The 576716-nt window shown below is 36.8% G+C and overlaps 20 protein-coding genes, 2 long non-coding RNA genes and 4 other non-coding genes across 50 annotated transcripts in view; 9 read left to right on the top strand and 17 right to left on the bottom strand.

Annotated features, from left to right (window-relative positions):
- LOC121730119 (mediator of RNA polymerase II transcription subunit 30) overlaps positions 1-1543 on the top strand; it is a 4245-nt gene extending 2702 nt beyond the window's left edge. Inside the window, exons 5-8 of one of the 2 annotated variants that reach the window (XM_042118983.1) lie at positions 227-434; positions 857-988; positions 1195-1302; positions 1389-1543. In XM_042118983.1, the coding sequence (XP_041974917.1) occupies positions 227-434; positions 857-988; positions 1195-1290 (436 nt within the window). In that variant the 3' untranslated portion in view covers positions 1291-1302; positions 1389-1543. The other variant, XM_042118982.1, reaches the window with a different exon arrangement.
- A 1314-nt stretch (positions 1544-2857) lies between these two features.
- Positions 2858-16544, bottom strand: LOC121730329. The gene is made up of 2 exons (XM_042119330.1): positions 16378-16544; positions 2858-3234 (listed from the first exon to the last, which is right to left on the bottom strand). Exons 1-2 carry the CDS (start codon positions 16421-16423, stop codon positions 2948-2950), a joined length of 333 nt encoding a protein of 110 aa, XP_041975264.1. The 5' UTR covers positions 16424-16544; the 3' UTR covers positions 2858-2947.
- An 8623-nt stretch (positions 16545-25167) lies between these two features.
- On the bottom strand, positions 25168-28528 carry LOC121730327 (glycine-rich protein 23-like). Its single transcript, XM_042119328.1, has 4 exons — positions 28367-28528; positions 26877-27207; positions 26113-26638; positions 25168-25615 (listed from the first exon to the last, which is right to left on the bottom strand). The coding sequence occupies exons 1-4, from the start codon at positions 28505-28507 to the stop codon at positions 25600-25602; spliced, it is 1014 nt and encodes a 337-aa protein (XP_041975262.1). The 5' UTR covers positions 28508-28528; the 3' UTR covers positions 25168-25599.
- A 7395-nt stretch (positions 28529-35923) lies between these two features.
- LOC121730328 (glycine-rich cell wall structural protein 1.8-like) lies at positions 35924-38700 on the bottom strand. Its single transcript, XM_042119329.1, has 4 exons — positions 38458-38700; positions 37357-37480; positions 36429-36693; positions 35924-36064 (listed from the first exon to the last, which is right to left on the bottom strand). Exons 1-4 carry the CDS (start codon positions 38683-38685, stop codon positions 36055-36057), a joined length of 627 nt encoding a protein of 208 aa, XP_041975263.1. The 5' UTR covers positions 38686-38700; the 3' UTR covers positions 35924-36054.
- Positions 38701-59944: 21244 nt separating this feature from the next.
- Positions 59945-65843, bottom strand: LOC121730420 (loricrin-like). Its single transcript, XM_042119446.1, has 3 exons — positions 65218-65843; positions 62401-62557; positions 59945-60209 (listed from the first exon to the last, which is right to left on the bottom strand). The coding sequence occupies exons 1-3, from the start codon at positions 65589-65591 to the stop codon at positions 60057-60059; spliced, it is 684 nt and encodes a 227-aa protein (XP_041975380.1). The 5' UTR covers positions 65592-65843; the 3' UTR covers positions 59945-60056.
- Positions 65844-77054: 11211 nt separating this feature from the next.
- On the top strand, positions 77055-82982 carry LOC121730421 (uncharacterized PPE family protein PPE24-like). The gene is made up of 7 exons (XM_042119448.1): positions 77055-77290; positions 77621-77711; positions 79760-79772; positions 80397-80613; positions 80995-81022; positions 81337-81346; positions 81536-82982. The coding sequence occupies exons 1-7, from the start codon at positions 77245-77247 to the stop codon at positions 81692-81694; spliced, it is 564 nt and encodes a 187-aa protein (XP_041975382.1). The 5' UTR covers positions 77055-77244; the 3' UTR covers positions 81695-82982.
- Positions 82983-93247: 10265 nt separating this feature from the next.
- LOC121730305 (collagen alpha-1(IV) chain-like) lies at positions 93248-95908 on the top strand. The gene is made up of 4 exons (XM_042119289.1): positions 93248-93386; positions 94089-94137; positions 95043-95340; positions 95664-95908. Exons 1-4 carry the CDS (start codon positions 93341-93343, stop codon positions 95742-95744), a joined length of 474 nt encoding a protein of 157 aa, XP_041975223.1. The 5' UTR covers positions 93248-93340; the 3' UTR covers positions 95745-95908.
- Positions 95909-96579: 671 nt separating this feature from the next.
- On the top strand, positions 96580-101137 carry LOC121730409. The gene is made up of 4 exons (XM_042119432.1): positions 96580-96707; positions 99355-99415; positions 100380-100440; positions 100822-101137. The coding sequence occupies exons 1-4, from the start codon at positions 96662-96664 to the stop codon at positions 100978-100980; spliced, it is 327 nt and encodes a 108-aa protein (XP_041975366.1). The 5' UTR covers positions 96580-96661; the 3' UTR covers positions 100981-101137.
- Positions 101138-108989: 7852 nt separating this feature from the next.
- Positions 108990-129217, top strand: LOC121730525. Of its 4 annotated transcripts, XM_042119610.1 has the most exons (5): positions 108990-109105; positions 124711-124768; positions 125179-125241; positions 127434-127728; positions 128371-129217. In XM_042119610.1, exons 1-5 carry the CDS (start codon positions 109054-109056, stop codon positions 128545-128547), a joined length of 645 nt encoding a protein of 214 aa, XP_041975544.1. In that variant the 5' UTR covers positions 108990-109053; the 3' UTR covers positions 128548-129217. The 4 variants fall into 4 exon arrangements, with proteins under 4 accessions (XP_041975544.1, XP_041975546.1, XP_041975545.1 ...); XM_042119612.1 differs by lacking the exon at positions 125179-125241; XM_042119611.1 differs by lacking the exon at positions 125179-125241 and having other exon boundaries at positions 124711-124891; positions 127527-127728.
- Positions 129218-131101: 1884 nt separating this feature from the next.
- LOC121730456 lies at positions 131102-133211 on the bottom strand. Its single transcript, XM_042119494.1, has 3 exons — positions 133169-133211; positions 132368-132526; positions 131102-131575 (listed from the first exon to the last, which is right to left on the bottom strand). Exons 1-3 carry the CDS (start codon positions 133200-133202, stop codon positions 131112-131114), a joined length of 657 nt encoding a protein of 218 aa, XP_041975428.1. The 5' UTR covers positions 133203-133211; the 3' UTR covers positions 131102-131111.
- A 6175-nt stretch (positions 133212-139386) lies between these two features.
- Positions 139387-139459, bottom strand: Trnak-cuu. The gene has a single exon. It is a non-coding gene; the product is annotated as a tRNA-Lys (tRNA).
- Positions 139460-230793: 91334 nt separating this feature from the next.
- On the bottom strand, positions 230794-230867 carry Trnat-agu. The gene has a single exon. It is a non-coding gene; the product is annotated as a tRNA-Thr (tRNA).
- Positions 230868-231070: 203 nt separating this feature from the next.
- Positions 231071-231152, bottom strand: Trnas-aga. The gene has a single exon. It is a non-coding gene; the product is annotated as a tRNA-Ser (tRNA).
- Positions 231153-237396: 6244 nt separating this feature from the next.
- On the bottom strand, positions 237397-292484 carry LOC121730163 (tyrosine-protein kinase Drl-like). Its single transcript, XM_042119079.1, has 6 exons — positions 292050-292484; positions 249450-249577; positions 241210-241896; positions 240547-240857; positions 239296-239592; positions 237397-238871 (listed from the first exon to the last, which is right to left on the bottom strand). The coding sequence occupies exons 1-6, from the start codon at positions 292138-292140 to the stop codon at positions 238760-238762; spliced, it is 1626 nt and encodes a 541-aa protein (XP_041975013.1). The 5' UTR covers positions 292141-292484; the 3' UTR covers positions 237397-238759.
- Positions 292485-292801: 317 nt separating this feature from the next.
- Trnad-guc lies at positions 292802-292873 on the top strand. Its single transcript has one exon. It is a non-coding gene; the product is annotated as a tRNA-Asp (tRNA).
- Positions 292874-297493: 4620 nt separating this feature from the next.
- LOC121730058 (glycogenin-2-like) lies at positions 297494-315942 on the bottom strand. 9 transcript variants are annotated; one of them, XM_042118853.1, is made up of 11 exons: positions 315745-315942; positions 309860-309995; positions 308453-308627; positions 304292-304454; positions 303676-303802; positions 302624-302795; positions 300602-301687; positions 300111-300330; positions 299256-299366; positions 298967-299009; positions 298262-298311 (listed from the first exon to the last, which is right to left on the bottom strand). In XM_042118853.1, exons 1-10 carry the CDS (start codon positions 315749-315751, stop codon positions 298975-298977), a joined length of 2232 nt encoding a protein of 743 aa, XP_041974787.1. In that variant the 5' UTR covers positions 315752-315942; the 3' UTR covers positions 298262-298311; positions 298967-298974. The 9 variants fall into 9 exon arrangements, with proteins under 9 accessions (XP_041974784.1, XP_041974780.1, XP_041974785.1 ...); XM_042118850.1 differs by lacking the exons at positions 298262-298311; positions 298967-299009 and adding an exon at positions 297494-298231 and having other exon boundaries at positions 315745-315940; XM_042118848.1 differs by lacking the exon at positions 298262-298311 and adding an exon at positions 298096-298231 and having other exon boundaries at positions 299256-300330; positions 315745-315940.
- A 262-nt stretch (positions 315943-316204) lies between these two features.
- Positions 316205-432637, top strand: LOC121730600 (guanine nucleotide exchange factor DBS-like). 9 transcript variants are annotated; one of them, XR_006036132.1, is made up of 20 exons: positions 316205-316667; positions 353969-354161; positions 356749-356839; positions 357311-357541; positions 359344-359477; positions 360741-360860; positions 361203-361323; positions 362391-362541; positions 362821-362975; positions 363405-363575; positions 364142-364270; positions 415819-415953; positions 419016-419201; positions 421037-421228; positions 422213-422338; positions 426386-426583; positions 427176-427381; positions 427971-428121; positions 429394-429581; positions 430967-431083. XR_006036132.1 is itself a non-coding variant. In XM_042119711.1 (20 exons), the coding sequence occupies exons 1-20, from the start codon at positions 316493-316495 to the stop codon at positions 431627-431629; spliced, it is 3093 nt and encodes a 1030-aa protein (XP_041975645.1). In that variant the 5' UTR covers positions 316205-316492; the 3' UTR covers positions 431630-432637. The 9 variants fall into 9 exon arrangements, 8 of the variants coding, with proteins under 8 accessions (XP_041975645.1, XP_041975644.1, XP_041975648.1 ...); XM_042119711.1 differs by lacking the exon at positions 429394-429581 and adding an exon at positions 431532-432637 and having other exon boundaries at positions 316205-316664; positions 430967-431099; XM_042119710.1 differs by lacking the exon at positions 429394-429581 and adding an exon at positions 431532-432637 and having other exon boundaries at positions 430967-431099.
- LOC121730603 lies at positions 328955-333126 on the top strand. The gene is made up of 4 exons (XM_042119718.1): positions 328955-329160; positions 329465-329741; positions 329829-330059; positions 330778-333126. The coding sequence occupies exons 2-4, from the start codon at positions 329481-329483 to the stop codon at positions 331954-331956; spliced, it is 1671 nt and encodes a 556-aa protein (XP_041975652.1). The 5' UTR covers positions 328955-329160; positions 329465-329480; the 3' UTR covers positions 331957-333126.
- Positions 361355-362192, bottom strand: LOC121730604 (E3 ubiquitin-protein ligase CCNB1IP1-like). The gene has a single exon (XM_042119719.1). It carries the CDS (start codon positions 362143-362145, stop codon positions 361378-361380), a length of 768 nt encoding a protein of 255 aa, XP_041975653.1. The 5' UTR covers positions 362146-362192; the 3' UTR covers positions 361355-361377.
- Positions 384180-391624, bottom strand: LOC121730607. Its single transcript, XR_006036134.1, has 3 exons — positions 391547-391624; positions 390116-390117; positions 384180-384189 (listed from the first exon to the last, which is right to left on the bottom strand). It is a non-coding gene; the product is annotated as an uncharacterized LOC121730607 (long non-coding RNA).
- Positions 432638-436831: 4194 nt separating the features above from the next.
- Positions 436832-437294, bottom strand: LOC121730606. The gene is made up of 2 exons (XR_006036133.1): positions 437106-437294; positions 436832-436929 (listed from the first exon to the last, which is right to left on the bottom strand). It is a non-coding gene; the product is annotated as an uncharacterized LOC121730606 (long non-coding RNA).
- A 771-nt stretch (positions 437295-438065) lies between these two features.
- On the bottom strand, positions 438066-441430 carry LOC121730605 (adenylate kinase). Of its 2 annotated transcripts, none has more exons than XM_042119722.1 (4): positions 441294-441430; positions 441112-441222; positions 440681-440917; positions 438066-438599 (listed from the first exon to the last, which is right to left on the bottom strand). In XM_042119722.1, exons 2-4 carry the CDS (start codon positions 441211-441213, stop codon positions 438204-438206), a joined length of 735 nt encoding a protein of 244 aa, XP_041975656.1. In that variant the 5' UTR covers positions 441214-441222; positions 441294-441430; the 3' UTR covers positions 438066-438203. The 2 variants fall into 2 exon arrangements, with proteins under 2 accessions (XP_041975656.1, XP_041975655.1); XM_042119721.1 differs by having other exon boundaries at positions 441112-441217; positions 441296-441430.
- Positions 441431-442521: 1091 nt separating this feature from the next.
- LOC121730599 (nucleoporin Nup188) lies at positions 442522-459012 on the bottom strand. Its single transcript, XM_042119709.1, has 18 exons — positions 458762-459012; positions 458349-458559; positions 456433-457037; positions 456192-456312; positions 455268-455381; positions 454591-454890; positions 453716-454221; positions 452797-453242; positions 452286-452575; positions 449441-449734; positions 447996-449264; positions 447430-447579; positions 446512-446609; positions 445914-446130; positions 444906-445044; positions 444103-444212; positions 443197-443403; positions 442522-442917 (listed from the first exon to the last, which is right to left on the bottom strand). Exons 1-18 carry the CDS (start codon positions 458779-458781, stop codon positions 442564-442566), a joined length of 5451 nt encoding a protein of 1816 aa, XP_041975643.1. The 5' UTR covers positions 458782-459012; the 3' UTR covers positions 442522-442563.
- A 1947-nt stretch (positions 459013-460959) lies between these two features.
- On the top strand, positions 460960-481806 carry LOC121730663 (double-stranded RNA-binding protein Staufen homolog 2). Of its 3 annotated transcripts, none has more exons than XM_042119805.1 (18): positions 460960-461115; positions 461211-461344; positions 467873-468005; positions 469533-469653; positions 470327-470386; positions 471285-471484; positions 471909-472010; positions 472157-472277; positions 472877-473066; positions 474388-474530; positions 475115-475248; positions 475812-476006; positions 476357-476585; positions 477452-477570; positions 478195-478300; positions 478625-478746; positions 478992-479149; positions 479480-481806. In XM_042119805.1, exons 2-18 carry the CDS (start codon positions 461226-461228, stop codon positions 479541-479543), a joined length of 2316 nt encoding a protein of 771 aa, XP_041975739.1. In that variant the 5' UTR covers positions 460960-461115; positions 461211-461225; the 3' UTR covers positions 479544-481806. The 3 variants fall into 3 exon arrangements, with proteins under 3 accessions (XP_041975739.1, XP_041975738.1, XP_041975740.1); XM_042119804.1 differs by having other exon boundaries at positions 461211-461362; XM_042119806.1 differs by lacking the exon at positions 470327-470386 and having other exon boundaries at positions 461211-461362.
- Positions 481807-482001: 195 nt separating this feature from the next.
- LOC121730665 (prolyl endopeptidase) lies at positions 482002-504191 on the bottom strand. Of its 2 annotated transcripts, XM_042119807.1 has the most exons (16): positions 504021-504191; positions 500856-500948; positions 495389-495612; positions 494361-494548; positions 491908-491990; positions 489892-490034; positions 489216-489375; positions 487743-487862; positions 486793-486873; positions 486216-486401; positions 485365-485478; positions 484771-484919; positions 484155-484367; positions 483532-483671; positions 482814-483004; positions 482002-482228 (listed from the first exon to the last, which is right to left on the bottom strand). In XM_042119807.1, the coding sequence occupies exons 1-16, from the start codon at positions 504174-504176 to the stop codon at positions 482163-482165; spliced, it is 2307 nt and encodes a 768-aa protein (XP_041975741.1). In that variant the 5' UTR covers positions 504177-504191; the 3' UTR covers positions 482002-482162. The 2 variants fall into 2 exon arrangements, with proteins under 2 accessions (XP_041975741.1, XP_041975742.1); XM_042119808.1 differs by lacking the exon at positions 504021-504191 and having other exon boundaries at positions 500856-500996.
- Positions 504192-511505: 7314 nt separating this feature from the next.
- On the bottom strand, positions 511506-527655 carry LOC121730662 (PAS domain-containing serine/threonine-protein kinase). The gene is made up of 22 exons (XM_042119803.1): positions 527591-527655; positions 527271-527373; positions 527113-527201; positions 526874-527025; positions 526449-526594; positions 525790-525963; positions 525103-525222; positions 524429-524612; positions 522097-522224; positions 521589-521814; positions 520547-521254; positions 519089-519217; positions 518586-518731; positions 517773-517884; positions 517296-517471; positions 516679-516819; positions 515873-516072; positions 515031-515164; positions 514433-514570; positions 513641-513733; positions 513143-513252; positions 511506-512812 (listed from the first exon to the last, which is right to left on the bottom strand). The coding sequence occupies exons 1-22, from the start codon at positions 527620-527622 to the stop codon at positions 512660-512662; spliced, it is 3594 nt and encodes a 1197-aa protein (XP_041975737.1). The 5' UTR covers positions 527623-527655; the 3' UTR covers positions 511506-512659.
- Between the last annotated feature and the right edge of the window lie 49061 nt (positions 527656-576716).

Genomic DNA, 576716 nt, shown 5'->3' with positions numbered 1-576716 from the left:
TTTGTTTACTTTTCAACTATGTTTTTTTTCTGTTATAATAATATGTGGTAAGGCCTAGTATGCTTTTTTTTGTTTCGTCTTTATTGCTGTATGTGTGCTTGTGTACTGCAGTGTATTGTGAATTTGATGTCGAATAAATGTATATTATTATTATAATTCATTGTAAGTATGTGCGTTGGTCTACCTACTCACATAATATCTCTTAATTTCTTACTTATTCTCACAGATTCGGCCAAGAAACAGTTCAGGATATAGTCAGCAGAACACAAGATGTCTTCCAAAACCTGAAAGCAATGCAGCCACCCAACGGTACTCAACATGGAGAAAACTCAAGTAATGATAAGAAGGCCAAAATGCAAGAACAGTTACGGACTATCAGACTCTTGTTTAAGAGATTACGGCTGATATATGAGAAGTGCAATGAGACTTGTCAAGTATGTACTTTTTATGTTGTTCTATCAGAGAAGTTGATTCCTATGCAAATCGGGGACCTAAGTAGTTTGGTTGCGTTACGTCAAACCCAACTGACAGATCACAATTAACATTGAATTGACATATTTGACCAAATAACGTTGGTCTGTCAATTGCATAGGCACCTCAATGGTACATAGCCTAGTTACCTAATAGTTATGTATGAAAAAACATCCTTGCCTTTATGCGCCTTTTGTCAATTTCACAACTTCCCTATAGGGTTAACAACTTAAGAAAAATAGAAAAGACGAATCTAATATCACCTCTTAAACTCAGATGCAACAAGCAGTTTAATGTTTATACTCTTTAGTCTTGACACAAAAAAGCAAGGTTGATTAGATGTCTATTAGAACAATACACTTATATCTTATATTTACTGCTTCAGGGCATGGAATACACGCACATGGAGAGTTTAATCCCAATAAAGGATGAGGCTGAAAACAAAGCGCTTGACGAGCGACGGAATACAGAGTCCTACAAACTAGTTCTAGAAGAGAACAGGCAGTTGACAGAACAGGTAGAACTCTATACTTATTACATTCTGTATATCTATTTTATTATATCGCCATATTTTGCCTCAAGGCTCGCTTTTACAAAGCAAAACGAAATGTTTGTCGATCATATTCAAATTTGGAATTGTGCACTATAATGTTATGCAAAATGTAAACTTCAACAACTGTAGTGATAATGTGATAAAATAATATCTTATTATTATATATTCAGGTGGTGTTAAAAAATAAGCAGCTAAAAGAAGTGATCACAAACCTAAGGACGATTATTTGGGAAATTAACGTCATGCTGACAATGCGGAAATCATAAGTGGAGAATAAATATGGCGGCGCCAGTGTCACTAGATTCCGGTGCTGGTGACAGACATCAATGTCAATGGATTCCTTCATCAAGGCGTAATGTTGATTTATTTAATAAATACAGCTGCCTTAATCCCGACAGAAAAAAATCGAATCAGCTCGATCTCAACAGCTTTTGCTATTTCCGACATAATGTATACTAGCGCAAAATTCGTGCTGCGGCTCAATTTGGAACTAATTCGATCTCAATGGCTTCCCACTCTTGACAGCTATACTAGCGCCCGATCGTGCTGCGGCTCAATTTGGAACTAATTCGATCTCAATGGCTTCCCACTCTTGACAGCTGTACTAGCGCCCGATCGTGCTGCGGCTCAATTTGGAACTAATTCGATCTCAATGGCTTCCCACTCTTGACAGCTGTACTAGCGCCCGATCGTGCTGCGGCTCAATTCGGAACTAATCCGATGCGTGAAACAAAATCGTATCAGTTTCGGGCAGGATGCAGTTCAAGATACCGGATTTCGAACTGGGTTGAAACATACAACTATGTACTGGATTATCGACAGTGCTGATCGGTGTGGTAAGAATTATACCAGTAACGCATTTGTAGGCAGCTGTAGCTACTATCTGGGCTATCCATATTATGTGAAAGCATATAAGGGGCTACTTGTCTGCTACTTTACGAAATCTGTCTGCTGACTGATGAAAGTAATATTGTCAATGATTGAGATCACACACCATAGTTAGTCAAATCGTAATCAAATAGGTGTACAGGAAAATGAATGTCTTTAGTCAACCTGCTGTTTTCAGGTGGATTATTCAATTAATTAGGTAGATAGTAATTTAATTGTAATATATATAGGTTTAAATAAACATGCTAACTAGACACAAACGTCACTTATTTCAGCACCTAACTATTATATTTATAGTAAACTAGATGTCGCCCGCAACTCCGTTGCGCCAACATTCGTTTATCGTGGTGGAACCGTACATTTTCCTGGGACTTAAAGTATCTCCATAGCAAATTTGAAAAAAAATTGGTTAACCGATAGACGGACGATTGTATTTATAATATTAGTATAGATTTTATACACAAAAGATTCTTAAGAATTGCTATGGTAACACAGGCATATAAGTAATATTAATTTTTGTAACTTATAAAGACAAAAAGGATTTTAATAAATAAAAACAATATTTAAACACCTTTATTAAATACAAAATTGAGCATTTAATAAATATTGGCAAGATTTTATAAATCAGCGACATAATATAAATAAGTTACAAGTAAAGTATTGAAATATCACTTTTGAATAAGCTAAGCTAATATCCTAATCCTATAGTATGGCTAACTACCAAATTCTCTAACACTTTTAAGGGTTTACGTAAGTTATTAGCGAAACGAGACGTAACCAAACGCTGTTTGACGATGCATAGAAAAGCAATGCTAAATAGAAAAATCAAATAGTTAACGCTATTTGACGAGTAGTTGCGTCTCGTTTGTTCGTTTCGGTGCACTGAGCCTAATTTATAGGCCAGGTAGTGTTTGAGAATTCAGAAGCTAATCATTATTTTTAGTACTGCAGAATATTACTGTTGCACACATGAATGATCTTTAATCCACAGGAGTAGAGATCAGTTTAGCGTGCACAACTCTGCAGGATGCTGATCTATCTGCGCTCCTGAGTTTTTACTTCGTAGCTACCTTTCGCGACTTGGTTCTCGTAGGGGCGTCGGTCGATGACAGATTCTGATGGAATGTCTTCGGGGATTTTCGAGTCCTGGGGAATTTCGGGTGCAGCTTCTACTTCCTTGCCCACGCTTCGGCCGACCGGTAGCGCGTGGAAGGCTTCGGCCAAATCTGGATTGATTTCTTCCAAAGGAGTGTCACCGTTCTGGATATAGACTGGCACGTAGCCTGGCTTCTCCGGCAGGAATTGCCATTTCGGACGGGCCTCTGGAAATAAATATATTAAATTAATCCAGTGTACCAAGAAAAGAAGTTTCAAAATCGGTTCACAGATGGCGGAGTAATCAAACAAAAAAAACCTGATGTACTGTCGAAGTGTACATTTGAAATCTATTGCCGAGGAATAAGGCCACAAGGTGATAAACTGGGTATCTTCTTTGACTGTACTCGTCTCTTTTGTAAGGAAGTTTAAAGTATTATTTTTTGATTCAATTCATTTATTAGTGCTATGATATCTTTTATTGAAATATGAGTAATCACGATTTTTGCTCGTAACTGCAAAATAAAACGAATTTCGTGCAGCCTTGTCTTCAAATGCATTTGGATACGCAGTTGTTATAGCTAATCAGTGTTATTCAACTATCTGCCTTTGCTGAGGTCGTGATAAAATAAATTTAAAACATTTTAATATTAACGCCTCTAGTCCACAGACGCAGTTCGCCGTGACATCGCGGCGAAACAAATGCGAAACCATTTACTGTCTCATCTGCCACACGACAATGCGTTTTATTGCATCTCGCTCTATTCCTGTTTTGCATTTGTTTCGCCGCGATTTCGCAGCGAATTGCGTCTGTGGACTAGAGGCATAATGGCATATCCAATTGACTATTGACATAATATATACTCTACATTCTCTATAACTCTACTCATGACTTTTAAATACACATTACACAAATTACCCAGGTTCTGGTGCCAGGGGGGGGGGGGGGGGGGGGGGGGCAAATTACCCAGGTTGTGGGCCAGCGGGGGGCAAATCAGATTTTTCATAAGCTAGGTGTTTAAAAAGAATAAAAAATTAATAATTTTTAGTTGTAAAAATATTGTATTGCAAACAAAATGCAAAAATTAGTTTTCTTTATTTTTAATTTTTATAGACAAAAGTACTAGATAATATACTTAGTAGGGACGTCAACATGATCCAGGGGGATTTTCCGGGACAAAATTAGTATTCCTTGTTTAGTTTTAGGTTTAGGTTTAGTTTCCCGAGACTCAAAGTATCTCAATACCAAATTCCATCAAAATAGATTGAATAGTTTACGCGCAAATCATAAAAGTATATTGTGCAGTAACCGTACATTTTTACGGCACAAAATGTATCCTATGTTCTTTTCGGGACTCAAAGTATCTTTATACCAAATTTCAGCAAAATTGTTCCAGCCGTTTACGCGTGATGCCGTGACCACTCGAAATATAACGTTCCGCGCAGCTTCGCCCGCGTAAATTAGATATTTCACAGACAAATTAGTCCAAAAAATAGCGTATGATCCTTCACGTGGTCTATTTCGTATCTGTGCCAAATAACAGAAAAATTGTTCCAGTAGTTCCTGAGATAAGCCCTTTCAAATAATTTCCCCCGTTTTCTCCACATTTTCCTCTAGCCAATAGCCTTTCTTGATAAATGTGCTATCTAACACAGAAAGAATTTTTAAAATTCGACCAGTAGTTCCTGAGATTAGCGCGTTCAAATAAGCCCTTTCAAATAATTTCCCTCATTTTTTCCACATTTTCCTCTATTTCTTCGCTCCCATTAGTCTTAACATGATAAAATATAGCCTATAGCCTTCCTCAATAAATGGGCTATCTAACACTGAAAGAATTTTTCCAATCGGACCAGTAGTTCCTTAGATTAGCGCGTTCAAATAAATCATTTCAAATAATTTATCCCGTTTTTTCCATACTTTCCTCTATTTCTTCGCTCCTATTAATCATAGCGCGATAAAATATAGCCAATAACCTTCCTCGATAAATAGGCTATCTATAACTGAAAGAATTTTTCAAATCGGACCAGTAGTTCCTGAGATTAGCGCGTTCAAATAAGCCCTTTCAAATAATTTCCCCCGTTTTTTCCACACTTTCCTCTATTTCTTCGCTCCTATTAGTATTAGCATGATAAAATATAGCCTATAGCCTTCCTCGATAAATGGGCTATCTAACACTGAAAGAATTTTTCAAATCGGACCAGTAGTTCCTGAAATTAGCGCGTTCAAACAAACAAACAGACAAACAAACAAACTCTTCCCAATTATAATATTAAGTACTTATAGATTACTAGATGACGCCCGCAACACCGTTGTGCCAAAACTTTATTAAAATAAGCACATTCGCGGGATATCCTATGTCCTTTACCAAAACTCAAAGGAACTCCCTGTCAAATTTTTAGCAAAATCTTTTCTACGGTTTGGGCATGTAGAGGACTAGAGGTCACAGACAGACAGATAGACACACTTTCGCAATCATAATATTAAATAGAAGTATGGATTAATGTTAAAGTGTGTCTGTCTGTCTGATACCTCTTCACGCACAAACAGCTGAACCGATTTAGCTGGGTATAGAGAGAAACGTGGGCGTCATCTTGTGTACAAATAAAGAATAGTCTATTCTAACTATGGAAGCTTTTCTTCTTAATAACTGCAATTTATTTTTATGGCAGGTATAATTAAATGAAGAAGAGAAAGTAACAATGAAAGGTAATGTTAGTGCCAATTTTACGAGCACTTGCGGTCCGAGTTTGATTTATAGTTATAAGAGGGTTTACAGCTTATAAGCTATAGCTTATAATAAGCTGTTACGGCAATAGCAGCAGCTTTACCTACAATTTCTACAAAGTACAGATACGTCGTCCATAAAGCGATCAATCGTTTGGATTCATCGTAATTTGCAAAATAGGTATGTACTTACTTAATAATTTATATGAATAGGAAATTCTTCGAAAGGATATAATTAATGATAATAATTTTATTAAGTAGATACTTTATGAATTTCAATTCGATGGATCTTTAAATAAGGTAGTAGTTAATGCATATTATTGTGCATACCACCTAGTTTTTATTATTCGTAGATTATTAGATACCACCAAAGAAATTGATTCATAAACAGATGACGGACTACGTTATTTATAAAGATTTGGTCGGGGCTATACCTAGCGGAACAGAGAAACAAAGGCCTGAGCAAGAGAGATGTCACTATCAGTAACACTGCGTGGTAAAAAGAGACGTGTGACACATGACAGCAGCACTCTTTTTTTGACGTCCAGTCGGCACGTGCCGCACGTTTACAATTTTAATCTCATAGAAATCATGTTCAATCATGCTTGTGTAAGTGTATACGTACACATATTTTTACACACAGATGAAACCAATTTCGGTTTCGTTTGACAGCTCGAGATTGTTGCTCTATTCCGGTAGGTATATTAACTTTATGGTAAAAACAGTAAGACAGCAGAGGCTTTACATAACCCGACCGAATTACATAGCTCCGTCATCAGTCTATAAATTGACAACCGTATACAAATACTCGTATAGGTACTTATATTCTCTTACTTTTAGCTTCGCTCGTCGGATAAACCGTTACAATGTTCTATAACAATAATTATGTATTATTATTGGACGTCTATCATATTTTAGTACTTTCCACTTGAGTCTTATCACGTTAGCATAAGGTTGAAAATTGTTTCTTTGACTTTATCATACATTGTTCTTTATGTGGTGAACATAAAATCGAAATCACAGCATCAGTTGTGTGTGCGACTTTCGAGTAACGGTACCGTTTTTGCCGGTCAAAAGTTAACTGTTACCGCTAACCACATGTTACATCACATCAATTCACATCCGAAATCGATTCATAGCCGTAAGCCAACATAATGGACATAAAAGATCTTCTATACCAGCTATCTCCAACCCGCGGCCTGCAGGCCGCATGCATTTTTTCAACTTTTAAATCGTTATTTTTGAGGAACGTTATTTTTAACCCTAAAAAATTTTTGATGCGGCCCGCAACCTCAAGATCAAAACATGTTTGTGGCCCGTGTGAAAAAAAGGTTGGGGACCACAGTTCTATACCTAACTCCTTTATCAAAAAGATCCGCACTCAAAACTGTGTAACTAGCAGTTAGATATTATTATATATATTATAATATAAACTTATTATAACTAGACGACACCCGCAACTATATTGTGCAGAAATTCATATAACGCGCGGGCCCGTATATTTTCCGGGATAAAAAGTATCCTATGTCCTTTCCCGAGACTCAAAGTATCTACGTACATACAGAATTTCATTAAAATCGGTTCAACGTTTTATGCTTGAAGAGGTAACAGACAGACAAAAACACTTTCGCATTTGTAATTAACCGACTTCCAAAAAGGAGGAGGTTATAATATGTTCGGCTGTGGTTATATTTTTAAAATGATATATCGATTTTTAAAGGTCCCGTAGCCAAAAGGATACAATCTCATAACAGAAAATGTATCCTGTTACTCTATGTATTGAGTATTGACTCCACTGTCGATCTGTCTCTATCTCGTGAACATACAGCTTTACAAGCCTTTTTGGCATGTAGCCATAGTAGTACGGGAGCCCTAGAACAAAGTTTTTTTTATTACTATCAAGCAAATTTTTTCTGGGTAGCTTTATTTTGATAAGACGAACAACATTTGTATCTGCGAAAAATCTTGAAAGTGGTAGTAGCTAACAGAAATAGAAAGGATCTTTTTGTAGGACAATGTTACTCTTAAATGATATAACTATTAACCTATCAATATACAAAAAATCTGCTTGTTAGGGTTCCGTTTTACAGTTCAGTAGTCAACCAAGTTTTGTTGATTACATAACCCTTTAACGGAACCCTAACGAGCTGATATTTTTTGGATATTGATAGATTAGTCATATAATTTAAGAGTTATGTCTAGGGTTGCCATCCGTCCGGGTTTCCCCGGATTTGTCCTAGTTTGAAGGGCGTCCGGGGTGCGTCCGGCCGGGTTTTTGAAAAGTGTCCGGGTTTTTTAACTTTTAAGTCATGCAGCAATAAACGAAAGATAAAAACTCGCTAATCATACACACGGTTTCTTGCACGGACTGGAGTTAGTCAGATTTTTACAAATTCTTGTTGGAAAAGCAAAAATTGGTAAGACGTTATCGTTAATACTGTTTAACTCTTTTAAACAGTATTAACGATGTCCGGGGAAATAACCACATTTCGGCCAAATGTCCGGGAATTTTGTCGTGCCTGACCGGCGAAGGGAATTTGGGTGATGGCAACCCTAGTTATGTCTATTGTCCTACAAATAAAACAGTCCATATTTTAGGACCATCAATTCAAAGTATGAAATCCTTTCTATCTCTGCTAGCTACCACTTTCGAAATTAATAAAAATGTTGTTCGTCTTATCAAAATGAAGCTACTCACAAAAAATGAGCTTCATAGTAATAAAAAAAAATTGTTCTAGGGCTCCCGTACTGCTGTTTGCTCCCCGCCCGGTCCGGGCGGGCCGGATGAGAACGTCATTCAAGTGACACATTAAGAGGAGTCCATACCACCCTTTTTTCCATACAAACGTTGTCCCTGTTTCCTCCCTGGATAATGCTAGTAGAGTTATAATTTTTTTCCTGAATATCTACGGCCACTAATACAATGTCCCTATGTTTTCTTTTTTTCATAATTTAATTACCTATTAAATAAGATATGAACGTTCAAAAACCCAAAAAATGGCCAGATTTTCCGCTGTGTTCAAACATCCAGAAAACAGATTTGGCTAGATTATACAAAAAAAAAAACATAGGAACACAGCTCAAGCCTTTTTTAATCTTTAATGAAAAAAGTACTTAAATCGGTTAAGTTTTTGAGAAGGAACCAGGGGACAACGAAGCGTTGATTTTCTGCAGTTGTCTCTATCGCGTTCTGCGGTAAAGGCTTGAGGTAAGGGAGACAGCTATAGATATTACACGTACTTTTTTTTCATTTCTCTAGCCCCTGGTGTAACCTTTTAAGATCCTTGTAGATTTGTACTTTGTAAGTAGTTACTAGTTGCTCATAGACGCCACGGTATTCTATAATCGTGATGTTTTAATAAACAACTTTGTGCGCTACTCGGACTCATACTGAGTGGGTTTTTTAAGCTTAATCATAACAATGACATTCATTTTTAGAAGTAAAAATCACGCTTGTAATGAATGTGTAGTCTAGATATAAGTTATTCATAGAATAGTAGGTCTTAGGGTTAACAGCTTCAACGTTGTTATCTATTTAGGTTACACCACACAACTAAAGTCTATACTCTATTCCAGGGGTCACCAAATGGCGGACCGCCGACCCATTGTGTGCGGACCAAGCATGTTCGAAGATGATCTTCGTTCATCTTAGGACTTCAACATCTCCAGGATTTAATGTCAATTGCGCCAATATTTTACTCCAAACTTCAGAGAGCTACAAAAAATGGTTTCTTTTCTCATTGTTATGAGATATCTACAGAATACCTTTGTAATTTCCATAATTACCTACGTTTAATATTTTTTTTATATAAAATGTGTGGACCGCGAAGGTCATTTCATGTCTTAAAAAGGGACCCCGAGCGAAACTAAATGGTGACCCCTGCTCTATTCGCATGAGACTGTGACGTCATCAGCGAAATGTCAAAATTGACCAACGACGATAGATGACGTCGAACAACTTATCAAAATTTTCATTAAAAGAAAACTTAACGAAGCCGCGGCCGCAATCAGATGCACTGAGAGATATTTAATGATAATTAAACTTTAATATAATTTTTCAAACTTCAAATTTTCAAATTTTTATTTGCAACCAAGTACATATAGAAATCAACATACATTGACGAAATATACAACTTATGCCTTGTTCGGGCGTTTGCAAAACAATTACAAAATTATACTTAATTTTAATAATTATTATTCAAGTAAGTATATTCTTATTTTTATGGTATTCTAAATTATTAAACTAAATTATCTTGTACATTAGTATTATTACAGCGGTATTATATTATCATAAAATATTAATAATACCTTCTATATTTTATGAACTTAACTTTAAATACTCAAATCGATACTAAAATATTCTTCTAATGAGTAGAAGCAGTGTTTTATTAGATATGTGTTTAGTTTTCTTTTAAACGAGGGTATTTTTTTTTTTTTTAGGAAATCTGGTAATTTATTGTAAATTTTGACGGACATATAATAGGGACTTTCGTTAAGCATTTTTATTCTATAGTAGGGTAGGTGTAATTTGTTTTTGTGTCTAGTATTGATGTTGTGAGTCTCTTCTATTTTTGTGAAATAATCTTTATTTTTAAACTTTGATACAGTTAAGTAATTAATATTCGTCTCTGACTTCTCTGAGTGCGAAAGTTCAAAGACAATCTACGTAATTTCGATGAATTCAAAGTGGCCCCAAAAAAGAACCAAAATATTTTAATTTGGCCAGCATAAAGAACGCTGCACGATGTTTTTCTTATATACGTCTACGCCAGGTAGTTTTAACTATGTTTTATCTTATCTTATTTTGTCTATGGTAGTTTTATCGCTTGTTTCATAAAACTGCACACGGTGAAGCTACACCGAAGCTACATAATATTCTTTATCAGGTTATAAATAGTCAGAGTCATTGTCCTGACCACGACCACGGGCCACTCAGCTGTGACCACGAACAGGTCCATCTTGTTTGTTTTTGCATCGTTATATAGAGTATCAATTATGTAGCTCTACATTACCGCGTCTTGAGGTTCGAAATTCAAATTTTTAATTTTTTTTTATATAGTTTTAGGTCAGGCATAGAAGTACATATTAAAGATACCTACTAGCCAAAAAATAGGGATACTTATTTATTCTTTTTGCTATTAATAGAAGAATTAATAAGGCGGTACTTTAATTTTGGAACATTGGCTAAACTACTACTATTTGCTATTTTTATTTTTAATAGTAGTGAACAAAATTTTGATATTATTATTAGCATCAATAATTAAGGTTACCCACTCTATGTTATCTCTATGTTTCTGAAACTCGATCATATACTTATTTTTTTATGTCTTGAACCTAATCTTTATTCTTTAATCTTAGCTACCTACTCAGTAATTTAGCAAAGTTGAACCATATTGAATGACCGGAAGTATAAGGTAGGTATATAAGTATAATATTATATCTTTATTCTTTACCTTTTAAAAATAAATATATTTTGAAACGATATTTTTAAGAATCTCTGAGATCACTATGAGGAGTATGAGGTAATCCATAAAAAGTTTTTAAACGATAAACCTGATTAGAAACTACCTGCTTCGCTTGATTCATGCTAAGTTGAATCATCTCATCATCGACAGTAAAAAATATACTAGTCATTATAGTAATAATAATTATAAGTCCCATGCAGATTTCGGTCACTGGCAAGTGGTAATATTAAAACCGAGCTAGCCATGCAAAAGTCACAATACACTATAGTTTTCAAATGTGAGCGCAATACACAAGAATACTTTTTGTTAACTGTCTGTGCTGGTGCTGCCTCTTGCGTGGAACATTGCACTAATGTAATATCCTATGGTCCCTTTTGTACCTTCTGTCTAAAGTTCAATCGGCGAATCAAGGCACAAAAATACGTATGAAAAGTAAATATTTGTATGAAAAAAGTGCCTCGTTATTTTTGATAAAAAAAAACGGCAAAGTGCGAGTTGGACGATGGGCGTCCAACTCGCACTTTCCTTACCACAATAGAGCAAAAATAGGTTGCAAATTGTGTTTTTTGTATGGGAGTCCCCCTTAATTATTTAATTTATTAAAATTTTAATATAAAAGTACAAATACAATTGAGTATTTCGTGAATGTCAAGTGTGTGTGTGTTCAAGACGTGCCTATGTGTTGCCGTTATTGATATCGAGCAAAAAAGCAAAAAAATCACGTTTGTTGTATGGCAGCCCCCCTTAAATATTTAATTTATTTTGCTTTTAGTATTTGTTTTTATAGCGGCAACAGATATACACAATCTGTAAAAATTTCAGAAGTCTAGCTATAGAGGTTCTTGAGTTACAGCCTGAAGACACACAGACAGACGGACAGACATCGAAGTCTTAGTAATAGGGTCCCGTTTTTACCCTTTGGGTACGGAACCCTAACAATTACTAACTTTTTTATTAAAACAAAGCTCTTCGCTCACGACACGGAAACTCAGCTCACGAGAAACTACGGTCGTGACTGACGCTACATACAATCAATTAGTGTTATTTTTTGTTATATTATTATGTATTACCTATGTCTTAGATAAAACAATTATGATAGTGTGAATGATGAGCGATTAGTACTTCACTTATCAGCAATGTTAATATCCTAAAGGCGTTTGATCATGTCGCGTTGGTTTTCACACATTACAAGACAATTAAAAGATACGATAACAAACAGTAAAAAATTGCCGTTTTTTGCATAAATGGAGGCCTTAGGGCCGGAAAAAGGATTTAAAATTAAAAAATTGTGCATTATATGTGTAGCCAGATATATTAGCCAGGTGATAAAGTAGATAAGTTAGAAGGTTTGTTCAAATTATAAGAAAAAAAATTGAGTAAACGTCCGTATTCTCAAGTCTTGAATTATAGGAGCTCAGGCTCTACATATTGCTCGTAACTTATTTTTGTTGAAATTCCTTTATTGCGCGGGAAGCGTAAATTCTGTGATAAAAACTACTCCTATGCCTTTACTATTAGATAGACACACATAATATTTGTTTCGTTTCACCCTTGAACTATTCACTAACAAGTAAACGATAATGAGCTTCACAGATGTACATAATATACTTACAATAGATACAACTCATACAAATTTCAAACCAAGGCTGGGTGTTATGTAAAAGAATCTGATAGGGTGCAAATTGCAAAATTTGTTTGATTTCTATACCTGCTAGTAATCTTTATATTGTCTATATAGTTTTCGAGGTTTAATCGATACTAAATAATTTACTCTTATATAATTATTTAAAATTACCAATGCCACACCAAACTTTTTATAAACAAATTAGATTTTTCCATGACTCTGTACGCGCCCGGTCCAAAATATAATGCCTCGGTAATTGAATTTTTTCTAAGCAGAAATTAGCCTATTTCCACTCCTGTGATCTACCTATACCTACAATGAGCAAAATTGCAAAAGTTTCAGAGCTTATTCGATACCGCCTTCTAAAAAAGGAGGAGGTTCTATGTTCGGCTTTAGGCATTTTTGGAAGTTAAGTGCGTAAACTTAAAAGTAAAGTGACCAATTATTATGGTATCAAAATTTTAAAAGTTAAAGAATTTTACTTTTGCTCACATAAGTTGTTTGTAATACATTTAACAGTGCAATGATTTGCACTTTATCAAAAGCGGTACAGCCAAAGCTCTCGTTCCAGTTACCCGAATTGATCTAGATTAGATAAGATAGGATCTAAACTTTGAATTCAATGGCTACTGCACGACTGATTTTCTAAATTCATTAAGTGTTTTAGTTGTTTTGACTTCCTAATTTTTTTTAATTATTTACAAAGATTAAAAATCAGAACGATAAATTCAAAGATAGTTCGAAATGCTGTCTGGTATGAAATAAGAATATTTTTTTACCTACAACTATAACTGCTAACTGCTAAGCACGGCTAAACTATTTTTTTTTACTTATACAGTGCAAATAAATACTGCGTCAAATGTCGGGAAGTTTGCCCTATTCAGTTTATAGACCCCTTTGGATAAGAATTGCCGATAAAACTATCTAAAGACGCAATAGTTTACTGTCTGCCAATTTACGACTAACTGTAAATTAATATTGCTGTGGTCCCAGATAATACTTAGATAGCATCTTAGCTAATAATAGCAAGCCGCTTAGAATTATTTTGCCTATGAGTATCTATAATATAGTCCTTATATGCTTTGCATACAGTCAAAGGTTAAATGAGTGTATCTATAATTCTGCGTCGCGAATTAATAATTTATAGATTTTTATAGCGCGTCATAAAATACTGGCTGGAAATTAAATTCCAAACTTAATTGTTTGCATCTATCTTTTATCTATCTATCTTTTAATATTTAGCTTTACTCTCTGCATAGTAGAGTATCCTACAGGAGCACTTACTTTTTCAGAATAACCAGTTTATTTTAATATAGTAGAACCTAAACCACCTGACCATGTCTGATCAAAATAAGTTGATTAGTTCTTGTGTAGTGTGATATGTTTTTAAGAAATTCCTAAAAATAAATTAAAACCAATTTAGACTTAGCAAAAACTGAATCTTAAAATATATTTTTTTAGGACACCGCGGTCTGCACCGCGCGCCGCACGCAAATATTTGCTCAAAGAATTTTGTAGAGACAATCGTTCTTATTACTTAAGCCCCAATTTCACCAACGTATGTTAGTGTTAACAGCTTGTTAAAATGTCATGTCTTCTCTTTCATTCATAAGAAAAACGAAAGAGGTAACGTGATACTAATTCGAGCGTTAACTTTAACAGTCGTTGGTGAAATTGGGGCTTAGCCACTTATATTAAACAATCTTTCTGCCGCACTCAGAGTGGAACATTATTTACTTAATTGTAATTAATTCAAAATTTTGACATAAGCCGCGTACATTATCTGTCAAATTCTTCGTTAAATTATCCTAGGTTAATCGTAATTAAATGTCTCTGAGTACGGCGGACAATGTCATAAGTTCATAACTCATAAGTTACTAATTTAATTTCTTTCTTTTTAATTTTTATTTCTTCGGAAAACTTGTAAGTTTATGAGCTTAACATTAAAATAACCTTTTAACTAGACTAACATTGGTATACCTATAATATAATTACAGAAAGTTATAGAAAAATATTATCTTTGTAAGTAGGTATCTAGTGCTATAAAAACAAGGCAAAGCTTAATAGCTTTTAATAGCTTAAAAGCTATTAAAAGAAATAACGAGTTTACGATGTGATCGTATAAATAATAAGGTACTTTTTAGGGTTACGTAGTCAACAAGGAACCCTTATAGTTTCAGTCTGTCCGTCCGTCTGTCTGTCTGTCCGTCTGTCTGTCTGGTCCGTCTGTCCGCGGTTTTGCTCAGACTATTGGACCTATAAAGCTGTAATTCGGCATGAATGCACATATTAATGGTGCCGACAAAATGGTGTATATAAAATCTTTAAAAAAATTTTTTTATGGGACCTCCCCCTATATGTCAAGCGGGGAAGATTTTTTTTTGCGCCCACCACAGGTTTTTTAAATATTACGAGCATTCATAGATCATTTTCCGATTTAAGTATCCATTTGTGAAATATGAAGTTTTAAAGTGTCACCCCCTTCTACCAGCTAAACGGTTGCTTCTAGAAATGTGAAAATATTCACATTTATGCTGTAGTAGGAAACATGTTGAATTTAAAAGGAAAACTATCACGGCTAAGAAGATTTCATAAGTTATTGAGTAATAGTTGATCAACTAAAAAAAATGTATTCGGAGAAGTACTTAAGGAACTTTTCGTTCAAATTCCTTTGAACGTAACTCAGATGATGTTGTGAGTAGTGTAAAACACGAAGTTATAAAATATGTCTTGTAATTATTGACCAATCAAAAATTAGCGGTACTACGGAACTTTATATTGCGCGTTGCCCGACACGCACTTGGCCGGTTTTTTTTATTACAGTTACTTTTTATGCCTTAGTATTTAGCAATTGTAAAGGTTACTGAAATTACACGTGGTAAAAGGTACGGTTTTAAATGATAATAAACAGTAAAGCCGTTATTTAATAACTGTTAAAAAGTTTCGCTTTTGTAACACAAAATGTTACTGTTAAGCTGAAAAATATAATAATACTAGCTGTCCCGGTGACCTTCGTGTCACTTTAAAACCTTCCTTGGACTTCTACGAATATATGTACGAATATATATATATATATATATATATATATATATATATATATATATATATATATATATATATATATATATATATATATATATATATATATATATATATATATATATATATATATATATATATATATATATATATATATATATAGATTATTTTGATATTATCTACGTTATTTTCTCTTACCTACGTTATTATATTATGTAGTTACTTTGATGATATTACATTTTCTAAACAAAAAACTACACTCAAGATTACTTAGAAAATATTGAAGATTTTCTTTGACAAATTACTATTAAAATAAAGTTAAATCGTTATTTTTCTCTTATTAGTTATTACACAAATAAAAATCTTTTAACACTTTGTGTATTACAAAATATTACTTTTAACGCATTACCGTAACCAAAAAGTGTTTTCAGTCATCAGTCAGTCAGTCAGTTCGGCTTAATTAAGCGAAGCTTTTGAATTATTTTACTTTGATTAATTTCAATGTTAAATATCTTACCAGTAAGGGCGAGGTAGACGACGAGCACAACTAGAAACTTGTACATTATTACTGTTATATTATTAATAGCTATTATTATTTATAATATTATTAATAATAATATTATTAACTTAACGAAACACGTGCGTCGCGCGCAAGCTTACGATTCAGTTTGCGATGCGAACCGGCTTGGCTCGATGCAACTTTACTTTCTATGCGAATAAGATAAACAAAGAAATGCCTAACTTTATTACAGTAATCGAGTGTCCGTCTGTTACCTTTACGTTATTTTACATTATTTTGAATTCGGTTCTACTTTGAAATTACGGAATTTGGCAAGGGACTTAAAGTATTATTATCACGGTAAAGGACATAGCATGGTTTTCATAGAAACATATATGGTTTTCGGAAAACAAATTTTTGTAAAAAAATGCAAAATATTATCTAGTTTCTGATGTTACAATGTATTATAGAATACGTTTAAGAATACGTAAACGGGGAAAAGAACCGAAAAGCATTAAGTATTTACTGTTCACAAAGGTAGAGCTAATACATTTTTTGGCCATTAATTTACCATGGTAGGGCACGATGATTTTGAAAAGACAATTTACACTTCACGCTTGACTAGCGTGTAGTGTAAATTGTCTTGTCAATGATAAATTATAAGTCACAAGTATAGAATATACACGCTAGACCTCACACATCTTTAGCCACTCAGCAAAATAGCCCGCCGTATAGTCCTGAGTCCTGACCTTGCACCTTCAGATTTCCACCTGTTTGGGTCGCTGCAGAATTCCTTTAGCAGTGTCAGGTTGACATCACAAGAGGACTGCCAAAACCACTTGTCGCAGTTTTTTCATCAGAAGCCCCAACATTTTTATAGCAATGATATACCAACAAGATGGCAAAAAGATATCGAACAAAATGGCACCTATATACTTTAGTCAATTGTACATAAACTTTAAAAAAAACCTTTTGAATTTTTATATATAAAATGCGAAGAAACTTTTTCCCCAACCTAATATGAACTACAATTTTTAGCTTAGCTCTACCTGTGATACGCCTTATGATTTTGTAGCTAAGGTTATGCTCTCTAACAGTTGCTATTTTGCTATTTATAACTTGTTTGAGCTAGCAATTCCAAGGAAACAAAATACATCTTCTTTAAAAGACTGATAGGAAAGCAGCCGATAATTATTTTATGATATTTCTTAAAATAATTAACCACCACTAGGGGTTGAAATTGAAATATTAATTATTATGTAGTTTTGTTACCTACCAACAAATATTTACCTGTATTAATAATAATAATCAATGTTTAATCAGAGTTATACATTAAACATAATATGATAGGTACTCTTTTTGAACGTCGAACGAAACTATAGTGGGGCCTACCAATGATTAAATTATTATGTACTAGAGTTTTCTATTATAGAGTTTATTAATACTTACCTCCATTGTTTTATGATGTAATCTATTATCTTCTAAAGCTTTATGTAATAGACTTTAAAATATAGTGCCAATAAATCTTTTACTACTTTCAACTGCAGCTATAATAGAGTAATAAAAGGCAAAACGGGTGCTCTCTGTCGTTAATATTAACTAGGCTGTATTGAAAGCATGTGAAAGTCTGCCAATACCAGACGAATGCTTTCTACCATCTTTACTGACATAGATTTATGTTAGTTTAACGTAGAATTGTAAATAAGTTAGATAATCTTCAAGAAATGTCAATTTATATCTTATCTTATATATTTAAACGAGCAATTCTTGTATATATATATATATATATATATATATATATACATATATATATATATATATATATATATATATATATATATATATATATATATATAATTGGAATCTCGGAATCGGCTCCAACGATTTTCATGAAATTTAGTACTTATATAGGGGGTTTCGGGGGCGATAAATCGATCTATTTAACAAGGAATCATTTTTAGAAAATGTCCTTTTATTCGTGTTTTATCGAATACCGAGCAAAGCTCGGTCAAATAGCTAGTGGTTGATTATAAATGCAAGATTTTCCATTCGAACTTAGGTTTTTAAGAAAGATATTCTACGATCTTCAAGTAATAGGGGATACTAAGCAAAGGTCGGAGCAAAAGGCGCTACTAACAGATCAGTAAATATTAAATAATAGCAATATTGACAGAAACGTTAAAATATTTATCAAACAAAATTTTTTGTTTACTATTTGTACTGGTGTTCCCTCTTTCGTTAAAACATTGCTGTAATATTATGTCCTATTTAAATGGAAGCTAAATTTTGAAAAAAACTTAGGTAAAAAGTTGAATAGATTTACGTAAATGGCACGGTATATGTTGAAAAAAAGTTGAAAAGTTGAATAGATTTACGTAAATGGCACGGTATATGTTGAAAAAAAGGCCAAGTACGAGTCGGACTCGCGCACGAAGGGTTCCGTACTGTTATAGAGCAAAAACAGCCCAGAAATTGTGTTTTTTGTATTGAAGGCCCTCTTAAATCTTTATTATATTTTGATATTATAAAAAAATATTAAAGTAGTATTGCCCAGCACTCAGCAGTAGGACACTGCAGGCTGCTTAATGCTTTTAATAATAATAAAGTGGTATAAACCGTGGAAGAGCCATGCTTTGGCACGAATGGGCCGGCGAATGAGATATTCAGAGATGTTGTATGTTGTATGAAAATAGTTTAAATGCGTTAGTATTACTTATTACTATCGTATAATATAATAATTAATAACTATAAGGACATAATAATATGTACCTACCTGTTTTGTTTAATAAAAATAAATTAAGAATTACTCATCGTTTTATTCCTAAAACCAACATTTACCAGTTGACAGTAGTAAAAACTAACATAATATACCGAATTGTAATGGTCAATGTTCGAAAATATCGTCGTATTTTTATAAATACTTACATTTACCAACTCGTGTCGGTAAATTCTAAGATTTACACTCAAATCTTAAGATTTACCGAAGTTCGAGTTTTTATAGTAACATATTATACGAAATTACAAGCTTTTACCTTTAAAATGTAATTATAAGTACCTATGTCCTATACATATAAAGTAGCAAAGTCTTATCAGCCATCTAGCTATGTTAAAGGAACAGGCATTTTTTTACTTTTATTATTAACTTAACCTCAGCTTCACTGGTGTACTAGCTAAAAGCACAGATTTATGAGGGCTCGTGTCGTTTTCCTGCATGGTAATAATCTTTAAGGCAGTTTTTTATATTTTAATAGTAACCAAACCTTGTCTGACCGATGATAACACATCTACATAATATAAATAAAAATTACTATGGTTTTTCCGTAAAGTGCTCAGGATATGGGATATACTAGGGCTCGCTTCGCTCGCCCTGCTTATATCAGTTATCACTATGGTTGAGAAAGTCAAAAAGGGACAAACAATATTATCATGTTTTACACCTATCCATAAGCAGATATTAATGTTTCTTAGACATTTTCGAGATAATAGTTTCCACAGTTTCGATCTCGTTTATTTTTTAAATTTCGACTATGATTGGGTATTATGCGTTTTGTTATCATCCAAATAGATCAAGCAAATAACTTGAGTGCGTAATATACAATCGTTTGACGAGAGGTCACTCGCTATCGCTTTATGTCAAAACTCAAAAGTAATTTGGTAATTCCAATGTTTTGCTTCAAAAGATAAAATAAACTTGCACTGGAAATTGCACAAATACAAAAAGAAATATTGCTTTAATTTTATTTTAACTGACTTTTAAAAATTAAGGAAATAGTTCTGTACATAGGCGAAGACATTTTAGACGTAATATACTGTTTTGTATACTGTTTATAGTTTTTTTTATTGAATCTGATACTATTAGACAATGCTTACACGGCCAGTCTGAGATCAGCTGAGTTCCAGAGACTAGAGTTAAAAAAATATCCATACCGAGCGAAGCTCGGTCAAATAGCTAGTGGTTGATTATAAATGCAAGATTTTCCATTTGAACTTAGGTTTTTAAGAAAGATATTCTACGATCTTCGAGTAATAGGGGATACTAAAAAAATACATAATTAAAAATTAACTAATGTATAATACCGTAGATTGTAAATTAGCTGTGGCAGCTCGAAAAAAGTTTTTTGTCTAAAAACTTTCCGGAAAATCCGCTGGAAAAGTGGGAAGTTTTGCGGAAAAACCTATGACTTTTCTGTGACCAGACAATGGCTTTTGTTAAAAAAATTAATGACTTGTATTTCATAGCCGTCGATCATCACTTCGCAAGCAACAGAGCATAGGTATAATTTTAAGAGGATACACCAGGGGCTAGAGAAATGAAAAAAAACTACGTGTAATATCTATAGCTGTCTCCCTTACCTCAACGCAGAACATAGAGACAACTGCAGAAAATCCAGAAAATCAACGATTCGTTGTCCCCTGATTCCTTCTCCAAAACTTAACCGATTTAAGTACTTTTTTCATTAAAGATTAAAGAATGGCTTGAGCTGTGTTCCTATGTTTTATTTTTTTTGTATAATCTAGCAAAATCTGTTTTCTGGATGTTTGAACACAGCGGAAAATCTGGCTATTTTTTTGGGTTTTTGAATGTTCATATCTTATTTAATAATTAAATTATGAAAAAAAAGAAAACATAGGGACATTGTATTAGTGGCCGTAGATATTCAGGAAAAAAATTATAACTCTACTAGCATTATCCAGGGAGGAAACAGGGGACAACGTTTGTATGGAAAGAAGGGCGGTGTGGACTCCTCTTAACGCACACAGTAGGTACGTACATACACACAGAGATACTTACTTACTACTTAACATTCATTAAATGAGAATTTTGACAAAACTACTTACATATTTTATTCTTCATGAAATTAACGATTTAAGTAAGGGTATACGCCAACTTACTATAACTATAACTTTAACTACAACGCAAAATGTCAAATCTTTGGTTAATGGACGCCATATTTAACGATAAGTCTACAAGAGCTGTTTTTTTTTAATTTTTTGACTCCCACTACACCCCTACCCCCCGCCCCAAATCTCACGAGAGATTTTAAAAATTGGGTTTCTAATACGTAAACGCGTTGGATTGTTATTATTTACGACTAGTAAAACTAGTAATTAATATATAATAAATCAATATTTTGTTACACTTTACGTATATAAAATACAGTTATACTCGTAATTAAAAATTTAACAATATAAATGTAATTAATCTTGTTAAATTTTTATACTTATATGACTTCTGTGATTAAAAAAGGAATATCTAATCTAATTCAGTCCATGCACAATGATACACAGACCGTGTATGGGAACCAACAAGGTGGTAGGCCAATTATTGTGGGTACCGCCACAACCTTAACCTTAACCTAAAAGCTGTGCTTAAGCACTAAGGATTTAGGTGGATACTATATACGTTGGTGAAATGTTTAGACACATTAATAAGTGCTCTGTAATACGTGGGAGAGCCATGCTATACGTGGGAGAGCCATGCTTCGGCACGAATGGGCTGGCTCGACCGGATAAATACCACGTTCTCACAGAAAACCGGCGTGAAACAGCGCTTGCGCTGTGTTTCGCCGAGTGAGTGAGTTTACCGGAGGCCCAATCCCCTACCCTATTCCCTTTCCTACCCTCCCCTATTCCCTTCCCTTCCCTACCCTCCCCTATTACCCTATTCCCTCTTAAAAGGCCGGCAACGCGCAGCTCTTCTGATTCTGCGAGTGTCCATGGGCGACGGAAGTTGCTTTCCATCAGGTGACCCGTTTGCTCGTTTGCCCCCTTATTTCATGAAAAAAAAAATATATATATACTCTTAAGATTTTACGCGAATTGTGATTCCTCGAATCGACTTATTTAAGTATCAAATCAGAAACCAGAATCAATAATTATAAAGAAGCATCAATATGATATTATAACGTAAATCGATCAATAACAAATTACAGTTTACAATTTCCTCGTTCGTCATCAGTTTTTACCTGAACGTGAATAGGAAAACAATGCAGTAAAAAATACATCTGCCTTGTTATGAAGGAGGTGTGTTAAAAACGATCTCCGTGTAGGTTGAGGTCTGACTTCTCAGGGAAGAATCATGGTCAGCGGGGCTAAAATGGTCGCTTTGAAAAATCATGATATGAATCATAATATGATTCATTTTTCTAAAATCGCAAAATGCAACTCTGCTTGCAATTCTGTATTTTTGTACTGATTTGACATTTGTCAGTTTGACAGTTTTGACAATTCATTTGCTGAATTGATTGAGAGGAATTGCTAAATGTGACCATTTTAGTCCCGCTGGATCCATAATTTACAACTGAAATAAGTTTGAGAAAGCCTAGATGTCGCCCGCAACTCCGTTGCGCCAAAGAAACCGTACATTAAAAAAAACCAGCCAAGTGCGTATCGGGCCACGCGCAATATAGGGTTCCGTAGTACCGCTAGTTTTTGATAATTTTTGTATGGTCAATGAATGTAAGTACACGTGTTTTACTACTAACAACATCATCTCAGTTACGTTCAAGGGAATTTGAACGAAAAGTTCCTTTATACTTCGCCGAATACATTTTTTTAGTTGAACGACTATAACTCAAAAACTTATAAAGTCTTCTTAGCCGTGATAGTTTTCCTTTTAAATTCAGCATATTTCCTACTCCCGTGAATTTTTTCACATTTCCAGAAGCAACCGTTTAGCTGGTAGAAGGGGGGGACACTGGACTCTAACGATTTTTTCCACTTTAAAACTTAATATTCCACAAACGGATCCCTATATTGGAAAATGATCTATGAATACTCATAATATTTAAAAAATATATCCAACGACACCCCACTCGATGGGGTGAATACTCATAAAGATTAAATGCTCTTGTTTATTTTTTAAAAAAAACCTTGTTTTAGACACATTTTTGCTTGGATCTTCGAAGTTTGCAGTCTTTTCTTTAATATTTTTTAATATCTAAAAAGGTATTGATAAAACCTAAATTTGCTCAAAACACTTTTTTCATAATCATTATAGTTCGTCTTTTATTCAAGTAAAACTAACTTGGCGATGATTCCGCGCCGTCCTTTTTCACCTGGCATACGAAAGACGGGCGTGAGTGTGAAGAGAGAAGGACGATGTTTGATTTTTAGAGTCAGGTGAGCTCTTCATGCCAAATTACAGCTTTGTAGGTCTTATAGTCTCTGAGCAAAACCGCGGACAGACAGATGGACAGACGGACAGACAGACGGACGTACAGACCGAAACTATAAGGGTTCCTTGTTGACTACGGAACCCTAAAAAGTATCCTATATGCTTTCTGAGTCCCACTCAAAGTATCTCCATACCAAATTTAAACAAAATCGGTTCAATGGTTTGGTCGTGAAGAGGTAACAAACAGACACACATTCGCAATTATAATATCACTGTGGAAAATAGTACATTATTATCTTGGTTAAAATACTAAAGCCTATTGTTAGGAAAAGCTAACGATTCGGAACATCCGTTTCATTCTACAAGAATCATTACTTAGGTATAATTAAATAAGCATTAAATATAATTAATAGTGCCACATATTAACTTATATGCCCAGATTGTAGCATTACAAGAACTGATTATGTTTTTATTGGTGTAATAAATAACAACAATTTAAACATCAACAGCTGCTGCAAGGATGTTCTTACCCATAATTTTTATTCGTCTGATAGATTAGTCTTGACTCTTGGCAGTTGACATCGACCCAAGAAAAAAGGCAGCAGATTCTTTATTATTATTACCTGTAATCGAAGATAATTGTGTTCGAGGAAAACAAGGCATCTATAATGCACTTATCTAAAGGCATTCGTCCTGCATAAGCCGGTTCAAAATGGATATATAATTAAAATTGACAGAAACTAAAACTTATTAGCTTTTCTGAAGTATCGTTAGTAGATTCCAAAAAGTAGTCCAATCTCAATAGTCTTCACTCTTCATGTTTTTGTTTTGGGAAACCATGTCGTTTTCTCTAAAATTTGATGACTCTGGGACTACTCTGGGCCTAGGTAAATTTTTACCATCATCATTATCAGGATACATATTCAACTCACACCGATTCACTCAATGTTAGAGCTGGATAATATTGTGGCAAGTGTCTACGATAATTTTGTGTAAGTATGGTAAAATTTGTAACTATAATATTTAGAATCAGTGCCGTAAATAGCCTTTTTTGCGCCCTGTGCGAGCTTATATATAACTGCACCTTTGTTTTTTACCGACTTCTAAAAAGGTGGAGGTTATATGTTCGGCTGTGGATATTTTTTAATACATTGGGAAACATCTCTGGGGCGCAGCGGGAACTTATCGGGAGCAATTCCAAAAATAAGGATCTGTCTGGTCTGGCCATTCTTGCGCCCCCCAGAGTCTACGCCCTGTGCCTGGGTACCGGTGGCACCGCCCTATTTACGGCAGTGCTTAGAATTATATTACACTTTTGGAATCTCCAAACCCCTGGAAATATCAGTGCTTAGAAGTGCCGTAGTCTTAAGGGATATAGAATTGTAATGATAGATAATGATAATGATGATCCATTGCAATTACATACTATTGATGTTCTGCGTAATGCAATTACAACTTCTTTGGCTATTATTACTTATACAAAAACTTGTGACTGGTCCTCACTTCTTAATATTATAATGAGTTTTTTATACTTAATATTATGTCATTCTTATTAATGGCTTAAGACTACCTAGCACTTAACAGTAGTATAAACTATATTATAATAAGGAAACAAAACACAAATATTCTAAAAAAACTTGTTTTATTTCTATAACGTCGTCACTTATTAAATAATATATAAAAGAAAAACACACTCTCGATAGTTTTTATTATTCGTAGCTCACGATTCATATTACTTATACATCCAATAACTTAATGCTCATCCATCACTTAAAATATGATTATCATTAAAATAATGTCAACTACGTTCATGGCACTCTTTTTAAAAGCTTTACCTAAATCGCAGTAATTCTAATGTACATTTTTAAATCACGTTCAAATGTCCAAGGGATCATTAAATTCAAATTTAGAATTGTCTTTTTCCTATCTCCTTATTAATCAAGCCAGCATCAGTCTTTTTATTATAGCATCAACGTGCCAAAAGTAATTCTAAAATTGAATTTAAAAATTCCCTTGAATTCTATAGGCAGACGCAGATTTTCAATTGCTGAAAGCCCTCCTATTTGGCATTACTTAGTTCTAATCTCAATTAGGTCTAGTCTGACTTCGCACAAAGTTGATGTTTAACGCTTTCCGTACCTGGAAACAAAAGAAAAACACGTAAGCGCGAAATTCCATAGACGTCTGTTATCGAATTAACATATTTTATTAATGTTTTTGCCATAAAAATTGATTTACTTCTTTTAAATCATAACTTTTATAGTCGTAAATACATATACAAGGTGTTAGGTTTAACACCGTTATCCTTAAAATCATCAAATGAGCCCGTCAAAATGAACATCTGTTTCTATAAGAACGATGCTGGGAACTAAAAAAAATGCCGTTTTCATACCTATACAAATTGCCGATCCGGGCAATTTGTATATGGGTATGAAGACGCTTTTGTTAAACCTAACACCCTGTATATATTTATAGCTCTGTTGAGGTCTATAGTTGCCATTTGAAGAGTTAAATGAGCGTTAGTTTAAATAATTTCTGAAGTCAATAAACAATTAATTAAAATTCAATTCATTCAGATTACCTAGTATTCCTCTACATGTGTCTTAAAATTAATATTTGATAGTTAATAATCTTACCCGTAAGATTCTGAGTGTGCAGAAGCACTCGCTGAAGCCGAGGCTGTGGCGTGGCTGCTTCCCCCACCATTTCCTCCATTTCCTCCACATACTCCACATCCGTTACCACCATTCCCTCCGCTGTTTCCATAGCTGCTGGCGTGTGCGTCGCTGTTGGCGTATGCGTTGCTATTGCCATATCCTCCGCCGTTGCCATATTCACCGCTGTTATGGTTATTGCCGTAGCCGCTATTGCCAAAGTCTTCGTGTACGGCATTGTTTCCGTGGCCACTGTTGCCGTATCCGCCGCCGCCTCCGCCCCCGCCGCCTCCGCCCCCACCACCGCCGCCTCCGCCTCCGCCTCCGCCCCCAAATCCAAAACCTCCACCCAAACCTCCCCCATATCCTCCGCCGTTTCCACCGTTGTGTCCGTGTCCGCCATGTCCTTGGGAACCGCTGTTGTAACCTCCTTCGTAGTTTCCACCACCATGTCCGTAACCGCCTCCGTAACCTCCTCCGTAACCTCCTCCTCCTCCTTCATAACCACCTGTGAAAGAAGATTAATAAGATTGATTTTATTGAATACTTAAGCGATTAAGTTTGTGGTATTATTTTAATGTTTTTGTATATTGTTCATTTACTTTAAAGCCTTAGATTGCGTTAACCACTATTTAGATTCCGATTAAAGATAAGTGTTCTTCAAGGGTCAATTTTGGATATTCATTTCAAGATTCTTAAGCCTTCTTTTGCACATTTTATAAAAATTAGATAAATATGCAACTTACCATGTTCTTTAACAACTTTCACGACCACGACTTTGGTAGGCTCCTCGTAAACTTGTCCACTTCCGCCTCCGTAACCGCCTCCACCTCCGTAACCACTTCCGCCTCCGTATCCGCTGCCGCCTCCGTATCCGCTGCCGCCTCCGTAGCTACTTCCGCCTCCGTAACCACTTCCGCCTCCATAACCTCCTCCTCCGTAGCCTCCTCCAAAGCCGAGTCCCCCGCCTAAACCTAAACCGCCCCCGATGCCGAAGGAAAGACCGCCTCCTAGTATCTTGGATAGGTGACGCTTTTGCCTAGCATCGTGCGACTTGATTTCTTGGTCTTCTGGTTTCTGTATAAAATTGTTAGGATTTAGTATTATATTAGTTAATGGTAGAATAAACAAAAGCCGAACTACGTCTTTATAATTTTTCAAAGTGGTTTTAAAACAAAACTCGCTAGTTACTAGCTAGTTTAGTATGTAAGTATCTTTTATAAAAGTTGATAAAAGTCTTGTATTACTAGCGATGGAAGAGCCTAGTCACCTGATACATTCTACTCAATTATTGTTATTTAAGTTGGAAATAAACATTTATTATTTAATTATTTATTATTTAGTTACTAGAAGTGTATTTTTAGCTTGTTTCCATAAAATGATCATTAACGAATTCTGCATACATACATCCTGCATACATAATAAGTGATTATAATTGAATAATATACCTATTACCTATAGCTAGTGTCATCGCAACTAATGATGTCACAATGAATAGGAAACTAATGAACTGATGATAATGATAAATTAACTAGTGATTTGACTCATCTCGATCATTCTATAGGGATGATTAAATTTAATTGATATAGTTTCATTAGACAAGGATTTTTAAAATAATACAATTATTATTGTCCGGCACTTCAAGGTCTAATGTTGCCTTAGAATCCTATATTTTCTTTAAGGATTTCTACTATGATGACAGGAATGATTTTTGAATATTAAATTAGAAAAATAGTACACTAAATATATTTTTTTAAATATCTCCGTGACGCATGTTTTTGCAGTGCCATAGGGCCAACCAACCCAAATTCATTTGTCAAAGTTATTTGAGGTGATATTTATTTTACAAAAAATGAGTCCTTTTTTATGCAAAAGGTTTTTTGTCTATTTACTTATGAATACTCGATACATTTATATACCTACAAGTTTTTTGGTAATGGAACTTATTCGACCTTGGTGATCGGAAGATCGTTATAATGTTAAGTTAATTAATTTTGATTGTTTGTGAAGCAAAAAAAAAACAAAGGCAATTTTTTAAACGAGTCCTAATTTATCAAACAAAAGGTTTGAAGTTAGAGAGCAAATAACCATATAGGAAACCTAGTCCTAACTCCTAAGGACTTAACCCAAACTGTGACCTTAACTCTAAGGTCTGTTTGTACCTAAAATTTTGTTGATTCTTTGATTACCTACACATTTGAGTACTCGTATATGCCTTATTTGTAATCGTGTTTACCTCAACGAAAATCTTATTGTTGTCCAGATTCTCAGGTTCTGCTTCATGTGCTTGCGTCTCGTGGTCCCTGGCTGGGTTTTGCACCACCCCACCCAACGCCCCTACCACCAGAACTAAAAACACCACTCCTCGTAGCTCCATGTTCGTAACTAACGCAGGACCTGCAGCGCGACCTATATATAGAGCCATTTTTTCGCCCATCGACGTCACTGTCGCTTCACCTTTGTGACGCTCTCTGAATAGAAAATTAAAGCAATTATCAAATACGTAATATTATTTATGAGCCGGTTTATCCCGTATTATAAAGTTACTGAGAAATTCATAATTGATTAGACGCATCCTTTCTATGTAACTTGATTGATAATATTTCAAAGGTAATTCCTGAAGACGTCACCTACAGCCTACATGCTATGTAAATGCTGAGTGCTAACACTACAGTGTGAGTATATCTACAATTGCATTTTCCAACCTTTCTACATAGATTTACATACTTACCCAAATTCAACTTGCCTATTCTAAGTATTAGAGACATCTTGATAGTTTTGATCTCACGCCTTAGTAGTAATTGGAAAAAGGGATTTCATAATCCAGAATAACTTGGGTTCTTAGTCAAGTTACGTTCGATAGTTCGACATATAAAAATCAAAAATGAAAGCGATGTAGTGCATAAAAATATGATCATGTAGATAATAATTAATAATTTTATTATGCTTTACGATTGACTTTCATTCGAAAGTTAAGTTAAGGATACTAAGGGCCTGTTTCACCACTTCCTCATAAGTGACGAATAGGCTATCCACCAATTAACTTGACAGATCAAGTATGGAGAATCTGTCAAAAAAGTTGTGAATAGCCTATTCGGCACTTTATCAGAAAGTGGTGAAACAGACCCTTAAAACTTGGAAACATACATCGATAGTAGTAATTCATTAGACCTACACCAGTAACTTATTTCGTATGCACATCTACAATGACATGAGATCATGGCGGTACCTCTCTTAATCCTAGTGCCAAGTAAAACTGGACTAGAGATTAAATCATACAACACTATGCTAAAATACGTGCAGACATGCTGAATCCGGTAGTGGTGATAAATCCAGAGTTCTGGGTAGACCATAGTCCACACACGATTTTCATTAAGAAGTTTGAAAATTGAAAGTAACGTTATTTTGTTCCTTATCCAAACTTACACTTGCAGCCCTTGTTATAGATTTTATCGCGGGATTTGAGCGCAGCGACCAAATCAATAAATTCCGTAACGAACAAATCCTAACACCCTCCATTCCCTGCCGGTCGATGCGGCGCGGTTGCCAGACTCCGGCACGGTGTTTGTGTGCGTGCGACTAGACGTATGCGAATTATTATTGCATAAGTTAAAAAAGTTCCCGAGTGCCACGCATATTTTTTTTATGAAAGAAAATAAAAATTAGAAGATACGATATCCTCTTCGTATATCTATTGGGTCATAAAGAATAATATGTTTTAAGATGGTTTTAAGCCATAGTTACTGAAGGTAGAAGTTAGAACTGGAAAATCATAAAGCTGATGTACTATTAGAGAAGTTGATTCCTGGGCATATGGCGGACCTAAGTAATTTGATCGCGTTAAGTCAAACGCAAACCCATCCGATCGATCGCAGCCAACATTGAATTGACATAAGCTGACCAAATGACGTAGATCCGTCAACTGCCTAGGAATCAATTTCCTCGATGGTACTATGCCAATGATCTACTGTGTCTTTTTTATCTATAAACATAATGAATAAATAATGATTAGATCCTTAATTTTTTTTTTTTTTTTTTTATAATATCTATGGACGCTTCACACCACGCTAGTCTGGCCCCGTGCTAAGTACCTAAAGGACTTGTGTTACAGGTACCAGACAACGGAAATATATTTAATACTTTTATACTATACATATATTTAAGATTTTTATTATATCATACACATATTTAATATATACATCCAGACCCGGGAACATTGAAAACTTTTTGTTCCGTCGGCGGGATTCGAACCCGCGACCCCCGGCTTGAGCTACAAACGCGCTCACCACTGAGCCACAGAGGTCGTCAAATTATCTTATATTATAAATATTGCACTTTATGAGGCCAAAGAAAAATACCTAGTATATATTTAGAAGTGTCAAATGGATATTCCTAGCCATTTCCTTTAAAATTTAAAATGTATCTCACCGATCACGCGTATTCAACGTCAGATAAGAATTATTCATTTGTATAATACTAAAAGCATCATAACAAGGTTTGAAAATAAAAAATTAATCATAACATAATGCTTGGAAGATCCCAAAACATATATTATGCTAGCGGCGTACAGGTTTTTACGTTGGTAGAGTGGAGTTATTTTAATGTGTAAACAGCAGTGTCCGGCTTGGAGGCATGTGCTACTGTAGTCAGTTTGTCAAAGCAGCTATACTTAACCTGCGGACCGCCGGGGCTTTATCAGTGGCCCGCATGACGTAAAACCATTTTGGAATTCACGCCTACTAGCAAAATAGTGCAGTCTTCATGAAAGTCGTAAATTTTTTCCATTTTAAATCGCTAATTTTGAAGATCGTTATTTTAACCCTATTGGTTGCGGCCTGCGATGCGAAAATCAAAATGTGTTTGTAGCCCGTATGAAATAAAGGTTGAATACCACTGCTTTTGGGTGTGTAATATTGTGATTTGTGTATATGCGTCTCTTATATAGAGTTCACTGTGAAAGTAGCAGTGCTGAAGGAGATTATGAAGGAGTATTTCATAATAATGTATAATTTTTTCTTCTTTTATTCTACCTGAATTTATTTGCATAGGCATTCTTTCATGTAATAAATTCATAAGTCTATCAAACTTCCGGAAATTGGTAACACTTTCCTACAAATTATTCGTTGTACTGCTGTACTGCTCTTGTTCTGTTAATATTGTTACGTGCTAGGGTTCGAGGATTTGGAGAGAAAGACCTGGTGACTCTCTTGAAGACTTTATTAACACTGCACTAAACACTAGGTCACAACACTTAGCACTAAGCCCAAACACAAATCACTAGGTCCAATCACTAAGCACTATCACTGTCCTAGGTCGTAGCCAAGTCGCAGGTTTCACTGGTTCACTCACTATTGATCACTTGTTGTCGCCTCGAAGATCGCTCGAACTGAACTGACTCGCCGGGCCTGCCTGCGGCTTTTTATATGGCGAGACGAATTCCAGAAAGTTCCCGATTCACGTAAACAAGTAAACAAGTATGGGAACTTTCTAGGAGGCTCCAGCATGTACCACCTAGCGCCATCTAGTTTCGAGTAGGGGATTTATGTGTAGTGTGTCCCCTGATCAGTTTCGCTGGTTTGCCGCTAGATGGCACCACATGTCCGTATACCGTGTACCGTAACAATATTACAATTGTGTGTATTGAAAATAATATTTTCTTTCTTTCTTTTCCTTCTTACTGCTCATAATATTAATTATCATTCATATTTCTAAGCTTCTAAGTTTAGATTTTAAAAATATAACGAGGCTCTAGTCTCCAATAATTATTGAATCGTAAATTTTAGAAACAATAACAATATAATTGCAGGCTTTAGCGATGGCTGCAAAATTCTTGATTACTGACGTAAACGATTATAACTAAAACCCATGTTTATCGAATCCGATCGGAAAATTTCCAAAACATTTAAAATAAGTACTTATCTGCTTTTTCTGTTTGATCGAATGTTGTTTTTTTATAAGGTCCTTACATAATATTATGAAATTGGTGTTTTGTTGTACAGGCTACTTTGATCTCAAATCCTCTTTGGTTAAGAATTCCAAATTCAAATATATTCATTTATTTGGTACATATTTGAGTATCCAAAACAGTCATTCATTTTTTTTTCTTTATTTTTTTCTTTGGAGTTGTTCATATCGCACAATGGAAAAATTGAAATAATATCGACGCTTTATTTACGAATATAAGTTCTACTGTGGCACGAGTGCTGCAGAAACAGCTCGAAGAATTAACAATGTGTATGGCACTGGTGTCGCAAAAGAAAAATGCATATCCTTTACGATAATCGGAAGCGTTCGTCGCAATGGCTGTCCCCTGGAGAATCAGCCAATCAACCAAATCTTACTTAATCTTAAAGTTACTTGTGTGTGTTTGGTGGACTAGTGCCGGTGTCGTTCACTACAGCTTTCTAACATCTGGCCTAACGGTTACGGCAGATATCTATTGTCAGCAACTGCAAACAACCAAGGCTGGTCATTGGTCAATCGCTTTAGGCCATTGCTGCTTCAGGGCAACGTTAGACTACACACTGCACAACAGACGGCCGCAAAACTGGAGGAGCTGCAATTGGAATGTCTGCGACATCCCCCGTACTCCCTGGACAGATTACCATTCGGAATTTGGATAACTTCCTACAAGGAAAAAAACTCAACTTTGATGTGGTAGTCCAAACCGCATTCAAATAATTTATTGACTCTCGTCCCTCCGTTTTTTTTAGTAAAGGGATCAACGAACTACCCTTAAGATGGCAAAAATGCATCGAAAACAATGGTACATACTACATACTATGATCAATTAAATATATACAAAAAAATCGACTTTATATCTCTCCCATACAAAACGCCAATTTCATATGTAAGGACCTAATATATTACGAGTACCTAATAGGTATTAGGTACGCATAAAAACAAATTTTGAACATACACATTTTTATTCTAATTTAAAAATGTACCCAAGATTTAGATCAATAAAATCGATTCTTAAACTAGGCAACTCTGGAAATATTACATATATACGGGTCGAATTGATAACCTCCTTTTTTGAAGTCGGTTAATAAGCACCCTGCAACTCCATGAGATTTTCATTATCATGCCTAGATTTTTGCTCATCTAGTTTATATCGGTGCCATTGCATTTATATTTTTAAGGCGTTATAAGAACTGGTGGCCCAACCCAATATAATCGGGAATGTACGTGGGAGAGCCATGCTTCGGCACGAATGGGCCGGCTCGACCGGAGAAATACTACGTTCTCACAGAAAACCGGCGTGAAACAGCGCTTGCGCTGTGTTTCGCCGAGTGAGTGAGTTTACCGGAGGCCCAATCCCCTACCCTAGTCCCTTCCCTACCCTCCTCTATTCCCTTCCCTGCCCTACCCTCCCCTATTACCCTATTACCTCTTAAAAGGCCGGCAACGCACCTGCAGCTCTTCTGATGCTGCGAGTGTCCATGGGCGACGGAAGTTGCTTTCCATCAGGTGACCCGTTTGCTCGTTTGCCCCCTTATTTCATAAAAAAAAACGGAGAAACAAAGGCACACCGACTCCGTTGGCTGGGCCACGTGGAAAGAATGAGAGAGGATCGCGGGGTAAAAAGAGCGTTTAAGGGCCGTCCAACAGGCCGTCGTCCTGTTGGACGCCCCAGGTATCGCTGGAGCGATGCTGTTGAGGCTGACCTGCGTGACCTTCAAGTCAGTAACTGGTAGGAGGTAGTGCAGGACAGGGCTCATTTTGGAGGCCAAGATCCACTTTGGGTCGCTGAGCCAGCGGAGTTAGTTGTATTATAAGAAACTAGATAAGGACCGCAACTCCGTTAATTTATAATACTAGTATGGATTAATTGAACTTCCAAATTTTTAAATATAAATAGAAAAAAGTAAGTGAGTAAATAAAGGGGGCAAACGAGCAGCGGGTCACCTGATGGAAAGCAGCTACCCTCGCCCGTGGACACTCCCAACCACAGCTCCCAAGTCCCAACATTAGAAGAGCTGCAGGTGCGTTGCCGGCCTTTTAAGTAGGAATATGCTCTCTTCTTGAAAGTTTTAGGAACGTTAAAGTTTCAGCGACTTTACGTTTTCCCTTATTTTAGTTCTTAGAATATATTCAAGTCAAGAATATAGTCAAGAGCACCGCGAGGCTTACTGCAGCAAAGCCTTTCTGCTGATAAACGCTCGAGTTACTTTGGTTTTACCATAAAAATGGCATGGCATGATTGGCATCTTATAGGTACTATAAAAATGTTGACTGCAGTTAACAACAACAAGTCAACATTACTTTCGCATTGTACCTACAATCTACAATTTAGACCATTTTTAGTTTACGTTTGCCAACGTCCAACAAGCTGCAACAAGTACCATGCCTAGATGCCATACAAATTGCCATATAAATTTAAAAAACTTCGAAATTTAAAATTTTCGCCTTGTCATTTTTTATAATACAAAAAATTTTAGGGCTAAGGCTAGCCGCACACACACGTTTTCGGTACTTAATTTCCGAATTCGTTTTCCGTATTTGGAAATCCGAATACATGTAATCAGTAGAAAATACTGGCGCACACGTTCGAACGGAAAAATTCCGCACGTGTAGGTGGTAAGTTAATAAAAAAATATCATAGTAAAAGGAGGGGAAGTAAGTTATCTTCATACAAAGGCACCGTGTACGGCTTGTATGTGTGCGCCATAGTATCAATGCGGACGAGTACGAATTTTGTTGTGTGCCGTACGTGGCGAGTTAGCGACGCATTGATACTATGGCGCACACATACAAGCCACGCGCGGGGCCTTTGTATGAAAATAACTTACTTCCCCTCCTTTTACTATGAAAATATGCTATGCAATAGCTTTACCGCAGCAGTCCCCGAGTGACACGCGTATTTTTTATGAAAGAAAGTTCGAATGGAACGAATTCCGCACGTGTACCTACGTTACAAGTGCAAGCCGGCGCGTTCGCGCGTGAAAAAAACGAATGTTTGCGCTAGTCTCCTGAAATTTCAAATCGTAATTCCACATTAGAAAATCGAATATGGAAAACGTGCGTATGCGGCCAGCCTTAGTGTAATATGTAGAGGATCTCTATTCTATATGCTCTTTGTCGACTTTTTGAATGACTCTGACTCATGCTTCTACGGACATCGTAATAGGATAATAACACCGTGCGCGGTTCGTTACGGTGATCAAGTCATGATTAATAGATACTTCTAGATTATGCGATGTTGTGGTTTAACTGAGTATTATCTTACAATTATCTTCATAGTTATTTGTAATATATTCAAAGATTTACGCTACAAGTACTATTAGGTGGTAAGATATTTTTACTGAGAAATATTACGTCATTGATACATCGGAATTATAACGTATTGCACAATATGATATTTAAATACTGCTTTATTCAATGATATGAAGAAGAAAATAATATTTCAAATGCTTAACTTAATTTAAAATGGTGGACATTACTTTCAGAACGCTCGTAATTCATTCACAGTGTTTAGATTTTACAGTGATTTTCGGTAGGGGAAAATTAAAAGCAATATATAATGTAAGAAAACTTTATTCTATACTGAGCATATTATGAGTACCATAGGGAATTTGAGTAGGTGTAATTACTTATTACAAATTATGAGTTTTGTACGACAAAAACATTTTGAATATTAATTACAAACTTAATTATTTTCCTTATTTTGATACAAAAAATATGTACAGACTTTATAAGTATATTTTTATGACCTAATTTTAAATTAAACTGCATTTAAAAATAACACATAATTTGTGGCTCGGCGCTCGAATTTTAAAGTTTTCTCTGTCATGGCGGCTTGCTTCTCTTCTTTCGGTGAGTCGTATTTAAGTCTTTATTTTACTAAATTATAAATTAGTCCATTATTCTAACTTATTAATCACAGTCAACAACGAATCCGAATTTAATTAAAGCGTGATTCCTTTAGCGTTTTCTGAAACAAAAAACATATTTTAAAATAATTGCATGGTTAAAATCCGGTTTGTTTTGATTAATGTGATAGTTATTTCCAGCCAGACAACTTAAAATTTACATTTTGTTTGAGGATAACATGTTTAAGAATATTTTCAAGTAATGTGTAAAAATATAGGTAGGTAGTACTGTCAGAGAAGTTGATTCGGCTGAATGTAGACCTGCGTAATTTGGTCGCGTTAGGTCAAACCCAGCCGACAGAATATGATGATTTACCTCAAGTTGAGATAACCCGACCAAATGACGTTGGTCCGTCAACTGCCTATAAATCAAATTCTCCGATGGTACTCAATAAGTCTTTTCTGTCATGAGTTCATGACACTAACCCATAAGCAATTGCTGTGGCTTGGGCGTATGCCTGGCCACCGCCATATCCGGAATTGCCACCACCGTAGCCACGGCTGCCACCGCCGTAGCCACCGCCCCCTCCGCCGCCGCCCCCACCCCCGCCCCCGCCATATCCGCCCCCGTAGCCACCGCCCCCGCCGCCGCCGCCGCCGCCACCGCCGCCGCCGCCGCCACCACTGCCATGACCACCGTAGTTGCCACCGCCATAGTTGCCACCTCCACCGTAGTGACCGCCACCACCACCTGAAAGTAAATATGTATTTATATATTATACGAGTAACGTCAATAAGACAGACGACTCTGTAACTGTTTAACGGCCGTTCCCAATATTTGATCTATCTCTGGTTTTGCCCTACTAGAGATAGGAATAGCTCAGATTAGACATTAGAGACATATATTTTATGTCAATTGTGAGCTATTCCTATCTCTAGTAGGGCAAAACCAGAGATAGATCAAATATTGGGAACGGCCGTTAGTGTCACAGTGATTATCTTCCTTACTCAATAGATTGGGGCAAGGAAGATCTTCAGAGAGTCCTAGTGGGAAGACCGTTAGTTTGCACTCGAGAGGGTGCTGCAGGTTCGATCCCGGGTGGAGGCGTATACCAATGAGTTATGACACACTTTCAGATCTCAAGTACATAATACGGACGCTTGTACGGTGAAACCCACACATGGTTGGTCCCAGACGTATTGACCTGCTCATTCCTCTGGACTAGGCCGACTATGGTGTTTGGTGCGACTTGCGTATGTGCTTAGGCAACTATACGGGCATTTAAAATCTTGTCCTAGGCACTACAGTATCCGTCTATGGCCGGCCTTAGATCACATTAACACTAGCATTGACTTGACATAATCCCACCAAATAGCGTAGGTCCACCATTTATGAATTCTATTAGCTTCTTACCATCTTTTATGATGACGATAGTTTTGGAATCACCACCACCACCACCATGGCCACCGTACTTATGCTCCAGGATCTTCTTCAGCAGGTGTCGCCTCTGCCTGTTGTGAACTTGGTCTTCAAGTTTCTGCAACAAAATGCCGTTATTGAAGTTAATAATAATTACTACAAAACGTGTCTTATAAATTAATATTTTGGAATGTCTTACTAGCAGATATAAGGAATTATTTGTTAAAAATTTAAGTATTGTTGCAGTACAGACTTTAGACTTCTGTAAACGTCTACGTATGCATCTAAGATTTTCTGAGAGGATTACTCGCTCGCAGCCTCCATCTACCGATTTCCTGTTTTTAACTTTTTCTGGTTGTCTGGGCTTAAGCGGAGTCGATATGTAGTACGCAAGTTGTAGAATCACAGTCAATACGAAGAGTTTACAGGCTAAGCTTGCCTACAGCTTGCAAAATTCTATAATTCACAAAGTTGTTTGTTTTTAGGTACACTCCTATTCTTAGTATCACCACCTGTCTACTCTGGTATCACTACAGATGTTCCTACTTTACAAAATGCTCGTATCAGCCGTTTGTCAAACCAGCATGCTTTCTCTTTCATCGCCATGGTAAATGAGAGAGACAGACGAAACGTGAGAATTTACTTTAGCAGGGGTTTGTGAGGTTAGCCCTCAGGCAATAGCCCAACAGGTTGTAGACAATTTTAAACCAAACACCCATTATTAGCAGACTGTATAGTTAAGCAAAACTGGTTTAAAATAGCAGACAAGTATTATTTGACCGTTAAAATATTATCAACGTTTTTAAATAGCAATGAAATATTTAGGCTATGATTGAAATTCAGAGAAAACACAAACTTTTTAATTAGTCTTTTCTTGCCAGTGACTTTGGTTGCTATTCGAATCCTTTTGCGCTCGTAAGGAAAAATATTTTAAAGAATAAATTAATTATAATTGAAAATATACTGCTGCTAGTAAAATACTCAGGTTGTAATAAAATTTTCAAATTTGCCTGTTTAATATCAGATTAGGACCTGACTTTACTTTTTATTAACTTCTAAGAATACATTTTCCTATACAATCCAATCTTTATTTACCTGGACATACACCGGTTCTGGATTAACCGGCAACGATTTGGGTTGCGGCTGCGCCTTATCGTGGGACCAAACCACCAGGAACGGGAACTGTCTCGCCCGGTCCGTCACGTGGTTCTTCCCCTCCCTGGGTGGGGCCAGCACAGGGGCCACCTCCACCACCTTCTCCCCATCCCCAAGAGACCCCAACGCCCCCACCACCAGACCCAATACCACCACAATCAGCTTCATCGTGATAACTGAGGTCGGCGCGAGCGCTAAACTATTTATAAGTCTGCAGATGTTTACGTCATGTATGGGATTCGATCTATTGTGGAAATAATTGATTTTGGGTTATTCCCCTAATCCTAGGCCGGTTTGTAATGGACTGTAATTTTTTTAAATGAAAGTTTGGACGGAGCCTGAAAGTTTTTATTTTTTTATTTTACCTGTAGTATAAAGGTGGCACTTACGACTAGCCTAATAGAACATTCCTAACATTGCATACGCATTAGTAAAGAGTTGCCACCTTATTGTAATTTGCGATGTAAAATTCTATGTTTGGTGTACCAACCATAGAATTTTACATTTTGTAAACCGTTGACGCCTAACTCGCTACAGATACTACCATAATAAACAGTTGTAACAAAACGGAGTGATAATACTTTAGGGTGCGTATATGTCCTTTTTAGAGTTCAATGTGGGAGTAGTAGCGTTGAAAGAGTTACTTTTTAATGAAATTGTATGGAGAAATTCATGGGACTCTTGCCCATACAAATCACAACAAAAAATACTCTTTCAGCGCTGATAAATCACAGGGACATATAATATCAATTCTTAAAGTATTATTAATACTTTGTTTTGTTACAGGACGTAACAAAACAAAGTGATATATTTTATGAGTTTATACTTATTCTCCCTTATTTGTTTTTACGAATAAATTATTTTATCAATTATGATTTATGAATGAGATTTTACAACCAATGACTTGCATAAGTACTACTTTAGTCTTTACACATTACATTATAGGTACACTTACTATGCTCGAGCGTTTAAGTTATACTGTATACAAATCGTAAAATGATTTAACGGATGCGCAAAAAAAATTACAATGAATGTAATTAAATACTTTTTGAATGGCGGCTAAATGCTTGGTGCTTCTTTGTAGTCCAAGTAAATAAGTTTTATGGATAGAGCGTCGCCCGCGCCAATGACCTTTCTCGCCAGATAAGACTGATATTGGTTGAGTTTCAGAACACACCTCGTAACTGTTTTACTGGTGACCTAAATTGATGTTGTCTTGGGGTTGATTCAGACCGCAACGTGACGAGGCGAGTCGAGGCGCGACGCGATTATATTTACAGTTCAAATATTGGATTCCTGGGGTGGAATTACGTTGAAAAATTCGAAAAAGTATTACTATTATATTTTCATATTGAAGCATGAGACAAATTGGTACCACTTTTGGGCATTCGCCTTTGTATGGATTTGACAGATGTCGTCAGCGTGAGACGTCTTGCGAATCTGTCAAATCCATACTAATTTAGAAATGCATCTACGCGTCGCGTTGCGGTCTGAATTGACCCTAAATTTGTACTGAATATTGGCATGTCGCCTCGCGCAATTGAAATCTGTCAAATCCATACAAAATGCCGCGCCGCGCCTCGCCTCGTCACGTTGCGATCTGAATTATTGACCCTAGTAGTCTTTTAAATTGATTTACTGTAAACGCTTCTGTAAACCGAATAGGATAACTGCAATGGTTAAAATATGGTAAATGAATGATGATGGTGAATACAACAAAATAATCTTGATATGATATGACTTCATGTTATATCAACCGTAAATATTGCTTTAAAGCTAATTGTTCATAAATACCCTATAAATACAGGAAAATGTAAGTACTTAAATGTTTTAATTACTTTGGTTATTACTTTGTTGTGACTTGTGATACAAACTTTTTCAAAATTGGTTATTTACGATAAGATCTGGAAATTGTTAATTCTGGTTCTGATAATAAAACAGTTTTTGCAATGCATAATAATTACTAGAATTATTATGCATCGCAAAAACTGTTTTATTTTACATTAAAGACTTGTAAGCACTGGTTAAGTAGGTAAGTACTTGTATTTTTTGTGAAACTTGGATTAAAGTTACCTAAGTTCAATTTTAAATAGAGATCGTTGTTAGTGGCACTGGCCTTTGGCAAAAACTGCTTTTGTTTCCTGTGAAAATATCGCAGGAACCGTACATTTCATCGGATCCTAAAAATCAGAATTAACCCTAAGGGCCTTTGTGCACTACACGGAATTTTACCATCCGGCGCGGCGCGGCATCTCGATTTCCTACCTTATTTATATGGCAAACGTGAAAGTTATGAACGCCGGACGGTAAAAATTTGTGTAGTGCACAAACGCCCTTACGGCCGTTCCCAATATTTGATCTATCTCTGGTTTTGCCCTACTAGAGATAGGAATAGCTCACATTAGATATTAGAGACATATATTTTATGTCAATTGTGAGCTATTCCTAACTCTAGTAGGGCAAAACCAGAGATAGATCAAATATTGGGAACGGCCGTTAGTTGTCAAACAATTGCTACGAAAGGCGGGCGGGCGTACAGCAGCTAGGTGTATCAATTTCGTACGCAGAGATTTTATCGGCCATTCTCGGGAGAGCAAAATTTAAGTGTCCCGGGCTTGTATACTCTGTAATATTATCTTATTCAAGTATGCAATATTTTAAACGGTAGATAGCATCCGTAACTAGCTACAAACTTAAACACAGGCTTCTAATTTATGTAATTCAGACTAAATTAATTTAAATCGTGTTCAAAAATCATGTTTTTCTGATTACCGTGACGTGTCCCCACGCCAACTTGATCTCGAAACTTGCTTGTAATTTTTATAACATGCATAATAACCATGATCTATTCATCGTTTTAAATGCTCATAAACATTGGTTATCGCATCGGAAAATATCGACTCAATAGGCCCAGCCTATAAATAGTTATCATGAAATAATCGCTTGTCCTATCAAAAGTTCTAATTACCGTAACGCATGCTGTTTTCGGGAGCCCACTCAAAAATAACAGGATTTGGCACATTACAAGTGCACGGGTCACTTCTCACGTCGTTAATGTTAGTGTGCCGCCGATGAAGCACGAGAGTATCTACTTACCGTAGCTTTGGTAACGAACTTTTCTAATTACCGTAATCTTATTTTGCTACTTGATTTTTAAAAAAGATTGTATGTTGATCATGTCAATCTAGAAAGTAATTTGGCCTACGTACTTTGCCCTAAGCAAGTTTTTGCAAACTGTGTCGGTTTTTTAAATTTTTCAAGAAAATCTAACTTTTTCTAATTACCGTATACTAATTACCATATGTTCCTAATTACCGTTGTATGAAAATCTGATACGTACTTTTTTATCAATGGAAGTTTTCTTGCGGTTTTCATAGATTATTATTATCATGAATGAGACTTCAATAATACTAGCTTTTACCCGCGCTTTGCCCGCGTTAAAAAGTATTATTATATATGTTACGCTCAAAGACCGAAATCGCTCAATGAGCGAAAAAATGGCTCACAACGCGTTGTGGTCACAGTGAAACAGCCACGACGCGAAATTCGCGTCGTGGCTCTAATGATAACGGCCACGACGCGTTCTGGCAATCACAAAAAGACCATAACGCGAAATTCGTGTCGTGGCTGATATGCTGTTCGTTTTTCTTGATTTGTTCTTGATTTTTCGTTTGATTGATCGTCCATAGGTAATTATATTGTATATAAATAAAAATAAAGATAAATTTTTATAATTTATTAAGATCAGATTACCTTATAATTAAAAAAAAACAACAACAAACAATAGTCAATAACACGTTGCGCCAGACAGACAGACAGTAATAATATTAGCAGGGATATTATGGAACTATGGATATTTTCAAATAATAATGAAAAACACGTTATGCAGTGATTTAGTGAAAGAAAAAATATTTTGTAGTACGCGTGGTAATTCAAATATAATCTTCCATACCTATGGACGACTAATCAATCAAGAACAAATCAAGAAGAAAAACGAACAGCATATCAGCCACGACACGAATTTCGCGTTATGGTCTTTTTGTGATTGCCAGAACGCGTCGTGGCCGTTTTCATTAGAGCCACGACGCGAATTTCGCGTCGTGGCTGTTTCACTGTGACCACTTATCACACTACTTACCACTTATCAAAATGTGACAATTTATCAAAACCCTTTCTTAGAGGATGCTTACGTCATAGTACTTTATGCATGGAAAGTATTAGCCCGATCGGTTTAAAATTATATTGTAAAGTGGCCTGGGGCTCTCTCTAGCGACTATAAATTAAGGTGTGGAGTTCGACAAGGTGGATTAACATCTCCTCGTCTGTTCAACCTTTACGTTAATAAGCTGATCGAGGACCTCCCCCCGCGGCCTCCGAATGGTTAACATCGCCTGACGTGCGCTCCGGGATCAAAAATATTTTTAAGTGGTTTTAAATCGATAAATGCGTGCTGAGTGTGTGTAAATAGCTAGGTAAAGGTGCAATCTACATTTACTGTAAGTTTTTGAAACACATTTGCCCGTAATTTGTTGGATTTAACTTGGTAAGTAAATTTCATTGTTCATTTTTTGTTGGCGACTGAAGGTAGGCAAAATATTGTGAGTGCCGGTAGCGCGCGCGCAGCGCAGTGCCGGCCGAACAGGTTGAACAGCTGATCATTATCACCTATTACAGATTACATTTTATTCAAATTTGATAAATAGTGTGAATCTTGCTGTTTTTAACTCCGACTTTACACAATGTCGAGCCATAACAATATTCCACCAGATAAGGACACTAACCCATTCGCTAGAAGTGACATAATAACTCGCTCACCGCCCACTTTATCTAGTAAACGTTTATTGTCGGAATTATCACCTTCTTCGTTATCACCTGTCGAAAAGCGACATCAACCCACTAGGGACGACCCATTGTCCCCCGTAATATCACTGCTAGACACAAGCCGCGCATCCGATGATTCATGCAATTACTATGAATTAGTCAGGGAAGCTTCCTCGTACCTAGCTAAAATAAATGAGTTTGCCAATGAAACCGTATCGCGTCGCAACAATTTCACCAATAAAGCTGAAATAATGAACATGACACAAAAATTAACTACCATTATTTCACTTTTGGCACTTAAAAATTCGTCACTAGAAAATAAAGTCGCAAATATTGAGCGAGACTTGATAGCAGCTAAAAACGCATCTCACGCCGTGCAATCAGCCCCCGCAGCAAAAAATGCCTCTTATGCCGACGCGTTAAAGCTCAAACTCGCAAAGTCGGTACCACCAGTCGAGACGCGTAAACCGCTCCCGTGCGTCATAGCATATCCGACGCAGGAAAAATCGGCCGAATTAAAATCGTCAACTGAAACGAAACAGGCATTAATGAAAGCTATTAATCCCTCGGACGGCTTTCAAATTCACGGCGTGAAAAAAACCGCAAACTCGGGCGTCATCTTACGCTTAACTAGTGAGTCACAAATAAAAAAATTAAAATCAGTCGACGCACTAAAATCTGCCGGCCTGCGCCTCGAAACTCCTAAAGGCCGTAGCCCGCGTATCTTAATTAAAGATGTACCGCAACATATTTCTGACGAAAATTTTCTAATGGCATTATATAATCAGAATATTAAGGGCGAAATTAATGTGTCTGAAGATGAATTTAAGAGTACGACAAAAATTATTAGGCGTCGTCTTATCAATAATAATTATAATAGGAAATGGATGGGCCTCGAATTGCAACCAAAAGTTCGTAAACATTTAATCGAAACGAAAGAAAAACTATTTATAGATTGGGCCATGTGTCGTTTTGTCGATGACGTCGAACTAGTGCGCTGTCTCAACTGTCAACAGTTTGGACACACTTCAAAATTCTGCCGCGAGTCCGACCCGTGCTGCCGTCATTGCGCAAATAAACACCAATCGAGCGACTGCCCTAATAAAGACCTAAAAGATTTTAAGCCGGTGTGCGGTAGCTGCACCCGTTACAAAAAGCCTAGCGATCACCCCACGGGCTCCTCAGACTGTCCAACTTATAAGGCAAAAATGGAGCAATTAATTTTAACAACTCACTATGAATAGATTAGTCATAGGACAGCTGAACCTCCATAACAATAAGCACGCGACGTTAGAATTGGAAAAATTGGTGTCGGATTATAATTTAGACTTTGTTCTCATACAAGAACAATACCAATGTAAGTCGCTACGGCCGAAAGTCGTACAAACTGACAACCTAGCGCGAGCCGGCGTATACACACCTCAGTCTAAATTCTCAGTTACGGCCCTAACAAACCTGTCGACGTCTCACTGTGCGGTGGCGGAGGTCTCGTGTCGATACTTCAGAGTGTACGTAGTTAGTTGTTATTTCCAATATTCCGACTCAGTAGGTCCCCACTTACACCAGCTACGACGCGTCCTACAATCTCTCGCAGGGAAAAATATAATCATAGGTGCCGACGTCAATGCCTCGTCTCCCTTATGGCACGGCAAACTTAGGTATATTGACCGCGACCGTCGTAGTGCGGTAGAAGATTTCATTGCAGAGTTTAATCTGCAAGTCCATAACACCCCCGATGCACCACCTACTTTTAGCAGCCCTTCAGGCGAATCTTCCATCGACGTCACGCTTTCTAGCGCGTACGTCCATAGTAATAATATTATTAACTGGCGCGTCATTCCAGACGCGTCGTGCAGCGACCATCGTTTGATTGTTTACGAGTTCTCATGCGCTTCCTCGAGTGATTCAATGATTGAGTCGAACGACTTTAAATACAATGTTAAAAATGGTAATTGGAACTTATTCAGGAACCTTATGTCCGCCCATTCCAGAGACTTCACCCGACCGGACTTAAATTCTAATGATAGTGCTGAAATTATGACCAACACCTTTATTTACTGCGCCGATATTGCCCTAGGTCGAAAACCGATTAAGACGGACAAAAGTTGTAAATGGTGGCACGATAATTTATACAGCTTACGCAGGGAATTTAGAAAAGCCAGACGAAAAATTAAAATCATTCGTAGACAGGGACTCGGTCCATCAGACGTTTACTACGTTTCTTGCTTAGCCGACCTTAGGGCTTCAAGGTCGCGTTATCGCGCCGCCGTCGTGTTGGCGAAAAATAATATGTTACGTAACGCCGCCAACAGACTAGATAGGGAGGGCCCGTGGTCCTCTTTATATCGAGAATTAAAACCGAACAATACTACAGCTCCACACTTTATCTCGAATATAAAAATTAATAATTCATTTACTCACAGCTTAGAAGACACAGCTAAGGCCTACTTAGACGTACTGATCCCTGACGACGAGCCGGACTTGGACGACGATATTCACCGTGAAATTCGACACCGACTATTTGACTCCGTAAACGCCCCGGTTTCCGACTTGCCTACCCTCGATGAGTTTATTAAAGCCGTAAATTTATTACCTACAAAAAAGTCCGCCGGCGAGGACAAAATTTCTAACATTATGATTAAGCAGGCTTGTCTAACGGCTGGATCAGCGATTTTAGAAGTTTTCAATAAATGTATTGCAGAAGGCACGTTCCCAAAAATTTGGCGAATCGGCACAATTAAATTAATTCCAAAAGCCGGTGATAAACCACCTGAAGACCCAAAATCTTACCGGCCTATAACTCTTTTACCATGTTTAGGTAAATTATTAGAACGGCTGGTTGTGCCCCGCCTTTTACCAGGCGGGCTGAAGTTTAATAATCAGCAATTTGGATTTACTGCCGGAAAATCGACAATCGATGCGGTAATCGAAGTCAGAAAAATAGTAAACTCATCTGAATGTAAATACGTGGTAGGTATATCTTTGGATATCGCAGGAGCTTTTGATAATACCTGGTGGCCGATGCTACTACTAAAGCTGCGGAACAGAGGTTGCTACCGCAATATTTATTATTTACTACAATCGTATTTCCGTCACGGCGTAATTAAACTACGACTCGGTCACTACATCTATATCAAAGATCTAACCCGCGGCTGCCCACAGGGGTCAGTGCTATCGTCATACCTGTGGAATATAAGTTTTGACGATTTGCTGTGTATTCCTTTACCGCCTCTCTGTTATCTAGTAGGCTATGCAGACGACGGGTTCCTCCTTGTTGAAGGAAATACGCGAACTGAAATAGAGAACAAAGCTAACAAGTGCCTAAGCGTAATTGCAAGTTGGGGTCACAGAAATCGTTTAGAATTTGCGGCACACAAAACTTATCAAATTCTTTTAAAAGGCTCTCTTATATCAACTCCTCGCATTAAATTTAACGAAACAAATGTCAAACGTAAACAGTCACTATGTTATCTTGGAATGATTTTAGAAAATAAATTCACATTCTTAGAACATATCATACAAACGGGTGAAAAAGCAAAAATAAATTTCTATAGTTTTACTAAAATATCGACATCTACATGGGGTCTCTCGTTCAAAACGTTAAAAACTATATATACAGCCACGTACTTAGGCAGAATATGCTACGGCTCACCGGTCTGGGCAGATAGGGCTACGATTGGCGCAGCCAGGCGTAAACTTTTACAAAGCCAACGTCTCGCATTAATATTCCTATGTAAGGCATATAGAACGGTCAGTACTGAAGCACTTCCTGTCCTGTCGGGTGTTTTGCCTGTAGACTTAGAAATACAGCGCCGAGCTGCTTTATATTACAAAAATAAAAAAATTACGACCCCTGATTTCTTAACTATGAGAGACAGAAATAAAGTGAATAGACTATTTGAACCACTAGACTTTACACTACAAAATCTTATATCCGAGTGGCAGGAACGGTGGGATAACTCGATCAAAGGTCGTCACCTGTACAATTTCTTTCCTTCGGTTCGTGAACGACTCGCCATGCATTGGATAGATATAGATCATTGCGTGGCACAATTCCTAACTGGTCACGGTAATTTTAAAGCTAAACTTCATGGATTTAAGTTAGTTCCATCTCCTTTTTGCGAGTGCTCGACCGAAGACAGCCCGCAAGTACAAACTGCTCATCACGTACTCTGGGAGTGCGGTCTCTGGCATGAGGAAAGAACCGATTTGTTAAACAGCCTCCAATGTGTCTCTGGAGTCGTATATTACGATGACCTCGTAGGCAGCGCAAGGAATTTCCGTGCTTTCAAACGTTTTTGTCATAAATACTATTGGAAACAACCGAACACAAGTTTGCCATTATAAATAAATGTCATTTTTTTTTTATGAAGTAGGCATATTGTATTAAGTATAACCAAATTTTTTCCCGTGGTGCTTCCCCCTTTGTTCGGACATCAATGTCATTACAATTTGGCTGTCTCCCGCTTTGCTTGGGGAGGGAAATTGGTATCTCCTACTCCTCCTACATTTCTTCTGATTAATTTCGTTGCGGGTCCCAAGACAGATTTAGCTTGTCCCTCGGGCATCCCTGAGATCATATCAAAGGGTTTTCGTGGTTGGTTACCACTGTTGATCCTGGCGACACAGGAGTTGCAGTGGTGGGAATGTGTGGTGGGCCTTTTGCCCGTTAAAAAAAAAAAAAAAAAAAAAGCTGATCGAGGAGCTGAGCAGCACTAATGTCGGTTGTTCCATTGGCGGAGTAATGCTGAACAACATTAGTTATGCTGATGGCATGGTGTTGCTCAGTCCCTCTATCAGTAGCCTCAGAAAACTGCTAGGCAAGTGTCAAGCGTATGCCGAGGCCCAAGGAATCAGGTATAACTCTAAGAAAAGTGAAATTCTTGTTTTTCAACCCCGTGAACACAAAATTAGCACAATACCACCCGTGTCTAAATGAAATTCCACTTGCTAGAGTCAATAAATTCAAATACCTGGGTCATTGGGTAGCTGACACGTTTGCTGACGAAGTAGACATTGAGAGGGAGCGAAGGGCGTTGGCCGTACGTGGGAACATGTTAGCTCGTAGATTTACAAGATGCTCTACAGAGGTGAAAGTGACTTTATTTAAATCTTACTGTCAGTCCTTTTACACATGCAATCTATGGGTGAGCTACGCCCAGCGTGCGATAAATGTCCTTCGTGTTCAGTAGAATTATATCTTTAGAATGCTGTTAGGACTACCGAGGTACTGTAGTGCCTCAGGTATGTTTGCCAAAATGCGCACTGATGGCTGTAACGCCATACTAAGGAAACGAGTGGCGTCATTGATGCAGCGTGTCAGAAGTAGTCATAACAGCATTCTAAGGGTATTAACTGACAGTTTTGATGGTTTGATAAGGCATTGGATAGAGGTGCATGTTGGATAGAGATTAAGTTTCATTAATAGTTTCAATGCCTTACCATTCATAATAAATAATTTTGAGCTATTCTGTCTAAAGAGATTTAGAATATAATTATTTTTAGGTTCATCGTACCTGGATCTTAATAAATATCTACCGATTAAAACAATGTTTGTTGTTTTTTTTCTCATTTTTTATATTTTATTTGAAAGTGTCTATTTTTTACTATTGGCAGTTATGATAAGTAATAAATAAATCAATAAACGTTTATTCCCCTTTTTTGATCATTACACCACAAGAATACTACAATTAAAAGACAAAAATAAATAACTTTAACGTACAAGTACAAGATTGCAGATATAGAATACAAAACAATCCACATTCCACAGTAAGTAATGTTACAGTGTATAGTGTATACGACAATACAAAAATATTATGCATATTTATTAATGGCATAACAAGATTTCAAAGTCCAACGAAGCAAGGCAGGGACTGTAATGATCAAAAACTGTATTGGCATCCACTCAGGTAGTGACCGCGGTTCGCAGTCCCTGATTTTCAGTGGATCCAGACTGGATTATGGTTGTATAGGACATCGTAAATTCTACCCCTTTTGTGACAATTATACATGTGCAACTTATTAATCAGTGTTTTTCTATGATGTTTTAGATAGAATTATAATGATTTCTAATTACCGTTACATAAAATTTTACATTTGTCTAATTACCGTACCCATAAAAATTTTAAGTCTCATTATCTAAAAAACTATAATTAACTGTACCACGCCAAATTTATTATTGTATTCGTATCTTTCATTACTTTCATATTTTAATGAGTTTAAGTCAAATTAGCGAAGAAAAAAATGGTAACGGTAATTAGGCAAAAAACCGGAGAATGGCCGTTATAATAACCGAAAAAATATTCACTTGCTAAGCTGCTTATGAAGAGATTAAATATAGAAACCACAATTTATTGCTATAAATTACTATGACTGGTTTCTAATTAAGTACCTATTTGATTCTGGAATATTACAAGTTTTTCTACGATAAGCCGATGTTTACATTCATAAAAAACTGTTTTGGTGGCTCATTTGTGGTCGTTTTAATTGCGTCACAAGTAACGCAAAAAGGATTTGGATAAAAAACCCGTGGCAAACATAATAATATATAGATAGAGTCTATAGAGTCGTCACTAGTATAATAAGGGCTTGGCGTACTTTAAAACCTAAAAGGTTCGAATAAAAAGTGTTCAGAATAGCTATAACTTTAACTATAACAAAATGTAAAATCAACTGTCAAATCTCTGGTTAAAGTCAATGATGGACAACAATGGTTATTAAAATGACGCCATATTTGACGATAACCGTAACCGCTCAAGTTTGGTCGGTAAAACAGTTAATTTTTGACATAAGGCTTAGGCCAAACCTACGCGACCACGCGTCTGCAAAGCGGCAGCGTCAATACAAAACACACATTTGACAACTTGTTAAATGTATGTTTTGTATTGACGCTGCCGCTTCACTGACGCGTGGTCGCGTAGGTTTGAACAAAGCATAAAGCTCTCAGTGTTGTGCGCATAATTCCTTTTTTATACTCTCAACCCCCTTAACTTTAACTAAGAATTAATGTCACTTGACGTCTGTTAAGTTCTATGGTTATTGTTAAGTATGGTTATTGCTAAAATTAACCTTAACTGTAACTATAACAACGCCTATGATGCAACTCACCCTTACTTTATCCAAGTTAGCTATTCAAATACTTATCCTCTCTTTTTGCATCTGTATCACTTTTGCCTGTTTGGTTGAATATTTTGACTAACTAAAAATTGCTTAGATTGCAGGTCGATTCGGTGTAGTATGCATACAGCATACAACATACTACCCAGATCTTAGTAACAATAACCGTGGATTGTAATTAGCACCATATAACACTTCCGTACAGTTCATTTTTCAAAGAATCAAGTTTTATTAGCAATACTACTAAATGACTATATAAATAACATACTTACTTCCACGTAAATCGGTTGAGGTTGATGTTTTCTACGAGTTTTTATAGCTTTGTTGTTGCCACTCAGTACTCTCAAAGCCGGGAAATCCTTGGCCATTTCCATCGTTCTAGCATTCCTGTTCGGTGCGAAAACTGGCACCACAACACCATTTTCGCACTCTATTGTTTTCACTACTATAACTAGTATACATAGACTGTATAACATGGTGTCTAAGAGTATAATAAGAAGAATAATGGATGCATATTTATATATTTTAAGCATGGTCACGATTTCGATGTCTTCCTAGTTTTCAATGGCACAGTGATGGATTTGAGTGCCGCTTTCGATAAACAAATAAGTAATGAAGTAATCTTTTTTTTGTTCTTTTTAGTTTTTTATAAATACTTACAGCTTATCTAATATCCAAAAAGAAGGGTGAGATGTTTATCTGTAGTGTTGCAGCACTTAGATGAAACGAGTTAAGTATTTAGTTTTATTTTTGGAGATTTGTTGTGATTTATAATAATAATTTGTTAATATTTGCTCGCTCACTGCTTGGCGATGATGAAGTACCTAATATAAATATGTTATTTTTATTATTTGCTTTACTATTTTCTCTTTCTATTAAATGGAATTCTATTTTTTTTTCTATTAAATGAAAATATTTGTATAAGAAGCTGTATAGATGGTCTGCTTTCTTTCTCTGCTATGCTTTTCATTTCCAATCATATAGCAAAACTTGCATACTTATTTTTTATGTTTTTTATTGGTATGAAGGTTAGAGTTCATAGTTCTAGAATTTAGACAGGTTATTGAATACCTGACTAGATCGTGACTATAATTTGTCAAGTGCGTAGTTGCTAGTTAGGTAAAGTATACGTTGTATATAATCAGTTGTATATAATCTGTGGGAGGATCACCCGCTCGACCGGTCATTGGGGAATCCTCACTGTAATAAAGTACATAAAGTTGTATAAAGGTTGATGCAAATATACTGTGAAGTCGCAGCGACGTTCGATTTGTCTGTGGTCGCTTCAGAATGGGTATTTTGTTGGTGGTACAGTCTTTACTTATTTTATAGGGTTCCTACACTAATGACCGTTATTATTGTCGGCATAAAGGTACTGTCAAAGGTTAAGTTGTCTCTAAAATAACTGCAAGTTTAAACTTTCTAATAGTGTAGGGATTTGCAGTTTTATTTCTTAGAAACATAGAAAGACTATAATAATATTATTGTAATAATAATTTATATAATAATATTTGTGACTACGCTTACGGATGATTTTCCAGTTTGCCATTCAGTACTCTTGGTTCTATAATAAAACAATGAAACTTCTGTTTGAACAGTCTGTTATTTTCAAAAAAGGTAAAAACTTTCCTTGAAAATTTGAAAGGAAAGTTTTTAGCTTTTAATTGTAATTACAATTTACAATTTTCGTAAAAGAACTGTAGATGCATATCCGTTATAATCTGATGCATTTAATGATATCATGGTTGTACAATTTCGTTTCGACGTTCAATTGCAGCGTCAGTGTGTCGCGACCCTAACGTCGTTTACATAAAGACGATATTTCAAATTCATACAAATGTACAATTAGATTTCCGTATACGGTAATATTACTGTCGATCGCAAAAAATGGGAATCACCAACTTGAAGTATCACATAACAAAAACGGATCTATAATTATTAAAGATCCGTTTTTGCTATGTGATACTTACTTCAAGTTGGTGATTACCATTTTTTTTACATAATATCTATCGTATTAAATACACAAACAATTAAACACACAAACACATCCTTGTTTATTAGTACAAACACAAACATAATAACTATTATGAAGAATGAAGATGAAAAGGTTATGGGCGCAGAGCCCATAGACGACCCCAAATTAAATAAAGAAAAAAAAAACTATTATGAAGACTTAGCCATATTATGGGCTTAGAAGATATTACATCTTACGCTATTTTTTACACATCATTCATTAAGTATGTACCTACTTATCAGTCATATCGTAATATGATATTGTTAATAATTGTAAACACTGTTATGTAAATGTACGGAATTAATGAATTACTTACTTACTTAACTATATATACAAAACTCAAAGGCGACTGACTGACTGACTGACATAGTGATCTATCAACGCACAGCCCAAACCACTGGACGGATCGGGACTGGACGGACTGGAAATTGGCATGCAGGTAGATGTTATGACGTAGGCATCCGCTAAGAAATTCCAACCCCAAGGGGTTCAAATAGGGGATGGAAGTTTGTATATAATAAAACTTCTTAACGCGAGCGAAGCCGCGGGCAATAGCTCGTTATTTTATAATTACGATTTTACCTAAGAAGGTAAATAAAACAAATTCAAACCTCTTAATCACACTTTTTACTGTATATAAGATGAAACTGTTCTATACACCACCGGTTGCACAGGCGTGGCTTCGAATCTGACGTGCCATTTTGAGTCGTAAGTCGTTGACTGATAGTTGATGGCATCGAAACGAGTCGGGTAAAATGCTTCAGCAGTCGATTGCTGGGGTGACCAGCGGGAAAAAGTCAATCTGCCCGTGTCCATCGTGAAAGACGTAGTTTCATACCCTGGCAACACCGGCGTAGGTTGTACCGCGAAGCTCGAAATAGTCCCATCCAGGGTGTACACACACGATAAATAGAGAGTTATTAAAATGATTATAGCCATTTTGAACACGAATTCACAGTGGCAGGTCACACACGAATGCCGAATTCGGATTCAAGTTATACTCGTTTGATGCGAAATGCGACGGGAGAGGAAAAAAACTAAGGAGGGAAAAGAGCTACTTGAAAATAAATGATTCTGTTTTGTAGCTTTTTAAAGCTGTCTAACTTATTGGCTGTCATTATTATCGTTAGTGTTTTTAAAGATGCATATTTTTGTGTATTTTTTAAGATTTCCTCATATTGAAGTTTTAGTTGGTGAAAATAACTCGAAACTTTTTTCATTGTTATTTGAGACTAATTTTAAATTTTGAGAGAACGTAAATGATTTTGGTACGTACGTCCAAATATAGTTATGGTGAAGTTATAAACATCAGATAATATTGTAGGAAGAAAACGTGTACGAACCGGTTGTTAACATTATTAGCAACAATATTATTATTTACAACAAGACTTAACTTCAAGTTTTTATTGGAACTATAATATGGGATTAAAAAAACAGTATAACAAAAGTGGCTAGATACTCACAGACGCCGATAGGATTAGTTTAAGTGGGTAAAAATACATTTTATAACTTCAAGCCAACCGCAACCACAATTTACATTGGTTTGAGTAGATGATTATCGTAAAGAGGCAGTCATCATAATCAACGGATATTTCCCTTCGTAGCACTCATGTGAGTTCACACTTTTAGAGGTCCCTTGCCTCTGAATCTCTCGCTTCCTCATTTGGTTTGTATTTAACTTAGCTACAAGTTTGAAGCAAAAACAAAACACATCACTAAGCATTCACGATTTATTTCAATATAATCACCATTCCTTGGCACTAGGATTTCATTTCGGAGGCTTCGTTTCATAGTAGATTGCGTTCACAACGGTAGCAGGTTGGAGCCAGTCGATATCGAAGGTCGAAGACTGCAGCATGATGGCAGCGTTCATCTCCGTCGGCAGCACCGCTTCCCCAGTAGATAATATCGACGTTCTAGGTGCTTCTAGAACATTAGTGTCAGCGGTCGTTGGCGTGCAACCGAGAGGCTGCTCCTGCACCCTTCCTTCTCCAGTCTTCTCCACTTTGTTCGTCTTCAAGTCGGATAACACGGGCGTAGGTTCCACCGTATACCCATTCTCCGAGAACACTTGGCTTAAAGTCGCGAGTAGTACAAAAAGAAATAACATGGTATAGTCAGTTTGCCGGGTACGACGCAAATGGCTAAGGAATTCATTATTACTCCTTGTTAGCCTTGCTGTGATGAAATTGTGTACTTTGGTTAATAGTCGCAAGGTTCTTAAAAATCGGAAATAAGTTGTATGTCATGGGCATAAGAATTAATGGTGAGAAAGCGCCGTTTTCCGACAAAAACAAGTTAGGAGTGCTTAGGATTGTGAGGTTCCGCAGTTGTTTTACGCGGTCAACTCTTTTTTTTTTTAAATAATACTTTAAATTTTTTTTCAACGTTGCGATGGGAAGATAATTTTTCATACTTGAAACATCGATCTTTCAAATTTTTTTTTTGGCCCCTCATTTAGGACCTCTTGTTCCCCCTTCGTTAGGAAAGGACAATTGTTTGCTTTGGTTTTTAATTTTTTACATTCATAATATTCTTAAGTAAGAGCCTCTTCTAATTTAATATATTTAGTTTTTAATATTGTTTTTGTTTAAAATATTCAAGTTAAGGACAAAATGAAGGTAAACATATTTTATTAACCACGGAATCCTACGCCTAAAATCATTAATCACAATAATATTATGGCACTTAACTAAGGCGCAGGTACTATAGTAGGTACTTGTTATAGTTCCAGTATTACTGGTTCTATTACTACTAGTTTAAGTTTATAATAACTGTTCATTACCGTGTAATGGGTATAAAGCAATTGAAACTAAATGATATTAAACAATTATATAATCCCTATAATGATTTAGTAAATTAAAATTTGTCTTTTTAAACCTACGAATAATAAAAACCAAGGAAAAGTAACTCCGTCAAAAAATATGCTCCACAATTATACTTGTCCAAAAAGTGTACCTTAGGTACACATTTCAATACATTTGCAATATTTAGGTGGCCTTGAGCGGTACTAGACTGACGTTACATGACAGATCAAAAGGAACCTAAAACGGTAATAGTATGGGAGTTACGATTCCTTAGTTTTTATTATTCGTAGTTTTAAACAGATACTTATATTTTGTGAAGTTTCTATATTTCCAAAATGATTCGTGAATCGAATTGTTTTAAAAAATGTCTGTCTATCTGTTGATGAAAGATATTTCTGAAATATATATGGAGTAGATATAATCAGTATTCAGTGCGAGTGAAGCGAGTCCTAGTTTATCTCACAACATGAGCACTTTTGTTGTACGCTTTACGGAAAAACTATGACGCCTATTGATTTCTGCTTTAACATTGTAATTTTTATTTATATGTAGATGTGTTATCATCGGTCAATCAAAGTTTGGTTACTATTAAAATAAAAATAAAAAAACTGTCTCAAAGCTCGGCTTTTAGCTAGTAGATTAAATAGTTTTTGTTACGGCAAAATGCACTTAATATTTCTGTACAACAGAGCTACCAGTCCATATCCAAGTATAAAATAAAGCTAAGGCTTTATTTCAGATAACTGTAAAAAATTACAGTTATCTGAAATCTGAATAATATGTATAAGTACATATTATTCAGATTTCAGATAACTGTAATTTTTTATTTTATTCAGGCTTGTTTGCGCCTAACGTTTCTAAAGCGTTTTCAAAACATTTTCTCTCTTTGGAATTATTGCCAATCCAAGTATCACAGTAATTTAACAATATGTTAATGTTTAATAGCTTTTTTGAAATATAGGATCTCATTATAATAATATTATTATATACATTTTATCGGGGTGTAGGTCGACCTCCAACTAGGTGGGACGACGATCTCCGCTTAGTTGCAGGCCCATGTTGGATGCGAGTAGCAGGAGATCGGTCATGTTGGCGTTCATTGAGAGAGGCCTATGTCCAGCAGTGGACGACTATAGGCTGATATGATAATGATGATGATGATACATTTTATTAAAGAAAAAATCAGATTCGCGCGCGTTGAACTCTTTGACAGTGCGACCTCTGTTCACAAAATCCGTATTAGAAACACTTTATTTACTAGCGTATTACCAAGGTTTTAACTAGATCAAAACAATTCTTAGATAAAATATTGTCTAAAAGTAGTTGTTGTATTCTTAAATAAAACCTTTTAATGGAAAGAAAATCCGTCTAGATATAAGCAATAGGATAATAATTAATTATCAGACAAAATTGCATTATTATTCTTGTATTTTATATTGTTTCCACCTATTAACTGAGCATAGATACCATGATTACACTTGGGATTCTCCGTGGCAATGTTTTATGGAACTACTTATTGTTGAATTGATCTTGATAATTGATATACCTAGAAAAACAATAAAGTAAAACAAAAATCAGATATGACGCATACTATAAAATATGCAGTTAAACTAATTTGCTGTTGGTTCTTGGTAATCTTTATCGAAATCCTTACTAAAATAATATGTGAAAGTGTCTCTGTCTATCTGTTACCTCTTCACACCCAAACCCCTGAATCTGAATCTTTAATGTTACATTACATGTGTAATGTAATGCTCAAAAACGAATCTATAATGTTACATTACACGTGTAATGTAATGCTCAAAAACGAATCTATAATGTTACATTACAAGTCAATGCTCGGGGTGAGGGAGCACCTTTAGTTTAATTTTTAAAATTTTACACACAAACACACACACACGCACACAACACTTTAAATGCTACTTATTGAATGTTGCGTATTAATCATATTGTAATAGATAAAACGAAATAGCACTTCAACTTTGTCCGTTTTTTATATTTAAATCAAATTTGATTTAAATTCTGTAAAGTTACGAATTATTTAAATGTATAAAAATAAGATAACTAAAAAACTTTTGCTAACTATTTTAGCAGATTTTGCTCTTTGAGCAAAGAATGCAATGTGTAAAATATGTATAGATATAGATTTTTTTCAAGGCGCTCAATATAATGAAAAATTAGAACTACTTACGCCATCTATCGCCAAATTGCAGAAAACTACTAGTATTTTTTTTAATTTATGGCTTTACGGCTATACATATATAAACCATTGCCTATATCGAGGGAAAAAATTAAAATGCGGGAAACAAAATTGTCGTAAAAAGTTTTTAACGGTTTTAGGGTTCCGTACCCATAGGGTAAAAACGGGACCCTATTACTAAGGCTTCGATGTCTGTCTGTCTACAGGCTGTATCCCAAAACCCGCTATAGATAGATTTCTGAATTTTTTTATAGATTGTGTGATGTGTATAGTGTATATATTAGGTATACTTATCTGTTGCCGCTAGGTATACTAGGTAACAACAATTGCTATTTTTTGCTCGATATCAATAATTATAATGGCAATTAGTAGACACTTGAAATGTTCACAGAATACTCAGTTCTATTTATATTTTAATAATTGATAATAAAATTGAAATAAAATAAATAATTAAGGGTCCCATACAAAAAAAAAATGTTTTTTGTGTATTTTTGCTCTATACGGTACGGTGCGTGAGTCGAACTCGCACTTGGCCGATTATCCTTATCGTCAAGTCCATTATTATAAGTTTATGGTCAAGTCGAAAGTCTAGTAAAATTCTAAAATATCGTCAGTGTAGTAAATGACGACTCATTCGGTTCAGATTTCAGTCAATTGATTTTGTAAAGTGTTACTAAATCAATGTTAGCGCTAGTCGCTTTATTAAAACTGTCTGTTGCATAAAACTCTAACATTACCGGGGTAATTGGAATAAAACGTTTTAATCATTTTTTTCCTTATAGCAGCTGATTCTGTGTGTTAAACATGTAAATATAAAAATTTATCCAATGATCAATGATATTTTTTGAAAATCTGCTGTCAAAAATTGCCATCAGATCCTGGTAGATAGCAACATACTTCTTCAATCACCCTGAAGTTCGTCCTGGATATTGGATCGCCATTCGCTTAGTAAGATGATCTACTAAGGGCCTGTTTCACCACTTTCTGATAAAGTGCCGTATGCTATTCACAACTTTTTTGACGGATTCTCCATACTTGATATGTCAAGTTCATTGGTGGATAGCCTATTCGGCACTTATCAGGAAGTGGTGAAACTGGCCCTAAGTATAGTAAGTATAATAATAAATTATTGTGGTTTTCGAATCAGATGATCAAGAACCGAAACAAAAAGTCCGGGATATTAAATCATAAATAATTTAATTATTTAATGTACATTACTTACATCTAAGTTAAGACATTTTTACGACTTTGTTCGCACAAAAAGAAATATTGCAGGTTTAGTACATTTTATTAAACTACCAAACCAATGGACAATATTATGGAATACATTATACAAACTAAATCTTACGTAAAAAGCTATTCCACAAAAACTATCCTTTTCAACTAAAAAGGTGCCTACTGGTACTAAAAACGCATTTTTGAATAATGTACCACTTTCTGTGCGAACAAAATTAGTCACAACTCACAAAGCTAACAATTAGGCCTATAAACATAATGACGATATGATGCACATAATTAGGGTTTTTGATATTCCATTTGCCACCTGAATCCTGATATCTTTCGTGTCAAAGCGCTGCCATATTATGTCACAAATCACACTCATAAAGTTAATATACCTAGCGGAATAGAGAAACAAAGGCCTGAGCAAGCGAGATGTCACTATCATTAACACTGAGTGGTAAAAAGAGACGTGTGATACATGACAGCAGCACTCTTTTTTTGACGTCCAGTCGGCATGTGCCGCACGTTGACAATTTAATCTCATAGAAATCATGTTCAATCATGCTTGTGTAAGTGTATACGTGCACATATTTTTCACACAGATGAAAACCAATATTGGTTTCGTTTGACAGTTCTAATCCGCTAGGTATATTAACTTTATGATTTGCCACCTGAATCCTGATATCTTTCGTGTCAAAGCACTACATGTCATATATCACGATAAAGCTGTCATAATATTATGTCTATTTGACACCCTAAGTGTGGCTCTAGACGATCAATTTTATTGTGCTGACGTGTGTGACGGTCTAGAGGTAAAATTGAACAACGCGCGACTTTCAATCTCATTGTCAAATAAATTGTCAGAGAAGTTGATTCAAGCAGATGGCGGACCTATGTAATTTGGTCGCGTTATGTTAAACCCAGCCGACAGATCTTGACTAGCATAATGTTTACATTGTCCGACCAACCGACGGAGGTCCTACAACTGCCTATGAAGCAATTTCTTCGATGGTACAATAAAATATTGTTCAATATTATTGTAGGTTCAAGGGCTGCCTAAGGCTACTTATCGTCACGGTGGCAAATGGAACATCAAAAAACCCTCATTTCATATTTTGACATAAAGTTTTGTGCCTCATTCGCCGTTTGGACTAGCTCAAGAGATAATTGGTCGTTGTTTAGCATTTGTGTTCTAACCTACTTAATTTTTTTTGTTAAATTAGGAATAGGTACGGTCTTGTTCTAAATCATCTAAAGTACATAACTGCATTCATAACTCAATACGTAATTTTTTTGTGGGCTAGTACACGAGTGTTTAACAGCGTCCTATTATCTTGTGCCGCGATTATTTTGGACTAGCTCAGGAGATGATGATGGAAAGGAAGTCATCGCTGAGTTGAGATGTCCTGGGTCTGGAGATGGCAGCTGCGGCTACTCCTCGCCCCGCGCCGGGGAAGGTGAACCCGGGAGCCCCACGGTGGCGCACGTGCAGTAGACCGTCGCTGAACGAAGCCTGAAAAAAGTATAATATGACATTATATAAAAGTTTACGTATTCTTGTTCTAAGGCTTCTTACAGACGTACGGCACGGCGTGTCGACGGCTACCGTCGATAAGTGTCATTCGTCTGTAAGCGCACTAATGTGAAAATATGTATGTTGTGTCATCAGATCCGTAAAAATATCAGGGCCACTCTTAATTTACAAAGGTGTCTTTAAGTTTTTATCTGGATAAATAATACTTTATCATTTATACGATTCTCCTTTTATCCACGCTAAAACTAAGTTCCTCAGAGTTCTCTTGCACAAAAAACTCAAAATTTCGTCACAGATCCGAACATCAAGACTTATTTAATGTGCAAGACAAGTGCTGCCTACTGTAGTACCTTTACGATCCCTATATTTCCACAAAATGTGTAGTCACATATTTCATCAAAAGTTTTGCAATTTTTGTTATTTAATAATCGCCCTAATCGGCTTAGTTTTTACACAATTAGTAAAAATAAATTATGGAGTTTCTTAACTTATTGCAGTGACATCTGTAAAGATTATAGTCGTCATCATCAAATAAATCAAGTTGCATTGGCCAATGTTTATAAGTAGTAATAGGTAACTAAATTAAATGTTAGTTTATCATACATGGGGGAAAAAGAAGGAAAGAAGAGATTAAGGTCTACTATGTTCAACTTCGGAAAATATAATATAACCTAGAGCGATTGTATGGATGATGGAGAAAAAGTTGAATAGATAAAGAAGCTTAAGTAGTTAAGTACGTTTACTCATTGTAATATTCTCTATTTTAACCTTATATGTGTTTGTCCTAGAACAAAACAGTATAATAAAATGATATGCAATATTTTATTCAGTCCTATTTTAAGATTTCACCCAGTCGTTTCCTATCTCACGTCTAAAGGCATAATCGCTTGCCATCAGCTGACTGTCTGCTCGTTTACAAACAGAGCAACAAGTATGCAAACGAGATCTCGAAGGGCAGTAGATCAGTCAGGATGTGAAAGTGCGCAGCCTTAACATTACACGATGGTCAGGGTATGACGGAGTGGTCTTTATGTGATGGACCAAGGAAATGCAGGGCAACGGCCGCATATCTCGATTCTTTATGATAACTGCCTGCCTAGCATACGCTAACGAGATATCTCACTCTACATGTTTTCTCGATGTTTGATGGTTTGTCTCTTCATCTCTATGGACCCTAGCATGACAAACATATTTTCTCGCATAGATCTATAATCGAAATAACACATTTTTATAGAGTTTTGTCGAGATAATGTCGAGATTTTGACATTATGATACGAGTAGTTTTTAATTATCTCGAGAGTGAGATATCTCGTTGGTGTATGCTAGGCAGGCTGAACTTGAATTTAATGAAGAGTTTGACAATATATAGTTCTTTTTAATCGTGATTTTAGTATTTTAGTAATGAGAGCTCTTGCTAGTGTGTTCACATGTTCATGTAACCCCTTTTTGTACTCGGTCGTTTAGCTTCCTCTTAGACACTAAAGATGTTAAGATGTTCGTGGATTTCTGTATTGCGTGTGAACCAAGGTGCAGTGGTAATGGTTCTTAGGGCCTTGTTTTGAAATCGTTGCAGTATTTCAAGGTTCGAGTTACTTGCTGAGCCCCATAACTCTATTCCATAGGTCCAGATTGGTTTCACAATACTTTTATAAACTAGTATTTTATTGTGTACCTTCGATCACTAATACAGTATATAGTATATATACTATATTATATAGTATATATAATAGTAATATAGTATATTAGTGATCGAAGTTGTGTACAAATAGCTGCGATGATCGTCCTATAAGCCATTTAAGATTGTTTAGCTGCAAATTTGCCTCGTTTTTCTTGGTTTTCAGGTGTGTGGTATAGGTAAGTCTCCTATCTAGAGTGAAGCCCAAATATTTGACGGTATCTATAGACATATAGAGAGCTTATGTTATAGCTTTTCTGGCTTTGCGTGTTCTTATCACCAAGAAAGGTTCCTTCCTCCTGCCTCTACTTATAACCTCTTAAGCTTCCGTTGTTACTTGCGTCATACTCATGAAAAAAATACTCTATATAATATTATTATTTTGATATGATTTGACCTTTTTGAATCTTCTTTGTTTAAGTGTACCCTCCTTATGTCGAAATTTACCCCTATGTGTTTTTTTTACGTGAATTGCTCAAAATACCATTAACTCACACTAGGTCCAAAGCCGTTGCCGCTGAAGCCGAAAGCCGAAGACGCGCTCTGGCCGCCGCCGTAGCCGCCGCCGAACGCCGAGGCCGATGACCCCGCGGCTGATACCGATGAGCCGAAAGACGCTGCTTGGCTGCTCGCTTGACTGCCGGAGAAGCCACTGAAAAGCCGGAAAAAATATTGATATAGAAATCGGAAGTCTTGAACCTTCTTCTTCTAAGAAGTCTTTTGAGGTAGACAGAATTTAGGTATCTATAAATTTTTTGTCCGTTTGATGTGAAAGTTTACAAAGATATTATTTTGTTAAATATAATATGTACTTGAAATTTTTAGAAGGTAGGTACGAGTAGGTACCTAATTAAATGTAGTGAAGAAATCAGGAAGTGGCATTTATTACTTGACTAGTGCTTAAATATATTGCATGGGACTGTGACCAATTAAGCATATACATGGTGGAACAAAACGAAGTGATAATAGGTACTTTAGGGTGTATATGTATATTATACAGAGTTTATAGTGAAAGTAGCAACGCTGAAAGAGCAAATTGCTTCAGCGTCATGAATTTGCCCTTTATATTCATTTTTTTATGAAATAAGGGAGCAAACCTCACCGCCGGTCGCCTAATGGTAAGCAACTACCGTCGCCCTTGGACACTCGCAACATCAGAAGAGCTGCAGGTGCGGTGCCGGCCTTTTAAGAGGGAATACGCTCTTTTCTTGAAGATTTGCAGGTCGTATAGGTCCGGAAATAATGATGGTGACAGTTTGTTCTTTCAGCACTACCAGTTTTACAGTGAACCAAAACACCTAAAGTATTATAATTTTGTTTTGTTACATATTATGTAGGCTATTAAGTATTTAAATACCAGTTGTTTTATTATAATAAAAATAATAAAGCATTACGTTGTCTGTCCTACATCCTGTAGTGTGTAGATTCACATAAAAGATAAAATTTTATCACAAAAGATAATAAAAATAATTTTTAGACTTACGCGCGTTTATGTCTTTTGTTACGGATAAACTTTGAACCTAACTTTTGACCCTTATAGGGAACAATATAGATTTTTTTTAGCAAACATTAATATCATCGTAATATATTATTTAAACTAGTTCTCTACGAATAATAAAAACTAAGTAAACGTAGCTGCCATACTTCAACCGTTTTAAATTTGGTTCCTTTTCGCCTACCATTTCGCACACTAAAATATTATGATTTATGACAATAGCGACGAAACACTTACATTCAAATTTATGAAAAAAAGCCGTTGTCAAAAAAAATATACATGTATTCGGGTCACATTTTGTAGCCTTGGTGCAATTTTTTTGACGGAGTTACTCTTTCTTAAATTTTTTTTTTTTTTTATGAAATAAGGGGGCAAACGAGCAAACGGGTCACCTGATGGAAAGCAACTTCCGCCGCCCATGGACACTCGCAGCATCAGAAGAGCTGCAAGTGCGTTGCCGGCCTTTTAAGAGGGAATAGGGTAATAGGGGAGGGTAGGGAAGGGAAGGGAAGGGAATAGTTGAGGGTAGGGAAGGGAATAGGGGTTAGGGGATTGGGCCTCCGGTAAACTCACTCACTCGGCGAAACACAGCGCAAGCGCTGTTTCACGCCGGTTTTGGCTCTCCCACGTATAAACTATTATTCGTAGCTCAAACTCAAACTCAAACTTTTTTATTTAGAATAAATTTTTGCAAATATTCTCTGAACGTCTACATGATGCCTACCACCGGTTCGGGAACTAGCCCGGCGAGAAGAACCGGCGTAAGAAACTTGCACGGGGCCCACTTTTTTACCAAAAAAAGTGCGAAAAAATTAAACTGGTTCTATAATTATTTAATACTGACAAAATAAAAATGAATTGTGTGAAAATATATTTTATATATTTTACTGCCAATATTTTTTGCATCTAAAACTATTTATTAGCATAATTAGTGTTCGTTTGTTGTAAAATTAATTAAAAATATTCATAAGAGTGAGTAATCCTCACATCTACATATCATTATCTAATAACTTCCTATTTCGATTTGTATAAATTTGATACAGCCCGAATAATCTGTCTAGGTCCAGACATACGTTTATGGGCTAAAAATTTTTAATTATTTTACTCTTAAAAAGGTTTAAGGTAGGTAAGAGAAGGACAGTAATTTTAGCATAAAACAACTACGACTTAATGATAGCAGTAATCCAACCGAGTAATATACGTGGGAGAGGAATGCTTCGGCACGAATGAGCCGGCTCGACCGGAGAAATACCACGTTCTCACAGAAAACCGGCGTAAAACAGCGCTTGCGCTGTGTTTCGCCGAGTGAGTGAGTTTACCGGAGGCCCAATCCCCTACCCTATTCCCTTCCCTGCCCTCCCATATTCCCTTCCCTTCCCTACCTTCCCCTATTCCCTTCCCTTCCCTACCCTCCCCTATTACCTCTTAAAAGGCCGGCAACGCACTTGCAGCTCTTCTGATGCTGCGAGTGTCCATGGGCGACAGATGTTGCTTTCCATCAGGTGACCCGTTTGCTCGTTTGCCCCCTTATTTCATAAAAAAAAACCTGCCTACAAGATCGTCCAGATAAAAAGTCTTTAAATCCCATTCGTATTTCGTACATAAAGTTATAGTACATAAAGTCAAACATTGACATTTTCAGTGTTTAGAAAACGCTTGCTGCGTCACATGACTAAGCAATTACCTGGCAAGATGTCCAAATAGGCATTGTTTCACAATCCATACGTAGAGTACAATTTTATACGCATTTAGCTTCAGTCGCATTTAATTTAAAAGAACCTCGTATCATCAGTACCTACTAAATTAAGAATTCTTACCCCCCAAATCCATTGAATGAGGCCGCCTGACTCGCTGCTTGAGAAGCACTGAATCCCTCGTTAAATCCAAAGGAGAAAGACTGAGAAGCGGAGTGGCTGACTCCAGCGCCGCTCAAGCTGCTGCTCACACTACCCGTGAACCCCCCTTTCTGGGGTTTCACATTGAAACCTCCTCCGAACTTAGGATTCAATCCCCGTTCACTCGGCAGGAGCGTGCTGGGATCTCGCTCCAGGTGCTCCAAAACTGGGAGAACTGGGGGGGTTATTATTGGCTCCAGTTTCCTCTGATCCCTGTCGCCTGGGAAGACGAAAGTCCTCGACGGCGCAGGGACCGCAACATGGACGAAAAGAAACACGCATAGAATCACTCTCATTTTGAAAATGAGGTTCTATATTCGAAGCGGGTTCTATGTTCGATTTTCGAAAGTTTCGGCTGCGATTTTTTAGATACTACGGGCGTCGCGCGATGTATTTAGTATTAATAGGGTGACGCGAGGTCAGAGAGACTTGGCATGCGACCCGCGCGCTAGCCTTCAGAAAAACCACTGAGCGGATCCTGAGCCTACACCCCTACCGCCGGTGTTAGAGGTTGGTTGGGAAACCCGTGCCTTGCCAGTCGCGGCACGCGCCATGCTAATCTTAGTTACGCATTGTTTGACTAACGTTTAGTGGTTTATTTACATACGAAAACCTCGAGATTGTTTACCGTAACAAACTTAGCGATATGTCAAAATGTTTTCAGAATCAAAAAGAATAAAATATATTTTAAGGAAATCCTTTAAGGATTTTATTTTAAGTTATTCCATAATAATATAGTATCACAGACCAGGTATACTATATCTGGTCTTTGCTAATATTATTAATGCAAAAGGCCCTTAGGTAATTTTGAGTCCGGGGACAGGACATAGCAAAGTTTTTCCTACAAAACGTACCAGTGTTTAAATAGATTTCACCGAAAAACTCATTTCCGATTTTTTAAGTCATATATTATACATTAAGGCCTTCATAGTTCATACTAGCCTTATAATATATGTGAGGAATAGCTTATCCGAAAGTCTTTCATACAGACAAAAACAGAATTTCAGGATTGTATAATATAATACTTACAGTATGTAAAAAAACTAATTGATAATACTTTAGGATGTGTATGTGTTCCTTATAATATTATACAGTTGACTGTGAAAGTAGCAGCGCTATAAAAGCAAATTTTATTGTGATTTATATGGGCAAGAGCCCCAGCGTCATGAGCTAGCCCATACAAAAGTTTAAAAATGTTACTCTTTCAGCGCTGCTATTTTCACAGTGAACTCTATACAGGTCGTACACGCCCTAAAATTATCATTTAGTTTTGTTACACCTTGCATAATATCTGGGGCCGCTGTACACCACGTCAGTCTGGCCCCGTGCTAAGTACCTGAAGGACTTGTGTTACAGGTACCAGGCAACGGAAATGTTATATTTTTATTATCATTTTCATTATTTCATACACATCCATGACCCAGGACCATAGAAACTTTGGTCAAAAAATGAACTATTTCCCCCTGAAAAGTCTATCGTGAAACAGGCTCTTAGAAAACCTAAAAAGTAAAAACATTAAACAACTCGGCATTAAAACTTTTCTTAACAGTAGAAATGATGGAGATAAGTGAATTCATATCCGCGTCTTTGTGAGTCATGGCCGATCGTTTGGAAATGGCTGCGTCACAAATATCCTAAACTTGACTCATTTTAATGAATTGACGCACGCTACTCGAAATATTACATAATTTAACATCTAAGTAACGACGAAGTACGACGAGGTGCCTAGATTTAATTTCTATTTACGACCGATTTAACGTCGTTTTGATTCAGATCCAATCGTTCGAGTGCGGATCACTGCTGACTGCAGTAGGAAATTCCAAATCTCTAATCAAAATCATCACGATGAGCAAAATATGTCAAACTTCTCGATACAAAATAACAATTAGGTGTCCCACAGGGATCTATTTTAAGCCCATTTCTTTTTCTCATCTATGTAAATGACTTACCTTACCTTGTTAAGGAAAATGATAATGAGATAGTACTTTTTGCTGATGACACTTCACTTATTTTTAAAGTGAAGCGATAACAGTCAAATTACGACGAAGTAAACAGTGCTCTCTCAAAAATAGTACATTGTTTTAATGCTAATAACTTACTTTTAAATTCCAGTAAAACTAAATGTGTAAAGTTCACTTTGCCCAATGTTAGGCAAGTCCAAACCAATGTACTATTGAATGATGAGAAGATGAATTTGGTAGACACCACTGTATTCTTAGGTATAACACTTGACAGTAAATTACAGTGGGGTCCTCATATTGTTAATCTTGCAGGTAGGCTCAGTTCTGCGGCATATGCAGTCAGAAAAATCAGAGAAATTTCTGATGAAGACATGGCACGATTAGTATATTTTAGTTATTTTCATAGTAGAATGGCATATGGAATCCTTTTATGGGGAAACGCTGCCGACATTAATACAATATTTGTGCTGCAGAAGCGAGCCATACGCTCTATTTATAAAATGTCTTCTTTTGAATCTCTGAGAGATAAATTTAAAGAAATTGGTATTCTAACTGTTGCTTCTCAATACATTTTGGATAATGTAATATATGTTAGAAAAAATATAAGTAAATTTAAAGCTAAAAGTGACATTCATTGTAGGAACACCAGAAATAAGCACAAGCTGGATTTGCCGATGATCAGACTTAGTAAAGTTAGTAAATCGTTTAAAGGTCAATGTATACGCCTGTACAATGAAATCCCAGAAAACGTTCAAAATTTTTCGATTAATAAATTTAAAAAAGTAGTCAAAGAACGTTTGTGTGCCAAAGCCTATAATTACAAGGTCAATGATTTCATAAACGATGGCACATCTTGGGAGTAGGATGGCTCCTTGCAAGGCTACTTCTACATTATTATATTATGACTTACAATTATGTATGGATGTTGACATTGTATAATTTTAAGTTACAATTGTAAATTTTATTTTAAAAAGATTAATTTTTTTCTCACTTTTTCAATCCAATATCATGTAAATTACATTTAGAATTTGCAAAAAAAGAAAGCATAATTACAATAAATCGCTAAGCTGAACTTGACAATGAATCAAAAACTTGATTTCGATCCTGGGACCGGTACGCGGTGTTGTACGTAAGCGGTGTGAATGGTCGCACAGACCCGTAATAAAGTACGTTAATAAAACAGCTAAAAAGTAATATTTAAAAGTTTTTTGGGGTTAGATAATATATTCCAAAGTCTGTTGCTATTTTTTGTAAAAAGCTGCCGCGATTTGGGATTGCCGACAGAAAACTGAATGAAAAAAAAATGGAGACTGTGCCTAATATCACCTCTATCGTGGGTATCGCAGACACAATAGATTTTCAATTGTTATACGGCAGCCGCTTGGGGATTGATGGGATATAGAAAAAAACTTGAGTATTAGAAAGAGTTTTAAGAGTCGCTATTTAAATAAAAATTCTAGTTTTACTTAATACGACTTTTTGTATTAAAGGGTAGACATAGATTATTATAATATTATTTTACGTTTTTTTGGTATAATTCACAAAATAAAAATAAATAAAGATATTATTCCAACGGGACCATGTCTGTTTTTAGGGTTCCGTACCCAATGGGTAAAAACGGGACCCTATTACTGAGACTTCGATGTCTGTCCGTCTGTCCGAATGTCTGTCTGTCTGTCTGTCTGTCTGTCTGTCTGTCTGTCTGTCTGTCTGTCTGTCTGTCTGTCTGTCTGTCTGTCTGTCTGTCTGTCTGTCTGTCTGTCTGTCTGTCTGTCTGTCTGTCTGTCTGTCTGTCTGTCTGTCTGTCTGTCTGTCTGTCTGTCTGTCTGTCTGTCTGTCTGTCTGTCTGTCTGTCTGTCTGTCTGTCTGTCTGTCTGTCTGTCTGTCTGTCTGTCTGTCTGTCTGTCTGTCTGTCTGTCTGTCTGTCTGTCTGTCTGTCTGTCTGTCTGTCTGTCTGTCTGTCTGTCTGTCTGTCTGTCTGTCTGTCTGTCTGTCTGTCTGTCTGTCTGTCTGTCTGTCTGTCTGTCTGTCTGTCTGTCTGTCTGTCTGTCTGTCTGTCTGTCTGTCTGTCTGTCTGTCTGTCTGTCTGTCTGTCTGTCTGTCTGTCTGTCTGTCTGTCTGTCTGTCTGTCTGTCTGTCTGTCTGTCTGTCTGTCTGTCTGTCTGTCTGTCTGTCTGTCTGTCTGTCTGTCTGTCTGTCTGTCTGTCTGTCTGTCTGTCTGTCTGTCTGTCTGTCTGTCTGTCTGTCTGTCTGTCTGTCTGTCTGTCTGTCTGTCTGTCTGTCTGTCTGTCTGTCTGTCTGTCTGTCTGTCTGTCTGTCTGTCTGTCTGTCTGTCTGTCTGTCTGTCTGTCTGTCTGTCTGTCTGTCTGTCTGTCTGTCTGTCTGTCTGTCTGTCTGTCTGTCTGTCTGTCTGTCTGTCTGTCTGTCTGTCTGTCTGTCTGTCTGTCTGTCTGTCTGTCTGTCTGTCTGTCTGTCTGTCTGTCTGTCTGTCTGTCTGTCTGTCTGTCTGTCTGTCTGTCTGTCTGTCTGTCTGTCTGTCTGTCTGTCTGTCTGTCTGTCTGTCTGTCTGTCTGTCTGTCTGTCTGTCTGTCTGTCTGTCTGTCTGTCTGTCTGTCTGTCTGTCTGTCTGTCTGTCTGTCTGTCTGTCTGTCTGTCTGTCTGTCTGTCTGTCTGTCTGTCTGTCTGTCTGTCTGTCTGTCTGTCTGTCTGTCTGTCTGTCTGTCTGTCTGTCTGTCTGTCTGTCTGTCTGTCTGTCTGTCTGTCTGTCTGTCTGTCTGTCTGTCTGTCTGTCTGTCTGTCTGTCTGTCTGTCTGTCTGTCTGTCTGTCTGTCTGTCTGTCTGTCTGTCTGTCTGTCTGTCTGTCTGTCTGTCTGTCTGTCTGTCTGTCTGTCTGTCTGTCTGTCTGTCTGTCTGTCTGTCTGTCTGTCTGTCTGTCTGTCTGTCTGTCTGTCTGTCTGTCTGTCTGTCTGTCTGTCTGTCTGTCTGTCTGTCTGTCTGTCTGTCTGTCTGTCTGTCTGTCTGTCTGTCTGTCTGTCTGTCTGTCTGTCTGTCTGTCTGTCTGTCTGTCTGTCTGTCTGTCTGTCTGTCTGTCTGTCTGTCTGTCTGTCTGTCTGTCTGTCTGTCTGTCTGTCTGTCTGTCTGTCTGTCTGTCTGTCTGTCTGTCTGTCTGTCTGTCTGTCTGTCTGTCTGTCTGTCTGTCTGTCTGTCTGTCTGTCTGTCTGTCTGTCTGTCTGTCTGTCTGTCTGTCTGTCTGTCTGTCTGTCTGTCTGTCTGTCTGTCTGTCTGTCTGTCTGTCTGTCTGTCTGTCTGTCTGTCTGTCTGTCTGTCTGTCTGTCTGTCTGTCTGTCTGTCTGTCTGTCTGTCTGTCTGTCTGTCTGTCTGTCTGTCTGTCTGTCTGTCTGTCTGTCTGTCTGTCTGTCTGTCTGTCTGTCTGTCTGTCTGTCTGTCTGTCTGTCTGTCTGTCTGTCTGTCTGTCTGTCTGTCTGTCTGTCTGTCTGTCTGTCTGTCTGTCTGTCTGTCTGTCTGTCTGTCTGTCTGTCTGTCTGTCTGTCTGTCTGTCTGTCTGTCTGTCTGTCTGTCTGTCTGTCTGTCTGTCTGTCTGTCTGTCTGTCTGTCTGTCTGTCTGTCTGTCTGTCTGTCTGTCTGTCTGTCTGTCTGTCTGTCTGTCTGTCTGTCTGTCTGTCTGTCTGTCTGTCTGTCTGTCTGTCTGTCTGTCTGTCTGTCTGTCTGTCTGTCTGTCTGTCTGTCTGTCTGTCTGTCTGTCTGTCTGTCTGTCTCCAGGCTGTATCTCAAGAACCGCTACAGCTAGACTTCTAAAATTTTCACAGATTGTGTATTTCTGTTGCCGCTACAGCAACAAATACTAAAAAACACACGGACGGACAGACAGACAGACAGACATGATGAATCTATAAGGGTTCCGTTTATTGCCATTTGGCTACGGAACCCTAAAAATAATTAATATTTAAGTGGGCCTCCCATACAACAAACGTGATTTTTGTGGCCTTTTTTGCTCGATATCAATAATGACAACAGGTTCCCTACCTGTTGTTAAAATTTTCACAAAGTCCTTAGTTATACATGTACTTTAATAATTAATAATAATATTAAAATAAAATAAAAATTTAAGGGGGGCTCCCATACAAAAAACACAATTTTTGACCTAATTTTGCTCTATAACGGTACGGAACCCTTCGTGCGCGAGTCCGACTCGCACTTGGCCGATTTATTAAACACCGTGTCGCTATTTTTTATCACTTGCCATAAACAAAACCATAAAGATAACGGAATATGAACACAATGATATAGCGAGGAGAATTTCTGACACTAACAGATTTAATTATTTTATTGCTAGCAGGTGCAGGTTTTTCTAGTTTTGTATTGATTAAATAAAATAATATTTATCTCCGATAATAATCGGCTAGCGAGTTATTTTTAAAGGATTTTAGAGACCGTACATTATTTTGTTGGTGAAGACAACTTTAGAACCAATATAAACTCAATTAGAATCATACGTAGCTTAGGCGTGATGCATTCAACATTTTATAACTACAAAATAAATTCGTAGAATGCCTCGTGTCACTTTAAAACCTTCCCTGGACTTCTACGAATATTTTAAGACTAAAATTAGCCCAATCCGTTCAGATTTTTTCAAGTTTTAGCGTTACTCACACAATTGAAAATCCATTTTCATATATACTATAGTATATATTTATTTCTCGATTCCTCATAGTTATTATAATAGTCGGGTAGAAGTAATCGCGAGATTTTGCGTATTTCGTTGATGCCAAAAGCTCTAGTCTACTATTCAAGTTACGAAATTAACGTTTCTTTAAATAATTTATAACTTTGTTTATACAGTATCCTAAATTAAGTATGATTAGTAGTACCCCAGCTTAACTTTGTATTAACTATTTAGACCGCAACGACGGTTAGATGCATTTATTTTGTATGGATTTGACAGATTTGCACGACGTCTCACGCAATTGAAACCTATCGAATCCATATTTTAGAAATGCATCTACAGTGCTCCTAAAGTGATAATGCAATTGAAATTTTCGTAATTTTTCTGCAACGGTCGTATTTTCCGAGCGTCGGTAGACGTCGCTGCAAGCGCTGTTTTAAGAGGATACACCAGGGGCGAGAGAAATTTAAAATAGGTATTTGAAAATGTATTGCTGTCTTACCAATCTCAAGTCTCCCACCGCAGAGCGCGATAGAGACAACACGACAAAAGTTCTAATAAAAGAACAGAAAATCTTCGATTCGTTGTCCGCTGATTCCTTCTCCAAAACTTAACCGATTTAAGTACTTTTTTCATTAAGAATTAAAGGAAGGCTTGAGCTGTGTTCCTATGTTTTATTTTTTTTCTATATTTTAGCCAGTTTTGTTTTCTGGGTGTTTGAACACAGAGGAAAATCTGGCCATTTTTTTTTGTTTTTGGACGTTCTTATCTTTTTTAATAATAAAATTATTAAAAAAAGGAAAACATAGGGACATGCTAATAGTGGCCATAGATATTCAGGAAAAAAATCATAACTCTACCGGTATTATCCAGGGAGGAAACAGGGGACAACATTTGTATGGAAAAACGGCGGTGTGGAATCCTCTTAAACTTAACTTTAAGAAAAACAGCGCTTTGCAGCGACGTAGAGGCGCCTGACGTTGCTTGGACGTTACCATGGTAACGCCGCGATGGCTTCCCGGTGAGCTTTTGCCACCGGCTATATTATGATATTTACTTCTATCTCCTTTGAACAAGGTGCAAAATGCAAGTGCATTGTTTGGGGCTCTTACGTTTCATACATTCGGCTGTTTTCGTGATTACGACAATTAGCGAAGATTTCCATGCGCATTATTAATTTGGGAGTACTGTACGCGTCGCGTTGCGGTCTGAATTGACCCTTAGTATACATATAGTATTATTTTTGGGTGCTCCAAAAATAGCGACTTTTATTGGCGTCCATTTTTGTCAACCCTAGAACAGTATTAAGGTTGCGCACGTCGTGTGTCACGGTCACGTGGACCATCGAACATGTTCAATCGCCGGCACATGTCACTCCGCACGTAATATAATTATTGTAAACACGCTTTTATTAGCTTCACTTGTAACTATATATATGTAAGAAAATCTTGGAATCTTAATTTGACCCACTTCCTGCGGCGCTAAAATGGTCGCTTTGAAGAATCATGATATGAATCATAATATAATTCATTTTTCTAAAATCGCAAAATGCAACTCTGCTTGCAATTTATTTCTGTATTTTTGTACTGATTTGACATTTGTAAGTTTGACAGTTTTGACAATTCATTTGCTGAATTGATTGAGACTTGAGAGGAATTGCTAAATGTGACCATTTTAGCCCCGCCGGTCTTCGATTAGAATGAAATTTCATTTTGAGTCATAGACAGATGGCAGACCTAGTGCCTACGTAATTTGGTCGCGCTGCTTCAAAAATCAAACCTAGCCGTCAGATCACGACTAATATTTGTGAAAATTTATTTGTGAAAACTATATTGGCTCATATTATGTGCTACTTTACTATTTACAGTTGTTATGTGTTCAAATGCTGTTTGTTTTCCAATAAATAAATAAAAATAAATAAATAAATATTCAATTGACATAACCCGACCAAACTACGTAGGTCTACCAACTGGCTAGGAATGAATTTCTTCGATGGTACAATTTTTAAAGATTCGTTTTGAACTAACCTTGTTTTTTTTTATGAAAGAAGGGGGCAAACGAGCAAACGGGTCACCTGATGGAAAGCAACTTCCGTCGCCCATGGACACTCGCAGCACCAGAAGAGCTGCAGGTGCGTTGCCGGCCTTTTAAGAGGGAATAGGGTAATAGGGGAGGGTAGGGATGGGAAGGGAAGGGAATAGATGAGGATAGGGAAGGGAATTGGGCCTCCGGTAAACTCACTCACTCGGCGAAACACAGCGCAAGCGCTTTTTAACGCCGGTTTTCTGTGAGAGAGAGAGGTATTTCTCCGGTCGAGAGAAAGAGAGAGGTCTTGTAGGTATAGAGTAGATATTTATCCTGTTTTAGTTCGCGTAGTGTCGTATGCACAGTCTTTATTATTTAGGCTACATATTATGTATTTGATAATTACATCCGCCCACACTGTACACAATACTACATTAAGCTACTCTATTTTTCGGTTGACTGGCTTAGCCTAGCTTTGTTGATGATTATACTTATACGGTCTGACATATCAACCTACATTATATTATGTTATATGTATCTGTTCAAACATTTTAGTCATGTATGGGAGGTCAGCTCAAAGTGGCCACCTTAACTTTCAATTTGAAAAAAAAAGGCGAAATATTATTATATTTAAAAATAAAAAATGTGCCACTAGATAATGCATTTATTATATTTCTGCTATGTGTGATTCATATTTACCCAAATCTTGAAATTAGTTCATGATTAACATATTACCTATCAAAAAATCGCTTTGCCCGAGGGCCCACCTAAATAGGGGTAAGGGCAACGTGGCCAGCCCAAATGTTCACACGAAATGGTATTTTTTTCTATTAAATAAATATATTTTTTATAAAATGAATACTAAAAATGTTCAAAAATAGGTATTTATCAAAAACAATTCTGTAAACTGCTACTTATATCGCTTCTGCCCGGTTTCTGCGGTTTCTTGACAGGAGTTTATCTTCCAACAATCACAATATTTTTTTATAAAAAATAATCAACTCTTCTAAAATAAAATAGTCAAAATATATCAATAAAACTTTGTTTTATCGATATATTCCTGTTTTTAAATGTCTCCTTAAAGTATGACCATGTTTGTTTTCTACTAATTTGACTGAACCCCGATTTTGTTGAACATATTTAATTAAATACCAGTATTTTTGGCGCTACAAGCTCGCGCCTTCCCCAACCGCTACCGCATCATGGAGCGGGGCTGAGCGGGATGTTCACTATGCGCCAGAGCAGCAACGTTGCTCTGCCTTTATAAATAACCGAAATATTAAGGGTGGCCGCTTTGCCTCCTATGGCCGCTTTGAGCTGGGCTCCTCTAGAAGCATTGGCCATTGAGGTCAAGTAGTTATCGAGTAAACGATAAACATCTCGTTTTCTAATGTTGTGGGAAACCCAATAGCGATAACTGATAACTTTCTGTTTGTCTGTAGATATTTGCTTGTTTATGTATATTATCTATATTCAAAGTAAAAACTAATTTTAAATTTTGTTAGTCTCGCTAAAACTCAAGAATTGTTAGACCGATTTGGTTTATTTTAGTCATGAAATATTCTTGGAAGTTCAACAGGATGGTTTTTATATTATAGAAATAGGAGGGAAGTGAAACGAATTTCATCATTCAGTACTGCAGTAAATGTTGAACACGACTACAAATATTATACTTTTGGTCTGTAACAAGAAGATTCTAGTACTTATTAACTCTACGAGTATGGAAAATTTTTGAAAATACCCCATTTAGAGCTGACAAGCTTCCAACAGGAACCCAGAGCACATCTAGCCTTTTTCGTAATATACTCGATGTGCTTATTCCAAGTGAGTCCTTTGTCTAGGATTACTCCTAGATATTTGACATCACCCGCAAACTTAATAGTTTTCCCAAAGAGTGTTGTTAGTCCCTCCAACTTCCTCTTTTTGGTGAAAGGTATCAAGACCGTCTTATCAGCATTTACTGTTAGCTTGACCCTTTGGCACCAATTCTCGACGACTCTTAGTGCTGACTGCATCAACCCAGCGACCACCGATGCGCATTTTCCCACCACCATAATCGCCAGGTCGTCAGCGTACCCTTGAGCGTAGTAACCTATGAGGTTCAGTTCCCTTAGTAGCTCATCCACTACCAGGGACCATTCCAGGGGTGACAGCACACCTCCTTGTGGGCAACCTTGTGTCAGCCTGATTTTGAGTGTCAGGTCCATAATAGAAAAAAAAAAAAAATGGAAAATTTTCGCAACACCTGCTTATTGAATGCAATCAAAAACGAATAAAATATTCTTTTACAGTTTCAAAACTTTCAGGATGAAGAAATACGTCTTTCCCGTTGTAACTTCGAAAAACTACTGTTTTTCAGTAGTAACCCCAATAACAGACATTGGGCGAAAAGATAAAATAAACCTTTTTAAGAGTCTTATAGATCGGAAAGAGCCCTGCGGCCTTGGCAAATATTCTTTTGTATTCTTAAAACCACCTTTTAACTAAATATATGTGTTTAATGTTGCAAATTTTAAGCTCCATTTGCCAGTCGTTTAAAGTAGCAATGATTCATAATAACTTAAATAGGAATATGAAGTAAGATAAGCAAAATATTACGTAGTAGTGCCAGCCAGTTAGACGTTTATCAGCTAGAGATGTGGTCAGCTATATAAAATTGTTAAGATTATTATATTCGCATGGCGTGAAAATCGATTTAGATACGTAGTTTTGCTGACAGATATAATAAGCAAGTTTTAAAATAACAGGTATGTTGTGTAAAGGATTGAATTCTGGTAAGCGTCTAATTAAACATTTTTACACCTTTTAGAGAATTTGACTTCGCCGACTACCACAGAGTGAAAAATACTTTCTTCCTTGCTAATCTCTGACTAGAAGCCTTATCTTCCTGTTCTTTTCTTTTGACGCGTAGTGAAATAACTTATATAATTATATTATTAGTCAAGTCACTTGAGAATTAAGATGTTTCTGAGATGAAAACATATTTTGTTATGCTTGTATTAATTTTCGAGTTCTCGATGGTTCTTGTGGTCTTAATTATAAGGAAAAATATTATTAAATTCGTTTATTGCCCATCCCTACGCCGTGTAGCACTATCATTGTTCTCGGCGTCATAAAACTACACATTTAAAAACATTGTTGTGTCCCGAACTAAATTTTCAGCGAAACGTTGAGTTGTCTGTTTGCACAAGTGTATGACGAACATATAATAGGTTTTAAATTCACGATTTTTCCATAACACAGTATTGTCTTGATAAAGTTAATCGCTAGTTTGTGGAAATGACGCCTTTCGTTATAGCCGTTTTGATGGCGACTTCTGCTAATGGTAAGCAATTGTTATAATTTTTCCTCTCCTTTTTATACTGTTAGGTTACGTTACGTTGTATATTGCTGTGGAAGAAATTTCAGAACTAAAATTTGTATTATTTGTGGTTTAATAAGTGGTGAATTGAATTTACGACTTTAGGTGGAGAGTCTAAAATACGCAAATTTCGCGTTACTGTTCATTGTTATCCTTCAAAACAAAATGTTTAACTTATTTTTTCATTAAAATAGATAATAATTTATTGTCTTCCATATTATGTTTAATACTAAGTCATCAGTTATTACTTATTAATGTGTTGTAAATCACTAAGACGTGTTTTCATCTCTACAGCCGACTTGTTCCCTGGTGGCCTGTTTCCAAATGGCCTCTTCCCGAATGGACTGTTTCCAAATGGACTATTCCCGAATGGTGTATTCCAGAAGTAAGCCATTTTTATACATGCAAAGTTAACAACAAAACAGGAAAACTTAAGTTATTTAAGCTGTTCTAGATTAACACTCAAAGGCTAACTCTACTTAATCATTAATGTATTTGGACATTTAGGTTGGGTTGCACCAACTAACTTTAACTATAACTGTAACCATAACTACAGTGCAAAATGTCTTTGGTTAGAGTTGAATATGGCCTCCAAGGACGCCATATATAACCTCCGCTCATAGGTATATCTGAAAATTTACTATGTTTTACGATATTATATTTTTCCTGTCGATTTTTACGGATAATTCAATTTTTTATACCCTCAATCCCGTTTCCTGTAGCTTCAATAAAAAATAAATAAACGCAACAGACATTTGTGAATTTCTCCGGTTAAAGTTAAGGTTAAAGTTAAAGCTAATAAAGGCCGCCATATTTAACTATAACCATAACTTTAACTTTAACCACGCCTCTGGTGCAACCCAACCTTAGTTTGGATGAGTACTTCAAACTTAGCTGTAATTAGACCATACCACAATATAAACCGTTTACAATTAGATGTAAATGTGACAAGCAAGTTTGTTTGCACACAGCGACCACATGTTATGTGGTCGCTGTTTGCACATATTGAAAACTTTTGATAACTTTAACTTTAACCACGCCTCTGGTGCAACCCAACCTTAGTTTGGATGAGTACTTCAAACTTAGCTGTAATTAGACCATACCACAATATAAACCGCTTACAATTAGATGTAAATGTGACAAGCAAGTTTGTTTGCACACAGCGACCACATGTTATGTGGTCGCTGTTTGCACATATTGAAAACTTTTGATAACTTTAACTTTAACCACGCCTCTGGTGCAACCCAACCTTAGTTTGGATGAGTACTTCAAACTTAGCTGTAATTAGACCATACCACAATATAAACCGCTTACAATTAGATGTAAATGTGACAAGCAAGTTTGTTTGCACACAGCGACCACATGTTATGTGGTCGCTGTTTGCACATATTGAAAACTTTTGATAACTTTAACTTTAACCACGCCTCTGGTGCAACCCAACCTTAGTTTGGATGAGTACTTCAAACTTAGCTGTAATTAGACCATACCACAATATAAACCGCTTACAATTAGATGTAAATGTGACAAGCAAGTTTGTTTGCACACAGCGACCACATGTTATGTGGTCGCTGTTTGCACATATTGAAAACTTTTGATAACTTTAACTTTAACCACGCCTCTGGTGCAACCCAACCTTAGTTTGGATGAGTACTTCAAACTTAGCTGTAATTAGACCATACCACAATATAAACCGCTTACAATTAGATGTAAATGTGACAAGCAAGTTTGTTTGCACACAGCGACCACATGTTATGTGGTCGCTGTTCAAATTCAAATTCAAATTCAAATTTATTTATTTGCCAAGAATATGGTACAGTAGTGTTTGCACATATTGAAAACTTTTGATTTTCGATGCCTGCCAAGATTTCAATTAAATTTATTTTACAAGTAGCTTTTGCCCGCGGCTTCGCTCGCGTTAAGAAGTGTTTTTAATAGTTAGGTATCAAAACTCAGCCCGATCGGTTTAAAATTAACGAAGTTTCATACAAACTTTCATTCCCTATTTTATCCCCTTGGGGGTGGAATTGATCAGCATCCTTTCTTAGCGGATGTCTACGTCATAACATCTACCTGCATGCCAAATTTCAGCCCGATCCGTCCAGTGGTTTGGGATGTGCGTCGATAGATCACTATGTCACCTTTGAGTTATATATTTTATTTAGATGTGGCAGTTATGTATATTCAGAGAAGTTGAATCCTAGGCAGATGGCGGACCTACGTAATTTGGTCGCGTAACGTCAAACCCAGCTAATAGATCACGAATTGAGTACATTGAATATTTATATAATTCGACCAAATGATATAGGTCCGTCAACTGCCTATGAATCATTCTTCGATGGTACATGGTCCCTATTAATATAATATATACTTGAGGCTACCTGTTTAAGACGAATTTAAATTCTGACCTGTTATTTATTTGGTTCCTTTTTTCAGTGGGCTGAATATGGTAAGTTCATTTAAATATCATTATTAATACAAACGCCTTAATCAATAGTCGTAGCAAAGATTAGTTTTCAGACTTAAATTGTGGTGAATTTTAGACGGCCCCTAAACCTACTTTAAAAATAATGGTGCATTAAAAATTAAATTAGCCCAAAATTGCACAATACGTAATATTGGGCAACAAAATTGATCGTCTAGATGCCTGCTTAGACGCTTGTTTATCATAATCGAGACAACACTAGACGTATGGAATACGATCAATGATCATATCTACATTTTTTAAATTCGGCAAACCTGTTAATAAATTTTAATGCATGTATGTTTGTAACATCGTAACGCTTAAATTTATAATTTAGAGATTTTGTATGTAGTCGGCAAAGAAAGCGATTTGATTAAATCCGGACAGATTCAAATTAAAAATTGTATTTTATTAGCAAAGATTACTATATAGTATCAATAGATACGTAACGATGGCGTAGATATAAAACTAGAGGGAGGTAAGGCCGGCAACGCACTCTCCTACTGTTGCGAGTGTCTATGGGCGACGGTAGTTGCTTTCCATCCCGTAACCCGTTTGCTCGTTTGCCCCCTAATTTAAAAAAAAAAAGAAATTTATATTACATTACAGGATATGCCGCAGATCACTATTCCCCCCATCCCGGCAATCACCATCCCACCGATCAACATTCCCCCTATCACCATTCCCCCAATCCCCATTCCTAAGATCCCCACAGCGGAGGAGATAGCCAGTATGAAGGGGAACGTCAATGGGGTTTCCATCAGCACTGTGAACGGAGTCACCACTGTGGTGGTGAACAAAAATGGGGTGGTGAAAAAATATGAGAGTAAGTTTATAAGGTTTTTTTTGTACCGTCGAAGAAATTGATTCATAGTCAGATAACGGACCTACGTCAATTATTATTGATCGGATTATGTCAATTCAATGTTAGCATTGTTAGCTGTAATAAATAATTAATTGTAATTTGTTGGATGGGGTTGACCAAATTACGTAATTCCGCCATCTGCCTATGAATCATCAATCAACATCTCTAATACGAGTAGTACCTACGGAAATATAATAGTGACCAATTTAATTTAATAGTTTAAAAAAATCATATTTAGGTTTGCTTTTTGTAAAGATCAGGCGTTAAAATACTTTAAAATACTAAAATCTATTCGATTTACTGCTGAAATACTTTAATATTTATTTGTGCCTTTCTTTTCAGTCGACCCAAATTCTCCGGACGCTAAAAAGTAAGTAATTATTCTTTTTCTCACCTAGGTAGGTATTTCCTGTTACATATTTCTTACTCCTCATTTACCAAAATATTTTTTTTTAATATTTTTATGTAAGTATTAATAAATAATAACTAAATTACTTATAATATTTCACAAGTGTTTCAGTTGTGTCAGTTTTGGACATTATTATCTGTCTTTTCCTATGAAAAATAATGAGATATTACATTAAAAAATTCTTTAATAAAAGATGTGTGATTGTTACCTAGTATATTTCTTGTTTAAGTACATAAACAAGGATTTTTTTTTGTAATTTAAATATTTTGTTTCAGAAATGGAGCGGTAAGTAAGAAAAATTTTCTGCTTTTTTTTATGTTGTTCTTATTAGCTATGCTACAATATAGGACTTTTCCACAATATTCTTTCAATAAATTCAAACAAAATAAAAACTATTTGTTCGTTTTTTTTTTGTTTAAACCATTTGACTAAAACTATTTGTTCGTTTTTTTTTTAAAAAAACCAAAATTTCAGAGCCAATCATCATCGTCGAACATAGTGGTAAGCAACGGCAGCCCCAACGGCTACTACCAGCAGTCGTCGATGACCTTTGTGGGGGGGAACGGGGGAGGAGTCGCCAATATCATACAGAACCTTGATGGTGACGTCACACACGAGGTCGTCGACTTCTGATAATATTATCAATAAGGAGCGAGTTCCGAACTATCACCCAGTGTATTAGCCCCCTAGTAAGAATGCATAATATTATTTTCTACAAGGTGTAAGAAAACTAAGTGATAATACTTAATGGTGTGTATGTGTCCCTTTTATAGAGCTCTCTGTGAAAGTAGCAGCGCTGAAAGAGTTACTTTTTTTTAAACTTTTACATGGGAAAATCCCTGACGCTGCTGGGGGCTGGGGCGCTTGCTTATCCAAAAAAAAAAAAACTCTATCTTTCATAGTGTACTCTGAAACATACACACCAATAGGTATTATCGCTTAGTTTTGTTTTACCCTGTTATTATTGCTAATATTAGACATATTATAGGTGAAACCATGAGCGCTGGCTAGTATACTGGGTTATAATCATGGAACGCATCCAATTAATTTTAAGCTCTTTATATTTTTTGGTTATCGCTTTTCATACACTATAAATAAAAATTATAATATGCTATATTATAATGTCTAGACTGGTGGAAATGACCCTCAGTTATTATTGTTTTACTTTTTTACGTTAATGCTTAATTTAATATTTTGTCAAATTAATTTAAAAAATATTTATGGACTTATCATACCATTTGAAATAAACTAAAGTCATATTTCCTTTAAAAAAGTCATAGTTTATTTACGGAAATAGTTTAAGAAACTCTATTTAACAGGACACATTCATTTAACTACACAGTTAAGTAACAAGGTCTTAGAACATATTTAGTGAGTAGTGACAATAATATAATATACTTAGGTATTATAATAACATTGTTACATCGTAACGGAGGCTACAATATTTTACCTACCTACATTATTAAAAATTTTTTTGATGACTATAAAACAATATTTTGTTATGTAGTCATCAAACATTTTTTTTTATTTCAAAGTCGATGACTGTTGTTCGTAACAACATTCAACAATGTACCCCCGGTTTTTGAAAGGTCTGTCAAATCACTGATCAATTAACACTGTTGTTAATTTACCATGGATGTCAAATCAGTTTGAGTTTCTGATACATTGATCATCCGAAAATTAACTAATCTATGATCATTTTTAATTTGACTAGCGATTTGTTTGTTTTCGTTTATTGCTTCACTATTACGTTAGACTATTACCTATCAAAAATGCAAATTAAATGTCAAAAGAAGGAATTGCAGAATGTCATTGCTGTCAAAAACGTTCTGGGAATTTCAAATCTGATACTTTCTGAAACATTGATCAGACGAAAATTAACTAATCTGTGATCATTTTGATTTGACATGCGATTTGTTTATTTTCGTTCATTTGTCAGAATTCCGAATTTCAATTTTTCAGACGGTATCGAATCCTCTTCTTCATTATAGAAATGAAATAGATTAAAATATACATTTTTTTGCAAATAAAACGAGTATTGCAAATAGAACAGTTTATTTGCATAATCGACATATTCTTACGATTTTTTATAAAAACTGCATAATAAATGTGTTTACGAACCTTATAGTAACGTAGGTTCAAAGAGAAAATGTAGATTCACATAAAAAATCACTTGAATTCATAAGTTGAAGTATGGTATTCACCCACAGGCCACAATTACCATAGATAACCGATTAGTTGACACAGCTTTTGACAAACTTTAATCTATGATCACGGCTTGACAAGCGTTTCCGAAACCCAAAATGGCGGTTGACGTATCATTCTCGAGTCAAATTGAACAGCTACCGTCAACTGACGCGCTGATCAAATTAAACTAACTAACCGTGCTTCTAGCAACCCTGACAAGAGATTTAACAGGCGATTAGTTAATTTTAGTGTTGATCAGCCTTTCAGAAACCGTGTGGTAGTATTTTAATTTAATCGTTATAAATAAATTGTTAAAATATTCTTTATAATAAATGTTTCATTAATTTCTTATTTTAGTTTTATTTTAGGAACACTCTATACAATAATCCTCTACATTTTAACATTACAAGCACTTACAAGTGACAAAAAATAATTAGACTAATTAGAGCACATCAATCATCATTTAGGCTTATTGTTTAAAAGTAGTATTTAAACGTGTTCTGTTCCTGAAAATGCCATTCAAAATATCTATTCTACGAGAGCCAAAATGATAAAAATTGTAGCATTTATGCTACTTTTGTCGGTAGCTCTTTTTGCTAAAGGTTAGTATACTTTTTGCTATGTATTAAACATTATTTTGCCAATTTAAGTGTCCAGACTGTGTTAGTTGTCGTTATTGTTTCTTAGTAACTATGTATGTAGTAATCTGTTGTTATAGTCATACAATTTTTTCCTTTGTCTGTTTAGACTTTTCTAACGTAACAGATTGTGGTACTACAATGGTCTGAACAAATGGTGTGTAGCTTTTATTAGTAAGGGGATAAAGATATTAATAATCGGTCAAGTGCGAGTCGGACTCGCACACGAAGGGTACCGTACCATTACGCAGAGCAAAATTAGGTCAAAATTTGTAATTTTTTTATGGGAGCCCGTCTAATTTTTTTATTTAATATTAAAATTATTATTAAATATTAAAGTACACATAAAATTGAGGATTGTGTAAAAATTCAAGTACCTATCTTTTGCTATACTTAATTGATATACTTAGAGCAAAAAATGCCAAAAAAATCACGTTTGTTGTACGGGCATAGTATTTGTTATTATAGCGGCAACAGATATACAATATAATCTGTGAAAATTTCAACTCTCTAGCTATCATCGTTCTTGAGTTACAGTTACATTACCTGGAGACATACAGACGGACAGACAACGAAGTCTTAGTGATAGGGTCCCGTTTTTACCCTTTGGGTACGGAACCCTAAAAAAGAGAATCTTCATCAATAAATACATCAAATCACTTTTCCAGCACAAGAAAATCAAGGAGGTTCATATGCTGAGAATTACAAGTGAGGCATTTTATATTATTCTAATTTCTATCCTTATTTACCGTATATAATTCTTGCTCCAACCCATTGATTTTGAATTATTTTCGTCTTGAGGCAAAAAAATTGTTATAGAAAAAGGGCATTTCCCTATTGAAATGGATATTCATTTCCCTATATGGAAATGGAAGTTTTTCCGTGGAAAAGAAAAAATCTTATTGATTTCACACGTGATCACGTGGCCATCTCATTTCCTCTCGTCTTTCTTTGACATATGCAAAGAATAATAATATTATGTTACATTTTTTTTATTTGGTTAAAAAAAATCATGTTTTATACTTCTTTATTTAATAAACATTTTCAGTGTAGATTCGCGAAAAGTAGGCACAGAAAATAACAATAATCAAAATGTAAGAAACAATCAAAATGAGAATGGACAACAAAATGCCAATAGAAATGAAAATCGTAATGGAAATGAAAAATGGAATATTAACGAAAATAAAAATGCAGCAAGAAATGAAAATTGGAATGTAAATGAAAATGGGAAAAAGGAGTGTGCAGACGGCTCTAGGCCTGCCGAAAATACCCTTGAAAGACTAATTGATGTAAATATTATTTTTTTACATTTAATTTTAAATAATGATAATTTTATATTGTCGCCTTATGTTTTTGAAGGCTATGTGTGTTTGCCCAGGCAAATAATTGTCTTTGCCTGGGCTAAAACACACATAGCCTTCAAAAACATAAGGCGTAGTCATTAGACTACACCAGTTAAGTATAACTGGTGTAGTCTAATGACTACGCCTTATGTTTTTGAAGGCTATGTGCCTATAGTTATAGGCCATATGTATAGTGTTTGTTAAATTACAGCTTAGATCATAGAATAGTGGTCTATACACTCATTGGTCATTGCGCCATAGCCACAGAAATGGATATAGTTAGAACCGCCATGTCGCTCCAATTTGTATGAACATGAGCGTGTCACTTTTTTTATACCTACTGTGACGTCACAAGAGCGCTTTAGTGATGGGAATACCCGTACGCGCGGAATCGATTCGAAGGCATCGCCGCGCCCCGTCTTTTTTGCCACTTTAATAGGTATATCGATTTTTTAATCGATTATTATTCGAGTTAATATACAGACGAATGATAAATCTAAGGATAAGTGCTTGCCAGGACAGCTAGTAATATATTATATTATTCTAAACTAAATCACTAAACAGGAACATAAATACATATTACATTAATATTATAAAGCGGAAGAGTTTGTTAGGTAGTTAGTTTGTTTGTTTGAACGCGCTAATCTCAGGAACTACTGGTCCAATTTAAAAAAAATATTTCAGTGTTAGATAGCCCATTTATTGAGGAAGGCTATAGGCTATATTTTATCACGCTAAGACTAATAGGAGCGAAGATATAGAGGAAAATGTAGAAAAAACGGGAGGAAATTATTTGAAAGGGCTTATTTGAACGCGCTAATCTCAGGAATTACTGGTCCGATTTGAAAAATTATTTCAGCGTTAGATAGTCCATTTATCGAAAAAGGCTATAGGCTATATTTTATTACGCTACGAGTAATAGGAGCGAAGAAATAGAAGAAAATATGGAAAAAACGGGGGAAATTATTTGAAAGGGCTTATCTCACGAGCTACTGGACCATGGAGCAATTTTTCTGTTATTTTGGCACAGATAAGCTGTAGACTACGTGAAGAATCATATGCTATTTTTTGTGGACTAATCTATACATCTATACATATACGCTACATACACCAAAACAACATTTTTTTACAATTTTTGTCTTTATATCTGTCTGTCTGTTTGTTCCGGCTAATCTCCGAAACGGCTGGAGCGATTTTGACGGGACTTTTTTTGGCAGATAGCTGATGTAGTAAGGAATAACTTAGACTACTTTTTAACCGACTTTCGAAAAGGAGGATGATATATTTTACTATTTTTGTATTTGTTCTCGGACAACTACGCCATTTGTAGACCGATTTTCAAAATTCTTTTGTTGTTGTATAAGGTGAAGCCCGATTTCGGTAACATGATCACAAAAGTGGTGATCTGATGATGCGATCCATGATAAATCGACGGGACGCCTTGAAATTCATATAGAAACATAACTAAAGTTTACGCGGACGAAGTCGCGGGTAACAGCTAGTAAAATATAATTACCGAGTCACAAAATATCCCAAAGCAAACATTATCATTCCTGTGTTTCATGTCTGTTTCGAAAATTGATTAATTAGAAACGAGAATATGTACAACACTATTTGCTTCATTTGACAGAAAAATGAGAATATTGACTGTACCTCGAAACTAAGCGATGAGTGAAAGTATCGATTGTTTTATTTCCATTGCGCGCTCAATAGCGGACAAACAGAACGGGCTCTATAATTTTGTAACTAAAGCGGCAATGTATTATGAATCATGCGGTACACACGCAGTTACGTAGATTTCATGGTAAAAACTACAACCACCCACGATTAACATTAAATAGTTGATTTTAAAATAAAGGACACATGATTTAATAATAAAACTACTTACCGATGAAAAGAAACGTATTCACTATTTAGACCAACGTTTCTAGTCGAATTTCCACAGCCCAATACGGCACAATTAGACATTTTTAGAATTCCGATTGACGTCCGATTCCGATAACGGTGGAGCGCAGACTAAAGAACAGACTTTCGAAAGATTGACATTGTACAAAATTTGGGAACGCGATGGCACGCGAAGTACATACGCATGGCCTATCTAACTAGATCCATTTCTGTGGCCATAGCCCATATCACTACATCATAATATTAAGTAGAAAATGATCTTCATGACGAGAATTTTGTCAGTTTAAAATATTTTTTAGTTATGTATGTATTTTTTTTTAATCCCGGCATTGATTCATATAGGTACTGATAGCGGATCTACGTTATTCACGGGCTTTGTCAAGTCCAGCCACTCCTAACAATTTAAGTTTTTTTTTTTTTTGCATTAACATAATATTTTGTATTTTACAGGAGGGAACAGGACAGGAGTATGAAATAATCGGGTACCTCTATCCACCGAACCCACCAGCTCAGCCATACTACTATGAAGTTCCACTTATCTATAAATAGTATAATTTTATACAACTTATCAAAATTTGAAGAAACGAATGACGGATTATTTATCCATAGTATTAAGAATATCAAATGTAGGTACTATATAAATTAATATTGTTAAAGAATTAATTTTAGCTTCTAATTAGTGAAAATAAAATGTGTACAATAATTCTTTTCTTGTTTATTCATCTGTTTCACCTTATTTGAGGTTTTAATTTGGCACCTTCTGGCTGGCAAGATGATGGCCGCAACTCCGTTGCGCCCACAGAAATGGATATAGTTAGAATTGCCATGTGTATGTACTTTGCGTGCCATCGCGTTCTCAAACTTTGTACAATGTCAAAACTTCGAAAGTCTGTTCCGAATCTGAATGCCGCTTTAGTTAGAAAATTATAGAGCCCGTTCTGTTTGTCCGCTATTGAGCGCGCAATGGAAATAAAACAATCGATACTTTCACTCATCGCTTAGTTTCGAGGTACAGTCAATATTCTCATTTTTCTGTCAAATGAAGCAAATAGTGTTGTACATATTCTCGATTCTAATTAATCGATTTTCGAAACAGACATGAAACAGAGGAATGATAATGTTCGCTTTGGGATATTTTGTGACTCGATAATTATATTTTACTAGCTGTTGCCCGCGACTTCGTCTGCGTTAGTATAGTAGATCACGTCCCAAGTATTATTTATTGTACAAAAATATTCAATGTTCAACAGCATTGACTTTCCTACGATTTTATTATATATAGATGTTCCGCGCGGCTTCGCTTGCGTAATTTAGGAATTTCACGCGACCGTACATTTTTCCGCAAAAAAATAGCCTATGTCCCTTAACGTGGTCTATTCTTCATGTTTGCCAAATAACATACAAATTGCTCCAGAAGTTCTTAAGAATCTTAAGATAATAAGCAATTTGATATAATTTCCCCCGTTTTTTCCACATTTTCCTCTATTTCTTCGCTCTTATTAGTTGTAGAGTAATAAAATATAGCTTATGGCCTTTCTCAATAAATAGGCTATCTAACATTGAAAAAAATATTCAAATCAGACCAGTAGTTCCTGAGATTAGCGCGTTCAAATAAGCCCTTTCAAATAATTTCCCCCCGTTTCTTCCACACTTTCCTCTATTTCTTCGCTCTTATTAGTCTTAGTGTGATAAAATATAGCCTTTAACCTTCCTCAATAAATGGGCTATCTAACACTGAAAGATTTTTTAAATCGGACCAGTAATTCCTGAAATTAGCGCGTTCAAATAAGCCCTTTCAAATAATTTCCCCCCGTTTTTTCCACATTTTCCTCTATTTCTTCGTTTCTGTTAGTCTTAGCGTGATAAAATATAGCCTATAGCCTTTCTCGATAAATGGGCTATCTAACACTGAAATAATTTTTCAAATCGGACCAGTAGTTCCTGAGATTAGCGCGTTCAAACAAACAAACAAACTAACTAACTAACAAACTCTGCAGAATTATAATATTAGTATAGATGTAACACTAGCTGTTGCCCGTGACTTCGTCCGCGTAGCAAAATGCGATAAAAAAAAGAAAATGAAATATCTACCTTAAAATTGAGTTCCAAAATTCCACCGTAACATACATACTTACATACATACAGAGCAAGTTAAATAAAAGCTTTAAAAAGAAACAAATTTTCCCCTTCCTTACCGAAATAGTAAAAACCGGCCAAGTGCGAGTTGGACTCGCCCATGAAGGGTTTCGCAGCAGCTATAAGGTTTATTTCTATGAAATTAAAAGTTTTTTGATTTATTTTATACTAGCTGTTGCCCGCGACTTCATCCGCGTTACCATAGTAGTTCACATCCAAAGTATTATTTATTGTACAAAAATATTCATTATACAGAATTGACTTTCCTACGATTTTATTATACATAGATGTTCCGCGCGGCTTCGCTTGCGTAATTTAGGAATTTCACGCAGCCGTACATTTTGCAGTAAAAAATTGCCTATGTCCCTTCACGTGGTATATTCTTCATGTTTGCCAAATAACATAAAAATTGCTCCAGTAATTCATAATATAATAAGCAATTCCATATAATTTCCCCCGTTTTTTCCACATTTTCATCTATTTCTTCGCTCCTATAAGTCTTAGCGTGATAAAATATAGCCTATAGCCTATTTCGATGAGTGGGCTATTTAACATTGAAAGAATTTTTCAAATCGGATAAGCAGTTCCTGAGATTAGCGCGTTCAAATAGGCCCTTTCATATAATTTCCCCCGTTTTTTTCCACATTTTCCTCTATTTCTTCGCTCTTAATAGTCTTAGCGTGATAAAATATAGCTTATAACCTTCTTCGATCAATGAGATATCTAACACTGAAAAAATTTTTCAAATCAGACCAGTAGTTCCTGAGATTAGCGCGTTCAAATAAGCCCTTTCAAATATTTTTCCCCCATATTTTCCACATTTTCCTCTATTTCTTCGCTCCTATTATACTTAACGTGATAAAATATAGCCTTTAGCCTTCCTCGATAAACGGGCTATCTAACAGTAAAAGAATTTTTCAAATCGGACCAGTACTTCCTGAGATTAGCGCGTTTAAACAAACAAACAAACAAACTCTTCTCAATTATAATATTAGTATTATAATATTAGTATAGATTTCAGTTGATTTAATGAAAGAAAAGTTAAGGTTTACCATTTACCATTTATATTGACGTATAAAAAACTACCTGCTAGATCAAGTTCAAACCAATTTTTCAGGTTAGAAAAAAATTATATTAAAAACCTCAATATTATGATTTTTTAAGACCTATCCATAGACACCCCACGCGCATAGATTAGATGAAAAAAAAGTTTTTTTTTCAGTTGTACCAATGGGGACCCCTAAAATTTTTAATATTTTTTGCATTTTTGTATCAAAATCTTAATGCGGTTCACACATTACATCTACTTACCAAGTTTCAATAGTATAGCTCTTATAGTTTCGCAGAAAAGTGGCTGTGACATACGGACGGACAGACAGACAGACAGACATGACGAATCTATAAGGGTTCCGTTTTTTGCCATTTGGCTACAGAACCCTAAAAATCAGTCAACAAACGGTGGAACAATAATATAATCAAAGGCAAGATTTTTGATAATAATGTGATGATTCATGGCATAATAATAGTGATGATGATGATTAGTATTATTGACACATTGACATAATAATATGCTTTTAGTTGCTGAAACAACGCCAAAATTGCCGAACATTTATCTATAAGGATTCAAGAGTTCTGTACAGCATCTTCGGAACCAGGGTGTACTTCAGCGCAAATTCTTATTTTTTGGTAGCTTAGAATCCTTCAGAAAAACGTAAAATCACTATATGTTTCCATATAAATTTTAAGGAGTCCTGTCGATTTCCTATGGATTGCATCATCAGATCATCACTTTTGTGATCATGTTACTAAATTCGGGCTACATCTCATACAACAACAAAATAATTTTGGAAATCGGTCTACATCGGAAGTCGGTTAAAAAGTAGCCTAAGTTATGCCTTACTACATCAGCTATGTGCCAATAAAGGTCCCGTCAAAATCGCTCCAGCCATTTCAGAGATTAGCCGGAACAAACTGATAGACAGACAAACAGACATACAGACAAAAATTGTAAAAAATGTTGTTTTGGTGTATGTACCCTATATACATTCATATGCATCTATTAAAAAACGGTTCTTTCAATATCACAAACAGACACTCCAATTTTATTTATATGTATAGATGTATAGATGTATTTATGTTCCTGTTTAGTGATTTAGTTTAGAATAATATAATATATTACTAGCTGTCCCGGCAAGCACGTATCTTTAGATTTATCATTCCTCTGTATATTAACTCGAATAATAATCGATTAAAAAATCGATATACCTATTAAAGTGGCCAAAGAGACGGGGCGCGGCGATGACTTCGAATCGATTCCGCGCGTACGGGTATTCCCGTCACTAAAGCGCTCTTGTGACGTCACAGTAGCTATGAAAAAAGTGACACGCTCGTGTTCATACAAATTGGAGCGACATGGCGGTTCTAACTAGATCCATGTTCTGTGGTTGCGCCCAAATTCGGTTATCGCGCGGAACTGCAGTACATTTTTCCGGGATGAAAAGTATCCTATGTCCTTTCCCGGGACTCAAAGTATCCCTACACCAAATTTCAGCAAAATCGGGGCGTGGGCGTTTGGGCGTAACAGACAGACAGACAGGCAGACACACTTTCGCATTTATAATAGGTATGGAAGTATGGATGCCTACGCCTTGTGAATCTTTTGAAATATTCTTTCTATCCTGAAATTTTCTTTCTTTTCTTGAAAAAAAATGCTGTTAAAAACCACAACACTCGTTTAACTGACTTCCAAAAAGTTCTATGTTCGGCAGTGGATATCTTTTAATTTTGTAATGTTTCCTTTTATGAATATAGGATAGAACAATTTTTTTTGAGTAGAAAAGTAGCTTCTTATAATAATTAAGTAGAAGTTTGCTATATTCAGGAGTATGTCTATTCTGAATAGACTCGAAACGCAGTTACGACAAAACAATGCAACCCGGGTTGTAACCCGGGTTGCATTGTTTTTCAATATAGTCTAAAGGGATACGAACCTTTGTGGCATAGGCCATCTTGATTTTTTTTCAAAATTTTACCATATTATATAACATTTTTTGTTTGTTTATGACGTGTACTCTATCCAAATATACCACTTTTATCGTGCTCGGAAATTTTGAAAAAAAAATCAAACATTTTTGTAATAACCGCCGCCGCGGCGGCTAGATATGCCAGGCTCCATACAAAAATGTTCGAACCCCTTTATCTACTTGATGTAAGCTTTGTATTGATTGAACCCAAAAAATTGAGGACATGTTTTCAACCGAAATATTCCATGTATAGTTTTGCTGTAACTCAAAATGTGGATGAAACATTTCTGCAAAACACTGTAAGCCTAGGCTTACAGTGTTTTGCAGAAATATTAAAATATATTGCAGCGTTTTGTACCTGCCGTAGTAGAATAACAATCGCCCAAGTTTGAGCTTATTTTTATTTTTGCAAAACGCTGCAAGCTGAGTTTGCCCCTTAATACTTTATACTCGCACATGTTTATAGTATTTTAAGATACTTTAAAAATTACGATAAAATAATGTTCTAATGAAAATTTGGTAATATCAGCTCATATAGAAACCATGTATCTATCTACATTAGATAAAATTTGGTAATATCAGCTCATATAGAAACCATGTATCTATCTACATTAGATAAAATTTGGAAACGAGCTTACGTTAAAAAAATTTAAAGCCATTCTTTGAAAGTTGACGTGTCACAACTTACAGGTACAGGATAAAGCGTTTTGTCATAACAGGGTAGAACGGTTCAGCGGTCTGGGCGGGAAAATAGAACATACAGACAGACAGACTCACTTTCGCATAAATTATAATACTGGCATGGATATGACTTTTGTTGCGAAGTATAGCGGTAAGCGGACATTATAATATTTTATTCGTGATCTGTTCAAGACGAAGGACTTTTCGTTTTTATTCAGGTATGAAACAATACCTTTGTAAAGGGATATTAGCATTTCTATTACACCTATGTTCTATCTAATACTGCTAGTTTCTATAAAAGGCAAATATCAGTCGCTGCAAAGTAGTCTTGTCTTACTTTTAACCGACGAGTGGAAAAATTGGAAAATGAGGCTCATCATTTTGGCTGTTGTTGCAGCTGTCCTCGTACAAGGTTAGTTGGTGTATCGTTTGCTGTTATAGTTCTTTTATGTTTTATTACTAATATCAATAATATTATGTAACATGACATCTTTATCAATTAAATATGCATATTTAATTGATACTAAAATAATCCTTGCCTTGCGTTTCAAATTAATATAACGTTCTAATACGATGCACGCCGCTAGTGTCAGGCACTTTTTTCAGTAATTTAAAGTGACACGTCTGATCACAAACTGTATACTAGAATTAGTATGTTTTCAGGATACATTAGCATTCATTCGAATTAACTTATCACCTGATTATGTCGTTTAATTTCAGCATAACAAATATCGTCTAATTGTAACTTACAATTGGAAGGCAGATAAACATGCCCCTTCATAAACTTTAAAAGTTTTAACATAACAGTATAATGGGCCATATTGGCGACGCGTTCCTTGACGCATTCAATTATTGAATGCGTCAATATGAAAGTTGATGACGAAAATTGAAGATGAAAGTGCACAGTGTGGACATAGCTATTAGTCTTCGATTTAACGAAGATTTTGACAGATGATGTAATGGGGCTTGTGTCAAAATATTCATTTAATTACAACAAGTAATTAATATTCGTCTCTTAAGTGCGGCATGTTTTAATCTGATATCTTACCTTGGAATAGCTGATTTGTTTTTTTATTTCTATAATAATAACTATTTCTATAATATTATGCTTCAGGATATCTGTCAGCTTCAGTAAATGACCCATCAGAAGACTCAAAGAATATGTAAGTTTAAATTTAATATTAATTATTTAAATTAATAATTAATTATTACGTACTTTTTAATATTACTTATATAATATATTTTACAGTTTTTTTCTAAACTAGCTGACGCCCGCAATCGCTTTGCGTCAAAATTCGGTTGTTGCTTGGGAACCGTACCTTTTCCGCAACAAAACTATCCTACTCCAATCTTGAGAGATTGTTACGTGCTTTGTTCGAGGATTTGGAGAGAAAGACCTGCTGACTCTCTTGAAGACTTTATTCACTAAGTCTAGGTCACACAAGCACACACTAGGTCACAACACTTCGCACTAAGTCCAAACACTAATCACTAGGTCCAATCACTAAGCACTATCACTGTCCTAGGTCGTAGCCATTAGTCGCAGGTTTCACTGGTTCACTCACTATTGATCACTTGTTGTCACTGTGAAATCGCCTCGAAGATCGCTCAGATCGAACTGACTGCCGCGCCGTCTACCTGCGGCTTTTTATATGGCGAGACGAATTCCAGTAAGTTCCCGATACACGTAAACAAGTAAACAAGTGTGGGACTTTCTAGGAGGCTCGAGCATGTACCACAATAAACATAAACAACTAAACACGTAAACAAAATAAACCGGTAAACCCGTAAACAAATGTTGGACTTTTCTAGAAGGTTCGAGTATGTACTTGCGCACCTCATGCCATCTAGTATTGAGTAGGGGATTTATGTTGTCGGTGTTCCCTCGATAAGTTTCGCTGGTTTGACGCTAGATGGCACTATATGTCCGTGACAGTATCTACATAGTACCTACACATCTACATCTAAATCGGGTTAGCCGCAGTATGAAGAATTCCTAAGACAAACATACACTTTCGTATTTCTAATATTAGTTACGATTCTAATGTTGTAATTCAAATTATTTCAGGGTGAAGAGACAGGCACCTTCTCTTCCGAATTTTATGGGGGGTTTCCGTCCCCCTAACATGGGGGCTATGGGAGCTCTCGGTATGGGGGCTATGAGACCTGGCATGGGTGCCATGGGGCCTCCTGGCTTGGGCGGAATGGGTCCACCTGGCTTCGACGGAATGGGTCCACCTGGCTTCGGCGGAATGGTGCCACATGGCTTCGGCGGAATGGGGCCACCTGGCTTGGGTGGAATGGGTCCACCTGGCTTCGGCGGAATGGGATATCCCCATATGCCTCCTAACATGTTTACACCTCCAGTAAGTTTTTTCAATTGACTAAGGTTTAAAGTAAACCATACTTTTAGGGATTATAGAACTTTTTAGCAACGATATTTTGATTTTGGAAGCTATTACGAGTACTATTATTAGCAAGATTATTTTGGTATTTTAAATAATATCTATTATTATCTATCCTATATATATATTAAAACTGGGTGCTGCTTATTTTGTAGAGAATTAAATAAGTGCTCTATTTTAGGCATTTTAAAGTTAATAATCGGCATACAATTAATTATTATAGTCGAAAGAGACAATTTTGTTGTTGGTCCGCGCTATTCTTAACTTATTTTTATTTATTTCAGAACTTCGCTGACGCTCAAGCTTCTAACTCCAGTCCAGTCCAGTCCTCCAACGGTACTGACGGTAACTCTATCTCGGGGTAGACCAATGACCAGGGCAATCCTACTGAATACCACGGCAACCGTACCGCTGATCACTAGATGGTTTTCCAGTATTCGTGTAAAATATTTATAAATTATATTGTATAGTGCCCATTTATAATATATAAGTGTTAAAACTTTAAAGCAATAAAAGTAGAGAAACCGTACGTCAAATGTTTTATTTAAAAGATGGCTCGGTGAACTTCGTATCACTTCCCTTCTAATAAAAACCTTCCCTGGACTTCTACCAATATTTCAAGACTAAAATTAGACAAATCGGTTCAGCACTCGAGTTTTAAGGCGAGACTCACAACTGAAAATTCGTTTTTAATATATATATTAAATTAATAAAAAATAAACGACCTTGAATTTGTATACGGCCTATGTTACAAGTATAATATTATGTTGTTAATTTACGTTCAGGGTCATATATTTTTTATATATTTAGGTAAGTACTTAGTACTTACTTAATAAAAACATATCCGACAATATGAACGCTGTTTATTTGGGCAGTTTTACCTGAAAATTCAGCAAACAATATTTAAATTGGCCAATTCGTTAACAAATAACGCTTAGTGAATATTTTAACGCAAATTACCAGAACAATACCATGACGAGTAGAGACATAATCGCGTTACAATTTTACAAAAATCGCACAAAAGATTCACGTACGATTCACGTCATTTTGCCTGTTCACAATTGTTTTATGTCCCTGAGACGCCTTTATCGCGATCGCATAAGGATCATTTTTGAAATCTCAGAGACAAATGAATATAATTTACTCAGAATTATAAAACAAAAGTATTCATATTTTCAATTATTGGAAGCTGTCCGCGTTATAGAATAAAAGGCTGGACTTGAAAATTACAGAAACAGTTGGGTCTAAAATTTCGACAGTGACACTTCGAAGAAAATTGAAAATGAACCAGTTAATAATTTTGGTGGTAGCCACTCTGCTAGTCGAAGGTTGGTTTCATAATTCATTCTCAATCAGCTATAAGAGTTTTTAAAATAATAATTTTAATTATAATGGTTTCACTTTAATTAAAATGAGTAGAGTTGAAAGAAAAGTTTTCAACTAGTTTTTTCTAAACGCCGTTTTAGGGTTCCGTATCCAAAAAGTAAAAACGGGACCCTATTACTGAGACTTCGATGTCTGTCCGTCCGTCCGTCTGTGTGTCTCCAGGCTGGATCTCAAGAACTGCTACAGCTAGACTTCTGAAATTTTCACAGATTGTGTATATCTGTTGCCGCTATAACAACAAATACTAAAAACCAGATAAAATTAATATTTAAGGGGGGCTCCCATACAACAAACGTGATTTTTTGGCCCTTTTTGCTTTATATCAATAATGGCAACAGTTAGTTTCACAAAGGCCTTAATTATAATTATGTCTGTTAAAAGACCAAAAATAATATAATAATCATATTTCAATAAAATAAAAATTAAAAGGGGCCCCCTATACCCTCCCTATATATCCCATACAACAAACACAATTTTTAGTCTATTTTCGCTCTATATTGGTACGGAACCCGACTCGCACTTGACTGTTTTTTTAAAATATTATACGGGTGTGTACCAAAGTCCAAAACTAAGAGATAATACTTTAGGGTGTGTAGGTATGGATCGACAGACAGCACTGTATAAAGTTCGCTGTGAAAGTAGCAGCGCTAAAAGAGTAAGTTTTTCACTTTTGTATGGAAAAATTATTCATAATGCTGGGGCGCTTGCCCATACAAATAAAAAAAAATGGCTCTTTCAGCTTTGCTACTTTCACAATGAACTCTATACATGGGACACCTACTCTTAAACTTCTAAAGTATTATCACTTAGGGTGGGTTGCACCAGAGGCGTAGTTATAGTTAAGGTTAAGGGCGATTCCATTATCGCGGCTGCAACATTTTGACGTACTTAAAGCGTCCTACTGACAAAATAAAACACATTTATTAATAAATTATCTTTTGAAGGGATACATTTTAACTAGTTCAATCATAAATTGTAAATGAAAACTAAAATTAAATCTAAGAAAAGCCACAAAACATGTTTGAAGTACTATCGCGGGTGCAACCAAATTGGTCCTCCATTAAGAACTCGGACGAGTTCATTTGAGAATACTGGTAATTATGGAACTTTTAGCAATTTATTAACCTATATTTCAAAAGTGTATAAGACAAAGAAATGATTTAACTAGATACAATTAATTTAAGTAATTAGTACTAGGAATTATTAACAATTTTCACGATCGCGGGTGCAACATCAGAATATAGCGGGCGCAACGAGTCTAAAGAAATTGAATTTATTCATAAGTCTGCGACTAATTTCTACATTTTTGATACGCAATACATAATATTATTAGTAAATTGTAATAATACTATTTAATTATTTTTTTTTATTATCAGTCATTTATCTGAGAAAAGAAATCATCTAAATCACTAAAAACAATTAAATAATGTAACTTAAGCAAACCTTTTTTGATGTATTGTTATAAAACCGAACTAGTGCGTTAGTAATATAAATATTAATTTTGAATTACCTTTAATTCAAAATTAATATTTATAATTTTAAAAATAGGGGAGAATTATATAAGTAAAAATATTTTTTTCAAAGAAAATTATTAAATATTTATGATTTTTCCTGTCATTTGTAGCATTTCTGCTAAAATATTTAAAAATAAAAAAATATAAATCATCATTTTAAAACATCTGTCAAGTAATACATGAAATATTTCGAAAAATATAAAACACGATGTGACTGTATTCAAATTTTTATAAATCTTGTAATTACATGTTAAGTATTAATAACAAATATAATCTAACGTTATTGTTTACCTTAATAATATGAAATAAGACGAAAATCACTACAATATTCAAAAAATAATTTTTTGCATTTCCAATTGTACTGCTTCGATCGCGGGCGCAACCACTTTAAAGGTTCTGTTTTTTTATTAAAAATAATAAAATAGTTTGTTCTAATGATTAATTCTAATTTCCCTCACATTTCTTCTTACTTTCACAAAGTTTTAAATTATTAACAACATATTTTAGCGAGAAAATTAAACTTTTGTACCTTTTTTATCGCGGGTGCAACCATGGAAATTTTCCTTTAATAATGTTTGAAAACGATGTCAAAATTGTTGTTTTTTTGCACCGAAATAGAAACTTATGTTATACAGTCAATATTATGTAATGAAATTCAACTTCGAGATAGTGATTTAGAGTAAAAATGATCATGTGTGGCATAAGCAGTTTTTCTCGCGCCGTTAGATGATATCACTTCAAAATGCTCTAAATCATTCAAATTACAATTTTTACTCATAAAAGTTCTTTTGCTAGTAAATATACATCTTTTTATTTATAATTCAATAAAAAATGTACCAAATGCTATACTTTAAAAATTCGTGTTGAGGGTCGTCTCTAGCGGAATCACCCTTAAGGTTATAGTCAAATATGGCGTCCATTATGGACATTTACTAGGGATGTGACAGTCCAGTTGACATTAATTTGTTATGGTTAAAGCTCATCTTAGAAATCGTTAAAACTTTCAATTATTTTCAGTATCAAAAATTATTTCTTTCTTAACAGTTAAGTAATAATAATGTATTTTATGCTTTAGGACTTTCGGCTGCAAGTCTAAATGTGGATTCAGATAATGAGGGACAAGCGGCGAAAAATATGTAAGTATAGGCTAAGTAATTACAGTGCTCCCAAAGTGATAATGCGCAAAGAAATTTTCGTAATTTTTCGGCAACAGTCGTATTTCCTGAGCGTCAGAAGTAAGTTAAACTTAACTGAATAACACCGCTTTGCAGCGACGTAGAGGCGCCAGACGTTGCTTGGACGTTACCATGGTAACGTCACTGGCCACGTCGCGATGGCTTCCCAGTAAGAGCACTTGACGAACCAGCGACAGCGGACAGCCACCGGCTATATGATATTTACTTCTATTTCCTTTGAACAACATGCGAAATGCCAGTGCATTGTTTGGTGCTCTTACGCAGGACCCGATCTAGCCATTTAGCCGCTCCAGGCAAAGATCATTTTCGCCGTCCTTTACATATACAGGAAACATATTTGTCGGGGGAAAATGGGAGGAATATTTAAGTAAAATACTCAAATATTTCCACTAGCAAACTTAAGGTAGGTTAGCTGGTAAAATTCTCAAACTTAAGTAGTGGATGGCTAGGTTGGAAGATAGGAATAAGTCAATTTCGCCGCCCCTCATTTTTGCCGCTCTGGGCAAACGCCCGGCGCGCCCCCCCTTAGATCGGGCCCTGCTCTTACGTTTCATAGATTCGGGTGTTTTCGGATTACGACAGTTAGCGAAGATTTGCATGCGCATTATTAATTTGGGAGTACTGTAAATCAAGTTGTTATTTTAACGGTCGTACTCAGAGTCGGAGACATTCCGTTAATTAATATATGTCAATATTATGTTCAACGTACTGTCTGTCGACCTACTAATTTTGTTTGCACGGTGAACGGTCTATCCGAATTCAATTTAAGCCGGTGCTAAAATTCTTATCTTGCCTTTTCTTTCAAAATGACAAACGAACAAAATAACATTACATTTAATCGAGAGTTTACTTGAACCTACACATTTACCTGGAGTAAGTTGGCTAAAAAACGTTTTTTTTTCAGTGTGAAAAGGGATGCATCTTCTGTATTTGGCAACGGTTTTCCATTCAATTTTCCAAGCCTGGTAAGCTTTCTTAATAATACAATTATTATCAATTTATACTATTGCTACTGTCAACTTTATGTGACATATTTTGAGAAATCAATACACAGGCTTTAGGCAATTAACAAAAGTACGTTATATGTATTTTTGTCGGCTTGGCTTGCCGTTACCCGACCAAATAATACGTAAATATGTCCACCATCTGCCTATGAATCGATTTCTTTGATAGTAAGTACATCGTAACTCGTAAGTGATACTACAGTCTACACCATATAAAAAATACCCTCCAGTCCGTCGCAAAACGATCTTAATTTTTTTTGCGGTTTATACCATCAATTTTAACCGACCACAAAGAGGAGGAGTTTTTATGTTCGACTGCAAATATTTTAAAAAAATCTTTAGTTCCAGACCGCGTGGACTGATGGGCTGAAGAATGGGAATGGCCACTACATGTCCACCAGCTTTGTCGCTCACACCGGCGTTGACGCCAACGGCAAACCTGTCACCACAGGCGTGCAAATCACAGACAACGACGGCAAGAAAACTGAGAGAAACTTCTAGAAACTTCCAGTTGGGTAGAGCGGATTTCTTTTCGAAATATGGCAAAATCAGCGGTTTTGAGATTATAAAACAAAGGATCATGGACGAGATTTATTAGATTAAGGTCAAATTTCACCAACGTCTGTTAGTGTTAACAGCTTGTTAAAATGTCGTGACATCTTTTTCATTCATATGAAAAATTAAAGAGGTAACTTGAAACTAATTCGAGCATTACCTTTAACAGTCGTTGGTGAAATTGTGCCCAAACATAAAATATGCCAAAAAGTCAGTTCGTAATAAATATGATTATAATATAACTGCAATGTTTTCACGCTAAAGGCAACACTAGCATAGACAGTAAACAAATAGTTTTTTTCGACTTTGTCAACGTTGCTGTCTATTTATATTCTGTGCAACATGTCGGATTATGTGCTAGAAGCGCCCTCAGTTCCGACCTTTCCATTATATCCCGTATTATACCCTTAGCTAAAATATATTACACAGCAAATACGCTGTTTGCCGTTTTGCCCTTGTATGTCAATTCCAATGTAACAGTCAACAGATAAGTATGAACTGTATATACTCGTAGTGTATACCGCTCTACCCTACGATTCGAATAAAGGACGACGGAAAATGTTACATTAGCAAATGCTTGTAATAAGCATTGCTATTTATTTTGTGTGTTTTCAATATAGATTATAGATGCAATGACTGTTGTTTTACTAAGTACTAAGTATACATTTAATATAATCGTATCTACTACCCCTGGAAAATATTACATTAGGCAGCCCCAAGTCCCAACACCTACCCCCTTACTTTTCTTTTTTTTTAAAGAAGGCAGGTCGCTGTAGCCCTTAGTTACTGCGACCCATGAGGATCTATTGTGACTCCTTCACACTAGAGTATCATCCCCAACCCAATACTGCTCATAAATTGAACGATATGGTTGGGGTTGGTGCCACGAATTTCCTCTGTGGACGAGTATTCGTGGCTTCGTGCCTGTTCCTGCTCTGTAGTAGAACAGGGCAGTCGAGGAGAAGGTGAATAGGTGTTTCATCCTTACTTACAATAAGTTTGAAAGGCGCGTCAATGTTCAATATTAACCCTAAACCGTCAATAACTTTGTACAATACGTAATATTGGCCAGTAAAATTGATCGTCTAGAGGCCCGCTAAGATAAGATTTTGACTACATAAATATCAATTTTATAAGATAACAAATAATAATATCCGTATGATGTTTTTAATCGTGGGCTTCGATGCAATCGCACATACCTAATCGTGATATCCTATTCACTAGGTCCTAGGACCTAGCTACCCTGGCAGGTGGCAACACTATCTGATCCATTGATCTGATCCATCTTTTTTTAATTTAATTTTATTAAAATAGCTCCAGACTTTTAGATGCGAAGAAGTTACCCCTTACAAACTTTCGCTTTTAAAATATTGTAGTGTAGGTAAATTAAAAAAGTTAGAATTTTAAATTTCGAATTTTCTTTTTTTTAACGCTCAAAATTAATGAGCAATAAAATGTCTCTTATTAGGGTTCCGTAGTCAAATGGCAAAAAACGGAACCCTTATAGATTCGTCATGTATGTCTGTCTGTCCGTCCGTATGTCACAGCCACTTTTCTCCGAAACTATAAGAGCTATACTATTGAAACTTGGTAAGTAGATGTACTCTGTGAACCGCATTAAGATTTTGATACAAAAATGGAAAAAATATTAAAAATTTTAGGAGTACAACTGAAACAAAAAAAAAACATTTTTTTGCTATGGATAGCTCTTCAAAAATCATATTATTGAGGTTTTTAATATATTTTTTTTCTTACCTGAATAGTTTGCATGATAAGTCTAAAAAAATATATGATGGACATTACTATAAAAACTACCAACAAAAATTGGTTTGAACGAGATCTAGCAAGTAGTTATTTTATACGTCATAAATGGTAAACCTAATATAAATGATTTCGTAGTTGACGGCGAATGCTCGGAAACTCAGTCCTTTGATGCTGGTGTCCCTCAGGGCTGTGTGCTATCGCCTACTCTATTCATACTCCATATGATAAGAAAACGACTTCAGTAACACAGTAGATAGTTTATTTATTTATATTATTACACAGGTTGTACACAGATACCAATTTTGTTATAAGTTGAGCCTCTTCGATAGCTTAGTAATGGAATGCTGCCTGCTAACATCGCTAGGCTTTTTATACCCAAAATCTACAATACAATTCAACAACTATTTTTCTTACAATAAATGATAAAGTATGTAAAACTAGAACAATATGTAGTAGTATTTGTGATACTAATTTTGCAACAAATTTCACTAAAGGACAGAATCTAAACCTAAAAATATCGTTACGAAAAGTTGTTCAGTTATTTTGAGTAGCATAATTATTATTCTTAATTTCTAGAAACTTCTACGGAAGGTTACTTCCGTAGAAGTAGTTATATTAAATACAATATTATAAATTATAAAACAGGCCTTATCATTACATAATAAATTATACAGAATTATTAACAATCTAACTTTAATTTAATCATTCAGTTTCAATAAGATTATTTACCTTTCGTTATAGTGATAATCGTAAATACATTGTTTAAAAATCCACAACTATTTAATTCGTAACATATGAGATTTTTAACAATTATCTTTATTTTAATATATCAATAAAATCGTGGAATTAAATATACGAATCAATATATTACAGATCAGTTTTGACTCCGGCCATAGACAACGCTACTCGTTAAAGGTTGGCACATTGAATTTGGTTTCTTTACAGCGCGTATAGTCTGTTAAAGGCTCTTATACATCATCATTACACAATATTGTTTTAACTGGCAAATTTAACATAGCAAAATTATAACACATATCAATGACATGTTACAAACCAACGGCATTCATTGCTATGCGGATGATAGTGCAGGTGATGCTGTATATACCGGCTCCCCTAATATTTCTCGGCAAAATGTCACTGAAGGTCGAAACGAACTTGTGTCTAAGGTGGAGAATTCATTGGAGAAGGTCTCTGAATGGGGTAGACGTAACTTAGTCCAATTCAACCCCGCCAAGATACAAGTCTGCGCGTTCACCACTAAAAAGTCACCAATGGTCGTATATCCTCGTTTCGAGGGCACATCTTTAACCATCACCCCTAGCAAGTATCTCACTTGGCGTCAACATTTCGAGCGAAGTCCAGTTCCGATATCATCTAGAGGGTAAGGCCAAATTAGCCTCGAAGAAGCTTGGTGTTCTTAACAGAGCGAGACAGTACTTCAGTCCGGACCAACACCTACAACTCTACAAGGCGCAGGTCATTTGGCGCCCCTGCCCAGAGATGAGAACAATATTCCATATAAGGCAATGGCCTCATATGGAATATTGTTCTCATCTCTGGGCAGGGGCGCCAAAATACCAACTGCTCCCTCTGGATCGTATCCAACGAAGGGCCGCTCGAATTGTTGACTGCCATAGTGTTTCAAACAGCTTGGACCCCCTGGAATTACGCCGAGATGTAGCTTCACTCTGCACCCTCTATCGGTTGTATCACGGGGAGTGCTCTGAGGAATTGTTCGGAATCATACCACCTGCAACTTTTCGCTATCGTCCCACGCGAAAAACATACCATCCTCATCACCTTGATGAGTGGCAGTCTTCCACAGTGCGTTTTTCGCGTAACTTTCTGCCGCGCACTGTAAAACTCTGGAATGAACTGTCACCAGCAGTATTTTCGGACCGATACGACCTGCAAACCTTCAAGAAAAGAGCGTATTCCCTCTTAAAAGGCCGGCAACGCACCTGCAGCTCTTCTGATGTTGCGAGTGTCCATGGGCGACGGTAGTTGCTTACCATCAGGTGACCCGTATGCTCGTTTGCCCCCTTATTTAATAAAAAAAATGAATTTCTTATATTATAAATGAATTCATTTATATTAGGAATTAATTATAGAATTTGTTTAAGATACAATTCCAAAAATTCGTGTAATACCCTATTCTGTTGCATTAATCAGTGTCAGGTTAAACTCAACATAAACATTAAATATCGATGCAGTTATCATCTCGCCTTGATCTCAACTTGTATACATGATATTTACATTGAGGATTACATAAATCGATCATTATCAACATAATATGAGGCAGGTTTGTACATTTAAATGTAAAAACATCGACAAGTCAATGTTTCTAAGAAAACAATGATTACGAGGATGTAATGTACTTAGGTATGTAATATACAATATGTAACGTGGATGTGTAAATAATAATCCATACTAATATTAAAAACTATCTGTCTGTCTGTCTGTTACCTCTTCACGACCAAACCATTGAACCGATTTTGAGATATATGAGATACTTTGAGTTCCGGGAAAGGACATAGGACACTTTTTACCCCGGAAAATGTACGGTTTCCGCGAGATAAACGAATTTTGGCACAACGGATGGAACGTTGGTACAGTATAACAATTATAAAGTTAGACAACAGTCAACAATGACGTCTGAAGGCAGGTATAGGATGGTAGAGTACGATGGAGCACCTAAGGTGCTCCCGAAACTGATTCTATTCTGAATGTTTTTTGTCTGCAACTCTTCTGATGTTGCGAGTGTAGTGCAACGGTAGTTCCTTTCCATCAGACGACCTGTTTGCTCGTTTGCCCCTTAATTTTATATAAAAAGAGCCCCTAGCCAACATGTTTCGTTTATCGCTTCTTTATGAAGTCACCGATCAAAATGTACGGAATTGACATAATATTATCACAGCGTTAGTACATAATATTAAATGACATGAGTCGACTTCATCGGAATTCGGAATGTTAAATATGGATTTAAAGTCAAGGAGATTCTATAAAGAAATGATGAAGATAAATTACGTGTTGGATAGGTCTCAGAGCTCAGCTGTCTTACAGACAGAATCAGAATCGAGTCCGAGAATCGATCGTGCTGCGGCTCAATTTGGAACTAATCAGGTGCCTTACTCCCGAAACTGATATCGATTTCGATTTTCGATTTCAACGGTTTTTTGACATTTTTTAGACATATTATTTTAGATGGCTAAAGTGTCAAAAAACCGTTGAAATCGCAAATCGAAATCGATATCAGTTTTGGGAGTAAGGCACCAGACTCGTAAATCAAAATCGTTTTCGAGTGTAAGCATACACTCGAAAACGATTTTGCATACCTAGCGGAATAGAGCAACAATCTCGAGTTGTCAAACGAAACCAAAATTGGTTTTCATCTGTGTGAAAAATATGTGTACGTATACACTAACACAAGCATGATTGAACATGAATTCTATGAGATTAAATTGTCAACGTGCGGCACGTGCCGACTGGACGTCGAAAAAAGAGTGCTGCTGTCATGTATCACACGTCTCTTTTTACCACGCAGTGTTACTGATAGGGACATCTCTCTTGCTCAGGCCTATGTTTCTCTATTCCGCTAGGTATATTAACTTTATGGGGGTATGACTGCTGCTTTCTAATCCGATGTCTATTTTGGTTCCAATAAACTCAAAGCGATAATATCTTGCTATACTATATTATATATTTAAATTAAAATAGGACAATAACTCAACAATCCCGCTTGTGAGATTTATATACTCGTAAGTCAATCTGGTTCGAAAAATTAAATTTATTACAAAATTTTAATTAAAATATATTGTGTGTGATATTGAATTTATTGTTTTGGATAAATCAAGATAATGAAATAACTGTATTTATATCTGGATTAATTAAACTAATTAATTTGTTGTGAGAATTATGCAAATACGTAACTGTTTTTATAAAGGCTTAGTTTTATTACAATTTTATAGTTCTAGCCAGAAATTTTGAACTTTCATGTAGAAGTATAGTTAATATCGTCATTCGTTTTTTTAAATAGACTATTAAGACAGTTTAAGTCTTTTGCTCAGATCACATCATTTTATGATGTTATTATAAATTAATTTCTTGTTATGTGATGGCTGATGACTAATGAGAGAAAAAGTAGTAGAATGGCGTGGTAACTGGTTATGGTGAGGAAAACATCACATAAATCTTACGTAAGGATGTCAATAAAAGATAAGCATAAAAGGTTCTTAAAAATAACATGTACTATGTAGGTACTATCAGAGAACTGAGAAGTTGATTCCTAGGCAGACCTAACGGCCTGTCCACATCTCCACGTCACGACGTCGTCAACGTGGAACGGTGCGGTAACGTACCGTACGTTGACGTGACGTGAACATTTACGTCAACGTAACGTGAAAATGCACGTCGCGCTGTAGCAACATTTTACGTCTTCTTTTCTTAAATCTCTCTCCCCGTCTTCTTAACAATATCAGAAGCAGAATACGTATTGTACGGTCCATCTAGATAAGTAGTGAAGAATGCAGCAGTTTTACAAGGCATAGTGTCGTTATGTCGTACAATGTTGCTACACCGTGACGTACATTTTCACGTTACGTTGACGAATATTTTCACGTCACGACAACGTACCGTGCCACCTTCCGCACCGTTACACGTTGACGACCGTCGTAACGTGGACATGTGGACAGGCCCTAAGTAATTTGGTCGCGCACCCAATCGATCACATCTTAACATTTAATTGACATAAGCCGACCACAATAAACAAAACGTAGGTCCGTCAACTGCCTTTTTTTTTTTTTTTAACAGTCGGAAATGCGTTACGCCTTCCCGACGGCCCGGGGGAAAAGGCCGCCGGGATATGTGGGACTCCCCAGGTGCTGTGGTAAGGAAGAGCACCCAGGTTTACCCACTAAAACCCACCGGTGCCTCCTCCTCCGCTTGTTAGGTCCGTCAACTGCCTAGGAATCAATTTCCTCGATGGTACTATCAAAGAAGTGGATTCATGGCAGATGGCGGACCAATGCCATTTGGTCGCGTTATTCAAACACAACTGACAGATACTGATTCCTGCTGAGCTGCTCCAAGGCTTTAAATGAATCATGTCAAAAATTACGTTTTTGTATGATACTAAGCGTTAGTTCCTTTTCTCGCCACGTTCATTTAAAGCCTTGTCGAACTGTAGATTTAATTGAGATAACACGACCAAATGACGTAGCACCGCCATCTGCCTATGAATCCATTTCTTTTAAATATTTATCCGATTAGGGTCATTTTAGTGCAGTTTTTTTGCGGGCTCTACATTCTAGAGTCTAAACAGTAAAGAGCTTGTCGCATTTGAAATTAAAACATATCACAATTGAAACGGTTAAGGTGTTAACTTAACAAAGTCAACAATCATGCCAAACAATATTTTCTCAGGAAACGGTTTCTGACAAAAACTATTTCACAGAACCTATTAGGAGACGATCGGTAAACCTAAGATTCAAAGGATAATAACTTTTAATGCAGAAAAGATAGGTGTTATTGTGCGCTGGACCTTAGGTCACCACAGTGTAAAAACTATACAGTAAAGTTACACAATCGTGTCCTTGAAATTAAAGTCACTCAACAAAGGGACAAGTTTATCGCGCGTACCACGTGACACTGCATTATATATGCCACTTTACATTATATGAAAGCACGCTATGTGTGTGTGGGCTCGATTCATTAAGAGCGTTTACGCATAATGTCAAGTGATGATGATTTTAAACTTGAAAAAAGTACAGTTTTAAGCCAAATTGAGTGTGAACTACGTAAACGCTCTTAAGCCACTCATAACTGTGAATTCGCATCGCATCGAAAATATTATCTGCGACAAAATTCATTGTAGAAATGATATTACGATGCGATGTTGCGTGTTCGCAGTTTTGTGTTGGAGCAGGTTTACTTTATATTTATTATATTGTGACCCACTTACCCATCCCATACTAATTATATTGTACAAACCCACCTAATTAACGAAAGACAATGATTGAAATATTAAAAGTTTTTACTCGAGTTTTTCCTCGAGAGCCGAAAAACTCCCGGATGTGCAGGATGCGTAGAAAATCCTCGCGATCCTTGATACGCTGATATCGCTCTTAATACTGGTGTAATTGATGTCATTATCGATTGATAGGGTTCATGTTAGTATGAGTATGAGTATTTATGTTTGTGTTTGGTTGAGTGTTTAACACTGTGTTGCGATCCGCCGAACGAGGCGTTTGTGTGAACATGAAGGGTTTTATACTTGTTAGTGTTGTTCTCAACCTGGGTTTGTGTTATGGTGAGTAAAATAACTAATTTAACTAATTTTAAGGAAAAGGTGAGATTTGTTTGTTTTATCGAAACTATAGTTTAACTACATAATTTTGAGGAAAGGAGAGTTAGGGAGTCCCACATATCGGGTTCCTTTCCCCCGGGCTGCCGGGAACGCGTAATGTATTTCCCAGTTACAAAAAAAGGAAAGGAGAGTTTTTTGGTCAATTTGCTCTGAAATATAATCGATTTTATAGACACTTTCTGGCGGGAGAAAATGTAAGGTTCCTAGTGGATTTCGTGTTGCAAATCAGGAAATAATGGAATAAGCGTCCATAGATGTTATATTTTATCGAGACCAATTTTACAAAATAACTTACTATAATAATATGACTGTTGTATGATTATTTACATAAAATTATGTATATCTAGTACATACCGGCAAGTGAATTTTCATGTGTCGAACAATCTTTGGTAATGCATGTGAATTTTTTAAACATTTAAATAGGACTAACAAAATAACAAGAGTGCGCTGCTATAATATCATCAAAAATGTTGCCAGAAGCTGATGTTCGTAGCACGAATCCTTGTGTGATAATCCAAAATATATAAACTACTCTCTAGTTATATGTATAGAATATTCTTAAATTTAAATTAAGTTTAAATTAAGCTTATTATTTAGACACTTTCAATTGGTAATGACATTTTCGACCCCGCCACAGTAATAAAGATACACACACACTGTACTTGTCGAAGTCTACAGGGTGTAGCAGAACAAAGTGTTAATACTTTAGGGTGTTTATAAGTCCCAAAGTAGCAGTGCTGTAAGGACTTTTTTTTTAATATATTTTGTAAGTGCCGCAACTTGATGAATTTTCCAATACAAGAAGATTGAAAAAAATTACACTTTCAACGCTGGTACTTTCATAGACGCAGGTACATTCGACGACCTCTGTGGCTCAGTGGTGAGTGCGTCGGTAGCTCAAGCCGGGGGTCGCGGGTTCGAGTCCCGCCGACGGAACAAAAAGTTTTCAATGTTTCCGGGTCTGGATGTGTATTAAATATGTGTATGATATAATAAAAATCTTAAATATATGTATAGTATAAAAGTATTAAATATATTTCCGTTGTCTGGTACCTGTAACACAAGTCCTTTAGGTACTTAGCACGGGGCCAGACTGACGTGGTGTGAAGCGTCCATAGATATAAAAAAAAAAAATAGTGAACTCTATACTTGGGACTCATACACACCCTTAAGCAATATTGTTTTGTTACAACCTGTATACATAATACACGTATGTATAGTGAACTACTAAACATACCAATGTCTAACTAATATAAATATTTAATGAGTCCTTAAAGTTTAAACAAAGGATGACCATTTTCAGGTGTATTGATATAAATATGGAACTCGCTTTACATTTTAAATTAAATCAAAGTCTTTTGCATAATATATAAAATTAAACACAATTTGAGCAACATTTGATACAAATTTAATATCGTGAATTTACTAAGAAAGAAACCGTTTGCGAGCTTAAAATATTGCCTTGAGATCTTGAGGCAAGATCTTGGGCAATACATATATATTTTTCGAACTTTTAAATATTTAAAAGTCTGAAAAATATATTGACCAAGCCGAAGCTTCAGTACTTCTTATTTCCCTATTATAATAGGTTTAGGGTATAGCCATAAGGGGTTAAAAAGGACATAAGTTATAAAACAGGATTTTTCGACATTTTTATGATGTGAGCTGGAGGTATGCAATATATTTCTCGACCTTCAACCCTTTGCTTTTTTATCATGCATGGTGCCCAAGGGGTCGCGAGCCACAGGTTGAAAAACACTGTTTCTTCTGTAAACGAACAATTTAAAAAAACTGTTTCTTTTATAAAAACTACGATTCCACAAACATACGTTTGACGCAATTAGAGATAGAAAACGTAACTAGATCGTATTATACTTAAAAAGTATAATTATTATAAAACCAACACAATAAAAATGTAGAGCTGAAAGTACTTAAGAGGATACCACAGCGGCTAGAGAAATGAAAAAAAAGTACGTTTAATATCTATAGCTGTCTCCCTTACCTCAAGCCTATACCGCAGAACGCGATAGAGACAACTGCAGAAAATCCAGAAAATCAACGATTCGTTGTCCCCTGATTCCTTCTCCAAAACTTAACCGATTTAAGTACTTTTTTCATTAAAGATTAAAAAAAGGCTTTTACTGTGTTCCTATGTTTTGCTTTTTTTTGTATAATCTAGCCAAATCTGTTTTCTGGACGTTTGAACACAGCGGAAAATCTGGCCATTTTTTTGGGTTTTTGAACGTTCATATCTTATTTAATAATTAAATTATGAAAAAAAAGAAAACATAGGGACATTGTATTAATGGCCGTAGATATTCAGGAAAAAAATTATAACTCTACTAGCATTATCCAGGGAGGAAACAGGGGACAACGTTTGTATGGAAAAAAGGGCGGTGTGGACTCCTCTTAATACAAAAAGACTAAACACAAAACCAATAATAATATTATAAAGACGTGATGTAGCCGAATATATTAGCCAGGTGATATACTATCAGAGAAGTTGATTCCTGTGCAAATTGGGGACCTAAGTAGTTTGATTGCGTTACGTCAAACCCAGCTGACAGATCACAATTAACACTGAATTGACATATTCGACCAAATAACGTTGGTCTGTCAATTGCATAGGAATCAACTTCCTCGATGGTACATAAGTTAGAAGGTTTGTTCAAATTATAAGGGAAAAAAATCTAAATGTACGTATGTTACAAAATATCAGTTATCCTGTTCTTCCACTCACGTCTTCATATATTTATTTCATCATAAGACATTAAACACTTTTTGTAACATGATGACACTTTAAAAGGGGTATGTGATAGTTTTTTTAAGAAAGGGAAAAAAATCTAAATGTACGTATGTTACAAAATATCAGTTATCCTGTTCTTCCACTCACGTCTTCATATATTTATTTCATCATAAGACATTAAACACTTTTTGTAACATGATGACACTTTAAAAGGGGTATGTGATAGTTTTTTTAAGATTAATGTGTTAAGATTTATTGAATTTGAATTAGGAACTCGATATCGAATAATGGGAAATATTTGCATACTTAGATCCTCCAAATAAGGACGTAACACTATCCTTTATTGTCTTTACAATATTTATTGTATATATATTAATATATAGATTATAATTTGTATCATAAAATATCTTTAAAAATAGGTATCTTTCTTTTTTATCATACATTATATACTCGTAGGTCTTGAAAATTAAGCATTTGCACGCATTTTTTTAGCGGCAGATTTCAGAAAAAAATTGCGAAAAACAAAGTTCGTTTCAAAATTTTCAAAGGACAATGTCTCCTTTCTTCACTGAAAATGTGCAGTGTCAGCGAAATCTTTATTTATTAAGTTTAATCAAAGTTAACTCTCCGTATCCTACTTCCTACTAGTAAAATTATAAAGGCGAAAGTTTGTTTGGATGTATAGATGTATGGATGTATGGATGCTTGTAACTCTTTCACGCAAAAACTACTGAACGAATTTTAATGAAACTTTACAATAATATAGCTTATACATCAGAATAACACATAGGCTACAATTTTAACCGACTTTTAAAATGGGGGAGGCGTTATGTTAGTTTTCTTATGTTCAACGATTACTCCGCCGTTTGTTAACCATTTTCAAAATTTTTCTTTTGGTATATAGGGTATCATCCCAATTTGGTATTATATTCACAAAAGTGGTGATCTGATGAAGGATCCACAAGTTATCGAGGGAACTCCTCAAAATTTATAGGGAAACATGTGGTGACTTCGGTTTCGTGAGAATTATTCTAAGCATATGCTACCAACAAGTAAGATTTTGCACCGAGGTATACCTGGTATACCGTGGTTCGGAAGGTGCTGAGAGAAATCCTGTTTTTTTATAGATACAAGTTTGGGAGTTTCGGCGTTGTTTTAAGAACGGAAAGCATATGCTATGCTTTCCGTTCTTAAAACGAATGGGCTAGCTCGACCGGAGAAATACCACGTTCTCACAGAAAACCGCCGTGAAACAGCGCTAGCGCTGTGTTTCGCCGAGTGAGTGAGTTTACCGGAGGCCCAATCCCCTTCTTTACCCTCCCCTATTCCCTTCCCTTCCCAACCCTACCCTTCCTATCCCTACCCTCCCCTATTATCCTATTCCCTCTTAAAAGACCGGCAACGAACCTGCAGCTCTTCTGATGCTGCGAGTGTCCATGGGCGACGGTAGTTGCTTTCCATCAGGTGATCTGTTTGCTCCCGTATTTCATAAAAAAATAAAAAAAATGCTACTATGCAAATTACATTCATCATCATCACTACCATATCGTATCGTCCCATGGTTATGACTTATGAGCTTATAATGACCCTGTTATTGGTAATTTTCAGAGTCTTTTAGATCGAGACTCGAGTTTGTCAAGCGATAATTTAAAAAAATCTATACTTACCTAATATTATAAGCCTGAAGAGTATGTTTGCTTGAACGCGTTAATCTCAGGAACTGTAGGTCCGATTTAAAAACTTATTTTAGTGTTAGATACCTCATTTATCGAGTAAGACTATAGGCTATATATTATCACGCTAAGACTAATACGACCGAAGAAACTCAGGAAAATGTGGAAAAAACGGGGGAAATATTAGAAATTACGAACTACTGGAGCAATTTTTATGGCAATATTCAGCACAGATATAGAGTAGACCAAGTGAAGGGAGTAGGGACATAAGAGCTATTTTTATGGGAAAATGTACGGTTTCCGTAAAATTCCTTATTTACGCGGGCGAAGCCGCGCGGGACATCGAGTATGTAAATATAATTAAAACGTCGGTCACGGTCACGGTCGAATGTCGATTCATATCGTTTATATAATATAATTATGCTAACTAAATGTTTACATCATGACGTAATAATAATGTTGCCTTCATGTGTTTACTAGATGATGCCCGTTGGTCCGTTGTTTATCACGCGGGAAACGTACATTTTCCAGGATGAAAAGTATCATATGTCCATCCCCGTAGCACAGAATATATATTTGATATTAGTAACAACCCGTAGCTCCAAGTATCTCCATACCAAATTTCAGCAAAATCGGTTAAGAGGTTTGGGCGTGAAGAGATGACAGACAGACAGACACACTTTCGCAATTATAGTTAATATTATTATACTATGGATATTAGTATAAATAAGTATGGGTGTATCGAAAACTCTTTGTAAAATTAAGTCTGGTCTTAGAAAACGAAGAAGTGAGTGTACTTAATCTTAAATTAAGTAGTAGTTGAACTTTAGTGTTTTCCCAAAGCCATGTCATGTCCATTAGCTGGAAATATTACGCAAAGTTCAGAGCAGAGGACGCTAATAGCACATACAGTAAACAATCCGACCAAAATCTGACATGTTGCACACGTCTGTCAGAATATTGACAGAAAATACATATAATACACGGGGCCGGGGGCACGTTGTCAAACGTCGAACAGTAGCTCTACTTTTATCAATACTCGATACCGACTAAAATTTTTAGTATGGCAAATTTTACAGCGCCTCTAGCGGTCACTTGCGGAACTTAAATCGCCATACTATTATGTAGTCACGTTACGTAATATTTACGTAGTCGGTATCGAGTATCGTTAAATAATAATAGCTCCCACACCGGTTTCGGTGACGGTGGCCGGTTTCATTGAAACCAGGCCAGCTACGCAGGAGTAATTTTATAGTGCCCAAGTATGTGCGCAGTACACAAGAGCACTCTCTATTCCTTTACTCTCATAACCCAGTGGGACGGACGACCGGCGAGAGATCAGGCGCAGGACCGACTTTTTACATGCCCATCCGACGCATGGATCATCTTACTTGTCAGACAATCAGGTGATCAGCCTGCATTGTCCTAACCAAACTTGGAAATAACATGTTTCCAACGCGGGAATCAAACCCACGACCTCCGAGTCAAGAGCCGCGCTCTATACCACTGTCCACTAGACGGAGGCGTCTTAAAGCTATCTTTAAATAACTATAGCTTTAAACTCATGGTAGAGCTACTAAACTTTTATGTTACTGTCTATGCTGGTGTTGCCTCTAGTATGAAAATTGAAAACATTGCAGTAATATATCTATTATTATTAGGACCGAATCAACTAGATTAAGTATCCAAAATGTTTAAATGAGTTTTGAAGGCCACTTTTATTGATCTATTAATAACTGAGCTGAACTATTAATAACTGAGGCCCTACACCAGAGCTAAAGAGTAAAGGGTAACAAATCAATTAAATTCCCACATTACATTAATTTACTCTATGAATAAACATTAAGTAGCTTCTAGTTTTGTGTTTGTATTATAATAAATAGGTTGTTATTCATAACAATAACTAAATAGGAAGTTTTTCTATTACTTACCTAATATTTTTTTATATCTACGAATATAATCCGTAGTTTTTAAATTAAAATGCTTTTAAGCGTGTTTAAATGTTTATCTTGATCATTGTACAGAGACAGACTTAAATATTATGTACTCAAAATTAGGATTCAATATTATGAGTTATGTAATGGCCCTCTGCTATACATTTTTTTAGTTAAGTTAAGTAAGTATATCAAAATATTTTAAGAATTAAAAAAATAAACCTTTACGAAAGTATCAGCTGTTGCGATTACATTTTCGTTATAATATAAATTGTTTTTTATTACATTTGGACATTTAAGTCTTACTATAATGTATTACATTTTTCACCAACTCGTAAGAGTATTTTAAAATATATTATTAATTGTGGTAAAACTCCAAAGCGTGAATTTTGGGATTAAAAAATTACTTATGCAACGGTACATTATCGCCTTTTGATAAAGTAAATTGGCTCATTCAAAAAGGTTTTATTGAATTCGATTTTTAAAAATGCGTAGGCGCATATTTTGGAGAAACAACAGCTATATTAATGAAGTCATCAAACTGACATTAATTGGAAAAGAAAAGAAATGGGCACAAGCCCACATATTATTTTTTGTAAGCCTTTAGAATCAAATTAAAATGAATTCTATTTCTGTACAATTGAGTTTATAATTCTTTGCAGTTTTTTCGCTGAATTTCAGCGCTCGCCATAATGCACTTTAACTTTTGCACAGAAGGTTTAGTTTCATTTGAAAATGTAGAGTAGCAAAGTAGATCTACCGTGGTAAAAACATTTAGATAAGCTTTACGACCGCAGAGGAGAGGCTAATTAAGTTAGTAAGATATCTATCAACTATCAAGTTTTTTAATGACTGTGCCTGTTTATAAAGCCATACTAAATACAGGTTATCTGTGATACAGGGATAAGTAGCTTTTTTTAAATGAAATCAGTTATAAAATTATATTTGGGCACATAATTTACTCCTAATATTTTTGGGTGCAACCAAACAAAGTGATATAAGTTATTAATTCAAAATTTTGACATGAACCCCAAACGTATTATCTGTCAAACACTTTAATTATGATTAAAACCTTCAATTTAATGAAACTTGAAGGTTAATCATAATTAAATGTCTCTGAGTACGGAGGTCAGAGTTCAGTGTGAGAGTAGCAGCGCTGGACTTTTCTTAACTTTTGTATGGGCAATTCGTGACGGTGCACTAGGGTGCTAACTACAGCCCATACTAATCGCAAAAACAATTGCTCTATCAACGCTACTACTTTCTCAGTAAACTGTATATTTTAAGGGACACATACACTGTACACACACAAAGTTTGTTTTGTTAAATTCTGTATAAAAAAGACAGAATAATTAAAATCGGCCAAGTGCGAGTCGAACTCGCGCGCGAAGTGTTCCGTACCATTAAAGCGCAAAAATAGGCAAAATTTTTGTTTTTTCTTTGTATGAGATCCTTAAATTTAAATTTTACTTTAATTTTTCAATTAATTATTAAAGTGGGAGTTTTGTGACCTACCTGTTGAGTACCTATCTGTTGTCATTTTTTATATCGAGCAAAAACGGGCAAAAAATCACGTTTGTTGTATGGGAGCCCCCCTTAAATATTAATTTAATTTTGTTTTTAGTATTTGCTGTTATATCGGCAACAAACATACACAATCTGTAAGAAATTTCAGAAGTCTAGCTATAGCGGTTCTTGAGATACAGCCTGGAGACAGACAGACAGACAGACTTCGTTGTCTGTCCGTTTGTCTGACAACGAAGTCTCAGTAATAGGGTCCCGTTTTTATCCTTTGGGTACGAAACCCTAAAAAGACAGTTTTAGTCAACATTCCTCCAACATAAAACGAAAACTCGTCTAAGTAATTCATTTTATCAATATGGCTAAAATATTACAAAATTATAAATGAAATATAATATCACACTGACATAATATGCTATAAATAAAATATACAACATCTTAAAGATTTTTCTACATATCTATAAAAAAATTCATTGGACATAAAGTATCAGATTTTTTTATTTTTACACTTTGTAAAGGCATTTAAGACTAACGGTATGCCTATAAAATGCAAAAAATCCTTTTAAAAACAAGCCACTGACAATCAAGTAATATAATACTATCTAAGAATAATCCGCTAAAATATAAAAATCGGCCAAGTGCGACTTGCGCACGAAGGAACACGCGCCTTACCGAGCGAATGATAATAGGCAAAATACTGTGTTGTTATTTATTTTGATTTTATTTAAATTTTATATAATAATTAAATTATAAATATAATTAAGGATTTAGTGAATATTTCAAGTGCCAACGTGCGGCCAATAACATCAAAAAAAGGCCCAAAGAAATTCGTTTGTTGGGAGCCCTACGTAAATATTTATTTTGTTTTTACTATTAATTGTTGTTATAGCGACAACAATTTGTAAAAATTTCAGAAGTCTAGCTGTAGGGGTTTTTGAGATACATCCTGGAGACAGACAGACGGACAGACATCGAAGTCTCAGTAATAGGGTCCCAATTTTACCATTTGGGTACGTAACCTTAAAAATGTAAATTACAGTTTTTTTTTAATATAAAATAAGGGGCCAACGTGCAAACGGGTCACCTGATGTAAAGCAACTCCCGTCGGCCATGGACACTCGCAACATTAGCCCCGAGTTCCATTTGGCGTTAAAAACGATCAAAACTCTCAAAATACCTCCTATTTTGAGCTTTTTGATCGTTTTTAACATCAAATGGAACGCGGGGTTGAAGAGCTGCAATGCGTTGCCGACATATTTGGTGTGATTATTATCTATGTGGTCATTCGGTAAGTGACATTTACTTCTATATTTTGATATGAAGTTTTGATGGATTTGCTGTTTGGACTAGTAGAGCGTTGTAGTCGCCTAAATGTTCCTTATTTTTACGGTTTACCTCACTTAACCACAGAATAGATAATAGACTTAACGGTAACTAGTTTAATAATGAATAAAAATCAGTTACCGATGCTAATTAAGTAAGTCAATGAACTTAATTTAATTAATTTAATGATTGAAAATCCCGATATAAAGTTATCTCTATGACAATCAGTTGAAATTAGTTTTAAGATTTAAATCACCTTATGTCAGAAAGCTATTACATTAAATAGTTTCTCTATAATACCTACATCTAAGATGAACATTGTACCAGTGTACAGGGTGTACCAAACCATATTGATATACTTTAAATTATATATCTTAAATTAATGTATCCCAATGAACTCATAATTATGATTTCATTGTGAAAGTAGCATCGCTGAAAGAGCAATTTTTTGTGATTTGTATGGGTAAGCGCGTCCAGCGTCATAAATTTGCTCATACAAAAGTAAAAAAAGTTACTCTTTCAGAGCTGCTACTTTCACAATCAGCTCTATACAGCTCCATACGCGCCCTAAGTATTATCAATTTGTTTTGGTACACCCTTTATTAAAGCTAGTAAATATAATCATAGCTTTTTAAATGCTTGCGTGACTACTGACTACAAATTACGATTATTGAACGAGACAGTCTTGTTTACATACATAATTGAAGACATGAGTGGAAGAAGCAGGTAAGTAACAGTTAAAAATTGCCTTTTTTGCATAAATGGAGGCTATAGCGCCGGGAAAATGTTTTTTTTTTAATGAAATAAGGGGACAAACGAGCAAACTGGTCACCTGATGGAAAGCAACTTCCGTCGCCCATGGACACTCGAAGCATCAGAAGAGCTGCAGGTGCGTTGCCGGCCTTTTAAGAGGGAATAGGGTAATAGGGGAGGGTAGAGGGTAGGGAAGGGAATAGGGTAGGGGATTGGGCCTACGGTAAACTCACTCACTCGGCGAAACACAGCGCAAGCGCTGTTTCACGCCGGTTTTCTGTGAGAACGTGGTATTTCTCCGGTCGAGCCGGCCCATTCGTGTCGAAGCATGGCTCTCCCACGATGATTTGAAATTAAAAAAAACGTGGATTTTATGTATAGCCAGTCGATATATTAGCCAAATGATGAAGTAGGTAAGTTACAAGGTTTGTTTAAATCATAAAGGAAAAAATAAGTAATTGTCCTTATATTATAAAATGTTAGTTATCTGGTTCTTCCACTCGTATTTAACAGTCTTGTCAATAACAAGACGTGTTTTTATGAAATTTAGTTTTAGGTTAAGGGGAGAAACAAACTATCTACCCAGGCTTTTTACTGGAAAGTAACAAGTAAACAATATTTTTTCAAATTAAAATACCTTTCTAAGAAGAAGCTGATAAACTTTTAAAGACTTATCTTCTAACGGGCTTAAAATGATTATTGTAAATTACAGATTAATATAAAAAAACTACTCTTATTACGTTGTCACATTTTTTAACCAACTTCCAAAAAGGAGGTCCTAATGTTCGGCTGTACATATTTTTTATGTATGTTCAACGATTATATAAAGAGACACAAACTATTAATCCATGTCATAAAAAATTGAGCTGTTGTAAAAAAAGTTCACTAATGCGTTTTTATACTATTCATCTTAAAACTGTATCAGATGTAGATATAATATTTTGATCACTTCTCAGATTAGCCAAATTAGGATATAAATTATATTTTAGTATATTAGATATTAATCTTTATTACTTTAACGATATCATAAATAACTGTAGGTATTTCATTTGTAAAATATCTTTCTTGCGGTCATATTATGTACGGTCTATTTTAAAAATACTTTTTTAAGGTTTATAGTTCTCTTACCTCCGAATTCTCTTCTCTCTTGCAATCCCCGATATCCTTAACTATAAAATTTATTATACGTGGGAGAGCCATGCTTCGGCACGAATGGGCCGGCTCGACCGGATAAATACCACGTTCTCACAGAAAACCGGCGTGAAACAGCGCTTGCGCTGTGTTTCGCCGAGTGAGTGAGTTTACCGGAGGCCCAATCCCCTAACCCCTACCCGTAAAAACGGGACCCTATTACTAAGACTCCGTTGTCTATCTCCAGGCTGTATCTCAAGAACCACTATAGCTAGAGTTCTGAAATTTTTACAGATTGTATATCTATTGCCGCTATAACAAAAAATACTGAAAATAAAATAAATAATTAAGGGGGGCTCCCATACAACAAACATGATTTGTTTGTTGTATAGGATTTTGGCCTTTTTTGCTCGATATCAATAATGACAACAGGCAGGCAGTTGAAATTTTCACAGAATTCTTAATTATATGTGTACTTTAATAATTAATAATAAAATTAGAATAGAATTAAAATTTAAGGGGGGCTCCCATACAAAAACACAACTTTTGGCCTATTTTTTTTCTATAACGGTACGGAACCCTTCGTGCACGAGCCCGACTCGCACTTGGCTGATTTTATTGTAAACATGGTATCAAATTCGGACAATCTATACAACAAAAAAATAATTTTGAAAATCTGACCACAAACAGCAAAGTAAACATTAACTCCTCTTTTTTGAAAGTCGGTTAAAAAAGGTATCTAAGATGTTGACCAGGGATGTAAGGTATCATCATGCCAAATTTAATTGAAATCGGTCCAGCGGATTCAGAGATTAGCCTGTACAAACAGACAAACAGACAAACAGACAGAGAAATAAAAATTTCAAAAACAGTTAAAATGTATTCTACTACTCTTCTAATATGCCCCTGACTCGCTTTTTCAAGTTTATTTTCAATGTACAAAAATTTTACCTCTACGATTTTATTATAAGTATAGATAAAAATAAAGTTTAAATTTTGTTAGTCTCGCATAAAATCGAAAATGACTGAACCGATTTGGCTGTATTCGAATGTTACATTATAATTTACCCAAATTAAATTTGAACATTTTGATCTTTTTTAATAATAATAATAACTCCCACACCTGCACCGGTTTCGGTGACTATTTCATTGAAATGCAGGAGTAATTTTATAGTGCCCAAATGTGTGCGCAGTACACAATATTAGCACACTCTTTTCCTTTTACTCTCATAACCCAGTGGGACGGACGACCAACACGACTGGCGAGAGATCAGGCGCAGGACCGACTTTTTACATGTCCATCTAACGCATGGATCATCTTACTTGTCAGACAATCAGGTGATCAGCCTGTATTGTCCTGACCAAACTTGGAAATAACATATTTCCAACGCGGGAATCGAACCCACGACCTCCAACGCCAAGAGCCACGCTCTAAGCCTCTGGACCACGGTCCACGAAGGCGTTGATATTTTTTAAGCACCGTATAATTATAATAGTCTTGTTTTCGGTTTAACTCTGGGTTTCCCACCGTTTAATTTGTAGACATCAACATTGTAATTAACAAGATAATATATTTCTGCACTGTTTTCACGTTACGAACGTCTGTTCGTGCTGCCTTTTAACGTCTGTTATGGTAAACATAAAGTTTTGTTCGACGTTTGACAGCGTTTCTGTCAATATTATGACAAGTCACATGACGTATGCAACATGTCGGGTTTTGGTCGGATTATTTACCGTAAGTGCTAGTAGCGCCCTCTGCGTAGTAACGTTTAGTAATCTACCTACATAATATATTCTATGCTCCGACTACGTAATGCTACGTGAAATCTATCTGACAATGTCGTTATTTTAAGGGCCTGTTTCACCTTTTCCAGATAAAGTACCGGATAGGCTATCCACATTTGACAGATTCTCCATACTCTATCTGTCAAGTGAAGTGGTGGATAGCTTATCCAGTACTTATCATGAAGTGGTGAAACACGCCCTAGTCTCTCAAATCTCAATGCTTCCAATATCTCAGTGCGGTCAGCCGCATATCATCACCATTATAATTATTTTATACTTTGCAGTAGTTACAAAAAAAATGATATTCTTAAAACGTCCGTAAAAATGGAGGAAAGAAACCAAATTTTCGTTGGTTCATATAGTTTTAAATTATTATTATATTATGGTAATAACCTACAATAACTAATAAGTAATAACAATGTTGGTTTAGCGAATCTTTCGCGTTTTGTTTAACGAACTTTTACATTGCTATTTTTAACTTTAAGAAAGCTTATTTTGTATTGGTATTTCCCTGCTATAATGTTTAGAATATACAGTATCTGTTGTTACTATTATTTTCTGGCTTTCTCACCGCCAAAGATGGGCAGACAATCGAAAAGGTCTCTAATACATCAAGGGACCTATCGGACTTATTTATTACACTTATGTAACGTTCGATTGGGTATAAACATATTATATTTATATTTATGACTTCTCAAATTACAATTTCTGCGATAAAATCGACGAAAATGGCATAAAATATGAAGATAGCCTTTCAAGTTTTATTACGATAATAATAGGCCTCGAAAAGCCTAAATTTATTCGTTTTATCGACCTTACAATTTCGACAGATTATCATCAAAATAAACATAGATTATGGTGTGTGATAATTATTTTGTTTATTGTAAAAGGTCAGTGACTTTAGACAATCGATGAGCTAGTTCAAGCGCGACTCTTTATGTACATTGTACAGTCGGGTAAATTGTTGACTAGTCAGAAATTATCCTGCTTTTTAGTGCTATGCGAATTTTTTAGCGTTTTAGCAGTAGCAAAATAAAGTCATAATAATTAAGTGTATGAGTTCTGTACATCTAGATTCTAGAGTTCACTGTGAATGTAGCCGCTCCGAAAGAGTAACTTTTTTTACAAACGTAAAAAGGTAAAAAAATAGACAGACATAAGCTTATTTTTAAATTAGTAGGGATTTTATATTAAGGTAGTAAAATGAGGACGATAAACTGTTACTAGAATGCCCACTGCTTATTAAGAACTATTTCTATAAAAGGGACCTTTTATTTGAAAGATTAGCTTACATTTTGTGGAAAAGGTATGACGCCGGCTTGCGTCATTTCTTAGTCATTAGGTAATTTGGTGTACCTTTGTTAACTGATACACTCGATTTAGTAAATTTTAGTATACCTATGGCAGCTACTGCGACGGACGTATTCAAGTACGTAGGTTTTTTTTCACCTTACTACTAGTTTATGCCTGTAAATCCGCTGCTTACGAAGTTGCCCATCGCGTGGGAACCGCACATTTATCAAGGATAAAAAGTTTCACATTTATAAAATTAGTATAAACCGTAAAGTCTTAAAGTATAATATTATTTTGCTGATGAAATGTAAGAACCGTCAACCATAATATCATATTATAGCCATTGAGTGTTAAGTTTTAAATAAAATCGGCCAAGTGCGAGTCGGACTCGCGCACGAAGGGTTTCGTACCGTTAAAGAGCGAAAATAAGGAAAAAAAACGTGTTTTTTGTATGCCAGCCCCTTAATTATTTATTTTATTTTAATTTTTTTATTTAATATTAAAGTACACATACAATTGAGGATTTTGTGAAAATTTCAAGTGTCTATATGTTGCCATTATGGATTACGAGCCAAAAAGACCAAAAAAAAAACGTTTGTTGTATAGGAGCCCACCGTAAATATGAACTTTATTTTGTTTTTAGTATTTGTTGCTATAGCGGCAATAGAAATACATAATCTGTGAAATTTTCAGAAGTCTAGCTATAACGGTTCTTGAGTTACAGGCTACAGCCTGGAGACAGAGAGATCGACGGACAGACAGACGGACAGACATCGAAGTCTCAGTAATAGGGTGCCGTTTTTACCCTTTGGGTACGGAACCCTAAAAGTATAAACAATTTTCAAATACCATGAGTGTATCATTATGTTTCTATTATATAGAACATCATTGTTTAATAACAACAAGCCTGATGATGCCATAGGTTTTTCCACTTGAAGACAGCTGTAATTATGAAGTCTTAATAGGTGTAGCAGTTAAATAGTAAGTTGCCATTTGAATAAATTAAATAACTAAGGTCAGTGCAAATAAAACTTGAAAACTGCAATGGTAAAAAAATGTATTATAATTTATAAAAAAAAACACGCGATACTGAATAATGTAGAGCCCAAGTCACTGCTTGCATAATTTTCGGAGCTATTTTAAAAGCACAGGAGTTTACAAAAAATATTAAACTGAAACAAACTTTTGCATAACAAACAGCTACAAAGCTATTTTTTACAAACACATACGGATTCTGTAGTAGAGAAGTTTTTTTACGTGGAAATATCACACATATTATTTTCCTACACAAAATATGAACTCCTAGTTAATCAAACCAACAAAAGCGCGTTAACAATGGCGGCAACGCTGCAACATTCTTTATTCAAAAATTATTTTTTTTTATTCCAGCCTATCCCGGTAGCCAAGGCGTAGGCGCTTACGCATACCAGGACTCAGCCGGCAACAGGTACGGCGGTACTTACGACCTGGACTCCATTCCAGCCGAATCCAACTTCATCACTCCATTCAACGACTTCCAGGACGACTTCTTTCCCGCGTATTTTAAGAATTTCCAGAAGTTCATAGAACAGTGAGACAATATAATGTGTACGGTCGCTTTGGAGGCTTGGTGGAGGGTTTTCGGTGGTGGTAATTCAAAATGTAGGATGATTTAGGACTTGTATTGTATGCCTTTTTGTTGTACTATGTATGTAAAGGCGCCTAGGCCTTATAATTGCCTAGGCCCATTGGAAATCAAAAATGAATATCATAGAAAAGTTGAAATCAGGAATAACATACTGAATCGTCACTGTCTCATTATCATTATAAAAAAGTTAAATGATAAATTAAAAGTTACTAACAATTTTTAAATTCTAGCTACAATAACTTCAATACCATAACTCCAAGGCTGGCTCGTCGTCGCTTACGACCTTTCAGAAGGTAAATGGGACTATAACCGAACTCTTGAAGGTTGGAGAAAATTTAGAGCATTGGAAACATAACTCTACTTTATTGAAAAGTTTGAAAATAGATCAATTGAAAGCCAATTCATGTCAAATTTAAGTAATACTTCTCATCATGTTTTGAATGAATCGTGTTTTGTCCTTGTTTGTCACGTTGTAATAAGCAATTGTAAGAGAAGGACAAAATACTGTAACTGAGTTAATATGTCAATGACTGTAACATAATTTTCTTGTTAAAAAAACGTATAATTTTTAACTCTATTTTAATAATTCCAGAGTTCTATTTTCAGTGTTCTGAAATTACCCCGGCGTTCCGGATTCCGGATGTTATATTATTTATAGTAGAGAATCTAAATTATCTAACTTTAATCTAAGTTAGATATCTCAAACGTGAGAACAGCATAAGGATGTTTGTTTGTCATTTTATTCTGCATTGTCTGTGCTTTAATTTTCTTACAGAAATCATTACAATATTAGGTATAATTTAACATTTTAATACAACCAAAATCTCAAGATGATTTCGCCTAAAATAAATAAATGTGCTCGAAAATCAAAGACGGAATATAAGTAACATAACGGCTGCACTTTAGGCCATCCCCCGAGCAAAAGGCCTTTACCATTACCATACATATTTTGACGCGTTGCCAAGATTCTATTTTTTTACTTAACTTCAAAATTAACATAAAAAATTCAAACGGAGAATATATAGCAAATGAAATTGTCTATCAATGGTCGTGTGTTTCAAATAAAAGTATTTTGTAAATACTAGGGAGATGCTGAAAGGACGCTTGAATTTTAATAAATTGGTATTACTTTGGAAGCTAATATCGTGAGTACAATGAACAGAAATAGTAAAATAATAACGGTGAAAGTAATTTTAATATAATGAAGATTATTGCTGTATTTTTATTATATTTTTGTAGTTTTCAAATTATGAGTTAATAAAGCTCTAAATACGGTAAATTACGGCATCCGTGGGGGGAGCGCCTTAAATATTAAGGTAATCAATAAAATATGTCCGTGCAGCCGTAAGCGTTTACATTTCTGACTAAAATAGAGACAATTTAGCTGAGGGCCATCATTAATCATTTACATGTACGAAATTATGGTCTTTCGCCGATAAAACATAAACATGTTTTTCGTGCATATGCGCGAATCTAATTTAAATGTACAAGAACCTTTTTAAAGGTGACTCATATCCATCACCATCAAACCTTGACCTTTCAGGCCCAGATTGTATCAGTAAGCGACGAAACAATAGCTTTAAGTGAGTAATAAATTGTTGGAACCTAAAGAATGACTTAGGACTTAAACTAGTCCAAAACACTAATTTACTATTATTTGAAGAGTGACCTAAAGCCAAGTCCAAGTAAATTCTTTTTAAGATCTGAGAGATTGAGCTTTACTTGAAGTTTAATTAACATTTTTCAATGAGCGGGTTGTTGGGAATAAGATTTAAGTACACCTTTTTTACCGAGTCCTAGTTAAGCTTTGATTTACACCTAGTACCTAACGAGACGTAGTGCTCTCGGCCGAGCACATCCATACAAAGCATACCTACCGAGTGCTTGGCCGAGAGCAATGTCTCGCTACTCGACTCGGTAAATGTAAGACCTTTAAGACCCTTAAGGGTTAATTTATAATAGCGCAGAGTCCAAAATTTCCAAAAACTGAACACAGAAAATTCAACCTCAACTCCAGAGCGTATCGCATACATTACTTCTGTGAGGCCAATCAGCGTTGGTCGTATGGGGCGTATTCACGCGAATTCGCGCGAATGCGCGCGCCTTTTTAAATTCTCAGAAATAATAAAGTGCGTTAATGGTTTGGTGTTAAGGTTGAATTTGTTATGTTCAATTTTAATAACTCGCTTCGATGCGCTTCGACTCTGCGCTAGTATAAATTGACTCTTAGTCCTTTATTGTCTCTCGAAACCCACTCTATATTCAAAGAAAGATGTTTTAATTCGTTCGGCGTTCCGTATTTACCCTTACGTCTGAACTCTCTCGGTGATGGCATTCTATAGTACTGTTAGAATAAGATACTTATCAACTTTAATGGGTTCTTAACTAACGCACCGCTTCGCAGAGCTACAGCAATATTATTAATATCGAAAAGATGACTATCTTTATAACAACCAAAAGATACATAAGACTATCTTATTTCCAGGCAATTTGGTTCTCATATAACGAGCCAAAGATTCCCACACCCTAAGCGGTATATCCCGACTCCACAGAGAGTGCCATTTACGCCTTTCTTCAGGTTGCCAAACTACGGAGGGTTCTCTAGCGTGGAGCCAATTCAACCCATACAGCCTATACAGCCTATTCAGCCAATTCAGCCTTTACAGCCTAAATTCGGGATGAATTTTGGCAACAACTTTGCGTCGAACTCGGCATTCGCTGGGGCCTCGGCTGGACCGGGAGGGGTACACCAGGTAGCTGCTATAGACCCGCCAGGCAGTGTAAGTTTATTATTTATTTATTTATTATTCATATTAACAACTGTCCCTACAGACTTATATCCAATTCGATAGCGTAGTAGATACATACCTACTTATATTTAATTAAGACTTTATTGTTTTAGTTATTTTTTAAGAATTAATTACTTACTTAATAAAAGCAGCAGGTTCTCTGTACCTTCTAAAATAGCAAATGCTATTATATAATATGATATAATATCACTGCGTACCTATATCAGAATTAAATTGAAATCTATCTGCACCTTCGAGAAAAATAATTATGGTCAATCTTAATCATTGGCAGGCGTGGTTAATCATTTAAGCGCGCTCGCCAATTGATAAACAAGCTTAAATACTCTGCAGTAGGTTACCACAAACAGCAATACAAATACACATCGATGGTGGAAATGTCAAAGGACATTTTTGGCGATTTTGACGTTTTGATGCAGTTATGTTCATATTCATATTCAGTTTTTAAGGGCTATCAATTGGTATTTCGTATACTTACTTACTTAATTAAAATTCTGCTACGACATATTATAATGAACTAGATTACCAAGAAAAAAAATGGGGTTTTTTGATTTTTTATTTTCTCCTTAGTTTTGTCTCCTCTGATTGTACTTGAACGAAAACCTAAATTTCCAGAATACCCAGAACATCGACGTGAGCCGGGCAGCGGCCCCGGGATCCAACTTCTACGGAGTGTCGTCCTCGTCGTATGCTTCGTCGTCCAACGTCAACGGCAAAGTCACCGGCACACGGCGAGCGGAGACCGTCGTCAACGAGAACGGCAAAGTTACCAAATACAAAGTCGAGGAATAACTTACTAAGTTTGTAGAGATTATTTCTTAGGCAGATGACGGGTTATGTCAATATTAGAGCGCTTACAGACGAACGGCACTTGTAGACGGCACGCGTCGACAGTAGTCGACCGCAGCCGTCGACAGTTGACGGCTGGCGTCAACGCGTGCCGTCGACAAGTGCCGTTCATCTGTAAAAAGCTAGTCGGGACTATCGTCGGCTGAGATTGACATAACCCGAACAAATAACGTAGGTCATCTGCCTACGAATCTCCGATAACACAAGGCCCAAGGGGAAAATTCATAAGGAAAATCATAAGAAAGATGTTAGTGGTCATACAAAAAATTTATAAAGCAAAGTTGATAGCGAAATTAGAAGTCTACTAAAACAATTCTGATTTTTAACTTCACTGTATGTCGAACCCAAATGTAACTTGACAAAATATGTGTTTGTATGTCCCTGCTTATTATATAAATTAATAATTATAAAGGAAAGGCTACGGTGCCATCAGAGTAAGTCCTGTCTTTGGCGTAAGAGTTGTGTCAGGTGTAAAACCACCTCTTGCCCATGTACTCTAAAATATAAGGCATAAGATAATGTATTAACGCCACGAGATTAAAAAGTTTAATGCGAGTGTAAACGCTAGGCTGTGATTCCGAAATTATTTAATAAAAGTGGTGTTATTATTCTAGAGAATTCTTTTATTTCTTTGACCCCTCAGATAGAATAAAAATTATTTTTATTTGGTCTGAGCTTGACCCATGTAATGAGAAATATTCAGAAACCGAGAAACAAAGATAAGTACATAATAATTATGTACTTACCTTTGTTTCTCGGTTTTTGAATATTTCTTGACAGAAGTTTCAAATTCACTGACGCTTGTCATTGGTTCATGTCAAACAATAGTGAATATTACGCAAAGGCACAATAGACATAACGACCAGTAGTTCGACTGCAAAGAGACGGACAGGTTTCAATATCTGTCAAATTCGTCGGGTTTCACTAGGACTATGAACGGAATGTGCCTCGCGCTGGCTGATATAATTTATAAATAAAGATTTCAAAATTGGATTCTGACAATTTTTATCGCATGTACCAAAACACAAACAACAATACGACCAAAGAGGAACACGTCCATCGAATATGTCATAGTTTTAAATTCGTAGGTAACAAGTTAACAACCCTAGCGACGATTTTCGTCATAATACGTCAAATTTAAAAATTTCAACATCAGTTCTAAGTCGGCATACTCTATCATTCTGTCTACTCTGGCAAAGGTATATCACAGGGCGCTACTAGCACATACAGTCTGTCAAGAAAGTGAAGAAATTAAAAAGTGGCAACATCGTAGTGTCATCCCTTTCAAATCAATCTACGAAAAAAGGGATGACACTACGATGTTGCCACTTTTTAATTTCTTTACTTTCTTGACAGACTGTACCTACAGTAAGTATTTCAACCAAAATCCGTGTGGTGCACACTGCCACAGAATATAAATAATAGTACTCCGACACTGCACAGCAGACGTCATATCAGAATATTGACAGAATCGTTATCAAACGTCGAATAATGTTTTTTGTTTGCCCTCTGTGCTGATGCTGCCATCTAGCGTCGAAACATTGCAGTACTTAATATTATCCTAATAAGATCAGTTTTTGATTCCTTCATGCAAAACATAATGATAAACATCAAACTATGACGAATCCATTCAAAATTGATTATGAATCATACGCAAACAAGTTAGATGCTACTGGCATACAATTTAAGTACAGACACAATGCACAACATAATACATATTATTATTATTATTAAAACGACCATTGTTCTAACTCAAGGCTGTAGTTGCTTTAAAGGAAATATATTATTATTATAATATTTGCCTTAAACGTGACAATCTTGTATATGTTCTATACAGAACGTTATAAAAATGAATGTGTCCATTGTATAGAATTCGCTGTGAATAGCGCTGGAGGGATTACCCAAATGTATCATCAGTCATCACTCATCACTCATCAGTCATCAGTCATCACTTTGTTTTGATACACACATTTGACATTGGTGTAACGAAACAAAGTGTTTCGTTTAGCGCTACTAAATCAAGGTGAACTCTATACAAAGAGTTCCTTGTATAATGTTCACAGTGAAAGTAGCAGCGCTAAAAGAGTAACTTTTTTAACTTTTGTTATGGAAAACGATATAGAAATAATTATTCCCTGGAATATGGATACTATTTTATTAGAGTTCCGTACCCAAAATGGAATTAAACGAGACCCAGCTATTTCTAAGACTTCGCTGTCTGTCCGTCTGTCTGTTTCCAGGCTGTATCTCAAGAACTTCGACACCCTTCCATACGGAGAGAGCGGCTCCGACTCGGCCCTCAATCTTGCTGCCGTCCGTATAGATCCTATGGATGTGGCTGTCAACCACATCAGCATACAATTCCTCATCTACCATCCCAAACCTCAGCTCTACCTGCTATGCCGGATGTGGGTCCTCAATCGCGGAAGCCACGCTTGTTAGTTTATTTATATTTTCTTTTATTTAAGTAGGTGTATTTAAAGTAAATGTAAACTCATCAATGTCCTTTAGTTTAATTTCGCTATTTTGCCATCTAGTTTTATCTTCGGCGTTGTACTTTCTGTTATCCATGAGTTTCTCGGCTGACATCTGAAACCATTCATCTCTCTACACTTCTTGCAGTAGAAGTCTCTTGCTGTATCCTCACTTATTCTCCTATGCACCTCATAGTCCGGTCGGTTCAGAGGAATATAGTCTCTATCTGTATTCCAATAGTTGACGTTTTTGTACAGCGGCGTCGGTTTCCATTGATTGAGTGGATTGGGGTACAGATCTATTTCATCTCTAAAGTGTCTACTAGTTGGTACATAGTTGGTGTACACGGGCGTCTTATGTCTGGTATCTGGTGTCCTTATTGCTGTAGTGTCTGCTGATTTGAAAGCCTTTATTACTGGCACTTCACCGCTGTCATCTTTTGGTGTTTTCTTTGGATTTCTTTCGCCGATGTTATAAGTTAGAGCTCCGGTTTCCCCTGAATTATCAAAATCATGTTTAGTACCACACTAGAGTATCTGCACAGTGCACAGATTAGAAAATATACGATCTGACTAATACGACATGGCAAAATTTGATTGGCTACCGAGACGTCAGGTCGCACCGGCCAGTACCTATACTGTCTAACTCTTCACACAGAATAGAACATGTTTAAGAATTTAAAAATAGAATAGTACCACCTATTAATTGAGGAGCTGGCGAACAGAACCGGATTAGTCCGCGAGAAAAAAAATACACAATGGCTAAAAAACTAGTATCAACTAAGTAGTATATAAATAAGTCTATGGTGTCAACTACTACCGTCTACTGCTACTACTGAATTAATCCGGTTTTGTTTGTAAATTGACTTTTTAAAGCCTTTTTAACCGGTTATAATCGAAAATATTAACGGATTGACGCAGATGGGTCAAGAGAAGACGATTCGAAAATAAATATTAAATATTATACTTTCGCACTCTGATGGACTTGTCCGGTTTTGTTCGCCAGCTCCTCATTTATACACCGCACTCAATTTGTTAAGAACTTATCAATAATTTTATTCTTCACAAAGCTCGGAGCAGACTAAGATGACCGACCAAAATCCGACATGCTGCACACGTCATATCAGAATTTTTATAAAACGTAGTGATTATATTCTCTTTGATCTTTACAGAAACATTGTCAAACGTCGAACAAACCTTTTAGTTTACTCTCTATGCTAGTACGAGTACTGCCTCTAGCGTGAAAACATTGCAATAATATAATATTATCCTATTGAATTTTTGCTTACCATTGACGAGTCCTCTGTAATTATTGTTCTTCAGTTTAGTTGAGACGACTATTGTATGTTTTACTTCAACATCCTCGTTGTCCTTGCTTAGATCAGCAGCTGGTTCTTCTTCATCAAAGTCTACTTTGGATGATATACCTCTTGCTGAGCTCGTTAGTGCTAAAATAATATTTATGACTTTAAAAATACTCATACATTTTAATTTTTTGTTAAATAATTATAATTCACATAAACACCTTAAGTTTTGGAAGTCTAAGTAGTAAGTGCTAAAAGAAGTGACTAGAGTCTGGTGTTTTACTTAAAAGTTAAAACTAATTTTAATAAAAATAGTCTAGGTGCATAATATTATTAGAGTCGCGTGATACAGAAACACAAATTTTCCATCCTTGAAAACTTCTTAAAAGCTGCAAAATCCAGCCTAGTAGAAACAGACAGATGGACAGACAGCTAAGTCTAGGCAATAGGGTTCTGTCTTAATAGTATCTAAAATCCATAATATGACTAAAAAGATTCTTGAAAAGAAAATAAGTAATGATGGAAGAATCAACTAAGGATATAAGAAACTGCGTTTATAGTTGTTTAATGAAAATAGTCAACTTATCTGATAGTACCTAATACTATCAGATAAGTGGATTCCTAGGCAGATGGGGGTCATACGTAGTTTGTTCACGTTACGTCAAACCCAGCCCATAATTATTGACATGATCCGAACAAATGACGTTGGTCTGTTAAAGAATCAATAATAAAGCTTAGTTAAATAATCAATTTCCTCGATTATACCTAAAATGAAAATAGTCTTACCTAAAACAAGAAAACAGATGGGCACTGACGACATGTTCTGTGATTGATGTGAGCAGCACAAAACTGTGATGGCGTGTCTCCACATTTTATATAATCTGCTCAAATTACCTTAAACGATGTCGCAGAGGAAACAAATAATTACGGACACATAGACAAAGTTTTTGTCTAATGCTTATAACATGTAAGTAATATTTCACAGGACTGCAAGAAATAAGTTTAAATTCCTTTCTTGCAGACCTGTGTTTATCACACGAGAAACCGTTCATTTTCTGGGGTATTCTATGTCCTTCCCGGGACTCAAAGAATTTCCTGGATATAAAATTTCAGCAAAATCGGTCTTACAGTTTGGGCGTGAAGTATCTAAGTAAGTATGGATGCATTAATTTTTCTTTAGCACGCTGTGGGATCTAGCTTAAACGATGTACTTATTATTAATAATTTTAATAAACCATTTTTTGTGCTAAGGTTATACAGGGTCGGAGCAGAGAACGCTACTAGCACAATATAACTATTATTACTTGGAATGCAATGGTGCCTAGTGAGTGTAACCCCGGCTGCATCAAAACATCCAGTATTTGTGATAACTTTGCAATGACTATATTCATAAAGTCTTTCAGTACCTAGTCATTAGTGTCCGACCGAAGCTTCGGCTTCGGCGACCGAAGCCTTCGGCCAAAAAAACCATCTTCGGCGAACCTTCGGCTTCGGCCTAAAACCCGGCCGAAGCCGAAGATTTCGCCGAAGGTCCGAGCAACCGTCAAAATTGAACGAACTGTTACGAAAGACTGTGTGAAATGTGAATCGTGAGAGAGCGACGCGACGGACCGGTCGTGTATGGAGAGGGCGCTGGGAGTCACTGTCAAATACAATAAACAAACACTATAACTTCTTAATAAATCATTTAATTTTTTATTAAGAAGTTACTGTTTGTTTATTTTATTTTTTAGTCTAGTTTCAGTCTAGTCGAGTAAAACAAAGACTGATTGATTGGTCTAATTATTGTTATTTGCGAAATAATAAAGAAATTATTATTTTTTACAATAGTACAGTCAATAAAGTAGTTGTAGAATGCGTGAGCGGGAACCTAAGAGATTTCTGCTGGAACATATTCAGGGTGCTTAGGGACAAAACATACTAAAAGACCTTAAGTCTAGGAGGTGAGCAGGAGTGAGGGGAGGGTGACAAAAGTCTACATTTTTGGTTTTTGGCTAATAACTAAAATACGATGCGTTGTAGCCTAATTCTGATTGAATAGTAGCTTTACCGCTTCTATGCTTCGTTCAGTAAGTGAGAGGGCTGTAAACATATCCCCCATCCCCTCATTACACCCCTTGACGCGGCAACGCACCAGTAGCACCCCTGGTGTTGCAGACGACGCAAGGCATTACGATAACCAGTTTCCATCAGATGGAACATACACTAATTATTGTTAGTCTGCTCTTAGTTAAATGTATAAAAAACATTTGGGAATGAGCTGGTCAGCTACATTTTTTTTTCCTACAATTACCTACATTTTGTAAACCCTCAATATTGAAGTTTAAATAATTTTAATATTCATTGTAGCTTGTAGACAATTTTGAACAAAATTAATTACTGAGAGTCGAGATTAAGATTAAAAACCTTCGGCTTCGGCCAAAAATAGACCTTCGGTCGGACACTACTAGTCATAAATATTTAGTAATCTGTGACCTAGTAGATCCATTGCAGCGTCTAGTTTACAACTGCTTCTGTATTACAATATTTTAAATAATTAATAGAATCAGGCGTTACTTTGCGGAAATCCATAGCTTAAAATTTAGTTTGTTATTATTTTTAGCAATATTCCGCGAAATAAACCTCAACCTTTAGGTGAATGAGTGAGTGCTCAGTGTACGCATAAATCTATATCTATACTCTATACTAATATTATAAAGCGGAAGAGTTAACTACTGAAAGAGAAGAGAGAACTACTGGCCCGTTTCCAAAATTCTTTCAGTGTTAGATAGCCCATTTATCGAGGAAGGCTATAGGCTATATTTTATCACGCGAAGACTTATAGGAGCGAAGAAATAGAGGATAGTGTGTAAAAAACGGGGAAAATTATTTGAAAGGGCTTATTTGAACGCGCTAATCTCAGAAACTACTGGTCCGATTTGAAAAATTCTTTCAGTGTTAGATAGCCCATTTATCGCGAAAGGCTATAGGCTATATTTTATCACACTAAGGGGGATATTAGATTATCATATATTGGATCCGAGATCATTGAGTCAATGATATTAGATAATGTAATATAGACATATGATTCATTTCTTCCTTGATCATAGATTTTTGACATTTGCTGAGAGATTGGATCCAATACGGTCATAGAAATAGGTGTTGCCAGTTATTTAATATAAAAAAGAGTTTTTAATTTCTTGTTCGTTAATATGTTTCAAATAATGTAATGTAATTATTTTTCTAATTATATACTTGGATAATCTTGCTGAAATAACAAAAAACAAGCCATATTAAAAATGACGATGTCTTTTGACAAATCGAATTCTCTGAGATCTAGTAACCCTGACGTCAATACCTGTCAGCGCTCTCCATTGGCTACTGAAACCACATATGACGTAAAATAGGATCAATGAAATATGATAATGTAATACGCAGATAATATGATCAAATGATCATACCTATATATTGGATCCTATATATGATCATAGAAATGATCCAATATAAATGATAATGTAATACCCCCCTAAGACTAATAGGAACGAAGAAATAGAGGAAAATGTGGAAAAAAACGGGGCAAAATTATTATTTTGTTATTTGTTATTTTGTAATTCAAAATTGTTATTTTGTAATTTATACGTGGGAGAGCCATGCTTCGGCACGAATGGGCCGGCTCGACCGGATAAATACCATGTTCTCACAGAAAACCGGCGTGAAACAGCGCTTGCGCTGTGTTTCGCCGAGTGAGTGAGTTTACCGGAGGCCCAATCCCCTAACCCCTACCCTATTCCCTTCCCTACCCTCAACTATTCCCTTCCCTTCCTTTCCCTACCCTCCCCTATTACCCTATTCCCTCTTAAAAGGCCGGCAACGCACCTGCAGCTCCTCTGATGCTGCGAGTGTCCATGGGCGACGGAAGTTGCTTTCCATCAGGTGACCCGTTTGCTCGTTTGCCCCCTTATTTCACTAAAAAAAAAAAAATTGGCACAGATAAGAAGTAGACCACGTGAAGGATCATAGGGTATTTTTTGTGGACTAATTTGTTTGTGAACAACGAATCGAAGATTTTCTGTTCTTTTCTCTCGCCCCTGGTGTATCCTCAAATTAAAAGGGCATTTTCCAGTGGACCAAACTATATGAATCTAAAGTCTAAACCATTCTCAAAACACAAAATTAAGAATCATCAAAATCGGTTCAGCAATTAAAGAGGAGTTCAGTAACATACACAACACACGCACACAAAAATAAAGATGAGTGAATTCTCTGGCTCTGGCGTGTGCGTTGCCATGATTGGATACGCGACGCGCATGCGCAGTGAAATTCCTCATAAATTCCTCTAAAATTTTGAGGAAGCGATAGCGGAAGAGGATTTTTTTATTTTTATTTATGAGGATGCGGTAACGGTTGAGGAACCCAAAATATTGCGGAACTTCCTCATTATGAGGAAGCGGAAGAGGAATCCTCAGCAACCCTAAACTAAAGTCCACGTAGTCGCGGGCAACAGCTAGTTTTACAATATTTTGCATTGTCGACCTTGAAGTTCCAACTACAGACTATCAAGTTTGATGTATCTGAACTTTTAAAGCACAATCATTATGTTTTTATCGACCAGTGATCGTCTGTGTGACAACTCGTGCCAAAGATTAGAAGTCAATGACCTCACATTGTTTCTTAGTAAATAGTAATCTCGCCTTATAGAGCTGGCGCTGGCCGCTGGGTGGCCAAAAAACGCGCGGGCTGAAGTTGAGTGTACAATTTACAACTTTTTTACGCCAAGAAAATACCGTTCCGCAGATCGCATCCCGCGTAGGATGAGGTATTCTACCGCGGGTATGTGGGACTCGCTGCGTCATAAAATGGTAGCAACGCAGCTTCTATACTTACACTAAAACTTGGCGGTACTCCTCCACAACCACCATTGATGGAGCCACGTGATCCATAACATTACATCGGTGAATTTGAGGACCACTGCATTCTGTGATTTGTGAATGAGGTTGAATTCAAAAAAACATTTGATTCTGAATTAAGTATGCCAGTAGTTGTATTTCCATTGTTTACATCAATTTTTTTGTAATTTTTTTACGGAACCAAAGTCCAAAACCAATATTACTTCAGGCAACATTCAGAATCATAATCTGCATTCTATGATCTATCCCATTTATGAGGCTCTAGCCTCTAGCATACTCAAATCTACCCAGCACCCGCTTTAAAATACGGCATACCAATAATTATTCGAGATAAATATATTATGTAAGTACAAATAATGCTATACTTAGTCATTATGAGATGAATATTATACATAAACCCATTAATCTAGGTATGATTTATTATGGAGATGAGAGATAAACATTTGACGTATCTTTTTCTAAATAGCCAGACGTCGTGATACCAATTCGTGCTGGTGGAGTTTTTGCGGCCATCCATTATGTTAATTACGTGTTCAAGGAACGTAAGTGACTTAAAAAATCTCAAGGACGAACGTACACGTGAGAACTGAGAACTCACGTGAAACTCCTTCGGGTGCAAAACCATAAAACTTAGGCTCGAGCCTCGATATGGTCTCGATATATACAGGTGTAACAAAAATAAGTGATAATACTTTAGGGTGTGTCTGCCGCAGCAGACTGGTTTAAATAGCCGTTCAATCAAACAGCTAGCCCTTTGACTGAACAACGCCATTCAATCACACGGCTATACGTCGTTTAGCCGACTTGTTGACTACAACGTTCAACACTACAGCTAGACGACGTTTAGCCAACTGGTTTGTTTTTGTTTTGGCGGAGGGCTGCGCCCCTCGAGCCCCCCTTTTATTTGACGGCGGTCGCCGACTGCTCTGCGCTCGCTCGGCTCCCTCTGTGTTGTGGTCTAAGTTCTAACCTAACCTAACCAACTTTTGGACTTTCTGGATTGTGTTTGTTTCTGTTTTGACGGGGGGCTGTGCCCCCCGAACCCCCCTTTCGGAGGCGGCTGCATCCATCCATTTCATAAGCCCGTAATTTCTCCTCGAATATTCGTTGAAATTTTAATTCACTCGTATGTGCCTCCACAATTTTTGTCTCTTTAATAACACTTGTAACTTTTATTAACTACTTTCTTTCCGAAAAACAACCACAAACACCAATAAACACCTGCTAGTTGACGCCATATTGTAAATAAAACGCACCTAGCGCCGCAGCGGTGCTCGCTGAACTACTTCAATTAGACGGCGGCTTTTGAATCAGCTGTAGTGTTGAACGTTTTGAGCGACTAAAATATTCAATATAAAAGCTAGACGTGTGATTGAATGGCGTTGTTCAGTCAAAGGGCTAGCTATTTGATTGAACGGCTATTTAAACCAGTCGGCTGCGACATGTACCCTGTACTCCTTGTAGAAAGTTCACTGTGAAATCGCATACCTACCTACCTACCTCTTGAAGTCAATAATAATAAAATATACAATAATTAAGTACTTACATAAGACACGTTTACTTACCTCGTTACGCATCAAGATCGCCCTGATCGGGTATTTCCCGTAAAAATAAATAAGAAAAAATATCTAGGTACATTATATTCAACTAATTTTGTCAAAAGATTTAAAAATTACTTACCATTAATTTCTATTCAAATAAAATTATTATAATCTACATTGGACAATAAAGTTTGCTTTTTGTTTTGGAAAGAAAGCTTTATATTTTATGAAAATTGTTATTGTACCATCTCTTGACTACTTTGAAAACTAAAGACACTGTAATGTTTATATCTAGTATCGTTACTTTTCGATAGGTGGCGCATTAACATTTCTTAGAATGAAGTTATAGTGACATCTAGCGTATTAAATAAGAACTTCAAGAAGGTTACATCTCACATAAGTTATGTGGATGATACACTAGATGTCATTACCATGGACAATAATATTATTATTGAATCCATCGGATACACGGTAGTAAATTACATAAACATGCTTGCGCTAGAAATTTTTACCATTATATTTTTAAATTTGTAAAAATAAATCAGGCTTGTAAAACAATCGCAACAAAAATGCGATACGCCCAACGTGGGGCTCGAACCCACGACCCTGAGATTAAGAGTCTCATGCTCTACCGACTGAGCTAGCCGGGCTGTGTCTTCTTAAGTAAAAATGTACATTAGTTACATTTTAATTTTAGTGACTAGCTTATAATTCATTTGCAACTTCTTACCGACTTCGACTTCCAAAAAGGAGGAAGTTATATTATGTTAATCTGTATATTTTCCAAATAAAAACAATTCTATTTAAGCTAGCACTATCACCTTATTATTTTGCATCGTCAGAAAAAAATCTGAGCATTGAGAAAGAACTGTTTATTGTTGTGATTATATTGTGATTTGTGTCATTTCATTCGACCTGCCAAGTGCCATATTTGCCTCGACACATCGATTTTCATCTTCCAGTAGTCTATCTAGAACTCTATTATGAATGCTGCTAACTTTCTTCCTGTAATCTTGCTGCTCGCAGCTACTTTTTCAACAAACATAGACTTAAGAAAAGCAATTGTGCAAAGTAAATACAACAACCCAGTGCGCTCCATACCCAACGGTACTCTAGGGATGGCTGAAAGGGCATGATGTTTGCCCAACAATCGCACGGATACAAAGACATAAACAGACTTTTAAATTGCCGACAAAGAAACGAGTTGTGACTTGTGACCTTTTAGAATGTGCATTCAAAATACCTGCTACTGCTAGTCCTACGGGATAATAACTCTCATACCGGTTTCGGTGACGGTGGCCGCTTTAATTGAAACCTGGCCAGTTACGCAGGAGTAATTGTAAAGTGCCCAAGTGTGTGCGCAGTACACAAGAGCACTCTCTATTCATTTTTCTCTCATGATTCATAAGTCATAACTCATAACCCAGTGGGACGGAAGACCGACACGACTGGCGAGAGATCAGGCGCAGGACCGACTTTTTACATGCCCATTCGACGCATGGATCATCTTACTTGTCAGACAATCAGGTGATCAGCCTGCATTGTTCTAACCAAACTTGGAAATAACATGTTTCCAACGCGGGATCGATTCCCGACCTCCGTCATTGAGGAATGCATCGAGCATCGAGTCATTGAGGAAGACTATAGGCTATATTTTTTTTATCACGCTAAGACTAATAGGAGAATGTGGAAAAAACCGGGGAAATTATTTGAAAGGGCTTATCTCGCGAACTACTGCAGCATTTTTTATGTTATATGGCACAGATAAGAAGTAGACCACGTGAAGGATCATAGGCTATCGATTTTAATCATTTTTTCAGTGGCTATATATTTGGGTGATGGGTCGCTAGTAAGTAGTAACTAATAACTCATACAGTACCAGCTAATAGGTAAGTAGTGTGTTTTGTTTTTGTTAAGTATACTAAACAAAAATAAAACTTTTTATTATTCAATAGGTAGGTACATATTCATTTAAAAGATATCATTGCGGTTGCGAATGAATTGCAATTTGCAACTAAATTGTCAGTGAATGGTGACTAAAATTGTAACTAAACTAAGACTAATGATGTAAATTACAATGTTAGGTAAAGACTGAAAACAGGGCTTTTTTAAAGGGAAATAGAAATTTGAATAATGGTACCTAACCATCAATAACACTACCACCTCAACAAACCGACATATCGAAATATACCGAGAATATTCAGGTGCTGGGTAAAATTCTTTTCACATTTTCTCTAAATGAGGCTTTCAAATAAGTAAACATTCTGCATGCAGATCTTCTATCACGTACAGTCGGAGACACAAACTATTAAAAAAATATTATCAAATTGGGAATTTCGCGCAAAGGCAGCACGCGCTACTACTTACTAGCACAGAGCACTTGCACTGTAGTACGAGTAAAATATAATCCGACCATAAAAAATATCCACAGCCAAACATAGAACCTCCTCCTTTTTGGAAGTCAGTTATAAATCGGGCATGTTGCACAATGCACATATCAGAATATTGACAGAAATATTACTGCAGGACAGTGGTACGACTTACGAGTGCTGGTGTTGCATCTAGCGTGAAAACATTGCTGTAATATTATATCCTATTCCCTGGAAGCGATCCGCCATTTAGTGACCTCTGGGTCACTAAATGGCGGATCGCGGTCCGCATCCGGACTGCCGGACCCATTGTTTTTTTTTTTTTGTTTTTTTTTATGAAATAAGGGGGCAAACGAGCAAACGGGTCACCTGATGGAAAGCAACTTCCGTCGCCCATGGACACTCGCAGCTTCAGAAGAACTGCAGGTGCGTTGCCGGCCTTTTAAGAGGGAATAGGGTAATAGGGGAGGGTAGGGATGGGAATAGGAGAGGGTAGGGAAGGGAATAGGGTAGGGGATTGGGCCTCCGGTAAACTCACTCACTCGGCGAAACACAGCGCAAGCGCTGTTTCACGCCGGTTTTCTGTGAGAACGTGGTATTTCTCCGGTCGAGCCGGCCCATTCGTGCCGAAGCATGGCTCTTCCCACGTATAAATTGTGTGCGGACCAAGCAATTTCGAAGATGAACTTATTTAAAAAATAATTTCGGTCTCGAGTTACTGATTAACATATCCAGAATTTAATGTCAATAGCTTGCACCAGAGACCAGCCATATATATTTAATTCCTCTATGCTTGCACCAATTTCACTCCAAACGAACAACAAAAGTTGTCACTTGTCTCATTGATATACGTAAATAAATTTCCGTAATTACTAATTAGTTATTTTGTTTTATATATAGACCCCGATCGAAACTAATTGGTGACCCCTGTCCTATTCTTTTCATGATAGATATTCTAACCAAGGTTAAATGTTAATAGTTTTATTTAGGTAAGTAATAAATACGTGGATATTACATTCTTCTTGTAATTTTAAATGACTTGTCTAGATAAAGAAAACCAAACCATTTTCAACATGACCAACTGTTAAATAGTAATAAAGTTAAAGCAAAAAAGGTACTTTTAAGAAATCGCACAGTAAGTAGGTAATTTTTATTCTGCACCTATCAAGGCTTTAACCATATTCGAATAAACGGTCATTGCGTACTTTTTAAGGCTGTATTTGCATCATTAATCAATAACAAATTAATTATTGTAAAGTTTTCTTTAATTAAATTATTCATGCGAAGTTTTTCTCCGCAGTAGCCAGTAAGGTTATATTTTTACCGAGGTTATGGCGAGCACGTTGGAGGGTTCAGGAATTTTTATTAATTTATACGAACGGTTAATTATAAATTACTTTTTGCTCTGAAAATAATTTTACGCGGAATATTTTAATAAGAGTACTAAGCCTTAGTATACTCTTAGGTTAGGTTGCACCAACTAACTTCAACTATAACTGTAACTTTAACTTTAACTACAATGCAAAATGTCAAATCTTTGGTTAAAGTTAAAAATGGACGCCATCAAGACGCCATATTTAACCATCGCCAAGAGCTCGACAAGGTTTTAAATGCACGTGTTGAAAAAAGGAACTACAAAAACGCCATTTTTGATTTTACTCTTTTTCGTTATCCTTAAGGTTTTCTAACAGTTTTGGCGTTTTTATCTACAACTTTTTTAACTTTAAGTTCATGAAAATTGAAAAGTGATCAGATCAACTATAACTTAACAAGATCCCATTTTTACTATTTGGGTAAGAAAGGGGAAAATTTCTCACTTTTTCATTTTATTTGTTATCACATTTTGCTGACGCGGACGAAGTCGCGGGCACCAGCTAGTAATATTAATAAAATGAAATAAAAATTTAAGGGGGGCTCCCACAATTTTTGGCCTATTTTTGCTTTTATATGACGGTACGGATTCGAGACCGACTCCCACTTGGCCGATTATTTATGTTTATGGGCCCTTAAGAGCTCACCTGACTCTAAAAATCAAACATCGTCCTTCTCTCTTCACACTCACGCCCGTCTTTCATATGCCAGGTGAAAAAGGACGGCGCGGAATCATCGCCGAGTTAGTTTTACTTGAATAAAAGACGAACTGTAATGATTATGAAAAAAGTGTTTTGAGCAAATTTAGGTTTTATCAATACCTTTTTAGATATTAAAAAATATTAAAGAAAAGACAGCAAACTTCGAAGATCCAAGCAAAAATGTATCTAAAACAAGGTTTTTTGTAAAAAAGAAACTATCGAGCATTTTTTGAGTAATCGTGTTTTCGTCTTGAGCATTTAATCTTTATGAACTGAAGTTACTTGTGTCAAAAAATCAGTTTTCTAGACCTTGCAGATTTTGAGATCTAGGTTAAAGTATGTAGTCAAGTTAGGGTCATATGGGCTCTTAAATCTTTATTGTGTGCTTATATCTTTAAACGAGCAATTGTAATATGTTACGCTCAAAGACCGAAATCGCTCAATGAGCGAAAAAATGAAACAGCTACCGTACGACGCGAAATTCGCGTCGTAGCTCTAATGAAAACGGCTACGACGCGTTCTGGCAATCACAAAAAGACCATTACGCGAAATTCGTGTCGTGGCTGATATGCTATTCGTTTTTCTTGATTTGTTCTTGATTGATTAATCGTCCATAGGTATGGAAGATTATATTTAAATTACCACGCATACTACAAAATATTTTTTCTTTTACTAAATCACTGCATAACGAGTTTTTCATTATTATTTGAAAATATCCATAGTTCCATAATATTCGTGCTAATATTATTACTGTCTGCCTGTCTGGCGCAACGTGTTATTGTTTATTGTTGTTGTTTTTTTAATATAAGGTAACATGATCTTAATAAATTTAAAAAAATTGCTTTATTTTTATTTATATAATTTAAATATAATACTACTAGTTGATGAACTACGTTGCGCCAGACATGCAGTAATAATATTAGTACGTATAGTATGGAATTATGGATATTTTATAAATAATAGTGATAATCACATATTATGTATATATACTTAATTGGAATCTCGGAATCGGCTCCAACTATTTTCAAGTACATAGGGGGTTTCGGGGGCGATAAATCGCTCTAGCTAGGAATCATTTTTAGAAAATGTCATTAATTTATTCGTGTTTTATCATAGCTAGTAATATTATAATATGCGAGCGACTGTACTGCGATAGACGAAAATGGCACACGACAGTAATCAGCAGAGTGGGACTCGATGCCATCCCGATGTTTTACTGGATCACATGCATGCTAGCACTGTCACTTTACCTACTGTGCTGGCTGGAGAATATAGAACTCTAATAACGCCTATTTATTTATAGTCAGGGAGCCCTAGAACAATTTTTTTTACTACTATCAAGCTAATTTTTGTGAGTAGCTTCATTTTGATAAGACGAACAACGTTTTATCTGTGAAAAATATCAAAAGTGGTAGCTAACAGAGATAGAAAGGATTTCATACTTTGATATCAAATCAACCCTTAATTCGACGGATTTTTTTTTCGCGACTTTTAATTTTTTTATTCATATACCTTTCCTATAGTGTCTAAATATGTACAGAAAAATATTGAAAAAAATCCCTATTTGACAATTTTCGAGAAAATGATAGTATAGTATACTATTATACATTGCCGGGTTCCTACAAAAGACCCTTCCAATATATACGTATAGCCCGGTATGCAACTCTGATTCAGAGCACATTGCATTTAATTTTTTTTTTAGAAATAAAATAATTTAAAAAGAATTAACTGGTTTTAAGGCTAAGTTAGGACAAAAAATAGCTGTTTCTTTAGCTTGTTATATTGATTTGCTTAAGCAGTGACATTTATTGGGGATGAAACATAGGATAGTTATAAGTTTCTGCAAAAGATAATTATAAGTGTCCTTTTTTTAGGGTGTTAAATGTCCGCAGAGAGTAGTAGCTACATTATAGACTTAATTTCAAACGTAATTTTCTACTAATTTGAGGTTTTCTTTATGGATTTTAAAATAAATCAAAACTTGAAAAGTATTTATCAACTGGCTGATTTCAGAAAGCACTTAGATGACGCTTTTAAGGTAAAAAAAAATTGAAATTTCAATAAAATATAGCTATATAACTTACTTATGGCTGGTTGGTAAAAACGCAGTAATGCCAGAAACTTTGAAAGCTCTAACACAATGTTTCATGAACTATAATAGAGTCATATATCTAGAGAATCACAGGATAAAATAAAAAAAGGATTGGAAAAGGTAATATTATATCAAAAACCAATTTAGTAGCCATCTAAGTGCCTACTAGGTGAGGGTTTTTATCTACACACAGTTGACAGTAAATGTCAATTAATTAAATTTTACTGGTAAAAAAACCGGCCAAGTGCGAGTCGGACTCGCGCACCGAGGGTTCCGACAGCTTAAAGGTATTATAGACCTGAGTATTTGGTATGAATTTCAATTTAATACCTCTACGCGTTTATGAGGAAATGGGTAGTAAGTTTAAAATTATTAAAAAAAAATATATTATGTGATGTAACTAAAAATTTATGGTTTTCGTAATTTTTCCTTTATCTATGCTATAAGACGTTGCTTCGTACCAAATTTCAAGATTCTGAGTTCACGGGAAGCACCCTGTAGGTTTTGATTCCCTTGCAAGTGTCGAAAATTTGCGGCATAAACGGCTGTATCTTTTGATTGCGTTGGCTTAGAAGTTTGATTTTTTCACAGCTTCAAGGGACAGTAGACCTGAGTAATTGATATAAATTTCAGCTTCATACCTCCACGCGTTCCTGAGAAAAAGGGTCTTGACAGACGGACGGACGGACAGACGGACAACAAAGTGATCCTATAAGGGTTCCGTTTTTTCCTTTTGAGGTACGGAACCCTAAAAAAGGTCAATTATCATGTCCAGCTATACTTTTGGGCCTCTACTCTAACTCTTTTCATGTATTTTTTGTAAAAAAAAAAACATCGGCAACTAAAAATAAACGCCTCAAACTAATAATTTACCAATTTTTACAAAATTAGGAATATCATAAAAAAAAAAATTCAGTAAGCTACATCTCACTCAATGAGGAAAAGAAAGCTTTTGTAAGAGCTTAGAGTGGGTAGAAATGTAAAATTTTTAGAATGACCAAAATATTTTTCATAGACCAGTACAATAGTAAGCTAAGACTAAAGGGGCTGAACAATTTTCCCATAGAAATGATCAAATCTGGGACCAAATGTCGAAATATTAAGTATAATGAAGACCATGGACGAAGTATAAGTCCAATAAGTCCAACAGCTCCAGCTGCAGCAGTTGACAAAAGGTCCAGGGTGATAGTACCGACTTCACCTTTAATTCGACGAAGTGAAACCCGCTATACATAGAATTTCGTAGTGTGATTTCAGAGAAATCGGCAATGTATAATCGGCTAAACGTATAGTTAAGGCATAATTATAGGTATGATATGAAAGCAGATTTGTCCAAATTATTATTCAGTCGCATGATTCAGATAGTTGACAATTAATAACTATTGCTAAAGTGTAACTTAGACTATTATAAATATCTTATATAACATTATTTAAAAACGTATCCTTCAAACCATTGACTTTGGTTTACACTTTTCGATTTTTTATATTATTTTTCTTTGAAACATATAAAATAGTATTTTTAAAAACTTAGAAGAGTTTTTTAATAGTACAATACCTCATTTATGAAACCTCATTAAAATATGGAATAATTTACGAGCTAGAATTTTTTAAAGTAAACGTATAGCCCGCTATTTAGGGTCGAATTAAGGGCTAAATATGGATTGTACCATGGTGGTGAAAGTTTGAATTTCAAATTTGAATTTTATTTCGAAATGTCATGTTTGTTCCTTTTGTTTCTTTTTTTAAGTTTAACAGTTGGGCATAGGTCATAAAACTCATAAAGAAGATATTTAAAAAATAATTATTGAAACGAACTCAATTAGGTTTAAAGGTCTTTCCTCAATTCACAATGTACTTCTGACTTCTCAGCTCTGTGCTACGGTATTTTTATTTTTTTAATCCAGCCTCTAAGTGGGCGCAATTCGAAATCGAACAAAAAAAAGTAAAAGAAGCCGAAGAGAGAACGATAATCACGATTGTGTTTAGATAAAATAATAATAACAAAATAAACAAGGCCCGTAATCACCTCATGTCAGATGGAAAGGTGGCCACGCCTCGGCCATGTCACGGACAAGTCCTGACATTTTTTTTAGTTTTTATTTAAAATATGGATAGCGTAGATTGAAGTAATGACGCATATTAAAAAATAATCATTACTCCTTATAATATTTCATATCTGATGTATTTTTATTTTTTTAGTAACACAGAATTGTGTTTTTGTGCTCTGTCCAATGACTAGTACTGTTCAATCACTGCTCATTTCACCGTATGCCTATTAGGCAATTCTCTTGCTTGCAAGTTGTAACTCATATTCTAAAACATTAAAATATACAAATACTGATAAAATATGTGCATGGTCACCCTACGGTCTGTGGCGCGGCCACGGAGCTAATACGGAGTGGAGGTGTGGTAATCAAATTTCCTTAAGAAACAACGCGTGACAATTTGCGGGGTGAGGGGGTGTCAAGCTCCGCCCACTTTTCCATATTTCACCTATCGTGTAAAAGCAAAACTACTAGCTTAGGTCGATGTTGATGTTACTACGTAGTTCAGCTATCTTCCACTAGATGTCAAAATTCTTAAATATTATGGGACGTACTCAGAACTTTAAAAAATGTATGTATGTACATTGTACGTACATGGCCGTACCCAGGTTCTGGGCCAGGGGGGGGGCAAATTACCCAGGTTCTGGGCCAGGGGGGGGGCAAATCAGATTTTTAATTAGCTAGGTGCTTATAAAGAATAAAAAATTCATAATTTTTAGTTGTAAATATATTGTATTGCAAACAAATGGCAAAAATTAGTTTTCTTAATTTTTAATTTTTATAGATAAAAGTACTTAGTGGGACGTCAACATGATCCAGGGGGGGGCAGCTGCCCCCCCCTCGGTACGCCCATGTGTACGTAAGCGATTTTTTTATTCAGATGTTGCAAACCTTATGTAGGTTTCAAAGTTAGAAAAATGAGTTTACTAAATATAATCGGAGTTTCCGATGTAAATTCGTAGATAAATTTAAACAAGTTCGTTGTTAAGTTTTTTAACCGACTTCCAAAAAGGAGGAGAGTTCCAGTAATAAAGCTCATAGGTACAAGACCACTTTTAACCGCAGGGAAACGTTTTATTCCTATGGATAAGGAAGTTTGCGGAAACAGCTAGTTAAAAATATTTTCGAAAGAAACCAAGAATCGAGATCATTTATTCACAGATATGTAGTCAAAAGGGTAACAAAGGTTATAATTGTTCTTACATATCCTACCATAACAATGGTGTGTGAATATCATTTCTGTATACAGAACAAATTAAAATAAATTTAACATTATTAACATTTTAATCTAAGAAACAACTTAGATTAAAACAAAAATCGTTAGTGGATTAGTAATACTTTGATGTCAACGCATTACGTGGAAAATTAAGACGGTTTTGTTCGGAGTAAAACCTTCTAAAGTGTAATTTAAGGGAGATACAATCGCTTTCTAAATGACATGGCTCACGTGACACATGCCACACGTTAAAAACCCATAAGACGCGGCTGCCGTGTAATCCCCAATTAATGCACCTTTAAAAAAGGTTGACGGCCCCTACGTTTTTTTAATTCACAGAATATTATGAGGCGAAGTCTATAGGGTTGTTCTACGTGGAAAATTAAGATGATTTTGTTCAGAGTAGAACCTTCTAAAGTGTAATTTGAGGGAGATACAATCGTTTTTTAAATGACACGGCTCACGTGTCATACGCGGTACGCCACACGTAAAAAACATATATGACACGGCTACCGTGTCATCCGCTCTGAATCGGTTAGTAAAATAATAATTCTGAATACAGCCCTGGATATTTGTTACGTTTCAAATAGTTATCATAGATGACGACAGATGGCGGTTTATAAGTAGTATAATAATAAAAGCTATATAACTACGGTTATAGCTATTAAATGTGTTTAAGACTAAGTGTATAACAGTTACCAGTATTCAAGTATGATTATTCCAATAAACTTATGCAAAATTATACGCATTTACGTCTGTATTATCTTTCAAAGTTTTGGCCATCTAGTATCAAGTAGTATAATTAACGCTGAAATCTGAAATGTTCTAGAACTTTTATATTTAAATTACATTTAAAATTATTTACAGATGCAATGTGATGTTATTTATATTATCAGAACGTCTGTCTGAGTAACTTTGACATTGTAAAACACAATACTTCATCCTTTCGTTGTTAAAAACGTAGAAGAAAACACCAATTTATTGGGAGTCTCGTTACGTGTGCACCTGACAAACGCTGAAAGTGTACTGACTTAAGCCCCGCCCACAATGATGACGTCAGGACCTAGTTGAAAATCACAGTGCACAGTTGCTTAGGCCAGCTCCTCTTCGTATGAGCTCTGTGGGCGCGGACATGCCACTCGAAATTTAGTATTTCATCATTCGACATGACGTTTGAGAGACGGCCAAGTATTTTAAATTAATGTTTAATAAGTGTTTAAAAGCGGTGCTTTATAGGGTTCGGAAAACGGAACCCTTATAGATTCGTCATGTCTGTCTGTCTGTCTGTCTGTCCGTATGTGACAGCCACTTTTCTCCGAAACTATAAAAGCTATACTATTGAAACTTGGTAAATTTTATTTTTTAGGGTTCCCATAGATACAACTGAAACAAAAAAAAAATCATCTAACCTATGCGTGTGGGGTATATCTATGGATAGGTTTTCAAAAATCATATTGAGGTTTCTAATATCATTTTTTTCTAACCTGAATAGTTTGCGAGAGACACTCTTACAAAGTGGTAAAATGTGTGTGATGCACATTAGTATAAAAACTACCAACGAAAATTGGTTCGAACGAGATCTAGCTAGTAGTTTTTTTTATACGTCATAAATGGTAAACCTTAATGTAACTTTCATTAAATCAACTGAAATATGAAAATAAATCAAAAACCTCTTAATTTCATAAAAATAAACCTTATTGCTGCTCCGGAGCCCTTCATGGGCGAGTCCAACTCGCACTTAGCCGGTTTTTCAAATGCTATTTTCAATTACCCTTTGACATTAAATAATCGTTAGAAGAAGTATTTTAGAATTGATAAATAAATACTCATGATGGCAAATGGCATTTTAAGCACGTGTGAGGTACCACCCACTTTGCTTAAAATAAAGATGAATTTAAATGACTATTATTTCAATAATAGTCATAAATAAAATGATGTATAATGGTAACAACCGTGGGTAACAATGGTTTTGTCATTTTGTCTTATTGTTTTGTTATTTAACTTGAAATTCTTATAAGAAGTACATATTTCAATAATTCATGGGAGTTGAACTAATTATTATTTATAATTAATTCATGATATTTGGACGACAAATATAAGTATTATAACATTTTATCTTTCAACAGACAATATTGTTGTGTCTTCCGGTTATGATACTTTTGTTACAAAAAGTACTTAAATGATTTAATTAAAAATCTAATAATCGAATACTTGATTTATGATGATTTTCTGGATGATTGTAACTATGAATCATTGTGTTTATGATATTAGATACAAATCCTGGTAGTGAGTCTGATGGAGGGGGGCACTCTCTCTCAATATTTTGTATATTAATTGTGGTTTTCCTGGGTGCCCCTACTAATATTTTACCTAGAACCTGCGACCCCTATCATCAATATTCAATATCTTATCCTGGTCTGAAACATAAATAATAATAAGTGATTTTAATGAACAAGATTCCATTTTCCACAGCTTGCGCACCTGTATCAAACACTCAATACTCAACCAAAGAAGAAAAGACTCTACTATAGAGAGCATAAGATTTATAGTCGTCTGTAGGATTGAAATAAATTATTCTACATCGAAAACTGGAGAAAATTAAGATGTGGTTTCAAAAGTACTGAGTTTTTTTTTTCCTCAAAGAGTTTAAATAAAACTAGACACATTTAACACTTGTGATACTGAAAACACAATAAATAAAACCAAATATTATCATTTTTCTCAATAGAATCATTAAAATCAGACACCAAAAAACACTTAGATCTGAGGATATTTCCTTTTTAATCTTCAGAAGCACGATAACTGTAACCATCCATTTTAATTATCGTGGAAAGTTTGGAGGAAAATAACCTAATAATAATATATTAAGGCTTTGGGGGTTTTTGGGGGGAAATTGTTACACCGCACTGTTTTACGGCTTACAAAAATTTGTACATTGTGTACTAAAATTTAATACAATTTTCCTGTAATTTATAATCAGATTATCGTTTAAGAATGAACAAAATTATAGCTCAGACTCTACTCATATACTTAGGTATTCAATTTTATCTTATTTTATATAGGTAAATAATTTTAAATTGTCTCGCTTTAGTTCGTCTCGCTATAATTCGGGAACAGCTGAACTGATTTGGCTAATTTTACTCTTGAAATACTTACTTGTGAAAATCCAAGGAAGGTTTTGTTAGGGGGAAAGTGAAATGAAGTTTACCGATGATTTGCTAAATAAAATAAAAAAATGTGTACCCGGGTGCTCTTTTGTAAATTTAAAAAATGTAAATAAAATCTCCTTTCAGATGGAAATGGACGACACAAATTTTATATTCAGTTATTCAGGTCAAGTTAGTTTGTAAATTGCTGCGTGAGTGTTGCATATTGCATATCCCTTGAAACTGACTTATATGAATGTCATATTATGAGAACATGAATTATTGTATATTCTGCTTTTGAGTAGTTTCAACTCAATTTTCAGTGGAACAGGTTGTACTATTAAAGTTGTAAGATGAGTACATAGTTGAGCTGAGTACATGTGCATTGAAAAACAAAAAAAAAAGTTAACAAGTAGCATTTTTTTTACGTCAAGTTTTATTTATTCATGTTATTATTATGATATAATTCTACGCTGTAAATATGAACGCACATTGAAATTAACAATTTGTAAGTTTATTTTTGTTAAATTTGACTCAAAAAGCAATTCTACTTTTATTTAAAACGAAAATCACGTAGTGCACAATGTGTCTATTGAACACTGAATCATGGGTGTCCGTTTGTCCGGGCTGAACAAAAAACCTAACAGAATAAATATTGGGCCAACAAATAAAAAGGATAATTCCACGAGGGGACAACGTGTCGCGCTGTGACAGCTTGTGATTCGGATACATTTGATTTGAACATTCTAACCTTTTTAGGGTTCCGTGCCCAAAGGGTAAAAACGGGACCCCATTACTAAGACTTCGTTGTCTGTCCGTCAGCAGGCTGTATCTCAAAAACCGCTATAGCTAGACTTCTGAAATTTTCATAAATTGTGTATTTCTGTTGCCGCTATAATAATAAGTACTAAAAACAAAATAAACGTGGGAGAGCCATGCTTCGGCACGAATGGGCCGGCTCGACCGGATAAATACCACGTTCTCACAGAAAACCGGCGTGAAACAGCGCTTGCGCTGTGTTTCGCCGAGTGAGTGAGTTTACCGGAGGCCCAATCCTCTAACCCCTACCCTATTCCCTTCCCTACCCTCAACTATTCCCTTCCTTTCCCTTCCCTACCCTCCCCTATTACCCTATTCCCTCTTAAAATGCCGGCAACGCACTTAAAGCTTTTCTGATGCTGCGAGTGTCCATGGGCGACGGAAGTTGCTTTCAATCAGGTGACCCGTTTGCTCGTTTGCCCCGTTATTTCATAAAAAAAAAAAAATAAAGGGTATTTAAATTCCATATAAGAAACGTGATTTTTTTGGCCTTTTTTGCTCGATTTCAATAATTGCATTGTAACAATTAGACACTTGAAATTTTTATAAAATCCTTTATTTTTAATTATGTGTACTTTAATAATTAATAATAATATTAAGCTAAAATAAAAAAGAGGGGGGTCCAGCCTCCCATACAAAAAACACAATTTGTGGCTTACTTTTGCTCTATATCAGTGCGGAACCCTTCGTGCGCGAGTCTGACTCGAACTTGGCCGATTTTTATTTGCTTTATATTCTGCACGATTTTACTACATAATAATAATATATTAAATGGATAATGAGTTTTAAAAACATTCAACATTTTTTGTTTAAAATAAAAATTAAAAATATGCTTTCTAAATTGAGCGTTACTATCATAAGCATATTTTTTAAATTTTAGTGTTTTTGCTAATTGTGTAATAAATTAAATATTTTTAATTAAAACTCATTAATATTTATCACCAGGTTGACAAAAAAGTAAAAACACTACAAACTTTCGAAGTAAAAATAAGTAATCAACCATTGACAAAATTAATCAAATTTAATGACTTCCAACGTTTTTGTCTGCTTATAAAAATGACACAGTACTCGTGGGACATGTTGTTTATATAAATGCAACCCCTGCTGGTATTTTTTGCCTCCAGTCGCCATGATGGTTGCGTCACCGTGACGCACAAAATATGGAGTCAGCGTGTTAGCATCCGACGCGTGACAGAGCAGAAAATGGCCGTGTCATGGAATAAGGGACAGAGGCGGAGTTACTCAGGATTATAACAATATGTTATGAGTTTGAGGGCTGAAGACATCACAACTATTTTCAGCCCAGTCTATATCCATACTCTTAATATTATAAATATGCGAAAGTGTGTCTGTCCGTCTGTTATCTCGTCATGCCCAAACCCCTTAGTCGATTTTGCTGAAATTTGGTACGGAGATACTTTAGTCCCGGGAAAGGACATAGGACACTTTTTATCCCGGAAAAATGTACAGTTTTAAGTGATTTAAGTTTGTAAGTGATTTTGCCGTAACGGCGTAGCGAGCGACATTTTCTATAAAGCTTATATTTTTCAAAGCATAATTTTTCTAAAAAAATCATTATAACCGATAAATCTTAGGTAAGTATTAAGAATTAAGATTCTAGACCATTTTGAAAAAAAAAAATATGGGCTAAGTACATATTGTAACTCGGTCCTGAATCCTGATTATGTCCTAGATTTTTCTGTAGCATATCCACCGTATAACTTTTATGCTTCTTTAATTTATAATTAAATATAATATTATTAAAATCGTGTTAAAATTATTATAAAAAACACAGAAAACTTACACATCATTTTTCTCTTTCTGGACTTTACATCATTAAAGAGTAATTAGAGCTCTTTATCTTTCTTAATTAGTCTTTCTTTCATTAGCATGGTAGAATTTAAACACCTACATTTCTAATACACGTAACTACTGAACAAGGTCGCCACAAAAACTCTTTAATATGAGACTGGCAACTGTGTAAACACTAGTGGCCACAACAAGTAAACAATGTTTCATCGTATTTGTACAGCACCCTGCGGTCTGCACCCTGTATAAATAAACGCATTCCACTTTTTTCTTCTAAATTGTTACAAATCAAACTTGGAAGTTGTATCAGATTCCAAAATATTAGTTACTGGACAAACCTACCGATTTTTTTTTTATGAAATAAGGGGGCAAACGAGCAAACGGGTCACCTGATGGAAAACAACTTCCGTCGCCCATGGACACTCGCAGCATCAGAAGAGCTGCAAGTACGTTGCCGGCCTTTTAAGAGGGAATAGGGTAATAGAGGAGGGTAGGGAAGGGAATAGTTGAGGGTAGGGAAGGGCATAGGGTAGGGGTTAGGGGATTGGGCCTCCGGTAAACTCACTCACTCGGCGAAACACAGCGCAAGCGCTGTTTCACGCCGGTTTTCTGTGAGAACGTGGTATTTATCCGGTCGAGCCGGCCTATTCGTGCCGAAGCATGGCTCTCCCACGTATATGGTAACGATGTTTTGGTAATTTTTACTAAGTACTAACTATATATTGTTATAAGCTGTAAGAATAAAAAATGCCCAATGCCTAGTAGGTATATTATTTTGAATGGATAAAGAGTTATTTATATTTTTATCTAAGTACCAAAGTGTTAATTTTTTTCTACGCTAGATAAGTGATAACTAAAGGTAAAAGTACTACGTATCAATTCCCTCATAATATTATACATCTTCCCGGACTTCCACGAACATTCTATTTTCAAGACAAACATTTTCCAAAACGATTCATCCGTTCTTGAAATTTGGCGAGATAAACAAAATTTAGCAAAATCTCTATATTTTTTTAATTACTAATGGAGCTATTCGCCATTTTGCCAGCATTTTTTTGAGCTTTGATATTTTATTGACTGGAAATATTGACTAAGCGATCAATTAAGTGTCACCATCGTCCGGTGTTCCCGAGATAACACTGAACAAACAGACGCCACCATACATCATGCTAATGTCAATACAAATTACGGACATAATATCATTTCGTATTATATCTTCAAAATATTCAGGGAAAGAATTTACGTAGGGTATTCGTATTTTACTTTTTTTTTGTTTTTCGCCGAGAAAATGCTTTCATTTAATAAAGATCGAAATTTAGAGGAAATAAAGAGAAGAGTATTATATGTTACAATATTTTATATTACATGGAAGAAGAATTGGGCCCAAAAAGAAATTATGAAATCTAAACTTTCATTAAAATTTAAAAGCATTATCTTGGATACGACTCTTCTACCCTGTCTCACGTATGGATGCCAAACGTGGACTTACGACCAGAAGGCAAGGCAAAAAATCCAGACCACTCAAAGAGCAATGGAAAGAAGTTGTTTAAACATACAATTAAAAGATAGAGTGAGGTACGCAGAAATACTATTATTTATATCTCTACTGTTCATTTTTTTGAGATTCATTACATCATCATCGACATCTAGTTTCTGGTATTTTTAGGACCTTTCATGACAAATAGGTCATCATAAGATGGATGTTCCAGACCTTTATACGGGTCACGTGATCCATCAACTCAGTAGAAATCTCGATGACAGATGGAATAAGGACTCATTAATTATAGCGTTGTTACTTGTTCCTGTCCAAAGTATTTTAAATACAATTTTTATACCGCCCGCCCGCATAATATGCAACTTGAAATAATAGAGATAGCTAGATATAATGTTGCACGAATTTTGTTGCGCTTATCATTATAAGTACCTGTTCAGTGTTCACAGTTTATATAAATAAAATATAATAAAACATATTATTATTATGTACATTGGTTGTATTTTGTAATGCCGCAAATACGAGTAAGTAGATAGTTTTCAGAAACGAATAGATAAACTTCTTATTTGTTTCTGAACTTGGCTCTCTTTTTAACCGAGTCCCAAAAAACGAGGAGGTTATATATTCGGCTGTGGATTTTTTTTACATTTATATTTTTCATGTTTTCCCACCGCAAGCTAACATGGTAAAATTCAGAAGCTTGAAGTTTATTTTGAGCATAGATTATCCATTTAACTTCAGATATTCTTCAAAGAATATTCAAATGAGTTTTGCGTAACGTGCGCCTTATGATTGATGATACGCCATTTTTAATCATTCCAGAGTTAAATACGTTGTACACCAAAATAAACCCTATTTCCTTATGTTAAGATATATTTTCCCTTGGGCAGTGAGATCCAAAACAACGAAAATGAGATTTTACGAATATTAAAGCTGTTTTGAGGGTAAAATACCACATACTAATAGGAGCTCTGTGAAACGTTTAAATATGTTTGTGTGTTTCTAAAAATTATGGCTAAACTTTGTTACTTAAATACAATTTAGACAGGGCAAAAATCAAGACAGACTTTGTGAAGATCGCGAGTGCCATAATAATGTAGTTCCATTTGATCCAGGTAAAATATTATCCTGAATTCTTGTCTCATCTAATATAATGATTTTGAACAGAAAGCTACAAAATTAATGATTTTGCAGCTTTCAGTTCAGAGTTCAGACGTAGCGGATGCTTCAAAATATTTCAATACAGTTTACAAAAAATGACCGCAACGACTACTGAGTACAGACGCGGACGTGGTTCAGCTTTTGAGCGGTGGACATTAAGATTTTTTTGCCCAGTATTGTGGGTTTTTAAAGAAGTTCATTTATTTAACAGCATTGTTAATTAGTTAACATTTTGACGTAAGCTTAAAGTGTTAGTAAATTAAGTAAACTTCAGTCAAAAACTTAATCTGAACATTATTGGTTACTTTACTAAATAGGGTTGCCAAATTGCCACCAACCTGAAAGAAAAAGAAAAATGAAAGGCACATTTTCTTTATCTATTGCTACAATAACATCAATATTCAATACATGATTAATGAACGAAAACATATTCGCGTGGGAATACACAAAAATCATTTTCGCGACATGAAAAATGCCATATTTGTTGTGCTCGATTAAGCAAACGATGGGTTTGGATCTGGGAACATTGTACCAGACGAAAATCGACTCTATTATAGAGCAATAAAGGGTCCAGTGGTACTCAAATTGCGGGGACAGTGTTTTATTGGAAACGGATAATTTATTTTGAGTATTTATTCTCCTCTCGATATTGTGGGAGTTGGACAAATGCGATGGGGTTTATTAGGACGTTCGATTTGTTTAGATAACGTGGTGACTGGTGAATATACACTTTTAAAACGGATTTTAGCTTTTTTACCTATTTTAAATTACGTGGAAGTAAATACCGCAAATACCGGGATTGAAATTATCCTGCGGGATTGCATTCCCTAGTGGCACCAAACTCCATATAAAATTTGTGTGAATTTCTATACCTAGTTATTTATTTTGATTACAGCATAGTATGGAATCACAGATCATCTCTACTACCTAATGATTACTATCAATTGCTTTTCAACAAAACTTTAAGCTTTGTACAAAAGCAGCTTAACCCTAAAGACACTAATGTACATTAAAGGCCAATTTGCATTATTCTGTCCTCAAATTAACCCTCTAAGAAGTAAGACGGTAGTCCGCAGCTTAAAGTTGGGTCTGTAAACGCAATTATCCGGGCCGAGGGGGCCAACTATGACCCCCTGTCCCCCTCCTCCCCCTTGTGCCCCTCCAGGGGGTCCACGGAAATGAAGCCGGACCCGCGTCAGACAACACTTGACGCCGACAACTTGTACAACTTTTGATTGATATAGATCCAATCTACATTAAGCGGAGTTTAGGTATGGTATGTTACATACAGTTTGAGAACATTAGTTTTAATGGATTGGGATGTGGTTTGGGTAAGTAACTACTTGATATAGCCCGATACTTTGTTGCACAGATGGTAAGGTAATGGGTAGGTTTTAAACGGTTGTCAGAGCTACTCCTTGTCAAATGTCGTCCTTAGTTAAACGTTTAGAGGCAAAAACAGATACACTTTCGCATTTCTAATATTAATATGGATATGGATTTTATTATTGTTTTAAAAGTAATAAAAAAGTACTAACAATTCAATAAAACTTAAATAAATCCGTTAAACCTAGGATTAACTAAACGGGCGAAGTTGAATTCGGGAGACGCAATAAATGAAATCGTTTAACGAATTAACGATACGTCATGATCGTTAATAGTATCCTAACGACATATTTTATGGGTTGAAAGTCATAATAGTCTGTTTAGTAGTTACCCCTTTTTCGGATCAGAAGTGAAAATAGAACATGTGTTTGAAACATCGGTTTTCGCTCAATTCTCTTGAGGAATTTGCCTAGTAATCATTAGGAAAATTCCTCATAATCAGTAAATCTATTCGGTTTAATTAAAATTTATTTATTCTTTTCAAAGTACTTAAGTAAATTAAGTCTTTAAAGTGGTAGTTAATTTTTCCAAGTTTTGGAAATGCAAATGCATTTAATGTAGTAAGTAGTAACAGGTAGTAACCTAATCTATATAATATATAAAACTCAAAGGTGACTGACTGACATGGTGATCTCTCAACGCACAGCCTAAACTACTGGACCGATCGGGCTGAAATTTGGCATTCGGTGGAATTGATCAAAGGATTTTGATCAATTCCACCCCAAGGGGTTAAAATAGGGGATGAAAGTTTGTATATAATAATACTTCTTAACGCGAGCGAAGCCGCGGGCAAAAGCTCGTAGTTAATAAAACCTGAAGTATTTTTGCCGTTTATAATATTGTACAGTGTACTAGATTTTGGCAAAAAGATATTGTCATACTGGGGAAAAATATTAAGTAGGCTTGGAATTATGCCATGCAAGTTAGACAGACTCCAACATTTTGTCTCCATCGGAATAACCCTAAATCACAAGCGGCGCGGCGTAATAATCCCAATTCCCAAGTAATCCACAATCGAGGTGAAAGTTGACCTATTTGAGACCACGGCAATCGCACTTTATGTCCCCGCTCATCCCCTGGGCCCTGGGATAGGCCGGATTATCCCGGAGTATTGCTATACGATTCGGCACCAATTCGATTAGGATAAGACATGTATTGGTGCAGATGTAAATTCTAGATGAATGCAAAAGTGTATCTGCCTGAAACCTGCATATGCCCAAACCACTAAATAGATTTAGCTGAAATTAATTGGTATGGAGATACTTAGCCCTAGCATGGCCACCAGCAGAAATGCGAAAGTATAGACAAACTATGGAGATAAACTTAAGGTGCCGTTCCGATCTTTTTTGGTTCCGAAAAATTCAATTAAAATGCCACTTTATGACAGACTATAAACTCCTAAAAATTCAAATAATATCCTACTTTATGACATATTATACTATAGTCTGTCATAAAGTGGCATTTTAATTGCATTTTTGTCGGTCGCGATTAGCCGCGGTAAAGATAGAAACGGCACCTTAAGTTTATGTCCACAGTTTGTCTATACATTTCTACTGGTGGCCATGCTAGGGCTGGGACTGGGAAAGGACATAGGATACTTTTTATCCCGAAATATTACGGTTCCCGCGCAAAATCGTTGATTCTCTGTATACTTGCTGTATTTGTATTTTTTCCATTGAGATATAAGTATCATTGGATATAGGTACGACGTAGTACCTATATCTCAATGATTTTTTTAATGTGTAGTGAACTTAATGAAGGCAGCAGGCAGGCAATAAAATGTTGTGAATACAATTTTAAGATTGTAAATTTTGTTTTTCCAATTTTTGTAATACGATGAAGTCAACATTTTAAACTTTCGCGTTGCATTATAATGAAACTTTTTAATCGGGACTTAACGCGACTTATTTAAGTAGTAATGCTACTACGAGTACATACTTTTTCTCGACGTTTCGTGTACTCGTAGTAGCATTACTACTTAAATAAGTCGCGTTAAGAGGATACCACAGCGGCTAGAGAAATGAAAAAAAAGTACGTGTAATATCTATAGCTGTCTCCCTTACCTCAAGCCTATACCGCAGAACGCGATAGAGACAACTGCAGAAAATCCAGAAAATCAACGATTCGTTGTCCCCTGATTCCTTCTCCAAAACTTAACCGATTTAAGTACTTTTTTCATTAAAGATTAAAAAAGGCTTGAGCTGTGTTCCTATGTTTTGCTTTTTTTGTATAATATAGCCAAATCTGTTTTCTGGACGTTTGAACACAGCGGAAAATCTGGTAATTTTTTTGGGTTTTTGAACGTTCATATCTTATTTAATAATTAAATTATGAAAAAAAAGAAAACATAGGGACATTGTATTAGTGGCCGTAGATATTCAGGAAAAAAATTATAATTCTACTAGCATTATCCAGGGAGGAAACAGGGGACAACGTTTGTATGGAAAAAAGGGCGGTGTGGACTCCTCTTAAGTCCCGATTAAAAAGTTTCATTACGATGAAGTCATTCAGACAGAAATCCCTTAATCTACGTGCGGTTCAAATAACACTCGACCTTTTTTTATTCGATTTATACCTAATACGTATCAGTTTCTGTAAACCACACAAACTAACAACATGTACGACGCAATCCAAACCTTTCTTCTTTGCAATAAAGTTACAATTGCAATGCACTTTATTCTTCGAATTTCCCAACTACCCGGGATCCCTTGCAGACGGCTGAACATGGGTTTGGGTTAATTACGTGATAGTGGACCTTCTGAGCAGAACCCATTTGAGCATCGGATAGTCCTAGCCAAAATTCGTTTTGAATCACACAACCTGGCCTACTGTAAATATTGAAGAATTTAGCTTGGTGTTTCTCTGCTCTATGTCTCTAAGTTAACATGGGGAAATTTGTAATGGGCCAAGTAATTATTGCTATTGTAAGTACCATGTGTTTTGGAGATATTTAAGGTCCCCCAGTAATATTAGGGACGATCTTAATTATTGTGCAGCTGTGTCTCCGTGTATACGTTTTGCTAAGGCTTTCCCTAAATATTATATTATTATGGTGTGACTTGTGTAAGCTAACTTTGGGAAGCCACTTCGCTTGAGATAATATTATATTCGGGGTAATTTTGGCACTATCTTATTTGAGGGTTGACAGAACATTTTTGAGGATTTATGAAAGACAAGAGTTTATATCCTAAGATCCGACCGTAAAATCCTGCATGAATCGTTTTTTTCGATCAAATATATTTTAAAATAATCTTTAGAACGTATAGAATGGATCAATGTTGGGTTGCCTTGTTAAAAGTAGCCGCAAGTAACTCTAATTGAGCTAATTGAGCAAAATGAAATTCAATAGAAAAGTAAGAACTAAGAAGGAATGACATTGAGGAATGACAGGACACTACGCATAAAAATAAAAACCACTGTTAAATAAAAATAGCAATCCTGCGGGTTCTCGACGTCCTCAAATCCAGCTAGGCATAATAATTGTAGGCCTGAACATATTTTGTCATATACAAAAGTGATGGCAACCCCAGTTTGCGGCTATCGTGCAACTGGCAACCATGGATATTCATGTACAAAATGCGTAAAACTTTAATTTTGTACCAAAATTATTAAAAAAATCGACGCTTCAATTTTGATGAAGAACTATGTCTGTTTACGGGCTGGCAACCCTAGGTTGCGGCCGAATTAGAGCTGGCAACCATTTATACCTTATTTTGTCACGTCATTTTCTTTCAAATGATGTAAAATTTACTGAAAAAAAAGATCCATGCAAATTTATGCATTTATCTCATGAACATTAAACTTAATTAAAGGTAGTTGCGGCTACTTTTGACGAGACAACCCAACATTAATCCATCCTATACGTTCTAAAGATTATTTTAAAATAATTTTTCGAAAAAAACGATTCCTGCAGGATTTTGCGGTCGGATCCAATACTATTATTAATAACATCGTAATTCGTAAGTAAAAAAAATAACTAGGTAGGTAAGTAGGTACCTATTATAAACACCAGTAGTGCTAGCACGGCGACCAGCGGAAATGCGAAAGTATGGACAAACTGTGGAAATAAATCTAAGGTGCCGTTCCGATCTTTTTTCGTTCCGAAAAATTCAATTAAAATGCCACTTTTAAAGGTAGTTGCGGCTACTTTTGACAAGGCAACCCAACATTAATCCATCCTATACGTTCTAAAGATTATTTTAAAATAATTTTTCGAAAAAAACGATTCCTGCAGGATTTTGCGGTCGGATCCAATACTATTATTAATAACATCGTAATTCGTAAGTAAAAAAAATAACTAGGTAGGTAAGTAGGTACCTATTATAAACACCAGTAGTGCTAGCACGGCGACCAGCGGAAATGCGAAAGTATGGACAAACTGTGGAAATAAATCTAAGGTGCCGTTCCGATCTTTTTTCGTTCCGAAAAATTCAATTAAAATGCCACTTTTAAAGGTAGTTGCGGCTACTTTTGACAAGGCAACCCAACATTAATCCATCCTATACGTTCTAAAGATTATTTTAAAATAATTTTTCGAAAAAAACGATTCCTGCAGGATTTTGCGGTCGGATCCAATACTATTATTAATAACATCGTAATTCGTAAGTAAAAAAAATAACTAGGTAGGTAAGTAGGTACCTATTATAAACACCAGTAGTGCTAGCACGGCGACCAGCGGAAATGCGAAAGTATGGACAAACTGTGGAAATAAATCTAAGGTGCCGTTCCGATCTTTTTTCGTTCCGAAAAATTCAATTAAAATGCCACTTTATGACACACTATAGTATATGTCATAATGTAGGATATTATTTGAATTTTTAGAACTATAGTCTGTCATAAAGTGACTTTTTAATTGAATTATTCGGAACTAAAAAAGATCGGAACGGCACCTTAAGTTTATCTCCACAGTTTGTGACTATAGTCTGTCATAAAGTGGCATTTTAATTGAATTTTTCGGAACGAAAAAAGATCGGAACGGCACCTTAGGTTTATTTCCACAGTTTGTCCATACTTTCGCATTTCCGCTGGTCGCCGTGCTAACACTACTGGGGTTGATTCGTGGGCAGACGACGGATCTATCTTACTCGGTCGGGTTACGTCAAGTTATAATATAATAATTAATAACACAAGTCAACAAAAAAAATAAAAAATTTTGGTGCCGAGATATTGTTAGTGGTTTTGTATTAGGTATGCACTGGCAACACTAAACATATTTTTTATCTTTTTTTCCTACGTGTAATTTTTGATCTACCCGCAGTTTTAAATATTGGTAATAATCAGTACTTTCTTGTGCATGATTTGTCATCTTATCGATACATTTCTATAAATAAGTTGATTTTTATATCATGTCTTCATCGCGAAGAAGTTGTCTCAATGACCCAAATGTGTTTTTTTACATTTGTGGTGAATACACAGTTAAAAAGTTCAGAAAACCAATAACAGATTTTATTAAAAGTGCTTATTTTTCTTACTTTAAGTCCAAAATTGTCGATGAATACAAGCCGTGGACACCTCAAATTGTTTGTAAAACATGCTATGAACATTTGCGACAGTGGATCAGTGGTCAAAGAAGTCGTATGAGGTTCGGAGTGCCTATCCAATGGAAAGAACAAAAAAATCACTTCGATGACTGTTACTTCTGCTGTGTCAATTTGCGTGGTGTTAATGTTAAAAAAATGACTTATCCTGACTTGGAGTCGCTAGAAGACCTTTGCCACATTCAGAGGAAATACCTGTTCCAATATTATGTTCCATTCGTGAACCATCATTTGAAGAAATCGTTAATAAAGGGAGTAGCGACAGTGATTTCGAAGGAATACCATCTACAGAACCAAAACTTTTTACTCAAGAAGAATTAAATGATTTGATTAGGGATCTTGAACTACCTAAAGAATCTGCGGAGGTTTTGGCTTCTAGATTAAAAGAAAAAAACTTGTTGGCGTCAGGTACAAAAGTGACATTCTATCGTACAAGAGAGCAAAACTTGCTACCATTTTTTCAATCGGAAAATGATATTGTTTTTTGTTCGGATGTGCAAGGCCTTATTCTCGAAATGGGTCTTTCAGAATACCATCCAAATGAATGGCGCCTCTTTGTAGACAGCTCTAAACGAAGCCTTAAGTGTGTCCTTTTACACTATGGCAAATGGCTAGACAAAAATGGGCAATGTTTTTCTTATATTACGAGAAAATTTCGGTCTGAGCACAGAAAAGATAAAAGCGGGAATTTTCGACGGCCCACAAATAAGAATATTAATAAAAGATACTGATTTCTTAAGTACAATGAACAATTTGGAACGACTCGCGTGGACATCGTTTGTTGAAGTTACCAAAACTTTCTCGGAAATCACAAGTCGAGTAACTACTCTGAAATTGTAAATGGTATGCTAGAGAATTTTAAAAACTTAGGATATAACATGTACATCAAAGTGCACTACCTTCACAGTCATCTTGACAAATTCCCAGACAATCTTGGGTCCTATAGCGAAGAACAAGGGGAGCGGTTTCACCAGGACCTAAAAACTATGGAAGACAGGTACCAAGGCCGATGGGATCGGCATATGATGGCTGACTATTGCTGGGGGATGCAACGTGATAGTCCCACCACACCTCATACTCGAAAGTTGCGAAAAAGAAAGTTTTTATTTAATTAATATTGTAATAAATATTTTTTTTATGTAAATTTGTTTTTTTCTTTACAAGACAAAATCTATAAAACTACACGTAGGATAAATATCTTTTTGCTATTAATGTAATCAGTTGATGGTCCTAAGTCAAAAAAACAATACAGCTTCTTGGCACCAAAACTAGTGTTGACCAGTGTAATATTACAATTATTATTCTGTCAGTTGAGCTTGACATAACCCGACCAAATTACATAGATCCGTTATCTGCCTATGTGCCAATTTTGCGTTTTACACGGTTACTATGTAGGTAATAGCTACAGATATTATTATGGATGACATACAATAAGTAGGCGATTTAGTTGTCTAGATAGGTGGAACTCTAGAATGGTTTCGTCTAGACTAGGCACTAATAATGCACTGAGTTATGAGTAGAGTACTAAATATGAATTAGGCTCATAGTAAGCAAAATAATTTTTTGATTTGTATTCTATAGTAAGCTAGACTTGTCTCGTAAGGGTTGTCAATTTTGTGTTTTTGTACAACTTAAAAAACCGGCCAAGTGCGAGTTGGACTCGCCCATGAAAGGTTCCGCAGCAGCAATAACGTTTATTTTTATGAAATTAAAAGGTTTTTGAATTATTTTTATATTTCAGTTGATTTAATGAAAGTTAATTTAAGGTTTACTATTTATGACATATAAAAAAAAGCTACTGGCAAGGGGACACACACACACACACACACATTTTACCACTTTGGAAGAGTCTCTCTCGCAAGCTGTTCAGGTTTGAAAAAAATGATATTAGAAACCTCAATATGATTTTTGAAGCGCTATCCATAGATACCCTACACGCATAGGTTACATGAAATTTTTTTTTTTTTGTTTCAGTTGTACCTATGAGGACCCGTAAAATTTTTAATATTTTTTCCATGTTTGTATCAAAATCTTAATGCGGTTTACAGAATACATGTATCATCATCAAGTTTCAATAGTATAGCTCTTATAGTTTCGGAGAAAAGTGGGTGTGACATACGGACGGACAGACAGACAGACAGACAGACAGACAGACATGACAAATCTATAAGGGCTCCGTTTTTTGCCATTTTGCTACGGAACCCTAAAATACATTAAAAGGATTGATTTATATTTACAATAATTTGGAAATACAATAATCTACTAAACGTATTAAAGTTTAAAACAATATTTAGTTTTAAATGAAACATGAAATTATTAATTGACTTTATTAGGTACTATAAAAATGAAACTAGGCGTTCACGGCTGTTTACATAATACTTATCATTTAAATAATTAAAAATTTAATAATTACATTCGGTCGGCGCGACGTTCCTTGTAAATTAGATATTTCACAGACAAATTAGTCCACAAAAATAGCCTATGATTCTTTACGTGGTCCACTTCTTACTGTGCAAAGAACAGAAAAAATGCTCCAGTAGTTCGTGAACACTGAAAGATTTTTCAAATCGGACCAGTAATTTCTGAGATTAGCGCGTTCAAATAAGCCCTTTTAAATAATTTCTCCCGTTTTTTCCACTTTTTCCTCTATTTCTTCGCTCGGAGTATTAGTCTTAGCGTGATAAAATATAGCCTATAGCCTTCCTGAATAAATGGGCTATCTAACACTGAAAGAAGTTGTCAAATCGGACCAGTAGTTCCTGAGATTAGCGCGTTCAAACAAACAAACATACATACAAACAAACAAACAAACTCTTCCGCTTTATAGTAGTAGGTATAGATGATTTGTCCCCGGGCGGGTCCCAACTATGTTGGGAAATCCCGCACCCCCTCAGAGGAGGGGGTCTGGCCCATGTATACGGAGGGTGCCACGATTGCAATGGAGAGTGGGGAGACTTGTAGTGTGGAGGAGGACACGACAACGCGCGGCCGTCCGTGGCCGGTGCTCATTACCGCACCGGAAACGGACTCGAATACGGTGATTCCCGGGGATATTATTATCCCCAAAAACAATGACCACAGCCATACAAAACGGACCCCTGTAGAGCTTAGCGATCGGTTATCAGACTCGGACTGTTCGCAGTCCACCACAAGAACAGGAACGAGTACTCTTGCCGGAAAACGGAAACTCAACTCCGTGTCCGGCTCGGACGAAGGAGGGTCGGAACTTTCCACGCGGTCAAATACGCGGCGACGTAAAACCGCCCCTGTCAAAAGGGGGCGAGGACGCCCCCCCACAACGTGGAAGTATGTTGGCAAGGCGGCTGCAAAATGCCTGCTGCTGGACCTGGAGCACGAAAACCTGAAGCTCCAGGCAGAGAAAGAAGCCGCAACGGCTCTACCTAAAATACAGCGACAGGTAGAAGCTACAGAGCACGAGCAGGCGGAAAAAATGGCATCCGATAGTCTCCCGGCTGCTACCAAATTGGTAGCTTATAAAAATGACCGCATGGGGAGCTCCAATCTGAAAGGCACTTTTGCGAAGGCCCTCAAGGAAGGGGAGGAGAAGGTTGAGAAGTCGGTCCGTGGCCTCGCCTCCCTAAAGGAGGACACTCTCAGACTGGAGGCGGAGAACATTTTACTCCGGAAGGAAATAGCGTGGCTTCGAGAGAAGCCGAGTCGGACACAGGAAGCGCCATCAAGGCAGCCTACACCGGCCACCACGACTGTCAATTCTCCAAAGCCAGGACAACACGGCGGCTCAGAGGAACTGACAATGTCAAGTTCGGGTCATGTTTGAGGAGTTCTCCCGTTCAATCATAGAGAAGACCTCGAACATTATCAACGCGCGAATAGCAGACCTTCAAGATCGTCTGCTTCCAGCAGTACGGCTTCGACTGCCACTGGCAGCGCATATAGTTCCAGTAATGATACAGTTGAAAGCTGCCTGGCCGGAGAATGGCCCGCACTTCCAAAGGATGATCCCTCCAGAAGGACGGCAACTACAGCACCGGCGTTGATGGCCAGGATAAATGCTACTGCAACTCCTGTGGCGGCTACTCCTGAAACAAACAAGGCGGTTCCCAATAGAAAAAAGAAGGGCAATAGAAAGAAGAAATCTAACGAAGGGTAAACCGGCAGAACAACTGCCAGCCCCACCAGCAGCTGCTGCTCCCATTCCTGCGCCCACTGAGGCCTGAAACGTAGTGGCACGCAGGAAGGGCAAGTCGAAAGGATCGAGCTTCCGGGCGTGAACAGGACTTGACCTGAGGGAGCCCCGAAAAGCTCTCAAAAGTCGAAGAAAAATCTGAGACGAAGGAGAAACACTGCTACCGCAACAGCTGCAGTAGTAGTAACTTTGCAACCTGAAGCGGTTGAGCGTGGGACCACCTACAGTGACGTCATCTGCAAGGCCCGTCAGGAAATTGACTTGGCGGCCCTGGGACTACCAGATGGCGTTAGAGTAAGGCGGGCGGCAACAGGGGCTTGTCTCATGGAGCTCCCGCCCAGCGCGACGAGCGAGATAGCAGACCGCCTGGCCGAAAAACTCAGGGGAATCCTTGCCGGCGCGGCCAGAGTCTCTAGGCCTATCAGGTGTTCGGAAATCCGCATATCCGACCTCGATGACTCGGTAACTCAGCAGGATGTTTTGGCGGCGGTAATAATAATTATTGATGATGATATTGACGGGCTTAACGCTGAGGTGGATTTTAATTTAGAAGAAGAATAGTGAGAGCGGAAAAGTTTTTTTGTTTTGTTTGGTTTGCAATGTCAAGGCTGTAAGTAGTAGTAGTAAATTGATAAGATTTTGTTTGATTTGCAATGTCAAGGCTGTTAGTTGTAACTCAAGAATCGCTATAGCTAGACTACTGAAATTTTCACAGATTGTGTACCTATATCTGTTGCCGCTATAACAACAAAATATAATAAAAATAAAATAAAGTTAATATTTAAGGGATTAAATATTTATGGGAGCCCCATACAAGAAACGTGATTTTTTTGGCCATTTTTGCTCGTAATCAATAATGGTAACAGTTAGGCCCCTGAAATTTTCACAAAATCCTTAATTATATTTGTTAATTAATAATTAATAATAAAATTAAAAGAAAGTAAATATTTAAGGAGGGCTCCCATATAAAAACACATTTTTTTGTCTACTTTCACTCTATACCGGTACGGAACCCTTCGTGCGCGAGTCCGATTCGCACTTGGCCGATTTTTTAATTTTCTTACAAATCACAAATATTATTTTACGTGAAATCATAAAGGTATGTAAATATTATTATGAAGTAAAACAATAATAAAAGATTTTGTTCATTTTCTTGTCTGTCTTTTACATACTGTTATTCCATTTTGAATTAATGCAGAACACAGACAACTTATGTGGCTGGTTTATTATTTATTGTAATTTCGATGAAATAAGCTATTCCGCATAAAACAGCCATGTCAGAAACGATATTATTATTATTATTCTAAACGATACGAATTAATGGATAGGATATAATCCGCTATACTATTCCTAATAATTATTCTCAAGTATAAAACATACAGAAAAGTAATAAATAACTGAAGGGTGTTGCCCTTCAGTTATCGGCAGAAAAACGCTTATAACTCCGTTCGTACTTTACCTCATATGGCTGCTTTCTGCAGAACTAGGTCCAATTATTATTTAGAATTGACTATTTAGCCATCTAATTCACCGCTGTGTGGTACGCATTACATAGCTAGAAGAAGCTTGAACAGAAATCAAAGTTCTGTATACTTGTTAATTGTTCCCATTACTTACTAATATATTACAAATTCCAAAGACGAAAGAGTCTTTCTGTCTGTACCTTTACACGCTTAAACGTCTGCACCGATTTTGACGAAATTTGATATGGAGGTAAGGAGGAGGACATCTAAGGATAGTTTTTGTTTTGGAAATGTGTCAGTGACGAGTTGACGACGTCATCTACATAGTTGTATATTTAAAATATTATGATTTTAAACACAAATCGCGACTTAAAACCACACCATTTGATTTTTGTCAACTTAAGCAGTATCTTATTGAAAAGCTTGTAAGCTTCATCCGATATTATTCATGTATTTTTTGTCATAAGTGGATTGAAGCGTAGGCGAGCGCATTGTATGCATATGAAGTATGAACTCATATGCATCAGCGTCTGATTGAAAATATTAAAAATCATGATTCATGACAGATGTTTGTTTAGGAGCACCTGGGAATATTCTTTACCAGCAAGACTGTAAAGGCTCCACTTCACGTTGAGCAATAATGGATAACCAAGATGGCCGCCACAATCACGAACACGCACTATCGTCGTCGATATAGCCAATTAAATCATAGACGAGTGTGCCCCTTTATAACCGCTTGTATTGGTTCATATATACAACAACCATAAAATCCCTACCTTAAAATAAATTTAAAAAAGAAATAATAAAATGGCTTAAGGTAAAAAATTATTATTCTATCACAGAATTCCTAAATGAGTAATAAAATTATATGATTATAATACTGTTGACATTAAAAATTATTCTTAAAATAGGTATATTTTAATTGTATTATTATTAAAATAGAATTATTATTTTGAAATCATTATATATTATTATTGACATTGAATTATTTTGACATTGAATTATTATTTTGAAATCAATTTAAATTTGAATTAATGTAATTTTATTAGCTCGTAAGATTAGGACATGCAAGGGTTATTATTTTGAATGTTGTATTAATTTCTTTTATTATAATTATTATGTTATATTATCACAAAATTCCTTAATGAGTAATAAAATCTGATGATTATACTTTTGACATTAAATATTATTGTTCAAATATCGCACACTCATAATATTGACATTGCATTATTATTTTGAAATCAACTGAAATTTGAATGAATGTAGTATTATTAGCTTGTAAGATTAGGACATGTAAGGGTTTATTATTCTTAATGTTGTATTAATTTTTTGTACTATATTGAATTATTTATAGTATAAAATGTAATTAAATGGAAATTATTGTATTTAGAATGAGTGCTCAAAAAATCGCATGCTATATTATCAGTGAAAAGTGTCATCATGGAAAGATTATCATAGTTCTGTAACACCAAAATGTACCACTTTTGAAGCAAATAAAGAAATATGAATATGAATAAATTCGTAGACGTACCCTACATGATGTGTAGAGTCTACTACGCGTACACTGTATGCTTTTAGAAATGAAAGTAAATTGAAGGTAGCTGTCATCATTCTCTCTGAATAGCTCATCTGTGGCTGAAGGTCCCTATACACGAGGATGCCCATCGAATCCGCCAGACGCAGGCAAATACGATAATGTATGGTATGCCCAATAATTGTGTTTACGAGTCCGGTCAGGTCGGCCTGCATTCAGACCGACTGGTTTGATCTTTGTGGCTTATATGCAGGCCAAAAGCCGCTTAAAATAATCACAATATTGTTAGACCAGAAGACGCCATAACATTCATTATGATATAAAGCAATGAAAGAAGCCTATTAATAAACTTTGAAAACAATTTTCATAATACAAATGACTGATAAATCTCTTTTATTTTATGGTAACTCATAACCGCCATGAAGTCATTAAATATCGGATAGCGTTACGAGCCTCGTAAAGTTTATCAAATCCGTGCATTGATGTACCATTTTCGGGGATGTCTCATTAAAATTAGGCAGTATGTGGCGCTTCAAGGTGATGTGAACGTTCTGGCGCAGCGCTCCTGAAACGATTTTTCACCGTAGGCATACTTTGATACTAGACTTTCCGAGTAAATGGTACAAGTTACGACATTTCGTAGCAATACCCACAATATCTTTAATTCTTCATACATAATATTTTAATGTTTTAACATAAACTCAAATATGTTTGCCATGGAACCCTTTGATTATACATGACATCCTAATGACGACAGCACTATAAATGCTGAGGTACCTAGTGTTTATAATAATTAACGTCTCTAAAACTATGTTATATTATAGATTATACTTAGTATAGATAGATCATAGAGTATAGATTACTATTTCCATCCTAGGCATCAGATGAATGTCAAGATTAGGTTTAACGTAATAAGTGAATAAGGCAAGCATAATTAAGCTAATTATTTTACATTTCAAATGACATTTAGCAAGATTGGGAGGACTTTCCTTCATGTGCGACCTCTCTACATTTACTTATATGTTACTTCAATGTAATTTTCACCATAACATCGATATTTTATCGATACTTCTGTCTGTTTATAGTCTGTGCTGTTTATAACCCTGTTTACAGCCCATTCGGAGATAAAAATGGATTCTGTGATATACGTTATCAAGAGATTTCAAGAACTTTGCCCTTTGCTCTATGAACCCTTAAACTGAAGCGTCTTAAGATTTACAGTATAAAGATAAGATTTAAAAATCGGTGTTGTATGGTTAAAGCAGTAAAGATAAAATATTAATGTTCCAATGTATATAATGTACACAGTACTATTTTTATTATTTTAAGAGCCTATGCTGTCTACTGCTGGGCAAAGGCCTCCCCCAAAATCTTCCAGTCCTCTCGACCCAACGCAGTCGTAAAGTACTAATTATAAAGAGGAAAAATTTCTTTGCAAGTACCTATTGATACATAATATTTACTATTATTATTATAACTATATGTCTACCAGAATCTGACGGCAAAAAGTGAGAAAATAAATTGACTCTAGCAATACTGGGGTAATTGGAATAAAACATTTTGATCCTTTTTTCCCAATAGCGGCTTCTTATGTTTATGGAACATGCAAATATAAAAATTTATCCAATCATCAAGGATATTTTTTGAAAATCTGCCATCAAAATTTGCCATCTGATCCTGGTAGACCTATAGGAAAAATTTGACTAGTATCTTAGGTGCTACGTGTGCTGTCAAAATCATAACCCTCTTTGGCTTCGCCGTAATCGGGCTAAAATTTTATAACAAGATGTCTGGATACATCCTTACATCGTAAACCAGTCTGTCTGTTTGTACAGTGTCATCTTGAATTATGCATATCCCATGCGATTGTTAGTCAAATAACCCATTGTGCCAGTTTACATCTGATTCCGACCTCGTTAGATGTAAACGAAGCTCGTTTGTATTCGTCATCATCAAACCAGAACCTCCCCTTAAAGGTTTTACGTATTTTTTATTTTATTTCAATTCATGGCTTCACTTTATTAAATCGTAAAATATAACTAACTAGCTGTCCCGGTGAACTTCGTGTCACTTTAAAGCCTTCCCTGGACTTCTACGAATATTTTGAGACTAAAATTAGCACAATCCGTTCAGCCGTTTTCGAGTTTTAGCGTTACTGACACGATTGGAAATCTATTTTTATATACATATAAGCAACTGACGATTCTTATAATATCTACCATGTGAGATTGAATAAAAAAATACGTGTGGTACTCGGGAACTGCCGCGGTAAAGCATAGCATTTTTCATCAACTTGTGCAATTATAATTAGCATACGTCTAGTCGCACGCACACAAACACCGTGCCGAAGTTTAGCGTTGTCGCACCGCCGCGTTGTGCCGGTCCGAGTCTGAGTGTGTTAGGGTTTTTTTCGTTACGGAATTTCTTGATTCGGTCGTCGCGCTCAAAGCCCGCGAATCGCGATAAATGCTATGAAATCTATACTAATATTATTAAGCGGAAGAGTTTGTTTGTTTGAACGCGCTAATCCCAGGAACTACTGGTCCGATTTGAAAAATTCTTTCAGTGTTATATAGCTCATTTATCGAGCTAGGCTATAGGCTATATTTCATGACGCTAAGACTAATAGGAGCGAAGAAATAGAGGAAAATGTGGAAAAAAGGGGGGAAATTATTTGAAAGAGCAATTTTTCTGTTATTTGGCACAGATTCTTACTTCTTATCTGTTGTACTTCTTATTCTGTGCCAAATAAGAGAAAAGTAGACCACATATAGAGGATCATAGGCTATTTTTTGTGGACTAATTTATCTGTGAAATATCTAATTTACGCGGGCGAAGCCGCGTGGAACGTCTAGTAGCTTATAAGTCTAGTTTGAGTAAGCTATTTTCAAGATAGGCAAAGGAAGCGAAGCAGTAAAATTCCACCTTCAATTCCAAATATTTTTTAGTTTCATCACTGATTGCAACCGTTCATTACGCAAAAGAATTTGGTTCATCACTCATTCACACACGCCAACTCCTTTGATCGCAACTTTGCACATGAGGAAAGGGAATTTAAAATTTTCTGTAGCTTTGTAACCTCAAATTGCTTCTGCGAGATACCCACCAATCTTAAGCCTACACGAACCTTAGCTTAAACATCCATCTTCAAAGAAGCACATAGATTAAATAGGTCTTAAACATTTCTGGAAGATTTTGCGTCCGATGTCGACATTCGCGCTTTATTTTATTGGATTTAAATGTGTGTTAAACATTAATAAAGCTGTCACCAGCCACCATTTTGCAACAAAACAAGTCCGTTTACACCAATGATTCCCAAAGTTGCCCAGGTGGGACCCTAGGGATCCAAGGGAGTCTTGATGGAACTTGGAAATCTACGTTGGGCCTGACAAAAATGGGGGTCCACAGTCGTGATTTGGGCGTGCATGAAAATTTATTTGATTCGCAGTGGCCAGTGAACAACTTAAATGTTGGCTTGATTTGATGAAGAAAGCATAGGCTCATTATAATTTGGAGTGACTGTTACTTAAAATATTAGCAAGTTTCATGGATTATTATTGTAGAGACCCCTCCCCGCAACTACCTACTCGGGAGGTAGGGGTACTACAATGGGTCCTCCGGATCCACCCAACTTTGAAAGGGGTCTTAAAAATAAAACAGTTTGGGAACACCTGGTTTACAACGTCATGACTCATGACAAATGCTGTTCTCCTAAATGCACCGCAATTAACATGTTCAGCTCATTGTATGTCTGAACTGAAATACACAGCGCATGTACGTTCATAATTAGAATACGGAATGTTGGACGCGATTTTGTCGCTTACTTTATGGCTGCTTAACTGTGTTTCTAAAACTTCTGGCTAAAAAGAGTGCAATTTAAGTGAGGGCGCTTTTCTAAATATTATGTAACTAGAGTTGACAATTAATGTAGTGTTGCCATATGTACATTGTAATTTGTACCTATATAAAAACTTTTAGTTCCAGCTCCGACTCTTTTTTGCAATTTTGTTACAGGTACAACTAAGCGAGAGAACTTCGGCATAATAGCTCAACGGAATGAGTTTACCGGAGGTGTATTGCAGGAATCACTCATGTAACCATCAGAAAAATCGTGAAAATTTACTATAGCTCAAAGTGTTATGATAACAAAAAAATTCCTGACGATTTTTACGGATAATTCAATTTTTTATACTCTCAATCCCATTATCTGTAGCTTTAATAAAAAAATAAACGTAACACACATTTGTCAAATTATGTGGTCAAAGTTAAGGCTAAAGTTAAGTTAGCTTTAACTATAACCATAACTTTGATCACAACTGTAACTATAACCACGCCTCTACAACGCTCTCTTAAGAGTGTAATTGTGTTTTCGTCTTGAGCATTTAATCTTCATGAACTGAAGTTACTTGTGTAAAAAATCAGTTTTCTACACCTTACAGATTTTGAGATCTAGCTGTTTAAGTATGTAGTCAAGTTAGGGTCAGGTGCATTCTAAGTAACCATGGTTTTCATTGTTAGACTGAAAACCAACACAGAGTGGTTCCTAACCTTTTCAGAGCTGTTACCACTATTGCCTGTTAGAGAATCTGATTCCCCCCCCCCCCCCTTCCCTCCCCCCCTTCCCCTTTAATTGTTTTTAGGGAACAATACTGCAATTAAAAACTACTTTATTAATTTGTATTGGTAAGTAATTACTTGATTTTGAGGTTGATTATTAATTATTATTGTTTTAAATACACAAGTTTTCTCAAAGTGCATCTCATATTATCATGCTCCACGTTCAGACGGTTTCTGGGCTTTTTTCTCTGTTACCCCTATTTTAACCCCGCGGGGGTAATTACCCCCAGGTTCGGAACCACTGGTCTATCAGATCATTAAAAAACCTCGTCACAATATAATCTGCAATCTTTTTCGTACGCACGACTAGCATTTTAACGAACGTATTTCTTTCAACCACCATTTTCAATCATAAACTTTATTTTATTGTGTATTTAAATGTATACTGTAGTCCTGAACCTATCAATGCAATAAAAAACCAGTAAGTAATCTTACTGGTTCTCACTGAAACATTCATTCAGGGATCGGCACTCAACATTTTATTGTTGGGGCCAATCGGCGCCAGTTGTAGGGTGTCCAGATTGTTATTAAAGGATTCAGCTACCGCCCTCAATGGAGAATGTTACTTGGTATGCCAAATTGCTTGAAATTTTGTCACAGTAAAGCCTGTATGTATACAAATACACTAGTTTTTGTTGCAGTCAAAAATACCTAGTAGTTTTGATTTTATAGGCATTCAAAGTTTCGAAAAATATTGATTCCCGCTAACAGTCCCTCAACCGCTTGTGACGTCATAGCACAATTCCGACGCGCGAGCCCCATACAATAAACGTGATTTTTTGCTCTATCTCAACAACGGCAACAGGTAGGCACTTGAAATTTTCACCAAGGTCTTAATTATATGTGTACTTTAATAATAATATTATAATAAAATAAAAAATTAAGGGGGGCTCCGATACAAAAATCACAATTTTTGGCCTATTTTGCTCTATAAACTATATTCTCTATTTTAGACGTCGTCTATTTTAGACGTGGGAGAGCCATGCTTCGGCACGAATGGGCCGGCTCGACTAAAGAAATACCACGTTCTCACAGAAAACTGGCGTGAAACAGCGCTTGCGCTGTGTTTCGCCGAGTTAGTGAGTTTACCGGAGGCCCAATCCCCTACCCTGTTCCCTTCCCTACCCTCCCCTATTCCCTTCCCATCCCATCCTTACCCTCCCCTATTACCCTGTTCCCTCTTAAATGGCCGGCTACGCACCTGCAGCTCTTCTGATGCTGCGAGTGTCCATTCGCGATGGTAGTTGCTTTCCATCAGGTGACCCGTTTGCTCGTTTGCCCCCTTATTTCATAAAAAAATATAACGGTATGTGTATTCATGAGCGAGTCCGATTAGTAAAAAATACAAATAAATAATAGGCCAAGTGCGAGTCGGATTGGCGCACGAAGAGTTCCGTACCGCTACAGTGATTTTTGTATGGGAGCCCCCCTTAAATTTTTATTTTATTTTAATATTATAACAATAATATTTAATAACTACTTTATGTATGGCACTATTATATGTGTACTTTAATATTTAATAATAATATTAAAATAAAATAAAAATGTAAGGGGAACTCTTCGTGCGCCAATCCGACTCGAACTTGGCCTATTATTTATTTGTATTTTTTTACTAATCGGACTCACTTATGAATACACATACCATATTAGAGCAAAATAGGCCAAAAATTGTGATTTTTGTATGGGAGCCCCCCTTAATTTTTTATTTTATTATAATATTATTATTAATTATTAAAGTACGCATATAATTTAGGCCTTGATGAAAATTTCAAGTGCCTACCTGTTGCCGTTATTAAGATAGAGCAAAAAATCACGTTTATTGTATGGGGCCCGCGCGGCGGAATTGTGCTATGACGTCACACCGTTACCGGGCGCCCGCGTCGCACTGTTACAACTTGTTTTGTTTATAAATCGGAAACTAATTAACGTATCCAAGTAATTCTTTCACTAATATTCTTTATTTTTGACGGAGAATGTGGACTGCTAATAATCAAAATTAGGTAACATTCTCCATTATTGCTACCTGTTTGCCAGGACCTTGCTAGGGGTTTATTTCTATTTGTACCCGACTGCCAAAACAGCCTTAATATTTTATTCGGTTTTATTAAATCTCTCTTTGTTTGAGATTCTGAAGATATGTATGGTATTTTTACTGCTCTGTTGTTCGTAAGATCTGTGTCTATCTGTTACCTCTTCATCCGCTAAGACAATTTTGATGAAAACTAATATAAAATTACTTATTTTGATCTCTGAGAAAAAAAATCCTTACAAAAAGGTATTAGAAATACGAAAGTATGTCTGTCAGCTGTCTGTTTATCAATTTTATGTCTGTTATCTCTTCAGTCTTCACGTTTAAACGGCTAAACCGATAATGAAATTTAATATAGAGATACTTAGAAATAAGTTGCAATGTCAATTAAATATGTTAAAACATAAATATTGACTTTCTCGTATAGACCAAATTAACCCAGACATATTACGACAAATGAAACTGAAACGTCCTGTATAAATCAGCTGTGACGTCACTATCCTGACTGCGCCAAATAGTTGATTTACGCCCGCGCCTAAGTTGGCGACCGAATGAATTAATGTCTTCGCATGTCTGAGAGTGAATGATGAATGAATTGATATCCTGAGAACGGAGAGTGGAAACATGCAAATAGCAGCTTTTTTAATTAACTGAGCTAACGGAGACTGAAGCATGATACTTTTGAATTTTGATTGTTTTTGTGTCTTGGTGTTCACTGCTCATCCTTACTAATTTTATTAACCGACTTCCAAAATGGAGGAGGTTAATATGTTCGTCTGTTTATAGTTTATACATATTATAATTAATCCATACTTCCATACTAATATTATAAATGCGAAAGTGTGTCTGTCTGTCTGTCACTACGTCTGTCTGTACAGTCTGTCTGTCTGTTACCTCTTCAATCTTCACGCTCAAACCGCTGAACCGATTTTGATGAAATTTGGCACTCTGTCCTTTCTCGGGGCTCAAAGTATTTTCACTTTGAGCCCTGAGTAAGGACATAGGATAGTTCTTATCCCGGAAAAATGTACGATTCATGCGCGATAAACGATTTTTGGCGCAACGGAGTCGCGGGCGTCATCTAGTGCAAAATAAGTACTTATGTTAAATATACCGCTTAAACGGCAAAAACGACACAGATTTTTGTTATGATTTATGAAGATATACGAGTACTTTGAGAGACGGGAAAGTACATGTTCTTATTGCGGCAAAGTCACAGTACCCGTGCCCTTTTTGGCTTCAGAGTTTTGGCCTTTGGGGCATAGTCTGGTCTCATAAATTGAAATAGCAGGTCCACCTGTTATAATTACGTCCAATAATAACAATTTATGTAGCAATTACGGTTGTGTGCGTCAGGTCGGCGGCGCGGCGAGTGCGTTGCGGAACCAATCACGCAAGGTCACGTGCGTATAATGTCCACAACCCTAATCCGACATATTGCTATTTGCTATGATAGCCCCAGAGCCAGTGACAGCTAGACTTTCCTCATTTTATAAAAGCTTAAAGTTTTCCTAATAGAGGTAAGAATAGCCAGCAGGCAGCAACTATGGAGTTTCGGTCGCGGTAACTATAATACTTAAGGCGAGGATAAACCCCAGTTTGTTATTCCGTGACTCCCGGTTTACCTAGTTCCAATATAATAACGAAATGTTAAAAAATATGAGATATAAAGCACAATATTTAAAATACCTTAAACCATAAACATTTTAATAAAACGTAATACTTTGGCTGTAATTAATTTACAAACTCACCTCTGAAAAAACTCTATTTCGTCGAAATATAAGTATTAACTAGGATAATTATACATTTTATTTGAATAAATTGTTAGTAAATCTATATTAAAACTTCTTTAACCGAACAATTTTGTTTCTTAATATTTATTTCCAAAGATATTTAAAAAAAACATGAAAAATAGCGAAGATCCGCCAGAGTTGTTACAGTTTTATGCTAAGCTAAAATGAATCTTATTGCGATGCGTATACGCTTGGTCTTTGGTTGTGTGCAAGGTTATCGTTTTTGATTGAGATTAATCCCTGCTTTAATAGATATACTTATCCAGTTCTGAAGGTCATCTTTTCTGAGCTTTATAAATATGTACTTACATTTATTGAAGGTTAGGTAAACTTTCAGAAGGCTCGGTTTCGGTCATAATCAACTTTTATAAAAACTAGAGATCGCCAAATGGTCGAAATTCGACCTTAGTTTCAACGACATTAGGATTACTACCTATATTTTGTAAAAAATATTGACTTTATCATTTTTTTTCAACTCTTGTCTCTGGGACTTAGCTGATCTCAGACTGGCCGTGTAAGCATTATCTAATAGTATCTTAGATAGATAATCTAAATGGCAGGACGTCAAGTTTTTTCAGAAGGAGAAAAACGTTGTTTACAAGAACTCATTGTAAAATATAAGATAAATTCCCATAACACTCCAGGGATAGGCAATATTGCCTGAAAAAAAGACGCTTGGGCACGTCTTACCAAAGAATTTAACTCTGTGGAAACGAATGTCAAAGTAAGCATGATACATGTTTTCGTTTGTTTCAGAGATTTGAAGCCCAGCTAAAAAAGCTATGGGACAATTTAAAAACAAGAAGGAAGCATGTTATACGTGGGAGAGCCATGCTTCGGCACGAATGGGCCGGCTCGACCGGATAAATACCACGTTCTCACAGAAAACCGGCGTGAAACAGCGCTTGCGCTGTGTTTCGCCGAGTGAGTGAGTTTACCGGAGGCCCAATCCCCTAACCCCTACCCTATTCCCGTCCCTACCCTCAACTATTCCCTTCCCTTCCCTTCCCTACCCTCCCCCATTACCCTATTCCCTCTTAAAAGGTCGGCAACGCACTTGCAGCTCTTCTGATGCTGCGAGTGTCCATGGGCGACGGAAGTTGCTTTCCATCAGGTGACCCGTTTGCTCGTTTGCCTACTTATCTTATACCCATACTAATATGGATTCCTCACCCGGCCGGACAAACTGTACATGTACTATGTACCCATTTCATTTTATTTTTATTTATTTATTTATTTAAATCAGGCATCTTGGCCCATATTATATAGACTAACATACATAACATATAAACTAAAGCTAACACTAAGCACTAAACACTAAACACGTATTGTCTGCGACGTGGGGCGCGACGTGTTCGGAATTCGTCCTCGGAACCTCCTGTAGACGACTCCAATCGGCCAAAACTCCTCCTTCTCGAAGGTCGGTAGATGATGCGTCGGGACCCTCACCACAAAGGAGCTAAAATTGACTTTGTGGCGGGACTCCAAACGCTCGACCCTCAAGACGAAGTGGGTCTTGCTCCTGATGTAGTCCACGACCTGCTCGACCGTCGTGGACCAGTGCAGCCTGGACACGTACAGCGGCGTCGCGGGAGTCTCACGCCGCAACAGCTGCTCGGGTCCTTCGGGTGCGGTGCCGCAATGGTTGCGGACGACGGGTTTCTTCTTCTTCCTCTCCACTCTTATAAACCCGTCATCATCGCACTTTCGGTCCTTTTTGGAGAGAGGACACTCTTCTGCGGGAGCCTCCTTTTTCCCTTTGTGTTTTGAACGCGGGGGAAAAGGCGGGGGGCAAGCGGCGACACTTGCGTAGTTCGGCCGCGGCTCCGTTGCAGGCGGGGAGCGGGCGGCAGGGGCAGCGGCGGTGGCGGCGATGACGTGCTCGTGCATTGACCCGTCTGAAAGTGCTGACGGGCTGAACGTGATCGCTTGCGCACCACGATGGCGAGTTACGAACGCGGCATCAGGTGACCTACATATTGAATTACCACTCTTTAATTGTGATAATTCATTACGTTGATCGCTGATCGTAGACTCTGATGCCTGCAGTCCACCTCGAACTTCGGCCAACTCTTCTTTCAGGAACCTGATGTCCTTTAAGAGGGTGACGACGTCGACGTGGTCCAGTGTCACGGGCGGCAGCTTGTGCAGTTTTTTCGCCACAAAAGCCGGCACCTCATCCGGATCCGTCTGCTTCAGCAAGGATATTATATCCTGCACGCTTCTTTCAGTTCCATCCCTGCGTCGCGATGGCATATTCGCGCTCTGACCGAGCGTCTCGTACAGCAACTGCTTTCCCTGGGCAATCTCCTCGCTGGTGAACGAGGACTTGCAGATCTGCAGGATACTGATCTCGTCCATTGTGTCGATGGCGTGCTGGATGAACGCCAGCAACTCATTCGCCACGAGCGCCATGGTGTCGTGCAGCGGCAAACAGCCGCGCGATTCGCGAAAATATTAATTAATAATTAATATTAGCTGCGTGTGCATAACGTGATATTTTGCCCGCTCGCTTACTAGGGGGCGCTAGGGTAATGTTTGCACACGGGCGCCATATGGGCTAGAGACGGCCCTGATTATGCAAATGATCGAATAGTCGAATGGAGGAAATCATAAGGAAACGACCAAGAATATGGATGTTATTTTTCTTCCTTTTCAGGTTACTGGTATTCCCTACTCATAAAGGTACCTATAAAAAATACAATGTCTCGGACTGTGCTAAAATCAGGGGCTTATTGACGGCTCCTAATCATAATACGCAGTAGGGGCCAAACTCAGTGGGCACTCATAATGAGCGGGTCGTCAGTAATGAGGTGATAGTCAGTCACGGGGTCAGGGTGAGGGTGTGACCCCTGTTTTGTGACACGTCTTGGACATCGATGTAGCATTATCGTGGAGGTTGCGGTTTAGAAGGTACATAGCTCGTTCTAGAGTGTACAAAATATTATCATCACGTTGTTATCGTTGTGGGGATATGTGTGGGATCCTCAAAGGAAGATCTATAATTAACCAAGCGAGATAACATGCTCGATCTGGCTGAAGCCCACTGATGTAATTTCAGACGACGTATTCTCAGAGTCTTCGATAGCGCGATGCGTGATTGTAGCGCTAGTTGTACCGCCACATCATCTTACCTATTTCTCTCCTCAGCCGCCACTTTCTGGAAAGCACTTGCAAGTTGTAACTCTTTTGATGTTGCAAGTGTCCATGGGCAACGGAAGTTGCTTACCATATTAAGGGGATTCGTTTGCTTAGTTGTCCAATAATTAAAAAAAATCAAGAATCCCAAAACAAAGGCTTCTTAATATTGTTGCACATTTTATGCTGCCTTTCGACTTTCGAGGTCTGGGTACATATCCCCTATGGTATGTCAATGTGATCGGATCATGTAGCTCTGTTGGACATTCGATATTGGCAAGTCAAATATTGTGAGACTACTCGTGGGGCTAATTTTACCCCAGATATTTGATACTGTTTTGTACCGACTTACAAAAAGAAGGTTCTCTGTTTGACTATTAATTTATATTTTTTTGTATTTTTAACTATTAAAGCGTTCGTAAACTGATTTTCAAATATGTTCATTAAAAACTTTTTAACCAACATTGTTTAAATTTTCTGGAAGGTTAAGAAATATAAAACTCCCTGCTAGTGAAACATGTGACCTGATCGAAAATTCGTAAGACGGAGGGAAACTAGACGCGGCGGCTCGGCGCGGCGTAGAAGAGGAAGTGATTCTCTTTGTACCGAATGCTGAGAATATAAGCCTGCCTGCTAATTTGTTTTTAGTTCTGATAATCCCGACAATTTTGTAAATATTAAAGCCTGTTTCACCACTTCTTGATAAGGTGCCGGATAGGCTATCCACAACTTATTTGACAGATGCTCCATACTCTATCTGTCAAGTTAAGTTATAGATAGCCTATCCGGCAGGCGGCACTTATCACTGATATTGTGCCGGATAGGCTATCCACAACTATAGGATAAGTTATCAAGAAGTAGTGAAACAGGACCTTAGACTTTTATACGGTCTATTACCTACTTACTAACAGAGTCACATTTAATTTATATCTACATCCTAATAAAGTGTTACATGCCCATGTTACTTAGTTTTTGTTACACGTACTGTTAGGTATATGGGTGTAAATATTGTAAGTACCACTTTGTTTCCTAGGTAAGTACTAGAAAATAATATTTAAAATATTTTTAGCTCCGTATAACTAGTACGAACACAATTATTCTAATAAGCAATAACTAAATATTAGCACAAAAGATGAAAAAAGTGTGAGCCATTAGCGAAAACGGTTTTAGCACGGAGCTTATTTTAATATTGGAACGTGATCATGCATCTCTATAGTTCGCCCCATCATGGGGTCTCTCGCTTAGGGGGTGTAGATGGGGTTTTGTCCTGGCACTCGAAAGGTTATTTGATTCTACAAATTCCCCCATTGATCGAGATTGTGTTTATGGTTATAATATTGTATTACAATAATAATTATATTTCTACATAATATTGTTACATTTGTTGGGTTTTGAAATAATCGATACACGAATAGCAGATGTAGAAGAAAAATTCATTAGAATTATAATTTTTCAAGAAAATCAGATTTCAAATTCTTTCAATCATCAAGCAAATTCATAGAAATTAAAAATATTACAAAACTTACAATAAAAATGTTTACACATTTAGACTGGGTTGCACAAGAGACGTGGGTAAAGTTAAAGATAAAGTTAAAGTTATGGTTATAGTTAAGGTAAATTTAACTTTAACTTTGCCCGGAGAAATTGACAGATGACAGCTGATCCAACAAGGTTATACATCAGCGTGGGCGGGGGCGCTGCTGGTAAAGGAGAACTGTCAAAAATGGCGGTTTTTGTATGATGACAGCGTTAGTTCCTTTTTTCGCCACATGCATTTAAAACCTTGTCGAGCTCTATGGTTATAGTTAAATATGGCGTCTTGATGGCGTCCATTTTTAACTTTACCCAAAGATTTGACATTTTGCACTGTAGTCAAAGTTAAAGTTACAGTTAAAGTTAAAGTTAGTTGGTGCAATCTAGTCTTAGGTTGCCATTATCTGCAATGTGTAAATAAAAAAATAACATTTAATTCGAAGGAGGACTCTAAAACCCACGCTCATGAACAATTCATTTGATCGAGCGAAATCATTCCTCAAGGGCAAGAAGATCGTGGAAAACTTTACTTATATGTGACAATATAAAAAATAAACAGTAGATTAACTTTAAGCAGTTACTACAGCTATGTGCTCAACACATTTTATTTCACATAACTTGAGTAGCTAATAACGCAGTATTAATTCTATTAAATCTGGATTCTCGTCTACTAGATTTGTATAATATGTGCGACTGACTGCGCCTACGAGCAGTTTGGCCGCTAGTAACTGTACTCACATCCCAGCACGATAAATTAATACCTACTATTAACTTGAAATAATTTTAACAAATAGAAATAACGTAGATAAAATCTTCCTTCCTCATTCGAAAAGAACAGGTACAATCTGCCTTTAGATAAATCAATTTCTCCGATTGTACTGGACTGTGGAGTGTGGACAGCTTTAATCTGCGTTAATTTAATCTACTGTATGCTGTATGTATGCCATATACTGTGACTCTTATGTCTCCCGCGAGACGAGATAAGAGAGTTTTTTCACTTTCGTCAAATTTGTCTTCGGGGAAATGACGTCACCACGTCACGTACAGTGAGGCACACGAGTGACTACATCTCACTCCAAAGATTTATAGTTACACATACATTCTCTTACTATAATATTTCAACTTTATTGCTATTTTGTTCGGAAAAGTGATGATTTTTTTCCAGAATCATCTGTTTTTAGTCACTTTGACGACCTCTGTGGCTCAGTGGTGAGCGCGTTAGTAGCTCAAGCCGGGGGTCGCGGGTTCGAATCCCGCCGACGGAACAAAAAGTTTTCAAAGGTCCTGGGTCATGGATGTGCATTAAATATTAACACGTGGGAGAGCCATGCTTCGGCACGAATGGGCCGGCTCGACCAGAAATTCCACGTTCTCACAGAAAACCGGCATGAAACAGCGCTTGCGCTGTGTTTCGCCGAGTGAGTGAGTTTACCGGAGGCCCAATCCCCTACCCTATTCCCTTCCCTGCCCTCCCCTATTCACTTCCCTTCCCTACCTTCCCCTATTCCCTTCCCTTCCCTACCTCCCCTACTACTCTATTCCCCCTTAAAAGGCCGGCAACGCACTTGCAGCTCTTCTGATGCTGCGAGTATCCATGGGCGACGGATGTTGCTTTCCATCAGGTGACCCGTTTGCTCGTTTGCCCTCTTATTTCGTAAAAAAAAATTTAAATATGTTGTATCACATAATAAAAATCTTAAATATATGTATGTATCTAAGTATAAAAGTATTAAATATATTTCCGTTGTCTGGTACCCGTAACACAAGTACTTCAGGTACTTAGCACGGGGCCAGACGGACGTGGTGTGAAGCGTACTTTAAAAAAAGAACCTTAGTACTAAAACAGAGATGAAATAAGAGTTGAGCTCGTTATGAGTAAAAATAAAAAAGGAAACAACAATATAATTAACTAATAGGAATATTTTACACTAATAGAGACGATTTATTTACAAACGTTATAATATTTAATACCTATAAGTAATAATTTTTTTTGTCTGGAACGATCGAAAAGAATCACTTCAGACAAGGGCAGAATATTGATTTAATTATAAATTGTAACTACAACATTTACTTTTAATTACAGGATAGTATAAAAGACTGCAGACTGCATGGAATTTTATTATTTTCAAAAGTCAATACGACCAATGTTTTTCAAATCCATATTTCATATTACATAAAGGATTATCACAAAACATTACTCAAGAATACCGACATTTATGAAAAAAATAACTTATTCTGTGTTCACCATACATTTATTTTATTGTTATCGAAATTTATTACTCGCTACATACATGTATTATACGGACCGACAAGATAAAGTCACTGGACGATAGTGGAGACAATACTTGGTTGGAGAGAAGCCGATAGAAGATTTTAAAACTGTAGAAAAGGATCGAAATACTCTTCACTGTAAGTATGTCTTGGTAGAGTTGATAGACGTGGTTACTGAGATATCATCATCATCATCATAATATTAATACGCGAACGAAAAACATTGTAACCCTTTTTACGAGAAATGGGGAAACGTAGGTGCATGCAATTTTGCACAGTTATAGTTTATATGGTGAAGGAGTGCATCGAACTAATATTATTTTGAAATTATGCTTTTATCATACATTTTTTTAACAAATAAAACATTACACACACTACAACACACACACATGAGAAATGACAGATTTTTGAGTGACAAGCCTATACATACGAATTATACTCTTTTATTTATGGTTGAAGTCTATTGACGACAGGTTGACAAATTGAAAATGGAATAGTTTTTTTTATTGAATCTAAGATACTATTAGACAATGCTTACACGGCCAGTCTGAGATCAGCTAAGTCACAGAGACAAGAGTTGAAAAAAAATGATAAAGTCAATATTTATTACAAAATATAGGTAGTAACTAGTAGTCCTAATGTCGTTGAAATTAAGGTTGAATTCCGACCATTGGGCGATCACTAGTATTTTATGAATAAGTCCACTTAAAACTTGTTAGCAGGATTACTGCAATGTTTTCACTCTAGAGGCAGCACCAGCATAGAGACAAAACAATAAGTTTCTGTTAATATTCTGATATGACGTGACGCAATATGTCGGATGGTCGTCTCTAGCCCATCAGTTTAAATAGAAGTCTTTGCTCTAGCCCTGCTCCGACTTTTCCGTCATGCATTGCAACTTCTGCGTAACATTTTTAAACAAATTTGGAACAAGCAGCCCAATACCGCGGGTGGTCTGATATAAAAATATATATATATATATATATATATATATATATATATATATATATATATATATATATATATATATATATATATATATATATATATATATATGGAATCTCGGAATCAGCTCCAACGATTTTCATGAAATTTAGTATATAGGGTGTTTCGGGGGCGATAAATCGATCTAGCTAGGAATCATTTTCAGAAAATGCCTTTTTATTCGTGTTTTATCGATAATCGATAAACTGAAAAATATGACTCAGCAATTTAAAAACTTTTATCTTTAAAGGTTCAGGAGTTTTGTTTAGTGCCTTTGGACCAAGAGACACCTTCGCATGTACTTTCTCTTATTCGTAACATATGTTTAAGTTACTAGAAACAACATTTTAACCACTATGAGTCTTTTGATAAATTTCAAGGATTTCCCTGGATTGCTCATAGATCCCATCATCAGCTCACCACTTTCGTAATTATTATAAAAAATGAAGATTATACCCTATACAACAACACAAGAACTTTTTAAAATCGGTCCACAAACAGCGATGCAAAATATCACGAAAAGCATCAATAATTGGGTCATAATGTGATGACCCATGGCATAATTATGATTTTGATGATGATGATGAAATAAATTGATGTGTTTGCTTATGCTTTCAGTTGTTTAAACAACGCCGAAATCCCCGAACCTGTATCTATAAGGATTCAAAAGTTCTGTTGGGTACCTTCGGATCCAGGGTATAACCTGGTGCGAAATCTTACTTTTTGGTAGCATTTACCTCGAATGCTTCAGAAAAAATTTAAATCACTATATGTTTCCATACAAATTTCAAGGAGTCCCCTCGATTCCTCCAGAATCCCATCATCAGATCACCTCTTTTGTGAACATGGTAACAAATTCGAGTTAAACCCTATACAACACAAAAAGAATTTTGAAAATCGGATCACAAACGGCTGAGCTATCGTTGAACATAAAAAAAAAAAGGTAAATACAGCCGAACGTATAACCTCCTCCTTTTTGGAAGTCGGTAAAAACCACGGCTGGTTACGGTACAAATTTTGACATTTAAGTACATATTGTTGTATAACTTGCCTCGTGAGTCCAAGTTTGACTATGGAAACATTTCGATTAGACATAGCGAAAGAATAACAAACTAATGTAAACACAAACCATTATAAGTCAAACCCCACCTTTATACAAACATCGACGCAAGGGAAATTTAGTTTGCGAATGTCATCAGACTTCCGATGCAGGTAACAGAATACTGTAGACCTGGATCCCAGAAGGATAAGACATAACTTACTCTCTGATGGATGAAACCATAGGTTATTAGTAGTGCCTCGTGTACTTAGAATACCTGCGAATTTGTGTAGCTCTAAGTGTGACACCTGGTCAGGTACCAAGAACCAAAGTGGACTAAAAGTGAGTCTTACTTTACTTATTTTCAAATGGCTAATATTTATATATAATTTGTAGATTATTGTTTTGAACTAGTATCATGTAGTGTAAGACACTTTTCAATGACCAAAACTATTGCCAGACGTTTTAAAAATAACTTTGTTGCTATTTTTTTTTCAAAGGATCTGGGTCTAACAGGTAGGCAATTGACTAGGTATATGACCAAAAAATACTCAATTGTATCCATACTTTAATAATATTCACTACACGTTAGAAAGGGGAGGTACAGTCTGGATATGGACAGACAGACAGACGGACAGGCTGAAATATCTTTGTTATCGGGTTCCGTTTTTACCCTTTGGGTGAGGAAACAGTGGAAAATTGTCCATCTTTGTTATTATACTATGCAGTATGCTGACACGGACAAAGTCGCGGGCAACAGCTAGTAGAAAATAAATTCTTGCAATATCGTCTTGTTTTCTAAGGTGTTTTTTAAATTTATAAAATAAAAATAATGCCTTTGAAAAAAAAATAGCAACAAAGTTATTTTTAAAACGTCTGGCAATAGTTTTGGTCATTGAAAAGTGTCTTACACTACATGATACTAGTTCAGAACAATAATCTACAAATTATATATAAATATTAGCCATTTGAAAATAAGTAAAGTAAGACTCATTTTTAGTCCACTTTGGTTCTTGGTACCTGACCAGGTGTCACACTTAGAGCTACACAAATTCGCAGGTATTCTAAGTACACGAGGCACTACTAATAACCTATGGTTTCACCCATCAAAGAGTAAGTTATGTCTTATCCTTCTGGGATCCAGGTCTATTGTTACCTCGCCAATACCTCGCAATACCAAACTAGCTCGCCTCTATCCAATAATGCAGGGAGATAGTGTTGGAAACATTTTGAATTTTTCGAACACATCTTTACTAATATTATAAACGCGGAAGTGTATCTGTCTGTCTATTCATGCTTGAACCGCTTAACTGACATATAACTTTTTATCTTAATAATATATTTTAGGGTTCCGTACCCAAAGGGTAAAATCGGGACCCTACTGAGACTTCGATGTCTGTCCGTCTGTCCGTCTGTCTCCAGGCTCTAACTCAAGAACCGCTATAGCTAGAATTCTGAAATTTTCATACATTGTGTATATCTGTTGTCTTTATAACAACAAATACTAAAAACAAAAAAATATATATTTAAGGGGGTCTCATACAACAAACGTGATTTTTTTGGCCTTTTTTGCTCTATATCAATGATGACAACAGGTAGGCACTTGAATTTTTTTTAAAGTCCTTAATGTTATATTAACATTAATTTAACTTAACTTCAATTTTTAATTTAATTTAACTTAACTTCTTTAATATTTATATTAATAATAATATAAAAAAAATTAGGGGCTTCCATACAAAAACACAATTTTTGGCCTTATTTTGCTCTATAATGGTACGGAACCCTACGTGCGCGAGTCAGACTCGCACTTGGCCGATTATTTTTTAAGATGGCCCTTTTCAGCTTGGACGGGCAAAATAATAATAACATAAAGAAGTTAAGTTCATATAAGATTTTCTCCGTGGAAAAGTGAAAATGCGCTATGAAAATACGGCCGGCTGGTGTATAGTTTTTCTTTTGTTGTCACGTATCCCACGGTTATCTCGAGAAAATCCTTTCAAGAGACAAGACAACAGTTTTATATTATTTTTCCTTTTAGTACAGTCACACGAAAAAGTCGTTCAAGGAATTTAAAACATTGTACTTTGTTGGAGTGTTAGGTACTCCTAAAAATGTTTGTTTTAAAACTAAAGTCTAATATCATGTTGGTTTAAATGAATAATTGCATATAAGAAATACTTATCTCAATATTATCAATACATATTTTACTTAAATTAAGTATAATGAGTATTTAGGAAACGGGTTGCAAAATGCAAATTAAAAGTTTGTAGTTAGAGGGTTTTGTGGAGAGGAGAGAGAATGGTGGAGAAAATGAAATTAGTTTTATAGTAAGGGCAAAACCACGCCGTTTTTATTAATTCTGTCCTACTAATGCTCCGGCCAAAACACGGTCACCGAGATAGGTTATTCGAATTAATGATGATAATTATGCTATTTTTTTCATTTCAAAGTGACAAATCTTAATTTAAAAAAATGTTAATCTAGATTCCAGCTTAACTAGATATCTATTAAAGTCTGTGTTTAATCCTGTCTAGCATATTCAATTATTTCCTTTGTGCAGCGACCTATGGGTTCAACTTCATTGATTAAGCGCAGATGTCCGCTCCGCCGCCTCGCTTTGTGGAAGTTGGCCGTAGTCTTTGTACTTTTATTGGTAATATATGGGCTTCAAATAGTGCCTTTATGCTAGAGTTTTTACTTGTATGCCGTAAAAAGATAAGATAGCCTTTGAAAAGACAGAAAATCAACCACATGTTTTGCGTAAACTCTATCAAAATCACAATGTGATCACAATATTACCACCTAAACTGTTTTCTCCTCAAGTGCCCAAAACTTTGATTAAGCGACTTACAACATTGTGTTACAACCAAACACAATGTTGTACCTAAGTGTTAATCCAAATTCAATATTTTACCTAACTTAAATTTTATTTAGATTATCCTATACCTTTAAACGAGCAATTCTTGTATATCTTGTATATATATATATAGTCGTCCACCTACTAATTATTTATAACATAAACTCATACACTTTCAGGCGAACTATTTATTGAATTAAAGTTATCAATAAGCCTGTCCGAGTGCGATTTATAATATACATACTCAATGTTTTAACGCTTTTCATCCTGACTGTACTTAGCTCAGATGAAGGAGGTAATGCTGAGCTGGTAATGAGAAGGTTCTGGAGCGGAACTCCCGAGCTGGCACACTTTGTCTCCCGCTATTATAGCTTAGCAGCTTGATTATCATGTCACAGCTTGTTACAGTATAATACATTAGACCATAGTAACATCGCGATATAAATTGTGAACAGCTGTAGACCATCTCCATCAACTCTGTTTCACATCTATTACTATTATTTATTCAAATCAAATCAAATCATCCTTATTTCGGGCATAAGAGGCCCATATAACAAATACCTTAAGCCTAACATACATATTAATAATATAATAAATACCTTAAAAACGTGGTTGACGATGACGTGACTCGAGTCTCGACGCTTCGTTCCGGAGTCTCCCTTGGCACCTCCGGTAGACCACATCCATCGGCCAGAACTCCGGCGCCTCGAAAGTCGACAGAAGATTCGTCGGTACTCTCACCACAAAGGAGCTTAAGTTAACCTTGTGGCGAGACTGCAGACGCTCGACCCTCAGGCGCAGTGTCGTCTTCTTCTGGATGCATGTATGCAGCATGCAGGCGGGATATTATGTACAGGTAACAGGGGCGTCGCGGGGACCTCGCTCCGCAGACGCAGCTCCGGTACACAGGGTTAGGTCAGGTTAGGGTTATTAGGAAGTAGGATAGAATATGATATTTTGCGTTAACTTGTTTTAACTAAAAATATACAACCCTATACAAGCTGAGCAAGCAGACATTGTTTGTCAACCAGTGGCTTACTTCTATTAACTGAAATATTTCTCGCGACCTCTGGCAACCCCCCTACAGAAGCTTCGCGACCCTCCAGGTGGACGGGACCCACAGCTGTTGAAAAACACTGATATACAGTGTGTAACAAAAATAAGTGATAATACTTTAGGGTGTGTACGTGTTCCTTGTAGAGAGTTCACTGTGAAAGTAGCAGCGCTGAAAGACGAAATTTTTTTTTCACTTTTGTATGGGCAAGGGCCCGAGCGTCATGAGTATCCCCATACAAAAGTGAAAAAAATTTTTGGTCTTTCAGCGCTGCTACTTTCACAGTGAACTCTCTACAAGGAACACGTATACACTTTAAAGTATTATCACTCATTTTTGTTACACCCTGTATAATAAGTGATAAGCTAATATCCAAATTAGTACAAGACACTGTCCTGCAGCTTGCTCGAGCAAAAGAGACATATTATTAAGAATTTCTATTATTTAGATTGATTTTTTAAAGAACTTGTTACCTTGCATGTCCATTGACAATATCATTACTACCAATTCCAATTTCCCGTTGAAATAACTCCGCACATATGAAGTAGCCAATTTATATTCAGTAGCCAACCTTATAGCTTCATACTTGCTGGACGTTTTCATATAAATGTATGAAACGCTATTTATATGGACATGTCATTTAAAAACATTATAACAACTTTGGTGTACGTTGGTGAATTTGATGGAATCCAGAAAGGTTCAAAATATTTTTGTTTGTATTGGCTACTATTTTTGTATTATTTTATATAATATTTTTGTATTGTTTCGTTTTTCTGTGTCAATTTCTATGTTAATAGTGTTTTGTGTGCAATAAATGTTTAAATAAATAATAAAAATAATTTAATACTCTCTTACTGAGTAATAAAAATATGAATGCAGCCAATCTATCTATGTATAAATAACAATTTATTTTAAATGTCGTTTGTCTCGCTTAAACTCGAGACCGGCTGAACCGATTTGGCTAATTTTAGTCTTAAAATAGTCGTGGAGGTCCAGGGAAGTTAATATCAGGAGAGAAGTGATACGAAGTTCACCGGGTCTTCTGGTAATTAAATAGCTCTAGATGTTGTCTTCGTCTTCCATATTGAATACCTCATACGACAAACAGAGACAGCGTTAAATAGTTAAATTATGAGTAAGATAATGCATTCGGTTCCAGTCCTATAGCCTGCCAAGTGGACCACACAGGAACGCAAAAGACCATAGAAAATTAAATGTCAAAATAACTTCGTCCAATAAATAACGGGTAGCGAAATTCAAAGTGTCAAAAACACAATACTTTTTATGACCATATGCATTTATCAACTATTGTATGGGGTGTTTAAATTTTTAACTGTGAGTAAGACATTTGCGGACCACCCCCAGTATTTGGGTTTTTTATTGCGACCCCCGTAGTGAGGACCCCTAAATTTGATAACTTCATTGTCGGGGACGGTATTATATAATAGATACACAACATATTTTGCAACATTTACATTAAAATTTTGCACAAGGCTGGCGTATAGATTGTGAATTTTAAAACATAATTATTTAGTTTGTTTTATGCGTTGCGTAGCCGCGTAGCACTCGTAGCACGTCTACGACGACGTTTTAAACACACAAATTGTTTATTACTGTATACATAAGTCAATTTCAATATTAAGTTTTTAAGTTTTAATGCTATTAAGTATAATATAAAAACTAGTTGTCCCGGTAAACGCTGTTTTGCTATATAAATTATTTCGCCCATATTATTTTATTGAAGTGACTAAATAAGTATGTCACCATGGCAACGACCGTCGCGGCTATCCCGTCGCACAAACAATGGTCGCCGTCAGTCTCGAGTATTAATAATTTACTATTATTTATTGTACAAATGCACTTATCAATATAAAAAGTACCCAGTAACCGATTCTCAGACCTACTGAATATGTATTTAAAAGGGGTATGAAGATGATATAAAAGGGATGCATATAAAAGGGGTACTTTCCGCCATTGTGTTTTTCCGCGTTCACGAATATTTTTGCAACAATGGATAGCTAACATCAATTCAAGCAAAAATTATCTTGAACAAAACCGCGCAAAGTGTCACATTTCGAAGATTTGAGCTGCCAAAGTTGCAATATCTTAAATTGGTATAGCTATCCATTTTTGAAAAAAATATTCGTGAACGCGAAAAAACACAATAGCGGTACGGTAGGTCGGCCAAAATCTTCGTACCCCTTTGGTAAAAATCAGTACTAAAGCCGTTTCGGAGGAGTACGGTGACTAACATTGTGACACGAGAATTTTATATAAAAGATAAGGCATGAGATATAACTCTAGTTCGCTATAAAAATTAGACTAATCATATCACATTAGAGTAAAGAGATCCAAAGTTTGTCATTGGTTAACTTCTTCCCGCCAAAAAAATGTTCACCTAATTTGATTAAATTAGGCTTTAGTTTCGGCTCAGGATAATCACAAAGGCTACAATTTACAAGTTATTTTTGAACCCGATGTCGAAGAAAGTTTTGAACCCATCATTGAAGAAAGACGAAATGTGTCTAGCTCTATCTCCCATGCACCGTCCCGTATGCACATATGCAGGTCCATGCACCGCCGGGACTCCCCTGGGCCTCATTTTCCTAACCTAATGCCCTTACACTATTACTCGCGGAATTTTGAGAGATGATACAACACAAATATCTCTTCACATTCTGTCTTAATGCTTATCCAAATTCACTATACTAGAGGTTTTTGCCTGTGAAATATAATGTGTTAGACGCCAAGTGCTACATGAATGTGCTAGAATCTATCTACTAATAATTTACAAGTTTTCAATTTTTTAACCTAAATAAGTTGTATTTGTGACTAAATTATTCAACAATGTGTGCGATTTGAAAGCGCTTTCAGTCGTGCGTTTTCTGCACGAGCGCGCGGATCAGCGTCGCGTGATTTCTTAAACGCTACAGCAGAAATGCTGCGAGTGTCCATGGGCGACGGTAGTTGCTTTCCATCAGGTGACCCGTTTGCTCGTTTGCCCCCTTATTTCATAAAAAAAAAAGAAATCGCAAAAGACGACAATATATTTTTATTTATAGCTTCAACAACTTTGACTAAGTAATAATTATAAAATCAGTTTTTTATAACGTTAATATGACTACTATTTACTATCTTATCAAAATAAGGGTATGGTTTGTATCATCTCTCTATCTTATCAAATGCAGTCCCTTCAAACTCGTTAATCTTTTGTCACTACGTCCCCGGTGGCGGGTTCGATTGCCGAGCATATTTCAAGTGCAGGATTACTGTGTAGTGCGAATGTTTGTCTCTGGCAGCTACGCCCTCTATAATCTATGAACTTTAATTTTAAGCCCTCTCCAGTATATGAATTTTAACGTCATGAAAATGCGGCGCAGATGTTTAGCTTAAGCCTTAAGCTATTGCAGTTTGTCAAAATTGTAATTTGGGGGTAGTTTAAACCTATTAATAGAATTGAAGATTTTAGGCTCATGATTGTGAAAAAAAATATGCATTTGATACAAGAATTCGTTTGTCCCGGAGCAATACTACTTAGGGCTATAATATTTTTACTGTCAGTTCGAAGTAAAAAGACCTATAAAATTAAACTTGAATTAAATATTAATATATGACTATAATGCATTCTTTTGCATTATAGTCTATTTTTTACTTTGACTTAAATTAGCTGGGAACCCCTTAAATTAACGGGGCCATGGACTCAAACCGAAAAAGCCATAATAATATAGTAAATCCGGCTCAGGAGCCAACTAAAGAACTACTAAGAAAATTAATTTATCATCGCGTTAAACGGTTAACAGACAGACATCATAACATAATGCAATAAATTAATCAAATCAATTGTGACGCGTCAATTTAGTTCCAATATGGCGGCGTGAAGTAATTACACGGTATTGGGCGCTATTGGTTTATGAAGTGTTGACTCACACTTATTATTTACGTTCATGTACCATATTAAAGATATCGCACATACCTCTGAGCCTGAGTGTGCCGCACTAAGAGACGAATTGTTATTAAATGAAGGTTTACATACCTACGAATAATAAAAACTAAGGAAACGTAACTCCTATACTATTAACGTTTTGGTTCCTTTCGAACTGTCATGTAACGTCAGCCTGATACCGCTCAAGGCCAACAAAATATTGCAAATGTATTGAAATGTGTACCTTAGGTACACATTTTTGACAAGTATTGTAGACGTTTTTGACGGAGTTACGTTTCCTTACTTTTTATTATTCGTAGCTTTTATTTATTATCTGTCAAACTCTTTATTAAATTGAAGTTTAATAATTATCTATATATTAATACGTGAGCCAAAAACTTTGTATCCCTTTTGACGAAAAATGGGGAAACGTAGGTGAATGAAATTTTGCACAGTTATAGTTTATATGGTGAAGGAGTGCATCGAGCTAATATTATTTTGAAACTATGCTTTTATTTTAATTTTTTTAACAAATAAAACATTACACACACTACAACACACACACATAGAAAATATGACAGATTTTTGAGTGACAAGCCTGTACATACGAATTATACTCTTTTATTTATGGTTGAAGTCTGTTGACAACAAGGTGACAAATTGAAAATGGATAATAGACTATAGTTTTTTTTTATTTACTTAATCTTAGATACTATTAGACAATGCTTACACAGCCAGTCTGAGATCAGCCTAGTCCCAGAGACAAGAGTTGAAAAAAATATGATAAAGTCAATATTTTTTTTTACAAAATATAGGTAGTAGTCCTAATGTCGTTGAAACTAAGGTCGAATTTCGACCATTGGGCGATCTCTAGTTATCATTAAATGTCTCTGAGTGCGACTCTAAGACCAGTAGGCATCCCAATGCGGCTACTGTACCAAATGTAGCGTTCCTTGTTTTTTACACGCCGTCTCCTATCAAGCTATGTAATACAATTATTTTTTATTATAGATGTAACGTGTTCGATATCTAAAAACATTTCTCTCCTTTTTGTTGAAACACTAGTTAAGTATGAAGCTTTAGCAACTATTTAGAAAATACAGTATACGTCTCTACCTATAGAAGCATTTGTTTTCGATGGACCCAATCATATTTTATGGGTTCGTACGATTGTGACGTCCTTCACATGATACGTCAACGCTCTACATTATGAATTTGTGGTCGGACTACTGGTAGAATCAGACCAACGAATCAGAATTGTCTGATGTGAATAAATCATATTATAAAATATAAATGTGTCTGGCTGTCTGTTGCATTTTAACGCGAAGGCACGGGCAACATCTTAAATATTATTTACGTAAATTCTGAGTGCCTGCATAATATTATAATACGAAACATTAAAGTCTCAATGAAAGCTTCAAAGTTTCCCACTGACTTTAACTTTACGACCGTTTAAACTTTTAAATGGAGCTTCGAGGCTAAACCAAGTCAAGCTCATACGAATACTTCACATAAAATTAACGTTAATAGAAAACTCTTTTCAAACATAAACATATTAATTTATTGAATAGAATTTAAACTACCATATTGATATTATTTATTCCGTTTTTAAACCAATTGCCGCTGTCTCATCAATTTTACTTAAACGTATAAAAATCACTTGTCTCTTTTATCACTACCAATTTAATAGGTGTAAAAGAGATAGAGCTATTGATGATTTCGTCAATAGTGTTGGGGTCTCACGACATTTTGTACGTGGGAAAGCCATGCTTCGGCATGAATGGGCCGGCTCGACCGGAGAAATACCACGTCCTCACAGAAAACCGACGTGAAACAGCGCTTGCGCTGTGTTTCGCAGAGTGAGTGAGTTTACCGGAGGCCCAATCCCCTACCCTATTCCCTTCCATACCCTCCCCTATTCCCTTCCTTTCCCTTCCCTACCCTCTCATATTACCCTATTCCCTATTAAAAGGCCGGCAACGCACCTGCAGCCCTTCTGATGCTGCGAGTGTCCATGGGCGACGGAAGTTGCCATCAGTTGACCCGTTTGCTCGTTTGTCCCCTTATATCATAAAAAAAGACTATCGATGCTGTCGGAAATGTTTCCGGGCTGATACAGTTAGGGAGAATTATTTATGTGTTGACATGACACTGGTGTATTTGGGTTCTAAGAAGTGATTGTAGTAATAATTATATATACAAACATAAAAGCGAAAGGCCGATTTCTTTTAATTGCTTATTAGCGATGGTTTATCGATAAAATACGTGGAAATGTAATTAATTAAGAAGTTTAATAATTACGGTAAAAAAAATATGCACTTTATTATGAAACTGTTTTTATTAGAGAAGTTGCTACATTAGAAAAAGTTCATACTGAAAAATCCCGAAACCTATTTAAATATTCAGCCTGTATACAACGAGTTAAAAATGGACGAAAAACTCATATCCAGCTAATTCATTAGTAACTTTGTAGAAGCCAGTATTTACTATGCACCAACCGTCATACAATAAAATTCATATCACACAAGGAAACATAAAATTTTCAAATAACCCTCAAATATAGGTTTAGTCCAAAATGTCTAACATTATGTGATATAATAATACCGCGCTGCAGACAGCGGTATCAGTAAATTTAGCATAATCCGACTATTTGTCGGAGATAGCGCAGCCCCTCATATTTCCTATTTTATGGGGGAGATTTCAATTTTATCGTGACATTGCGAATATAGAGCGCCGTGTGATAACAAAAATACCACTTCACGACACGACTACGATGCGACTGATCGATTTCAGCGCCTTTTCATTATAATCGTTTTCTTACCTAACGGAATATTCGGTATTTCCTTGCATTATATGGAAGGATTACGTTTATTTATTATTATAATTTATAATAACTGCACATCTATGTAGTAATAAAGATGTCTTAATTAGTTCTTTTGCTATTTTATTATTTCTGTTTAATTTAATAACAACCTTGTTAAATTAAAACTGATTTTACTCGTATTCGTATAAGTACCCAACACGGGCCAAATAAGACAACACTTTTCAGAGCATCAAAAAAAATTAAAATATTTATGAATTTGTTAAATATCGATCGTATACATTGGCTAATCGTGTCGGATATTATAAAACATCTCACAATCACATCGTTTTATTCCAACTGTTATCACTTTAGTCAATATTAACTGAGATAGTATTTGATAAAGGCTGGACCTAAAGTTACAATTACAGTCATAAAGGAAGGAAATGCGTTTCTCTCTCACAACAATAGAAATGTAGATAATAATAATATTATTGTGGTACTTTAACACACTAGTAAGAGAATAAAATCATTGAGTAGGTACGCCTCTGTTCATCATGAAATATTGTTTTTATTGAGTAACATTTGTGACTTAACATTTCTGTATTAAGTATATTAAAACGCTACATCAATTTATTAAAAAAAACCCATAATCTTTTAGAATATACCTAGATTCTAGATGTTGCTCGTGCCTTTATTCTGTACATTTTTCTATTTTCTACAGCTTTCTGCAATCAAAAAGAAAGCCTTTTTACGCGACTTGCCCACCATTTCAACAAAATTAGTTCAGTACTTCATATAACCCTATATGTAATGCAATTTATGTACACTAATAAATAGACATCGGATTATATGCACGATCAACGTGCCGAAATCTGCAGAATCAAAAGTCACTTATTAACTATTGAAATTTATCCGGTGGTGCCGTTAATAAAAGCGTCAATTTGTATAATTTCATCAAATCCAGGATTTTTCATTTTTTATACAGCACCATTAATAATTTTCTACCAACATTTTCCGATTGCAATCTTAATGACCATGGAAGTTTAATAAATCGGTAACTACTTTATTCAATTTTTTTACTAATGTTGCCAACTAAAGAGAAAAATTTTGTTTCTAGAAAGATATTGTACCTACCTATCGGGTGTATTACATTCTTTAAATGGGGATGGAGCCACATATTTGAAGTGTTTTGATCTATCGTACCTCTGTTTTGTGGCCTCGGTGTGTGTCATGATAGCTAGTTTGGAGACTACGATGGCATAAAACTTGCATAAAACTACCGAAACATGCACTAACGCCAAAAAAGTGCCATTATATGCATTTGCATATGCAAGAATGCAAATGCATATAATCCGATGTCTACTAATAAATAAATGAAATAATATTAACATAAATCAATAGAAAAGTCAGTTTGCTTACTGAGTTGTATACAGCATGTTACAAAACTAAGTGATAATACTAAATATATTTTCTCGTACTTGTCACTAACGTACAATTTATGTTTGTAACTTGTCCCTATTTTCCTGACAACACGAAACTGAAATCAAGGACAGTGTCTAAACTGTAACAGATGAGGAAAACTTACTCTCTATACCCTCTACAGCAGGGACGGCGAACCTTTTCATATCAACGGGCCCTTTTCTGTCATAAACGTGTCATTCAATATATTATTTTTTTTGTGATTCGTAGCGTATTTCAAAATTTGTCTAATTTGGTGCTCACCATGCAGAGGTGGATCTATAACCTTCATTGATGGTAAAATAATAATTTCGATACTAGTTTTGTGACCAGTAGCGTGCCCCAAATGTTATGTCATGTGCCACTGGTGGCACGCGTGTCATTGGTTCGCCATTCCTGCTTTACAGTGTTGAAATAACATTGAAAAAGCGGGTGATGAGAAGATTAAACTGACGATTGACAGTTTGAAACTTTTTTGACCCGGGAAAGAACCGGATAGTTTTTCTTGTACTAAAATGAGCTGCGGTTACCGCGAGATTAAAGATTGAGTACACAACAGGGATAATTCAGACCGCAAGGCGACGAGTAGATGCATTTCTGAATTTGTATGGATTTGACAGATTTCAATTGCGTGAGACGTCTTGCGAATCTGTCAAATCCATACAAATTTAGAAATGCATCTACGCGTCGCGTTGCGGTCTAAATCAACCCTTACCGGCAATTTCTTGTTAGAAAAAACAAGGTTTCTGAAAAGAAAATGCTTAAACATTTTCAGGTCTTCTCATACTCAGCTGTAACCCGCCTAATGTCTCGGAAACTTCCCTCATCCGAGGCCTTAATGAAATCTTTAACCTCATTCTGTTCGTTTACCCTTCCTTAACTCGATACATGAAAATAGATTGACCTGAAAACCTCGCCTTAATCAAAATTCTCTTGTTGGAAATCTTGAGAAAGTTTGACTCTTTGAAATTCTCTCTTGTAAAACCCTCACTATTTTCAGGCAGTGAGTGAGCTGATGATTATAAATAAAAACTCATTTCGATGACGTCATCGAAATTTCAATCGCTAAGGTGTGTTGGCATTCGGCAAAAGTAAAAACGAAAGCATGCACACTTTCATCACGCGGTTGAAAAAAGGGAAGTTTTGAAAGAGGGGAAATTTACTGCCTCACCTGCGTCGCGCCGGCGATCACCTCTCTCTCCACGAAGGTTACGTGTTCAGACTTCAGACAAGAGTTTAACATTTTTACCCAGTTTAAAGTTGTCACCCAAAAATCGCGCTAACCTTCACGCAATGCCTCTGCCCATTCGCCCCGAACCTACAAAAACGCAATAAACTAATATCATCTTTCAATCCTCCATAAATATCCAGGAGCTGGAGGAAGCTACAAATCGCGTCGGAAGCGGGAATGACTGCGTGGACACGTTTACACCCGCGGTGACGGACGGACGACCCGCTGACAGTCGCGTTGGTCGCGCACACTTGCGACTTTCACGCGACTAATAGTCGCAGATGTGAATGTCAATGAAGTATAAGGAACAAGTGGAAGATGATACTAATTACAGCTGTCCCTAATGATAAACTTGATTCCTATCATTCATTTCACATAATATTAAATATTGTGTTGCCACCAAGTTCCGAAACGTTTATGCACGTTTCCCTATTACGTTGTATTCTTCTGCCTACGTTAAAAACATTCTTCTTCTATGCTTTCCTAAAATATATTTTTTACCAAAATAAAAACGAACTGCAAATTATCTCTAACTTTTTACACACTTAACAAATACTATGTCTAAAATTTTGCGGTACCTTTCTATTTCATAACAATAAATATAAAAAATATGTTATCTAATAATCATAATAATACTCCCCACACCGGTTTCGGTGACGATGGCCGGTTTCATTGAAACCAGGCCAGGTACGCAGGAGTATTTTTTTTAAAGTGCCCAAGTGTGTGCGCAGTACACAAGAGCACTCTCTATTCCTTTTACTCTCATAACCCAGTGGGACGGAAGACCGACACGACTGGCGAGAGATCAGGCGCAGGACCGACTTTTTACATGCCCATCCGACGCATGGATCATCTTACTTGTCAGACAATCAGGTGATTAGCCTGCATTGTCCTAACCAAACTTGGAAATAACATGTTTCCAACGCGGGATTCGAACCCACGGCCTCCGGAGTCGAGAGCGACGCTCTAACCACTAGACCACGGAGGCGTTAACTATGTATTATGTAATAGATAATATTTAATCAGATTTTGTCTAACTTGTTGGCAGGTATTACACGCATCAATATTATCACGATTCCGTGATAAATTGGTTATATTGATGGTGTAATAGGCCGAATCGCAGTATCACAGTGCACTTGTGAATCGCGTGATACTAGAATCATGATAATATTGATGCGTGTAATACCTGCCGTTCAGTTCATCACACATGCGTGATATAACAATGTTCACTGCTGTCGCTCGTCTGCGCGCCCCTACAATATAATATTTAATCAGTATGTTAACCTGTGTATTAATTAGCTTCGTATTCAACGTTTATATCATGTTTAACTTGTTCACAAATATTTATTCCTGTTTTAAAATTAGGTGGTGCATTATTGATTTAACTTCTAAAGGTCAAGTTACACCGAAATGGCAGCTCAGCGGCGAGCATTTTCAGTGTCATAATATGATTTTAAACTTTATCTTCATTATTGTAATACTTACATAGTATCGCTTGAGAATTTACGGCCGCCGGCGCCCGCGAGACTTTCAAAGCTTCTAATACTTCATACTATGTATTACAATAATGAAGATAAACTTTAAAATCATATGACACTGAAAATGCTCGCCGCTGCGCTGCCATTTCTGTGGGAATTGACCCTAAATACCGCGTGTTTCGACACTTCTATGTTTTTTTAATGACACAATATATCGCGCAAGAAAAGAGCTTTTTTCGGTATACAAAGTCCTTTCCTGGGACTCAAGGACCAAATTTAATCAAAAGCTTGTTGTTTAATAATTAAACAAAATGACAGACATCCTTATACGTTTCTATGTCGCTCATATTCAATGCTAGTTGTTCCAACATTCTATATGTCCGACTAGCGATGGACTGTAGCGTGCTTTATTTCTCCAAAATTTGAAAAATCAAAATGCACCACACTAAAATAACCCGTCAGTCAGTCGTGTCAGTCAGCAGCGTCGGACATCACTCGGCGAGGTGTTTAGCGACTGATCACACACATACACAGAAAAAACTTAAGAAAAATACCAGAAAATGTCGTAAAGAATGTCAAAATTTCACAGACAATGATTTTGAAACTCAGGATAAGCTACTACATGTAGGGCCACTCTAAGTCTAGCAAATTAAATATGAACCTTTCCTGGACTTCCATGAATATTAAAAGATTAAGATTAGCCAAAGTGGTTCAGACCTTACCGAGTTTTAGCGGGATTAAAAAAAATTAAATTTATTTTTTATTTATATTATTATAGAAGAAAAGATAACCGTCACATTAATTGCGATGAGTCTGTGTGTGGTTCACATTTAGTGACCACCGCGATCTTTTTGCAATATGAGGCTCTAATAGCTCAGTAAAGATCTTTATGCTACATCACTCGTCACCACAATTTCGGGCCTTTATTGGGTTTAACCTTCAAACCCAACCCTATCTTTCCCATTTCTTATCCATGTCTGATATTCGCTGACGTCACGTGGCCTTGGTCGTCCCTCCACCATAACCACAATAATTTAACTTTATTGGACCTAACCTTCAAACCCAACCTATCTTTCCCATTTCTTATCATTGCCTGATAGTCGCTGACGTCACGTGGCCTTGGTGATCCCTCCACCATAAAGATGTCACAGCCGGGAGCCGCCATCTGCGAACTGAGTTATGAGCTCGACAAGCTTTTATTGTTTTACTGGTTCCCGTGGTACTGGGGACATATTGAAAGGAAAATGATAGGGAATTTCATGGTGGTGATAACAATATTATTATTGTTATCACCACCATAAATATTATTATTGTTTGAGTGTTTTATTCCTAGTTTGTAAGATTATTTTAATGAAGTTTATTTACTGGCTCTTTTGATTAGCTAACTTTACCAATCAACAATCACCGCGTAGATAGTAGAAAAGACAAACTTCTGCCGAAAATCAGAAACTAAGAATAAGTGAGCAAATTGGTGCTTGGTAGGCGACTGCTCGATACTTTTTCAAATGGTAATAGGTTCTTTATACGGCCTTTTTCCTCGACAACATGCGATTACGGACAATAATTATTATGGAGAAGCATATTTTGTTTCTGATTGCCCCTGATCGACATCTGACTTTGTCTATTCTATTATCGCAACCATGGCTTTCATCATCTTTACATCCTAGCACACACTGATTCACCGAATCAGTGTGTGCTAGGATGTCGACAAAATCTTCTGTATAAAATAATGTTGTACAAACATTTTTTGCTACGATAACACGTCATGTCTTACCCCATTCTTATATTTTCTCAAGACGTCAAGACAACAACATTTTATGAAGGTAACATTTTATATGAAACCCAGCAAGAACAATGCACATGTTTTTAATACAACTTCGTGCTCGGAAGTGAAATGAAAAGGAAGCCCCAAGAAAAAGTCCCTGATGAATAAAATAAACAACGCTCTTCGCAATATTGCCGAGAGAGCCATTCCGCTAGCTTAAGCTAATTTATAAAAATAATAGCAACTCTCACAAACAATGAGAGGTAAAAATATGCTAGGGGAGTAGGGGATACGAATTTTGACAGCAGTGAATTAAAAAGAGTGTTACAGTGTCTTAAGGAAATTCGTTTTATTAATTTTCCTATGCAGAAATGCAGCCGTGGTCGTGGTCGTAATTGACATGGACTGGCCCGAATTTTGTGGACAAGTTTACCTTTCTTGTACGAAATTTGTTCTGTAAAGAATCGAAGCCTATCCTAAGTTTTGAAATCTTTTAAACAGCACCTAATATATTTTGTCGTTACCAGTAGTATAGAAGATGACAATGTGCCTCAGTCCTTGAAGTAAACAAAATCACATCTCAAATTTTACATCAAAACTAGCTGACCCTGCAAATGTTGTTTTACCAAATTAAATTAATTTCTAGTATCAATATACTTTTTATAATTTAAGTGAGAATATCAGACCAAACAAATGTACATTCAAAATTTCATTAAAATCGGTATAGCCGTTTTGGAGCAGTTCGCGCACAAACACTGACCTTTCTCTTCCTTTTTTCATTCCATGATTATTGTCAACCGTATTTAAAATACATACAAAATAAACGCCAAAACATTTTATTTTGCCAAACTTTACAAAATTTGCCATTATTTACCTTATCATCCATCTGCAGTCTGTACCTCCTCTATAAACAATACAAAACATTTATCTCTTCACACGAATGTTCAGTTCGATTTTTAAAACAAAACGCACGCAAATATGCCACCCGTCGAGTCTTTGGCATCACTAAATTCATCTACTTCCTCCGAACGAATACCACCCATTTCACTTGACCATAAAGCCTATAATTCCGTGTAGACTTTTAATGATGAAGATCAGATACATGCGGAGGGGCCAAGACCGCATACATCAATTTCTTGTTCATAGAATACGATAAATTGGTTAAGATTAGAAGCCGGTTAAAATTACCATATTGAACATTCGTAGAATAATCCAACACGAAGATTTATAAGCGACAGCATGTATATTTCTACTGTATAAATCAATATCAGGTATAATATTATGCAATGTAGATCTCAGAAGCTCCCGTCTTATTTTAGACAAGATGTTATTAGCGACATTGCTCTTATTATAATACTATTATCTATCTATGGAGCTTCATACCACATCAGTCTGGCCCAGTGATAAGTACCTGAAGAACTTGCGGTACAGCGGTACCAATGGAAATTATATTTGCTTGTCACTTTTATACAATACAATATGTATTAGGTTTTTTCGTTACGAAATTTCTTAATTCAGTCGCCGCGTTCAAAGCCTTGAAAGCTGATAATTAAGCTATGCAAATTGCAATACTTACCTTAAAACTTAAGGATATTTTTTCTATTGCCCATTTCTATTGTCTAAGCTTTTTAAATAACTCTTAAGCCCATCATAAATATCCGAAATAAAATCAGAAGTGAAGAATTGCGAACATTAAAAGGAATTATGGAGTAATTAATGAAATGTTGCCGTCACAAAAGTTTTAAAGCGTAATGGAAAAGGCGAAAATATTTTTCAAAACGGCCATCTTGGATTGTTGAGTTACGGCGGAGTTTCCCGCGCTTTCCTCCCAGATAAATTATGAGAACAGATGCACGTTTCATGATGTTTTTACCGATTTTTTATATTTAATGGCGCTTTCTTTAATTTATGAAGATTTGTGTAGGTAAGAGACTCTCCCCTGCAGCAACTGAACTGGCTCTTTTTGGTCCTTTAGTAAGATTTTCTGCTATTAATGGCCGAAGAGCACTGACCTCCATTATACATTATACAAGTACGCTGGACTTATAATACCCACCTTCTTTAACCGACTTCCAAAAAGGAGGAGGTTTTATTATGTTCTGCTGTTTTTGTGCCTATTTGAAGCGCCCCCAAAGCGGGGGAAGAGAACTAAATTTGACGTAACCACAACCAATAACTACCGAAGAGTAAATTGATACATCTCTGATTAAACATCATTGTTACATAATATTATAATAAATATATCACTCATCAAGTCATCATATAATTATATATATCTGATTAATGATTAAGTATATACCCTCTACAAAAAAGTTGCCCGCAACTTCGTTCGCCTGAAAATTTGATTTTAGCGTGCCAACTGCATTTGTCAGAAGTGCAGTTACTAACCGACAGACTTTCGCATTAATTATTATATTATTAGTATGGATGTGACGAACTCAGTGCCTACATGAAATCACCAAAAAACCTCAAACCTTAAATATTAAAATAGTACATTACGCACCTAGAGGGCAGGAAAAATGTGTCAGCTGACATATAATGTAATTGTTGACCGAAGCGAAGCCGAGGTTAACAAACATATTGTGATCTGAGGCTTTCTTATTTTCTGCCCATGGTGCGTAATGCGTCATACTATTTTTCTCATCGACGGATGCGGAAAACGGCAACATCGGTAAGCGCAGTGGGAAGAAATTTGACGTTTTCCGGAGGTGAGAAAATAATATTATAAGTCTGTGTCCTAGTCCTTGTAGTTGGCAAATTATAAAAAAAATCTGGTTAGACTTTCGAAGATTTTGCTGATTTTACCGATTTTTTTTAACCTGCAAAAGAGCCCACCACACATTTCCACCACTACAACTCCCGTGTCACCAGGGTCTTTTTTTTAATAATTGTGACTGTCGGTGTTTATTATCCGACAACCTTATGTCTTATGTTATGTCATAGGAAGACTTGCATCTTTTTTTTTTTTTTTTTTTTTTTTTTCCCGGTGCTACTATGTAATCAGTGTTCTGGTTTCGCTACTTATTGCTTTTTGCCACTTGCTCAACAATCTTCCTTGCCATCTTCATGAAACTCGGTCTGTGTTTTTTATTCTTCATTATATCTCTAATGGTGTCTGTTGTTATGACTTTGTCTATTTCTTCTTCTGTTTCCCTTCTCAGTATTCCGTACATGGGACATTCTGTTAGGCAGTGCAGAACTGTTTGAGTTGTTGAGTTATCACATTTGCACGCCTTGCAGTTCTCCCTCAGTTTCATTCGGTCCAAGTACTCTCCGAAGCCTCCGTGTCCAGTAAAAAGTTGAGCTGACAGGTTGTCTTTCTTCACTTCGGAGAGAATCTTGTACGCTAAGCGCAGATCGTCGAAGAAGTATGTTATTGTTTTTCCCTTTCTTTCGGTATTATATTGCTCTTGATATTTATCTAGTGTGTTCTTCCTTAGGTTATATTTTACTGCGCTTAGGGGAACTGAATCATATGCTGGCGCTGTTTCATTTTTCGTGGCTTCCCTCGCCAGGTGGTCGGCACGTTCATTTCCCTCCAGGCCGACGTGCGCCTTTATCCAGTACCAGTTGATTTTTGTGGAGTCTTCCCTTATTCGGTTTCTTATCTCTACGGCTACTGGATTCAGGCTGCAAGGGTCTGCGACGGTCTGCAGGGCTGATCGGGAATCTGAAGCAATGTTTACCTCATTATTCCTCGTATTTTTGATGATCTGGGTCGCCATCAGCAGCGCCGCCATCTCTGCTTGGTAAACCGAACAGTGGTCCGCCAGTTTTATCTTTGCTGTTATAGTCTCTCTGTGCTCATCCCAGCAACTGACTGCTGCTCCTACTTTTCCGTCCAGTTTGCTGCCGTCAGTATATAGAGTTGGGATGAGTCCAGGCATTTTCTTCAGATCTTCCTCTTCGGTGACCCAATCAAACGTTATTCGTTCTCTTTTTGCTGGATGAGGGAGGTCAAAAGGGTGGGCTCTTTTCTCTATTTTTCTGTTAGGGTAGTAGGCCATGGGTTTACCTCTCTTGACTCTATAAAGTTCTGCGTTTTCTGTAATCCTGAAGCGCAGAGGAATAGTGCCACTTATTACTGTGCTGTCCATTAGGGAAGTAGTTTTGTGTGCTTTTGACATCATTATTGTGAACATTCGGTTCATTCGGTCTATCTTTTTTCTGATGTACTTTTTTCTAAGGACAGGTTCCCACACGCTTGCTGCATACAGGATCGTGGGTTCCACTACGGATGTATACAAAGTCTTTATTATCTCAGAGTTTAGGCCCCATGTTGCTCTACATGACCTTGATAACTTTCTGTATATCTTGATGACTTTATCATTGACATGTTCTAGATGTTGTTTGAATGTTAACTTGTGATCAATGATAAGGCCGAGCAGCTTAAGATGGTTTGTGAAAGCCACTTTTGTACCGCAGAACTCAATGTTAGGGATGTCATAATTGCGTTTATTCGTAACTATTATAGCCTGGGTTTTGTGTGCAGCGAATTTGAGCTTGTTTTTGGTACCCCACTTTTCAATTTCCTTCAGGGCTTTATTGGCTTTGTCTTGCACTTGCTGGGCGTTAGATCCAGCTGCCACTACCACTAGGTCGTCAGCGAATGCTTGCAGGTGTGCTTCGAGGGTATCTGCTATGTCCATTAGGGGGTCCACGATCATGTCCCACATTGGTGGTCCTCCTACGGAGCCCTGCACACATCCCTTTTCGGTTTCTTTTGTGATAGTGTGTCCAGCATATGTCAGCTCTATTTGCCTCTCGCTCAAATAATCGTTGAATGTGCTCCTCAGGTATTTATTGACATTCTTCCTTTTCAATTGGATTTTTATTTGCGGCCACCATGCGTTGTCGAACGCTCCTTCGATATCCAGCAACCATCCGTTTTTTTCTAATCTCTTCTCTCACCAGTTCCACTACATCATAAAGGGCGTCTTCCGTGCTCTTTTGTGGCATAAATCCATATTGGCGGGGATTGAGTCCATCCTTTCCTGATTCCCACAGTAGCCTTCTGCACAGGATTTTCTCGAAGATTTTCCCCAGGATCGGGAGTAATCCTATAGGTCTGTATGCTTTAGGGTGGGTGTAGGTGTCTTTGCCAGGTTTCGGAAGTATTATTACCTTTGCCTTTTTCCAGATCCGGGGGAACCGGAACCAGTCACCAGGGTCAACAGTGGTAACTAACCACGAAAACCCTTTGATATGATCTCAAACTCCGTTGCTTACCTAAAAACAAACTTTCTCACAAACTTTTCGTGTCGCGTAAGATAACTCATAAATCACATTATTATGTCTGTATGTCCGTACTCTCGTGTATCATAAGAAACATATAAATCCATTACTTATGACGCCCATAAATATTCCCGGGTCATAAATATCCGTCGGGGCTTCGCGACCCACAAAAATAGACCCGAACAAATGTCCCCGCTGGAAGGGTTTCCATTTGCGCTGATATGATAAGAGTTTTGTAAAGGTCGAGTACCTTTTAAGGCGATGACGTCGTCAGTTTCATAGGAAGTTGTATTATTATTTATTATTCATACTAGTTTTGCATCTGTCTGTTTGCACTCTACTTTTATAATTAACTTCTAAGGGTGGGTTGCACCAGAGTCGTAGTTATAGTTAAGGTTATAGTCAAATATGGCGTCCATTATGGACGCCATATTTGACTATAACTTTTACTAGAGATTTGACAATTAATTTGACATTTTGTTATGGTAAAAGTTAAAGTTATAGTTAAAGTAGGTTGGTGCAACCCACCCTAAATCCATTATGACGCGTATGGAGATACTCTGGAAAAATGAACGGCTTGATGGCGATTAACAATTAATGTCGTAGTATAAATAAAATATGAATTTTTGTTATTCTCGCTAAAACTCAAGAACGGCTGAACCAATTTAAGTAATTTTAGTCTTAAAATATTCGTGAAGGTCCAGGGTTTATAATATAATATTAGGATGAAAGTGATAAGAAGATCACCGAGTCATCTAGTTGTTAATAATAATATCCATACTAATATTATAAATGCGAAGGTGTGTCTGTCTGTCTGTTACCTCTTCACGCCCAAACCGCTGAACCGAATTTGCTGTAATTTGGTATGTAGATACTTTGAGTCCTGAGAAAGGACATAGGATACTTTTTATACCGGAAAAATTTACGGTTCCCACGCGATGAATGAATTTCGGCGCAACGGAGTTGCGGGCATTATCTATTTAAGTCATAATTTCAAAAGATATTATGATCATTGATCAGTGTAATTTCTCTTATTTAAACATTTTTTTATGAAAAACATGAAAATTTTAATTACTATTTCAATTCATATTGCATCAAATCCGACAACATTGTGATATGCGATAAATCACATATTGTCCAACAACAATAATTCTTGTTCACAGTCACGGCTATTAAAACGAACAGCTTTTTCTATTCGCCTTTTCTGATGTCATCAAATCTTTGTGCCTTATAGGACGGTATTAAAAATCTGGCATCAAATAGTTTTTGTAAGACGACAGATGGCCGCTAAGCCGATCGGATTAACACATTCAAAAGACTTCGACGTAAATCTAGTTGGCTTTGAAATGTGTTCTGTGACATTTATATAATGGTGAATTCAATAAATTCATATTGCTTCTTATTTGTAACACCGTTGATGCAAATAATATTGTTATATTTTGGTTAAAATGTATAAGTATGTTTTAACTTATCTGCCTATAAAGTTTTTGAAGTAAAATTTAAAAAATTAAGTATTCATATTTTTGCGTAACTATGTTACATATTGTTTCGGCAAAACTACTCGATTGTGATAATATTTGGAATAAAGATCAGCTGCTACATTATACATAGGCAGCATTTATTTCCAAAATAATTAAAAGTTGTTTGCTGATTTAAAAATTAATAAATTTCAGAAAAAATAATGTTTGAAGGTGGTTTTAAGTACGAAAATCTTTTCTATTATCAAAATTACGCAGCGCATATTTCACGTCAATTTGGATCTCAATTATTTATGTTGAACGAAATGAATACATTTGGAACGAGTACACCGCATCAACTTCAAATGAATCATTCAATCATTCACAAATGATTGAGTCTAATTCATTTGGAATGGAAATGAATACATAATAAATACAGCATTTACCAAACGCTTAATAAATTGGAATTCAAATCGAAATCGGAAAGCGAAAATTCGTCATTTCATTAAATTCTCGTTGGTTCTTTTTAATTTATTTGGCAATAATTTTCACTGCATTGTAGATTTTAGAATTTTTAGACTCATTAAGATTGGTGGCTGTTGTTACTTGTACCTGTAGAGGCAGATTCTACACTTCACTCTTTTTATATTTTAGCTCACATTTCTTACCCTCAATTGGATTTATCTGGCTATGAGAATGACTATCTCTTAAAGCCCGTCACAGACTTAGCTATAATATATATTAATATTTTTATAGCTAGGCATATTACTATATATTTTCTTTACTAATTTTCGCGTGACCGCACACTCAGCTATAATATATATTTCTGGTAGCTACTGTAATATGTTATATTATAGTACGGTATATTAATATATATTATAGCTAAGTCTGTGACGGGCTTTATAATTTCTGACAACAATCAAGACGATTTCAACACAAAAGCTACCACTAAAACTAAAGACAGGTATTTTCAAGTTTCCATTTTTTCTCCTCTTGTACGTTGTGTGTGATTTTTCAGCAAAAATATTTTTTAAGCTTTCAGGCGTTTAATATTCTGAATATTTATAACTTTTAAACCTCAGGTATATTGGGTACAAGTATTTTATTTAACTGATTGAAATAAAATATTTGTACCCGATATACTTAAGGTTAAAAAGTTTTAAATATAAAGAGTTAAATAAAATGTTTCATTGAAAAACCGTCATAAATTGGCGGCCATATTGAAAAGTCAAAACTAGAGCGGCAGACTCTCCCCAATGGACAATAAATAAAATCCCACTTCAGTGGCCCCAAAAGCTCGGGGCCACTAGCACAATGGGCTAGCCCCCAACATTACTGTTATTACAAATTGCCATTAGAACTCGAATTATTTCCAACGAATTAAATTACGTTTATCGAATCATAATCGAATTATACAACTCTACAACCATAGAGCAGATTATAGAGGAGATGCATCATGCAGCGTTGCTTGGACTTTGGTACCTACATTTTGAAATATGAAATATCCATATCCATGGATATTTCATATTTTACTAACCGTTTTGATAAACGGTTATTTTGCAGATAAGATTTTTTTTTAAATTTAAGTGTTATTGACCGAATCAATAGAAAAAAAACTCCCTAAACATTAGTGGATTTAAATCACTGTTGTATAATGGAGATCAGTGATTTAAACAGTTTTTAGCTGACACAAAAGTCATAATATAACTTTTTTGATAACTATTATGTCAAAATTTGCATACAATGAGGTGCCTTGTTACTTTGATATGAATAAGAATACTGATTGTTGAAGAGTAAATTGTATAGAAGAATAAACAAAAGTACTTACAGTAACATCAGTGCGTAACCGCATTATAAAATGTATGTTTTTAGTCAAAGCATTATATTTAACGGAGCATCATATTGTACTCTTTGATGGTTTTAAAATAAATTTGGTTTGTATACGCAGAACTCTGTAATTCATAATTGTATTAGCTTGTTGCCTTCGAGAGCTGACAATGTAAATTAAATTTAGCTCTGGAACAACTTTAGATGTAGGTATTCTTTTAATTATTACTCCCCTGAGAAAAGAGTGCAAGTAAAGTAGTTATTCGTGTTATGTAAGCGCTCTTACAGACGAACGGCATGTGTCGGCGGCATGTGTCGGCGGCGGTTGACGGCAGTTGACGGCAGTCGACGGCAGTCGACGGCAGCCGTTGACAATTTATGACGCTTGCAGGGGACCTACCACGACCTTTCCTAAAACGATCATGTTTCCAGAAAGCTTTGTTGTAAGATTACAATAACATTACCGTGCTCACTTTTAAATATAATTTTACTAAAAAAACAGTAAAAAATGCAAAATATTGTTAAATCCGCTGTGGAATATCAACTTTTTTAAGATCGCTAGCTTGACGTGAAAGTAATTATTGCTTATCTGTCAAACGGTGTCGTTAATAGAGGTGATGGTAGGCCCCCAGTTGTGACTTGTGACGTGCCGCCTAAAGGTAAGCGGCCACAGGTCGGTATCATACGCAACGGACGTCTCGCATCAAACGGATAATTTTTTCACAGTACTTCCGCTGAATCGGCAGCGTACGGATTATCGAATAGCCTAGTAAATAAATGCTCAAAAGAGGGGTGTGAATGGAATAGTCGAAAGCAGAAATTTTGACTTAGAAACTTTGTTTGGACTAATTTGAAGATAAACATACTGTCTAGTCGGTAATCCGTACGCTGCCGATACATTGGACGTACTGTAAAAAAATATCCTTTTGATGCGAGACGTCCGTTGCGTACGATACCGACCTGTGGACCTTTACCTTTACGCGCTACGTCACAACTGCAAGGTCGATGGCTGCCGTCGACTGCCGCCGACTGCCGCCGACACGTGCCGCCGACTGCCGTCGACTGCCGCCGACACGTGCCGTTGTCTGCCGTCAACTGCCGCCGACGCGTGCCACCGACGCGTGCCGCCGACACGTGCCGTTCGTCTGTAAGCGCTCTTAGTTATAGATATCCATGGCTTAGTAAATATTTGTCTATTTCCTTAGCTTTTCTTAACCTTGATCTTAAATGATAATATGTTTCTAAATGACTACTAGCCTATCCCGAAAATAGAGAAGGGATATTTTGGAATAGTTTGGTCCTCAGCCTTAAAACAAGAACTTATTAAACATACATATACTTACTGACCTAGCTAAGTAAGGTAAGACTAAAGAAACCAAAAGGAATGTGTCTAAATAGTTTATAGTACTGTAGTGAATATGATGTTGTCCGGAGCGCGGCGGGCGAAATCCTGGTCCGCGGGGGCTCCGGGCCAGAAGAGAGAGTTATTACACTAGATCCGTGGTTATTACCACCTCTTGCGTGTCTCCATTGTAAGACACGGTACGGTAAATAAAAGTTGTAAAAAGATTTTACATAATAATATGTCTTATAATATTATTTAGTTTACATAATGTAAACTTAAAAAGAAGAGTTCATCCTAGTATCCTAAAAACTGTTTGTTTAATCATATTTAGGCATAAAAGCGTATAGTGCTCATGCAGACTCTAAACTGGACTCAATATCAAATATGGACAAAATTCGCTGCAACAAACATGCAACTCACAAACAGATGATTTTATAATAATATAAAGTTTTATGTAATGAAATGAGCTCTAAAAGCCATAAACATTTGTAAGGTTGAAATGATATAGGTAAGTTCACAATTAATTCGATAAGACAAAAAATGTTATTCATCAGTTATTCAAAAGAGTAAAAGGCAAAAGTCGCAATCAAGGGACTAAAATAAGGACTAAACAGTTGCACAAACAGGGATGCAAAAATTTCGCCAAATGTAATGGAAATGTTGTACAATGGTCCCTCGTTACCTCAGAATTTACGATGACCGGCGACCCTATTACGTGTATGAAGATCGGTCGCTATTGCTATAGCTATTGCTATGTTTGTCTCTTTTGAATCGATATTCAGCACATATAAAAAGGAGTACAACCTTGCCTCTAGGTCCCTCAAGAAAGAGATTACTCGGGCAAAGCAACAGCACGTCAATAGAATTGGCAAGAGACTTGAGTGCCTCCCCTCGGGAACCCGTGCATTCTGGTCTCTGGCCAAAGCTATTGAAGGAAATTTCTGCAAGCCAACCCTACCATCCCTACACGTAGGAAATGGATCGTTGGTCCAGGACGCAAAGGACAAAGCCGATCTTCTGGGCAAGCTCTTTGCGTCAAACTCGACCCTGGATGACGGGGGGCAGAAACCGCCGACCATACCGCGATGCACGAGCATCATGTCGGATATTCGGTTTCATCAGCGCTCAGTGCGAAAAGCCCTCTGTTCCCTTGATATCCAAAAGTCGAGTGGGCCTGACGGAATCCCGCCTATAGTGTTGAAAAAGTGTGCTCCAGAGTTGGCTCCGGTCTTGACGCGTCTTTTTCGGCTCTCCTATTCCAATGGCATCGTCCCGGCTTCCTGGAAGACAGCCTTGGTGCACCCGATCCCCAAAAAAGGTGACCGCTCAAATCCTTCCAACTACAGACCAATCGCTATAACCTCTCTCTTCTCGAAGATAATGGAATCCATTATCAATAGCCAGCTTCTTCGATACTTGGACGGCCAGGGATTGCTAAGCGACAAACAATACGGGTTCCGTAAGGGTCGCTCGGCTGGTGATCTCTTGGCATACTTGACTTATCGTTGGGCTCAGGCAATTGAGTCGAAGGGAGAAGAATCTAAAAACTCTACACATTAGTCAAAATCGGTGGCTTGGCCATTTTGTTATTCGCCAGGGCTTTGAACTTAATATACAGTAACTAATGATAAATGGCCAGGCCACCGATTTTGATTAATGTGTAGAGTTTATAGATTCTCCTCGTGCGGCTGACACATTATAATATTATTATCAAATATTTTGCCGCGCTTTAGGGTAAAATTAAGGTTTTTAGATTTAGGGTTGAGTATGTAAGGTTAGAAACTTGGCTCTACATGAGATCTCACTACTTTTTGACACGACGAACTATAATATTATGTTCTCATCTTGGCAACATTTTTACATGAAAATGTTTTTGGTGGGATGGAATATTGTTCTCATCTCTGGGCAGGGGCGCCAAAATACCAACTGCTCCCTCTGGATCGTATCCAACGAAGGGCTGCTCGAATTGTTGACTGCCATAGTGTTTCAAACAGCTTGGACCCCCTGGAATTACGCCGAGATGTAGCTTCACTCTCCATCCTCTATCGGTTGTATCACGGGGAGTGCTCTGAGGAATTGTTCGGAATCATACCACCTGCAACTTTTCGCTATCGTCCCACGCGAAAAACATACCATCCTCATCACATTGATGAGTGACAGTCTTCCACAGTGCGTTTTTCGCGTAACTTTCTGCCGCGCACAGTAAAACTTTGGAATAAACTGCCACCAGCAGTATTTCCAGACCGATACGACCTGCAAACCTTCAAGAAAAAAGCGTATTCCCTCTTAAAAGGCCGGCAACGCCAGCTCTTCTGATGTTGCGAGTGTCCATGGGCGACGGTAGTTGCTTACCATCAGATGACCCGTTTGCTCGTTTGCCCTCTTATTTCATTTAAAAAAAAACCGTCCGTTCTTGCTTGCGCAAACATCTCAGACGCACTACAAAATTTTAAAGATCATAATTTATCGCTTTTATTCACATTATACGCCAGGCCGTGCGAATCAGCGTATCTCTCATGGGCGTAGCCAGGGGGAGGGTTTTGGGGGTTCAAACCTCCCCCCCCCCCCCCGAAAAGTTAAGATATTAACATTCATAAAATTAAAATTAATGACAGGCGTGCGGCATATCTCTTTTATTACTAGGTTTTTGAATTGAATTGTTATTGAATTTAAAAAAAACATTCTGCATCTTTAATATATTTCATATGAATATAAGGGTTATTTTATATACTTTTATTCCTTTTATTTTCTTGAACTATTCATTCATTTCGATACTAAAACCTGGCTACGACCGTGGTATCTCTCACACACCTTCTACATCTCCTGAATTCCTCTCGCACCTTTAAGAAGAACTGCTAGTCGCATAATTTTATCACATCAATGGCAATCGATTGCCATGACTTTCGTAAAAGCCCCATCGCGCACAATGCGAGTTGTTATCGCTAGAGAAATATTTATTTTATGACTTAGCGCCCACGGACTACGGACCACTTGAGTGCAAGTTGCAACTGTAGGCGGTTTTGTTCTTTTTCATTTTAAAATTATTGTTCCTGTAACACAATTCTCGCTTAAATTCTGACCGACATTTCAAATAAAGTATGTTCGCATTTCAGTAAAATACTCTTTTTATTTTAGATGCTGATTTTAAAGTTAGACACTGTTTTGCTTCAAGAACTTAAGGCGGGGATTAATCTCAATCAAAAACGATAACCTTGCACACAACCAAAGACCAAGCGTATACGCATCGCAATAAGATTCATTTTAGCTTAGCATATAACTATAGGTTCTCGGGCGGATCTTCTCTGTTTTTCATGTTTTTTTTAAATATCTTTGGAAATAAATATTAAGAAACAAAATTGTTCGGTTAAAGAATTTCTAATATAGATTTACTTACTAACAATTTATTCAAATAAAATGTACAATTATCCTAGTTAATACTTATATTTCGATGAAATAGAGTTTTTTCGGAGGTAAGTTTGTAAATTAATTACAGCCATAAGTATTACGTTTTATAAAAATGTTTATGGTTTAAGGTATTTTGAATATTGTGCTTTATATCTCATATTTTTTAACACTTCGTTATTATATTGGAACTAGGTAAACCGGGAGTCACGGAATAACAAATTGGGGTTTATCCTCGCCTTAAGACTCTTTAGTTTTTTAGCCAAGTAAGAAATTAAGAAGATTAATTACAAACAGTTTTAGAGTTTTTTACGCCGGTTCTTCTCGCTGGGGTAGTTCCCGAACCGGTGGTAGGCATCAGGTAGACATTCTGAAAAAATTTGATTCAAATTTACTCAGAAAAATAACACATTTTTTATTTAAAAAAAAAGTTGCTATTTTTTCACTTTTTTACGAAAAAAATAGAAAGCAAACAAATCGTTTTATGCCAACAATGATATACCTTTGTTTTAAGTATACTCTCAGAGGAATGATAATCAATTTGTACAGAGTTCCAAAAAGCATATTTTAGGGATAATCATTGGGGATAATGAAACTCTCTTTGCTACAATCACACTTGATTAATGGTAATAAATGACAAGTCACGACACTTAATCGGAGGCAACAGCAACGAGCAAGCACAAAATCAGTACCAACAAGCAACATGACCACGCGACAGCAATTCGGCAGCGACATAATGAAATCTGTCTGCGCCAATTTGAATTTAGATGGGATCGGTCGGCGCTGCATATATTAATTAAATCGTCGATCGACTGTTGCCTACATAGTACATACTATACGTAGTCTATGTTGACTAGTGTTGCCAGTTTTGATGTTTTATTGCAGTAAAAATTTATTAAAGATAGCTTATGAAGGACCAATATGAATGAAAAGGGGATAACGAACAGATATGTTTTTAGCTACTGCCCAAGATGGCAACTTGGTTATCCATCATTGTCCAACATGAAGTAGGCCGTTTACTGATTACTCTTCTGTTTCTCCGAGTTAAAGCATCGCAATTACTTTATATCTGAGGATAAATAACATTAGTTAACTTATAAAAATAAATAATGTTAAATTTTTTGTTAGTCCCGCTAAAACACGAGAACGGCCGCGACTTGACTAATTTTAGTCTTGAAATGTTTGTGGAAGTCCAGGGAAAGTTTTTATTAAGAGAGAAGTGATAAGCGGGTATTACACCGATCAATATTATCACGATTCCGTGACAATATTGATGGTGTAATAGGCCGAATCGCAGTATCGCAGTAGTATAGTACTTGTGAATCGCGTGATACTAGAATCATGATAGTATTGATGCGTGTAATACATATCTAATACCCCTCATTGAAAGTCCACCAGGTCATCTAGTTACAAATAAAACTAATTGTTATGTTAATGCTTTGCATATAACTAAAGCTAGTTAAGTTCCCACTTAATCTGCGTTCCGAACCCGGCGGCGAGCATTAATCATCAATTAACAGAGCTTAAACCCACATTTGAACCTCGTTTAAACAAACTGTGCGGCATAAGTCATAATTCTTAACAATACCACATCTCTTAATAAATTGGTGTCAAAATTACAGGTCGGTGACCTCGATGACGTAATTACTGTTATAACCTCTCACTTGTGACGTCACACTGGAGAAGCTAAGGAGTTAGGATCAAAGGAGTTAATAAAACGAGTAGAATTGACATGGAAGTCCATACTCTATCCATACTAAAATTATAAATGCGAAAGTGTGTCTGTTTGTCTGTCTGTCTGTTACCCCTTCACGCCCAAACCACTGAACCGATTTTGCTGAAATTTGGCATGGAGATACTTTGAGTACCAGGAAAGGACATAGGATACTTTTTATCCCGGAAAAATGTACGGTTCCCGCGCGATAAACGAATTTTGGCACAACGGAGTTGCGGGCGTCATCTAGTGAGTCTATAGTTCTACAGAGTGTAACAAAAATATAAGATAAATGATAATACTTTAGGGTGTGTACGTGTCCCTTGTAGAGAGTTCACTGTAAAAGTAGCAGCGCTGAAAGACCAAAAAATTTTTTCACTTTTGTATGGGGAAACTCGTGACGCTCGGGCCCTTGCCCATACAAAAGTGAAAAAAAAGCTGCTACTTTCACAGTGAATTCTCTACAAGGAACACGTACACACCCTAAAGTATTATCACTTAGTTTTGTTACACACTGTATACACTTTAAGCTCCGTACAGATTTAAATGCTATTTGGTATGAGAAATGAAGACACTTTGAGTCCCGGAAAAGGACACGGAATAATAATAATTTATCCTAGTACCTGTGCTAGTACTTAAAACTTACGATTTTGTCCCCAACAAACGCATAGGATAATAATTTGTTAGAAGTCCGAGAGATAAACGAATTAATTTATTTGTTTTCAGCTAGCAAAAGTATCATATTTTGTATATGTGTATTAACTAAAATTTTTGTGGTTGTACAATTTCTGTGTCTGTAGAGGGAACATCTAGTAGTGTATATAAATATAGTGTATGTTACAAGTTACAACTTACAACATAAAATTAATTACGAGTTTAATGCCTGTTTTGCACCAACCGCCTCCTACCCAACAAACATTTCAGTCGAGTAAGAAGAAATTACGCGATTCATAGTTGTCTAAACGTCGCAAAGAAGTCGTTTTATGCTGTTACCCGACATAGCGCCTCCAATAGTTATACGACTAGTTGTCGTGTAAGAACGTCGTAGAAACGTCTTTACGACTGATTTATACGACTATTACACTACATTCAGTCGTGTAACCAGTGTGGTGGTATAAGAAACGTCTATGCGACTTTTACGCTGACCTTCATCGTATTAGTGTTGCGAATACTACCTTTACACGACAATAGTATAAGAGTTTTATAAAATACTCTTACACGTCATTCAGTGAATTTGAACCCCTCTTTACGACCTTTACGTGACGGAATGTAGTATAAGAGTTAAAAAATTCACCAAAGTCTACAATCACCGCCATTCATTTGTTTCTTTGTAAAAATAATTTAACGTAGTTGTGATGGATAGAAAAAGCTGGGCTAGTGTAAAAAAGAGCGGAAACTTTAAGAGAAAAGTAAAAAAGAACTATGCATCATTCCTTTCCTCTAATTGCATCATATCGAATATAGGTACATGGCAAGCTAATTATAATACAACTGGAGATGGTTCCGTACAAAATTTTATAAGTTCTGTGCAGAGTAGTTCTGTGCAGAGTAGTTCCGTGCAGAGTAGTTCCGTGCAACTTAATTGTAATCCAAGCTCAGATAGTGCTTATTATTACAGAAATCACATTCATCGTCTGGGTAATGATCGTATATGGCAAACAAAGCGCAACTCGGACACCAGAAAAAATCAAAATTTATCATGTATTGAACAGTTTCCTTAGTTAGCATAAAATGTGCAGGGTATTCGGCACTATTGGTATAAAATCCGCAACCAAAACACCGATCAGCGCGTACAAAATGTGTAGATTTCCATGGCCATTTTAAATTCATACGTATCAATGTAATGAAATCTAATTTATTTAAAAACTTATCAATATCCATTGTATCACGATTGATTTCTTTACTCATTGATCAACTAATAACTGTATAGAAAGATTGATAAGGTTTTAGGCTCTTGTTAATAACTTAACTGAACCCTAAACTCGATTCTATGGCGGAATGTTTATGCGAATTGACACAGCGCGTGTTGTGTAGAAGTTATCTAGGAGTCTCGTTTTGCACTTTGAATCGTATAGAGGTAACTGTTTGCACTTTCTTTAAAAATACTAAATGATATATCATTTATTTTAAAAATCTCACTGGCGCATTTATTATTTACTTAAAACTAGCACGTAAAACTCGATAAAATTTATTTCCCATCAGATCAACAGCCCTTGAACTTGAGTTTCGAAGTAAACACACAACAGAATAAATAAAATGGCTGAGACTACATCCAACAATAAATTTGACAGTCAGTTTCTTCCCGACAGCATTTCATTAATTTAATATAGGTACTATCCAGTCACTTTTACAACCAAGTTTCGTACAGTTACTCAATTGAATGTCGTGAAGCAGCGGTGAAAACCGCTACAACGCGACAAAAAGTGCGCTACACGACTTCTTCACGACTTCTTCACGACCACTTCCCGACAAAAAATGCCCTACATGACTTCTTTACGGCCAAAAAGTAAGTTATGCGACGGCTACAGGACTTGTATACGTCATTGAGTCGTGTAAAATGGGCCTTTTCTTGGTGATGTCGACGTTTTAGCGACGTTGCGGCAACCAGCTTATACGATCAAAAGTTAGAGTTGGCACGTTGCGGCGACCAGTCAAATGTTTGTTGGGTAACGCTAAGTGGTCCCCTAGCGGCCATTAAGGGTACATATCCTTCAAGATTTCACGAATTTTTGTGTGTCACGGTCGACCTTAGGGCGTAAGAACTTTTGCAAAACATTACTTTTTTTTTTACATGTGTTTGTTTTAAGAGATATTTGACCCGCAAAGATCGCTAGGGAACACTTAGCGTTAGGAGACCGTTGGTGAAAACAGGCAGCAGCTGTGTAGCTTTATTAGCGCGTAGAGCAGAACGACTGTGCTACGTAGAGTTACGATGTTTGCTATGAACTACCAACTAGTGCTACGAAATTACTGCTTTCGTTTATAATAAGACAAAAATATTATTTATTATGTCTGACAAAATATGTTTTTTATTACTTTTATATCTTATATCTTTAAACGAGCAATTCTTGTATACTTATATATATTTATACGTGGGAGAGCCATGCTTCGGCACGAATGGGCCGGCTCGACCGGATAAATACCACGTTCTCACAGAAAACCGGCGTGAAACAGCGCTTGCGCTGTGTTTCGCCGAGTGAGTGAGTTTACCGGAGGCCCAATCCCCTACCCTATTCCCTTTCCTACCCTCCCCTATTCCCTTCCCTTCCCTACCCTCCCCTATTACCCTATTCCCTCTTAAAAGGCCGGCAACGCACATGCAGCTCTTCTGATGCTGCGAGTGTCCATGGGCGACGGAAGTTGCTTTCCATCAGGTGACCCGTTTGCTCGTTTGCCCCCTTATTTCATTAAAAAAAATATATATATAATTGGAATCTCGGAATCGGCTCCAACGATTTTCATGAAATTTAGTATATAGGTGGTTTCGGGGGCGATAAATCGATCTAGCTAGGAGTCATTTTTAGAAAATTTCATTTTATTTGTGTTTTATCAAATACCGAGCAAAGCCCGGTGAAATAGCTAGTTTACTAATTATGTATCGAAACGAGCTTTTGCCCGCGGCTTCGCTCGCGTTAAGAAGTATTATTATAAACAAACTTTCATCCCCTATTTTAACCCCCTGGAGGTAGAATTGATCAAAATCCTTTCTTAGCGGATGCCTACGTCATAATATCTACCTGCATACCAAATTTCTTTGCGTGGTTTGGGCTGTGCGTTGATAGATCACCATGTCAGTCAGTCACCTTTGAGTTTTATATAATATATAGATATTATGTCCGATAACAAATGTTTTTATTATGTATGGGCAGATTGATGACGCCGGGCACTAGCCCATACAAATCACTAAAATAAAATTACTCTTTCAGCTCTGCTACTTTCACAGTAAACTCTATATACAGGGTGTAACAAAACTAAGTGATAATACATTAGGGTGTGTACGTGTTCCTTGTAGAGAGTAAAAAAAACACTTTTGTATGGGCAAGGGCGCGAGCGTCACGAGTTTCCCCATACAAAAGTGAATACATTTTTTGGTCTTTCAGCGCTGCTTCTTTTACAGTGAACTCTCTACAAGGAACACGTACTCACCCTAAAGTGTTATCACTTATTTTTGTTACACCCTGTATAAAGGACACAATACACATTACACACCCTAAAGTTATCACTTTGTTTTGTTACGCCCTGTATATTATGAATAAATAGGATAGGCTCCTAACAAATAACAAGACAATATTTACAATTCAAACAATTTCGCGACTCAACCCTATCATGTTGTTGTTTTCATACAAAACACGGGCCTGTAAACAACTCCTGTACCAATTGAGACAAACATTTTGACAACCGCTACAACTTTGAATGAAGTTAAACAATAAAAAGTTTCATGAATTTACGAGTTGAAATTACATCTCAAAATGTAAATTAATAAACTTAGAAGATAAATTAATTAGAAACGTAATAGATTTATTGCTTTTAAATTCCTTAAGTAAGTTATAATTAAAGCATTTTACTCGACTAGGGCCAAGACCCTTCTAGGTTTAGATTTTGGCAGTCAATCCATACTAACAATTAGTGTCTGTCCTGCCTCTTCACGCTTAACCGGTTTTGCTGAAATTTGGCATGGAGATACTTCGAGTCCCCGAAAAGGACATATTATAGGATACTTTTTGTTCCGAAAAAATGTACGGTTAACGAATTTTGGCGCACCGGAGTTGCTGGCGTCATCTATTAATATTATCCTTATTATTATAATCCTTATTATTATATAATGAGATGAAGATCCTTAGTATAATGTAATGAGATAATATTTAAATTTATTACTTTTTATAATTAATGTCATAAAATTTTAAATTATTTTGCACGCCACTTATAGGCAGAATGTTGGATCCATTTAAATAATATTGTAAGACTTTTTGTACCACATTTATGCAATAAATCATTATTATTATAAATATAATATTATAAATGTGAAAGCGTGGATATTTGTTACGCTTTCTCGCAAAAACTACTTGACAAATCATCATGAAACTTTGTACACATACTCTTGGAGGTATCAGAAGTAATATAGGATACTTTTTATTTAAAAAAAAAGTTGACGTGGAAGCGGACGAAGTCGCGGGCAACAGCTAGTTAATAATATTACTATATTGTATATTAACTTTGAAGAATTAGCGCCTTTGGAGTTAGGACAGTAAAATCTGGTCCAATAGAAATAGAAAATAATAACTGATTAATATTATTGAAAGAATAAAGGATTACATTTGCTACAATCCGCCTTATCTCGGGCAGGTCGATATTCCGTACGTGAGGAGAATACCAAACACGACTCAAATTGAGCCGTACCAAATTTTATTTATAGCATTTATGAAATTATATTTTATGATTTTGTGTTTATTGCTATTTAGCGACACAGAGTCCAGATAAAGGGCAATGAAAATAAGTAGTTTCTTTCGGATTAACGATAATCCATACTTACTAAAATTATAAATGCGAAAGTATGAAAGTTTGTCCGTTACCTCTTCACGTCCAAACCACTGAACCGATTTTGCTGTATTTTAAAAAATCTTAAATTGTACTATATACCTTTTTTTATGATATAAGGGGGCAAACGAGCAAACGGGTCACCTGATGGAAAGCAACTTCCGTCGCCCATAGACACTCGCAGCATCAGAAGAGCTGCAGGTGCGTTGCCGGCCTTTTAATAGGGAATAGGAAAATATGAGGGTAGGGAATTGGGCCTCCGGTAAACTCACTCACTCGGCGAAATACAGCGCAAACGCTGTTTCACGCCGGTTTTCTGTGAGGACGTGGTATTTCTCCGGTCGAGCCGGCCCATTCGTGCCGAAGCATGGCTCTCCCACGTACAAATACCTTTATATACTTACCTAATCTATATTCCAACTCAAAAAAGTTGACGCGACAAATACATAGTACTGTGTACGCGTCAAAGCTCATCACAAAATCGTGAACTGTGGAAGGAAAGAGACGAGCCTTGCCCAGCAGTGGGACACTTAAGGTTGTTAATAAATTATAAAAATACAATAATAATAATATTATACACATTTAAACACTCTCCCGAAACTAACCACCGCCATGCGCCACCATTGAGCCACAGCTTTGAAAGATAAGAACTTCATAATGAAAGTCAACTGCGTCTCTCATAGTTCACATAGCGGATAAGTTATCTAAGTTAGTCAGAGCAACTTTGCGGCAAGTCGCGCGTGGCGTCGGGTGTTGTCGGCTAGACTTAATTAAACACGTAATGATGTGTTTAAACTTTGACAACATCTGAGTTTGATTAAACACTTTGAGACTGCGTAAATAACTAAAATAGTTAGGCCGTCAGTTGCTGTTGGGTACACACGAGGTAAATTACGTGGGAGAGCCATGCTTCGGCATGAATGGGCCGGCTCGACCGGAGAAATACCACGTTCTCACAGAAAACCGGTGTGAAACAGCGCTTGCGCTGTGTTTCGCCGAGTGAGTGAGTTTACCGGAGGCCCAATTCCCTTCCCTATTATCCCCTATTCCCTTCCCTTCCCATCCCTATCCTCCCCTATTACCCTATTCCCTCTTAAAAGGCCGGCAACGCACCTGCAGCTCTTCTATTGCTGCGAGTGTCCATGGGCGACGGAAGTTGCTTTCCATCAGGTGACCCGTTTGCTCGTTTGCCCCCTTCTTTCAATAAAAAAAAAAAAAAAAAACACGTTTATTGTTATGAAAAGTTGATATACATATATTATACGTTAGACTCAAAGATCGAAAACGCTTAGTGAGCGGAAAAATAGCTCAGAACCCGTTGCGGTCACAGTAAATCTTCCACATCGCGTATCGTGTTATAGCTCTAATGAAAACTCGCACGATGCGTTGTGGCAATCGCAGAAAGACTAAATATAAAATAGCGAAATTCGTGTCATAGCTAGCTCTCATGCTATTCGATCTGAACACGTTGTAGCAATGAAGAAAAGCCACATTAAAGGATCGGACACTGGTTTCCGGAAACTTTGTATAATAGTAAAGAAACGAGCGAAAGCAGAGCGGTTATAGGCTATAGCTCTAAAAATTCAGAATAGCTGCTAGAGATTTGGATGACGATAATCAAAATTTATATGAGCTAAAGGAAGCAGATGAAAACTGAGTTATAGGATCCCTCCGCCCATGTAATTCTTCTACTTAATGAAAAAATCGCTCTCCTTTCCCACGTACAATTTCCCTTACCAACCCCATTACGTGCGTACTTTGTGGACGGCCTCTAACAAACTTTATGACTTTTCTAGCACATCGTTAGTCATAAAAAGTGTAAAGAGCAGTCAGGTATTAGCACAGTCCCTTCAGGGCCCTATAGGGGCCGGTGAAAAGAAAATGGAGCACCTGTAAACCAAACATGGGGTGCAAATTGCCACCGTAAGAGGTTACATCAATATCGTATGGGTTATTGAAGTTGGGGTTTTTGGGGTATTTTGGTCAGAAAGAAAACTGGGCCAGAGCCCCAGATGTTTTGGTACTTCCTTACTTTTAAAACAATATTATGTATTCTGATTTTTTAACCATTAATATCCGTTGCGCAAAAATTCGTTCGGAAACCGTATTTTTTTTCGGGATAAAAAGTATTCTATGTCCCATACTTGTACCTGTAAGAAATCCGGAGTTCTCTTAGTATCTTCGGAACCTTGTTGCAAAATCTTGCGTTTTGGTAGCATATGTTTAGGATACTTCACATAAAACCAAAATCACCATATGTTTCCATATAAATTTTGAGGAGTTTCCTCGATTACTCATGGATCCCATCATCAGATCACCACTTTTGTGGAAATGGGACCAAATTGGAGTGAAACCTAATACAACAAAACAAAAATTTTGAAAATCGATTCACAAACGGCGGAGTAATCGTTAAACATACAAAAAAATCCACAGCCGAACATAATAATGTTCGGCTGTGGTTTTTTTGTATATATCATCATAACATCCTAATAATATCCGCCTTTTTGGAAGTCCGTTAAAATACATTTTATGTGTGTCTTTTGTAGCTGAACTCATTTAGATAAAGGTATGGAGATACACTCTACGCCGCAGGAACAAATACTAGTTTTTACCGTAGCAAAATGTAGAGTTACCAAAAAAAAGCTAAATGTAAGGCTACAAAGTGGGCGAACACTTCACGTTCAACATTTAGAATAAAACCACCAAAAGAGCATACGGAAAGTGCTCATACTTATATTTTTGCCTATTTACTAATAATACAATGATACACTTTATATAGTTCTATGTACAAAGTGTAAAGTTATTTTCTTTTAAAATCTTTGTCTGGCACATGGAAAAGTCACATGAGAGAGAAAGATAGAGGGCCAGAGTGCGTACATATATTAATAAGCATAAGACATGAGAGCTAGTATATATATTTTACATACCGCTACCTTATACTATTATCTATTCTGTGTCGCTACTTCTGTATTAAGTCTAACTATACTCAACCTGCGGCCCGCCGGGACTTTACCAGTAAAGTTGAACCATTTTGAAATTTACGCCTACCGATACAATTATAGTGCACTGCAGTCGTGAAAGTCGTAAAAAAATTTCCTTTTAAATAGTTAACGTTATTTTTTTAACCCTTAAAAATGTTGGTTGTAGCCCGCCGCTCGCGACACCAAGACCAAAACGTAAGTGTGGCCCGTATAAAAAAAGGTTAATTAGCACTGCAGGTCTAGCAGAGTACATAAACAACTTTCACGTAATTAGTTTTGATACTTGCTTCGCTGTAAATCTCAAGCTACATCGATCGCAGTATAATTGATTACTATGATGGATCGACACACCTGATACGCCTACAGTCTGTTCAAACTTATCACACCTCGAAACCTCTTTAAAATTATCCTTATTTAGTCGCCATAAGATCCTGTGAGAGGTAAAATGCATCTGAACGGAGTGTACATTTATCAAAGTACAGCTGTGTAAATGACAGTTTGCTGGTTTAAACCCTTTTATACTACCTTTTATAGTTTAAAGAAACAGATTTTACTTAAATGGCAAACAAAAAAAATTTTGAAAAGTAATATCTGAAGACTGCAACTACAGCACGCTTTGCAAAGAGTTATTCTTTCTAATACTGGGCAAAGCGATTGAGAAAGTAAATCTATACTTTTAATTGGTATATCCCTGTACTCGGCGAAACATGGCGGTAGCGGTCATTGACCCCCTGTCAAAAACTTGATAAATAATGAAGTTTCAGATGTTGTCAATTGCGGCTTTGTATAGAAATTAGAAAATGACAAGTTTTTGGCAGGAAGTCAACGACCGCTACCGCCATGTTTCGCCGAGTACAGTATAGTAGGTACTTAATACTTATTCTGTATTTGTCAGCACTTCTTTTGTAGCCTGCAGAAATGTTGCCGGCACCAAGAGTCACAATATAATATCTGCAGTCACCAGATATATGAACAAACCTAGCCAAATTCGCTTATAATAACGAAGTAACTACCATTTTATGCCAAGGTGACGTATTCGTGTCGAGGCACGGCGTACTGCTATCCTACAGAATATATCTACATCTTATATCTACTGACTACTATTAAAAATATATTCCTGTCCATCTGTAACCGAGGGTCATCCATCATCCGATATGACAGACTGTAATACTCCCGAACATCAGCAAATTTCAATATCCGCCATCTTTTTATCATCCACACTTAATGGTTTTCTGTATAGACGACCAGAGAGAGAGAGAAAATAGATTATAAAATTCAGAAACTTGCATAAAAGTTTGAATCTATACTAATATTATAAAGCGGAAGAGTTTGTTAGTTAGTTTGTTTGTTTTTTTGAACGCGGTACTCTCAGGAATTACTGGTCCGATTTGAAAAAATATTTCAGTGTTAGTTAGCCCATTTATCGAGGAAGGCTATATTTTATTACGCTAAGACCAATAGGGGCGAAGAAATAGAGGAAAGTGTGGAAAAAACGGGGGAAATTATTTGAAAAATTGATTATTTGAACGCGCTAATCTCAGGAACGACTGGTCCAATTAAAAAAAAATCTTTCAGTGTTAGATAGCCCATTTATCGAGGAAGGTGTACGGTTTCCGTGACATTCCTCAATTACGCGGGCGAAGCCGCGCGGAACATCTAGTGATATAATATAGGTACGGATTTTTGCGATTATTCTAATAAATTCTAAGCATTATAAGAACACTTAAGAATTCCGTTTTTATGATTCCATAAGCTTTAGGTATTCGTTTCTTTGTTGGCATTGTGAAAAGGCATTCCCTTGAATGGTCGCTGTATGAGTCTTTTCATTTTGCGGCGCGCGGACGGAATACACAATCATTTTCCATATGGACTCTAGTGAGCTGTATTTTCCTTGATTTTAAACTGGTATTTACTGGAATATAAAATGAATTTCGAAGAACCCTTGTAGGTATTTCATAGAAATAGATTGTTAGACATTGGATGTAGAGCGTCCAATATATATTTATTAGAATTTACTAAAATCTAAATCAATAATTTACTAAGCTCCTAAGAGAGCGTTAAATACTAGATTTTACTCATATTTTGCATGTAACACAATTGAACTTTGCCGTGATAAACTTCACATAACATTAAAAATAACAACGCCTGTATTTATTTTGATCGGGCAATATTAAGGAAAATAAGGAAAAAAAAAAAAGAGCAACCATAGGCCCCGACGAGATTCGAACTCGTGATCTCCTGTTTACTAGACAGGCGCTTTAACCAACTAAGCCACGGCGCCATGTTCACTAGATGTGAAATACTTGTATAGTTCATGGCACAAGCTTCCGCGATCGAGGGAAAGATAAAGATTTAAAAGTTAAAGACGTATAGTATTTCGAAATACACAATTTGTATATTTTTTCTTATAAGTGATAAAAATAGGTGAATAATATTTAAGAAATAAAATATTACAACATAAAATATTACAACACAAAAAGGCTTCGCAGTCGGTAGGATTCGAACCTACGCTCCCAGAGGGAATCTGATTTCTAGTCAGACGCCTTAACCGCTCGGCCACGACTGCCACACTGGAAGCTCCGAAATTATGATATTGATAATTTAGAGTTGTTTTATTTTAATAAGATGTGTTTAACATATTTCTTGGCTTACAATTAATTGTTATCCATTACAATTTTAATACTTTATAAGTAAATTGTAAGATGATAAGCAATACTCAAAAAAAACTAAATATTTCTCATAGTTATTTCTAAATAGGTTAACAAAGTTAACACACAGTTTTAAAACGTCTACAATCTACATGAGGCCTACCCCGGACGAACTAACTCGGCGAGAAGAACCGGCGTAAGAAACTCGCACGGGGCCACTAGTAAGGTTTTTTTATACATAGATTAAAAAATAGTTATTAAGTATAACACTGTGTTCTAAGCACTTGTTAAATGGCTTATAATTTGTAAGTATAATATTGACCATAAATATAATCATTTATAAACCAACGTCCTGGGTAAACAAGACCCTACTTTAACATGAATCAGCCATAAAAGACTACCCCAAAACATTACCTTCATTTAATTAAATCGGTTAATTAATTGTGCAATAACAAGGGTTCGCCCTTCGGCTACCTTTTACAACGTTGTAAATATTGCATTTTTTGTTATTCTGTAGGGTTTGTAATTAGAGAACCCTAGTTAAGTGAGGTGAGTTCACCTATACCTACTTAGTAGGTGTCTATGAACGCTACACACCACGCCATTAGCTATTTATTTTTTTGGAATTACATACTAAGTTACTAACTAATCTCGCGTCAGAAAAAAACCGTCACAGCTGACATGAAAATAATAATAATTTTCCTACTTTTAATTAACGCTGGCAACACCTTCCCACCACCCGATCGATTTGAATTTTTTTTTGGGTTTACCGGAAGTACAGAGCAACTGTTTGTAAAAAAAATAAAGCCGCTGAACCTACATTTTCTTCAATTTTTTTCCCCTCCCCACTACACCTCCACCCACCGCCCACAGTCTGCCAGCACGCAGATTATCAGAATTATCAGAAAAAGTTGTTCAGGGAAGTAGCTAACGGAGTTTTAATACAGGCTACAGCTGAAGCCACATGACCGATTTGATCGTCAGGCGTCAGCTCTTAGTAGAAACGTTTCTATCAATATTCTGATATAGAATAGAAAATACTTTATTTGTACAACTTAAAACTAAACTTAAACTTTAAAAACACAATAAAGGAAAAATATGTACAAATAGGCGGTCTTACTGCTAGCAGCAGTTTCTGCCAGACAACCTTTATGATATAATGTGACGTGTGCAACATGTCGGACTTTGGTCGGATTATTTACTGTGTTTGCTAGTAGCGCCCTCTGCTTCGAACTTTGCGTAATATTCCCTGTTGCGAATGCGACAAATAAAGCGAATGCGGCGACCCGCGAGTCGCGACTATGACGCGCGCGGATTCGCCGCGGATTTTATAGCAACTAGGAAAAGGTGAAGGTAGGTGGAAAACTCTACCGATCGACGTTAGAACATTCATACCATAAGTTCACAAAATAGTCAGCTGTATTATTTATACTTTCATAATATATATATATATATATATATATATATATATATATATATATATATATATATATATATATATATATATATATATATATATATATATATATATATATATTACAATTACAATTACTTACATTACAATTACTTTTACAATTATTTGTAAAAAAATTGTAAAAGTCAAGTGACACGAAGTTCACCGGGACAGCTAGTTAATAATAAAAAAATACTTAAAATAAATAATTTGGGGGGCATCAATACAAAAAAAAAACACATTTTTTACCTATTTTTGCTCTATACTATATACCTATTTTGGAACCCTTCGTACGCGAGTCCAACTCGCACTTGGTCGATTTTATTTTATTTACATAACACGCGGAAATTGACTTGTCACCTGCGTCCATAGAATTTTCTTGGAACAAGGAGCCTAGTTAACTTCTGCATGCTATACTAGTGGTAGCTGTTAATAAAATACGTATTTTTCGTAGAATCATTGTAATTTCATTAAGTGTATGACAGTGCTTACGATAAGGGGTAGTGTAGGGGAGTTATAATGTTCACTGAATAGGGTAAGTGATCAGATTCTTGTGGCCAGATGGGGGATTGGAATTTGGATTATTATTATGTGGACAAAGGACATGGACGGCAGGACAATTTGTAAGTGTGATTTTGATTTGAAATTGAAATACTCCAAAGTTATTCACTTTAAGCGTTATAAAATTCACTACTGTTCTCGAATCTATTAAATTTAGCCTTTGGTAGCGTAGAAACGTCACATTCTAACGATAAAAGAATTATATTTTGCTATATCTAAGGTAGACCTAACCACATACCTACATAATGTGGTTAGGTTAGGTATTAATAGTCTGAAAAAACACACAGACATGCAGCGTATCAAGTAACTAATAGTCTTTTTCTTCGTCGTATATTCACTCTACTTACCAATCTAATCTAAACTTATACTCAAATAAACGAGAACAGCCATTAAATAGATTTGAAGAGTAAATGAAATCTCTTAAGGCTCAATCCCAATTCCCAGAGCAAACAAAAGAAACCGATGTATTAAGGGGAAGCCTACGGGGATTGCAAGATACAATCTGCAATTTCAAACAACGATATCTTATCTTGGCACAAATTAAAGATGTAGGGTGCCTGGTGATAAAGTAACATCTTTTTCATCTGTTGATATTATTGTTTTTACTTTAACTTGCTTATCAGTTCACACAAAGATGGCAAAACGTCGTGGCTCAGCATTTTTAAGCAATTTAAAAACGAAAATTTACTAAGTATTGACTATTCTAATTTCTAATGCAACATTATCGCAACTTCGTTTTAGTTTGTTTTATCAGTGTGTTTCGTGAACATTTTGTAATTTGTTGCATTAAATTAGTAGGATTGAGGAACAGATATAGTTGTCAGTATAATGTTATATGGTCTGGCACTTCTGGCAGATGAGCAGAATTTCGAGCTGCACAAAGCTTTTTCTAGCCATACAGCTCGGGCTTGCAGAATTGGGGAACAGATGCCACAGGTATAATATTATAACTGTACCACTGGATAAGTACTGTTTTTCGTGTGATGCTGGAAATAATCTTATCCTAAATAATAGATTCTAATTCTTATTCTTAATATTATAATATGGTCTCGCAGATGATTAGTTTCTAGCTGCACTGCACTAAGCTTTTGCTTGAGTGAACGAGTTATTATAAAAAGATCCACTGCAGTGTTAAATAATGTTTATTTATATAAAATACTAATGGAGCTTTCGAAGTTTGATATAAATAAACGACTGGCAAATCACGACACACTTAAAGGGGATTATGAACGAAAGTGACGAATGACGGATCAAAAATCAGGATTTTATTAACGTCTTTCAAGAACAGATCGCTTTAGTAAGAGCCATTACTAGGAATTGTCATATTTTCAACAGCAGACTTTTTGAGAGCTTTGTTGAATTATGATCGCGTGTACAATAATTTACTTTCACGTTAATAGGGAAATATTGCAGTAAATAGTCCGACCAAAGTTGTAACACACGACTTATCAGAATATTAACAGAAAATATGCTGGTGCTGCCTAGCGTGAAAACATGCGGTCATTATTGTCATATATTATCCTATTGGTACGAGGTCTGTACTGCACTCTGCAGCCGTAGCGGTCGCTCTGTTTGACAAATTTTGCCAAACAAAGCTTCTCTTTCTTCACCTTTCTTGGTAATGTTTTTTCAATATTAAGTATTAAATCATCATCATCATCATCATCATCATCATCAGCCTATTGCGGTCCACTGCTGAACGTAGGCCTTCCCCAATGCGCTCATGTCGCAACAAACCCGATCTTTGGCACCCCTGATCCATCCGCTGCCAGCCACTTTCTTCAAATCGTCGGTCCACCGTGCTGCAGTATTAATTCACAATGATATTAATCTTGAGGGAATTCCTAATGAAGTTGGTATCGAATGGCGACAGTTCGCATGTTCCAATCAGATTTGCAGGATTGCAGAATTACATGTCACTATTTGCATAAACTAATTTAAGAATTCACACCTCTATAGACTTGGTGGTATGAAATCCGTACTAATATTATAAATTTGAAAGTGTGCCTGTCTGTTACCTCTTCACGCTTAAGAGGATTCCACACCGCCGTTTTTCCATACAAACGCTGTCCCCTGTTTCCTCCCTGGATAATGCCGGTAGAGTTATAATTTTTTTCTGAATATCTATGGCCACAATTAGCATGTCCCTATGTTTTCTTTTTTTTCATAATTTTATTATTAAAAAAGATAAGAACGTCCAAAAACCCAAAAAAATGGCAAGATTTTCCTCTGTGTTTAAACACCCAGAAAACAAAACTGGCTAAAATATACAAAAAAAATAAAACATAGGAACACAGCTCAAGCCTTGCTTTAATTCCTAATGAAAAAAGTACTTAAATCGGTTAAGTTTTGGAGAAGGAATTAGCGGACAACGAATCGAAGATTTTCTGTTCTTTTATTAGAACTTTTGTCGTATTGTCTCTATCGCGCTCTGCGGTGGGAGACTTGAGATTGGTGAGACAGCAATACATTTTCAAATACCTATTTTCAATTTCTCTCGCCCCTGGTGTATCCTCTTAAACCACTAAGCCGATTTTGATGAAATTTGGTATGGAGATACTTTGGAAAGGATATAGGATACTCTTCAGATACGTAAGAATCATGTGGCACTTGCGGCCGCAGATTTTGACATAAGCGCCGTACATTTTCTGACAAAGTATACATACACTATTCCAAGGCTTTAAATGAATGTGTCAATGGGCGCTGCTGGTAAAGGAGAACTGTCAAAATTGACGTTTTTGTATGAAAGAACTTAGAAGCGTTAGTTCCTTTTCTCGCTACGTTCATAAACAGTCTTGTCGAACTGTATTAATGTTATGTAATGATTAATTTATGTCTCTGCCAGGCGGCATCGCCTATAGGAGCGCTGCAAGTCATTCTTTCTTTCCCTATGGTTTTGGGTATGAAATAAAAAAGAAAAATATTGTATAATCACTCTTATATTCACATTTTTATATTTATTTACAAAATGTACATACAATACTCATCTAATCTTTACAACGTTTATCCAATTCCATCAACGCCTGTTAAAACTAACCGTTGATTAAAATCTCGTTCTTCGTATCGATAAAAGAAAAGGCATGACATTTAACTAAAGATTAACAACAGGCTTTGGTGAAATGGAACTTAAGGTATCGACGCGGCAGGCAACCCCAGCCGATAAAAAAACAAATAAAATGCCACTTTATGACATAGTCTAGGTTTCATCACTCTGTGGGTTTTATTTTGCTCTACGCCAGAAAGCAGCGGCGGTATGGGTCGCTAGACCAATGTCACGGTCGGTAGAATATTATGAAAGCTATAGGTTAAAAAGATTGGGAACCCCTGGGTTAGACTATAGTCTAACGGCTAACCTTATAGGCTATAGCGAAAGACTTAAGTCATAAAGTGGAATTTTACTTGAATTTTCGTCGGTAGCGGTGAAGATGGAAAAGTCACCTTTAGTCTTAACTGTTACAAACTTTTGAAGCTTATATTTTAATACAATAGAGTAAAGACACAGGGTATAGTCTACTATTTCAATAGAGTCATTATAATACTAGCATTTGGTGTTATTTTAGATTTAAATATTACTTCCCTCTCTTGGAAGTTGGTTAAGAATGACAAAATAAAGACTGTACAAAAATAGTAAACTTAACAATATGCGACAATGAGAAGAAACTGGGTAAAAAGGATTATATTATATTGTATACTTGAAAGTAGTGTATTATTATATAAATTATAATATTAAAAATCAAAATTGGTTGTAAATATCAAAATTAAATTATTAACAAACAAAATCAAATGCCTTCTCCAGAAAAACAGAAGAGTGATAGTCTTGAATACAACAAAAACATTATTTAAGGCGGGTTATACACTGAGCTAACAGTAACGTTGAATAATCTTACATTATAAATTATATACAAAGTTCTAGAAAGATCTAAAGTTGTAAATTTGTATTTCGAAGTATAATACTTATTGTACTTTTTTCTAAAATTGGAAATTCTTATGAAAGCACTGCCGTAACATATCTGAGACGTCGCAGATTATAGTCGTCCTATATCACAACTCACATATGACTTTTTTTCTTTTTTCGCCGAATGCGACGTCTGCGGATATGGTACGTCAATGTACACCTAAAACATGTATACGTATGAACAACATTATAGTGAGGCACATCGATCTACTTACAATATTTACAGTTACACTAGTATGGCAGTATGAGGTTTAGCTGTCAGTTTGTATATCAGTCTTTGAACACATTATTAAGATGAGGGTAGTTGAAGAAAAAGTCTGGACGCACATGTTCTATCAGAAAAATTGATAACAGCCTACGTAATTTAGTCAAGTTATATGAGGTCATTATTAGTTGTGAGTTGTGAATATCAGCTAGACTTGACTAAACAGCCAACTCGACCGAATTACGTTGATCCACCTAAAAATCTATTTCTTTGTTAGTACAAGTAAAGGTCTGAACCTATAGTTAAGTCTAGTGCCAATGATGAGTAATTAAAAAATATATCTTGTCTAGGCTAAATTCTTATTAGCGCAAAACGGAATTTTACTAAAATGGCTAGGCTATTGTGTGCTAATAGATCTACTTAGGATTGGAGTGAGACAAAAACACAAACATGTGACAGCTGCGCTATAAATTATCATTTACAATTCAATTATAAATAAGGCTGAGGGCACACAACGGACTATTTCAGTAACATGACAATCCAATTTTCAAAAAATTGACGCAAATTGTTTTACGATGAGGTGCTTAATTATTTGAACAAGACGTCCAATAATAAACTTTATAAGTATTTTAAGTTTTCTGAAAATTGGATTTCCAGAAATACATAATATGTTACTGAAATGATAAATCTAATTTTTGATGTCATGGTACGGTGGGAGAATATTTTATTAAACATATAAATAACCTCGAAGTTTTAAAACCAACGTTTTACGTTGCATGTTAATAAGACATCTATAGAAACCCTTGTTTATATAAAACAATTTTCAAGTTCTTTGACACTTTGTGAACATAACAAAATGTAGTTAAAAGTAAAAATATCGGAGGTTACAAATATTATTAATAAATATTGTGTAATGCGTGTGCACTCGCCTTTACATCAGTCTCTTATCTACGTCTCGCACGTTAAGTATTTACAAGTAATAAGGCTTCCATCAGTAGGAATTTCTGAAAACTGTTAAAATGTTGTTCTTTTGTTGTCAAAGCTTCATTCCAAATTTGGAAACAGTCACTAAAGTAACATTTCTAAAATGGTCGTTTAGTCAGAAACGAGATAGCAAGTATAAATTATCATTAGTCACTCTAGTTACTGTAATTTGAAATGGTTGTGGAAACGCTTGGATTCAGTAACAACAATCTTTGATTACATCACCTACTTTTAGAAACTTTGTACATACTTACTGAATCTGCGCTCCCGATTTTACAATCAGCTAAATAAGGCCATAAAATCCGATTGACTGAAACCAAATTTTCAGAAACTCCCCCCCCAACAGAACCGTAAGGCCATCTTTGGTCTACACGAACCTGGTGAGCTGCGTGTGGAACTCCCTTAAGAAGATCTGTAGTTGGGGCAGCGTGGGCCGGTCGTCGGGGGACATTGCCCAGCAGTATGCCATTACAGCGAACCTGTTGAAGAGATTTGAGGGTTAGATGCAGTTATCAAGCGAAAGACTAAATGAGTAAAGGTTTTTCAGAGGGAATCGGAATTAGGTTTGACAGTCTCTACTCTCAAAAGTATTTTAAGAGAGACGAATGGTAATTGAGCAACAAAGCGACCAAAATGTCACTTTAAGACTTATGACCTGTTTCACCACTTCATATATATATATATATATATATATATATATATATATATATATATATATATATATATATATATATATATATATATATATATATATATATATATATATATATATATATATATATATATATATAATACATCACACACAGCGCGTAACTGTCTGATACGCTGGATCACTTGACTGACAAGGACAGCGAAATCTAAGTTATGTTAATATTTATATTACCAAGTTAACAGTATACTTACAGCTCATCAGGGCAGTTCGCCGGCTGCTGCAACCGGTACCCATCCCTTAAGTACGCTGCCACTTCAAACGGATCCACCTCAGCGTACGGCTGATGCGCCAGCGTCGTCAGCTCCCACATCAGAACCCCCAACGCCCACACATCAGCTGACGGACTGAACTGCTTCTTGGTCAACGCTTCCAGAGCCAGCCACTTGATGGGTCTGTTCTCGTTGTCTCCTAAGCAGTGGTAGTCGGCAGGGAAGAGGTCCCGCGCTAGGGCGTTGTCGGCTATCATCACTCGGAGGTTCTCGTCCACACTGTAAAGAAGATAGGCGTCAAAAGATCGTCTTCAATGTGGAAGAGAGACGGCATGTTTTTTTTATAATACTACGAATACGAATATCATACGTGGTCAACACATAAGGGCTGCTACTCGTATGCGACAGTTTGTCATGTATGTTTCCTATATTTCCTTTCTAAAAACCAGGTCCATACATAAAAATCATTCATAAAAATCAGGTCGGTCATTTGGCGACGATCGAAATGACCCATCACAAAACCTCTAACCTCACTAAAAATTGACAAAGTAAGCCTAACAAAGAAAGTGTTTTACGCGTATTAGGGCCTGTTTCACCACTTTCTGATAAAGTGCCGAATAGGCTATTCACAGCTCAGCCTTATCAGGAAGTGGTGAAACAGGCCCTTAGAGTTGGATCTATCTAGTTAATTCTCATAATTCCAGTTCTAATATATAATAGTTATTTTTGACCTACTACTTGTAACGGACATAATATATTTTATTGTCAAAATAGGTGAAAATATAAACATTTGCGTGTCAAGAGCTATCAGGTAAATTAGGCGCTAGCTGCGTAGTTCTACTTATCGCAACTGAAAACAACTTTAATTTAACGAAATATTTCAAATTAAAAAGTTAACAAACTCCTAATAATTATACTGTACATGTTTTTGCACTTACAGTCGTAAAAACTAACAGCTTCGTTATATTAATTAAGCCAGAAAACTAGGTAGAGTTTATTACTCAATAACTTTTTAGTTTAATTGGCTCTAGTCTAATGGTTTTAGGCATACAGTCGAAACAAGAAAGTCGCTTTCATAGAGCTCAGCTCAGCTTTTATTAGTCCAAGACTCGAAACCACTTTGTCGACGTAACGAACTTTTGAAAAATAGGACAGTTTCCGCCTGGCTTATTTTGATGCTACAGTGACAAAAGAGCACATTGAATATTCATGAGAAATCTCCAAAAAACTTACATGCAGTTCCTCGCGGCTATGTCCTTATGGAGCACGTGTTGAGAGTGCAAGTACGACAGGCCATCTAGGGCGTGCAGGGCCATTCTGACTACATGCTGGGTGGTCAGGGGAGGGGGAGGGGGCCCCGAGTTCCCCCCAATGCTGACCCCCCGGCACATAAGCAAGAACTGCTTGAGATTCTTCCAGCCAGCGTTCCACGGGTAGAGAAGGAATGGCGCGGTCTGGTCTTCTATGCTCACGCCCAAAACAGACAGTACTCTTTCGTGGTGCAGCCCGTAGAGCATACAGCCTTCTTGGAGGAGCAGGGATACCTGTGCAAAAATGTTGAATGTTTTCAAGTGGGTAAATAAATGTAGGCTACATTTTTAAAAGGTTAAATTGTTAAGCCTAAATTGTTTTTAAAAGGACGCTTGTTGCAAAAAGGAAAATTCGCAATAAAGGAAGCACTTTGCGAGCGAGAATCGATTTACGCTTTTATTGCAAGCTTCGCCCATGGGGATTGGGGATTTTAAAACTGTTAATCCCGTAGGAGTGAGATAATTTTAACTTTTTCATGATAAATTCTGTTGAAAAATGGAAGAAAAGTTAAAGTAGGTTTTGTAAAGTAGATTTATAGATGTCAGAGCTAACCAAATTAACTTATTGTGTTGTGATCAGCCTTACCTGTACTTGAGAAGCGTGTTCTGCGACAGTCTTGACGAGGACCTCCTGCTCCCTCGCTTCCTCGTCAGCATACGTCCCTCGGTACACCCTGCCGAAAGTGCCCTCCATGGCCACCGACCGTAGTCGTACTCTACACCTTTGGATGGTCAACTCGGCGATCCTCTGCTGAAGATCCCTGGCTCTATCTTCCGGAGCTGGTGCTGGTATAGATGTAGGACGACGGTAGCTAGTGTAGCTGGCTGCGGATTTGCACGAAGAGTCTGGTAGGAACGCATGAGCATCCTGCTCGTCGCTTCTCGCTCTGCGCAGCTTTCTCGCTCTGGCCCTGCAGGCGGCCGCAGCGATGGCAGCTATCAGCAGCACTGCGCCCGCGCAGCCGGCACCGGCGTAGAATATATCGGCTGACGTCGGTGCGTACGGCGCGTTGTCGACTCTCACTGCTGGGCGCGGGACGTCCTTCAAGCAGATTTTCTTGCGCTGGAAGTGCAGCGCCGTGGATGAGGAGCCAGTCGAGACGTTGAGGGATATCGTGACGTCGACTTCGGCGGCCACGGTGCCGGTGCATGGCAGGTCGACCCGCCACGTCTGGGGCTCAGTGGGCACGAAGCCTTCGTTGGATATGTTGAACGTGGGCGTGTGGAGGGCTCCGGAGTCCTTCATCACCTTCGCGTGGAGCGTGTACGGTAACTGTAACAAAGAATATACCTTAAAATTTTTGTTAGTAGGTAAAGTGTTAGTAACGAAGACTTCAAAACGTTTTGGTTTATGGCATAAACTTTATGCTGTTTCTTTCTTGCAGTCAAAGGTTACGAACAGTAATGTAAATTCTCTTCTTCATTACAATGAAGTACATAAACTAATCTCTTATCTTATATGGTATGGATCATGGCATGAGTTTTACATACTGGTAACTCGTTTTGGCATTCCACGCCGTCTGCGATAACCCCATGACGGGCACAATGGTAACGGTATCTGATGTAACTGTGCCCGCCAAATTGACAGACGCACCCGATGCTAAGCAGCATAGATGTGGAATAACTGGAGTCGTTGAATATTACGTTTTACATTTTAACTTGTGTGTAACGATTAAGATTCTAGCATAAAGTTAATATACCTAGCGGAATAGAGAAACCAAGGCCTGAGCAAGAGATGTCACTATCAGTAACACTGCGTGGTAAAAAGAGACGTGTGATACATGACAGCAGCACTCTTTTTTTGACGTCCAGTGGGCACGTGCCGCACGTTGACAATTTAATATCATAGAATTCATGTTCAATCATGCTTGTGTAAGTGTATACGTACACATATTTTTCACACAGATGAAAACCAATTTTGGTTACGTTTGACAGCCCGAGATTGTTACTCTATTCCGCTAGGTATATTAACTTTATGGATTGTAGTGATTTTAAAGCATTTTTATTTTAAGGTAGAAAATAAGAAAATGCATAACATATTATATTGTGCCTGTATTTGGATAATATTAAGTGAATTTAAGTGGTATAAATTTTCAAATGTTAGGAACAATTAAACAGTTTGAAAGACAATAAAGTTTTCAGGTAAATTATTTCAAGAGGTTCATGAATAGGTATCTATTCAGAAATAAATAATATTAAACCTAAACACACACACAACAACAATTTTTTGCCTATTCGCGAAAGTTTTACTTTTTAAAATTTATCTAGAAATAAAACATCCATCGTGCAATGTCAGGCCGATCAAATGTCTACCCTGCCTCACGACTCCTTATAAGTGCTCAAATAAACGATGTTTACACGGGGTATTATGATCGCAGTTCTTGAAAATACGATCCTGTTACTCCTTACTACTTGTATAACGTTACAGCAATTAAGATAAGAAACATACATATTAAATTCATAGTTAGTTTGTTTTGTCTCGTGAACCCACAGAAACACCTCTAGATCTTATAAGTCCGTAATAACATTTAAAAGAGTGTAAAAGACACTTCACCTAGACTGCACAGGGTAATTTTCGCATGTCCCTTTGCAAGTTTAATACTGAAGTTACAGGTTATGTAAGGAAAACTAAGTATGTATATATGTGTATGTGTATATGTATATCAATGTTGTATCGTGACTAGCATAACTTACATATTGTGGTTATAACAAAGAATTGCCATATTTTTTACTAGATCATATTAATCAAAATAATTTCACAGTCAACAATAGCGAGCGGCTCCATGAAAACAAAACAGATGAAGACTGTAATAAGAAAAGCAAACTAACTGATGAAATCTAAGAGTTAACTACAAAGTAGTTACCGAGAAAGGTACGCCGACAAACAAAACAGTACACATCTGATAGTGGGTGCAAATATTACTATGCTTCTTTGTTCAACGGACCTTGGTTATGAAAACAAACTTATCAATTCGTACTGCCCAATAAAGAGAAGCCAAAAGGTAGAAAGTCGTTATGCATAAATGAATATAGCTTATATTGATTTGATGTGAGACTTGTGAACGATTGTAGATTGTAGAGACTTAGAGATATTTTACAAAAAATTATAGGGTGAAATAAAAAAATCTCACAAGGCATTTGGTTCCGAATGAAGAGTATTAAAACAATCTCGTATAAAACGTGACCAAACAAAGCTAAATAATTATAACTGCGCTCAACTTTTCTCAAGTACGCCGCGCTACCACGCGTTACATAATATTAAGACAACGCCTGAAATTACTTTAGTGGATTTCGATCTTAATCTGCTCGGTTGGAAGATCTTACTTTGGGGATCACCACTGCATATCTCACTAAAGTTTGTCCATACACCGGTGGCTCTTTCATCAAATACTCACTATCAACTACAAACTACTCTAAACAAAGGTAAAAGTCAAAGAAGTAGCCGACAAAACAAACTTATCAGTGAGGCGGTAACCAGTACAAGACTAACTAAATATCGTAACATGGTTCACCGCTACACAAACAGTCGCTACTACAAAGACTAATGATTTGTGTGCTGACAAATTATGCGCTTAACTGTGGTTTATTCTTTGGTTAAACCGCCCTGCAGTAGGTCAGTTTGTAAGTGTTTAAACTCGCTTATAAATCGGCACCCAGATTGTACGATTTTAATGCAACAGCAGCTTCGTTCTTTCTTCGATTACGTTTCCTATCCGACAAAATATTAAAGAGTATCTCATAAATTCGGAATCAATCCAGTATCTCCATAGATACCAAAATGTGCGAAAATCATTTTGCATACGACTCAGCTACAAAAAAATTGTATTTTGTGACTACAAAATGTTCATCATAAAAATATTTTATTTCTAAGTGTATTTCTTAGATATGTTATTACTCCTATAATATTATAAGATTAAATTAATGTAAACGAATTAAAAAATATTAAAATTGGCCCTTGACTAATTTAAAGAATTTTGGTGAAAATGAATATGCTCACCTTTTAGAAATTAGGTTCTAATGAATGCGGTAAAAGCCGAAACTAATTAAGAAAACGCCAATTAAGGTAAGTTGGCCTGCTCTAAATGTTGAAATAGAAATGTAGTTTACTTTATAGCCTTAATAGGACCTTATTAATTAATTTTAATTAGTCTTACCTTAAATTGTGAACTTAATTTCTTAAAAAGCTAATATTACGCGCTTTTATCTAGTCTTTGGGCTAGCTAAGCTTTTGCGATCTATCGTTTCGATCCGTGAAAACGTGGTATGATCTAGTTTTATAATGCGGTTTCTTATGTATACTATTTTTTATTACAGTAACATGTGTTTATTGCAGGTATCAAAGACCCCAGGCTGCAGCTTCGTTCCTTATTCAGTCCATGTCAGTTTCTAAAATGATATTCTCAAGAAATATCAAGTTGTTTGAAACTGCATTAATGTTGCATAAAAAAGAAGAATCGATGTACATTTTCCACCGTTACCTAGCCGCCCTTATAAGTTTGTTTACCTACTTAGCTTTCATAACCTAGCCATAACCAACTTAGGCTCGAAAGACGTTGATGAATCGAAGATTTATTCAATTATTTTTTTCCATAAACGTATTCGTAAGTTCTCGAAGTATGCCATATAAGGCAGTTTTTCAAATATGGACACACATAACAGTATTTAATATGTCGAGATAGCTCATCCAGCATTTGGGTCGAGTAAGCTTTGCGTAGACGGGCTACGGCATAAATTATAATAATAATAATATCTATGGACGCTTCACACCACGTCAGTCTGGCCCCGTGGTAAGTACCTCAAGGACTTGTGTTACAGGTGCCAGACAACGGAAATATATTTAATACTTTTTATACTAAGTATTATTATACTTAAGATTTTTTTATTATAATATGATACACATCCTACTATCCTACTAATATTATAAAGGCGAAAGTTTGTTTGGATGTATGGATGTGTGGATGTATGGATGTTTGTTACTCTTTCACGCAAAAACTACTGAACGGATTTTAATGAAACTTTACAATAATATAGCTTATACATCAGAATAACACATAGGCTACAATTTTAACCGACTTTCAAAATGGGGGAGGTGTTATGTTCGTTTTCTTATGTTCAACGATTACTCCGCCGTTTGTAAACCGATTTTCAAAATTTTGCTTTTGGTATATAGGGTATCATGCCAATTTAGTATTATATTCACAAAAGTGGTGATCTGATGAAGGATCCATAAGTAATCGAGGGAACTCCTCAAATTTTATAGGGAAACGTGTGGTGACTTCGGTTTCGTGAGAAGTATTCTAAGCATATGCTACCAACAAGTAAGATTTTGCACCGAGGTATACCTGGTATGCCGTGGTTCGGAAGGTGCTGAGAGAACTCCTGATTCTTTATAGATGCAAGTTTGGGAGTTTCAGCGTTGTTTTAAGAACGGAAAGCATATTATGCTACTATGCAAATTACATTCATCGTCATCATCATCACTACCATATTACACTATGCATCGTCGATTATGAGCCTATTATGTGTTATTGGTACTTTTCATAGTCTTTTAGATCGAGACTCAAATTTGTCAAGCGATAATTTAAAAAAATCTAATTATAAAAACCTGAAGAGTATGTTTACTTGAACGCGCTAACCTCAGGAACTATATGTCCGATTTAAAAACTTATTTCAGTGTTAGATAGCTTATTTATCGAGTAAGGCTATATTATATGTATCTTAGCGTGATAATTCACGCTAAGACTAATACGACCAAAGAAACTCAGGAAAACGTGGGAAAAACGGGGAAATATTAGAAAGGGTTTGTCTCACGAACTACTGGAGCAATTTTTATGGCAATATTTGGCACAGATAGTAACAGTAGACCACGTGAAGAGAGTAGGGACATAAGCTATTTTTTATGGGAAAATGTACGGTTTCCGTAAAATTCCTAATTTACGCGGGCGAAGCCGCGCGGGACATCTAGTATTTAATACATATCCATGACCCAGGAACTTTGAAAACTTTTTGTTCCGTCGGCGGGATTCGAACCCGCGACCCACGGCTTGAGCTACCAACGCGCTCACCACTGAGCCACTGAGCCATCGACAAATCGAATATGATAGCGACAAATCGCCTATAATACTAATCGAAAGAAATCAAAGGATCAAACTAAGGGATATATAATATATTTAAGAGAAAAGCGACTAGAACTTAGAATTGTGTGAAATCGCGTTGGCCAGTTAAGAAGTCCACTAGTCACTAACTCACTACACGTCTTCAGACCGTTTATTTATTCTACCTCGGAGTTTCTATCAGAGAAAATATTATTATGTCGTTGACGTAAGGGCCTCCATATACAGTCCAGATGTGGTCGGACTGATCGCTGGTCTGACTAAACTCGTGAAACGGGAAAACACCGGTTAAATCGGTCTGCGATCGGTCGGCAGTACGGTCTGCTCGTACATTGAGGTCTTCAGCCTCTCAGAATTAAGTCCAAACGCTAGGGATGAGCCAATTCGATATTCCATACCATAGCCGCCGCTGCAGCATCGTCAATGAATGCACATAATATTTGGTTAGCGATGTGTATCAGTCGGTATCGATATTTGCATGCCGGGCGAACGGCTCGATACATCAACATGATCGATTCTATAACGAACTGAATACTAATATCTTTAATCCGTTTTCGTATACCTAGTAAATATGTATTATTCAGATGGTGAAAAATGTATGGGCAAATATTTTATTGCAACTCATGTATAGCCAAGATTTAAAGAGTTACCAACTACAAAAAAAAATCAGTGGTACAAAACACACTCTCTCTAGGCATCTGTTTAGGGGTCTGCAACAAAAAAAAATGAAGAAAAGAGACAGTTAGGACCCTGACAGGGAAATAAAGGATGTTTTTCCTCCCGAAATTAACATGTTAATAATATTGAACACTTGTTCCTAGTTAAAGCGTTCTTGGACCCAGGCGCGTTCAGACCCCCCCCCCCCCCCCCCCCCAATCTAAGGTCAAATCTCAAAATCTTGCCAAATAATAAGGAAATTTCTAGTTATATCCTATATAACAGCAATAAATTTTTAGTGAAGTGACTAGTGAGTGACCCCCTCCAAAACTTCAGGCTGCGACCGCGCCTGCTTGGACCACGCCTACCCCTATTCTAAGAAATATTTTAATCAATTCAAATCGTGGCATGTACCTAATTTAAAACGTTGACAAATAGCAACATAAAATGTGCTATTTTAAATAAATTAGATATTTTATGACCCAAACATCCATTTTTAAAGCTGTTTATTCAAATTCAAATAGGATGTGCAATTTACATAATAACAGCTTGCCAAGAACTGGATAGCGAATAAAATTACTTCGGAGTTGAAAAAATTAACTTTCCCCAACTTTTATGAAATGAGATTGTCTTGAATTTTCTTCGAAACCTTCAAGAAAACGACAAAGCTTTATCAAAACCCACTGATATTAGATTTACCAAAGCACTGCCCTAACCTCTAAATGATCGCAATAAATAAATTATACATAATACGATATTTTATGAGCGTATTATTTGTTCAACCTTATATAGGCGAATTGCGAAAACATCAAAGACGGCGGTAGTCATAAATAAAAAGCTCGTTTACAAAGTTGTATGAGATCGTAAATTAAACAAAACATTTTTATAGCTTATACCTAAAAAATAAAAATAAAGAAGTGAGAATTCCAATAAGGTCACTGGAGGCAGGAAAAGATCATTTTCGTAGAAATATAAATACATCTTTTACCATATAAGTAATACAATATTTCCTTAGATGCCTGGATATTACAAAACAAAGCTAATAGATATTATTAGTCTCAAAATGCCTAAAATAAACAGTAAGGCAGTTAATGGAACAGTAATTAGTTCATATGAAACGATTACCTAATTAATAAAATCAAACATAATATTCAATTAGTTAATCTATTCGCCATTTCGTGGAATATCTTACGCCTAATATATTATGTTGATGTGTAATTAGTAGATCTTCTTTTACTGATCTTAATTTGATATGCTAATTTTGCTTTAAAGTGAGCGCGTCATCTACATATTAAACATATAAAAACTTAATTATTTCTATCCATCTGTTCTTGTAAATGTTAGATATTATGAAAAAATGTCGAAATGGGATCATACATAATATTTGTCACTAAGCAGAAAAGTATTTGAGCCAACATAGGTCAATCAAAATCTTAAAATGAAAATAATAAAAATTTTCATGTTGACGAAATTAATGTACCTACCTCTCAGAATATATAATGTTGTACATTAAAGTATTTATGTTTAGCATCTGAGGAAAAATAGACATTGACTTATTTCTACGTAGATCTAGAAAACACCGCCATAATATCTCACAAAAAGACTTTCCGAAGCGCACTGCGCAGAGCGTTATAATCTCTTAAAAAGTGTCACGTCCAGATTAAGGACTTAACAGGTAACACGTCTACGTGACGTCACTAATCCCTACAGGATACAAGGTTCCAAGGGCTTACCCTTTAGGACTTTGGCTTTAGAAATATTAATTTTTTGGATCACAGCTAAGTGTCAGAGATTAGAGACTTTTAACACAATATAGAAATCAAAGAAATTGAGAAGAAGACTTTTTTGGCTGTCAAAAAGACTTTTCTAGAATAGCCAGATTGGAAAACTGAAGTCAGGCGTAGTTGGGTTATAACTCATACTACATAATACATATATTATTAGATATGATTTGATGCCATACACCTTGTACATTTAAGAAACCTTTCTTAGAAATACCTTAATTGTTCCAAGATTTAAGACACATAATATTTTTAAAACAGAGTAAAGTACTCACCGGTCGTCTCGTTAGACTCTGCCATGTGAAGTGCAGTTCGCCGATAGTGGCTGGCACTGGCACCACGAAGTTCAGGGCATACACGTTGATCTGCCCTTCGCGGACATAGTAGAGCTCCGCTGTCAGTCCTGGAAGAAGAAATCTGGATTAGAACGGACTAATAAGAAGAATCTTATGGGAATATTTACAAGGTGGCATAAGATGAGAGATTTTCATATCTTTGATATCTTATCTTCTTAGAAACTGACATAACATTGCAGTAGAGGAAATATGATTTGAAAGCGTAACCTGATGCTACAGAAATATCGATCTGCAATCTGATCCTGGATCTATTGAAATACCAGTACTTAAACCAATACACATCAATATGAAAAAGGACAAAAACGTTCGCACGCGCAGCGGCGAGATCAAAGCACAAAGACGCCGCGCCACCTGTCCACAAATCATGGGAACCGCTAAAAAAGATTTGCCGGAAAATAAGTCTTTGAGATATGGTAATCGACCGTACTGAAGTAGCTTTACCTGGCTTTTTAGGTTCTATTTTTATTTCGGCAGACCACAAAGCAACAGAATAAGACAAATGAACTCACAATTTAGATAAATGTGGCTAAAGTGTAGAAATACCAGTAGCCGAAAGTTACCAAAGAAAGAAACTTTCGTCAGAACTAATAGTAGATAATAAAGATTAAGATAATTTAATTAAAATAAGAGATTTCGAGATGGCCGTAGCACACGGAATTTAAATAACAGATTACATTCCACGAACTCGTTACTCGTTATGGGATAAGTTGTGACCTGTCATTACCTCTGGCACGATCGTTATGCCCACCGCATAAGGATCATTTCATACTACGAGGCAAAATAAATCTGGACGCACCATATCATGCCTTATTACATATTCTCGTTTTTTCTCCCGACCCTGTTATTAGTAAGGCAAACATTGTTTAATGTGAGGCCAATTACACGTTACATGAGCAGATGCCAGTAAATGCGTATTTTGAACTTCTGATGATTGATGCCCAATTTCGCTTAGTAAAAAATTATGGCAAAATAATGATGCTGGTATTGACAGGTTCAAAATTGTTTTTGAAAAATTAACTGAAACGATATCCGTATAATGGTAATTTCATCAGAGCGGCTTTTTTACAGAGGGATGATCTTTTTGCGTCGAGGGTGAGAAGCCCAACAATCGAGCCAATCGGGACACCCAATTTATCATTAGACGCAATGCAGCAACCAAAACTTGCTCTTAGCCTAATTAATATGCAAATTACAAGTAGCAGACAAATAAATCATAAAACGATGATCAGCCACATCAAATTAATTAAAAACAGGTTGGAGCTTTACCGGTGTGTCGACAATTAACTCAATATCGGTATGTAAACGAAGCTAACGATCCATAATTTCACACCGTTAATGGAATATTTGTTTATTCGAGACACGATAAGGACGATTAAGAGTTAAGTGAGCAGCATATGAAAGCCGTTTGAACACTTTATGTGGGTGTTTGTATGCGGAGAACACTGAAATGTGTTTGCTAATTGAATTGATAAGACTTTCTAACGACTACTTGTTTATGTTTGTTGTATCATTCGACGAGTCTTTATTGAGTCTTACAAAATGTAGGAGCAAGCGAAAAACAAAGTAAATCTAAGCCCTGAGATCACTCTACTCGTTTTCCTCGTCTTCTAAAAATCTGTTTAAAGTAACGTTCGTGTTCATAATAATTCATCTCGTTAAATATTTCATAACCCCAGCTGCATTTGTCATTACTGAGTCGTTTCATCGAAATCCAAATCTGATTAAATCTCTAATGGCCCTTAAAATATTAATACAGCATGAATTTGAATTTTAAGTGGCAATAAAGATGTTAAGAAAATGGTTCTTGTGAGTCCACAAAAAGCGATAGCGTGTACTACGCTACCGTTCGCGGCGACTTTAAAGGCGGCGGGGAAAAAGAACACTTCATAGGACAAATAATGCGAGATAACGCAAGAATACTCGGTGGCGCCCGTTTTTTAAACAAATAAACCGCCTGGATTCCGAGCACAAACATTTTTAGCAGATAAGAAATCCCTAAAAAGCTTAGGACGGGCGAAAAAACTCTATTGTATTGACGATATTGTGCGAGCAACACCAGAAAGAAATCGCACCATTGAACCGTTCACACCTACGAATAAAACGTTCATTATATTCGAATAAAAGCCCGCAAAGAACGAACAAGATAGAGCGGGGCATAATGGCGTCGATCCAAAAAGCTCCCCCTCGAGGAATGTCAGGGCAAAGATTATTGTGAAATTACACGGAGGCGTGCAAGAAAATAAAACATAAGCGTAAACAAAGGTGCATATAACACTCGAGACTGAGACGAATGCAGTTTCAGTCGAGTTGACGATAGCGCAAGAATTTACAATAACCCGGCGGGAGGAAACCGCTAAATAAACATCTGTTTAATGCTTCCCATAAGGTATGATGCTAATAAACCGAGCCGAGAATATCTGGTTGTCCCGTAAAAATCGATGGATATAGCTGGTGCTGCATGTTGCAATAACGACAGTTTTATTGGATTATACCGGAACCGCGTTAATGTTGGGGCGTAACAGTTCGACTTCTGTTTCGGTCAATGACATACATGGGATGCTACTGTAAGGATTTTTCATATCCATGAAGTTAAGACTTCATTTCTTAATGCCACATACAACAGACACAAAACTACATGTTTTTAATTTATAACTTTAGAAATTATGAAAAACATTTGCATCTTCATAAAATTTATAACTATGTAAATAGTGTCATCTGCTTCATTATAAAAATCATAATTGATATTATAATAGGCTATCTTTGTAATGTTAAAAAAATCCATAAAGGTAAGTTGTAAATTATCTTGATGGATAATAGAGTGGACGATACATCATCCATGTACACGTTATAAAATTCCATCAACTATTTTCATCACGTAGCGTTGATTTAAGCTTAAGCCTCGGAAGACACAGGATACATGCCCGTATGGACAATAACAATTAAGTCTGTGGTGCACGTGCGCGGAATATACAATTTCTACGTCCATTTCAAATACTCGTTTTGTAGTAAAATACATGTTAATGTAGCAGTGCTACGAAATAATTGTTGTAAGGCTTGGGTTGATATATTTCTAATTCTTTATTTAATTCTTCAAGCCCCATAAGAGCACCGGTGATCGCGACAACAATAGAATACAAATGAATTTCCTGGAATCTGCGATCGAAGTATTAAAGAAGTAAGTAGAAGTAAGTATTTCATGAGGTTTAGCAATAAACAAACTACCAATAAACTTGTGCTAAAAGTTACAACTGAATAAGCAAATTCAGTTTCTATGGCAGTATTAAAATATAAGCTAATGTGAAGAATGCAAATATAAATTTCATATTAAATAAAATTATGTAAGAAACTTAACACGTTTATAAGTTTCTGCGGTCGGGAATCTACAAAGTCGCTAATTCAATTTACCTGATGCATGCGACAAAAACATCAATCTTATGGGCGTCACCGCAGGATCATTGCAGGTGCAGTCAGGTGTAAAATTAAACTAAGGTATTGAGGTATTGAGCGGCAAGCCAGCGGAAACGTAATTCGATCTATTGCGTCCCATCCTTAACGAGATTTACTTTACAAAGCTTTAGGAAAAACCGGCCAAGTGCGAGTCGGACTCGCGCACCGAGGGTTCCGACAGCTTAAAGGTATTATAGACCTGAGTATTTAGTATGAATTTCAATTTAATACCTCTACGCGTTTATGAGGAAATGGGTAGTAAGTTTAAAATTATTAAAAAAAAATATATTATGTGATGTAACTAAAAATTTATGGTTTTCGTAATTTTTCCTTTATCTATGCTATAAGACGTTGCTTCGTACCAAATTTCAAGATTCTGAGTTCACGGGAAGCACCCTGTAGGTTTTGATTCCCTTGCAAGTGTCGAAAATTTGCGGCATAAACGGCTGTATCTTTTGATTGCGTTGGCTTAGAAGTTTGATTTTTTCACAGCTTCAAGGGACAGTAGACCTGAGTAATTGATATAAATTTCAGCTTCATGCCTCCACGCGTTCCTGAGAAAAAGGGTCTTGACAGACGGACAGACGGACAACAAAGTGATCCTATAAGGGTTCCGTTTTTTCCTTTTGAGGTACGGAACCCTAAAAATGGGGAACGGTTTACTTTTTCCTTCGGTTTGTGGTAATATAGCAATTAGACCCTGTTAGAGAAGTTTCTTTGATTAGATTATTCAAGAAATAAAGCTTTTAACGACTATTAAATATAGCAACAAACAATATCGGAAAATTGGCTCGTGGTAGAAAGACCACTAATGCGATAACTATACAGATCATTATTTTAAATTATTTAGATTAGATCATCAAAGAAATAAGTTTATTGAGGATCGATTAAATCTTAAATCAAACAATATCGGAAAAAGTAAAAAGGAATTAAGATAAGAAAGGAATAATGAAGCTAGACGTGATATACCTTCGTATACGTCTCGTAATGAGAACGCACGAGGGTGACTCTTAAGGGGCGATAAGAGCAGTAATCGTCGTCATCTCTCACCCAGACACCCCCCCTATTAATTACTACAATGAAATTACGACATTCCTACACAAATTGCACACAAAAGTGGTAGTAATTATGTAAACAATCGCCTGCATGTACATTGTACACCCTTTCAAAACTCAGGTAGATGCTGTATTGTGATTGCCAGTAGATTGTTTGCTTTGTTCTGGATATACAAGGATCTTTTTCCATTAAGCTCAGAAACGCTATGAAAAAGACTTTTCAAAACTAGGGCATCGATTGTTGACTATTGATTTTAAATGTGCCAATCAGAGAAACATTCTCTCAAACCCCTTTTATCTTCTACCTCAATGAAATTTTAATATTACGGGCACACTAGTTTGGTAATGCGTTCTCAAAAACTTCAACCATAAACAGACGCCAAGATGAAGACATTTCAAAACTAGGGCACCGCTTCGAACCTTTAGGGATTCCAAACGTGCCAATCAGCTAAATATTTCGCTTAGCATGTAATCTCCATCCATCCATCTTCTCCCAAATATCCCAGTGATGGATGCTCCGTTTTTGCTCGCATGCCGGCTAAGCCAGTCGCATCGGTTTGACAGCTAAACTTTTGGTCCGCACATGTGTTTCAGTGTTGATCGCTCACGTTAATTAGCTGCTATATTTAGCCACGCCGCATTAGTTTAAACATGAGCCTGAAATTTCGCATCGTAATTTGTGACTAACATCATTAGTTATGCATTAACCCTAACTAATAGTTCACTAGGTTTTCTGATCGGTTTTGCCTAGGAATTTATTCCTTTTGGATTCTTGTAACGATTTTTAACAAGCAATTTTCTTGGCTCATTGCCGATTGTTTGTTGAGACTAACTAGGAAGTTAACGATACTTTCCAGAGTATAAATAGATAACCTATTGGAGTTTGACTCCAAGACAAAGAACAAACAATTACGTGTTAAGTAGCCCAGATTTACTCAGTTCATATAAATAAGGAAGAGCCGTAGGGTTGGCACCTCACACCTTTTACATACACGTTTTGAAGCGGAATTCATAGTTTTCTATGTTCCTAACACATTTTTATGAATATTATCGTTAGTATTTAAGTAGCAAAACTTGCAACCAAAAAATTTTAACAATCAAGAATTTTAATTGGCATATGATAATATTGTGTAGGTACTTATATAAATCACTCTAGTTTCACTATCTTTGTTTAACTTTTCATATTCGGTTAACTGGAAAAAAGAATAACCAATTTACAAAACCCATACAGTGATACTCACGCGATTTGATTTATAGAAACAAAGAATGACATGGAAAACTGCGAATAAATCGTAGACAACCCTAGCAAAGTGAATAATCGTTGTTGCGCACAGTTATTTATCTGCAGTAACGAAACAAATTGTTTGTAATAAAATAAACATGCCCCGTTTACGATCCTCCACACTTCTCGACGGATTTATACCACATACAGACATACACCTGTCGTTATATGCAATACTGTTTATATCGCACCAAAACACGCCATTACCTTCAAACTATTCTACGACTTACGGCGTTAGCATACGGCGTGTATTGGCATAATCGGTTTAAAATAGCGAGTTCCTTGGCGTGGCTAAAGATAAGAGTATTAATTTAGACAGATTCATGTTCATGTCGCAGTGAGGCGTCAGTTGTATCGGCGATGTTCATCGATGTGGAAGTAATCGAGTCAAATTTAATTAGAGCTTCAAGTAACACGCCTTCAAGGATGAAGGAGGACTTTGCTTCTACTAAACATAATACGAATTAAATATTCACCTCCACTAGAAGATATGGCATAAGTCCACTAAATGCTGTTTTTTAAATTAGAAATGAAAAAAAATCAGATGAAAACTTACACCGAGGAATAAAGTTTGAAAGCCGCATTCAAAATGAGATTCACGAAACCTTGTTGAGAAGATAAAGAAAAGGAATCCGAAATTAGAATAACAAACAGAAAATTTTAATTTCACCACAAATGTCACCAAAAACAACATTTTCGGCGCAGAAATTAATTTACCGGCACTCGGGTGAAATTTCGCCGAAACTCGAGAGTCGAGACACAAAAAGTCATTTTTTCAAGTCGAGTTGCCGGAAAAAATATCCTTGACGCCGACCCGAACTGGATTAAACTCCAACCCTCGATGCATTTGTAACTTTAACGCGATGTTAACATTTGGTTAGATTTCATTAAAGGTAACAGAAAGAAAACTTTAGTTTCACTGGCAAAAAACACTGGCAAACTACAATAGATATAGGTCTTTTTGTGCTTTATTGTTGGAGCCAGAATCACATGCAGCTTGTTAATCTTCTAGTACAGCCATCGCACATAGGGGTTAATATAAAGTGTTCAATCTGCGAAAAAAGTCTGTGGCGCGTAAAATAAAATAAAAAAAATCGGCCAAGTCCGCACGAAGGGTTCGGTACCACTATAGAGCAAAAATAGAAAAAAAAACATGTTTTTTGTATGGGTGCCTCCCTTAATTATTAATTTTATTTAAATTTTATTATAAATTATTAAAGTATGAATGTAACTGAGTATTTTGTAAACATTTTAGGAGGCTACTTCATACTTGTTGTCATCATTGATACTGAGCAAAAAATGTAAAAAAAAAATCACGTTTGTTGTATGGAAGCCCCCCATTGTTGTTAAAGAGGCAACAGAAATACATCATCTGTAAAAATTTCAACTCTCTAGCTATTACCGTTCTTGAGTTACAGCCTGGAGACATACAGACGGACAGACATCGAAGTCTTAGTAATAGGGTACCGTTTTTACCCTTTGGGTAAGGAACCCTAAAAACGAAACAATCGAGTGTTTTTAGACATGAGCAACATTTGAAATTAGTTAACAAATCACATGGAAACGCCCAAGCCCCAAATATATACACATAGCTGTTGGGTCAGCAATACCAAGTTTAATTATCTCACATTTAAATTCCAGCCCACGTGCACCTTTATCAGCAATTCGGTTATCGCACGGTAGCGCGTCCTAATCTGTACCTTATCGGTGGTCCTACAAGATTTACTCGGACTTATCGGCTACTTAATGTTTTTGTATCGCTACTGTCCGGTACATTCTTGTGAGGGCTCCGAGAATTCAATAATTGTAACACCCAAATTAAGTGATGAAATTAGTTTTTTTTTTTTTTTATAAAGTTGGCAAAATAAAATTATTTCTGAAGTTGAATAGCATGCACATAAGCAATGCAAAAATAGTAATGAAATTTTAATGCCTCACTCGAACTGCAGAATTGAGCAAGCCCTACACGCAAGCTCAATAGGCGCAGCACGTTCGAGCAGGTAATAAAGAAACAAAACATGTGGAATTTCTGGAAACCTCCAAAGCAAACAGCGAGGTGTACAGTAACGAACACGCTTGACAAATATCGCTGGACAAATATTGGCTCCGGCGGATCACAGATTAAACAGGAGCCATCACGGTGGCTTTATTTGACTACCGATGAATTCGTGATATAAATTAGGAAACAATTTTCATTTCTGTGATAGCTTTTGATACGTTTATACCTACACAGCTCATTTCAACAACAAAGCAGAGAAAATAATTGCTTTCGTAATTATTGTAGATGAGACTGGGTTAGAAAGCCTAAGAGCCTGTTGCTCAATAGTCAACTAGTTTATCCAGGACGTGTCCAGGACTTTTGTTTCTGTCGCTCAGCATAAAGTAAGCAATGATAAAAGTTGCCGATAAGCTATTCCGTACTTATAATTAAAATTATAAATTGAATGAACACATATTCAAATTTTTAGGAGACATATCCGATACGCATTTAAAAATCGCCAACACCACACATTGTGCATGTAAATTAATATGTAGAATGCAGGAGGCTGTATGGCATTTAACAGGAGGGCCCTAGGGCGAGAGTGCTTCAGTCTGCCTGTTTAAACTCAACACCTACCGTTAGCGTGAAGGAGCAAACAGAATTTCATAAAGCTAGACGTTTACGCTGGTACCAGCTTGCACTTCAAACGCCTTTCCAGTGGTTAAGTCTGCACTGTATCGATTATCATGTTAATGCAATGACACTGGATGGATGGCTAACGGATTGTTCGTTCCCTTGGCTTTGTTACAATCCATACTAGTATTATAAATTTGAAAGTGTGTCTGTCTGTTACCTCTTCACGCTTAAACCGCTGAACCGATTTTGCTGAACTTTGGTATGGTGATAGTTCGCGTGCCGAGAAAGGACATAAGATGATTTTTGTTGCAGATCGTATGGTTGCCGCGCGATAAACTAATTTTAGCGTAACTTTATAGAATAACGGTATGAAAGCCTTATGGAATCAGCTTGCTGTGACTAACTTGCAAAATGCAACGTTTGAGTCAGCACCGAGGTATTTGCTTTACCCGGCTGGAGTGCCTGAGGACTCGTTCCATAAATAATGGCAATCGAAACAACCGAGAATTATCGAGTTGGCAGCCGTTCAGAAAATAATTTACAACCGTCGAAGAATATAAAATTTTAGCATCGTAAAGTAAACAATGGACAAAACGCTCTCGGGTTACACCTATAATTTTATCGACGCGTAAAATACACTGCCTTTTTGCGAGAAAACCCTCGTTTTATATTAAACTTTCTGCATTTTACTCTTATTAAAGCTGCAGGCATTGCACAGAAAACGTTTCATAAACTTTTGTTTACATAAGCTTACTCTGCGTTCTTCTTTTTTTAGTTCATCTGATTTTTAATATCTAAAACTTTATTCTGGCATATATTTAGACGCATAATCTAAATAAGGGTTGTTGGTCCGGGAAGTAGGATTTTTTAAGGAAATTTCCTGCTCTTTAAGGATCTTTTTTTAAATTTTGATTATCTCAAATAATTTATGCTTTTTGGAATATTACAAAAACCAAACACTTCTTTTTTTAATTAGTAGTTTATAACTTTTGCAATTTTTATCAGCCCCTCTTGTATGCTCTTTTCGTGCTTTACTGCACGATTTGGGCAATGCTATGATTTAGTAGTCCATAGTTTAAATGCAAAATAACTATAAAGACATTTATATTTGAAAAGGCTGACAATATCTGATTCGAGGCCAGACCCGGCATATGACGGCCTTTCCTTATGAAAACTAGACGGACTTCCCAATTATTGCAATTTTAGGTTAGACACATGTTGCAGGTGTTAATAACGAAATTAAAGCGATATTAAGGAATCGAACACCAGTAATAAGTAAAAGGATCACTAAATTACTTATGTAATCCAAACAACTCCTTCGTATTGCCACTTTTTTTAATTTTTTTGGCAGAGACTTACACTCCGATTGCGAGTACAAAACGGAAAAAAAATTTGAGATCATTTTTTTCGTAACAGGTAGTTAGTAGCGACATGTCTGTTTCTTAAATCAAACTAACTTTGCAATAATGTTTTACCCACTGAGCCATATGAAACTAGTCGTTCAAATATGGAAGTTATTGCCGCTAGACTTACCTCCCAGACGGACTTCGACACCTTACTTCTTTATTATTATACTTATTTTATTAATTTAAGTCTTTAATATCTTCATATTTACTACTATTTTTAGACCCAAAGACAAATCTCTTATCTGTTATCTCCGTTATTTATACTATTTTTTTTTTATTTGGAATCAGACGGACCAAGTATCCTATCATAAATCCACTAACCAGGATCATATTTTATGTCCATTTCACGCCCCTCCGAACCTAATATCCGTGGTAGTTAAACGTGTTTCCGCCTGTCACTGTCCAGGACCGATTAGACATGCCTGCTCTGTGCTCAGATTGTTAAGTGAACCTAGACCAACTTAGAAAACCAGCCCTATTGTATTTCAAAAGGCTCTAAGCATACTGTAATGCGATGGAATTTGAGAAAATAAATATTACATTAAAATTACACAAGATACGCATCCAAATATGCCGTAACATGAACACAACATAAATTGTTTTCGAAATTCAAATAATTTATAAAGTGTCACGATACTATCTCATAAAAACAACGGGCCGAAACTAAAAACCGATCCATAAATAAAAAATATCCCGATCTCGAATTTTGATCTTGAAGGACGCATTATTAATAACCCACGTCTAAATAAACATACAACAGATAAAAAACCAATACGAGACATTTATTAACACGACCGATGGGGCAAGAAAAAAAAGAAAAAACCATGATGGCGGGCGACGCGTTAACATAATGTTTATCGTGGGAGGCTGTCAAAACAGTGTCCAGCCCATCTCGATGCACCAGTGAAAGCTAGAAAGGCGAGATGTTATCTTATTCAAATTGGATGTTGTTGAACATAAACACTTTAATTAGTTTTCTTATTGCTCGATAATTATTAGACAAGACGACAAGATAATACTTACCATATGAACCTTCTTATTGCAGCCAAAAAGGTTATACTGAGATTAGATATTTCTTTTGTCGGTTGTAGAACAGACCTCTTCTCTTTCGATACCAAAATAGCTACAATTCCCGGAAATTTCATAGCTGGGTGAAAAAATCCAGTGAAAAAGCTGTGTTGGTCATAACTTATTACGTATGCTGAATACTAAACGCCTCGTTAGTCGTAACCCGATTCCAACAGACACGTACTACACTCCAATCAAAATATTTCGTAAAGTGCCCTACGTGATCCAACATGGCACCGGTGGCACCTTGTTGCTTGTGAGAATTGTGAGAAAAATATTTCTCGAAACATTATCCTTGTTTCTAATGCAAATACGCAGTTTATAATAAAGCACGTCAAAAATAATTGACGTTCTGTTCATTGTAAGATTATAGAAGCTTTGGTTAAGCCCAAAAAAACCGGAAGCAGGCATTTCTTTTGAATATTGCGAATCTTAGCCATATATTATTTCCATATCGGGAGCGTCTCTTTACGACTCCGCACAAGTAGGTGCGATTTCTTCAGCAGTAACTTAGTACTTTGTATTACCATAATTACCTCAGCTCATGGATAGTTTCTAGCCATAAATTTCTCGTTTAACAACTGCTATTATTTTATGTTTATATTACCTGTGTTCTAACACCTTCGCCGTGTATGCTAATAAAGTCATCTGCGCGTTGGTTTACTTTACTACCCTGGCTATCCTTTCCAATAAAACTTATGGTATTTTTACGGTGTTTTCACGGCGTGGAACAAATTTGAATAGGTCGTTAGCGAGCAAAAAGATCGTAACAAGGCTCCAACGGTTTATCAATACCAGACGTGGCCCATCTCCCATCGCTACCGAGATAGATTACCCACATTATCCCAAGTCCCAACCTTTTGTACCACCGACTCCGTTTAAATTGCTCCGTACAATCTGAATTCAAATTGTTTTCTTGTATCGTAGTTTCGATCGCAATTGTTGTCGGTATGCGCATAATACTCGGATAGAATCGAATTGAAATAATATTTGTAGTACGAAATTAGCGTATATCTGAGGAGCCTTTTTCGATCACGGTGGTCTCACAAAAATGTCCGTTTATCGGGATACTCCGCGTATTGCCTTTTCTGAATAATGCAGTAATATTTAACGATTGGAATAAATCGAGACGTCCCACGAATTTTATTGCTGTAGATTTAAATTTGGACGCCGAATACATCGGGGTAAAGACGTTTACGGCGTCATGTTTCGAGTAAAATCAAACAAAAAAGGTTACCACTAAAACATACGACGGGTATAAATTACCCGAATCCTTCCAACGTCGCTTTCGAACGATGATTACGTCGAATTTAAAACAAACACAACCGCCATTATACCTCCGAGCGATCGTTCGGCCCCGCCCAGCGTTCTCCATAATTATTAGGAGCCACCGGTGCTATAGTAGCTTTAGATAAACCTCCGGCGTCACGACAGAATCCTTCTTTTTAGCTCCGTTAGTCACGACACGGGGTTAAATAAAAACGGCAATATATCCAAAACCGACGATCACACAAATAAACAAAGAGTAGCGGACCGAAATAAAAGCAGGACGAGCGCCGACCGAGACCGAATAAAACCCACAATAAATGTTGATTCAAATGAGGTGGAAAATAGAGGGCGAAGACGCGCGCTAACGAGTTAAGTTTATTAATGAGGCATATGATTGTTAACTAGCAGCGATCGGTTTTATTGGATTCTACATATTCATTACTTCGGCTGCCATTTATGCTAACTCGAATGAAAATAACGACGGAGGTGATTCAACGTCTGAAACAATAAAATGTTTTAGTTCGGTTTCGAAATTGAAATTGCTTTCGTCAAGTTGGACGCCGCCCACACTGAGATTATTACTACGAACATAAGCGTATGTTTTCAAAACTTTAATATGAGGAACGTAATTGAAATTCAAATAGGGCCATTGTTCAAATAAACTAGTTCTATATTCAGAGCTATTTCTTATTAAAGCTCACTAGACGTAAATTTTTTTTGTAATACAATATTAAGAGCTATGGGTCTAAAAGCTCTTACAAAAAGGTCTATGAAATTGAACAATACCATGCTCTACAAAATCTTCTTCTTTTTCTTCTTATATATTATACTTACTCAAAGGTGACTGACTGATTGACATAGTGATCTATCAACGCACAGCCCAAACCACTGGACGGATCGGGCTGAAATTTGGCATGCAGGTAGATGTTATGACGTAGGCATCCGCTAAGAAAGGATTTTGATAAATTCCAACCCCAAGGGGTTCAAATAGGGGATGAAAGTTTGTATATAATAATACTTCTTAACGCGAGCGAAGCCGCGGGCAAAAGCTCGTATGTAATAATTATGCTCTCAATTCGTCAGTATTTTGGCGGAACCATTAACGGGAGTATTGGGTATTAAACTATAAAGCAATAATTTCAATTTATTTTCCTTATCAAGCTGTATTTATGGTCGCAGCTGCAACTGTCACCGTATTAAAAACGTTTTGCATTGACCCCTCGTGTCCTTTTGTTGAAACGTGACTTACCTCAACAGAAATATTTTGTTCGGATCACGACTTACGTGCACTCGAATTCGGTTAGCATATTTTTATTGTGGATATCATGATGGAGTCTAGCACGAATTCGCTTGAACGTCTTTGGTTTTTTTAGTGGCTTTTCAGAACCAGACAGAAATGTTTTAAAGCACATAAATCAAAAACTGGCTGGATCATTGAGAAGTTATAACTTATAAGTTAAGATCGATGGATCCCATTAAAATTTCGAAGCGAACGCAAAGTAAAATCCACAGACGGTCGTAACTTCGGTTACGAGCGGTTAAATAAACTGGAACCATTTGAACCATTAATATAGGTATAGTTAACCGAGACAGAAATAAGTTAACCCGTTGCAGAGGAAACGGTGAGCGCTGAACGTAAAATACCCCATTTTGTTGCAAACTAATTCGTTAGTTATTGTTTCCTCGGGCAAGTGCTGCTTCCGTAGAAATTATTTAAGACCATCGAGTATCACATATAATAGCTTTACTTACATACTTAAATGTCATGAGGAAGCGCGTCTGTTAGTTGCTCCTCGCTTAAGCCGCTCAACCGATTAAGGTAAAAAGGGATAAATATTTTGTAGTAAATTTTCTACAAAATATTTAAACACTAAAAAATATTTCTTAATGTTTAAATATTTTGTAATAAATTTTTACGCAGGAACCTAGGTAGTTACTATTTAAAGCTGAAAAATAACTCAAACATGTTAAATATTTTCGTATGAGAAAATGATTTTGGTATTACGTAGGTATGTATGAGAATTTCGATGGTACCCGGCCTCTTAAGATGCAATTTATTAGAGATTTTTGGGTCCAAGGAAAGGACCTAGGAAACGGAAAAATTACGGTTCCCGAACAACATCATCCAATAAAAATTCGAACGGTTAAGTTTCTAGCATGTAAATTTACATTAAAAGCTACGTTAAACTAGTTACTCCACAAATATTTCCATAGCTATACCTACATTACCTACCAACACAAAACAATCGCGTAATATTTGACATAAACTTGTCCGCCATTAGAAACTCCTGTGCGGTAGACAAACATCCACAATATCCACAATTCTAATATTTATACTGTCTGTCCCAAAAGTGTACTTTCTCATTCAACGACTTCTGTTCACTCGCAGTGTTACTGTCGGTGTTTGCCCACATAAGTACAGTTTTACCTCTAAGGCTCTACAAAAATGACCCTTATGTTGTAGCCATAAAGGGCCTGTCAGAGGTAGAACAACTATGAACTGTACACAGACCGGGTAAAGCAAACATCGATGATTCTTGCTCATAGACAATCATGTGTGAGAAATGATTTTTGGTACAGTCAGCAAAGTACTTGTTAGTTTACTTTAAAGTATAATAGAAATTTCTAGTAGCCAAGAGAAACAAGATATAATTTTCTCAAACTCTTACCTCAAACATCTTATAAAATATAAATGGTGCAATCAACAAATAGAAAAATATCAATTCAATTTATAAAATACTTATTTCCTCAATAACCAATAAAGAATAAATTGAATTAGAATTAACCGACACCATCTTGTAACGTAACGGTTTTTTGGACGGTTACGATGTTTTATATGTAAATCCGATGCGGGCGGACGCCACGGGAGGCAAAACAGACGGGACGTAGCATGCTGAGAAACATCAGAACACTTCTTGGAATTATTTAGCTATTCAAACAAAATAGCCTCTTGTTTCACGTCCGAGCACGATTGGATACTCGACACCGACGAAAACGCAAGGTGCAGCGCTTGGTGGTCCGATGAAAATTAATACACGGCTATTTTATAGCACATAAAATATTCGAGGGCCATGTTTGGATTAGCTGGAGCTGCATGGGAAGTTCATAATATTAGCCTACCAGAAAATAGATTTAATATTGCAGAACGCTTAGAAATTATGAAAGTTATTACCATAAATTAAAAAATAACTAATTTCAAATAGAATTCTGAGTTATTTCGAATTGAGTCCGGAGTTGACCATAACTGGGATAGCAGGAATTCTGAACGCTAGATTTATTCCTCATAAAAATCGTTTTAGAAATCGCATTGTCCTGTAGGATAAGCCCACGTGTGACATTAGCAGTAAATCTCTGGTCATAAACAGCAACTCATAAACCATGCACCCATCAATCCGATGCCTCGTAAAGTATTGTTATTTAGGACCAACATAACATGATTTACGATAAAACCCTCCAGGATATAACAAACAATGCCGACGGGGTTGTCCTTAAAGATAAAACTACAAGAAGCCACCAGTAAAAGCAGAAGTTTGGTGAATTTCGAACTTCACAGAGCGAATCTCCAGGAAAATTCTACTTATCCATAATCCAACGTTTATATGGAACTAGATAACGCCCGATAAACCGAAATTCGATCATCGCGCAGGCTCCGTAGATTTTGGGGCAACAAAAAGAATCCATGTCCTTTTCCGTCTCAAAGTACTCTATCCCTATACCCATCTAAATTGGTTTAGCGGTTTTTTTTTTTTATGATATAAGGGGGCAAACGAGCAAACGGGTCACCTGATGGAAAGCAACTTCCGTCGCCCATAGACACTCGCAGATCAGAAGAGCTGCAGGTGCGTTGCCGGCCTTTTAATAGGGAATAGGGAAATATGAGAGGGTAGGGAAGGGAAGGTAAGGGAATAGGGGAGAGTATGGAAGGGAATAGGGTAGGGGATTGGGCCTCCGGTAAACTCACTCACTCGGCGAAACATAGCGCAAGCGCTGTTTCATGCCGGTTTTCTGTGAGGACGTGGTATTTCTCCGGTCGAGCCGGCCCATTCGTGCCGAAGCATGGCTCTCCCACGTACATTAAGTGTTTTGAAGAGGTTACGCACCTTCACGTTTATGAAGAGGTTACGCACCTTCGCTCCAATATTAGCAAGAATAAGATGAGAGCATTTTCAACCCTTGGGTGATGCCAAACGAGCGTAATTTGTGAGTTCTGAGTCGCAGAATTTCGGCTGGCAGAAAATCTGCTGCATTCAGTTTCATACAAAAGTCCTGTTTGATACGTGACACGAGCGTAATTTTGTGAGTCATGATATGTATAAAAAGCTCAGAATAATGAAAAGATATTTACGCAACCGAAATTCTGCGACCACAACTCACAAATTACGCTCGTTTGGCTTCACCCTTATGGTGAAGCAACCTCAGCATAATACCTTTAATCGAAAACATAAAGAGGCAACGCAACATGTTTCGGATTAGTTCAAGTGATAGGTCACAAGTGAGAACATCCGCAGTCGATTTAAGCTCGTGTTTATCCGGAGCCCGGGGGTGCACTGAACCAGACGAACCATAATGTTCTACTATAACTTTAATTGCTTTCTTACGAACCAATAAAAATCGAGTGGCCAGATATTTTCAATTTTATACCCTCTCGATATAGAACGCTTGAAGAGATTGCTTCGATAAGGAATTTTGGATGATGGCGTTATTATAGCTTTAATAGAAGATAGATCCATTAACAATTATCTCCCAACGTAATTTGCAAATTGCACACAAATTCGGCAAATGCGTGCAGCAAAATGGATGGCCAAATCATCAGCAATAATGCAGAATTCGGGAAATTACTAATAGGTGCTAATAGAGCAATTGGAGATTCACTAGAAATCTGATTTAGGCCGAATTTAAGCCGAACTCGTATCACATAAAGTATTTAATTTCTGTAAAACTTGTGTAGTACTTATAACTCAGTGAGTACAATATACTTTCTTCTGCACTCAGAGACATTTTAATGAATAAACTTCAATTTAATGATGGTATTGACAGATAATGTATAGGGCTTAAATGTCAAAATCTTCATTTAATTACAGTTAAGTAATTAACGAGTTATTTTACCGAGCTTTGCTCGGTATTCGATAAAACACGAATAAAATAACATTTTCTAAAAATGATTCCTACTCGTAGCTAGATCGATTTATCGCCCCCGAAACCCCCTATATACTAAATTTCATGAAAATCGTTGGAGCCGATTCCGAGATTCCAATTATAAATATATAATATCTATACAAGAACTGCTCGTTTAAAGATATAAGATAAGATATTTGTCTCCCAGTGTGGCAGATAGTCTTCAAATCCTGTATTTTATCGACTAGTCTAGACAAAGAAGTTTTTTCCTCAACCTCGTAACAATTGAAGAACGGAATAAGGAGAAGTATTTAAATACATTTGATAAAAGTCTCCAGGTCTCCGGGGGACACAATTGTGTTGAAAATTATTTATGGCGTGCCATTCACGACAAAAACTGCTTTATAACCGGGTGCATTGTACGAAAATATTTTATTCCTGTGACATGTTTGTTTATTTTCGTTCGGTTCACCCTAAACAGCTTTTGTTGGTGCACAATGAGGCCATATTTCACGGTCACTCACAAATTAGTTCGCTAATACGAGGAAAAAATGTTACGAACGTTATTCAGACAAGTTTGAGTGCTAGAATATTAAGTTGCAGTTATAGTTTTACGTTTCAGGACCGCCTGATTAATTTCATCAAACTTAATTTTTACAGCGGTTAAGCAAATAGCTCAAGTGAATACTAAAATGTTAAGTGTATGGTGTTTTTTTATGAAATGAGGGGGCAAACGAGCTAACGGATTACCTGATGGAAAGCAACTTTCCATCAGGTAATCCGTTAGCCGTTAGCTTCGTCCATGGACACTCGCAGAATCAGAAAAACTGCAGGTGCGTTGCCGGCCTTTTAAGAGGGAATAGGGTAATAGGGGAGGGTAGGGAAGGGAAAAGGGTAGGGGATTGTGGTATGGTATGTTGGTAGGGGGGCGTGAAACAGCGCAAGCGCTGTTTCACGCCGGTTTTCTGTGAGAACGTGGTATTTCTCCAGTCGAGCCGGCCCATTCGTGCCGAAGCATGGCTCTCCCACGTTATGTGAGTCTACAAATTTTTCTGACTTCCAAAAAAAAGGAGACCTTTGGTTTCAGTTTTCTAAGTGTAAAAATTTCTAAGTAGCCTTTAGCTCGTTGGTCAGTAACGAAGCCAACATGGTTAATTCAAAGCTGGTAACAAGCATAATACACAAAAATGCATTATGACCACCTTATCTAATGATTAACCAACGGAAAGGAATCTTGTGAAGTGGCAGGTAAGTAGGGTTGTCACAAAACCCACAAAAACGACTGTGTTTGCGGGATATCTTTTCTGAAGTTGGTAGCCCTGGTGTGTATAGTGATTAGCCTTGCAGATGTTAAGTGGGAGAGCAAACATGTGTAGGTGGTGGGTGTACGGTTACTGACGCCTACTGTGAGGTTAGGCGTGTGTGGTCCCAGGCCTTTTCATATTTTAAACCTGCCTGGAGCCTGGAGGTAATGCCCTTCAGGCATACTGCATACAGCCCAATTTTGTAAGCACACTATAACACACAGTAATTTTTTGATTTTTTGGTCGTTATGCGCCTATCTGAATTAAAATTAACCGTATAAATAAAATGTTATTTTTTAATAAGAGGAACGAGAGAAATGTCACAATAAATTTAGCCCCCAGACAAGCACAAGGGGGTCTAGAAAGCCTTAACGAATTCTTTTTTTGAAAATCGATGACCCGAGTGCTATCAACACAAACTTAATACCTAACTTCCCTCAATTTTTCACACTATACCGCGCCTCGGCATTACCACAACAATAATCTAAATAAACATGGCGTAGACAATAGTTAATACTAAATCACGAGCCGCGTGCCACATCCCATTCAATTACCGCCACTGTCAGCCCTGACGGCCAGGGGTGGCGATTGTGAGTTGCAAAAAATATTTTTTTGTATCTGTAGCAGGTAATGGAAGATTCTATCTACCAACTTTATCCTAGCAATGTAGAAAGGAAAAAACTCAAACTCAAAATTATATTATACTCTAGGAGAAGTTTTTTATTTTTGGTAGGTAACTTGGTAGTTCTTAAATAATAATAAATAATAATATATTTTCTGTAGGTATTTCTTCTATGCAATGTTAAGCTTAGGTGATTTTGAAATATTTAACAGTATATTATTGGAACTGTCGTAGTTACTTTTTAACTAAAAAGTCAAATATTTTTAATTCAAAATGAATTTTTAACAAAATATTTGGTAAACGCGTCTACGTGATGCCTACCACTATCAACAGTCAAAAGTCTTTCAAAGTTTATCCTGCAAATATTATCTTTCGTCTTTCGCGTTTAATTAACCACTACCAACCCTAGTCAATGATGGGTTAAATAAACACCAGCGAATAAAAGTGGTCGCGTGTGCCACCACGCTGCGACACCTCGGTCGAAATGACCGTGAGATCGGGGAGGGTTAAGAGAAATATTCAATTAAAGTGATATATTATGTGTTATGACAGTAGCTTTTTATAGGAATAGCCGGAACGGAAGATAGAGAAATATCTACAGAGTACAGACTACAGATTACAGACCCTTCAAAATTACCTCGGGGCTATTGTGGTCCTTTTGCCGTCGAAATAAAGGAATGAATAGAATTGTTATTAATTGTGTATTACATACATGAAGATACAAAGTCACATATTATTATGCTTCGGCTTTTGTTTAATTATTTATAGTGTGACATTTTTTCAAAATACGAAATTCGAAATTCAAAATTGAAATTTTGGCAAACAACACTTTCAAAGCCGTTACTCGTTACGGACTATAATCCAGGCTCGTAAAATAATAAAAAAAGATTTTTGAAATTAGAAAAGTCACATTCCTCACTACAAGGTATTCTGTCGTGATGGGATTCTGCTCGACAAAGGTAGTTTCAGGTGTAAGCATTTTTCCCTCACAATAGGAGAGCGTCCAAAGCAATTTTGTCGAGAGTGTCTATTAGACACTAAAAGCTTAAAACGAACAGCGGGAAAGCTGGTGCGAATTTATTAAAGGTTCGTTGTACTTTACATACTATGAATAAAACTAGTCCTATTACGTTGAATTTATAAAAATGTGTAACAATTTAAATTTAAAATGTTCCAGTTTATTAACATAAAACTTGATAATGGAGGATTATTGGGCGCGCTGGGCGAAATTTTGTGACGATACATTTTGGTCTTTATTGCTCTTTCGACTTTGTCAGCTTTCCCTAGCCAAAAATTTAAAGTAGATCTTACAATATTTTACCTAGCATGTAACCAAAATATTATTTCATTGGATTTTAAAATTGCCAATGGGATTCGGAAATCGAACGCATTAAAATGCAAATATTTAAAAGTTAAAACTAATTCGTATCATGATTAAACCTCAAAGTCAACGTCAAAAACTAAAGGTGTTCTTAAAAAAACAAAATGCCACATTTAACCTTTCGACTTTAAATTTGGAATAACCGTTCCATCCATCACTCGGTGTCGGCGTCAAACTGAGCTGACGTGTGACGTCACTGGCAGATGGGCTGACCCCATGCTGACCAGACCTGGGACTGAGCTTGTCTAGTATGTTACATGTCACTCAAGACGAGAATTACAGCTCGTGATTTTATCTACGAGTTTTTATGAGCCTTACGACGACAGCAAGAAAATGCTGGGTTATGGGTACGTAGACTACGTAGTACGAACTCATGTGCCCAATAAGGTCTAATTTTATTGTCATTTTGTCAGTTCTGTGTCGAAAATCAATCAGCATTCAGCGCCATCCACGTCTATTCGAGGGACAGCTTAAGAGGAGTCCACACCGCCCTTTTTTCCATACAAACGTTGTCCCCTGTTTCCTCCCTGGATAATGCTAGTAGAGTTATAATTTTTTTCCTGAATATCTACGGCCACTAATATAATGTCCCTATGTTTTCTTTTTTTTCATAATTTAATTATTAAATAAGATATGAACGTTCAAAAACCCAAAAAAATGGCCGGATTTTTCGCTGTGTTCAAACATCCAGAAAACGGATTTGGCTAGATTATACAAAAAAAATAAAACATAGGAACACAGCTCAAGCCTTTCTTTAATCTTTAATGAAAAAAGTACTTAAATCGGTTAAGTTTTGGAGAAGGAATCAGGGAACAACGAATCGTTGATTTTCTGCAGTTGTCTCTATCGCGTTCTGCGGTATAGGCTAGCTATAGATATTACACGTACTTTATTTTCATTTCTCTAGCACCTGGTGTATCCTCTTAAAATAATAATTAGTCACTTTAACAGTCCACAGAGTCTGTTCTACCACTAACACTCTCTTTGCAGCTTTCTTTGCACTAGCTGTCGTTTTAGTGGTCACAGTTCTACTACTGCTGTAGCAATCGTTTCCGTTGTCACTACAAAATACGAACCATTCCTTCGAGTTTCGACTATTTATAAACGTGTATTTACACAGCCGCGCGTTGTGACCTCGAGTCCCAACTGTTTACTGATTTGCATCTTTCATAACGGTTTTAATCATAAAAATTATAAATATCATTATCATTATCACAGTATAAATGTCAAACAGTAACTCAGCCGTGGTCCCTACACTACTCTATGGTGGAGAGTATAACCCCAACCGCTTACATTTTGAAGTTAGTCATCTAAATCCCTATCTATTATGCATACTGATTACTGCATACTTCACTCTGCAGAATTGTTGACATTCGCCACTGCTACTCTCCTTAGAAATTATATTATACCTATCAAGTAGAAGATCATTTTTGTAGCAATAAGCTTCGCCGTAGTCGGGTAAAAAGCTAAGGTTAAACTTCATAACACCTAAACATGACGTCAAATCAGTACATGGTTAAACTCACAACAGAGTAAGACGCCCAATAAAAACTTCTCCCTTGTTATTTGTACGTTGTTTCAACTTGGAAACTTCCCCGTTGTTTTACCGGAAAACCAATGAGTCGAGTTGAGAAACCTTTACAAATACACGTTTCCTGAGTGTATTTTACAGGATACGTAGGTACTAATTTTATAAATTCGACAGTGCCAAATCGCTGAATCGATTGAGAAGGCCTTTGGCCACAGAATACATCTTAGTACAACTTTGGCTACAACTACTTGTACTATTATCTATTCTGTGCTACAACTTACAAGTGTACTTTTAGCACCAGAAAAAAAATATTTAGGAAAAAGTATGCGTAAAGACTTTCCACTCTACAGTTTCGCGATAATTTGTTGAGTTATCAACTTATCACTTATCAGTGCATATTACAGGCCATTTTTAAGTTTATACTGACGACTAACGGCCGTTCCCAATATTTGATCTATCTCTGGTTTTGTCCTACTAGAGATAAGAATAACTCACATTAGACATTAGAGACATATATTTTATGTCAATTGTGAGCTATTCCTATCTCTAGTAGGGCAAAACCAGAGATAGATCAAATATTGGGAACGGCCGTAACTCCGACTTAACTTACCTACTGTAAAAACCAAAATATAGTATCATAATTCATGCGTCAAAGACATCACAAAATTCTTATCTAAGCACACAAAATTAATAGATCGTCGAAAAAGCTCCAAGTTCGTAAGCTTTTTAAAGCTTTTGTGAGCTGCGCGCGCGCTGATCGATCGGAGCTTTTTGTCCAGCTGACGTCTCCATCCATCCTCGGCAAATTGCCACATGGAGCCGGTACCCTTGTACATGGCATTCGTCCTATCGATCATTTGAAAACCAATTTGGAAATGTCAAATTCACTTACGACGCGACGCCAACGCCGTTTCGTACAATATAATATAATATGTATGTGCCTCGATATTTTGATAATAGGTACCTTAGAGAATAATAATACCCGTATGAAAAGGCCATGGGATTTTAAAATATAAGGCAACGTAATTTATATATATTTTAAAATTCCCATGAAATACAATTTTATAAATAGAAAATCGATAGACAAACACGATTTAACCATTAGCGATAAAGGTTCAAATGTTATAACCGTACATTAATTATAATTAAATAACAAGCACATAAATTTGCAATTCCCTAAGTGAATCTTGGTTGATAATAAATTTATAGATATTGCCGAGTGCTTTGAAAATGCATAACTTATGACCGTATAGTCATAAGTCACATGTTTACTGCGTCTTTATCATTCGACAGGAATGTGAAGATAGTTAAATGGACGGAGGACTTTCATAAGATAGTTCCAATGTAGAATGACTAACGTAATATAATATATTGTCGAACTCTTCAGATAAAAAACAATAAAGCACACAATGCTTACGCACACACATGCATAAAACTACGCTACTTCGCGTTATTCTTTCGTACACGTACAATTAATCAACTGACGGTGAAATAGCGTACTTTGAAAAAAAAATTCATTATATTATGTACATATTTGTGCACCACATCTCTATAACAGTAGAGACAAGATACATAAGAAACAATATGTGTATTACGCATACAAACATCTTAAGATACGAGTTCTAGACAATTCCAGTGATGGTTTCCAATATGGCCGCCAAAATAATTATTTCCGAGAGCGCCGCGTCTCTAGGGACCGTAGTAACAATGGTTGGAAAAACATCTCTAAGGTTCCAGTATTTTTCTCTAATGCCCTCGTATTTTACGTATTTTCATAATGAAAAGCTTAGCAATGGCTCACAGAAAACCGCAGTTAAAGAAAGCTGAAGAATTCTCTCTCTTCGGCTTTTAACGGAAACATTCGGAATTCCTCGGCCCCTAATTGGTAATGAAATTATTGCCTGAACGTCTAATTTGTTTGTGTTTCTATTATTGGACGTCGATGGCTTTCGTAATGGGAAATCGTTTTCGGAATACTAAATTAGGAAATAACAAAATTATGTTTATTGTGTGGTTGTTTAAATATTTATTGGATAATTTCCAGTCTATTTAGGAGTTGGTTTTTCAATAAATTCTAATATTATAATGCGAATGTATGTAACTCTTTCGGACTTATGTAAAACCGATTTTGATAGAATTGGAGGATACCTACATAGTCCCGGGAAAGGACAGGTGGGTAAGACAGTTTTTTTACGCAAACAAAGTTGCTTATTACCATCTGCTAATTATCAAGGTAAGTATGTAAAACCATGTAAAAGTACTGTAATAATTAGTTACATTTAACATGTGGAACGACAAGTAATTCTCTTTTTCTAGGGAAAAGCCGGACTAGTTTTATTGGCAACACCTAAAACGGAGGTGGAAGGAAGTTATGGCGAAAGCTACATCGTTAGGATGGTTACACTATAATATAAGCGAGGTGAAACATAACGAGAGTATATTGCATTGTAAGAGCTGTTTTTCCTGCACAATTAAAAAAAAACATAACACTATACTGTACTCGGCGACACAATATGGCGATAGCGGTCATTAACTTCCTGTCAAAAACTTGTCATTGTCTATATAAACCGTGATTGACAATGAAGTGTCAGATATTGTCAATCGCGGCTTTGTATAGAAAATGACAAGTTTTTGATAGGGAGTCAATGACCGCTACAGCCTACGGCCATGTTTCGCCGAGTACAGTATAGAATATAATAATATTATCATCTAAGAAAACATTATAATATAATAATATTACTTATCATCTCAAGTAAGAAAATTTACACTTTTAGAAAGTCTATAAAAGGCCTACTACGATATTTTATACTCATTCAGTTCTGTTTAAAAACAAATAATATTGATCTGTAGCAACTAGCAATATGCTAGTACAGAGCCCCTTTGTTTTTCTAACGTTCATGTTGAGGACAGCGGCCTCGCACCCGATAAACTCGTAGTGAGTGTATACAAACTCGTTAACAGTGAAATATGATAATAAACTCAGTGCAAAATAAGTGTTTTTAAAAATAAACTTTAGAAGTGAACTGTGATAAATCTGTGGCTCCCTAAGAGGCAAAAAGTTGTTATTTTAATAAAATAGAACGTTAACTAATAATTATCAGAAAATTAGTGTCTGAAATATAAATAGTTTGGAAAATATTAGGAAAAATGTGCTAAAAAACTATGTAAATTGTATTAACTTTTATCTTCGCCTAGCTATAACTATGTTAAATATAAGTGTTATTATTTAGAATAAGTTGATTATTGTGGAACGATAAATAAAGAATTTCCCGAAATGCGTTTCAATTACCTTGGCTCATGGCAAAATAGGGAAAATAGGGAAAATAGCCGCTTCCGATAGTGAAAATAAGACTGAAGAGACGTACGAATCGGAGCGGCTCTCTATACGGCATTGCCGCGGTCGGGTACCTCAGAGGGGCTTTCTATATGGCATTGCCTTGAGCCGGGTAAGCGAGACGGATTTCGGGGTCGATGTTCTCCTCGACGACTCGTGTGTTTTATTTACGCCCCCGCTCAGCAAGATATACCGGTGTAGCCTTGGAATCTTCGAGTCCGATCCGAGCCAGCGACGAAGCCAGCGACGAAACCTATGGGCGAATACTGTCCCAAACAGTGAAGTGGTCCTTCGAGCCGGATTTGAAGACAGTGAAGCGGTCCTTTGCGCGCCTGACTTGAAGACGACACTTAGAAGAATTTCAACAGTCAACTGGAAGAAAAAATTTTGGAAGACCGGACTTGAAGAAGATTGGACTCGGAGATACAAGACAACACCGCTGGAGGGGAAGCAAGGATTCGTAGATTTTTCGTCACAAAAACCTACTGAAGATCCTTGAAAATAGAAGATTCAACATAGAAGATTCAATATAGAAGATTCAAAATAGAAGATTCAACATAGAAGATTCAACTTAGAAGATTAAACATAGAAGATTTAACTTAATTTCAAGATGGTCGTCACGAGGAGTCAGAGCGGGGCGGAGGAGAACCAGCCACCGAAAGTATTTTCGGATCCGCCCAGGTCGCCGTCTGCAGCCGCAACCAGCCAGCCACCGACCGGGGGAAGGGCGGATCCGCCTCAAACTGCGTCGAAACCGAAGCCGGGCGCCAGCAAGACACCCGCGCCATCGGGAGTACCTGTAGCCAGGAAGAAGGCTATTTCAATAAGGTCGCGTCGATCGACAGCAAGTGTCGTCGCGCGCATCCGATATGAGGCGGAAGAGAAACTTGCCGCACTCCGTAAGAAGGAACTGCAGATCGAAGCAGAACTTATCAAGAAGAAGCTCATCGCTGATGTCGCCACTGCCGAGGAAACCAGCGATCCAGACGATGATGAGCCTTCAGAGCAGGTGGAGCAACGGGTCCGAGCCTGGCTAAGCGAACAAGGTCCTGACAACGAAGAGACGGCCAAGGAACGGGTCGTGCCAGAGGAAGAAGGGGACGCGCCGAAGCCAGAAGACATACCACCTGCGGGAGAGAGACGCGAGCCGCAGAGATTGAGGTTCGAGCGGCCGATACAAAGCCGCATTCGCTCACCTACACCTCCTGCAGCCGGGATCAACGGGGTGGAACAGCTTGCCGACACTCTAGACAAGCTGTTGAACCAACGACAGCCGCGCCATCAGACGGAGTTGCCCATATTCACGGGCTCTCCTTCGGAATGGCTGCCGTTCAAAGCAGCCATGGAAGATACCACCACATTCTACAAGCTCAAGCCGATCGAGAACCTGGCGCGCCTGAGAAGCTGTCTCCGGGGGGAAGCTCGAGAAGCAGTGGCGCCGTTGCTGAGCATCGCAACACCACCCGAACAGATCATGAAGACTTTGGAGCAATGCTTCGGCCGGCCCGAGGTGATGGTCGACCGCATGATGGAAGATTTGAAGAAGCTTCCGAGGCTCGGAGGCTCGGCAGCAGAGCTCAACCACTTCGCGGTGAAGATTCAGAACATGGTGGCCATCCTGAGGAAGTTAAAGCACGGGTACCTCTTCAATCCGTTGCTTGTGAGAGACATCCTGGAGAAGCTCAGCCCGTACGAGAAGAGCAAATGGTACGACTACGCAGAAGAGACATCGCACTACCGGAACGAGCCCGATGTCGTCCTTCTCTCTGAATTCCTAATGAGAGAAGCGGACAGAGCACTGCGCTACGGATTCACCACGGCTCCGGCTTCGAGAAAAGAAACATCGCGTCCACCTCCCAACAAGAACGAAGTTAGACCGAGAAGACCAGTCTTCGCGATATCAGAAGAGGGCCGAGGCAAGCCGAGCCACGGCCAGCCAGAGAGAATGCGCGAAGAACAAACGAAGTGTCCGATATGCACCGACCGCCACGCTCTGTTTCGCTGCGCTGCTTTCAAGAAACTGAGTGTGCAAAAGAGATGGGACACAGTCAAGCAAGAGGGGCTGTGTTTCCTGTGCCTATCGAGCCGACACAGAAGATACAACTGCAAAGCGAAGCAGTGCGGTATGCAGGGATGCAAGCGGCCTCACCACCCACTACTACACGAGGAGAGGTCCGGCGGCGCTCCACCGATCGAGGACGCCGTAATCACCGCGTCGGTTGCCTCCGACCGCGCGGTGAAGCTGAAGATGAGAAGAATTCAAGTCGTTGGGCCACGGGGCGAAGCCGACATCTTCGCGCTGTTCGACGAGGGCTCGACGGTGACTCTGCTGGATGAAGACGTCGCTGAGGCTATCGGCGCGGACGGTCCACCGAAGATGCTGCGCATGCACGGGATCAACGCCGAGAGAAGGGAAGAGAGAAGCCGCCTCGTACAACTGGGCGTACGAGGTCGCGACGGTACCAGACACGACATCACCGCGAGGACTGTGAACGGGTTGAACCTCTTAACTCAATCCGTTCCGGAATCCCTTTTGCAACTCGCTCACCTGCGCGATCTCAAGAACGAAGAGATTTGCTACGAGAACAAGAAACCCCAACTTCTCATCGGCACGGACAATTGGCAGCTCATCGTGTCTCGGGAGCTGAGAATCGGGAAGAGGAACCAGCCTGCAGCCTCTAAGACGAAGCTTGGATGGGTGATACATGGCAGCATCCCCAAGCGCATCATAAGGCAGGACGAGAACGAAGACATCCTGCATATATCCACGGTGGAAACCAGAAACGATCGTCTGGAAGAAATGGTGAAGAAACACTTCGACATAGACGCTTTGGGAATAGCGGCTAAGGCGAAACTGAGCAACGAGGAACAGCGAGCCATCGACCTGTTTGGCAGAACGGCCAAGAGAACGGAAGACGGTCGATTCGAAGTGGGACTCTTGTGGCGCAAGGATGGCGTCAAACTGCCCCTCAGCTACAACAACGCGCTGAGGAGGCTCAAGAACTTAGAACGCAAGCTCGACAGAAACCCCCAAGATGCGGTGCAGTATCATGGGCAGATGGTGAACCTCATACGAAAAGGATATGCGGAGAAATGCGACGGGACGGAGGCCGGAAGCGAGAACACATGGTACCTACCGCACTTCCCGGTCAAGAACCCAAACAAGCCGGGCAAGCTGCGCTTGGTCTTCGACGCGGCGGCCAAAACGAACGGCGTGAGCCTCAACGATAATTTATTGGAGGGGCCCGATCTACTGACATCCCTACCGAGGATACTGTTCCGGTTCAGGGAGGAAGCCGTGGCCGTGAAAGCAGACATAGAAGAGATGTTCCTTCGCGTGAAGATCAGGAGGGAGGACCAACCGGCGCAGATGTTCCTGTGGAGGGAGGGCCGAGAGGAGCCGCCCTCCAAGTACAAGATGGTGGTCATGATATTTGGGGCATCGTGTTCACCGTACCTGGCACACTCAGTACGGAATCGAAATGCAGAGGAACACGCGGTATCGTGCCCAGAAGCCTATCGCGCCATCACCGAGGCTCACTACATGGACGATTATGTGGACAGCTATCCAGACTATGAGAAGGCCAAGCAAGTCGTGGAACAAGTGGACCGGGTGCACAAGATGGGCGGATTCCACTTGCGGGGATGGACGAGCAACGATCGACGAGCGCTGACGGGGCTACCGGTGGACCGCCTAGCTGATGATGTGGCGCAGCCTGTCACTAAGGGTGAACAGAAGACCCTGGGGATACTGTGGGATTCTCGAGGGGACACGTTGAAATTCAACACATCTCTATCAAGAGTCCCTAAAGAGGTCCGAGAGCTACAGCGCGCACCTACCAAGAGAGAGGCCCTTAGCACGGTGATGAGCATCTACGATCCGCTGGGGCTACTGAGCTGCTACACCATCACCGCCAAAGTTATCCTGCAAGGTCTGTGGCGTCAGAAGCTGGATTGGGACGAGCCGCTGCCGGCGGAGTCAGCCGAAGACTTCACTCGATGGCTGAGAGACATGGAGCACATCAGCCACCTCGAGCTACCCCGGAGCTACAACGGGGGGAGCCCCACAAGAAACCGGCAGCTGCACGTGTTCTGTGACGCGAGCAAAGACGCGTACGCGGCGGCCGTCTACTGGAGACTGGAGCAAGAAGATGGAGAAATTCGAGTAATGCTAGCCGCAGCCAAGGCTAAGGTGGCGCCACTGAAGACACAGACGATACCCCGACTAGAGCTACAAGCCGCTCTGGTCGGAGCGAGGCTCGGGAACGCCGTCACAGCGGAACACAGATGGAAGACAGATGCGATTTTCTACTGGACCGACGCTCAGGTAGTTCTGTGGTGGATACAGAACGGAAGCAGGAAATATACGCCATACGTCGCACACCGATTGGGAGAGATCGCCGAGCTGACATCCGTACACCAGTGGAGGTGGGTGAGCACCAAGAATAATATCGCTGACATGGCCACCCGAACGGGCTATGTCACCAAAAGCGAAGAGGATCCGTGGTTCAATGGACCAGACTTCCTGCGTAGGCCTGTGAACGAGTGGCCCACGGAGAGTCCCGTTCAAGCCGAGGACCTAGAGGAGCACGTCGCCTTCCAGACCACGGAGGCGAGCGAAGTAGACTGTCTGCCAGACGTGAGCCGCTTTTCAAAGTACGAGCGCCTCGTGAGATGTACGGCGATGGTTCTACTATTCATTGAGAAGTGTCGTGATCGCCGGGCCAGTCTCGACGTGCGGCACCTGGAGAAGGCGGAGGTATTATGGTACCGAAAATCACAACACGATAGCTTCGCACGGGAAATAGAGAAGATGAAAAACGGAGGGACGGCGCCGAGATGGAGCTCCTTGTACCGGCTCAACCCGGTGTACAGAGACGGCTTGCTTACGCTGGACGGGAGGATCAGAGCAGCGCAGGTGCCGGATGAAATGAAGAACCCAGTTATCCTGGACGGAAGACACCCGTTCACGAGGCTGCTGGTGGCCAGGGAGCATGCCAGAGCCGGACATGGGAGCCGCGAGAGAGTAGTGAACGATCTAAGACAGAAATTCTGGATCCTGAAGCTACGGCCGACGGTGCGGAGCATCATACACAACTGCGCCTTCTGTAGGATGAGGAGGGCGCGCCCGAAAATCCCGCAACCTGGAGACCTGCCACCAGAGCGCCTGGGGGCGTTCCAGAGACCATTTTCCTACTGCGGTCTCGATTGTTTCGGCCCAATGATCGTTACCATCGGCCGGCGTCATGAGAAGAGATGGGGAGCGCTGTTTACCTGTTTGACGACGCGAGCGGTCCACCTGGAACTTGTGGCCACGCTGTCGACCGATTCAGCATTGATGGCAATGAGAAGAATGGCCGCACGGCGGGGATGGCCGGCGGTCATGTACAGCGATAATGGGACGAACTTCAGAGGCGCGAACGTCGAGCTGCAACGAGCGTACGCCGAGTGGGTGCCGGCTATGACCGAGCTGGGCCTCACACACCGCATGAAATGGAAGTTCACTCCGCCAGGGGCGCCGAACCAAGGGGGCGCCTGGGAGAGACTGGTGAGGTCGGTAAAAACCGCCCTACTCACCACACTGAACGAGAAATCACCGAAGGAGGAGGTGCTCCAGACCCTGATGACCGAGGCGGAATACTCCGTGAACGCTCGACCGCTCGTTCACGTTTCCGTGGACCCCGACGATCCAGAGGCGATCACACCTAACCATTTCCTCATAGGGTCATCTACTGGTCAACCATACGTCGGGCCGTGCGAGCTGGCCGACAAGAAGACGTGGAGGGTCGCGCAGGCCTTGGCGGACGAGTTCTGGAGGCGATGGGTGAGGGAGTATCTCCCGACGCTCACGCCCCGTGGCGGGGCCCCGAGGAGCGGCCGCAACCTGGCCCCGGGGGACTTGGTGATCGTCGTCGACCCCGCGCTGCCGCGTAATACGTGGCCGCGAGGAGTCGTACACCGTGTCTACCCGGGCCCGGACGGACGAGTGCGTTGCGCGGACGTGCGCACGCGTAGTGGAGTGTTCCGCAGACCAACATCAAAGCTGGCGGTGATAGAAGAGTCGCCGCCGGAGGAGCCGACGGCGCCGGGAGAGGAGCCGGCGGGCTCGTGCTCAGCCGGGCAGTCAGCGGCGGGCCTAGTCAGCCCGCAGTCGCCAGAACGAGTCGCGACGGGCTTAACCAGCTCGTGCTCAGCCGGGCAGTCAGCGGCGGGCCTAGTCAGCCCGCAGTCGCCAGAACGAGTCGCGACGGGCTTAACCAGCTCGTGCTCAGCCGGGCAGTCAGCGGCGGGCCTAGTCAGCCCGCAGTCACCAGATCGAGACGTGACGAGCTCAACCAGCTCGTGCTCAGCCGGGCAGCCACCAGCGAGGCCAGCCAGCCTGCAGTCAACCATGGATTCGGCGAGCCCGCAGTCACCGGAGAAGGCTGCGTAGACCCTGGCTACTGCGCCGGGGGGAGGATGTTGAGGACAGCGGCCTCGCACCCGATAAACTCGTAGTGAGTGTATACAAACTCGTTAACAGTGAAATATGATAATAAACTCAGTGCAAAATAAGTGTTTTTAAAAATAAACTTTAGAAGTGAACTGTGATAAATCTGTGGCTCCCTAAGAGGCAAAAAGTTGTTATTTTAATAAAATAGAACGTTAACTAATAATTATCAGAAAATTAGTGTCTGAAATATAAATAGTTTGGAAAATATTAGGAAAAATGTGCTAAAAAACTATGTAAATTGTATTAACTTTTATCTTCGCCTAGCTATAACTATGTTAAATATAAGTGTTATTATTTAGAATAAGTTGATTATTGTGGAACGATAAATAAAGAATTTCCCGAAATGCGTTTCAATTACCTTGGCTCATGGCAAAATAGGGAAAATAGGGAAAATAGCCGCTTCCGATAGTGAAAATAAGACTGAAGAGACGTACGAATCGGAGCGGCTCTCTATACGGCATTGCCGCGGTCGGGTACCTCAGAGGGGCTTTCTATATGGCATTGCCTTGAGCCGGGTAAGCGAGACGGATTTCGGGGTCGATGTTCTCCTCGACGACTCGTGTGTTTTATTTACGCCCCCGCTCAGCAAGATATACCGGTGTAGCCTTGGAATCTTCGAGTCCGATCCGAGCCAGCGACGAAGCCAGCGACGAAACCTATGGGCGAATACTGTCCCAAACAGTTCACATGCATGAATTCTAACACGTGAAAATAATTATAATTATTTTTGAGATTTATTATAATACTATACGTTACGGTAAGAAAACATTTAAGAAGCTTTGGATTATGAGTTTTAGAGTCCAGTTATAGTTACCAAGTGCTATAAATCATAATATTCTATAACAAGGATTAGAGGAAAATACGTGCATAGTTAAAGTATTTATAGTACAGTGTTTTATTATTACTTCCTAGCTTTACAGCTTAGGAAAGGAATTAGTTAAAGATATTAGTACCGTTTAATAGGTATTAGTGAGTAATAATAAGATTTTTGTTTCTATAAGGATTTATGGTAAAGTTATTAGCAGTTTTAATAATAATCCATAATTAGTTCTAAGTCCTTTTATTAATTAGGAAATAATAAAATACAAAACGATAAAGTTCATCTCTCTGTCTACGTTTAAAGTTTATTTGCCTGTCTGTCCGTCTGTCTGTTATACTTGATGTCTATGTCGCTGCACTGATTTAGATGAAATTTGGATATTGGGAACAAGATTATTATTTATTATACAAGGTGTAACAAAACTAAGTGATGATACTTTAGGGTGTGTATGCAGTATGTATCCCTTTTATAGAGATCACTGTGAAAGTAGCAACGCTGAAAGAGTAACTTATGTTCTTTCAGCGCTGCCACTTTCACAGCGAACTCAATACAGGGGACCTTTAGATACACACTATAAATTATTATCACTTAGTTTTGTTACATCCTGTATATTCAACGACTATCATAATTCATACTCCTTTGCTTATTAGAGTGCCAAACTTTTCCATGACAACAAATCATAAAGCTAATTATTCACAATTTAGTCAAGGTTTTTGTAAAAGATTGCAATTTAAGCCAAAAAGCTGCTTATAATTCCGTTAAATTACAAATTCTAGTTTGTTAGTTGTGTAACTTCCCGTGACAATGGAATGATACCATAAAATTATGTGGAAAACAAATAAAATTTGACGTAACTCCAATATAAAGCTAAAAATAATATTCTAGTAAGAATAAAAACATTGAATTAAAGTGTAAGACCCTGTACTGAGTAATAAGTTTTGAGGCGTCCTAAACTTCTTTTAAAATATTTGTTGTATGGCCTCCCTAAATGTTTAATTTATTTTGTTTTAGTATTCGTTGTTATAGCGGCAATGGAAATACAATATTCTGTGAAAAATGCAAATTTCTAGCTATTACCGTTCTTGAAATACAGCCTGGCGACAGACAGACGGACAGATATCGAAGTCTTAGTAATAGGGTCCCGTTTATACCCTAAGTATTATGGGTACGAAACCCTAAAAAAGATTGTAAATAAAAAAAAGTCTCAAAACACTTGTAAGGTTTTGAGGGGTAAACTGGCAGATTTCCTTTTAGTATTGGATCTGACCGTCAAATCGTTTTTTTCGATCAAATTTATTTTAAAATAATCTTTAGAACGTATAGAATGGATTAATGTTGGGTTGCCTCGTCAAAAGTAGCCGCAAGTACCTCTAATTAAGTTTAATGTTCATGAGATAAATGCATAATTTGTATGAATATTTTTTTCAGTAAATTTTACACCATTTGAAAGAAAATGACGAGACAAAATAAGGTATAAATGGTTGCCAGCTCTAAATCGGCCGCAACCTAGGGTTGCCAGCCCGTAAACAGACATAGTTCTTCATCAAAATTGAAGCATCGATTTTTTTAATAATTTTGATACAAAATTAAAGTTTTATGCATTTTGTGCATGAATATCCATGGTTGCCAGTTGCACGATAGCCGCAAACTGGGGTTGCCATCACTTTTGTTTAAGACAAAATATGTTCAGGCCTACAATTATTATGCCTGACAGAATTTGAGGACGTCGAGAACCCGCAAGATTGCCATTTTTATTTAATAGGCGTTTTTATTTTTATGCGTAGTGTCTTGTCATTCCTCAATGTCATTCCTTCTTAGTTCATATTTTTCTATTGAATACACGCAAGTTTGTATTACGGGCTTTCATTTTGCTCAATATCAAAGTAGCCGCAAGTACCTCTATACTTGCGGCTACTTTTAACAAGGCAACCCAACATTAATCCATTCTATACGTTGTAAAGATTATTTTAAAATATATTTGATCGAAAAAAACGATTCATGCAGGATTTTACGGTCGGATCTTAGGATATTTATCAATATGTCAATTTGTCTAGTCTACCTCAGAATTAAACCCTTTCTACGATGCTCATGTTACCACCTACGCGTGCTATTGCACGTGCACGCACTACAGCTATTCAAGTCATTTAAGCCACTGGGGCAAGAAAGAGGCAGAGTGGCTACACGATGGACAGACGCGATTGTCAAGGCTGCTTCCAGGAGGCATTTCATCAGGCCAAAAATAGAGACAAATGGAGAGCCCTATCCCAGAAAGCAAATGTTGGTGGTCACGTCCCTCAGCCATGAGAATACGACTAGGAAGAAGGAAGAAGAAGCAACTGGGGCTTTTCCGTTTTAAATATTACATAGATTTAACCCTATGCATATTAAACACCGTTTAACAGTCTAAACGAGTATAAAATTAACATTTTTCAAAAGCAATTGGCACCGATTCAATTTGGCAGTGCCAGCGAGAACTAGCGTTCACACTGTTTAAATATAATGTCGTGCATTTTGTTATTTTTATGAGGGCAACCTTCAATAAATCTGCAAGGTTTAGCATAAAAATAGTTGAATAATCCATACTAATAAGTAATATTATAAAGGCGAAGGTGTGTCTGTCTGTCTAACCTCTTCACGCCCAAACCGCTGAACTGATATCGCTGGGTATGGAGATACTTTGATTCTCGGAAAGGACATACTTTAGGATACTTTTTACACGAAAAATGTACGTTTCTCGCTCGATAAACGTATTTTGGCGCAACGATATCCCCAATACTCTCTCTTTAAATAGCTTCTTTCAAATAGTATGCCTATTGGCCGGAATACGAAGAAGATGTGTGCGAAATTTCAAGTTTCTAGCTTAAAGGGTTTTGCATGTATCTTGATCTATCAGCTTTGCCCATTATATTAGACGAGCTTTTGCCCGCGGCTTCGCTCGCGTTATGAAGTATTATTATATACAAACTTTCATCCCCAATTTTAACCCCTTGGAGGTAGAATTGATCAAAATCCTTTCTTAGCGGATGCCTTCGTCATATCATCTACCTGCATGCCAAATTTCAGCCCGATCGGTCCTGTGGTTTGTGCTGTGCGTTGATAGATCACCGTGTCAGTCAGTCACCTTTGAGTTTTATATATATAGATAAAAGAAGTAATATTTGAGAGGAAAATAAAAAGGGCTTTCTGAATTCATTCTGTACTAAACGGGAATATAATATAACCTATCTATTAGAGGTACCAAATTATTTAAATCATACCATATCTATTAAAAGTTCATATTTATATGAACTTTTAATAATACATTAGATAATATAAATCAAACTTCATCAAATTTAACGCAATATTCATGTTAACATTTCATCATGGAAGTCATCCCCGCCCGTGAAATTAAGCTGATTAGCTCTACGACTTTAGCTGTCAACAGTACTTTACATTTTACAGATTCATCGCATGTTAAGAGGGAACGCGGGTACAGAAGAATCTAAATGAAGAAACGATTGCCATCACGCTCCACCCTACGCCGGCACGTGTATTGTGATCATAAAGTTAATATACCTAAGGTATATTAACTTTATGATTGTGATAGAGACAGATACAGTAAATCGAGGTAACGTAGTCCTCTGATTCCTCTTTCAAAATAGAGCCTACCTAATTATTTGTTTTATACTTCGATCACAGTTTCCAGGAAATGCTATAATTGTATTCTATTGTTGTCGCGATCACCGGTGCTCTTATGGGGCTTGAAGAATTAAATAACTTCAGGAAGAGTGAGTCTATGCCTCTACGTTTTTATTTTATCTTAAAGATCTTTCAAATTTGTTTTATGGTCGGTGGATTGGCGGGGTACGGGGCATTAACTTTTTGCGAGTTTTGAAGGGTCATATATTTTTTTTTATTAGTAAATTTAGAAAAAATCGAACGTAGAGGCATAGCTTTAACAGATTGTATAAAAAATATTTTGTCTAGACGCATTGTCCAGGGAGAAAACAGGGGAATACGTTTGTATGGAAAAACAGTGTTAAATAGCGTTTCCTCTTAAGCGCTGATTACACACTACAGTTACGCAGGATACTTTGTGTTGTTTGCTTTTGGGTAACAGAAAAAACAGTTTTACATAATTAAATATCTGTGTGTAGATTAATTGGACATTGCTGCTGACAAACTTTTCAATTGATTATGTCTATTGGTTAAATCGTATTCAAATCTTTCCGCAGTTACTTTCCATAATTCCTGCACACTCGCTCGTATAACTGACACGTTACGCTGTATTTATTGAGATATTTCATAGTTAATTCCCTCAACGCGAGGAATTCAATATGGAGCCGACATTATTAAAATAACATCTATTTCTGTGTGTTTGTTCTGTGCGCGCCATCGTGAGTCGCGACTTAAGATAGGGGTATACCAGGAACTTTGCTACCGATGTGTACAGAACGTCCAAATGAAATGAAAATGATAATATGAAAAATAAAATGAAAATGTTAAATTTCTAAATCGGTTAAAAACTAACACTTTTAGAACGTTCACATGAGGCCTACCACCGGTTCGAGAACTAGCGCGGCGTAAGAAACTCGCAACGGGAGGCTGATCGTTGAGTTAGGAGTTAGGACTGATCGCATGCCGACCTGACCGACAGAGTAATCTTGTATCTTGCATTAGGCGACAAATTTACATATTTTATTGTCTGTCAAAATTTGTTAAACAATTTTTTAATAGATAGATCTCAATTCTCAAACGCCTGTAGCTTTCGCAAAATACAAAATGACCCTACGACTAGTTTTACATTCTTTTAACATAAAAGTTACCTTACTTTGTATCTTCAAAGAGCTTCAGGTAAAGAAGACCTAGCTTATCTAAGGGACAGTAATGATAAGGAAATGCTACACAAAAAGTGTTGGCATAGGTCGAAATTGCAGATAAGGTAACAGGATGTAGCTAAAACGGCTTATACCAATATTAGCGTAGTATAGTTTTTTTAGCAGATCCAAATCTTAATATATATATTTCTTGTGTGCGTGTGTATGTGACTGAACTCCTCCTAAACGACTGGACCAATTTTGATGAAATTTTTTGTGTGTGTTCGTGGAGATTCGAGAATGGTTTAGATTTACAGTTTGGTCTACTGGAAAATGTTTTTTCAATTAATTTCTTATTTATAAGGAGTTGTTGATTTTGGAATGTTTTACATTAGATCCGGCGGACGGCGCTATCATCGCATTCAATATTATTCTATTTCAATTTTAGTTTGTCCTGACAGATGGTGCTACGATTAATTTGAAAAAAATTTTGTTATTCAATTCATGTGCTGATTAAAATATTAAATAAATAACACATAGGCTACAATTTTAACCGACTTTCAAAATGGGGGAGGTGTTATGTTCGTTTTCTTATATTCAACGATTACTTCGCCGTTTGTTAACCGATTTTCAAAATTTTTCTTTTGGTATATAGGGTATCATCCCAATTTGGTATTATATTCAGAAAAGTGGTGATCTGATGAAGGATCCATAAGTAATCGAGGGAACTCCTCAAAACTTATAGGGAAACATATGGTGACTTCGGTTTCGTGAGAAGTATTCTAAGCATATGCTACCAACAAGTAAGATTTTGCACCGAGATATACCTGGTATACCGTGGTTCGGAAGGTGCTGAGAGAATTCCTGATTCTTTATAGATACAAGTTTGGGAGTTTCGGCGTTGTTTTAAGAACAGAAAGCATATGCTACTATGCAAATTACATTCTTCATCATCATCATCATCATCATCACTACCATATTATACCATTTCATAGTCTTTTAGATCGAGACTCGAGTTTGTCAAGCGATAATTAAAAAAAATCTATATCTACCTAATATTATAAACCTGAAGAGTATGTTTGCTTGAACGCGTCAATCTCAGAAACTACAGGTCCGATTTAAAAACTTATCTCAGTGTTAGATAGATCATTTATCGAGTAAGACTCATCATTTATCGAGAAGGTTATATTATATTATTACTCTAAGACTAATACGACAGAAGAAACTCAGGAAAATGTGGGAAAAACGGGGGAAATATTTTTTATGGGAAAATGTACCTACGGATTCTGTAAAATTTCTAATTTACGCGGGCGAAGCCGCGCGGGACATCTAGTTTTTTTATATATTTCTTTCGTCAACAAAATTCGTATAGGATCTGCCATCGAGAAGTGTCATTTTTAATGGGCATATTTTACTACAAGCTTTACAAGCCGGAGCCATGTAACTTGCCCTTTACATTTTGAGAAATCCGTTACCTTAAAAAAATACCAGTTTTGCTACTGGTCATTAAAATTCCCCAGAATAAGCAATTTATCTTAATATTAAGGTAACCTCACACTGGTAACCCTATCCACGCACCCAGGGTTGTGTTTCAGAATTCGGCTCCCACAACTGTCGAGGAAACTTGACACTTCATCAGAATATCTGGTAACAGATTGGCTCAGGTGGATCGTAGACAAAAACTTTAATTGAATGATTTTCGGAGATCAGAATCTATAAGTTTATATTATATTAAAACGCGAAAGTATGTATACAGTGTGTCTGTCTATTACCTCTTCACGCCAAACCGCTGAACCGATTTAACTGAAATTTGGTGTAAATATACCGAGTCCCAGGAAAAGACTAAAGATACTTTTATCCCGGAAAAATGTACAGTTCCCCTGCGTTAAACGAATTTTGGCCAATGATCGCAAAGTATAGCACAATCGACCACGATGCTAATTGCTAGGCAATCATAGCCAAATAATAAGCATCCCTGATCATAATAATATATCAAAGGGTTTTCGTGGTTGGTTACCACTGCTGATCCTGGCGACATAGGAGTTGCAGTGGTTTGCAAAAAAATTTATAATAATAATAAGCATCTAGAGTAATTTTGCTATAGCTGGCGCTTGGAAAATGTGCAAAATTAGCAAACGCCTACTATCTGTTTATCTAAAATACCAAGAACTGGTTACCAATTAAGGAGTATGTACCCGGTACCCAGTGTTATCAGTACTAGCTAGTTATAGCAACTACAGATTGCTACCACGACTATATTTAGAACAATAGCAACATGAATATTATCTTGGTGAATATTTAAAATAAGATATTACTTTACGTACCTTTTATTGCTAAAAATATTGTATTCTGAAGATAATTTCTTCCCTATGCTGAGGTATATAATTTAAAGGTTTATTCTTGAGAATACATTATAACATAGGAATATATTTTCATTTTTGCACAAGAATTATGCTTCTTTTTAAATGTTCTTTTTACTTTTTTATGGTTAGTTCATACCGGGACCCGAACAATGCTACACCTAAAGGACAGTCTTTGAAAAGCAAAGATTTGGTAAGAAAAATATAGTTTTATAATGTTACTCAAGTTAACGTCGTAAATTAAAGGGTGTGTTTTTTTAAACTTTTGTAACTCTATCCAGTATCCAGGAGCAGTATTTTATTTAAGTAAAAAACATAAAATGCGTCCGAGTATAGGACTTGATTTATTTGTTCTCGAAGCTTGGGACAACACGCAATACTGACATAAACGTACAAGATTTTATTCGATTACGATTATTTATTGGCTATACGCATCTGAATCGAATTTATTTTATAATTTAATTTTTATTTTGTTAGGCGCGAGAGCCTAGATGCCCTATAATTGTTAACTGTAAACTGTATATCTGTTTGTTACCCGAATTAATGATGAATCTGCATCATTCAGGTAACAAACAGAAATGCTTTGCATTTTAAAATTGGTATGAATAGTGGAAAAAAGTTTTATCCCCTATAGGTCTATAACAGACTGCCAAGAGAAAACTTTTGGGCAAGTTTTTTGGCTTTGGCAAGCATCTCGGAAGAAAACTACGGTTCTTAAATAAACGAATACCGACGTTATGATTTAAGTTACACTTAGCGGAAAAGCTTTTGGATAAGTTGAAAACATTTCGCTGGCATTTCGGTAGAAAGTAGAAACAGATTTTTAAAACTCGGAAGAAACCATTTCTTCTTAGACATATTCAGCATTATCTCCATTCTCCATTATCCAAAGTTCTAACAATTTAAATAGTATCGCATCTGTCAACGGCAGTAGAATAGTAGAATACTACCATCGCTTAGTTCCATAGACTCTAATTTCTAAGCAAGAACAAAGGGTACTTTTTGTCCTGACAAAGATGGATAGCGTTGTTTTGTGACAAAAGCGACGCATTAGTTACCTGGATAGTGGGTTCAGAATTATACCTCAGTTTGTGCGAAAGTGGACTCTATGTGGTTAAAATAAAGCTGTGTCAGAGGTAAAATATGAACGGACTATAGGCACGGGTTTTGTATCCCTGTTATACTATTTGAATAAGAGTTCGTCAGACTGTGGCTCACTTGGCTGGTATTACTTTAATGTATAACAATTCATCATGTTTACAGTAGCCAGTAACGAAGGCTCTCAAGGTTGTAAGCTCTAGCCTGTATCAATAGCGCAATAGCATGGACGTATGAAAACTGCCCAAATATTAGTTACCTATTTGGATCGTCTTACTGCCGCACTAAGAGTGGGACATTAATTACTTAATTGTAATTAATTCAAAATTTTGACATTAGCCCCATACATTATCTGTCAAAATCTTCATTAAATTGAAGGTTAATCGTAATTAAATGTCTCTGAGTACGGCGGTGAGTAACTTGCTAGAGCTAAGTGAAGTAATTGGGGATGGAGTTATAGAAGACCCACGCTGCTGCTATTAGCTACCAAGAATCGCGTTTGACAGTGGAGTTAAGCAAAGCCAGTTTTCTTCCTGGTCCTTGGAACTTTTTCAAACTTTAACCTACCATAGCGATCCGGAAAACTTTTTTTTATAAAATAAATAAAAAAACAATAAAAAGGCTTAGGTTTATTGTGCGGAGTGACATATTATTATATTGTGATGCGGCATGCGCCGCGGGACACTTTTGAGGAAGGTACACTTTTTGTCGCCTCGTAGGTAAAAAAGATTAAGATAAGGATTTTCTGACTTTTTGTAGGTAAAATTTGCCAAAGTAATGCGATTAAATTAATTTATGACACGGATTTCAGCCACATGCTTCCAAAACCGAATTCCAAAACCGAAAAATTGTGTTTCGAACGTACTTACACGAAAATAGGTATTCAAATTTTTTTAAATTTCTAATTTTCAATTAAGTAAATAATACTTATTAAATTGCCTTAGTTGTTCAATGACTATACAGTATACATTGTTATTACCGTGTAAGAATGTGTACGTATGTTTGTTATTTTTTCAGGCAAAAACTACTGAACAGATTTGGATGAAATTTTGATGCAGTCTCAATGATGATGATTCAGACTCTGGATAGCCACAGGCTTTTGTATTTTGAATAAGTACAGTGTTTCGGTGAGGTGGGATACTAAAAAACTACGTAAAGCTTGTTTATCATTATAATAATAATTGGCCTCGTTGCATTTGTTATCAAAATATCAAGTTTGCGCGGTAATCAAATGATAATGTTATGATAACATATTCTTCAATGTGCATTGATCCATACACGGGTAAAAACTATGAAGTATTTAATATAGAAATGAAGATTGTAAACATAAGTGTAAGGTAGACGCAGAATATCTTCGTAAGAAAGTTTTTAGACACTCCTTGCAGAATGCAGATGTTTGCATGAAAATGTTACTTTTGCCAACGATATCAAAATACTACTTTTGCTAGTTCGCTTTACTGTAGGTTTTTATCTACAGTTGCAGTATAATGATTAATGAAGTGAAATACACAAATAACTTACCTAATAATCTCCAGACTTCTGCACTGCTGAGGTAAACATTGAGATGGCCCAGACAGCACGGCAACAACACCAAAAACGTTAGTAACCTCATTGTTCTAAAAAGTTCAATTTCGTTCCAAATCCAAATCGTTCACAAGATTTGATTCACATTTTAAAACACCGGCACGGTCCACAAACGCTGAATTCTCGATACAAGATTATACCTACTCGGATAAATGTTCAAACGCAAAGATAAATGAATGCTAGCACACTGTTCCTGTTGAAATCGAATAGAAAATCAAACAATTATGAACCGATTACTACAATGTTAGGAATGAGCACACAAATTCCGCGTATAAACAATGATTATCAATTGTATTTGTGTAAAACGCGTCGACACTTCGTCCCCCGGCAGTATGCGGTCACAAACTGGTTCAAAAACCGAAATTCTGTTCCATGTTTACGGCGCGCAACGCGTGTAAATTGACAGCTGCTTCTGAAGCGACATCCACCGTATAAACTTGTAACTATTGCATGTTCTAGCAACATTACAGGTACACTGCACAAAAACTAGATGTCGCTACGTGTTTATAAAAACTTAGTTCAACCACTGGAGTAAAATGAGTTCCCAAGTTCTAAAAAATAAATGTTATCATAAACTTACCATGCATTTAAATATAACATGCTTTGTTAAAAATAATAACACTTTTGCAGTAAAGCGGCAAAATGTTAGTATAACTAACATATAAATATTTTCAACAACTATAAACAAGTCTTCGGTAGTATAGTGGTCAGTATCCCCGCCTGTCACGCGGGAGACCGGGGTTCGATTCCCCGCCGGAGAGAACCTTTTTGATTCTTTTACGTCTAATATTTTTACTGTTTTGCAATATTAGGTCATTATTAATATGTAGTTTAATTTTTAGTCACAGAACATGGATCTAGTTAGAACCGCCATGTCGCTCCAATTTGTATGAACACGAGCGTGTCACTTTTTTCATACCTACTGTGACGTCACAAGAGCGCTTTAGTGATGGGAATACCCGTACGCGCTCTCCACTTTAATAGATATATCGATTTTTTAATTGATTATTATTCGAGTTAATAGGTATACAGAGGAATGATAAATCTAAAGAAACGTGCTTGCCAGGACAGCTAGTAATATATCATATTATTCTAAACTAAATCACTAAACAGGAATATAAATACATATTACATAAAATATAATTACCGAGTCACAAAATATCCCAAAGCGAACATTATCATTCCTCTGTTTCATGTCTGTTTCGAAAATCGATTAATTAGAATCGAGAATATGTACAACACTATTTGCTTCATTTGACAGAAAAATGAGAATATTGACTGTACCTCGAAACTAAGCGATGAGTGAAAGTATCGATTGTTTTATTTCCATTGCGCGCTCAATAGCGGACAAACAGAACGGGCTCTATAATTTTCTATCTAAAGCGGCAATGTATTATGAATCATGCGGTACACACGCAGTTACGTAGATTTCATGGTAAAATCTACAACCACCCACGATTAACATTAAATAATTGATTTTAAAATAAAGGACACACGATTAAATAATAAAATTACTTACCGATGAAAAGAAACGTATCCACTATTTAGACCTCAGAACAGGGAAATAAGGAGAAGTGTTATGTAGCGCCGTTTATATGGAAACCTATGTCGCCGACTTCAATGACACTATATTGTCAGAATAGTGTCAACGGTACACGGTCTAGTGATGTCCGGTCTATCTACGGTGTCGATTAATTATTATTATGACGATATCGATGTATTTTGGTAGGTATTTAAATACTATTAAAAGAATGAAAGTGATAAATATGTAATTAATATTACAGAGTCTAACAAAAATAACTTAAAGGCCGAAAGGGGTTGAAATCATCCATGATTACGAAAAACTTTTACTATCGGTTACATTTAATAACCAACTCAATTCGGCAAAATAATCTGTTCTGGCAAAATCGTAACTAGGCAATAGATAAACATTCATAATATTATATAACCAGATGTTAAGTTGGAAAAAGACAAATATGTCTGCGAAAACCGCATTCAAATCAGATCAGTAGTTTTTGTGTGATGCTGGAACAAACATACAGACAGACACGAAAAACTAGCCACAGTTTTGGCTTCTATAAAAGCGATGTAGTAACATCCACCGCTCATTATTTTTTGAATATCTTTAAGAAGGAAAAAAAGGGACCCTATTCCTAAGACTTCGATGTCTTATTGTCTGTCTCGGCTGTATATGTCAATAACTGCTACTTTTCTGAAATTTTCACAGATTGTGTATGTCTGTTACCGATAAAATAACAGATACTAAAACAAATTAAATTTAATATTTAAGGGGGGCTCCCACACAACAAACGTGATTTTTTGCTATTTTTTGCTCGATATTAATAATGGCAACAGGTACTAAGTAGGCACTTGAAAAGTACAAAATACTCCATTGTATTTATACTTTAACAATTAATAGTAAAATTAAAATAAACTAAATAATTAAGGATTCGTACAAAAACATTATTTGCCTAATTTTGTTCTATTATGATAAGGAACCTTTCGTGCGCGAGACCAACTCGCACTTGGCCGATTTTTTTCATACATTTCTCTTTGAATTTTGCGTCTTTGGGAAAACTGAAATAGGACTAAAAGCGATGAAGGTAATCATTCTCCAAAGATACACTAATTATTGTAAGTTATTATATGAGTAAGCATTAAGCACCACTTCTTTCGACTATAAAATAAAACTTCCGCATATTTATAATAAATTTAGACCTTCCGCGCGGCTTCACCCCCGTAAATTAGGAATTTCAAAGACAAATGAGCCCACAAAAATAGCCTATGACATCATGTGGCCTACTTTTTATTTATGCCAAACAACATAAAAATTGCTGGATGGTGCGTGAAATAAGTCCTTTCAAATAATTTTCCCCGTTTATTGCACATTTTCCTCTGTTTCTTGGCTATGAGCTATCTAACTCTGAAAGAATACTTCAAAATTTCAAATCGGACTATAAGTTCCTGAGATCAGCGCGTTCAAACAAACAAACTCTTCAGCTTTATAATTATATTAATGTAGATAATAACGCAACCGCATAAAATGTCGATAAAAATATCGATACCAAAATCTGTATCACACCACATCACTAGTGCCTTAGTTTGATAGTTCACGGAACATTTTTCGTGAAGAATAATTGTATTATATATACATTATATATATACAATTATATATACGTATAAATTACATGTGATAGGTGATCCCGCTATTTTTGAAATTCACAGTATCGCTGCAATTTTTGTAGGTAATTATAGCACAAGTCAGCATTTTGTTCGCAATTTACGGCGTTGTGAAAACGTGTTTGCCGTGGAGTGATTGACATACGACTGACAATTTGTGCCCATATGGGCAGGATTTGGCGACATGTGACAAGCTCTATAACATATCTCTTACTTCTAAAATCTGTGATTTAGACCAGCGTTTCTAGTCGAATTTCCACAGCCCAATACAGCACAATTAGACATTTTTAAAATTCCGATTGACGTCCAATGGGGATTGTCCATTTTTTTTTAATTTTGCTCATTACAAATACATTTCGAGGAATAAGGTCAGTGATCGTTTTTCTGTATATAAACGAAAAAAATACCCATTAGTTACTTATATCTTTGAACAAATATGTTTAACCTTTGTTTGACCTTCAATGGCGTTAAATTAGCAATAAATTCGACCAACATTACTTTTCGAACTTTTGATAAGCTTCTCGTATCAGCTTTCACATAATGAGAACTTGCATTTGACGAACCAGCCATTATAAATAAGATTGAAAGGAAAAAACATACTTACTGCAGAGGTCAATTATTGGCCGCCGATGATAACGTCAGAGCGAAACTTTAAATTTTTTTTGAGAAAAAACTAGCCAATACATTTCAAAATTATTTAATTTATATTCTTAAAATACCCTATTTTAACGAAAAAAAATATAAAAAGTACATGTGATTTTTTTTGGACAATGCCCATTCCGATTACGGTGGAGCGCAGACTAAAGAACAGACTTTCAAAATTTTGACATTATACAACGTTTAGGAACGCGATGGCACGCGAAGTACATACACATGGCAGTTCTAACTATATCCATTTCTGTGTTTTTAGTTCACAATTTCACAGTACTTATAGTAATACTTACTTTCACAGTTTAGCAAGTAGCAAACATCATTCTTCCCTCGAGCATGGACAAATATAATTTCTCTATGCCTCGTGCCTCGACTCTCGAGCTTTCTTTATTTTTTAGACTATGTAAGTTGATTCATAGGCATATGGGGGACCTGCGTAATTTGGTCGCATTATGAGTTATGACTTAAATATGACATACGGCATTCCCAGCCGACAGTTCACAACCAACATTGAACTGACATATTATTTTATCTAACCAAATGACTTAGGTCCGTCAACTGCCTATAAATCAATTTCTTCGATGGTATTGGTATAATTATATCTACCAGTAGTCCTGTACTTACTCGTGTACTTAAATAAATATAGACTATAGTACTTGTACTATTATCTATTCTGTGACTATAGTCAATATTCAGATCTTCAAAACGCCCGGAATGTGTACCTGCTCAGCTAATCAGAAATGCAGCTGTTAGTCCGGTTAACGAATGACTCAAAAGAGGGTATAGAGTGTGTGAGCGGGAACCTAAGCGATTTCTACTGGAACATAATCAGGGTGATCAGGCACAAAACATACTAAAAGTCCTGAGGTCTAGGAGGTGAGCTGGAGGGAGGAGATGGCGACAAAGGTCAACATTTTTGGTTTTTTGTTAATAACTAAAAAAACTATGCGTTGTAGCAAAAAATATTCTATGACGACATTCAAGCTTATTAAATTCTCTATAAATTAGATTCTATACACTTTTTCCAAATTCTCATCCGTTTTCGAACTACACGCTCAGGAAATGTAAAAATTAAAAAAAAAACTTTATTTTCAATATGTAGGTACCTATTCCTTTCTAATTCTGTTTGCAGCGACAAAATTTTATTCTTAGTAAAGCCTCAGATGCTGGTAAGTCGTCTATTGTTCTTGGCGTCAAGATATTACCTTCATTTTTCCACCCTCACTCTTGAGGGGTCAGCTCATTCCCGATGATTCATGATGTTTTTTATACAAATAACTAAGCTGGCAAACAAGAGTATGGTCTACCTGATGTAAAATGGTTACCACAATGCCTATGCGACGTCTGCAGCACCAGGGGTGCTACATGTGCGTTGCCACCCTGAATAAGTTTCTGCAGAAATTGCTTACGTTCCCGCTCACGTATTCTACATCTACTTTGTTGACTGAGCTATCAGCTATGTGTAGGTAGATTAGTCACAAAATTTGCCTCATGCGGCTGCTCGCTCAGTGGCTACCCATTTGTGGTAAATAAAATAAAAACACAAAATAGTAATTTAAAATATAATTTAATACAAAGTTGTTACATATTATGTCTCATGCCTTTGGTAAAATACATCAATTTATAAAACCAAATACATCACACAGATTAAATAACATCGAAATAAATATCTAATTGTATAAAATATTTCATCGTATAAATCTTTTCAACAGTACAATAAAGTGATAATCTTAAAATAGTGAGTTACGCCGATACACATAAGCACAGTACATAGTTTGGTAAGGTTAATATGGCACAGAAGGAACGTTAAGGACGGACGCGAGTTTATTTATCTTTCGGCTTCTTTTCTTTTTTACGCGGCGGGGGCACGGGGGCCTCGCCGCTCGGGGCCGCCTCTTTCTTCACCACCTTTTTCACTAGCTTCTTCTTGGGATCCTCCGTCGGCGTGGGCGGAGTCTGAACCTCGACCTTGGAGACTGATGACTCTATTTGGGCCGCCGTGGTCGGCTTCGATTTGGGCTTGATCCCGATCTGGCTGAGGGAGACGGCTCCGACCGGGGGCGTGGGCACCTCGGGCCCCTCGACGAGGAGGTTCCTAGGCTCGGGCGTGGCCTTGGGCGAGGGTTCCGTGGTGGGTGAGGGGGAGGTGACGGTAGTTCGCAGCTCGATGGCAATGATGGACTGGGCGAGCGACGCCGCGTCCTCGAGCTCGCTGTCCGGGGTGGGGAGGGGGTCAGCGGCGGCGGGGGGGTGCAGCTGCAGCTTCTCCAACTTGCGCCGCTCCTCCGCTACACAACAATCCCTTTATTCTCTCTTTCGGTTAGCTGGCGTTAGTAGTGTCACATTAGAGAGCAAGCTCGGTTAGGGCCTGGAAAACCAAGGAAAACGAAGCGCGTGGGTCAGTTGAAACGATGCAGGAAGGTTAGTAGTCGGATTAGATTCACGAAACAGAGAGCGTCAAACCACATGGAAATTATTGTTACCAAAAGTAGAGGACCAGAAATAACACCAGAATTAGAGGTTACTACGCTGAAAATGACGCTTTCTGTTCATTGCAAGGAAAGTACTCGCATCACATTTCAAAATATTAATATTACGGGGATACAGGAGTTAAATCGCGTCTTTCACTGATGAGTATTTGTTCAGTAGAATTACATAAGAAAAATTGTAAGGTTCCAAGTTCCGACTCTAATTATACTTATACATTTTCTTACTCTCCTTGCAATGGTTACAAATTAAGAATAAGAAGCAAAGAAAACACAATTAAGAACAACTGCAATTTTAAACTGGAACTATCCTCCAAAATGCAACGCGATAGTCCTTTCAGCAAACTGTTTATTGCATGGAAGATGAGAATTTGATCGTGAATGAAGACTTGAGATCTTGTTTGAGAGCCCTGTCCACTTGGACACAACTCAACCTTAGTGTACCTAATCTTAATAGGCGATAATGATAGACAAGAAATTTAATAGGATAGAAATTTTAATAATGGGCGTTGTTTTGGGTCCAAGTCTTATTATTACCTGTTCTATCAAAGGCGCGTCTCTTTGGCTGCTTCCTCGGTAGCTGGGTGAAATAATAACGAATTTTGAAACTTAAATTCTCATAAATTAACATAAAACCAAAAACACAAACTGCACAAAAGAGAAAAACTGTGTTCTTTACGGAAGTAAACGGGCGCGTATCCTCAGATCATTCCGCAAAAGACACAGTTGTAATAATATTAGTAAAAGAATATGAAAATTGCACAATGAACTCGGTGAGATTCAGAATGCAAAGCTTTCCAATTCACGAAGTTCTCTTGTTACTCACATTTTGCTGCCGGCGCTGCAGGGGCTTCATCTTTCGAGGGTGTAGTAGCTAGGAGTGGACTATCAGATGCACCTGCTTTGTCGTCTAATTTTAGCGCTTCTAAACCTGATACTGGAATATCAGAAACTGTTTCAGTCTTTTCTTCACTGGTAGCAACTTCTGTTTTAGTTGGTTCAGGGACAGGAATTTGTTCCATAGCATCTGCTTCGGTTGTTTTAGGAGGGACTATATCTTGTTTTGCTTTAGGTTCTGATTCGACAGGAGTTGGAGCGACTTCTGCAGGCAGTGCCTTATCGACTGCTTCAACAGGTGCAGGAATAGTTTCTGAAGGTAATTCTTTTTTCTCAACCTCGGCAGGCTTATCTTCTGTAGGAGACGTTTTGGATTCGGCTTCGACTGGTTTTGGAAGGGATTCTGAAGGCAGAGTCTTAGGTTCTGCTTCTGGTGCTTTCGCAAGGTCTTGTGGTTGCGTCTCTACTTTTTCTGGTTCGATAGGTAATGGGACTGATTGCTCAGTTGGATTAGGAACGCATGCTTCAGAAGGTGCTTTCACTTCCGTGTTTCTTTCAAGAGTTTGTGGACTCGTTTCTTCTGTGGCTAGAGTCGTAGCATCTGTTTTGATTTGAACAGGAAGGGACTCAGGTTGGGCCAGTTCCTTAGTAACAGGTTCGACTGGTTCACTTGGGATTACATCCACTTTTTGTTCTGTATCTTTGGATGCGGGGAGGGGTTCAGTCGGTGTCGATTTTTCAGTACTTGTTTCAACTGGCACCGGCTGGGGTTCTTCTTTAGGTAAATCTTTTGGGGCTGATGCAGGTGCAGGAGGAGATTCTTTTAATGGACTAGCATCTTTACCTCCAACAGATGGCTGAGCAAGCGGAGGAGACTGCTGTTTTGGCGGTGAACTAGGTCCTTGACTAAGGGTCTGAGATATTTTTGCCCAAATTTTGTCAAAAGAGTCAGCACCCATGTAGTCAATGTTGCCAGCTTCCCAACCTTGACGGCGAGATAGCTCATCAATCGCTTCGCTCTGCAAATCTTCACCGATGCGCGCCAGATGACCCGCCACTCCCGTCTGAAACATTACAAACTTAACTGTGGGTGAAGCCAATGCTCAAGGACGCAACGATGTTACTGAAAAAGAATGAGTAATGAAAACAAAACACTAAACAAATGTTAAGAGGTGCGTGCTATATCATGCACTACAAGCGTATTAGCATCTACTATGTACAATATTTCGTTACTACAATTCACCTGTATTATTTTTCATTTTACATTATCGCACAAATGATCGCCTGAATCTGAAATGATATCCCATTTTACCCGATATATTATGATACACTTACGTGATTTTCCCCATTTCTTTCATTTATCTCTTCAGGAAAATCTAGTGCGTCTTCGAACACTTCTGGACTAGGTGGCGTCGGAGACGGAGAATGGGGTGCGTAATGTATTTCGTGCGAACAAATTTTTCTCCCCCTGGAGTCAATTGTGTTTTGGTGTCGTAAGTAAAAACCATCATATGGATGTCTAGGCAGTATTTCTTCATACATATCGCATTCATCATCCGAGATATAGCCGTTCATTTGATGTTCGCAATCATTTGTTGTATAATCTAAATGCACAGAATACACATACGGCGTAAACTTATGAATTGGTTCTTGATTGTTATTAAATATTACAATTTCTTCAACCTTATTATTACTAACCTTATTTGACTGAGAATAACTTTCACTGAAAGTTGTTAGGTTTTTATGAATATTATTTGCACTATGCGTTATTTGACTAGGAGTTTGATTAGTATTACTATTTAAATGGCTTATTCTATCAGTATACTGTGAGTTACTGGGATAACTTTCTTGATTATGATATGGCTTCTGTGGTTCATGATGATGGTAATTTGCTTTTTCTGCATGATATTGTTTGAAGTGCTGTTGATGATTACTTTGAACTTCTTGTCGAATTTCAGGTCGGTATTCATTATTACTGTATCTTTCTACCTGCGAACTTGTAGTATCATATGCCTGGCTAGAGTGATGAGTTTCATGATACGTCTGTTCTCTGAAAGGACTTTCAATTTGTGGTGCATTATGACTATGATTATCTTTATGAACAGGAGGCATATATTCCCATGCATATTTTCTGACTTCATGGTAATCCATTTGCGGCACTTCTTGTTCTGCATTATTAGACATCGGGGGTATATGTCCCCTGTAGGTATCCCAGGGGTCATGATATTCAGTCATATCAACAATGGGTTCATCTTCTGAGGGAAACTGTATTTGTTTGTCTGGATGATGCCAATGAAATTCGGATAGAGGATTGAGCGTGGCTTCGTAATGACCAGTGTTTAAATCTTGATCTATATACTCTTCTTCTAGATATTCTGGCTCATGGTGGTAATCTAGCGGAGTTTGTTCCTCCGCTTCGACCTATTGCACGAAGTGATAAGTAGTAAGCATGCAAAGGTGCACTTGAAAAAAGCTTCATACACTAAATAAGTCTAAGATCTAATTGGTGCACAAGCTTTATTCAAGCAAAATATTATTAATCAAACAAAACTCATATAAATAAACATACAGTTAATATTTGTGTCTAATAAATCTTAATAAACTAGGTAAAATCAAAAATTTTGGCGATAGTTGTTTTAAATATAATTCAAATTATGGGCAAAGACTGTATGTTTATTTACATAGCGGTGATTATTTCACCAAAATACCAACACCATTCCACTAACCCAACTAGTTACTTTAGTTAAAAACCGTGCGAACTGCAAAGCGACATATAAAAATATACACGTTAGAAAATGTTAGTATTTTGGAGAAAAATCTATACTTATTTAAAAAAAAAAGTTGCATAAAATTAAAATTTGCAAAAGCTTAAAGGAATAAATGCTTTAGGAGAAATTGGGGAAATACTAACAAATTTCTACAAATTTATAATATGAAAATTATTTACAACGAAAAAGGTAAACAATTAAAATAAGATTCTTTAACAAATAGTACGCCAAGTTCTCACCTCACTTTCTTCCTGGGATGGCTGAGAAAACATTTTGAGTAGGTGGGACGATAGGACAGTGCAAATGGCTAGACTTACTGAACCTAAGTGAGAACGCATTGAGAATTTGCGGCGACGCGAAACCAAAGAACGATACGGTCGATAGAGTTACAGTAATCGATATCCGTAATGTTCAATAATAATATTGTCAATATTGTCAAAACCACACGTTATCCAATAATAATTCTAATCAAACAACTTTCAATTTGTGGATTTCGACTGTGATTATTTTAATACAGAAATTCCAATACATTGATTAGGTTCAGTAAATCATTACACAACATCTCAACTCAAAATGCCAATTCACTCACCATGGCGGAGTCTAGCTTAGTGTGGACTTCAGAGGTGAAGAGGCTCCACCACAGTTGAAGGAACTCGCGCAGATGGTCCGGAGCATCGACGGTGTGGGTCCGCCAGTTGTAATGTTGAAGCCAGGGTTTGGAGGCGCCGATGAAGTGGATAATCTTGAGATCCCTACCATACCTGTAAATCGACGTAAATATCTATAGTATCAACGAGAGCAACGAAAGAGATTTCTAGATACAAATCAAGCATTAATAACAGAGCCTTCCATTATCATATGATTAAGGAATATGAAATAATTCTTAGGTGGGATTTCACCAAACACACATAAAACTTAGTTTTATAAAACTTAGTTCCCATTGAACGCGTTCATGCTGCGACGTAAATCTCGATTTGTTTCTTCTTTTGATCGCGATTATTAAATCTAAGTTTACGTGACGTCACGCGATTATTTTACATGTTTTCATCATTTTAAAGTACCTATTTTCAAGTTAATTTAACTACAAAATAGCAAGAAACAATACATAAACTAACAAACGCATGTGTCAAAACTGTCATCTTGACATTTATTTTGTCTATGTTTTTAGTTCCGCCATGACAGGGCTTGAACGGGTTTTATAACGTTAAACTTCGGACTTTGGGCGTTCAGAAGATAAAACTCGGATTTGCGTTGAACGCGTTCAGTTTATGCTGGTGAAATGCATTTCGATGTTATGATCGCGTTTATACGTTTTGAACCGGTTCAGAGTGCTTTGAACGCGTTCCATTTCTTTGGTGAAATCGCCCCTTAGACACTATCGGCCTGTTTCACCACTTTCTGTTAAAGTGCCGAATAGGCTATTCATAGCTTTTTTGACAGATTCTCCATACTTCATATGTCAAGATAAGTGGTGGATAGCCTATTCGGCACCTATCAGGAAGTGGTAAAACAGGCCCTTAAACTTTAATTTTATCATTCTCATGTAAACAAAGATAATGCCAAGTGACTCTTCTAACGCACCAGATTCCAGACAAAGTTTGCTTATAATTTTATATTTTTAAATGAAAAATCTTTACTCACTGTTTCAACGCAGGCAGATAGGAGTAGAACGCTGCTGATGTTACATTGTAGAGGAAGGGCAGATGTTTGTTGATATCACCGTGAGCCCAGTCCGAGAAATATAAGTTCAGGAGACCTTGATCACCACCTAGAATATGGTTATTATGTTAATTCTAAGTGCCTTATCACACTGGCGATTAGAGAGCGATTTGAAAGCGACGCGACTGCGCAGCGCACACGCCGCGATTGCGCGGCGTGCACGTCGCGACAGCGCAGCGTCGTCGCGGCGTGGCGTGGACGCCATTTTGTACACACGTCTACAAAGATTCTTATTATATATAGTAGACTAGTCTAGGGAGTGACATCAAAATCCATTTTGCTGCTGAGTGTCCAAAACGCCGAAGGCAAGCTGCGTGCACGCCGCGCAATCGCGGCGTCATCACGGCGTGTGCGCTGCGCAGTCGCGTCGCTTTCAAATCGCTCTCTAATCGCCAGTGTGATAAGGCCCTAAGATTACGAAAAAACTTAAGTTCCTTCAAATATTTTCTCGATGTCAGGAACTGGAAAATTAGGCTATCAACATAACATGACCTCGAAAGGCTTAGATATTTTTGGGAATTTTCACGTAGACCCTTACCATCAAAGCTTCCGCGTTCCTGGGCGAATTTGATGATGTTGCTGAACGTTTCTGCGGATGGTCTGAACACGAACACTCCGGAGTTGAAGCAGTCGGGCCAGCCCACGTCGGGGGCCGCGGAGAGCTCTTCACGGTCGAAAAGCTCATCACAGTTCTGGACAATCTGTAATAAAATTAAATTGTTTGCAATGTAAGAATTGTTTTTAGTATACGGAAGATACCTAGTACGAGAGTTGGTTTGGTTTGCTGACTGTAATTATTGCTACATCAGAAAGACAGAAATGGGGATTGTCCATTTTTTTTTATTTTGCTCATTACAAAAACATTTCGAGGAATAAGGTCAGTGATCGTTTTTCTGTATATAAACGAAAAAAATACACATTAGTTACTTATATTTTTGAACAAATATGTTTAACCTTAGTTTGACCTTCAATGGCGTTAAATTAGCAATAAATTCGACCAACATTACGTTTCGAACTTTTCGCTTCTCGTATCAGCTTTCACTTAATGAGAACTTGCATTTGACGAACCAGCCATTATAAATAAGATTGAAATGAAATTTAAAACATACTCAAGGTCAATTATTGGCCGCCGATGATGACGTCAGAGCGAAATTTTAAAAAATTATTGAGAAAAAACTAGCCAATGAATTTCAAAATTATTTAATTTATATTCTTAAAATACCCTATTTTAACGAAAAAAAAATATAAAAAGTACATGTGATTTTTTTGGACAATGTTAAAAATTCTATGTTAAAAGTTTTGTATGGTTATGACGCTCATCACGTCATAATATTGTGTTAATTTTGTCTCAGTTTATATTCCTTAATTTCCTAGTCCCTCGAAAAGTTACGACTTAAGATAAATGTATCTGAAAAATTATCTTCTTCAGATTCATAATCTGAAATCTGAAAAAATATTTCTGTAAGTAATGAAACAGTAAAAGCATTTCCTTTGCTATATTTTTTTACAGTACACATTAATTCCAATACATTTTATCTGCAGATATCAATTTTCTCGTGCGAATTAGTATTCAATTTATATTTTACTGTTTTGTTGACAGAAACAGCGAGCTGTACTTTAACCGCTGTTTTTATTGAAGTTTCAGGCCGAGACTCGTGGTTTTATATGGCATCGGGGGCGACTTAAAAACATTTATCTTCAAAGGATACTCAGATACCACACGTCCACAATCCTCTTAATACGATCCTTTCTCTTCCTCCCTACCTCTACATTTATTATCTAAGAAACAAATTCTAGAATTTCAGAACTTTTAGATTGTTGTGAAAATATTATTGTATTGATAAGCTCAGATCACTAATATAGTTTTGCATTGCACGGCCTGGAACACGTGAACACCGAATTTATCGTGAGTTTTTATCGATGCTACTGACACATTAACCTATGATAATATCGCGCCATTTAATTCATGCCGGCTGTAGCCGTTCTTTAAAATTAAGTAAATAAACTTGAAAGCAGTGAAAGTTTCGTAATCTCATTCATAAATAAATATTACTCTACTAGAAATATTATCTCAGAAAGAATATATCGAGGATTTATTATTTATTTCTTTTTTGTTTTTATTTAATTTATCTTCAATTTACGTCACAAATGTGGTTGTTTGGGTAAATAACAAGTCTTTTTTCTACTCTGGCGATTGGCGAATCTTGAAGTAACTTACGTAATTGGTGTTTCAATAAAAACATTAAATATCATGAGTAAGTATAAAAAACAAAAATAGGAAATTATTAAATATGAAAGGAACGTTAATATACAGAAGATTATTGCTGTATTTTTATTATAATTTTGTAGCTTTAAAATATGAGTTAATAAAGCTCTAAAAATGGTAAATTACGGCATCTTCATAGGGGGAGCGCCTTTGTCTATAATAGTCCGTTTTCAATCGTCTTCCTTTCTTGAATTTTCGAATATTGTATCAAGTACTATTTAAAGTTTTTTTACTATTTTAATTTTCAGCCCTCGAAAGTTTTTCTTTCCTTTGAACTTGGATTTTTACTTCCCTTGTTTATTTTTATGTACCGAAAGGTAGATAAAAGTAAACAAGGGAAGTAAAAAAGGGCGTTAAAAATAACACAGGCTGTGATAAGCTAGTGAAATTGCTCGATACAATAGTTTTAATATAAAAGCTAACACTATAAATACTTATGTACTTTCTTTGAAGTAGAAATTAATTAAATTTGGAACTACGTAATAGTTTCACATTCAATAAAAATTCGCAGAAGAAAAGTATTTTGGCGATTTGGAGTTTGTCCAAAAATCTCAGTAAACATATAGGCCACGGTTTTGGGATCAGTCGTGTAATATTCACCAGCGTCTGTCATCAAACATCGCCTACTTTAAACTATAATGAAGAACAAAACTTTTGTTACAATTAAAGACGATAAGACTATTTAGAATTTACATGTCCTACTTCTTCAGCGCAGGAATCTTTAACAACAATAAAAACATGACATTTGTGATTGGTCGTAATAAGTCTTGAATTATTATGTCCTTTCCTATGTCAGGACTAAAAGCATCTTCATCCCCATCAACATTAGTTGAGACCATAAAGTTAATACATAATATTATACCTAGCGGAATAGAGAAACAAAGGCCTGAGCAAGCGATATAATATGTCCCTATCAGTAACAATGCGGGGTGGAAAAAAGTTATTTTTCCTGTTTGACGTCCAGTCGGCACTTGTCAGCACGTTGACAATTTAATCTCTTAGAAAGATGATTGTGTAAGTGTATACGTAAACAATTTTTTTACACACAGACGTAAATCAATTTCGGTTTCGTTTGACAGCTCGAGATTATTGCTCTATTCCGCTAGGTATATTAATTTTATGGTTCAGACTTAAGCGGTTTTTGCGTGAGTTAGATAACAGTTATCAGGCTATCTATCATTAGATGCCTAAAAATAATAACAATCCCATTTAAAAATAAATATATTTTAAGTTATACACTTTTAACCTTTGTTAATATGGATAATATAATAATGCATCATTTTCTTGTTAGAAACTATACTTACTTACTACTTAATTAAGTATAAACATCGTTTAAGGTGAAACTAAAATACCTGGATAGCCTTAAACCATTACAAATAATAATAATAAACTAGAAATAACTAAATAAGTACTTAATAGTAATTATTATATTTTATAAGAGCTATGAGGAAATTTAATGCATATATTAGACACTTCACACTTGACGCGTTTCTAGCCTTAACTAGTATAATTAAATCAGCAAGGATTCAGTGCGTGTCAACTGTAATTTGAGTAGTACCTAAATTTATTTATTTATTATTTATTTATTTAACACTTTATGCACAATGTACAATGGCGGACTTAATGCCATAGGGCAAATTTAATTTTAGGTATCTAACTGCCGCACTCAGAGTGGAACAATAATTACTTAATTGTAATAAATAAAAAAAATTGACATAAGCTCCATACATTATCTGTCAAACTCTTCATTAAATTGAAGGTTAATCGTAATTAAATGTCTCTGAGTACGGCGGTAAGAAAGGTAGTTCGACTTAACTTTTAGGTCAAAAAACTTGATTGTCCCATCAAATCAAACCAATTTCATCATACGGATGCGGACGTAACTATAATAATTTTGGTACTGAGATTCTCAGACATTTCTTTGGAAAATAGTTAATAGAAAATATTCGAATACAAGATTCGATATCCAAATTTTGAATTTACATGAGAATTAGAAGGATCTCATTTTCTGAATTCATTTCCGAAAATAACTGGAATGATGCGGTCGGGCTAGTATACAGCTGCATCGGGCTAGTATATTGCGGCTAAAGTGTAGTACCGAACACCAATCGATAATATGAGCTGATAATAAAACTGTGCTGGTAATGATTACAATTTTAGTTAACATAATATCTGAAAATAGTACGTTTAGTCAAAAGAAAAAAATACAGATACCATATAATCAAAACGGCAATACAAGGCGCATCTATTAGTTCTAGTTCCACAAAAAGCACTATCAGAGAAGTTGATTCCTAGGCAGATGTTGGACCGTTATTTGGTCGCGTTAAGTCAAACCCATCCGACAGATTACAGCTAACATTGAATTGACATGACCCGACAAAATAACGTAGTTCCGTCAACTGCCTAGTAATCAATTTCCTCGATGGTACATACCAAAGTATCAGCATCGAGGAACACGCATTTCTCATACTGCGTGAGGTTCCAGCAGTGCAGTTTGGTGAAGGTGATGCCAAGTTCCGGCCGCTGCAGGAGGGCCAGGTGCGCCGCGTCTCCGGAGTCCAACACGTCTACTGTTATCACCTCAGCGAAGACGGCGCCGAGACGCTCCCTGTTGGATACAACAAAATGAAGATTTCCAAGTAATGACAATTTAAAACTTCGACTAAGCAATTTCAGTTTCTTCCATCTGATCTTGGCTTCTTAAAAGCTCGTATATTAGGTAACTGACGGACGGATGGACGGACAGACAGAGCGATGTTATATCAAGTAGTTACTACGGAACCCTAAAAATGAATTGTGCGAAGTGTTATTTCTGCAGATTTCTATGGGTTTTCTACATTAAGGGAGCTTTTAGTAAGTACCTACATAAGTACATGTAGTTACACTGGTCATCAAAATGGGTATTCGGTGAAACCCTTCAAAAGAAACCCTGTGAAACAAAGTCTCCAATCCGTTGTAGGTTCTGTTTTCATGAAACGTTATGCGGCAAAAAATATTTCGTAAGTTAAGGCTTGAATTGAAGTTCCTCTCGAAAAACTATCCATGATTTGATTTGGGCTCGTAACAAGTGTAAAAAATCAGGCCTTGGCCATTTCCGAAAATCGTGTCAAGTTTATTTCCCAATGCCAATGAATGTTATTGCATCTGCTCATCATTAAAAGGGGACATAAAATCGTAACGTCCGATCAGTTTAGAAAGATGTACGAGATTTGCGATTGCGCAACACTTCCGCAAAAACAGACGCAGACACTTGTCCGGGGACGTCAGAGTGTAGGTTTGGAGGACTGGAATTAAATTTTACTAAAAGATTTATCTTCTGACGTCAAATGTGTGTCATACCCAAATGTACCGCAGCTGGTAGGAAATGTTCCTGCATTATCTACGCGGTGTGTTGGTCCTTCCTGTTTTGAAAGTAGAAACATGATCATCCAAGTCAATCAGTGTCCATCACTGAGACATTACAAACGTTGTCTTGGCCTTAAGGAAATTCTCCGACAAGATTAAACAACAGATCCATCGAGACGCCAGGGAATATAAAAGTATCTTGCCTAAACAATATTGCGTTGCGAGTTACGACGTGTTACAACACCAAACGATCATCATCACTAGGGTTCCACTGCAACAGATTAGTAGTACTTACAATCTATTCGCGATAAGAGATAGCGTCATCAGTGAAATGTCTACATTGACCGACGATGCGTTCTTAACAAACTGTGGTAGCTGGTAATAAAAGAATTAGGTACTAACTACAACTATTATTCGCAAATTGCATCATTGGATCTTGCGCTGATGAATCTCTTCCTAACGCAAGTAAATTAAAAATGTTTTTAAATTAAGTACCTCATAGCATCAGTAACGGAGGGCGTGATGAGTACCACGGCAGGGACAGCCGAGCCGGCACGACGGAGAGAGTGCGCCAACACCAGAGCTCCTAGACCGTACGAGTCGTTCGTCGCCAACGTTACCCATGCTCGATCTGTTAAAAAAGAAGGTACACATTAAAGATCAAGAAGAATAATATTTTGAGCTAGATGAGGCCCGAAACTCCGTTGCACCAAAATCCATTTATCGCGCGGGGAACGTGTATTTTTTCCGGAATAAAATGTATTCTATACAATGTCCTTTTACGGGACTCAATTGTGTCTCCATGCCAAATTTCATCAAATTCGGTTCAGTGGTTCGGGCGTGATGAGGTAATAGACAGAATAATATTCTTATGGAAGTATGGATGTGATGAGTTAAGACGTCGTCTAGGGGTAAGTAACGGGGAATCTATTTGGAAACCTAGGGAGCAGTAATTTTAGTATTTGTCTTTTGGAATACAAACGATTCTGATCAATAACAATAATATTATTGACTTGATTAATAAAAGTAAAAAGAAATTGAAACAGAAATAGCAGCAAGTAAAAGTAATTTATCTGATAACAAATAAATAGAAGGAACTTGATTTATCGCAATGTATTATTATGTAATAATGTGATAAACTGTAATAAACAATACGCTAGAGTTTATTTTCTTGTGTACACTGTAGGAGTAGATGACGATAGACGCACCTATTTATAGACGAACATTCTAATTTCCAATATTAATAACAGTTGTATGCCAAAGGCGTAAAACAAACAAAATATATGCAAATTGCTAGATATTAGAACAAAATCACATTTTATAGCTGCATTCGTCGTAGAAATTTAGGAAGTGCGCAATAAGAAACATGGCGTAGGTATACAAAGTACTAAATATACAATAGCACGTGGGCTATATCTACGTTGTCTAGTCAGTAGTCGGTGTACTTGCTGCACTGTCACTGTTGTTGACTAATATTGACCACGTGCAACGATCAATGAAATAAATATGACCTTTTATGAGATTCTATTTGAATACTGCCTATACTCCACTCGGGCTAACTTGTCGCTAGCGGTCGTTGACTCCCTGTCAAAAACTTGTCATTTTTCATATAAACCGCGATTGACAATGAAGTGTCAGATATTGCCAATCGTGGTTTTATATGGAAAATGATAAGTTTTTGAGAGGGAGTCAATGACCGCTAGCGACAAGATAGCCCGAGTGGAGTATATTTAAGTGAATCTTCTCCTATAGTCGATGTACCAAATGCAAGTCTGTTTTCGTTTCGAGTAAGTATAATGATAAATGAGTATAATATCATCTGCAGATCATTTAGAAGTTAGAACGTTACAAAATTTTCAGGTCTCAGAAGTAACAAGCTCTTGAAATACATGTCTTAAAACAATTTAGCAACTACAAGAAATAGATGAAAAAAAATTACCAGCATTTTAGAAGACAAATAAGTTGTAAGACGACCGTTGTTAGATAACGATTACAATGATGATAAAATAAGTAACGACCAATTTCCTTTGCTTTAACACGATAGGGGCAGCACGGAATAAGCTTGCGTCAGTTTTTATGGACGATTAATTTTTTGTCTTCCAATGCAGGGAAAGTAACAAAAATTGTGAAACATAACTTTACAGCCTACTATTAAATGACAATGTTGCCGTTACGTTTGAATTGTTTGAAATTATTGAGCTGAAATGTGCGTGTTGTCCGAAATAGCGCGACACAAATAAATGTTAAAATAAAACTACTGGATAGCCAGATATTTGTACTGGGACTAGAGTATGCAATTCGCGATTAAACTCACTATCAATCTTTCAACGCGGTGCTAACATGCGCTGCCAATCCATTTCGTATTCTTTGTGATTTGTTTTGACTATCTTCAACACACTATTATTGGAAAACGTGTTGAAATTCAATACTAAGTGCACATTGTTCTCTGCTGTGAAAAGAAATAGCTGGGCAATATTTCTAGCTTTATATCATTTTTAAATTCCATAAGATAAGATATTACGCTAAACACGTTGCTTATTTAGCTTATATTATCTAAGAGCTTATGAATAACCATGTGCAACATCAATACTGTTATCATAATCAATTTAATCTAAACAAACATGTTTGCCAAATGCAAACGGCTAATTTTTAATGCTATTTACCAATCTCAAGGTTCGAACATAAAATTTAACTATCAGGATGTTCTGTTGGGTACCGTGATGTCAGACTGGTAGGACGAAAATAGATAAGTCGAATACCAACTTGCATAGCCCAACGAGGCAGACAAGAGCATCGCAGGACCAGGCTCAGGGAGCAATGTCCCTGCACTGCAGTTTCTATTTAGGTGCGGCCAGTCTGGCGGGATGAACCGAGACCACTCTACCGGCAAACTAAATAAAGGAATTGATTCGTTCCGATGAACATACAGCTTTGTATGAGTACTTGTAAAGCTAGGGCTCCCAAGTCGCACACACAAATGCGAATTCGTACCTATCGCAAATCGCAATATCGGCGGCAAAAATTCCAATAATTTAAAGAACAATGGCCAAATCGTACCAGATGATAAAATGTGGGCGGTGGCGTCCCAATATGCCATTGGTAGCAAAAATTCCCTAATATTTTAAGGCATCGAAAAACATTAGAAATGTGTCTTTAAATAGCCACAAAAAAGATCAATATATTTTAGTTTCGTTGTTGTCTTTCCTATGTTCTGACAGCCGGCGATCATTCGCATTCGTTCTATTTTTTGGGTTATACTTACTTTAGGAAAAATTAAAATAATTAGAAACGAGATCGCCGAATATACACGTCTTGTAGGCGACACCGCAGTCGGGAAAAAAGTAGTTCTTAAGTCTAACCTCAAAATAATTGTAAACGTTATTAATTATTGTAAAAACCCGTGGCTATTTAGACATAATTCTCAAACGGAATTATGTTTAGAGCATAAGAACAAACAAATCTAACTATAGTTTATTTTGGGACATCAAAAATAAAAGTCGAGTCCAGCTCCTATACTTTGGCCATGATTTTTTACAAATTTAATAGATTTATGCGATGCAGTTGTATCCCTCGCCATCGTCCCCCAAGTCACTTCGATTTCTGTTAGTAGTAAATTTCTATTTGGTAATAAATGGCACGTAGTCGTTAAACCATTTTTTACTATCTCTTGTTTTCCAGTCGTTAATTAAGCAGTTTGCATGAGTATGCGCAAAATTACTGTCAGGTTTTCTAATGTTTTTTTTTCAAAGCTGCACGCAATGAAGCCAAGCGGATTACAAGATTGTGATCTGTTATTCGATTATGACATTTATCAAATTAAGCCAATGTACGAGACTGGAAGTCTAATTAAAAGTAGTTAAATTATGCACTAGACGGCATTGTAAATATGGCTTCAGGAAAATGTTTGCGTTTCTGCTACAGTTCGTTTAGAATTTAGATTTTAGAGCAATTCTACCTCGGAGCTTCTATGAGGATAGGTATATCACAAGACATAAAGGTCTTGAATCTCGACAAAGGAAAATAACTCTAAACGGACTATAGTCTATAAGCAATTTCAAGCTTTTGGCCTCTATCACCTAACTTCATCAACTTTCTAGACACTGGTCCAGTATTTACCAATATGCAAGTGTAATTTACTTTCGCGTCACCGCTGACAACTCGTTTTTGCTCTAAGCTACCATGGGCCATAACACCATAAAATATGTATTGTATGATTTCACCTTCATTAAATACTGTACTATAAATAATAATCAACGGTAGTCTGATAAAGTAACTTCTACATTAAAATGTTTTTTTTTTGTATAAGTATCTCTGAACTTCTGTAGAGTTGTAAGAATTTTTTAGTTCGACACGAACTAAATTTACAATATATTTCCCATATTGGCAACGTAGTTTCTTCGTTCGACATTCAAAAAGTGCATCATGATACCCATTTTAAATAAAAAGAATCGATCCAATAATCGAAATACAGTGGTTAAATAGTTAAATTATTATTTACTAGCTGTTTGACCGAACTTCGAATAAAAATTTTAATGACCAGAGAATAAATTACAATTAAATTCATTGAAATTAATCCGTATCAACTACTGCAATTATTACCAATTTAGATTTTAAATTAAGATGTGTAACAGTTTAGGAAGGAATATTATATTATGCCACAATCAGGTCAAGCAAAACCCTTGCCCGTTTCATGTATCCAACACAAAACCACAAGTTACAATAACCGCTTACTCATAAAGCTTGTTTAATTTACGTTGCACAAGAACAATTAAGATTCGGATACAGTTCTTGGAGCATGGCATATTTTAATGCCAATCTATATTAAGAAACGTTATTGTTATGTCCATACTTCCATACTAATATTATAAATGCGAAAGTGTGTCTGTCTGTCTGTCTGTTACCTCTTCACGCCCAAACTGCTCAACCGATTTTGCTGGGCATGGAGCTACCTCGAGTCCCGAGAAAGGACATAGGTTACTTTTTTTCCCGGAAAAATGTACGGTTCCCGCGCGATAAACGAGTTTTGGCGCAACGGAGTTGCGGACGTCATCTAGTCTAGTATCTAATATTTCATTTAAAAATCATTAATGATGGGATTCTAATTCTTAATGGTAGGCAAAATCATTCTTATATAATACAAAAAGTGTCCCCTCAGATGATGGTTGAATGTCCTCATTATCAACATCATTTGTATCAACAAAGGAAACATTTTGTACTTTGCTACTTGACTTTTTATTTGGATTGTCTAGCAAACTCCCATGCAACCAAAACTTATATTTAACGCTGTTATTGATAAGTTACTCTATTATTTCGAGGACATTTAGTAATGCATGCAGCCTGCAGGTTCGCGTATGTAGTTGACTAGAGTTTTTGTCTGCAGCCAGTAAAATTGAAATGCTTAAAATAGAAATGGAAAAAGAAACTTAACTTATATGCAAGAGTCTAGATATTATCCCCACTAACATCAGATTTTGTAGTCAGAAGGAAAAATAAATATAAAATTGCATCTAAGTGACGGGAGCAAGATAATAAATTCAGCATTGCACCGATATACATTATACAGCAATGAAGAATTTACATCTGCAGACTTTGAAGTTGTGTATCGAATTTTGAATTATCTCCACAGTTCTAAAAATATTCGTTGGAATGATTAAAACGGTATGGTCAAGATCAATGCGAGCAAAACGCACGATAATGAGTTAATGATAGTCGTTGTGTATAATAGACCACGACTGATAGCAGGGTGTTTACAATCATGCTGAATTTAATCTGATAACGTAAGTTGTGTTGATAATGCGAATTTAGAGCTAATTCATAACAGCAACAGATCTGAACATCATCTGGCTTATTGACTTAATAGGAGACAAATATAAAATGACTCTGAAGGTCATTGCTGAATTGTCTTCCATAGCTACTGGTTTCTGAGCTCGTATCATTATTTTTAAATTTAATATGTTCAAAGTAATGTTGGACTACAATGCTTACGTAAAAAGCTGGACTACATAATATATATATTTTAGACGCAATTGAATTTTCAATAACGGCCATGAGTGAGAAACTATCCTTACTATCCAATTTTCAATCTACGCTGCTGGAGAAACTCATCTAGAAATACTTATAGTTTCCAGGCAATATAAAATATAAATAACGTTTGACAATGTTTTAGCCAATATTCCAACATTTTAAATACCTATATGCATGGACGAGTCACATAAATAATGGAATAATAATTCGAAAACTTTAAAATAACATCTTTATTCAAGTACCTTCAGATTCAATCAAAAATAATATTAACAAAAATCTCATTTATTTACTAAAAACATGACATTTTATGTAGATAATTAACATTACGATAAATATTGAGACAGTGCAGTACTTACTTGACATTTTGAAGCCGGCTCTGGAGTCGTGTATCGGTTACCGTCACCTATAAAATATCACGAGAATACAACACGCGCTCCGCGCGCACTACAGATCACTGGCAAATGCAGAAACGTCAAACGTGCATGCTCCAGCGACCGAGAAACCACGACCCCCGCACGGGCTACGGCGCGCCTCGCACGCCTAGGTATGGGCACACAGATAAACAACACTAACGTCACTCGTAATACTACACTACATCCTACGCACACCACGAAAATTGCTCGAAGCACAGTACGGTTCCAACAAAATCTGACTATTTTAGTCCTTTTCAATTCACCAATATATTTTATAAGTAAGTCGAAAAATCAAAAAGTAATTAAATAAGCTATTACTTAATTTTTTACGGATGTCAACACCAACGCTCTTGTGTCTGGCATCTCCGGCCACCAGCTGTTCATGCCGATCGATAGATGTCGGTGGGTGTCGTTATTATGCTCGGCGCTCTAGCTAACGGTATTCGTAGTAAAATTGTTTCACTGTCCAATAATCGTTCGCGCCCGTGACAGGTCGGTCTTAACAACAAAATATCGCGGAAACGGGTCGATGGACATTTTTTACGTAAAAAATGTACACCTACGTGAAGCTATTTAATTTCCGGATTATTTTGGGGAATTGTGAAAAGCGGAATAAATTAATGCGAAGCAAAATGTGGTAGCAACTAAAAGCGTAGTGTTTGTTTTTGGATTCGGTGTTTCGGTCCTCACGATGGCTACATCTCCGACTAGTATAGAGACACAAATAGACAGTTTCTTGGAGCAATTCAAGAAGAGTGCGTCAAAAGCTATGGAAGAGAAAATGGAATGGCCCGATGGTCCCATACCTGGTTCTATGGTGAAGTCGAGAAGCAGTTGTTTTACGCTGGATTCCTCCACCAGCGGTGGTGAGTCCTGTTTACATTTTTAGCATGTTTTTACTGTAACTAGAAGAATCTTAACAATTTATTAAAATAAAGTACGAAGTACTTACCTACTTACCCCGTGTATAAACACCAAACTTGATAAAAATATCGTGATCTGCCTTGGCTCTTGAGTATCTACGGAGTACGAACTATGTAGTACAGAGTACGTACACATCAACCAGATTTTGGTATAATTTAGTAGTAAGTTAATGACTTACTACTAAATTATACCAAAATCTGCATAAGCATAATATTAACATAAAAGTTGTTTACTTACTGAATTTTATTTATTACAATTGGCGTGCCTTTATTCATCACAAAACTTAACTTAAAATCCAGCTAAGTATATTTTTAATTTCATCCATTTCAAAAAACAAAAAATATAATAATTGTTTGGGTCAAAAAACACCGCGGTAATCAATGTCATGTGTCAACATCGTCAAGTTATGTCAAATTTATTTTTTTAAACGTCCTAAAATCACTAAAAATTACATACAACTTTTTTTTTACCTTAGATAAAGTTTTTTTTATCCTTATTAACCTTAGTCTATCTATACTTCTATACTAATATTATAAATGCGAAAGTATCTCTGTCTGTCGAGCGCTTTCACGCTAAAACTACCGAACGGATTGTAATTAAATTTTGTGCTGTACAGATAGTCTAAATCCTGAGAAAGGACATAGGCTACTTTTTAACTGGAAAAAAGGGATGTAAGGGGGTAAAAATGCGTAAATTTGGTCAAATTAAGTTAGTTCCAAAAATTCATAATAGATGGCGCCGTGCCGTCTCCTACATCGCGCTATCGCTTGCTCAAAAGTGTTACTATAAGAGGTGGTAAGGATGAAGCTTCTTGTTACGGATATTCGAAGTATTAAGAAAAGTTGAACGTTGATATTCAACTTCGACCCCTCCTCCCAGCTTATAAGTTTTAACCCTCTATTCTACGTTTAAATAGGGGCGTTGTATGTGTTATGTGTCTGTCTGTCTGTAAAGTGTACCTAAACATTGAAGTTTGAAGTAAGTGTACCGCGGAAACACCTCTGTCGTGCAAATTATTAATTTTGCAATTTGCAGTAATGTAGCCTACAAATAGTTTTTGTTATTCGTAGCCTACAAATTACAATCTACATAGTTCAACGGGAGTTGGGAACTACCTACTATAATATAAGTTACTCTATGAAGGGAACTACCGCGCGCTATAAGCTGAAGTCCACGCGGACGGAGTCGCGGGCAACAGCTAGTATTAATATAAAATATTTAACATAATAGATCTGGCGAGATTGGTAGGGATACCTTTAATATAAATAAAATAATATTTTGGCATACCATGAATTATGATACTACACACAAAAGAAAGGACGATGGGCACAAATGTATGGAACTTAGCACTACCACCCAAATACCAATAGCAACAACACACCAATAAATTTATAATATTGTCGAATCACTTTTTTTAAATGAATTTAAAACAAATTGACAATTATTATTATTATTGTTGTGATTTCGCTTGTTTCTGCGACATTTACTTGTTTCTACGATTTATGAAGGCAATATGTAGTACTTTAAGAGTTAAGAGTACTTTTAATGAAAGCTATTTATTTACAATAGGCAAAATAGCACCAATTGAGTAAGATAATGATATATATTTTAAGCTATTATATATTTTAATTTTGTTAATATGCTTGCTTGAATGATGCTTGAAATGCTTGAATCGGGATTTATGTAACTGTCAACTGATTATAAGTAAACATCATCATAATAATATTATTCATTGCTGCAATGACCGCTACTTTCAAGTTTCGTGACATCTGGGTACGAGAAACAGCAGCTGTGTTAGTTTCACTACTTACTAGTCATTAGGTTTTCGCACCTCAATAAAAGATTTAATTATTATCAGATTTAAGAATTACATCGTTTATGCAAATGCCTAAGCAACACGCAATGTTTAGAAATTGGAATAGATTTATTTTAATTTTAAACATCATAATTATACTTAGCAAGTACTTTTTTTATGAAATAAGGGGACAAACGAGCAAACGGGTCACCTGATGGAAAGACCCTTCCGTCGCCCACGGACACTCGCAGCATCAGAAGAGCTGCAGGTGCGTTGCCGGGCTTTTAAGAGGGAATAGGGTAATAGGGGAGGGTAGGGAAGGGAATAGGGGAGGGTAGGGAAGGAAATAGGAGAGGGTAGGGAAGGGAAAAGGGTAGGGGATTGGGCCTCCGGTAAACTCGGCAAAACACAGCGCAAGCGCTGTTTCACGCCGGTTTTCTGTGAGCCCGTGGTATTTCTGCAGTCAAGCCGGCCTATTCGTGCCGAAACATGGCTCTCCCACTTCAAAACTGATATTATACTTACTGAATATTGAATCTGATAATATTATAAATGCGAAATTTTTTGAGTGTGTATGTTACTTCTTCTCGTTGAAATGGCTCAAGTGATTTTGATGGGTATGGAGTTAGCTGACATCCTGGATTAACACATAGGCTAAATTTTAATGCGGAAAAATATCTTTATATCCGAAATTATTATAGACCGTACTAATTTATTTTTACTTCTAAACAGCGTGTAGCGCCGTGGGGCACAGTCGACGGTGATGAATAGTTGAGATTGTAAGCTGTAATCATAGCATTTTAGTAAAAGTACATGGGAAAAAACTGGAGTATAGGTAATATGAATTTGTAATGTTGAACTAATCGCGTGGTATCGATTAAATACCAAAAAGACATTTTTACAACGAAATTTCAACCAACATGCGACTTGGGCATGTCGTACGCACTACGCTGTACGCACTACGCACTACCTCTGCCTCTATTTCGTAATTTATTTACAACACATTATTGATTTTCACATATAGCACGTCTTCTAGTAATTGTTGTGATAGTATTATCAACTACCTATCGACCGTTACTAAATTATGTGAATTTGTTGCACCGTTACCAGAATCTGATGGCAAAAGGTGAGAAAATAAATTGACTCTAGCAATTCCCGGGGTAATTGTAAGAAAATTCTTATCATTTTTTTCTTGTAGCGGCTGATTCTGTGTTAAACATGCAAATATAACCAATGATCAAGGATATTTTTTTAAAATCTGCTGTCGAAAATTGAATTCTGGTAGACCTATACCTTAACTCACTGCTAGGGGATATAATCTATAATTCCATACTTAATATTATAAATGCGAAAGTATGTCTATCTGTCTGTCTGTTACCTGTTCACGGCCAAACCGCTCAACCGATTTTGCTGAAATTTGGCAAGGAGATACCTTGAGTCCTGGAAAAGGACATAGGATACTTTTATCCCGAAAAAATTTACGGTTCTTGCGCTATAAACTAATTTTGGCATCATCTAGTATTATAAAATGAGTATCGAATACATTAAGTAATAATTATTTTGTTTTAATTGATGAAATTTTTAACAGATTTGGGCAGCTTTTTGCGTTTACATTACTGATGTTTTTTATACAACAGGCTTTATACTAACGTGTGTACTGTGTGATGACGTGACCTTCGTATCAGTTAAGAATGCACCTGATCCTCTTGACTACATACTCTCAAAATCTGTAAGGTTTTTCACACAAGTAACTTCAGTTCATGAAGATTAAATGCTCAAGACGAAGACACGATTACTGAAATAATGCTCGATAGTTTTTTTTTACAAAAAAACCTTGTTTTAGACACATTTTTGCTTGGATCTTCGAAGTTTGCTGTCTTACCTTAAGGTAAGACAGCAAACTTCGAATAATGATTATGAAAAAAGTATTTTCAGCAAATTTAGGTTTTATCAATGCCTTTTTAGATAAGTATTAAAAAATATTAATATTTTTTAATAAAACCTAAATTTGCTGAAAATACTTTTTTCATAATCATTATAGTTCGCAGATTATTCATAGTAAAACTAATTTGGCTATGAATCCGCGTCGTCCTTTTTCACCTGGCATATGAAAGACGGGCGTGAGTGTGAATTTTTATTTTTATTTTATTTAACATTTATTGCACACAAGACACTATTTACATAAAAAATGACATAGAAAGACGACACAAAGGAACTGCTTGCAGGAAAAAAGAAATTTCTTACAGCAGCCCTACGGAGAGAGATGTGATACAAGACAACAGATAGAGCGTGCACAATGTGAAGAGAGAAGGATGATGTTAAATTTTTTGGATTAGTAATAGCTGTAGCCCTCTTTAGGTCCTAAATTTTCTCACCGTATGAAAAATCCCTGGACTTCCACGAATATTAATTCAAGACTAAATTTTGGCAAATAGGTTCAGTGGCTCTCTTATTTGGAGAGACAAAAAATCATACTTAATTATTTTTATACATTGTATAGATTTACTTAGCTTTCAAATTAGCTTTGTTATTGGTTCAGTGAGTAGAATATTATATTATTATGGTTTGGGACTTGTTTCCGAAATATTGTAATCTTTCGTCAACTGCTGTTTCAATTCTAACTTATGGTTGGTACTACTAATATATATTCTGTGCTTATGGGTCAAACATGGGTAAAACAAAATTGTAAACTAACCGCAACCCAATACTCGGTAAACTTAATGTGTGCTCCAGAATTTTAATACTGTGTGATGACTGATGTGTCATAATACTCCTAATATCATGGCTTGAACGATTGAAGTGAATATGCAGACAAAAACAACGAAGTCGGAGCAAGCAATCAGCGATGTGTCTATACTGTACTCGGCGAAACATGGCGGTAGCGGTCATTGACTCCCTGTCAAAAACTTGTCATTTTCTATATAAACCGCGATTGACAATGAAGTGCCAGATGTTGTCAATCGCGGCTTTGTATAGAAAATTACATGTTTTTGACAGGGAGTCAATGACCGCTACCGCCATGTTTCGCCGAGTACAGTATAATGCAAATGATGATCAGATACTAGGTAGTCATGAATAGATAGTATAGCCTATTGATGTGCACTATAAATAAACATAGGACGTCTGGAGTTATTATTATCAATCAACATCATTGTTTATTCAGTTCAAAACAATAGAACATCTTTAAATAACTAGAATATATTTTGAGTGTCACCATCGAAGAGTCGTCAATGAAAATATTTGCCTTGTACATGGTATTTTAGTCCCGCAATTATTTTTAATCCTCTAAATGAATTAATTGGTTGGATGGTTTACTAATAAAAAGGTTGGCAAAATCGCTTGGTAGACAAGTTTGATCATTGTTAATTTACCATGGATACCTTACACTTACACAATGTTTGTCTTGGTCACTCAAGCGATTTTTCCAACATATCAGATAGTGAGCTGCTTATCAGATATTTTTTGGGGGAAAAGCGAACAGAGAGAATAAGGGTAGTTCTAGCTGAAACATAAAATACAAAGATCAAAAGACTTATCAAGATTCAAGATATTTCATTAATAAGCAAAGATCTTCGTTTCAGACATTGGCTTGCTTAGTTCACAAGTAAAATTAGTGGCATTCGGCATTACTTGTGCTCGGCTGAAGCCTTTAAAACGGTTTCCTTTATTAAAACTCTTAAATGTTTTCAGATCATTAAGAAGAGAATAGAAGCCATTAATTTTAATGGCTTCTATTTGTAGGCTAAATTTTAACACCTCGCTCATCAACGCGGCATTTATATTTTTAAAATGTTCACGGACGTATCTTATTAACTGAATGTTATATCCTGGGGGATTGCTACTAGTTGAATTGCGTTAAACACATTACACTGGTCTGTTTGTAGTTGTAAATTGTTAAATATTTCTTAATCCTTGTCTCAATTATTTTATAACATCTGAAATGAATATAAGTAATTGAAAATTGTCCAAGCAAAAAGTTAATTCAAGATCAAAGATCGTAGTTTGTAATTTGTAAAATACATAATTTTAAAGTCGTAGTCTCAGGATAATTTGAAAGTTGGTTAAGAGGATACACCAGGGGCAAGAGAAATTGAAAATAGGTATTTGAAAATGTATTGCTGTCTCACCAATCTCAAGTCTCCCACCGCAGAGCGCGATAGAGACAACACGACAAAAGTTCTAATAAAAGAACAGGAAATCTTCGATTAGTTGTCCGCTGATTCCTTCTCCAAAACTTAACCGATTTTAGTAATTTTTTCATTAAGAATTAAAGCAAGGCTTGAGCTGTGTTCCTATGTTTTATTTTTTTTGTATATTCTAGCCAGTTTTGTTTTCTGGGTGTTTGAACACAGAGGAAAATCTGGCCATTTTTTTGGGTTTTTGGACGTTCTTATCTTTTTTAATAATTAAATTATGAAAAAAAAGAAAACATAGGGACATGCTAATAGTGCCCATAGATATTCAGGAAAAAAATTATAACTCTACCGGCATTATCCAGGGAGGAAACAGGGGACAGCGTTTGTATGGAAAAACGGCGGTGTGGAATCCTCTTAATAATTGAAAAAGATCTAAGATACAAGTTTAATAATAAATAATTTGAAACATGATAAAGTTGCGCCTTGCGGAGTTTCGTGTTACAACTGGAAAACAAATCAATTTATACATGAAGAAGCCAGAAGGACCAAACCCAGGAACTTTTGGAACGATAAAAGTGACATTGATCGCTTTGCTAATAGACTTTCGTACGACCAGACACGTTGACTCATCTAATGGTATTAAGTGGCTAAGGGCATACTCAGGTTACTGGAGCATATAAATAAAATTACTATTAAGCACTCTGGCTTCTTGCAAGTAAAAATAGAGCACAAATAAGAAACATTGCTTAAGTTCTTTCTACCCAGCTAAACATAATGCCTAGCGTGTGCAAACAATTGAAGGAAAAGGAAGTGCATTTTCCTAGGCTACACCTTTTAGGTCAGTGGGTTTTCACGATTAAATTCTTCGTGCAATGTGCAATGGAAGCTAAGTTGTTTCAGAAATCTAATCTCTTTATTCTTTTTACTTCTTAGAGTAAATATAATACGTAGATATTATAAAAATTGAGTTCAAATTTTAATATCTGATTCTTAGATAAATGATTGGTCTCGCGCGCGCGCTACGACTAGATACCGTCGGAGTACTTGAAAAATGCGGCAACAAATCATACGCCTGATAAGGCGTAAGCGCGCCAGTCGCGCTGCAAGCTTCGGGTGAGGTATAAAGATCTGATTGTTTCATTTACTTTGACTTAAATTATGAAAATAGGGACAAATAAGCAAATTGATGATCTAAGCCGTGCTGTTCGTTGTTAGTGTTACGGATACCGCAACACAGAAAACTAATTAAGTTTTCTTAGCTGTTTATAAAATCGGTTTTGTTTGATATTTCATTAATTTTCAATTTTTCAACCACACCGTAATGTTGCAAATTGCAACTTGCAAGTTCAAAGGGAAATGGGGATTGCGTGTCTGAGTGATGACTGATGACGCATCGCACGAAAGCTCTCTGAAATATTGTACCTATTTGTCCCCTATTTGTACCTACCCAACGTTTTAATAACGAAAATGTTGCTTCTATGAGGCTTCTTGTAAATACCTGTTGTAGGTAATTACTTACAGCGAAAACTGAGAAAAAAATCATCATCTGCCTATCAGCATAAAACTTGTTTTATTTTGTTCCACTTGGGTGCGGACCCTCTTTTTAATTCCTGCCCGTCCTTTTACAACTTGATATTTTATGTGTGTACCTAAACCATAACTGAGAGTCTGCCTGCAACGAATTTTAACGGTCTAAATACTTATCAACTCTGTCGAAAATCTGCCATTTATTAAAACTACTAGCTATGACGCCCGCAACTCCGTTGAGACAAAATTCGTTTATCACGCGGGAACCGTACATTTTTCCGGGACGAAAACTATCCTATGTCCTTTCTCGGGACTCAAAGTAATTCCATGCCAAATTTCGGCAAAATCGTTTCAGCGGTTTGAGCGTGAAGAGGTAACAGACAGACAGACACACTTTCGCATTTATAACACAATAATAATAATAATTATTAGTATATTAAGTATAGAGGTCTCTGGTATGGACATGGATTATGGAAGTATGGATTGCTTATTTTAAGATTCTAGGAAAATTTCTAGGGAAGATCCTAGAGGCAGATATAGGCTACGAGGAATAGCCGCTTACTTACCGACTGCCGTTTGTCATAAAATAATCTCAGTGTGTAATCGGCACAGAAACTGTGTCTAATGTGGTCGCACTGAATGATCTAAAAAGATAAATCTTTTACAGCGCCTACGCTTGATGATACTACCACCTACAGTATTTATGTGCTAGTGATACATAACACTAGGCTCGGTTGAGCCAGTAAATAAGAAGGTTGTAGTTATACAACATATTATATTAAACTAAGTACTTAACTGTGTAATGCACATGGTATCGTAACTCGTAAGTGATTCCTTTCAAGTGCAAACGTTGCATTATTGATTTTTAGAGTTCCATAACCAAAAAGGTATGGAAACCTATTATATTATTTCGGTGTCTGTCTGTCCGTCCGTCTGTTACCATATTCTCATTATCCAATATCCGATAGTAAATTCTTTACCGATAGCGTTAAAAAAACGATATAACGATAAAACTATTACGATTTAACATCTATGTTTTTATGTTAAAAATAATGGAGGAATAACCGAAGTCGACTAAGTACAGACCCTACATAACCAGGGTATAATTGCTCCAATCTTAGATAAATGATTGGTCTCGCGCGCGCGCTCGACCGCGCGAGAGTCGAGACCAATCATTCATCTAAGGCTCCATTAAATCTAGATGAAATTATTAAGATGGGTAAATTAAGTAATATTATAAATTGATCTTGCTTTGGTTTGAGATTAATAGTAAGTACTTAAGTATAGAATGAAGTCAGTGTCACCACTCACCAGTCACCACTCTTCGCGGCTCCATATTACATATTATTATAATAATAATAATGGATAATTATCCATCCGCATCCGACTTTATGAACGACAGCAATGTCCGATGTTCACAGTTCAACATACATTTGGTAATACATAATTATTATCTTAATATATATATTTCTTGTGTGCGTGTGTATGTGACTGAACTCCTCCTAAACGACTGGACCAATTTTGATGAAATTTTTTGTGTGTGTTCGTGGAGATTCGAGAATGGTTTAGATTTACAGTTTGGTCTACTGGAAAATGTTTTTTCAATTAATTTCTTATTTATAAGGAGTTGTTGATTTTGGAATGTTTTACATTAGATCCGGCGGACGGCGCTATCATCGCATTCAATATTATTCTATTTCAATTTTAGTTTGTCCTGACAGATGGTGCTACGATTAATTTGAAAAAAATTTTGTTATTCAATTCATGTGCTGATTAAAATATTAAATAAATAACACATAGGCTACAATTTTAACCGACTTTCAAAATGGGGGAGGTGTTATGTTCGTTTTCTTATATTCAACGATTACTCCGCCGTTTGTTAACCGATTTTCAAAATTTTTCTTTTGGTATATAGGGTATCATCCCAATTTGGTATTATATTCAGAAAAGTGGTGATCTGATGAAGGATCCATAAGTAATCGAGGGAACTCCTCAAAACATATGGTGACTTCGGTTTCGTGAGAAGTATTCTAAGCATATGCTACCAACAAGTAAGATTTTGCACCGAGATATACCTGGTATACCGTGGTTCGGAAGGTGCTGAGAGAATTCCTGATTCTTTATAGATACAAGTTTGGGAGTTTCGGCGTTGTTTTAAGAACAGAAAGCATATGCTACTATGCAAATTACATTCTTCATCATCATCATCATCATCATCACTACCATATTATACCATTTCATAGTCTTTTAGATCGAGACTCGAGTTTGTCAAGCGATAATTAAAAAAAATCTATATCTACCTAATATTATAAACCTGAAGAGTATGGTTTGCTTGAACGCGTCAATCTCAGAAACTACAGGTCCGATTTAAAAACTTATCTCAGTGTTAGATAGATCATTTATCGAGTAAGACTCATCATTTATCGAGAAGGTTATATTATACTATTACTCTAAGACTAATACGACAGAAGAAACTCAGGAAAATGTGGGAAAAACGGGGGAAATATTTTTTATGGGAAAATGTAGCTACGGATTCTGTAAAATTTCTAATTTACGCGGGCGAAGCCGCGCGGGACATCTAGTAAAATTATAAATTGTAATATAATCCTTTGTTGGACAATACCATTGGGCATGTTGATTTTTAATGTGGGTGGAGGCCAAAATATTATGTGGGCCGATCGTATAGGAATTTAGTAGGACATGTTCGATGTTATAGCTTAACCGATTCAGTGCGGATGACACGGGAGCCGTGTCATACGCGTTTTTAACGTGTGGCGTATGACACGGGAGCCGTGTCATTTTAAAACGATTGTATGTCCCTCAAATTACACTTTAGAAGGTTCTACTCTGAACAAAATCATCTTAATTTTCCATGTAGAACAAGCCTATAGGCTTCGCCTCTGAATATTCTGTGAATTAAAAAAAAGTAGAGGCCGTCAACCTTTATTAAAAGGTGCATTCATTGCGGATTATACGGCAGCCGCGTCTTATGGGTTTTTAACGTGTGGCGTATGACACGTGAGCCGTGTGACGTGTCATTTAAAAAGCGATTGTATCTCCCTCAAATTACACTTTAGAAGGTTCTACTCCGAACAAAACCGTCTAAATTTTCTACGTACAACAAGCTTATAGGCTTCTTCTCTGAATATTCTGTAAATTGAAAAAAGTAGGTGCTGTCTCCTTTTTTAGCCCACCGTACACTATCCGAAATTTCTGATCACAAAAATTCGGACCCCCGCCGGCTAACTAGCTGCCAGCTAACCTAATCGCCAGGTATATGACAGAATAATGTAACTGCAACTTATAGGACTGGTACTGACTTCAAAATTATGAAGATTGAGAACAGAAATACTGAGTACAGAATAAGAATTATTATTTAATACTTTTTAGTTCAGTTTAGAAAATTACTATTATTTTTACCTTGGAAGTCGGTTTTAATTTTTTTGTTTAAAAATAATAATTTTACTCTTTTTAGTTATTCTTAAGGTTTTCTACACAGTTTTGGCGTTTTTTATTAACATAATTGTCACCAACACACCTTGGTAGCCATAACATCAAATTCAAATAATACTATTATGCTTTAAAATAACAAAATAATATTAAAATCATTAGACAGACTACAGAATAATGATCAAAAACATCAGTCTCGATCTATAAGACTATGAAAAGTACTAATAACAGGGTCATAATTTGATGATGCATGGTGTAGTGTTGATGATGATGATTAATGTAATCAGCATAGTAGCTTATGATTTTGGTATTTTAAACAACAGTGAAACTCCCAAACACGTATCTATAAGGAATCAGGAGTTCTGTTCAGCACCTTCGGGACCGTGGTATACCATGGTGCAAAATTTTACTTTTTGGTAGCATAATATGATCAAAACACATCCCATAAAACCAAAATAACCATACGTTCCCATTTGATTTTCAAGAAGTCCCCTGGATTCCTCATGGTTCCCATCATCAGATCACCACTTTTGTGAACATGGTACCAACTCGGAACCGGATCAATCGGAACAAATACCCCATACAACAAAAGAAAATTTTTGAAAATCGGTTCACAAACGGCGGAGTAATCGTTGAATACACCTCGTCTTTTTTGGAAGTCGGTTAAAAAAACTTAACAACGAACTTCTTTAAATTTATCTACGAACGTATTATTTACTTTAGAAACCCAGATCTATAGGTAGGTACTCATTTTTGTAACTTTGAAACCTACAAAAGGTTTGCAACATCTGAATAAAAAAATCGCTTACCTGCCATTTTCAGGTTTACACTTAGTAAAACTACTCGAAATCAACTCAAAACAACGTAGCGGTAAATAAATAAAGTTAATACAAGCGTAAAAACCAAAAAAACCATAAAGGTTTTTGAACGTGGCGGATGACACGGTAGCCGTGTCATCTACTTCTATGGCGTATGACACGGCTCACGTGTCAAGGGAAAATTGTATGCCGCCGCCCGTCACGGCTGAAAGTCTTCAAAAAGGTGCGCCGCATTGAATCGGTTAAATTGTATCGTTTGTACTTTGTACTTTGTCTCATCGAAACAATTTACTTACTTACGTAATTATTAAAACTTGAATTTTAAATAGTAAAACCACGTTAAACCTTAAACACATAAAATTAAAAGAGTGATCATAGTTTTCAAAGTTTAAATATAAAAATCCTCCCACATGTTCGTTTGAATTTGGCGCGGTTTTCTATACGAAGAGCGTCGATACGGAAACATCGATTTCAACGCTGCCTAGCGGCGGCGCACTGTACTAACGACGTGTTCTACGGCGTCCTCCGATTTTATTCACGGAAAGTGTAATCGCCATATTGCTTCCGTGAGATTTGTGAAATAATAGTTTATTTCTCTTTTATTATGACTGTAACGTTACAATGGAGTGAAGAAAATTAATCAACAGATCACCGGTGATAAGTAGAATACATTTTTACAGCTGTAAGTTGTGAATACAAAGCGAAAAAGGTAAGTTAAATTCTTCACTTGCTATGACTATATGGCCCAATATTCCACGGGAGTTCGATCCGCTATGCGATAATGAAACTTAAAAAACGCGATTAAGGTTAATAATTGCACGGTTTTTGTTATGTTTATTTACATGAATTTGAAAAGTTATCGCGGTTTTCTTGTAAATGCTGTTTGGTTGTGACTTCTTGAAGTGGACGGACGGGGCGGGTTTGAAGTCGCGTTCAGTGTCCATTGTACGTAGTGCATACAGATACACGTATGTGAGTACGTACATATGATTATGAGTTGTGTTCATTTGTAGTTAGCATCGGGTGAAAATGTCTTTCGAGAAGATGGAAGTGGTGAACCCGGCGGAGAAGGAAGCGAGTGAGGTTCTGCACTCGCTTCTGTCGGTTGAGCGGAGGAGCGTGGACAGCAAAGAGGCTATAATTGTGGCTATACCCGCGGATCAAAACGGTGGGGGGGAATATGGGGAGAGTGCCCAGTGGCATACACCAGTCATGGGCCAGCACTCAGTTTTCGAGCTGGGGGGCCCACAAAATATGCAACAACACAACTACAATGGCCATCAGGAACAGGTAAAGTTATTTCAAACTTTTTATAAATATTTTTAAAATGTAAATACTTATCTATAATGATATTACAATATTTTATTTAATTTTCAGGTTCTCTGGCAAGGCCATACAATACAAGTCGAGAATGGTAATGCTAATATACAAGGCATGTCCGCGTCATACAGTATAGAGTTTGACCCTGGTGTTGAAGGTGGAGAATTAGATGTTGATACTAAACCTAAGGTGGAAAAGAAAGGTGGTATGAAAAAAAAGAAAAAAATGGCAGACTCAGACAGTGACGATGATGTCTTGGACAATAAGTTGGAAGACAATCCTGCACAGGTATACTTTTTATTGCACACCTTTGGCTTAAGAACTTTCTAATAATTTTTTTTATCTACTACCAATATTGCAACATAAATAATATTTTTGAAAGGAAAAATTATTTATGCCAAAGAATTGTAACTCGAATTTAAAGCAATTCATGTAACAGCTCAAGAACTTACCACAGTAGAACCTCGATTGTCTAACCCTCAGTTATACGGATTTGCAATTATCCAGACGGACACTGGAAAATGTATCTCTTAATTAATTTATCAACAAACATTGATTCCTGTAAAATTATGTTGTTTAATGTTTTTAACAAACATTATGATACTACACATATGCACCAAACCCGCTTTTGTTTATAATATTGCATTTGATTATTTGAATATCCATTTTTAAAATTACCAAATGCCTAACAACAACAATAATTAGTCTGGTTAATCAAGTTTTTACTGTACTTATAGTCTGTCAAGAAAGTGAAGAAATTAAAAAGTGGCAACATCGTAGTGTCATCCCTTTCAAATCAATCTAAGAAAAAAGGGATGACACTATGATGTTGCCACTTTTTAAATTCTTCACTTTCTTGACAGACTGTATCTTCTTTGTAATTACTTTCTGTGCTTATTTTTTGCTTACTTTTTGGATACAATTGAATTTATGATTATGTATTATGTAAATCAAAAATTCTCTATAATATCAAACATCGTTTAATTTATTGTTAAAACTATTACAGGTCAAAGAAAGACTGAGGAGAGGTTGTGACTGTAAAGACAACTGTTATCGAGGCCTGAATCCAGAGGCAGTTTATCGCCATCGTCTCAATATTGCAGAATTGACTAAAAGTGAACATGACATGTACTTGATGGGGATTACCATGGCTAGTTTAGCTAATCCAGCTGAAACATCGAGGCATAAAGTGAGAAGGAGATTAAGAGCATGTTATGTGTATCAGGGAAGAAAGGTTTGTCTCGAAGCATTTTTATATTTAGAAAATGTTACACATTACCAACTTAAACGTATTAGACAGCATGTAATGACACACGGCGTCGCTCCACGGATACATGGAAATGTGGGCAAGAAACCTTACAACACATTCACATTAGACATTTATAAACATGCTACAAATTTTTTGAAAGAATACTTGAAACAACATGCCGCCTCACCTAAAGATGTGCATCCGTCTGGAGATAAGAAGGGCAGTAAAACAGTTATCATTCAGGGAGACTCTAGGAAACACTTGTTTGAAGCTTACAAGGAATACGGAGAAATATTAGAGCCCGGAGTGAAATTGATGGGCTACTCAACTTTCCGTGCGTTTATGAAAGATCAATTCCCACATGTTAAGTTTGCAACCAAAAAGCAAGACTTACCCAAAGATATGGTGCCATTCCGAAGCGGAAAATGTATGTCCTACGATAAAAATAAGGACCCTATTAGGATACAACAGGAGAAGGAAAAGGCAGAGGCCAAGAAGGCAGCTATGGAGGCGAAAAAGAAGGAGGATCACGAGAGAGAGCAGCAGGCCCAGCAGCAGGCGCAGCAGCAGCAGGTGCAACAGCAGCAGCAGCAGCAACAAGTGCAGCAGGTGCAGGTGCAGCAGCACCAGCAGATGCAGAGCCAGGGCCATGTTGTTATACATCAACAACAGCAGCAGCAGCAGTCCATGCAGCAGCAGATGCTGGTGCCGCAAGTGAGTCAACACCAACAAGTATTATCGCAGCAAGTAGGCGGAGTACAACAAGTTGCACAACACATGCAGCCCCTGGGAGTCTCCGAAGACAGCGGACAGCAGGTTGAAATGGCCCAGCAAGTTATTCCGCTGGCTGTAGTGCAACAACCACAGCAAGCATACATAGTGACACCAGTTTCTCATTTCCAAACGAGGGTACAAGGCGCCTGGTACAGACATTGACAAGATATGGTGTCGGACAAAAGTGTGGAGCCCATTAACAGAGATTATATTTTAACATGTTAGTTATGACATGAGATCTCTCTATGACTGAACTGTTGCATACCTTTCCCAAAACGATAAACTATGTAATTAATTCGCCACCTGTAACTTTGGCAATAAGTAAGTTAGAAAAGATACCTAGACGTAAACAACACCTTTTCAGTATTTTTTGGTACTGTTTATATAGAAACTATATAAGTTTAATCGTATATACACAATTAATATTAGTATTAGTCTTAGCGTATATTATTTACGAACAAGTTAGGAGTATAAATTTTTCACGTAGTGGTCCTTGTGTTTGATTACTATAACAGAGTGAAGTATTTTTGTGATACTTTGAATTTACACTAATGTGTGGATTTTTCTGAAAAGCTATGTTAATTTTTGATATCGTAAGTGATAATTGAAAAGTTCTGTTTTAAAGATGTGACTGCAATTACATTATTGCGTGTATAAAGTATTCACTAGAATTATTTTTCAGTATGCGGTTTGTGAAACTAATGATAATTATTGAAAAACTAATATGCAATTGTAAGGTAAATGTTTAATTTTATTTTTTGAGACTCTGTCACATAGGGTAGTCCCTTAATCATTTTATTAATTAACATCAAGTTTATTGCATTTATATGGACATTTTAAATCCATGATTGAATCTCTAGCTCTTGTAAGAAACTTCGAGGAATGTTGCGGAGGTAGTGCATGGTTATATGTCAGTCAAACATGGCTGCCTCGTTAATAGTCCACGCAGACCCAGAATCCTCGGATTGAGTTCCTGTACCAAATCATAGGTAGCACTATGATGAAATATTGTTGCTACCATTCATACTATGATACTCTGCCGTTTGAAATGTTTTTAAGATTGATGTAAAGTGTGGTCATAGAGTATACAGAATTTCATACATTAACTCATTGCTACATATCTTTCGAAACTGTTTTTCAATTCTCATAAAAATACGATCAAAATATAATTTCGTAAAAGCCATACAACAATTCACAATGAAAAGTTGATTTTATAAAAAGCAGTGCCTTGAGCCTTCATGGTATGTGGGATACTCTTAAAATATGGTCTTGTTTTAATTTTGGATTTTAACTTCCCATTTTACTTATAATATTTCTATTTGAATACATATCATGCTGTTATTTTATATAAAAAAAAAAAAAAACACAAATTGAATTTATTCATGAAATTAAAATTTTGGACTGATTTTGTTTTTCAAAAATATTTTAATTTGAATTACTGCAATAAACTAAAATAAGCTGACAATAAAATACTAATAACGCGCGGTAACGTGGCACGGGACGTTGACATGACATGCAAATTTACGTTAACGTAACCTAAAATGCACATCAGGGATATTATAGCAATTAGCAACATTGTACGTCGCCACTCGCCATGCCTTGTAAAATTGCTACATTCTTCACTACTGATTTAGATGTGGACCGCACAATACGTATTCTGCTTTTACTATTGTTAAAAACTGAGAAAGAAAAAAAAAGACGTGCATTTTTACGTTACGTTGACTTACACGTCACGTCAACGTACCGTGCCACGTTACCGTACCGTTCCACGTTTACGACGTCGTCACCTGGAGATGTGGACAGGCCCTGATAATATTGTCATCTATTGTGTCTTTTGCAAATAAATTATTTAATAATTATTCAAGGTCTGCTGTCTTTGACTGTCAAGTGACTTTCCGTGCGCTGGGCATAGACAAGTAGATGTTGTATACAGCTCGACAAGGCTTTAAATGAACGCGGGTGACATTGACGGGAGCGCTGTTGGTAAAGGAGGACTGTCAAACGCATGTCAAAAATGACGTTTTTGTATGATAGAAGCGTTTAGTTCCTTTTTTCGTCACGTTCATATAAAGCCTTGTCGAACTGTAGTTATATTTTTCTGTGTACCTATTTTTATTATTAGGGGGATAATATTCCAAAACAATAATATGTGAAGCTTTAATTAATTTGATTTCAAAACAAGCTCAGTCCGATGTTTTATTGTATGATGCATATAATTTTTTTATTTCAATGATACTTTAAATTTTTATTATTAGATTAAATAATTATTTAAAATCTCACTATAATTTTAAAAACAAACCCTCGTTATAAGTTTTAAATAAAAGTAAGTAATTGTAACATGTAAACTAATAGACAGTACATGATTGTGCCTAGAGTATGCTTATACCGGATATTTTTATAGTGCAATAAGCATTGAAAGTACTTTTTGTAAATTAATTCAAAGAATTTTTATTTCAATTTCAAATAAATTCTAGTTTTTTTTAATAAGTAAGGTCAATGTGTCGAAGTCCGGCATACTTTTCTAAATTAAAATTAAAGTTTAACATAATTTTTTGACTTGAGATTCGCTTTTTAAAGTAACTTGTGTCATCGGAAATTATAGGCTATATATTAATTAGACCTATAATGATCTAAAAATAATCTTAGTTGCCGTATTTTTTTACTTACGTGGTAAAATCAACAACTTTGCTTCATCATCATTTATGGGATGAGACATTTTTCAACATACTCCCCTACTTAATTTTGATTTGATTATTGTTATTGATATGTCTACTTAGTACCTATTTTTTTTATTCCTTCATATTAATATTTAGTTACTTAAAATAACTTTTTAGTTTACGTGGCAGATTGGGGCCATGCACGCGAAAGTTACGCGTTTTTACCATTATTTTCACCGCTCAATTAAAATTATAAGGGTTGTTGATACGGGATGTAGGATTTTTTAGGAAAATTTCCTGCTCTGTAAGGATCTTTTTTCAAATTTTGATTATCTCAAATAATTTTTGGTTTTTGGAATATTACAAAACCAAACCCTTCTTTTTTTACTTAGTAGTTTAAATATATCTTTTGCAATTTTTATCAGCCCCTCTTGTATGCTCTTTCCGTGCAGTAAAATTTGGGCAATGCTATGATTTAGTAGTTCATAGTTTAAATGCAAATTAACAATAAAGACATGTATATTTGAAAAGGTTGACAATATCTGATTCGAGGCCAGACCCGGCATATGACGGCCTTTCCTTATGAAAACTAGACGGACTTCCCAATTTTTGCAATTTTAGGTTAGACACATGTTGCAGGTGATAATAACGAAATTAAAGCGATATTAACGAATCTAACACCAGTAATAAGTAAAAGGATCACTAAATTATTTATGTAATCCAAGAAACTCCAAAAACTCCTTCGTATTACCACTTTTTTTTATTTTTTTGGCAGAGACTTACACTCCTATTGCGAGTACAAAACGGAAAAAAAATTGAGATCGTTTTTTTCGTAACAGGCAGTTAGTAGCGATATGTCTGTTTCTTAGATCAAACTAACTTTGCAATATTGTTTTACCCACTGAGCCACATGAAACTAGTCGTTCAAATATGGAAGTTATTGCCGCTAGACGGACTTACCTCCCAGACGGACTTCGACACATTGACCTTAATTGTAAAATATTCTAAAAGCAGAGTTAAAAAATATTCATGGTATATCAATGTAGTCAAATTGTTATTGACTATTCTGATAAAATTGTACACATGCAATTTTCAGGTTTCTCATTCAAAGGAAGTATTGTTGGTATTGCCAACTGCCAAATGATCATTTGCCTGATTACAAGTTTTTTATGTCTGTTGTGAGATTCGAAGCTGGTTAAACTTTTTAATTGAATACAAATAAGTGGCTAGATAAACAAGGTGCATTCTATGAATATCGACGAACTTATTTTTAGGGTTCCGTACCCAAAGGGTAAAAACAGGACCCTATTACTTAAGACTTCGATGTTTGTCTGTCTACAGGCTGTAACTCAAGAACCGCTATAACTAGATTTTTTTAAATTTTCACAGATTATGTATGTCTGTTGCAGCTACAACAACAAATATTAAAAACAAAATAAATTAAATAGTTAATGGAATCAGGCGTTACTTTGCGGAAATCCATAGTTTAAATTTAGTTTGTTATTAACCTACATGGTGGTGAGGGGCCTTGCACGGATTTGCCAACATTATTGCTTGTGTGGTGGTGGTGTTTGCAAGTTCTTGCATGCGAGTGTACGCATAGGCAGTGTGGGAGGAGGGAGGTGCTGTACGCATGCCTATGCATACACTCACTCATTTACTTAAAGGTGGAAGTTGTTTTCGCGGAATATTGCTAAAAATAATAACAAACTAAATTTAAAATAAATTAAATATTTAAGAGGGCCTCCCATACAACAAACATGATATTTTTGCTATTTTTTGCTCGATATTAATAATGGCAACACATAGGCACTTGAAATATTAAAAAAAATACTCAATTGTATTTGCGCTTTCATAATTAATAGTAAAATTATTAAAATAAATTGAATAATTAATAATTAATACAGAAACCATGATTTTCAGCCTATTTTTGCTCTATTGTGATACGGAACCTTTTGTGCGCGAGTCCAACTCGTACTTGGTCGATTTTTTACTCCACATAAAAACTGTTTATGTCTTGTTAGATACAAATAATTCTCATAACATTTTTATTACGAAATAATTGAATTTAAACGTAACAATACGTGAGAAATAATGTGTGATGCTAGAAACAAAATTATTTTATGATTTCTGAATGTCACAATCATGTCTTACTCATAACTTTTTTCCACTACCTACTGAGAGTTTTTTTTGCATTTCTTTTGTTTGGATGACACTTTATGGTGTAATTGGTAAATAGTTTGTAACTAGCCTCGAATCAGTATTTTAAATTATGATTTGTTTTTTTAGTATGATATTTGGCATCTATGTTCCAAAAACTAATGTAGAAATCATATTGTGATAGAAAGTAAACTTTTTTACGTCAAATTTTGTTTTAATATTATGTTCTTTACGCCTCTAGTCCATCAACGCTGCGAACTGCGAAAACTGCGAAACCAATGCGAAACAGCAATAGAGCGAGATGCAATATAGCGCACTGTCGTGTGGCGGATGAGACAGTAAATTAAAATAATAAAAAGCGAACCGCCGCTGTTTCGCAGTTCGCAGCGTTGGTGGACTAGAGGCGTAATCCTGACCTCAAAGTAATCGGCTGATCAGGGCCGGTTTTAGCACTACCAGCCCTGGGCGAGATTTCTTCGGCGCCCAGGGTGCTAAAAGTGCTGAAAAACTTGGCGCTCCTTTTAATCCGGCGTCGCCCGCTACTGCGGCTGAATTATTCAATCTTGTGAAAAAGTATTCCTGCACACTTGGAATGAGTTTGTTGTTTGGTTGAAATGAATTGAACTAAAAAAACTACTAAACACTAAAAAAACTCGACTTCAGCGGCCGTACTCAGTGACTACTGACTTTTAATGATTATCATAGACGAAGGAAACTGTGATTAGTAACATTATTTAATGAGACTTTGACAGAAATATGAAGTATGTCAAAATATTCATTAAAAATAAGGTATCGTTAAATGTCTCTGAATGCGGCCTTTAGAGGGTCTAGCATTCTAACACCTGTTTCTGCTTCCAATAACCCTATAATAAGAATAACGAAGTATATTCTCTAACCCACGCCATCCTCTATCGCTCTAGTGCGAGTGGCTTGCCAGTTGAATGCACCAATAAAAGCAATTGTCGCGTGTAAACAAAAGCCATTATTTCGGCTGGCATCTGCCAGTGCGGTCGTCAAGTGCTGTCCTTTGACATGAAGCTACTGGCTTGCCTCAGGCGACGCAACCGTGAGTCCATATTGATTTGACATGGTTAGGCACAATTTACGGCTGTTAGATTGCATGGTTAAATTAGTTTTATGGTCTCCTAGACTATAATTTACAGGCATGTGACAAGTGTAAATCATAGGTTTTATAGGGATTTAAATTGGAGAATTTGTACAGCATAATAACGGAACGAAATGATTATTTTTTTGCGTCGACGATATAAGTTGTCGACTTTTTTATGACTCAGTGTGAATGTGACTATGATATGAGATAGTTAAAATGAATATTTAACTGCGTTCACCCAGTTCCATGCGTTTAACCGAACAATCGGTTGGTTTTTAGTTATTACTTATTAGTTTCTATAGGAAATGTATCACTTCGATGTTTGTTTAATTTGGCATTGATTAAAGATGCAGTTATAAACTGCCTCTTTACATCAGAGACATCTCCCCAGTGTCCCCCCCCCCCCCTTCTACCAGCTAAACGGTTGCTTCTGTGAAAATGTGAAAAATCACGGGAGTAGGAAATATGCTGAATTTAAAAGGAAAACTTTCACGGCTAAGAAGACTTCATAAGTTATTGAGTACCTACTTCGATCAAATTGAGTAATAGTCGATCAACTAAAAAAAAGTGTTCGGCGAAGTGTAAAGAAACTTTTCGTTCAAATTCCTTTGAAAAGTTACTGAGATGATGTTGTTAGTAATGTAAAACACATAATAAAATATGTACATTCATTGACCATACAAAAATTTTCAAAACTAGCGGTACTACGGAACCCTATACCTATTGTGCGTGGCCCGACACGCACTTGACCGGTTTTTTTAATGGTAATTAACGGAACATTCAAAAATAGAAAGATCGGTGTAAGAATTACTCTGGTAGCTTAAACATAAATAAATTAATTAAAAACTTTCCAAGGTTTTATTACAATTTAAAAATCTCATAAAATAGACCTAATTCATAATCCTTAGGTATGTATGGATATTCCGTGTTCTAAACCACAAATCGCCGGTGGTTTTCGCTCAATAACACGAAAGCTTCAATTCGCACCACACAGTGGCCCTAATAAAATGATTAAGCTGCAAGTGTTATTTATTGGAGACGCGAAATTACGTGGGAGAATCGGCGGCAATGAGCGTTTGTTTTACTATACATTATACGACGTGTAAAGTCGTGTAAGAAAACTACTAAGACCTAAGTGATAATACTTTACGGTGGTTAATGGGTATGTGTCCTTTGTATAGAGTGCACTGTGAAAGTAGTAGCGGCGAAAGAGCATCTTTTTTTACTTCTGTATTCATGACGCTGAAGGCTGAAGCGCTTGCCCATACAAATCTAAAAAAAAAACCGGCCAAGTGCGAGTCGGACTCGCGCACCGAGGGTTCCGACAGCTTAAAGGTATTATAGACCTGAGTATTTGGTATGAATTTCAATTTAATACCTCTACGCGTTTATGAGGAAATGGGTAGTAAGTTTAAAATTATTAAAAAAAAAAATATTATGTGATGTAACTAAAAATTTATGGTTTTCGTAATTTTTCCTTTATCTATGCTATAAGACGTTGCTTCGTACCAAATTTCAAGATTCTGAGTTCACGGGAAGCACCCTGTAGGTTTTGATTCCCTTGCAAGTGTCGAAAATTTGCGGCATAAACGGCTGTATCTTTTGATTGCGTTGGCTTAGAAGTTTGATTTTTTCACAGCTTCAAGGGACAGTAGACCTGAGTAATTGATATAAATTTCAGCTTCATACCTCCACGCGTTTCTGAGAAAAAGGGTCTTGACAGACGGACGGACGGACAGACGGACAACAAAGTGATCCTATAAGGGTTCCGTTTTTTCCTTTTGAGGTACGGAACCCTAAAAATTACTGTTTCGGTGCCCCAATTTCACAATGAACTCTATATCAGATACACATACACACCCTAAATCCCCCTTGGGCTATACAGAACACTCTGTATAGCCCAAGAGCCAGCGACTTTCGTCATCTTATAATAGCTGAAAGTTTTTCTGTGTAGGCACTAGGCAGGTATGTCCCTTATAGGGGTAAGAACGACTAGCAACTTTGGAGTTTCGGTCGCAGTTACTTTAGGAGGTATCCAGTTCTGAAGGTCTACCTAACCTTCGATAATGTATAAAGTTCAATTTCAATCGTACACTGCGTACACAATAGGTACATCACACAATTTAAGGGGAAACATACGAAACAAATCCTTCAAACATCCTCAAACATACATGGTTTTATAGGTTTGGGCTTTGGCAACGTATAGTCCTTATTTTGCCTCCTAGATAGGTTATAGGATAATGATCCATATGCCCGTTGTACTAAGGTCCTGTTAGAGGGAAAATAAGCCTGAATGGACTCCTGATTGCTATGCGAGCCACAAGCTACTATTGTTTGCAGAACGTGTATTGTCCCTGGCGCGGACTTTTACTGAACGCGACGTTTTTTTTGAACAGGAATTTTAATTTTTCCTGGAAGTCAGCTGAATAAGTGATATTTGACGGGGGCTTTACAATTCACCTAAGTATATCTCTTAAATAATATCGAGTAATAAATTTGTCGAAATCGGTCATGGAATTTTGATAAAATTCATTGGAATAATTAATGTACAAAAACCCTGTTTTTTCATTCAAAAAGCATTGAAAATGGTGCTTAATTTGTTGACAAACCCCAATTGTTATTGGGGTAATTGTAATTACTCTGCCAGATTTTCACTTACCAGATCAGTTGGCACTTGGCAGTACCCTTTACCAGAGTAGACAGACCTTTACCATTTCTGACACATGTAACGTGCGTCGAAAACTGTATGTAGAGTCTGAAAGAGGCGTCTAAAAATAATTCAACTACAGATTTAGACCATGCCCCATGGTCTTTGAAAAAACCTTCTAACTTCTAAGTCGGAATGTTTTCTAAAGTTTATCTCCTACTCTCACTAAATATTTACCGTAGTGTCAGTTTTTCCACGCCTCAGTTAATTTATTTGTAAAACAAAACAGTAAACACGTCCTAAATGTCGGTTAAATAGGTGAGAAGGTCCGTCTGCATTGCCGGCATATAAATAGCTGGCCAGCTCGGCCGTTTAGAAAGAAAACATTACAAAATACAGAGTGAATTCCATTCTAGAGAGGTTTGTGTTTAAACACACTATGCCGAATTTCCGCGGCGGAAGTTAGGCTTCATTCCGCCTTACCGACGACACACCATGCCGAAATTCCGTCGCGTTATATATTGTATGCGTTTGACATTGCTGACGTAACCATGCGGAATTTCCGCCGCGGAAATTCGGCATAGTGTGTTTAGACAATTATTGATGGTGTGGAAAATATTGCGCGTGGCCCGACACGCACTTGGCCGATTTTTTCCCATAAAATTTGAGCAAACCTTGTAACTTACCTACTTCAACATCTGCCTATATTCATCTAGCCATTTTTTTGATTTCAAATTATTTTTTCGCTAAAGCCTCCATTTCCGCAAAAAAAAACTATTAGTTCCCCTCTTCATCCACTTACGTCTTCAACGATTTTGTCTTAGGATATTGATACCAAATAAATAACTTGAGTTGCTTATGGGCTATGGCTCAACAACATAAACCACAGGCAAAACCACACGGGCCTTGGCTTGACATATTACATGTACGACTTCTGGTAGGCATGATTGATAAGAGAGATTATTTTGTAAATAATCCATACTAATATTATAAATGCGAAATTATGTCTGTCTGTTATCTCTTCAAGTCTTCACGCCCAAATATTTTTGCTGTTTGGTAGTTTGAGTCCCGGGAAAGGACGTAATATTATAACTAAGCAATAAACGAATTTTGGGGCAACGGAGTTGCGGGCATTATTTAGTACAGAGATAAAACATTTTTCTCCCTGCTACGATCTATCTACATAGTCTACATAAAGCATTATACTCTCTTACATTCAAATTTCAATGTGACAGAGTTTTTATTGAAGCAAAGTGAATAGTGAATAGTGTTATATTAACGCTGAAAATAAGATTTATTATCAGCGTTAATGTAAGTAACTTAAAACATCCCAATTTACATTACATATTTAAGTAGATACCAGAGAGTTTCAGGAACTCTACTATTTTTATTTTCCTGCGGGAACTCTTTATTATCTATTTAACGTTTGAACTTTTATTACAATAGCAGCAAATCGTGTTTTCACTTGCTTTAAATGTAATAATAGAGTTTAAATGTAACAATAGAGTCTAGAGAAGGTTGCCCTAGACCTTGTCAAGATTACCAAGTAATCGTGCTAACTACTACCGTATACTTGTGCGCTACATATTCGCGCTCCACGTGACGATATCTTTCGTCACAGTGTTACATCACGAACAGCTGTATTCAAATAGACCGGTGAGGCGGGAGGCGTCCTTCCGGACGCTCAGTTCGTGCCGAGTTGTCAACGAAGTATATCCGATGCGCGCCAATAAACCTGTGAATTCCAAATTTGAATGTTTTGTTTTTTTCTGTGAGTGAAAATTGCCAGTGCTATGAAAATACGTTTTGAAGTGCCGAACACGCTGGAAATTATTCTCGGTAGAGACAGTGAGTTTGTTTATTATTTTACAATGTTTGTAGTCTAGATTTAAAAGGGCTTCTAATCAATTGAATTCAAATGTAACAAAACCGATATGGGTTAGCTACCTGGCTCTACCTAGAGCTCTTATCTAGTTTAATAATGTTACATTAACTTTGGTTTATAATAATATTATGTAGAGTCTTCTGATTTTGTTCACGACTTTGCTGTGTATATTGACTATCTTGTCCTTTTTTTTTCAAGATTACCTACAATTTTTTCATTGTTTGTTTTTTGCAAACGTACTTACTGAAGTTGTATGTAATTTGAGCTGGTTATGCTAATGTGACTACAGCGTTGTAAATTGTAATCCTTTGAGCAAGAAACTCGTTTCTATGTTTTTTTAGAACTCTAACGGTACTAAGGTATTAATCTTGTATGTATTCAAATACTTTCTAGTCAAATTAGGTTCTGTGACACTAACTTATGATCTTAAAAGTTTGAAGTAGAAATATTTTTATAGTTTAACAAATAATTTTAAACGGATAGGTATTTAAACTAACCCCATAGTAGTGATAGAAAACCGTGAATAGGCATTACAATTAGGCAACTTCTAATCTTTGTTAGATATCACTTGTGTACCTAGTCCCTAGATATGATGAGATACTTAATATTATATGACTACTCTATCCCATTTTTGGGCAAAAGCCCTTTTTATCCAGAGATCGGATTTTGTTGTATTACATGCTAGTCGATCAATACATCGAAATCGATTTCTTGTCTTGGCTCTACTTTAAAGTAAAATGTGTAGAAGTTAAAGACTCAAATTTTAATCAGTCTAAGCACCTATTACTACAACTACCTACACCTTATAACGTAAAAAAACTTAATTCATATTATGATTTTGCATAAAATTCGTGATTCAATATTATTTATCTACTTACTACTTATGACCTTATATAAGTATTCCTTCTATATCAATTTACAAAAACAATGTTTTTACAGATGTAACAAAATGACAAACGTGCAGGAATCCTCAACTTTTTTGGCTTCTCCTAAGACCCCTGTGACATTTGATCACCCTCTTGGACAGTAATAGGCTTGTTACACCTGCCTATGTAGAACTTCTAAATAGACACTTGGACCTTTTCTTAAAAAAAGGAGTTATTAATAATTTTTAACGTAATTAAGTAGCCTTTGAAACTGCTAATAAATAGTTTTAACCTCTTTTAAACAGAATACAATTCAGGTATCTAAGTGTTACATTTAAGCATACAGTCACAACTCACATCTTGTACAAATTCCATGATTAAACTTACATAGATTAAGTAATGGTATCTATCTGAAGTAGGGTAGATAGTTAGGCGCCGCGAAAAAACTAACTACTCATCTAATCTGTGGTAGAGTAAAAAGTCAATAAAGACCACTTAAACGTACAACATGGATTTGCAAGTAGATTGTTTTTAAATATCAACTTAAAATAGATTTGAATGTTACAACATGCTGTTATGACAAAACTGGTGTATTCGTCACCAATCTCTGGAGTCCTGCATGTACTCTACAATTTTAGTGGTTTTGGAAAAGTCGAATGCACCTACCTAAGTCCTAACGATCGCGATGAACCAAACAAAAATGGTCTAGAACATAAAGAAAATTCGTTCACATTGACAAAGCATTATTTTTTTTTAGTTTTACCTAAGTAATTTGCAGACATAAAATCTGTTACATAAAGTAATTATTGCTTATGTAATTTTCCGTACATTCCATTATAATATTTGTTTATTTGCATAGACTTAATATATACTGTCGTTTATTTGAATATGAATCGTGTTCTTAAACTGTAACAATGTTTAAATAGAGATATTTACATAAGTACAATATTAGCTCTATAGATATGAGCATTTAACGCAACTTAGTCGAAAAATGATATATTTACTTGTTTATTTTGATATAACGAATACATGATGTACACTGACTGTGAAAGTGGTAGCGCTGAAAGAGTTTTTTGTTTGATTATTGTATGGGCAATTTCAAGACGTCGGGGCATTTCTCATAACTTAAAAGCTACGAATAATAAAAACTACTTAAAAGTCAAAACCTCTACATAATGTGGCACATAAATAGTACACAGCCTATAGTATTATCAATTTGTTGTGTAACACCCTGTATTATGTATAATTTGTATTTCTTTTGTGCATCGCCAAGTCGGGCCTCGTCTCGTTTCGAAGAAGTAAACTAAGATATTAAGAAAGTAACTGTAATAGTTACAATTTTGGCATCGCGTCCGAAGACTCCACGGAAGATTAGTTGCCAAGTAAAATGCACTTAACGAAAGTGAAAAGTGTTTAGTCGATGTATTCTTAACGTGAAAAGTGAAATCTTATTAGATTTCAATCTGCATGAAATCCACTCATGCAAATTACATCAACTAAGCATCGAAAAGTGCCATTAATAAATAGAATTTTTCAGGAGTCAATTGCAATCACACGATTCTTGGCCAAATAGACGGTTCTTAACTCTTAAGGAAAGTACAAGAAAAATATATCAATATGTCTAGATATAATATGGGCAATGCAGTATCGTTCCAAATTATTATAATTCATGTAGTAAGTATATATACATTTGTATATATAGTACATGAAAATATTTAGGCTAATTTTGATCCCATATACATACAGTCATATATACGAGATTTACCATAGGGTAGAGGGCCACTTTGCTTCATAATTTCGTTATCAATAAAGCTTTTAGCAGAGTGGCTTTTTAAGGCATATTAACACGATTAAATTAAGAGGAGCTCCAAACCAAATATATCTTAAATATTCAGAGATAAGGTTTTAGAAAGTAGCGGAAAGTGAAGCAATAATTTCCAAGTAAATTAAATCTTAATTTACTGTTGATCTGTGAGAGACAACGGTGACGGACGGTCAGGAAGAATTTAATGGTTTTAATGGTCTTTTAACGGTTATAAAATATTTTTTTAAACTAAATTTCTATTATTTTCTTACATAATAATTTAATTTCTATTATTAAAAGTATCCGTATAGTATGTAATAGTAATTATTATAGTATGTATTTATTAATGTTGATAAAATTATAGATGTACTTTGCATCTACCACATCTCGTCTCTATCGTCTTCACCCAAAGGTTGGCTGGAAGAAAATGCCTAAAGGCATTAAGCCCGCCTCCTGTACCTTGATGTGTGCAAAAAGTATAATAAATAAAAAAAAAGAAATAAAAGTATTTCTTTAACTTCTTTTGCTGAAACTAAAAATCCTTGTAGATTCTCCTGTTCTACCTTCTTCTCTTCTTCTACCTTATTTGATCTTCAAAGTTTGAATCACTATTTTACCTATAAAATATATTGCGCGTCCATGCTTAAAGATACTATCAAAAATCTCGCAAGGAGTATCAAAGGTTCAGCATGGGTTCAGCTGACCGTCGGCGGCCGGCGCTGTATGAATTGATAATTAGGTAATAAAAGCGTGAATCGCTACCGGCTACGCGTTACTCAAAACGCTACCAAGAATTTCATACACCGTCAGCGCCAAAGGTGCGAGTGCGGTCGGCGTAAGACTAAAATCACCCTTCTTCAGTAGTGTAGAGCAGTGTTTTTCAATCTTTTTGATTTCGCGACCCCTTTACAGATTAGAATATACTGGCGACCCCCTCGTGTCATAGAGAGCCAAATAAATAGTTTTATATTAAAAGGTATTAAAGGTAATGATTTTTTCCTAGTTTAGTATATTCATCTATTATAATTTATACCTCAACTTTTTCTTTCTGGTAGCGATCCCCCGAGTAAGGCTTCGCGACCCCCCTAGGGGTCTCGACCCACAGATTAAAAAACACTGGTGTAGAGAATTATTTTTTTTAAAGAAGGCAGGTTGCTGTAGCCCTGACGTCACTGCGACCCATGAGGATCTATTGTGACTCCTCCTCCTCCTTACAATTAATATGTAGAGAATACTCTACATATTAATTTTAAGTTCAATATTCTGTACGTGAGTAATTTAGGAGTAAACCATGTCCATATTTAGCCAGTAATAATGTAAACACTCGCGTGGTGTATGTAGCGCGGTATTATTAGTGTCTTTGTGGGGGATGACACAGAATAGTTCGCGACCCACTGCGCTTTGTCGTTCGGTTATTAGGGACATATTTTCATTTCGATGGCATACATACTTTCATATATGTATGTACATAATATTATATTGTATATAAACGCTTCCGTGGTCCAGTAACTTAGAGCTGCCAAAATCTAAACCACAATGACTTGGTTTTTGTATTTAAAAATTTGCTTAGAAATTAGAATAATGCTGAGCACCTGATTGTCTTACAAGAAACCATCTGTATGTCAGATGAACTTGTAAAAAGTCGGTCCTGTGCCTGATTCCTCGCCAGTAGAGTCGGTCATCCGTTACGACTTACGACTTACGAAAGAGAGATCCTCCGCACACATTTGGACATTTTTATCATGCTTTCATTTAGATACTACTTCCCTTATCCCACGGTCTACAATCATACAATACTTATTGTGATCCACATGATCGAACGTGGCTTATCTGCCTGAGCATTGTTATCTGTTGCCTACGCCACTTTAATGCGCTCTACTTTAACCTGCGATTCCTATATTATTGGTCTATATTTTTGCTACTGTCATGGGATATGATGAATTCGACGTGTTGTTCTTGTTGTTGAGTTCATAATAAAGTCTGGTCTAGAATATAGATAGACTGAAATTTGGACATTGATTAGATTTTTGAATCTTTAACACAAAAATAATATCTCGTTTCTATGGAAAATTTGAGTCGGAATTTTTTTATGCTTGTGTTAAGTAAGAGGAATTCCTCTCTAAACGCAATTTACATTTTACTAGACGTTCCGCGAGGCTTCGCCCGCGTAAATTAGATATTTCACAGACAAACTAGTCCACAAAAAATAGTCTATGATCCTTCACGTGGTCTACTTCTATCTGTGCCAAATAACAATGCTATAGTAGTTCGTGAGATAAGCCCTTTCAAATAATTTCCCCCCGTTTTTTCCACATTTTCCTCTGTTTCTTCGCTTCTATTAGTCTTAGTGTGATAAAATATTGCCTATAGCCTTCCACGATAAATGGGCTATCTAACACTGAAATAGTTTTTAAAATCGGACCAGTAGTTCCTGCGATTAGCGCGTTCAAACAAACAAACAAACAAACTTTTTTTCTCTATTTATATAATATTAAATATATTATTCAAGTACCTGTTACACCTACCGAGTATAGTCGCGAGACAGTGCAAACAGACAATTTAATTGGCTGCAAGAGTACTGTCTCGCCACAGTCCACACTACTCGGTAGGTGTGAATTTGTAAAATTGCCCTCATCATTTTATTTTATAAGCATGGATTTCCATGCTTGAATTTGTTACTTGTCTAAAAATATACATGAAATCTGTTTGTGGTGCATTTCGATATCGCTGGGCAGAAACAAAGAAAAACGTCTTCAAAGGATTGTGTTGTCGCACGTCTTTCAAAGTGAGAACGCCGCGCATGTTTAAACGAGGCTATCTGTTGCTATTTTAGTAGAAAGCTAAAGATGGTATTTGGTAGAAAGATGTTGAATCAAAAAGGCAGATTTATCTGATCCTTACATTTTGAAAACGTAATATTCTGGTTGTGTGATTTTGAAGATGGCTCCTAGTTAGCCTTCCTTAAAATTGGGTTCAATTTTCTAGTGATTTTCATAATTCGGATCTCTTTTACTCTAAAGAAGAGTCCAAACTCTAAAGTTAAAAAATCCCACTTAAATATACACTAAAGTTTACCTACCTATTTAAGTTCTTAGTTCTCCGTCTCGTAGTCGGTTGTACTTTAAAAAACTATTACTAATAATATTATATGTAACACAATTCACACCTATTGCAATATTTATAGCTTTATAGAATTCACAGGTAAAACAATAGCTCTATGTTTGATATAGCGTGCGAAATGGAAAAACAAGGCCTCCAAACTCGAGCACATAATCGGTTCAAAATTGCTCTGAATAATTCTCTCTATTTTCGCTTTATATTGTTGGAAAATTGGAATATACACTTTTGCTGGAATTTCTGGCTAGCAGTGGCTATTTTGCCTTATCAAAGCTTTGTTTCTTGCCAGTTGCCAAATGAAGAAGTAAACAAAATATGTACTTAATTAAAATGTACCCCGATTAGCAACATTAATGTTGTTTGTTTAATTCAGTCCAATTTCCTATCAAGCAGCAAAAAAATCTCATTTAGGTAAGTCTAATGACTCTCTTACCGAAGTCTGATAATTCAGAACGTGTATTAAATTTAGTTTCACATTTAATTAGAATGCTATTTTGTACTTTTATAGGAAACGGACTTCATCAAACATGGAACAAATCTACATTGCTATTTCATAGCATCGGAGTTGAGTTTATAGCATTTGTAGCGTATCTGTGTTATCCAAGGGCGAAGAACAATAGCTGCAGTCTGTTGTCAGTTGTCACACAAGATGAGCAAGAAACCGCTTTGTCAAGGCCAAGTACCGGTGCATCTTGATTCTTGTGCTTGCTACTTTTATGCCTAATCTGGCTTTGATTAAGAAGATATTTTCCTCTTATTAGGAGGGAATTAAAAATCAGTTTCGTGCTTGTGGTTTCGTGTAAGCAATATTGATTTTGGCTTTCGTAACTCACTTTGTAACTAGTGTTTAACAGAACTTTAAACTTTGAAGTCGCCTAAAACCTAGTAATAATAATAATAATAAAAGCTCCCACACACACCTGTTTCGGTGACGGTGCCCGGTTTCATTGAAACCAGGCCAGCTACGCAGGAGTAATTTTTATAGTGACCAAGTGTGTGCGCAGTACACAAGAGCACTCTCTATTCCTTAACTCTCATAACCCAGTGGGACGGACGACCGACACGACTGGCGAGAGATCAGGCGCAGGACCGACTAAAAAAACCTAGTACAATTTTGAGCAAGTAATAGAGAATGACAATTGCCAACTATGTATTTTTATGTGAATGGAAATAGCGTTGTGTAGTAATTTTTACTGATAGGCGTACAAGAAATAAGGTTGAAAGCATTCTGCTCAACAAAAAGAAAGCAAAGCAAAACGAACAACTTTGACCTTTGCAATTAGAAATTAGCAGGGCTGGTAGAGATATTTCTTGTAAACTCTTTTGCCTCACTGGAAAATAGTAATTTAGATGTTTAGAATTAGCAATGTGCAATAGAAGTTTTAAATAAAATATGATACCAGCAAGCTTCTGAAAAAACTTAACAGAACCTTATCTATGAGCTGTAGATAAAACATCAGTCCAATACTTTAGCTCATAGCTCATTGAGGAACATAATATTTTACCCCACAATGTCGGAAATACGATGGGATGTAGGATGCAGTTCGTCAAATACTGTTCCACTCAGTTTATTGGCTTTCCGCTGAGCTGGCCTCAATTAGGAATTAGATGGTTTGGATATCTGCATCAAACAATGCGCAGAATGCCCGCAGTAGCTGGATTGCTGGCTTGGACTTTTTGGTTTAGACTCACTAGTAGCTATTCAGATATTGCTTTTATTTTATATTATGTTCCGATTTCATCCGAAGATTAAAACAGCCAATATTAATTTCAGCAAGTGCTATAATATCGCCTTGTGTATTGGAACATGGCTTTTCTCAAGAATGAAGAATTAAAATGCTCTTTGCAAAATTTCAATGAATTTATTGACTGTCATTACTTATTAGTAATGACTCATTATTCATTACTTTTAGATATTTTGTATCGTCTGCATCGAACGCATCCATTGGTTCATTTAAGTGTCTTCTAATACAGATAGATTCTCTTATCAATCTGATAAAATTTTGAGATGCCAGAACGTCAGCCGCTGCTGTGAAGGCATGACGTATGTCTCGTGTCGTGCACGCGATTGTGAACTCTATGTTGTGGGGTGAGGATCGCCAAGGTCGATGTCGGAGCGAGACAGCGCTAGCGTGAGCGTGGTCGCGGCAGGCGCGTGCTGTCGCGTGCGCCGCAGAATGCAGTGCTTCGGATTCCACGGTAATGAGCTATTTTGCACCACATTCTCCGCATTGTTTATCAGCAGTACTGTTATCTGTATCGACACATGCAATGTTTGTTGTTACACGGAGTATTGTCACGAAGAAATTCCCGTGGATTTCTTGCTTAATACTTCGATCGCGGATTCCAGGAAATTGTATTCTATTGTTGTCGCGATCACCGCCGGTGCTCTTATGGGGCTTGAAGAATTAATGCCTAGTTTAGTTAGATACTAAGATATCATGTATTTGACAACAGAAGTAAGTACAAAAATAAAAAAAGTAAGTACAGAATATGGAACTTGAAATTAGTTAAATAACATTCATCAATTTATGAGCAGATTGGATTGGGGTCGGTACTCTAATATGAAGGAGCCACAATAGATCCATAAAGGCCGCAGTGATGTCAGGGCTGAAGTAACCTGCCTCTAATCTAAATAAAAACATCATTATTGATCATTATAACGTTTTGGGCCCTTGTTGTCAAGTAAGTAATTACATATTGTTATCTTGTAAGGTTTACGTGTACGAGTAATATCCATATTTTATGCATCAGCAGTCACGACACATATTATTTCTTATTTAGGTAATTTTGATAAACATTGGTGTAGAATATCATTGATTGGTGATTGTATTTCTTATAACCTTCAACTATAGCGAAAAATGTAAAACAAGGCATTCTATGATACGAATGACGACCACCATCTGGCTCCCAATTAATAAAGGTGGTCAAAATTATTTTATAGTTCCTTTAAATCCATTAATTGCTTCAATGAGTGTTTTCTCAAGCCGGCATGGTCAGTGCCTCAGATAGTAACTGTTGCCGTCGGTGGTTGGTTGCGCGAGCGCAGCGCCCATGTGTCTCTATCGAATGGTGTGGTCGATCAAATTCGCTGGATTTATAAAACGGCATAAAGGTGGTGTGTGTTTTTAGTTTTATATACATTGTGCATTGTCCATTTAATAATTAAGGAAGTGTGAGTGAAAAGCAGAAGCCAGAAAGACTGTTGAAATTCCAATAATCTCTATGTAGAGCTAATATTCCCTAGTTAGAAAGAAAGTTATGGATAGGTCTTTGAGTATTTTGTAGGAAAGGTCTTTTTCTTATTTTTATTGAATTCTTAATTTATGTTTTTCTTCACATTAAGGCCCACTTGCACAGAATTAAGTTAAAGTCAATCCTGGATTGAAATATTACATGCTTATGTTATTAATTATAATTGTATACCCATTATAAATAAATTATAGGAGACAGAATTGACTTTGTAACTTTATGTGTAAAATTGCTTCAATATTTACAAAAATAGTAAATATTGAAGCACTTTTACACGTAAGTTCTAAGTTTCAAAGTATATTATGTGATGCGTGAACTTACCTGGCTATAAACAGCTGCTAATAAGCATAGAATGGACACGTATTCCTAGAACGCGGCCGCTAAAATCGTTTTTGGAGAGGCATTATTCCGCCGTATAATTTCATAAGCGTCATTCAACCATACACGAGGGGCATTGTCTGGTGACTGTACGTGTCACTTGTCAGGCGCCAGGTACACAATTTCCTGTCGATATTGGAAGCTTGATTGGCTTATTATATTATGTACCATCAGAGATATTTTTTATAAAGGTAAATGGTGAAAATATACTTTATTCGGTTGCAAAGAAAATTTTCTTCGTGATTTGGAGCTCCACCATAACCCCAAATATTATAATCCTAGATACACTATTTACCTATAAGTATATTTTTCTAATATAACCTAGTACGTATAATGTAGTCTCAACAGTTAATTTTTTACAATGTAGGTCGAGAGTCGAGACATAAGAAATATTATTTCCTACCTTTTTAATTGACTTCTGAGTTCTGTGATGTTGTGTTTTTTTGAAAGCCTCTGCCACATGCTTTCATTTCATGTCTTGCAACTATCTGTAGAATTATTTCTCTTATTTATTTTTAATAGAGAAATTACTATACTTGTCGTCATTTCATTTGAAGATTGTAACCCTCATACTTCTAGGTCATCTGACATACTAATTCTATGAAGAACAAAAATTATCATTCTTCCAACAAAACAAAAGTATAATTACTCCAAATAGCTTTGATAAACTTCCAATAAACTAATCAAGTCCGAAGATTAACGAAATGGCGCAGATCAACTTCGGAGAACAAATCCAAGTTTTCCTCACGTATTTCAGTTGGTGAACTTCATTTGGATTACAATAAGATTTTCGACATCGTGATTAACATTGTTTACGCCTAATTCTCTAGGAATTATAGTATATGTTCTAGGGATTAAATGTTTTGACCACCGAGTGTAAGATTAAATTAAAACAAAAAAATTTAAAACCAAACTCAAAAACATCAACTTGCCAAGTTTCAACAGCATGAGTCTTTAAATATTTTTCGAGAAAGGTGGCTGTGATATACGAACGGACAGACAGACGTTACGAATGTTAATATGGGTTCCGTTTTTAGGGTTCCGTACCCAAAAGGTAAAAACGGGACCCTAATACTAAGACTTCGTTGTCTGTCCGTCTGTCCGTCCGTCCGTCTGTCTGTCTGTCTCCAGGCTGTAACTCAAGAACCGCGATAGCTAGACTTCTGAAATTTTAACAGATTATGTATATCTGTTGCCACTATAACAACAAATACTGAAAATAAAATAAAGTTAATATTTAAGGGGGGCTCCCATACAAGAAATATGATTTTTTTGGCCTTTTTTGCTCGTAATCAATAATGGTAATGACACTTGAAATTTTCACAAAATCCTTAATTATGTTTGTACTTTAGTAATTAACAATAAAATTAATATAAAGTAAATATTTAAGGGGGGCTCCCATACAAAAAACAATTTTTTGTCCACTTTCGCTCTATATCGGTACAAAACCCTTCGTGCGCGAGTCCGACTCGCATTTGGCCGATTATATTTTACTTTTTGGCTACGCAACCTTAAAATGAATATCAACTTAACGTATAATAATACCATTCATCATTAGCACATGTGTCTTTGATCTTTCCATAAAATGTTAGAAAAGTCTCATAGATACGACGAGATTGAATTCAGTAGTTCGATTCCAATTTGCCTCCGACTGGTAATCATTCATCGCTAAATTCTTTGGTCATCTGTAGGAGATTGATGGGGTAAACATTATCCCCGCCGCGCCGTGCCAAAACACAACTGGCCCACTTGGCACTTCGACGGATTCGATTAAATATTACCTGTACCTTCTGATTTATTAAGGGATACACTAACATTATACAATCAATAAAATTTACCGAGTGTAAGAAATAATTATGATGAGGACCATGTTTGCGAAGTTATCCATAGTACGCCTCAGGCTGGCCGCTACATTACACCCTTTACATTACAATCGTAGTCGCGTATATTATTGGTCATAGGCCAACGCCCAGAGAACCCTTTTGAATTCGAATTTCGATATTAGCAGCTTTAAAAAAGTAGATCAAAAATCAAAATTAATTCATCGTTTAAGAACTGTAAAAGCCTCTGTTTTCTTCGCGGGTTAGTCACTATTTTGCTACCACGTTTGTTACTTAAGGTGACTAATTATAATTATGTAGATATTATTATGTATAAGTCATCATGATTATGCTTAACTCCTTAAATTTTAAGGAGTTAAGCACAATTCAGGCTTAAACAATTTGCCACTTTTTTACTACCCAGGTAGCTTGTTAGTTCTCATGTCTGCGACAAAATAATTAACTTCTTATAATTTCCAGAGGCGGAGTGCGACTGCGGCGAGGATGAGGGTCGCAGCATCGGGGAGCTGCTGCTGCCGCAGTACGCCCTGGCGACAGGGGGTCTGGCGCGCGACAGTCGCCCCCTCATCACCTTCCCCGACCACAACAACTTCCACTCGCTATCCGCCCCTGAGTACCGCCGCTTGCTGCTCTACCTCACTTCAATACCGTCGTGAGTATCTTCAGTGTATCCATACTTGGGGCCTGTTTCACCACTTTCTGATAAAGTGCCGAATAGGCTTTTCACAGCTTTTTTGACAGATTCTCCATACTTCATCAGCTGTCAAGTGAAAGAAGAAAGAAGTAGTGAAACAGGTCCTTAATATTGTAAATGCTAATGTGTGTTCGTCTGTCTGTTACCTTTTCATGCCTAAACCGCTGAACCGATTTTTTGAATCCCGGGAAAGGACATAGGATGCTTTTCACCCCGGAAAAATTACGATTACCGCGCTATTAATGAATTTTGGCGCAACGGAGTTGCGGGCGTAGATGACTCATCGTTTATATTTTAAACCTTCGTGAGTGTCCATAATCCATATGCCATAGCGTGTTTATGAAGTCAATATTCGCCATAAATCCGCCTTGAGCAAGGTTGTGTGTTTTTACCAGATGAGCTTTGGAGTGCTGTGTATTTTTACCAGATGAAAGCATTTTTCGTCAAAACTTAAAAAAACCTACATTTATTGCTAGAGTATTTAAAGAATAATTGGAACTCCATTAAGGTGATATTTAAGTAGGACCATAAAATGATTTCGCTACAACATAATCCCGCGTTTCTCCTCGTATCGTTACGTTCCGATTAATGCCGGACATAATACGAACGTTATCAACTTATAATAAGGCGTCCAATCTAAATCTTTTACAGTTAGTTTTTGTTAAACCTAGACTTAGTATTATCTACATTCTACACCTGTTTCCTTGCACGTAAAGTTTTAAAAGCAGGCTCTATTTTGCGTGAAATAAAGTCGATTGTCAAAAATGCAAAACGACAGAGACAATTTTGTCGCCTTGTCGCGTGTGTGCTAAAAGAACCCAGATGAACCGCAAAAAAGATGAGAGTCGGTGATTGCTAATCTCCTACTTTTGAAGTAGAACACAGCTTATTACTGTCTCATTGTAGAATGTTCTCGAAAAGCTGATGAATACGTTTCAACGAGCATATTATGAGTATTCTATATTATACTTTATAAAATTCGTGGAATGAAAACCAAAGGCTAATTGTTTTAGGACAATAAAAACTAATAAAACCATACAAAATCGTTTGTTCCGTATTCTTTGTCTATTACGAATGTGATGTAAAGCTAAACTCTATGTCCTAAATCTATGTTAATAGAGTCCTCATAAATTTTTTACATTGAGCTGCACTCTTGACACATGGATATTGGATACCTGCTTCACTGAGATCTGTGCGTGAGATGCCTGGGTTTCCCGAGACCTAGTTTCAAGGAGTTGTACGAGGATCATCTATATTTTACATTCTAGATTTTTTTAATTACACATACAATATGTAGAGCGCTACTAACTTGGTAGCCTTGATAAAACTTTTGTAATAAGTACTTCATAAGTTTTAATTTTTATTTTTATTGAATTTAACTTTATGAATAATACCAAGGTGGGAGATGGCATCGACTATTGTTTAAAGAGTTTATCATTGCCTAAGTCCTAACCATCATCTACCAATACCAAAGATTGATTGTATTTATTATTATTATTATTATTTGTATCTTTTAAATTTTCTTTTCTCCCTTGTGGGGTAGCTACTGCAGTTGCGGGCTTGTGGCCAAACAACTGCAAGTAAATGTGAAATTAAGTGATGGATAAGAATTTTCGGCCAATTCGGCATGTATTTAAGATGACTGCTTTCTGTAAAATTATGTATGTAAGTGGATCTATATTAAGTGTTTTGAGTGATGTGTGTAGTGTCTTAGGTATGATGCCTGTGGTTATTATTACTTTCATTCACACGAAATCAAGATATTTCGGTTTGGGCGTAAAGAGGTAAAGACAGACAGACGGATAGACTTTTGGATATTTTATAATATTAGTATGGAAATATGGATATGGATAATGTTAGATACAATATTATGTACATGTTTGACCCTAACCGCACCACATTCCGTCTGCGGCTAACCTCCCAAGAAGGGAATTTCGACTGACATATGGATCGTGTTTCCTCACCTAATTGAAACATGTTGTTAATTTATAATACGTCCCGTATATAATACTGTCCCGGCAAACGTTTCTTTCCCTTTGTATTTCGCCCGTATTATTTTATTGAAGTGACTAAATAAATATGTCACCATGGCAACGTCCATCGCTATCCCGTCGCACAAACAATGGTCGCCGTCAGCCTCGAGCGGTAATAATTTACTATTATTTATTCAACAAATGTACTTATCAATATAAAAAGTACCCAGTAGCCGATTCTCAGACCCACTGAATGTGCATATAAAATTTGGTTAAAATCAGTAAAGCCGTTTCGGAGGAGTACGCGGCCTAACATTGTGACACGAGAATTTTATATATAAGACAAGCTGTTTCCCGCGACTTTGTACGGTTAATGTTGAATCTCGCAGGAATCGTGCATTTTCGATAAAAAGCAGCCTAATGAAAATAAAAAGGTGCCTATTGTTTTTCCCCATGGTCTATAATAATCTGCGCTATATTTTTTCCAAAATTAAAACCCTTCCAGTTAATTTAGTGACCAAAACATAGAATTTTTTAACAAGTTTTCTTAGACTCTATTATTTTGTTTTCAGATTACTGGAAGCAGAAATGGGGTTTCATCTAATAATAGACCGACGGAAAGACAGGTGGAATTCTGTGAAAGCGGCTCTACTTAGGATATCAGTGAGTATGGTATTTGGTCATACAGTTTTATAAAACTTTGGTTCTTGATTCAAAAGTTCGATTCCCGCATTGGAACTCTTTTAGATATGATAGTCTGCAAAAATTGGTCCTGCACCTGATGTTTTGTTATATAGTTGTGCCTTGTTGAGTGCCAAAGTTTTTAAGCCGAATATCAGTCATCAAAAAGTACCCCTAGTGGTAAAAAAATCCCACCAGAACAATACATTTAAATACAAAGTTACAGTCAAGATTAATGTAGAATTAATAGCACACTAGACTTATCTTAATAACATGACAATTATTTGCGAAATAAAATATTACATTGTACAGGATTTGGTAATTGTAAAAAATCACTAATTGTAGTAACTAATTCGACATCTCATAGTGACACGCGTGAATCGTGATCTCAAATCTCAAAAAAACTCACGCGCAACCTCTCGAGAGTGTTGAAACGACTTCTAACATTTCCAGGAATTTTTCCCGGGCATTATCCACACGGTGTTCGTGCTGCGACCGGCTAGTTTCCTGCAGAAGGCGCTGTCTGAAGTCAGCAACAAGTTCTTCAAGGAGGAGTTCCGGTTCCGGGTGGTGGTGTGCTCGGCGGTGGAGGAGTTATACGAGCATTTTGACAGGAGCCAGCTGACGCCAGATCTGGGGGGCGAGATGCAGTACTCGCACTCGGAGTGGATACAGCAGCGGATAGTAAGTGTTGCCTTACTCCCGAGTCCCGACAGAATCAGTAGCTCTACCATGACTTTAAAGCTATAGTATTTTTCGATACTCGATACCGACTACCGTAAATTTTTAGTATGGCAAATTAGATTTTAGTTCCGCAAGTAACCACTAGAGGCGCTATAAAATTTGCCATATTAAAAATTTACGGTAGTCGGTATCGAGTATCGAAATATACTATAGCTTTAAACTCATGGTAGAGCTACAGGAGCCGTACAACTCTAACATACGTGAAATGACGTTTATATAGTAGGACGCGGCATTCCGATTCGATCGTTTGAGTCTCAAAACGGTTTCGTTGTAGGCCTCGAGAATCGAATCAGCTCGATCTCAAAGCTTTCTACTTCCGACATTTATACTAGCGCAAAATTGTGCTGCGGCTCAATTTGGAACTAATTCTTGAGATTCCCACTCCTGACAGCTATACTAGCGCACGATCCTGCTGCGGCTCAATTTGAAACTAATCAGGCTCGTAAATCAATACTGCTGATTTCTCAATATCCTACCAAGTACCAGTTCTGACATCAGAAAAGTAGGTTCAGGAAGTATTTTGGTTGTTCGCGTTAAGTGTGCAATGAGTTAGTGTAAACATCTTAATTTTTAGTAATTTGACTAAAGCTTAATTATATTGGCGAATTTGGTCTTAAAGCCATAATATTCTTATTTATTCTTATATTTCTTCCACATTCGCATAGTGGCTTTTTGCACTTATCTGAAGAAACTATAAAATATGTATGGTAGTTAAAATACACGCGTTCTACGAAGTAGCACATTACTGCCACACAAACGAGGTATCTTTCGAGATGATATCGATATCTTCTGTTAGATAAAAACTATAAATATGTTATGTTAGTCATACTTTTCAAACGATATCGTACTATCACCTCATCAGCACTTTCTGTGATTGTTTCTGGGAAAACCCGCGAAAACTTTTCATAATCATTGTCAGCATTAAACGATTCGTGTATAAAATAATAAACCGACGAACTTATAACTTCCTCCTTTTTGGAATTCGGTAAAAAATTTAGAAGAGCAGTAAAATGTATAGAAACAGATGAACTTTAAGTATCGTAACCCCGTTGTCTTAAGAGGATACACCAGGGGCTAGAGAAATGAAAAAAAGTACGTGTAATATCTATAGCTGTCTCCCTTACCTCAAGCCTATACCGCAGAATGCGATAGAGACAACTGCAGAAAATCAACAATTCGTTGTCCCCTGATTCCTTCTCCAAAACTTTAAACTTAACCGATTTAAGTACTTTTTTCATTAAAGATTAAAGAAATGCTTGAGCTGTGTTCCTATGTTTTATTTTTTTTGTATAATCTAGCCAAATCTGTTTTCTGGATGTCTGAACACAGCGGAAAATCTGGCCATTAAAAAAAAAGAAAACATAGGGACATTGTATTAGTGGCCGACGGCCGTAGATATTCAGCAAAAAAATTATAACTTTACTAGCATTATCCAGGGAGGAAACAGGGGACAACGTTTGTATGGAAAAAAGGGCGGTGTGGACTCCTCTTAATGTCAGTACCAGATTTTATAAAATCAACAAAAAGTTTAGTAATCGATTCAAACTACATTCCTATATTTCATTTTAGTACACAATATGTTCATTCTTCATGATGAAAACCTTGCGCTCTGAATCCTCAATGTGGATCAAACGGAACTTCCGTAAACGCTGATCGCTATACGGAAGCCTGATTACCCCAACCGTAACCTTACTACCGCCATCCTTTTCCTTTTTTTTTATTCTTTTTTTTAATTTTTTCAGGCGTTGGAGAAGTTTTCGACGCTGATGAAGGATATCTCCGTAAAGCTGGACAACTTTATGCACGAGATAGTGGATTGTGATATGGGCAATGATCCAACTCAAACCAAAGATTTATTGAACTGTCAAGAAACTAGGTTTGTACAAAGATTAACCTACATATTTTCTGAAGAAGTTTTTATTATATATTTGTAATTTGTCGCATACATCAGATTACCAAATCACTCTTACAAGAATTCATTCTTCCATACTAATATTATGAATGCGAAAGTGTGTTTGTCTGTCTGTCTGTCTGTGTTACCTTCACGCCCAAACCGCTGAACCGATTTTGCTCAAATTTGGTATGCAGATACTTTATGTCCCGGAAAAGGACATAGGATACTTTTTATCCCGAAAAAATGTACGGTTCCTGCGCGATAAATGAATTTCGGCGCCATTAAGTTACGGGCATCGTCTAGACTCCAGACTAGTGTATAATATACTAGCTTTTTTATTAGCAAAGTTTTCAGATTTATATTCATTTAGTCCTTACTTCGTCCGCGTCAGCAAAATGTGATAACGAAGATAATAAAAAAGAGAGAATTTTTCCGAACAAAATATATACAAAAATAAAATATATCCTCCTCCTTTATTGAAAGTCAGTTAAAAAGTAGCCTAAGTATACCTTAATTAAGGAATACCTTATTACATCAGCTATCTGCCAAAAAAGTCCCGTCAAAATCCCCCCAGCCGTTTCGGAGATTAGCCGGAACAAACTGACAGACATACAGACAGACAAAAATTAAAAAATATGCTATTTTTGTATATGTATCGAAAGTACATTCATATGCATGTAGTAAGAAACGGTTCTTTCAATATTACAAAGTTCAGACACTTCAATTTTATTTATATGTATAGATAATAGAAGGTTAAGCGAAAAGCTTTTAGAAAAGAACTTAGAAATCACGCAAACAACGCATTAATCGTAATAAAGCCGTTATTTTGGGCTTATGTCGAGCTTTACGCTAAAAGTTCGATTTTTCTTTATTTTGTCGTAACTTTACTTATAGTAACTTCTTGGTCATATTACAGTAAACCAACATAATTATTGTAGTTATAGTAATGTTATTCATGAGTCATGACTAATTTGCGTAAGTTTGGAGTCACTACAAGTAAAAAACTGCAAGGGTTGAAAAGTAACTCCCCTGGACAAACATTAATTTTAGCAGTTTAACTGTACTAGTTTTGTTTTATTATCATACTTCTCCGTTATATTTCTGGTATAGAGTGAAGACGATATTGTGTAAATACAGAACGTTGCAGGAAAATGAGTAAAGTAGGCACCTAAGTAGAATTTAAAAAATCAAACTGTTAATAATTTATTTTTGTCTATTTTTACATTATATTATTGTTTGTTTCAGTTATAAAGCTTTAAAAAGTGAGCTGTCGTCAGCGACGAGTCAGGGCGAAGAGTTGCTGACCCAAGTGAGGAAACCAAATCTAACTTATAATATTATTAGTCATGTGGCCGCTGTAGAACGGTACGTACTTTTCTTCATTTCTTATTTGTAGAGCCATTACGACAAATATCAAATTAGCTAAAGAACAAACTGATAGTAAACGATTACCGCAACAAGACTTAGACTCTTGGTGTTAAGCTCACTCAAAACTCAAAAGGGTGATGAAAAACTCTTACCGAGATCAATAAGTCACTTATTAATTTATCATTAAATCTTATACTGTGTTCTATATTAATTATATGTTGACTAACTGTTTTATAACATGGACCTTGTTGTCACTGTTTGGCGTTTTCTTGAAAGTGTTTTTCTATACTCGTACTTTACAGACAAATTATAACATGTTTGTTAATTGTTTATTTTCAGGCTTCTAGTACAACTTGAAGAGACTGAAAAACAATTTGATAACTTTTGGCAAAAACATTCCACGAAATTAAATCACTGGTTGAAGTTTAGAACATTTTTATTGAACTTTAAACAGATGCAGGTAATTACACTTATAAGTTATAAACTTATAACTAAACTAAGCATGCAGACTACGCTATGATTTTAGTGGCCTGAATTGAAAACTTGGCTTTCTTTTGGCACGAAAATCAAAAATTGGCGTTTTTGGCGAAAATATTTGACGCGAATCTTCGTTGTCTCTCATTGGTTTAAATACGAATGCGTCCGAAGCCGCCCTTTGTCCGACCAACTCTGATATGTCCATGCATTGTGCTGCATTGTCATTTTTACTAACATTCTGGCCGTGTATATCCCTCCGTTTATGTGCGTCAAGCTGAAACGCCAACTTCTGTATTTTTCTCGTCTTCTCCTCTAATAAGGCCGTCAACTCATCAGACTGCTTCTTTTTCTTTTTAAATTCTTCTTGTAAAGAGGCTATTTTTCGTTTCGCCGTATCCAATTCCGCTTTAAGTTTCTGTGCATTCAACGTATTTATTTCTTCCAAGCATTGGAGTTTTTCTTTTGAATGGTTGGCTAGGCTCTCCTGATATAATGTTTCCTGCTCAATTTGATAGGACCAGAACGATATCGCTCTCATAGCCACGTCCATGATGGTGTCCGGTTTTAGACCGGCCAAAACTATAGATTTGAATGTTTCGCTCGGCTTAAGATCAGCTTGGATGACGTCGAATTTGTCTCGTAGTTCGCTATTACATGCAGGACAAATTAATGAGTTGTCGATGTGTCTTTTAAATTCACGTTTGCCATGATCGACACAAAATGCATGTGAACACGTAGTAACCCATGCTTGGCTTGTTAGAGCTTTTCTGCACTTACGAAAATTACAAACGATATCTAAAGTCATTCTTGATTTGTTTCAATTTACCTAATTTTTGTTAATTGATGTCACGTTATGAGGTAATTATTAGCAAATAGCAATCAATGAATATTGTCAATTAAAATTTTTCAAAGTAAACAAATTCAATATTTTTGACGTTTATTTTTTTTATAAATATTTTTTTAAAACTTCTAAGCTGCCAGTAAACGTAAATTTTTTAATCCTCTTTTACGACACAGACATAGAACATACTAATTCTTGTTTTTTTCCAGGCTACTTTAGATAACCATTTAAAGACAGCTTGTGATATGACGGAAGTTGGTGAAACAGTGAACAGGGTTGAAAGTTTGATACAAGAGGCTAAAGATTTTGAAAAACTATGTAACTCTGACCTTGATGCAGCTTCTGCTGTTATTGACGAAGGTAAATTAAAGTTGTGTCTTATGCAGTTATTATCTTTTTGCTCTCTTTTTACTAGTAGACATGGATTATAAGGAAATATTAGTTTTTTGCTACACTCTCAATAATTTACAAAACTAGGTCCTGTGTCGACTTTGATGAAATTTAGTACAATATATCAAAGAAAATAATAAAAGGTTAAAAAGGTTAATAACCTTTTTAACCGAAGATATTTATAGTGCCGAGGGATTTATACTTAAAGTTTAACTTTTATATTAATTCTATTATGGTTTTTTGTCACAGGTGAAATATTAATGAAGGACCCACTTAGCTCTGTAGATCACATAGAGTCAAAATGTGAGGAGCTAAGAAGAACAAGTTCACTTCTCATTGAGAAAATTCAAAAAAGAAACGCCCTGTTAGTAAAAGCTAGAGAATTAATGGACAGAATTGATAAGGTAAACTATAGTAATTAAAATCAACAAGAATGTTTGATTATCTAGAAAAAATTTAAAGCGAATAGAAGAAATTTTAATCACTTTTGCTATACAAAATTGTTAATTAATGACATGAATTTTCGCAGAATCTTTTATTCCTAATGCTCCCTCAGAATGTGATTTGTAGCGCTCTTTATCCAATAAGACTTTGCTCTGATATAATCGCTTAAAAATAAAATTCTTAAGAGCATACACTAGGGGCGAGAGAAATTGAAAATAGGTATTTGAAAATGTATTGCTGTCTCACCAATCTCAAGTCTCCTACCGCAGAGCGCGATAGAGACAGCACGACAAAAGTTCTAATAAAAGAACAGAAAACAGGAAACAGGGGACAACGTTTGTATGGAAAAACGGCGGTGTGGACTCCTCTTAAGTATTTTTTTTATTCAGGCAAACGACTGGTGCGCGACGGGTGTAGAGATACTAGCTGCGGAGGGCGGACTTGCAGCCGTTGACAAACTTCTAGAAGACGCTAAATCCTTCGACCTGACCGCACCCGAGGAGTTCAGAGAAATGCTGATGCAGTCCGCCACGCAGGAAACGCGGGCGTTAGTTACACAGGTGAAAACACAGATGGCGCTAGTTGGTTGAAATGATCGAATTTCGAGTTTTTGAAAATATATTTTGAATTCTAATTGTAGTTTAGGAAATCGATAAAATAAAAATATGAAAGTTATGAGCTGTAAAAATACCGATAATTCTCAATTTGGTATTATACATACCAAAAATATTTCGAAAAGACATCTAAGCGCAAACGGGCTACTGATACAGTACAGTGTGTGTGTCATAATCAAACTAATTAATAAAAATGACTTTTATTAATTAGTTTGATTATGACACATCACACAAAACATTCTGCGCAGAATAGGTAACACGTTTTTAATGAAATTGACGTATTGCCGTTTATTTTATCTTCTAGGGGGAGGCAGCTGCCCCCCCCCCCCCCTCCCCCTGGCCCCTACCTGGGTATTCCCATGAGCTATGACCGCCACTCACTCACATGCTTTCTAGATAGATTCGTTTTGTAGAATTTTTAGGCGTACAACGCTTGAATATTCTACCAAACAATAAGTTTATCATCATATTCTGCCTTAGCTTTCTTTTGATTTACCTTTGTCTGGTGTCAGGTGTCACAACGTGTAGAAGACGTATGGCTGATGGTGACAGTAAAGCGGGCGACGCTACAGCGCGCCGCGGCTCGCCCCGCGCGTCCCGTGCACGCCGTCCCGCCAAACTCCGCCGCGCTGCCGCAACAGGTATGTTCTACAATAGTTTTTACTTTTTTAGTCTGCAGGAGCACAGAAAAATGGTTAAGAAACACGGACAGATGTCAGAGAAAAAATCGATAGATTTCATCTGGAAATCTGTCACTTAATTTATTAGAAAAAAGTCGTTCGTCTTTTTTTGGGGTGGCTATCATCATTTCAAACGCTATGCAAATTAATGTTTAATGGAGGCCGCTAGATGACGAGCAGACGAGCCGCTGGTTGGGTTGCTGAACTTTCTGCCAGCGTTTACGCTCATTGAAATATTTTGTACATGGCAGTGGCACGCACGATTTCCGAGAAAAAATTTAATATTTTATGTACGGACACAAAAATTGATTATTATTATTTATTAGGGTGTAATGAGCTAAACCTTCTACAATTCTAAAATTCACTCCTTTATAAACATTTCCGTAGTAAACATTACTAGGTTAAATAAAGATGTTATCAAAATACTTGAATAGCTCAACGTAAATATATTATAATTATATATATATATATTATAATTATTGCACAAACCATATTATTAGAAGGGCCATCAAAACATAGCTGGCCATGGCCTACATTGACCTCTACTAAATTGAGTCTCATCTAATGTCAAATAATTTATGAAATACATCTTTACAAGCAAACGCGTAGTACAGAGTGTGTAACTACTACAACCGGTGTTTATCTCGATGGTTTTAAGGGCGCGTTATGACGTGCGTGTGCCAAATCACCCGGATGCAGTGCGTTTTCCCAAATGCTACAGGCGCTACAGAACACTCGCACATCTAAACGCACCCTAAATGCGAGTGACTGACATACCTTTTCTGTATCATTATCTACCTGATACCTCAACATTTGTATATGTAGAGCAAAGATGTATGAACTTTATGTAGTGCCAGCAGCGCGACATCTACATTGCAGTTACTCGTTTGCGCGGACCCTGATACTTATAATAATATAAATAATATGATGACACTTGTTTATATCATTATTATATCTTGTTGATACAAACTAAATAATTATTTACTCGTTAACCAATTTGTTTCCATTGACTGATTAGCGATTGATTTGGTTAGCAATCGTATCGCTACGCAACATAGGTAAATTTACATAAAAGTTAGTAATATGTAAATGATCATTTCATCATTTCCTTAGTTTTAAACTGTTATGCGCTAAACCAACGTCGTAAAAATTCATGTGGCTATGTAATTATTTGTCTCTAACAAAAGCTACTGGTCGCGGGTACATATCTAAATGACCAATTTGGAGTTTTAAGTACGGTACTTATATTTGTTTTACTCACAAAATAACGATGTACAATTATATAAAACATCATTTTTTACACTTTCCTATAGAATTACGTTTTAAGGTAAAAATTCGAATAGAATGCCACTTCATGACCAAGGCTAAAGGTTTCATTTTACTCTACGCCACAACAAAAGCAGTGGCGGCAAGGGTCGCTAGACCAATGCAATGTAATGCTAAGTACTCACATACGGTTTTGTTCGATAGTTTTACTCCAACTCGAAGGAAATGACATATTTAATTCTGTCGTGCCCATAAAGTTAATATATCTAGCGGAATAGAGAAACAAAGGCCTGAGCAAGCGAGATGTCACTATCAGTAACACTGCGTGGTAAAAAGCGACGTGTGATACATGACAGCAGCACTCTTTTTTGACGTCCAGTCGGCCCGTGCCGCACGTTGACAATTTAATCTCATAGAATTGCATGTTCAATCATGCTTGTGTTAGTGTATACGTACACATATTTTTCACACAGATGAAAACCAATTTCGGTTTCGTTTGACAGCTCGAGATTGTTGCTCTATTCCGCTAGGTATATTAACTTTATGATCGAGCCGGTTGAAGCGAGCCTTCGAGCCGTCAGTTTTGGCGGTCCACACGGTAGTTATTGCTCGATTTGGAGTAAAACTATCGAGCAAAACCGTATTTGAGTACTTAGCATAAGAAGAAAATGAAACTAGCTATGTCAGTAGCTTCTAATATGAAGTTACTGTAACTTCTTCCAGAACTTTGTACCATTTATTCAATGGCGTCATTTTAGATCAGGTGGTCTGCTCTGGATCATAAGATCAAAAACCTGTGATTCACGCCGTTTGACTTACGGACCTATCGTTTTCAGGACCTAGTTTCGATCCATAGCAAAAGCCTGAAATAAACTGGTTTAATCGTTCAACCTTGACCGTATTCATGGCAAATGGCATGAACTGTAGCTTCAAATAAGGCTAAAGCTATAAAATCGAAGGAGGATGTCGTGAGAAGTCATCAAGGAACTAACTTTCTTACGCGCATTACAATTCTACGCGCAAGACACAGTACGCATCGCATAGTAATACCGCTTGAATTACCGACAGTGGCCGCGCATATTAAGTTTGTAAACAATGCGTTGAGACAAACATAAATATTTTTTTTTAGAATTATCATGCCCCTACTTTAGAAATTAGAGGGGAGGGAGGGAACACACATTTTACCACTTTGGAAGAGTCTCTATCGCAAACTATTCAGGTTAGAAAAAAATGATATTAAAAACGTCAATGTGATTTTTGAAGACCTATCCATAAATACCCCACACGCATAGATTAGATGAAAAAATTTTTTTTTGTTTCAGTTGTACCTACGGGGACCCCTAAAATTTTTTATAATTTTTCCATGTTTGTATTAAAATCTTAATGCGGTTCATAGACTACATCTACTTACCAAGTTTCAATAGTATAGCTCTTGTAGTTTCGGAGAAAAGTGGCTGTGACATACGAACGGACAGACAGACAGATAGACATGACGAATCTATAAGGGTTCCGTTTTTTGCCATTTGGCTACGGAACCCTAAAAATGGTCTCTAGTCTCGACATTAATTGTTTTAAGCCTCCGACGCAAAGGGAAGTTTGACGTGTCTGTGCTCCTAAAATTTGCAATTAGCTGTCCCGGCAAAAGTTTTTTTGCCATAATATAAAGTACCTATTTGCCCGTATTATTTTATTGAAGTGACTAAATAAGTACGAGTATGTCATCATGGCAACGTCCATCGCTATCCCGTCGCACAAACAATGGTCGCCGTCAGTCTCAAGTTGTAATAATTTACTATTATACAGTGTGTAACAAAAACTAGTGATAATACTTTAGGGTGTGTACGTGTTCCTTGTAGAGAGTTAACTCTGAAAGTAGCAGCTCTGAAAGACGAATTTTTTTTTTCACTTTTGTATGGGCAAGGGCCCGAGCGTCACGAGTTTCCCCATACAAAAGTGAAAAATTTTTTTGGTCTTTCAGCGCTGCTACTTTCACAGTGAACTCTCTACAAGGAACACGTACACACCCTAAAGTATTATCACTTATTTTTGTTACATCCTGTATATTCAACAAACTATGCACTTATCAATATAATAAGTACCCAGTAGCCGATTCTCGGACCCACTGAAAATGCATATAAAATTTGGTTAAAATCAGTAAAGCCGTTTCGGAGGAGTACGCGGCCTAACATTGTGACACGAGAATTTTATATATAAGATAAGTATAAGAAATATGAATATGATGTTCTTAATCGCATGAGCTCTTTATAATACAACATTACTACTAATATGCCTACTACCTAAACAGTTAGGTTATGCTAAAGATTATGTCGATTAAATTATTTAACTTTCATACCATAAGATGCAATGACATGATATTACTTTCTAACACTCTGGGCTCACCCTTGCCATGTGTTGCATTTTAATCGCCTTTGTACCTGATCGGTAATGTACCATATTTCATACCAGCTTTCGAAAATTAATAACATTAAATTTAAATATTAGGAGGAAAATTTACTTTAACAGTACAATACAGTGGTCTAGCGAGTCTCCAGAACCCCATGTGAAAAGCTTTTTGCACTTACATTTATAAAGTATTTTTGTCTTCAAAATCTTATGCTTACAAGATATTATTTACGAAAATATATACACGAAATTGGTCATGTTACTATTTTACGATGCGCAATAACTTAGCAACATTGGACTTTAAAAAGTCTTGGGTAAATACAAATTAAAATGGTGTATTACTGGAGACCTAGTGAGTAGCGCTTTTGACATTTAGAAATAATTTCTAATCCTGGCATATTCAATTGCCGTGAAAAACATTTTACCGAGGCCGCAAAATTTTCCTTGCGATACAGAAAATAATGAAAATAGAAATGTCACTATATACCTCGCCCTACCTTTTAAAAATATTAGACCTATCTAAGATGTACCTAAAATGTTTTCATGGTAATATTCGGCACATAGTAACAGTACAAAATCGTCTTTTCCACTCACTGAGCATGTAGGCTATTTAAAATATGTTTATAATATTAAGGAGGTACTTGACACTATAGTAGCACAAAATATTAACATACTTGCAACATATTACAGTTAATTAAATAACTAAATAAATATTATGCGTAAAAATAGTTATTTTTACACAAATTATGATTAATTCATAACTTTTATTGCCTCATATTATTATTAAAAGGGTATTGGGTAAAAATGAAGAAATGCCAGCGTTCATCATTTTGCCATGGCCGACATGCACCCTTTTCTGTATGTTACTTCTTGAAGGCTATACATAAACAATGATTTTGGTGTGGAATTATACAACGATAAAAGTAAGGTGAATAGGTACGTGAATAATTAAGTAAGTACTATGGTTTCACTTGTCGCACTCAGAGACAGATTTTAATGATAAACTTCAATTTCATGTAGAGTTTGACAGATAATGTATGGGACTTATGTCAACATCTTAATTTAATTACAGATAGAAGTTAGTAATAATAATTAATATTCATCTCTGAGTGCAGCAGTTATTTTATTCAAAAATCTGATACTGATGTAACATAATTATATACAAACGGGCGCGCGTGTTAGTAATTTCTGAAGCTCTATTTCAGGGATGTTGAATACAACCTTACAAAAAATTTGAATAATTATTTGTAATTTTAAATATATTTCGAGTTTTTACTACGAATAATTAAAACTAAGTTTTTACTTCTTTTGCATTTCTATAACTATGACGATTAGCGATTAATTTTATACCATCCAGGAAGTTTATTTACTTACCTAATAGCGAAAAAAGTAGCAAATCTGTGAGCAAAAGTTCCCTTTCCGTGATCACAGGTTTAATTTCCTCGGATCACAAATATGTGGCGAAACTCGTCTTGTTCATTTATCACATACTTATTTTAGTAATGCAATTAAGTAACTTTAATTTGTAGAAAATATAGTTAACCATAAGTAATTAATCTTTCCTTACATTCCTTCATTAACGTACTTATATATAAAGACCTACACTCTACAGGCACCATACAAAGATAAGATAGTATGGGCAGATGGGTCATCCATAACAAATTATAAATTCAAAAGTTTGTCTGTCTGTCTATCTGTCTTTTTGTCAGTCAGGCAGGTCAGTCTGTTACCTCATTAGTCATTACGCATAGCGGATTTCGATGAGCTTTGGTATGGTATACTATCCTGAAAATAAACACAGCATGGTTTTTATCTCGGAAAATGTATGTGGTCGCACAATAAACGAATTGCATCGCAACTAAGTAGCTAAGTTAAACTTTAAACTAATATATTATCACGAATTGTTATAGAATCTAGTTCATTCTCTGGCTCCTTTCTTCTTTTGTAATATTACTAGAGCAGTAATAGTGACCATCAGGCGTAAGCCTCTGCTCATTGCCACTTCCATTGCGACTATGGAAGTGTTACGTATGATAGGACAGTACGTCTACGCTTCATAGACCAGTGGCATATGGTGTGCCAGTGAAAGTGAAAAAAGTACATCCGCCTAGAGGAAGCCTGGCGAAATTACATTATGTAATTACTGGATGTATGAGGATCTTTATGTAAATACGGAAGACTTTATATATTTTTTACTTTGTATGGTTTGGGGAAGCTTTTACATACTGTCGGAAGATATCTTGTGTTCCGTGGCTTTGGTAATTTTACTAATTATAAAACTGTGATTTGATGAATTTCTGTACATTCATCTCCTCTAATATGTTTAGACTTTAGTTGAAACGTAAAGAGCTAGCAGACAAGCAGACAGACGGACTTTTTTCTCTAAAATTTATTCTCTCCTCAAAATTTTTTGTCGGCTGAATGTACCCACGAAAAACTTAAAATTTTCACTTCCAATTAAAAGATCGTGAATTAATTTTTCCCGTGCAATGAACGACAATTGAGTCGGGGCGTCGAGTTGAATTTTATTTGAAGAGGGCATGACCCTCGTCTGTCGGGACCAGACGCCGCTAATGCTGACAAAACAGGGTTGTCACAAGGAGAAAAGTGTTATTTTTGACGTTGAATATTTTTAAATGGCAAATTGTCAAAATTACAAACAAAGCTTTTCTGGCGATATTAAAACCAAAGAAGCAGCATTAGCCGAGTAAATAGCTGTTTTTCAGGAGTGTACTTCCTGTTCATGTCATTCAAGTGTCATTTTGTATGTGGTCGAATTGTAAATGACGTATAGTATAATTTTCACGGAAAACTGTTGAGGATCCGCCTCATGACGATGTAGGAAAAGTTAAACCGTCGAAATACCCCTGTATTTCGACGGTTTACAGACGCGTAAACGGTCTGTATACTAATCCAATAACACGCGAGATTTGTTTCTTAACCATTTCCCTGTTAAAAGCCTCACAAAACTACGATTGTTTTATCGTTAACTTTTTTTCGCTCAGGAAGAGTTTTAACGAGCTAGTGCAATTTTGTAAGGGACAACCCTAGATTAGGGTTGCCTCTTATAAGATTTTCATGTGTGTGATCTCACAATAGGGTTGTCGCTCTACGTGTTTAACAGTTTACTCTTGTTTGATGTACAGTATTGATGTACAGTATTGCACAAATAGGGTGACGATTCCTAAACGTATTTGCATTCGAGCCTGAGGCAGAGTCGTTGATTTGTTCGTTCACTCCTTCAACTATTTATTTACTTCATCCTATTTACTTTTTATTTTTATTTAGTTATTTTTTTTTACTTTTCGATTCTTACAAATAATTGTGTAAATAGTGTTGTACATACCTACTAGGTAATTTATAGTAAATATCATTGTCACCCTTTCTAAAAATATTCGGACAGCTAATGGCACATTGGAATAGTCACTTGACTTGAATGAAATGAAATACGCTGAAGATACTATAATTTCAAAGATACACAATCAAATTACTTCTAAAAGCGTCAAAGAGTTTAACTTAACTACAACTTATTATTCATGCATACCGTGCCAGTTAACCATCGCAAATGATGAATGTAGTCTACAATTTACCTCAAGGTTTACAAAGGCATAAGCGAACCGGTACTATCCTTTCTCATGTAACCGAGCTTCATTTGCATTTATGACATAATGGACAAATTCTTCGGTTGAAGGCAAAACTGGCTAAGTGCCACAAAGTGTGGTTAAGCAAAAACTAGCTAAGCACCATTCGGCCCACGTAAATAGGGCGATGTGCGAATTTATAGCTTTTGTGTAATTGTTGCATTACACAATTGGCATAATTTCTGTAAGGAAATCGAAAAGATCATTGAATGATCTACAGTTGTCAGATACGCGGAATTATCCAAATGTAGTTACGCGGATTTGCACTATCCCTGACGTTTTAGGTAAGCGCTAGACTTTGGTTCTCAAAGGATTTATAGCCAGAATAATTTATACATTATAAAATATTTTGAGATTACTGTATTAACCGTTTAGTCCAAAGTATTTAAAAAATCTTTTTGAATTACTTAGGTTCACTTGCGCAGATCCAGGTTAAAGTTAATACCGGGTTAAATAGTGTGTTATCTCTTACATTCTTCATATATTTTACGAAAGAGATGACGTTTAATCCGGGGTTAACTTTAACCCAGATCTGCGCAAGTGGGCCTTAGGATTTAGGAATTAGGGAACCTGCAAAAACTGCCTAGATATCACATATTATAAGGCATTTCATTTATTAAAATTCTAGTTCACTTATTTCCTGGTGCAAAAGAATGTGTCCAAGGTAAGTGGGTTCGTGTCCGACGGTTAAAAGTCATTACAATGGTTTCATATGCGTAGGCGCAGCTCCTAAGAGCACGTTGCAGAGGCGTTCTGATTAAACCAAAAATTATTAATGTTCTAGATTCTAGAGATCATGTAGATTTTTTGGGTCATTTACAATTCGATTCTAATACCAAATCTACATAAGTATCTTTAGAGGCATTAGGCTGTTAATTAACTTAAAAACATTATAAAAATAATATAATTAGTATTACCTTTTTTACGCGACGATTTTCGTCATAATACGTCAAATTTAAAAATTTCAACATCAGTTCTAAGTCGGTATACTCTATCATTCTGTCTACTCTGATAATGTTATGTATGTTTTATACATCTACGGTCTTACTACAAGAGATTTAAACACCTGTTGAACAGTTGATTAGAGAAAAATTCATCATAATGGTCTCAAAACCACTGTTCAATAGATGTTTAGATCTTTTGTGGTAAGACCGTTATGATTTATCAAACCGTGTCTTTAGTCACCTACATACAAATGAGGAGCGTCTGTTCAAAAAGGGCTATTTACATGCTAACCACATTTTAAGTAATATAAAAAGAGTATATAAAGAAATAGAATTTAAAGTTACAATTTGCTCCTTTTGACCAGAACCGTAAAATAAGGTAGAAGTTTAAAGAGGAAGGCACATTTGACCAAAAATAAACACAGTGCATAATAAGATCTTGGATAGCAAGGGAAATCTATACATATAAATAAAATTGGAGTGTCTGTTTGTAATATTGAAAGAACCGTTTTTTACTACATATGAATGTATGTAGGGTGCATAACTACATACACCAAAACAACATTTTTTACAATTTTTGTCTGTCTGTCTGTCTGTCTGTTTGTTCCGGCTAATCTCTGAAACGGCTGGAGCTATTTTGCCGGGACTTTTCTTGGTAGATAGCTGATGTAGTAAGGTGTAACTTAGGCTACTTTTTAACCGACTTCCAAAAAGGAGGAGGTTATATTTTACCTTTTTCATATTTGTTAGCGGACTATCCATCTTTGTTATTATACTATGTTCACGCGGACGAAGTCGCGGGCAACAGCTAGTTCATAATAAAAACGTTGAACGATCCAATTGTATGTACGTCAAAAGTTGTACGAGTATGTACGTCAAATCCCTCTATTCAGATAATATGAGCTTTGGTTGAATATTTTTTCTTACCTATTTAGTATAATCGCAATGAAAAACTTGCATTTGATCATTATCAAGAATAAACATGGCACATGCGTCGTAATATTTTAAATGCTTTATTATTTAGGTTAACGTTCTTACCGATTCTGACCTGATTTTCCTTGGTTTGAATGTTAATATTATGTTAATTACAATTGCGTACAAAGAATGGTTTAATTAATTCTTAGTATAATAGAAAATACTCGAAAGTTATACATCGTCCTTTGAGACTTACGTGCGTGCTATGTGTATAATTTCTATTTTATATGCAATACTATTTTCTAATCGAGGAACTTAATTGGTTTAGAAACAATGAGAAACTGCAAAAATGTTATTAAGTAGTTCAAAATGTTAAGGATTGGGAGGAAAATGATGATTAAAATAATCTAAAGTTTGATAACTTTATCAGGGTTGTATGGGTACCTAATCTAAGTTTGTGTGGTTTTGTACACCTTCAACATAGATTATTGTACTTGTAAAACTGTACTTTAAAAGTAAACGGTTAATTTGTACCATCGAGGAAATTGATTCCTAGACAGTTCACAGACCAACGTCATTTAAAATAATTATGTTTTTTAAATAACAAAGTTCTATAAATCCTACCACGGCAAAACTTCTTTCATCGATGCACCAATATCATCAATATGAGAAAAAGAGTCTAAATTATACCTAAACAATAAACAAAGATCCAGTCAGCCAAGTCCGTCGCTCATTGGTTTTGAATACGTATTGTCTGGAATATCCGCAAAATAGACTGAACATATTGTGCCGTTCGCAAAAATAGTCCGAAATGCAAGTTTTTGCCTATTGTAGTACACAAAGGCCGTAGTCCTGTGGTTCCGCTTCGATTGATGAGAAAGTACACCCGTGAGAAACACCTCATACTGAATAGTGCTTTTCTATGTACGTACATTTTCTATTCAGACCTACGGTGTCTTTAAGACGTTTTTCTTGAAGACTGTCTAGACGACTAGGAATTAGGATTTCAGTGACAGCAAAAATGCTACGGTGCGGTTAGGCCATCTAGAATATGTAGAGTCAGAAACTTGACTATGCGTATTGTTAGAGACAGCTTTTTGCCAGAGTGGTCTTTGCATTATTTTACATGAAATATGTTCGTTAAGCTCTCGTCCTTTCTTGTTAGCATTCAGGAAATAAAGTACAAGACGTGTTTAACCTTCCTGCTAAAATTGTTTATACTCCACTCGGGCTAACCTGTCGCTAGCGGTCATCGACTCCATGTCAAAAACTTGTCATTTTCCATATAAACCGCGATTGACAATGAAGTATCAGATATTGTCAATCGTGGTTTTATATGGAAAATGACAAGTTTTTGACAGGGAGTCAATGACCGCTAGCGACAAGTTAGCCCGGGTTGAGTATAGTTAACCTGAGGTTTTTTTTTTATGAAATAAGGGGGCAAACGAGCAAACGGGTCACCTGATGGAAAGCAACTTCCGTCGCCCATGGACACTCGCAGCATCAGAAGAGCTGCAAGTGCGTTGCCGGCCTTTTAAGATGGAATAGGGTAATAGGGGAGGGTAGGGAAGGGAAGGGAAGGGAAAAGTTGAGGGTAGGGAAGGGAATAGGGTAGGGGTTAGGGGATTGGGCCTCCGGTAAACTCACTCACTCGGCGAAACACAGCGCAAGCGCTGTTTCACGCCGGTTTTCTGTGAGAACGTGGTATTTATCCGGTCGAGCCGTCCCATTCGTGCCGAAGCATGGCTTTCCCACGTATAGGTTCTTACTTCTTACATAAAATTATTCCCGTGAAAACTTAGCTCGGGCATAAAAAGCGTAAATTAAAAAAGTTTTTATTACGTGGATTTAAGACTCAAAAGTAGGTACATAATTTCCTTTGTGAATTGCGGCAGCAGGAAAGCATGGACTCTGTAAAAGGTCAATAATTCCTTGTTTGTGTTACGCGGCTAAACCGTTTATCCAATTGTGACACAACTTTGTCATCCAATTTACTCATGGAATGATTACGACTCATTTCCATATACGACAGAATATGTTTTTTTATTACTTTTATGTCTTTTTAATGCAAATGGATAGGCACCAGATTGCCGAATTTAATTTTGTAGTTGTTATAGTTCTATAAATCTAAAACAAATGTAACAATGGATGCTGAGACATAATAGAACGCCAGTAGGCGTAGCATGGTCACCATAGAAATGATTTCTTTCTACGGAAGAATCGACATACTGACAGATTTTATCGACAAAATGGAATTTCCATAATCTAACTCTCACTTTGTCTATTCTTCCGTAGAAAGAAACCGTTTCTATGGTGACCATGCTATGCCTGCAGATTTCCGTCGTCCCTAAATGTACGACCCTCAATCCTCATCACATTGATGATCACGTCTTCCACCGTGCGTTCTTTGCATAACTTTCTACCACGCTAAATTTTGGAACGAACTGTCGCCAGCAGTATTCCCGGACCAATACCTGCAAACCTTCAAGAAGAAAACGTAAGTATTTCCTCTTAAAAGGCCGGCAATGCACCTGCAACTCTTCTGATTTGGCGAGTGTCCATGGACATCGGTAGTTGCTTTTCATCAGGGCCCGTTTGCTCCTTTGTTTTTTTTTAAGGGATTAAAAAATCACAACTAAGTTTTAACATTTTCGCAACTGAGTAGCCACTAGCCAGCACTACGGTATCATCTATGTCAAGAATGTTACTCTCCACATTTGGTCAGGCCGAGGAGCGCCCACGTACACGCTGGCCCTGAATGCCACGAATTCAGTTCAACAAACCTTGTAATGCAGAAATTCAGAGGAAATTGACCAACGTCCTGTTTTGATAGCGTTAATCGCCGAGTACGCGGTTTTGAATCCACCAAACGATATTTGATAGATTTGTGTTTTTCTACTTAGGTAATTAGTAATACCAGTTTAGATAGTAGATCCAAGATCAATGACTGCCATCCCCATACACAGACAATGATTACTTAACTTTAACTAGGTATTTGACCGAGCTTTACTCGGTATTCGATAAAACATGAATTAAATGACATTTTCTAAAAATGATTCCTAGCTAGATCGATTTATCGCCACCGAAACCCCCTTATCTATACATCGATACATACATACATATAAATAAAATTGGAGTGTCTGTTTGTAATTTGAAAGAACCGTTTTTACTACATGCATATGAATGTATATAGGGTACATACACCAAAACAATTTTTTTTACAATTTTTGTCTGTATGTCTGTGTGTCTGTCTGTTTGTTCCGGCTAATCTCTGAAATGGCTGGAGCGATTTTGACGGGACTTTTTTAGGCACATAGCTGATGTAGTGAGGAATAACTTAGGCTACTTTTTAACCGACTTCCGAAAAGGATGAGTATATATTTTACTTTTTTATAAAGAACCTTAAAAAGGGGACTTTTTTCTCTTTTTTTACTATCTTTGTTATCACATTTTGCTGACGCGGACGAAGTCATATCACACAAATTCCATTCTCAAAGTTAAGTCATCATTCAAGTCTCTGAGTGCGGATGTAAGCCAATTATAGTTTTACGTCCTTGTAAAAAAAACTTGTAAAAAGCTGATGTACAATGTTTTGTCTGTCAATCCACTCCCATAAGTTTCTAACGTATTACACATAGGGTTGCCAGATGTCCGGTATTTAAGCGTACAGTCCGGTATTTTTGAAGCCTGTCCGGTAAAAAATGAACGGTCATACCGGACAGAACAATGTCCGGTATTTTGAGAAAAGTTGGTGTTACTGGTACTTATTTTTATTTTATTAGAAGCTCCTACCTTTATTTCGTTATGTAAGTTATAGTATATGGCGGCCACAATTTTATGACCGTAATAATAATAAAAAAACTGTATTTTTGCGACCTACCATACAAACGACAACTTCTCTCACGTATTAATATATAGATTTTATTAGTCACGTGGATAAACTATAGACGGGCGACACTTATCCTGTTTTGTCTTATCAAAAGCTCAACAATTGTTATTTTTTTAGGTTTATTTTGTTTAAAATTTTAAAGTTGGCAAGTCAGTCCCTATTTCCTTCATTTTTCTACGCTATCTTAATGTTCATTTTAATTTATAATACTCTCTAAAATATGCAGGTGTAATAGAAATAATAATCCTGCATTAGGTACTTATAATGTTCTTGGCCTCAAACGCGGAACGAGTATTATCTATAGCAAACACATAATATGTAAATCAAATATTATGTAGTTAATTACTTTGACCCCGAATAAAAGAAACTGTAGGCATTCTGTGAAATATACAAACAATGTACTTACACAAGACACATTGGGCAATCTAACTAGGTGTTATGAGTTGGTTTGAGCAACGTCATATTAAAAATTTATAAAATACGTGGTAAGGTCAATATTATACACCGTTCGTAGAGTTTTGTTGCGCCAAAGGAGACCAACCTTCTACAGGCTTAGGCTTGGCCCCAACTCCCAAGTATTAAAGTGATTGTAACAAATTCTTTATCCAAAATTTTAACGTTTCTCATTTTTTCAAATGAGAAAGGTAGAAATTTTGGTGTATGAGTTTTAATTAATGAGTTTCCAAAAACTTTTTAGTTTCCAAAAACTTTGTTGAGCGTTTGTCGAACGTAAAACTAGAGTCCAGGCTGAAAAACAATTACTTAGTATTGTTAAGTCTACTAACAACCGTTTATTTGTTTAATGAAAAGTTAAAACGAAAGTAATATTTTTTAATGATTAATTTCACTCAATAGAACATGGTGTCATGAATTAAAATCAAATCACAGTAATGACGCAATATGTAATTTAGTGTACTGTGTACAATTTGCGAAGTGGGTCTAACTACTCTAACAGTAGGTGGGTATCTGTACCGCTTCAGGTGCAAAGAGAGCCCATCGTGCAGGTGTGACCCTAGTAAAATAGAAGATGTACCACATCTTCTAACAGAATGCCCAATATACTCGAGGCCAAAATATGATCTGGAGATGAAAATAGGACTAGAAATTAATGTTGATAGCATAAAGGAAATAGTAAAAGATAAGAAAAATAGGGAAGAATTTTTGCTATATTGTGTTAAAATAATAAAAGGAGTAAATAGTATTAACAGAACACAAAATAGAAATAGGAGATAAGTGTATAGACATAGGACAGTATAATAAATTGTATTCAGAACATAAATCCCTCGAATAAAAATCAGGGACAAGAGTATTTAATAAAAAAAAAAAAAAAAAAACAGTAGGTGTGCTTAAGGAAATTAATCTCAGAAACTCCAGCCAACGGAACATCGAATGTAAATGTCAGATCTTTAACGGTTTGATCAATAGCTTTGTCCACACTGTGCCTTTTTCTGTTCGTCAAGGGCATGCGTTATAGCGCAGTCAACAGCGAACGTGAGGCAAGCCCGCGACGCATGCCCTCTGACCGTATCTAAAAAACAAAAATGACAATATTGGCGTTGCGTTGGTTGACAATTATTGAATGCGCCAAAACGAAAGTTGAATGAAAGAAGATGATGAAAATCGAAGACGAAAGCGCATAGTGTGGACATAGCTATTTTCATATTAGCTGAACAAGCTAAGACTGTAACTGGACAAAATATAGGGAATATTACGCAAAAAATCGGAGAAGAGGGCTAAGGGAGCTACTGCCTACTACTACTAGGCACTAGCATATTACACATACATGATACAGTACAGCAAATAATCCAACCAAAATCCGACATGCTGCACAGACTACACAGTGCACACTGCACACGTTATATTAGATTTTTTTTTTTTTATGAAATAAGGGGGCAAACGAGCAAACGGGTCACCTGATGGAAAGCAACTTCCGTCGCCCATGGACACTCTCAGTACCAGAAGAGCTGCAAGTGCGTTGCCGGCCTTTTAAGAGGGAATAGGGTAATAGGGGAGGGTAGGGAAAGGAAGGGAATAGTTGAGGGTAGGGAAGGGAATAGGGTAGGGGTTAGGGGATTGGGCCTCCGGTAAACTCACTCACTCGGCGAAACACAGCGCAAGCGCTGTTTCACGCCGGTTTTCTGTGAGAACGTGGTATTTATCCGGTTGAGCCGGCCCATTCGTGCCGAAGCATGGCTCTCCCACGTATAAAAAATTGACAGAAACAATGTCAAACGTCGCACAAAACTTTTTGTTTACTGTACTCGTATGTGCTGGTGCTGCCAACACAACACCAAAATGTAAGTCATAAGAGAAATTAGACGTCAATCAAAAACTTAATGCAGTCAGAACTCAGACCTCACTTAGCCTAGACGTGAAACCATTAAATATCAATAAATAACTTAATCATTCGAGCATTTCAAAGCACGACCCCAATAAATTGTTTTGATAAATCATCAAACCAAGTTCAATTCAACAACAATAATGGGAAAGATGATGCGGCGTTTTATAGGACGCTACTGTCTACGGATTACTGGTCAACACTTTCTGATCGGAGATTTCAATTATTGTGATATCAACAATGATTGAATCTTTTCAATAAAGTATTGTGTACAAATATGTCAAAGTAATACTAGAATTATTATTTTCTGTAGCTTTTGTTCGCGACTGAGCTTTGTTTGTATGGACTATATTTTTGTGGATTGTAATTTTACCTCTCGAGAGATGATAGATAACCATGATTGTAAGGCTGTCTAGAGTATGCACATTTGACGTAACATACATCGCGAAAACGTGTAGATTAAGATATCTCGTTGGCGTATGCTAGGCAGGCTGAAAAAGTGCTCCTCTTACCTCTACTAGTACGTAATTAGTCGTTATCTCTTGAATTGGTACATCAATGCCCAAAGAGGCTGTTAGTATTAGTAAAGTTTTTGTATCCGAAACTAAGAACCTGTAAAATAATCAAGAATAGGGTATATTACGCCCAGGTAGCAGAGGGGGCTACTAGCACTGTAAATAATCCGACTCTGCACAGTGCACACCTCAAATCAGGATACTATAGCGACCCGCCCCGGCGTCGCACGGGTATAAAATATATAGCCACTGAAAAAATGATTAAAATCGATAGCCTATGATCTTTCACGTGGTCTACTTCTTATCTGTGCCAAATAACATGAAAATTGCTCCAGTAGTTCGCGAGATAAGCCCTTTCAAATAATTTCCCCCGTTTTTTCTACATTTTCCTAGTGTGATAAAATATAGCCTATAGCCTTCCTCAATAAATGGTCTATCTAACACCGAAAGAATTTTTCAAATCGGACCAGTAGTTCCTGAGATTAGCGCGTTCAAGTTAGCCTTTTCAAATAATTTTCCCCGTTTTTTCCACATTTTCCTCTATTTCTTCGCTCCTATTAGTCTTAACGTGATAAATATAGCCTATAGCCTTCCTCGATAAATGAGCTATCTAAGACTGAAAGAATCATCAAAATCCGTTGCGTAGTTTTAAAGAGACATGAGGAAAAAAAAGCGACTATGTTTTATAATATTATGTATAGATTGACAGAAACGTTGACAAATGTCGAACAAAACTTTTTGTTTACTGTCTGTGCTGGTGCTGCCGTCTAACGTGGAAACATTGTACGTATATTAACAGTGCTCGTTCTACAATACAATTAAAGTAGTACCTAGTTAAAATTGTTGCATTTCTTTGTTATAACGAGAACGCGTCCGCGTCATCAACATAGTTCTACGTAATAATCAAAATACTTTGTCGGTTAACGGTTTTATCGTATTAATAAGGCAACTGTACTTCACAACCGGTAAGGGTGCTGTAAGGCCTCTATATTTAGAAGTGCACCGTACTTTCATTGCCGCGTTCTTAGCAAAAACGTCAATAAACAATGTATTTTCTTCTATTCCACTTTATACTGCGTTATAGAATAACTTATTTTTTCCTGGTTAACACGACGTATAACGTAAATAGTCCACGTAAACCGCACGTTACGTTCATTGTACGTTTCGTGACAAAGCTTAAAAATACTCCAAAATTATAACTGGAAGTAACTTTCTTTTGGCCCCCATCTTAAAATACATTAAACGCGAAAGCTCCAAACAGCAGAGCAGAGTAACTTATACTAAATTGTCGATTCGTACTTAGTTATTGTTTTAATTCTAGGAGTGATATTAGTGCCATCCTACGATTAATAAGTATGTACCATCAAAATTGATTTGTAGGCAAATGGCGGACCTACAGTATTTGGTCGCATTATGACAAGCTTATAATTCGACTAAGTAGATCCACAATTTGCTTCCCTTGGCAAGATTTGATTTCTTGATAGTATGCATAGTCAAATATTAATCCCTATTAAATTCGTGATTTAGACACTACAATAATATGATAGTTTATAATGATTGTAGCACCTTCGTTGCGTAAAGTATTTTACTCGTTGTGTTATCACCGCTGGTCTGTGGGAGTATTGTCTGACTTATTTAGAGTTGGCGTGCTTAAATTATTGTTTGTAGCCGAGTGGTAGCCGATAAGCGTTACATTGAACCGATGTACAGTCGAGGAAATGCAGTATTTAAAGTCCAACCGTTGAATTGAGACAAAAAATTACAACTGTCTAAATTTGTATAAAATCTGTACTTCGTACTGTAATTTTAATTAGTTTAGCAGATTCATGCAAAACATACATATTTAAACTACATTCTTTTCTTCTTCTCGCAAATACATAAAAACAATAAGGGCCTGTTTCACCACTTCCTGATAAGTGCCAGATAGGCTATCCACATCTTATCTGACAGATGAAGTATTGTGTATCTGTCATATAAGTTGTGGATATCCGACACTTATCAGGAAGTGATGAAACAGGCCCTAAACAAAATTACCAATACGTATTTTCCTCATGCATTGATGAACATAAAACTTTCTTCTATTTGTTGTTGTTTATAACTGTCTACCGCTGGTCAAAAATGGTGTCTATTAGCTGTCGCTTCAGCCCATTTATGGATCACTTTTCACTTTTCACCACGTGCTAATATAATTAAATGAACATTTGTTTTATATGGGCGAACGAAAAGAAAAGTATATAATGACCCTGTGCCCTGTCAATTTAAACAAAAAGTAATAAAATATAAGTTTTCTTCTGTAAACAAACTAGGTTTTCCTATAGGTAGTAACTTAAAAGAAGAATAGCTCTAAATAATGCAATCACAATAAAGTTAATAAGAGAATTTAAAAAGGTGTCAAAAAGCTTAAATACATCTACCATTCTTATCACAAACTACTGTTGGTCTATGTAATACTACATATTTATAAACGTTTTTCTTTAAAAAAGTGGAATTCCCTTCTTTCTATTATTCAAGGTAAAAAAAAATCACATTTTGTCTCTATGTCTTTCTAGCGCCAAAAATTTTAGTTTTTGTGTTACGGTCGTTAATGGTATTTTTATCTTTTTTAACAAATGATAAACATTAAGAAAACACTTCATATTTCTTCGGATCCAAAGTGTGTACGTGCAGGGTATTCATAATCTTTTAGTCGCTCGATGGAGCACGTACGGTCGACCTAAAACACTGAAAGTGGAAAAAACAGATCCGCGGATGCATCACGGAAATGTTCCACTAATGTGCGATTTCTCTGTCATTTACAAGCGGATTTTTAAAAGGGTCGTTGACTGATAAATATTTAGTAGAGACTAGAAAACCATGGAAGAAGTCGTAAAGGTTACTCTGATTTTTTTAAATGAAATAATGGGGCAAACGAGCGAACGGGTCACCTGATGGAAAGCAACTTCCGTTGCCCATGGACTCGCAGCATCAGAAGAGCTGCAGGTGCGTTGCCGGCCTTTTAAGAGGGAATAGGGTAGGGATGGGAATGGAAGGGAATAGGGGAGGGTAGAGAAGGAAATCGGGTAGGTGATTGGGCCTCCGGTAAACTCACTGACTCGGCGAAACAAGCGCTGTTTCACGCCGGTTTTCTGTGAGAACGTGGTATTTCTCCGGTCCGGTCGAGCCGGCCCATCCGTGCCGAAGCATGACTCTCCCACGTATAAATGAATTTGAAAAACGGAATGTAAAGTGTATATTGTCGTGATCTGGTTATATTTATCTCTAAAAATTATAGCGGCTTTAGGTTAGTTAATAAATCTACTTTTTGACACTTCGAACCGCAAAATGCACGCAAACTTAATGCACGAAAAAGTAGCTGGGTTGCTAAGGGGAGGTGGATTTAGTAGGTGCCCTCATGCCAATGGGGATTGTCCATTTTTTTTTAATTTTGCTCATTACAAAAACATTTCGAGGAATAAGGTCAGTGATCGTTTTTTTGTATATAAAAGAAAAAAATACCCATTAGTTACTTATATTTTTGAACAAATATGTTTAACCTTAGTTTGATCTTCAATGGCGTTAAATTAGCAATAAATTCGACCAACATTATGTTTCGAACTTTTGGTAAGCTTCTCGTATTAGCTTTCACATAATGAGAACTTGCATTTGACAAACCAGCCATTATAAATAAGATTGAAAGGAAATTTAAAACATTACAGAGGTCAATTAGCCGCCGATGATGACGTCAGAGCGAAACTTTAAAAATTTATTGAGAAAAAACTAGCCAATGAATTTCAAAATTATTTAATTTATATTCTTAAAATACCCTATTTTAACGAAAAAAAACATAAAAAGTACATGTGATTTTTTTTGGACAATGCCCATTGCCGAAAACTTGATGCTCTGAACGCTAACATTGAATTTTCAGGAAAACGCTGAATGAACTGTAGATGCAAAAATCTAATTAACCTCTAACTCTTATTAAAATTTCTACTTATAATATCTAACAGATAGCAAATCCGCAAAGATCGTGTGAAATAATAATCTAACCGCAGGTCGCGACGTCGCGTCGCGTCGCGTCAGAAAGATTATTATTATCTGTGGCTAAATTACAAATGTCATTAGCACTTGCCGTCACTCTTGGCGCCCTAACCTGACACCGATGATGAAGAAAAAGAAAACTCCGCTTCAAATTTCGAACATCCTTTGAAATTCGAACTCCAATTTTTTTACGGAGGAAAATAAGTTTTTTTTTTGACACATCTTCATAATTTATGTAATGCTAGCAGGAAAAAACAGAGTATTACATAGCTCCATTGAGCCAAGTATATTCCCAAATTGGCATTATGACCTCATGCGCTTATGGGTGAAGTCCGCTATTATCAATGGGAGGCTTTGGTTATTAAGAAATTCCTTCGTTAAATTTCAATTTGCAGTTGGCCAAGGCCTTTGCTACTCCAAATAGGCTATTTTAAGGTTTAACCTAGAGTATGCTAATCATGCCTTATTTTCGGCTTCTCTTTACTTCCTTTCTACTGACGAATAATATAATAAGTATACTTAGTTAAGAAATGAATTGTCATATTTTCTTAATTACTATATTATTATATCGCGTAGATTATATCATAATATATTATGTTATATCAGAGAACACCAATTTGTAGTTTGATTGGAAACAGTCAACAGACTTGTTTGACAAGGAACAAAGCTCCATTAATATTGGATTATATCAGCCGTTCCTTTACTCCTATGATATCAGCCATCAGGGTACAGTTTTACCCCACATAGCTACTATATACTCTACAAAAATATGTCTCTATTTCAACTTCAAAACCATTTTCGCGTCACAACATTCTGGAGAACATTGTCAACATGACCATTATGTAGCGAGCAATTATTTTGAGTATCATTTAAGTCTCGAGGATTTCAACTTAGTGGGTGAGCGGTTAGCGGCCGCGGAGCAGTCAGCCCGACGACTCGAACCGCGGCGCACTGCCGCTAGCGAGTAACGCGCTCCTTGACTCTCTGTGCGCCTGGTACTTTTAGTTCCTGCGACAAGTTTTTGGGATTTCTGGTGACAGTTTCTGGGGTTGTAGTGACTGTTTCCTTGGTGCTGTGAAGTGATGTTCTGACTTATGGCTCTCCTGAAGCGAGCTACATGGGTGGACGTGGAATCGGGCGGCCGGCTGGGCTGCAACGGTGAAATATTTTGGAGCGAATGCAACGAGTGCGACTGCTCGTACTGCAACCCCAATTATATTTGCGTATGCAGTGACAAGGTAAATATTTTTCTAGGAAGTAAAAAATGACGCTAAATTTCACTTTTCATTATGTGTAGCATTATAAACCGGTATGGCGTAACTTTCGGACGATAAAATGTTATCTTCGTTGTCGTTTGTTTACTGAGTCCACATGTTTTTCGAGTCTAAAAAGGCTGATAAGAAAAGTGTGAAATTGTTTTACAAGTTCAAGTACAGTTATGAACAGTGTAATCACAAATTATACGTTTTTATTACTTTAATATTATTATAAACATTAGAAATTAAAGGTAAAATAGTTTATGTTCTCGTCTCAATCCCTAAATCGCTAGTACTCTACATTTTATTACGATATTAGTTAATAACTTATGTCAGAAATCGTAATCTATCGTATATATAAAAATAAGTCGGGTTTTCCTTCCTGACGCAATAACTCCAGAACGCACGAACCGAGGGCTCCGTGAGGTCTATAGAAAAAAATTCATAAAAAACTTCAAGAGAAAAGCAGGAAAACAGGGAAAACCATTTTATGGCAAAACAACGTTGCAAAAATTAACTAGTATCGTTTGTGGATATATCAAGCAAACACTAAAATTAGCACACCACGAACAAAGAAACAAACAAGTTTGCTTGCTAATTGTGTAGAGTCAGTAAACATGACTACCCAAACAATCCTCTGTAAAGCTAAAATTTGCTATAATTGCAAAAAAAATTGAAAAGACAAATTGTTGCGAATCAGCTCACAAAAAACCACATAATATTAACTTTCAATAAATAACGTGACCTAGAAATCGGCAGAAATCGCGATATTTTTTTGTGGGAACCATTTAATTGTAATTTCCAATGATGGAGAAAGGCCAACACTAATGACATGAGTACTCCATGTTGACGGTTTTTAGATAGAATGATTTTTATCAATGACTGTACTTTCTTTGAGAGGGATTAACGGTGTACAATGAATGAACAATTAAGAGCTTGAAAACACTCGAAAGAAAAAGATCTATAAGTTGTTGCTTGCAACTTTGTAACGATTAACCAAGTTTCGATTTTCAATAAACTGGGTACAGCATTTCAGATTGCTGCAAGTATTTTCTTTTCAGTTGCATCGACTTTTTATGGTCTTTTCATGTGAGTTTATTCCTTCTGTAATTTTTGTCTCCTTTCTCTATTTTCTATTATCGAGTATTAAGTATTGACTCTACTTTAGTATATTGATACAGACGTACAAAGTTGACACTTAAAAATATGTTTTTTAGAATCTTCTAGCACAAAAGAATGCAGAAACCTGTCGGTGTTTTGATGACTTCATACAAAAAGTTCAAAGTTTTTCCTTGAGAGCTCTATATTATATGTTGAATATGTCAATCGGCGTATAGATTTCATTAACATAGTCTAGTCCTAAAATAGGAGATTATTGATAGTTCATTTGAATATTTATCGAATTATAGCGTATACGGGTAGGTATACCTAATACCTATTTCTTAGATTAAGTGTAGGATTAAGTCCAAAGTTTTCGTATTTCTATTTTACAAGTACCTATTAGATGTCTGCAACTACGGTAATCGCGCGGTAACCGTACGTTTTACCGGAATAAAACTATCCTATGTCCCTTAAGAGGAGTCCACACCGCCGTTTTTCCATACAAACGTTGTCCCCTGGATAATGGTGGTAGAGTTATGATTTTTTTTCTGAATATCTATGGCCACTGTTAGCATGTCCCTATGTTTTCTTTTTTTTCATAATTTTATTATTAAAAAAGATAAGAATGTCCAAAAACCCAAAAAAATGGCCAGATTTTCCTCCAGAAAACAAAACTAGCTAAAATATACAAAAAAAAAACATAGGAACACAGCTCAAGCCTTGCTTTAATTCTTAATGAAAAAAAAGTACTTAAATCGGTTAAGTTTTGGAGAAGGAATCAGCGGACAACGAATCGAAGATTTTCTGTTCTTTTATTAAAACTTTTGCCGTATTGTCAACACGCTCTGAGAGACTTGAGACTGGTGAGACAGCAATACATTTTCAAATACCTATTTTCAATTTCTCTCGCCCTTGGTGTATCCTCTTAACCCATTGTGGGCCTTAGAGTACCTATCAAAATATTTAATTTAATTTGGTTAAGCGGCTTAAAATGAAGATGTAGACGGGCAGAGTAATAGACACACTTTCTCATTTATGATATTAGTAAGTAAGTATGGAAAAATACTTGAATTTTAATATTTTTATCTTGATTGAAATTCAAGACCTACTATAGAATGTCACGTACTAACATTAAAACCATAATAATATTATATTTTATTTATACTTACTGTAGCCTGCCGAGTGACCTATCCATACTATAATATTATAAATGCGAAAGTGTGTCTGTCTATCTGTCCGGCTGTCTGTCTGTCTGTCTCTCTGTCTGTTACCTGTCCTTACGCCCAAACCGTTGAACCGATTTTGCTGAAATTTGGCATGGAGATACCTCAAAGGAATGGACGTAGCATACTTTTTATCCCGGAAAAATTTACGGTTTCCGCGAGTTTTGGCGCAACGGAATTGCGGGCGTCTTCTAGTACTAGATATTAGTTTGATAGGAAACGGACTGGACCGAACAAGGGACGAAACTGCATTAAATATAAGGCTGGCCGCATGTATATCTTTTTTTTTATGAAATAAGGGGGCAAACGAGCGAAGGGGTCATCTGATGGAAAGCAACTTCCGTCGCCCATGGACACTCGCAGGATCAGAAGAGCTGCAGGTGCGTTGTCGGCCTTTTAAGAGGGAATAGGGTAATAGGGGAGAGTAGGGATGGTAAGGAAAAGGAATAGGAGAGGGTAGAGAAGAGAATAGGGTAGGAGATTGGGCCTCCGGTAAACTCACTCACTCGGCGAAACATAGCCCAAGCGCTGTTTCACGCCGGTTTTCTGTGATAACGTGGTATTTCTCCGGTCGAGTCGGCCCATTCGTGCCGAAGCATAGCTCTCCCCCATCTCTCACACGTCGTTTGCTGCCGTTTCATGTCGCCCGCTGCCAACCGGCACATTTAGATATGATATTATGCCCATTTCCTTTTGACCGATATAACTAGAACCTAACCTATTTAAAAAACACTCTCTTTCATTTGAAACGGGAAAACCGACCTACTATCATTGTTGGCGCAGAAAATAGTTTTAATGAGCGAGCTGTTACAGAATGCAGGTTAATGCTAGATATCTAAGATTTACACTAGAGTTAGAGTACTTATACTCCACTCGGGCTAACTTGTCGCTAGCGGTCGTTGACTCCTGTCAAAAACTTGTAATTTTCCATATAAACCGCGATTGACAATGAAGTGTCAGATATTGTCAATCGTGATTTTATATGGAAAATGACAAGTTTTTGACAGGGAGTCAATGACCGCTAGCGACAAGTTAGCCCGAGTGGAGTATAGTACTTAATGCCGTCGACATATTAAACTTAAGTGTAGAATACGCGAAAAAAGTATACCTTTTGACAAAATATGATTTTACCCTCTACATTTGAGTTGAATAGAAAATTTGTCTTTATTTTTTGTGAACAACAAACTCAAAGACTTTTATTTTATATAAGACTGTTGTGCCCTCCGTGGTAACCTAACCTAACTTTAATATTAAAAGCAAACAACCCTTAATCAATATGTATAATCAGACGATAGTGATACAGGCCCTTAGCAGGTAAGTGGAGTAGTTAACTACTTAACTAGTTAGTTAAGTGCTATTGTACAAAGAGCACGTAGAGGCACTCGATATTAAGAAATTCTCTCCTAAAAATCGTGCGTGAGGTCGCTCCATTTTGATGTTGAAACGCGTGAGGATTTTAATTCGTTTTGACAGTTAAAAATATTTCATACACACTTCTAAATTATTAGAGCTATTTGAATCGGTCGTAGAGCATTTCATATGAATAGGTACGCAGTATTTTAGTTTATTTCAAATTAAAAACTTGGTACAGTATTGTTAGACTTAGAAAATAGAATCTTTATTTGGAAATTTCATTTGACCGCCACATTAAGCTTACAACGTTAACCAATTACAGTTAATTTATGGTTTAGTTTGGTAAAAGAAATAAACTAGAATAATATCTATACCCAGGAGATTTATAAATATACTATTATATTGTAAACATTGAGCTGCTAACTCAAAATAACCAGCAAATCAAGACAGCTAACATAAAGTTTTTGTACTTAAATAAAAAAATAAATCCCACGAAACCCTACACCCTCTGACATCCGCTGCGGCGACAAAAGAGAACTTATTTCCCGCCACTTCTGCCGTCTGAAAGCCCCAGGAGTGCCAACCTGCCCGCATCATTTTCCTTTTGCCGCTGTATAAATTTATGAGAACCGGAACTCTATTTTTACAAGATGGTGCCCGCAACTTTGTTGTTTATCGCGCATGTAGGCCTACTACGAAGCCGTTTTGAGACTCAAACAATCGGCTGAGAATGCCGTGTCCTGCTCTATCAACGTCATTTCACGTTTGGTAGAGTAGGATGCGGCATTCTCGTACGATTGTTTGAGTCTCAAAACGGTTACGTGGTACGGGCCCTGGACCGTACATTTATCTGGATAAACTATCCTATGTCTGTGGTAAGTATCTGCTTGAGCGTAAAGAGGTAACAGACAGACACATGTTTTCGTATTTATTACATACACTAACATCTAGTTTGGGCATTGCCATCGATCACATTTTCTAAAAAAATCTCTAAAATTAATCCACAAATTCCAAAATCTTACGCAGATCACCAAAAATCTTTTCCAGATACACATAATATAAAAACAAATATGCCGGAGCATCCGCTATCCGAATTTCCGTTTTCTAATGACCGAATTAAGATTATTCGGCCTTTCACGCTCAGTTGGGCAACTCGTTAGTAGGTATAGCATCACTCGCTATATTTTAACATTAACACAAATGAAAAGGTCGCGAAGGGTGTATACGGAAGATTTGTTGGCTGAAAATACCATAAAAAGTATGAATTTTTGTTTGAAATTTCGAAAACTTCGAAATTTGAATAGCTTTGTTTTTAAGGTTGGCTGCTTGTATTTTTTATCGATATTAACAAGTGGCATAGATAGGAGATTTCAAAAAATGTATTTAATTAATTTAAAGGGCCCATTCACCCATGAGGCCCATTCACGGCAGGACTGCATGCCGTGCAGTCCTGCCGTGAATGGGCCTCTTTATACACAGTCATAACTTTATTATTATACGGAAATTACGGTAAATATATAGGTCTACCAGAATCTGATGGCAATTTTTGACAGCAGATTTTCAAAAAATATCCTTGATCATTGAATAAATTTTATATTGGCATGTTTCACACATAGAATAAGCCGCTAAAGGAAAAAAGGATCAAAATGTTTTATTTCTGTTACCCCGGTATTGCTATGGTCAATTTATTTTCCCACTTTTTGCCATCAGATTCTGGTAGACCTATAGTTGTTAATATTCTACTAGTAGGTAAGTTAGACGGAAGAACAACTATTTAGGTATTATGGATTATTGATTTTTACAAGAAGTAGGTATATTTACCTTACTTAGTTTACTACTGTAGTAATTTTCAGCCTGCTTTAGGAAACAATTATTATTATTTTACTAACAATTATTTTTCTAAACTTGTAATTACGACCGTGATGATAACCTTTACCATTATGTGTTAAAATGAATAATTTTAAGTTCCTTATTATTTTTCTTGTTCCTTATGAAAAAAGTTACGAGGTAAATGCTGGGTTTTTCATGAGAAAATTATATTTAGCGCCCTTATTTACTTTAGGAACCTGGTATCAAAAAATGCACTTTAATTGGTTGACGTTATATTGGCTTGGCCATAATTTGTATGGTTATAAATAATGTCGAATTGATTTATGTTCAAAGCATAAATTTTTTAGCTTCTGTCTCTCTTTCTACAAATCTTTCAAATATGAGTTTCTTAATAATTTAAATTCAGTTCAGTGGCGCGGCGTAACTACAACATCCGGGGCCCGTGGCAAATTGATGGGGCCCTATCAGTAAAAACTAAAAACCTAAAAACTGAAAAGTAAGAACCGTCACGTTAATAATAATTAATAAGGCAATGTATAAACTGACCTCACGGCCTTTTGGGCCGGGGCCCTTTTGGGTCGGGGGCCCGTGGCATTTTGCCAACCCTGCCACCCTATAGTTACGCCACTGATTCAGTTTATACTTCACCTAATTTTGACAGAAATACGGTACTCTACTGTACCTACTCCTGATTAGGCCAATATTACTGTCGTTAACTTGATGATCAGACAAGAAACAATATGTAAATTGTGCACACACTATGGAACTACATAATATAACTTTTGCTACATAGGTGACTATACAGAGTGTAACAAAACAAAGTGATTTAGGGATTTCTTGCGTCTTTTTTTAATTACAGAGTTCACTGTTAAATTGCAATTTGCAGCGCTGAAAGATTACTTTTTGACTATTTTATGGGCAAACTAATGATGTTGGCGCATTTCTCATATAAAACATAAAACTTTTTTAGCGCTACTTTCACAGTGAACTTTATAAAAGGGACATAGATTATACAGGATGCAATTAAACCTTCCTGCCAAATTTTAATATATTTATCCTTGTTAAAAATAAAAATACAAGTATTTTTTCTTTTATAATCACTCAGTATTAAAATGTTGAGAAATAGCTTCCGAAATTTATCCTAAAAAACACTACAATTAATGGACACGATGCGTCGTACGCGCGTGACGTGCCCCCACGCGCGCCGCGAGTGACCGTTCTGCAACGATTTTAAATGGGATAAAATATGTCATTGAAAAAAATAACACCCAATTTTTTTTTTGGTTAAATGGACTCTCCTAATGATTCCTTAGCCCTGGAAAAAATTTGGCAGGAAGGTTTAATTGCACCCTGTATAGGTATACTCACCCTAGTCAATAATATAAAAAATATCATTTGTTATTCTCTGTTAACTTGTATACAGTGTGTTAGTGTAAACACCGTTATCCTTGAAACCCTCAAATGAGCCAGTCAAAATGAAAAACTTTTAGTATGAGAACAATGCTGGGAACTCAAAAAAAATGCCGTCTTCATACCCATACGGATGCCCGGATCGGCAATTTGTATGGGTATGAAGACGGATTTTTTTGAGTTTCCAGCATTGTTCTCATAGAAAAAGTTGTTCATTTTGACGGGCTCATTTGATGGTTTCAAGGATAACGGTGTTTACACTAACATCTTGTATATGGAATATACTTGTTGCTATTTGAGTACTTTGAACCAATTTTAACCGACATGAAGTAAACACAGGATGTGTTATCGCAACATACACTGAACTAAAATACTCTGTGTTGCCATTGTTATTAACGAATTAGTAATTACCAATTTACCAAAATTTAAAAAGTAAAAAATTAAAACTTAATAAATTAAGTATATAGTATGTACAGTTAACAAAATAAATACCGCCTTGGTGACTTTATTGACACTAGTTACATTTAATTCAATCCGATCATACATAAATTCGATTTTCTTTATTGCCTAGGCAATTTTAATCCTTCAATCGCGGATTCTTGGAAATCTATTGTTATTCTATTGTGTCTCGCTCACCGGTGAGCTTATGGGGCTTGATGGGTTGATTAAATGGCTGCATTTATAAAGATAAGAAATCAAAAATATTTTCTTTACTTTGTGCAGAGCCGTAGCATTTGTTACAATTATTATTATAATACTTAGTAAAGAACTAAAGACGCGTTATTGTACTTATTATAAGGATGAAAAACCTTTAACATTAAAATATAAACCCAATAGGTATACGGTATAGTAGGTATACTTTTAAGGAAAGTTCTATATTTAATTGATATTAATGTCAATTGTTAATAGTTTTAGTTTTCCTTTAACTCGCGTCGGTAGTGCAGTTTTATAGTGAACTTAATATTAATTAACAATTAATTAAGTGAAAAGTTACTGTGTTACAATTGTGGATGTCCAGTAGATAAGTCATAGTGAATTGTAATGTAGTAGATTATGTATGGTTTGATATTTAATTGTGAAACTTATGGCCTGTTTCAGTACCTAATGGGCTATCCACAACTTATACTGACAGATAGAGTATAGAGTGTCTGTCGTGTAAGTTGTGGATAGCATATCCGGCACTTATCAGTAAGTGGTGAAATAGACTCTAAGTAAAGACTTAGGGTCTGTTTCACAACTTCCTGATAAGTGCCGGATAGGCGATCCACCACTTAACTTGATAGATGAATAATGGAGAAGCTGTCAAAAAAGTTGTGAATAACCTATTCGGCACTTTATCAGAAAGTGGTGAAACAGGCCCTTAGGATGCTAGGACTTTTAAATTGAGGAATCCTGGTACAAATTGAACTTATTCGTTGTCTTCTTATCTTACTAATAAAAGCATTGATACAGCGTATATACGTGGGAGAGCCATGCTTCGACACGAATGGGCCGGCTCGACCGGAGAAATACCACGTTCTCACAGAAAACCGGCGTGAAACAGCGCTTGCGCTGTGTTTCGCCGAGTGAGTGAGTTTACCGGAGGCCCAATCCCCTACCCTTATTCCCTTCCCTACCCTATTCCCTGCTGCGAGTGTCCATGGGCGACGGAAGTTGCTTTCCATCAGGTGACCCGTTTGCTCGTTTGCCCCCTTATATCATAAAAAAAAAAAAAAGCTATTAATAACTACACAAGATCTTCTTGTCTTTATCAAGGAAATTGGAAAAGTCATATGACAGAGAAGGACATATAATCTTAAATAATTATTTACGCTGCGTAAATAGATGAATAAGGGTGTAATTGTACATAACTTAGTAGTTATATATAAGTTATATAACACAATAACATAGTTAATGTCTACTCAAAGGAGTCAAAGGCGCTTGTTTCAAGAAGTCTCCGATTAAAATCTCTTTTCCATAGAAATTTTAAATGCCCCAAAACTGCCAGCACGAAAACACTAAAACAAAGATTGTGAAACTTTGTTCTAGATATTTAGAAGCTTAGGTTTAAAATGCGTCACAAAACGTAGAAACTAGAAAGTGATTTACATGAGTTGAGGTTACAACTTACAACTTTAGGCATGCAGTCACAATATAAACATCATACAGTAGTGCTAAATTTATTTGTGGATTAACCTGAGCCGTTATAAAGGAGAGTGTTTAATTTCTTTTTTGTATGGTAACACAGAATACCCCCACGATCAGGCTGGTGTATCTCGTAAAGGAATAACTTTAGTTAGGAATACTGCAATAACCTGAAGTGTTTCCCTTTCCCTCAATGCAGGGATTGGCTAAGCCCGATGAAGGATCTTCTTTGATGATGTATCGTCATCCAGATGCTAGTCAGGAGGCAAAGCTGTGTCTTGTGAAATCAAACTCATTTTACACAGAAATAAGCTTTACGCGCGTGCGGCGATATTACGTTTTTCTGCTACTTATCTGTCTCCGATACCGCACTCAGAGACGAATATTATTTATGTAACTGTAATTAAATAAAGATTTCGACATAAGCCTTATCTGTAAAACTCTTCATTAAATTGAAGTTTAATGATCATTAAATGTCTCTGAGTGCGGCCGTTAGACGGTCTTGTATGAAGATGGCTTACTGTATTTATACTGTGATGCAGTTATGCAAAGACAATGCATGACACGAAAGTCCTAAATTGTTTTCAAACACCTTCCAGTGACGTCACAATAATATAACCGTCATTGGTGATTGGAGTTAACCGCAAATTCCTGAACTTCGTTACTTAATAATATTATTATTAAATACAACTGAAACTGCGACCATGCGCTATACGGCTATAAGGAAAGCGACAGGAACTCTACATTTTCCTGGCTTAAAATATAACTAGTCGGTTGGGTTAGATTAAGCCACAGGTATCTCGTTGACCGAACCTCCAAACTTCCGTCTAATCCGGGACTCCGGGCAAGGATGGGAACCTGCCCGGCTTAGCTAGTCCCGGCGCCGAGGGGAACGCTTCAGTTTGGACTAGCTATTATTATTTGAGCTAGTCTCTATTATTATTTATATTATTTTGGAGGAAGTCCGGTCCCTGAGGCAGACCGAACGGTCGTGAAGGGAGTCCTGTATTGTCTAATCTGGATCTGTCTAGATCCAGCACATCCCTCCGTATACGGCTGAAGGCAAACCGCAGGTGGTTTTAGTGGGTAAGCCCGGCGCTAACTGAGGCACTTCCCCAACCCGGGGCACCCATAAATGGTTACTGCGCATCAAAAAAAAAGGTATCTCGTTGACCACGCATAGAGCGTTTCTTCTACGTATTAAAAAACAAAAAAAATTACAGCCGAACATACTAGAAGCTCCTCCTTTTTTGAAGTCAGTTAAAAATCACAAATCTCAGTTGCTTATCACTTGTTAAAATATATACTTAGCCTTTTTTTTTCATAAATACTAAGAACGATAGAGTAAGCACGATAAACCACAATAATTTTTTACCCGTACAAGCGCAAATCCGTTTTAAAACAACATTACGTGTTTTGCCAAAAATCATTACCTGGTAAAGAAATATTAACGGTTCATTGTCAGTAAATTAATGACCAAAAGTGACATCCATAATTCATAAACTTAACCAACCGAACCGTAAGTGGTGACTATTTACTACCGGTGTTCGTTTCTGGTGTTAACAGTTTACACTTTATACAAGTTACAACAATTTGTGTAAATTACACTTCGAGTTATTATATTTTTAGAAACAAAGAAAATAATATTATGTATCTACACATCACAAAAGAAGCATAGAACCATAATATGTACCTATATCGAAAGCACCAGTTCTAGTTTTTAGACTTTTAGCTCTTAACACTCTGACCCTGAAATTGTTTATTTTCCAACTATTTTTTATCTTTAGTTTTTCTTTGTTTAGTAGAGTACAAAATCACAACCTCCAAAAAAAATATTTGAACGCCCGAAGGTGTTAAACGTTTGTTTGGCAAACACCTTATTTGTATGAGGTAGCGAACACCGCTACCGATATACTCTAACTAAACTACGCCTTGTAGCAGTCAATTGAACAAAGACTCCAATCACCTCAAATGCTGCCAATTTAAAAGTACATAATATTAACCGGGTTATTAAGAAATACAGATACATTAATTTTAATTTTGCGAAACAAAATGAATTAAATTGTAGAGGCATAGAATGTAGATAACAGTGAAGCTACAGAATAGGCATGATGACTATTGTTTTTTCTTATCGGTAATTGAAGGACACTTAAAAAATAGAAACATCGTTGAAAGAATGACTCTGATAGCTTAAAAATTCACCAAGATATGACAATTCAAATATCCCATAAAAAAGACCTGCCCGAAACGCTCCATACAAAGTGCTACGAAAGACTGACGTCAGTCTTTCGTAGTTTGTACGCATCGGGAGACAACTTTGTTCGACAGGTATATTAAATATTCCGTTTATGAAAGTGGTTTCGTAACAAAAGTTGCTTTTAATTGCATAAGTTATCGAATTGTATACAAATATTAAGAAATATAATTGAAAAAAAATTCGACTTGAATATCCAACTTTAAAAGCGCATAACAAAAAAAAATACAAATGCTATCAAGCTGAAATTTTAGGAACACTTATTTTTCACCGTGATTTCTTTATTTTATTAACAAAATTCGCTAATCTTTGACCTTGTCATCATCCCTATTATAGGGACGTCATTAAATTAAACATTTTTGGTGTAAGGTAAGAAGTTGTCTACGTAAATTGAACTTATCTTTATTAATTTTATTCCTTTTAAGACTTTTTTAAATCTTTAGTAATCTTCAGTATATTCTTTGATCAAAATGTTCTAAGAAAACTTAATAATATCATCTCAAAACAAACATTTTCCAAGGGCTCTATTAAAATCTTATCCTGTCATAAATGCAAGCTCAGCGTTGACTTAGATAAGCGGGGTCATTGACCCGGCCCTTAGGAGATCACTAATCTCTGACCTGAACTCGGTTAAGAACAGCTTAAGTGAGCTTAAATATGAGATATTTTTAAAACTAGGTTTACAGAAGAAAATATGTTGTGCTTTCGTATAAAAACCTTCTTTATCTATCTTCTAATTATTTTATTTAACGTATTGTATAGGTACTTAAATAGCTTTATAGTTCCTTTGTTTTTCTTTCTAATTGCTTCTATAATAAAGTATGACGTTAATAATAGGGATGACGGCAAGGTCAAAGATTAGCCAATTTTGTTAATAAAATAAAGAAATCACGGTAAAAAATAAGTGTTCCCAAAATTTTAGCTTGATAGCATTTGTATTTTTTTTGGTATGCGCCTTCAAAGTTGGATATTCAAGTCGATTTTTTTTTTCAATTAAATTTCTTAATATTTGTATACAATTCGATAACTTATGCAATTAAAAGCAACTTTTGTTAAGAAACCCCTTTCATAAACGCAATATTTAATATACCTGTCGAACAAAGTTGTCTCCCGATGCGTACAAACTACGAAAGACTGACGTCATACTTTCGTAGCACTTTGTATGGAGCGTTTCGGGCAGGTCTTTTTTATGAGATATTGGAATTGTCATATCTTGGTGAATTTTTAAGCTATCACAGTCATTCTTTCAACGATATTTCTATTTTTTAAGTGTCTTTCAATTACCGATAAGAAAAAAAAATAGTCATCATGCCTATTCCAAATATTGATATTAAATATTTTATGAATTTGCAGTTAATCTTATAAAGCTACAAATCTTATACCCCGTTTCCATAATTTTGTCGATAGCACAATGGTCGAAGTTCCACTTTGCTACAACGAATTTAAACCAAACAGATACTTTGTTATTGGTTACCTGATCTTTAGTACTAAGTTACCTCCAGGTATTATAGTCCCTATTATTTACCGATAAATAAGCAATTACGTCACATAATCTAGATTACCTACTTTAAGTACTTTATTATCATTATCTTTCATCGACACTTTCCCATTTCTGGTTATTTTGTGATTTCACTTCCCCCTTTCTAGGGTTAACGTAATGTGATGATCGTTAAGACTTTTTTCAGCGTTAATACTATAGCCTATAGCTAAGTAAAAGTGTACTGACAGTTGACAGTTAATTAATTGGTCTTCTTAGTTCTTAATTTGTTTGTGTATGATAAGTGTCGTTTACTGTATAATTAAGAAGGTAGAGAGTGAACTATATCTGTAATTTCTACCAGTAGATTTAAGGCTAACTTTATTAACAGAACTTGTGGAGCAATTCGTCTCTTATTTGATTATGAAACAAGCCTACCTATAGTATATTTCAAAGGTCAATATAAAATGACTTAGTTTAAATCAACGATTTAAGTTTTTTTTTTCTACAAATTTTATGAAAATGCTTACATCCGCTGATAGATATAGAGATTACTAGCTGTCCCGGCAAACGTTTCTTTGCCATATAAAGTATTTCGCCCGTGTTATTTTATTGAAGTGACTAAATAAGTATGTCACCATGGCAACGTCCATCGCTATCCCGTCGCACAAACAATGGTCGCCGTCAGTCTCGAGTTGTAATAATTTACTATTATTTATTCAACAAATGCACTTATCAATATAATAAGTACCCAGTAGCCGATTCTCCACCCACTGAATATATGCATATAAAATTTGGTTAAAATCAGTAAAGCCGTTTCGGAGGAGTACGCGGCCTAACATTGTGACACGAGAATTTTATAAGATTAAAAATAAAATTTTAGATAGTTTAATTTCTTACCAAAAATTGTTAATAGTTATAGCCATCGTAAACGTTAACAGTGCCGTGTACGGTACATAGAGAAATCTAAAGTTAAATGTAGACCATGCCGTAAGCAAATGAACTACATCGGTGCATGTTATCCCCATGGGTTGTGGTGAAAGTATCCCACGCGAGGACTATTTACCATCAACTACTACAAGTTATGTATTCCTATGGTTTTCTTATGAACCTGCCTTTGGTTAATCAATCCCAAAAGTCTTTCGCCACTCTTTTTTTTTTTTCAATGAAATACGGGGGTAAACGAGCAAACGGGTCACCTGATGGAAAGCAACTACCGTTGCCCATGGACACTCGCAGCATCAGAAGAGCTGCAGGTGCGTTGCCGGCCTTTTAAGAGGGAATAGGATAATAGGGGAGGGTAGGGATGGGAAGGGAAGGAATAAGGAGAGGGTAAGGAAGGGAACAGGGTAGGGGATTGGGCCTCCGGTAAACTCACTCACTCGGCGAAACACAGCGCAAGCGCTGTTTCACGCCGGTTTCCTGTGAGAACGTGGTATTTCTCCGGTCGAGCCGGCCTCTTGTTTGAATGCCATCGTGGCCACCTAGCTTGTGAGCATCCATCATATTTTCGTCTTCTGACACCTTTTCTCTGGTGATCTTTGGTCAGCGGTCAGGACTCAGGATGCATGCGGCTGGTATGACCCACCACGTCCCACTTTAGCGTGGACACTTTTTGTGCTTAAAATAGAGAAAGAAGCAAGCAAGCAAGTGACTAGGCTGGCTTATTTCTCTCTTTTATTTCTACTAATGTTCCAATTACTTTAGTTATTTTAGACGAGTCTTTAGACATTTCTAGACTTTTACTAGGAAGCGGAATGGTGTTAGTGCTAGTGTCTATAGACGTCTAACAAAATAATCTTAAGTCCTATTCTTTCCCTCTAGAGACGTAAGATATCATGATTGACATGCAGAGACCGTAGTTGGTTTGTTGACGGGAAAATATTTACAAAGTAGCACCAACACCGCGGAAGCAAATACACTTGTCAGTTGTCAGGTTTATGGCAGTAAATCTGTAGGGAGATGTCAGTTAGGGTGGCGACAAGGTCAAATGCCGTGGGACTCGGGACTGACTCATCGTGACTCATCGCTCTCATTGAAAGTTTATTGAGATGCATTCTGTGTGATCTCCCACTTCCCCGTAATAACAGATAGTATAGTTTGTTTGAACTTTTATCATAAACTTATTTAATAACTACAATATTATGCCCACCATTAGGATGTGTTTTGACGATATGCCTATCCAATTATCCATAAATTCTTAACTGTCATATAGTGCGGAAATGCAAATTTTAAAATGGATTACAAAACCTTGAAGAGTCCCAACTCCCATCATCTTTTTAACCGACTTCACTCGACTCGAAGTATTGACGCAGATTCGCCGAAATATCATGAATTCCACCAACGATTTTCTCTGTGAACTGAAAGTTATTCCAAGATCCTTTTCAAGAGCGAGTTGTACATAGTTCCAATAGGAAAAGTTTTCAAAGGCCCGTCAATATGACAAGAGAAATGGCAACAAAGGCAGCCTCCCACGCGCCATTGTGAGCCTTTCTTGTGATATAGTCGAATGTCATGGCTATAATGTATACCATAGTTGGTACTACTAATATACCGTGTGTAACAAAAATAAGTGATAATACTGTGGGTGTGTACGTGTTCCTTGTAGAGAGTTCACTGTGAAAGTAGCAGCGCTGAAAGACGAAAAATTTTAATCAGCTGTTAAAAATTTTGTTAAAAATTCCAGGATAAAAAGTATCGTCCTTTCCCGGGACTCAGAGCATCTCCAAAAATCGGAGCAGTGGTTTGGGCGTAAAGAAGTGACAGACAGACCACCATTCCCATTTATAATATTAGTGTTGAATTACTAAGTAAATAGTAATTCAGTGAAGTCTAGTGATATCTAGCTAAAAAGTTCGCACCAAAAGTTCATTAACCTTCATTACATGTAATTTTTATTTTAATGTTAGCATAATATGACACGTCTCAGTTAACAAGAGAACCACAATAACATGCTAATGTTTATAAGTATTGTAACTGTTAAATAATTTTAATTTTCGGTGTAGTTTGTTCGTTTTATTTCTAGAAGTTTTTGCTCATCTTCTATATCGGGTAAAAATTATAGTATAGAGGGAAAATATACAATGACCATCATACATTCCAGCTAGCTGTAATGCTTCTATCTTTGTGCGACAATTGTCGCTTCAAATAATTTATCTAGTGCAATGTTTAGCTACGCACGAAAAAATTGTCTTCGTGCGCGTTTGAAAGAGACAAGCAGCTCGGATTCAATGCAATGCCCGAATTTCTTTCTGCTTAGCGACCGGACTTTGGTACACGACAAGACAAAAAAATCGGCCAAGTGCGAGTCGACCTTGCGCACGAAGGGTTCCGTATCGTTATTGAGCGAAAGTTGGCAAAAAATTGTGTTTTTGTATGGGAGACCGGAGCCCCCCCTAAATAAAAAATTAAATAAAAATAAATATTTTTATTTAATTTTATTATTAATTATTTAAAAACAAATATAATTAAGAACATTATAAGTATTTTAAGTGCCTAACTGTTACCATTATTAATTACGAGCAAAAAAGGCAAAAAAAACCACGTTTGTTGTATGGGAGCCCCCCTTAAATATTTATTTTATTTAGTTTTTAGTATAATAATTTATTGTTATAGCGGCGACAGAAATACACGAAAATTTCAGAAGTTTAGCTATAGCGGTTCTTGAGTTACAGCCTGGAGACAGACGGAAAGACATCGAAGTCTCAGTAATAGGGCCCCGTTTTTACCCTTTGGGTACGGAACCCTAAAAATGACATTAGTCTTTAGTTCTAGAAATTATCACGTCACGATTGGTCAATATGGCGTCTAAATAAAACAATCTTGACCCATAGATCTCCTTGGCCCGCCCACAAATAAGATTTCTCTACGTCACCTGATAGAGTATAATTTTATGTGAAACAGTGTCAAAACCGGCTACCAACTAACATTCCTACTTCAGAGAAAGTTATACTTCTAGAGGTCGGTAGTTCAATTCCGATAGTAATAAAATTATATAATAAGAGTATCATCGTTGCGTTTAAGAATAAATTACTCGCAAAGTTTAATGTTTTGAATCGTATATCATTTGGAATAATTAAGATTATGTCATAGGTTAGTTGGTGAGATTAAAATTGTTTTTTGCTCTATGAAGAGATTGTGGCTAGTTTTTTTCAAAGATGTAGAGTTGCTTAGCTAAGTATATTTGGTAAATCACGTTTGTTCTCTATCTATCGGTAGGCCAAATTACTTAGTATATTTGGTAAATCACGTTTGTTCTCTATCTATCGGAAGGCCCAATAGCTAAGTATATTTGGTAAATCACGTTTGTTCTCTATCTATCGGTATTCGGTAGGCCCAATAGCTAAGTATATTTGGTAAATCACGTTTGTTCTCTATCTCTATCGGTAGGTCCAATAGCTAAGTATATTTGGTAAATCACGTTTGTTCTCTATCTATCGGTAGGCCCAATAGCTAAGTATATTTTGGTAAATCACGTTTGTTCTCTATCTATCGGTAGGTCCAATAGCTAAGTATATTTGGAAAATTACGTTTGTTCTCTATCTGTCGGTAGGTTCGGTATTTTTACAAAAAAAAATGTATTTCATAACCAATATTGTTGAATTTGAATTTCATGATTGCGAAGCTGTCTTTAGCGGACACACACGACGTTCAGCATGCGTAATTATAATCTCTCAAAGACAGAAAATATTATCTCTACATGTAATCGCCTGCTATACTGGTCTAATATAGACAAACGTGGAAAGGTCACATAAAACAGGAAATTTTACAATATTAATAAGTCCTGTGCAGATGCCAGTCTTTAGTAATATTTTATATATCATATTAAAGGCACAATGAAACATATAATTGCCAATCTTGCCAATATACTGGTGACTTGTTTTGTTTACTGTTTCGGAAGGCTGCACGATGAGCGTGGGTTTCCACTGTCCCACTTCCGCAGGACCGGTTCAGTTTATAGGGTTAAATTGATAGGGCTACCACCTTAACGATTTTCTCTCATTTTCAAATAAATCCAGCCATACGGTGCAATAGCCAAAAAGCGACGAATTAACTAAAAAAAATCTGCAATTTTGTCTCACTGTGTTTAATTTCTAAACTTCACAGCTCATATTTTGTACTGTAAAAAATATGAGAACTAAGTAAATGAGTAGCTGTACTTCTAGCAACTACCGGTCAAACAGGGCTACCATCCTTACGTTTTCTCTTTTTCATTGACAATTAATACCTTATTGGCAACCTTGTTATCATCCAGGTCGGACCCATCAAGTGTAAATGAAGCATCACGACTCGTGAGATATGAGCGTGATAGATGTACGATACATTTTGCGTGGAAATTGATTAACTGGCGCTAAGTGAGTTTAGACCAGTGTTGCCATAAATACAGATTTCTCCGTATTTATACAGATTTTTGGTGAGTAATACAGATAAGTACTGGATACAGATATTTATACAGAATTGCAGAATTTTGTAAATATGATTAATTTTGTAAGAATTCAACAATGAAACAGGCTAAATCGGGCACCATTTAAGGTCTTTTGCATACAAAGTTACTGATTGGTGCGAAACAATTCTATAATCTAGCGGTTGATAAGCAGTTGCTGTCGAAATTTAATAAAATTTTTTAATGAAAATAATATTTCTATCTTATTGCTGTTTTTTTTATTATGTTAAGGGGCTGTTTCACCATTTCCTGATAAGTGCCGGATACTTAACTTTCTTGACATGTCAGTATAAAGAATCTGACAAAAAGTTGTGGATAGCCTATCCGCCGGTACGTTAATCAGGAAGTGGTGAAACAGGCCCTTAGTGTGTTTAATTTTTTTTCTATTAGATTTTAAATGTTTATAATTACCAATTTATGTACGAGTATATTTTTATTTATTATACGATTATCACCTTAACACGCCAATACATATCCCTTTTTTTCATAAAAAGCGTGGATAATGATTAAAAGGAATATTTTTTTGACTTTAATATAGATTTTATACAGAAAATTGAGACAATATGACATACAGATTTTATACAGATTTTAGCAGTTCCCACTACAGATAAAAGGTCGAAGCCATCTGGCAACACTGGTTTAGACTTCAAAGATTTCTTATCTTTAAGAACCTACGAGTCATATTATAGTATTAAATATGAGGTTTATTATAATACAAGCTTTTGCTTCCCCTTTATTCAAACGCTTCAACTAACTTAGACTACGGAGACGTAAATTAAACTATTGTTTTTAAATATTGTCGAATCTTTCCAAAGCGATGCACAGACTGTGTCGGAATATAATGGACTTGAAATATTTGCAACCCACCTAATAGACGATATTTAGAAGAAAATATTTTCTAAAGACTAAATGTGAGTATGTAAGAGGAGTCCACACCGCCCTTTGTTCCATACAAACGCTGTCCCCTGTTTCCTCCCTGGATAATGCTAGTAGAGTTATAATTTTTTTTCTGAATATCTACGGCCACTAATACAATGTCCCTATGTTTTCTTTTTTTCATAATTTAATTATTAAATAAGATATGAACGTTCAAAACCCCAAAAAAAATGCCAGATTTTCCTCTGTGTTCAAACATCCAGAAAACAGATTTCGCTAGATTATACAAAAAAAACATAGGAACACAGCTCAAGTCTTTCTTCAATCTTTAATGAAAAAAGTACTTAAATCGGTTAAGTTTTGGAGAAGGAATCAGGGGACAACGAATCGTTGATTTTCTGCAGTTGTCTCTTATATTATAGATATTACTAATATTATAGATATTACACGTACCTTTTTTTTCATTTCTCTAGCCCCTGGTGTATCCTCTTAAACTATGAGTATATCATACTTATACAGTCGCCGATCCGTTCTTTCATATTTGAACTTAAGCGTCCAGTAATACGTTTGAAAAGTAATAAACTGCATCTGCTTTCGACTGTACTTAATAGGAAATTGTCAGAATGCCCTTTGATCTCATTACTCGCCCTTATTTACGGACCAAACATAATCTAATACAAATACTAACTTGAATGAATTATAACAAGATATCACTCATAAGCGGGCCTACGTTACTTGGTCGAGTTATGTCAAATTGTGTTCTTAGGAACGTTCTATCGGTTCTGCTTGACGTAACTTAACCAAATTACGCAGGTTAGCCATCTGCCTGTGAATCAATTGATAAAAGTATGTGTGGTAACTGGTAGTGACTAGTGACAAGTTAATGTGGTGAAAATGAGTAATAAACAGAAAGGAAAGCAGAAAGACTCAACAGACATAAAGAAGAATGAGGAAGTGTTTGTGAGGACAAAGGAGTGTTTACAAATAACAGTAACTAAAAGAAAAAGTGTGCAAATGATTTGGGCACAGGTGTATGAGGAATTGAAGTGGACTCTGCAAGCAAAATATGAAGTAAGTATGATATTGATAGTCATATTACCTTGTATAACACGTCTAATGTCTACCAAGAAAGGAAAAAAGGCAAAAAAAAACTACATACCTTATATTGGTATTGTACGAGTATCTTCCCTGTTCAACCATGATTTGATGAACAATGTTAAATTATAATTAAATGAAATCCAGCTAATTCAGACCATGAAGAATACGATCTAAAATAAATTATGTATATACCTATATAATCAATGTTAGTCTTGTCGCGTACTATTGATATTACATTACTAATCTTAGTTAAACGTCCAGGAATTTCATTATGGGGAAATACGTTCTGGCCATTTATAGGCAGTGACGGATTAAGACTACTTGATGCCCTAAGCAATCCATGCCTGTGTACTGTACACCCCCCCCCCCCCCCCCCCCCCTCCTTATGTCAACTAGAATCTGTCTTGAAGCTTTTACCACCTAAAAACATTAGTTCTTTTTTAGAAACTTTTTTTGGTGAGGTTTTTTGGTGAGTGACGTGATGCCCTAAGGACGGATGTTTTTTGTCCTTCTTCTGGTGCCCCCTCAGACGTGATGCCCTAGGCAATTGCTTAATTTGATTAAGGGTTAATCCGTCACTGTTTATAGGCCCTTGCCCATCTCTACGCAGAAAGTTATAAAACAGTAAACACACTTTTTAATTTTCAACTTCATTGATGATTTTCCAGTTCCGAAGCCGTTAAAGTTTTATGATGAGTGATATCGGGAAAGTATTCATCATTTCGTCATAGCACGTGATACGAGTACGCATGATTTACATTCAACACGCATCTTGCCAGTTTTGGGCTTGCAAGTCACTCGCATGTGAGCTTGCCTGAGAGTTTGCAACATGCTATCATAACCAGCTGCTATCTCCTTATAGGCTGATCTTTTCAATAAGACAAGCATTATTTGGTACATGGTAGAATTTTTTAGATATTATAGTACAATTTTTGGAAAAAGGTACCTTGTGGTTACATTTCGCGATTGTTGGTCAACGTAGACTTAAGATTGTGCGTTGACTGACCAACTTGTGGAAATGTTATCTCCTATTTTGTATTTGTACGAGGCTTTAGAGTCCTCGGCGAATGTGCTTTACATTCTACCAAACAGGATTCGTGTTTTTCAAACGACCCTTAATTTTTCAGAATTCTGCAGTGAGGCACAATATCCGCAATATTTCATTAAAAGATAGGATTACTTCTGCCGTCCAAATGTTGTATTGATTGATACGTTAGCCTTCGCAAAGTAGTGATTATTTTTTCCTTTGAAGGTAGATTATAAGAGCCCTGAGTTAAACTTCGTGAAGTAAAATACTTCTCCGTAAAACTTAATGGTACAGGAAATAATTCCACCCAGGATCACCTTACGAACTCTGGCTTAAGTACTCCGCTTGACGATTCAAGTTACCTTTATGCAATTACAGTTAGGGGGAAAAAGAAAGTATCAACATATTCAGCATCATGTATGATCATAAAATGAACCTAAATAAAATTAATTACCGAGTGTTTTCTAGTTTGGTAGGTATCTATTTTATTTGTTACATTAGTTCTATTTCTTTATTTATAAAATATTGAAACTGCTATTGTATGCATTGTATGAAGATATTGGTTCTATACAAACAACTTTATGTCGCTTGAAGCCTAGTTCTCAGCTGTCGCTATGAAAGCTTTTCTTTTCATGACAATGAAATGAAAATTGTTCGCACTTAGTATATAAAATGAATAAATATTATGGTGTAAACAAAAATATTAGCTTAAAAATTAATTTTAATTAAGTTAAATTACATTCTTATCAGCTATTACTTGTTAGTCCTGATTATAATCTAGTCTGTACCTATTGCAATTATAAAAAATTTACGTGTTGGTTCGCAATGAAAAAAGCTGCTGGTTATCATAACATTATGGCTATAAAACATAATATATTATTCTCTTTTCTTTATTGGACGAGAAACAAGGTGGAGAGGAGAGAAAGAATGGTTCAAATCTTCCTCTCTCTCCTCTAAACCTTAACGAAAACTTACTTTGTGTAATTTAGCTTAAGCTATTATTGTTATTTTCCGTCTTTTTGGTAAAAGGTGGCCCCGTGCGAGTTTCTTACGCCGCGCCGGTTCTTCTCGCCGGGTTAGTTCCCGAACCGGTGGTAAACCTCATGTAGACGTTTTCAAAGTGTTAAGTTTGTTAACCTTTTTAGAAATAAATATTTTCATTTCATTTCAAAACGAACTCATTAATCGTATCAGTATCAAATCAACTAAGAACTCTGATTCTCACGATTGCTTACCCTTAAAGCAATTTGCTATAGCACCATCACCATTAGAGGCATTACTATAACGGCAGTAACGGCAGTACCGCTTACGTAACTGTTACACGACCTTGCTAATTCAATCAGTTCATAGTTCGTTACTGTTCATCAGGAAAACTCATTGTTTACTGTTCACAGACAATAAGTAATGGAACGCTTTACATTATTTTACCTTTTTTTATATTCCACTACTAACGTCTACTCCATTTTCATATTACATTTTACTTTACTTGTAGTATTTATACACGGGAGAGCCATGCTTCGGCATGAATGGGCCGGCTCGACCGGAGAAATACCACGTTCTCACAGAAAACCGGCGTGAAACAGCGCTGGCGCTGTGTTTCGCCGAGTGAGTGAGTTTACCGGAGGCCCATCCCCTACCCTATTCCCTTTCCTACCCTCCCCTATTCCCTTCCCTTCCCTACCCCCCCGATTAAGCTATTTCTTCTTAAAAGGCCGGCAACGCACCTGCAGCTCTTCTGATGCTGCGAGTGTCCATGGGCGACGGAAGTTGCTTCCCATCAGGTGACCCGTTTGCTCGTTTGTCCCTTTATTTCATTTTAAAAAAATCGTGTAAAGCTTGTACTGAATCAATACGCTTTTAGTTAACTAACCTAATCTAATCCTAATTAAATAAAAAATGAAATTGATCGTTAATAGACTATAGTCTATAACGTTACATGCCAATAATAATGATTCCTTATGCCGTACAGACAAAACTTTAGGGCTTAACTTGTCGCGGAAATAAACTGAATTTATTTAACTGCCAAATTAAATTACTTTTTTTTACTTTTTAAACTCCTCTCGCGTTTTCGGCGACCGATTACCAAATGATCCATCAACATTCTATCAAAATGTACCAACATTTATAAAATGTGTGCGCGTTGCGCACAAATTATGAAACTGCACTGATGCAAAGGTTTTTTGTGTCGGTTCCCACATCTCTCTGGTTTCCTCACCAGCACGTGCTCTATCTCACGGTCTGAAGGTTGTCTGAGAACACGTTTGGTGCTGATGACATCTTCCATGAAATATGTGAATTTGGTCAAAGGAGAAGACGTGCCTTAAGAATATGTACCTATAGAAAACTATATGGCGCTCGCAACTCCGTCATTCGTTTATCGCGCCGGAACCGTACATTTTTCCGGGATAAAAAGGATCCTATCTCCTTTCCCGGGACTCAAAGTATCCCCATACCAAATTTGAGCTAAATCGGTTTAGTGGTTTGGGCGTGAAGAGGCAACAGACAGACACACCTTTCGAATTATATACTAATATTATGTACTTATACAAAATTAGGTGGATACATAATATTAACATTCGTTGAGTAGCCACATAATGACCGATTTTCATTTCGTGCGAAGTTGCAGTTTATATGGAAAACGAACAAAATTTAAATTCGTGTGAACTGAAAGGTGGCTTTGCAGTAGCTTAGTTAAATAATTTATTATAATTTTGACTACGCTGCGTTGAAAGTAAATAATTCTCCCGTCTCCGGCCCCCAAAGATTTCCTATATGTGTGGCAAAATAGTCGATAAAAACGTAGGGTCTTCCGGATTGCACTTGAATATGCCCTAGGGAAATTTAGTATAGGATGCACGCTGCAGATTGTGACTATGCATAGTTTAAAATAATTAAATATTGACAGAGTACTTCGTCGCATCTACTTTCAGTTTTCTACTCTGTAAAGCAGTGATTTTATAGAGGTAGTGCCCTTTACTGATTTATGAACCTGAACCTAATACCAAGTGATGTTTTGTTACTAAAGTTGGCTGTCATTTTAATAGAATGCAAGGTACTTTTTCATATTTTTCTTATCTATGGTTACCTTTACCTAAAAAGTCTAAAACATAGCAAACGGAATTGTATGGAATGTCGTCATTAAAATTTCATAACAAGTTTCTTATGGGAGGCTCGACCCCAGTTTTTATGGCCAAAGGGAAGTCACGTGTTGGGATGCTTTGAGCGGGAACTTCTCAGCAGGTGTGCTCCGTTTACAAGTCACACATACACACAAACACACGCCGGTATTAAGGCTCAGTGCAAACGAGCTACTGACAACCGTTATTAGTCGCAAGTTTGTTCTAATTCTACTTATAAGAGCTCTCGCTCGAGATATGACAGTCTTTAGCTGATATTCTATGTATTGCAATACCAAATATTTGTTTGTGTGAGCCTCTGTCAAAGAATACTGTCGTGTCTCAAGTGAACGAGAGCCCTAACATGGTAACATCATGATTGCAGTGGTGTGCTTTATCTTTTGTTGTTTAAATTGCCGAAGCCGCCTACACAACGTACGTGCAACTAGACGTAGCAACACATTCGGTAGGCACGTCAAATCTAAATTAAGTAGTCCTGCGATAGTAGTCCGTCTGCGCGAAGCCTCGTACGCACGTTTGTGTGTAACACGCACACACAATAACAAATAGTTTACTCCGCAATCCGCACGTACGCTACATATATGCATGAGCCGCAGGATGCTCTACTTGAATCACTTGCTCTACTTCCCGCCTCGTCTCCGACACGTCTCGTTTTTTCAAGATTTTTTTATTAATTAAAAAGAAAATTGTCTTTCTTTTTGGTTTGAAGGTCCAATTTCTTACGTATTAAAATTAGAACAAAGGAATTCTAATTCTTGCGCAGCTTCTGGGCTTTAATTAACAGACAAAAATTAGTGATTACCTGGGGAGGCCAAGATTTTAGGAAAAATTTTAAAGTTCTAAGAGCTTTTAAAATAATTAAAATATACACGGTTTCCTGAAACAACATAGCTAGATCGTTTTTGCTCCCCTACTTATTATTCGTAGCTTCTGTCCAAAAGGCCTAAATTCTAATTATCATGAAAATACAGCCTATGCCGAGAACTTTTACTACTTACATAGAAATGTACGACATTATCTCGATGAGTACGATTTTTGTAAAGGAGTCTTGACGTAGGACCCGACAATCAGGTAGAGCATGTTTCACAGCTGCGGCTTTTTGTATCACCCCTGCGCCTGCGCCCCTAGTCCTTATTCTTAAACAAACCGCTGACGAAACATGTGCTCCGTATACGTTACATAAATAAATAGTTCATAGGCCAAAGCGTACAAAAAAGTGAAAGAAACTGATTTAAAATCAAGCGTAGAACTTTAAGAAACTGGAAGAAAGTGGTCAAAAAGCGAGCTAAGAAATTTTGTGTTATGCGTTTTCGTGTGTAAAACAATATGGATAAAATTAACGTGGTGCTGAAGACTGGATATAAAATTGTGAAGGAACTGTCGGAACCGCATAAAAATGTGAGTAACACCGGTTAAGATTGAAAAAAAAAACTTTAGAAAATCTGTATGAAACTTACATTTTGCGTAAAAATGTACTTGATATGCCTTTCTTTATTCTGAATACAAATCTACTAATGTGGACTGAACAATAAACAGACGAACATATAACCTCCTCCTTTTTGGAAGTCGGTTAAAAATGCTTTAAAAATAAAATATGTATTCTTGTGTATTCTCGTTTTGATGAAACGATCGGGAATAATAAAATACATATATATTTTATAAAAAATGTACTCTTATCAATGTGCTCTACAAGTCTACACGATAAGCGTGTAACGATCTTTTTGAATTTTGATGCATGTTAAGAGTTCTTTGGCCCTGAGCTTTTGACCTTAAACCTAATATTATAAATGCGAAAGTGTGTCTGCTAAGTGCAGCTGTTGCCTCTTCCCGCTAAAATCGCTGAACCGGAATAGGAAAGAAGAACTACCATTTGTGACCCAGGCCCGACATGAACGAGACATATCTCAAAATTTTTGTTAATAAAAAGATAACTCAAATATATATTTGTTATATTCGAAATCAATGGCTAACACCAAAAATATTAACTTCTGATTTTGTTCAGGTGCCATACTATATCATTGTTTTAATAACTACTAGATGACGCCCGCAACTCCGTTGCGCCAAAATTCGTTTATCGCGCGGGAATCGTACATTTTTCCGGGATGAAAACTATCCTATGTCCATTCTCGGGACTCAAAGTATCTCCATGCCAAATTTCAGCAAAATCGGTTCAGCGGTTCGCGCGTGAAGAGGTAACAGACAGACAGACACACTTTCGCATTTATAATATTAGTATGGATTTACATCGTTTTTACATTGTTTTTATGGAATTCAGTAATGATTTAAATAAAAGCATCGCGCTATCGAAGTTTTCTGAGCGCGTCGGTATATATACGACAGCTGAAACGTATCACGTGGGCTTCGGCCTGACCGGGCATACCACCTCGCTCGGTCGGAAGATCTTCCTTTGTGGCGGCCACGCATATTCCCACATTGGTGACCCTCGACAGAACACGCCTCCTTCATCGTCATCACTCCCCGCCCCTCCGCACCGCGCCAGCCAGCATCGCCTCATCGGGTACCTCGTCCACTAGCCGTAATGTACCGCAGCTTGGGCGACCAGTGAGTCAGAACTGTGAAGCTGCTGCACGGGATTCTGTGAGTCGGATAGCTGCCGATGCTACGTGCTGACCAGGAGAGATGTGCTCTGCTTGCTGACCGGTCGGTGTAGTGAGAAAGCCCGATGATGCCGATGCGGAGTCGCCCATGCCACAGTACATTGCGGCGAATGGACGAGGTACTCGATGAGGTGGTGCTGGCTGGTGCGGGGCGGGGAGTGATGATGATGAAGGAGGCGTGTTCTGTCGAGGGTCACCAATGTGGGATATATGCCACACACTTATGACGTGTGCGTAACTTCCCAGCGTTCTTTTACCGTGGTAGCATGTGCAATTGTGCACTGTGCAGTAATATTCTTTTATGCAGTTATACCATTTTAAATATGTTCATCAAACATATCGTAATTCGCTTAGGATAGAGTATAGATTGAGTCGCGTCTGTGACTTCATATTGCGTTTATAATGTGTGCATCTAAATAAGCCCCGTGTGCTTGCGCCATTAAGAGGAGTCCACACCGCCCTTTTTTCCATACAAACGTTGTCCCCTGTTTCCTCCCTGGATAATGCTAGTAGAGTTATAATTTTTTTCCTGAATATCTACGGCCACTAATACGATGTCCCTATGTTTTCTTTTTTTTCATAATTTAATTATTAAATAAGATATGAACGTTCTAAAACCCAAAAAAATGGCCAGATTTTCCGCTGTGTTCAAACGTCCAGAAAACAGATTTGGCTAGATTATACAAAAAAAGCAAAACATAGGAACACAGCTCAAGCCTTTTTTTAATCTTTAATGAAAAAAGTACTTAAATCGGTTAAGTTTTGGAGAAGGAATCAGGGGACAACGAATCGTTGATTTTCTGCAGTTGTCTCTATCGCGTTCTGCGGTATAGGCTTGAGGTAAGGGAGACAGCTATAGATATTACACGTGCTTTTTTTTCATTTCTCTAGCCCCTGGTGTATCCTCTTAAACATTAAAAATATTACCTATAACACAAATATTTTGGCTCTAATGGAGCTAAAAGCTTAATAACTGTCTCTGTTTTAGTTTTGTAACGATTTAGTGTCATTTTAATTGATAACAATTGCTGATAATCTTAAAAACAATAGTTTTAGTATGCCCTAGGAAACAATAATCATTGAGCGATTTAAACATGTTAGCCACTAATATTTAAAATATTGTTTATATATATCCGTTATACTCATTATAACAAAAAAATGAGATATGTTTCGTTACTGTCGGGCCTGGGTTAATTTTGTATGGGCCGTGGTAGTTCTTCTTTGGTGTGCCATGTCCTTTTACAGGACCGAAAAAGGACATAAGACAGCTTTTTAAATGGAATAATATGCGATTCTCGCGCGATAAACTAATGCGCAAAGTTGCTAGCAACAACTAGTAATAAAATGTTATACTATGTCATATTTCTCTGCCTCTTGTTCACACGTTATTTCAGTTGGATAGAGTTAAGACATAATAGCTAGTTACAATATTGTAATAATTACATAAATTATCACATTACACGCATTATGCAATACACATTTAAAGCTGTGTGAAAAAATTCATTACAAATACAGACTTCACACCTAACCTAACTTTTAACTGCCTCACTCAATCATGTAATGCTTACTTAACTTAAATTTAATGAAGAATTTGACTATATATAGTTTACAGGGCCCCCGCTACCATATGTGCAATGTGTGCAATGCACACGGGCGCCATCCTCTAGGGGCGCCAAATCGCCAACTTTAGGGCCGCCAAAACCAAGGACCCAAAAAATTTGCCTAAAGGGGTGCCATTTAAATCCTTTTTTTGCACACAGGCGCCAGTAGCCCTTACGTGGGCCCTGAGAGTTTATGTCATTTAATCATCATTAAATATCTCTGAGTGCAGCAGCATGACAAATTTTGTCTTTACTTCACACCTAGAGCTAAAAATAACCTAAAATTTAAGACAAGATGCAAAAACTTCTATAGGACTCTACACAATAGCCTTTCGCGGAAGTGTCTTTTGTATTTTAGCGTGGTTTCGTCGAAGAGCTTTCTACTATAACGCTTTTATCTATTTCGGTCAGCTGGCCAAATCTGACTAAAGAGATTATGAGAAATTGGAGTACGCTTTTTAATTTGTCTTACAAAACATGATAGTGACATGACAGGATAGTTTTCGTCTTACTTTACGGTAGAAATTATTGTTTATTTTTAAGAACTTACTAACCTAGAGGGGTTGTTTATATATTATCTCAATTTATTTTGGACCTCTGGCTAGAATCGATCATTGCCCGGTTTGTTAACGGAGGTTTATCTTTTCACTTCAGCTTTTGATTGACTGACGGCATAAGTTAAAGAACTGGCCATGATGACTTTATGATCTTTTCCAGAGAAATCTTTGTTACCAAAAAGCTCAGAATACAGAATAAAAGCTTAACTATCTTTAATTTCAATGAGACAAATAAAATGCCAACTTACGGAAATGCGTAAAAAGTGTCCCACACATTGCTGCACAAAAACTATCACTCAAAAATCGGTTAACCGCATTCCGTATTTAATTGTATATTATATAATATATTTTAAACAATATTTCGTGTGAACATTGTTGACCCAGGCCGTATTGCGTATCAGGAAACCCGGTCAGATGTTTTCAACGATTTAACATGCTTGTCCAGGAAATTGATAGGTAAATAATTATAGATTATTATATAAATCCCATAGTGTGGCAATATGCGTTTATTTTATTGCACTTCGTTTAATTCTTTAATTTATGATGAAATTTATCATTGGTTAATTACTTTCAACCTACTGGCCCAGAGAGAGAACATAAAATTTTAACTGTCACTTTTTAATCGACTCGCGGACGAAAAAGGAGAGGATAATATTATACGCGACCGGATGGTTTTGAATTCGCATTGATTATAATTGTTATGCATTATCTCACTGAGATATAAGTACATACTTTTATTTTTCTGCGTTTCTTGATTTTTTATGCTTTATTCGATATTGTAGTTTATATACTTATCTACGTTAGACTTATTCGTTAAGAATAGTTTTTGAGCATTCGCGAACTTATACTAGGATACACTCTTCATACAGGACGTAATAGTTACTTTTAATGGCCATACCTAATAAACATCAATAACACCAGTAAAAAAGGAAAAAAGGAACTTTGAGCCAAAGCTCTATTTTATCAAAGCTCTAAACCTAACTTCTTGGCGGATAAAAAACTCCTTTATTAATATAAAATATTCTTATTGTGTACTGTGCAGATGGAAACACTCCTATCTCCTTGATCCTAGATAGAAACATTTTTACCTTACCTTAAACCTCTCTCTGTCTTTGCAAATGGAAACATTCTCACCTTAAACTCTCCCTATCTTTGCAAATAGAAACATTCTCACCTTAAACTCTCTGTCTTTGCAGATGGAAACATCCGGGGGGTCGGAGAGCTCGGGCGGCGAGGACGCGGAGGCGCGGCGGTCGCGGCGCGGCCACGTGCTGGCCGAGCTGCTGCAGACCGAGCGCGTCTACGTGCAGGAGCTCGGCTCCATACTCACCGTGAGTACCCAGGCCCTTTAGCAGCTCTGGATTTATGTATAGGCAGTAGGTATAGGCCATGGCCTATGGGTGGTGTCTCATGGCGTCCTAGGATGCCGGCAGAGTTCGTACATAGGGGCGGCAAAATTAAAGTGGCCTATACTCATAAAGAACATAAATCCGGCACGGCCCTTTAGCCAAGACGTTTCTGACTGCTTCTTTATAGAATCGCCGATGAAAATGTATGAAATTGACACAAGCGATCAATTACATACTTTTGCGATAGAGAAAATGTTTTGGCTAGGGACTCTGGAGCCCGATTCAATCTTCGAAATTCGAATATCGCAGATGTTATGGTTCCAAGAGTTGCTTACAATCAAGCCACCCCGCTAGGCGCTAATGTCTCAAATCTCAATACACCCTAAATATCTTTGAAGCTAAGGACTTTAAGGATCTCAAAAGATAGCTGTTGGAATTTACGACCAACACGATGTTAATCAATGAAACAGCAATAAAGTTTAGTTACGTTTTATAGATTGTTGTGATTAATTGATGATGAATTGATGATTGCGAAAACGGCAAAAAGTTAACTAACGACGTAGAAAATTTATAAACTGCTGAAGGAAGTAACACTATGATTAGTGTCGTTAATATGCATGAAATAATACCAGAAAAGTGAGGAAGAGTAAATAGAACACTTGGACACAATAATAGCTGCTTGCTTTGCCCGTAACGAAAAAATTATTGGCCTGGAAAAGTTACCTAATACTTGGACGACGACAAAAGATGATCTGCATGAATTGGTCTAGTTAGAATAACAAATTAGTAACGCACCTATTATTTATTGGTTCACTAACAATAAACGTTGTTGATGCAACAAAAATTATTAGACAAGTCGAAGACAAGCAATAACAAACGAGTTGAATGAATCTTTAATTTATTCCGCGTCTAAAACTACACAGGCCATTAACTCTAATATAAATCGATATCTCTCGAGAGTTACGCGCTCTGAAAATTATATATGCCAATATTATAAGTAAGACGGTGCTTGCGCGCAGTCACGGACCATCTGACAGAAGACATGATGCATGCGCTGTGCTGCACGCCACCTCGCTCCCGCAGCCGGCCAGCGGAACGCAATGCATTCTGCACACTCGAACGTTCGCCAGTGCACATCCTACGCCGCGCGCTGCACTTACCCTGCCCCATGATGAAGTACGGGAAATATAACCTCAACAAGTCCTCCGCGAATCTCAGCATCGGAACCTCCTACTCGTGGTACTACCGAAAGAGCGAGCGCAAGGAAAAAAACCTGCTCCGAGCCACGTCGGACTCGACTCTGTTTAGTGATTACACGAACCAAATTGGACTGTTCGAGAAAGACGACAAGGCAAACAAGAAAAAGTGTAAAAAACAGCCGAGTGATGTTAGCAAATACCGTGTCAAGTGCTCCGCGCGGAAAATCAAACCGGTGCGCATGGAACCGTTCATCGGGAACTTCTTTTACGGTAAACCCCTGCCTGGATATGATAATGCCGAAAAGACGGAAGAAAAAATAACATACTTACCGGACTCCGATATTATTACTGTATCTGAGGACACGAATGAATCTGTGACGTCGGCACCGACAGTCATAGGAGGCGAAATGCCAGATTTAGTTAAGAATCCTATTTACGGTTGTCTGGAAACGGAGGTACGAATAGTGACGCCATCGGAACCCGATGATTGCTTGAGTGAGTCTAGCGTGTCAAGAGACACACAGTTACAGAGTACCAGCTGCACTGAATTGCAAAAAACCCTGGACAGTCGCACAGAATCCGAAGACATACTTGGTAACATACTAAACGATTACAAAAAGATAATGAAAGAGTGGAATAGAAGTATCGAGGAACATTTTTCTGACACGCGATCTACCAAAACCTCAACGGCTTGCAGAATGAGCAACGCAGATAACTACGTTAAAAGTTTGCACTCAACGTTGTCGTATAGAAAGAAGAAATACTTCAAGTATAGAGGCAAATTGGATTACAAATTCATGAATGTCCAAAAAAGACGGAGGCAGGCCAGTGAGACCAAATTGCGAAGCAGCAAGAGCGAAACAAGAAGGGAAGTAAAGAAATGGAAGTCGACAGTAAATAACTTGAAGAGGAAATTGGACATTACCGCCAGTACGTCTCCGTCCGAATGTGAATGTTTGGAGGCTGTGTATGAGGATTACGACAGACGACTGCAACAATGGTGTGACACGATTAGTCAATGCTCATCCAACGCGGTATTTAATGGCCTTTTAATTACTACCTAAGATAATATTATGCTATGAACTATTGCAGTTTTTTTGGGTCTTATTTTGTCAAGCAGTTTATCGATTCTATCATTCGGTGATTTTCAGTAAAACCATATTTAGTTGAATATACATAGTATACAGATAAATAGTGTGCTGTTTAATAGTGCATCATAAAATGTTCATTACAAATGTATGTCATTAGTAAATCTTGAGAATATTTTCTCAGTCGGTCAAAACCAGTGTTTATTTTATTAAAAGCTTACAAAAAGTCTCTAATACCAGGTTTAGAGTCATTGTAGGTAATAAACACGTCGTAAAGGTTGTAATTTCCTCTCGCTCTCAACACTTATCATTAACCCACTGAGAATATGTGGCAGTAGGGAATGAAGGAAACCACTGTTTTTCCATGTTTTTAAGTCCGTGTATCCGTTACAACTTGTGACTGACTAGTTTATTGTGACAACTGGCGACCAGCTGCAAGCTAGATGTTGTAAATATGTTTAGATTTCAGTGAATTAAGCGATACAGTAGCTCTACATACAGCCACGACCAAGACCATTGTAACAATACTTTTCAAGACGTTTAGGCTCGTATGTCCAGAGATGAACAGACGGAAATATCCAGTGTTTTATTAGGCTCGTTTTAAATGCGTCCGCGCGAATGTTCGGTTACGGTTCGAACGAGCAGTATACAATTGCTTGTGACTTCGCGGTGTAGCGGCCAAACCGCTCGTTCGCGCGAACGCATATAAATTGAGCAAAGCAAAAAACCGTAACTCAAAAGCACTCTTCCTTATTAGGGTTACAAAGAAGAAATCGAGAAACCAGAGAACCAGCACATCCTTCCGGCCGCGCTGGTTGGTCAGGCAGATGTGCTGTTCGGCAACCTGCACGAACTATTCACCTTCCATCAAGAGATATTCCTCAAGGACCTGGAGAGATCCATCTCCGCGACAGAACTTGTGGCCTTGTGTTTTGTTGAAAAGGTAAGATGATGCTGATTGCTGGTGATGTCAATATTTAGATAAGTTTAAGATTTGCATAATGCTAATGATTTCAATATTTCAGGCGCGGCTTAATCGATATGTAAAATGTCATTGCAAATATCTTAATAGTTGGTGCTAGCGCTAGAAACAAGTAACTAAACCTTAGTAACTAGGTAGTTAGTAGGTATTTACTATTTAGTAATCTCTGGTTGTAGACTGTATAACTTTAAAATGAAGACTTTATTAGTTTTAGGGTTCCGTACCCAAAGGATAAAAACGGGACCCTATTACTGAGGCTTCGTTGTCTGTCCGTCTGTCTCCAGGCTGTAACTCAAGAACGGTAATAGCTAGAGAGTTGAAATTTTTACAGATTATGTTTCTATTGCCGCTATAACAACAATTAATACTAAAAACAAAATAAATTAAATATTTAAGGGGTGCTGTCATACAATAAACGTTATTTTTCAATCCTTTTTTGCTCGGTATCAATGATGACAACAGGTAGGCACTAGAAATGTACACAAAATACTCAGCTGTATTTATACTCTAATAATTAATAATAAAATTTTAATAAAATAAATAATTAATTAATATTTAATTCCCATACAAAAAACACATTCTTTTACTATTTTTGCTCTATAATGGTACGGAACCCTTCGTGCGCGAGTCCAACTCGCACTTGGCCGATTATTATTATTTTATGTGTACTTGAAGTGTCTTTAAAGTTGATGGCCTAACATAGAGGCATATTTTATAGTAATGACTAATGACATAAGGAGTTAGGTAGGTACCTAGTAAAGAATAGAGCGTTTTGACAGCCAATCTGCTATGGGCATAATCTTTATTAAAATGTTGATGCTGCCACTTTTAGAGACATTAAATATCTTTAAATGTGGCAGTAAGAATAATGTTTTTCTCATGAATGAATGTAACCTCGAGCAACATTTAGAACAAATTGTCCGTAGAACGAGATGACATTTCGATATGAATACGATCTTGATTCGCACGCTATCTCGGTCATGGGCGACCCATCCGAATTTTCTGCGTTTGGTCATGCCCTTGCAAACTCGTTTGTTAAAATATTCCGCGGGAAGCTAGATCTAATCATAATAATGTTATGGACTTATGGATATAGTAAGCTGAGCTTAATGGATATAATTAGTTGATGTTTATCATATTGTTAATTGGTTAATTTTTTTCCCGTGGTGCTTCCCCCTTTGTTCGGACATCAATGTCATTACAATTTGGCTGTCTCCCGCTTTGCTTGGGGAGGGAAATTGGTATCTCCTACTCCTCCTACATTTCTTCTGATTAATTTCGTTGCGGGTCCCAAGACAGATTTAGCTTGTCCCTCGGGCATCCCTGAGATCATATCAAAGGGTTTTCGTGGTTGGTTACCACTGTTGATCCTGGCGACACAGGAGTTGCAGTGGTGGGAATGTGTGGTGGGCCTTTTGCCCGTTAAAAAAAAATATTGTTAATTGGGCAGTGATTATCTTAAATCATACAGTTTAAATATCATAGAATAGAAATTAAAGAGGTAACTAAAAGAAGCTGAAGAACTGTTACCTCTTCACGCCCAATCCCAAACTGCTAAACCGATATTGCTGAAAATATCGGTTTATCGGTTTTTATTGTTCTGTGGTTTAGCGGTTATCTTACGGATTGCGGATATTTCGAGTCTCGGTAAAGGACATAGGATACTTTTTACCTGAAAAACAGTACGGTTCCCGCGCGATAAACGTATTTTGGCGTAACTAGTCATCTAGTTGAAATATAAAATAAGCCTAAACTAGTATCTAAGTAACCTTTTCAAACAACTCCTCTTCTTCCAGAGGGAAACCTTCTTCCGCCTATACAGCTACTACTGCCAGAACATACCGCGGTCGGAGCGACTGCGGGAGACGCTGGTAGACACCCACCTCTTCCTGCAGGCCTGTCAGACACGATTGGGACACAAGCTGCCTCTAGCTGCATATTTGCTTAAACCCGTGCAGAGGATCACCAAATACCAGTTGCTGTTAAAGGTATGCTTGAGCAGGAATTCCCAATTTTCATTCTTCGATTCTCGGAGGAAGGTTGTTCCTTTGTCGCAAATGAAGATCTGAAATACGGAAAGTGAGCAAAAGATGGTTAGTGTTTGTATCACTCGTAGAAAAGACACTATTAAGTGTTATATTTTTTTCTTTAGCTTTTAGTGACACCGCTAATATCAAATCTATAATTTATTTTATGGAAATGCATGACTGTAATAATATTTTGCTTCTTAAATTATCATCTCTCATATCACGAGACTGAAAGCACTTACGATTTTCTGTAAGACCTTGGTCACCTACAGTCTGTGATCTGTCCCACGGTAAAAATATCGCAGTGACCCTAAATATTTTTCATAGCTGCACCTTTCGCGTCGTGTTTTAAACCTGTTAGTATTGCCAAACACCTGTTATTACTAAAGCTATATAATACAGAGGGTCAAATAAGTACTTAGTATCAAGACTTGAGACCTAAAGGGCGCGCGAACCGTTATCCTTTTTATTCAAGAGTTGTTTTTTCAAAGCGAGTTACCATTTTTGGAAAGTGATTAAAACCAATTTCATGAACGCTCCAAGTGTCATTGTCTTCTTTAATTCGACTAAGGATCAGTCTAAGGTAATTGTAAGAATATATTTATCGTTGCAAAATGAAAGTTTCCAAAGGACTTTCTTACACGTCATAATATTATACTATTATGAAGATTAGTGTTTGCTTAAGGATAACTTGCCATGGAGTCAACATCTTCTTTTTAACGTAATATGCTCACAATAGCTCATTCAAGGTTCCGAACCTTGAATGAGCTATTGGGAGCGGGTCTGTCAAGTCTCAAGCGACTTATTCAACATATTGAAACAAAGATAGCTACAAACTATCCGCTGAGTTGGCAAAGAGGTTTACCTTTTTTTCTACCCCCTTTCATTTTTTCACTTCTATTATTATCACTTCTTAGCTGTTCATAACTGTGTACCTCTTTTCAGGATCTTCTAAGGTACAGCGAGTGCGGGTCCATGAGTACGGGTATCCAGGAGGCTCTGGACTGCATGCTGGTGGTTCTCAAATGGGTCAACGACTCCATGCATCAGATCGCCATCACGGGAGTACCGGTGAGTGAATGATGATGAGCGATTGTGGTCATTAATGCGTTACACCATAGAAGAAGTAGGTATAGGTATTATGTTAAACCTACCATACCTATCTACCATAGCCTACCATAGGTTAAGGCAAGAGGCGTGGCCAAAAATGGAGCTATTTTGATGCTTCCCAAAAGCCTTAAAGGTTTTTAAAATTTTGAATTGACGTTTGGAATATGATATTGATCAACGTTCGCTTGTGAGCAAAATGGCGATCACTAAACAGTAAACGCTATCAGCTACTTGCAGATTCAACTTGGAATCCGTAAAATATATAATATTAAATATGTTTTGATTCAAACCGATCTCGTTTAAGTGTGTTTATACTTTATAGCACTTTATTCGCCAAAAACATTTATTGCATAGTTTTGCCTGCGTAAAAAATTGCAGAGCAATTTGATTGATTTCTACAAAAGCTAGAACGAAACGTGTTCGAAAATGTTTCGAAACATTTAAGTGAAAGCGTACATGACGTGAATTTGTGGAATTTTATATATTTTTTCTTATCTGTTGATAAATTTATCTATCAGTGCGTACGCGCAGATATCTAGGGCATTCTCTGCGCAGATTTAATTAATCGTGATTATGTGATTTATCTCGTGACTAACACGCAAGTAGCTTTAACTGGCTATCAAATTAAAGTGTCTATCAATTTGTTTTTAATTATCGTAATTTTGTAATCAGTTAAAGTTTTTACGGTGATCGTTTAAGCAAAAGTATAATTATAGTTAAATCTATATATATATAATATAAAACTCAAAGGTGACTGACTGATTGACATAGTGATCTATCAACGCACAGGCCAAACCACTGGACGTATTGGGCTGAAATTTGGCATGCAGGTAGATGTTATAACGTAGGCATCCGCTAAGAAAGGATTTTGATAAATTCCAACCCCGAGGGGTTCAAATAGGGGATGAAAGTTTGTATACAGGGTGCAATTAAACCTACCTGCCAAATTTTTTTTGGGGCTTAGGTATTATTAGGTGAGTCCATTAAACCAAAAAAAATAGGGTGTTAATTTTTTTTACAATAACATATTTTATCCCAAAAAAAATTGATGCGCAATGGTCACTTCATAAGTTCATAATAATTACGATATTGCGACCGCTACTCCATCGCGCGTGATATCCAATCGGAAGACCGGTTATGTGTACGGGTAAAGCGGGGGTGACGCGCGGGGTGGGAGGCGGGAGGCCCGCCGGTCGCCGGCGACCGTTTAGTGCCACGCGCGTAGTTGTATAGCTAATACTGCATTTATACATTCGCGTTCGCTATTCGCCTCGTCATTCGACGAAAAATCCCACGAAACATTCGTATACGAATGCTGTCGCGAACTACTGTTCACACATTCGTGGGGTGATTCATTTTGATATTCGCACACGAACATGGAGGACGTGTTCACTGTTCATATTATGATAGCGATATTGAATGAGAAATATGAAATTTATGATAGCGATCTGCGATATTTTGGGTCCCAAATGAGCTCATCCTTTTTGTAAAATTCTAGGAATTCTAAAATTCGCCCTTCACTCCACTCCATTTTTATTACATAATAATAATAATAATACTAAATAATAATAAAAATAATAATAAATCTTTATTAAAAACCGAAATATATTTCCTTATTACTTATATTAGCCCGCCAAACTGCATAGCAGTTTATCGGCGAGCTACGCGCTCATAAATACTATATTAAAACTAATAAATAGTTAGTAACTAATAAATAAACTAATAAATAATATTTATTAGTTTATTTGTTAGTTACTAACTCCAAATTTTTTTTTGTATGTATAATGTATAATAAGTTATAAGTAAGTAAGTATCTTAAATTATGACTTATAAGTTTACACAATAGTAAGAAAAGAAACGCCTGTAATAACTAATAACATTGTACTATAACTTAATAATAATAATAACATGTTAACATTTTTAATATACACTGTACTAAAAATAGGCTCATTTTCAGTACACTGTAAAGTCAAATATTATGCACGTTCGGCTTTGTACTGTACGTCCTGTAGGGTCGAACGCTAGCTGTCAACTGAATGCAGGCGAATGTGTAAACAGTAAGTTCGTATTCGCTATTCGTGCCCTTTGATTCGCGCCCGAAAAACCGCTCTCAACGCGAATGCCACGAATAGCGAGGCGAAGTGCGAGGCGAATAGCGAGCGCACTGTTTACACATTCGTGTTCGTCATTCGCCTCGCTATACGTGCGAATGTATAAATGCGGTAATTATTTTGTTTGTCACGGCCCCCCCGGCCCCCGCGCTTTAATTAGTGTCTGTTACAATGTACCCTAACCACAATCGAGTGTTATGAAATGTGGAGGCATAGGCGGAGGTGCTACATTTTGAGTGGCGAAAGTTTACGCGGAACCCAGAGACTGTACGAGCAAGAAAGCCTTCCTCGTCTTCGTAACAGCTGATTGATGATTCTCGAATGCAGCAGCTGTACCCTGAATCTGAATGGCGAAACAATCAAAGACTCGGATTATGGACAGTTCGCACTTCGCAACACCTGCACTGCACACGCCTAGCCAGCCTCGAAGACATGCCTCTGACGAGGTTAAAAGTGACAAAGTTTTGCATAACAAACTTTTAAAGTCTTAAAGACAATGTGAAAAACGCGCTAGACTCTGCTTAGAGCAAAACGGATTGCAGTTTGAACTATGTTAAGTGTAGACAAGATGGAAGTAAATAAGATTTAGAGGTGGGTTATGTTGATTTTTAATTAGTTGTACTGGGTACATAAGTTAACTGAATTTTTTAAATACGCCTAAATGCAAAGGATGTGGTTTAGATTTATTATAAACTTCTAAAGTGCTTATTTTTCGTAATTAGAAAGTTGTAATTTTCCATTCTTTTGATGTGTATCAATTAATTTTATTCTAAACATACCTGTCTACGTCCTTTACATTTGACGGTCCTAAGTCCGTCAAAGTATGAAGAGAAAATTCGCAACTTATGATAATAACAAGAATGCAGTGACGGATTGATCAAATTAAGCAATTGCCTAGGGCATCACGTCTGAGGGGGCACCAGAAGAGTAAAGGTTCAAAGACCGATTCTAGTCGAGATAGGGATAGGGGGGCCCACAGGCATGGATTGCTTAGGGCATCAAGTAGTCTTAATCCGTCACTGCAAGAATGTCAATGGAAGGGCGGGGCCGGGCCGCGCATGTGTCCATATTTTGTGGTGTTTGGTAGGCTATCTTTCGGAGACTATTTCTCAAAATTTTAGTACTGAGTGATTATAAAAGAAGAAATACGTGTATTTTTATTTTTAACAAGGATCAATATATTCAAATTTGGCAGGAAGGTTAAATTTCACCCTGTATAATAATGCTTCTTAACGCGAGCGAAGCCGCGGGCAAAAGCTCGTATTAAATGTGTTCGACATTAGATAAATAGGTAACTTGGAACTATATTTATTATATTGTATTCTTAATATGTGATAACTGATGATAAAGATTTCTTGGGTGTAGGTACGTGAATACCGTTTGTAATGTTTTAGATACTTAGATTTTTTCTCTTTTAATGTAGCTCCGAAGCTTATTAACTCTGTCCTGGGCTCGTACCACTATACCGTTTTGCGACTCAAACAATTGAACGAGAATGCCGCGTCCTACTCTACCAAACGTATAAAATGACGTTGCTAGAGCAGGACGCGGCATTTTCGTTCGATTGTTTGAGTCTCAAAGCGCTTTCGTAGTAAGCCTCCTGGGTAGACACATTGAATAAATTAGAATAGATTCGTACTTTATTGTGCACATAGTTACAATAACGACACACATACAACAGAAACACATAAAATGACGAGTACATAAAGGCGGTCTTATTACTAAATAGCAATTTCTTCACGACAACCTTTGGAAGTAAGGAAACAAAAAGTTGCTAGAGAAGGGGCGTTGTGCTTAAAGTATAATATTATGCTTCCCCATAATATGAAGACATTTGTAATGCCCTAATTCTTACAACTCCTTTAAAGTGGCATTAAATAATAAAGTAACATTCCAGGTGGATCTCAGTCAACAAGGCGAGCTGCTACTCCAGAGCTCGTTCCTCGTGGTGTCAGAGAACAAGCGAGACCTGCGGCTGCGGCTGCGCCCGCGCCGCCGACACGTGTTCCTGTACGAGAAGGCCATGCTGTTCTGTAAACCAGCGGCCAAGAACAGCCATAATAAGGCGACTTATCACTTCAAGCATGAACTCCAGGTAGGACTTTTTCTAGCGCATATTACAGGGTGTAACAAAAATAAGTGATAATACTTTAGGGTGTGTACGTGTTCCTTGTAGAGAGTTCACTATGAATGTAGCAGCGCTGAAAGACCAAAAATTTTTTCACTTTTGTATGGGCCCATACAAAAGCGAAAAAAATTTGTCGTCTTTCAGACTTCAGAGCTGCTACTTTCACAGTGAACTCTCTACAGAACACGTACACCCCCTAAAGTATTATCACTTATTTTTGTTACACACTGTATACCTACTTCAGATTGACAGACAAGACGATAGCAATATCTTTGCCCGTGACAATGAAGACAGTCTTCACCAGCGCAGCAAATAGCAATAGATTCTTTCAAGTTTTTAACGTAAGAAAGTTGCTGCATTAGGAAGCTGTTTATATGAGAAGTGTGTTAATTGTGCAAAGTCTCGAAACGGAATAAACATTCATTCCTTTATATAACTACCTATACTACAAATTGCAATCCCCTTGTTTTGTTTATTGTTCTAAGACCTAACCTAACCTAACCTAACCTAACTTATAACATAACCTACAATTTTCTAAAAAAATTCTCTTTAATTTCAGATGTCACAAATCGGTCTCACAGAGTCGGTTAAAGGTGACGTGCGTAAATTCGAGGTGTGGCGGCAGGGGCGGAGCGAGGTGCACACGCTGACCGCCCCCAGCGCGGACGTCAAGCGCGTCTGGGTGGAGCGCATCAAGCGGGTGCTGCTCGACCAGCTCAAAGAGCTGAAGGGCGAGCGCGTGCGACAGTACGCCGCTAACCACAAGTAAGAGGGCTTATGACACAGACATAGATCAAGATAGATACCACATGTCCCTCCATTTGTATGATGAAGATGTACGAGCGCGCCACTTTTTTCCTACCTACTGTGACGTACCGATGATAAGAAACGTGTCCATTACCTGGGCCAACGTTTCTATTCGAATTTCTACAGCTCTATACGGCACAATTAGGCATTTTTTCAATCCGATTGACGTCCGATTCCGAGAACGGTAGAGCGCAGACTAAAGAACAAACTTTCGAAAGACGAGCATTGCTCGTCGTTTGGGAAAATAAACAGGAAGTACATACACATGCGGTCTATGTCTGTGGTTTATGATATGACTAGTGATACGCTCCGGCTCCGTGGTACATACATAGCCTATAGTACTCAGGGACATCTTAGCTATAGAGACATAATTATACGAGATAAGAAAATTGTTAGGGGCCATAATAAGCCTGACCGTTTTTCTTGAACTGGCTGTTTTTGGCGGTAAATCAAAGTTTTATCGGTAAAGCGGTAAATCATAACCTTCAGTAGTATCAAAATAATATAATGACCTATGAATCTACATCAAGAACATTATCCCTTGCAGAGCGCTCATCCAAGCCAACTCCTGGGACTCTAGCGGTGGGCCCCCCGTACCCCCCACCAAGATCCGCGCCGGCTCATGTGACGCGCACGACGAGCCCTGCTGGTCTACCGACCCCAGCGACGACGATGATGAGGAGCCCGACCATACGCCGGTAACGCACACATACACACAACATCACGCCAGTAACACACTCACATACATGCATACACGCATTTATACAAAATCACGCCAGTAACACACTCTGAGACACGCATAATATAAACAACATCACGCTAGTAACACACTCTGATACACGCATACACGCATATAAACATCACGCTAGTAACACACTTACATATACGCATATAAACAACATCACGCCAGTAACACGCTCAGATACATGCATATAAGCGTACACGCACTCTTGCATACACGTACCTATTACAAACACCACGCACGCAAAAATTTAAAATAAGAAAGTACTATCAGAGAAATTAAAGTGATTAGTGATTATTGAAAATGGACATAATGCGACCAAATGACGTAGATCCGTCAACTGCCTATGAATCGATTTCTTCGATGGTACATACGCAGATACATGCATACCACACTTTACGTACGTACTCAAATGTTAACTTAAACTCAAAAACAGATTTGCATAAAAATAACCATCCTATACAAACGGACAAACATTCTTATTAAATTAAATATTATAATTTATAGTAGTTATAAAGTGTAGGTACTAATCAAGGATGTTTTTTTTTTTTAAGTACTTAAGTTGATTTTGTACTTCCAGAATTATTCAGTTTTTGTTTATTTATTTTATTATTATTACCTTTAAGTGATGTAATAGATTACACGTTGCAAAAATATTATAGTCTGTACATAAAATAACTAAAGCCACTTTAATTTACAACAAAAGCAAAGTAGAAATGGGTTTAAGGTACTAACTATAGTTGCTTCACTGGGTGTACACGATCATTAACGACTAATTTTGGGTTTTACAGTTGTGAGTGAAGTGAAAAACCACTCGATGTAAGTTTTAATGTATGTTATGGAATGGGCTAGGCACTAGGCACCAGATAGCGCATGTCGTTGCGCCTGCGCACCTAACGCTTCCCATGGAGGTGCTTGAACTAACGACGGGCCTAGGAAGACACTTAGTGAAAAGTCTAGCCGACCCCTAGATAGACATAACCGGATACATAGAGTTAAAACCACCGCGCCTATATCACAACCATCGCTTAAATAGGCAACCACTCACTGAAACCACATCCAAATTAACAGCTTTTGTCACAGAGCCATGTTGTGTTTAAAATGGCCGCCGTATTTGTCAGACACGTCATTCATCCATTGAAATGCTTGTGTAATGTCAGTTTGACAGCGCCGCCATTTTGTGAAGTAAACAAGATGGCCGCATGCTCTATGTTGTGTTGTTCAACAGGTGGCGGAGGCCGGTCTGAACGGTACCATACACAGAATGGTCCAGTTCTTTTCAGTTTCGGGCTCGACACAGGCCAACTCCACGTTTTACGTATCGCAATACTAGCTTGCCCACCCGGCATTGTATATAAGACTGATTTATTTATTTAAACCAAAGACATCGACGTGGATATATCGGTTTACCGTTGTGTAAGTTTTGTTGTTTGTCACTCATTGTTCGTGTGCTTATCGTTTAGTAATGCGCTTTGCTTCGATCGACTATTATGTGTATTTTTGAGTGCATTTATACGACACGACAACTAGACTGTATGTATATACTCTATCCCTTCTGAAAAAGACTATGAGACTTCTCTGTCGGCACAAAGCACATCCTATCGACTCTATCACTTGGCACCGCTTTCTACAAGCGAATAGGCTCCTACGTAGAAACAATATTATAAAACAATTGACGTAAATAGGAATTGTGTCTCTTCCGCCCTGAAACCCACTTTTGAAAGGCTGGGATAACCTACAAATATTAATATCCTAATCAGTAGACAGTAATAACATAATGTAATATTATACAATATCTGTTTAGTTACAAGTGATATAATATTATGTATTTATTAATGGTAGGCATCTTATTGATATAAAGTAAACATTTTTTACTTATTACTTATTAATTATTATCAATGGGATATTATATGGACAGCGCAATGCTTAATTCTAACATTAACAACTAATAAACCTGGCTGCGATTGCTAGATATTTGTAACTTAAACAGTTTTCAAAAGAAAAAGTAGGCAAGTATTATACGTTGTATCATTACCTACTTTAAACCTACTATTTATATGTAAGTATATTACTTATATGTGTGACCTAAAACTTACGGTCACTTAAAATATCTAGCAATTAAAGTCAAGAAAGTTATGAACTGAATATACTTACTAACTGCGATGTTGCATGCCGTCGGTCGATTAGGGTTGCGACGATTCGACACGCATGTATCGATGCTCCATATCGATATCGACAATGTTTGCATGCCAATTGATGTTAGTGCTGCAAATAAACATTTCAATCTACTCAATAAGCGATAGCTTTATATGTGTAGCTTCAATTAATAACATTTTTTTGGGATGAATCATGAAACTAACTCAAATGATATAAATTTTCAACGTAAAAGAAAACTAAGATTTTGAATAAATGTTTGCAAAGTGTAGGTTTGAATAAAAACTAAACTCACAACATCATTTTTTCTGTGAGGAGTTACTGAAATTAAAACACTAGCCGCTCTAACTTTAGCTTTTTATGACAAATAGAGAAAATCCGAAATACAGTATCTTTAAAGTTGGGTAGGCCCAGCATACGTAAGTAGACATAAAACATTATGCGCTCTCTGTTACCCAACAAATACGTAGTATTTTAAATAAAAACTGCGGTGGACGAGTGCATTTTGAGTCGCATTTTGCAGACCGTTTTGAAATTCAAGCGCGTGCTTAAATGAAATGACACTGTCCAATGTAAAGGACTAAGGAGCAATTAATAAAAAGAAGAAGAAGACACTGTCCAATGACTGATACATTATCTACGTATAGACGGTGGGGTGCAGCCTGGTGGCGCTGGCGGAGTACACGGCGGTGGGGGGGAGTGAGGTGTCGCTGCGGGAGGGGCAGCACGCCGAACTGCTCAAGGTGGGCTGCGCCGGCTGGTGGTACGTGCGCATCGCGGGTGAGTTAACATCGGTATTGTGTAGCGCGTGTGGCGCATCACTAGTGAGAGCGTTGCCAGAATACTTTAAATAATTTATTTTATTGTTTTAATTATAATATTATCCTATGGTAGCATAGACGCGGAAAAGACTTACCGCCTTAAATATAAACTGAAACGAACTACGTTGCGGCTGTGTTAATTTTTTGTTTAAGACAGTATTTTTTTCCGCATAAGTACATTGTAATAACTAATACCTTACGTAACTAATTTTTAATAGTTCCTACTAGCAATTAGCATTGCTAAACAGACCCGTGAGAGTTTCTTATACCTACATCTAAATCTTAAAGCGTTTAGCGTACTGACAGTTTTGTTGAATAATATTTTAACAAATAGAATACAATATTGACTTTCTGTACTGTTCTATACTAAATTTCTTTCTTCTTCCTTCAGGAGGTCAGGGTGAAGGTTGGGCGCCGGCGGCGTACCTCGACCAGCGCAAGACCTCGCGCTCCTCCAGCCGAGACCATGGACGTCTGCACGACCACTGAACACCAACGTTGGACATACACTGTCCAACTTCTGGACTACGAATTGTCTGTTAGACTCGACAGACTGACTGTCCAATAACTGGACTTCGAACTGTCTGTTAGACTTATCTGACTGTCCAACAACTGGGCAGACTGGTTGTGAATGTTAATTGTTAGACTGGTCAGACGGTCTCACATAATATGGAAAATAAATAGGAATTATATCTGTCGGTATAGACAAGTAACAAGCTATAGTATGTAAATGGGTAACACTGAAAAATGTATGAAAAGAAGATTAAATGGATAGCTCATATTAGATGATTACAGAAATTTTGTTCTTAGCATGGCAAGTGAGGGCATTATTATGTGGCCAGTTGCTTTTTACCATCCGGCATGTTAAAAATAAGGCTTGGATGATCAGAATGAAGAACACCGACAGAGCTATCCAAAAATTATGGTATACAGTAGTGCTTTATCCTTTACCTGATGTCACTTGAAATGTTCTAGTAAAATACAATGGACTCGTTTGGAATTTAAATTCCATATCTGTTCGATAAATGCCAGTAGCTATAATGAATCACTATTGGTTGAAATTGAATTTCGAACAGATACTGAATTTGAATCGAATAGAATTTTAAATGCTTGTGAGGTAAGCTACCCAATCGTTGGCATAACAAACGTAAAGATTAATTATTGTAATGGTTTCTGTGTTCAATATTTGGGTGGTTAACCATTTTGTCCGTAGATTGTTGTCGATAAGCGTAAATTCTCGTTCGCAAAGGTAAAGGTTTTGAAACAGTGCCTATTATTTTGAATATTCGATTTTGAATAGAATTACTAGGCTACTTTTTTGTATGTAACTAATCGAAACGTTGAAAATTGTTTACCTAGTTATATGTTGGCGCGCAAACAGTTAAATCCATGATGGATCGAAAATGTTTTGATTTGTGTAGCTTGCAGCGACACTAGGCTGGTCAAATTCGTAGTTAGATTTCTTAAATTTTTCTTTTGTTAACTTTTAATAAAATATACGAAAATACCTCTGTAAATTTTTACAGAGGTATTTTTAATAACAGAGGCACAGTTTAATTTGGCACTTTTGAGATGTTCAGATGCCAATAGTTATGTCCACACTGTGCACTTTCATCTTCAATTTTCATCATCAACTTTCATCTTTCATATTGGCGCATTCAATAATTGAATGCGTCGAGGAACGCAACGCCAATATTGTCATTTTTAAAGTTTTGGATACGGTCAGAGGGCATGCGTCGCGGGCACGCCTCAAGTTCGCTGTTGACTGCGCTATAACGCATGCCCTTGACAAGCAGAAAAAGGCACAGTGTGGACAAAGCTAATGGCCGTTGCTTTTTTTCCATCAATCTGCGATAAAGAGACAATAATCTACATTTGAAAAACAATACACGAATCTACTAGTCATTTTTTCTCATTTTACTAATAAGATAGAAAAGATAGGTTTCAAAATAGTTTTTATTTTAAAAATTAAATAGATATGTACTTATTTGTTAAGGCGAGCAATAAAATATGTGACTTAAATCTATATCAGCCTAGTGTCGACTTTCGGGGACCTAATGAGTTTTATTTGAAGGCATTTTACAATTATCCAGGAATAAAAAACTGTTTTACCGATAGGGCGTATAGTTTAAGTTCGTCGCTAGATGGCGCCCATTTTCACTATGGTAAAACAGTTGTAAAATGCTTTCAATTAAATCTCACTAGGTGGCGCTATCGTCGTATTTAGTGTTGTTATTGTAAATGATGATTAAAGCTTTATTGTAAAGTAGAATTAGATGTAGATCGTGCGTTACGATTATCCAAAGCTAAGTATAGTGGCGTAGAACGTTGTTAGAGCGGCCGAAGCCGGGAGGCGTTGTAAATATCGTTTTTTATAGTTTTAGTTATTTATTTTTATTCGTTGCATCCTCGACATGACAAGGGATTTTTTGTAAAAAAAAAAACTTTCTGACCGACCTCAAAAGGGTACGGGTATTGATTAATGAATTGTACCAATTTCAGTATCCCCAATCATCATAATATTATTATTATCATAAAACAATTTCATGACTCGATCTTGTCCTGTATTAGCGCTGGCGCTGTTATCATAAATGGATTTGTTGTACTTATCAAAATTTAAGTTATTTTTGATAAAATTCTTTTCTTCATTTGTAAAATAAAAGTTTTAAAATTCGTTTAAACTGGGCGAGCGCCATCTATTTATTTTTTATGACAGAACTGCTTGACTTATTGTTTTTTTTTTTTATTTTAATTAATAAAATTTTATGTGCACTGCGTATCGCTATCCGAATACAGTTTTAAAATAAATAATATTTAGTGCTGATTAAAACAATTTACAAATACAAAATATAATAAAAGAAAGTGTTTAGGATATAAAATATAGTGATTAGTAAATTATATTTGAACTAACAGACATTTTGTACGCAGTGCATGTAATAAAGATTTGTCTTACATTTTTTCATATCAATTAGTACGATATGTATATCGCAATTTGATTATATTATTCTGGTGCTTTCTTATCTTTACTCATTGTGTGTCCATTCTTAATCATCATAGTAGAAATTCACACGAATTTTTTAAAACTACATTCTTGACTTACCAGAAATATGTTTTTACTTAAAATTAAAATATCAAATATGAATAGCATTTTTATAAAACATAGAGCTACGAAACATAGAGCTTATAAATTATCAGCATCATTCGTGTGAATGACCGTTATATAATAACAATAGATATCACTTCATTGCATATCATTGATGATTTTGAAAACATTGTCTCAACTCTCAATCATGTACCTGCTCATGCCTCTCCAAAAACAGTATCCATAAAATATCATCCAGATTCCAGAATATATCTGTATCGAACATTAAATCCAAATACATACATTTGTCTATTTCTTTTGTTTTATTTTGGTCCTTTTTTCTTTCGTCATATTTTACTCTTTTGTTTTCCTATTATTTGCCACCATTTTGTCGTGACCGTGTCATCGTATTCAAAAGAGCCCACACTACCCAAAACTACTCCGTGCTTACTTAGGGCGTGTTCATATGACTACGCGCACAATTCGCGTACACGCAGCAACCGTCTTTTCACCGCGTACACGCGCAGCTACCGCGCAGTCACCGCGCAGCCACCACGCAGCGTCCACTTGGTTGCTAGGGTATCCATAAATTCAACTATTTCTGTACTCAATATTCATAAATTTGAAGTCGGTGCCAGTTCCAAAAGTTTCAAATGTAACCTATTTTGTCAGATAACCATAAAGTTAATATGTAACCTAGCGGAATAGAGCAACAATCTCGAGCTGTCAAACGAAACCGAAATAGTTGTACATCTCTGTGTAAAAATATGTGTACGTATATACTTATACAAGCATGATTGAACATCAAATCAAAAGAAATTTACCTTGTTTATTTTTTTCTGCATCTGGCATTGTCTCAAAACCTTCTAATTATATAGTACATATTTCATGCCACGCTTGCAAAGTTTTACGTTTGTCTTTGTATATTTAGAGAGTCTTGTCCCACAAGACATCCCTTTCTTCTATTAACGAAATTAATAACTCTGACGACATCGCACAAAGGCAACGGGCATCGCCGCGCAGGCGGTGATCGTAGACTGCTCTGTCGCTGCGCGTAGGCTGTGCGGTAGCTGAGCGTACGCTGCGCGGTCGCTGCACGTACGCTGCGCATACGCGGTTTTTGTGAAAATATTTGAAAATAAGCTTTATGTCATTAGCATAGAACCTCAAACTGCTTTAACGTTTGGGAAAACACGCGACGCGCACTGAATCCGCGCGCGCAGTAAACGCTCACGTGTGAACACAGCCTTATGGCGCGTCACCACTCACCCGCCTACGAGGCGAACATAAGTTATGTAGTGCTAAATTGAAAGTTAATATTATAGATTTAGGGGCTGGTTCACCACTTCCTGATAAGTGCCGGATATGCTATCTAAAACTTATCTGACAGATACTCCATACTCTATTTGTAGTATAAATTGTGGATAGCCTCTCCGGCACTTATTTATTTATTTTAATAATATCACGGAGTACTATAATACTGGCGTAAATAATATTAACAAAATATATACTCAAATAAATAACGAAACGCCACTTATCGACAAGCATAGAAATCTAAAATAGAAAAAAAAATATTATAAGAAAAACTTTCTAAACACAATTTGTTAATCAAGTTCAAATATATACCTATTTATTTATTTACACACACTTAAAGGTTTACTTTTGGTGTTAACGAAATGTAAATATTTTGATTAATATGCTACTATCAAACAATTACGACACAAACCGATAACTTTATCAAATGCAGTCAACTCGAAAATATAAATAATATATTTTTAGATAGTGGTACTATTACAGAACGTAAAAGAAAACTAAAATTCTTCGTCCATAATGCAACACATTAAAATGGTAGACTTTAATGTGTTGCATATTTTGTCGTTGCACGTAAGTTTATAATTAGCAGATTATGTCACTCATGGGCGTACCCAGGTAGGGGCAGATAAAATAAACGTCAATTTGCCTGGCAAGGGGGAATTAAAAATGTGTTACCTACTGTGTGCAAAATGAAGTGTTGGAATTTGGAAACAAAATATATTTTCAGTCAGATTAATAAAAGTCAATTATCATGATGTTTTGTTTCAATATGCCCCCCCCCCCCTGCGCCCTAGCTAAAATCCTGGGTACGCTCATGCTGTCACTACTCAGTAGTGACTAGACGCGAATCATTATACCATTGGATGTATTCACCTAAAATATAAATATTATTAGTAAGTACATTGGCATTTTAACACCCACATTATTACTATTCTCCATCTTTGTATTCGGCTGTGTTAACCTTTATAATATCCGTTATCAAGATCCGTTATTTTGAGTTCTTCATAAGGTGTTCACCCACGCTTGCACTTGAAATGGCACATTTAAATCCATTTTTGGCAAGTTCCATATAATCACCCTGAAGTATAATGTGTCCAGCGCTCTCCAGGTCCTACTGCCTAAAGTGCGACTAGGCTTTAAATGAACGTGGGCGAGGGCGCTGCTGGTGAAGGAGAACTGTCAAAAATGACGTTTTTGTGTGATGGCAGCGTTAGTTCATTTTTTCGTCACGTTCATTTAAAGCCTTGACGAGCTGTACACGTTGTTTCCTTTTTCATCATTTAATGTTTTTTTTCATTTGTGATGCCAGAGGTCAATGAAAGTACCATCTACTTTCAGACTTCTGTATAATAGGTAACCTTTAAAGCATAAGAATGTATTGGCATGTTAGAGCCTTAGACTGGGTTGCACCAACTAACTTTGACTTTAACCTTAACTATAACCAGAAAAATTGACAGATGTCGTATGTTAACTATAACCAAAAAAATTGACAGATGTCGTATGAGAATATGGGGTGTTTGGACGCCATATTTAACTTTAACTATAACCACGCCTCTGGTGCAACCCAACCTTAAAAGTAATCCTCAAAGTTCAACTTATGTTATAGGCTGTGAAATAAAGTGTTTTAAGAATTTTACTAGCGACCTCTTCCGACAGTAGTAAAACCAGTTGTAATTTAAAGATAGAAATGAGCAGTACAAAATTTAGGCATAAGAAGCCTGAAACAAACGGAATTTAAATTATATTTAATCACTTAGATTTAAAAGAAAAGGATTGATGCAAATTAAGTATAGTTTGTCAAATTAATGTAAGTCTATAGAAAGTAGATAACAAAAATAAACGCCGAGGCATTTTAGGTGTTTATGAGAATTTATAATTCTATTTTAAATGAAAATAGCCTCCTTTCATCGAAATTCTATTTTAAATGAAAATAACCTCCTTTTATCGAAGTCGGTTAAAAATGGAAATATGGCCAGGCAAAACGCCACGAATAAGCATTTGGCCACCTCCTGACTCATAAAACGTCATATTACAAATATTGAGAGAGTTATAAAACTATTTTAAATTTTATCTTTAAATTACAATTGGAGAGAATTTTTGTAGGTAATTTACAATATATAAAATGTTTTAGAGCCTTAAATGTTCCGTAATAAACTATTGAAAATAGCAGATAGACTTATTAGTTATTATAAGCAATAATAACTATATGCTCTGTTTTCGAATATACCAGCAATAAGCAATTTTAACAAAACAATATGTCGTTGCCTTAACTGAGCTTCTATACCTAATACCTATGACTCTTCCGAGTTTCTTTCGATCTCTCTGTTAATATTATACCATAATATTATTAAAGTTTTGAATCTACTGAGTTGTATCATTTCAATCCTTCATTTGATTAAATCTTACTTTACAACGCCATTAAATATTAAATTAAAATTTTGTAGAAAATTCATTAAAGCAAAATTTTAATTAAGAGGTGTAATTCCACTACCCAGTTGGATAATAAAATTATAAAAAAAACTAAATAACTTCAGTGTACATTTTCCACTATATTTATACACAAAGTTTCAAAAATATCTAGTTAAAATGTTTACCTGTATAACAACATGATAATTCCACATAGACTGTATAGTGATTTTGTACAAAAAACTTTCACTTAAAAATAAATCAATCAAAAATTGTAGTCCTATTCCTATTGGCGATTCTTGTTTTGAAAATGTAGTCAATTCTACTGAAAACATATTCTGCGGCCTTCGAAGCATCTATACGGTAGTGAAGTCCCTTCCTCATGTAGTAATCCACAAGTGGTACTGTTTGCTGGTGGTACGTAGCCAGTCTCTTCTTGAGTGCATCTACATTATCATCTGAGCGACGTACCAGGGGTTCTCCAGTGACATCATCAGTCATCGGCTTCTTGGGTGGATGGAATTCCTCATGGTAGCTCCTCCCGCTTGAAGGATGAATCAATCTTCCAGTGATCCTTCTCACGAGCAAACTGTCTTGGATACCAAACTCAATGACTGCATCCAGCGCAGTTTTTCTCTTGGCGAGCAGATCATCCAACTGAAATTATATGAAATATTTAGTTACTACATGTTTGATGATAGGAATAATTGGGTTGGTTAGATACAATGCATGGGAACTAAGCAAATAAATTAAAGATGGGTAATTTTTGCAACTAACATACTTAATAATATGTTGTAATGTAATTTGTGGAACTTCTAAATATTTAAATTCAGACAAACACCTTTTCATGGGATCCAAAACTTCAGAAAACTTCAGTGGTTTAATGGTGTAAAGGCTACGAATAATAAAAACTAAGGAAAAGTAACTCCTTCAAAAAACATGTTCTACAATTAGTTGTCAAAAATGTGTACCTTATGGCTGGTTTACATGTATTAACTAGATATAAGTAGTAACTAAATTTTAACTTAATTTGAAGTGCCTGCCCGAAATGTGTCAAGTGACAAGCCCCGCCTGCCAACATAATAGAAAATAGTCAAAATTCTAATTTCCTTGTTTAGTACTTAACTAAATTTTAACTTGCTACTTGCTACAAAATTTTGTGTTTACATGCAATAAATAACTTAAAATTAAGTTAAAATTTAGTTAACTACTTATTTACTTAATATGTGTAAACCAGCCCTTAGGCATTTCAATGCATTTGCAATATTTAGGTGGCTTGCCCCCCTAGCATACGCCAACGAGATATCTTGTGGATATCTCACTCTCGAGCGTAGTGATATTATCGATATATATATATATATATATATATATATATATATATATATATATATATATATATATATATCTCTTTTACGCTAACATGCATACGTCGAGACTCGAGAGATAAACTCGTTCGTATATAATTCGTAAGTATATAGACAAAAATAGCACATATAAAAAAACAAAATTATCTCTAATTTTGACGACAGACGTACGAGAAAAAATGTATGTCATGTTAGGGTCAATAGAGATGAAGAGATAAACCAGTTACCATCGAGAAAACGTGTAGAGTGAGATATCTCGTTGGCGTATGGTAGCACGGCAGGAGCGGTATCAGGCTGACGTTACATGACAGTTCGAAAGAAACCAACTTCAAAACTGTAATAGTATGGGAGTTAGGTATCTTAGTTTTTAGGGATCCGTACGCAAAGGGTAAAAACGGGACTCTATCACTAAGACTTCGTTGTCTGACTGTCTGTCAGCAGGCTGTATCTCAAAAACCGCTATAGCTAGACTTCTGAAATTTTCACAGATTGTGAATTTCTGCTGTCGCTATAACAACAAATACTAAAAATAAAATAAATAATGAAGAGGGGCTTCCATACAAGAAACGGGTTTTTTTGGCCTTTTTAGCTCGATTTCAATAATGGTAACAATTAGATACTTGAAATTTTTATAAAATCCTTTATTATATGTGTACTTTAATAATTAATAATAATATTAAAATAAAATAAAAAAATTAGGGGGGCTCCGATACAAAAAAACACCATTGTTACACATACTTTTGATCTATAACAGTACGGAACCCTAAGTGCGCGAGTCGGACTCGCACTTGGCCGATTTTTTTTATTATTCGTAGTGTAAAGGTAATAGAAATACAGACACTATTGTATTCATAACATTGACATGGATTTCCTTACAATTTTTTCTTCAACTAAACAAATTTCAAATGCCTAATCATACCTAATTTTATTTTAACATAACAAAACCATAGATAACTGAATGATTACATAAACTAATTGATAATAAAGTACAAATAGCTGCTGTGGCTCTGAGAACTATTGTATTTCAACACCTTATAATGGGACTAGAGGTCATAAAAGAATCAAGTTAGAAATACACTATTGTTCCTCAGTTACATAAACAACAGGTGATGTTATTGTAACTGACAATAAAAACATCCTATTGAATACCTTGATCGTGGGAATCGCAGACACAATAGATTTTCAATTGTTATGCGACAGCCGGGTGCCGCTTGGGGATTGATGGGTTAATTTTTTTTTACTTACAATATGATTTAAACAATTTATATTATATTTTATCTACCCTTATTATAATAATGAATCGCATGAATAAAATCATGGTTTTTATATTGAATTTTGATGTTTAATATTTTAAATTAACAATCAGACACAAACCTTTTCAGCCTGAGGCACAGTTCGTGGAAAGCCATCAAGTAAGAATCCATTTTTACATTCCGGCTGGTCAAGATTCTTGTCAATCATGTCCACAACCATCTCATCGGATACCAGTTTCCCTTCATCCATTACTTTCTTCAACTTTTTCCCGAGCTCTGAACCAGAAGAGACTTCTGCACGTAACATATCTCCAGTTGAAAGGTGGCATACACAATATTTTTCCTTCAGTTTAGGAGCCTAAAAACACAGGTAAGATTTATTCCATTACTTTATGATAGCCTTCAATAAAAATACAGTATTTTCTTATTACTAAAAATTTATTTAACGTGTTAATAGTAGGAGGAACTTTATAATAACCATACTTTGGACCTTTATTCAGTAATTATTGAGTTTTATATAGAGTAGATACCAATATCTACTGTGAAACTTACTTGGGTGCCTTTCCCAGACCCGGGTGGTCCCAGTAATACTGCTCGAATGCCAATAGGATCATTATCCGGCTTTGGTTGCACGGCGGCGGCTGCTGGTGCCATTATTCTGAAGATAAAGATGAAAAATACTGGTTATAAGATAAACGTACATAGGTTACATCTAACTTTACATAACGTTACGTACCTGGATTGGAAGATAGGTATCTATTAAATGATAATTGGCATGTGGCAGCGACCCGTGATGAAGCGAGACCGAATTCCAATGAATTAAAAATTAAAAGTCAAAGGCCAAAGGACAGCAGCAGCAACACAGCGTGCCAACGTTTGAAAACGGAATGACAGCTGACATTGACAGTTTGGTTTTAATTTTTTTCATATAATGGCACTTCGGCTATAACCATGGCCAGTGTCAAGTATAATATTATGGCGGGAAAACTATATTCTTTAATACAATTTTTTCTATATTATCATCAGGTCAGTCAGGTCTAAAGTCTAGTCAAAGTCTAAGTATAAAGTCAATACAGTCAAGAAGTCAAGTCGGTCGATTCAGTAAAGTGGTAGACGCTTTACTGAAACTTTCGATGCAGTTTTGGAGGGAACACAAAAGAGCACGTTTCTGGTTATTACTTCACTTTCCCACACTTATGCACGATAACGAATATCTAATGATTAATATTCTACCAATATTACACATTAAAAACCCAGATAACACAATTTTAGGAAAATAATTTAAAAACACAACATCACTCTTTCACATTCTCCGCAAAACTCATTTGACATTAATTTAAGTTTTTTTTTCATAATATGGCGCTCGGCTTTTTAACTACGGCCAGTGTCAACTGTCAAGTAAAATATGAAGGGAAAAAATTTTTTTTCGTGAAAAGTTTACAAAATTTAAAGTCGTTTTTCCAGATAATCGTCAAGTCGAAAGTCTAGTAAAAGTCTTAAAAAATAGTCAGTAAAGTCAACGAGTTAAATCAGTTGTTTTAGTAAAGTGGTAGACCCTTTACTAAAACTTTCGATGGTTCTGGAGTGAACACAAAATGGCACGTTTCTTGAAGTTGTATCACTTGCCCACACTTGCGCACGACATCGAATATTTAATGGTTAATATTCTACCAACATTACACATTAAAAACCGAAATAACACAATTTTAGGAAAATAATACAAAACACACAACGTCACTCTTTCGTATTCCCAGCAAAACTCGGCTTTTTCGTTTCATTGCTGCAATGGCAAAGGTGCATACCAAACTAACTTTCAGACCCACTGCATATGCATATAAAATTTGGTTAAAATCAGTAAAGCCGTTTCGGAGGGGTACGCGGCCTAACATTGTGACACGAGTATTTTATTTATAAGAGTTTGTATGTTTTTTTTTGATAACCAAATCAAAAAAACATTTTTACAGTGACAAAATAACGATTTATTACTTAAAAAGTATCATGCATTCACAATTCAGTTTGACAGACATAAAGGAACAAAATGGACATAAAATGGAAGTAATCTTCATCATTGTTGATCTGGACTTCTGTGAGTATAGAGTAGTCGGACTCCTCTATCGCATAATCGTCGTCTTCGCGGGTCGTTTCGGCCCAGGAGACTCGTTTGGAGACTCGGGGGCCTTTCTTATCGGACGCGGGGGTCGAGTGTGAGACTGGGGATGGGGGTTTGGTGGGAGTTTGTGCGCAGCGGTCGAGGTAGTGTTTGCGCAGTAGGAGTTCGCGCATCGACTCGTGCGCACCGTGCGCGGCGCGTTTCGGCGGCGGCGGCGGCGTCGGCTCTGCTAGCTCGTCTTGACGCACCTATAAAGAAATTACGTTTTGTAAAGATGCTACATTTCCGCCATAACATTTATCAAGTTTCCTTGTGTAATAGTGTTTAAGTGTCTAGCATTCGCGACTGTAAAAACTATATTGTAACCAATGTCGTAAAACTTACATTTACCTTTATGATGGTAAGCAGTAAAATAACTCAACTCTCAGAACTGGCTTCAACATTTTGTATGTAACGGTGGTAGGCTTTACTTAACCATGACAGCCTTTAACCACTACATTATATCCTTACACTGAGAGCGAACATACCATCTGCAACGCCTGTAACTCAGCGGGGTTCGCACGCAGCGGCGCGGGCGCGTGTTTGTGTCGGGCGAGGTAGGGACGAGCGTGCGCCGTACACACGATGCGGCGCCGCACGAACTCGTGGTATACGGGCAGTTCGGACGCGAGCTCGCGCCGGGCGAGTTGCTTGTGTCGAGCCGGGACGGACGCGTCGCGGATAACTAGCAGGGCCTGGGGAGACGTAATTCATTTAGTCCTACGACACATCGTATTTTAAGTCATATCAGTAAAACTAGTACAAACATTAATTAATACCGTTTATAGCAAACATTTTTTTTTTATGAAATAAGGGGGCAAACGAGCAATCAGGTCACCTGATGGAAAGCAACTTCCGTCGCCCATAGACAGTTGCCGGCCTTTCAAGAGGGAATAGGGTAATAGGGTAGGGGAGGGTAGGGAAGGGAAGGGAATAGGGTAGAGGATTGGGCCTCCGGTAAAACTCACTCACTCGGCGAAACTCAGCGCAAGCGCTGTTTCACGCCAGTTTTCTGTGACCCCGTGGTATTTATCCGGTCGAGCCGGCCCATTCATGCCGAAGCATGGCTCTCCCACGTTATAATTATTATATTTATTGGAAAATATTTGAAAGTATTTTTTTTTAAGTTCTTATTTCTTGAATGTATAACTCTACAATTAATCAAAAATTACAGGCTATGTGTGAGATACACATTGCACACACGAAAGAACAGTTCTATACACATCAGCTAAATACATGTTTGTTTTATCAGTCTTACTAAAGTATTTGCTCTAGGTACCACAAAAACAATTAAAATTTAAATTACATAATTTTTTAAATTTTCAAATACTAAAATGTCAAAAGCTAATGTGCTACAGCCTATATTATGACAAACAGACAGAAGGTAAACCTACCTGCTGCGCCAGTAGCGTAGTGGCGGCGTGCACGGCGGCGGCGATAAGGCGCGGGTTCGGCGCCGGCAGCGACGCCGCTGACGACACGCTGCCCACTGACTCCCGACCTCCTGACGTATCAGAGAAAAACACATGGATTTAGCATCGAAAATTGCAAGTTTCTAACACGTCAACTTGTACACATGTATAGACATAAGAGGTCGATTGCTCGAAAGCGGTTAACATTAAAATAATTAATAATTTCTTATGGAACTCTTAGACTGGCCATAGACGGACCGAAAGTTGCAGTCGGGACCGACTGCTCTAGTCTAGAGCGGTCGCGTTGAAGTCGTACACGACTGCAACACGACCGCATCATGCAGTGGACCATACACACCTTTGTTGTTCGACCGCACGAAAACTCGACCGCAGAGTGACTGCTCAACCGCTCAAGAACTGCTCGAGTGGTCCGCGTATTGCGGATATGAATTTAGTATGAAATGCAGTTTCCATCCGCCGTGCCGTGATCGCCGTGCGGCAACCACATCTTACAGTCGGTCTCGACTGCATGATGCGGTCCGTCTATTATCTTTTGCCGGCCTTATAATCTTTGGCATATCGAGACCTCTTTAAACAAGGCAGTGTGACGGTACCCACAATTCACCTAACAATCCTGCATCGCGCTATCGAAGTTTCGGAGAACGGCAAGATATATACAACGTTTGAAATGACGTCAGTGGCCTTGGCCTGACCGAGCATGCTATCTCGCTCGGTCGGAAGATCTTCCTTTTCGGCCGCCACTTACTACGTTAAAGCAGTATTACCTGGCGTGCCCACAGACTCTCTACCGGTGCCGGACACCGGTGTCCCGGGGGAGCCGCACGAGCAGGCCCGGCGGCGGCGCGGGGACCTCCCCCCGCTGCCGGACACCACCCCCGCAGACATCTCCTCCGTGTGGTACGTCTGAAATTATGATAGAGAAGATGAGGCAAAAGTAAACAAAAAAGATTAATGAGAGTTCTTCTTTTTTATTAATGGCTCCTTTGTGAGTTGCCAGTATCAGAGTGTTTTGGCAAAGACTTTACTTTATGAGATGGCTTGATGAGAGTTTTCAAGTTTGTGACCGGTGACATATTATGATTTATGACATATATGTGACAAAATATGGCTATTGGCTCCGCCTGGTGATTCGTACTGACAGTTTACTTAAATATCGAAAACCCGCATCTCGTCAATTTATCATAGAATCAGCTATTCTAATTTGTTATATAGGGACTGTACAGGAACTACGGGGGTAGCACTTGTCTATAATTATAGTAAATAATAATCAATATTAAGAGCCTGTTTCACCACTTCCTGATAAGTGCCGAATAGGTTATCCACAACCTAACTTGACAGATACAGTATGGAGAATCTGTCAGATAAGATGTGGATAGCCTACCTGGCACTTATCAAGAAGTGGTGAAACAGGGGCCGTATCACGAAACTATTTTGAGACTCAATCGTACGAGAATGCTGCGTCCTACTCTTACAAACGTGTAATGACGTTGTTAGAGCAGGACGCTGCATTCTCGTTCGATTGTTTGAATCTCAAAACGGTTTCATAGTAGGCCTACAGACCCCTTAGTGTTGGATTTGGACACAAATTCGCTTCGCTTAGCTCTATCGTTGCGCACGTTATTTCACGTTCATAATGATACACAAAGTTTCTATAAAGTACTTACTTATTATTACGATTACGACGTAGTTCACATACTAGTGCGGTACGGAGCAAAATTGAGACACATCAAATACGTTTCGATTCGTTGCTACAGTTACGAAAGGCTACTTACATGATTAAGCGACTTGATGAGCAGACAAATAGCAGACAGAATCGTGCCGAAGGTTAGCTGCGGGAACGGCTCATACGACAGCTTCGGTGCTCCAAAATGCAGCTCTATTAATGGCTGCCAGCGTTCTAAGTCAAGCGCTGGGTCCGCCAGTAGAGACAGTAAGTCTGGACCGAACTTCAACAAACACAGTAGAGCCATGTGGAGGATTTCTAGTAATCTGAAAATAGCAACATCTTATCATATCATCTATTTTAAAACATACGAGTTCAGAAGCCTCAGAAGACATACTTTAATGTAATGAAGATTTTGACATGGAGAAACGAAGGCATCGGCTTGAAATTGTACAGCATGTTATAACAATTTGTACTTTTTTGTTCATAACATTATGTTATCTAATTTTAAGGCTGAATGCAGTGATATATTTTTAAGTTATGTAATTCAATCATTGTATTTAAGGAATTAAGTTTTTGTAATTATTGCTGTTATAAGGCCGACTTAAATAAAGAAAACATACATATTAAGCTCTATACTTTTTCGACAAACTCTTCATTAAAGTAAAGTAATCATTAAATGTCTGAGTGAGATAGCGGCTAGTTACCTGTGTAGCGCTGCCGGCTCGTCGGTGGCGCCGGGCTCGGGGCGACGCGACCGCAACAGTTGCGTCACACACTGGTACGCGCTCGCACTCACACTGCGCTGTAATAAATAAATAACTAGCTAAAATTAGTGATGTTGTGTTAGTTTTATTAAAGTTGCAGACAACTTGTAACTAATGTAGAGGTAATTAATTTAGTATATTTGGCTGAGTAGGGCCCTCACAACTTAACGATAGTCAGGCAAAAATGTGCTCTATTAAGAGGGCTCCTGACCCAAAAAATCAAACATCGTCCTCCTCTCTTCACACTCACGCCCGTCTTTCATATGCCAGGTGAAAAAGGACGGCGCGGAATCATCGCCAAATTAGTTTTACTTTAATAAATGACGAACTATAATGATTATGAAAAAAGTGTTTTGGGCAAATTTAGGTTTTATCAATGCCTTTTTAGTTTTTAGATATAAAAAAATATTTAAGAAAAGACAGCAAACTTCAAAGATCCAAGCAAAAATGTGTCTAAAACAAGGTTTTTTGTATAAAAGTAACTATCGAGCATTTTTTCAGTAATCGTGTTTTAGTCTTGAGCATTTAAGAAATCTTCATGCCATGTAACTTGTGTAAAAAAATCAGTTTTCTAGACCTTACAGATTTTGAGATCTAGGTTTAAGTATGTAGTCAAGTTAGGGTCAGGTGCATTCTTAAATCGAACATCTTACGTTGAAGATCAACGATTAGATGGTGTTATTATGATAATCGTTCGTACTTTCGTTTTGATAATCATGGTGACTTTTGACAATCATTCTTACATATCAAAGTTTCGCCTAGCGATCTTCATGGTGCGAGTATATTTAATGATTTTATAAATAGTGCATACTTGTATTTTATTTGTATAATATGATGCCTTAATTATACTACACATACCATAACAATATGCACGCACTGCATATTACCGGCCCGCCATCGCGGCTCGTACTGCAGCAGTTGCACGCACAACGCGAGCGCCGCGCCGCACGCGTCCAGCGCCGTGCCCGCACTTGCGCCGCCGCGTACGGATAATACCGCTTCTGAGATCTGATGATAATAAATTAAATCAAAACATTACAACAATCCTGTTTTTTTTACTCACATAAAATTACAGCAATAAAGTATTGTAATACAAGTTGGGCGACAGATTTTTGAAGTTTTATCAATCCAAGCATGTTTGACGTTACTTTCTTTCACATTTTACGAAAACAACATTATATAGTTTTACTATACCAAATGACCAAAGTTCCATTAATGTTTTATTAAATAGCAGAATGTAGATAAAAAAAATACGACACATCTGCCATTTTTCATAAGAAAACCATATATGGGGGATATATGGCAAAATTATCGTGTTGCTGTATTTTTAGGTTTATAAAAATATTTCATAATACATAAAGAACAAGAAAGACACAGCATGGCCTTAAATCTACGAATGGAAACGAAATAAAACTTTAACTGACCTGTTCAACATGTACGCCCATGAAAGTGAAAGCGGTATCGGCGAAGAAATCTCCATGTTTAATCATCATCATCGTTATAAAGTCGAGCGCGTGCGAATACACCTTCCACCACTCCTGCTGTTTCCAGCGAAGCTCATTCGAATTGTTTGTCTCAAACTTGGGAGGCAGCAGTTGCAGCCATAGAAACTGGTCTACGTCACACATTAGCAGATCTCGAGAGAATGGGCCGCGGGCATACGCTGTAAGACAACGTAAGGCAGCCAAAGAAGTCTCCATATGAGCTCTATTCTGTAAACACATTTGGAGACAACACAGCAACTTATTGACGAATTTCGTTGATTGAAACCACTGCGCTAGACCCGCAAACATTACGTCGTATAACTCCAAACACTGCTCGAGCATAGCTAGAGACAGCACTATAGAGGTTATCTCGCTCTTTCCGTTAGGTTTCTTGTCTATCTTCTTTACTTCTTTTACGCTATCCAATAGCTTTTCGAGCTCCAAGCTATTGATGTTGGTAACAGAACGTATTATGCTCTGAGACAGCTCAGCGTTAGCTTTGATTTCGTAGTCCAAGCTACTGATTGCCACAGTGCATATGGATAGTATAGCATGTATGGCTCTCAGGTGTAAGTCTTCGTACACTATGGCAGTGTAGGTAAGTAAATTGTCAATTTGTTTGGCGCTCGCCTTGCGGTTATCGAAGCAGTCTTCTTTCCAGTTAGCCAGCATGATCACATAAAGCTCTGCAAGAATAACCACCAGTCTTCCATCCTTTAACTCGTCCAACTCAGTCAAAAGTGCCGACATGCATGGTGCTACCATTTTAGATTTGTGCGCTATGTTCAGACTTATGGGTAGACATTTGCAGGATATGGTTGTGAAATCCTTCCAAGACGTTAAAAGAGCCAGCCAAGTGGGTACCTGGTCTATAACCTCCTCATTATTTCTGCCTTCAAATGAGAACACATACTGGATCCAAGTGTCTAGGTGCTTCTTGTTCACATCGAATAGTTGTTCGAGCATTGTTTGTAGACTAGCATCCAGTTTCCCTCGGGAAACAAACATCTCTATGCCGAGGACGTTGAATATCTGTCCATAAGTCCGGAGTCCAGGTTGGATTTCACTAAACAACGGGCTGGTCATGTACTCCCAGAACTTTGGGTGCTCCCTCAACTTCTTGACTAGTATCTGCATGTTGTTCTTCCATAGTGCATGGAACAGCGCCATTATACTGCCCAATATTGAACTGTGTAATAGTTTTGCATCCTAAAACCAAAAAAATTATAAAAATCTTTACATAGCAGTAAAAAATGTTTTTAAATGTTGCTCATACTATCTTTTAACCAATTTTAATGCAGTTTTTAGAAGCTTTGCATTACATGATTGTAGTTTTACTTTCATATGTGTACTTGTTTAATAAATAATCAAATCAGAAAACTTACGGTCTTAACAAATCCAAGATAGTCTGCCATGTACCCAAGAATACCCTCAAAAGTATCATCTTCCGACTTTTCTTTTTTTTCAGCAGTCTTTTCATCGGTTTTAGCCTTCTCGTGGTTCATCATGAAAAATGCCTCAGTGAGTCCCGGCTGCTTTCCAATACAGGTGGTAACAAAGTCGAGAATAGCATTCTTGAGCGCTACAGTTTCATTTTCATCACGCAACCGTTCTAGAAACATCATCCGTACTTGGTACGCTGTCATGTCGAGCGACGAAAATAGAGACATTTGGAAACCCTGAAAATTATATTCTTGTTAGATCTAATTTAGCTGTCTTTAAGATTTATAGGAACACTAGATGTCCCGCGCGGCTTCGCCCGCGTAAATTAGGAATTTTACAGAAACCGTACATTTTCCCATAAAAAATAGCTTATGTCCCTACTCCCTTCACTTCTACATCTATATCTGTGCTTAATATTGCCATAAAAATTGCTCCAGTAGTTGGTAATTTCTTATATTTCCTCCATTTTTCCCACATTTTTTTGAGTTTCTTCGGTCGTATTAATAGTAATATTGTCATGCTAAGACTAGCATGATAATATTTAGCCTATAGTCTTACTCGATAAATGAGCTATCTAACACTGTAATAAGTTTTTAAATCGGACCTGTAGTTCCTGGGATTAACGCGTTTAAGCAAACATACTCTTCAGGTTTATAATATTAGGTAGGTATAGAACACAAAGCACTCAAAGTTTGCCAAAGTAGAATGGAAAGAAGTATTCTGAACATCAAGCTAACGGACAAAAATAAACTAACAGAAATTAGAAAGAAAACAGAACTCATTGATGTCACATACACTGTAAAGAAACTTAAATGGAGCTGGGCAGGCCATATGATAAGAAACAAGAGAAATAAATGGTCTAAAGATATAACAATGTGGTATCCTCGGGATAGCAAAAGAAAGAAAGGACGCCCAAGAAAGAGATGGGAAGACGACTTTTAAAAAATGGCCGGAGCATTGTGGCAGAGGACGGCCACAGACAGACAAACGTGGCGAAGTCTAGGGGAGGCCTTTGCCAAAGGGCAAACTGACACCGATGTCTAATCTAATCATAATCTGAAATATTATAATTCTATGTAAAAATGGTATCAGTAAATAAAGGCTTTATTATTATTTATTATTATAGATTTTTTTTAAATTATCGCTTGACAAACTCGAGTCTCGATCTAAAAGACTATGAAAAGTACCAATACAGAGTCATTATAAGCTCATAAGTCATAACCATGGGATGATGCATGGTATAAATTATAATATAGTAGTGATGATGATGAATGTAATTTGCATATTAGCATATGCTTTCCGTTCTTAAAACAACGCCGAAACTCCCAAACTTGTATCTATAAAGAATCAGGAGTTCTCTCAGCACCTTCCGAACCACGGCATACCAGGTATACCTCGGTGCAAAATCTTACTTGTTGGTAGCATATGCTTAGAATACTTTTCACGAAACCGAAGTCACCATATATTTCCCTATAAATTTTGAGGAGTTCCCTCGATTACTTATGGATCCTTCATCAGATCACCACTTTTGTGAATATAATACCAAATTGGGATGATACCCTATATACCAAAAGAAAAAAATTGAAAATCGGTTAACAAACGGCGGAGTAATCGTTGAACATAAGAAAACGAACATAACACCTCCCCCATTTTGAAAGTCGGTTAAAATTGTAGCCTATGTGTTATTTTGATGTATAAACATCTATTCTGATGTATAAACATCAGAATAACACATAGGCTACAATTTTAACCGACTTTCAAAATGGGGGAGGGTTATGTTCGTTTTCTTATGTTCAACGATTACTCCGCCGTTTGTTAACCGATTTTCAATTTTTTTCTTTTGGTATATATACAGGGTGTAACAAAAATAAGTGATAATACTTTAGGGTGTGTACGTGTTCCTTGTAGAGAGTTCACTGTGAAAGTAGCAGCGCTGAAAGACCAAAATTTTTTTTCACTTTTGTATGGGGAAACTCGTGACGCTCGGGCCCTTGCCCATACAAAAATGAAAAATTTTTTTCGTCTTTCAGCGCTGCTACTTTCACAGTGAACTCTCTACAAGGAACACGTACACACCCTAAAGTATTATCACTTATTTTTGTTACACACTGTATATATATCTTTTGGTATACACGCAAAAACTACTGAGCGGATTTCAATGATATTATTGTATTATTGTAAAGTTTCATTGAAATCCGTTCAGTAGTTTTTGCGTGAAAGAGTAACAAACATCCATACATCCACACATCCATACATCCAAACAAACTTTCGCCTTTATAATATTAGTAGGAAGTAAGACTAGTAGGATAGTGATTCAAGTAATTCAATATGTTGCGTAATGCGTATCAAATTTTAGTAAAAGCAGAAAGCTTCTAAAAATCTTTTAGCATAAACGTTTAAGGCTTCAGCCTCGAAATCAGAGGGTGTCAGAGGGCAGCGGCCCGGGGGCGGCGGCGGCGCAGGAGCGGCACGTTTCAATGTGTAGATTTATATGCAACTGGCCTCGAAGGCAACGGCGCGGCGCGCGGCATATTAGACGGCTTTCCGCGCCGCTGCCACCGCTCCCGCACCACAGCCCTCAAAATTCGAGGCCGAGACCTAAAAAATGAGTAGCCTCATTAAATTTACGTCATAAGATTTAGCGGGACATAGTTTTGCCGACGACGCTTTTTATGTATGTATTTCACCCTCGAAAAGGAAGTAACTGTACAATACATGATTGGTAAAAATTTGCATAATGCACTCTCACTATTTTTAACGCCTTTAAGAGGAAGTCAGATAACTTACATCAGCAAACTTCTTCAGCAATCTACAGCTGAGAACCGACAGACTTTTACTGAACGCGTTATTGATATAGCTGGTCACTCTTGGCACCACTCGAAGCGTATCTTTCTGCTTGTTTTGAGCGAATACTAGCATTTCCAATGGCGTCATTTCCTCTGGGTCTCCCGTTTGGCCTTTCTGCTTCAGTATGAACATGACTATGGCAATGCAGTGTTGGACGTTAGTGCAGTAGTAGTTTGAGCCTGAGAACCAGTCACTTTCATCTTGTATTAGTTTTTCCAAGCCATCTTTACCTGAAATTAATAATGTGACATTGAATGAATATTTTGAGAGTTGATAAGTAGGAATGTTATTGAATACAATAAAACCTTTCAACTATTCTTTCTGGCAATAATGGCTCTTATGGCAATAATGTGCCTGGTAATCCAGCAAAACTGTAAAACTAAAAGATTGCCGTGCGTTATTAGCGACTAAATTTCACTATAAAGTTGCAAAAAAAAACCTAAAAACTCACCAATAGCCGTTATTTTCAATAGTTCCAGAGCATTTTCAGTATGTAGCAGACTGTACACACAAGTTTTTCTTAGCAACACAGTATGTTCTTTCTTCTTATTCTCTTCTAGAATAAGTGTTAGGAACTTGGTACAGCGCTGAATAAGGTTTTTGCGTTCAGTTATATTGTTGTACCTCCAGCTGCTTACGTTCGGGAATACTTCTCTTAGTAGTAAAATCAGTCCGGGTAAAAGTATTTCTAATGTGATTCGTTCGTCATCAGAAGCCTGATAGAAAGCACACAACATATCTATATATGCGGCTAGAAAGCTATAAGTTCCCTGTGTCTGTTCTATAGTGACTAGATACGAGCCAACAGTAGCGGAGTCCAAAGAAGCGCCATTGGCGTACTCCACATGAGTTAGATGGCGGTTGATCAGACGAGGTAGTAATCCTGTGTTTATGAGTCTGAAAATAAATAATAAGATTAATACATCTAAATCATATTATGACAATTACAATGTGACATTTTAGCCTAAGAATATATTTTCCAAACTTATAAAAAGCAAAATAGGTAGTTCCCGAACCGGTGGTAGGCCTCATGTAGACACGACATTCTAAAAATGTTAACTTTGTTAACCTATTTAGAAATAAATATTTTGATTTTGATTTTTGAATAAGCTGAAACCAGATAATGGTGCAAAAACCATATATTTCCCTGGATAAACTTAATAAAACCCTATCCAATTCTAAGTTATTCCGAGACCCATAAGACGGAATATGATAAAAATCATAATGATTTCTTATATAAAAATCAGTTCAGCTGTTTTAACAGCCTATTAACCTTGAGCTCAATAGCCAATATGTAACAGATAAAGCAATACACTTTCGCATATTTTATAATTTTAGTATAATCCATAGACCATCATATTATGACTTACCTCAAATGTATCTCCTTTGCAAATAAAGGTATGAGAGCCGTGCAGACATTCAGACATTCCACCAACAGTAATAGCGGGGGAGACTCGGCCCGCATGAACCTAATCAACACATCAAAAACGCCTTCACTAGGCGCCACCAGCGTCTTAGGAATCTCACTCTTGTTATTCTCAACTAAACTCATCAAAACCGCCTTTAAAACTTTACTGCCTGCGTAAACTCGCTCGACAGTCGCATGCAAATGCTGGTATACTTGTCGTCTATCCAAAGTCTTCTCAATCTCACTATTCAGCACAGTCCAATATGAGTATGGAGTTCGGAAGTGAATCATTGTGCCTTCCTTCCTCTCCATGACACTTGCTTTGGAGCCTGCTTCGATCTTGTATGCTGGGATGGGAGAATATTCGCGACCGATTATGGCGTCGTCACCTCTTAGCGTCATAAGTGGCACCGCATTTGGATTGTATATCTCGGTGTATACTGGTAAGTTCTTTAGTTCGCCTAGTAGCTGAAATAAGATTAGTATGAATATAGTGGATTAACTTTAATATAGTCCGTGCAATCCACGAAGACATTCCCCACTATTCCTCCTAATCGTTTATAGTATATATGTGCAAGCTTTGCCAATGTTTGAGTATTATCGGTATACACTAATTACATATGAGTGCACGCGCACACTACAATAAATAGACCAAGTAAGAAAAAGCGTCACGGTCAAAGGGAAATTTGGTCACCCAAAAATTATACTGAATGACTATATAAACACATTTGTTACTTTCATCTATAATTATAGACTATACAAAATTAAGGATACACTCCCAACTCCCAAGAAATAACGTAACATATAGCATAAATACGTTTTAAAATAAAGTCTTACATTTCTCACACTGCTTGCTCCCGCTTGGGCCAGACCAGCAGCCAACACGGACAGAGCATTGAAGTTGTAAGGAAAGAATTCCAGAGCAGTGTTCCACAGTGACACCACACCATAATTTTCCTCCTTTTGTTGTAGCACCCAGAACTGAGAGGCAATAGCTTCGTCTTGCAGCAATTCGGAACAAAGCTGCATGATACCCGGCTGATGACTTATTGTACTGTCTCCATCGAACTTGTCACACACGTCATTGAGTAGACCAAATATTCTCTGTCTGACGATTTTGGAACACTGTGATTTGTCCTAAAAAATATGGAGAAAAATTTGAGTGTCTAAATCTTTTTTTTTTTTAATTTAATTTGGGGCCGTCTATGGGCTCTGCGCCCATATCCTTTTTTTAAAACCGTGGTTCAGTTGTCTATCTGTCCAAATCGGGATTGCTTATCAAATCTATAATGCCCACATGAGTTTAAAACTAAAATTCAAGATCCGGGAAATATGCCCCCGCTATTTTATTTTATTACACATATTATGTTATTGGCAGTCGCATTTAACTAAAAGTGAATCAGGCCTTAAGACTTAAGCATGTACATATCTTATTAGATACCCTGTCATGTAGACTATGAAAAAAGTTAGAAATGTGTAGAAAAAATTGAAAATGTATGGAATTTTTCACTTACAGAAAATACAGTGCTTGTTATCATTTGGTTTGTGAATTCAAACACTCTCAGCCTCAATGCAGTTGCTCCATAATGTTGGTATTGAGTTTCAAACAATCTAGCATGTGTCACACTCTGAAAAAAAAAATTTTTTTTTCATTTTTTTCATTTTCAAAATTTCAAATTCAAATTCTTCATTAACCATACAATAATATACAATAGTAAACTAAAATAATATACAATAGTAAAGTAGTACAGTGCAAAAGCTAGGTAGCATACATCACTTCGTCTAATCCCATGCTAAGTAAAACTTGTGTTATGGCAATCAGACAATGGATGCACGCCGAACAATTTTATCATAATAATATATATTATTTACACATTCACACACACAATCAGACTACACTTAATCACGTAAAGTCTCTTTCGGCGACCTGATGCGCGCTTCGTTCGGGAGTCTCCCCCGGAACCTCCGGTAAACTCCACCGGCGGGCCAGAACTCCTCCACTTCGAAGATGGATAAAACTTGAGTTGGCACTCTCACCCGCAAAGGAACTGAAATTCACTTTGTGGCGAGAGTGCAGACGCTCCATCCTCAAGATGTAGGTGGTCTTCTCGCGGATGTAGTTTATGACGTCATCATCTCCCCTTAAAAGTTGCCAACACTACTGTGCTGGTCGGAGTGGGGTGTGTTAGGTATTTTTGTTACGAAATTTCTTGATTCGGTTGCCGCGCACAAAACTATCGATAAAAGCTATGCAATGGCTTACAGCCATTCCCAATATTTGATCTATCTCTGGTTTTGCCCTACTAGAGATAGGAATAGCTCACATTAGACATTAGAGACATATATTTTATGTCAATTGTGAGCTATTCCTATCTCTAGTAGGACAAAACCAGAGATAGATCAAATATTGGGAACGGCCGTTAGTAATTATCAATTACCTGCAAAGTCAACATCATCCAAGCCAACAACAAAACACTGCAATCTGATTTTGGCTCCAGTCTGGTCAGCTCAAACTCCACTATCTCCTTAGTGTTATTAATCCAAGATGATAAATCATTTCTGCAAATAAAAAAATTAGTACTTTGGAGTTTTCTTGATACAGTAAAAAGTGTTGTGAATGTATGAAAAAAAATTAGCTCGGCAAAATTAAAACCTTTGCTCTTATAAACAGAAACTTACATCTTATTCTTATCTAGAAAAGTTAAAATCAGTCCCAACTCCGTATACATAATTCTGTGACACATTCCCTTATGTCTTTCTTCCAGCATTTCACCGTAACTTTGATTTTTTCCGAAATTATGTTTCCGGAACAACTTGAAGAGGCTATTGAAGTCTGTCTCTGGGCATGGCTCCTCGTCACTTATCAATATAAGTATTTGGAGTATAGCGAGCTGCTCCCTCATGTTCGACTCTGCCCACTCCTGTCTCACAGCATCACTGCCAAAGTCAGTCTGTATTCGCCGTGACGGAGGCGCTAACGACAATACCTTCTCAAATTGTGCAATGAGAGATGTTCTCAAATTCTTCATCTGTATCTCTGATATTATTTTTCTGAAACACTCGCTATATTTGTGAGTGTTATCTGATTTAAATTGTATAATATACTGCAGAAGTTTAAGTAGGAACAATCTCTCCGAGTAATAAAAGTTCCATGTATTCGGTAAGAGGAATGATGGTCTAGTGTCCACAAATGCAATATTTTTTAAAGCGTTATCTGGTGTACCATAGTAGATGTCACATATATGATGTTTGAGAATATCCCAAACTTGAAAACTATCCACATCCTGAAATTGTAAATTTTATATACGTTGCAGGGAAAAGAAGATAGAATATTTCGTGATATCCCTAGGGATTTCGGGATATCCCTGATCCCGAAATCCCTAGGGATATCACAAAATCGCGGTTGATACCGAATATTCTTGTTTCTTACGTCTTCTTACTAAACTAAATCTAGTGAAATGTCAGAAAAGCGGATACCGCCGAATAAAAATCGAGCTACGCATTTCTCTCGCTCGCTCTAATACCCACACGGGCACTAGTGGGAGTGAAACAAATGCGTCGCTCGAGCTGGCGCGGCTCGTGTGATTTTAGTCGTTAAATTATTACGTGTACGTTAAGTTTGAATGCGATTTTCTAAATATCACCTTTTACGACTCTCGAGTTTCAACATTTTTTAATATTTTCCAGACTTACGCGCATGTTACTTGCATGGTTCGATAGCCTGTTAAATGTATATTATGGGGATATTAATAACTCAATACCAATAATAAGATCCCTTCACGCTGATAATGCCCCATTCGCGTTAAGAGGGCGACTAACACAAAAAATCGTCCTTCTCTCTTCACACTCACGCCCGTCTTTCATATGCCAGGTGAAAAAGGAGGACGCGGGTTCATTTAAATAAAAAAAAATTATATTTTTTTCCTAATAACTCGATAAATATGTAACATTTAAAAAATCTGCTAGGTCAGTTCCTCAATGATAGAATTTTATACAATGTGTTAAATTATTTAACACACTGTATAAAATTCTATTTTATTATTATTAACTTAGTTTAATGCACGGCCATTGCCATAAGGCAATATATGAAAAATTCGTGAAAATTAGATGCATCTTTGTGATCGAGAAAATTTTAAAATATCATGTTTTTGCTAGGTCTGATTCTCGGAAATATAATGTAGTATCTATGTCTACAAAATGAAACAATTGGGGGCTTATTTTCAAGAATAAAAATGAATTATAAAATCGTCAATTTAGGGTTAGTCGCCCCCATAAGATAGTGATAGGGTATTAGAGCAAGCGAGAGAAATGCATAGCTCAATTTTTATTTGGCGGTATCCGCTTTTCTGACATTTCACTAGATTTAGTTTAGTGAAATGACATATCACTATATTTGTTTAGTAAGAAGATGTAAGAAACAAGAATATTCGGTATCTACCGCGATTTTGTGATATCCCTAGGGATTTCGGGATATCCCTAATATCTTCTTTTCCCTATGACATATACATTTTTATTCTTTTGTCTCTTATTTAACCTTAGCCAAAAATTAAGGCTCAATTTCTCTTTGGGATCCTAAAAATGTATAATTTACTTACAATATAGTTCTGTAATATTTGTACAACACTCAAAAGCCTCGTTTGATCCGGATACTTTGACTGGAGTTGGGAGTACAACTCCGGCTTGAGAGGCCTGTAGCTGTTCAGCCCTTGACGCAAGGACTCCACAACAGTCTTGTCTAAAACTTTTGTTAACTCCTGCTCTGTCAGGCTCTGGGAAGTTATCCACCGCCACAGGCATTTCCAATAACTGTAACAGAAATAAAGTAGAACAAATAATAAAGTATGTATAAATTATAAATAATCTGGAACTGGACTATAAATTAGTACAGACAACATAATTACAGATAGTCTAAATTAGTCTTTATGTTACATAAATCATCAAACTTAAATCCTGACTATTTAACGATAGCAGATGACAAATATACTAGTAATCTGTGTGACAAACTCACCAGGCACCGGATGTCGCCATTCCTGAATTTATAATAAATCAACTAGAAACTGAACTAAGCACTATTAGAAACCTTTTCATAAAGTGCCGCCTTTACATTTTAGAGGTTAGATCTAATTCGAAACGTTGAACTGATTCTATTTTTATTATTTCTTTAGAACCTTATCTAGATTCTTAGTTTAATGAGCTATTTTAATCATACTTAAGTAATATTTTTGACTCAATTTATTATAAAATTAAACAGGAATTTACTGAAAAGTATAAATTCAAAACCAAACAGACAACAAATTACAAAAAAGTCTTTGAAGTTAGACAGAAGTCAGAACATAGGCAGACTTCTTCATCTCCTTGTTTTATTTGCTAACTAGCAAGTTTGCCACTTTTGTCAAAAGCTTGCCAAAAAAGAAATAGTTTATCTAAAATGATAATTTTAATATATATGTTACGCTCAAAGACCGAAAACGCTCAGTGAGCGAAAAAATGGCTCACAACGCGTTGTGGTAATCACAGAAATACCACAAAGCGAAATTCGTGTCGTGGCTGACATGTTATTCGACCACAACGCGTTGTGGTAATCGAGAAAAGCCATGACGCGTTCTGAGCATTTAAAAACAGCCATGACGCGAATCCGTGTTGTGGCCCTAATTAAAACGGCCACGACGCGTTCTGAAACCATATTAGTTACTCAGGAGTAATTTTATAGCGCCCAAGTGTGTGCGCAATACACAAGAGCACGTTACGCAGGAGTAATTTTATAGTGCCCAAGTGTGTGCGCAATAAACAAAAGCACTCTGGTTTCAATGAAACCAGGCCAGTTAAGCAGGAGTAATTTTATAGTGCCCAAGTGTGTGCGCAATACACAAGAGCACTCTGGTTTCAATGAAACCAGGCCAGTTAAGCAGGAGTAATTTTATAGTGCCCACGAGTGTGCGCGTGTGAAAGTCGGTCCTGCACCTGATCTCTCGCAAGGGCTCCATTGAATTATGAGTGTAAAGAATAGTGCTCTTGTGTATTGCGCACACACTTGGGCACTATAACATAACTCCTGCGTAACAACCAGATTGCTCTTGTGTATTGCGCACACACTTTTCCGACAGTTCCCAATGGCTGCCATACCACTGCAAAAGAGTGATTTTTTTTTCTTTGATTTTTAGTACTTAAGAAGTAGCCTAGCCGTCATAGTTTTCCTTTTAAAATTCAGCATATTTCCTACTTTCGTGAATATTCTTCACATTTCCAGACGCAGCCGTTTAGTTGGTAGAAGGGGGGACACTGGACTTTTAACGATTTTTTCCACTTTAAAACTTTACAAATGGATCTCTAAGTCGAAAAATGATCTTTGAATACTCGCATTATTTTTTCGAATTACTCGAATTATTACGTGGGAGAGCCATGCTTCGGCACGAATGGGCCGGCTCGACCGGATAAATACCACGTTCTCACAGAAAACCGGCGTGAAACAGCGCTTGCACTGTGTTTCGCCGAGTGAGTGAGTTTACCGGAGGCCCAATCCCCTAACCCCTACCCTATTCCCTTCCCTACCCTCAACTATTCCCTTCCCTTCCCTTCCCTACCCTCCACTATTACCCTATTCCGTCTTAAAAGGTCGGCAACGCACTTGCAGCTCTTCTGATGCTGCGAGTGTCCATGGGCGACGGAAGTTGCTTTTAATCAGGTGCCCCGTTTGCTCGTTTGCCCCCTTATTTCATAAAAAAAAAAAAGTATGGCAAGGTGATTTTCATTTTTCGTGAATGGCTACTCGACAATAATTATGCAAAAATTTGCCTGGAAAAAATAGTTGAATTGTTTTATTTAAATTAATGTATTCATTCTCGTCGCGGCGGTATGGTGCGGGCGGGTTGTAAGTAATCTGAGATGTATGGCATTACGCTACCTCCTACTTCTTTTTTTCGACTATCTGAAAATATGTAAGCATTTTTGTGGAACAAATCGTTCGACACTCGTTATTTATCCGACGCGTTCGATTAACGCCCACGCGTTTGGTCCGCCAGTGAGAGCGCTATGACCATCATTTTCCTTTTTGCCTTTACGTAGACCCCTGAAGAAACGCCATCCTGGTACAAATGACCAAATCTCCCGGTCTAACAGAGGTCGTCATCAAAAAATAACGATATTATTTGAAGCCCTAAATTATTATAAATGGCAACGTTGCAAATGTGAAATGAGAAATCTTTAAAAATGTCAGTGCTGGCAACATTCATTAACATGGCCGCATGTTGAACGAAACGATTTTCTTTACTGTTAGCCCAAAATAATTGTATTTGCATGATTTGTGAGCGGATATAAGTCGATCGTGTAGCCGGAAAAGTTATTAATTTGTGGAACAAATTAACGGTAATAGTAAGAACGTCTATATTCACATATTGCACCCGTCCTACTTTGTGTTTGTTTGGGAGAATGATTTGATAGAAATAATTGTTTCTTGTCAGGCTGCGATCACGAGAATGATGCATCACCCGAACATGCATCATCAGCCGATGTCCGGGCATCCTCAGCACCTGCCGGGCCACCAAGGAATGCCCGGCCATCACCAAATGCCGCCGCAGATGCACAGAGAGAACAGGCACGTAACTCTAACTAGGTAATGTCCGGCTTTTTATTATTACATTGCTATTATTTTCTCATTACTGTTTATTTATTCATACAACTGGGTAAAATTCATCATTATCTATAAAACTGCTTTCATTTATGCTCACAAAAAGCACCATCTCTAGGTGGTAGGGTCTAGAGTAGAATACTTTTGGTGTTATAGACCCCTAGGTGTAGTAAAACCAACTCTTATAAGAATTTCAAATTTTATGTAAGTACATAAGGTAAAGGTTTCAACTTACACAATCTGTAAACACAAGTTGAATTCTTATAAGAAACAACTGATAAAAACTTTTGTACTGCTAAAGGCTAGCCTACCTAACTTATGTTATTAAATTTTTATTTAAGTAGTAAAGGATTAATTGGTTGCTAGTGCAATAAAGTAAATAAGTGCAGTATCCAATGTTCTTATAGGCAGTTACAGTAAGAAATAAAACATTGCCAGGAAACCCTCATAGTTGTTTTGGACATATTAACCAGTTAATTTCCCTGGACTAGGCCAACATTAATGTAAGAATGCCATACCATGTGCTTACTACTGACTTACTTCTTACTTCTAAATTGATGGTTAATTTATCATTAGTTACGGTATATTATTAAGTTCAAACCCCTGACGAATAACAAAATGGCCAAGCCACCGATTTTGACTAATGAGTAGAGTTTTTAGATTCTTCTTGTGCGGCTGACACATATTATTATTATCAAATATTTTGCCGCGCTTTAGTGTAAAATTAAGGTTTTTAGATTTAGGGCTGAGTATGTAAGGTTAGAAACTTGGCTCTACATGAGATCTCACTACTTTTTGACACAACGAACTATAATAATATTTTGTTCTCATCCTGGCAACATTTTTACATGAAAATGTTTTGGTGGGATTTCATTTCTTTTTGTAAGCTGGTTTACATTGTTTTTTCTTTTAGTTCATTTTTTAGGGTTCCCTACCCATAGGGTAAAAACGGGAGCCTATTACTGAGACTTCGATGTCTGTCCGTCTGTCTGTCTCCAGGCTGTATCTCAAGAACCGCTATAGCTAGACTTCTGAAATTTTCACAGATTGTGTATTTCTGGTGCTGCTATAACAACAAAATATACTAAAAACAAAATAAATAGGAAATATTTAAGGGGGACTCCCAAACATTAAGACACATGAAATTTTCACAAAATCCTCAATTATTATATACCACATTATATACGTACTTTAATATTTGTTAATAAAATTGAAATAATATAAATAATTAAAAAAATTGTGTTTTTGTATGGGTAAAACCCAATCCGATACAAGAACACAATTTTTTCCTCTCCTTTCGCTCTATTACAGTACGGAACCCTTCGTGCGCGAGTCCGACTCGCACTTGGCCGATTTTTTTTGGGTGTATTTCATTTAGATTTCTGTACCCAGAGGGTAAAAACGAGACCCTATTACTGAGACTTCGATGTCTGTCCGCTGTCCGTCTGTCTGTATGTCTATCTGGCTCTAGGATGCATCTCAAGAACGGTAGAACTAGAAAGTTAAAATTTTCATCGATTATGTATTTCTGTTGCCGCTATAGCAATAAATACTAAAAACAAAATTAATTTAATATTATTTTTTCCTTTCTACATCGCGATATAGCTTGCATGAATATTTTTATATAGTTGATAATGCACTCTAATTGATAAGAGATGTCACTGTTGGGCACCTACATCGCACTATCAATGACGCGAAGATGTTTGGTATACCCGTTTAACTTTCTAGGCAACTATTTTTGTTTTTAACTAACCGTAAACCGATGTTCTTTGCATTAAAAATATATTTTAAGACCTACTATATTAATTATCCTAAAATTCCTAATCAATCTGTTTCAAGTTTAAGTAAACTTGAAACAGATTGATAGTTAAGTAACTAATTATTATTATTAATCTAATTAATGAAATATTCTTATTAATTAAATATTTGCAAAGAAATGCTAAGACTACGACTATTCTTTGAACTTACGTACAAGGGTAAAAACGGGACCCTATTACTAAGACTTTGTTGTCTTTCTGTCTATCCGTCTGCCCGTCAGTCTGTCTGTCTGTCTGTCTCTAGATTGTAACTCAAGAACGGTAATAGCTAGAGAGTTGAAATTTTCACAGATTATGTATATCTATTGCCGCTGTACCAAAAAATACTAAAAATAAAATAAAATAAATATTAAAGGGGGGTTCCCATACAACAAACGTGATTTTTTTGGCCTTTTTTGCTCTATATCAATAATGGCAACAGGTACTTACTTGAATTTTTCTCAAAGTCCTTAGTTATATGTGTACTTTAATATTTAATAATAATATTAAAATAAAATAAAAAATTAAGGGGGGCTCCCATACAAAAAACACAAAATTTTGCTCTATAATGGTATGGATATAGGTTAAGTTGGGTTTGATAATTTTTTTGTTGTTTTAGTACTAATATCATGTTACATACCAAATTTCAGCTTTCTAAGACTTCAGGAAGTACCCTAACAGTTTTGATGATCGGTGAGTCAGTGACCAAATTGTGGGTTTTTGGACACCTATAAAATCTAAAGTATAATAGCTACGATATTCAAACTTTGCGCATTTAATAACTATACCCATGTCACTATATCTTAAAAATTTCAACTATCTGGCATTATTCAAACCAAAGTTACGAGGGTTCAAAAATACGACGAAACGTTTCGAGAAAAGGTAGGTAGTGCCCTTGCGCGCTTCGCTTGGCTCATCTTGGCGGGGGCACTCCCGTGCCCCCAGATTAATTTGCATTTGCTGCAATTCTCAATTGCAGATATGGCATGGGTCTTTAAAGTATACATAGTTTGTTGGGAGGCATATTAATATTATTTTGGTGTCGCCTCTTTCGCAAGAGGCCCGTACTTTAATCAGATTCTATTTATTGTCAATAAAGGGTCGCATACTTAAACTAATTTTGAATAATAAGTACTAAATAAAATACTATGAGGCTGGCATAGGTGCCAAGTGCATTTTTAAGCCTTGTCGAAAATTTGAATTAAAAAAAAGTATACATAGTTTCTCAGGGAAGTTGATTCATAGGTAGATGGCGGACCTACTTAATTTGATCTTGTTATGTCAAACCCAGCTGACCAACTTTGAATTGACATAAACCAAACAAATGACATAGGTCCGTCAACTGCCTACGAGTCAGTTTCTTCCATGGTACAATGCACAGGAATTCCATGGAGATTCTTCGATAAGAAGGAAGTTTCTAAATAGCTTAAGTGTGATATAACTTATATATAAAAAAACAGCGACCACATAGCCTCTAGACGCCTAATGCAAGGCGAATACTTTCAGACAATATGTAAGACTTATGGTCTTACTTTAGATAATGATATTTATGAAAATTTAAATCCTTTTTGTTTTTTGAATCAGATTTACATCCGTACACTGAACATTTGTTATAATATCTCATTGTTTATAAGATAAGTTATCGTTTTACAACACAAAATTCGTAGACAACGCGCCAACGTCACGCCCTGTGGGCGCAGGTACACAAACTCCGCGAGTTTGTGTACGCGGGCCCGCGCCGCCCGCTTCCTTGCGGGTATCCCTCCGTTGCTCTGCGCAAGTAAATTCGTTTCACTAATGTAGGGATATGTCATATCGCTATACTGTGCTCCCCCCCGCGTCGCTTACCTCAGCACATTGACACAAACAATTTGTTAAGAGAAATCAAAACATTAGGCGTCTATTGGGTTATGTGGTCGTTGTAAAAATATAAGTCGGGTTTTCCTTCCTGACGTTATAACTCCAGAACGCACGAACCTATTTCCACGGTTTTGCATTCGTTGGAAAGGTCCTGGGCTCCGTGAGGTCTATAGAAAAAAAAAAACAGAAAAATCTTCAAGAGAAAACTTCAGGGGAAAATCTTTTTATGGCAAAACAATATTTGCCGGGACAGCTAGTTCCTCTTATATGGTTAACAAATTTCATGTGTATTTTGGAGTCTTACTCATAAATTTGAATCTAATTTTACTGTACTCATATGTGGCAGAAAGCCAACTTCAAAGTCGCCGAATTTGTTATTGATAAAGCCCTTCATTTTGGAAGCAGTTTTTCAATATAACACTTTTATTTTGTAGAAATAACTTTTCCAATGATTTCCCTGATGGCAAAAATAGAAAATGTTTTCTTCCACAGAAAAAGCTGTTATGACTGTAAGATAAACATTTTTTGCATATTACTAAGTAGTTATTACAATTTAGATACATAAATAATCTTTTTGTTGCTTACACAGCAGTTGTTGTCTTTTATCTGTAGGTCCTGACATTAGACTCTAGATCAGACGTACTCAACCTTTTTTCGTAACGTTCTTCAAAATTAACGACATAAAAGTGGAAAATTTTTTAATTATACTTTATTTTTATTAGTAAGGGCCACGGGGGTTTAATGTAGAATATTTGAACATCTTCGGAATAATTATTTTTGAGTTTCTAAAAAATTTAGGTCTTATACCACTGCATACAACATAACAATGGAAGTGTGCATATCAAGAAGAGGGATTAAAATTTTAAAAGGTTTCGAAAGAAATCGAAAAATGAAATGGACAGAATTTAAAAATAGAATTAAAAAGTTGCTTTTTTCTTTACATTTGGAAGTGCACAAGAGTGTCAAGGAAAGTAACACTTTTGTTATAATAATAAGGTCCGGATTATGGTCTTTCAAACATTGACACCATTAAATAAAAAAGTCTATGTTTCACTCGCGATGTATGGGCAGGGTCGCTTTTATATGCTAATATTGTGTAATTTGTTGATACGTCGAGGGTCCTTTGCGGCTCTCTTTGTCCCGAACTGGTCCTGAATGGTCCATATGACGGGTCCTTTGATTCGAGGCAATCTAGTAATGAATATGATGTCTTTTTTCGACCAGACCGATACATCACGGACCTTTGAATGAGGCACAGTTGAAATAACAGTCTAGCTAGAAACCGCCTGCCAGACGGTCAGAAAGTCTTTAGAATTTCTCACGAAAGTTGATGTATTCTCTAGATACACTAGAGATTTATCACTTGTTGTCAAGAAATGTAGTCGATTTTGTGAGAAAAATTATGTGCATTCTCTGTTTCGGGTGTTAGTGTAGCAGGTAAGATAACTTTTTAACTTATTGTCCTAAATAATTTTCTTTAGCATTTTGTATAGACAAGCTAATATTGTGTCTGGTTTTCCACAATCGAAGGATTATAAAATCAATTGCAAGTTATTTGGCATTGCGAAATATTTAAACAATTATTAAAACACCTACAGTTAGTTGAAATATTCAACAACTTTATTGTTTTTAATCATTTTAAATGTAGATTGTAGACTGTTACGATTTTCTTTTTGCATTTTTTTTAATCGCCTATGGTCCGTTTAAATTCGGTTTAATTTTACAAACAAAAAATTTAAACTACCGAATTACTATTCCATTTTTATAACATGGTTAATACGCGACTTTTAATTCGTAGTTTCGTAGCGGCCGATACTGAGCTTTATTTATTTAGATGAATAAATTGAAACGTCGTGTAGTAACTAAACCGTTGCAGAAAGCACAAGATACTCTCAAATCAAGACGTGTTTATGCATAACCTCCTCCTTTTTGGAAGTCGGTTAATAAAAGCAACTATTGCTCTCCATATATTCTTATTAATCTGATCTTTTTAAATACTTCAGTTTATTATTTGTGTCACTTTTTTATGGGCTGCAAAGCACGAAAGTCCACCACGCGCTTTCAAAATAGATCACCTGTAATATCTTCACCTGCCCGTAGCAACGTAATTTTTTGCTGCTAATTAATTTTGGGTTAGGCATTGAATTAACATTACGGTACCAAAATGTACCACTGAGGAAATTGATTCCTAGGCAATTGACAGACCAACGTCATTTGTTCGGATCATGTCAATTCAATGTTAATTGTGATCTGTCGGCTGGGTTTGGCTGGCGTACCGCGACCAAACTACGTAGGTCCCCCATCTGCCTAGGAATGAACTTATCTGATAGTACATTGAAATGTTGTAAACTAAATGTTTTCCGCGTCTGCGTACACGTGTGAACAAAGTGAAGTCCTGCGGAAACATTAAATTTTGGCGCAATAATGCGTTTTGCTCTGTATCTATGCCAAATTTAATAAAAATCGTTCGACAGATCTTTCCCCTTCATAGAGAAAAGAACCGTATCACTTTATGTATGAAACAAAAATATCGAGAGCTGATTATTATTGTCATACATATATCCAAAACGGCATGAAAAAAATGTTGGAATTCCCTGGTCTAAGGGCTCCCACACATATGACTGCGAATTCGCATCGTATCATTTTTTTATTAATTTTGTCGCAGATATTATTTGCGATGCGATATGAATTCGCAGTTTTGTGTGGGAGCCCTAAATTATGAGTTGGCCAATGGCGTTAGATCGAGAGAGATGGAAGACCTTGAAGAGGTCTTCGCCCAGTGGGACAGTGTAGGCTTGTTAAAAAAAACAATGTATTAACTGTCCATTTTACGTTGCAGAGTGCCGCTGGGCGGGTCCGGTGCGGGCGGCATGGGCGGGCACGCGCTCGGCATGAACATGGTGCACCCCGCCCGCCCGCCGCACCCCGTGCGCGCGATGCACCACCCGCCGCAGCAGCACCACAACGTGCCGGTGAGTACCTGTAGCGCGGTCGCGGTATATGTAGAAGTAGCTATAGGTAGGGTCGCGATATACATAATGTACAGTATGTATAATGTCTGGGCGAGTGAATTAAACACAGAAATAACTTATAACTGGACACTCGTACTCTGGTGACGGCTGGTGTAGAAGTGATCATCAGACCGATCTTTAATATCAAAACACTACACATAATAAATAGGGTCCGAATAAATCTAATTAGCTTTGTCCACACTATGCCTTTTTTTGTTCATCACGGGCATGCGTTATAGCGCAGACAACATCGCACATGAGCATGCCCGCGACGCTATGACACTTTTCTTTCCAACGCGGGTGGATTTTGACGCATTCAATTATTGAATATGCCAAACGAAAGTTGAACCAAAAGATGATGACGAAAATTTAAGATGAAATTGCATAGTGTGGACATAGCTATAGACTACAAGCCCATAAGAGAAAATTAACGGGTGAAATGAACCAACGTGAATATCGCTTAGAATGCTGTTGCTATGTCTGAAAATAACGCTGAGCACCATGCCATTTCTGAGCTGAACAGGTAGTACGCGGCGAGGTTATAAGGGTTGGGACCCATGGCTTTCGATCATGGAAAAATGTACGGCGTTCATGGGTAAAGTATCAGTATATACTTACCCCCTTACTAATAAACGCTGTATAATCTTTGAATAGTTATACAGTATTTTGTCTTCTTCAATCCAATTAAAAATGGCACTTGTGTGACGGGAACAAACACAAAAAACGGGTATATGTATACATGTACCCCCTAGAGATACATGTACCCCTACTTCTTGCCCATCAAATACTGGATTGAATTTTGATAGCTTGAAACACAACATAACCAACACACAGCAGACAGACCGACACAACATTGGGTATTGCAACGTGGTGGTGACAGGAAACAGAATACTTGCTTATTTTACTTATGAATAATTTTTCATCTTATTGGTAAAAGCAATCCCGTGCGAGTTTTTTACGCGGGTTCTTTTCGCCGGGTTAGTTCCGGAACCGGTGGTAGGCATCGTAGTTTCGACGTTCTTCGGGCCTGTCCACATCTCCACGTCACGACGTCGTCAACGTGAAACGGTGCGGTAACGCGGTAACGTTGATGTGACGTGCAAATTTATGTTAAAGTAACGTAAAACGTAAATTGCACATCACATTGTACCGTGTACGTCGCCATGCCTTGTAAAATACTACTACATTCTTCACTACTAATCTAGATGTGGACCACACAATACGTATTCTGCTTTTGCTATTGTTAAAAACGGAGAAAGAGAAGAAAAAACTTGAAAATAGTCGTGCATTTTTACGTTACATTGACGTAATTTGCACGTCACGTTACTGCACCGTTCCACGTTGACGACGTCGTGACGTGGACATGTGGACAGGCCCTTCCTCCGACGTTCAAAAAGTGTATTCATGATACCTATTTTTAATAAAAAAAATATTTTATTTATCTACTTCTTTATGGATCATATTTGTATAAATAAACTTGTTCCGCAGCAACAGCAGCGCCTTCGCCGGCCGTACTCTGTGGGCGGGGGCTACGCGGCGGGCGTGATGCCGCCGCCGTACGCGCCGCCCCCGCCCCTCCCGCCGCCACCCGCGCAGCAGACACATACAGGTAAGCACACTTTTACGTGTCTTGAGAGGATATCTTAAATAATGCAAGTTTTACCAAAATTTACTTTAATTTTCTTACCAAAAATACATCAGCACAAAACATTAATTCTACTTCGTGGATCAGAGAGAAGAGAAGTGAACATTATAGACTATAGATACTTTTTGACACCACAGACAAAGCGGTGTTGCCAATAATAACATAATAACTGTACTAGATAACCAATAGGATATCTGAAATGGGTTGCATTAGCTACCCTGATAGTGCGGGTGTCCGTGTAGTTTTACATGAAGTGATTTACATAATATAAAATAAATAATTACGCGAGCGCGTCCCAATCGCTGACTCCTTAAAAACCCTAGAACTGCTTAATTTACGATATTAATTACGATCGTACAGCGTGCTTGTTTGCCCCCTAGTTACATGAAAAACAGAGTGCAAAATGAATGGTTAAGGGTAACACAATGGAGCAGGAAATACGTGACAAACTGTGAAGCGGATCTACCATTAACTACATTTTCCAATAAATAATTTATTTTTTACATAGCAAAAAAGATTCCTGTCTTTGTCGGTAAAATTACTTTTTCAGGCAGCTATCTATCCGCTGTATGTTTTTTTATAAAATAAATACATTTTTTACGGTAATAATAAAATATGTGTCAACTATTTTTACTAGGTCTGGGCAGGCCTTCATCACCAAAAATAACAACTCAAGTTAAACTTAATACTGAGTTTGGTCAGTATGTCGTTTAAATTTTTTTTCATTGTAGCTAGTGCAATGTTGTATCGAATATTTTACGTAATAATCGATGTTGTTTTTAGTTGTTGTTAGTGTCAATAAGTGTAGAATGTAGATTATAGAATAAAGAAATATGTTTTCTTCTACTATAGTTTGTGCGTTCTAAGATGATATGGGTGACAGTTTTCATGTTCCTTGCTACGGGTTTTTTTTTACAAGAAAACAAAAAAATCAAAATGTAATAAATTATATTCCATCTACAAAAACACATGTTTCCTATAATTGTAAATGAATAATAATGAAAAGATGCTAACTTATTAATAAAAATTATAAATATTAACTGTGAAATAGGAGTATAAAATTATTGTTACGAAAACATTTGAAAAATGTCATATGCATGAAACGGAACATATGTCAATAGAGATTGACTATGTTGAATCGAAATCAAATCGATAAAAAAGGGCGGCCATCTTAAATCGCCGGCACCACTGAAATGTCAGTACGAAATCGATAATTTCGATTGCAATTCCTTTACGAAGTGATTCGATATTTTTTAAACTATCGATTAATTTTTGTTAGGTAACTTCCCTACTATTGTCAATTATAATGTGTCACGCATATCATAAAACGCACAAACTATAGTCAATAATAATGTGTGCATCATTTTTTTTTTGGTATTTTAGTTGTTGCAACAAAAAAAGCAATAGTCTTAAATAGCAGTCTAGTTGTTTATATGACAAGAAATTATTGTAATGTTTATTCATTTAATTTTCATGAAAAATGTTAATTTACATGAGAAGTAAAAAGAAATATGCATGCACAAGATGTTTGTCTTCATATGAAACCCATATTACTATTTTGATCTTCATTTACTAATGTTTTATCATCAAAACAGGTGTAACGACAGCGCAACCTAACGCCGCACCGACCACAGACACTAAAGAGGAGGGCGGAGCGGTGGGGGCAGTGGGCGGGGCCGGTGCGGGCGGAGCGGAGGGCGAGGGGGCGGGCGACGAGGCGGCCCGCTCCCCCGCGGCCAACAGTAAAGAGAAGACACCCATGTGCCTGGTCAACGAGCTGGCCAGGTACAATAAGGTGAGATTTAAATGAGGACTGTGATTTGTTGGGAACTGCAATGTTTTTTAATATAAAATAAGGGGCAAACGAGCAAACGGGTCACCTGATGGAAAGCAACCACAGTCGCCCAATGGACACTCGCAACATTAAAAGAGCTGCAGGTGCGTTGCTGGCATTTTAAGAGGGAATATCTTCTTGAATGTTGATGTCACATCATTTTAATGCATATTTACGTACAAAATATGCTTCTGATTACCTGACATATTTATTATTATTATGAAAGAAATATTACAATTTTGACATGCCTGTGGTAACCAGATTATGATAATATTATATATGTTTTGAATCATTAGCATTAAGCTTGCTTTTTGATATAGATTTTAGTTTTGTCTACAAACTGTAAAGAAAATCTTATGCATTTTAATTTTTACCTGTATTTCAGATTAAACACCAGTATCGCCTCACATCAGAAACGGGGCCCGCTCACAAAAAAGTATTTACGGTCACACTTCGCTTAGGTGATACCGAGGAATATACAGCTGAGGTTAGTACATAATTTAATATTTCTTTAGTTCTTCTAAAGGCTTCGAGTACATAAAAAACTGAGAACAGAAGTAGTTGTAATTCCACCAAACATTTTATTTGTCACATCTGTTTAAAAGACAGTCAAAATGTATACCTATGTTGCAGGGGTCGTCGATAAAGCGAGCGCAGCACGCGGCGGCGTCCGCGGCGCTGACGGGCACGAGCTTCCCGCCGCCGCCGCCGCGCGCGCCCGCACACTCCAACCACCAACACCATAGACACGCCGGTACGTACACGCGACGCAACATGCACGCAAAGTGCGTATCGTGTGTAAATCGAAACATGTCACACGTTAACATTTAATAAACCACCGCCACTATCGACACACCGGTACGTACACGCACAGCGCACGCGACGCAATATGCACGTAGTATATTTGCCGTGTGCGTATATATTTATTTGTACGCAAAATATTTAAATGAGTTTAACATATTGTGTGCTTGTTAGAATATAACGAAAGTAATAATGCACTACGTGACTGTCTCATAATGGACTGGCGGATAGTCTCGCTCATGTATGTTGATCGATGTTTTCTATACACAGCTCCAACTATTTATGTGTAACTTATTTCACCTTGTTTACTTTTACAGAGCGATACGCACGCTCAGTGCATAATCGAATCGAATCGAAATTCCAAACGGCAAATTATACACTATATTTACCGTTCAGGTCAGATGCTCCACATTTTTTCTGGCTTTTTGCTACACAACAATAATGTGGCAATTTGTTTGTTTTCTGTTAAAATAATTTTAAGTTTTGATTTATCTTTGTTACAATGTGTGAATGCAATGAAAATATTTATTTTTTCATTTTCATATTTTCCAGGTGCCGTAATGCCAACGGTAGAACTCAACGCGCTGGCTATGAAGCTATGTCAGCCGGCGGTGTATACGTCTGTGCCGGCGGTGACGCGCCCGCGGCCGCGCATGTACCGCCTGCCCGCGCCCTTCGCCCCGCCCTACCCCCACCCCGCCCATCCCCGCCTGATGGAGCCCGGGCCCGCGCTGCTGTACAGGTATGACGTCATACGTGTGTGTTATTGAAACAATCGTGCATTGGCACTGCTATCTAGAGTGCTTAGGGAACAATTTCAACAGCAAAGCTAGAAATCAAAAGTGAAAAAGGCTTCAGACGAACGGCACTTGTCGACGCGTGCCGTCTGTAAGAAACCTAATATGACGTAAGGGCCGGGACACAAAAACACGATACGACGTCGTATCGTACCACGATGCGGCGTCGTTTCACGATGCGACATCGTGTCGTGGGAATCCACGACGAGCATCGTAAAAACTACGACGCGATATCGACACGACGTGCCACGATATACGACATGACGTCGATACGACGTGTTTTTGTGTCCCGGCCCTAAGGCATTGCACTCGCCATGTCACTTATTGACGCGTTATGTTTAATACCATTGGTGCAGAGATCTGTCTCAAAGTCTGTCGCCGAGTTATATTTAGCTATTGCATCTCAATTGATCAACTGAAACTTGTTTTAAAATAATATTTGTTTTATAATGACACAAGTAGCGTAGTGAACTTTAGAACCATGCGTTGCATTAAGTACCTACTTGAACTTTTATCCATAGTAAAGTAATTACAGATTAAATAGAACTAACGAGTAGGCCGACTTTGAAGATATCGCGAAATTTATACGTTTGACGTAGTATGTCAGATCGGCCGGCGCGCGCCTTACAAATGCGTTACACACATAAAATTAATAAACCTAGTGGAATAGAGCAACAATCTCAAGCTGTCAAACGAAACGGAAATTGGTTTTCATCTGTGTGAAAAATATGTGTACGTATACACTTACACAAGCATCATTGAACATGAATTCTTCTAAGAGGCATAATATTTTATGATTTATGAATTAATGTTAAACTTGGTGCGACATGCCTCCAACTGCATTTTATAATCCACTTTCTTCTTCTTCATTTTTCTATGTAACCTTCTATATTTTATTCTGGCATGAAACTCGTAAGCAAGAGTCGTATCAATTAAAACATAGATTCGATGCCTCCGGCAGAATTAGGTCTTGTTTCGTTCTTTTTAGTTAACATTTTTTGCAGTCGGGTTTTTTGATTTTTAATTAATTTATTTTATTACCACGCAGTGTTACTGATAGTGACATCTTTCTTGCTCAGGCCTTTGTTTCTCTATTCCGCTAGGTATATTAACTTTATGGTTACACAGCATTGTGAAACATGTCGAAAGTGACTCGCGCCCAACTCGCGTAGATGATCCCGTTTGTTTGAAGTCGATGTACTTATTAGTTCTGTCTACTATGGTAATAAAGTGAGGGGCCTATATAAAAGTCGGTCCAACTGTCAGGGTCCGCGTGTGTGTGGGCGGTCAGTCGTGGGTGGGGGAGGGCAACACGCCGCAGGCGGCGCGGCACGACGCGGCGGCGCGCGCGCTGCATGACCTGCGACCGCCGCACGCTGACGCCGAGCCCGGGGACCAACAACAGATTGGTAATTATTACTACTTTTAACCGACTTCAATAAAAAGGAGGGTATCTATTCGACCTGTATGTATGTAATTTTGCCAGAACTGTACAGATTTTTTTTAAATATAAAATAAGGGGGCAAACGAGCAAACGGCTCATTATGCTGATGGTAAACAACTACCGTCGCCCATGGACACTCGCAACATCAGAAGAGCTGCAGGTGCGTTGCCGGCCTTTTAAGAGGGAATACGCTCTCTTCTTGAAGGTTTGCAGGTCGTACAGGTCTGGAAATACTGTTGGTGACAGTTCGTTCCAGAGTTTTACAGTGTGCGGCAGAAAGTTACGCGAAAAACGCACGGTGGAAGACTGCTACTGATCAAGGTGATGAGGATGTTTGTTGATGTTTTTCGCGTGGGTCGATGGCGAAAAGTTGCAGGTGGTATGATTCCGAACAATTCCTCAGAGCACATCAAGTGGAATAAAAAGACCATTGTAAATCGTATAGGGCATGGAAGCAATTACTGAAGGTGTGGTACGGTGGACAGCCAACGTATTAATAGTTCTGCGTACTGTTATTATGTTTATTATATTCAACACGATATTATCCAGGAGGAGATGCAAACTCTGATATACTGAACAGCGAGGTGAAGTCGCCGGTGTCGTTGGTTCACGAGTTGGCGCTGAAGAGGAATCTCTCCGTGCAGTTCACCGTCAAGTCTGAACGGGGACCACCACATATGAGGGTATGCATCTAGATTTAATTTACAGTTATATCATATTTTAACGATGTTAGTGGCGGCCGAAAAGAAAGATCTTCCGACCGAGCGAGATAGCATGCTCGGTCAGGCCGAAGCCCACTGACGTCATTTCAGACGTTGTATATGTCGCAGTCATCTAGTTCAATCTGCGATTCGATTGAATGACTAGCGCATTCATTGAATGACAGCATTCAATTGAACGACTCGGCCGAACGTCGATTGAACGATCGTCACTCAATGTCCGACTAGTTAGCGATTTGTAACATAGCGCTTTGAATATAGCGGACATAAAATCAGTCAGATAATTGAACGTATTTCACTTTTTTCTCACTGCGGGGCTAGTAGTCACTTAAACATGGCGTCAAACAGCTCGCGCTGTTGATAGCACTGTGTATATGGTTGATATTTTGTCTATTAAATTTACTTTAATGAATGAACTGTCAATAGACTTCTTATGACAAGAGTGCGCGTGTTTAGCATAGTCAGAATTAATTGCCTTTTGGGTCTAAAATAAAAAAAAAACTATTTTTTTTATGTGCGTGTTTCAGGTATTCGTAACGCTATGCACGGTGGGCGACATGGAGACGGAGGGCGAAGGTAACGGCAAGAAGGTGTCGAAGCGGCGTGCGGCGGAGCACATGCTGGAGGAGATGCGGCGACGCTGGCCGCCCGCGTTGCTGCGCCCGCGGCCGGACAAGCGGCGCCCGCAGCCCGCCAAGAAGAAACCGAGGAATCTTATCAAGGTACGGCCATTACTGTGTTAAGTGTTACTGGAGATGCGGCGACGGGCCTGCGCTGTGTGTGTGAATTGAAATAAATGTTTTCAAAAAAATCCACTCACGTTATTTGGTCCTTTGATATAACACAATCAAATAAGGTTCGCTCTAACACGAAAAAATAATGTAGGCTGTATTAGTATAAGTCGAATATATCTAATGTAACATGTAACAAGATTGAATAAGTAGGCAACACCGTGTAGCGTACCTTTGCTAAGTAACCGAGATCGCTAGGGAACCGCCGGTGAGACAATTTTATATAGTATTTGTGTCTCGAGAAACGATTGGACTGTATTACATACATAATTTCGTTACAGGAGGGTCTAGCGGGAGCGGCAGCGAGCGGGGAAGGCGGCGCCGACAACCCCATCTCGCGTCTCGCGGTCGCCCGTCACGCGGCGCGCGCCCGCTCGCCGCAATACCGCGTGCTCGAGGAGCGCGGCGCGGCGCGACGACGCGAGTTCCTCGTGCAGTGCGACGCCCCGCCCCACTCCGCTACTGGCCTCGGACCCAACAAGAAGACGGCCAAGCGCCGCGCCGCACACAGTACGTAACTTATTAAACACTAGCCCGCGAAATCTAAAAACGACATAATTTCAGGAAAAAAAACAATTATACATAAGATATAGGCTATGTCACTTAGGAACGCACCAGCTTTCTATCGGTGCTAGAATATTTCAATCAGACCAGTAGCTTCAAAAAAAAAAAATCATAGTGTAGATAATATTAATATCTGGACACCGAGAACAGTGATAAACTTGTAAAATGTGGTAGAACGTATAAATGTTTTCATGTGTGTGTCGTTGGTTGGGTGCTTCATTTTGCAGTTTTTAGAGTAACAATGAAAACAAATAGCATTAGACGAACTTACTGCCGTATGCATATTTGTTAGGTCACGCCCACGAACACGGTACCGAGCGAGTTAGTTTGGTTATACATAATAGTTAATAATGCCTCTTTGTTATAGTAACGACTATGGAACATTATTTATTTGGTAATAAATCAAGTTTCACAGGCCAGCGTTTAGCACAGAGGTTCCCAAATTGTTTTTTCTACCGCCCCTTTAAGTACAAATTATATTTTAGCGCCTCCATTGTTTCAATTTAAAATGCATCCTGATGAAATAAATCACCCCCCAAGCCTCTACACAACGCCCCAATTTTTTTTCCCACACCGCTCGCCTTTAGACCTTCAACGCCCACAAGGAGGCGTTATCGCCCACTTTGGGAAAGCATATCATGCCTTAGGGTGTGCGTAGTATACAAAAGCTCTTTTCTTTTTTAACCGACTTCCAAAAAGGAGGAGGTTATATTCATATTCTCATTTTAGCTTGAAATACCACCTGTCTTTTATCCGGGTAAAATGTATGACATTTTTTCTTGGGTACTCTAAATTCTCTCGTCTAATTTCAGATGTGCTTCTAGCGATGGAGATGAGTAGCAACGGTGAAGTGCCACCCGCCGCCGCCACAGAACCGACCACCAATGGTACAATAGAACCGAAGACCACCAACGGAGATATCAAACGGAAGGTAAACATGAATCCTATAATATTATGCATCATTTGTATCTCGCAACTAAAGCCAAAAGCATTAGCTCTATTAAAAGTTGCCAAATTGCTTATAAATTTGAGAGCAAAAAAAACCCGGCAGTAGGATAACGACATTTTTAAAACCACAGTCTTCTATAGAGTAACAAGGGCTTCACACCGTGTGTATTTAAATTTCTAGCCTGTGTTGTTCTTAAAGCGCATTTGAAGATTTATCTAACTAATAAGAGGAACATAGAACCTAAACTAGATCCAAAAAGCTATAATTAAGTTTGACATGACTCGGATTCGGAAACTTTACTTTCCGGTCATTGGCCAGCGCCTAGCGCGGCGAACGTTTATTGAATATCGGGTGACGGATTGTGAATCGGGGCCCTGGAGCCGTACCACGAAACCGTTTTGAGACTCAAACAATCGTACGAGAATGCCACGTCCTACTCTGACAAACGAGAAATTACAGAAATTACGGTGTTAGAACAGGACGCGGCATTCTAAGCCGATTGTTTGAGTCTCAAAACGGTTTCGTAGTAGGCCTACTGGGCCCGCTATATACGAATGAATCTCACTGATAGTAATTTATCTCTATTGTTACGACGTAATCTTTCAGGAGGAGAGCGGTGCCGGCGGCGCGAGCTCCGAGGTGCGGCAGCCGGTCCCCGGCGTGCTCATGATGGACTACCAGCAACGTTCCGGTCAGCCACCGCAGCAGAATGGTAAATAGCAGTACTTATAGTCAGCTTAGAACTTCTATGTAAGTACGTTCTTCTTAGTTAAAACATACTTACATAGAAACAAATAGTTATGAGTCATATTATGTCTATGATTGAGCTCGTACTCGACATAGACTGTCGTCTCTGACGTGCACGAATGAAAGATAGAAGCACAGTTATTTATCTTTTTGACTGGCGAACACATTACATATTTGATATTATATTGCTTTCTTGTTTACACGGTTTCGCGATAAATCTGTCTCTTTTTACTCTCTCTAATATATGCTATTTTGTCTTGAAATGGTTTTTAACTTATTTATTGTGCAGGTGAGCGTGCGAGCGAGGCGAGCGCGACCGGCGGCGGCGGCAACTCGCCCGGCGCGAAAGACCAACTCATGTACCTTTCGCAGCTGCTCGGTTTTACTGTACAATTCTCCGATTTTCCCAAGGTAATAAATTATTATTCTTGTTTAGTGTTTAAAGTATAAAGTTGAATTGTAATATTTCGTGTTAAAGTTTTACTATTTTGCTACCACTTACAAAATTCGCCTGAACGGTCTATAAAAATGTTCACTATAATTTACCGCACGAAGTTGCGGGCTTGCCTTTGGGCTATATAATTTACGTACTTAGATTATAGTTAACTTATACATATTTTTCTTAGTCGGCTTAAAAAACCTTGTAATGTTTCCAGCGCAACCACGGCGAGTATCTATCGCTGGTGTCGCTGAGCACGGAGCCGCCGGTGATGTGTCACGGGGGCGGCGCCTCCACCGCGCACTCGCACGAGCAGTGCGCCCGCGCCGCGCTCCGGGCGCTCGCGCTCATGGGGCTGGACGCGCCCGCGCCGGGGTTAGTAACTTTATAAGCATAAAACTAATACTAAAATCAAAACCCAAAAACAATTATTAGCTGTGATACAATTTGTTACTTTATTTAGATTCGAGAGTCAAGACACCTGCAATCATTTGAACGGATATTGCTAGAAATATATGTCGCCCGTGTGTTTCTAGTTTTTTTTGTGACAAAAATAATACGGCGCGTACACAGTGACGTCACTAGCTGATATAGTTTTGTTATTCTATATTTAAATCATCTCCGTTACTTTTTTAAGATGTATAGGTTTTTATAGAGCGATGCGTGCATTTTACAAATGGATACTGATGGATACTTCGTTTTCAGGATGCAATCAGTGCCCGGCGGCGGCGTGAAGCCGGCGGCCATCAGCAACGGGATCAGCGAGTGAGGCCGCAGCTGCAATACACGAGTGAATATCTCACGGCGCGAAATAAATTGTTCGGGACCTCACACACAGAGTTTATTTCGTCACTTCAGAGCTATGACGTATTCACAAAACTATGATCTCGGCTCCCGCGACAACTCTTAGTCTATTTGTTCAAAACTTTCTTTATTTTTAAATAGAAATGTATATTTTTTGTTATACTATACGATCTGTATTTATATTAAAACTGTTTTTTGTTTCATCGATAATTCGCGCAGCTTTTGTCTAACGAAACGACTATCTCGAACTTGTAGTGTTACGGTGTATTCGAAGTAAGATTGTAAACGAGTAGGTGAAACGAAAAGGCTATGAAGCCAAAGCAAATCATTGGGGCCGCGCAGACCTAACTTTCTGGCGCGCTTATTTTCGTAATGTAGATATAGTTGTAGTGCAGCGAGTGTTTACTTCGGTTCTGTCAAGTTTCTTAGTTTCACTCGACATTTCTTGCGAAAAAGTCAAGTGAAAACTTCTACTGTCTAGTTGTCACGGTTGCATCCAAGCAAAGGACGAACAGGCAGCGAAGTCTCAGTAATATGGTTCCGTTTTTACCCCTTGGGTACGGAATCCTAAATAGACATTCGGTTGGAGTAGCGGTGGACAAGATGCGTAAGTAGTAATAGTTTGTTTTGGATGTGTTTTTGAAATAAAGAGCTGAGTGGTGATTGTCTTCATAAGGTTAAAAAGTAGTTAATCATTGTTGGGAATTACCACAGATTTTATTTTCCTGTTCTGAGGGAATTACTGAAATCGTTAAAAATTAGACGCTAAAGTCGCCGACTTGACAGAGTGCTAAGTCTTTTAATAGGACTACGATTTAAGTACTGTATTTAAATAATAGTGTTTTATTTAGCGGGTAAAAGACAAGACAGTTACCTCGAATTATTTAAAACTTGATTGAGTCAGATTGTTTTACTCGCAGCACTGTAAATGTTAATAGATCTCTTTGATGTTTCAGAAAATCAGAAATCATTTTAATCATGAATTTCTCGCATGTGGCAATATTTAAATATTTATTAACGTTTTAAATAAAATGTTGAAATCAATTAAAGAGAACTATTGCGTGCGCGTCGGAAACCGTTCGCCGCCCCAATGCGAGCTACAGTTACATCATGCGGCCATGGTGTCACTTAGGTTTAGCCGCGCAGCTCGCTCGAATAGGGAAAGGGATTGAGGCAAACGGGTACGCCCACTGACATGTAGACTTGTCTCAGTCCCCGTCTTGATGCCGGGTTGCGCGCGGTAACCGCCGCAGGCCGCGCGCGCCGCCCGCCGCCCACGCGGCTTGCGGCGATTATATTGGCCTCGATTTTTAAGCTCCCTCGAGCGTACGTTTACGATTTTCGGCGACCCTGAGCTATGAAATGTGTAATTTTAGATTTATCCCCGCGTCTATACATACGATTTATACATACCCGCTTAGGATAGGTGCGCTTGTCTAGCCTGTAACCTGTGTACTCGTAGATCTAACTTTTCCTTATTCGATGTTTATTATAATGTGGTCGGTCGCGAGCCGCACTCCGTGCGACGATTGTACGTTTCATTGTAATGGGTCCGACGTATTTATTCGATTACTTAGCGGTAACAGTATCACGGACTTTGCTCGTAGGAAGTAAAGTCGATTGCTCTTACTAATTAAGTAAATAGAAGTAGTGTTTGTATCGTGCAAATCAGCGTAAATGGGAGGTTACGAATCATATTTATTAAAAACTTATCTAATCGCCGTATTTCTATTAAATCTTATATCGATGCCTATAAGTGTTGAACCAAGTATAAATACGTGGGATAGATGTTTGCATGCCCAAGAAAAATCGAATCGGTATATTTTGCATGGGATGGGAGAGAAAAAAGTATTATTTTATCTGGAATGGACGTTTTTAAATATCTGACTCGTTTTAGGTGTCGAGATTCCTATCCTTAGTAATGTGAGCATATAATCAATAATGTGTATTGATACGCTGGTTTGCATGAGTTAGCGTTATTTACCCCTAAGGTAGGTAAGGCACAATTAAACGATTTTAAATCGAGGCCATTGGTAGAATTTCTCGATGTTGTTGCACAGTAGCACACGCGTTGAGAAATCGATCAATTTATAGCCACAATGGCGTTAAGAAGTGTTCTATTTATTTTGTTCTAAGTAATCAATATTTTATATTATTATATGGGTACAGGTCCCATTCGAACTTAGTGCTGTTAGAGTTGTGTAAGAATAAAAATATTAAAAACTCAACTGTTGGTTTTATTTTGTATTTTGTAGGACTTTTTGTTTGTTGTGGAGTTGAGCATGTACCACCCATGATTTATTGATCATTTATTTTTATTTTGGTTGTTCTTCAAACAATTTGATTGAGGAAGAATCCATATCCTGCTGGATTTTCTGAATCTTAGTAAATTATGTAGTAATGTTTGCGAATGAAACAGTTTGTTGATAATAAAAACAATTTTTTATTTTATAAAAATGGTAGTAATGCGTAACAATATCACCAGCCTCCATACGGAGGCACGAGGTAATCGGCTCTGCTTATTTACATAATACTATTCATGATTTCATTGTTAATACTTATTCGAATGTATAAATATGGCAGTTCACTTCACGTATTCAAGTCCGAGCGCCTGTGTCATGAAGCACAAGATGTCTGTGTGTTCTTCAATCTGGAAAACGAAAATTATTAAACCAATAAGATGATGAGATTGGAAAAGAGAATAATAATATTTATTTATAAAGAATCTTGGACTCACGAGGGATGGAATCTTGGACTCACGAGGGATGTAGATATCTTTGTAAGAGTACAATGACAAAAATAAATAGAAGCAACAAAGTGACAGAATTTAGTCTGTTGCTTTAGTTTCAATTTACAGTAAAACAATATCAAAATGTATAAGTACTTATGAAGCAACATTTTCACTACAGCAATGTTAGCGGCCTATCGCCGCTTTCTTGTCCTACTTTTATACAGGGTGTAACAAAACTAAGTGATAACTTCAGGGTGTGTATTGTTCAGGGCGGGTCCCCTATAATATAGACTTAGCTGTGAAAGTAGCAGTGCCGAAAGAGTAACGTTTTTAAACCTTTTGCATGGGAAAATTCCTGACATTCGGGCGCTTGAAAGTCACAAAAAGTTGCTCTTTCAGCGCTACTACTTTCACAGCGAAATCAATATAAGAGACACATACAATCCCTAAACTCTAAAGTATTTAGTTTTACCCTGTATACTTCTATACTATAACAATACTTACAATCTTAGCGGTAGGTTTGCCGCCGCCGTGACCCGCCTTAGTATCGACGCGTGCGAGCAGCGGCCGGCGCTGCGGTGTGCCGGCGGCCGCGTGTTGTAGCGCCGCGATGAACTTCAGCGAGTGGAGCGGGACTACGCGGTCGTCGTGGTCAGCTGTTAGGACTAGCGTCGCTGGGTACTCCGCGCGGCTCACTGTGGACGATAAACGACAACATTGTAACACTCAAAGAGATTTGTTGAATACCTTATTTGAAGATATTATAGATCCCATCCTTTTTTCTATAAAACTCGTCATGTCTCCATTCTTCACTTTTATGTTTAGACTTGCAAGTCACATATTAACACTTATTATCACTACAATTTTTACGATGTTTTCTCGGAGGCCGCCTACATTTTACGCCGGACTCGCTAGGCGAATATTGAACTCGCCGGGCGAGTCTCCGGCGCTGGAATAATTACGTTGACTCTCCGGGAGAGTCGGTGGGACTGAATGTGTTAATAAAAGATCAAAAATAATAACATAGTCCTTGTCAGTCCTCCCAAGCATTCAGTCTTTGAGACACAAAACTGCAAACATTCGCACATTCTCACTCATCCCTACAATGTCATAAATGGTTTATTAAAAAATCAGGCTTAACATTAAAAGCATGCCATTTCGCACACAAATAACAACTTGCCTAATTTTAACTACGAGGCCCAACTTCTATATCAAACATTACCATTATCAGGCGGTTGTATGTTGTGGAGCGGCGAGTATTTGAGCAGGTACCGGAACTGCGCGGGGTCGTCGGAGCTGCCGTAGTCGGACACCCACGCATGGCCGATCGTGAACTTCTGGAATCGCAGCATGTCCAGCACACTGCGAAATATACGAAAGGCTCGTTCGAAATACGTTCGGTAGTGTCACAACTCACAAGAAGCGGTAAACAAGAAATATTAATTCCTTCTTGATAGTCTTATATTAAAATATTAATTTGTCGGTAGATTCGGCGAAACACAGCGCAAGCGCTGTTTCACGCCGGTTTTCTGTGAGAACGTGGTATTGCTCTCCCACGTGTAAAGTGTAAACTGTGTTTGAGGCTCTTTCATTAACCACTCACAATTTATAAAGACGTTAGTAAAAAGCCGCGCGTTATAAGTACGGGAAACTCGCAGTTTCTACTGTCTGAACTAAACTAGCTATTACACGAGGTTAAGGACCTGTTTCACCACTTACTGATAAGTGCTGGTGCTATCAATAACTTGTCTGACACATAGAGTATCTGTCAGATAAGTTGTGGATACCCTATCCGGTACTTCTCAGTAAGTCGTGAAACAGGCCCTAAGACTAAATTATACGTACCCAACTTGCACGATAGCGGCGCCGAACAAGTCGGGCCGCTGGTTGATGCAGGCCGCGACCAGCAGCCCGCCGTTGGATCCTCCCTGGATGGTGATGAGCGAGGGCTTCGTGTACTTCTCCTTAATGAGGTACTCCGCGGCCGCCTGAAAGTCGTCGAACACGTTCTGTTTGTTGAGCAGACGACCCGCGTTGTGCCATTTCTCACCGTATTCACTGCGAAATAGGAAATACAATAATTAATAAAATAGAAGGTATTTGCACGGAAATAAAAATCTTACATAGCAGTCGGCTACTGCTTTTACTGACATTTTAAATCTAGCTTATTTGTTTGATCGTAACGATATATCGCATGTCATTGAGTCTCTTCGAAGGTTCGTTTTAGGGTTCCGTACCTAAAGGGTAAAAACGGGACCCAATAGGGTCCCGTTTTCCCGTTTCCGTTGTCCCGCACGGACAGACAACGAAGTCTAAAGTAATAACTTTAGACTTCGTTGTCTGTCCGTCTGTCAGGAAATAACCTATATTAGCATTGAATCAACATGACGCGTCGATAACTGAACTTTATTTACTACACAAGAAGATACACATTTAATTGAACAAGCAGCTTCAAACTCACCCGCCCCCGCGTATGTTGGGCACGGCGACGACGCCGTTGAAGTGTTGCATGAACACGAGCCGCGACACGCTGAAACTCGGCTGAATGTTGATGTTGAACCCGCCGTAACCGTACAGCAGCACCGGGGAATTACTCTCGCGCGGGAGGTCCTGTAATTACACATTGTTAAAGAACTATTAGAGATCCAATAGGATCGACGCGCTGAGCGACGTCATGGCAAGATCATGTCAATGAAGCGATTGTAATGGTTATCAAAAACACATTCCTCGCAACACATCTTCGGTGGAAACGCAGCCTTAGGGTGGGTGATAGGCGATAGCGTATCTTGCGAATTGCGACAGCTAGGCAACAGGTGTTTGACAGTCGGCGACACGCGTCGATGGCGGTCGACGACAATTGCCGATCATCTGTAAGAGCGTAATACTCATTCGCGACAACAATGTTTGACGTTTATGTAAGCACTGTTGCGGCAGTGTGAAATGTCCCTAAAGACGCTTGCTTTAAAAATAGTCTATATTTTGGTTAACTTGCTTCTGTTACTACTGGTACAAGAGAGCATACTAAAAATATTTAAAGTTTTTAATATTCACTTACTTTTTTGGAAATAATAAACATAGGAACTTGTGTGCCGTCTTTGCTGGAGTAGAACACTTGCTTGGCTTCGTACTGCGACGCGTCGAATCCTTTTACTTTGGTTTCTCTAAATACCTGCAACATATCAAAACACAATGTAAAAATTTTAATACTTGAATCAATTAAATAATACTCCCCACACCGGTTTCGGTGACGGTGGCCGGTTTCATTGAAACCAGGCCAGGTACGCAGGAGTAATTTTATAGTGCCCAAGTGTGTGCGCAGTACACAAGAGCACTCTCTATTCCTTTTACTCTCATAACCCAGTGGGACGGAAGACCGACACGACTGGCGAGAGATCAGGCGCAGGACCGACTTTTTTACATGCCCATCCGACCCATGGATCATCTTACTTGTCAGACAATCAGGTGATCAGCCTGCATTGTCCTAACCAAACTTGGAAATAACATGTTTCCAACGCGGGATTCGAACCCACGACCTCCGGAGTCGAGAGCGACGCTCTAACCACTAGACCACGGAGGCGTTAGTTGAATCAATTAATTGGGTATTAAAAAATAATTTTAGTTTATCTTAAAGTAATAGTCAGTTTACTATTCAGGTGATCGCACATTTATCAGCACGCACGCGCCGAACGCGCCGCATTTTAGAATTCGTTGTATGAAATTATGTGAAACCTCGCACATTCGTTCGCACCGTACGCGCCGCATTTCGTATACTATGCGGTGCGTACGGTGCTGACAAAAACGTGCGATCAGCTTTAGACCACATATACACAGATCAAAACAATAATTTTCAAGAACAAGATAATATTGCATAATATTTCTGCTTCTTACATTAAATCAAGTACTCACAGTAGGCGTATAAGGTTTCTCATTGAAGTCCACCCTGTATATGATGCCGGGCGACAGGAATGACACGAAGTGGTAGAATATCTCGGACTGGTTGCGTTTGCCGGAGAATCCGCCGACCGAGCCGACGCCGATGTCAAACGTTTGAATGTGCTCGCCCGAGTTCAGCTCGTGCAGTTGTAGGACACTCTGAAATGTATAGTCTGTATGTAGTTCTGTATGTAGTTTGAGTTAGAGTTGAATATTTTGAAATTGATAAGATATAAAAAAGTTGAATGTTCAGTTTACGTACGTATACGTATTACTGTTTTCGTACGTGTTTACGCTAGCGTGTAAGCAACGTCTTTAGAATTCCAGTATACTAACTTAACACGACCGTGAAAATAATTACAATATTATGCCTCTAAATAACTAAAGAGTAAGACACTGGCAATGAAGTTGTGATACGTATCTAAGACGTAAATAGTCGTTAAAAGTAACTAAAAACGCCTTCTTTCTTAATGTGACATACAAATATATAAGTCCCTTTAGAGAAATCAGATAAAATGATAAGTAACATAATAGTAACCTAAATCCTTACCTTAACATCTCTAACATAGTGTATGACTAGCTTATCATTGTCGACCGCGGTGGCCCAATCTAACACGTCTTTGGGATGCTCCTGAAACGAGAGAAAAATAGTTTAGCTACTGTTTAAATAGCAACGTTAAAAAGTTTTTTATACGTGGGAGAGCCATGCTTCGGCACGAATGGGCCGGCTCGACCGGAGAAATACCACGTTCTCACAGAAAACCGGCGTGAAACAGCGCTTGCGCTGTGTTTCGCCGAGTGAGTGAGTTTACCGGAGGCCCAATCCCCTACCCTATTCCCTTCCCATCCCTACCCTCCCCTATTACCCTATTCCCTCTTATAAGGCCGGCAACGCACCTGCAGCTCTTCTGATGCTGCGAGTGTCCATGGGCGACGGAAGTTGCTTTCCATCAGGTCACCCGTTTGCTCGTTTGCCCCCTTATTTCATAATAAAAAAAAAAAACAGTGTTATTGGCAGTCTTTTTTTAAATATTTAACAACTCGAAACTAAAATTTTATTTAAAAACATCTGTTTGCAACAAACAAAGTTTAACCTCATTCCTCACTATAAAGTTACGAAGTCTGTTTATGAACGCCTTATTAAATACACAGTTAAAGAAATGAGAAAACATACCATATACATGTCTATTGTCTATGTAGACAAGCAAAATCCTTACTTCGGCTCCGGATTTTTTAATTTTTCCGTAGTGGGGTAGTAAAATATTGGTTGTGTTAATTACTTGAACTTATGTACTGTATATTGATGTGAATTATAAAATAAAGATAAAGTTATTACGTTATTAGATGTTGTTGATGTGAAGTTGGCCGACGTTCCGGTGTTTGCTAGATGGCGCGGCGGAAGACGTCAGTTGGATACTTGCGTTTTGACCCATTAAAAAAAGTAATAACCGCGTATGGTTATTCAAAAAACGCGGAATCGCGTACTATTACTCTACTTACTGGTATGAGAGTCTCCCAGTTTTCCTCGGCGGGGTTGAGCAGGTCGATCTTGATGAGTCTGTAGTTGGGCGCGTTCTTGTTCGTGCGGAATATACACACCGAACCGTCATTCGTTATGTACTGAAAATTACAGTTATCATATTATTAATAAGTATTAATTATAACTAATAATTATAATAATAAGTAATAATTGCTATAAATAATGCTAAAATATAAAACAAAGACTATATATAAAAAACTAAATCTAAGTCAGAGGCTGCGGGCAATGTACCCAAGAGGCTGGCAGCATTACCTCGCTGTATCGCAAGGCTGATACGTTGGCCGAGGTAAGCGCCAGCTCTGGGATCGTTAGTTTTCTCAACCAGTCTTTGGGATAACTCTCTGAACATTTGTTTGGCACCAGGGCCCCACGGACCCAGGGGTTCAACCCCGAAAGTTACAAAAAAGTAATCATTCCCCAGTGCTTCATATTTTCTTCTTTTGTTTGTCTCTGCTTGTGCCGCCGCAGCTCCCGCTTCCCTTGTAGGGAAGCGGGAGCGGCTCCCTTCCGCTCATTAATAGGTTGATTATCAAAATATTAGTTTAGCTAAAAATCTCTCAGATTATGAAGCATTAAGACAGTTGATTATGTTATATCTTTAAACGAGCAATTCTTATATGTATAATTGGAATCTCAGAATCGGCTCCAACGATTTTCATGAAATTTAGTATATAGGGGGTTTCGGGGACGATAAATCGATCTGGCTAGGAATCATTTTTATAAAATGTAATTTTATTAGTGTTTTATCAAATACCGAGCAAAGCTCGGTCAAATAGCTAGTATTATATTAAATAAGAAGATCACGTCAGCTTTAAAAAAAACTACATCCAAATAAGTTTATCAGTTTATATACCATATTTTGCATGGGTAATATTGCTTTCTTGCTGGCGTCGCATACGGCATATATTGCGGTCGCGGATCTCATAGACTTACTATTAATTGATGAATCTCTTCTCAGGCCTTTACTTGAGGTTATGTTCATTTCAATAGAATCGCTTAGAAAGCGATTCATGCGCGAGTAGCAGGTAAATAAATCAATATGGTATACAGGGTGTAACAAAACTAAGTGATAATACTTTAGGGCGTGTATGGATTTCCTATTTAGAGTTCGCTGTGAAAGTGGCAGCGCTGAAAGGGTTTTTTCACCTTTGTATTAAAAAAAACCATGACGCTTATCTATACAAATTACAAAAAAAATATCTATTTCAGCGCCGAGCAAACTCCCTACGAGGAATACATTATATACATCCTAAAGAATGATCACTTAGTATTGTTACACCCTGTATAGAACAAAAGTATAAAACTAAGCGCGTCGGTATATATACGACAGCTGAAATGTATCACGTGGGCTTCGGCCTGACCGAGCATAACACCTCGCTCGGTCGGAAGATCTTCCTTTGGCCTCCACGCTTATTCCCACATTTGGAACCCACCTCATAATCCGCCTCAAATTTATGCACGATCTGCGTTAACGGGAGACGGCCCGTGATCTCGGGGTGCTTGGACAGGTCGGCGAAGTACAGCAGGTTGTCGCGACAGTCGCGCACCGGCGACACCAGCAGCCAGCGACCGTCCCACGATACTTCGGCGCCGCTGTACACACACATTGTCTATTAAAATATGAAAATGCATATGCAATTATTATTCAAATGCATATGCAATTATGCAAATACATATAATCAGGTCTCTACATATTATAGTAAAATTAATTAAAGCTGGCACGTTCATAGTACTCACACTTATGCAGTATCACTATACAGTAAGTTTAAGGCCGGTATAAATAAATTGCCGGTTATTCCTGGCCGGAAGAAATTGGTTGAATCACAGTTACTCACAGCGCCGGATTTATAAATAGGCCGTATGCCTAGATACTGTCTATTTATAAATGCCGTGTACGGGCGGCAGCGTCCTAGGGGGCGGCAGCGTCCGTAGAAGGCCGGTAGATTTCATACATGGGGCGGCGGAAATAAATTGGCATACACTCATAAAATAAGACCGGCAATGCACCTGCAGCTCTTGTAATGTTGCGAGTGTCCATAGGCAACGGTAGTTATCTCGTTTGTCCACTTATTTTATATAAAAAAAAATAATTCAGCACTGGTTACTCACATCCTCCACAGCGGCTCCTCCGGGAACTCCACCGCGATGACGTCCTCCGACTGCGGCGTGTCGAGGCGGTGGTAGCACAGCTTCTGGTCGCGATTCACCTCCGTCTCCGAACCGTCCGTCTTGCCCTCCTGCTCCGGGTAGCGCTGAAACATACAATAATAATAATAATATCTATAGACGCTTCACACCTGACGTGGTGTCTGTCCCCGTGCTAAGTACCTGAAGGACTTGTGTTACAGGTACCAGACAACGGAAATATATTTAATCATTTTATACTATACATACAGGGTGCAATGAAACCTTCCGGCCAAATTTCGGTATATTGATTGAATTTTTGAATTGAACATAATATAATATAGTTTATTACGCAAAAAACATTATCTCACACATAAAAACATTTCTTGGAACAATGAAGTATTAAATCAGGATATTATTAGCAATAACTATAAAATTTTACATAATTATTAATATGGTGTCATACGATATACTGTGGCAGAAATTAAAGTCTGAAACCAGCCTGTCTGATGACGTCATATCAATACTCAAATATTGGTATATGAATCAATTAAATTATGTCCGATGGGCTGATGTGTGTTCGGAGCCTTATGGGTTGAAATGCGGGGTGAGACAGGGGGGGATCAGCTCGCCTCGTATCTTCAACCTGTATGTAAACTCGCTTATTGAGGAGCTCAGCAGCACAGGTGTCGGGTGCCACATAGGTAATGCGTGCGTCAACAACATTAGCTACGCTGATGACATGGTGCTGCTGAGTCCCTCTATAGGCGGGCTGAGAAAGCTACTACGTATTTGTGAAAGATATGTGGAGGCCCACGGACTTAGGTATAATGCTACGAAGAGTGAGTATATGGTTTTCAAGTCAGGTACGAAATGCTATGACACGAATGTACCTATAAAACTATGTAACACTCCACTTAAAAGAGTTAGCAAATTTAAGTACCTAGGTCATTGGGTCACCGATACTCTTAGGGATGATCAAGACATGGAGCGTGAGAGAAGGGCATTGGCAGTCCGATGCAATATGCTGGCCCGCAGATTTACTCAGTGTAGCAGAGACGTTAAAGTTACTTTGTTTAAAGCGTACTGCCAATCTTTTTACACGTGTAGTCTGTGGTCCAGCTATACGAAGAGGTCATACAATGCATTGAGAGTACAGTATAATAACGCATTCAGGGTGCTGATGGGGCTGCCGAGGTTTTGTAGTGCGTCGGGCATGCTGGCCGAGGCGCAAGTAGACGACTTTTATGCAATAATCAGGAAGCGTAGCGCCTCACTGATGGCGAGGCTTCGGGACAGCACCAACAGCATCCTGAGGGCGTTTGCGGACAGGTGGGACTCTGCACTGCTTGGGCACTGGATTAGACTTCATGCACCTGTAGCAAGATGCATGCTCGTCACATAATGTAGTGTCGAGCAATTAAAATTAAACAAAATCAACAAAAAATTAAAATTAACATTAATTACTAACCTACTAACATAAGTTAAGGAAAAATTGTTACTAATCTACTAATAATTCATATGGGCTGTATTTTATTGCCTGAAATAAAGCATTATTATTATTATTATTAATAATTATATTCAATATGCAGTAAACGTCTATAATAAATAACACACATGGACTTTTTACTTTTTATCCTTATTATCAACCTTGGCAAAGGTTACATTAAGGTAAAGGCTTCATTTGCATGTCAAGGTGTTACACGCTATAAACATTAGATTATAATATACTTCGCTTCAATTTATTTTGATCTGAATGTTATTATGGGAGACTATAATGCTACCCATTCAAATGTCACTTATTCACCATGCGCGATTAACAAACACAATGGCACATAGTCTTGTTCGACTAGATCAATTTTTATTTACATTTAGGCGCAGCGCAGACGACTTCTACTTCCACCGACTAAAAAGTGAGTCACGGATAGTATGTCGTCTGTGCTGCGCCTTAGGCTATAAAACTAATGGGAAAGGTAATGGATATTTAAAGTTTTTACTTACAGAATAGAACAATCCTTTGTTATCTTTGGTCCAGGCCATAGACGCGAACTTGACTTTTTTTAATACCTCCGGGTAGTCCTGGCCTGTAAAAAATTAACTTTTACTTGTACTTACTACATAGTCGTAAAGTACACAAATACGTTGACCTACATATACGTGGGAGAGCCATGCTTCGGCACGAATGGGCCGGCTCGACCGGATAAATACCACGTTCTCACAGAAAACCGGCGTGAAACAGCGCTTGCACTGTGTTTCGCCGAGTGAGTGAGTTTACCGGAGGCCCAATCCCCTAACCCCTACCCTATTCCCTTCCCTACCCTCAACTATTCCGTTCCCTTCCCTTCCCTACCCTCCCCTATTACCCTATTCCCTCTTAAAAGGTCGGCAACGCACTTGCAGCTCTTCTGATGCTGCGAGTGTCCATGGGCGACGGAAGTTGCTTTCCCCAGGTGACCCGTTTGCTCGTTTGCCCCCCTTATTTCATAAAAAAAAAAAACTACTTGTCTCTTTTACGTGAATTTGTTAACATGCGCGACTGAAAGAGACAAGCAGCAAGGTAAGAAACGAATTTCTTAATTATTCTTAGTACTTCGCACATATATGTATAGAATTACAATGTTACGTTAACAATTTATTATAATTAGAAGTAGTTGCATGTGTCACTCGTGATTTGTGAACCTATAAACTTAGCAGATAGCTCACGTAATAGAGATTCGCAAGCGACGATCACGTTTTTTCAAGTACCGGTATATAACGACAATGGCATTGTATGTTTTTTTTAAGTAGGCGACAGTATTTGGGTTCCCACACAAAACTGCGAATTCGCATCGCATCGCAAATATCTGCGACAAAACTCATTTAATATTAGTATGGAGGTGGGTATTTCGAATTGCGCAATAGGGAAGATGCGCTATTTTTATTTTTGTGTTTATTTTAAAGAACTCCATGTAGAATAGACAAGTATATTAAAAAATTAAAACACTGGAATTTACTGCAAAAAATGCGGTTTAAAATTGTCAATTTAAATTTCGGAGCCAAAACGGATCTATAGTCTGTATGACGTCACTACTGTCCCGCCCCGCGTTCCATTTAGCGTTAAAAACGATCATAACGCTCAAAATAGAAGGTATTTTGAGCGTTTAGATCGTTTTTAACGCTAAATGGAACGCGGGGATAGCAGGTGTGACGTCACTAGGTGTTCCAGCGCATCGTCGCGGAGTAATGTTGAATAGGTAGTGTATCCACGAGTTGAGCCTGAAGAGGCAGAGGTGGTGGGGCTACGGTCGTGTATCACGCGTTTCCCGTAGTCCCGCCTTCAGGAGTAGGAACACCGTTGGGGTTTTAGTGGGTAGTCCCGGGTGCTTCTTCCGTCCGCCCCGGGGAGTCCCACATACCTCGGTGGTACTACCCAGGCCCCAGGGATGCATAAACGCATTCCCCCGACGCAAAAAAAAAAGGTGTGACGTCACTGAACGCTGATTGGTGTTTTGAAATCCGATCCGTTTCAAGTTACTTTTAATTCGTAATTTTTGTAAAAAAAACAAATTCTGTGAAATATTAACCTTGCAGTGGCCCTGTTTTTTATATTTCTAATAGCAAAATTTTCATAAATATTATATTTGCAATAGGGGGGACCTATTGGGTTCGAAAATTTCATCGCGCGACGCCCAATAAACGTTCGCCGCGCTATGCCACTGATGACCGCATCGCGGATCTAGCCTCAGCATAGCCTCGTCCCACCAGAAGTATCTAATAATAATAACTCCCACACCGGTTTCGGTGACGGTGGCCGGTTTCATTAAAACCAGGCCAGTTACGCAGGAGTAATTTTATAGTGCCCAAGTGTTTTTTAAAAAAATGAAAATAAGGGGGCAAACGAGCAAACGGGTCACCTGATGGAAAGCAACTTCCGTCGCCCATGGACACTCGCAGCATCAGAAGAGCTGCAGGTGCGTTGCCGGCCTTTTAAGAGAGAATAGGGTAATAGGGGAGGGTAGGGAAGGGAAGGGAATAGGGGAGGGTAGGGAAAGGAATAGGGTAGGGGATTGGGCCTCCGGTAAACTCACTCACCCGGCGAAACACAGCGCAAGAACTGTTTCACGCCGGTTTTCTGTGAGAACGTGGTATTTCTCCGGTCGAGCCGGCCCATTCGTGCCGAAGCATGGCTCTCCCACGTATGAAGTGTGTGCGCAGTACACAAGAGCACTCTCTATTACTATACTCTCATAACCCAGTGGGACGGAAGACCGACACGACTGTCGCGGGACCGACTTTTTACATGACCCTCCGACGCATGGATCATCTTACTTGTCAGACAATCAGGTGATCAACCTGCATTGTCCTAACCAAAATTGGAAATAACATTTTTCCAACGCGGGAATCGAACCCACGAGCTCCGAATCAAGAGCCACGCTCTAAACCACGGAGGCGTCGACTAGAAGTATACAGCATACCTGTAGCAACATCCTTCAAATGTATAGTGATCCAATCAGACCCGCTGGCGGATAATCCGTATGCGAAGGTGGATCCGTCCTCCGTGAAACGCGTGCCGGATAACGCGACCGTGCCGTCAGCTGACAGAGTGTTGGGGTCTATGAACACGCGCGGCTCCGATGTGAGACTGTCTTGTACGTAGAGGACACTGGAAGTAGAAGATTATGTTGTATGTAGTCACTCCTTTCAGTTCACAGATCTTATTCGGTCTTTCGTCACTTCGACACAAATGGATCTATGGTTTCTACTTTATAGAGAATCATTTCCAACTCAAAAGCAGTCAATACATAGGCAGTAGAATATACAAAAATTAAAAAATAATCGGCCAAGTGCGAGTCGGACTCGCGCACGAAGGGTTCCGTACCGTTATAGAGGAAAAATAAGCGAAAAATTGTGTTTTTGTATGGGAGCCCCCCTTACTTTTTTATTTTATTTTAATATTATTCTTAAATATTAAAGTAGACATAATTAAGGCCTTTGTGAAAATATCAAGTGCCTACCTGTTGCCATTATTGATATTGAGCAAAAAAGGCCAAAAAAATCACGTTTGTTGTATGCGAGCCCCCTTTAAATATTAATTTTATTTTTAGTATTTGTTGTTATATCGGCAACAGATATACACAATCTGTGAAAATTTCAGAACTCTAGCTATAGCGGTTCTTGAGATACAGCCTGGAGACAGACAGACGGACAGAGAGATATCGAAGTCTCATGAATAGGCTCCCGTCCCGTTTAAGCTTTGGTGTCAATCCATCTACAAACGTAACTATTTAGGCCTAATATAAGAACTAAATCATTTTAAAAGACTTCACACATCAACCATGGAAGCTTTATGTCTTCTTACTTAGAAGTCAGAGGAGAATAATTTTGTAACTTACAACGAGCCTTGACCTCAACCACGTTACATACTTTTAACTTACAAGTTTACTTTTATGTTTAAATTGAGTTGTGTGTATGTTAAGTAAGAAATCTAAAATACTCTACTCACTTCTGATTCTGCAGGCCGGTATTCTTGTAGAAAAAGTATCTGTCCCCCCGTTTGAACGGGCACGAGTATTTAGGGTAGTTCCACAGCTCTGTCAGTCGGTCGCTGACGTCAGACCTGACCGGGCACGCGTCGAGGTAGGGGCGGGTGATGTTGTTCTGGGCCTCTATGAAGGCCGCTGTTTCCTCGGAGTCAGGGTCTTCGAGCCAGCGGTACGGGTCTGCTATCTGTGAAGTAAAATGTTATAGTGATCTTAAGTATACTGTGGTAGGGATTGGGATGTTGACAAATATAAGCAGATTTTTTAAATAATAATATAACGGTAAAAAACATGCATTTTTAAATTTCAGCTACATAACAGCTTAAATGTATTTTTTTTGCTATGAGTCTTCAAAGTTAGATATAGTCAAGTCGATTTTTTTAAATATCTAAATGTATAAATATACCATTCGATAAGTTATGCAATTTATAACAATTTTTCTTATCACACCACCTTCGTAAACGCAATATTTAACATAGCGATTGAACAAAGTTATCCCGCGATGGCCGATGCATGCAACCGTGAGGGTTGTGACGTCATAGTACACTGTCATTTTGTATGGAGCGTTTTGAGAACGTTTATTTTAAGGAGTTTTTAAGATAGCAAAGTCATTCTTTCACCGATGTTTCTATTTTTGAGAGTTCCTTTAATTACCAATAAGAAAAAGAAATAGGCAACTAGCCTATTCTTTTTAAAAGAAGGGATTAAAGGACTCATTACTAGAATGACTAGAATATGACGCTAGGTTCCTGTGAGAGTTTTTCCTCATATCAGAATTTAGATAGAGACATTGTTACCGTGTGTTAGTTATCTGCTTGTGTTTTTATTATTAAGGAGGCAAAGTTAATAAAAATTGAATGGCAATGACCTAATATTTAATAATATAAAATGTGTATCTATTTCTAAACTCTAAATGGCATAATGTTTGTATGGAACGCAACGGTTGATGTACTCTATCAGCATTCTAATGAAATCGTGATTCGGTATAATATGTATGAAAAAAATCAGCAGAGTGCGAGTCGGACTCGCGCACGAAGGGTTCCGTACTGATACAGAGCAAAAATAGGCTAAAAATTGGGTTTTATGTATGGGAGCCCCCCTTAAATTTTTATTTTATTTTAATATTATTAAATATCACTTATAAGTTATAATAAAAGAATGTGGGAAAAATTCAAGTGCCTATACTTCTTGCTTTTATTGATATAGAGCGAAAAAGGCCGAAAAAATCACGTTTGTTGTATGGGAGCCCTCCTTAAATATTTATCTTATTTTCAGTATTTGTTGTTATAGCGGCAACAGATAAACACAATTTGTAATAATTTCAGAAGTCTAGCTATAGCGGTTCTTGAGATACAGCCTGTAGACAGACAGACGGACAGACAACGAAGTCTCAGGTCCCGTTTTTACCCTTTGGGTACGGAACCCTAAAAAAACAAGAGGTCGAAAGATATAAAACAGCTTTTCATACAAACACCACTTATGACTTACAAATCATTATTTATCGCAAGTTTTATCTGCGGGTAAACAACCCGCTCTCATTGGTATTCTGTATACGAACTTGTTTGTTGCCATTATCCTAACCAACTCTTTGACCTTGGCACCTGATATCAAACACAATATGAAAATCTGTTTTTGTCTATCAACTACAATATCAACCGTGACCGCTCACCGCGTGTACAAAAAGTTTGATCAGTGATTTGGTAAAACTCGATTAGAACAAGTTTTCATTTATTTTTATTGTAGGTACACTTTAAAAAATCTTTGTCTGATTTAAGTTAATACTAAACTTTTTAAAAATTTTAATTAGGCTGGTATTCCATAAACTTTAAGTATTATTATTATAGATTGCAGGTCAAACGAATTTGTTCATAGTGTATACTAGATTACGCCTGCAACTCCATTGCGCCAAAATTCGTTTATCGTGCGGGAACCGTACATTTTATCCTGTCTTTTCCTGGGACCCAAAGTATCACTGTATACCCAGCAAAATCTGTTCAGGTTTCGGCGTGAAGAGGTAACAGACAAACAGACACACTTTCGCATTTAATCATTTATACAATATGTTGAAGACCATGGATTAGATTAGTATTGTAGTCGGTAATCAGTGCTTAACGCTACGCTTCGATGCCCACTATTTAACCCCACTACAATTCAGAATTATTCTACCTTTAAGTATTAACAAGTGGACCTTATGTCGTTGATGTAAGGTTCTTTTGGAGCCAAAATAATCTGGACGTCTGGTCACATAATCAGATCATTATCTAACACTACGGATAGGAAAATCGCACGTTCTTCGATAATAAGCTGAGTTTTAACGAAAACACGTCTGAAGTCTGAACGATACTTATCTATTTTGAGATGAGATTAAATTATAACTTAGATAACTGGAATTGGACAATCTGATGATAGCTTTAGTGAGCCGTTTTTCAGCGTTAAAAACAAGGAAAAAATAGGATAGAATTCATACTGATAAGCGATAAGAGTATAATAAACTAGACCACGCCCGCAACTCCGTTGCGTCAAAATTCGTTTATCACGCGGGGACCGTACATTTTCCAAGATAAAAAGTATCATATGTCCTTTCCCAGGACTCAAAGCATCTCCATGTCAAATTTCAGCAAAATCGCGGTTCGGCGGTGAAGAGGTAACAAATAGACTTTCGCATTTCTAATATTAGTATGGAAGTATGAATACCTTTTAGGTAGGTAAGTTCATAATCAAAAAAAAAATCTACATAAGAGCCTCTGAATACAATATAAGTACTTACTATATTAAGTACCAGAATAGGAATATATTATTGCAATGTTTTGACGCTACAGTGCAGCACCAGCAACGTTGTCTACGGACGACGTTTGACAAACGTTTTTGTCAATATTGTGAATAACACGTCGAGGATTATTTACTGTATGTGCTAGTATCGCCCTCTGCTCTTACCTTTGCGTAATATTCCCTATTATTTTCATAGCCGTATTATTTTCTCCGGTTCTAATATCTATATTTCCGGAATTCCGGACATCTATTATACTATAAATACGGAAGGATGAAGATGCGGAAACATGGAAGCCGGTAATAAGATATAACACTATCGTAATAGACTTACGGCCCGGCCGCACCTGCGTCTATCGTCCGAAGCTTCGTGCTATGAGACGATATAGTACTATTTAAATAATTGGACGATACACGCACATCGTCCAATGGTATCGGTTTTAAGGAGTGAGCACACTGAGACGGGCCGTGCCGGGGTTCAGCGTGCCGGGGCTCATTGCAAAAATCCGCCTCCATACAATTTGTATAGAAGCGGAAATCCGCTGCGCCCCGACACAGTGTGCGATACGCGCATCCGCTTCCATACAAATTGTATGGAGGCCCGTCTCAGTGTGCTCACTCCTTTAGCGCGAAGCACTACGCAAGTACGCATATATGCTGTCGCGGCATTACTATTACGATTAAAACGATAACTAAGTAATAGGCCAGCGACGCACTTGCAATAATAGCATAGGATAGGAATCATGGAAAGTCGCAGTAAAAGAATAATTATTATTATTATTCTAGTGATTTTCCATGATGCCTATGCTTTGATTGTTAAAATATACTATTGATTTGGCAGGTTATCGGTAATTTATGTTTCAAATATGCTTCGAAGCTACTGGACCAATTCAGATGAAATTAGGCATAGGCGTAGAGTTGATCATAGGAAATGACAATTTCATTAATTATTTTATTATTCATTTTATTATTTATTTCATTAAATGTAATAACTACCGCGGAATACGGTTTTAGGCAGGAGAAGTTAATACTAGTCAATGTGTGTCAAATAATAAAAATAATACTAAATAAAACACTACTGTCTTTATCAATTCTCTTAATAAAGGCTGCATTCCACGACCCACGTATATTCCTCGAAGTTATTAATAATGTAGAAAACTTTGCACGTGGTTCTATATTTTCCGAGTAGAAAAAAACACAGAATAGGATTCTGTATCTCCATAACTCCTAAAACAGTAACGGTATTGATACCGAGATTTAACTACGGAACCCTAAAGCTAGAAAGTGAACCTAAACACGGTCTAAAACAGTGTTAAGTTCAAAAAGTGCGGTCAAGTGCCTCCTTGAGCGCTGAAATGCCTTTTCATGGCACATTGTCTAGGATTCTTGAAAACGTAATAACTACTATAGGCCAGCCCCGGATTTATAAATAGGTCGTTATATGCCACGGCCTAAGGGCAGCAGCGTCCATGGAGACCATGGAGGTTCTACAGTTTACGTACATGAGGCGGCGGATATAAAGCGTACTACTCTCATAAAACATATAAATTCGGCACTGCTATTATAGGCCACGCAATTCTTTATTGTCGGAAATACGAAAAGGGGAGCTGGGGAGCACGGTTTTTTGGGTCTATTCGGTAGGGCTAGGAGAAAATCTATTGGTAGATCGGCGATCATCAGATAGATCGTTATTGGTAAATCGAGGGCAAACCGACAAGAAAGTGACTGAATGTAGATCTTGTGTAGAATATCTAATAACATATATAAAACTTGAAATTTATCATGTCCTAAAACATATTTGTAAACAAGTATTTTATCAGGTTTTTTACATATTTATCCGGTATGCAGGATATTTTATGTAGGTATGTGTGCCTTGGAAAGGAATGAAGGAAGGTTATATACACCTGAGAAGTTACAAGTGAAACTTTGCTAACATCCGTCTGCACATTTCCAATGGCTCAATTCTCATCCCCCGAATTTGAAAACGAATGTGGCTGTCCCAATATCGTGAAAGCACGAACGAAGATCGGAGGGTTTTCTGATAGTTGAATGAAAATCCATATCAACTAATAATAAAATTCCGAAACTGTCTTTCTGGTCGTCGGTTATCTTAACCGCCACACTGAACCGATTTGCATAAAGTTCCATATGTGAAACATTAAAGGGAAGGGACAGGGGGCAAATCCAGGCTAGATATTATAGGATAGATGTTCTACACGGCTTCGGCCGCGTAAATTAGGAATTTCACGAAAACCGTCCATTTTCCCGCAAAAAGTAGCATAATATGTCCCTTCACATGACATGGTCATTGGTCAACTCTACATCTGCGCCAGATAACATAAAAAATGCTCCAGTAGTTCGTGAAATAAGCACTTTCAAGTAATTTTCCCCGTTTTTTCTACATATTCCTCTGTTTCTTAGGTCATATTGCTCTTAGCGATATAATTTATAGCCTTCCTCGATGAATGGGCTATCTAACACTGGAAGAATTTTTCAAATTGGACCAAGTAGTTGCCGAAATTAGCGCCTTCAAACAAACAAAGAAACTCTTTAGCTTTATAATATTAAATATAGATTAAATTTGTCTGGACTTACCCCATGTCCTGCGCAAAAAACCAAGTTACAGGTTCCGTCTCGTATGTAACGAAATGTCTTAACTCTTACCTTAGTCCCATGGTAATCATCAACCACAGTTTCGTCCCTTCTCGCGTCGGGGTACACGAAGCTCATGTTAGGCGACGCGGACGCGACGACGCTCTGCAACACACAAACAACCAACACATAGTGGAACATCGTCATCGCAGCGCCGCGAGAATACTAACCGCGCCGCGTCGATCAAAGCCTTTATATTATGCATCATCGTAGACACATCTCACGCAGCTTTCGCCCGTATAGCTATGATAAAAAAGTCTTAAAGCGGCGCGTGGGAACCAAAAAGTCATGAGACAGGTTTTTTGAGAAAAATTTTATTTACAAAAAACTAGACAAGCCCGAAGTTGTTTTATTTTATATCGAGCTGCACTAGATATTAGTTGATTTCTAATTTTAGTAATAATCTGTAATGCTATAGAATTTATAAATTATAGTTAAGGATAAAGGATTAGAATAGGAGATATAAAATCCTATTTAAATGTAAGTACGATTTGTAATATTTATTATCTAATTAGGTGAATTTTGTTTTGTTTAGTACAGTTTATATAAAACATACTAGCTGTTGCCCGCAACTTCGTCCGAGTGAATGTACGTTATTATAATCGAGAATAGGTACCCTGAGATATGCCTTGGTGCAAATCTTACTTTTTGGTGGCATGTTATGATAATTTTACTTAAAAAAAGTGAAAATATTTTTGTTGTAAAGGAATTCCGTCGATACCTCCCGATCCCGAGAAAGTCATTATCAAGTCACCGTTTTAGTAAACATGGTATGAAATTCAGGTTAACAATCTATACAACAAAAAAAGAATTTTGAAAATCTGAACACAAACAGCAAAGTAAACATTAACTCCTCCTTTTTTGGAAGTCGGTTAAAAAAATATCTAAGATGTTGACCATGGATGTAAGGTATCACCATGCCAAATTTCATTGAAATCAGTCCAGTGGATTCAGAGATTAGCCTGTACAAACAGACATACAGACAAACAGACAGAGAAACAAAAATTTCAAAAACAGTTAAAATGTGTTCTACTGCTCTTCTTACATACCCCTGACTCGTTTTTTCAAGTTTATTTTCAATGTACAAAAATTTTACCTCTACGATTTTATTATAAGTAAGTAGTAAGTAAGTATAGATAGATTTAACATGTTATAAATGGTAAGTACATCAAGTTTGTATGTCAAAGAGATTGATTTGTGAGAAAGAAAACATAATTTACTCAAATCTAATATATATTAAACTTTTCCATGCATAATAATTGCAGAGGTGATATTAGTATTGTCTATAATAAACATTTCAAGTTCATATGATGAAGTGTGACAATTGCTATTATTGCAATAGCAATTGTCACACTTCATCAAGTTCTTACAGACAAACGGCACTTGTTGACGGCATTTACTGCAGTCGACGTGTGCCGTTCATCTGTTATAAGAAGCCTTACATCATTCAATAGTCTAAACATTTCTCGAAAAACTTGATAACATGACTTATGAGGCTATAACTACCTACATCTTGTACTTGTATTATCTTTACGCGGGAGAGCCATGCTTCGGCACGAATGAGCCGGCTCGGCCGGAGAAATACCACGTTCTCACAGAAAACCGGCGGGAAACAGCGCTTGCGCTGTGTTTCGCCGAGTGAGTGAGTTTACCGGAGGCCCAATCCCCTACCCTATTCCCTTCCCTACCTTCCCCTATTTCCTTAACTACCCTCTCCTATTCCCTTCCCATCCCTACCCTCCTCTATTACCCTATTCCCTCTTAAAAGGCCGGCAACGCACCTGCAGCTCTTCTGATGCTGCGAGTGTCCATGGGCGACAGAAGTTGCTTTCCATCAGGTGACCCATTTAAAAAAAAACGTTTTATTTCTGAGTTGATTTTAAGAAAATACTTTCAGAATGTTAATATTAGCTACGGTGCCTACCACCAGTTCGGGAACTATCCCGGCGAGAAGAACCGGCGTAAGAAACTCGTTGCGTTTGCTCGTTTGCCCCCTTATTTCATAAAAAAAAAACCTTGAAATAAATTGGTCAACTTATGTTGTCCCTCCTGAAAAATTCCTAAAAGCTATTTATTTCTTTATTTTCTATAAATAAATCTTAACATTATGTCAATGTCAAGTTTGGTCATGTTATGTCAAGTCAATGTTTATAGCTGAAAGCTTTCACATAACCCAGTCAAATTCCATTGTCCCGCTATTCACTTAAAAATCAATTTCTTAGACATTATACTTACACGAGCTTTTGCACTTTAGGAAGTATTATTATATACAAATTTTCATCCCGTATTTGAACCCCTTGGGGTTGGAATTTATCAAAATCCTTTCTTAGCGGATGCCTACGTCATAACATCTACCTGCATGCCAAATTTCAGCCCGATCCATCCAGTGGCTTAGGCTGTACGTTGATAGTCAGTCAGTCAGTCAGTCACCTTTGAGTTTTATATATATAGATACACTCCAAGAACACAACTTTTCTAGATTTATTCTGTGAATAGTTGTGATATATTATGTACTTTAATTAAATGCAAAATTTTCATACTTGTATGGTATCATGATATTTTGTATTCTTCTTATGAGAAGAAATGCCCGGCTTTCACTATTTTGGATGAGATTATACTTTTGGCCTTATTATCACTTTCAAATTGTGTATTGTTATTGAATAAAAATAGTAATTGCATATACTATGAAAACTAAGTTGCTACCTGTAACTTACAGTAAATATAGTTTGGTAATGGTTTTCCATGATATCAAACAAAAAATCAATAATACACCCTGACATAATATTTTTTGTGTATTATAACAATAAGTGGTCTGTAACTCTCTGATAAATCTTATCACTAGTACCCTGAGTGTTTGTTTATAATAATTGATAAGAAAATCTTAAAAATTACTTAGGTACTTACCTACTTATTCTAACTTGTGATCATTTTACACATAAAAACAAATTAAAATACATTGGGATATTAGTTAACCAACAGTTGTCAATTTTGGTTAGGTTATAAGGTTATTGATCACCTAATAAGAAATAACAGTGATATTTTACGTTAAAGATACGTTGCCACTTGCCACATATTCAAAGATAATTAATGAAGAAGGCGATCAGTAATTTAAAAAGCGGTGGTTATTGTAAGAAGCGTTTCAAACATTTATCTGCAGAAAATGATTATTTTTCTTACCAATTTCTGTTCCGGTAATAAAAATGCTGATGTAACTTGTTGCTTACAGAGTATTGTACGTTGTTTATTATTTAAAGCCACGAAATTTGCAGAAAATCGGCAATGATTTGCAAAAAAGCGACGCACAAACGGACGCAGCACAACGTACTTTGACATTTCAACTTTTTTACGTTCAATGATAATGTTGACGTCTACTTTTTTTCTTTGGTACTAAAAAACACCTTGCAAAACAGCCACAAGGCCACAAGAAGATGATACGCTTATCGTTTTATTTTAATTTAAACAATTAATTAATTAATGTTATATTTATAATAATTATTACTATCCTAAAATCACAACACGAGCACAATCAATTTTCGACGCGCAGTGCGAACTCCGAATACATTTATCTTTAGCAAACATTTATACCTCTACAATGTTTTGAAGTTATTGAACAATTTATGCTTCAACTTTCAAGTGGTTACTTTGTGATAAATCAATTTTGCTAATTCAAAAGATATTATGACTTATAGACGTTTTACGCGGCTTCGCCCGCGTAAAATAGATATTTCACAGACAAATTAATCCACAAAAAATAGCCTATGATCCTTCACGTGGTCTACTTCTTATCTGTACCAAATAACATAAAAATTGTTCCAGTAGTTCGTGAGATGAGCTCTTTCAAATAATTTTCCCCGTTTTTTACCACGATTTCCTCCATTTCTTCGCTCCTATTACTCTTAGCGTGACCATCAGCGCCCACAAGGGGGCGTTATCACCCATTTGGGAAAGGCTGGTCTAGACTCAAGGCCCTAGGCCCTAGGGGCCGGCTTATACATATGGGATAGAAGCATAAAAATTAAAAATAAAACAAGAAAATATAAGAGCCTAAACATATAATATTGCAACTATTAACAGAAAAATATTTACACAAAATATGAATTTACAATCAACTAAATTCAGAAATAAATTACATAAGGCTTCAATATTATTAAATTTTTGAAATGTTTCACAGCTTTGACCAGTCTCTTTCTATCAATGTTTAACTTCTTAAAGTGCAACATTTCTCATACAATAGAGGTGGGTATATCATACGAGGGTATTATATCGTCGTTGCAAAGATAAAATCTCTCATGTGACATTTTTAAGTTTTCGAGAAAAACGATAAAAACTGTCTCCTGAAAAAAAAATGTTAGAAGACTTGTAATTTTTTTAATGCAGATACATTTAGTGTTTACAAATGGATATTTGTGGATATAATTATCAGTAATAAATGTTTAGAAAAGCCTGAAAAGTATATTTTTAACGATTCCGCTGCACATAAGAGATTTTAGCTGCAAACTTTTGTTACATAAGTGATATTCTGCATAATTTTTTTGTGTTTTCTTCTTGCAACTATATAGAAGTTACTAAATTAAAAATAATCGGCCAAGTGTGAGTTGGACTCACGCGCGAAGGGTTCCGTACCGCTATAGAGCAAAATTTAGCCAAATTTTATTTATTTATTTAATGATTTATTGTGCACAAGAAATATTAACAAAACAATGATTTACACAGTAAGACGACACAAAGGATCTGCTTATTTCTAATAGAAATCTCTTCCAGCAGCCCTACGGAGAGAGATTGGATAAGGATAGTAGATAGGACGTGCACAATCATGAATGTAATATTATGTCAACATGTACTTCTTACAATAAAACTAGTAAAATAATAGTAATAATAATAATAATGAACAAATACGATAATAAGATATGAATGACAAAATAAATAAATTATAAATATACCAATGCTAGCTACAACATACAATAAAATATAATAAATAGTAATATAACTATAATAAATAAATACTATATGTATATATAATAATGGTATTCAAATGGATGGAGATTCGAGGTAGTGCTCTTTCAAGCGTCTTTTAAAAACAGCAATGGTGGGACTGTCACGGATGGTGAGAGGGAGCGAGTTCCATAATCTGACAGCATGAACAGTAAACGAGTAGGAGTAGAAGTTGGAATGATGGGAGGGGAGGGAAAGGTTAGACCGGACACAAGGGAGATCGGGAGATCGAGAGAAGTTGAATCTGTCGAGGAGGTATGAAGGAGAGAATTTTGTGTTTTTTGTAATGGGATATGGCCCCCCCTTTAATTTTTATTTTATTTAAATATTATTATTAATTATTAAAGTACACAATATAATTAAGTACTTACTCTGTGAAAATTTCAAGTGCCTATTTATTGCCATTATTGATATAAGTAGAGAAAAAAATGCCAAAACTCTAGTATATTGTATGGGAAATATTAATTTTATTTTGTTTTAGTATTAGTTGTTATAGCGGCAACAGATATACACAATCTGTGAAGTTTCAGAAGTCTAGCCGTTATAGAGTTACAGCCTGGAGACAGATAGAGAGACGGACAAACAGACAGACTTACAAATAATTTGGTGAATGCGAATATATTTTTCTGGAATCGCGATCCTGACCCTAGTAGCTTTTCGCTATGGTAATAAGGTGGTCCAATAATCATTATGGCGCAACTTATAAAGCACAGAACCATCTGGCGTATATTTCAGCCCTCTTATGTCTACCACGACTGCATCTCCCTTTTTGCCGGGACGTATAGATTTGAAGTTTGTTTCGAGTTCTTCGTAATTAAGAAAGAACTCACTGATTTAACACAGTGCCGGTCCTAACCAAATTTTCAGGCGGTGCGAAAACCAAAAGTGGCGTTGGGTGTCTCAGGTGGCTTAGGTCACAGGTGGTGCTGCTTATAGAAACGTTAGGGCTGCGGGTCGCAGTCGAAACGACGTAGGCCAAGTTTTTATTTTGATCCCCGAAGCGCCGCCTCTGCGGCAGCATTACTGCGCATCGCAGGGATATGGAGGAGAATGTGCTAGCCCAATGGCGCCAACAGGAGCTTGTTTATATGCATTACATTAAGTATCTGGCAAGACCACAATATGGCCTTCCCAACTGCCAGCCGCCGAACTGTGAAAGCGATCTGGTCGATACTACAACAGGGGATCACACATTCGAGGGACGCCCTTACCTTTGGTCATTACCTGCACCGAGGAACGGGCAGGAGGAAACCATCGCCTAGGTGCCACTACAGTGAGGAAGAGGATGTTAAATTTTAACATCGAACGGGTATTTTGATCGAGCTTGCTGCATTCGGTACACATAATCACTAGGCGCGTAAATGGAAGCTTGATGCAAAGCAAAGGAGGTTTGATGTACTTTTCAATAGTTGAATGGACACTGTCTACTTCCATCATCGTATGACCTTTTTCTAAATTACAACTGCTCAATTACAATGAAAGAAATAACGGTAGCTATTTCCACGCGGGCAAGAATTAAAATATGTCCACGAGTATAATATCTACTTGGGCCAGGTCTCCTTTAACAAAAGACTAGGAAAGGAAGTCAATAGTCGAATTTAAAACGCCTGGAAGAGCTACTGGTCCTTGAAGATGCTGATAAAGGGAGATTTACCAATCTCCCTGAAACGCAGACTCGTCGACATGACATGTATTATACCCATCCTAACCTACGGTGCTCAGACCTGGTCATTGACCGAATCGCAAAGGTTCTAGCACGGGGTTTGTCAAAGAACAATGGAGCGCAGTATGTTAGGTGTAAGACTAGCTGACCGAATAAAAAACAGCACGCTGCGCTCCAAAACAGGTGTTAATGACATCGCGTCGGCATGAAAGCTGCAAAATTTAAGTGGGACTAAAATGGTAAAAAGAGAACGGAAATGGCGAGATGAACTGGAAGCCTACAAACTAGGCTGGCCTGCGGTGGCGTTTGAGCGAGACAGATGGCAGACCTTGGGGGAGGCCTTTGCCTAGCAGTGGGATTAGGGATAGCACAGGCTCATAAAAAAATCCATGCGACAGTTTAAAACTGCACTGAAGGTGGCCTCGAACTATTAGTGGCGTGATGCATTTGTTTTCGTTCCGTCTCACTTCCGATGCGTCGATTAATTATTTCACTCTCTGTCTAAATAAGGTTTCCGTTTTTTGCCATTTGGCTACGGAACCCTAAAAAGGCGCGAAATCTATGCGTAATAACAGAAACCAGATATTTGAATAAAAATGGTGAGCGAAACCTCAGTGTCATCTGAAGCACATCAGAGATTTTGTTTTGCAAGTTTTCAACAATTTTAATATTATTGGTCAGTGAATATCCTCTTATGTGTAATTTCAGGCACATGAGAGATTTTGCTATACATATTATGCACGCTCACACATAGGACATTTTAAAAAAGAGTTCTAGCTAAGGCAATTGTCTATATATGAACATAAGAAATTTTGTAGTCGATAGCTCTTGAAATTCTGAATACAAAAATGCAAAAAAATGCATTTTGGGTAAAACTGCACATAAGAGGTTTTATCTTTGCAACGACGATATTGAGTGTGGCTAAGCGCGCCAACCCGGCAAGTGCGCCATATAGCTATAACTCAATACTGCTGATTGCCCTGATTGGAAATCCCTAATCAGCAGTGTGGAATTATAGCTATATGTCGCACTTATCGGGTAGGCGCGATTTGCTACTCACTAAATACGAAGTGTAACAAAACTAACGCCCGTATAAATAGTTGGCTTTCAAAATTCATCTCAAGACGCTAGTTGGTTGATATCCTCTCAAACACTGATCAGCAACTTAGGATGTTATCTAATTAATAGTTTCGCATCAGGAGCGTTTCGGTTGATACTAATATCATGATATCGACTCAATCACCCCAAATCAGCAACTAACAATCCAAATCAGCAACTAAATATAAACTAAATGTTATAAGCCTATTCTACACATACGAATTACGTTTCGTTTATACGATTAATACGTTGCCCACTCACTTGAAAGGCACTTAAAAGCTGTACTCAAGTGAGGTTTGTTAATAAGGATAGCAGCTTGAAACACGTTTTAAGCGAGCTTTTAGCGGTAAGAGCCAACTATTTATACGGGGCTAAGTGATAATATTTTAGAATGTGTATAGAGTTCACTGTGAAAGTAGCAGCTCTGAACGAGTAACATTTTTTTGTGGTTTGTATGAGCAAGCTGCCCTGGGTCCAGCGTCATGATTTTTTCAAAACAAATGAAAAAAATTACTCTTTATTCGCTGCTACTTACACAGCAAACTCTGAATAGGTGACCCGCACACCCCTAACTAAAGTATTATTAAGTACTTAGTTTTGTTACACTCTGTATATTATATTCAAGTCACAATGCAGTCTATAGTTTCTTTATTCTACTTGTTTTCAATTAACAAAACATATTAAGTATCAAATTTTTCTCAGCAGAACGCATTAATTTAAATAAAACAATCATAAACATTATTTTGAACTTCGATATTGTGATAAGATAATGGTAGGTAATCTTACAAATATTTTATAATTTAAGGCCTCTGTGCTGACTACTTTAAGCATGACTAATTTTGTCTTACACTCTCTCTTTCTCACTTGAATTATTGTTATTTTAAATCAGTTATTTCGTTTACATTGAACATCTCACTCCTGAATTACACAAAATAATTTGAAGGAATTATAAAATAGATATCCATTATAAATAAATCAGACTTGTATGTAATATATCAACCAATTAAGGAACATTTCGTTGACAAAAATAGTGCAGGCTTGAATTATATGACATACAATTTTCTTTAATAAATATTTCTTTGACTTGAACCCAATGTAGATATGTTATAAATTGTCGATGATATTATTATAATTATTATGTAAAATTAATCACTAGTCACATTTTGTTAATGCAAGACCCAAGATCCATATCCTACATCACTGTTAAACTACAAAGCTCTCTCTTTTCACGACAATAAGAGCGGGGGAGAAAAAAATATTGAATTAATTTTTACTTCTGACAACACTAAACGGCATCTTCTGTCTCCCTCACACTCATTAAGCAAAAGAGATGCCTAAGGCGATAATTTGGAAAAAGGATTTACATGTTATGCTTAAATATAGTGAAACTAAACATGGAGTAGAATTGTGATCATATAAGTGCTTCTAGCTTTTTAAAGTTACATCTAGATACAGACAAAATTGGTACAATATTTTTTAAAGTCATAAGTAACTGTCACGATAATACAAGCAAAAATTCTTAAGTCCTATAATATTCAGGCGGAATTAAACGTATCACAATTTTAACGAAATATACTTAAAACGTCTTAAAAAGTTTCATGTTGAAAAACCTAATCGTGCCTGTTATTATTATTTTAGTTTAGCTTTATAAGATTCTAATAATGTTGATTGAAATTACCAGAGAATATTTCAAATGCTTATTTTATTAGATCAAATTAATCCCTTTACTAATAAAATATTTACGAAGCGAATAGTCTATACGAAGTCTGCGTGTCCGTGACTGGCACATTGGAAAAATCACGTCACAGACAAAAACAGCGAACTTTGAATTGTCGTACGTTACGTGAATATTTTAATAAGTAAAGGGGATCTCTAATTCAACTATCAAAAGCATTTACCATTCAGTTCAATTCCATTTTCACGCCAACACTTGACTAGCTACAAAGATTTAAATGGCTTTTAATACTGATTTAGGGTTTTCTTGAATTCTACTGCAGACGATAAAAAAATAGAATTTACGCACCTACTTATTAAAAATCTACATTGGTCAATATGTTTTTCTAACTAATGATATAAACGCTAAGACTACTGAGGGTATATCTGCCATATTTGTTGACTTTCTACTTAAAATGCAGTTAATTTGAACAATAACTATAATTAAATATGCTATGCAAAAAAGCGCCCCTAGTGGCAAACAATAGTAACTAATTGGACAGCATACAAATTCTACTTAACTGAAGTGCTCAGTATATTAAGATGATAGTGCGTTTAACGAAATAATAAATCCCTTATAGTTCATAGTCAAAACACTTGTTAAACCTTTGAGTCTCTTTATCTGTTTAAGTTACAGACATAGATCAAGATAGATACCGCATGTGTATGTACTTCGCGTGGCATATCGCGTTCCCAAATGACGAGCAATGCTCGTCTTTCGAAAGTCTGTTCTTTAGTCTGCTATCAGAATGACAGAATCGGACGTCAATCGGAATTTTAATAATGCCTAAATGCCTAAAAGTGCCGTATTAAGCTGCAGAAATTCAAATAGAAACGTTGGCCAAGATAATGGACACGATTCTTATCATCGGTACGTCACAGAAGGTAGGAAAAAAGTGGCACCCTCGTTTTCATACAAATGGAGCGACATATCTGTGGTTTAAGTTACACCCAATAATACATCAAGGACCACAATATTAGTACGATAAGAATTACATTCTTTCGTTAAGCGCCGTTTATAAAAATTAACGATATTCCGAGAAAAGATAGATCTTATTTAAACTCACCAGTAAAAAGCCAACATCTATGACAAATGACATAACTAAAATGTTCATTATGATATATGGGCGTTCGCCGCGTTAAGCGTGTGCCCGGCTTTGCCGTGTTTGTTTCATGTCATCCCATAGAGTAGCGCTGCGTTGAGCGGGTCAGCCGTCGCACGATTACTATGGCGAGCGCACGGCGCAGGCGCCCGCGAGTCGCGACGGGCAGCCGCGCCGGGCACACGCTCAACGCAGCGAACGCCCTAAGTGATTTTAAATGTGATGTTACGAAATTCTCAAGGAGCATTAGCCTCATTTGGGCTCTAAGCGTAATTATTAAGTATTTTTTAACAGCCATTGAATTCCTCAGTACCCTACACTTGTTACAAACTATTTCCAATTTACACTTTTTTCTTTACTTTTCTTTTCACGTCATTCACGCGAAAGCCAAATTCTAAAGATCATGTGTACCATAAAGCTATTGTATCTAAATTCGACTTCTCTACAAACTATAATATCTAAGACAGAATTATTCTATTACTCTAAATTGGCAAGTACAATTTCATAAGAATTCTCATATTTTCATTCCATTTACACATTGGAACTAACGCGACGAATTTGTAAATCTATTTCTTAGATCTCCAAAAATTTATTGAGATCCTTGTTGCAACGCAATATTACTTGAATATTACAACTTTTTTATATTTATACTTTCAGTTGAATGTTGTTTTTTTGTTGGTTTACACTTTACAGCAATTTACTTGAAGAAGAATCTAGTTTTAGATCTTCTTCATTACTGCCTCGCAATACTTTCAATTGTAAAGCGGGTAGTTATGAAAAGTTTTTATTATCAATGAGTTAAAAGATGCTGTCCTGCTTGCACTCATCTAGCAGCTATATTTTACCTCGCATACGGCTTCGAAGGTAGCGAAACATTTGTTAATGATGGATATTTTTAAAATAGTTATGCTGTACACTTGTTAGAAGAACGAGCTATCTCGCACTCGTCCCAGCTATTAGACAGGGTACAAAATAATAATTATATCGCATGCGACTTCGACGATAGCGTCCTAGTTGTCAAAAGTAGACCTATCTTGTAAATAGTGATAATCTTGTCTCGCTCGCACTCGCAAGTAGTTACGAGAAGCTGTCCTGCTCGCACTCGTTCCAGATATTAGTCAGGACTAATATCGGATAACTTATATCGCATGCGACATGGACGGTAGCGTCCTAGTTGTTAATAATAATAATAGGTATTTTGTAAATAGTAATTTTGCTACTCGTATCTCGCTCGCACTCGCAAGTAGTTACGAAAAGCTGTCCTGCTCGCACTCGTCCCAGCTATCACAATCGTAGGGCTCGGCGTCATAGTCTATGTCACAGGCGGCATGGCCAGTTGCGTCCGAACTTATGTCTGTTAACGCCGCCTCCGAGACTGGTTTGGACGAGATATCTAAGATCTGAAATATGAGATTCGTTTTACAATGCTTGATAGTCCAGAAATTATTTGGAGTTACAGTTATATTATACAAATCAGATGGAGCAATAAAGTCAGTGGGAGAAGGAACATTTATGGGACTTTTAAAATCATTAGGTCGAGTCTTGTCTTGTCTTTATTTGGTGTTGTATATAAAATTACACTCACATCTTGCCAGTTTCTTTGCAAGCAGTTGTCACCTATGATTATCTAATTAGATATTATATTAGAATATTTACTACGTCAGTTGTTTATTCAACTATGACACTCCAGCCTCCTTTCTCCGTCTTTTCTAACATATGTCTACACTTACATCAGCAGAAGAGCGCAGACTGCAGTTATCTGAGGGCGGGGCGCGACGCAGCTCGGACCGCGACGCCGCCTTGCCGTCAGACCGCACCGCTTCAGACGCGTTCCAACGTTCTGAAAATTTATACAAATTTTTGATGTGAATGCATAAATAATAATTAATAACAGATAATCGGAATAGTTCCCGATCGTGAATTGCAAATAGTACAACGAATTGTTTAAAAATTCCGTAACAATAGCGCAGCATATTTCTTATAATAATTAGTAATTACTTTCTTTATAGATTCTTAAACAATTTTGCGTTAACATTTTTTAATTTAATAACAACACCAACTAAACTACTTCCACAAAAAAATGAAAACAAAAAATACATGTATGATATTAAATGTACTGTAACTTTTTCATGATTCACAGTAATAAAATATACTATTGTAACAAAATATATTAGAAATAATTGCATGAAAAGTGTATATTTATTGCTGTGAAAGAATACACAAGTCACCTTTGGCCATCGGGTCAGCTGTTGAGACGGGCGATCCGCTACGAGGCGAGAGGCTGCCGCTGTAGTACATCTCTGGATTTGCCTCGTGACGATCTACAATAAGCGAACTACTTAGCCTACACACTATCTCTTATGCTAAGTACTCACATACGGTTTTGAGCCAATAATGTCTAGCAAAACCCGCGGCTCGGGCTTTCGTGAACACATTCAGCATTGCTCGATAGTTTTACTCTAAGGCGCTTTGCAGACGACGGGGCGGGGCCGGCCGGCCCGCGCCGCGTACACAAATCACAGGCCGTCTGCTTTACTGCATGTAAACTGGTTTGTGTGATCCACGGCGGGCAGCCGCGGACATGCGCCGCCACTGCCCGCCGGGCACCAGCGGCGCGGTCTTTTTGCCCGCCGTGTGCGTTGGTAATATAGGATTCCCTTTGTGCTATCGTTCGCGGCGAAATTGACCAGCCCGCCCCGCCCCGTCGTCTGCAAAGCGCCTAAATCGATATATTTGATTCCGTCAAGCCGGCTCGATGCGAGCCTTCAAACTGGCTCGATGCGAGCCTTCGAGCTGTGAGTTTTGCGGTCCACACAGTAATTATTACTCGATTTGGAGTAAAACGAATGGCAAATGGTTTAAGAGAAGGCCAACGTAAAGTAAAATTGTGTATGCTGCTGAGTAAAATAATGACCCTTAACTCACACAGTGACATTACTTCATTATATTCTAGCATTCAACCTTAACCATCAAGCAATTTGCCTATTATTTCAAGGCCATTAGGGTCTATATTAGCATACCACAGTCAACGATATCCTGAAACGCGTAGTTGGCAATGGCGACTGGCTGTCGTATCCAGGGGTGCTGCATGAGTTGCGGCACGGTGCAGCGCTGCGTCGGGTCCTTGCACAGCATCCAACGTAGCAGTTGCTCTAGGTCTGAAAAAATGTTTTACCCCCTTACTGAAATGTTACACAGTAATTCAACTGTACAAAGTTTTGTCTTTGTGTTTCAAGTGACTATTCGAACTTTTAGGGATAAAACATTGTAAGAGGCTACCGGACATGACTGCATACTACATGTTCTAAGTTATTTTATTTTTGAAAAGCTTTTTTGTCAACGAAATAAGAGTCAACAAACAAACAAAAATAGGATTCATTTCCAGTGGCCCACAGCGTGCGCTTTAAAGAAGACATTCTCTGCTAATCAGATAATCAAGTCATCAGCTTGCATTATTCTAATCAAACTTAGAAACATTTTTCGTAGGAATCGTTTGATTCCTCTACCAAATTGTAATTTGTATCCATATTTAAAGTGAAGAGGTATAACAAACTTTCACAGTAGGTAAAAGGCTTCCCACTCTTCCCACAAATAAAAACAATTAAACAAAAATAATACCTTCAGAAACAACTTGGGGCAGGCTCAGCGGCCCCTGTATGGTGTCTTCGATATCAGAGAAGGGGTTGACGAAGAATGTCAATACATATAGCGTTATGCCCATTGACCACATCTCCAGCTCAGGACCAGCGTATCTGAAATACACGATTTGATATAGTCAGATAAAACATACATGACTAGGTAAAATGTATAAGCCTATAAGCCATAAGGTGGTGTCGGATATTTTAATTATAGCACGAGTATCATAGATTTTCCGCTTTGAAAGCTATTTTGTTTTCTCTCCTGAGAATATTTAATTTGTTTCTAGTTTAAGTTCTTAATATAGAAGCAGCAAATAGTGAAAAAGTATCTGTAATTAGTTTTACCAAGCCTTACATTATAAAATATGCCTTTTAATTCATGGAAATTGTACCATAAAAGGTGTCTTCACTTGCATCAAATGGGGTAGTTCTGTTTTTTTTATATGTTGTATGTAATGAGGTGGTAATGACAAATATAATTTTTCCACCTCGAAATCCGTCCAGAACATTGTAAAATTCATGAGAAACCATTAAATTTTTGATCAGTTTTCAGTTTCTGCCATTTTTTACCACCAGGACCTGTTTATTGGGAAATTGGCAACAAAATGAGAATAGTTGGGTATCGATAAACTGAATAGTTTCAAAGACACAGCTGTTTGTTAAAGGAACAGAACCTATAGAACTTCAGCGCCCACAAGGGGGCGTTATCGCCTACAAGGGGATGTTATCGCCCACTTTGGGAAAGTAAAAAAAAAACGTAAAGCGACCAAATTAAGTAGGTCTGTCAATTGTCTATGAATAAATTTCTTCGCTGGTACATACTTGTTCCCCGCCAACACTTCCGGACTACAGTACTCGGTCGTCCCGTAGAACGTCGAGAACAGCGTGTCTTTGCTCATGAAAGTCGCCGAGCCGAAGTCGATCAGCTTCACGTGAAACTTGTTGTCTATTATCACATTCTCGTCCTTGATGTCTCGGTGTAGGATGTTGAGGGAGTGCAGGTATTCTACGGCTTGGCCGATCTGAAAATTATTAGAAAATTAATAAGGCCTTAGTGTCTTTTACACTATACTATTTTTCAATTTGACAAAAAATAGCTCAGCTAAGCTATAACTCTAACAAATTAAATGTTTAACCAACCGTTCAATGTATATTTATATTTTGCAATATCTGCTTACCTGTCGCAGGTTAGGGAATCACTTTGCGGTGTACTATAATTACAGTCCCGGCAAAAATACAACGTACATAATATATAGTTAACCTGTCGGAACATATAGCTGAGCAGCGGCTCGTCGAGTCTGGGCCGTCGCTCGATGAACTCGAAAAGGTCCATGCTGGCGCCGTGCATTCTCCATCACTATTTGTTACACCCTGTATATATAACCTGTCGGAAAATATAGCTGAGCAGCGGCTCGTCGAGTCTGGCCCGTCGCTCGATGAACTCGAACAGGTCCATGCCGGCGCCGTGCTTCTCCATCACCATTTGTTACACCCTGTATAGCTAACCTATCGGAAAATATAGCTGAGCAGCGGCTCGTCGAGTCTGGGCCGTCGCTCGATGAACTCGAACAGGTCCATGCCGGCGCCGTGCTTCTCCATCACCATTTGTTACACCCTGTATAGCTAACCTGTCGGAAAATATAGCTGAGCAGCGGCTCGTCGAGTCTGGGCCGTCGCTCGATGAACTCGAACAGGTCCATGCCGGCGCCGTGCTTCTCCATTACCATTTGAAAGTACTTCTCATTCTCGAACACGTCGATCACTGACACCTGAATTCATGTTTACATTATTATTATTTATTCCATTACAAGTAACAGCGAGCCATTAATGTGTGGGCTTTATTTTGTGCTACCTAGAAAACTTTCAATCATGTCACCTTTAACAAAAAACTTGTGACAGATATGCCGACAAACAGACAGACAGAAACTTCAAACTTATGCTCTTTTTGTCGGGAGTTAAAAAGTAACCTTTCAGCGCTGCTATTTTCACAGTTTAATCTACACAAGCGACACTATATAAAATTATAAATTTTATACTAAATTCCTATGGAATAATAGATGGCCCCAACGAATAAACGTGCAATCAAAAAAAATACAACTTTTCAGGAAGACAAAAAAAAGTTTGGAACCACATAACTTTGACTACATAATAAATAGACAAAATATATAAGTATTGTATAATCAAATTAAAGGTAAAAAAAATTATCTTAGTTTAGATATATTATATCTAAGCTCCTAGTACTCACAATATTAGGATGGCTAAGCGTCATAAGCAGCGACAGTTCGAGCGGCAACCTCCTGCCATCGGGCGCGTCCACCCAAAAATGAGCGCCGACTTTCTCCTTCAGCACGAATTTGGCGACACAGAGCAGTCTGTCGGAGCGACGGTACGCCATTTTCACGCACCCGTACGCCCCTTTACCTGTGCGAGCGGGATAGATGTAATATAAGTTGGAATAATTAATATGTAACTATTTATTCCTTGGAAGATTTTTGTTTGATTCAGATATGTTACACTGAGGTAATAGAAAATACGATTACGCATAGTAGCGTGGCGAGCGAGATAAATATAATATTGTAATATACATATTATATACTACGTTTTCGCTATCATAATTATTAATAAATCCTTAAGAAAACTATGTACATACATTGACACTTCCTGCATAAAATCAGAGTATTTTCTTTTAGTTTCATCCCAATGATAAATAAATGTTTCTTACCAATTTGTTTGAGTGTGACATAATGTTTGTTGTACTCGCCGCAAATCTGCTCCTCTCCGCACTGGCTCATCAGAGACATGGATTGCGGCCTGCTGCTCGTTGATTTGTTGCCCTGTATTTAACAAAATGTTTGTTGTGAAAGTGTAGCACCTCCATCGTGGGTATAGCAGACACAATAGATTTTCAATTGTTATGCGGCAGCCGGCTGCCGTTTGGGGATTGATGGGTTAAGTTACACAATTTTTTTGACGCCAAAAATTTACTAAAAAATTTTGACTTGTGAAAAAAGTTGGAAGTATGTCCTCACAAATCAATAATCTCCTTCTTACTAACATGTAATCTTGTCCATTTGCTTCAATGTGTGAAAGTGAAAGTCCACGCACATTGAAAGCAACGCCGGGTTCATCGTCAAGTAATTTGACCACTTTTTCACAATTTGGTCATAACAATATTATGCTTTTGAGAAATTGGTGGTTTGAAACTAGTAAGTATGTCGCGCAAGTTTTATGGCTCGTCTATAAAGACTACAATTTCGCAGAGTAACAGCCCGAATTATATTATGCGTCCACGCGACCGAGCGGCGGTGTAACGATTTATCAATTGCTTTGGACCTCCTGCATGCTCGACACCGTGTATACCACGTGACACGTGTATGACTCACCAGCACCAGCGAGTTGTCGGCGGTGGAGGCGAGCGTGGCGTGTCACGGCGCGTCCTCGAGCCGCACGCCGAGCCACACGCACCGCACGGACCGCCCGCGCGCCAGCTGCACGCTCGACACTGTCTACACCAGGTGACACGTGGATGACTCACCAGCACCAGCGAGTTGTCGGCGGTGGAGGCGAGGCTGGAGGCGAGCGTGGCGTGTCGCGGCGCGTCCTCGAGCCGCACGCCGAGCCACACGCACCGCACGGACCGCCCGCGCGCCAGCTGCATGCTCGACACCGTGTATACCACGTCTATACACACAAGCATTTAGTTCATACAATATAGATAATACAATAAATTCTGAATTAAAAAACAAAACTCTAATGTCACTTGCATGATCCAATCAGAGGAACTATCTGGATGCTTTTACAATGGCTTTTCTTTTCTATCTTTAAGCATATTATAATATTGTTAGCTGGAAGCCACCCAAAGAAAATAAAAGAAAAGAAAAGAAAAGGAACTCGCTATAACCTTGATATGATTAGAAAAAGTTCATTATTTGACGAATAAATAATTAATCGGCTAAGAACAGTCTCGATTATGTTACCTTTTTTTAAACAAAAAATATTTTAGCAACAGTAACAGCGTTTATATAAATAGCAACTCACTGAGCTCTGTGCCGTCATTATGCACGACGACGCCGCGGTACGTCCCGTCACGAACACGCACGTCGTCCGCGCGGCGCGCCGGCGTCGACGTACTTAGAAGCGTGCGCGCACGCAGCGCCGCTGCCTCCTCTATTGACATATTGTAAGCAAAAATTAAGGAGATGTTTGTGCCAAAAGCAAAAAAAGGAGAAATTTTTTGTGTTGAAAGTAAAGCAAATACGAATGAGTAAAAAATATCCCACCAAAACACTAAATGTTAAAAGGAGCCAAGCAAAATATTGCATAGCCATTAGCCATGCAATATATCTATCGTAAAAAGTTTTCAGATCACGTTCAAGCCAAGCCTTCAGCTTATTTTGTAATTTAAATCAATATTAAGTGAATTTATAAATAGTTTTCTTTATTTTATAATTATTATAGTGGCTCGGCAATTAGTCCATTGAATGAATCGCTCAAAGGGGGGTCTAGAGTGTGTGAGCGGGATCGTGAGATTTTTTTTCGGAAACGTGAACAGAGTAACTAGTTCATAAACATACTAAAAGTCCTGGACACTAAGGGTTCTGGCGGAGTGGGGGGAGGAGGGGGGGGGGGAGGGGAAGGGCCCATTTTTGTGTTTTTCGCTTATATCTCAAAATTGGTGCGTTCTAGAGAAAAACTTTCAAAGAGAGGATAAACGGTGTCTTTCTCGAAGTCATAACGGAATATGTCTATTTGGGGCACATACTGCAGGTAGGTAGACATAACTTCAAGAGAGAAACCGATAGGAGGATACAGTTGGGTTGGGCAGCATTCAGGAAGCTAAGCCACATTCTCACGTCGCATATTCCGCAGAGCTGGAAGACGAAATTCTTCGATCAATGCGTGCTTCCCGTTATGACCTACGGGGCGGAAACCTGGCCTTTTACAGCAGGGCATACCCATACAAATTTACGGTACGGAACCCTATGTCCGCCAGTCCGACTCGCACTTGGCCAGTTTCATAATTTTCCCTTTCATTGTGGATAACGACCTACCTTGTTGCCAAATTTCAAGGTTCTAAGTCTGCTAGAAGTACCTTAGAATTTTGATGATCTGTCAGTCAGTGAGTGACAAAATGTAGTAACTTTGATCATCCGTAACTATTAAACTATTTATCGAAATGTTTTGTAATTTGGAGGTTAGGCTAGTTTTAGTACTTGCTCCTAGTCACCGAAATTCTAAATCCCTAGCTTTGTTAACATCGAAGATAAAGGGGGTGTGAAAAAGCCGCGAACTGCTTCGAGAAAAGTATGCTACGGCCGTGCCTTTGCTAAAAAGCTTGGCTGGAGCACTGCCGTGCTCCCAGATTTATGTGCACATTAGTTCATTATTGCCAACATCAGTTCATCACATCTGCTTATAATCCGTGTATTGATCGCAGATAATACTAAGAAGAAAAAAAAATGTGCACTACAATCGTACTTTATCAGTAAAACTTACCATCATATTTCCTTCTCGGCGCCGACTCAGTTTGCGTCTCTAAGTCGATATCATTACTGAGGCTCTCGATACTCTCGTTGCCGTTATGATGCGGCAGGTCTTCGATTTCGCACCCAGGAGGTGGCATCTCATTGATTGGCGTCAGGAAATCTGCACTTGTCTCGTTAGAGTCACAGTAATCTAGAGATAAGCTACTTCTATCCTCTTTGCCTTTAAACGACTTGTATTTACCAGAATCAAAGGATAGCCTAAGAGACTGATCGTTTAGTCTGACTCTCGCTGAGCTACCAGTCGGAGTCACTTCTTGGGAATGTTGAGACGTGTAGTATATGGAATCAGATTTCTCCACCTTTGTTGTCACTTGCTTCACTGGATTGCTATGCTCCGATCTGAGTATATTCTCCGAACGTGATTTCGATATGCTGCTTGGGTAGTTTTCATCATCTATGGATATTCCTGACATACCAGATGTAATATCTGGTAGTGCAGAGGTATCATTTCTCTGCTCTGTTGTACTGATACTTGAGACCATGTCCTGAGTAGGAGTAGGTGTATGGGTGACCTGGCTACATGATTTATCGAGACAAAGTGCACTGGAAGATTTTTCTCTGGTAGCAGATAGTAGGGACTGCTGCACGTTGAGAGACATGCACGCCGACTTTTGGCTACCGTTGAATGCACCACACGAGTCTTCATCTGTTTCTGAAGCTAAGAAAATGGTGCAAGTTTAACACCAAAAATAATATAATTTAAAAAGCTGACATTATAGATTTTAATTCCCATCAGGTGACCCGTTTGCTCGTTTGCCTCCTTATTTCATTAAAAAAAACAGTAATTTCAATTTGGATAAGTGCATCCAAATTAAAATTATGGGTTCCTGCATATTTAAAGTATTTTAGACATAATTTAGGCTCGTCTCGGCGGGTGCACTGCTGTACATCCACAAAATATATGTATGTATTATAATATTTTATTTCCTATAGAACATTTATTTTGCAGAACATTATTCCTTTACTTTTATAAGTGTGCCTTTTCCGTTTACCTGAATCATTCTCATCATTGTGCACAGGCGACAGTGTCATATGACGGTTCTCTTGCATCTTGACCCTGTCGGCCTCTCTGCAGAAGTTCTGTATGACATCTTCTATGTGATGTCCGATGACTTCCGACTGCGGCTTGCCGAAAGTCAACATGGCGAAGTGTTGATTGCAAGCGGTGATTATACCATTCTCGTCGACGACTAGAAGGCCGCTTACGTTGAAGGTAACCTGTAAAGTATCTTAATTTTATATTGAGTTGACTTAAAAACTTTTCAACCTACAAGTAAATATATCTAGCTATTTTGAAGATTGAAAGCTGAGGGAATCTGTTGTCGAATCGTAATTCAAAGTAGTTAAAAAAGCACTCTTGCAGTGTTATTTTTATAACTTCTAAGCACTATCATGTAGACTGATGTACTATCAAGTAGCCCTTGTTCACTTTTTATAGGCAAATAGGGATAGTCAGTCGCACACAGTATGAGCAAGTTTTAACCGCAATAACGAACTTACCCTGACATTGACAATGTATATAGGCTTCTCTTTGTTAGCTATGACGGTAGCCCGCGGAGAGTGTTCCACGTTTGTAGGTTTGGAGATCCAGAGGCACAGAGGAAATGAACCACCGTCTAATGTTCTACCTGTTAAAGAAAAAATATAAGTATAAAAACCATATATAGTGGTTTTAAATTGATGAAACTTTACTTCTTTGAATAAGTTATCAGTTTACTAATTTCAATAGAATCTATCTAGATTCTAGACATATGAAGGCCGCCGTTGCCATTATTGTGCCATTATGGTGTAGCGCAGGCCTTAGAATATAAAAAGTATCGTTTTTATATTGACAAAGCTGTCTATGTCTTTGCTAACCATACTTTTCAATCTAAATAATATTTTAAAACTCCTATTTTTAAACATATTTTATCCCCTTCCTAATAAAAATATCCACTCTATTAATAGTTATTGCGGGTATTTATTTATTTATTTAAACACTTCATGCAAATATTTACATAGGCGGTCTTAATGCCTAGTGGCATTCTGTACCAGCCAACCTTAGGGTGATGATTACCAAAAAAAAAATTACCAAAAGAAAATATGGAAAGGGTATCAACTAGTTTTATTTAGAACTAGCTGTTGCCCACGACTTCGTCCGCGTGGACTTTATAGTTGTTTCCGTACATCGATTAAGTCGCTTACGCGCATATCAGAAAAGTATATTGTGTGGGAACCGCACATTTTTCCGGAACAAAAACATTCCTTGTCCCAGATTAAAATTAGTATCTCCAATCTCTATGCCAAATTTAATCAAAATAGATTAAATAGTTTAGGCGAGATTCATAAAAGTTTATTGTGCGGGAACCGTATATTTTCCGGGATAAAAAGAATCCCTTGTCCTTTCCCGAGACTGAAAGTATTGCCATACCAAATTTCATCAAAATAGATTGAATAGTTTAGACTTTAGGCGATAACCATAAAAGTTTATTGTGCGGGAACCGTACATTTTCCGGGAAAAAATTAGTATTCCTTGTCCTTTCTCGAGACTCAAAGAATCTCCATACCAAATTCCATCAAAATAGATTGAATAGTTTACGCGCAAATCATAAAAGTATATTGTGCAGTAAACAGTTATTTTTCCGGGACAAAATGTACCCTATATTCTTTTTCGGGACTCAAAGTATTTTTATACCAAATTTCAGCAAAATGGGTCCAGCCGTTTACGCGTGATGTCGTGACCACGCGAAATATAACGTTCCGCGCAGCTTCGCGCGTAAATTAGATATTTCACAGACAAATTAGTCCATAAGAATAGCCTATGATACTTCACGCGGTCTACTTCTTATCAGTGCCAAATAACATAAAAATTGCTCCAGTAGTTCGCGAGATAAGCCCTTTCAAATAATTTCCCCCGTTTTTTCCACATTCTCCTATTAGTCTTAGTGTGATAAGATATAGCCTATAGCCTTCCTCAATAAATGGGCTATCTAACACTGAAAGAATTTTTCAAACCGGACCAGTAGTTCCGCGTACATTTTGGATAATGTATTGTATGTTAGAAAGAATTTAACTAAATTTAAAACTAAAAGTGATAGTCACAGTAGAAACACTAGAAATAGGCACAAGCTGGAAATACCAGTGATCAGACTTAGCAAAATAAGTAAATCTTTTAAAGGTCAATGTGTACGCCTTTACAATAAAATCCCGGAAAACGTTCAAAATCTATCAATTAATAAATTTAAAAAAGTAATTAAAGAATGTTTGTGTGCCAAAGCCCTACTATACGGTCAACAATTTCCTAAACGATAGCACATCTTGGGAGTAGAATGGCTGCTTGCAAGGCTGCTTCTACATATTTTATTATATGTGACTTACAATTGTGTATTCATATTGTATAGATTAAGTTATTTACATTGTAAATTAAATTTTTTTAAAAGACAAATTTTCACTTTTTTACTAAAAAGTGGCCCCGTGCGAGTTTCTTACGCCGGTTCTTCTCGCCGGGTTAGTTCCCGAACCGGTGGTAGGCAACATGTACTTCAACATTCTGAAAATATTTGATTCAAATTTATTCAGAAATAAAACAATTTTTATTTTTATTTTATTTCAAGTGGGCTAACTAAAATTACTTTTTTAAATTTCAAACAATTTTCCTCTATTTCTTCGCTCCTGTTAGTCTTAGCGTGATAAAATATAGCCTATAGCCTTCCTCGATAAATAGGCTATCTAACACTGAAAGAATTTTTCAAATCGGACCAGTAGTTCCTGAGACTAGCTCTTCAATAACTAGCTAACAAACAAACTCTTCCGCTTTATAATATTAGTATAGATGATTTTCAACACATAATACCTGTGGCCTTCTGCTTCGACAGGTTCTTAGGTATAACAGCATCGTACGGCGGCAGTTGTATCGACGGTATGAGGGACGCGATAGGTAGCCCCACTAGTTTGTCAGCCGACTCCGCTTGGAAGAGCAGAGCGGCATCGCTCCCTTCGCACGATATCACTAGACCACTCTCAGCATCCACCGTAAGCTGGAAAACAAAATTTAGTATACTACTTAGTAAACTAGCTCTGTAGTCTGTATGTAAATAAACAAGTTTTTTTTTTAATTTATTTATTTAAGGTCGTTTTCAACATCAAGGTCATTAAACAACCACCTTAAATACAAATAATTTTAGTTCAAATACATTTATACATATTAATCAATTTTAAATATTTTAAAGTACAATTACAACCTTTTCCATTCAAACACTCTTTTAAATTATCAGGAAGATTACTTAATTTCTTTTGTAAATTAAGTTCTACAGTTTCTCTTTGTGTAATATGTTGAAAAAGCTCTTGGTAGTGTAGCAGACAAATCAGCATACAATCCTGCATCGCGTCACGAAGTTTCTGAGACAAGACATATGCAATGTCTGAAATGAATCTGGCCTGACTGAGTACACAACCTTGCTCGTTAGAAAGATATTTCTTTGCAGCCTTCAATCATTATGTCCAAATTGCGTAGGCATAATTACTTACTACAACATTCTTGCAGCTTACAGGTTCAGCCACCACCAAGCATGGTCCATCTGAGTCCAGTTGTCTGATCCAGAGGGACACTTGAACTAATCCTCCCTCCTTGGTTATCAGTTCCACAACCTGGAAATTTTATATATTATTAGTAGGATTTGATTGACAGCTTTTAATTTTTGTAAGGAATTCTTTTGGTTCTCCTGAGTTGTGTTTTAGTTTGGATGAATATGAAAAGCTGTAAAACTAGTTTGAAATACAGATCTTAAAAAAAGTTTCTGCTATAAAAAGATACATTTTGGCCCTGGTTTAAGCCCACGAAACATCAGCCTGGATGGCTGCATTCATGCCTAAATACCAACACCGTTTGTTAACTTTAAGTTATCTTACAAATAAATAAATTACTAGCTGACCTGGGAAACATTATTTGCCATATAAATTATTTCATACCTTTTGTTTACTTTAGTTATCTCTTACAAATAAATAAATTACTAGCTGACACAGAAAATGTTGTTTTGCCATATCAACTATTTTTAGTATCAATATAAAAAGTTGATAAAAACCTTTTTTCAGGCCTAATGAATGTACATACAAAATTTCATTAAAATCGGTTGAGCCGTTTTGGAGGAGTTTGGGCAAGACGAGACGTTTAGAGAATTATGAGAATTTTATATATATATATTAGAAATTAAATACCTTCCCACTAAGTAGCACCACAGTACCATCTTCAGAAGCTTCACAGTCTTCAGGTTCGTTAAGGCTGAACAGTTTCCGGTTCCTATTGCGGATGATCTCTGAGAACCTCAGATCACAGAGCTCACCGGAAGAATAACCGAGCAGTGAACATGCTTTGTTGTTGACTATTAAAATCTGAAAATACACAAATTCTTGTTATACAAGATAATTTGACTGTTACCTGAGAGGTCTTACTCAAACTGCTGTAACCAGTAGTAGTAGTATTTTAAGCACTGTGGTAAAAGCAACAATCACACATACATTGGCTTCCACAGGGCCGTCTTAAGTCTATTCTGCGCCGGGGTGCAAATACATACTGCAGCATGAAAGGGGTATTAGTCAACCAAGAAAACACAATATTTTTTTGCTTGCGCATACACATTTATCGTAACAAATAAATAAAACTGTGCAATGGCGTTAAGTTCAATGAAATATCCAAAAATTTAGCGCTCGACAGGCACCCCCTGCAAGCCCTGGTAAAGACGGCCCTGGGCTACCATAATGATAATTAGGTTTTGCAATCAGGGGCCTTACTAAAGCATGTCTAAAGTGTCAAAAACCCTTGAAATCGAAAATCGAAATCGATATCAGTTTCAGGAATAAGGCACTAGGTTTTTTACCTTGGATGTATTTGGCTCAATAGTGAACACAGCCTTGCTAGGGTTGATGGTTTGTTGCAAGCGGTCAGACTGGGACTGAGCCGGAGATCCCGGTATGTCTCCTGTTGCCAGTGAAGTGTTAAAACGAAGGCCATTTGGTCCGTCCACTGAAAATACAGAAAATGGTCTTTTGAATACAGAAAAGATGTTGATTGAATGAACATTTTTAGGTTGATTTGTTTAGTTTTAGTTAAAACAATTTGACCTATTGCCTATATTCTAGTTCAACTAAGTGACAATATTATATTTTTGTCCATATTTTTAAAGTTTACTTGAATGAAAAGGAAGCTTAACACTCCCTTTGTTGAAAATTTAAAAAAACCTTAGGAGTTTAATGGCTTATGAAATTAAACCAGGTTAGTTGTATTACCTACAAATTAACTTACCTCTAACTAAATCTGCAGGTGGTTTTGTTTTAGAAGGTGTTTCCAGTTCCATTTTAATTGGTCTAACTCTACGAGTCAGTCGGGGAAAACTCTGGTTGCCTTCAAATGAACAGTTCCCCCAGACATTTTGAAATTTATGTGCTTTCACTGTCCTGTGGATTGCATTTTTAGAATGTATAGTTTTACTAGTAATGTACTGTAATTTGAATATTTTTTATGATTTTTATGTACATCTTTACCTGCACTTATTAGTTTTATCAAAACATGGCTCAGGTGTAAGTTGCAGGCGTTTTTCATTTGATAATTCATACAAATTATTGTTAGGTCTCTGTAAAATTTGAAACATTAATTATTTCACCAAAATACACTTATGGACGAAAAATACAACACAACTTACCGGTTTTGGTGTCAAATTAAGGTGCTCTGGAGAGTAAACATCGAAAAACTTGCCCAAACGAGGTTTAATTGGAGTAAACCCTGAGGTATCTGCTATGTCACCTCTGTTATGAAAGAAAACTATAAATAAACGCGATATGTCGACATAAGGGTCATATTTACAGAAAATGTATAACGAGAGAAAGGTTAAGTGCTAGCTTTATGATTTATTTACATTCTACGAAGTTATTTTTAAGAAAAATCAATAAAATATCGCGCGCAAGTTCAAACCATGCAAGGAAGGTTTGAAAGCATGTTTTTTACTTATATTTCACATCTTACCTGTTAAGATTTAGAAACTTTGCCGTTTCCATTGTAGTTAATTAGTTTTTATATATTTATTCCTGATTTATTATAAAATCAAATCTTCGTTTTTGTCGTTATTTCAATTTTTTAAAAAATGATGTCATACAATCAACAAACGTCAAATTTAACAGATGTTTTTTTGTTGGTTTTTGGCACTGACAACGGGGGTGTACGTTGCCTCATTACTCATACAGTCTGTCAAGAAAGTGAAGAAATTAGAAAGTGGCAACATCGTAGTGTCATCCCTTTTTTCTTAGATTGATTTGAAAGGGATGACACTACGATGTTGCCACTTTTTAATTTCTTCACTTTCTTGACAGACTGTACAAAGGTCAGTGATTATCATAAACCTATAATGCTAAAGACCAACAAAGAGTGCGAGAGAGAAGAAAATCCTTTATGGAATTATAACAAGATGAAAAGAGAGAGGCAGTCTAATGAAAATTGTAACAACATTTATTTGACAGGTCGTCAAAAGTCGTCAATCGTTTTTATGCCCTTTCGGTATTTGCAATTTAACAAATACTATTATATATAACAATAATAACTTGTGCTGTGAGTGATTGCAGTGTAAATCATAGGAATAATCCTGAAAAATACTACACTACACACACTACACTATACTATACTATCGATAGTAAAATATACATCACTAGCACACGCACACATTGACAGATCACGCATTTTCGAGTTGTCAGGTGGTCTATACGACAGTATATAGTAATATGGTGATTATAGGTCTACCTTCTCTGATGGCAAATTTTGATGGCAGATTTTCAAAAAATATCCTTGATCATTGGATAAATTTTTATATATTTTGCATGTTTCACACACACAATAATTTAGAATAAGCCGCTTTAAGGAAAAAAGAAAAATTTTTGCCATCAGATTCTGGTAGACCTATTAGTCTTCTTAAATCTTCATATTAATACTTATAAATAATAATAAATTTTAATTTTTGTTTAAGGCTCAATTTTCTTATAATAATATTATTTATTGCAAATGAAAATTTCTAGGGATATCCTCATCACGACGGTAGTAGTTACGTAGTGATTATATTCTCTTTGGTACTTACCAGTTACCTACCCATTGCGAAGCCCCGGGCAGAAGGTCATTGCGAGGCCCTCGGCGGCAGGTCTTTACGGGGCCCTTTGTCTTACGAAAAAATACCTTGCGAGGCCCCAGGCGATAACCCTGTTCGCCATCCCTTAGGGCCGCCACTGGTTATGAACTACATACATTAACAAAGTACCTATTCTGTGCTACATGATAGGTGCCTAGATAAAGGTCTACAGTCTACTCAAAGACAGGTCGATACATAGTTATTCCGGTTCTTGTAAAGTTCAGGCGCCAAGGTCTCTCCTTTCGTTCTCCACCCAGTTATGTGGCTAATTATTGCGCTATTGTTACCTACAAATTACAATCTTTTGTCCTATCTAATGTTTTGTAAACGTATTGTTTTGTCTTAATAATCATTTTAAAGTTGTGTCAAATAGAATGTTACACGAAAATATCGAAATGAGTTCAATATTAAAAGTGGCTAATTTACAAAACATGAGAATGTGGAGCAAGAATCAAGATAGGAATAGGGTGTAAGGGTCTGAGCAAGCTATCTGTAAGATCGTAATTTTTTAGTTTGCGATTCGATAGCCATAAGCCAATCGGGCGATTCCATTATCGCGGGTGCAGTTTGACACACTTAAAGCTTCCTACAGCCAAAATGAAGCATATTTATTAATAAAACACCCCTGAAGGGATACATTTTAACTAGTTTAACAATGATTTATAAATGAAAACCTTCATCAAATGTATGAATTGCCACAAACAGGTCTGAAGTGCCATCGCCGGTGCAACCAAATTGACCCTCCATTAAGAACTGTGATGAGTTCATATGTGAATACTGGTTTTTGCGAAACTTCTACAAAATAACTTGCCTATATTTCAAAATAGCATAAAACAAAGAAACTATGTAACTAGATAAAAGTAATTATAATAATAAGTACTAGAAATTATTAACCATTTTACGATCGCGGGTGCAACGTCAAAATTCTCAAATCTCTTAAAGGTGAATTAAATCGTAATTCTCTAACAAATTTTAAAATTTTCGATATGGAATATATTATAATTATACTAATAAGTTTGTAATAAAACTGCACCAAATTGTAGTTTATTTTTTTATTTTCAGTTGTTTATTGGCCTGACAAAATGAATCGTCTAAATCACTAAAACGATTGAATAGTGTAATTTATACAAAAGATTTCGTCATATTGCTGTATAACTATACCACAACTAAACATTAATTTGAAATATATGCTATTTTTATTTAAGAATATGGGAAAAAACATCGCGTCCCTTAGATGATATTGCTTAAAAACCCTCTAAATTATTGGAATTTCATTTTTTACCGATAAAAATTGTTTTGTTAGTAAATACACATCTTCTTACCTATATTTCAATTCAAAAATGTAATTAATGTCTCATTTTAAAAATTCTCGTTAATGGCCGTCTGTAGCGGAATCGCCCTTTATCGTAAATCGTTATATACGTCCTACAACTCCTACAAGGTGTAACAAAACTAAGTGATAATACTTGAGGGTGTGTATATGTTCCTTGTAGAGAGTTCACTGTGAAAGTAGCAGCGCTGAAAGACCACATTTTTTTTTTACTTTTGTATGGAGATACTCGTGACACTAGGGCGTTTGCCCATACAAAAGTGAAAAAAATGTGGTATTTCAGCGCTGCCACTTTCACAGTGAACCCTCTACAAGGAACACGTACACGCCCTAAACTCTAAAGGATTATCACTTAGTTTTGTTACACCCTGTATTTATACTAGGGTATTGTTAAAAGCGTATACTTACTTGTTTTCCCAACAGTGACATTAACACGATCAATATACCTATACTGTACTCGGCGAAACATGGCGGTAGCGGTCATTGACTCCCTGTCAAAAACTTGTCATTTTCTATACAAAACTACGATTGACAACATCTGACACTTCATTGTCAATTGCGGTGTATATAGAAAATGACAAGTTTTTGACAGGTAATCAATGACCGCTACCGCCATGTTTCGCCGAGTACAGTATAGGTTCTCCTTATAATTTCAATGCCTTGCTTGTTTTACTCGCATCATAAATCATGGTTAAACTTGACAAATAAATAATAGCCTAGTATTACTTTACTGGTTCAAGTTTTTGTCATTATTTGCCAGTCCTGCGGTGAACGGTAACCTTTGGTTTGACATTACATTCACTCCTAGACCGACAGCAAATTAAGAGATTTTATGTCCTTAGAACCTTGTCACTTTACACTGAAACCCCTTTTATTTAAGTAAATTAAAATAATATTAATTTACACAGTGTAATTTATACTGGGTCCGCTGACTTTTTTCGTTAATACTTTTCCGATTTGCCAGCTAAGACAAGCAGACGTTTTCATGGGCGTACCGAGGGGGCGCAGCTGCCCCCTCCCCCCCCCCCCCCCCTCCCCCCCCCTGGATTATCCATTTGTTTGCAATATAATATTTTTACAACTAAAAATTATAAATTTTTTATTCTTTATAAACACATAGCTTATGAAAAATCTGATTTGCCCCCCCCCCCCTGGCCCAGAACCTGGGTGATTTGCCCCCCCTGGCACCAGAACCTGGGTAATTTGCCCCCCCCCTGGCCCAGAACCTGGGTACGTCCATGGACGTTTTATTAGTATCCAAGGGGATAAAAGTAGGTAGCGACGGCAATACTTCGGGATAAACTATTCGTCAGTCGTCACATAGATCGTACAACGTTGTGTTTTGTGAAAAAGTCCAAGTTTTAAAATATTTTTCTAGTAAATAAACTTTATTCTTCAGGACAAATCTTACACATAGTGGGGCTAAACAACAAATAACATTGTTTAAGGCTATAATATTATAATAATAGGTAATATAATTTTATACATTTTTAAAGAGATCGTCGATTTTACGAAGCATTAACCGCTCCACTAACCTCACTAATTGTCTTTTGTTGCGTTCGACTCCATCGGTTTAATTTGCGAAAGGTAATGTTATATAATTATTAATTACCCGTTTAGTAGGCTGGTGGTACTTTTACTGCCAGATGCAAAATTTGCGTAACGTAGCATAATCTAGATCGTTAAATTAGGTCCTTTAGTGCCCTGCCCTTTAACAGTAGGCCTACTACGAAACCGTTATGAGACTCAAACAATCGAACGAGAATGCCGCGCCCCGCTCTAACAACGTCATTTCACGTTTGTTAGAGTAGGATGCGGCATTCTCGTTCAATTGTTTGAGTCTCAAAATGGTTTCGTGGTACAAGCCCAGACACACGTTGGAGTTTGGACACGACTCACGAGTTACATTTTTTGCTGGTAATTTTAAATTGGGATATTATTAAATGCACATCAGAATAATTTTGCAGCACACTACCTTAACTCCGCTAATTAACTGAATGCATACCAGAAAAACTAATGCTGATCAAAAAAAAAACAATTGATTAATTGAACATGTCTTTAAAAAAAAACATGTTCAATTAAAATATCATACAAAACGAGACGACCTTTATAACCGAATTCACACCAAAAATATGGTTCATACATCGGATATATTATTTGTAAAACTAAAATTTAAATTGTTTATCAAAAATACTAAATTGGACAATCTTACAACAGAATTTCTAAAAACGATATCGAAAGGTGCACCACAATAAAATCAATTTCTATTATTAAAACAAGTCTACAAATTGACAACTCGTGCAACTAAAATATTTTTAGCCTAACTTTATTTTCTTTTTCTTTCTCTGTTTTACTGAAAAACATGTTGGGGCCTCCTCATCTAACGCCGCACTCACTCCTTTGCGCTCGCTCTTTACTCTTTAGCGACCACAGATATATCTTGATCTATTTCTGTGTTAGCGACAAAGATTTTTGGTAATTATGATGAGATATGGTGAAAGATTTTATCATTCCAAAACTATATAATTCAAGATTTCTTGATAAAAATTGAGAAAAATTATCAAAATTTACTACTGTATTGTAATTATATGGGTTAATAAATTTATTAATGATTCTTAAATAATTAATTGCAGTGTTGGACCAATACGACTTGATTGGGTTAGGTTAGATGGCTAAGGCGGGAGCGTAGGGCAGCGTAGCTCCCGCATTAGCCATCGTGGTTATTTTTTGTGAACCACCCAGAAGTAGGAGCCCCACGTAGCGGGGCTCCGTCGACTCATAATTGAAGCCAGTTGTTTTTTTCTTTTTTTTTTCTTTAGTAGCTTGTCAACCCCTAAAGTGCAATTCCTAAGCCGGAGGCTTAATTATTTTGCAATATATCGGTAAGGAACCCTGTGTGCGCGAATCCGACTCGCTCTTTGCCGATTGTTTATTATTATTGTTTATAAACTGAGTTACCATTCACTGTGCCAAAGTTTAGTCCATGTTACGTTAGCACTTGATGATTTTTATGTGTTCTTAATTATATGAACATAACAGATTAAATTGGGTTTTATTTAGAACTAGCTGTTGCCCGCGACTTCGTCCGCGTGGACTTCAGTTTATAGCGCGCGATGTCAACAAAATTGGTGTCAAAAGCTTTTATAAAAAAACCCTGGTACCCCTTAAATCAATACAGCTGTGCAGTGTGCAAACAATAAGTACTTCATTTTTGTATGTTAAACTTTATATATTATGCCAAATTTTAAAGCTTATTTAGCCCCCTAATTGACTTATGGTAAAGTTACAAAAGTTGTGTAACTTTACCCATAAACTATTTATCATTGATAGGTTTAGCCCCAATTTCACCAACGTCTGTTAGTGTTAACAGCTTGTTAAAATATCCTGTCTTCTCTTTCATTCATATGAAAAACGAAACAGCTAACGTGATACTAATTCGAGCATTAACTTTAACAGTCGTTGGTGAAATTTGGTCTTAAGGTTACGTCACTGCCTGCACAGATAAAGTACTGAGTTATTTAATACCGTAGAATAGATATAACAATCGAAAAAAATCGAGACTTAAATGTAAGATGATACCACCTCTTATAGAAAGACTTTTGAGCAAGCGTCAGCGCCATGTAGAAGACGCATGGCGCCATATGAACGCCATTATGAATTTTTTGAACAAATTTACGACCCTTACAACCCTTTTTTCCAGTAAAAAAGTAGCCTGTGTCCTTTCTCAGGCTTTAGACTATCAGTAAACAAAATTTCATTACAATCGGTTCGGTAGTTTTGGCGTTTGGCGTGAAAGCGAGACTGACAGACAGACAGACAGACAGAGATACTTTCGCATTCATAATATTAGTACAGATTATGTGCACACTGCACAGCTGTTTTTGGGTATTTTGATTAATTAAGGGCCGTGCTACACCGGAATGGCAGCGGCGAGGCGAGCACTTTCAGCGCTGCCATTCCGGTGTAGCGCGCTGCGCGGCCCTAAGAGGGGTACCACTTACCAGGGTTTTAAAAAGTTTTTAAATTTGACACAAATTTTGTTGACACCGCGCACTATAAACTAAAGTCCACGCGGACGAAGTCGCGGGCAACAGCTAGTTATGAATAAAAACAATAATATATAATAAAGTAGGTATGATTAGTTCTGTTATAATAATGAAGTAAAAAATAAAGCGCCATCTGTTTTCATATATTAGAATTAAAATGTAAAAATATTTTCTGGATGGAATATAGGCCAACACAACACACTCGAACTCCTTAGAAATGCAGTAGGAGTTCTATAAGATCAGATAGATTGATTATTATTAAAGCAAGTGATAATATTATTAAACATAATATTCTAACGTATTAAAAACTATAAACAAAAACATAATAACTAATAAGTATGATTAGTTCTATGTTACAACGAAGTAAAAAAAAAAGCGCCATCTGTTGAATCGTATTAGAACTAAAATGTTCATTGCATCGCGTCGATATATTTCTGGATTTTTTATAATATTATACATAAAATATATTTAAGATTTTTGAAATATTATTTTAATACACATCCAAGACCCAGGAACATTGAAAACTTTTTGTTCCGCCTGCGGGACTCGAACCCAGGACCCCCGGGATGAGCGCTGGCCACGCGCAATGCGAAGTAATTTTCATCGATATTTTCATGGAAATAAGATATTTTCCCACATCAAAATGTAGCCTATGTCCTTTCTCAGACTCTAGAATAACTGTGTACAAAATTTCATTGCAATCGGTTCAGTAGTTTTGGCGTGAAAGCGAGACAGACAGACAGACAGACAGACAGACAGACAGAGATACTTTCGCATTTATAATATTAGTATAGATTAAAATGTAAAAATATTTTCTGGATGGAATATAGGCCAACACAACACACTCGAACTCCTTAGAAATGCAGTAGGAGTTCTATAAGATCAGATAGATTGATTATTATTATAGCAAGTGATAATATTATTAAACATAATATTCTAACGTATTAAAAACTATAAACAAAAACATAATAACTAATAAGTATGATTAGTTCTATGTTACAACGAAGTAAAAAAAAAGCGCCATCTGTTGAATCGTATTAGAACTAAAATGTTCATTGCATCGCGTCGATATATTTCTGGATTTTTTATAATATTATACATAAAATATATTTAAGATTTTTGAAATATTATTTTAATACACATCCAAGACCCAGGAACATTGAAAACTTTTTGTTCCGCCTGCGGGACTCGAACCCAGGACCCCCGGGATGAGCGCTGGCCACGCGCAATGCGAAGTAATTTTCATCGATATTTTCATGGAAATAAGATATTTTCCCACATCAAAATGTAGCCTATGTCCTTTCTCAGACTCTAGAATAACTGTGTACAAAATTTCATTGCAATCGGTTCAGTAGTTTTGGCGTGAAAGCGAGACAGACAGACAGACAGACAGACAGACAGACAGACAGAGATACTTTCGCATTTATAATATTAGTATAGATAAATGATGTTCCTAAAAGTAATTTAGGTGATGTTTTTTTTTTAAAGTTGTAGTATGTTTGTTGAACTAAGGAATTGTTAGATATACAATTTTAATAATAGTTATTCGTTCAGTAAAACAGTTTTGCAAATAACTTTAAATAGTATGCTGAATTCGCATTATTTAGGGTGGACTACGAATATGCCAACGCAGCGTAAGACGCCCTGCTCCTCGATGTACCGACGATTTGAAGAATATGGTCAACGCATGTACGAGGGCTGCCTAAGATCTGGATGGTTGGCGCTTGGGAGAGGCCTACGCACAGCATTGGTGGGCGATAGACTGATAATGATAATTGATAGGGTAGAGCGACATTTTTCACTATGCACGTGCGGCTCGAGTCCCGACAATGTGTTGCTACTTGCTACTGCTACCATAAGGCTAATGTTTCATATAAAACACTACCTATATCTTACACAATATCGACGATTGTGTACTTAGTTAAATAACAGCTCGTAAGTCATATAATCAGATCGTTGCTGCCGTGACATTATTATAGTCCATTAGAAAGTATAACGCCTGTTGGACATAACAATTAAATACACACATAGTATGCAGCTCCGGATTTATTCGGATATCCGAAAGTGGATTCCTAATTTCAAAAACTGTAAAAACTACCGACGGTTTCACCGATATATCTAGTAATAAGCCTATATTGCCCATATTCGAATAATTAATAAGTCGAAATAAAATAGTCACATAGATTTTATTAGAGATTTCCTAGGTTTCCTGGAAATCCAGATCTTAACTATTACAATTCCAGGAACGAAACACTGACGACCTCTGTGGCTCAATGGGAGTGTGTGGCAGCTTAAGCCGGGGGTCGCGGGTTCAATCCTGCGGACGGAACAAAAAGTTTTCGAAGTTCCTGGGACATGGATATGTAACAAATATGTGTATGATATGATAAAAATCTTAAATACAGTCGAACCTGGATAAGCTAGAGTTCAAGGGAACACGATTTCATTCTCGCTCAAATACATTTCCGTTGTCTGGTACCTGTTTCAGTTACTTAGCACGGGGCAGACTGACGTGGTGTGAAGCGTCCATAGATATTAGATATTATATTATTATTATAAAAACAAGGAGTTACAAGTTTCTTGCAACTTGCAACGTATTTTCTGGTAGCTTATTGTTGACATGTTTTGAAACCCTAACTATTGAGCGTGGTTTAATTAATGGTCGGGTTTGTTAGAACATAATTAAGGTTGTATCACACCGTGTCGGATAATGATTTCAATTAGGAAATAAAATTAATAGTCGTAGATAATTATCGAGATAGCAGTTACACAAATCTGGGTCATTTTCGTACGCCCGCGCCCTTGTGTAAAAATGTATTTCATAATCTTGTAGAATTTATTATGTCACTTTTTGCGAGTGCATTTTTTCTAAATAATAAGGTCATGGGTGAATGTAAAATTCATGAAATTCTTTATTGATCACTTTTTTTCTAAAAAAACAAGAATGTTATTTAGTTGTCTGAAAAACAACAACGCTCCGTAACGGTAGCAGGTTGCTACGATATATTAAGTATGTAAAAATATAATATACTACAATGTGCACATAATAATCTTCTAATTTATATTAAACTCAAAGGTGACTGACTGACTGACTGACTATCAACGCACAGCCTAAGCCACTGGACGGATCAGGCTGAAATTTGGCATGCGGGTAGATGTTATGACGTAGGCATCCGCTAAGAAAGGATTTCGATCAATTCTACCCCCAAGGGGTTAAAATAAGGGATGAAAGTTTGTATATAATAATACTTACTTGTTAACGCGAGCGAAGCCGCGGGCAAAAGCTCGTATTGTGATAATAATATTATTATCTTTTGGTTTTATTCTGCTGCGATCTCGGCAACGCGGCAAATGTATGGTCATGGTCGTTTGCTCAGGGGATGGCCTTATGGCGCTCCCCCTACTACGGAGATGCCGTAATTTACCGTTTTTAGAGCCTTATTAACTCATAATTTGAAAGCTATAAAATTATAATAAAATACAGAAATAATCTTCAGTACCTACCTATATGAACGTTCCTTTCATAGTTATTAATTTCCTATTTTTGTTTTTAATTTTATACTCATGATATCAGCTTCCAAAGTAATACCAATTTATTTCAATTCAAGCGTACATTCAGTATCTCTCTAGTATTTACAAATTACGGTTATTTGAAACACACGCCAATAGATCGACAATTTCATTAACTACATACTGGACGTTTGAATTTTTTTATGTCAATTATTTTGAACTAAGATAAGTAAAAAAAAATAGGATTTTGGCGCGATCTCGGCAACGCGGCAAATGGCCAAGTTTTCTCAGGGTATGTACCATAAAGTTAATATACCTAGCGGAATAGAGAAACAAAGGCCTGAGCAAGAGAGATGTCATTATCAGTAACACTGCGTGGTGAAAAGAGACGTGTGATACATGACAGCAGCATTCTTTTTTTGACGTCCAGTCGGCACGTGCCGCACGTTGACAATTTAATCTCATAGAAATCATGTTCAATCATGCTTGTGTAAGTGTATACGTACACATAATTTTACACACAGATGAAACCAATTTCGGTTACGTTTGACAGCTCGAGATTGTTGCTCTATTCCGATAGGTATATTAACTTTATGGTATGTACAGTGTGTGTCCGTCTATCTGTTTGTGTCTGTTACCTCTTCACTCTGAAACCGCTAAACTGATTTCGATAAATTTTAGTTTGCAGATGAAATGCATTTTGGCGCAAAGAAGTTGCCAGTGACCAATTGTCATCTGTAGGATGGTAGTGCTTCTAGCACCTGCCAGCGATTTTTGGTTCTTTAAGCATTTCTGAAAGAGAGAGATAGATTTCTGATTTCTGATACACTTTTACGCAATCCCACTTCAAATAATTCAATCTACATACGTGGCAAACGCGTGTTCAGTAATTAGTAGGTTGACCTCAGCTCTAGAGGTCACTTTCTGACCTCGGCCAGTATGTTGCACGTCAGAAGAGTGATGGGGGTCACTCGGGTGTGTCGATTGTTGATAAGCTATTGTTACTGACCCTTTGTTTTATCACCTAAATGGACCTCTGATCTTGACGATAATCATCATCATCAGGCAACAAGGTTCCTCAATGTAGGAGCGATTTCGCAATACGTCCGATTCGAACCCGTGTGGCGGTACCCACCATTAGCGCCACGTTCCTGCATTGAGCTATCGAAGTAAGTGTGTCTAAGTGTCTAAACACACTAGGCCGAAGTTACGCGGCGTAAATTCCGCATGATTACGCCCGAAATGTATTTTAAATTACCGATGCGTCATCGGTATTTTAAAATACTATTCCATCGTGTTCCGTCCGTATATTGTATGCGTTTACGGTTTGACATTGCGGGCGTAATCATGCAGAATTTCCGTCGCGTAACTTCAGCCTAGTGTGTTTAGACACAGGCTTCGGCCTGACCGAGCATATCACCCCACTCGTTCGGTAGATCTTCTTTTGCGGCCTCCACGCATATTTCCCACACCCAAAGAGAAGTGAGGTACCCGAAGCCAGAAATCAGAATTAGCGCGTAAGCTATCATAGAAATAACGTCGATCGTGAGCTCGACAATATGCCTCTCTACATTTTCGAAAATGGTCCATCGTGAGCCAACGTAAAAAGGCCTTATAAGTCGCAGAAGCCTAGAAAATAATATTGATAAATGCGAATGACTTGTCTCTAGATATCTGACGCATACAAATTACAATGTATTACAGGATTTCTTACCCATACAGGATTTCTTTTTGCACACACAGTCCAAGTAGTGTTATTAACCGACTTCTAAAAAGATGGAGGTTCGATGTACGGCTGTCATGTATTTTTTATTCTGCAACATTCAGTCGCAGTGGTCGGAAAATTTTAATAGCTTATTGTATATTTTGGCGGCGTGTAATAATTATGAAATTAACTGTGTTATGTAGACACTTAAGTACGTAACTCTATCGTTGTTAAGTAAGACATCAAGCGTTTACCCACAGTTTTTGTAGTCCAAGATCCCGTAAACAATTTTGATTGACAGTATAATAATAATAATAATAATAATAATAATATTTATTGTACACCACAAACATAATTATACAGTTTTAAAATATACAACAGTAAATTAAAAGTACAATTTTGGCGGCCTTATCGCTGAAAGCGATGTCTTCCAGGCAACCATCAAAACGTTTAAGAGAGTATCACATCAAGAAAAGAACGATAATTAGGGTGGACAAACAAGTAAACATTAGCTTAAACACATTTACATAGATTGTGTAATTGTGATTCATATTGTCGGTCAGATAGAACTCTTTGAGTTGTCGTTTGAAAATGCTCAGAGATGGCGTTTTCCTTACACTATTGGGTAATGAATTCCAAAGTTTAACCGCAACGGACGCAAAAGAATTACCATAGTATTTAGTCTTTTGAGTTGGTACATTTACGGCCGTTCCCAATATTTGATCTATCTCTGGTTTTACCCTACTAGAGATAGGAATAGCTCACATTAGACATTAGAGACATATATTTTATGTCAATTCAATGTTAGCTGCGATCGGTTGTATGTAAAACCAGAGATAGATTGAATATTGGGAACGGCCGTTAGTTTGTAAGCTAGACGAGCATTCTCATCCTCAGACGAGAATGTAAATATCTCCTTGAGATAGGGTGGAGCCATAGGGTCAAAAAGCACATTGTACAATAGATGCAGCACATGAGTATGACAGTTTTAGGACCAAAAAAACTTGTATCAATCTTCAATAATAACAGTCAACATGCATTTTGTCGAAGTAGGTATAGCTTTTACAGAAGTTACAAATATTTATCAGGCCTTAATTTATGCAAAAAAAGTAAAAACTTTAATTAAAAAAAAATTTACTTGCATCATAATCTTTATATTTTTTTACAATAAAATCTGGAGAAAACCAAAAGGAACATTGTGAAAACGTGGTACTGAAATGACATGAAACACATGGTACATGTAAGATAGAACTTTCTGCCGTAGCGTCAAGCCCTGTGGGCTGTGAGCTTTCTATTCCATTTGGTTCATGGTATTATCTTTTCTATTTAAGTTATACCGAAAGTTAAAAGCTGATCAGAATATAGCCACGGACTCCTATACAACGCCACAATGACATTGCATCAAAATCGTTCTAAATGTGGACTATAGAATGGCCTTGGAATTCAATTTGCGAATGCGGGACGTTCATAAATGACGAGAGAGTTTTAGAGGTACTTCTGAGCCACCCTTGGCGTGATATCGTGAGATTTAATTTTATCAAGATTTTACTAAATTAAAAAAAATATTTATCTTTATTAATATTTTTTATTATTTTACTAAGTATTATTATTAATTAGAGAGTTTATTTATCTTTTTGTTTGAACAAAATTACGCGACATATTTTGCTGAGACTCTCCTTCTCCTCCAAGAGCCCGCTATTTGTGTCTATAAAATATTATTTATATTAAAGAGTCTGGCTAGCGAAAGATGAGACTGGAAAAAGGCTGCAAATTAAAAAAATTGACGTATAGGAACCCTATCTATAGCCGGAATTATAGTTTTGATCTACGAACTACGAAAAATATAGTTCCTTAGTTTTTATTATTCGTAGTTCGTAGATCAAAACTATAATTCCGGCTATAGACAGAGTTGCTATACTTACGTCAATTTTTAGAATTTGACTTACGTCAATTTTTCCAGTCTCATCTTTTGCTAGCCAGACTTTAACTATCTTGATTACATCTCGTGTTACCTTTATCTTTCTTCTGAAATTAACGTGAAATGACCAGTCGTCTTAAAATCGATTCAATACATCGATATCGAATTCTCACTCGCCTAAACAGCGAATCGATTTCGAACATGAATGTGACCGATGTCGTGACGCTAATGACATTGCCATTGTCTCTGGCCATGTTGCACCGGATTTGAATTTTGAACTAATTTCTCAGTTGATTATGAAAAAAATTCCAAGGTCTATGGTATAATAAGTCACGACAACGTTGCTATAATTGTATTGTTAGGGTTCCGTACCCAAAGGGTAAAAACGGGACCCTATTACTAAGACTTCATTGTCTGTCCGTCTGTCTGTATGTCAAGAACTGTAGGCTGTAACTCAAGAACGGTAATAGGTAGAGAGTTGAAATTTTCACAGATTGTGTATATCTGTTGCCGCTATAACATCAAATACTAAAAACAAAATAAAATTAATATTTAAGGGGGGCTTCCATGTAACAACAAATGTATATTTTTGCTACTTTTTGCTCGATATGTATAATGGCAATAGGTAGGCACTTCAAATGTTCACAAAATGTGTACAGTTGTATCAAAGTATACTTTAATAATTATTAATAAAATTTAAATAAAATAAATAATAAAGGGGGGCTCCCATACAAAAAAAAACACATTTTTACCTATTTTTGCTTTATAATGATACGGACTTTAGCAATGCCTTCAACTCAGTAGACCATGATATTCTTTTACTTCTTCTTAGCTCACTCAATCTATCTCCTATCGTAGTAGAATGGTTCCGCAGCTTCCTTCAGGGGCGCCGACAACGCATTAAAATTGACAACACATCGTCATCTTGGTGCGATATTTTTGCCGGTGTGCCTCAAGGCAGTGTGTTATCACCTCTCTTGTTTTCTCTTTTCATTAACTCAATTTCTCGTAAAATTTCCTCTTCCTATCATATGTATGCCGATGACCTACAAATATATATCCAGGTCCTGCTCCCCTTACTATCCTACGGTATTGCTCAAACCAATGCTGATTTAGATGAAATATCGAAGTGGAGCAATGCCTATGGTTTAGTCCTTAATCCAAATAAAACACAATCTATTATTATTGGCAGCAGACATCTAATTGCGAAAGTGGACTGGAACTCCTTACCTGATATTGTCCTTGACGGGAATGTTATTCCTTACAGTTCCTCCGTGCGTAACCTTGGAGTTTACTTCGACCGCACTATCTCATGGGATATCCAGACCCAGGAACTTCGCAAAAAGATAAACGCTGCCACCGCTTCCCTCAGACGATTAAGCAATTTCCTGCCAGTTGCAACTAAAATTAATCTAGCCACGACGTTACTCTTCCCGATTCTAGACTATGCTGATGTTTGTTACTGTGATATAAATGAAAATCTCCTCTCTTCCCTTCAACGACTCCAAAATTTGTGCATCTGTTTTATTTTTGGCCTTCGCAAATTCGATAATGTGTCTGATTATCGGTCTCAGCTGAAGTGGCTTCCGATAAAGATGCGACGAAATTCTCACGTCCTGCATTTACTATATAATATCCTCTTTAATCCTTCAACTCCTGACTATCTAAAAGTAAAATTCAATTTCCTCGGTCATAACAACCCTATTCTTCGCTCTGCTAACAAACTTACTCTTGCTTTTCCATCTCATAAAACTTCATTCTATGATTCCTCCTTCGCCATCACCGCTATTCGACTCTGGAACTCCCTACCCGATTTCATTAAAAAATCTGAATCTATAAATATATTCAAAAAACGTGTAAAACAATATTACTTAGACCTCTCTATATAAAACCGTTGGTGTGTAGGTTCTTTTATTTATACTTTTTTTTTGTCTTATTATATCTGTGTAAAGTTTATTTCGTTTATTCTATTACGGTACCGTATGTTATTAACTTATTACCTATGAATAATAAAAACTATTATTACTTATTAATAATGTATGTAATTTAATATTATGTATACTTATTTAATATTTATATGTCATTATATTTTTAATATATTTTGTTTTCGGTTGTCTGGAAGAAACTGATTAAAGCAGTAAGACCGCCTTTTTGCACAATTTTGTAATTTTTACCTTTTTTGTTGTTGTTATTTCTTTTGTTTTTTTTTTTTCTCTTTTATATGTTTTTGTCTTTTCTTTTGTGTGTGCAAATAAAGAATTTATTATTATTATTATTATTATACGGATCCCTTCTTGCGCGATCCAACTCGCACTTGGCCGATTTTTTAAATTTTGTCGGTCAAAGCACGTGTCACTACTTCCAAATAAGCTTTCGGCTTATATTTGGCTGTTGTAAAACAGACCCTTAAATATAAATTACCAATTACTCGTATTGACCACAACAATGTCTGTGCAATATGACACTATATTTCTTCATTTCGAGTACTCCAATTACATGTCACAACTCCTGCGCAATGTCACACTTGCTCTTATTTTTAGTCTTAAAATAACTCTACCTTCATAATCTATATATTAATACGTGAGCCAAAAACTTTGTAACCCTTTTGACTAAAATGGGGAAACGTAGGTGAATGAAATTTTGCACAGTTATAGTTTATATGGTGAAGAAGTGCATCGAGCTAATATTATTTTGAAATTATGCTTTTATCATACATTTTTGTAACAAATAAAACATTATAGACACTACAACACACACACATTGGAAAATGACAGATTTTTGAGTGACCTATACATAAGCCTATACATAATATGAATTAAATACTCTTTTATTTATTTATGGTTGAAGTCTGTTGACAACAAAGTGACAAATTGAAAATGGATTATAGTTTTTTTTATTGAATCTTAGATACTATTAGACAATGCTTACATGGCCAGTCTGAGATCAGCTGAGTCCCATAGACAAGAGCTGAAAAATTTATTAAAAAGTCAATATTTTTTTACAAAATATAGTTATTAGTCCTAATGTCGTTGAAACTAAGGTCGAATTTCAACCATTGGGCGATCTCTAGTAATAGGAAAATTGAGTTGTTTTGATACTTAAATGGAAAGCTATTGTGGCTGTGTTGGACGACTATAATTGCAGCTATGATTAGGAAGCTACATACAGAGTGTAACAAAAGAAAGTGTACTAAGGGTGGGTGGCACCAGAGGCGTGGTTATGTTACAGTTATGGTCAAAGTTATGGTTATAGTTAAGGCTAACTTTCACTTTAACCTTAACTTTGACCACAGAATTTGACAGATGACAGCTGGTAGAAGGCTATAAATGAACGTGGGCGGGGGCGTTGCTGGTAAAGGAGAACTGTCAAAAATGGCGTTTTTGTATGATGACAGCGTTAGTTCCTTTTTTCGCCACGTTCATTTAAAGCCTTGTCGAGCTCAAGGTTATCGTTAAATATGGCGTCCATTATTGACTTTAACCAAATATTTGACATTTTGCATTGTAGTTAAAGTTATAGTTAAAGTAAGGGTGGGTACCCTTACTGCTAGGCTATTCTCTAAGGAACACGTTAAGAGGATACCACAGCGGCTAGAGAAATGAAAAAAAAGTACGTGTAATATCTATAGCTGTCTCCCTTACCTCAAGCCTATACCGCAGAACGCGATAGAGACAACTGCAGAAAATCCAGAAAATCAACGATTCGTTGTCCCCTGATTCCTTCTCCAAAACTTAACCGATTTAAGTACTTTTTTCATTAAAGATAAAAAAAAGGCTTGAGCTGTGTTCCTATGTTTTGCTTTTTTTGTATAATCTATCCAAATCTGTTTTCTGGACGTTTGAACACAGTGGAAAATCTGGCCAATTTTTTGGGTTTTTGAACGTTCATATCTTATTTAATAATTAAATTATGAAAAAAAAGAAAACATAGGGACATTGTATTAGTGGCCGTAGATATTCAGGAAAAAAATTATAACTCTACTAGCATTATCCAGGGAGGAAACAGGGGACAACGTTTGTATGGAAAAAATGGCGGTGTGGAATCCTCTTAAGGCTGTGCTCTCCGCTGTTATCACGGATGTCGCAGCCGTCACATCGTTCGCTGTTACCACGGCTGTACAATTCGTATTCTCTAAGCTCTATTAGCTCGTCAACGATGTCTCGGCTGCGGCTGTCGGCGAGGCTGCGGCTCAGATAGTGGACTCGACTATAGATACATTTTTGTCTTAGGAATTTTAGTTATTTTGTCCCGATAAACTCTATATTATTAGAACTTTTATAGTAATAATCATTTGTAGTACATATTTGAACCAATTCAAATAGACAAAATTATTAATGCATCGAAAAAATATCCAAAAAGTTGAAAGTACCAAGATATGAACCTCGTATCCATTGAGTTACTCGTCGCATAAAAAAAAACTCGCTTGGCCTTCTACACTTACGTATGTAAACAAAATATAAAGAATGTAAACAAAAGTGCAAACTAAGGGACATGAAATAGATGAAACTTCATTTAAATACTTATAGCTTTAGTTTTACTGTTTACAAAAAGAATTTCTACTAGCTACGCGATAAGAGTAGTGTACCTCGGCTCGAGTGACCCGCGCCAACCACTTGAAATATTTCGTGGAACATAATATTTCATAAACATTGAATAGTCTTTGTCTGAGATTCGTGAAAGTTGGATTCTTGTTTCGTAAATCAATGTGGTTTCGTATAAGTGAATAAGTAATAATCTAAATGTGCTACGTAAAAATTAACTAATATTGAATACTTGGTATGTAACTATGTACCCGCGTATGTTTAATGTTTTGTACTCAGTGTTCATAAAAGCTCTAAGCTAAGTGTAAAAACTCGATAAAAACGCCGTTTAGTATGTAGAAGAAAGTTAGATACTAGAAAGATTTATACAAAACGTGAATTTCAAGATTTTTGTGTGTGGAGTTACAATTTTGTCATTGTCGGGACTCGGAAGTCGGGACTCGGGGCTCTAGCGACTTTTTGAGGTAAGCCGTAAGAGTTATTTTTATAGTGACTTAGCATTTGACTTTTGGTTTAAACGTAAAAAAAATTAAAAAAGTGCATTAATTAGGGTGTACATTTCAGTAAATAAGTACAAAATCATACAAAATCTTTGGCGACAGCCACGAAATAGTAGCTTTTCGTTTGACATTAAAAGTTGTAGGCGTTCGCCGAGGCTGTAATCGAAGCTGTAGGCTGTTGAGCTTAGAGAATACGAATTTCTTACATGAAATGTCAAAAAGTGATTCTATATCACCCCGCTTACAGCCGCGCGGCGCTAGTATCGAACAGCCTAGAAAACATAAACAAGTGAATACCAATCTCGATCTCACGGCTGTAACAGCCGATGTAATTACGGCTGTTTTAATATTTGCTCTTAGAGAATAGCACTGCTGTACTTTAGGGGGCGTATTGTGTGACATGTGTCCTATAAAAAGAGTTCACTAAAGTAGCGGCACTGAAAGATCAACTTTTTTGTGATTTGTATGGGCAAGCGCTCCAGCGAAATGCATTTGGCCAAATGAAAATTAAAAAACAAACTCTTTTAGCTCTGTTACTTTGTGATTGTACTCTACATAGGGGACTTTTACACACCCTATAGTATTATCATTTAGTTTTGTTACACTCTGTATTGATTATAGAGTTAACTTTTGACTTAGATCACTCCCCAAATCCCAACGTAATGCAATACAAACATAGCCGACTTCCATCCAAACGGATGTATGTACACTTTTACGATTCGTTTTTGGAGTGTTGACCGGTCATTTAGTTGAATGGACGTTAATGCACATCCAAAAGGTCACAGGTGAAGGTAATAGAAATTAGAGTTACAGTGACAAAGTCAGGGGTGCGAATGTTTTGCAATCAACCTTATGTTGGATAATTTGTTTAGAGTGTGTTACGAGTGTTATGTGTCTCCAATAATTGACCTGACCTCTGCGCAAGGTCACGTTTGTTTTTAGACCTAGACCTATAATTGCAATGTTGTGATAGAATTGTTATAATATGGTAAAATTTCAGTGTTTATTTCCGATGAGCTAACGAATTCTCTTTACCAATCTTATATAAAAAAATCTCGTGTCACAATGTTAGGCCGCGTACTCCTCCGAAACGTCTTTACTGATTTTAACCAAATTTTATATGTGTCGTAGGATGATTTGATAAATCCGTGTTTTCGCGAAATCCCTAGAATTTTCGCGATAATTCGATTTATCAAATCATCCTACGATGTCGTAGGATGATTTGATAAATCGAATTTTCGCGAAAATTCTAGGGATTTCGCGAAAACACGGATTTATCAAATCATCCTACGACATATGCATATTCGGTGGGTCTGAGAATCTGCTACTGGGTACTTATTATATTAATAAGTGCATTTGTTGAATAAATAGTAGTAAATTATTACAACTCGAGACTGACGGCGACCACTGTTTGTGCGACGGGATAGCGATGGACGTTGCCATGGTGACATACTTATTTAGTCACTTCAATAAAATATCTAACGTAAAGAAACGTTTGCCGGGACAGCTAGTAAATATATTAAATTTAGACCATAATAATATTATATTGTTCTCAAATCTCCATATATGAGCCAAGTTTGACACGTTTAAATTTAATAGTTTCTGAATTATGATGGGGTCAAAACTGGCTGCAAATGATTTATTATATTATTATAATATTAAATACGGTGCTGCTCGCCATTTCTGTTATACAGTTATACCAACTAAATTATCTATTCTGTGGTTATACTTGAACTTGGCTTGACACGCTGTCGCGTGTCTAGATTTACATAGTGTTTATTCTAAGTCTGCTCTCTTTATCTGTTATATTATATAAGTATATGACATTTCTAATATGTTAGACGTCGAACCAATACAAGCACATATAGAGCACCTCCATGATAGCTGCTATGATGAAATAGAAATAAAAATTTAAATGACAGCTATGCATCTATTACCTAAGCTACCAACTTGAGAGTGAGGTAAAAACCATTCAGCACCATCCGCATGTCAGCTGGTTTTTGTGATATCGATACTTTAAGAATTTCTTACCAAATAATTGGGAAACAATATTTTTTATGTTCGCAATGAAACGGCCGTTTTGGTAAACACCTCGGGCCGTGTAAGTTGCGACAGGACGTGTTTTACGCAAATATATATGTTTTACAACTCATAAGTTGGAGTTTAATACGACGTTTTAACCCGAAATTATATACCACTAGGCAGTATACACTAAAAGCTGTTATACTTAGGTCTACCAGAATCTCATGGCAAATTTTGATAGGAGATTTCTTAAAAATATCCTTGATCATTGGATATTTTTTTTACATTTGCAATTTGCATACGTGTATCACATACAGAATCAGCCGTTATAAGGAAAAAAAAAGTACCAAACGTTTTGCCCCAATTTCCCAAAATATTGGTAGCGTCAATTTCTTTTTTCCGTTTTTTGCCATCAGTCATCAGATCCTGGTAGACCGCTTAAACCGTCAGAATGAAATATTTATAATTTGAAATTTTTGATTTGATTGATTTCATAATCTGATTGTGATAAAGTTTTGTTATTGGTATACAGTAAAGGTACTTTGATCTCCGGAAAGGCTTTTTATAAAATCTACAAATAATTTTGTAAAATATTATACCTCTCCGTGTGTACTGTGTCCACGATGTCTTATTTATTCAAGCACATGAATAATAATGCCCTTTTCAAAAATAACTAACCGCTTCTGAGATTAAACGGCGGAAGTTTAGCGTCCAATGTGTCCAATTAAATCAACTCAATTCCATTTTTAAATTTCAATTACTCACGAGGACACTCTGCAGCTACCATTACCAGCCATTACCGTATTGTTTTTTTAAATTTTGACAGATTTAGGGCCTGTTTCTGATAAAGTGCCGAATAGGCTACTTTTTGACAGATTCTCCATACTTCATTTGTCAAGTTAAGTGGTGGATAGCCTATTCGGCACTTATCAGGAAGTGGTGAAACAGACCCTTATAATTAGATTGGAATTAAATAATATTGAAAAAAATATTGCGATATTCCGTTTAAAATAACTCGGCATAGTGTTAGCTCCGACCTTAGTTTAATTTTTTCTACTGTGTGCGGTGTGAGCTGATGTTTTTGACGATTTTATGTTCTTCCCACCAATATGGAAATATATTGTGACATTAGCATCGACTGCCCCCAACTCCTACCCACATGAAATTTACCCAAAAATATAGCTGATAAGTACTAAAAATTTTAAGAAACCCTGCTCTAGATATTATAAATGACGCACAGCACGCGATTTACAATTATCAAATACTAGTTTGATATTTGAAACGTGCCATACCGGATACGAATACCACTTTTTCGCCTACCAGATACTTAATAAGTGCCCACTAATTGTATGACTTACAAAAGTTCCCTACGGTATGGACATTTAGCGAAATGCCAAGGTGATTAATCTATGTTTTAAAATTAATTGTTACTTAACACGTTTAACGCCTGCCGACATTGAGCTTTTAGTTTTTATCTAAAGTGATAATGATAGTACTACCAATCAGCACTCGAAAATAAAAGACTTTATAGTGCATGGCCGTACGGCCATGGATGTATTTATTGTATTTGAGCTTTTGCCCGCGGCTTCGCTCGCGTTAAGAAGTATTATTATATACAAAATTTTATCCCCTATTTTAACCCCTTAAATGGTAGAGTTGATCAAAATCCTTTCTTAGCGGATGCCTACGTCATAATATCTACCGGCATGCCAAATTTCAGCCCGATCGGTCCAGTGGTTTGGGCTGTGCGTTGATAGATCACCATGTCAGTCAGTCACCTTTGAGTTTTATATAATTAGAAGAAGAATATAGAAGATAGATGTATAATGTATATCCATACTAATATTATAAATGTATTTTTTTTGTCCGTGGGAGAGCCATGCTTCGGCACGAATGGGCCGGCTTGACCGGAGAAATACCACGGCCTCACAGAAAACCGGCGTGAAACAGCGCTTGCGCTGTGTCTCGCCGAGTGAGTGAGTTTACCGGAGGCCCAATCCCCTACCCCCCTAGAAATGCCGCAGTTGAAAAACAATTTGTTACCCCAGGAGGGTACCAACTGCGTTGGAGAATCCCTCTCTGGACGTCCATGCTCAGGAACCCCTGGAACTGAACGTGGACGTCCAGGCTGCCCCTCGTATTCTGGGGAGGGCAAAACTGCGCTCCAATCTGCTCGGGGCAAGAGCAAACACACAAAGGCACCCCCCTCGATATTAAACATGGACTTTTGTAATATCAGGGGATTACACTCCAACCTTAATGCCGTCCATTACCACCTTGAGACGGCAAAGCCGGCTTTGCTCTTTTTAACCGAGACGCAGATATCATCTCCGAGTGACACATCATACCTTTCCCACCCAGGGTATTACCTAGAGCACTCCTTTCTACCCAAAGCTGGAGTGTGTGTGTATATCAGAGGTGATATCAGCTCTCGCCGCCTCAGCAATCTTGAGGTCATGGACCTATCAAACTTATGGCTCCGCATAGATTGTGACGACCACCCTCGCGTCTATGCGTGCCTATATAGGTCCCTTAGTGGTGACCCCGAGACGGACCGACTCTTGGAGCACCTACAAGCTGCTTCAGATTTTGTGCAGCAGCAGATCCCATCCGCAGAGATCATAATACTTGGCGACTTTAATGCCCACCACGCCGACTGGCTCAATTCCAGTAAAACTGATCACGCGGGGAGATCTGTCTGCAACTTTGCCCTTGCGAACGACTTGACACAACTGGTTACTACGCCTACGCGGATCCCAGATGTGGATGGTCAGAATCCTTCTTTGTTGGACCTCCTACTGACTTCAAATCCTGACGGCTACCAAATATCCGTAACCGCACCACTTGGTTCATCGGATCATTGCCTTGTTAGGAGTTCTGTGCCACTTACGACGGTGTTAAGACAGCGCGCTGTTAAATACCGTCGTGTGTGGCACTACAAGTCAGTAAAATATATTTTCTTGAATAATTAAAATAAAACATCAGTTCTATATATTATCTCCATTTATTGTAGACGGGAAATAAAATGGCCAAAACTTTTCTCCAAAAATTTTTCAACATTACAAATGATTTCTAATTTCTCAGATTGCTCAGAGCAGAGGTTGCCTAGATACTGAATATATTTTTGTAGCGCCGCTGCAGTTCAAGTGCGGTATACCCAAAAATGACGCGTCATGTCGCGCAGTTCCGCTGCAGTTCAGTTACGCCTAGTGCGGTCTTACTTTTAACTGTGGTGTTTTTAGGATAACTTTCGTAGGCTATATTCTCTACATTTCAGTACTGAGTGATTATAAAAGAAAAAATACGTGCATTTTTATTTTTAACAAGGATCAATACATCGTGCCGGAAGGTTTAATTGCACCCTGTATAGCCCGTACACGGCATGATATAAAGGAAGTATTCTATAATATAGAATACTAAGGGCTTGTTTCACCACTTTCTGATAAGGTGCCTAATAAGCTATTCATAACTTTTTTGACAGATTCTCCATACTTGATCTGTCAAGTTAATTGGTGGATAGCCTTATCAGGAAGTGGTGAAACAGGCCCTAAGTTAAATATAGTATGCTATCGAATTTCTATTTCCATTAGCACCTTTAAATTTTTATCTGATTTTGATGTCAACTGTTTTACCACAAGTTTTACTAATTGTAATGATTCGGTTTAAAGGAAAATGTCTACAGCTCGGGCGGTGTTTTAAAGGCAATTTGATGAGTAACACAACACACCCAATTTTTAACTAAACTTCTGACATACTTATTGCTTTAATATTATAATAGTTTTTCCTCGTTTAGTAAAATAAGGCCTAAATTACATTCTTTAAGTTAACACACTGAAGGTTGAAAACGTTTTTACAAAATAGTTTCTCTAGGCCAAGGTAAAAATTTACATAATAATATACTTTTAAGCGGATTTAATGAGGTGTATTATACTATTAAGGTACTTTTAATATTATAATATACATTATCTTGTGGGAAAAATAGTTACGTTACAAGATAACGCCCGCAACTCCTTTGCGCCAAAATTCGTTTAACGCGCGTGAACCGTATATTTTTCGGGATAAAAAGTATCCTACATAGGACGAATCTATAAGGGTTCCGTTTTTTGTCATTTGGCTACGGAACCCTAAAAATGGATGGATGGGACGTACCGTCATTGCTCACCCTTAGTCATAGCGAGATAATGGAAACATTGACACCTGACAGATTTTCTTTGTCAATCTGTCACTTTGTCTATTAAGTAGAAAAGCTCTTTCCATGCTAAGCATGCTGAGAGAGATTTCTTACACGACTTTATTTATGCCTGTTGACACATAAAAAAAATTTGAAACTTGTATATATATTTCCTGCAGATGATAAGTAGTTATATCCATACGAATATTATGAATGCAAAAGTGTGTCTGTCTGTCTGTTACCTCATCACACCCAAACCGCTGAACCGATTTCTCTGGAGATACTTTGAGAACCGGGAAATCCCGGAAAAATGTACGGTTCCCGCGCGATAAACGAGTTTTGGCGCAACGGAGTTGCGGGCGTCATCTAGTGATTTATTATTCTGAAATTATTTTAACATTACCTACTTCCAACACTTTTATTTAGTGACTAACCCTACGAACGGATAGATTTCAATGCAGCCTAATCTTAAATTGTCAATTCAAACGTGACCTGCCTTTCTAGAAGGTTCCAACTTGGCCACAGGTCTACGTTATCTGGTCGTGCTAACACCGGCTGTTCCCACAGTCCATATTAAAATAGCTACACCCACGGAGGTCATTCGTTGCAATTGGGGTTGCCATTTCCTAAAAGTGCTTTGATTTGAGGACTTTTTTCAAACAGATTTTCGTAAAATAAACTCAAGCCCTGAATACTAATCTATTAAAACTTAAATATATGGGTGAATAATGATAATAATCTTTTCATTATAAGCATTTCACCTTTGGAGGTATGGTTTTGTAATTAAGTCCTGAAATTGGACCTGGTGACTTGGTTTTTGTTTTAAGCAGGTAGTGAAAGGTATAATATGGCAGGTGATACGAGTCAGTTAACAAGGTACCCTACGGTATATATTTATTTCACTGCACGTTACGTACGTTACGTATTTATTACCTGGCAACCCCAGTTCCAATTGCTTCTAGAAATAAATAGGAGTGATTTATTTAATATCAATTATATTCATGACGTTGGAATAAGATTATGAACCAAGAAGTTAAGATAAGCTGGACTATATACATAACCTTTACAACTACGTATTGCCAGTAAATTGATTAAGCGCTCTTACAGACGAACGGCACGTGTCAGCGGCATGTGTCGGCGGCAGTCGACGGCAGTTGACGGCACGTGTCGGCGGCAGTTGACGGCAGTCGACGGCAGCCGACGGCAGCCGTTGACAATTTATGACGCTTGCAGGGGACCTACCACGACCTTTCCTAAAACGATCATGTTTCCAGAAAGCTTTGTTGTAAGATTACAATAACATTACCGTACTCACTTTTCAAATATAATTTTACTAAAAAACAGTAAAAAATGCAAAATATTGTTCAATCCGCTGTGAAATATCAACTTTTTTAAAGTCGCTAGCTTGACGTAAAAGTAATTATTGCTTATCTGTCAAACGGTGTCGCTTAGTAGAGGTGGTGACTGGTGGTAGGCCCCCAGTTGTGACGTACCACCTAAAGGTAAGCGGCAACAGGTCGGTATCATACGCAACGGACGTCTCGCATCAAACGGATAATTTTTTCACAGTACTTCCGCTGAATCGACAGCGTATGGATTATCGAATAGTCTAGTAAATGCATGCTCAAAAGGGGGTGTGGATGGTATAGTCGAAAGCAGAAATTTTGACTAAGAAACTTTGTTTGGACTAATTTGAAGATAAACATACTGTCTAGTCGGTAATCCGTACGCTGCCGATACAGTGGACGTACTGTAAAAAAATTATCCATTTGATGCGAGACGTCCGTTGCGTACGATACCGACCTGTGGACCTTTACCTTTACGCGCTACGTCACAACTACAAGCGTGATAAACTGACTGCCGCCGACATGTGCCCCCGACTGCCGTCGACTGCCGCCGACCCGTGCCGTCGTCTGCCGTCGACTGCCGCCGACGCGTGCCGCCGACACGTGCCGTTCGTCTGTAAGCGCTCTTAATTCTCCCTTCTCTCTGTGGCTCACAACAACAACCTCTGTGGCTCAGTGGTGAGCGAGTTGGTAGCTCAAGCCGGGGGTCGCGGGTTCGAATCCCGCCGACGGAACAAAAAGTTTTCAATGTTCCCGGGTCTGGATGTGTATTAAATATGTGTATGATATAATAAAAATCTTAAATATATGTATAGTATAAAAGTATTAAATATATTTCCGTTGTCTGGTACCTGTAACACAAGTCCTTTAGGTACTTAGCACGGGGCCAGACTGACGTGGTGTGAAGCGTCCATAGATATTATATTATATTATTATATTCTCTGCGCCGAAAGTTTACTGCGAGCAAATACATTTTTCCGAGATATAAACTTTCTATGTCGTTTTTAAAGGTTTTCCTGTAGTTAAAGTACAAAAAGATTGTTATCGATACTTTATACTAACTACTCTCTACCAAATATCACCTAAACCAAGATAGATAGACAAACAGACGGACATACAGTCATGACACACCAAAGAATTAATTAAATTATATATTATTGTTTATAGTTTATATTATACAGTGTGTAACAAAACTAAGTGATAATACTTTACACACCCTGTGTATATATTATGTTCCTTGTGTAGACTTTTACTGTGAAAGTAGCATCGCTGAAGTAGCAAATTATTTTTTGTGATTTGTATGGACAAGCGCCCCAGCGTCATGAATTTTCCCACACAAAAGTTTAAAAAATTTACTCTTTCAGCGCTACTATTTTCTCAGTGAACTCTATACATATGTCTATAATACTGTATATTATATCTCTAATATTCAGTATACAGTATACACACCCTAAAGTATTATAACTATGTTTTAGTACACCCTGTATATGTTATATGTATATCTAAAACGTAACAGACTTATTATATTAGAATACATGATTAGCGTTGTCGGTCAGCTTTAAAAAATGAATTGCAAAATAGGTCGAATATATTTTGACGAAATCATTAATACATCATTTTAGCTATTTTGAGATATATTATATGATTTACATTTATAATTTCCGTTTAGGTTTAACCATAAGTTTATGAGCGAGTTAAATCAGTTAATGAATCATTTCCTATTCAATATTAATTAATAAAACTTGTTATACAAGTACAGCAATCCATAAGGACACTAGATATAAGAGTCAGTTCACACCGAGGTGCGGCCTTTTATTATAATTTATAACGATTAAAATTAAACTTTATACATTACTAGATGAACCGGTTTTTTCGTGTCACTTCCCTCTTAATAAAAACTTTTCCTGGACTTCCGCGAACATCTCAAGACTTAAATCATCCAAATCGGTTCAGCTTTTTCGAGTTTTAGCGAGACTAATATTTAAAATTATTTTTTATTTATATAGACAGAAGATACTATAGCTGACCTCTTATGCATCTATTACAATTTACACATAATATATATCACTAGATGATGAGCTCAACTCCTTTGCGCCAAAATTAGTTTATCACGCGGAAACATTTTTCCGGGATAAAAAGTATCCTATGTCCTTCCCCGGGACTCAAAGTATCTCTATGCCAAATTTCAGCAAAATCGGTTCAGCAGTTTGAGCGTGGAGAGGTAACAGACAGACACACTTTCACATTTATAATATTAGTATAGATTCTTTTTTAATCGCTCTGTCTATTAAAAAAGTTACAAATTCTATCTCTTAATACATTGAAAACGACTAACTAAAGATGTCAAGCCGTGTCGCATATTGATGTGAGCGGACCATAAATAAATATGCCTTAAAATACGTCAATGTGGTTTCCTGTAGCAAAGATTAATCGCAAAAATTTTAACATTTAAGGACATAATATAGACTATGTTAATGTATTTTAATCGTCCTTAAAAGTTTAATTATAATGTAAAGCGAGCGAAAAGCTCTTTTTGGACGCATATTATTCACAAACTAAAAATAATATTTGTAACCGTGGTCTAATGCGAACATAATTACATTGTCCACATTGTAGTTAGGGTTGCCAGGTGAGTCACGAAAAAATACCGGACAACCCCACATGTAGGGGGGGGGGGGGGGTTGTTTGTATGGTAGGTCGCAAAAATACAGTTTTTTACATATCGAAATAAAGGTAGGAGCTTCTAAAAAAAATTACCAGTAACACCGACGTTCCTCAAAATGACAGAACAATGTCCGGTGACATTGTTCTGTCCGGTATGACCGTTTATTTTTACCGGACAGGCCTCAAAAATACCGGACTGTACGCTTAAATACCAGACATCTGGCAACCCTAATTGTAGTATACGAGATGACGTCAAAATTCGTTTATCGCGTGGTAATCATACATTTTTCCAGCACAAAAACTATCCTATGTCCTTACTCGAGACACCGACTATCTTCATAATCATCATAACAAAGTGTATCAAAATCGGTTTAGCGGTTTACGCACGGCGAGGTAACAGATACACACTTTCGCATTTATAATATTGTTATGGATATAAAAAAAAACTGTGACCTTTTGATATTTTAACTAGTTAATTAAAACATAGTGTACACAAAACATGTCAAACAGAAGACAATAATATGTGCAATATGCTCATTACAGTGCGGTCCGTACTTGTTTAATTACGTACGCAATGTAATTGTTACTGTGTATTTCATAAGGGCATTATCATAATGAGTAAGGCCTGTAGCATGGAGAAGCGGATAATACGCTCTTAGTTTTTGATTGATATTCGGTAAGTTTTAAAATTTTTGTAAGGACCTGTCCGCATGTCGTCGTCAATGTGGAACGGTGCGGAAACGTGGCACGGTAGGTTGTCGTGACGTAAAAATTTACGTCAACGTAACGTAAAAATGCACGTCACGATGTAACAACACAGATATTAATACACAGCTACCTACTATAATTATTAGTGTTGGATATTTATTTATTTTTCAACATAGTCTAACAATTTCCCAAAAAAAAAAATGTTATCTATGGAAGTTTGGCAGGCTTTATACTATAAACAGACGCTCGAACTTAAACTCGAACATGAGCCTGAACCATGAACTTGGTTTTGTTTGCTACCTTACAATACGCTTCAGCTTAGCTGTAGCGTTACAAAACCGCTCCGCGTCTGCGCATGCGCACCCCGCTCGTAGTCCCCTGTTACGCGGGTGTTGATTGATTGCGAACGCCTTCCGATTTGTTTTTCCTCTATTGTCTGGTATGTTGTAATATTATGTATTGTTTTATCACTTTTAACGCACTGTGTGCTGCAATGCCTAAAGCTAAAACCGAAACGAGACGCGCTGTGCCTTACTACTCTTTTACGTAGTAGGATAAAAGTATACCCACCAAAAACATTTCATGTAAAATGTTACCTCGAATCCTCAGCGACCACAAAAGGTTAAATTTTAATAAAAGTATATTATGGATTGTGTTTATAGCACAATAATTATAGTAGAAAGCTATAAAAGCTAGGCTTTATTTTGTTAACATAATAATATAATAAGAGAGCAAATATTATACTAAATTATATTATGCTCCAAATTATTTTGTAAAAATATGAGCTTCTCCTTTGTAAATGTGTATTATACAATTAAAACATAATTATACTTTATGTGTTGTATGTTTAGGAAAAAAATCTACATTTGTAAAGTATGTAGAATGTAGAGAATAATAGCAAGTTGCAAGTATAATATTATTATGTCTTCGTATATAAATGAAAGGTAGGCAAAAGAAGGTCGAAATTTTGTAAAAAAGCGTTATGCATGAAATAGTTAAATAACCGCTACAGTTTTGTAATAAATTAATAATTAAGCATTAAATATTGCGGTATTTATTACAAAACTTTTACAGTCTCTATATAAAATATTTAAATATTTTATTAAACTTCTATAGAATTAATAAAATTTATAGTAGACTAGCTGTCTCGGCAAACGTTTCTTTGCCATATAAAGTACTTCGCCCGTATTATTTTATTGAAATGACTCAATAAGTATGTCACCATGGCAACGTCGATCGCTATCCCGTCGCACAAACAATAGTCGCCGTTAGTCTCGAGTTGCAATAATTTACTATTATTTATTCAACAAATGCACTTATCAATATAAAAAGTACCCAGTAGCCGATTCTCAGACCCATTGAATATGCATATAAAATTTGGTTAAAATCAGTAAAGCCGTTTCGGAGGAGTACGCGGCCTAACGTTGTGACACGAGAATTTTATATATAAGATATTAGTTCTTGACTAAAATCTTAAAGGAAATGATTCTATTCTTGTAACGTATGATACCGATTTTGATTAAATAGCTAAACAACCTTCTAGTAAATAGTTACTAAGTGGATACAATATATTCCTCTGACTGGTGAAGTTTCCTATGTATGTATGTATGTATCCTATGCAAGGAAAAAACATAGCGTGATTACTGTTTTTACGGACTTCCAAAAAAGGAGGAGGTTATATTATGTTCGGGTGTGGATATTTTTTTTGTATGTTCAACGATTACTCCGCCGTTTGTGAACCGATTTTCAAAAGGCGAATGCCCAAAAATGTATGGACCAAAAACCCGTAATCGATTGAAACCATTTATATTATGTGGCATAGTAGACTACTTATACTGTATCCCAAATACAATATCCTTTTTGGATTAAACAATCACCGAGTACTTTAAAAACGATCGTAACTAATTGACTTTTCTTATAGGAATCTATGATATTCAGGACGATGCGACGCTACAAACGATAGTGTGGCGATTAGTACGTAGTAAAAATATTTTTAATACATATGTACAGTGTTGTAATTATGTATTTATGAATTTAATTTAATATATTTATCACTTTTATATCTGACAGTATAGAATGTTAGTTTGGTATAGAAAATAATCTGTATACAATAAGTATTGTTTTTTTTAGGATTATTAAGTGCGCGATATCGGTTATATGATCGTTTTTTTTATTATATAAGGGGGTAAATGAGCAAACGGGTCACCTGATGGAAAGCAACTATACTGTCGCCCATGGACACTCGCAACATTAGAAGAGCTGCAAGTACGTTGCCGGCCTTTGAAGGTTTGCAGGCCGTATTGAAAATATAATGACAGTTTATTTCAGAGTTTTACAGTGCGCAGCAGAAAGTTACGCAAAACGCACGGTGGAAGACTGCCACTCATCAGAGTGATGAGGATGGTATATTTTTCGCGTGGAACGATGGCGAAAAGTTGCACTGATGCGTTACTCAAGAACCGCTTCAACTAGACTTCTGAAATCTTCACAGATTGTGTACATCTGATGCCGCTGTAACAACATATACTAAAAACTAAATAAAATTAAGATTCAAGGGAGGCTCCCATACAACAAACTTGATTTTTTGCCCTTTTTGGCTCCTAATCTATAATGGCTATATTATGTAGACACATGATTTTTTTACGAAATCCTTATGTGTGTACTTTAATATTTAATCGCAAAATAAAAATAAAATAAATAATTAAGGGGGGCTATACAAAAAAGAAAATAACTAGTTGATTCGAAGTAGATACCACACTGTGTATCTCAGATTTATTTTTTCAAATTATCGCTTTCGGTTATGGTTTAGAAAAAAATGAATTGCATATTTTCAATCTACTATTTATGCTCTACTTTGCTGTACATAAATTATTTTAATCGACTATGGGTTTTTTTATGGGCATTGTCCTTTATGTTTTTTATTATTAAGAGCTATCGCGCTCGTAGAGTGTAGGTAAACATCGAGGTAGGACATAGGCTACTATATTATTATTATTAACGAGCTTTTGCCCGCGGCTTCACTCGCGTTAAGAAGTATTATTATAACAAACTTTCATCCCCTATTTTAACCCCTTGGAGGTGGAATTGATCAAAATCCTTTCTTAGTGGATGCCTACGTCATAATATCTACCTGCATGCCAAATTTCAGCCCGGTCGGTCCAGTGGTTTGGGCTGTGCGTTGATAGATCACCATGTCAGTCAGTCACCTTGAGTTTTATATATATAGATAACCGTTAATGTCCCACTGCTGGGTAAAGGCCTCCCTTCTTTCTGTGGTCACCTACTCCTTACACTGGCATCAATTTACTTTATATTTAGAAAAAATGTACGGTCTCTTCGTAATTTATTTTCAAGCGTACGAAGGCACGAACAGCGTCTAGTTATAATTATTTTGATGAGGTCCTGAGGTCAATGTTGTGTCAGAAGTCATTATCCGGATGACCGAAACCAGTTGTTTGCTCGTAAAATTATTACTACTCGAATAATTAATTGATATTAACATTATTATTAACAATTTGTTATTTGGCTTCCGTAAATTTTCATAGCTCTATTTTGCTTATTGGATTTTATTTCATACTAGATGACGTCTGCAACTCCGTTGCGCCAAAACTCGTTTATCGCGCAGGAACCGTACATTTTTCCGGGATGACAAGTATCCTATGTCCTTTCTCGGGACTTAAAGTATCTCCATGCCTCAGCAAAATCGGTTCAGCGATTTGGGCGTGAAGAGGTAACAGACAGACAGACGGATAGACAGACACACTTTCTCATTTATAATGTTAAATATGGAAGTATGGATATGGATTTTAGGCATGTTTTTTAAAAAAATAACTTCTTTTGTAGATTATTGAGAAATATTTGGCGGCTAAGGCTCGATTTAAATGCATCCGCGTAAACGAGCGGTTTTTTGAAAACATTTGCTTGTGCTCTCGCGATGTAGCGGCCAAACCGCTCGTTGGCGCGGACGCATATGAATCCAGCCTAAACGAAACCTGAATACAAAAAAAAAAGGCCACAACAATGCGTTGCGGCGTCGAGAACGCATCGAGCAAATTTCCGATGCGGCAGTGACTATTTTCAATGACATTTTGCGCTCCGACATCGCATCGCATTTCTGTGCGATGTTGTTTTTGCGATACGACGCCGCAACACTATGTTGTGGCCTGGCCCTAAGAACTTCTTCGTAACCTATACCTTAATATCTAATCTAGCAAAAAATCTAGTTTTTCACAAGATTCAAGTAACCCGGACCTGACATTTCTTTAGTTAATCTTGACGTTAAATCTGGTATTTGTCGCTAAACACTAACATTATGAACATTATGACTTTAATGTAACTTTGCATGGTACTTAACCTTTAAAAGATTATGAATAACGTAATAAGGTACCTATTATAATTTAATTAAGGAATTATAATTACGGTCTTAAAATTAGAAAATTAATTTTCACTCTATGTTGTTTGCTATATTTGTGCCATGTATAAAACTAACGATTCAAATGCTAAATTAGCATAAAAACTTTCTTTTTTGAACCATAAGTTAATTAAATATAAAATGTACGTGGTTTACTTTTCAACTTAAAGTTGTATTGTCATTGGAACTGTATTTTTGAAAATTGAATGGCTTTAATAAGTCTTTTTAAAGCCTGAGCCATATGTTAACCTATTTTGTCCATCAATAATCATGATAGACGATAGTTGTATGTAGTCGAATACGAACTTGGAGGCCTACTACAAAACCGTTTTGAGACTCAAACAATCGAACGAGAATGCCGCGTCCTGCTCTAACAACGTCGTTTCACGTTTGTTAGAGTAGGACGCGGCATTCTCGTTCAATTATTTGAGTCTCAAAAATGTTTCATGGTACGTGTCCTGTACCTTTATCCATTTATAAGTAGAAATCTACGAAATCACGATGACCATCATCGTAGTCCAACATCCAGGCAGACCTTAAAAATGAAGGCCAAATTGCGGCTTTTCCGATATCACATCGGAAATCCTGTAGTCGATTAATCTCTGTGCGAACTGTCGCAATTCGATCGTGGATAATAATGTTTCCGATTGTTCTAGTTGGAGACATTTATTGAGGAATACAAGGCCTTTACACTGGTACATTATAAATGCCCTATAGCTTAAAATAGGTACCTAATCAACGATTTTATTACAATGATAAATTGAGACATGAGATAATATGATGGTAATGTCAGAAACGTTGCAAACGTTTCTGACATTACCATCACATCATACCATCACCAGCGTAAAAACATGGCAGACGGCAGTAATACCAGTAGTCCTTGCACGGCCACCAGTAGAAATTCGAAAGTAGTGACAAACTGTGGACATAAACTAAAGTTGCCGTTCCGATCTTTACCGCGGCCAATCGTGACCGACAAAAATTCAATTGAAATATCACTTTATGACAGACTATAGTATATGTCATAGAGTAGGATATTATTTGAATTTTTAGGACTAGAGTCTGTCATAAAGTGGCATTTTAATTGAATTTTTCGGAACGAAAAAAGATCGGAACGCCACCATAAATGTATGTCCACAGTTTGTCTATACCTTTGCATTTCTACTGGTGGCTGTGCTAGGGCTAAAGGTGTAACAAAACTAAGAGATTAATGCATTAGGGTTTGTATGTGTCTCTTGTATAGAGCTCATTGTGAAGGTAGCAGCAGCAGCAAATTTTTTTTGTAATTTGCATGGGCTCATTCATGAAGCTGGGCGCTTGCACATACAAATAAAAAAAGTTGCTCTTTCAGCGCTGCTACAATCACAGTGAACTCTATATAAGAAACACATACACACCCTAAAGTATATATCACTTTAGGATAGGTTAGACAGTGCGAGCAGCTGAAGTGACAGCAGACAGCTACTGTGCCTGTATACTCGCACGAGAGCAGCTCGACTCGCCTCCCTGGGTCACAACTCACACCATGCACGCTGCTGACGTTGCAGTAGATAGGTAATGTCCCAGTGACATCGCCTATCATTTAGTATCTGTGGTGGGGAAGGCAACTGGCGAGTAAAAACAAAAAATGTTGTAGTAACTGGCACCCGAGCAACTGACCCATTCGCACATGAAAGTAACTCGTATGATGCGGTCACACGGTGCAAGTGGCTGCACCTAAGTTAGTGACAAGGCCAGCTCGCATGCCAGCTCGCACCGTGTAACCCAGGCATTAGTTTTGTTACTTGACTCAATTTTTACTAGCTTCCAGTGATGATGATGATGTCCGCCTCTCTCTGCGCAACGTATCCAGCTAATTCAAGGCGACTGTGCATAATACGTATTGTGTTGAAACGCGGTTTTTATCGCGTTGTCGTTCCGGTCGTCATGTACGTGGAAATTGAGACTGATATGTGTTTGGCTGTGTCATAATACATACTAGACATTTCCCATGACTTTGAGCTCTGTGTTCCACGGAGGCAGCACTTTTTTCCGTGAACTTTAATTATAATCGAGGAAATATAGAGGCCCTCTATAACTCCTCGATTATGATTAAAATTTGCCGAGATAATCTATATAGTATTTTTAGATATCAAATCTTATGCTCTATATAATACTCTTGGCATGTGTCTACGATTTTATCATATTATGTTTACGCGTCTGTCACAAGTAACTATTAAATATAATGGACATGCGGTTATTTCAATTTCACCTAGTTTTACAAGGCTGACATTTTGTCACAGTCGACAAGCGTATTGCCTAACTTCCCCTTACGATCTAGTAATTAAGGAAATACCTAGGCTTTGTCAAGTGTAGAAGGTGTCTTTTGTCATTATTAGAATCATTATAGTTCCTTTTCTCGTTATGTTTAAGTTTAACAATGTCATTATTTTGTAGCATATCCGTAAATCTTTAAGTTATTTATGGATGAAAAAATTGCATGAATTTTTAACATCCTGAAGTTCATAAAAAGGTACACACTGCTGTGTAAATCTGTATATAATTATACAATGTTTTGTCTGTGTCTGATAGTTCAAAAGTTTCTTGACAGATAAGAACAGAATTTAGTGGAACTGTATAATCTTGCATAATTGTATAACTGACTATAATAATAGTTTTAAGTCCATAAAAACGCTTTTTTAGTTACGGAGTAATTTTTCTGGCGTCTTTGAATTTTATTCATCCTTTAAACAACCTGTAATCAGTGCAACCGAATTAAATTTTCAGCTTGATTCAAACACGCCATTAAATTAAAAAGTAAAACCATGTTACGAAAAGACCATAAAGAAGCATAGAATTTCTCTTTAGAAAGACCTCAAGAGCTTTAGCAGAGCTAAAGTGAAAAATGGTTCAGTTGCTACAAATTCTGCATACAAAATCGATTTTAGAAGAGAACCATTTATCTATCCCGAGATATTTGATGTCAATATCACAAAGATTCGCGTTCGATGTGGTTGCACAACGCAAAATATGAAGGCGCGTATGACAAGCGCGAAATTATTATATTAATGCATATATCAGAATTATCCTTATTATTTTCTATTTATGCGATGATTGTCGACGCAATTTGCTTTGAACTTATAACTAACTAACCAATAGTTAGAGTATAACAAAAACTTTAGTCCTATTCATTATTGTGCCATTTTGTTACTTTAGTACAATATAGCTGTCTGACCGAGCTTTGCTCGGTATTCGATAAAACACGAATAAAATGACATTTTCTAAAAACGATTCCTGGCTAGATCGATTTATCACCCCCGAAACCCCCTATATACAAAATTTCAAGAAAATCGTTGGAGCCGATTCCGAGATTCCAATTATATATAATTATATACAAGAATTGCTCGTTTAAAGATATATATCTCAAAATATATTGTCTAGAGGCTATGTAAGTTTGTAAATATAAACACATGACAACATTAAATTGAAACAAATTTAATGTTGCTTAATAAATACTCTATAAAGAAATATATGAAATTGACCTACATTTACTGTGTATTACTTACGTTAATAAATTTATTCTTACGCCAAGTTCTACTTATTGTCGATAGGTATAATATTATATACAAAGGATTACACAAATAATGTTCATGTCCTAAAATAATGTTTTTAGAAATGTCAATTACTTTTTAGTGGGAAGTAAGTGGGCAGCAATTAATTTTATCTGTGGCATTATAAAATGTAATGCCGACAAAATGGCCGAAAGTAGACGCGATAATTGGCGCCAAATAAAAATTCCAAGGCTGTAATTTTTTGGTAATATAATTAAAAAGGCTATTAAAGTCAAAGTAAATAAATATAGAGCACTTGATTTATGGCCATTATAACAAGTAACATTTAGCCATAATTAAATTACAATGAAAGCTAAGCGTTAGTCGTACTGCGGAGCTAAAATAGTCACATTTAGCAATTCCTTTCAATCTTTTGCATTTGCAAAAATTCAGCAAATGAATTGTCAAAACTGTCAAACTGACAATAATTAATGTCAAATTAGTACGAATTACTAAATATGAATTGCAAGCAGATTTGCATTTTGCGATTTTAAAAGAATGAATCATAACATGATTTATAATATGATTCTTCAAAGCGACCATTTAGCCCCGCTGCCTACATGTAGGGGCTTGATTACACCGAGCGAGTAGAGACGCGAGACAGTGCTCTCCGTCAAACACTTAGTATTATGTATGGATGTGCTTAGCCGAGGGCACTATCTCGTACTCTACTTTGTATGTGTAATCAGGCCTTATAACAGGCGCATGATCGAAATTAGAACTAAGGATGCCATAATATCGTAAAGTCTCACTTAAGAGGCAGCTTTTCCACACCGACGCCATCTTAATGCCAGTATATCATGTCTTACATTGAAGTGTAAGGGTGTTTGTGCACTACACGGAATTTTACCGTCCGGCGTGGCGCGGCGTCCCGATTTCTTACGTTTTGATATGGCAAATGTAAAATAACTTTCATATTTGCCATATCAAAACGTAAGAAATCGGGACGCCCGCGCCGCGCCACGCCGGATGGTAAAATTCCGTGTAGTGCACAAACGCCCTAAGAATATTATTATCATAGCTCATCAGTAATATCTATGATATTTTGCTTTCTTAGCGCAAACAACCTGTACGTAAATTCTTGAGAAAATCTCAGTTGTAATGAGCAAACAAAACAGGACATTAGCGAACACAAGAACAAGCAAATGGCTCATTATATTTTCTTCTCGTGAGAACACCCCAATAAAAGCGCGCAATTTACAAACGAATTTCCATCTCCATCACATTTGAGTGTGGTTCGCGTTAATTTTACCTCTTATATGATCTTTATGGCTTAAACATAGAGTTCACTATCATATAAACTTAGAAGTAGAATAATTCTGAACGGTCTGTACATTTAAGTAGCAATTACATTTAACAAAGCCGTCGGTTCCCAAACCGCAGCACCTTGTAAGGCGCCTTGGAGATTAGAAAACGGTTTAAGGCTACATTCAGCTAATTTTGATGCTAGATTAGAATTCTGTGGTCGCTGCTTTGGGCTTTTTTGATTGAAGGTTGTGTGGCTATGTTAATTTAATAAGGACTTGGTGTTATACACAATTGAAATGTTATTTTCTGTTTGAGCCAACAATCGCAATTGATATCGTAATTAAGAGGAAAGATTTTATTGTATCTTTATTTTTAATTAAAAATTGTAGAGTGGTATGTCTGCTCTACAAATTCTAATAATCAGCCAAGTGCGAGTCGGACTCGCGCACGAAGGGTTCCGTACCGTCATAGAGCAAAAATAGGCCAAAATTTGTGTTTTTTGTATGGGAGCCCCCTTAAATTTTTATTTTATTATATTATTATTATTAATTATTGAAGTAGACATATATTTAAGATCTTTTTGAAAATATCAAGTCCCTACCTGCTGCCATTATTGATATAAAACAAAAAATGCCAAAAAATTCAAGTTTGTTGTAAAATAAATATTAAATATTTGATTTATTTTGTTTTTAGTATATTCTGTTGGTATAGCGGCGGCGACAGAAATACGTAATCTGTGAAAATTTCATTCTCTCTAGCTATCACCGTTCTTGAGATACAGGCTGGAGACAGACAGACGGACAGACAGACATTGAAGTCTTAGTAATAGGGTCCCGTTTTTACCCTTTGGGTACGGATCCCTAAAAATTATGCAGTAGGCCTTATATATTTATTGCAATACAAAAGTTGTACAGGTTCCGTGTAATTTCCTTCTGCGAGCACACGGGCGTCTAGTTAACCTCGATGGCATTGACAAAACAGTAAGACATCGAGATAGAATGAAAAAACAGTTTATTCATACGTCTTCAGCTTTTGGTATAGGTAGGCACATCCGTGATATCGTTAAAAGTTTTTTGTTACAGTTAAGTATTCCAACTTATAACAGGCGAAAAAATATTGACTTGTATCCAACTGCGAGAGCAAGTTCGCTAAAAAACTGACAGCTTGACATCAGGTAAACACTTGCCATAAGTCTGACAGATCTTGACAGTGCACTGTAATTTGTAAAGACTTGAGACGCTCTTAAATTCTGAAATAATAGGCACATAAAGGCAATATAAAGGTCACAAGGAACATCGTAAAGAATTACTTTATGGAGCAATCATAAGCTAAATATTATGATAAATACTGACGACCGTTTAATCTTCAGGAAGCTATCTCAACAATTATGGATGACATTTTAAATTATTATAAGATCACAAGTGCAATAAACTGAAGTCGTCACACATTATTTTTAGTAGTTAATGCCTTTTAAGTTTTAGTAAAAAGTTACTCGTTATAATATTTTTAGTTATAAAATTCGCTACCAAACTTACTTTCAATAATAATGCTTTTGGGATTGAAGCCCAAACTGAATAAAGGCACAAAATTTCATTCTTAAGTCATCATCAGCTCGTCAAACATCCAGTCTCGTCATTTTCATTAAAAGGACATAGCGCGTTACAGCTAAAAATCGTATTGCGAATGATAAAAAACGTTAGAGCTCAGCAATTTCTATTGTGTATGGTTTTCAAATCAACATCATAATAAATTATATTTTGGGCGCATCATCTCCTTACATAATTGTCGTACTCATAGTAAAACATTCATTTCATGTACCTATGACTCTCCGCTCAACCCATTGACTATATTTCTAGTAAAACATTAATTTCATGTATGTACATTGTACCTCTCTCCGCTCTTGCCTATATTTCTCTAGAAATATTTATCTTTACCCAAAACAAATAATTTTATTTTTTCTTCGCGGAACCCTAAAAATATGAAACATTATCACAAAAAATTCCTACCTAGAAATGACCGTATAATTTCCTTTATTAAACAGGACATGCAGAAGGAATTGTGTCGCGGAAGTGGTTGTATGACTTGTACGTAGCTGATTGTATGTTGTATGGTATGCATGATACGGTCTACATTCGTGTATGAACTACTTCGGCGGTGATAGTAGGTTCAACGGTTCGCGCGGAGGCCGTTCGCAAGGCCGCGCTTAGAGCCGCCCAGTGGGGTTCCGCAGGAAAACGATTCGCTGGACCAGTTTAGGTTTATGCTCTTTCTTTCATAAAATATAAGAACGAAAGATAATATTATATAATTCATGATAACTTCAACCTTGAAATCAAAAAGGCAAATGAGCACAGAATAACTTTTATAATTAAGGCATGTACAGCATTTTTTTTCCTTTTAAAAATATGAAGAATAGAATAGGAATAGAATAATTTTATTAACAACTTTACATCTGTTACAACTTACAAATTGTGTGTTTTTCAGTTAAGTAACTGATTTTTTCAGGTTGTTACACTGACGCCTGCACTAAGCTGAGCCTGACCTGCAGGTCACCGAAATTTTAACATAAAAACAAAAAAGTTACAGTATTTCAATTTATGTTATTAGGACTTTAAAAAACCCTGAATCATAATATGTAAAATATTATCTTAAATAATAGTTTTAGGAACTCTTAATGGCGGAACATGTTCACTGCCTCTGGAAAGTTTACTGAAATGTCCAAAATAGAAAAGTGTTTCGTCAAAAAATCTGTAGCTCAATGTAGCTCTTATCAAAAATTTTCGCGTAAACCTATAGGAAATCTCGTTAGTAAAATGACATAAACATTAAACTATCTTTTATCACACGTCAAATAACTAAAACAATATGTATATAGACACAAATATAATCATATTTTTTACTGTACGGAACTCAATTTACTCAATATAATAGTACATTTTTACATTTCCTTCTTCCATGTAAGATTAGTAAAGAGGCGTAAGGTGTACAAGTTTTTAAAGTTTCGTTCTTGATACCAAACATACGGAAATCGTGTACCATAGTCATAAATATTTTCAAAGTTATTAAATGTGAAGATTTGCTTTAGGCTACACTAAAAATAATGTAAGGTTCTTACTGTCTCAAGACTTAGTAGATGCTATGATACTAAGGTCCTTAGCCCTTAGGTTTACTAGATACTTGGAATCGAAGTGCAGTCCCTACACTTAACGACGAAACGCCATCCTCATCACCTTGATGAGTGGCAGTCTTCCACCGTATGTTTTTCGCGTAACTTTCTGTCGCGCACTGTAAAACTCTGGAACCACCAGTCACCAGCATTTTTTTTTGAAATGGTCTAAGCTACTGGTCTGGTTAAGACCTTGGTAGTTTAATCGTGGCTATAACTAGTCTGTTGCTAGTTGGTTTAAAGAACTCTGGAACCACCAGTCACCAGCAGTATTTCCGGACCTATACGACTTGCAAACCTTCAAGAAGAGAGCGTATTCCCTCTTAAAAGGCCGGCAACGCACCTGCAGCTCTTCTGATGTTGCGAGTGTTCATGGGCGACGGTAGTTGCTAAATTGTTCAACTCAGCTGTAGCGATTTTTGCATAAGTTCTAAATTTAAATTAAATGTAAATCACGCGGGAAATTAATAAAAATTTAAATTTGAACTGCGCAGTTACATATCTATAACATTATAGAATGGTGATCATAATACTGACTATAGTATTTTGAATGTGAACGCGTTCGCCTTCAGCTATTTAGCCAAATGACTGACTAATCTTGACTCTTTAGAATGTAGCTTTCAATACACGATGTCTTTTGATACGGCATGTTATATAACAGAGTGAATTGGTTGATTGAAGTTTTGATACTTGTTGATTAGCTTATTGTTATTTTGGTGAAAAAGTGAAACATTTCTAGGCCATGCAAATTAAAAACACTAATGATAAAAATATTATTTTCTGAATTCTGATTCAGCCATATTCACGACAAACCTTTTCTCCATTCTAATATTATGTGAAAAAATTGGCCTTTGTGTTCATGTATCTTTGCTGAATGTATTTTATTTTAAATCAAGTTTTTACAATAATATCTTTTCCTATTTATTCTATAAACGCGGAAGTAGGTATGTTTGTCTATATGTATATTAGACCTCTTCATGCCTAAACCGCTGAATCGAGTATGATGAAATTTGGATGGAGATACTTCGAGTCACGAGAAAAGACATATTAATAATATAGTTTTATCCCGGAAACTAAAACGTTTTCGTGACGATAATTTTGGACAAATGAAGTTGTGGGTAACAAGCTAATTTCAAAATAATATTTTAATAATGTAGTGAGGACACCCTCATACTAGTACAGTCCTCTTTCATACTTTATATTATGTAGTCGTAAGAAATTCACGATAACACTACAGTTAAGACATTATGCATGTTAATATTATCTAGATCAGTCATCCTCAACCTTAGGCTCATCAGAGACTTTATTAATCTAAGTCAAAAGTGTCTTCTGAAATTAGTATGATTAAAATGACAACTTTCGGACGTGATTATCCAAATAACCGTTTGAGATGTGTTTATGAAATTTAGACAGGGCCCGTAAGGGCTACTGGCGCCTGTGTGCAAAAAAAGGATTTGGGTGCCCCTTTAGGCAAATTTTTTGGGTCATTGGTTTTGGCGCCCCTAAAGATGGCGATTTGGCGCCCCTAGAGGATGGCGCCCGTGTGCATTGCACACATTGCACATATGGTAGCGGGGGCCTTGAATTTAGATCATATATTTATTTCGCAAGTCTCATTATATGAGCCAAGTTTGAAACGTTGATGTGAAATAGTTTCTGAATTATGCGGGGGTCAAAAGTAGCTGCAAATGGTTCGTGTAATATTACATTACAACCCGGTGCTGCTCGCCAGTTCTGTTATGCTGGAACTTGGCTTGACACGCTTCCGCATGTCTAGGCTGCATCATAATAACTTTTTTTTTTTTTTTAAATTGTCCGATGTTTGCCAAAGTCCATTCTGGAGACGAAAGAAAAAGCCCTTATTGGTCCGCTTACACGACTCATATAAGACGATACCTATTGAATCTAGCAGTATTTTAGGAAGATTTTCACTCATTACATGGGTAAGCAATGTGAACCTATCTCATGTGGTAAAATTATACATTGAAAATGCCCCCGAACCCAAGAAAACATTATTAAAAAAGGATTTGAAAACAAAATGTAATAACTATATTGTAAATTATTTTTCACAGTTTCATAAAATATTTACAGACGGATCCAAATACCAAGATAAAGTGGGCGCAGCTTTTCTGGATCCACAATTAAATAAGACCGGTAGATTTAAAATTAATTCATATACATCTATTATGGGAGCAGAACTTATCGCTATTTACAATGCATTATTATATGTACAATCTATTAATGTTAAAAAATTTGTGATTTTTTGTGACTCCAAGAGTGCTCTTCAGCACGTATTAAAGTGTTCTTCTAATGATCGATGTACGCAGTTAGCTTATGATATCGTGGCATGTATTTTAAGTTTGATTAGGTCTGGCAAAGAGATTATATTACAGTGGATACCTGCTCATATCGGCATCATAGACAACGAAAGGGTAGATGGTTTAGCGAAAGAAGCAACCACGCAGGGCGATATAGTTGGGCGTCTTCCTGACTATACTAATATTTTAACTAACGTAAAATCTCAAGGATACCGGTTATGGAAAGAATATTTTGATGAACGGTCATTATCAAAAGGAGTGTGGTATAGAACTATGCAAATGACTATACCAAAAAGACCTTGGTTCGATGATGCCGATATGAGCAGGCAAGATATTGTGCTGAGCCTCAGACTTCGTTCCGGACATCTTCCTTTGAATAGTTTCGCTTCATTGATGGGAAAAATCACATCACCAAATTGTTCAGAATGCGGCGTGGTGGAAGACGTGTACCATATTTTAATCGAATGTATTCGGAACGAAGTCGAGAGACGTAGAATTCTATACGAGTATAATATTGATGTACGTCAGATAGGAGTATGTAATAGTATTCTTTCTTTTCCAAAATCAAAAGAGGCTAGCATGTTATATAAATTAGTTAAGTTAGGCATTAAGTTTAGGACATAAATTATTATATATGTTCCTATGAGGGTGACATGCTCGCAAAGCGAACAAACCCTCTTTAATAAATAAAGAAAAAAAAAAAAAAAAAATAACTTTATTTTTTTAAGAAGTTTTAAATCTTACATCAAACTAAGGTTTAGTTCACATTGAAACTTTACATGGCAATACGACGCATTTTTAATGAGCCATTGAAAATTGGAACTGGCAGTCCAACACCGCAAGCGGCAAGTCAAATTCCTTATGTTTCTTCATGTGTTGTTAAAAAAGGTTAAGTGTTTAATGGCTCATTTCATGCGACGCATCATCTGGTTACGTTGCAATGTGATCTCGAGGAAGAAAACTTTACTTTTTAATTTTTATCACATGTGCTAAATGGTTGTACACACCTGATCAAATGAAGCGTGGATCTAGCGATGAAATCGCACGTCACGTTGGTTCGTGAGCCCTGCGGTTCCGCATAGCTGTCCCATTGTTTTCGGCACCAACCGGTATTTGCATGACAAATATGTTATTCGCAAAGTAAATGTCAAGAAAAAATGTGGAATTTGGTTCGGAAGACTTGACCTTAGGCAGGAATGATACGGAATCCTGTACCAAGATCAATAGAATGAAGATTGAGTACAGAAATAGTTGAGGTTTAGGCGAATTCTGAAAAATACCATAATAAATAATAAGAATTATTTAATATTTTTGGTCACTTTTAAGAAAATTTTTATTTTTTTACCTAGGAAGTCAGGTTTAAGTTTTTGTAGAAAAATAATTATTTTCTTAAGTTCTTTTATTCATCAAGCCCTTTAGCCAAGACGTTTTCTTTGTCGCTTCTTTGTAGAATCGTCGTTCAAAATGTATGGAATTGAAATTACTCGACGAGTCGAACGTCAACTTCATATTGTCGAACCGTTATGTCAATTCCATACATTTTATCGGCGATTCTATAGAGAAGCGATAAAGAAAACGTCTTGGCTAAAGTTCCAGATTATACTAACAGTTTTGCACTTACGAAATTAAATTATGTTGTCATTAAAATAAAACAACAGTATTTCAACTGCAAAAAGTAGCACAATGCGAATAATACATAGTATGTTAAATATGCAATAATATTATCTAAGTAGTTTGTAAACAAAAGTATTTGAGGCGGTAACCTGGTCACTCTGACGGCTGACCTTCTATGTAGTTCCCACGGCAATAGTTAATTGAAAAGGTTTCTCGTTCACTTTGAATTCGGACGTTATGACTCAAATATATCTTTGTCTAGACCAGCCGTAGTAGAGACAATTGATAATTAGTTATGTATGTAGTTAAAATTATTAAGGAGTTTATCGTAAAACCTTTATTCGTTAGTAGATAACTAGTAGGTAACATAAGTAGTAGGTAACTTAAGTATGATATTTTAATTATATAACTTATAAGTATGATTCAATATGAATTCTATAATTTTTCCCTGTAAGGATTACGACGTGCGCGTCGTCTGCTCGCGTGTTTTCCCAAACGCTACAGCAGAAGACGCGCCGTAAAGCGAGGCCCTCTTTTGAGGTCGGCTGTATATATTTCATCAAAAATATATACAGCCGACCGTAGTATCACCTCCTTTTTTAGAAGTCAGTTAAAAAAGTAAGAAATTGTAAACATTTAAAAAAGGCCCTAATTAGACATTACGTGTTCCTAAAAAAGGAATTCTAAACCTTTTTTAGGTAATTAAATAAACATATTCCACTAGTCGCAAGGTTGTGCATCTCTCCGCCTACGCACTCAGTAAGTAATGCGTGCAGAGACTAATAAATTGGTCCGACTCAACCTGTACATCGACGTGCAAATATATTAAACCTTTATAAGCCGAGCGCTGGATTTAAGATTAACTTCACATATTTTGTAGAATGTAGATATTTAAAACTTGTAACAAAATATTGATCGCAATTTCGTTGTGTAGCGGTCCGTTTATCGTGCTGAAAAAGAAATTATCCAGAGGTCCAAAGTATTTCCATAAAAAATTTCATTAAACCGGTTTAGTAGTTAATCGTTAAAAGGTAACTGATAGACGGACACGCTTTAGTATTTGAAATATCAGCATAGATAATAATACATTGTGTCACATTTTAGGAGTATAATATAGACCACTTTGCGACAGGAATGAGTAAGTACATCTACTTAAAAGTAATGAATGGTAAAATGAGTTGTGCAAACCCACACCATGGCTTGAATATTAAAAAAGTCTAGCGCAATTTGAGGAAAACTACATACGGCTGATGTAATGTAAATTAACATAAGCCGACCGACGACGCGACGCGACATAGCCTAGAATTTTTTGCTCGTTTATTTAGAGACCATTCGTCAAAATGGTCCTTTTGTTTGTACAAATATTATGTGTGTAATGAAATATGATGAGAAACACTGTCCTTTTCAAAACTGTAATGAAATTACTTGTTGTTTAGAATGCGTTTTTTCAGAAAGTCTATATACCTAAATTAGAAACCTCAGCTTTTTTTCACAGGTAGCTAGACTAAAGAAAAGCTTAATAATTTATCGTGCATATGATAACCATCAGATTATTTTATTAAATATTGCCAGTTTACAATCATCTCCCGGCCTATAAATCTTTAACAGATTTATCAAACGCCTACGGCAACAACTTTGTAAAAATGATTTAGTTTGGAATGTTTTTACACTGCACTTGTTTAAGTGGACACCTACGCGACATGTCACCAACTTATAATGGTCAGTTTGACCCATGGCTCCACTTTTTTCGAATTTTTGCTACATAAAAATAGGATGTTTTGGCGCGTCGACATTGTCATGTAAATGCAATGCAGCTTTCAATAAATTTTGGCATTTCGGCTATATGAATCTTGGATTTACATTGAATAATGCGAGTGTTAAAAGTCTGTTTTTAGGGTTCCGTACCCAAAGGGTAAAAGCCTAATTACCAAGACTTTGATGTCTGTCCGTCTGTCTGTCTCCAGGCTGAATCTCAAGAAGCGCTATAGCTATAGACATCTGAAATTTTCACAGATTGTGTATATCTGTTGCTGCTCTAACAACAAATATAAAAACAATTTGAATATTTAAGGGGGCCTCCCATACAACAAACGTGATTTTTTGCAAGTTTTTGCTCCGTGTCAATAGACAATAATGGCAACAGGTAGGCGCTTCAAATTTTCACAAAATCTTCAATTAAATGTAAACTTTTATAAATAACTAGATGTCGCCCGCAACTCCGTTGCGCCAAAATTCGTTTATCGCGCGGGAACCGTACATTTTTCCGGAATAAAAAGTATCCCGTGTCCTTTCCCGGGACGAAAAGTATCTCCATGCCAAATTTCAGCAAAATCGGTTCAGCGGTTTGAGCGTGAAGAGGTAACAGTCAGAAAGACGGACAGACAGACACGCTTTCGCATTTATAATAATAATATGGATAATAAAATAAGAATAAAATAAATGTTTAAGAAGGGCCCCATCCCATACAAAACACAATTTTTTGCCTATTTTTGGTCAATAGTGCTACGAAACCCTTCGTGCGAAGTTTAACTCGCACTTGGCCGATTTTTTGTTTGACATTCGATAGGCTGGCGGCGTTAGTTCTGATTTTAGGTTTATTAAGGTGATCGCACATTTATCAACACGCACACGCCGAACGCGCCGCATTTTAGAATTCATTGTATGAAATGATGTGAAACCTCGCACATTCGTCCGCACTGTGTACTATGCGGTACGCTTTGGCAATCCGTCTGCTATAAAGTTTTCTTACAAATAATTAAAAAAAACTAAATTAGATTTCACGCTTAACAGAAAATTGAAATTACTTAAATTTTAGTCGATTTTGTAATTCTATCCACTTTAACTTAGATTTCAAATGGTGAAATGTAAATTAGATACAGTATTGTAATGCAAAACTTATAGTAAACAGTATTCTAAAATGAGCTCTATCTCGAAGAGTTAGAGTATACGAATATACTGCATATCGTGCAATGTAAGAGAGCCTTAAGATAATGAACAAGATGGAACTGTTTGATAAGAAATTGCTTAATTGTTAGTACAATAGTAATGTTTTAGCTAATGCCTGTATAGATTAAACCAAATAGCCTTTGTTGTTTTTAATTGAATCGTGTTACGACTCTACCAGTTATTAATCGTTGTTTCGATTTGAGTGACTTAGAATAATTTGAAGTT

Source organism: Aricia agestis, chromosome 9 (assembly GCF_905147365.1).
Source record: "Aricia agestis chromosome 9, ilAriAges1.1, whole genome shotgun sequence".
Taxonomy (NCBI): Eukaryota; Metazoa; Arthropoda; class Insecta; order Lepidoptera; family Lycaenidae; genus Aricia; species Aricia agestis.
The sequence above is the reverse complement of the archived record's forward strand: the minus strand, read 5'-3'. Positions and strand labels throughout refer to the sequence as shown.

What these genes read in the sequence shown, in the direction of transcription:
- LOC121730327 (XM_042119328.1), bottom strand. Translation starts at nt 28,507, where the DNA reads ATGGAGCTACGAGGAGTGGTGTTTTTAGTTCTGGTGGTAGGGGCGTTG. An exon ending in ACAATAAGATTTTCGTTGAG is followed by an intron (nt 27,208 to 28,366) that starts GTAAACACGATT and finishes AATTTTATACAG; the next exon opens with AAACCAGAAGACCAAGAAAT. An exon ending in GAAAGTTGTTAAAGAACATG is followed by an intron (nt 26,639 to 26,876) that starts GTAAGTTGCATA and finishes CTTCTTTCACAG; the next exon opens with GTGGTTATGAAGGAGGAGGA.
- LOC121730603 (XM_042119718.1), top strand. Translation starts at nt 329,481, where the DNA reads ATGTCTTTCGAGAAGATGGAAGTGGTGAACCCGGCGGAGAAGGAAGCG. An exon ending in ACAATGGCCATCAGGAACAG is followed by an intron (nt 329,742 to 329,828) that starts GTAAAGTTATTT and finishes TTTAATTTTCAG; the next exon opens with GTTCTCTGGCAAGGCCATAC. An exon ending in TGGAAGACAATCCTGCACAG is followed by an intron (nt 330,060 to 330,777) that starts GTATACTTTTTA and finishes AAACTATTACAG; the next exon opens with GTCAAAGAAAGACTGAGGAG.
- LOC121730605 (XM_042119722.1), bottom strand. Translation starts at nt 441,213, where the DNA reads ATGGCACCAGCAGCCGCCGCCGTGCAACCAAAGCCGGATAATGATCCT. An exon ending in GGTCTGGGAAAGGCACCCAA is followed by an intron (nt 440,918 to 441,111) that starts GTAAGTTTCACA and finishes CTGTGTTTTTAG; the next exon opens with GCTCCTAAACTGAAGGAAAA. An exon ending in CTGTGCCTCAGGCTGAAAAG is followed by an intron (nt 438,600 to 440,680) that starts GTTTGTGTCTGA and finishes ATATAATTTCAG; the next exon opens with TTGGATGATCTGCTCGCCAA.
- LOC121730456 (XM_042119494.1), bottom strand. Translation starts at nt 133,202, where the DNA reads ATGTCGTCAGTGCCCATCTGTTTTCTTGTTTTAG. An exon ending in CATCTGTTTTCTTGTTTTAG is followed by an intron (nt 132,527 to 133,168) that starts GTAAGACTATTT and finishes ATATTATTTTAG; the next exon opens with CACTAACGAGCTCAGCAAGA. An exon ending in TTACAGAGGACTCGTCAATG is followed by an intron (nt 131,576 to 132,367) that starts GTAAGCAAAAAT and finishes TTGATAATTCAG; the next exon opens with GGGAAACCGGAGCTCTAACT.
- LOC121730525 (XM_042119608.1), top strand. Translation starts at nt 109,054, where the DNA reads ATGAAGGGTTTTATACTTGTTAGTGTTGTTCTCAACCTGGGTTTGTGT. An exon ending in CAACCTGGGTTTGTGTTATG is followed by an intron (nt 109,106 to 124,710) that starts GTGAGTAAAATA and finishes TTTTTATTCCAG; the next exon opens with CCTATCCCGGTAGCCAAGGC. An exon ending in CTATAGACCCGCCAGGCAGT is followed by an intron (nt 127,729 to 128,370) that starts GTAAGTTTATTA and finishes CTAAATTTCCAG; the next exon opens with AATACCCAGAACATCGACGT.
- LOC121730163 (XM_042119079.1), bottom strand. Translation starts at nt 292,140, where the DNA reads ATGAGGTTACTAACGTTTTTGGTGTTGTTGCCGTGCTGTCTGGGCCAT. An exon ending in ATAGCCGCGAGGAACTGCAT is followed by an intron (nt 239,593 to 240,546) that starts GTAAGTTTTTTG and finishes TCTTCTTTACAG; the next exon opens with TGTGGACGAGAACCTCCGAG. An exon ending in GCGAACTGCCCTGATGAGCT is followed by an intron (nt 238,872 to 239,295) that starts GTAAGTATACTG and finishes TCTCTTCAACAG; the next exon opens with GTTCGCTGTAATGGCATACT.
- LOC121730305 (XM_042119289.1), top strand. Translation starts at nt 93,341, where the DNA reads ATGAGGCTCATCATTTTGGCTGTTGTTGCAGCTGTCCTCGTACAAG. An exon ending in TGCAGCTGTCCTCGTACAAG is followed by an intron (nt 93,387 to 94,088) that starts GTTAGTTGGTGT and finishes ATTATGCTTCAG; the next exon opens with GATATCTGTCAGCTTCAGTA. An exon ending in CTAACATGTTTACACCTCCA is followed by an intron (nt 95,341 to 95,663) that starts GTAAGTTTTTTC and finishes TATTTATTTCAG; the next exon opens with AACTTCGCTGACGCTCAAGC.
- LOC121730421 (XM_042119448.1), top strand. Translation starts at nt 77,245, where the DNA reads ATGACGCCTTTCGTTATAGCCGTTTTGATGGCGACTTCTGCTAATG. An exon ending in GATGGCGACTTCTGCTAATG is followed by an intron (nt 77,291 to 77,620) that starts GTAAGCAATTGT and finishes TCATCTCTACAG; the next exon opens with CCGACTTGTTCCCTGGTGGC. An exon ending in GGTGGTGAAAAAATATGAGA is followed by an intron (nt 80,614 to 80,994) that starts GTAAGTTTATAA and finishes CTTTCTTTTCAG; the next exon opens with TCGACCCAAATTCTCCGGAC.
- LOC121730604 (XM_042119719.1), bottom strand. Translation starts at nt 362,145, where the DNA reads ATGACTTTAGATATCGTTTGTAATTTTCGTAAGTGCAGAAAAGCTCTA.
- LOC121730409 (XM_042119432.1), top strand. Translation starts at nt 96,662, where the DNA reads ATGAACCAGTTAATAATTTTGGTGGTAGCCACTCTGCTAGTCGAAG. An exon ending in GGACAAGCGGCGAAAAATAT is followed by an intron (nt 99,416 to 100,379) that starts GTAAGTATAGGC and finishes TTTTTTTTTCAG; the next exon opens with TGTGAAAAGGGATGCATCTT. An exon ending in CATTCAATTTTCCAAGCCTG is followed by an intron (nt 100,441 to 100,821) that starts GTAAGCTTTCTT and finishes AAAAATCTTTAG; the next exon opens with TTCCAGACCGCGTGGACTGA.
- LOC121730329 (XM_042119330.1), bottom strand. Translation starts at nt 16,423, where the DNA reads ATGTACAAGTTTCTAGTTGTGCTCGTCGTCTACCTCGCCCTTACTG. An exon ending in CGTCTACCTCGCCCTTACTG is followed by an intron (nt 3,235 to 16,377) that starts GTAAGATATTTA and finishes ATTTATTTCCAG; the next exon opens with AGGCCCGTCCGAAATGGCAA.
- LOC121730599 (XM_042119709.1), bottom strand. Translation starts at nt 458,781, where the DNA reads ATGGCGACATCCGGTGCCTG. An exon ending in TTTCTAGATAAGAATAAGAT is followed by an intron (nt 456,313 to 456,432) that starts GTAAGTTTCTGT and finishes TTTTATTTGCAG; the next exon opens with AAATGATTTATCATCTTGGA. An exon ending in GGATGATGTTGACTTTGCAG is followed by an intron (nt 455,382 to 456,191) that starts GTAATTGATAAT and finishes TTTTTTTTTCAG; the next exon opens with AGTGTGACACATGCTAGATT.
- LOC121730058 (XM_042118846.1), bottom strand. An exon ending in TCCGTTACTGATGCTATGAG is followed by an intron (nt 308,628 to 309,859) that starts GTACTTAATTTA and finishes TGTATCCAACAG; the next exon opens with GGAGCGTCTCGGCGCCGTCT. An exon ending in AAAGAAATGGGGAAAATCAC is followed by an intron (nt 300,331 to 300,601) that starts GTAAGTGTATCA and finishes GTAATGTTTCAG; the next exon opens with ACGGGAGTGGCGGGTCATCT.
- LOC121730600 (XM_042119710.1), top strand. Translation starts at nt 316,493, where the DNA reads ATGGCTACATCTCCGACTAGTATAGAGACACAAATAGACAGTTTCTTG. An exon ending in AGCTCGGCTCCATACTCACC is followed by an intron (nt 415,954 to 419,015) that starts GTGAGTACCCAG and finishes CTTCCTTATTAG; the next exon opens with GGTTACAAAGAAGAAATCGA. An exon ending in ACTTCAAGCATGAACTCCAG is followed by an intron (nt 426,584 to 427,175) that starts GTAGGACTTTTT and finishes CTTTAATTTCAG; the next exon opens with ATGTCACAAATCGGTCTCAC.
- LOC121730663 (XM_042119804.1), top strand. Translation starts at nt 461,226, where the DNA reads ATGATGCATCACCCGAACATGCATCATCAGCCGATGTCCGGGCATCCT. An exon ending in ACGGAGATATCAAACGGAAG is followed by an intron (nt 477,571 to 478,194) that starts GTAAACATGAAT and finishes GTAATCTTTCAG; the next exon opens with GAGGAGAGCGGTGCCGGCGG. An exon ending in CTGGACGCGCCCGCGCCGGG is followed by an intron (nt 479,150 to 479,479) that starts GTTAGTAACTTT and finishes CTTCGTTTTCAG; the next exon opens with GATGCAATCAGTGCCCGGCG.
- LOC121730420 (XM_042119446.1), bottom strand. Translation starts at nt 65,591, where the DNA reads ATGAGAGTGATTCTATGCGTGTTTCTTTTCGTCCATGTTGCGGTCCCT. An exon ending in TCATTCAATGGATTTGGGGG is followed by an intron (nt 62,558 to 65,217) that starts GTAAGAATTCTT and finishes CCGGCTTTTCAG; the next exon opens with TGGCTTCTCCGGCAGTCAAG. An exon ending in GCAACGGCTTTGGACCTAGT is followed by an intron (nt 60,210 to 62,400) that starts GTGAGTTAATGG and finishes TACTTTTTTCAG; the next exon opens with GCTTCGTTCAGCGACGGTCT.
- LOC121730662 (XM_042119803.1), bottom strand. Translation starts at nt 527,622, where the DNA reads ATGGAAACGGCAAAGTTTCTAAATCTTAACAG. An exon ending in TGGTGCTACTTAGTGGGAAG is followed by an intron (nt 525,223 to 525,789) that starts GTATTTAATTTC and finishes TAAAATTTCCAG; the next exon opens with GTTGTGGAACTGATAACCAA. An exon ending in TAATGACGGCACAGAGCTCA is followed by an intron (nt 518,732 to 519,088) that starts GTGAGTTGCTAT and finishes TTGTGTGTATAG; the next exon opens with ACGTGGTATACACGGTGTCG.
- LOC121730328 (XM_042119329.1), bottom strand. Translation starts at nt 38,685, where the DNA reads ATGAAGCTGATTGTGGTGGTATTGGGTCTGGTGGTGGGGGCGTTGGGG. An exon ending in CAGAACCGGTGTATGTCCAG is followed by an intron (nt 37,481 to 38,457) that starts GTAAATAAAGAT and finishes ATTTTGTTGCAG; the next exon opens with AAACTTGAAGACCAAGTTCA. An exon ending in TATCGTCATCATAAAAGATG is followed by an intron (nt 36,694 to 37,356) that starts GTAAGAAGCTAA and finishes ATTTACTTTCAG; the next exon opens with GTGGTGGTGGCGGTCACTAC.
- LOC121730665 (XM_042119807.1), bottom strand. Translation starts at nt 504,176, where the DNA reads ATGTCAAAGTACGTTGTGCTGCGTCCGTTTGTGCGTCGCTTTTTTGCA. An exon ending in AGAAACCTTATACGCCTACT is followed by an intron (nt 485,479 to 486,215) that starts GTGAGTACTTGA and finishes GATATGTTGCAG; the next exon opens with GTATTTAGAGAAACCAAAGT. An exon ending in CCCAACATACGCGGGGGCGG is followed by an intron (nt 484,368 to 484,770) that starts GTGAGTTTGAAG and finishes CCTATTTCGCAG; the next exon opens with TGAATACGGTGAGAAATGGC.